Here is a 479,784-nt window from a genome sequence, read left to right as displayed (position 1 = left end):
AGATCGCAGCTACAGGGCTGCAGTTTTCCTTCCCCTGGGCTGCTGTGTCAGGGCCCAACAAGCCCCTGAACCAAGGCAGAACCCCAAGCGGGCATCTTCTGTTCTCACCGAGAATTCCATCATCAAATGGACACAGGTGGGGAGGGTTTCTCCCCACTTTCAGTCATTAGGAACAGTCTTTCAGCTTTACCAAACCAAGAAATGTTCCCCCAACACATTTATTTCTGAGCAGTTCGTTCAGCTGACAGATATATTTAGATGGGCACCGTGCCTATGAGATTCTCAGCTCAAGGACGGTGGAAAGACTTGTGTGACTTTCTCAAGGATAAACAACTGCTTGTAGACACATGCAATCCAAAATTATACGGGCATTAAGCAGTTTTTCACCTAGATGCTGAGAAATTAGTTTGGGCAGCTCAAAGCATAGCCTTTCTAGGAGGGTTTTCTCAGACCATGCCAAGGCCAGAGCAGCCTCTGGTGGCCTCTGGTTTTCTGAGCCCGCTGCAATTTGTTCTGCAGCTTGTCTTGGGCCCAGGGTGCTCCTGTCCTTTGGTTTTGGATTTTAGTGTTAGCAGGCAGTTTGGCTTCCAAGTGTCTACATGGCTTCGAAAGCTGAAACACTTCAAATTGGCTCAAGATAGATCAGCTGAAGCCACGTAAAGCTGAGGTGCAATACTTACAGCACTTTGTACTATACTCTGAGTCTTCCCAATAACTAAGCTAGGGAGGCACAGGGGGCCAGAGGCCCAGGAGGAAGGTGGGGGGCAGGAGTCAGGTCTCCAGCCTCCCAGGATATCCTCCCTGCCCTTTCTGGATTTGGCAGGGTTGAGAAAACCCCAACACCTTCCAACTATGGGAAGAGCTATTCATTACACCTTGAGAGAAGAGTCAGCAGTTCCCTACCCTCTTCATTGTTCCTTATTTGGGGATCTTCTAAAGGGAAAGGGCAGGGGGAGAGGAACTATTTCTGTACCCTTGGCTTCCAGAAACACCCATTTAAAGACTCAGTAGCTCTGATTATTTTCCCCTTCAAACTGAAGCAGAGTGTGTGTGTGTGTGTGTGTCTGTGAAAACAAAGTATTTCTATTATTGTAATTGAATCACATTATCTTGAGAAATGTTTTCTTCTATTTAGAAAGCTTTCTGGGCCGGGGATTTAGCTCAGTTGTTCTAGTGCCTGCCTTGCAAGTGCAAAATCCTGTGTTCGATCCCCGGTACCAAAAAGAAAAAAGAAAGAAAGCTTTCTACCAGGAGACCAGTGCCCAGGGTGTCATGTGCTGATCCGTACCCTCCAGCCATGGTTTCTGGCTTCTGGTACTGGAGTTAAGCTGCCTCCCAAGCTCACAATGAGTCTTCATCCACGAAACCAGTGCACAGTGCAGGAAAAGGGGTCTTTTATGTTCTGGTTCTGTGCCCACCTTTGCTAGCAGTCAGAACTGCACTGCAGTCTGTGGCAGGACTCTGGAAGATGCAGTGACTGTGGGCCGGAGAGGTCTGCTGCACACCTTCTACATACGGCCACTGCACACAGGGCTCTCCTATAAAAAGCACCTGAACCGTAGAAAAGCATGTTTTGAGCAGTGTATTTGGTAAACATTTGAGATACTCCTCTGTGTGGTTATTTTGAATCTCTATTTCTGTCATTTGAAACAGCAAAACATCACATGACTCATCAGCTGATCTAACCACACATCAAACAGGATATGGAAAAATTCTGAAAACTGTAAGAAAAGGCCCTTTTGCCTGCCCTTTCAAAGGTCTAAAAATACCACACAAATTTTCAACAGGCGAGAAACTATATTATGTAATCAAAATAACCCTCACTCCACTCAGAAGTCAGAAAAGGTAGCAAATTATGTAGTTTACTTTTTTATCTCAAAAGGGGAAAAAACAACAAGATGAAGTGACTTTGTTCTAAATTCTTTTTCTCCACAAGAGGGGAGGTCAGGGATAGATGGTACACCTCGGTGCTAGGAAGAACACCTAAAACAAAAGAAAAAAATTCAAGTGGTTCCAGGAGAATTATTACCAGTACCTTTGGAAATATTTCACCTTAGTGATAATTTTTTTCTGCTTCATTTGTAATCAATTAGGGTCTCTTAAAAGATTGCATAAGAGGATCAGGATGTAGCTCAGCGTCGCCATGCCTGCCTCAAAAGCACAAGGACCTGAGTTCAATCCCCAGTACCAAAAAAAAAAGGCTGCATAAGACAGATAAATGTTTATAAATGGCTGTTGGCTACACATAGATTCAGCAAATAGTATACATAATTTTAAGAGAACTTTAAAGACACTAGTTTCTATAATACATACATTTAAACAAAAGCACCCAGAATACAGATCCCTTTCCTTAGAGAAATGTAAGAGCTTTCCTTAGGTTAAAGAAAGGGACAGACTGACTCAAAAATGGTTGCATCATTCTCTATACAACTTTGTGGTAATTCAGTGACACGCAGATTGGTCATTACTGTAAGACGTAAAGGCAGATGTTTCCAACTATAAGCCAGGGACAAGATGCCTTTGGAGGTGGGAAACATTACGGCCGGTGGACTCCTCTGCAGGGTGGAGCTCCGAACTGCAGGGACTCACGGTTTGGAGTATACAGCTCTGGAAGGTGAATCTTCACCACCCTCTGTCACAAGGTACACATCATCACTAGTCATCGAGAGCCCCGCGGCTATGTCACCATGAGGCAGGCCCATTAGCCCAAGGCTGCCACATCCACAAGGCTTGTGGTGGCAAACCCCTCACTCCTTGGATTCAATGACATATTTTGGTTTGCTTAATGACAGCTAGATAGGGTAGCTATCTAAAACTGGCGTGACCAGTGGGCCACAAGGAGATTCTGTGCAGTGCCCGCAGGTCCCCACTTGTGCACTGCAGGAGCGCTTCCAAGCCCTCGAATGACCTTCCAGGCCAGCCATGGCTCTCCAGCCTCACCCTGCTCATCTGTCCAACAAGCCTGGGCCCCCACCGCTACAACGCCTTCCTGCTCTAACACTATTACAGTGCAGGGTACAACCCAGTACGGGATCCGACAATGGAAGAACAGAACTACCTCATTCTTCATCTCAGATCTGAACATAAGCAGCACTCCAGAACTGCCTCTCTTTTTTCTGTTAACCAAATGACGTCTCCTGGGAGTCATTCCTCTACATGTGCTGTGGCTGACGGCTTACGGGCTTTTCAGTTTCACATCAATACTGTGGGTTTAATTTAAACTGTTGAAACCAATCACATTAAATATTTTGTGTAGCCTTTAATTAGACTTGACTGCAGAGGTCTACAAGTATAAAACATACGTCGCATTTAATAGATGTAAGTGTCTACATTGTTAAGAGCATTTATATAATGTTTCGTTTGGGGTTTTTTTTCCTCTGGATTTGTACCCATACATTGTCAAATAGCTTTCATTTTCCAATTTCAGTTTAAGTAAAGCTTAAACAGTTGGCATATAATTAAGACTGCTTATAATTTCTTGATTTCTTATTCTAACAATGTCTGTTTACTCACCAGTCACTTGAGTTTCTAATCTTGACTATAATTTCCTTTTTTGTCAGATTTACATATTAAAATCTAGCCCTTTGCCTTGGTAGCTAAACCTCTAAGCACGGGGATATTTCTCCTAACTCCCTGTTTTATTTAAATACGTGTATCAAAATTATTTTTACTTCCCAAAATTTTAGTATTGCTGCACATACTTCTCCAAACTTTCTCCAACTTCTCTACACTCCTTCTAACATGGGAATCCCAGAACGAGACAAGCACTGTGCAAGCCTGAGAAGAGCAGAACCTGAAACTCCTCCTGCCACATCAAAGTCCTGTTCTTACTGGTCTTGGTGTAAAAACCATTATTCGTTTTTAAAATCTCATTTTAACCTCAAAGAGGGAACTCATATTTTTTTTTAGTACCGGGGATCAAACTCAGGACCTTGCACTTGTGAGGCATGCACAGTGCCACTTAGCTAAATCCCCGACCTGGCACTCATTTTTTTCAAACTCCTCATAAGATTCTGGATGAAGTGTTATTTCGTTCCTATACCCATAAATTATAAACATCCTACTAACTTGCTAAAGATACAAGTTTCCTTCTTTACTGCTGTTACGTCCTTGAATTAAACCCCGGCTCTGTCCCACCCGACCTGACTGACCGTGTTTCTAAGCCCTAAGAGGCCCTTCTGTCCCCACAGCCTTGGGCCAGGCATGTCTTCACACTGAGGGACAATGGCAGGGCCTGTCAGTTCCTGGCTGTGCTAAGTCAGCAGCATCTCGAGAGCAGTGCTACAGCAAGGTGTAAGCCTGCACCCCTCCCCTGTGCGCCCGACACTTGTCAGGATGAGTCACATTTCTTATTTATCACCTCCTCCAACGCTGACAGCAGCCTACCAACCGTGGCAACTGTCCCTTCCTATGTCCTCACTGGCGTGTCTTGGGAGGGGACTTAGGGAGCCTGAGATGGACACAACCACCCTCTCTGAGCTTTCCCTCCTGACTCTGGCAAAGGCACTGGTGCATGTGGGGAAGGGGGTGTGGTGTGTACTGCTCTATCCCCGCACAGCCCCCCAGCCTTACCTGGGCCGAGCAAGCCAGTGAATGCCATGCTGACTTCACAGTTCAGCACACCGGTCTTGGAGTGAAAGCAGAAAGCGAACCAAGAGCTGTGTGCCCTCCTGTGTCTCCTCTGCTTACCAACCGTGAGTCAGGAAGTGACAGTGCCCCTCGATCAGACTCCTGTGCTCTGGAACAAGAGCTGTTCTAGTTCCAGTCTACCGCAAATCCAAATCCTGATTTGCCGAGCACTGACTGCTGGGAGTGCAGGAGATGGAGGGCCCACATCTGCTAAGCTATGCTTCCGAGCCACAGGGAAGCGCCTCAGGCAGCAAATCTATGAAGTCTTCGGGTCTGCTTACAACAAAGGAAAAACACTAGAACTTTCATGAAACAAAACAAAGTCTAATTTCATTTCAGGTTCAGAAACCAATGACCCCAAAGACCTACACAGAATTAACGAGTGCAGTAATTCTTTTCAAACTTTATGACATCGGACCTTATATGGTGCACCTGCACGACAGCCTTGCCTCCTGTGCTCTCCAGAGGCAGCCAAGCCTTACATGAACTAAGATAACTTGAGTGAGCTCCTGTTACTGTACCCGCAAGCACAGGCCCAACAGGACTCTCAATCGCCCGTCTGCTTTGCCTTCTCAATGCTCCTGCCTACAAAACTGCTCTTCTGTGAAATGCGATACAAAAACCAAAGGTAGTGAGCAAATATGACTGATGGGTAAAGGACATGAACAGATGGCTTCTACACAATGACCTGCAAATGGCTCACAGAGATGAAAACGTGCTCAACTTCACTCCATAAAGAAATCCAAACTGGACTTCCAACTATCAGCTCAGCAAAAATCAGAAAGCTTGATAAAGCTCGGCGTTGGCAAGGGCCCAAGGAAACTGGCCCATCCTCTCCAGCGGGATTACAGATCACCGGGGCTGCTGGAGGGCAACTCAGCAAGATGTTTCAAGTACACACCCAAACTAGGGAGAGAGATTAGTGTGACAGACACAGGAATGCGATCTTAGTAAATCGCTAAGCTGCCCAGGCTGGCTCGAACTTGCAATGGCCCTGCCTCAGCCTCCCAGAGTGCTGGGATGACAGGCACACACTACAATGCCTTGCTGTTGTTCATATCACGAAGAGGTCTCTTCACTGCCCACACCAATCTAGCTCTGCTTTCTGACAGCTGCCCTGCCCTTGACCAGTGGGTGCTTTGGAAGCCTGGCGCCATTTTGCTACAGACTCCCAGACTCAGTAGTTCTCGGACTAAGCAGTCGGACCTCTGCGGTCTCCTTCATTCTCTATTTCCAAGGCACCTTTGAAAATCCTTCCCCATCTTTAGATTATCAACTTCTTTCAGCAAGACTCATACCCAATGTGAGTAACCTCTTCCTATCACATTCTCAGGTACGTTTCCAGCAGCTCCAATAGTTGAGGGGTTACAAACGCTCCACACACAGCAGGCCTCTGCTCAGCAGACACAGCCAGGCTGGTCCACACTGTGGCCGAAGCCTGCTCTGGCAGCCTTGGGAGTCTTCCTCTGAGCCCGTTACATGCTGGCTCCTCACTTCATCCACACCACCACCTGGCACAGAATGCACAGCAGGGATGAAGACACCCAATTCGCAGGGAGGTTCGGTAACTCGCTTACCCAGATCCAAGCCCCGACCTGGGCAGCCTTTTTGAAGCACTCATGCAGGTTAGGCACTGTACTAACCGCTTCACGGCGTTTAACTCGAGCACTGCCCAGCGAGGCCTCCCAGATCTCACTCCCTCCACCAAGGAGGATGGGAAGTTGGGAGGTGACCTTGGCCATCTCAGGCCTGCCTCCGGGTACCGGAAAGCTAACACGTCGAATCCCAACAAAGGCAGGCATTAAGCCACAGCCAGCTTCCTAAGTTTTATTTTCTGAGTATATTTTTGTTATCTGTTTTTATAATCTCTAGTAGCCAGGCCCACCCACCGAAGGGGATTCAAGAACAAAAACCGGCAGGTTCCACCTCTGCCAGTGAAGACGAGAAATTCAACATGATAGGAAACCTCACCCGAGTCAGGGGTCTGATGAGCTTGCGGGGGAAGGAGGCCACAAACCACCGAGAGCCTCAGGGGCCCATTGTTCAGAATGGGCACAGCTTGACAAATGCTGGCTTCTTCCAGTGAAAACAGAGAAGCTGCCGAGCAAGCAGGGAGGACCATGCCGCACACTCTCCCCTCACGGCGCATCGCCGAGGGAAAACACCACCGCTGGGCACTAGTTCTGAAATGAGCCTGTTATCCTCTTCGGATTCGCCGGGCAGAAAGTCCAAAGCCACCCAAACGCAGGCTGCAAATCAGTTTTGTAAACACAGTGAAAATGAAAAAGATGTTCATTCAATACATTTTGGCCTTGGTCCCATATTGAAATACTCAGAAGCCACACACGTAACTACATTGCTATGGTTCTTGTCAGGGCTCCCATATTTTAGCACCACTTGTGTGAATAAGGAGTAAGGCATTTGTTAACATATAAATGAAAGCTTCTAAAAGTAAGTACAAAAAATATTCTGAAGTTCACAATGAAGCTCAAACACTCCTTGTTACTGAAAAATGATTACCAAGACTAATTTGGGTTTTTTGGAGGTACTGGGACTTGAACTCAGGGCCTCTGCAGTGAACTAACATTCCCAACAACCTTTCCTAAATTTTGAGAGAGGGTCTCCCTTATGTTGCTAAGCTGCCTAGACTGGGCTCCAACTCATGGTCCTCCCGCCTCCTGCCTCAGGCTCCCAGAGTGCACCACCATTTCGAGGCCAGTGTCCTTTCCACATACTGACCCCTGTCTTGGTAATTTCATTCCTGATCCAAGCTTATCCCAAGAAGTCAATGAAACTGAGATAAAACTCCAACCAGAGTCTTGCAGGAATCCTACTGAGCATTCAAAATGCTTAAAATACAAGTTGCTATGCGGCCTGGGAATAGAGACATACATACATAATGGCTTATTGAGGATACTTCAACACAACTGTTTCCAGACTTAATAGCTTACCCTATTTTTTTCCCTTCAATTCTTCTATTGGTACATTTTAGGTATACATTTACATTTATCATTGGGTGCTTGTACCTGTACATGATGTATCTTGGTTATTTTTTCCCCATTCCCTGTCCTCCCTTCACCCCCTCCACACTTCCCTATTTACAAAGACTTTGTTTCCATTTTTTTCTTTTCTCATAATTTTTCCTTTCCCTTCTTTCCTTTCCCTTTCCCCTCCCACTTCCCCTACCCCTCTGGACCTTTTCCTATTTCAAATTATTAATTATTCATTTTAATCATTTTAATCCTTATTTACACTTTCAGTTTCTCACACCAGAGAAACTATTCGGTATTTACACGTGTGTCCTATTTATTTCACTTAAGAGTATGGCCTCTATACACACCCATTTAGCTATTAGTCTCCAGTTTGTCGTTCTTTATGGCTTAGTACTCCATTTTATATATATATATAAAAAAACCCACATCATCTTTATCCAGTTTCCAGTTAATGGGCACTTGGGGTGTTTCCAAGCTTTAGCTATTACAAACTGTCCCGCTATAAACATGGGTGCACATATATCACTGTGGTATGATTCTTTTAATTCTTTTGGGAAGATACCCAGCAGGGGAATAGCTGGGTCAAATGGGACTTCCAGTCCTAGTTCTTTGAGGTATCTCCATACTGATTTCCACAGTGGTTGCACCAGTCTGCACTCCCACCAGCAGTGCAGAAGGGTTCCTTTCTCCCCAGAACCCCACCAACATTTGTTATTGGTCGATTTCTTGATAGCAGCCATTCTTTCTGGGATGAGGTGGACTATCAGTGTTGTTTTCATGTGTATCTCTCGAATGACTAGTGATGTTATTTCTTCATATATTTATTTGCTGCTTTTACTTCTTTGTCTGAAAAATGTTCATTTCAGATGCCCATTTTTGAATTGGGTCTTTAAATCTGGGGGGTCTGATATTTTTCAGTTCTTTATATATTCTAGTCGTCTGAGTTGCAGCTACTAAAAATTTTTTCCCACATTGTAGGTTGTCTGTTAGCTCTGTTGGTGGTTTCTCTTGCAGTGCACAAGCTTTTTAGTAATGAGATCCCAGCTACTGATTGTTCGTGCTAGTTCCCATGCTACTGAGGCTTTCTTCCTAAGTCTTTTCCTATGCCAGTGTCTTCAAGAGTTCTACCTATCTTCCAGCAAGTTTAGTGTTTCTTAGTATTTAGATCTTTAATCCACTTTGATCTTAGTTTAGTGCATGGTGATAGATATGGGTCTAGTTTTAATCTTTGGCAGGCTGAAATCCAATTTTTCCAACATCATTTATTAAATAGGCTATCTTTCCTCCAGTGAGGGTGGTTGGCTCCCTTGTCAAAGACGAGGGAGCTCAGTATGTCTGGAGTTGTTTCTGCATCTTCTATTCCACTGATCCTCGGGTCTGTTTCTTTGCCAGTACCATGCTGTTTTTATCACAGTAACTTTGTAGTATAGCTTCAAGCTGGGGACTGTGATACCCTCAGCCATGTCTCTGTTGCCTAGAATTGCTTTTGCTATTATAGGTCTCTTCTGGTTCCAAATGAATTTCTGGATTGCTTTCTCTAGTTCTGTGAAATATAGTTGGAATTTCAATCAGCATTGCATTAAATCTATACAGCAGTTTTGGAAGTGTGGCCATTTTCACTATATTGGTTGAGTGTTGACCTTGTATCCACCTACTCTACTGAATCTGTCAATTAAGTCTAGAAGTCTTTCGGCAGTTCTTTGGGTGTTCTATATAAAGCATCACATCGTCAGCAAATAATGACAGTTTAACTTCTTCCTTTCCTATTTTTAGTCTTTTTATTTCTTTCTCTTTTCTAATTGCTGTGGCTAATGTTTCCAGAACTATAATGAACAAGAGCAGTGATAGTGGGCATCCTCGTCTTGTTCCTGATTGTAGTGTGAAAGTTTTCAGTTTTTGACCATCTAGTATGATGTTGGCTGTTGGTTTTTCATAGATAGCCTTAATCAGGTTAAAATAGAGACCTTCTATTCCAATTTTCTGTAGGGTTTTTATCATGAATGGGTGTTGGATTTTGTCCGTTGGTTTTTCTGCATCTACTGAGATGATCATATGGTTTTGGTCCTTGGCTCTGTTAATATAGTGTATTACATTGATTTATGAAATGTTGAACCATCCTTGAATCCCTGGGATAAATCCGACTTGGTCAGGGTGTATGATCTTCTTAATGACCTTCTGTATTCTGTTTGCCAGTATCTTGTTGAGGATTTTTGCATCTATGTTCATTAGGGAGATTGGCCTGTAGTTCTCTTTCGGCTGGGTCTTTCCCTGGTTTTGGCATCAAAGTAACACTTGCTTCCAGGAATGAATTTGGGAGTATTGTTTCCCTTTCAATTTCATTGATGAGTTTAAAGAGTAATGGTGATAGTTCTTCATGGCCACCCTATTTTAAATATATACTAATTCATTCCACCATACCCAGTAATAAGCTTTAATTTGCTGTGAAAAAAATACAATCACTTGGGACAGCTTGCCTCCATCCTCCCACCCCACTGCTGGGTCCCATGCTGCAGGGCTGCAGTGCACACACCTAGTTCCCACCACCAGAGACAGCCAGGAAAAGTGAGGGTGTGTGTGTGTTGTGGTCGAACAGGTTCAGGTTCAGTTTGGTGCTTGTACCTCTGAGTTATGAACCAAATTAGAAGAACATCAGTAATTGGTTATGTGTCTTCATTCACAGTCACTAAACCTTTGCAGAGCTCAATACTGGCTCCCGGGTTCTCTCCATTGGCTTAGAAGAGATCAGTTTCACAAGAGTTCCACTTTAGATATTATCCTTCCCTTAAATAGGAGATTTAAATCCTAGAAACAGAAATTTGTGGAATACATGCACATTAATGTTCCCATTCAGATTTTTCTTTGTAGCTTATACATAGGCCCATCAGAAGTTTATTGTTTTGTTTTTCATGACACAGTAAGAGTTATTCTAAAATCAGTTCCTCCTTCAGTTTACTGAAGTTCCTTAGGCTCCTTTTAAAGTACCTGTTACTATGCCCTGCCTTTACTAAACTATTTGGGGGTTTTATGCTTAGACACATGTCACACTGACCTTACACACTGATGGCTTTCTTTTCATTTTTAGCAGTCAACAGTTTTAAAGGCATTTATTTTTATGCATACCTACAATCAAGATTCCCCGATGATTTATGTTTCTAAAAATACTTTCTAGCCTTTTGAAGGGAGTACTTGCAAAGTATTGCTTAAGAAACAGAGACAGAAAAACGATCAAATCATAATTTAACTTCAAAAGATGACACAGCCAGAAAGTCTATGGAAGTCCTATGAGTAGATGGTTGGAGTCCTCTATCATTACAGGTGATACTGCATTTCCCAGTCTCTGGAAAATCTTCAAAAAGTAGAATACAAGCTGTTAGGTAAAGTAGGACCTTGGGATGAGAGGATGAGAAAAATAACACAGAGCCTCCTGCCAGTTAAAACAACAAAAAACAAAGCACATAAAAATCCATAAATGTGTCTTCCAATTCTACCTCAAAAGGTATAAAATTGCAGGGAGATACAAAGGTAATGTCCATTTTCCCTAATCAAAGAAAAATCAAACATTAACTGAATTAATCATAGTGTAGTTGAGACCTGGTCTCAAAATAAAAAATACAAAGGTCGGGGATGCAGCTCAGTGGTAGAGCTCTTGCCTACCATATGCAAGGCCCTGGCATGGATCCTAAGTACTGCAAAAATGAACAAAAAGAAAGCAGGTTTAGCTCTGTTCCGTGTACTTAGAATATTTTTATATGCCATATTCTAAGGGAAAGGAACAGCAACCCTTTCAGATCAAAGCCCACACATGCTAAAATCCTAAGTTAAAGACCAGGAGCCGCTTGTTCTTTAAGGTCTCAGCACTCATCCAAGTGCAGGAATGAAATCCGTAGGATTTGTACATTCAGAAGTAGCTCAGGTGAGGAGGAGAAGCTGAAAATGCTAGGAAAAAGCAATGTTAATTCTGTGCAACATATACAGGGAAACATTTTAGGTGTAAAAGTACCTTGAATGAGTTCAAAGTTGTAAGTCAGGCCTGCTTAACATGGAGATAATTTTTCTGCCAATAACACAGGGCCCAAAACTTCTGAACTCCCACAATAACTTTCTCTGGAAGAGCAAGTGAGCAGAGCGTAGTTCTTACTCCCCTCACGCTCTTTTGGAACATCTTACAATTTTGGAGATCACTCTAAAAGGATCATCCTTCTGCATCCATTTTTATTCCAGTTCAATTTCTATTCTGCTGATAGCACTTTACCAGCTCAGGACTTAAGTCTCTGGGCAACTGAAGATGCAGATTGCAATAAATAAATATTATCTTTTAGATGGTCTGATTTTTTCTATTTCCTTAAGTGCTGTTTCCTTTTTTTGGTACCAGGGATCTAACTTGGGTCCTTGCGCTTGTGAGCCAAGTGGCAGAACCACTGAGCTAAATCCCCAGCCCAAGTGCTGTTTCTCTGAAAGCTTAGCTTTTATGATGCGATGATCCCACTAAAGCTGGATGGCAGTCTGACAACAGTCTGGCGAGGCCTAGAGACGAACACAACATAAAATAAACACACCCTTCTGAATTATCGATGTGGTGGCTAAGACCCAATTCATACGCACACTCTAACAATAACATACATAGGAACAAGAAAAAAATATGACATATAAGTGACTAAGTTGCCCAAAGTCTAGTTCAAGTCCACTAGGCATATTTTCAAAACGCAGATAATGAGTATTACCGTATTATTCACATTCAATAGTGTACACGAAACAATGGCCACATTCAGTGTTCCTCAAGGGCACAGAGACCTACTGCCAGACACAATCTAAACTCCAAGCTGTGCTTCAAAAAACATTCAAAGTTTCAGGCAGGAGGCACATGCCGGTCATCTCAGTTACTCAAGACACTAAAGTGACAGCATCACAAGTTCAAGGCCAGCCTGGGCATAAGATCATCTCAAAACAAAAAGGGCTGGGACACAGCTCAGTGGTAAAACACCTGCCTCACTTGTGGGAGGCTCTGGGTCAATCCCCAGTTTTGAACTAAAACCAAGTTCAGAAATGGATAGACAGTAAGCATATCCAGTTGTATAGTGACAAATATGAAGGACGTGTCAAGGTCACCAAGTCATTAATTTGACTTCTGGGTGGCTCCTTATTCAAAGCACCACTGCGCTTCATAGTGAAAACATATGGCCTTATCAATAAACATCTAGCAAAACGTGAGGAATATTACTAATGCCGTACTGGGAAAAGACTAAAGTAACAGAACAGTGTGTGCATCTTGAGTTTTCCCAACAAAGACTGAATTCTTAATTAAAAGCAAAACCTTCATTTTGAAAGGTTTGTCCCTCCCCTCAGAAACAGGTTAGACAGCTTATAAACTGTACGAAATGGGATCAGAGAAAGATTTTATTATGAAATAAGTTTGGTACTTCGGGAAAGACCACCTCTGCAAGTGCTGAGCCAACCAAGGCGCTGCTGACTGAATCCCAGTGTGCAATGCCGGGCTCCCGAGGACCCTGCCCGGGTCTGTGTCCCTCAAGGACACTGCGGGCCGTGAGCAGATGGCACGGTAGGGCTGCCTTCTTCAGACCGAGGCTTCTGCAGGCCACACAGGCCTCACCTCACGCAGCGCGGCCACGCTCTGGCTGTGTTTCCTCACGCTTCTGCTGCAGCAACTCACGGACGACCTCAGATCTCTGCCGTTACTCGTCCTCTGCCACCACATGAGCTCTGTGGACCTGGCAACGGGCGCCACCTTCAGCACTGTATACAAAGGGCACAGGAAGACTGAGGCCAGCCTGGCCCCACCTCTGATGGAGGTCAGTAACTGAGCTCGCTGGGCCTTGGTCTCCTCTAAAAACAGGAGTGGACATCAACTCGGCTGTGACTATAAAACCATGACTCTTTGGAACTTTAGAATACTTCACGCCCCCAACACTGGAGTGCAACTGCAAGCAGCATTCCTCATGACTCTGGTCTAGCCTGTCATGGCCAACAGAGCAAGACAGCCTAGGTTCCCTCACCGACTCCCAGCAGCTCCTCTGGCCTTCAAAAAGTCCTTCAATGGCTGGGTACTGTGGCACACCTATGGTCCCAGCTGGCTGAAAGGCTGAGGCAGGAGGACTGCAGATTTCAGCCCAGCCTGGGCACTTATCAGGATCTTGTTTCAAATAACAATAATAATAATGGACTAGGGATGTAGCTCAGTATGAAGGTTCTAGGTTCAATGCCCAGTACCCCCCAAAAAAGAAATTCTTCAAATAATCCCACTGTTGGACCCAATTAATCTTCTATGAGGCAATCTGCTTAAAACAGAAGTTAATTATGTCAAATCCAAACTAGTGTTTGTCCCTTCAGCAGAAGACAAGACTATGGAAGGGTATTATGACCTCATTCCAGAATTACATCTCAGCAGATCACATAGAAGATCACTACAGAGAGCCATTACCACCACCAAAAAGAATCTTTTTAAACAGCCAGTTTATCATTTGAGAGAATTTCGATGTGAGGCATTAACATATATATTCCTCTCCAAAATGAGGATCCTCTGATACAAAACTAAGTGCTCTGGGGACGGGCCTGCACCTTGCGCCTTCCCCTGAGTTCTCCCGGAGCCCTCACTGGAGCCTACTTGGTCTCAGATGAGGCACAGACGTAGTTAGCACCTACTGTCAAGAACTCCTCGTCAGAACACCCCAGTCCAGTCCAGCCCGCTCCGGCCCAGCCCTGCCCGGCCCTGCGGTCCCCACAGGTGGTTCTCAGAGACTTTCGGCCTGAGGCTAGCCAGGAGCTGCGGCGCCCTCTGCCGCTCTGCCGCGTCACCAGCCTGCCCTGGCGGGTCACAGACTCGTCTCCTCGCACACCCGCACAGGGACGTTGTAGTGGCGGTCGTCCTCAGCGATGAGGGTCACCACCGGCCAGTCCTCGGGCGGGTCAGTGGGGTAGACCGTGATGAACTCCTCGGTGTTGTACTTGGACAACCGGTATACCCGGATGGTGTGGCGCACGGCATAGGCAAGGAGGAACATTTCCACCTGGGAGGAAAGAGCAAACGGGCACCTGAGGGGAAGCGTGCCGAAAGGCGGGCCTCACGCTGGGGTCACCCAGCATCCCAGGCTGCACAGCAGCGGGTGCACCGCAACCTTCCCTCCCCAGACTTCCCCACCAGTGCTCTCTACACTAAAAGGCAGAAAATCAGGAATGCAGCAGATATCTGAGAAGGGACCGGTAACCAGAATTATAAGGAATGTTTACAATTCAACAAGTCAAAACTAAACAGCTTAAAAATTGGGCAAAGGATTTGAAAGACATTTCTCCAAAAGAGATATGCAAATGGCCAATAAGTACTGGGGAACATGCTCGGCAACATACATCATTAGAGAAATGCAACTCAAAACCACAGTAAGATACCACTTCACATCCACTGGAATGGCTATAATCAAAAAGGACAGCGAAATGGGACACAGATACACTGCTGCAGGCAATGTAAAATGGTCCTGCGGTTTTATCTTTAATCTTTGAGACAGAGTCTCACTCTGTAGCCCAGACTGGCCTCAAACTTGTGATCCTCTCTCTCAGCCTCCCACGTAGCTGGAATACTGGCGTGGAGCACCACACCCTGCTCTAGCACAGCTGCTTTAAGCAGTTTGACAGGTACTCAAAAGGGAGACAAAGAATTGCCATGTGCTCAGAAACTGCACTCTTCGGCATACTCCCAAGAGAAACATGTCCACACAAAACTATCCCTGAGTCTTCATGGCAAGATTATTCATAGTAACCAAAAGGGAGAATACCCCACATATCCATCGGGCTGATAAATGAATAAAACATGATATATCCACACAATGAAGTATCATTTACTTGTCCATAAATAAAAAGGAATGAAGCACAGATACATGGTACAATACAGATAAGTCTTTAAAACATTACGCTCAATGAAACAAGCCAGGCACAAAATATCACACAGTATATAACTGCATTTATGTGAATGTCCAGAATAGGTAAATCTAGAGAGAAGACAGACTCGTGGCTGGCTAGGGCTGGGGGGAAGGAAGTGATTGCTGATGGTTTGGGGGTTTCTTTTGGAGGTGATGAAATGATCTAAAATGAGACTGCAGTGGTGATTGCAAAACTTTCAAACAGTGAATCTGACTGTATGTATGTAAATGATATTTTTTACATTTTTGCTTAAAAAAAGACTCACTATTATAGGGTCTCAAAAAGGTCCAACTTCAGCCTAACGTGCAAACCGTGCTCTTGCAGGTCTTTTAGCAGTAGGAGACATGAGTCACCCGCGCTGTAATACAGGTAACACCTTCACCTTTCCCATCCTGCCTAGCGCAGCCATGGCCCCAGTCTCTGCTCTTCCTGGTGCCCCGCGGATGGACGGTGCGGGTGGAATGGACTCTACCTGCCAGGACAGTCCACACAGGCCAGAGCTCGGCTCTCCATCCCTCACCGCCTCTGTCCAGGCACTTGGTCTTTAAGGGAGGGAGTCCATGATGTAAGCAGAGAGGCAGCACTTTGGATGAACAGCCCTAATGACGCCTCAGTAGCTAGCTAAGACCTTTTAGGGAAATGAACACACCAAAGTGGTGCAAGGTATGGTGACTCAACTGATGTCTATCTAAAACTCCAAATTCAGCATACGTGTAAAAGACCCAAGAGAGGCTACGTTCTACTAGCTGAGGTAAGTCCATCTCTATTTTTAATGCAGCTACAGTTGCCAAGATTAAACAAGACCCTTCAAATGGCTCTTCCAAAGGCTCCACTTACTTGCAGCCTCCCAGACCCAAGGGTACTCATCCCACCTACCATCGTTCAGAAGAAAGCCCTAGATGATAGAAAAATGGCAGTTGTAAAATATGGCCACAATTCTTTGACACTCCTCATGGGAGAAGACAGAGCTCAATTCCTTTCTCCTTGAGAGTGTGGCTACCAAAGACTAGACCACGGAAGCATCCTCCTTGCTCTCTGCTTGAATCACTCTGGGGTCCATCAGGAGGACACCCAGGTGGCCCTGTGGAGAGGCCCGTGTGGTAAGGAATTGAGGCTTCCTACCAGGACCCACGTGCTCATGGAAGTGGACCCTGCAGCCCCACTCAAGATTTCAGATGACTGTGGCCCTGAACAACACACACAGGCACCCTCCCGACACCCTAGGCCCGAACCCCCCAACTAAGCTGCTCCTGAATTCCTGACCTATAAGCACTGTGAGGTCATGCTTGATGATTAAGGCTGCTACATATTGAAATAATACACTCCCAAAAGCAAAGCTTACCTGTTCAAGGCCACCAGTGTGTCCCACCTGGTTTAGGTGGTTCCTCAGGAGCTGTCCAGGATCATTCGATGTGTCCCGAGCAAAGAGGAGCACAGAGAAAAACGGTACTTCCTTTCCCTTCTCTTTAGCATCATACAGTTCAATGGCTCTGTTCAGCATTAGAAATTTTACAGCTTCATAGAGGCTATACTCCTCCTCCTCATTTGTGAATAGCTCGTCACAAGCCATCTGCCGCTCCTCGGCAGTTCTCATCTCAGCCAGGCCTGCCCACTACAACAAGGAAGTTATGTGAGGGTTAGAATTTTTTGTTCTAAAAATCCCTGGTACACTTCTACACTATGAATGCAAAATAATTTTCAAAAGTGGAGATCATGAGTCATCCCAATGCTCACAACATTCAAGTTCCAGTTCCAACAACACACCCCTTAGACCACACAAACTCTATTCAGCTTTTCTTCCCATTAATTTCAAACAGACGCACAATGCAGTAAGGAAAGGGAGCAGGGCCCTGGGGCCCTGGGGCCCCGGGGCCCTGGGGCAGAAATTTCAAATGAACTGGCCAATCAGAGATACTTGTGGAAAAGCCAGCAGGCCTGTGTACGGAGCTGAGGAGACTACAACTACTCCACCCTCTGAGGTGCTTCCACGAAGTAACTGCCAAAACACAAAGCCACCCCTCCAAAATGGAAGGCAGGCAAGGAACATTAATGGGGTCTCCTGAGTATCAGTTTAAACTTACCTTCTAACCTCTTAAATACACATGAGCTTCAAATGCATAAATCCATTTAGAAAAATCTTACTGGCTACTGATTAAGAACGAAGCAGCCGTAGGGCCGGGGATTTAGCTCAGTGGTTCTGGCGCCTGCCTCACAAGCACAAGGTCCCAAGTTCGATCCCCAGTACCAAAAGGAAAAGCAAAAGAAGCAGCTGTCAAATATTCAACTAGCATACCTACCCCAATTCTTTCAGGGAAGAAGTAAATCCTACAGATAAATGTGCTTTTAAGTTACAGTGAATAAGAGATGTCAACAAATATCAGTTCTTGCAAGTAGTGATTGTTCCCCTTTCAAAAATCACTACAGATTTTTACATCCAAGAGTAAATTTTAATGGTGATGACTACAAAGAACTCTCAACAATATTTGGGCTGAAACCTGGAACATGCTGTCCACATCTTACAGTTTCCAGAGCAGACCAAGCTGGCACCAGGAGCATGCTCTACAGTCAGACAGGGCAGAATCAAAGCCTTGCCAGCAAGCAGCTAGTGGCTTCCACAGGATATGTAACCAACCTCTGGGTCTTAGTTTCCACATCCGTGAAACAGGGATGACCACAGCGACATCAGCTCTGTAGCTGTGAGAAGAAACTAATGTATGAAACTTCTAATGTAAAGCATGTGACAGTGTCAGCAGTGGTGGCTCAGATTACTAATGAGTAATATTAAACTCGTTATAAACTGGCAACACTTAAATATTCCCCAAAACGACAGTCTGATGACAACAGACATACCTAATAAAGTAAAAATACCAATTTCACAAGATCTTAAAGATGAAAAGGAAACTGCTATGTACCTCAGCTGAAGAACCCTCCTCGCTCACACACACAGGGCTAGGGCCTTGCCCATCAGCAACCCCAAATCCAGCGTTCCACTGTAGTAGCTAACAGGAAAAGAAATCCTGTTCCCTTCTGCCTCTTTTCTTCATAGTGAAAGATAAAAAACTACTGGGCTTCCTTTGACAGTATACTTTCTAGTGAACATTTATCTTCGTAAGTAAAAGTTAGATTCCAGGAATTCAGGGCCCTCCATTCAGTTGACAAAGCATTTACCAAATACCTATCGTGTGCCTCGCTCAGTGCTAGGCGCTAGGCCGGAAGGAAAAAACGGGAATCTCTCACGGAAAGGAGGTCTACGCTGGCAGACAGACTAAATGAGAGCAAACAGATCTCCTAGGGTGTGTGCTAGGAAGGACCCCAAAAGTCCAGGTGTGACCCACCCCACCTTAGTACCTAATCCCTTCCTCCACTGGCAAAGCCTACAGCCATCGACAACCCCTCACTTTGGGCTTCCTGAGGGGAGGGCTCCAAGCTGCTCAATGCAAGCAGCCCGAGCTCAGTGTAGGCCAATTACAAGCAGGACATCCAACCGAGAAGAGACCACAGAAAACCACAGAATTTTAAACACCAAATCAAGAGCAATCAGTACACTAAGTTCTCCCTAAATTCTATTTCACATGAACCCAGCCCAGGAACAGTTTTCAAAGGCCATGTCACAAAATCTATTCATTGGAAAACCATCAAGAAAGAAAGTCTTCAATAAATATGAACAGAATCTTAAAACACAGACATAACTGGGACGAATAAATGAATCAGTATCACTGATAATAAAAGAACTATTGACTAAATGATTATTTCTGAAACCTATAAATATGAGTTAGAATAAAGACTACATTTGTTAAGGTTTCCTTTTAAGAAAGTTATACATACACTAATACATGGCAACTCCTCCCAGAATATATAATGATGGTGTTTCTCCATTTCACCAAAGACCTCATGGGAAGTTCCTGTTTGTTTGCTTTACCTAAAACTCAGCCAATTTCAGTCTCCAGAACCAAGAACCAAAATAAACCTTTTCTTCATGAGTTTAAATAAATAAATAAAAATAAATAAATGAACCGAGAGTGTCTGCTAACGCAATGAGTGGAGACTAAGAAGTGGGCTGCTGGGCAATCAGCAGCAGGAGCATTGCACTCATCAGACAGGAAACTACACGTTCAAACCTTCTTCCTCAGCAGGGCAAGGGACTCCTTAATTTTCTCAACCAGGTCCTTGCTCTTCCCATCGAATTTCAGGCCCAGTTTCCACTGCCTGATCCAGTTGTATCTGCTTATCAGTTTTTCCGGTAACTAGAATACCAAAAATAGAGAGAGAAGCATTAACACTCCAAGAAATGCATCACAGGTGATCCAAACCAGAAGAAAACACCAAACCCACTTTATTGCCACACAATTCCTGCAAGTCTGTCCTGCAGGTCAAAGACGGAGGACCTACATCCCACCCGAAGTCAGGAGCCACATGGAGGGCTGGGCCGGGACACACAGGCACGGTCTAGCCTGCAGGATGGCAACCACGGCCAGGGACGCTCCTCGCAACTGCAGGACAACCGGGGCAGGACCTGCACTGCACCTTCCCAGTCTGGCCTCTCAGCTCACTGGCAGCCTCCCTCCACTCCCTAAGGCATGGCTCAGGGAGGCATTTTCCAAGCTCAGGATAAAGTCAAATCCTGCTCTTTTCTTGCTTAGGAAAATAAAACCTAATTCCCGATTTTTTTTAAAAGTCCACTAAAAGAAGGCAGAAAAAAGATCTTTTTGTTAATATTTTTATATACATATATGTACATATATATACACATATATGTACATATATATATGAGGTGGTCAAAATATATGGTGAATGTTTCCATTTTTTTAAATTTATTACAGTAAGACATTGCCATGAATTCCTCTCAAAGGACTCCCCCTTGCTTTGAACACACTTCACCCATCATTCTTGCCACTTCCTCAAGCAGTTCTGAGAAGTCCTCTGTTGTGAGTGTCTAAAGGTGTGATCCAAAATACTGAGAACACCACTGCCAGGTTCCTTCCAATGGAATGACGGGCTTGTAAAAACATTAAGGTGCCCTCACCCACCTGATCCACTAGATCTAGCACAGTGGGGCTTCCAGTTCTTCCCCAAAGTCAAAATGACCAGGAAAGGTAAACATTTTATATTGATTCAGGACACTGAGGTAGCCACAAGAGAAACACACACTCATGAAAGAGGACCCTGGAGACACTCACGAGAGAGGACTTCCAGAACTGCTTCAGAAAGTGGCAAGGATGACGGGATAGCTATGTTCAAAGTGAGGGGAGACCTCGGAGGGGGAATGATGGCAATGTGTCTTTTACTGTAATACATTGTAAAATTTAAACATTCACCATATTTTCGATCACACCCTGTACTGAAAATTTTAACTTTTACAGAAACTACTTTCTAGTTCAACTGCTTCATCAACACAGTGAGATAAAAAGACAACTGAGAATAGGTAGCAGGAGTTAAGGGAACTGTGACTGTCTCGCTCATGAAAACATGACCGCTGAACTGCTGCAGTGCTAATTTCCTTTCTTCTGCTGTTGCTCCTCAAGGATTCATTTTGTTTGCCCCTAATTATCAATAGAATCTGGGGCTTAAAAGGCAAGCTGAGACACAACCTGGCTGGCGATGGCATGGGAAATCAGGCTCTCCCAACAGTCTTGGGTGTGTCCGGAGAGATCTGAGAATTGGGCTGGGCACAGGCGTGTCACTCCACTGCTTTACATTGTAGAAGGGAAAAAAGTTCACCTCTGCATCAAAAGGCCATTGAACAATGACTGAACGCTACATATCCTATAAGGAACCTGGACTTGTTTTAAATGAGGCCCTGCGTTCAGTTTTACTGGAACCCAAGGGTCAAACTGCAATCCTGACTGGGCCTTCTCAGTCTCTGGCAATCCTGTGAAATTGAGGTGGTTTCATCGCTACAAAAAACAGAACCACAACAGGGCTACAATCACTCTTCACCATGACCACAGTGATGGCGATCTGTATCACCCCCTGAACGGGGTGTCCTAGTCATTTTATTATGACAAGTGACGGCCTGCCTAAGAGCCACAAAAGCCCCATTCAGTGTCACTGTCCTGTGCTTCAACAACATGTGGGCAGTTCCGCAGAGCCCTCAGTTTGGTCTCTCAGATGCATCACCAGAGCCTAACACGCCCTCAAGTGGTAACAAGCTGGAATGACAACTGGCACAAAGAACCAAGAGTAAGCAAAAAGTACTGGTTCCAAAGATGGGACTGGGACACAAGGTACAGGGCAGCCCAGAAAACCAGCGGGGCATCCGTGACATTGTGCAGTCACCTAAAAAGCAAGGGCAACAGCAACTGGGTTACCCTGGAGACCCCAAAGATCTGTCTACCCCAAAGACACAGTTTCATCATCAATTTCACTCACTGGTCAATCTGTTGCTAGTGATTATCCAATTCAGCATTGTTTGGTTCCAGGAGATGGAGAAATCCTGGAGAAAGTCCAAAACTCAGACATGAAAAAGAAACTATTAGTAAAGAATAATGGAACTAGGCCAGGGATCTAGCTAAGAGGTGCCACTGCCTGCCCCGAAAGCACAAGGTCCTGAGTTCAATCCCCGGTACCAAAAAAAAGGCAAATAAACCTTGCATCCTCTCGGGGTCATGACACACAGAACACACGCACTTTCTTTTCTACTAGGCAGAGGCAGAATAAGGAAGCTTTAAACCAAAACACAAGATTTACAGATGAATGCAATGACTGGAAGCGTGTAATAACCCGCTAAGTAGCTCGGTGCCGTCCGACGTGGGACTGAACTATAAAACAGCCTGCCTTCTCCAGCAAAGGCCTGTACTTCTTGCCATCACTACAGAGCAAACAGCAAAACTGGGCCAGCCCCGAAACAAACTCACAGCAGAGCTCTGACATCTTACTCTCACAAACACCATCACAGGTCCCATCTGCGTTTAGCGAACCGGAAAAGCCAAGGGCCCCTGCTAGAAAGCACACCCTTCTCAAGGACCATGGTGCGGCCTAAGGTTAAGGGCAGCCAAACCAACCATTTCCACGGCTGTGGTCAGGGTTACATGACTTAACTAGTCAAACTCAGAATGGGTTCTGGAGAGAGAAGGAATAAACAGGAAGCCCAGGCAAGGGCAGCCAAACTGCGAGGGGCAGCCGGGCCGAGCTCAACTCGCAAGCAGGTAACAGAGCAAGGCCGGAGAAGCTGACCACACAGGGAGCTCCAGGGTGTCCTCCAACAGAGTCCAGACTAAGGGGAAGGTTGTTCAGCATCGCTGTTTCTGTTTCCCTTTAATCTCCTGAAACCAAATGATGTTCAGAAGAGGGGCAGATGACAAAATACAGCACAGAACATCTGTAATACCCAAAGGCAGGTTTTAAAGACCAAATCGAGGTGTGGCCCTTGGGAAGCCCTTGTCAGGACAGAGTGTGCAGAGGAAGAGCCAGTGCAGGGCAGGAGAAAGAGCAGGCCTCAGAAGGCGTCCGTGGAGGGCATGGGGACACCGGGGAAGACAGCCCACTGCAGCACAAGCAGACCGTGTGTGTGCCCTTTCCTCCCACAGGCACCTCCGAGACGAAGCCGGCAGGGATTCTGTCACTGCTCAGCCTCAGGAATGCACAACAAAGCAGACTGTCCAGAGAGCGCTCAGCCTGCACGTGTCACGCTGCTGGAGGCTGGACCACCACAGACAAGTGCTCTAGGTGGACAAGAGCGCAGCAAAACAAGGTGCCTCCCGCAGACATGCACCACGACCGAAGTTCCGCAACCATAAATACTGAACTCACAGGCCGGTATGATGTGTTTTTTCTCTTTTACACTGGCCTTCTGGCATTCAATAAAGCTTAGATGAAAAAATAATACCACTGAGAGCAACTAAATACACTGTGCTCACAAGAGAAAAATACACCGGCTGAAACACATATAACAGAAGAAACTGGAAAGAGCACTTGAGAATTTCAGAACTATCTCACACTGTTCACAGTCAGTCAGGAAAACCACAACAGAGCCCCATGATTCACACACGCAACAGATTTCAGTATTAATCAGACTAAACACAATCTACCTCACCTGTTTTAAAGATGGCAGATGATGTTATCCAAACATATCCTGTTAGTAGACAAGGAGGGACACTGTGCCTTACTTTTCCAGGGTGTACTTTATACATTTAATTACTAGAGGCACTATTTGCAGCAGTTTCTTGAAAAATATAAAAATTTAAATTGAATGTCAATTAAATCCATCTAAATAGTCCCTTAAAGGTAAAGGTTTAAAAGGAAAACTGCCTTAAATTGAGGAGAATTTATGTCATGATGTATAAATTACGCTATGGTCACCCAGCACAAGAGTTGAAACAACACACAGCACAGTGAAATCACTGTTTGCTTCTCCAGAACGTCTTACACATCCACCCAGCGCATGCTTTCGCTGACCAACAACTCTGAAGGATCCTACTACCGCTAATAGATGCCATCATTTGCAAAGGAAAAATGTATCAATTTCCTTTGCCTCCATACTAAAGAAATAAGCTAAAGTCTGTTTAAGATGCTATATATATCTTTGCTTAGAAGGTGTCCTTCCCAGATGTAGTTCTGAGCCTTTATACAGGTGCTGATTTTATACTGGTTTGTAAAACAGATCCTAGTGAAAAGGTCAATACCCTCCTCCCACTAGTCCTAGTGTTGCCCTACGGACCGATATGATCCCTTGTCCGCCTAAAAGCTCAGCCAGGAATACATTTCCTCTAAAAGTTCCTTTTTATCCCTTCTCGGTCTTTTGGCTAAGATCAAGCATAGTATCTGTTCTTATCAGCTCACAGAAGTCCTCTTCACTCTACATAAACACTCCAGCTCCTTCAACTGCTCCCAGAATGAGATGAATCATCTTGCTCACATTCATGTGCTACTGAACACACACACACACACACACACACACACACACACGCATGGAGCACAACTCAGTCCTCTGACAGGCTCCAACAGCCAGGTTCACAGTGGGCCTGTCACCATGACCTTAGAAGTGTTCCTCTTAAAACACAGCCAGGGCTATCATCACTGCTGGTCATCCCATTGCACAAGGACACACACTGCGCTCGCTCTTAAAATCCTGATGCCATAGCCAGCACTTCGGGATTGAGGGTGTATTTTTCTTAGCATAGGACTTTCTGGATTGTCTTCCAATTAATGTCACATTGTCAGTCTGACCAATCATTCCTGCTCATCAAAATCTTTCAGGATATTCTACCATCCCACCTATCATGTGACCCTAACTGTGTCAGGGTAGATGGATCCCAGTGTATTTCTACTCCACGGCAGACTTAAAACACTAAACAGGGTCAGGCTTGGAGGCTTCTCTCTGCATGATGCTAATCATCTCACATGGAGAGAGTACTAATTTTTGAACTGCAGCTAGAACCAAAGAAATGCAGATTCTAGAATTGCTTAAATTAAGTCCTATCATTTCCCTCTTCAGGACACACCAGTTATTTCTGGTCACTTTACTATGTGAAGTTAGCCCCCACACAACCTGAATAACCCTCTATGCTGACATCATATTGCAGGCAACACTCTGTGAGCGCAAACCTGCCGCCGCAGCAGCAGCATACCAGTGTGAGGTCAGGGTCCTGCAGCCAACGGGGAAGCTCCGCCGGCTGGCTCATCGCCTGGAACAGGGTGGCCCGCAGCGCACAGTAATTATCACCGCGGACTCGCCGGATGGAGGTGAACTTCTGAGAGACCTCCTCATAGCCCTGGGAGAAAGTATCAAAGAATGCGAAATAGCGGTTACTTCAGAAACTCGTAGAGTCCCATTCCCGTGGAAAAAATTTGCCTAGACCACTGGAAAAATGGAAATAAGACTAGCAGAGTCCTTCATGTAAAACATTCAAATTCCTTTTCCTTATCCCATTTATTTTAAAAAGTTAACACTGCACAAAGTACCAGCAAATGTAAGAAATGCAACAGACCTGACATACAAAGTAGTAACAGTATTTGGGCACTAGCTACCCCCGAAGCTGGGAGTTCTACGGCCCTTTCTAGCAGCTACTGGAACACCTGCTCACTGGTAACACTGAAAGGTTTAACCCGTGTTTAAGTCAATTTCAAATTCTCTTTAATGAAGAGAACAGGAAAAAAGAGATCCACTAACTTAACGTCTCCATATTAAAAGATACAGGGAAAGGCCCAGTGTCGAAGGTGTATGTGTAGAGGTACAGACACAGCCTAGCTTAGCAGTGGGACAGCATCCCAAGAAGTGCAGTGTTAGCGACTTCATCCCTGTGTGCGCATCACAGGAAGCTCGCACACCCTCATAGGGCACAGCCGGCTATACACCTCAGCCACGCGGCCTCTTACTGGCAGCTGTAGCAGTGGATTGTGCACACCTAAGAGCCCCGACAAACAGAACGCCATGAGGTTAAATCAGGTACAAACAAGAATCAGGCAGTGAAGACACAGTGAACAGGAGCTACATGAGGCTGCTGCCAGTGTAGTGCAGCATGCTGTCTTACAGTATGCACTCTCAAATAGGACAATACTACAGTAAAAACAACAGCACAAGTCATTTGTTATCAAGTATTACACCCCATACATAATCTTAAGTGTTCTGTTCTTATATGACTGGCCGTGCAGGAGGTTTGTTTACATCAGCATCACCGCAAATATCTGAGTAATAGGCTGCATCTCAATATAACCATGGCTACCTCACTAGGCAAGGGGAATTTTTCCAGTAACAATTTTACGGGACCACCACTGTATCTGTGGTCTGCTGATCACAACATTATGTGGCACATTACTGTGTGTATGTAAAAGTCTACAAGCTGAAAAATGTCTAGATAATTCTGTTGTCACTCTTGCTCAGTCTGCAAGTAAAACAAGGAAACGAAAAGGCTCAGTGACAACCCCGGCCACTCAAAAACAGCCATCAGGGCCGGGGATTTAGCTCAGTGGTCCCACCACTTGCCTCTCAAGTGCAAGATCCCGAGTTCGATCCTCAGTACCAAAAAAAAAAAAAAAAGACCAGCCATCCAAGTGGCCCAGGCTGAGAAAGGACCCATGGACACCTAGTGACTCTGGTCCACAGGCAAGTGGGATGCTCTCATCACTCCAGGTGAATGCAGCTCCTGGCTGGGATTGACTGCTGCTCCCTGGCCCAGTCATCCTGCCCTTCCGCCTCACACAACCCTACTTCCTCCCTTGCACTTACATGACAGAAGGAGTGTCACGTGGAGTAAGCGCAGTGCACACGACCTCAGCCTCACTATTAGTCATTTTCAAAGTCTGTGTCACAGCACGATGTTCTAACGTGAATATGACAGTACTTCTTTCCAACAATAAAATTTTGAAGAGTTCTGTTTGTATTTTGTAGTCCAACTACTGCCACATACAAGGGACAAGCAGGGAGCTCCAGACCTACTATATGCACCCGTTCCCTCTGGTGGGCCGCTAATTATCCCAGAACACTTACCACAGCAAATTCAACGCAACTGTACCTTTCTAAATACATAATTAGGTACCTGCATAAAAAATACTACTTTGGAGATGAATCAAACTTTTAAAAATTAAATTAGGATTTATACGGACTTATGTACATCCAAAAGAATATTAAAACAACAACAATTAGGCAAATAAGAAGTAAAATAAAACAGATCAAAGCTGGCTTCAGGCACCAAGATGCAATATTATGCCACAGGTCCTGACAAGATGCTTTAGTTACCGGGTTACTGAAACAAGCCAACTACAGGGTTTGATCTTACTTTCCCTGGATCTAATTCCACAGGAAAAGGATTTTAGCAAGAGTTCCAAAATATGGAATATTGGGTAACTCAGTAATGAAATTTAAAATGCCAACTTTTTAAAACAGATCATTAAAGAGACTCAGGCCATAAAATAAAACTATAGGTTGGTGAAAGCATTTCTTGGGAAGATCTGAAAATATTGTTTTGATACCTGGCTTTCTGGTTATCTAGTTTGGAAGTCAGAAAAGCTATGAGAGACTATCACAGTGGGAAAAACTATCTCTGGGAGATAAGAAGTGCACTCAAATTCATTATGTAAACAACCAAAGAGAAAAACATGCAAAAGATACAATCCGGAGGTCACAAGAGGTAGTGAAAGTTTTAGGTTGACTCTGCTATCAAACAGTAGCAATCTCCCGTGGTCCGACCCACCAAGCAGTTGGACTGGGGCTGCCTCCTGAAGGTGGACCCCACAGCTCCGCTGCTCCATCTGCTGTGCAGTGTAGGTGGGCCGAGGCATCTGAGCCAGCAAGACCACATCATGGGGGCCTCTGGTATCGTCCCCCAGTCTTAGAATCTTGGAGATGACCTTGGAAGCCTCTGCGTTGCCAATCCGTGCAGTGGAACTGAGCGAGGCCAGTCCTGGGGCACCATCAGGCTGAGACAGGCACTCCCAAATGAGTCCCAAAGGACCACTGGCGAGCCCAACTGGACAGCACCATCATTTCAGTGTTTTTCAAAGAAATTAGGTTACTGAATAACTGACGCTGGTTCTATATTAATACTATGACTCCAAACAAGTCCCTTTTCTTTAGAGTCTGTTTCCTCATCTCTAAAGTTAGAACAAAGTCTAGAAGCAGGAGTCTGAACCAACACCTAAAAACATAAAATGACACGTAACTTATGATAGACTATTCCAAAGACTTGAAATGTGTGCCCCTGGGCTGTACCTTTTTCATACATGTTGCTTTCTGCGTATTACCCCTCCACTCCTTTTTGCAGTAGTCCATTATATCCATTTCGGGAGCCACACTCAGTCTGGGTTCTGTTAAAGAATCAAAAACAAAAATTTAAAAAACTAACAAAGCAAAGTGTGATCCAAATACTGGCACTGCTTTTCTCAGAGTTCGGCTTCACATCCCATGCTCTCTCACTCCATTTAAAACACCCGCCCGGCCAGTCTAGACCGCCGTCACTGCACCCAGGGGAAGGGGCTGGGTCTCAATGGGCCCTCTGTCCCCACACCCTCCGGGCCGTTCTCCCATGGCAGCCAGCCAGGGACGCCCAGCTGAAACCCGAGTCGGACGACAGAGGACAGACTACGGCACGGCGCATTCCCCCAGCGCATTCTCAGAGAGCTCCAGGGGCTGCGGGCCCACTCCTCCCGTGATAGAAAGCCACAACCCGACCCGCGCCCCACCGCAGCCTTCCCTGGTTCTCTCCCACACCCCGGGCCGGCTCAGCTCCGCCCCACAGGGCTGCCCCTCCTCCCTGCAGCCTCCCGTGTCCCCGGTGCTAACTATCACAGTTAGCACACGCGATCCTTTATTCCTCTCCTACTAGTTTTTCTGCTCAGTGTTTATCAACACCTGACATTTTTTTCGGTAACCTCCCCAAACACAGCCATACACAAACAGTGAAACGGGAGCTCCTTGAGGGCAGGGGCTTTGTTCTGTTTCTGAGTCCTCAGAACCTGAAGCTGTACTGACCCACAAGTCTCCGCAAATGCTTCCCTAACCAAAAGTACAACAGTCTCATCTGTGAGAAAATGCTCCTCCCAACTGGTAATTAGTCATTCATATCTACTATACAAAGAGATAACTCGTACTATAACAAGAACACTTATTTAATTGTCTCATTCCAGCCCTATATTTTGACAATTAATCAAAAATAACAAAGCTCTCACTATTTGTTGATCCACAGACCTCATTTGACTCTAACAACACATTACTCAAAATTATAAATACAACTCATGATCAGAAAAATATAGGTTTTAGAAGGAAAAAAGGCTTTTAGATTTTCCTTGTTTAACCTGTATGGGGGTTGATTTTTGTAGTGTATGTGTACACACACATGCAATGCCAGCATGTGTCTTTTAGAGAAAAAATGAAGAAAATGAAATAAATTCCTGGGTACATCCTGACTTCCTTTGTAAATACTGGAGATAAGGTGTTAGTGACGATTTGGGGACATAAACCTGGAAGTACTTCACAACCTATTTACTGAAGAAGTTGTACATAAAAGTGTTTTTTGAGCTCAACTCAAGAAATATTTATTGACTGTCTGGTATGTGACAAACCCTGAGCTAGGAACTGGAGCTATGCAGGCAATGAAGATGGAGATACAGCCCTGAAGGGTCTCACAGACTACTGACAAAGACCACAGGCACTTAAACCGGATGCTCACTGAATCCTTTCATAAGGAAAATGAACCTTTTACATAGAAGGGAAAGTTATACATACAGCAGGATTAGCTTAGAAGTCAAACAGACCCCTGAGGTATAATACAGACACCACCAATACCAATGCTGCACAACCAATCCCTAAAGGCTTTGCATCTTTTAAATTCAAGAAATATTTTGTGCCTGCTTAGTGCAGGGAAGAGTTCCCTGTATCCGCCTTCCCACTCCCACTCCCCCTCCCCTCAATCACGAACTATAAATCTACACAGTGAGGACACTCTTCCTGCTCCCCTCTCTGCCTGCTGTCCCCAAAACATGTGGGTCTCACACACACACACACACACACACACAGGCACACACACACACACACACACACACACACACACACACACACACACACACACACACACACACACACACACACACACAAAGACCTGGCCCCTGGGCAGCCCCATCACCTCAGGACTGAGGGGAGGAGGCACTGGGGCCTCACACAGGCAAAAGGTCAAGCCACCGGCCACTGACTCACAGGTGCTGGCATGGCTGGCAGCATCAAAATGCTGCCTGAATCCCCATCTGGCCACTGCTTTCTGGAAGGAGGACTCCAGCGGCTAAGACTCACCTGGCTGGGCTGGGAGCAGGAGAGGAGACCAGAAGCTCGCTGAGGCTAACAGGCCCTTTCTTTAACTATCAACTACAGTCTCTGATTTCTGTGTCTAAGACAGAATATATCTAACAGCAAAGCACAAAAATAAAATTGGGCTGGGGATTTAGCTCAGTGGTTCTGGCATCTGCCGCGCAAGCGAAAGGTCCCAAGTTCGATCCCCAGTACCAAAAAATAAATAAAGGAAGGAAGGAAGGAAGGAAGGAAGGTAGGTAGGTAGGTGAACACCAGACTGGCAAACAATGGAGATGAAATAACCAAGGAGTTTGGTGAACGATCAGATGAGTGACAAACACAAGGATCAGACCCCCAGAAGGTAGAAAATTAAAACTTCTCTGGGAGGCTGGAACTCTCAGAGGACAGACTAGAACAAGAATCTCAAAAACTGGGACAGACAGGAAATAACGTAAGCTTTAAGAGCCAGAAGGTTTCTGTCACTACTCAACTTCACCATGCACCAAAGCCACCAACTAAGAAGCTGGCAGCTCAGGTTCAGCCTCAAAACATGGTTTTCGGACCCCTGAATAGGTGAAAAAGTCTTTCTCCCCAAAGAAATATAGGATAAGAACCCTTTCTGCCTCAGGCTGGGCTCTGCTTTGGGGAGGGGGTGCAGTGCTGCCCAAGGAGGGTGTTTCAGGAAGGCCGATGAACTCGGGACTGAGACCCACAGACCGAAGGGACCCACTTTACTCTGGTACTAAAGCCGAAGTTACAAGACCACTGAAGAGCTAGAAGGCTTGCGTGGGGGACAGCACTGCACAGAAGAGAATCACAGCAGAGCCTGGAAAGAGAGAGAGAAACCTGGGGGTTCCCCAGCAGGAACGACGGCTCAATGCGCCGTTCTCCCGAGAGCAGCACTCTGCTGCGAGTGATCCAGGGCAACCACGGCAGTGGAGACCAAGCAGGACCGAGTGTTATGAGGCCCAGGAGCACACCAGGCTGATACAAAGAGTATCTCCTCTGGCCACCACAGGGCAGAGGTCAACAATTCCCTCTGGGGAAGACTGGAAAACACCATCAAAAGCCTTACTGATACTGTTGATTCCTAATTACAATAACGCTTTCGTTAACCCTAAGCTAATGGAAGCCAGTCCTCAAAACGAACCAGAGCAGCTGAACCACACGGCGCTGAGAGAAAAGGCCCTGTGAGCTATCTGCACAGTGCCCCTCGGCCTCTGGGGCCTGCGGAGGACACGCTTCACTCGCAGCCCTGCAGCACCACTGCTGCTCCACAGGCAGGAGAACACTGCCTCGGCCTCGCTGTGGGCCTGGCGGGGTGGGAGGGGCAGCCCCAGAGGAGGAGGAGAAGGATGGGAATCACAGGAGCGACAAACAGTAGTGCTCCAGAGCCTATGATCATTCTTTCTAGTCATCAGATTCACGTGGTCATCTGTGTCCAAAGATGCACATGGCCAGCTTCTCAGTAACTCCAACCGGAAATGAAAACTGCATTTCAAATTCGAACTCTGCATCTAAGAATATAAAGAAATCCAGAACCAAGAGACGGCAGTGCAAAGAAATTAAAACTATCTTCAAAGACACAAAACAACATGAGTGTAAAGAATACCGAGAATAATGGCATTAAAACTTTACAACCTCAGCAAAGTCGTCCTCTTAAGCCAAATCTGAAGAATCTTTCCTCAAAGTACATCCACATTTTATGAAAACAAATATACGGATTTAACTGCATTTTCTACTATAAACAGGAGGAACTCTATAAATAAAACAATTCCAAACATACCTGATGTCCCTCTTTCATGAATAAGCAATTCTTTCTCCTTTTCTATTTCATCTGCAGCTCGGTACATGTCCTCCTCGCTGAAATCACACCAAAGTAGACATTTTCAAACACTGTGGCACTGACATTTTCCATTGCATCACAATAAACAGCACTTACAAATGTGTAAGACACTAGCAGTCTAACTTTTCATGTTAGGTGGTGATAATCACAAAATAGGGGACCTATCCTAGATGCTCATGTTTCTACCTCACCACTTCCCCATTTCAGAAGTTACTTTAAATGATACAATTTATATCACTCTACTGTCTACATGGCTCTAAGGCCATTTAATTAACATCTGTTAATGCCCCAGCTGTATGTCTAGACATCTTAGCACGAATTTTATCAGTGAAACTCTCAAAACGATTCAGTCAAGTTCCAAGGATGGGAATCAGATAGGAACGTGGGACAACTGCCAACTTTCATTACATGTCACAGCAAATTTAACAATAGCTCTTCTGAAATCAAGAATAAGACAGCATCAATTATTACCAGTCTCCAAGGCTAAAGACCCCTTGAGGTTACCCGTTCCCTATCCTTCACATTCAACATGCCCCCGGGTGGTAGTTGCTAGCACCACTACTGACTCCTTAGACGGCTAACAGCTTTCCAAAGTGTCCGATGCTGCCTGAGAGCGACTGGGCGCCAGACAAAGATGAACAACAGGACCTCAAGTCTGAAGATGCTGCCCTTTCCCAAGATGCACCCCAAAATGACAATGAAGGAAAACAAACACCAACTCTACCTCTGCTGAAAGCAGAAGACGCATGAAGGCCCCAAAGGAAAGCAGAGTGGTAAACGACCCAGGCCAGGAAGCACAGGGCAGGCGAGCGAGCCTGGCGGAACCCCAGAAAGCCTCAGGAATTGGTGGCTGTAAGTCCTGCTGAGGCAACACTGAGCTAAAAACAAGGAGCTTGGCTGACATCCACACAAGGAGCACTCAGATCCCCAATTCCCTAAGCTCACACAAGACTGCAAGGGGGGCCTCCAGACACAATGGAACACGAGGAGGGGGGGACTTGTCAGGCTACAACACAAAGGAATACAATCATAATGACGGAGGCACCCCAGCTCCTATTCTATAGCCCATACAACTCGGGGAAAGAAGGTAACACAAAGGCATGCTGGGAGAGGTGAGAATTTAACAGCCTGCTGAAACCTTTCCCTGTGCCCAAACCCTGGGAGCCACTGTCAGACTCTACAGCAGCCACCACTCACCTGCAGCCTGAATTCGCTTATTCCCCAGTGCTTATTCCTAGCACCCTTCAGTCCCAACACCTGCCCGACACCACACTGCTCTGCACCTGTGAGCTGCTCCAGGCGTCTTCTCTCCCACACCTGCTCCCGGTCCTTACCTGCCTCTTGCCTAAGCCAGCCTGAGGCACGCTGTGTGGGGCGGCCTCTCCAGGGAGCAATGGCCTGAGTCGGGATGGGCTCAGACTCTCAGAGCTTCACCGCCCTCACCCAGTCCGTGAGCCATAATGACAGCAGTTACTAGAGTAATGACACTGCTCAGTGCCTAACCAACCACCTATAAAAAGGACAGTAAGTATTACTGTCACTCACACAGCTGCTGAGAGAAACAGGCACATGTAAAATAACTAGTATGCTAAAAAGTTAGCTGTTCATACTAATTCTCAAATACATTCACTGGAGTAGAACATTAATAAATAATCAGCCCACTGGGGGAGGCGGATTTGAATCCAGAGCTTCATGCATGCCAGGCAAGTACTCCACCGCTGAGGTACATCCCCAGCCTCCAGTGATTACTTTCCATTCTCTTTTTTCCTTTCTGAATAAATGGGGGGGGGGGGGTTCCTGGTATAATGACATGGGGTGAGGGAACAAATACAGCTGAGAAGGTACTTCTGACTACAGTGAGATTACGTGAAGTCACCCATGGAGCCTGTGCCAGAGTTAAAACCAAACAGAAATCTGATTCAGGAACTAACAATCAAAGACCTTAAATAAAAAGCAACCATATGTGTTCATTCTTCTCTTGAAAATGGCACCTTTCAGCCTCCTTCCTAGCTCCATCAATGAGAGAAGTTCTCATCCTCTGAAAGAGTCACCTAAGCAAATCACTTCCTTTACTTTAGCAAAAGCGTGTCTCTAGCCAAGCGCTTCCTCAATCTTGCCCTCAGTGCTCTCCTCTTCAGAATGAGAAGATGAGAAGAATGAGGTCTATGAGCTATGCTTCCTCTTCCAGTTCTTACAGTCTACACAGATGCTTGTCGTTAAAAACAGCACTGCAAGCGAAAGCTGTGGCTGCTCTGTATGCATGTTTGGCTCCGCTTTGGTCTCCTCCCTTTTTAATCTACAAAATAACCAAAAACATAATCACAACACAAGTGCCCAGAGGAGGGTCTCCAAACGAGCATCTCACCACAGCCACAGAAACAAATTCCCACAAAGGCCCTCAGGAAGAGAAGGAAAAGAAACTAGCAGAACTCAATGGAATAGGAAGACAGAACAGAAAGAGATTACTGGAAATAAAAAGCAGTGATTCAGAATACAGTACACAAAAGAAGCAAAGCAGAAACTGATGAATAAGAGGCCTAGAGTATATGCAAATTATGCAAATTACCTTCCCCACAACTGGATTTCACTCAGAGCCTGTGCAAGAATATTTGTTAACTTCCTTGGCCACCAAGGACATGTGGAAATTACAAATGACCCTTAAATACAACCCCAAAGGTGCATCTCCCTGAACAAAAGTATAAGGTTTAAACTTAAGTCATGAAATAAAGCTCAATCAACACAGAAAGGAAGGCACTGAACAGAATAAAAAATGTATCTAGGTACTGTCAGAATAATCAAAAAGAAAGAAAGGAGAATGACATATAAAAATAATTGTTTTAAAAATATTTCAAACTTCTGCCTTAAGTTTTAAGTGTCAAAGTATTCAAGCTGAAAATAATGACAAGATGAAGTTACATTTAAAGCTGAGAATGTGAAAGAGAGGTTTGGTTTGAGTTTTTGTTATGGGAAGAAAGACAGTGAAACAATGAAAGGAAAAGGGATATTACAAAATAAAGCAGACCCAAAGCCGAACAACTCCAGAGCAGGTAACTTTCTGTGTCGGGAGGGAGCGGGAAGGTGTCCACTCTGGGCAAAAAAGAAAGAAAGAAAAAGGCCCCTGAGGCCCACAGAGCCGGAGGATCACGACAGCTAGAAAACATAAACACAGCCAGAAAAGTGGAAAAGTAAGACACTGTTGTCAGTGACTCGATTTCCTGGCATGAGTCACAATTACACTGTTGAATTAAATTTTGAAGCCAAAATAATGATCCCTAGGTTAGAAAACTTTTAATTTATGCCATTATTAAAAGGCATAGTTTTATGAATGCTCTTTTCTCTATGCTATTACTTTAAAGTATATTTTCAAGTTCCTACTAAACCCATTTCTCAGAAGCTGGAGATGAAATATTTTAGTACTAGGATGATATACCACATTGAGTAAGCTACATGATACTGGACATTAAATTACAACTGGTCACTGGTGCTCTTCAAAGACCTCCACACCAACACATTCTTGAAGACTTTTTTTCTCACTAGTAAAGACAAAATCATACCATTTATAAGAGCAAAAGCTGAAAGTTAAAAGCAGAGCTCAGTGAAGCAGAAGATATTTCTGTGGAACTAATTTTTCAATTTGTGATGAAAAAAGGATTCTAATGTATATACAAAGCTAAGAGGATAGAATTTTCATCACCATTAAGAACCTCTGTACCAAGATCCCCTTAGTTGTCTCAAAGAACTGAGTGTGGCTTTGTTCAGCTCTCCGAACTTGAGCCCTGTCCTAGACTAACGGCCCAGGCAGTGTGGGTGAGACCATCAACCCACAGGACCCCAACACACCTCCACACACAGACACAGGAAAAGCCGAGACCACTCAAGCCAGCCCTTCTCCACCGCTGAGTGGTTGCAGAGAGGGGTGAACAGCACATTAAATGCAGGAAAGTACCGGCACCCAGGCCAAAATTCCACTGCCTCTTGCAAGTGGACTTTCCATGACTGCCTCGTGTGGCTCCCTGTGACTTCCAGGGGTATGTAGGTAGGGACAATGCAGCCATCCTCAACAAGGACGTTTGAGTCTCAAGACATCCTAGCTCTGATCCCCAAGGCAGGCTTTCCCCTCCATCAGATGGGAAAGGAGATGGAACTGCTGTTACCCCACTGTACAAAACTTATATCCCCACTCCATACCCTAGGAGCTTGGGGTGTGCTAGAAAACACATCGCACAATAGTGTGCTTAGCAACACCCAAGGACAATGCCTTAACACTTTTGGGAATTCACAACTTTCATCATCTTGACCCAGAAACAAACACAAATTTTTTTTGTTTTAAGTACTGGGGATCAAATTCGGGACCTTGAGCTTGAGAGGCAGGCAGCAGCACCACTCAGCTAAATCCCCAGCCCAACAAACACAAATTTTGCCTTCAGCCTTCAACTGCATAGGACTTCGGACAGTATATCCCCCCCCACACAGCTGTGAATCCCAGACTCAAGCCCTGTCTCACCCTCGAGCAGAATGAGAAGTGCCACTGAGCAGTCCCTTTCCTCCATTTCTTAAGCACTTCTATCCTGGCCAAGCATGTTCTCAAGAACCAAGCTAAGGACAAGCAGCAGACACAGAAGGAGTCAAATGCTGGTGGTAGGATGAGCAGGCGTTAAAGCACAGGAGACCTGCTGGCAGGAGTGGGGAGAGCGTCCAGAAAAATCAACTAATCTGGCCAAATATAAAATTATCTTCAAATAGGACCCTAAATTATCCTGTGAGCTCTCCTGGGGGCTTATCTGAGAGACACCAGCCAACCGCAGCTCTCAAAGGAGATAATGAAAAAGTAAAACTGCAATCAGATTTAGAAAATAGCTCGCCCGTGTGGCTCGAGTCCTACTTCTCTTCCTTGTGAAACACAGTAAGCTTGCTAGAAAGGAAGCAGAGGGAACTGTGCTGCTAGGAAACAAGCCACCCTCGTGGCTTTCAAAGAGTCACAGCCCAAACACACAATTCAGCTGCAGGAGATGGGCTATGTTTGTATTCATAACTACTTTCTTCTAAATGTATTAAAAATGACTCCATGGACTATCTTGAAACATCTACAGTCTTATTATGTTGCATATTTCCATTTGCAAACACTTGAATTGATTCTATCTGGGTGGAAAGAAAGGCCTTGGCTCCAGAGACTAAAGAACAGACTTTTAAAGGGTGTCACATTATTTAAATTTACACTCACACTACTGAGCTGCATGTTTTTATGACACACAGCACAGTTTCTCTAGCCCATGAGAAAACATTACAGAGCAAAAAGATATTACCTACCACACAACCCATCTGTACCGCTGATGCAGGAAAACGAACTGGGCTAGGAAGCTCAAAACTTTTAAGATCCTAAATTTAAAAAATGACATTTGAAAGCCAGGCTAACTCCCTTGATTTCTCCATCTGATGAGCGTTAAAGGGGAATGAAATAATTAAAGGCAACAAATCAGGCAGAGAAAAGCAATTAAGCTGCTAATAAAACCACAAACCAGAGTATCTATTCCAGGAAAAAGCAAAACAGAAGCCCTGATGCTTGCTGTCATCACAGGCCACGGCCCTCTGCTTGGCTCTGCTGGGAGTGGGGCAGTGGGAAGCACTCCCTCTCACCTGAGGCCATTTCCCCAGCAGCTCAGACTGAGAATCACATCCACCCGAAAACCTCGGTCAGCGACGGTACAAGCTCAAGTGCGGGCATCTAAGTGGAGACCCGGGGCAGCTGTAGCAGCAGGGAGGAGCCAGCATGGCGCAGTGGGCCAGAGGCAAGAAATCCCCTCCTTCACCCTCCGCAGGGTCTGAGGTAGGCCGGTCTCTGACCCAGAGAGCACACTGGCAGCCACAGACCACATTAATTCATTCCTGGACCTCTACAGTGTGTGAATTTAAAGAAGAAAAAGGAGAGGACGCTATTTAAAAATCAGGGTATGTCATGCAAAAGTTAGTGTACCCCAACTCTTTAAATACAGAAGACCCAAGGGGCCACTTGGCAACGTAAGTTCTCTGCGTCCCCAAAGTCAACCCAGGGCCAACTTCACTGACTTAAATTACCTGCCTAGCTCCGAGAGCAGGAGTTGGAGACCTCCTACTGTCAGTCTTTCCCAGCGACTGTTAGTTGACCCAACAGATGAATAATTACCATCGCACTTGAGTACTCAATAAACGAGAATATCAAAGCCCGTGTAAAGCACGTTCTAATGAGTTATTACAATACAGTATATACATAGCAGGTCCCCAGAGGACCCCCTTATAGGAGATTAAAAGGGGATCAAAAGTCTTAAAGGTCCATTTAAACACATTTGACAGTTTAACTTTCCAGAGAATTAAGGTATCTTAAGCTTTCGTCCATTTTAGAAGGCCAATGTCATTTATATGTACCTAGAACTCGAAAGTTTGTAAAAGCTTTACTCAAGTTGCTCTCTGGCTTCCACTCGCACCCCTAGACCCGTGAAGAACATAAACAATTCCGATCTACACCGCCCGCACTGACTTTTCCCGTTTAAGAAGCAAAGAGCGAAAAGTCAGGCCGGAGAGGGTAAAGCGGCACGCGTGGGTCGCACGGCGTCCGAAGTCTGCCAGGCAGGTAGGACCCCCGGGAGCTAACGCGTCGCGGCCTGCCTCCGTGCGGCTGTGACACGGGCGACTGCACTTCCTCCCCGGGCCAGGCGGGCGGAGAGCGCCACGGGGAGCTCGTGAGAAAACCACTCTTCCCGGGTCTGTTTCCCACGTTTCTGGAGCTTTCCCTAACTTCAGAGGCGAGCAGACGGAGAGCCCGGAGGGAGGCGTTGGGACCAGACCGTGACAGGGGCTCTCGGCAAACGCGTCCTCGAATTTCCCTCTTCGCAGACGATCTCCTTTGGAGCCGAGGCCGCCCAGGGACCCAGCCCGGCCCCGCGAGGGGACCCGCGCCCGCCGCCCAGCCCGCGCCCGCTCACTCACTGCTCGGCCGGGCCCCGCATCGAGGGCCGGGGCTGCCCGCCGGCCCCAGCCCTCCCGCCCTCGGCGCCCGCCTCCCGCGCCGGCGTCTGGGCGCAGCTCTCGCCCGGCCACGCTCCGGGCTGGGGCATAGTGCCCCGACTCATGCGGGCACTTGCCCGCAGCACAGGCTCCGCAGCCCGGCGCTTCCCGAAGTCCATAGGACGCTTCCGCGAGCGTCAGCACGGCCCATCCCGCGACCTTTGACCCGCGGCGCCTGAGCATGCGCCTGCGCAGGCTGAGCCACCGAAGCCAGCAGCAGTCTGGGCGCCCCCGCGGAAGCACTGCGCATGCTCTGTTCCCTCGCGCTGCCCCCGCACCTCCGGGTTCTTGGAGCAGAGTCGCTTGGGGATTGAGCGAGTTGGGTGGGATCGAGCGAGTTGGGTGGGATCGTCCGAGCTCTTGGACGGTCTGAGGGGGAGGAGCAGGACGCCTGGGCGTGCAGGTCGCCCACGCGCTCTGTCGTCTTGCAGTGTCGGTCTTGGCTCCCGAAGGACGCTGCGGGTCGCCGTGGCGCTCCCCGGGTGACCGTGCAGTCCCGGTCTCCCCGCCGCGGGCTGGTGTCACAGCTGTGAGGTCGGGCTGGGCCCTCCGGGGCGGGAAGGACGGACTGGTTCTGCTAGACACCGTTGAGCAAGCTCAGGCGTGTGTTCTTGGATCGCATTCTCTTATGTGGAAATTTTTGTTTAAGTGGGATAAGAGCAAAGGGAAGAAGATAGCAAGACCTCGAAGATCCGAGCGTGAAATGTTTGATCCCTCGGGTGGGGTAGGAGAGCACCCTCTACGGATGAGCACCAGGCACGAGCATTACTGTAGCAGAGACTGGACCGGCTCGAGGAGGAAGGGGCTGGCGCGGAACACGAGGTAGCAGGGTGCTTACTGGAAGAGGAAAGCTGTTGGAGATCAGATCATGCAAAGCCTTGTTAGGTTAAATCAGGAGCTTGAGCTTGATCTTCACGGAGTGATCGTGAAGAGTTTGTCCCCCCTACACACACACTGTACTGGGGATTGGGGATCAAACCCAGGGGCGATCTACCACTGCTATATCCTCAGGCTTTTCTTTTTCTGTTTTTAATTTTGAGACAGGTTTTGCTGAGTTGTCCAAGTGGGACTCGAACTTGGGGTCTTCGTACTTCACCCTCCCTTGGTGATTACAGGCGATCTTTCATCTAGAACTGAGAGATTAAATCTCTGTTGCAACCCCAGGAAACTAATACGAGGCTCAAGGTGAAAAGATAATAAAATTCTATCAGGCCAAGTTTGTTTAGGTAGGCCTACCAAGCAGAGTGGTTTTTTGGGGGTTTTTTGGTAGGGGGTTTCGAAGTCGGGTCCTTGCGCTTTCGCAGCAGGCGGCGAAACCACTGAGCTAAATCCCCACCCCTCAAGCAGAGTGTTTAGATTCAGCATTTTATGTCAAGGTTAGAAAAGGCTTTAACAGTATGTTTGAGTGTTTAATATGTCTTTTCCTATTATCCATGTCACACTGGGAAGATAACCACGGGATAAGTTTGGAGACCCACTGGGCCCACTTTAAGAAGGATATCTGAGTGAAAACTCCTTGCTCAGTTGACCATCTATCCGGAAGTACCCACACTAAATGAAAAAGTGCCAGAATACCATGGTAGGTATAATGTGGAGGAAAGTGTTCAAAGGTTTAGGAAAGTTAGACTTAGGTAGGGCCTACCTGCACACCACAGGACGGTTCAGAAGACATACTTTTCACCATGTCTATGAGAAATCTGCAAGGGAAGCCCCAGCATTTTTTTAAGAGATTCAAAGTTGCTTCAGAAGTGATATATATCTTACAGTGACCGTCAAACTGGGCTTCCTTAATGCAATGAGGGTAATAAGATTCCAGAGTGACAGAAACCAAAGGTACTTAATTGACAAAAAGTAGGTGGTCATGGTCACTACAATGGCCAGTAGAGCTAAAGCAGTATTGTCTTAGTGACAGACCTATGACATTATTCTTACTTGTCAGGTCACTTCTTGAAGGAATTGCAAAAGTTAGTGCCACTGTCAAAGATTTGAAAGTTGCACAGTTGACAATACTACAGGCCTTTTCAACTCACCTACTTGGCATATACGGAACACAGATGGCTCCAGGAGAATGACATTGGAGTCTCAAATTTAGTCATATTGTGATTTGTTTCACTGTTAGTTTTGAAAAGATGTTTCCTTGCTTGAGCAAATCAATACATCTGATAGGTGTGCAGCTGTCTCTATTGAGGGCATTTACTTTCAACTAACAAGACTTGCTACATACCTTCTTCCTGCCCTACCACAGATAAATCAGCTCAACCCTGTGTTATAATTTAGTCCATAGCTGCCTCATTTTCCTTCCTCTTCTAAAGAACCTCACATTGAAGATACGCTGATTAGTCCTGGTGGGCAGGAAGTAGCAAGCACTGTGGACTTACTGGTAATATAATTGCATGTCAGAGTGTAGGAAGTAAATCCCCCAAAACTTCAAAAGCTTTCTATCTCAGTGAAATTTCTAGGTCCCACGTGAGACTATCAACATCACTTCTAAGGTGAAGTATCTGTGCCCCCCTACAACAGTAACAGCTAAAAAATGACACTCAGTGCCTACCAGAGGTCTAGACTAGTATGCAAGTCGCTGGGCCATGTGATCACAGATTCAGTGGTGATGGAAGTGGCAGTGACATTCAGAAGCTGTGTTGTCTTTGGCAGGCATCAGTAGATGAATTACAACACAAACCCTTCAGCCTGGAGCAAAGCCCTGTCATCCTCTGGAAAACTGCTTTTAGTTTGCAACTGGATTTTAACCATGGGAACCAAGTAACCATGTGGCCTGATCATGTGATAATATGTATGAATGCTGTTTCATTAATTGAAATACATGCCATGCAATGTAAAATATTAGAAATAGAGAAGTTGTAATCCAAGACAGATGGGAACTACTATCTTCTCATATTTTTAAAATCTAAACTTCTTGAAAAAATAAAGTCATATTAAGAAAATTAAACTCAAATCACCATGTCATAGTTAAACCAATACTTTCCAAAATAGTGAACCATAGCCACTCATGTTATTTTGTACTTCAGTTAAACATTATTTCATCTTTGTCTCATCTTTTAAAATTTCCACTGTATGTTTTACAGTATACATAATACCTAAACATTTACTTTACCATGTGCACATTTTTAACATGCTAGGGATATGTTAATTTTTACTGAGATTATAGAACTAAATTATTAGCTATATGGGTGGGTTAGACTAAGTAAAAAACTAAATTATGACTCAGGAAGCTGAGGCAGGAGAATCACAAGTTCAAGGCCAGCCTAGACAACTTAGCAAGCCCTGACTCAACATTAAAAAAATTTTAAGGGGGGCTGGGGATTTAGCTCAGTGGTTTCACCACCTGCTGCACAAATGCAAGGACCCAAGTTCGATCCCCGGTACAAAAAAAAAAAAAATTTTAAGGGGGAACTAGAAATGTAGCTCAGGGGTGGAGTACTCCTGGGTTTGATCCCCAGTAATGCAAAACCAAAAACCCACTCACTAAATTATAATAACTAGCCTATTCTTACAGGAAGATGAGTAAATAATATTAAAAAGTTGTGAGCTTAAGTAGAAGTCTAGATGATAGTGCTGCTAGAGACAATTCTAGTTAGTTTCTAGCTTTTTCATATCAAACATTAGGCACCTAAACATAATATGATGGCATTGTGATTTGTAAATACTTATACTTGGATTCATGAATTAATACATACATCTACTTCAGGGATCTGCCTTGAATAGTTGAAATATGAAAGATTGCAATTCCTTTTCACTGAACATTCCACCCCTTAGTTGTACCAACTATTCATTGTTATTATTTTGTCCTCTTTAAGGAACTTAGTATAAGTTGGATACATAGCCTCTATTTCTAATGCAATAAACATTTTATCACAAGGTCAATATACCTTATATTTTTACTCTGGAATTTCCCAATGCTACAGAAATAAAAAATAGATTTCAAATGTATTATGTACATCAATTTCTAAAGTATTCACAGGAAAGGTACTTTTTAGTTGATTCTAGTTTCATAGGTTCATGTACTGTACCCAGCCTTGAAAGAAAATATTGTTAGTTTCGCTTAGAAATTAACCACTCTGAATACCCAAGCATTAATTTGAAAGACTCCTTTTCCTAGCTTGCCTCTTGATTATGGAATACTCATTTTTTTTTAATAGAGCAAAAACTTAGTATGCCTTTGCAGCTCTGAGGCTAAAAGTTATTAACACAAAAAAGAGGAGGAATGAGTCCAATTTTAAAAATACCTTGCAGTGGTAGAGTAGTTTACCTGGAAACCCCCAAAACTTTACCTAAAAGTTTATAATTGGAGAAGTTTATATATGGGTCATAATGAAATTTATTTTATCATGAAAATGAAACTATGTTATACTGAAGGAGATAAGAAAATGATGCAATCCTAATTCATAAACTTGGAGGTCTGGAAAATACTTGTCTCCAGCTAAACAGAATTTTATCCTAAAGAAGTAATCCAGGCAGATGACAAATTTGTGTGACCATCTTAAATGCAGTTTCGTAACTAATACCTTAGCATCGGCTGTGAATTGAACTATGTCCCCCTCACCCCCAATTTGCAGATTGAAGCTCTGAGCCCCAGTGTGATTCTATTGGAGTGAGGGTGTAGGACGTGATGAAGGTTGAGAAGGGTTATAAGGCTGAGGCCCTCATGTGGTGGGGCTGGCGCCCTCAGAGGAGAAGGACTCAGAGCTCTCATCCCTTCTGCATGTGAGGACACAGCAAGAAGGCAGGCATTTGAAAGCTAAGGAGAAATGTGGCTCTCACCAGAAACTTCATTGGCTGCCACTTTGACTTCACTCTCCAGCCCCCAGAACTGTAAGAAAAAGGGAATGAAGAGATCCTGTGCCACTTGGTGTCACTTACCATGCCTTCACCTCCACCAGTTGTCTGATGTTAGATCAGTGATTCTTATTTTGCAGCCAGAGAGAAAAATATCAACTCTACTACACCAGTCTACTTGTGTTAAAGTAGGTGTCAGTCTTACCCTGAAAAATCATATCAGGATATACTTTACAAGAAGGACCTGGATCTGCTAATTTGTCTTACAATATTTCACTCTTTCCTTGGTCCAGAATTTCAGGACAGTTGACTAGATCTCCTTCAGAAGATAAGGCCATATAATTTCATCAGCATTGCATCATTCTTGAAGGCTTGGGCAGGCCTTGGATTTAGCTCAGTGGTTCCGGCACCAGCCTGGCAAGTGCAAGTTTCCAAGTTCGATCCCCAGTACCAAAATAAATATATATATATATACATATACATACATACACCAAAGGCTTGGGCAGCTAGAATCTACATTAAATAGTGGTCTTCATCTGAGGGATCTCGTCTCCGGGATGGAGCCAGGCCTGGGGGAAAGTCCCTTTCCCAGGTGTGAGAGGCCATGAATGGACCTGTCTTTTCTCCAGCCACTTTCTTCATGTTCAACATACCCTTCCTTTCCTAAAGTAAAACTTACCTCTCAGCTGCCAGGTGGAATCTGATCATGGCGGGATCCAATCTCCAACTCAGTGCTACAGCACAAGGTGAGAAGAAAAACTCAAAGACAGAATTAAAGAGAGAAATGGGGAGCCAGGATGGCCAGTGCTGACCAAGCAGCAAAAGACTCTGGGCAGCCAAAGCTGCTAATATTTATTGGTGACATAGGTTAGGGTGAGAGTGTGGTTGCTAGAGATACGATGCTGATGCAAGGAAAGCTTGTAAGAGACAAAGCATTCTTAATTTTGGGAATGAAATTTGAATGTGAGTCAACCTGACCTCAGCCCTTCTCCTTTTGGAAACTGCAGCAGCTGTATCAGGGTGAACTGTGGTTGTCCTTGGGGCGTGTTTACTCCTGGGTCTCAGTGGCAGGTGGCACATCAAGTCTGCAGCTCCAAGGGCCATTGCAGGCTAGAAGGTATGCAGTCTCCACATGGCTCTCAGTAAGGGTGTGCATTGCACTGCTTTTGGTGAACTCCTGTCTCAGTCCATGGTTGTACATTCCAGGATGGGAGCCACAGTGTCTATTCTCTATTGGAACACAAGCATACTCTGCCCTCCATGTTATTAATGGTACTGAGTCATTTTACCTTTTAGTTAGGACATCCTTTGACAACCCTTGTATCTAAGACATGTTTGCAGATTTATCTTTATATCAATGGAGTTTTGATGGAGTATATTTTCTTTCCACAAGTGGATTTTAAAAATTTAAAATGAGAGTAACAAGAGAAAGTAACAAAACCTAACTGAGCTTGTGGAGGTAGCCATACTCCCCTATTTTTTATGTAACTGTGTTTTTAGGGAAAGATGAGCATGCCAAACAATGGCTTGTCCCTGTGGGTTATGAGGCCTATAATGTATCTAAATGACTTAGCTGTCCATAATATTTCTCCCTCTAAAGAGCTATCCCAACTGTGCTTAGGAGAGAAGGTGCACAGTTTCTATCTAACTGCTTTGAGCTGAGAAAGGTCGATGTAAGGAAGACCAGTTAGTGGTCCTCTCTAAGGAGCTAATTTAATAGGCCTCAAATAAAAATCATGTTGTAATTTAATAATTATAAACTCTTTATAAAGTCAGTTTGGTGGATCTTGATTTTTAAAAAGTCTAGCACATTTGTTATTGATTTTATCTATGTTATCACTTGGAATTTGGCAGCCTATAGGCAAGAATGAACAAATTTTTTAAGAAATTAGAACATGTATAATACAGTATAAGCACTAAAATGAAAAAGCAGGTTGGAGAAAGAGTCATGTTTAGAAACTGCTTAAGGGACTAAAACAGCAATTATAACCTGCTGGCTCTTAAACTCCTTCACTAATGGAGGTTATCTATAAGTCTGATATTTTGTCATACTTAATTTTAGCTGTAAAAAGATTAAAAATTTAATAATTTTAAAAAACAATTTTAGCTAAAAAGCTTTAAAACTCTTGTTGAGCTCTTATACATTTTACCATAATTTTTTCTAATGTCCCATAACAGTGGTCTGCTATCAATATCTGGAAACTGCCAGAAGGGGTCAGCAATTGGAGCCCCTTCTTATGTCTAGTTTTATTACTATGGTCTTGACTTTATATATCTATTACTCATCCTTTTCTCCTGGGCATTCAAGACCAAGTTAAAATGAGATATATATTAATTAGAATTAACATCTTATTTTCTGTCAAGGTCAGTTAAGTCTCCTCAGGCATTACTTTGGAATCATGTATAGAGCCTCTCAGCTCCTGTCAGTGTCAGCTGTCTGGATGGGTCACAGCTTTGCTAGACCATGTTGCTTTCTGTAAAACCATGGGAGATTTTTCCCTCTGGGTGACCCTCCTTTGGCACACATTATGTTTATTGATTCTTATATTTTGGGGTCCAACAATATCCTTGCTCAGGAGGTTAGGTGACTCACTAAAGTTTTAGGATCTTATAGAAAATGTTCTCTCATGTCCTGGGTCCTTGTTAACCTTGGAGGGCCAGGGCCAAAATACTGGCTATCTTCTTAGCACAATTATCTTTCTAGTTTTGGTCTCTAAACTTCAGTTGTTGAACACCCAGAAGATCAATAACATTAGCATGAGCTTAACTATTATAATTTTACCTGGATATCAAGCACTTTGAAACATAAAGTATAGTTAGAGGACTGTTATTTTTATTAACCATGGTTGTTCTAGTAGTTGAACCCCTATAAAATGTTAAGTGATAACAGTTACATAGTTTTATGGAAAAAACTTAAAATCAAGAACCACACATACTATTTTAGCATGACAAGTATGATGACATTATCTTTGTAACACACTTAAATATTCATTGTAGTATAAAATAGCCTAGTAAGTATCACAATTATATGAAACCCTTTGTCCTTTAGTTTTGTACCAAAAGCATTTTTTAATAAAATCTTATTGTTTGTCCCACAGAAAATTTAACCTTTTGAAGATGAGCAATGTAAACATATCACATTAGTGTTTACCAATATATATTGGGGTAAGTCTTTTATAAGGCTATGGCAACTATTGGAGTCCCCCTAGTGAATAAAGGCTGGAAAATATATCCAGGCAGCTGCTCCTTTATTCATCAAGGGAAGTCCTATTAGCAGTCCCTCCAAGCCTAAAGGTCTCCAATTAATTACTTTAGCAAATTTTTTAATAACCTATAAAAACCAGGTTGTAACAATTAACACATTATTTTTAACCAATGAAAAATTTTTGAGTTATTATATACAGACAACAATATGCATTGCATTTGTAAAATTAATCTTGACATCATTTTGATCATCTAGCAACCTGGTGGAAAAAAGCATGTCTTTAACTTTAATAGCATGTATCTATAAGCCAATTGAAATTATAGGCAAATATTTTTTTAAAATCTAAAATGGAAAAAACTGTTGATCTCAAACAAAACAGCTGTAAGATTGGACAGACAAACACACATAAAAGACAATTTATTTCTAAAACTAGAGTACCCTCAGATATATTTGGCCAAATTGAGTTATAATAACCCTTTTACAATTTTTATAACTATAAATAAGACTAGTCAAAACTTTTTATAGGTCAATTAACAGAGATCTCTTGTAATTAGAATCAGAAGGAATGAAAGCCTTTTATACCTGTAAATGCAAACACAATTTTCAAGGTGGGCCCTAGGCTAATGACCTTTTCTTTTGTCTCACTATAAGTCTTCTATAACAAACTTGAAACCAACAAGCAAACACACATATTTCCTTTGATAAATCAGTTCTACACACTTTCTCGACATACATAAACTTCTCAGTCTTGTCATTATCTTCTCTTTTTATCCTTCTAACAAGACAAAGCCTTTACCATACAAAATTCTTTTGTATCAAAAAAAAAATACATATATATACATATATCCTTGGGCCAGGTATTTAGCTGAGTGGTTCCGCCACCTGCCTCACAAGCACAAGAACCCAAGTTCGATCTCAGGTACCAAAAAACAAAAAAACAAAAAACAAAAATATATCTGCTTTACTTATAACCTTCTTAATATTTGTCCTCTGTCTCACTTACTATAAACCTTTGATAACAAACTTGGTTGTAGGTACTTTGGATTTTAAAGTGTCCCTTTTTCCCCTTTCTGTTCTCAGATCGTTACATTTTTAAATTTGACTGGTTGCCAATAGCACAATACTAACCTTGAATTCGTGTTCTTACCTTAAGTCAACAGAGAGAAGAGCAAGTTAACCCTATAATTACAATTTAAGAATTTGCAATGTATAAGAAATGCTTTAAGCACACCAGTTAAACCACATTGGAAACCAAAAGTACATTTATCAACTAGCTAAAATTTGTAGTTTGATTTTTCTTGTAAAACTTCTTTATGTCTGGCAGAGTGCGGTTGCAGTTTTTCAACTTTGCTTTGGCTTCTAGACATTTGCAGGCATCATCAGGCTGATGGCACAGCCCTGGCCTTGGGGCTCTTAAGGCCAGGAGTATTTTTCTCACTGTTTTGCTCCATACTCTCCAACTGTTTTCATTCCATTTATTTTCATGCATGGGTTTTGTTTGATTTTTCCGGACTCTGACCATGACACCATGCTTGCACATCCCAGTGTACTAAAGCCAAGCAGTTCCCCTCATGCCTCCACTCCCACTTCTTAGCAACTCAGGCAAAGGGGAAGGCAACTCAACCTCCTCTGAAGGAGCAGCACTGAGTTTTGCCTGTAATGATATAACATTTCCTGAGAGGGGCGAGCCCACTGTGTGACAGACAGCAGATTTGACAAACAATTGTTCTAAAACTGAAACCAAAAGGTCCTCACCATCAGTGGATTGCCATGGAGCAGAAGCTCAAGAAGCTCCTGGGCCTGGTTGTAAGGGCCCCATGGAGCACACAAGGCTCAAAGTTGTCAAGAACTCAGTTAAGGTCTCAGCAGAAACAACTTCTCCTCTTTGTTGAGCTGTCTGGAGGTTATTTCTGGTATGCTCTCAAAGTTCCATATCCAAGGTTTTTATTTGTGGGAACCAAGAATTATATTTAACTATCTCCTGCAGCATTTTTTTTTGTGCTGCTGGCCAGTACTGTGTAATTTTTTGTTGTTTATAAAAGTTGTGGAGTAACTGGACGTAATGTTGCTCTTGGGCTGAAAGTGATTACCCCCTGCTTGAATCCCAGCTGATTTCCTACTCCTGTCTGAAGCATTTATCTGCTTATCTACTTTCTCATCTGCTTATTTGCTTCCTCTTTGGATATACCCAGTTCATTCATCACACGAGGGCAGTGCATTGTTGATACACCTCATCCACTCTGAGTGGCCTTCACCAAGCAGGCAGTCCCTCATGGAATCAAGCCTCCACATTTGGCACTAGTTATTAGAGACCCTTGCAGTGGGTTCTGCTCCCGCTGTGGTCCAAGGCAAGAAGAAAAACTCAAAGACAGAATTAAAGAGAGAAATGGGGAGCCAAGTTGGCCAGTGCTGAGCAAGCAGCAAAAGACCCTGGGCAGCCAAAGATGCTGATATTTATTGGTGACATCATAGTTAGGTTAGGGTGAGAGGGCTATGAGTGGTTGTTAGGGATATGCTGCTGACACAGCCAAGACTTGTAAGAGAAGAAACACAGTATTCTTGGGGTAACCCATTTTCCAGGCCCCTTTATGTCTCTCTTAGACAGAAGCTATCTTTCTCTCAATAAATTTTTCCTATTCTTAAGAAAAAAAAAAGAAACACAGTATTCTTAATTTTGGGAATGAAATTTGGGTGTGAGTCACTGACCTTGGGTGCCATGTTATCTAATCACGTAGGCTTTGGTCAGACTCATTTCTCAAAACAAGCCATTTGTGGGGTTAACTCTTTATAGCCCACACTGCCCACAGCCTGCTTTGGGCATAACCAATGGGGCAGTCCCCACATTCAGCCATCCCCATACTACATACTACAGTGTATGCCTGGTGATCGGTCTACACTGTCAACACGGTAGCCAGCAATCCCATGTGCCCAGTGAGCACTTAAAATGCAGCTGGTCAGAATTACGATTCAGCATCTGTGTAAAACACACCCAACTTCAAGGACTCAATACATGCATCTGTTTCTATATAGTAATGGTTTTATCTATATATACATTTTGAAAATATTGCTTTATATAAATGTTAGTTACACACTTTTCTTTTTCCTTTTTTTTTTGTACCAGGGATCTAACTCAGCTCCTTGCTCTTGCACAGGGGGTGGCAAAACCACTGAGCTAAATCCCCGGCCCTTCTTCTTACTTTTTTAATGTGGCTACTAGAAAACTTTAAATTATGTTTTATGAGGTTACATGATATTGCTATCAGATGTTGCTGTTCTACGGCTTCAAAACAAAGGGACATAGGCCAGGGATTTAGCTCAGTAGCACCATGCCTGCCTTGCAAGTGCAAGGTCCTGAGTTTGATCCCCTGTTACAAAAAAAAAAAGGGGGGCGGGCAGCTAAAATAAAGCTTTCAGAGAAGCCTCCAGTATAAGGCACCAAACACTGGAATCCAAACTTGATGCTTTTCCTTTTCCTTTTCATAGGCATAGGTATTTTGGCTGATATTAACTCAGGCACGTCATAGGGTGGGGTGGTAAGGATGAAATGTGGTGGAGATAACTGTCTGAGCTTAGCTAAGCCATCTAACTTTTCTGAGGCTCAGGTTTTCAGCCTTTAATTTCACTCAAAGATGGCTTGCTCCTGACGGAGTCTATGTAGAACATAGCAGAGTGTAAGGTAAGAAATATTAGTGACACATTGTGTCATCCAGGTGACAGACTCGTGGCCAGGATCTCTTTTGCCTAGCACTCACCTCACAATGAGGAGTTAAAGTGAAATAATTTAGTCTTTATCACTTCCCCAAAATGGAGAAGCTGATTGACTAGTACCTGGATAATCAATCCTTTGCAAATAAGGTGGTTTTCTAATTCTTTATTTTCAACAAATTTGGAGAATATAAACTTGCTAAGATAATATTTAATGAGAGATTACCATGACATTTTTGACATGTAAGTCAGAAGTTCAAAGAATTGATTTTATTATAACAGCCCTTCATTTCAGTCTGTTTATATGCACAGTGTTTCTCAGTACTTACATCTGTCAAACGGCAAAATAGGAATAGAAACGAAATCTTCTAGCAGGACAATCCCAGAGCTCATACAAGAGAGGAAATTATAAAGATCAGAGGAGAAATCAATGCAATGGAGACTAAGAGAACTATGTAAAAAATCAGTGAAGCCAAGAGTTGGTTCTTTGAAAGAATCAACAAAATTGACAAACCCTTAGCCAACCTTATCATAAAAAGGAAAGAAAAGGCCCAAATCCATGCAATTAAGAATGAAAAGGGTGAAATGACAACAGACCCAGCAGAAATCCAGAGGATCATCAATACCTACTTCCAGAACCTATACGCCAATAAGATGGAAAACACAGAAGAAATGGACAAATTCCTAGATACATATGAATTACCAAAGTTGAACAAAGACCTAAAAATTCTAAATAACCCAATATCAACCAATGAAATTGAAAATGTAATTAAAAGCTTATCAACTAAGAAAAGCCTGGGCCCTGATGGCGTCACTGCTGAATTCTACAAGACGTTTAGAGAGGAACTGCTGCCACTACTGTTTAAACTCTTCAATGAAATTGAAAGGAAACCAATACTCCCAAATTCATTCCTGGAAGCAAACATCACCTTGATCCCCAAAGCAGAGAAAGACCCAACCGAAAAAGAGAACTACAGGCCAATCTCACTAATGAACATAGATGCAAAAATCCTTAATAAGATACTGGCAAACAGAATGCGGAAGATCATCAAGAAGATCATACACCCTGATCAAGTGGGATTCATCCCAGGGATGCAGGGATGGTTCAATATACGAAAATCAATCAATGTAATACACTATATCAATAGAGCCAAGGACAAAAATCATATGATTATCTCCATAGACACAGAAAAAGCATTTGACAAAATCCAACATGCATTTATGATAAAAACCCTACAAAAAATTGGAATAGATGGTCTCTGCCTCAAACTGATAAAAGCCATCTATGAAAAACCAACAGCCAATATCATACTAAATGGTCACAAACTGAAATCCTTCACACTCAAATCAGGAACAAGACAAGGATGTCCACTATCACCACTCTTGTTCAATATAGTTCTGGAAACATTAGCCATGGCAATTAGACAAGAGAAAGAAATAAAAGGAATAAAGATAGGTAATGAAGAAGTCAAATTGTCATTATTTGCAGATGACATGATACTCTCTATAGAAGACCCCTGGAACTCCACCAAAAGTCTTCTAGACTTAATAACCAAATTCAGTCAAGTAGCTGGTTACAAGGTTAACACACAAAAATCAATAGCTTTCCTCTACACGAATGACAGACTCACTGAGAGAGAAATGGGGCAAATAATTCCTTTCACAATAACATCCAAAAAACTGAAATACCTAGGAATCAACCTAACGAAAGAAATCAAAGACCTCTTCTCTGAAAACTATGGCACTCTGAAAAGAGAGATTGAAGATGATATCAGAAAATAGACAGACATCCCCTACTCCTGGGTAGGAAGGATTAATATAGTGAAAATGTCCATACTTCCAAAAGTGCTATATAGATTTAATGCAATTCCAATTGAGATCCCAGCAGCATACTTCATAGACCTTGAGAAAACAATCCAAAAATTCATTTGGAACAAGAAGAGACCCAGAATAGCAAAAGCAATTCTAGGTAACAGAGACATGGCAGGGGGTATCACAATCCCCAACCTGCAACTCTACTACAAAGCTACTGTGATAAAAACAGCATGGTACTAGGGCCGGGGATTTAGCTCAGTGGTTTCGCCGCCTGCTGCGCAAGCAAAAGGACCCGAGTTCAATCTCTGGTACCAAAAAAAAAAAAAACCCAGCATGACACTGGCAAAGAAACAGACCTGAGGACCAGTGGAACAGATTAGAAGATGCAGAAACAATGCCAGACACACTCAGCCATCTCATCTTCGATAAAGGAGCCAAACACCCTCACTGGAGGAAAGATAGCCTCTTTAATAAATGGTGCTGGAAAAACTGGTTTTCAACTTGCCAAAGATTAAAACCAGACCTATACCTCTCGCCATGCACTAAACTAAAATCAAAATGGATAAAAGATCTAAAAATTAAAATAGAAACTCTGAATCAGTTGGAACAGAGGTTAGGTAGAACTCTTGAAGACATTGGTGTAGGAAAAGATTTTATGAATAAAACCTCAGTTGCCCGTGAACTAGCACAAACAATCAACAAGTGGGATCTCTTCTTATTAAAAGGCTTCTGCACAGCAAGAGAAACCACCAGCAGTGTGAAGAGACAACCTACAATGTGGGAAAAAATCTTCACCTGCTCTTCCTCAGACAAAGGTCTACTATCTCGAATCTATAAAGAACTTAAAAAGATCAGACCTCCCAAATTTAAAGACCCAATCTGAAAATGGGCATCTGAAATGAACAGACATTTCTCACACAAAGAAGTAGAAATAGCAAATAAATATATGAAAAAATGTTCAACATCACTGGTCATTCGAGAGATGCAAATGAAAACAACACTGAGATTCCACTTCACTCCAGAAAGAATGGCTGCTATCATGAAATCAACCAATAACAAATGCTGGTGGGGCTGTGGGGAAAGAGGAACCCTGCTCCACTGCTGATGGGAATGTAGACTGATGCAACCACTGGGGAAATCAGTATGGAGATACCTCAAAGAACTAGGACTGGAAGTCCCATTTGACCCCGCTATTTCACTGCTGGAGATCTTCCCCAAAGAATTAAAAGGATCATAGCACAGTGATATATGTGCGCCCATGTTCATAGCAGCACAGTTTGTGATAGCTAAAACTTGGAAACAGCCCAAATGCCCATCAACTGGAGACTGGATAAAGAAAATGTGGTTTTTTTTATAAAATGGAGTACTACTCAGCCATAAAAAGTGAGAAATTAGAGACATTTATAGCTAAGTGGATGCACATTGAGGTGATACTCTTAAGTGAAATAAATAGGACACACATGAATAAATACCGAATAGTTTCTCTAGTGTGAGAAACTGAAAGTGTAAATAAGGACTAAAATGTATAATAGGTAATGTGAAATAGGAAGAAAAGGGGCAAAGGGGAAGGAAGTGGGAGGGCTAGGGGAAAGGATAGAAGGGAATGGGATGAATATGAGAAAATGGAAAAATAGGAACAAAATCTTTGTAAATAGGGAGGAATGGAGGGGTTGAAGGGAGGGCTGGGCAAGGGTGAAAAATAAGAACTAAGAGAGATTATGTAAAGGTGCAAATTTCCAATGATGAATGTCATTATATTGTATACCTAAAATGTACCAATGATTAGAATGAATAATCGATAATGTAAAATAGGAAGAAAAGGTCCAAAGGGATAGGGGTAGTGGGAGGGGTAGGGGAAAGGAAAGAAGGGAAAGGAAAAATGATGAGAAATGGAAAAAATGGAAATAAAGCCTTTGTAAATAGGGAAGGGTGGAGGGCGTGAAGGGAGGGCTAGGAATGGGGAAAAAATAAGAACCAAGATGCATCATGTAAAGGTACAGTTCCCAATGAGAAATGTAATTGTGTTGTATACCTACAATGCACCAATAAAGGAATTTAACAACAACAAAAAAGAAATGAAATCTTCTTTCCAACAATAAATAGCATTTATCAATATATTTGAAAATACTATGTATATGCAATAATTTTTTTAAATTAATTTTATTGGTAAATTTAAATATACATAACAATCACATTCATAAAAGGGAGCTTGTGTCTTACATGATGTATCTTGATTCCTCTTGTTCTCACAATCCCCCTCCTTCCCTTCAATCCCCCCTCCCCCATTTACAAAAGCTTTGCTTCCATTTTTTTCTTTTCCTCAATCTTCTCCCTTTTTCCCTTCCTTTCCCTTCTTCCTCCTTTCACAATTTCCCTTTCCTTCTGAACAGTTTCTTCCTAGTTCACATGACCTATTATACATTTTGATCCTTATTTACCCTTTCAGTTTCTCACACCAGAGAGACAATGCAGTGTTTGCACATGTGTGTCTGATTTATTTCACTTAGGAGTACAGTCTCAAGTTGCATCCATTTAGCTGTAAATGTCTGAAGTTTATCTTTCTTTATGGCTGAGTAGTACCCCATTGTATAAAAAAACCCACATCATTTTTATCCATTTATTGTTGTAATATATTGTTTTGGTTGGGGCTGGGGATTTAGCTCAGTGGTTTTGCTGCCTGCTGCACAAGTGCAAGGACCCAAGTTCGATCCCCGGTACCAAAAAACAAAAACAATGTATATTGTTTTTGTCAAATTTTTACTACCATGTAATGTCATAATAAAACTTTCAAGTAATTTAAAAAATACTTTCAAACAAAAACATTGCATTATATAAAATTCTTGAAATGAATAGAAAACAAATTAGAATTCAATGAGAAAAGGACTGGTGTAAAATTACTTTTTATGAATGACAGTGAATTGCTAATAAATGTTATTTATATTCTATTGGAAACTTAGGAATCACTTGATGATTTATTTAAAATATCAGTATTTATTCAAAATACAGTAAGAATTACATCTTTTAAAACTAAATTTCTAGGAGCTGGGTATGGTAGCAGATGCATATAATCCCAGCTATTCAGGCAGCTGAGGCATGAGAATTACAAGTTCAAATCCAACCTGGGAAACTTAGCTAGACACTGTCTCAAAAATTTAAAAACTGGTGGGGATGTAGGTAGTAGTAGAGCATTTGCCTAGCGTGTGGGAAGCCCTGGGTTCAATTCCTAGGATACATACACACACACACACACACACACACACACACACACACGAGCACACACACAGAGTTTTTAGGACTGTGGTCGAATTTTCAGTAGTCAGTGATGGAGTTGGTCCATACATTTATTCATTTATTCATAAAATGAGCACTGATTGACCATTTTCCATGTGCCAGTGTCTCTACTGCAGGCTTTTTTTGTGTACACTTGAAGGGAACATGAGGCTCTCTCCTAAGCTGTCTGATTGCTCATGGTTTAATTCCCCACTGAATCATATGATATGCTTCCTCCACCTGTCTGGTTTTCCTTCCCCTCCCTCTGCTATACTGACATCTAATGGACAAAATTTTGTATATTTTTTTAAAACTTAAGTCTCTAATAGAAGATTTGACATGTCAACTTTTAAATGCAGGAGGAGTTTCACACTTTTCAAAACGCATGGGGGAGAGAAATGAACCAAATATTCTGACAAGTACCTTAAATGGTAACTAGTCAGGAGCCCTTTGTTTTATAGATGTGACAGCTGAGGACCAGGGTTTCATTCTTGAACCAGAACCCAGGCCACATCCAGTCATTGGGTCTGCAACTTAACTGTCTCCCATGCCACAGAAGGCAGCACATAGTGCTGGGAGGAAGTTGTGTTAATAATCAGTGAGGAGGAGCCTGAGATCCCTTCTCTGAGCTGCTGTCTAGGATCTAAATCACAGTGCCAGATAGTCAGGCTCTGATGGGGCTTTTCCTGGCTTGCAGCTGTCCATCTTTTCACTGTGCACTCACAATGGCCTTTCCTCAGTGCGGGAGAGCAGAGGAAGAACTCCAGTCTTCCTTCCTCTTCTAATCAGGACAATAATCACATTGGATCAGAGCCTTACCCTTATGATTTCCCTTTACTTTAATCACTTTCCTTTGGAGACTTTGTCTCTAATACAGCCACACTGGGGGGCCAGGGTTTCAACATATGGCTTGGAGGCAAGGAACAAATACTCAGCCCATAGCATTCAGTAATCTTTGCATACCTTGCTCCTAACCTAAAAGATGGTGCACAGTGCTCTGTAATAAATTTTTACTGAATAACTTAATATTAATTCCTGACATCAGTATTATAACGGTCAAGTGGTGCAACAAAAAATTAGCTATGTGATCTCGGGCAAGTTATTTAACCTTTCTGAGCCTGAATCTTTCTATAGAAAATCTGGATAATTCATCGCCATGTTAAAAGAATTTGAAAGGTTTTGTGCCAAGGGTCTGCAGCAGTACTTGTGAAATTATAGCTTAAATCTAAGACTTGCTTGGTATTTTTAGTTATGAAGAATCTTTGACACACTATCCCCTTGAGGTCAGACTTGAACTTGGCAGATGCTTTTGGCAGTGGCCTAGTAATACAATAGGGAAAGTGACTGAGACCTTACAGAATGTCTTAATCCTAAGGCAACACTGGACTTCACAGGGTCATTGCAACTCCCTTTGATAAATTATCTTCCAGAATCTTTATAGCAAAGCTTGGTGGATAAATCCAACCATCAACACTAGGTGGCACCATTGACCCTCCCCTGGACCAGTTCCTGGTAACCCAGCTGCTTTTCCTCTGTGTGTGTGTGTCTACTGTGTAGAGGAACAAGACTCTCTTGGCAAACTGCAGCCAACACTGATCAGGGCAGGACACTGGGAATCCCAGAGCTGCCACTTATCAGCTGGTTTCTTGGAGAAGCTCTCTTTTCTGTCCTGTACGCATCTCGTCAGATTGCTGCAAGGATGAAATGAAGTCGTATCCAAGGACTGCCAAGTGTAAATTAAAAACTAGAATTCTTCCTGCCTTCTCCAGAGAATTCCACAGGAGGGAGAATTCACTTGCCTATCTCCTATTAAGCAAGGTTCATGCCACAGAAAGTGAACTCACCCACATTTCTGGATGGTGTCAGCATGGCCTTTGGTGAGTGCCAGTGGGTCAGACTCCATTCTGCTGGGACAGCATCTTATCCAAGCCCCAAGTGGCCAAGTATGATGATATGCAACCCATCAAGCCTGGACAGGGGCACTCAGACTTCAGCCAGCCTGTGAAGCTCGCAGGGGCACTGGAGGGGGACAGGTTGGGAGGAGGGTGCCCCTAGAATAAAGGTGGACATTGACGTCAAAGGGTGTGGCTGTAGTAACTGATGTCTTTAGAAGGCTCAAAACTACTTCTCCTCTAAACACAGAGGGGCTTGGGGCTGGGGATTTAGCTCAGTGGTTTTGCCACCTGCTGCCCAAGCTCAAGGACCCAAGTTCGATCTCTGGTACCAAAAAAAAAAAAAATGAACACAGAGGGGCTTGCCTAACAGGGCAACATTTCCTGGAAAGAGTACAATCTGTGAAGTTCACTAAATATGTCTTTCCTACCACTCCTAAACACAATAATAACATTTTGTTTTTTGGTACCAGGGATCGAACTCAGGACCTTGCGCTTGCGAGGCAGGTGTGGTGTCACTGAGCTGAATCCCTGGCCCTCACAAAAATAACATTTTAAATGAGATTTAGTGGACATGTTTAATAACCAAGTAACAATTTGAACCATGACAGATGAGTCTTAGCCTATAACAATTACCCTATATCAAATATTGTTTGATATTCACTGATGTTTATCTCCCGGTGCTATTTAATGCACTGTATCACTCATATTTGCTTTAAAACCAACATTGTGAATGATATACCATAATGAAACTATCAAAGTCACCAAAAAAAGTGAGGTCTCAAAATACATTCATAATGGCCGCCAAATTGAGAGAATTGTGTCTTTTAGGTAATTTTTCACTTAAAAGTACATTAGAGAATGCCCTGAAACGGGAGCCAACACGGGCCTTTGTTATTTTCATTTTGCCCATGTTATTTTGAAAAACAAAAATACATGAGCTGCATTAGTTGATACTTGATAGGAAGAAACATCATGGCTACTAGTAACAGTTTTAATAATAAACTGAGGTATTTTAAAAATGACTTATGAATTCAAGTTCCTTGTTCTTGCATTCATTGTCAGTTTCAAGGTTGATGTCATGATTTGTTGTGGGTGTGGATGTGTGAGTACATGAGTATGTGTGTGTGTGTTGTGTGTGTGTTGAGGAAATAGAGCAATTATTTCAACTGCCTTGTGGAAAAGCAGAAATGCCCAGCAGATAGTAGGAAAGCCTTCCAAGGGATTGAAAATGTACATGTAAGATGTCACCTCGGAGGTAAACTGAGCTCACTCGGCAGACAGGGAGGGGCAGGAAGTGAGTATTGGGCACAGCTGCAGAACAGCGTCCCTGTTTCCTTCACAGCATGACCGGCAAGTCCTGTGAGGAGAGACTGATGATGAGGAAGACAGTTCTGATGGCCAAGGTCGGCAGTGGTCTGTTATGCCACCCGCTAACACCCACATTAGAAATTCACTCTTTATTAGAAGTTATTAGAAATTCATTCTTTTACCAATACCTTGGCATCTGTGACTTCCAAATGTCAGTCTTCAGCCCCATCTTCTCTGCCAAGATCCAATATTCACAGTGACATCTCAAAACCATCATGCCTCTAACAGAATCCAGTACCTATTCCTGCACACCTGTCTGTTCTTCATTTTCTCTTTGCCTATGACACTGCAGTCCACTTCCTCTTTGCATTTAGCCATTTCATTCATTCTTTCCTATTGCTGTGTTGTGGTACTGGAGATTGAACCCAGGGAATGCTGAGCTACGTCCCTATGATTTCACTCTCACTTGTGCCCAATAAGCATTACAAAAATATTGATATCATTTACCTTTATGAACAAATTAAACTTTAAATGTTTAAATAATTCAATTGTATTAATATGAATTTTTAAACAAGAAAAGGAGCAGTTCTTTAATTTTAAGCATGTAGTGGAAAACTGCATATATAGAGGAAATTTATTTTCAGCTCAGGGCTATAAACATTGCAAGATTTTTTTCAACTTGATGTAATTCTAGATATATATTACATTTGGAAATTTTAAAGGAATAGCTGTGATCTTGGTTCACTCAGTTATTTTTCTTATTCTACTTGGAGAAGGTAATTATTCCTAATTGAAAGATAGTTTCTCTCAGCCTCTCTCTCCCTTTCCCCTCCTCCCTTCCCTGCTCTGGACGATTTCTCTTATTATGTAAAAGGAATACACTTTCTTGCCAAAGAACAAAATTTAAAAACAGGAACTTCATTGTTAGGATACAAAGCAGATCTAGGCTTCCATTTACTCCTTTTTTGTGCATGGGGGGCTATCATTTCCGTTCAGTTTGTTTTGTTGAGAGCATGTATGCCCAGTATAATGGAAAAGGCACAGATGCATCACCCAAATTTATATGCATGCATTTTACCAAGGACTCATTAAGAGTTTTTTTTCAATTGCTATTTTCCAACAATTACATTGTGAAATTAGTTCCCTGTTTCATAATGTCCTTCTCAGAGCATAGATATTGGATTTCTAATTATATTCTGTGAACAAACCCGTGGACAGTTGCTGAGAGAAGGACTGGGGGAAAAGAGAAGGATTATTATGCTGAAAAGAGCCTTGTACACCACAAAGAGAGTGAGATGACAAGCCACAGAATGAGAGAAAATATTTGCAAATTACATAATCTGATAAGAGACTCACAGCCAGCTATGTAAAGAACTTTTGCCTCACCAACAAAAACAATTCAACTTTTAAAAAACAGGCAAAGGATTTTGATAGATATTTCTCCAGAGATAATAACAAATGGCCAATAAATACATGTTTAAAAATCCCAGACATCATTAGTCATTAGAGAAATGCAAGTACAAATCAAAACCACAATGAGATACAATGTCACATCCACTATGATGGCTAAAATCAAAAGGAAAGACAACATTTGGTGAAGGTGTAGAGAAACTGCAGTACTCATCAATGATGGTGGAACATAAAATAGTGGAATTACCTTGGAAAGATACTTGGCAGTTCCTCGAGCTATTAAACAAAGATCTCATAAAACACAGTAACTCCACTCCTAAGTATGTACCCAGGAGAACTGAAAATGTATATGAAAAACTTGCACATGGATGTGATCATTAATCCAGGTATGCTGAGTGCATGGATTAAGAAGTGCATAGCAGCTTAGGAAAGCATGCTCCTGGGCGTGTATGGGTGGGCCAGGAAGACATCACCTGAGTGCTATGTATGATTTCTTGCCCTTCCTCTGTGGCACTGTCTCCCTGGCCTGCTCCCTGTGCTTCCATAAACTAAGCTTCCATGAACTTGCTTTGCCACATCCTTTCGCCATGATCTTTCTGTCTTGGACCACCTGACTATGGACTGAATTCCCCTAATCATAAGCAAAATTAAACTTTTCCTCTTTTAAGTTGTGAGTACAAGATATTGTGTCCAACAACAAGAAAGCCAACACAGTGAATCATTATTCAAAATACCCAAAAAGTGGCAACTTCAATGTCCATCAACTGATGAACAAATGAATAAAATTCGGCACACCCATGCAAGAGACTGTCAATTAAAATGGAATATTTATACATATTAATACACAGACAATCCTTGAAAACATGCTATGTGAAAGAAGAGAGTCACAAGAGCCACATATTGAATAATTCCAATTATATAAAATGTCCAGAATAGGCAAAGCTATAGAGACAGAAAGAGATTTCTATTTTCCAAAGGCTGGGGGTTTGAGGGATAGAGAATGACTGACAATAGGTATAGGAGTATTTTTTGTAACAAAAATGTTCTAATATTAAATGGTGGTGATGGTTCCAAAATACTGTAAACACGAAAAGCTACTGAATTGTTTAACAAGGTGAATTTAACGGTATGTAAAAAACCCTATAATACAGCAGTTAATATAAAAGTGCTTCAAGTTCTTAAATGAAAATATTTGATAAATAGTAACTTTTTATAAATAGTTTTGTCACTGGTAAGGGAAGCCCAGAAATTCGTACAAAATTGGGGAAGGTTATTCTCCAAACGATTTGCAGCCCGCCTGGTTCAGCACCATGGACAGGTCCGTGACAACTGCCAACTTTTTTTTTTATATATATTAAATTCTTTTATTGGTACATTGTAGGTATACAACACAATTACATTTCTCATTGGGAATTGTACCTTTACATGATGCATCTTGGTTCTTATTTTTTCCCCATTCCTAGCCCTCCCTTCACGCCCTCCACCCTTCCCTATTTACAAAGACTTTATTTCCATTTTTCCCATTTCTCAGCATTTTTCCTTTCCCTTCTTTCCTTTCCCCTGCCCCTCCCACTACCCCACCCCTTTGGATCTTTTCTTCTTATTTTACATTATCAATTATTCATTCTAATCATTGGTACATTTTAGGTATACAATATAATGACATTCATCATTGGAAATTTGCACCTTTACATAATCTCTCTTGGTTCTTATTTTTCACCCTTGCCCAGCCCTCCATTCAATCCCTCCATTCCTCCCTATTTACAAAGATTTTGTTCCTATTTTTCCATTTTCTCATATTCATCCCATTCCCTTCTATCCTTTCCCCTAGCCCTCCCACTTCCTTCCCCTTTGCCCCTTTTCTTCCTATTTCACATTACCTATTATACATTTTAGTCCTTATTTACACTTTCAGTTTCTCACACTAGAGAAACTATTCGGTATTTATTCATGTGTGTCCTATTTACTTCACTTAACAGTATCGCCTCAATGTGCATCCACTTAGGTATAAATGTCTCTAATTTCTCATTTTTTATGGCTGAGTAGTACTCCATTTTATTAAAAAAAAACACATTTTCTTTATCCAGTCTCCAGTTGATGGGCATTTGGGCTGTTTCCAAGTTTTAGCTATCACAAACTGTGCTGCTATGAACATGGGCGCACATATATCACTGTGGTATGATCCTTTTAATTCTTTGGGGAAGATCTCCAGCAGTGAAATAGTGGGGTCAAATGGGACTTCCAGTCCTAGTTCTTTGAGGTATCTCCATGCTGATTTCCACAGTGGTTGCACCAGTCTACACTCCCACCAGCAGTGGAGCAGGCTTCCTCTTTCCCCACAGCCCCACCAGCATTTGTTATTGGTTGATTTCATGATGGCAGCCATTCTTTCTGGAGTGAAGTGGAATTTCAGCGTTGTTTTCATTTGCATCTCTCGAATGACCAGTGATGTTGAACATTTTTTCATATATTTATTTGCTATTTCTACTTCTTTGTGTGAGAAATGTCTGTTCATTTCAGATGCCCATTTTTGGATTGGGTCTTTAAATTTGGGAGGTCTGATCTTTTTAAGTTCTTTATAGATTCGAGATAGTAGACCTTTGTCTGAGGAAGAGCAGGTGAAGATTTTTTCCCACATTGTGGGTTGTCTCTTCACACTGCTGGTGGTTTCTCTTGCTGTGCAGAAGCCTTTTTTTTTTTTTTTTTTTTTTTTTTTTGGTACTGGGGATCAAACTCGGGTCTTTACGCTTGCATAGCAGGCGGCGAAACCACTGAGCTAAATCCCCGGCCCCAGAAGCCTTTTAATAAGAAGAGATCCCACTTGTTGATTGTTTGTGCTAGTTCACGGGCAACTGAGGTTTTGTTCACAAAATCTTTTCCTACACCGATGTCTTCAAGGGTTCTACCTAACCTCTGTTCCAATTGGTTCAGAGTTTCTATTTTAATATTTAGATCTTTAATCCATTTTGATTTTAATTTAGTGCATGGTGAGAGATACAGGTCTAGTTTTAATCTTTGGCAAGTTGAAGCCCAATTTTTCCAGCACCATTTATTAAAGAGGCTATCTTTCCTCCAGTGAGGGTGTTTGGCTCCTTTATCGAAGATGAGATGGCTGAGTGCGTCTGGCATTGTTTCTGCATCTTCTAATCTGTTCCAGTGGTCCTCAAGTCTGTTTCTTTGCCAGTAGCATGCTGTTTTTATCACAGTAGCTTTGTAGTAGAGTTGCAGGTTGGGGATTGTGATACCCCCTGCCATGTCTCTGTTACCTAGAATTGCTTTTGCTATTCTGGGTCTCTTATTGTTCCAAATGAATTTTTGGATTGTTTTCTCAAGGTCTATGAAGTATGCTGCTGGGATCTCAATTGGAATTGCATTAAATCTATATAGCAGTTTTGGAAGTATGGACATTTTCACTATATTAATCCTTCCTACCCAGGAGCAGGGCATGTCTGTCCATTTTCTGATATCATCTTCAATCTCTCTTTTCAGAGTGCCATAGTTTTCAGAGAAGAGGTCTTTGATTTCTTTCGTTAGGTTGATTCCTAGGTATTTCAGTTTTTTGGATGTTATTGTGAAAGGAATTATTTGCCCCATTTCTCTCTCAGTGAGTCTGTCATTTGTGTAGAGGAAAGCTATTGATTTTTGTGTGTTAACCTTGTAACCAGCTACTTGACTGAATTTGGTTATTAAGTCTAGAAGACTTGGTGGAGTTCCAGGGGTCTTCTATAGAGAGTATCATGTCATCTGCAAATAATGACAATTTGACTTCTTCATTACCTATCTTTATTCCTTTTATTTCTTTCTCTTGTCTAATTGCCATGGCTAATGTTTCCAGAACTATATTGAACAAGAGTGGTGATAGTGGACATCCTTGTCTTGTTCCTGATTTGAGTGTGAAGGATTTCAGTTTGTGACCATTTAGTATGATATTGGCTGTTGGTTTTTCATAGATGGCTTCTATCAGTTTGAGGTAGAGACCATCTATTCCAATTTTTTGTAGGGTTTTTATCATAAATGCATGTTGGATTTTGTCAAATGCTTTTTCTGCATCTATGGAGATAATCATATGGTTTTTGTCCTTGGCTCTATTGATATAGTGTATTACATTGATTGATTTTTGTATATTGAACCATCCCTGCATCCCTGGGATGAATCCCACTTGATCATGGTGTATGATCTTCTTGATGATCTTCCGCATTCTGTTTGCCATTATCTTATTAAGGATTTTTGCATCTATGTTCATTAGTGAGATTGGCCTATAGTTCTCTTTTTCGGTTGGGTCTTTCTCTGCTTTGGGGATCAAGGTGATGCTTGCTTTCAGGAATGAATTTGGGAGTATTGGTTTCCTTTCAATTTCATTGAAGAGTTTAAACAGTAGTGGCAGCAGTTCCTCTCTAAATGTCTTGTAGAATTCAGCAGTGAAGCCATCAGGGCCCGGGCTTTTCTTAGTTGATAAGTTTTGAATTACATTTTCAATTTCATTGGTTGATATTGGGTTGTTCAGAATTTTTAGGTCTCCTTCATTCAACTTTGGTAATTCATATGTATCTAGGAATTTGTCCATTTCTTCTGTGTTGTCCATCTTATTGGTGTATAGGCTCTGGAAGTAGGTATTGATGATCCTCTGGATTTCTGCTGGATCTGTTGTCATTTTACCCTTTTCATTTCTAATTGCATGGATTTGGGCCTTTTCTTTCCTTTTTCTGACAAGGTTGGCTAAAGGTTTGTCAATTTTGTTAACTCTTTTGAAGAACCAACTCCTGGCTTCATTGATTTTTTGTATTGTTCTCTTAGTCTCCATTGCATTGATTTCTCCTCTGATCTTTATAATTCCCTCCCTTGTATGAGCTTTGGGGTTGTCCTGCTCTTTTTCTAGAAACTTGAGGTTCAGCATCAGGTTGTTTACTTGGACTCGTTCTGTTTTCCTAATATGCGTATTCACTGCTATGAATTTCCCTCATAAGACTGCTTTCATTGTGTCCCATATATTCCGGAATGTTGTATTGTCATTGCCATTTAATTGAAGGAATTGTCTGATTTCTTCTTTAATTTCCTGTGACCCATTGGTTATTCAGAAGTGTGTTGTTCAATTTCCACGTGTTTATGAAATTTTTTGAGTTTCTTTTGCTATGGATCTCCAATTTCATCGCACTATGGTCTGATAATATACAGGGGATAACTTCAATTCCTTTGCACTTACTTAAACATGTTCTATGTGTGAGTATGTGGTCTATTTTGGAGAATGACCCATGTGCAGCTGAGAAGAATGTGTATTCTGATTTGTGGGGTGGAAGACTCTGTAAACATCTGTTAAGTTCATTTGTTCAAGAGTTCGATTGAGTTCTAGTATTTCATTACTTATTTTTTGTCTAGTTGACCTATCTATTTGTGACAGTGGGGTGTTGACGTCCCCCACTACAATTGTATTAGTGCATATATGACTTTTCATGGCCGTTAGTATTTGTTTTATATAGTTGGGTGCACTAGTGTTTGGTGCATAGATATTTATGATTGTCATCTCTTTCTCTTGGATTGTTCCCTTTACAAGGATGTAGTGTCCTTCTTCATCTCTCTTAATCAGTGTTGGTTTGAAATCTACTTGATCTGCCAAGAGGATAGCTACTCCTGCTTTTTTTCAGATTCCTGTCACATACAGTATTGTTTTCCACCCTTTAACTTTCAGTCTATGAGTTTCCTTTTGAATTAAGTGTGTTTCTTGTATGCAGCATATTGTTGGATTTTGCTTCTTGACCCATTCTGCCAGTCTATTTCTTTTGATTGGTGAATTGAGACCATTAACATTGATGGTTATAACTGAAACGTATTGACTTGTCATTGCCATGACTTTTTCTTTTTGTTGGGTTCTCCCCCTTTACATTTAATTTCTTGTCATGCCAGATGGGTTCATTCTGCTTTGCTTCCTGGGGTTGTGATCCTCAATGTCTGTTCCTAGGCTATTGTTTAAAATTCTTTGGAGTGCTGGTTTGGTATTCACGAAGTTCTTAAGGTGCTCTTTGTCATGAAAGTATCTTATTTCTCCATCAATTTTGAAAGATAGTTTTGCAGGGTACATCAATCTGGGTTGGAGGCTGTTTTCTTTTAGGGCTTGGAATATGTCACTCCAAGCTCTTCTTGCCTTGATGGTTTGTGTTGAGAAGTCTGCTGTAATTCTGATGGGCTTTCCTTTGTACGTGATTTGTTTCTTTTCTCTGACTGCTTGGAGAACTTTGTTCTTCTGTTGTGTTTCTGGAATCTTAACAATTATATGCCTATGTGTAGATTTTTTTTTGATCAAGGCTATTTGGAGTCCTATATGCCTCACTTATCAGTATGTCAAGCTCTTTTCCCCTGCTTGGGAAGTTTTCTGCCATTATTTCTGTGAAGAGATTTTTTTATGTCATCTGCACTCTCTCCTGTTTCTTCATTGAGCCCAATCAGTCTTATGTTATTCTTTTTTGCATCAACTAGCAGCTGCTGGATTGATTTCTCATGTTCCTTATAATTTTGAAGCAATTTTTCTTTTCCTGGTCAGTAATTGCAATCTTATCTTCTATATCTGAAATTCTGTCCTCACACTGGCTCATTCTGCTGTGTAGACTTTCAATGGAGTTTTTCATGTCCTGGAAATCTATTTGCATCTGTTGTATGGATTCCATTTGTTTCCTATGTTGGGATTCCATCATATTCCTGAGCTCCTCTCTAGATTTTTTAATCATGTCTTGCATTAGGGGAACAATTTCTCCTGTTATCTGAGAAATTATTTCTGATTTCATTTTTTCCAGATCCCCTTTTGTTGCCAGTTGAGTGGGTCCAGGTGGTTGAGTATCAGAGTGTTCCATCTCATTTCCCTTTGGGGTTGCTGTAGGTGATCTAGAAGTCTGGTTTTGAGACTTATTTACATGTTTTCTCATTTTGACTGGCGCAGGGGGCTGTTAGCGCCTGCACAGATTACCTCCTCTGAGCGGGGAGAGGTGGGACAGGGGCCGGGAGCAGTGGTAGGGATGGTGACCCAAAAGCCCTTTCCTGTGGGCTGGGAGCAGCGGGAGGGATGGTGGCCGGGAAGCCCCTTCCTCTGGACCAGGAGCGGTGGGAGGGATGGTGGCCCGGAAGCCCCTTCTTCTGGGCCAGGAGCAGCGGGACAGAAGGTGGTCCAAAAGCCCTTTCCTCTGGGCTGGGAGCAGCAGGAGGGATGGTGACCGGAAAGCCCCTTCCTCTGGACCAAGAGCAGTGGGATGGCGGCTCAGAAGCCCCTGCCTTTGGGCTGGGAGCAGCGGGACTCAGTACCTTGGTCTGGTGGTCTGGTGTCCTCTGCGTCTTTGTGGTGTGGAATCAGGTGGCTGCCTGTCTGCAGTGGGGTGATTCGGCGTCTTCCACGCAACTCAGAACCTCGGTAGGGCGTGCACAGACCTGCCTGTCTGCAGCCCAGCCTTTCAAAGATAACTACTGAAAGGCTAACTAGAGCCCGAGAAAGTCTGCGAAAAGTAACATTTCTATTCTACTTGTGTTTAACACACTATACTTTATAGCAGCCACGCATGCCTTTATATGTATATTTTGTGAGCATATGACTAGGGAACAAAGATCTGTTAGATTATCTCATTGATTCGTTTATTTAACAAAATGCATTGGTCATCTGTCAGATCCGCACTTAGACAAAGTCACCTGTCTCTAGCGGTTTAATTTCCATGTCTAAAACCTGTGAATAATTACACATGCATGATAAACTAAGGCAATACTTGTGAAATAACTCATATCATCTATATTCATGAAAGATTTTTATTGCTGAAGTCTTGAACAGCTCATCCCATTGCATCAATTTATTTTATTTTTGAAGCACAGAATATTCCATGATAACAGAAGCCCAGACAAGTCCTGCATATAATAAGGGTTAAGATGAAGTCAATGAAAAGCCTTCACAGCAAGAGTGCTACTCCTTTATTCTGTTTATTTTTAACTTTATTTTTTATTAGTACATACGTTATACAATTGTAGGTATAGGCATGTAATATACTGTGATAATTTACACCTCTCCACTACCCTCCTTGATCTTCTTTCCCTCCTCTCCTATGACAGTTAAACTTGTCAACTTGATTACCTTGGGAGCTGCCAAGGGGATTGCCGAGAGCAATGCTACATAATTTTAGAGAAAAATCATTTGGTTAGCCTAGTTCTCCTGCCTACAGCCCAGCTATGGAATTCCGAGACATAATTGCATTTTGGCCTCCAGTCACAACTGAGACCTCAATGATCTGGTGATGATGTGATGCTCCAGCACAAGAAACATCCTGGGAGCAGAAAACATCCTGGGAGGAACAAACATCTACTCAGTTCCTCCTTGTTCTTGGATTGTTGTATCTTGTTTACGCAGATGTACTGAACTCTCTGCAAGTCATTTGTTACATTTGTTTCTCCCAATGTCCTGAATAAAAGGCAAGGTAAACTGGGAGCTTTCGTCTTTGCCGCCCAGAGCAGCACTGATCAGACAAAAAGCTCAGCTTCTTCTCAGTCTCATTTTTCTACCTTTCCTGTATTTCGCCAGGTACTGCCGTGGCTCGCAGGAGACTAGGACTTACTTGCAGAGGTTCCAGTAAGGTCCCCTTTCCCTGTTCCCTACAGGGGATTAGTAAAACACACTTCTAGGTGCATCAGGGTGGTCCCTGGCCCTTTCCTCTCCAGCACTGTTCCTTTGTTCTGTTTCCCATCTGCCATGAGCTGAGCAGCTTTGCTCCACCGTGATCTTCTGCCACGTTTCTGCCATGGAACCAGCTTACCATGGATGGACCCTTTGAGACTATATGCCAAAATAAACCTCTTCAAATTGTGGGTATCCAGTATTTTCCACTAGCAACACGAAAGGTGACTAGTGCATCCACCTTATTCCCTTCCTCTTTGCAAGAATGACATTCTTGAGTACAGTTCAGATGGTTCATATTCCCAGGACTTAACCCTGGATCTGATCTGGAATTGGGTCAATTTCTAAGAATGAGGACAGAATTGCAAGCTATGTATTTAGTCCTTTACATTCCTAAATTTATTTCCATGATGAACTTCAGCACAAAATTGTAAATACAGGTCCCACACACACATTTGTATGTAATTAGTTCTGTCATAACAAAATTTACCTGTAACGGGGAGGTTAATTCTAACCCCATATAACCCTCTTATAAAAATTCTGTAAGATTTACCACTTCAAAACAAGAAACTGTATAGAAAAGTCCCAGAAGTGTTTGAATAGCAAAGTTGTTTCAAATAGTGTAGGTTCTCTATCTTTACATTGTTATATATATGATAGGAGTAGGAAAGCAGACAAGACTATCTGCAATGATTAAATGTGCATGGTTCAGTTTCACTGGTTATTTCTTTTGCAGCACTGGGGATGAACCCAGGGCCTCATACATGCTAGAAAAGCACTCCACCACTGAGCTACACCCTGAGCCATTTTTATTTGTTATTTTGAGACAAAGCCTAAGTTTCCCAGGCTGGCCTCAAACTCGTGAGCCCCTGCCTCAGCCTTCCAAGTAGCTTCGGTTAGAGGTGCACCTCCATGTCCCCAGCTAGTTTCACTGACTTTTACTCATTCTCACTCAAATGATGGAACTTTTGCTGGTATTTATGAGTCTTGTTCATATTTAAATGTCAAAATAATGAGTACAAATGCTTATTTCTACCAGTTCTATAAGGCCAAATGCTACTTCCTCAAGGAAAGAAAAAGCAGCAGAAAAATAATTATGAGATATTAAAAGAACAGGGTGGAAGGCATATGTTGGACCTCCTAGTGACTACTGTTTACTTTGGCTTAGGTAAGAACCTAAGTGGTCAGAGTGCATTTCTATGAGAGTTTTGGTTCACTATTGCATAGGAGTAAACAATACTTTTCAGCCTGAGGAAAGAAACTGCATCACTCTGTATGGAACCAAAACAGGAGGCCCTGATATTTTAAGAAGTAGGGAGATGGATTCATTTTAATTCTACAGCAACTCTTTAATCCTTACCCTGTCCTTCAGTGATTATTACTTTCCTCAACTCTAAGCCTAACCAAAAGACAGCTTTTCTCCTTTTGCTGTGCTCAGAATCCCCAGAGTATGCCCAACTTGCCCTCCTGGCTATTTCCTTTCCTGAAGCTGGAACATGCCTTTCTATCTCACATCACTCAGCAGCATTTCCTACATTTAGCACATCTTTCCCAGAGTTATTAATGCATTTTCTTTCTGGCTAGTTTCAGGGCTCCATCAGAAAACAATATGTACAATGGGAACACTCAAATTGAAAAACTGAAAATAATATTTGTACTTATTGAAAAACAAATCATCTTGGGCTGGGGATTTAGCTCAGTGGTTCCAGTGCCTGCCTTGCAAGCGCAAGGTCCCAAGTTCGATCCCCCGCACCAAAAAAAAAAAAAGAAAACCAAATCATCTACTGCCAATTAGTATCTAAAATTAATCCATTAACCTAAACTACAAAATCAATTTCCCTAAGCTCAAGGCAAACCACATTATATTAGATTTGGTGTTATAAATTCAATTCCCACAGACTCATAAAAGCATTTGCAAGTCTTGGCTTCCTCAGTTTCTTCAAGACTACAGAGTGCTGTTGTGCCATGTGCTGTGGGTAGTCTCTGTATCCTGGATATGACACTGGGCCCTGCGCACACTGCTCTCTGGACCTCGTGTGTGTTTCAGTACCAAGAACATCATACCTGGGTGGCATCAATCCTGCCTAAGGTTGAACCCCCTGATTTCTTTTGGGAGATAGCCTCCCTTATGCAGTCTTGGGGAACTGTACTTACAGGTAGCAGCTCTCCTGCTACAAGAAGCCAAAGGATCCTGAAACCCATCTGTGGGTCCTATTATATCCAGCAAAAGGCACACAGTGGGTCCAGTGCAGTCTTCCAGAATGCTGCCATTAGGGCCAATGGTGTTTGTTTGGAAGTAGAAGTGGAATTCATTCATGCTGCTGGAAGCAATCTGACCAGACACTTTCTGTGATCGACATTCCTGGAGTTCCAGATGTAGCTTCATAGACTTCAGGACTTGTGTTCTGGTTTTCCCAATAATCTCCTTTCTTTTCAGTCAGTCAAAGTCCTGCTGCTGGCAATCAAAGAACTCTAACCAGTTCTAAATTTATGACCCTGACTCCACCTGACTTTGGGTGGAGTCTCTAGCCACATTTAATGACTACTCACAACAATAGCTGGTGTTGTGTGCCAATACCAGCTGAAACGCCCAAGCATTTTCAACAGGTCTGGAATACTGCCTTAGGAGAACTGCTGCACAGAGGTTTTTTTTCCCCTCCACAAAACTAAGAGATTTAAAGGGCACCATAAAACACTACATAAAAGAACTTGGGTCATAATTTTCTGTATTTTCAAACATCATATTTTTATTTTAGTATTTTATTATAGAAACTATATTGAAGTGTTGGAATTTAAGGATAAAGTTAGGCACAATTCCTTCCTAAGTCAATTCAAACGTTTCCATTTGTTCATACCAACATCTAATCCTTATCTATGGTCAGAACTTATTTTTTTTAATTTTTTTTTTTTTGGCTGAGTATGTCTGGAGTTGTTTCTGCATCTTCTAATCTATTCCACAGATCCTCAGGTCTGTTTCTTTGCCAGTACCATGCTGGTTTTATCACAGTAGCTTTGTAGTATAGTTTCAAGTTGGGGATTGTGATACCCCCTGCCATGTCTCTGTTGCCTAAAATTGCTTTTGCTATTATAGGTCTCTTCTGGTTCCAAATGAATTTTTGGATTGTTTTCTCTAGTTCTGTGAAGCATATTGTTGGAATTTCAACCAGCATTGCATTAAATCTATATAGTAGTTTTGGAAGTATGGCCATTTTCACTATATTGATTCTTCCTGCCCAGGAACAAGGGATGTCTTTCTATTTTCTTATATCCTCTTCGATCTCTCTCTCTTTTTCTTTTTGGTACCAGGGATTGAACTTGGGATTGATCTCTTATTTCAGAGTGCTGTAGTTTTCAGTATAGAGGTCTTCTGCTTCCTTTGTTAGATTGATTCCTAGATATTTCATTTTTTGGATGCTATTGTAAAAGGAATTGTTTCCCTAATTTCTCTCTTAGTGAGTCTGTTATTTGTGTATAAGAAGGCTATTGTTTTTTGAGTGTTGATCTTATATCCAGCTGCTCTACTGAATCTGTCATGTCTAGAAGTATTTTGGCAGAGTTTTTTGGGTCTTCTATGTAAAGAATCATATCATCAGCAAATAATGACAGTTTAACTTCTTCCTTTCCTATCTTTATTCCTTTTATTTTTTTCTCTTTTCTAATTGTTGTGGCTAATGTTTCCATAACTATACTGAACAGGAGTGGTGATAGTGGGCATCCTTGTCTCGTTCCTGATTTTAGCGTGAAAGTTTTCAGTTTTTGACCATTTAGTATGATGTTGGCTGTTGGTTTTTCATAGATAGCCTTAATCAGCTTGATATGAAGACCTTCTATTCTAATTTTTTTTTTTTTTTTGGTACTGGGGATCGAACTCAGCTCCTTGTGCTTGTGAAGCAGGCAGTGGAACCACTGAGCTAAATCCCCGGCCCTATTCCAATTTTCTATAGGGTTTTTATCATGAATGGGTGTTGGATTTTGTCCAATGCTTTTTCTGCATCTATTGAGATGATCATATCGTTTTTGTCCTTGGCTGTGTTAATATAGTGTATTACATTTATTGATTTATGTATGTTGAACCATCCTTGCTTCCCTGGGATAAATCTGACTTCGTCAGGGTGTATGATCTTCTTGATGACCCTCTGTATTCTGTTTGCCAGTACCTTGTTGAGGATTTTTGCATCTATGTTCATTAGAGAGATTGGCCTGTAGTTCTCTTTTTGGGTTGGGTCTTTCCCTGGTTTTGGAATCAAAGTAACACTTGCTTCCAGGCATGAATTTGGGAGTATTGCTTCCCTTTCAATTTCATTGATGAGTAATGGTGATAGTTCTTCTTTAAATGTCTTGCAGAATTCAACAGTGAAGCCATCAGGACCAGGGCTTTTCTTTGTTGGTAAATTTTGTATTACATTTTCAATTTCATTCATTGTAATTGGGGTGGTTAGAATTTCTATATCTTCTTCATTTAACTTTGGCAATTTGTATGTATCTAGGAATCTGCCCATTTCTTCCATGTTTTTCATTTTATTAGAGTACAGGTTCTAGAAGTGAGTATTGATGATCCTCTGGATTTCTGCTGGGTCTGTTGTGACTTCACCTTTTTTGTTCTTAATTGTATGGATTTGAGCCTTTTCTTTCTTTTGATAAGGTTGGCTAAAGGTTTATCAATTTTATTTATTCTTTCGAAAAACCAACTCTGATTCATTGATTTATTTTATTTTATTTTTTATTTTTTGGTACCGGAGATTGAACTCAGGTCCTTGTGCTTGCGCAGTAGGCAGCAAAACCACTGAGCTAAATCCCCGGGCCAATTCATTATTTTTTGTATCATTCTCTTAGTCTCCATTGCATTGATTTCTGCTCTGATCTTTATAATTTCCTCTCTTGTGCGAGCTTTGGGTTTGTTATGCTCTTCTTTTTCTAGGAGCTTGAGGTTCCGCGTTAGGTTATTTATTTTAGTTCTCTCTCTTTTCCTAATATGGGCATTCACTGCTATGAATTTCCCATGTAGAACTGCTTTCATTGTGCCCCATAGATTCCTGTATGTTGTACTGTCATTACCATTTACTTGTAGAAACTGTCTAATTTCTTCTTTAATTTCCTCTATGACCCATTGGTTGTTCAGGAGGGTGTTATTCAATTTCCATGTGTTTGTGGGGGTTTTGTGGTTTCTTATGTAGTTGATCTCCAATTTTATTGCACTATGATCTGATAATATACAGGGGGTAACTTCAATTCTTTTACATTGACTTAGACATGTCCTATGAGCTAGCAGGTGGTCTATTTTGGAGAATGACCCATGTGCAGCTGAAAAGAATGTGTATTCTGATTTTTGTGGGGTGGAACACTCTGTAAACATCTATTAAATCCGTTTGTTCAATAGATTGGTTGAGTTCCAGAATTTCATTGTTAATTTTTTGTTTACATGATCTATTTGTGACAGTGGGATATTGAGGTAACCCACTACAATTGTATTACTGGTTATTTGGTTTTTCATGTCCATTAATATTTGTTTTTAATTCTATTCCACCTGTGATCTTTTCTCCACATCTAGGATGCGATTATCTCTCCCCATATATTTTTCATTTCAGAAATTGTCTTTCAACTCTGGAAGTTCTATTTCAGTCATTTTTATATATTTAATATTTTGTCTGATTATTTTTAATACTATTTTAAAGGTCCTTAAACACATTGAGCATATTTGTAATAGCTATTTCAATGTCTTTGTATGCAAATTCCATCATCTGTCAGTGAATTTTTTTCTGTTTACTTTTTTTACTGCTAGTCATGAGTTGCATTTTCTTGCTTCTTGGCATCTCCAGTAATTTTTTACTGGGTACTGAGCATCAAGTGTTAGCTTTTTTTGAGTATCTGAAGTTTGCTACCTTCCCTTACCAATCTATTCTGGATGACAGTTGTTACTTGAAGATCAGATTGGTTTGATTTCTTTGTTGCTTCTTTAAAAACTTTTTAAAGGCAGGTCTAAAGTAGCCTCTACTCTGGGATAGTTTACCTACTACTAATATGTGACCTTTTTGGGTCTCTTGAAAAGTCATTTTACAAACTAGTTTTCTGGAAAGTATAATATGGATGTTCCTTGAAAAAAAGATTCATAAAATCCTCTATCAATGGTAAAACTGAAGACCATAGAGTTATTTCAAGAGATTGGACAGTGAACTGGTTGAAATCTCACAGAATAACTCAAAGTATGACTAAATGCTGAGAAATAGTTAGAATGTGCCTATAAAGAAAAGAAGCTAACAGGTAAACCCAATTGTATATCTCAAATTAGTAATTTTTCTTGCACAAAGATTTGACAGCCTTCTGGCCTACCTAACAAATGATGATCATCTGATCTTTGTTGGGATACAGTGGTACTAAAGACTACATTAATTTAGCTGTGCATCTCCTTAGGACCTCAGCCCATACACGGGAACTATGAGGCACTGTTACAATTTTTAAGAGGTTGTCTCCCATCATTAGGTGCTTTTGCTTACATTCCTGGACTTTTGGAACTCTTAAAGTGACATTATGCAGACGGGTTACTTCATTTTTGAGGAAGCTTATTTTGTTTTATCCATCTGAAAATGTCTTTCATTATAATTTTTCATCACCGCCCTTTGTTTAACACAAAGACTTTGAAAACCCTGTTATCTAAAGGCAGTTAAGGAGTAAAGCAAGGACATGGCTCTGGAACCATTTGAAACTATTTCGCCATACTTAACTTACTTCCTTTTTCTAAGTTTAAGTAACTGTGGGTAAAACACCAACAATTTATGTCCTATATCAGTGATGGTGAACCTTTTAGAGCTTGTAATGATACAAACAACCTGCTGCAGCACATGTGCCATAGGTTTCCCACCACTGTCCTATGAGATACTTGTTTATTCCCACACAGATGTTCAACTTGGTGACTGAGATTATTAGAATGAAGCTCAAGTCTGACTGCTTTGGGAATTGTCACTTCTGTAGCACTGTTCAACACTGGATGTTGCTGTTCTTTGGCTTCAGTTTAATGTCTCCACCATAAGTACTGGAGTATCAATTTACAATACTAAGTATTCTTTTTTGATATGCACTATCAAACATTCCAAAAATTGTTCACTATTTTTACTTAATTCAATGTCTAGAAAACTGCAAATTCAATTCTAGCCAACAAGGACAGCCACCAGGTTTACCTTTGTAAACAGAGCACCCTCCTGTTTCCTGGCCCCAGGATGCACCTTAACAAATATAATGTCCTCTAGATGTGTGTGACAGCCTGTGACAGAGCTGTTAGGAATTCTGTGAACGAAGCTTCAGAGCATCAGATCTGACCTTTGTGTTTATGCTTAAGAATGGAGAAATCAATTATTTCACTGCCAGTAAGAACTCACTATCCATGGCATAAAAAGAACAAATTAAGGAAGTCATCATGAAAGCTAGAGGAAACTAACAACGGCAGATCCAATGCTTGCAACATCAACTTTCAAGTCCTACAGCTGGAATGCTTTGCAAACAGAGCTAACCAACTGCAGCCTAAAGTGTGGCTGAAAACGTCCCTAGCTAAGGTTTAAAAGAGAACATTACCCTGCTTTCCATCGAAATGCTGTACTAGGGCCGGGGATGTAGCTCAGTGGTTCCGCCTCCTGCCTCACAAGTACAAGATCCCAAGTTTGATTCCTGGTACCAAAGAAAAAAAAACAACACACTGCACTAAACCTCACAGAGCTTTTGTCTACATTTAAAAACAGCCCATGAGTATGTTTCCAGCTATTCAGATGGATCAATAGCAACAAACCTGCTGCTATGATTTGACCTAATGACCAAAGGGCTCAAGTGTTCAGCGGTGGGGTTTGGGGAGGTAAGGGGATCATGGAGGCACTGTACTCATCACTCACCAGTGAATGAATCCAGTGACGAGTTCACAAGTGAATGTGCTGCTAGGGGGTGGGGCTTGGTTGGAGGAGGTGAGGTACTGGACACGTGACCCATTCTTGTCCCTGTCCCTTCCTCTTGTTCTGTGTCCTAGCTGTGATAGGTTGAACACCTTTCCTCCATCATGTCCCTCTGCCATGACGTCAGCCTGAGAGCTGGTGGACCGTGGATTTAAACATCTGAAACATTTCCTCCTTTAAGCTGTATACATGAGGCATTTTGCCCCAGAGGTGAGAAGCTGGCTAACACACATGCCTATCAAGAGAATCACCCTAGTTCATTGTAACTTTTTTCTTCCTACCTTCTACCCTGACCATTGAGAGTACTATTTCACAAAGGCAACTTCACATGACTGCTACCCTAAGGCTTTTGTGTCACCAGGCACTTCACTATTTTTCTAAAGAGAATTGATATACAGTCCTATTGACACAGAGACTATCCTAGGGAAAGAGGGCAGATAAACTCCTGGGCCTTTCATCTACATATGCCCAATGTGTAATTAAAACTATCAATGTTTGATCTTCATTTTGCATGTTCCCTTTATTACTCTAACACTTTGAGTCTGATCCCTGCTCAGCTCTGCATGTAGGCATGGTGATTTAGACAGTGTCTTAGAGCTAGCAATATGAGGTTGATTGGCCCCAAATGTACACAACATAGCTCGTCCCCTTCAAGACTGAGGGCACCAAGATAAGATTTACAGGGACATTCAACTACCAATGAGTTTCCAGAAGTCTCCAGTCACTCACTGCCCTAAACCTATGGTCACTTTGGATTCTAGCACAGCCTCCACAAAACTTGAGAGTGGCCCAAATGGAAACAATTATCTCAGGGAAGTCAGCCTAAGTAATAAGGACTTCTCCCAGAGCCATCTTGCAAAACTGGAACTGAGATAATGATCAACGAGACCCTAGTCCACCCCAGCAAATCCATTAAAAACTGGTCTCATTCTTTTGTTAACTGGCCAGTCTGATCCTCTTCATCAGAGCCCTGCCTCCTTCAGCTCCTCAAGCTGGCCTCTCTCACTAATGTGTCCCAAAATTCTTCTTTCTGCAAATAATTGAGCCTATCTGGGCAAGTTGAAGTCCTTATCTTCTCTTAGGGGGACCTCATCTAGTGGCACTATCAGTGGAGATGCTAATTGGATGCTTACCAACTTTATGTGCTGATCTGAACTAGATTCTTCTGCAATCAGGAATGGTTACTCATATATGTGCTTGAGTGGGAGAAGGCCTACTGTGTATTAGACATGGTTGGTGTATTAGATATGGTCTTGGTCATGCTCACTTCCCAGAAACTTTGAATCTGTACTGCAAGGCCCCTGTTCCCATGCCCTGGCCACAGAAGCCTAGGTGGCAACGTACACTTGGCTAAAGGACCACAGGCAGACCGAACCATTCTGATCTACTTCTCAGGAACTGGAGCTGTGAACTAAGATGCAGTTCCCCTCAGTGGTAGCAGGAGCCTTAGCTACGTGAGAGGAGTGGGTGATACAGGGAGAGGAGCAAAGAGCAAGAGACAGAGGAAGGGAGAGAGAGGATGTGTACAGATCAGGCAGATTAATCATGGGTACCCCCTGGACTTAGAGATGCAGCAGATAACCTAGTTCCTGACTTTTTCAGTCTCAATCAATGTGCAGAGAGGACTGGCCCTGGAGGCCTGAGTGACTCTCCCTGCCCAAGTCACTCATGTGGTTATCTACTCACACAATCCCAAGAGCTTGGGTGGAACCCAAAGTATGTGGGAAGCTCATTTTCCTTGTGTTTCTAGCAAGACTGACCTAGGCTCAGGTAATATTTCCATTGGTTGTGAAACAAAAAGAGGCTCATTTGTCGTTCACAATAAAAATATGGAATGAGTCCCTGGTACCAAAAAAAAAAAAAAAAAGAATTGAGGTTCATGAATTTGTTCAAAGCATTTAACCCAGGCCTCCTTCAGCCACACTATCTTTATTTAAGGCCTGTGAAGGCTATGCTAGCAGAGCTTATCTTTCATAGAGTGTGAAAACTGCTAGATCATCAAGGGATAATGGATATGTCCAGATTAATAGAATACGGAGAAGAGACCACTCAATGCTACCTATTATTCAACTTCCTGCCTATTATTCAAACTATCTCACTTGCCACCAAAAGGAATTTTCCTTTGGGTTGTTGATACGCTTCTAAGACCCTTGTTTTTCCTGATTTCTGATGTGCACCCTGGCCATATCCTTCTGGGCCTCTGATTTTGATCACTAGCTAGATGGGCTTGTGCTCTTGCCATGGCTCTGCAGATTCCAGCTTCCCACTGCTTGCCTTCGCCTGTCACACCCCCCTGACTGTACATATCTCCAACCTGGACCTGGCTGGTGGCTTTGCAGAGCCCAGGCAGTGGAACCCAGTTCGTGTGTGTTCTCAGGATATCTTAAGGTTCTGCCCATTCTTAGGATCTGTGACACACTAAATAACATTCCTTCCTGAGCCACACTTGTAGAAGAACCTGTTTGTGGGTGAACCCAATGGCCCTTGTCCGTTTTAACCTCACCAAGGATAGAACTTTTGCTTCTTACGGCCATACTGATTGGATGCGTATGTCAGAGTATCATTAACTTCAAATAACTTCTCTTGCCAGCACTACATCTAAAAACTTGCTCTCTTTAAGTCCTGGATCGATAACAATTTTTTTCAGCAGGGAAATAATCACATTGTTAAGTCTTTGCCTCTTTAAGGATTAAAACTGAGCTTGGCGCTTCTTTTCAACTTTCAATTCTAAGTTCTCCTTTGGCATTTATATGAGCACTGTCATAGCCACAATAATGTAAGACCCACCTGTTTTCCCACAAGGAACTGAAGTCCAGTAAAGAAATAAAATGTGATTTTTCTTAAGCACAAAGAATTGTAAAGCAAATTGACACTTTCTGATTTCTTCTGAGAGTCTAGAGAAACCTATGCATATCTTCTCAGAAAAGTACCATCTTATTGTGAATGAGCACCTTTGTAGTGGAACTATCCAAGCCTGGCCATAGAACTTCCTGTCACAGGGTTATATGGAAGTTAGGGAAGACGTCCAGACTGCCACAGAGCTTGGCCAGTAGACTGAGCCCCCACAGTAGAAAAAGACACCTTTTCTTCTGGGGTAGTTGACATCCCCTCTATCAATGACCATGGCTTGGACAGGAGATCCCAGCCCACAAACACTTCCTTACCTCTGAGCAATGCACACACTGAACAACCCCCACAATAGCCTTGGTTGGACCCAAAACAAAAACAAAAACACTGCCCTTCCATTCCAGACAAAATCTTAGTCACCCAGATACATCAGAATCTGTTGGTTCTTGCCTGAACTTCAGTAACTCATCCTTCACCACAGAGAGCTTAAGGAGTATACTGTGACACAATTTTCTGAAGGAAAAAGCTATTTCCTGCTTTAAAAAGAGAATCCTGGGGTGTTTCCTTTTCCTGTACTGTACAGTACAAGGTAGCTTTTCAATTTACTTGCACTTATAAAGACGTAAGCAGAGAAAGCCAAAGCCACAACTACCAATGTCGATGGCCCCACAAGTAGAGGGAAACATTCCATTACTACCTTGTGCAGTATAAACCAAATGAAGAAAAAAATTTTACACATTTACCATTGGCTGATTAGACATAGATCTGTTATACTCCAGTGCTGTTTTTCTTTTGACCAACCCAGCATGTTTAACTACAGCTAAAGGTAGCTTCTGATGAGAGATGTAAATATTTGTCTTTCCTATTTACAGACAATGGTAACAATACTTTTACAATAACCCATTTTCACCAGGCACCTTCTTGTTTCTCCCTTACTTAAGGGACATGTGTCTACTTGGAACCACACTAGAGCTTTTGAAACATACAAGCAGTTTTTCCAGCCTTCACCCTGTTGGGTGTCAGACTGTACCACCTGCTTCTCCTCATCTCCCAGGGTCCTTCCCCAGCAGCTCTAAGTGCCCAGGAAAGCCAACATCCAAAGGATCCCCGTACGTACCCAGGGGTGGATACAGCTGGACTGGACATGTTCTTCAGGTATTCCCAAGTTGCTTCCCAAAGGACAGGAGTGACGACAAAGTGGGAGCCACGGTGTTTCAGGCTTTCGTGTTTGTCCTAGTCAGTGCTGAGGGCCGGCAAGGCACTGTGCAGTAGTCATGCACTTCCATGAAGCATTCCGCAACTGGTTTCCATCTCGTAGTTGTGAGTGAGCAAACAAAATCCTACGACGCTATGGTGATTCTCAGTTGGAACTACCACCTATATTTAGATGTTCTCTTTGATGTTGTATATGTCAGGAACAAGAAAATATTCTGTGTTGAAATGAGCTACTTCAATAAGAAAAACATTTCTATATTTCAGCAAGACTTCTTGACATATTTTTTAAATAACTACTTGTGCAGAAATGGGCTCTACAACCCATTGAGACTAAAATGAAAATACTTAGAATTGAGGACTTTTTAATTTAAGGAAATTCTCTTGAATAAACTTCCCAAGAATTATTCTAAATAAGTGCATGACACTGGTGGCAGCAAAAGGACTTGAACATCTAAGACATGACACTATTGATTAGAAGGACTAATAGATTAATTACACAGAAATTTGATTTTTTAAAAACAGAGTGATATTTTCCAAGAGATAGGAGGTAGGGCCATGGCTTTACCATTCCACATGCAGACCATTCAGCTAGCGCTCACCCAGGCTGGCTCCTGAGCTACACCATCTCTATGCAGAGCCTAAGTCCCCCAGCATGCTTCAGCTTCATGAGCTCCAAGTGCAGAGACACAGTGTCTACTCCTGGCTGGTTTGGGCACTTTGGTTCAGGGTGGCTGAGCATGTGAGATGTGAGAAGTTTTTCCACTCACTGAGAAACTATGTTGATATTAAAACATAAACATAACCCAAATGAGCCTTCATTTTCTTGGCCTAGAAGAGTACGGCAGCGTTAAAGCAAAAGTAAATTAACCAAGTATTTTGAACAAATAACAGAGTGGGTGTGCAGTTTTATGTCTAGTTCTAAAACACACATTGTAATAGAAATAGGATTTAAAAGAAAGTGGACAGCTATACTGTCAATTAAAATACATTAAAATAAAATTAGAAATAGGGGCTAGGGTGGTGTGTTAGTTACTTTTCTCTTGTTGCTGAGACAAAATACTGGGTAACCCAAGTTAAAAGGGAAGGGGTTTATTTGCCTTATAGTTCATAGAGGTTTCAGTCCACAATTGGCTGACTCCAAGGCAGGGATGACAAATAGGCCTCATGGAGGAGAAACAATATGGTGTGCACAAGGTAGTGAAGGTAATAAGTGAGAGTTCAGCAGCATCTTTCTGCCCCATTTATCTTATTCAGACCACCAGGATTATGGCGGTGCCAAACTAATCACTCACATGTAGTGGTTTAATAATCACACACCCTTAACCCCAGCATCACGCATTCCAGATTCAACTACTTCTGGAAAACAAAGTCCCACCTCATTCTCATGAGGGTCTGGGGGGACCTCTGAACACAAACCATAACAAGTGGCTAGAGTGTAGCTCAGCAATAGAGCACTTGCTTGGCATGTGAGAGGCCCTGGGTTCAATCCCCAGCACCACCAGAAGGAAAACAAAATTTTAATTAAAGCGAATGGCTAAAAAGCATACCTAAATAAAATCAGCATTTATAAGGTAATTAACACTCAACTATGGACAGCTAGTTTTAGATCCATGAAAATATTTTTCTTAATTTTAAACAGTAACTAGTTGAGTTAAACAGTGTGAAATATATTCTAATAGAATCACACAGCTTTGGAAACTTGCTGTTTGAGGTAAAACTGCTAATTCTGGAATTAACCTTCTCTTTATTCAAATGGTATAATTTTCACATATTAGGTTAGTTATCATTTTAAAACCATTTACTTTCTTTGACGCAGAATTCCCAATATTTTCTGAGTATTCAGAAAAGTTAAAGAATTTTAATTCCCTATGATCAGTTTGGACAGAATTAAAGGGTTTTTTTCCTTTGCTCTAAAACAGGAGAAAATGATCTGATTGAGAACTAAGAAGTTTCCACCCAAAATCCAACTGCAAGGAAGTCCTGGGAAAATGACTGTGTACGCCTCTGATCTGGCTACTCTTGTCCCCTGGAGGCCGGGCCATCCTACACCAGCCCAGTCTGACATCTTCCACACCCCAAAGAAGGCCCATACCTGACTCTATGTAAGGTGGAGATGACTTTGGTTCAAGACCATGAAGACTTATGGTCACCAGAGTGGCCCTTATATTAAGATAGTTCCTTGGGAACCTTCCAAATGGTCATGTTCCTAGCTTGAACCCAGAAGCTACTTATTGTCAATAAAGTAAACATGATTTCCCTAACCCATCTGGTCATGTAAACCTTCTTTATGTCAGACTTCACTGAGGATCTTTACAGCCTGGAGGAAATACTCAGATTAGGAAGACGTGATTAAAAAAAACAAGAAAAGTAAAAGAACACTAGGTATCAATGGGGAATTAAATTTGCCTCCTATGGAAAAAAGTCATTTTGAAAATGAAAATAGTTCTGGATGGTGGTGACAGTTGCAACAATGTGAATATATTTAATGCCACAAACTGTACAATTAAAAATGGCTAAAGTGGTGAACTTTGTTGTATACAATTTCATCAGTCTTGTACTAATTAATACTCATACTACCCCCCAACCCAGTATGAACACATTTGGCCAAAATTTAAGAAACATTCTAAAATCAGAAAAGGACAAGGCATTATCTTTTCATTTTTGCTAAAGCTCTCATCATTTAAAAACATAAAGGTAGAAAGTCATTTAGCATCACACAATGGTTCTCCTCGAATTTATTATTGACTTTTAAAAGTGGTGCTAATTTATATGTAGCCCCTTCTGACTAGTTTATTACATTCCTTACACAACTAAATAAAAACAGAGAAATAACAAAGGAACCCAATATCTCTCCCTAAAAATGTTCTATATGAATACTGTCCCAAAACATAGCAACTATTGAAGTTTCTTCCTTTTTATTTTCACTAAATTGAAATGTGCTTTTTTCATAATTTGGACTAGTCTTGCCCCATGCTAATTTCTCCCCCAAACACACTTAGGATGCGCCTACTGGGGTAACTGCTGTCATGGTAACAGGTTACCAGTCCTAGTGGACACTGTTCTTTTTGGTGCTGAATTGATGTAGAAATCCTTACCTTGGGTGAAGAGATCCAAGGTGAGTGGTAACATATGAATGCGGAATTAAGGGTTCGGAACAGCAATTCTAAAAATACCAGTCCCAGCAGGCTGCAGCAAGCTGCCAGATGTCTACTTGTAAACACAAAAGGAAAGTTCATGTTTTCTTGGTCACAGGAATGTAGCAAGGGGACCATTTGTGACAGTGCCAGTTACCCCACAGGGTTATGCAAACCATGCGCCATCCATGCAAGGGGCTCAGCAAGTCGAGTCAGAATTCTTGTTTTGCATAGCTGTCAAGGTAACACAAAGCCCCTCCACCTGAGTTTACTGATTTTCCACCAGAAATTGAAATATAGTGGGCACCATTGGATATCTTGCCTGTGTAGTACATACAATTGATCATCTCCACTGCAAAAGGACATGAATGTTAATTTCATATGCCACAGCATTTAACATAAGCTTTTTAAAAATTTTATTGGAGAAATATGAACATGTGGGAGAATGTTAGCACCAAACACCTTGTTAGGTAAATCACTTGTTAGAGAGGGATTTGTGACTTTGAAGTGGTATGTCATTACCAAGATTTAAAAAATTGTTTTGTGTTTATTGAAACTCAAAACAGATGAGCAAAAGTACCTCCAAAATAAAGATTACCTAAATGAACTAGAAAAGTACTTCCAAAATAAAGATGACCAAAAATTAGCCTGAGAATATCTGCAACACATTACCTCAGACTCAGCGGCTCAAACTCGAATCTGTTACCCCACAGTCCTGTGGGGCGTAAGTCTGACCTAGGCCTCACTGGGCTGACAGCAAGGGGCTGCTGGGCAGGACTTCTTCTGGAGGCTCCAGGAGAGGTTCTGCCTCCAGGCCTTTTCTAGCTTCTAGGGCTTCCCAGCACTCAATCTCCAAAGCTAGCAAGGTGCCTCTCTCCTCCCTCTCTCTGACCCTGACACTCTTCCAAGTCCTCTTCCACTATTAAGGGCCCTTTGGATTCCAACAGGCCCCACTGCAGAATCCAGAATAATCTCTCTTTCAAAGTCAGCAGATTAGTACCTTAGTTTCCACTGCAACCTTTATTTTCCTTTACCATTTAACCCAGTGTATTCATAAATTCTGGGATTAGGGTGCAGCTATGTCTGTGTTTGGGGTCATAAAGACTATTCTCATTAAATACTCACGTAAATATACACTAAATACACCACAGTTTAATAGTTTTGTGACACTTCAATAATTGTCATTCAGTTGTCTTAATCCACACAATTTATCTTTTTAATCTAAATAAAACCCATTAAAATGGTCAATTACAACAGTGACAAAAAAAGAGAGATAACAAACTGTACAATATTACAAAGTAGTGGTTATTTGTGTTAATATGTATATATAAACATATACACATATATACACATACATGTAATTTTAATGTTAATCAAGTGGTTCTAGAAAATTAATACACAACAAAGATTCCCAGAAAGGTAATGCTTATAAAATATGACCATGCTTATGAGGATCCGAACTCAGCCCAAGATGAAATTCTTAATAAAGAAGGCAAAGGTCGGAGACAAAGAGATTCTTTCTTCCCAGGCTGGCCATCTGTCTCTTCTTGTTTCCTTCTCATTTTTGTCCTTTCATTGTCCATGTTAAACTTCTGTGTTCAAGGCCTGCCGCTGTGTCAAGTGACAGGATCCCTTCCGAGTGAAGTCAAACTACCAACCCTCGATGACACCAATGCAGCTGCTTCTGAGGAAATCATGGAATGATGAAGGAAAATCATCCATGTGTCAGTCCACACAGTGTACCTGCAATTACGGAGGAAAGGTCCTCACTCCCTCCAGGCCTGATAGGCTAGCTTTGGCTTTCGAAAAATACTGTGCTTGCAAGTGTGACCACTGTCACTGGCAAGTGCTGGTGCCCCGCCCGTGGCAGATTTAAAAGACAGGAATGTGGTAGTGGCGGTCGTTTTCTGTCAGCAGGGAGATCTCAGGCCACTCCGGGAGAGGCTCCTCTGGGTAGCACATTGCAAAGTCTCTGGAGTTGAACTTGAACAGACGGAACACTTTTATCTTCACTTCAAGGGAATATCCCAGTATAAACATATCAATCTGGTGATGAAAGGAAGGTCATACATTTTCAAATTCCTGCCTCCCACCTTGGCGGGGGTGTGTTCTTCTGCAGCTCATGAAATAATCTCGTTTACAGACCCACCCACAAGCCACCGAGCGGGCACAGACTTAGGAACAAATGCCCATTGTGTGGAAGGAAGGGGTAAGGTAGGAACAACTCTAGACGAGCTCAAAGAAATCAGTGGAAAAGCTGTTCAGAAAAAATTAATTAAAACAAAGAATGTTCACAATTAAAAGTTAACACCGTTTTCCAACCAATTTGATCCTATTTCAAATCAATTTGTGTAAGAGTGTCAGACAATTATGTTTATTCTCTAGGAAAGCAAAACGAAAGAAAAAAGAAACTCTTATCCAGGAGAAAAATATAAAAATTTTTCTGGACCTAAAATTTTTAAGAATTTATATTTATCTGTAATATATAACCAAAAACTTTCCTGAAGTTACCTCATTTTCCAATTGGCTTTTCTCCTGCTTACTCCTCTATGGGAGAACCCACTACACCAAAGCGAGAAGTTGGCGAGACACCCGATACACTCCAGTCTGCAGACACGCACGGCACCCAGCACACTACAGTGAGGCATATTACTCTTATTTTTCTCAGCTGGGGCCAATGTTATCAATCTATGCAATGTTTTTTGTTTTGTATTTTTTGGTACCAGGGATGGAACTTGGGACCTTGCGCTTGCAAGGTAGGTGGCAGCACCACTGAACTAAATCCCCATCCCCTTATGTTATAAAGCAACCACCTCTGGGCAGTGGTTTTATCACTGCTGAAAGCAAACCCCAAAGGCCTCTGTGCTCAAGTACTGTCTGTGTCATCTCTTAGTCAAACACATATTTTCCTCTTCCCCACTTACCTGCTCTAAGCCACACGTGTCGCCTACAGAATTCAGGTGATTCATCATGAAGCTCAAAGGATCTGATGATGTCTCTCTGGAAAACAGGAGCCTAAAAAGACTGGGAATGATCTTGTTAGTCTTCATTTGTTCATAAACTTCAGTGACTTGATAAAGCATGATGAACTTTAACGCTTCGTAAAGCTTATATTCCAGAATGGCGTCAGAAAAAAGGATGTTGCACATGCTGCCTCTCTTGTGATAATCCTTAATTCCACTAAATTCAGTCCACTAAACAATGTAGATGTAAAAGTGAAATTTAGAAGGGCAGAGGTGAATATACACATCGCTGCATAACTTTACAGTAGTGATAACATAAGGCAAACATTAATGGAGGCCAATACAAGGTGCGATCAAAAAATACAGTGTGCTTAAATAAAAAAATTATAGCAGTAAAAGACACACTGCCATTAATCCCCCTCAAGTACCCACCTCGCCCAATGAACACTTATCTCACTGCTCCTGCCATTTTCTGAAGCAGTTCTGGAAGTCCTTTTTCATATTTCTAGTTGCACTGTTGTGGGTGACCTGAAGTCTTGAATTAATTCAAAGTGTTTACCTTTCACAGTCACTTTGACTTTGGGGAAGAGCCAAAAGTCTCACAGTGCCAAATGCAGTGAATAAGGTGCACGAGGACACATGGGTACATTGTTAAGATTGCTCTCCCATTGGGCGCCGCTTGGCAGCAGCATTTACAGTACTTGTAATCACACTGTATAAAGACACTTATGAAAGAGGACTCCAGAACTACTTTAGAAAGTGCTAAGTGCAATGGAATGAGTGTTCAAAGGAGAATTAATGGCAACGTCTTTTAGTGTCATAAATTTTTTTAAAATTACTCACCACTTTTTTCTATCACCCCTTGTAAAACTTTTTAACTTTTCACTTTATATCTTTTGCACTGACTTAAAAAAAAATACTGTGACAGATTGAATGTTTGTTTCCCCCTAAAAGCCATATGGTGAATGTCTAATTCAGGGTGATGGCCCAGGGGTAAGGCCTTTGGTAGTGACTAGTTCCTGTGGGTGGAGCCCTCCAGATGGGACCAGCCTTCATGAGGAGGCCAGAGAGCTAACTAGTTTTCCTCCTGCCTGTGAGGACACAGCAAGAAGATAACCAAGAGGAACCCCTCACTAAACCCCACCCTACTGGCTCCTTCTTCAACTCCAGCTTCCACCTCCACTTTCCGGTATTTTATTACAGCAGTCTCCCCCACCCCTCCCTGTCTCTCTCCTTTACAATAACAAGCTAATTTAAATAAAATACTTTCGCAAAAAGGCATTACCTACTAGGTTAAGTAACCACCACATCGGTTCTCTAAAACTGTAATAGTTGGGTTTTCCGAAAGATATTCCAATAAAGAATGGTGCTAGGGTTCTTCAGCACTCACTGCACACCAGGCACAGTTCACAGTGGTCTACGTGTGTAATGTCAGGGTATGGGCTATTCATATTTCTCTTTTACAAGGGATTTCTCAAGTAACGAGGCTCATTCCAATTGTCCAAAATCCACGTCATTTGTTAACGGCAGGAAGAACTCTTAGTCCACTGATTACGTGTGAGCCCTCCTCGTGTTATGAACAGGGTGCACTGCAGAGGGCATTTCAGAGCTCCTCATCTGGAACCTGCACATTGTCCCCAGGAAACAAAGTTGCAGGACAAAGGTACATGACAGATCAGCCCAAGGAAGCGCCTTACCCTGTCACAGTCCTAGTTATAACTTAGAACAATGTTGCTCTTCATTACTCCAAGAAAAAGACATCAACTACTGGAAGAAGCATTTCTGCTTGCATTTCTTATTTTCCTTTCCTGACGGATATGCCTGATATCAGAGAAGGCTGGCTACATTGGGGCCACGCGTTCACATTCCCTCTTTTTGTTACTGTTCCCCCGCCCTGAATGCTCACCTGCGTTTTCAACAATTCTACACATTTACGTAATTTTCCAAACACGTTTGAACCTGTATACTTCTCAGGACCAAAACTGTACTGCTGGATCCAATTACAACCTTGTGAAAACAGCAGTTTTTCAGGAAGCTTAAAAAAGAAGTCGATACCAACAATGATTAGTGTCTCAAGATCTGTTACATACAATTTGAAATATGTTGCAGCACACAATCTTATGTCTTTTAGCAATCTTCAGTTGAAAGACAGTAGTAACAAGTTAGGTGAGGTAAAAAACATATATTCATCTTTTCCTTAGATTTGTGGATTATACCCTAAAGAGTATATTTTTATCTCACTTCATATGTGATAAGAATCTAAAGATAGGATTATGCCCACAGAAACAATCTTTCTGGATAAAACACCACACCTCCAATACAGCTCTTTAGACACTATTTTTAACCAAAGGATGGGAGAGAATAGTTCATGACGGAGCAGGATGAATAATAAAGCCCTCCCTGGCTCAAACCCAGCTGTTACTCATTAGCTGAGAGAGGATTTAGCCAGCGAGGATTATTTTCACCTCTTCGTTTCATCCTCCACTATAGTTAAGGATAATCCTGGCCATTTCGCAGGGCTCTTGTTGGGGCTGAATGGCATTATGTTGTGTGTGAGAATCTGATCCACTACAGTATCCAATACATTTTCCCATCCAACTTAGCTTCTTAAACCCAGGGCCTCTGTTGCAGTCTTCGCCCTCAGCAATGACCAACCGGGCTAGCACACTCCATGTCTGACAAGTATTTGCCAGATAAGACAATTAATAAAAACAACTTTACATAAAAGACATCAAAGAAATAGAATTTGTGGATCTATATATTTCTTTGGCCATCTACCCTAGATCAGGCATACTGCACTCAAAATTAAAATTCAAGTTGTTCAAGAATATATCCCCTTGGAGGGTATGAGGGGAGGACAGGGGGATGGGGAAAAAATAAGAACCAAGATACCTCATGTACAGGTACAAGTTCCCAATGATGAATGTAACTGTATTGTATACCTAAAATATACCAATAAACTTAGTGAAAAAAAAAAAGAATATATTGCTGTAAACCAGGTATGGTGTCGAACACCTGTAATCCCAGCACTAGGGAGGCTGAGGCAGGAGGATTGCTATGAGTTCGAGGTCAGCCTGGGCTTCATAGTGAGTTCAAGGCCAGCCTGAACTGTACAGTGAGACCTTATCTCAAAAAAAAAAAAAAAGAATATGTTGGTGTGAACTGTCAAGAAAATGATAAAACAAGCCACAGGTTGGGAGAAAATACCTGCAAATCACAAATCTGACAAAGAATTTGTACTTAGAATTCTCAATATTCAACAGCAAGAAAATTAACCCATTAAAAAGTGAGTCAAAGATTCAAATAGACACTTTTCCAAGAAGGTAATATGGACAGAGAATAAACACATGAAAAGATGTTCAATATCAGTACTCACTAGGCAATAAAAACTAAAAGCACAGTAATACCAGTACATACAGATCAGAATGGCTAAAAATAAGAAATTGAACAACACCAAGTGCTAATGAGAACGTGGAGCAACTGGAACTCTTACAGAGTGACTGAGCCACTTTGGAAAGAGTTCCACAGTTTCTTGTACAGTTAAGTACACACCTCCCATAACACCAAGCGATCCAACTCTTAGGTACTTACCTGAAAGAAATGTAAACTAATGTTCATACAAAATGCTGTATAAGAATATTTAAAACAGCTTTATTCAGAGTTGCTAAACACTGGAAACAACCTTGATATCCTTCAACTAGTGAGTGGATAAACAAACTGTTAGATTCCTACGAAAGAACATCACTCCGAAATGAAAAGGGATGATCTATGAATGCATGGTACGACATAGATGAACTGCACATACCTTTTGCTAAGGGAAAGAAGATAGATTCAAAAAGCATACTGGACTAGATGACAGCATTTATACGACATTCTGGAAAGAGTGAAATTATAGGGGCAGAAATAGATTTGGGGTTGCCAGGGTCAAGAGGCGGGAAAGCAACCGACTCTAAAGGATTACAAGAGAAGTTCTGGGGTGGTGGTCATATGCCATATGAATTCGCTAAAACTCTAACTGTACAGTAAAACAGTGAGTTTTACTTACAAAGAGCAGATGACACTCAAGAAATGATGGGGCAGAACCAGGGATCTAGCTCAGCGGTTCCACCGCCTGCCTCGCAAGCGCAAGGTCCCAAGTTCGATGCCAAAAAAAAAAAAAAAAAAATTTAGAAAAACAAATAAAACCGAGTATAATGGTCTTTCTGAGATGGTTGATTTTCAGGCTGGCCTAAGAGACACAGGACTGGGTTAAATGACCCATTTTGTGATCCAGAGAACAAAGCTCCCCGGAGAACCCCAGGAGCTTTTGAGTTTCAGTCACTGCGCACAAGACACGTCCTATGTGGCCAGGGTGAACACATACCTTAACAATGTCCTTTTCCTTCATCCAGGATGGAAAAGAGAGGCCCTGGCTGAATATCTGAAACAACACCGATCTTAGAGCATCATAATTATCTCTCTTTACTTGTCGAACACATTTAATATGGTGCCTCCAGAACAAATCCTCGTAAGCCTATTAGCACAAAAAGAGAAAGTTTTAATTCAATTCACTGGACAAGAGAATAAGAAAATGAATCCAGGGCCAGAGATTTAGCTCAGTGGTTCTGGCGCCTGCTTCACAAGCACAAGGACCAGAGTTTGATCCCCGGCACCAAAAAAAAAAAAAAAAAAGAAAGAAAGAAAAGAAAACAAATCCAGAGAACATACTGAAGAAGTGTTCTCAATGAGATACTCCTCCCATTAAAAATAATAATAAATGTAGTTTTAAAGTAACTCACATGTATGAGATTTGCATCATTCCATCTTAGATGACAAATCGTGGAAGGCCAGGGCAGGTCACTTTGGGTTGATAATGGATACGACACAATCACAATGAAAAGTCCCTTATATTTGTAAGGTTATGCAAAAGAGTCCTTTAAGTCCACCCTCTCTCCATTTTTGTTTTGCTTTTGCTAGTGACGAGACTGGGCAGCACTAGTCCAGTGGAAAATTCTAAACCTCCTTAAAATATTTATGTCAGGGTGCCTGATCCCTTCCAGGAAGAGGCTCCACTGCACACTAAACAGATGTTAACAGGCCTGGCGAGGAGAGCTGAAACACAATGCTCAATGCTCAGGCTTCCTGAAGTTACAGACCTAACAGAGGTCCTTAAGTCCTCAAAGGCACAAGCTCTAGATCAAAGGCCCAAGCCAACCTCAAGCAGCTGCGTGGCTTCTGAATTAGAGCTGCAGTATTCCTTGCACCCCTTGGGGACTGGCTGATCTCTAGACTCACTAAAGCAGAGCAGGAAGTTTCCTGATTTTGACAAAGTCTGCATCTTTCCATAACCTCTATAAACAGACACACCTTCCTCATCAGTTTGGCATGGGGCGTTTCTCCTTTCCATTCTCTTGCACAATAACTGAGCAGATCAACTTCTGCCTCCACACTGAGGTTCCCTAGACCAAATAAAAAATAAAAGGCAGTTAATTTTCCCTTTTCCTTCCCTCTTGGGCCTTCTCTGCACATTAAAAATAAGGAAACATACACATAAAATACTTACTTTTGAATTTTCTCTGCAGATAGCCAATCCACCTGGAAGGTAAAGAAAACAGTAATATCAAAAGTCTGCACTGAAGAGCAAGGGTATTTTTGAAATTTAAAAGTGATACAGTGACCTACCATTTCAGCCGGTGTCCTAAATACAACTGCAGTCTCCTGAAGTAGCAGAGGGTGGCCACCAGCAGGGACACGGCCATCATCACAGAGCCCTTGGCTATGCGCCAGGCAGTATCTAGGGCCTGGCTTGGAACTAGTGTCCAGGAGTGAACTTGGTCACTTCCTACAAAAACAAACAAACAAAAACCCCCAAACTCTATAGCAATTACATAAGTCTCCTTTAAGGAAAAAAATGCATATATTGAATCATTTTGCCTACCAAGTATCTACCACTGATTTAAATATTTTTAAAGTATTCACAGTTTCACTCCAATAATTATAGAAACAACTAGTTATCCCCATAACCAGTGTCACATAAGAACATCTTTGTAGCACAAAATTAAAGAGGGATAATGAACAGAGTAAGGACATCAGAATCCAGACTGGTCTTCTACGACTTTACTCCCTCTTTTCTAGCTGTATGACTGTGGCAGCCTGATTCCTCTTACCTTATATTCTCTGGACAGTAAAATGAGGGTGAAAATACCAACCCTGCTGGGGAAGGGCTGAGATACGGAGGCACCAGCACAGAGCCTGCACACATGTGGTCCTTGCTGAGTGCCTGCTGAATGCATGCACAACCACAGGGATTTGGCCAGGGTACACGACCAGCCATGAAGCCAGCGGCCCTCAGCCATCCACTCCTGCCCACTGTTGTACTTGTGGGTCAGGAATGGCCATAGTATATGGCTTCATTTTAGTTACACAGGAGGAGTGACTCAAAACAGCAGGAACACAGATGTCGTTTCCAGCAAGTGGGCCACGTAAAAGGAGAGTCATGAGGTGGATCCTGACATGCTGTTGCTGATACGCACCAATTCTTGATCTCATAAGGGATAAACTAATACATAGGCCTAGGAGTTCACATAGGGCACTTGCAAGGTTTTGCTGTGTTCAGTAGAGTCCTAACTGTATTCCATGTGAACATCCAAAATGCTGAAGTGCAAATGAGGAAGAGGACTTCTGAATAACAGCCAAACCTGCTGGGGTGTGTTGCAAAATAATTTCCTCCACAGCACACAATTTAGTAAAATTCCAGTGATCAAACACAGCAAAAGCCCTGTCGACGCGGACTCTGCAATTCTGGCATTTTTGATGATCAGGCTGGCTACCTGATGTGCACTGGCACTCTCGATGAAAAACTAATTTACCAACAAACACAGAAGACAATATTGCCAGCAAGAAAACATAGTCCCAGTTACTTAAAAGGACATTTTCAAACAAGTGCTTATCTATTTAGAATAGTTAATTAGCTACTCAAATCATATTTACCACCTAGAGATTTAATAAAATTTTTTATATTTAGAAATGTAAAACTGTCGTACTTTTACATCTACAATTTACATTTTTATTAATTCAGATGGCTTTCTCAACCTTGAAAATTCTGACACTGGTAAATATTTCTAGTAAATCTGCAATTCATGCAGGAATTAAAACTGTCTATATGATACATAATTTCTTTGACTGTAGCTGTAAGCATTTTCTAGAGAAATGGAACATTAGCCAGCCTGAGCAATTAGTGACTTAGCAGACCCTGCTACCCACACAAAGGGCTGCAGATGTAGCTCAGTACGAAGACCCTGGGTTCAATCCCCAGTAGTACACAAAAGCAAAAGCAAATGGAACATTATATATCATTTTATATTTTTTATCTGGCTCAGGGCAGGAAGGGCCAGGGAACATGACCATGCGTGCCGGGGCAGCACAGGGAGCCGACTGCAGGCGGCTGGGAGAGGACTCTTCAGGGTGCATGCAGGAAAAGCCTGGCTTCCCCAGTAACTAGAATAGCTACAGTCTGAGGTGCCGCGGCATGGCAGCCCCTGGGCTAGCGTTCTGGAGGGATCCTCCCACTTCCTCCCCTGAGCCGCACTGTGCAGCGACACTCTTCCACACAGCACCGACTGTGACTGGGGACAGGACAGACGATTTCACCTGGCTCAGCTTCAGTCTCCAGACCTTGGAATGAGGACAGCACACACGGAGCCTGGTACACAGTGAGCGCTCAACGCACACTTGCTCTTGTCAGCATCGCGTGTCACAACACAGGAGGCACAGCAGTACCAGCCTCTGTGAGCCACTGTGGGGCTTCATGAAAATCTTAGGAAAGTGCTTAGTGCAATGTTCATACCAAAGGTACCCAGTAAATGCTAATTATTCATGTATTGTTATCACTGTCTTCACCTTTATTTTGCAGATGAGAAAAAACGTTAGGGAGAAAAAGATTAAATAATTGCCTACTGACACTGAGCTAATAAGTGGCACAGCTAGAATTCAAAAAGATTGCTATAACACTAGAAGCAGCTTGTCTTACCCCTTGGCTGTGCTATTTCTGAATTATGGAGCCGAGTAAATTTTCAAACCAGTGTTGCTACCACAGGAGAATTAACACTTTTAAAACAGAAATTTGAATTCTCCTGCTAGGGCCAATAACTAAAAAAAGAGAAGAAAACACCATACTGAGACACCTCACAAAACAGTCTCATGACGAGAGTTTTGATGACCTCCTCAGTGGAATCTCTTTTCTACACACACAGCTGAAAGAGGGTAACGTTTCAGACATCAGAAGGTTCTGAGGGTCACCCCTTTCTGCCATGGAGAATTCTGCAGTAGCCAGCCGAACTTGTGATCCCTGTACCCAGGAGAAGTGGGAACCTGCCCAAGGGTGTCCTGGAGCTTGGTGACTGGGACTTGGTGAAGGAGGAAGAGTGGAGGGTTCACCCCCACAGGTTTGGTCATCCCTGGTAAGGAAAAACCAAAGGGAGTGTGGGAGGGCAAGTTTTGGCGATGAAGAATCTCTAGGAAGCACGACTTGCAAGAGGAAAGAGAGCTGCTGCCAAGCATTGTGGACTTGGTGCCTGTTAAGAGACACGCAAAAAATGAAGTTTCTTTTTTATTCTTTTGGGCTGAACCACTTGGGTGGAGGCTGACATGGGTCTGCATGTACAGGGCACTGCATTTCAGTGACACCAGAAACATATTAACCCAATCTCACACCTCCCCTTACCCTCTGGCATCAATGTGTCCCGAGACCCTGACCCAAACGTCAGAAGAAGTGGTACTTTGGCAGTTAAGACGAATGACACTGGGCCTCCTATAATCAACTTGTGAATATCTGACACTAAAATCTGATCAGTGACCACTCCAACTGTACAAGGCAGACACCTCTGACTACAACTACAAGAAGGCACTGTTTTCTGTGCTAAAATTCTACTTCATTTTTTTCCATTCTCTAGAACATATCAAAGCTGAAGTGATTCAAACACTAAAACAGGAAACCAAAAACCAAAGAAAAAAACCCCTGAAAACAAAACTAAAGACAGTGAAGTGCCGGAAACCAAGTGATTACGCAGACAGATCTACCCGGAGCCTGGGGCTCCCAGTGGCTGGAACATCACAGCTTCTCACAGAGAAACTCAGTAGCATCTGCTGTGCCTCCACAACTTCCAGTGCTGCTCTGGGTCCAGGACAGCTTCTCCTTATTCTCTAGTTCTTCATGGGCTGCCACACCGTCTTTAGCTCATCCACTTCCTCTCCAATCTTATTCATGGCACGCACCAGGACTAATGTGTCAGTCAGATTCCTACCCCGGTGACCAAACACCTGAGAAAGCAACTTGGAGGAGGACACACTGACTGGCCTCACAGTTTCAGAGGTTTCAGTCCATGGTTGGCCAGCTCCGCTACCTTTAGGCCTGTGATAAGCCAAGAACATCACGGAAGCCAGGAAGAAGAGAAAGAAGGAAAGACCTAGAAAGAGAGGCCCACCTCCAGTGACCCACTTCCTCCAAATGAGCACCACCTCCTATCAGCATATTCAGCTGTGAACTCACAACTGATTAATCTATTGATGAGGTCAGCACCATCATGATCCAATTAAATTTCCAGGCCCCACCTCTGAACATTACTGCATTGGGGATCAAGCCCTTAACACATGAGGGTTTGGGAATACTTCATATTTAAACCACAATACCATCGCACTTTCTCTCTACACACATCAACAAAATCAACTGCATTCAGCCCGATGACTATCTCCAACACAGGCAGAGGTGGCGTATTGAAGACTATTAAGTGGGCCAGAGAAAGCAATGTCAAATCTGAGTTAGGATGGGAAAGGTGATTTAATTTAGATGTTTGAGGTAGCAGAAGGAGTGAAGAAACATACAATAAAAATCCTTTTGTTTGTCAGGCACAGTGACACATATCTGTAATCCTGACCCAGAAGGTTGGGGCAGAAGAATTGCAAGTTTGAGGCCAGCCTGGGCAACTTAGTGAGACCTTGTTTCAAAATAAAAAATAAAATGGCTGCAGATGTAGCTTAGTGCCAAAGCACCCCTAGGCTCAACTCCAAGTACTTAAATAAAATCCCTTTATCTAAGAAATTTAAGGTAAAAAAACATGTTTCACTTAATAAAGAATAGATATTTCTACCTGCTACAATTCCATATTATGGCGAGAAAAAAATGCCCTCTTACTTTGTGAAATGCTGCAGTCTAAAGACTTCCCAAACTTCTGATATTTCCTACATTAATTCTGTTCAATTAAGAAAGAACAGTCCTACTTGGTAAAATATTAAAAGCAACACAAGATCAGTATCACTGGGGAAGAGAACCACAAAGTGGAAGGTTTTTATCTTGAAAGCCATGAGTAGTGTGGCATTCAACTGTCACTTGTCATGCACTGTCCCCACCGACTGGCCGCTCTCACGCAGGGCTCCTATTAAACTGAAAAGGCCCATAATACAACAGGAAAGTGCTCCCTGCCCACTGCAAAGGGGCTGTGCGTATGTGTGAGCTTTTCATAACATCACAGGTCACGTTTTCATTCTACCTAGTACTACACCTTGCTGGAATGTTAAAGGCGCCCATCACTCTGAGCTCAGTTTAGTCTTCTAATTGTGTGTGGGGTTTCTAAAACCTACTCAGTGGTTTAAAAAAAAAAAAAGCAAGGACAGAACAGGCTGCTATCAAAGAGCAAGTTGTCATTCCTTCCCTGGGAAAGGATAGAACTCCAGGACCACTTGATCCAGCCATGCAAACTTTCTGGCCTGGGAGAGAAAATGGATTTTTCAGAATGAGCAAAACCTCTTGTCTTCATTGTGCCATTTTCTACCTTTAGGATCTTGGACAAATGACTTAGCCTCAATGACCCCAAGAAGTCCCCAGATGGCCAACACAAAGTGATAAGCAGGGTTGGAGCAAAATTAAACCAAAGAACACCATCCAAAAGCAATCTCTTCAGCCAAGTCCCTGCCACAGTCTCTTCAACCATTTGGAAGAAATCAATTTCCTTTTCAGAATGTTTCTCTTTGTATCGCTCAAAATATGTCCTTATTCTATGAACATAGATTAAGCTCCTCTTGTAGACCAGGTGCTATGCCAAAAGCTGATCTCACAGCTACAAACAACAAACAGACCAGACTCTGCTCCATGCCACAGACCGACCCCACTGAGACCTCCAGGAGAAAGCAACCCAAGCTGACAAGCAGCCTAACACAGGAACTGACTTTGACCAGGCCACGGAAGGCTTCGCTAGAATATGAGGCCGAGCTAGGACCTGAGCTTGCCAGGGCTGCTGGGCTAGAGATCCTCGGCCAGATGCTGATGTGTAACTGAAGAGCAAGGAAAGGCCTCAAAGAGGTTTGAATAGGGCCTGCTGTGATCAGATCAGTGACCACAACTTGAATCGTTATTGCCTGGGGTCACGAAGTCTGATTCCTGGTTAGTAAGACAATCTCTTACATCTTTCCCAGAGGGCAGACTGCCTTGGGATGAAGGGACTTGGATCCCATCGCAGTCCGGGGCTGGATTCCAACCAGGCATGTGGGCAGAGCTGGTCCCTGGCCCGGCACAACCTCCACATGTCATCCACAATGCAGGCCTCTCCTGTGTGTGCTCGTGACTGTCTCCCCTGCAGGCCTGCAAATACCTCTGAGGTGAGGGCTGAGTCTTTCAAGTTTTTTAACTACCAAAAAAAGAGGCAAAGAGCCAGCACTGGCTCAGCTCTGGCAAGGGTCTCCTGGCAGAGCAAGGGACAGTATTCCAATCAGGAAGCCAGAGGGAATGCTGTCTTAATTTGGGTACCTGATGCGCTGTCACCCGAATGCTTCATTTTTGAGGTGAACGAACAGAAGCCTAAGGAAAATGAGAAGTCTGAATTTGAACCCTGTGTTCTGAAGGGTCAGTACCTTTTGAACTAATTCTATTCCCACCTCCCCGAGTAACTGTCCCCCCAGAATGGAAATAATCACGAACACCGACTTCCAAGTTCTCTCATCTCCATCATTTCACTCCACATCTTTCTCTCTTCTACGTTGGACATCCCGTTTTCCCAACCACATGATACTGTCTGGGAGGTCTCCTCATTGTCTGTCACTCTTCCCTGAACGCCTTCTACTCTTAAAGTGGGGCCCCAGACAGGAACACAACATGCTGGTGTGACCCCAACAGGACAGGATTCAACACGATGACCACCTTCTTTGCTCTAAATCAGCAGCCAGCAAGTTTTCTACAAAGGTCACAGAGTTAAGGGTTTTAGGTTCTATAAACCATATGGTCTCTGTCCCAACCACTTAACTCCGCCCCTACAGAAGGAAGGCAGCCAAGACAACACACTACAGAGCTGTGTTCCAATAAAACTTCATTTACGGACACTGAAATTTGAATTTCATTTATTTTCATGTCAAGATATGGAATTCCTTGGATTTTCTCCTCAACCATTTAAAACTGTAAAAACCATTCTTAGGACATAGGCCATAGGAAGACAAAGAGCAGGCCAGATTTGGCCCTCGGGCTGTGGTTTGCCAAACTCTTCTAGGTGGCACATTCAAATCACTCCAGCCTGGGATTGTATCAGTGTCACATTGCTGCAAACACACACCAACCAAGAGGCTACTGACTCATATTCTGCCTGCTGCCAACTTAAAGCCCTGTGGACCTCTGCTGGAGTCCCATTTCTGAAGGCAGAGAGGGGCAACCGTCCTGACATTTCCAGGCAGAGGGATGGATATCCTGGCAGTCAGGCGTGGCCTCCCAACCTCAACCCCTCTCCCTGCCCAGCCCGAGGATGAGAGACATGGGACTGCCAACCTGGTTCGGAGCACCCTTGCCTGCTCAGCTCATCCCTCCTGTCTTCTCCAGATCTGCCTGCAGAGAAGGAATCCGGGGCCTGCTCCTCCTGGGTAGGGAGGCCAAGCATTGTAGAGCTGAGTTCAGCTTAGGTACAATGTGCAAACCTAGCTGACCACACAACTAGGACATGTGGATTTTATCTGTCATTGCACTGCCTCATTAGTAATTTCTTTCATCTCTGAATCCTGCGTGTACCTTTTGGTTTGGCATGTGGGAAGGGCAGCCAGGGTTATCAGGTCACATGTGCAAGTTCTGTTCCTCAAGACACAGCCAGAGCCTGACATGTTCCCTGCTAGATTTCATGCAGGCCTTTAACATTATGGCTTCTCCTCTCTACTGCAAACAACTCCCGAACATGTTGACTTAAGGTACACCCGGAGGCAAGCCACTCTTCACTTCTGCTACAGTAGTATAACTTTGCCATTATTCAGAGTCATTTGGGCACGGTTGCTAATGGTTACTAATCCTTGTAATTGGCTTCCCTTCCCTAGCTCTATTTTCCACTCTGTAGCTAGCGTGAGTTGGGTTTTGCTTTTTTTTGTTTTTTTTGGCTTTTTTTTTTTTTGAGAGAGTGATGGATGTGTCATTACCTATTTAAAAAAACCTGGCCAGGGCTTTTCATATTTGCTGCAAAGACCCACATGTGGGCAGCCCGAGGTGAGCTAGAGAGGCCCTGACAAGTGTAAGAAAGGGGCAGAAGGTCTGTCATCTGTTGGACCAGCCTAGCCAGAAGCCTTGGGAGCTAGTTCTTCTGTAACCAAGAATACCGGCTCCAGTCAGGGCTGCGGCCCAGCCTCACCCTGAAACCCCAATCACCCCAGGACCAACTGAGGAGCCAAGGACTGCCCCACTGGGGCTCAGTATCTTCTCGCTGATGGGGCCACATGCAGACGCCTCCCAGCCTACTTCCCCATGCCTTTTACCTCTGTCCTCTTGTGCGCCCATCTGCTTTTAGCCTTGAAGACTTGCTCTCCTAAAAAGAAACCAGTGGCTGCAAACACAAACTCACCAACATGACAGAGCACTGCCACTCAAAGGCTATGGAGCGGTAACATCAACAGGACCTCAGGACTTCTTGGAAATCAGGTTCTCAGGCCCCACCGAAGGGAAGCCTTTGTGCTGCCGGATCCCTAAGCGATCCATATGCACACTGATGGCTGAGTGGTAGTTAGGGACAGAGAAGCACACTGGCTCCCTGTGGGTTTTCTGATTCACTTGGCTGGGCCCAGGGCCCTCTTTTTCATGGCCCCAGGAAAATTCAGCGTATTTCCACTGTTGAAACACTGTTAGAGCAAGAGCTTCCCCTGAAAACACCTCATCAGATGCCAATTAATTTTCAGAGTTACCTTCAGGAGAAATCAAGCCAAATAAAGAAAAATTCCACCAGTCAAGGACTGCAACTCCAAGAAGTGTTCCTTCTGTTCTGTGCCCCTGTGCCTTTGGCCATGCAAAGGGCTGCTTCTACTCATCAACTGTTGTTCCATGGTGGGAGCTATGCCTGCCTAAAAAGGAACTTTTCTGAAATGAGTACTGAAGACGGGAACCTGGCCGTTCACATGGCCTCCAAAGAGGATGGAAAACTGCTCCTGGATTGCCTGGGACTTCAGTTTTCACACGGTCTCATATCCCAGAACATCTCAGTCCCCAGCAAGCCGGAGAGCTGGCCACCCACCTCCAGGCCTCCCCGCTCTGCCTCTGCTTCCAGAGCCTCCTGCGTCCGCTCCATGTGTACGCTTCCCTCTGCAACATTCTTCCTCCCACCCACGGCCTCCTTTCCTCGCTCATCTCCAGCTCCCCGCTCAAAAGTCACTTCTCTGACCTTTTCCCAACCCCCACACCTGAGCACAACCCTTTTCCTCTTGTACGGCACACGCTGTCCTCTTCTCAACCCTTCTCACAGTTTATCCGGTGGTGTTTGTGTCTGATCGGTGCCTGTCTCCCTCCGCAGACAGTAAACACCCTACGGACTGGGCCTGTGTCTGTTTTCTCTCTGCTTTCCCTGGGCCTAGGCACAGCGAAGACAGCTCATAAACATTTGCTCAATGAACGGAATGCATCTGTGTGTTCAGGACACAGTTCCCGTGTCTCAGTGGCGGAGACTGCAGCCCCAGGGTCTCATTTCTTCCTCCACAGAGAACCCTGCTTTCAGCTGGGCACAGGGCTGCTCACATAAAGGCTCATTCCATCTGCCCTGGGCACTGATACAGCTGTCTGAGTGGATGCTGGCATGAAGAAGAGTTCACCAGGAGGAGCAGCTTCCTCCCTTTCCTCCTCCCTCACAGCTGGAGTAGGAGCATGGCAGGGAATCTGGGCCCCCGGCCCCACAGAACCCATTGCAGCCCGGGGGAGCCACTTCTGAGCCTGACTTTGGACTTGTTCATTACTCTTCCATTCTTACACCAAACAGTCACCTCTACCTTGGCGGTCCTGTCTGGCTTTTGATGTGCATGTCAGAAACAGTGAGCCATCTGCGGGTTTTCTGTTCCCTAATTACGTCAAGCAAGGACAAAGCAGGAAGTGAGACTGTGAAGTGGCCACCTAGTGGGTGGCTTCCAGGTAGTGGAAAGAGGAGTCAGCCAAGGGTCTGCTCTGGAGAGCTAGGCGACTCTGGACCTCAGCTTCCTCTCCTTTGAGCAACAGGAGGCAAGGCCGTTAACCACTACTTGCCTTTGTTCTCCAAAGTCCTCTTTATTTTACTGTGTTTCAGAGTTTTGTTGGAGGAGAGTCATGGTGGGGCACAAGGCACCACATCTGAGAGGGAAAATGGCTGTGAGATAACTTGACATTCAGCTAAACTCAAAGCATCACTCAAAGTCGGCACCAGACGAGATGCCTGCAGCATGGACAGAGGATACAGAAGCTCGTGACAACAGCCAGCAAGTGCCCTGACCCTGGCTCGAGCATGGTTTTGGCGGTGAACTAAACCAGGGGGCCTGAAGGCGATTCTGGGAAGTGTCTTTCCACAGGTGCTGTACGGGGGTGGCCACTTTCTAAACGAAAGCAGGAGGAAGAAGAGAAGAAGGCTGGAGATGAGGAGGAGAGGAGGACACATTTTACCAGCTCCCACATTTGAATGAAGGCATCAGGGGTGTGCGCGGGAAAGACGCTGGAATGGACAGGCACAGGCTACACAAGTCCTCTATTATGACAACCAGCCGGTAGCCAGAACTGGGTTGAACACAGGAAGATAGCAGGGATAAAATTAATCAAGTAAACTCTCTCTTAGGTAAAGCGATCTTCATCTTCAGATTTCAGAGGAATTCGTACGCCCAAGTCTTGCACTCTCTCAGGTACAAGACTAAGGGACCCAACATCCGTAGTAGTAGGTCCACTCGCTATGTTTGTTTCTAGCCCAGCAGCCACTTTTTTCCTTTGCTGCAAACGATACTCCAAGCTCACTGCGCAAATGCCAGGGAAAGTGACAAACAGCTGGTCTCATCACTCGTATCAGTGCCAACCGGCACTTCACGTCCAAATGGTGGCTGATGACTCAGCCTGTGCGGGTCCTGGCTTGTCTCCTCTTCCCCTTTCCTATCAGCCATTCTGCTCACACCTCAACCCACCCAAGTGGGCGAGCCAGCAGCACTCAGTTTTCCTCAGACAGCTGCCAGGCGAGTGGGCACCTTCTGTCACAGATCAAAAACACACGCCCGAAGGGCCAAGCCTTATTCTATGACCTAGGGATAGACTCTCTCGGTACTGGGCAGCATACAATTTTAGTTCCCTTCTTTCTAAATGTTATGGTTCCATTCCCACTGTCCCGAGCTAGAGGGCAGGAGCTCGTCCCCACCATGGTGGGACAGAAGGTAGTGTGCTTTTCTTTTAATAGTCAATGCTTAAGTTTTAATGACAGGCTGCTTCTCTCTGCATTGGGGGAGAGCTCTCTTGAGGAACCGTCTTCCAACTATGTGATTACTCGTTCTGCTAGAAGATGACTGTAATATCCATTAAAATCCAATCACAGAGCAAGCGGAGCAAAAGCTAATGTGGCGTTTTAAATTATGGTGTCAACTCATTCAACAGTTCCACACAGGCTCAGTGTTAGTCACGTGATAAGTCAACAATGAGATTTATATGAATTCTTAATTTAGATCTCTATCGGGCATGGCACTTTATGTGGTACAATTTGGGGGGTTTTATTTCCTGGGAGTCCCAGCAACAATACTAACAGACAACGGTCCTTCGTTTCCTAGAAATGGACATAAACGTTTTATCATTCTCTTAATTTAAACATGATATACCTGTTTATTCTGGCTCCAACTAAATGGGAAAGTAAAAATAAAATGAGGTATGTCTAGAACAGATGGTTAATGGGAAAATGTAAACATATAAAAACTTTTCTTTGTTGATTTATTGAAGAAACATTTAAATGTACTTCCATTAAATTAATCACAAATCAAATATGCATACAACCTCAATTTTGAAAACAGGTCTTCTTGCTAAGTAACCAAACCTTCATCAGTCCACTCACATAGGCGGGAGAAAGGAAGAGCTGCTGGTGGGATATACTAGTCCAAAATGCCTCTGAAAGTTAAGTACAGCTCTTAGGGCTACATATAGGGAAGCACACATGCATAGGTAGCTTTATCTCAGCGACAAAATCTTCTTTACAATCTCTCCTCTCCACTGCACATTCTGCAACGATTCTGCATCGCGGAGTGGTGCTGTCAGAAGACTATGCATGGCCAGCGTCCTGGGGTTCAGCATCCCAGTGCCCAGTTACTATGACAGGGAGCAGTGCCCTGTGCTAGCAGCACGTGAGAAGGCACTCACACCCCCACCCCCACCACAGGGCACCGGAAAAGGCCTTCCTGAGCCAGGTAAAAAGGTCATTTTTAACTTAGTAACTACCAGGAAAGAATGCCTACATAAATAAAATACATGGAACCAAAAAAGAGACTCTCACAAAAATATGAAAGTAAAAGAAGTAGGACAAATGCGTAGCAAAAAAGCATCAACTATGGACATTTTGGTTCTGAGCATTCTGCTGTGTATGCTTAATTGCGGTGACTTTTTCCTCTCAGCCCTAGGCCATGTTTTAAGGAGGAAAATATTTCCCTTTAGGTCACAGTGCCCACGAGCAGCACCTCGCTCACTCAAGCCAGCACCCCTACTCATTCCGCTGCTGGGGGCAAAGGCCAGCGGGCACCTGTTCTAGACTAAGCCCCAGCTCTCAGTACACCGGGGCCAGGCAGTGTTGAGGAGCACCCTCACGCCTACCACCCCTGTTCCATTTTGCCTACTTGCCATGAACACAGAACCTGCACCAGGAAAGCTCACCCACCTGCCTAGCCACTAGCCGTGGTTACCGTGGGGAGCAGGCCCAAGACTGCCTACGGGGGGCCAGAAACATCTGCTCCCTACATAAACTCAGACAAGCTTGAAGGGCGTGGCAATCGTGGAAACCATGATTTTGAGGACCACACCTTTTAACTGGCAGAAAGCCAAAGCAGGTGGATGACCTTGTCCAAACCTCATCACCTGATTTCTTAGAAGGGGGGTAAACGTAACAGCAACCTCCTAGTGTAAGGTAATGACAGTAACAAGAGCAACAGCTAATGAATATCCAAGTGCTTGCTAAGCCAAGAACAATCACAACAACTTTATGTGTAGTAAGTGAGCCAGGTAGGGAGCACAAAAAGCATGAAAAAAAATACTAGCCTTCATGTTACTTTGAAATTTTTGGCTCAGCAGAGGGTTGCCAGAGAGAACTCTGAACTTATTCTACAGGACAAGCCAGTCTCTTCTGCCTTCTAGAAGGGCAGTAGTCTTCTTTCCGCTCTGGGGCCGGGTGTTAAACGGCCCTTGATGCTCCTCCCTTGTGCAATATTCGATCCTGACACTGTTTCCCCAGCAATATTGTAAAACAGAAGTTCGGCCTATGATTCTCAACATCAAAACCCTTACAAAGACAAATAGCAAAAATGACTAGCAAGAAGAGCTTCTGTCCCCATCTGTCCTGTGGGTTTTCTTCTGTTGTTACTCCTTTGTTTTCTACGTCAAGTATTACTTGGTATCACTTGCTCTTATCTTAAAAGCTCATCTACGCCTCTCTCTTACCCAAATAGGAGCAGACTAAAAAAAAAAAAAAAAAAAAAAGCTGTCTCTATCTTAGCTTGAGCAACTGATTTTAAAACTGTTGGGCTTTTTGTGTGTGCGATTTTTCCCTCCCAAACATAACCAGCAACGAAGGGAAACTTTGTACCTAAATCCTCCGAGGATATGTTTTGGAGGAAGTTTTCCATAACGTGCCCCTGAATCACTCTCCCTCTGCTATACACCAAGAGCAGACCCCCAGGCTGGGCCAGAGGAAAGAAGCCTCTCCCTGGGCTTGGGGGCCGGCACACCTTGAACCTGGTGCAGACCGGAAAACGCCTCGGCAGTGACATTAGGCCCACAGTAGGCACTTTTCCACCTCCCAAACCAGCGTTTTCCAGCTGTGCTCCTACCTCCACTTCCAAAGTGCCTTTCTCTGCCAAATGAAGGCAGGGCAGGGAAGAAAATAACATCACAAAAAGCTCAAATGAATACACCCACAGGAAATATTTGGCTAACTCTATCATAACCCAAGGTGCAGAAAGGTTGAAAAATGACTCCTCCCCAAACTTCAGAGCGAGAGGTAAGACGTCCAGCGCTCCCGACTGGGTAGGGTTCGGGAGCCCGCGCCCTCCTCCTGCGGCCAAGGCCACTGCTGGGCAGGAGGGGCCTGGGCGTTGGGTGCCGCAGAGCCAGAGCAGAGCCGCGCCCGCCGGCCCGCTACCCCCGACAGCCTTCTGAGCGCACGGACAGCGACTCTGAAGCGGCCGGGCCCCTGCCAGCCTCACACACGCTGCCGGCCTCGAGTGGGCTCACAGCCTTGCGCGGCCGCCAGGGAACGACGGGCACGGGGACCGGGCCAACGGAGAAGCACCGATGCTCATCCTCCAGGCGGGAGGGGGGCCCAGCCTCCGCCGCAAGCTCCACAGACGCCACGCTGTGGGCCACATCCTCCGCCTACCGGCGCCCACGCCGGGGGCTCCCTCCGACGGCAGCCGCGCCCAGAGGGGCCCCGGACCCCGCGGGCGGCGCAGCCCCCACCCCGCGCCCCGGCTCGGCTCCTAGCCCCGAGCCCACCTGCGGCGGCGGCGCGAGGCCGCTCCCGCTGCCGCCCGGGGCTCCTCGGCGCCGCCATGCGCGCCACGCGCTGTGAAGAGCGCGCAGCCTCCGTCCGTGGGTCCGTCCGGCGCGGGGCCGCCGGCTGCGCTTCCCCGACGACGCCGCGCGGGAGGGGCGGGGCGGGGCGGCCTCCGCGTCCCGCCCCGGAGACTGACTGACACGCAGGAGCGTTAATCAGAGGGCGGGGCGGAGTCCGTGGGCGGGGCTTCCGCGCGCCTTGGGCTCTCTGGCGGGCTGCGTGAGCGTCCGAGGTTCTGCAGCAGGGTTGAAACCCGCTCTCAGCGTTCAGGCTCTGCTCCTGGGGGAACATCCTGGTGTTTCTCCTGGAAGAGTCCTGCAGCCTCCCTGACACTTTACATCCAAAGCCCTTCGAGTGGGAAGCAACTGCAGGTGGAGGGTGGGCTGAGGGGGAGCTGGGCCGGTGTCTCTTTCCTGCCCAAGGCCAGGTGGCGAAATGGGTCCCTTCCCTCCCTCGTGCCTTAAAGCTGGTCAGTCACGGCCAGGGAGGGCGAGACTGGAACCCAGACGCAGCTGCATGTCCCGAGCCTGTTCCATTAGCTTGGGTAAATGTCCTAATCTGTCTTTCCCCTTGGGTCAGCAGAACTGGCTCGCACTTCCTTAGAACTCACAGTTTACTTTAGGAGCCAAATAAGTACATTACTGACGAACTCGGTCCTCTCATGAAATGGTTTATAAAAACGGAAAAATATGGGATCTGCTAACAGTCAAAAATAAACAACCCAACAATAAAAGACCCAAGACTTTTTGGCTCCTGATTTCCTAATCTGAGCCCCCCCCCCCCCCCCGCTTTTTGTTTTAGAAGAAAAAGAAAGAAAATGAGAATCCTGGTGAGCACTTCCTCTTTCTCCAATACAAACAAAGCAATCCCAGAGACAAACAGCCTTGAATATGAAATGTTCTGGCCGCTTTTGAAAGAAAAGTTCCATAATTGAAGAAAGATGTGGAATGTTATGTGGCTTCAGCAGCCTTCGGGTAATGTCTACAAGTAATTGAATCATTTCCCTCCTTTCTTAGGTGTCAGGACCAAGGGTTAGAGGAGCAGGAGTCTTTGGTAACTCCAGCAAAATCCCGTAAAGGAGCAGCAGCAATTTAGGACAGCTGACTTCTGACCAGGTGCTTCGATATCCATCCTACCTGCGTCATTTCTTTTCATCCCCACCCTTGCCATGAGATAAGTACTGTTATTATTCCCAGTTTACGAATGAGGAAACTGAGGCCTATCAATCCTAGTTCGGGGTTTGAACTTGGGTCTGGCGTCTCAGCCAGCCGACCAGTCTGTAAACCGTGATTCACAGAAGATAATAAAAATGTTCTGAAACTGCTTCATGTTTATCTCATCTATCGATTCAGATAGTTAACATCGAGGGATAGTTTTCTGCAGCAATAGACTCTCACTTGCGTGTGTAGAGCTACATTACTCATACAAAATAAATGTCTTAAAATTGCTGAGCCTAATTAAACCTAAACAAGGTTCCAAGAGTGATGAGTACAAATTGTCTGTCCTAGAAACTGAAAATACCAAGAGTAATTTCTTGTAGTATAATAAAACAAAATTTACTTAAGTCTTTTAACCACAAAACAAATTAGCCAATTTCTCTTCCCACAAGATAGTACTTATGAACCCAGCTGTTTGGATTTAGCCTAAAATCCCTTCAGTTAATCTACATGTCGTGCTTGGCTCTAATGTTCATTGTTCCTCCAAAAGCTGAGAGGTCTGTGAGGGTGGCTATACCCAAGGCACATGGGCTGACATGAGTTATGTGATGTTTTTGTGTCTTAGCTTCCTCATCTGTAAAATGGAGCTCATGAGAGTATCTGTGGGTTTTTAAATGGAGACTAAGTGCCTGAATATTAGCAAAACCCTTAGAATAATGTTTAACACATAAACTTTGTACAAATATTAGCCAAAGATGTGACTATGCAGAGATTTGTGACTGGCTTTCTGGTCTACCCTTGTGTGATTTACCACATGTCTTAATGAGGATATTTATTAATTTATTTATTTGGTAGAGACAGTGAGCATGTTGGAAACAAGAACTTTGATCTAGAATCCTAGTACCTGCATAGCTCAGAGGTTGAATATAAATAGGTATGCTGAGACTATGGTGGGAGGCTAGCTAAAGACTGATCTCCACAAAGACCTTGGTAACAACTGCCAGGGCTGAAATGTTTACACAAATCACAGTTACAAAATACCTGCCTGACAACAATCAAAAACAAAGATAGTGCCTAGCACTGTGCCCAGAAGCCACCTGACTGTGACTCTGAAGAGTTCAGAATGAGGGGCCCCGTGCAGCAGCTACTCTAGTTAGTTATAGGGACACTTGTGTCCAAATGGAAGGAAGAAAGGAAAGGAAAGGCAGGCAAGCAAACTGGTCAGTAGTTTCTGGCAAGTATTTATTTAGAGGGTTTTTAAAATAATGTTTTCTTGGCCATTTGAACTCTGAAAATGGAATGTGAATATCCAGAACCATTGCAGATATTGCAAAATGTATTTTCCACTGTTATGTCAAACCCTTCCTTTTCTCAAGGGTCACTCACTCATATCCAGACCATCCTCAGGCTAGGACAAGTTGACTGTTGATTTAAGAACAGTGAAACCCATTGAACCTTGGTCTGGAAAATCATTATGATCTCATTCCTATTACAAGCTTCCTTGGTAGACTGACTAACATCCTCCTCTCACAGGAAGTGTGCAAAGGGAGACAGATAGGTCAGTTTCTGTAATTTGCTTACCAACAATGGTGCCCAGCACTTGGAGTGGATGTACTCAATATTCGTTGAATGAAAACATAAGTGAATGTGTGAGTCAAGGCAAGGATTTGACTTCCTATTGAGAATCAGTGAAAATTTTTAGATAGAATCATTTCCAGCTGTCCTTATCCAGATTCTTTGTGAGGCAAAATATGCACACATAAAACTTAACATCTTAACCACTCTTGAGGGTATAGTGGCATGAAGTGCCTTCAAAATGTTAGGCGCCCATCACCAACCACCCATTTCCAGAACATTTTTTATCTTTCCAAACAGAAAGTCTATACCCTGTGAACACTAACCCTTCGCTGCTTTCCTTCAAGCCCTGGGAAACCACCATTCTTTTTTCTATCTCTATGATTTTGACCATTCTAGATACCTCTCATGTCAGTGGAATCATACAGTATTTATTCTTTGTGGCTGGATTATTTTACTTAGATAATGTCTCCAAAGTTTATAAAGGTTATGGCATGTGTCAGAATTTCCTTCCTTTTAAAGGCTAAATAATATTCCATTGCATATACATACCACATCTTGTTCATTCACTTATCTGTCAATGGACACTTGGCTTGCTTCCACCCTGTGACTATTGTGAATCACGCCTCTATGAACCTGGGTGTACAAAAACATGTTTTCACTTCTATGGAGTTTATGCCCAGATCAGGATTATCAGATTATGTGGTCATTTTATATTTAACTTTTAAAGGAAATAGTATACTGCTCTCCTTACTGAAAAGCAATCCCTCCAGGAAAGTGTGAGGGCTCCAGTTTCTCCACATCTTCTCCTACACTTATTATTTGCATTGCTGGGGACTGAACCCAAGGCTTCACACATTTTTGGACAAGTTCTCTACCACTGAGAGCCTATACTTTGATTTTCTGTTTTTGTTTTATAATAGCCAACCTAATCAATGTGAAGTGAAATCTCACTATTCTTTGGACTTGCATTCCTCTAATTATTAGTACAATCAAGGACCTTCTTATGTGCTTGTTAATCATTTGTCTAATTTCTTTGGAGAAATATCTTTGCGGATCTTTTGACCACTCATTGTCTTTAAAACAGTGTGCTATCATTGTTGATGTCCCTAAAAATTAGAATTTGAGAAGCCTTTATTTTTCTACTTCTGTTCTGCTTTGAATCTGATCATATGTTATTTCTTATTTACAAAAAGCCTGTGAATAACTACAAAACTTCATGTCCACATTGGTCAGGGCCATGTCTGTATTAGAGAACAGTATCTGGAGGTCAGCAGGTGATCATGATGATGATAGCACAGCTTAATTGAGCATTCGAGAAGTACCAGCCTCTACCTGTGTTCACTCACATAATCCTATAGCCCTATTGAAGCTGGGCACTATTATCCTTCCCAATAATAGATAAAGAAACAGAAGAACAAAAGGCCTAAAGTATATTGCTCTGGGTTATCCAGCAGGTAAGTGGCATTGAAGGATTCGAGCCCGGCTTCTAGAGACATATGGGAAGCATTCCCCAAATAAGTCACCTTCCGGGAGCTCAGCAGTTTCCCAAAGGCCACATATTTTTCTTCCTGGAGGACCAGTGACTAGAAGAAGCCCAGCCCACTTGCAACCTGCTGGTTTAGGCGGGGTGAGATGCCCAGGGCACATCACAGCCGCCAGGGGAGCAATTGCTACAAGTGGCCTCAGGCCAAGATCCAAGCCAGCATTTCATAAGCAGAGGTGAGAAACCCAGCTGGACCGGCAGGGTGGGGAAGCCATGGGTGAAGCCCACATAGGCTGAAAAGCCAGGCGGGGACTCAGAGGGGCCAACGTGCAAGGCACGGAGGGAGAAGCCCTGCTTCTGCCCAATGGGTGAGGACCGGAGTTCCTCTGACAGGGGCCTCTAACCCGTCCCACAGTTGAAAATAACATTATTAATAATAAAACAGACCTTGCAAGCGCAAAGTCCCAAGTTCCATCCCCAGTACCAAAAAAATTGTAAAATATGTTTTGAATTTTAATAATAAAATAATTATAAGAGGTGTTTTGAGTGTGTAGAATCATTGTCGGCTGAATCACAACACTCTTCTATTGGTCATTTACATCTTAGGGTCCAACATCTGCCTCTTTCTGAGATGCTGAAACCACAAGAGCCGATTAGAGGGGGTCGGGGAATAGCCTAGAGCCCCGAAGGGAACTCAAAAGTGGGGTGGTTGCCGGGGATTTGGCTCAGTGGTAGTGCTGCCTGCCTTACCACTGCAAGGTCCTGAGTTCGATTCCCCGTACCAAAAAAAAAAAAAAAAGAATCAAAGGTGGGGTGGGGTGTGTGTGTGTGTGTGTGTGCGCGCACAGAACTTCATGATTGAGCGGTGGTCCATACAAGACATAGTATTCCTTTAATGTTTTCTTCATTTGTAGCAAATTAAATGGCTTTGCTCTTTCCTGAGCTTCTGATACCTCCTGTCCGCCTGCACGTTGGAGCTGTACCCTTGATATCCGCCTGCCTGGGCTCACTTTCCTCTCCCCTTACCTGGCTGATTCCCACGGGCCCCAAGCCTGCTCACCTGCCCTCTCTGGCAAGCAGTTCTGGATCCTTGAAGGTGAGCTCCCCCTGGCTCCTCCACATCCTAGTCATCCTGCCCTTCCAGCATCTGGAACCCGCCCAGGCACTCCTGCAAGTCCTGCACTCTCCTGCTCAGCAGCAAGTTCCCAGAGGCCCTGACGACAGAGATGTCTCCAGAGTCCTGCCCAGTGCGGCGCTCACCCCTGCGCACTTGGTAATGTGGGGATTTGCGTCTCCTGCAGGGCCCCCTGCCAGCGGCCTCCTCACGCAGCTCCTGAGTCCGCTGTCCATTCCTCCCTTTCTCCCCCAGCGGACTCAGTACCCCGCAGAATGGCCTCGGGTGGATGACACTTCCTCTCCCTGCCTGTGAGCTTACTAAGATGGGAAGGACAGCGAGCGCCTTGCCACACGAATGGTGCAAATGCAGACAGTGTTGCCAAATATCCTGACAATTAAGTAGAAATATTTGGAGTGCATCAGTGTCAAAAACCTTGTGGAAACTTTAATGGGCTTGAGCTCCAGTTGACCAAAAAGCCTATTTTTTTTTTGTAGGCAAAGAGGAACAAACAGCCACGGTGATGGCTTGTGTACCCAGCCCCACCCCACTTCTAAAAGTAAATCCAGAGTGAAAAGAAACCCAGATTGCTCTGCTCTGGCTGGCTTGTTTTGGAGGCTCCTGGCTGGCACTCCCCACTAGTTATCGGGCTGGTGTGCTGGCCTCAAGTTTTGCTGCAGGGCTGACGTCTAAGAGAGAGCAGATGGGTGTGTGGGATGCATCTTTCGGTCCTCTTGTTCTCCCCACCACCCCACATCAGCTACTTGAATGACAATGAGAAATAACTTATCCTTTATGGGTCTCAATTTCCTTACTTGTAAAATTTTAAAAAATAGAATGTACTGGGGGAGGAGTATTAGTATAGCTTAGTAGCAGAGCACCTGCCTAGCGTGTGTGATGTTCTGGGTTCAATCCCCAGGGCCCCAACCCCCCAAAAAGGTACTGGATGCTTTCTCAAATACCATCTAATCACACAAAATGCTGAGAGGAAAATTTCTTCAGACAGCTCGATTTAACCACTGTTGGTACATTGACATGAGCAAGTGCCGGCCAGCAATGAAAACTCAGCCTCCAAAATACTGAATGGTCTTCGGTCCGAATTCCTATGTTGAAACTTAACATCCAGTGTAATAGTATTAAGAAGTGGGGCATTTGAAAGGGGGTTAGGTCATGACGGGCTTCAACCTTAGAAAGGGAAGTCCTTCTGCCACACAAGGAGCAAGGATGCAGCACAGTGAGAATTTACCAGTCACTAAACTTGCTAATACCCTGACCTGGGACTTCCAAGCCTCCAGAACTGTGTACAGCAAATCCCTATTACTTACAAGTTATCCTGTCTGAATTATTGTGCCACAGCAGCCTGAACAGACTAGGACACACTGGGACGTCTTTTTACTAGCTTCCTTTGGGAAGAAATGTCCTCTCTTCCCTCCATTAGGCTTGCTCATGTGGGGGAGAGGGCAGACTGTGGGATGCGGACTTCTGCAGCCTTTGGTCACCTGCCTGATGGTGAAGTGTGCATGGAGCAGGTGGATCCAAGAGATAGAGAAATGGCCCTGGTACGCTGAGTTCCTTGATTCAGCCACACCCGAAGCACTGTACCCCATCTCTCATATAATTACCCAAATCCCTCCTCCTATGGTTTCTTTTACCATAAGCCTTGAGATAGGTGTCTTATCAGTTGCAACTGAGACAGTGGTAATATAGTACATCAGTTATTTCTCTATTATCATAACAAATACCTGAGGCTTAGTACTTAGAAGGAAAAGAGATTTATTTAGTTCCTGGTTGGAGGCTAGAAGTCCAAACAGCATAATGCTGATCTTAGGGCAGGTGAGGGCCTTAGGGCAGGTGGCATCATGGCAGGAACAAGTATGGGAGCCAGCGACCACACAGCAAGGCAGGAGCCAGGGAGCTGGAGAAGTCGGTGTTCAGAAAAGGGGATTTTGGAAGGTGACCGGACCATGGGGCGCTGTACCCAGCAGTAGACTGATCCAAATGAACCTCTTCTTTAAGTTGTGGTGTGTGGTATTTCTGTCTCAGGGATGGAAAAGTGACTAATGCAGTTTCCTGCACAGGAACCCTTAGGGGCTCACTCAAACCCTATCCAAACTGTAGCATACTGTATGTGCAGACAGAGCCCACAGAAAAAAAATTATGTACAGGAAAACACTGGACAAATAAACCCTAAGTATTAATGCCTACAATCTGTAGGTGATAGTGCTAAAAGGCTATTTTCTTTTCTTTTTTTTTCTTTTATTCTGGAGATACTGTTCATTATTCTTCCAATTTTCTAAGATTATTCATTACTGACCTAATTTTTAATGTTATTTTAACACACTGACTCCTAAGGAACTGTGGACCCTATGCTTTGCTCTAAGAATCCTGCCTCCTCCAGCTTGGCTATCTGATTCCCTGCTTGACATTTGATTCACTGTTAATGCACCTCGTGGAATGTGTTACTGCTCGGGCTGTAAATTTTATAGCAGGGCAACACATTTTTTGTGCAGAGTCGGACAGTCAATTTTTGAGATTTGCAGGCCATATGCCCTGGGTGGCAACCACTCGGCTCTACTGCTGCTATGGCAAAAAGTAGCTGTAAATAATTTGTAAGTGAGTGGGCAGAGCTGGTGCATTAATACAACAATAAGGATACTGAAATTCACATTTTCTCTATGTTCACAAGTCACCAAATAGTATCCTTCTTGTGATCACTTTTCAACCACTCATAAAAGTGAAAGCAATTCTTGCCCATTGGGAGCATTCACCCTGCGGGGAACACGTATCTCAGGCACGGTCCCCAGTACCCAGAACTCAATGGTGTGGCTCACTCAGCAGACACAGCACAGTGGGAGGGGATAGCGGAGGAAAAGGTGCTACCCAAGGCAGCCAGGAAGCAGAGCGAGAGCGGGGGACAACGTACCCTCCCAGGTCACACCCACGGTGACCACCTCTTCTGACCAGGCCCCTCCTCCCGGCCGCATAGGAGTCCCGCGCCCCCAAGATCCAATCACCTCGCAAAAGCTCCACCTTAGAACCCACGAGGCTTTGGGGGGACATTCTAGACACCAGACATGGCCTTTCGCCGAGCCTAAAGGACCTGAGAACTGATTATGCCCGAGTGTCTGCGAGGTTTGTGTCCTTTCATGAGATGCTTATAGGCATCTTCCCACTCTTCCAGCTCTTCTGTTAGGGTTCCATTCTTGCTCCTCTGCTCATGTTACAATTCTTGGAGTTGCCAAAGCCCTATTTTGCCAACTGAGCTTGAATAACCTTGTTTTGAAAAACTTTAAAGGATTTTTTGTTAATAGCTTCCAGATTGGGTCGCTAATCCACAACGATCCCTGAGTGAGAGAAGTTTATTGTTCTGCCAATAATATTAAGTAAATGAGCAGCCAACGGCCATTCAAGTTTTAGAAAAAATATTCCATTTGGTTACCCTTTTGAAACTTCATTTCAAGAAGGAGAAAAATATGAAAAGGGTTTACATTCAATGCTCTTATTTTTTTTAAGACAGGGTCACAATACATAGTCCAGGTTGTTCCCTTGGCTCAGCTTCCTGCACTCTGGGATCACAGGCGTGTGTCACCGTGCCCTGCTTCCTTGTGATTTTGATGCGTTCATTAACAACGTTCCCAGCTATGACTAAATAAGCCTAAATTACGGTGGATGAAACAAATACAGGCATGAGGCCACAGGAGGTCCAGAGGCAGGATGGGGTTCTGCTTCTCAGCTATTATTACTCTTCCAGCATGAGGGCCATTGTTTGTCCTGTTAAGTTCAGAGGAGAATGGAGAGGAAGGGGCAGCTCTGGCCATGTCATCCTTTCCATCCGAGAAAGCAAACTCCTTCTGGAAGCCCCCAGCAGACTCTGAATGGAGTCCTGTGACTATGCATGCCGGGGAAACTGACACGGAAAGACTTAGCTTTAGCAGTCTCCACTGTGGGGCTGGAAACAGCAATGGAGAAGGAAGTCAGGGACAGCTGTTGGGCTGGCTTAATACTCAATAGGACTCAGATGTTAGGCAAAGCTGTTTCCCCTACTGCAGTGGAAATGGGCACTCATGGAAGCAGAGACTTCATCTATCTTGCTCATGGAGGTATCCTAGCTCCTGGCACAGTGCAGTAATGTAATAAATATTTGCAAATAAATGAATGAATGACTGCATGGGGCCATGACAAGTGCAGGTCATGGTGTGAGCTAACCTTCCTGGACAACATGCCAGCAAAGAACCCTCACTCATGTCACTCACTCATGTCACTGCTACCTTCAACATGGTTTAATGCTGCTCCACAGGAACGCACTTATGTCTGCTCATGCTTTGTCCTCCTGGATTCTACCTGTTCCCCAATGTCTGTTGGTACACTCGAGGAGACCCACTGGGTCCACCGCCTTGCCCGCTTCAGAATGAAGCTAATTTAGTGTGGAAAACATGAGATGTAATAGGATAAAAGATAAGGATGGGCCCCCCGTAGTGAATATTCAGCCCTGCCTATGTTCCAGACACCATGCTGGAGACTTTACGTATCATTATTCATACTCTACTGATGAGGAAAAGAAAGCTCTCACAATTAAAGTATGTGAGCCTTTTAGAAATGACAGGAGTTAGATGCAACAATATAAAAAGGAAATGAAATTAATTACAAAAAGCAAAGAGCTGGTAGACAGTGGTTAACAGTGGCAGACTACGTAAGTACATTCATCACCTTTTCCTTGGGAAACTGATCAGAGAAACTAAGGAAGGACACAGAAAATCAAAGAGGCAATATTAGTAGACAAAAAATTACAATGCAATGTGGGAAGGAGGATGAAGAAGGGGTAACTGAGCAGAGAGAGCAGGGTTCTTTCTCTCCTCACGTGCCCACCATGGAGAAAACCAACAAGAATAGCTAATAATAATTTTGATGTATATTGGATGCTTATTATATTCACTTCTCAATACTTACAAGCATCCTGTCATCTAATCTTCATGAAGTAGGTTAGAGTGCGGTTTCCATTTTACAGACAAAACTAAAGCACAAAGATGAAACACAATACCTTGAAATGAATCCACCAGAGAACATCAAAGGATTTTTAGCAGTTAAAGAGCTGATATCCAAATAAAGCATTCCGCAGTGTCTGGCCCACCCATGGTCAGAGTTTAATCAATCTTAACTGTTGTTTTGGACCATTTACTTCCTGGTTCCACTTTCATTTTTTGTTACTGTTTTGTGATTGAACCTAGGTCCAAGTCAGGGCATCCTTTGTTTCATAAGCTCTTATTGGACAAAATGAAGATCTTAGAATCCTGGATTATACAAACACATCAACCTAGAGGCATGGACACTGAGGTGAACAGAGGCCAATCGATTTGGCCACGCAACTACTTAGTAGGTACAACCAAGAACAGAGCCTTGATCCTCCAGTTAATGCCCCTCCATCTGTCTTTTCTTGGTCCATCACTGTAATGTGGAGTGAGTCCATGGGCCCCCTTCGTTCTGAGAACACCCACTCTTCCCTGGTCCCGTCTTCCTAAAGGAGATGGTAGTCATGGAAACTATCAGAGGATTCATCGCTTCCAGCCAAGAAGGGACCAATGAGCCACACAGAGGCCTGCTTTAGAGTTGGAATATGGACATTAGAAGAGAGAAGTCACTTTTTGCTAGAGTTCCTAGTTAGGGAAGACCTTTCACCAAAATGGCCACAGCATCTTATTATATCAACTGTGACGCCAGCAGGCCCAGGCGACGGAAGGAGAGGCAGAAAACCCTCCTAACACCACAGCCCATGGTGAAGGAAAGTCTGTAGGTGATAGCTGTATAGCAGGCTGATGGAACAATCAGCCTAGATTGGGACAGGAAGCCTGAGGTTTCCGGAAGGGAGGGCTCCAGAGAGAAAAATGGAATTGACTATTCATTAATGCATTTGAACCACTGAAAAGTAATATCCTGAGAACCTGGTGGAGTTGATGGTGTACTTGGAAAAATATTTAATATGGGAACATAGAAAGCACAAGCAGGAAACAAAATGACACGGTGAGGTCCAGGAAGAACAAACAGTTGTTCAAGAAGGGAACCATATTATATTACCCTTCTCAGCTCGGTGGTGAGCAACACTGACATAGTCCTAGTAAGGTTAAAAGAGCTGTGGCATTTTGGTAGGATGGGCTGAGACAAAAATGCGGGGGCAGGGGGCTAACAGAATATTCTCATCTACTGCATCGGGAAGTCGAAAGATAATGTCTCAAATGATAAAGAGTAGAAAGGTCATATTATTTAGAAATATGAAGCATCATAACTCAGTTTAAGAAGTTGAAATTTTAGAGCAGCAAACTCAGGAGATTTGCTGTTATAAGCTTTTAAAAAATGATGTGGTTTAAAAATCTTGGTGCTATTATTTTATGCAAATGTTTATATACCACATATAAACATAGCACTGTATGTATGTATATATAAAATTTTAAAGTCTCTATTTTCAAAAAAGAAAACAAGTAATCGATAGTCCCAGAGAAGCCATAACTGTGAGTTGTGTCCATAACCTTAATATTAAATCAGTTCTCTGATACTATTGAGTCAGCAAATGCATACATGTACCAAAATTCAAATGCCTCCCTTAATACCAGTCTCTTCAAGTACAGTGAAACTTAATGACACAGAGGGGGAGAAAAGGCAAATAAGGGTTTTTATGAAAAGCAACCGTTTTAGAGCAAAGTGGCTCAGAATGGCGGAGGGGCCTCATCAGAGCAGTGGTGGCCCTGGAAGTCCCAGCTGATTGGAGCAGCCTTGGTGCTGGTGGGAGCCGGGTTTGGGCCTCAAGCCCCATGGTGCATCCTGTTTCAGGGCAGAGATGGACCCTCAGTACATAACATTGTACACATCTTCCAAATAACAGCTATGAACATGAAGGCATGAATCTGCACCACAAGAAAACAAAGAAAGTTTCCATTTTTGAGGAATTCGATATGCTTCAGTCTTCCTTGCCACCTGTAACCTTTTCTTTATGATCTCAGGCTAGCATGCGATTGGCAGAATCCACACTGTCAGGTGTTGCTTATATCTAGTAAGTTTGAGGACCTCATGATCACAAGCGACGGGATCTCGGTTAAAAGTATTATTTATTAGAAAGGGAATTCACTGATACAACTGCCTGCCTGTGACATAACTGTTTCCCAGTGCCACGCCGTTCTCTCCGTCTCTATCTCTTTGTCAGTATTTCTGTTGCTGATTTTGTCACAGCAGCACAAAGGACTAAGACACACTGTGAGATGATGTCAGCCCCAGCCTCACCTCTCAGCCTTTGAGTTTTTTCAGCTAAGGTTTCAGCATCAAGGAATGAAGAATGATCCCCACTGTGCCTTTTCCAAATACCTAGCTCCCAACGCCCAGAAGCATAATGCAGTGGTGGCCACTGGAATCACTGAGTTGGGCTGGTATCTTGAGCAGCAATAGCACAGGCGAGCACCGCCTGAACAAACCCTCTCAGAGGCAGGGGAAGAACCCGTAGCCCTGTGACATTGTCCCATGGTTCTCTTACGTCCAGGAGTTGGCTTTTTTTTTTTTCCAGATTCACCACACATACATGGTGAATTCACAGGACGCTGGACACAGGGGCCTAGAGTTAATCTTATTTTACAGAGACCACATCAACTGAAGGTAACTCTGATAAAAAGAGTCTTTTCCTTAAGGGAACAAGATTATGGCCTTGTGATGTAGACTGAGTCAGTCCAGGTTGGTTGGGACAGTGTAAAATAGAGGCAGAGGTGTTTCAGCTAATGCCTTAGCAAAGAAGGACAGCTAGGAAGTTCAGGAACAATCTATAGACTCATGACTCAACTCCATGCATTAAGACCCCCTTTAGGTAATGAGTTACGCAGGGAGCTACCTGGGACAAAGAAATGAGTTTGACCTTTACATCGGCCATTTGGATTCCTGGGGTCCAAGACAAGAAACTCAATGCCTACACTGCAAATTGACTGTCTCAGACATGAGACATGTTCGAACACAGGCTGAGAAGGAAGGCTGTGTTTAATCAGCATGAGATTAGCTTCCTCATTAGTTCTTGGGACTTAAGGCTCCAGGTGTGTGCCTGTTTTCAGCACTGACTTTCTCCATAGCCTCAGGCAAGTCACCCAGACTTGCTGAGCCCTGGATCTGCTCCAAAACACCAGGACCGCTGTAGCACACTGCTTGCTGGGTGCTAATAGGACTGAAAGAGGCAGTGCATGTACAGCATGGTGTGCCTCGCGGACACATAGCAAGCTGTCAGTTCTGTGGGCTATCATAACGTGCTACACGACGATGGATGATAATTACATTTTTTTTTTTGGTACCGGGGATCGAACTTGGGTCCCTGAGCTTGCACAGCAGGCAGCAAAACCACTGAGCTAAATCCCTGGCCCTGATAATTACATTTTGATATAATCACTTTCTCACATAAAGAGCAATGATGTCATGGTGATGACAGGCAGGCTTTAGATTCAGAGTGCTAGGTTCAAATACTGAGTCTCATTGGTAATTAGATGACCTTGGCCAAGTCACAAAGCATCTCTAAGGCCTCAGTTTCTAACTCTGCAAAATGGGGACAACTTCAACAGCTGCTGTGGCTGGAAGTAAATTTATGGAACAACTGCAGCTCAGGACTGACACATCATTTACTCGGCATTGCTTACTTTTGCTGTAAAAAGCCTCTGTGTTACATTTCAAAGTCATTCTCACTTCTCCTAGCCCAGACATTGAGGCTAGATCTGAAGGAACTGGCTTAAATTTAAGGTCAAAGTTAGGGTAGAAATCACGTGACACTGGTTTCTGACCTACAGGTTTGAGGTCCTGCGGCTTCAGGAGCACTTTATCCCCTCCCAGATTCAGTCCCTAGAGTTCCATGTCTATGTCTCCATGATTGACTCCTTTGTGGGCACCAGGATAGATAAACATCACGTACTTTTCCATTTGATGATCTCTAAAAAGTAAAATTAAAGACAGTTACACACAAACATTATCCAAAGCAAGGCTCAAAAAATGCAGACATTGGCTCTGGGGGACATGAGGTCCCTCAGCTCATGTCACTGACACCATTGCTCCATACTTTGCCATCTTCCTCCTTTTCTTCTTTATTCCTATGGGCAAAGCAAAGACGATGAAACAGGAGGTAGCATGGAGAAGACCCAAGTCCCAGTCAGGTCCGGGCACAGAGAGGAAGGCCAGAAGCCACCTCCAGTCAGGACACAGGCATTCCTCAATGAACCCGAATGAAGAGGCATCCCACCTGGGTCTTGTGTGGTTCCCCTCCCCGGGGGGCAGCATGCATGACCCTGTCCCGGCTCTGTCTGCTGCGGGACACTTGTTCTGGCCTGGCCATCTGCTGCTTGCAAGGATGACAGCTTGGGCACACAAAGAGATGGGCAGGGAAGGCAGGAAGGAGACCCAGTTACCCCGGACTAGAGACAGAGGCAGAGATGACTGTGGAGGCAGAGGGCGGAGGGCGGGAGCAGAGGTGACAGCAGTCTCACCCCGCAGGGCCAACAGGAAACCAGAGAGGAACTGCGCTCACCACACGAACACCCTTCGCTCCACCTGCTTGGTTCTGAAGTGAAGCCTCAGAGAACATTCAGCACTGACTGAAAGAGAAGACAGAAATGTGGACTATGGGGTCCATAATGCGTCTGGTTGCTACATATCCTTATCATTGAGTGTGGAGATTTTTTTCCTTTTCTTCTCTCTTTGCTTCCTTAAAAAACAAAAGCAAAGCAAATAAAACAGGCAGCTACTAGTGACCACAGAAATTCAGCTTTGGGGGTTGGGGCTGTTTTGTGGGTTTGCAGGACTCTGGCAGCCCCGCCCCACCCGCCTGCTCCCCAGGGGCGATGCTTCGTGGCACCAGCCCAAGCCTGCTGTGCACAGATAGCTCAGACACCCATGGGTGCAGGATGTGAGGGACACATCCCAAAGCTCACTTTCTGTGTTGAACATCTTTGCTCCAAATCTCCACAAGTCAGAGCGATTCCCATGGAGGGCTAATGTGACTTTTCTAAGCATGGAACCTATGATCTGAGGATTGCAGGGGATAAGGGTGGGGTAGAATCCACCTGGGCAGTTTAAAAGGAGAGGAAGGGGCAACTTCCGTCACTTACAGACAGCTTCCGTGTTAGGGACAGCTGGAGAATCAGTAGCGTCTCCTGCAGGGACAGTTTCCTGTAGGAGCCTGGGACCTGACCTTTCGCCTAGCCTAGCCAGAGCAGGCTTTGGTCTCTGGTGCAGAAAGAAAAGGGGAAGGAGCGGCTTCCTGGGGGGAGCGAGTGCCAGCATCTAGCTCCCTCTGCCCAGACAGCTTTGCAAAATGCTGGAGGTTGGTGGATGTGCTAACTGCTCAACTAGGACTGTTACACATTGTAAGAGGTGTGATCCAAGTATATGGCGACTGTTTACATTTTATGAAATCTATTACAGTAAAAGACACAGTGCCATAAATCGCCCTCAGAATCCTCCCCTTTGCTTCAGACACACTTATCCCATCATTCTTGACACTTTCTGGAGCAGTTCTGGAAGTCCTCTTTCGTGAATGTCTTCATAAACTGTGATCCAATATATGGTGAATGCAGCCCAGCACCATTCAACAGAAAGGCAGCTGATAAAAACATGATGCTGTGTCCTCACCCACAATGAACTTCCTGCTCTCCCCCAAAGTCAAAATGACCATGAAAGGAAAAGGTTTTGAATAATTTCAGGACGGTGAGGTAGTCATGCCAACACATCCCTGAGTCCAGCTGTGGCTGGGGGGTGGGGCAGGAAGGACAGGGCCAGCCCACTGTGCATGGACCCTGCTTCTATGGAAATCGCACTGTCTGCACCCCCGCTTCAGAACACCACACTTCAGCAACACAGTCCACTGCAGAGGGGTGCTTCCTGGTGGTCACAGGCCTGACCGGCAGCTGCCACTGGCTGCTGCTGTCCCACAGCACCAGAAAGGATTGAAAGGAACATCATTAGTGCAGGGAAAGCTCCAAATTCAAAATTTGAAGCACGGTTCCTACGGAATACTCATAGCTTTTGTGCCATCTAAAAGTTGAAAACTACAAGTCAAAACACCACAAATCAGAGGCCATCTGTAGTTGATATGAAGAAGAGCAACCAGATTTAAATGTTGTACACTGAAGTCAGACATGGTGGGGCACAGCTATAATCCCAGCATAAGTGAGGCTGAAGCAGGAGAATCACTGCAAGTTCAAGGCCAGTCTGGGCTACATAGTAAGTTCAAGGGCAGCCTGAACAACACAGTGAGATCCTGTCTCAAAAAATCAGAAATAACAAATGCTGGGGCCGGGGATTTAGCTCAGTGGTTTCACTGCCTGCTGCACAAGCGCAAGGACCTGAGTTTAATCCCTGGTACCAAAAAACCCCCAAAAAACAAATGCTATATACGTTCAAGTTACCTAAAAGAACTAGAGCTCTGTTCTATGAAGTCTTTCAGGCAAGGTGGTTCGCAAGTCAGAATCATGTTGGGACTGGGGGGCTTTGGAAAACCAAAACCAGACCCCAGGTCACTGGCCCTGAAGCAGCAGGAGTTGGAGTAGGACCAGGGTTTCTGTGGTTTAAATTTTCAGGTGATTCTGAAAGGCAGATTCTTCATTTAGAAGGTGTGCACTAAAGTTGGGTATAATTCATATGATTTAGGGTTATTTTTAAGACTTCAGATCGGCACCGGGGTGGGGGAGTAAATGTCAAGCAGGTGACCGGTCCTTGTGAGCTGCCTATGTTTCTGAGATGATCATATAAATATTAATAAAAATTGCACACAGGAAGGGGCTGGAGAAGGAGGAAGAGGAACACAGGCCACCCAGCGTGGGTCTTCCACCCCACCCCAGGATTATAATTTACTTTTCAGCAGAATGAATGCAATGAAGAACCTTCATGAACAACTTTTTCTCTTTTCTTGGTTGGCCAGTAGCTACAGAGACAACATGCCATAAGTAAGACTATCTTCAGAAAGATTTGATCAGTGTGGATATGGCACTTGGGTATAACTTTGCTCCCATAAATGAAAGTATTTATGTGCAAGAGATTGGAGATTAATTTTGCAGGGACTGATGTTCCTCCTAAACAGGCAAGAATGCTTAGACAGATGCCTGCTGGGTTTGTTACAGCAGCCAGGAAGACGAGAATGCCGTGGTTTTGAAAAAGCAGAACTCACAGTAGAGAGTGAAGATGAATTCCCAGCATTCTGTGAAATGTCACTTTTCAAGTCAGAATTCAAAACAGTGAATACACTTTTTGTTAGTCGTGTGTGTGGGGAGAGGGTTAATAAGTCTTCCCATGCAGACAGAACAGAGTGGCTAGTCCCATGCCGGCACAGTGGATTAGAACAGGGGATTTCTGCTTAACAGAAGCCAAGTGGCTGTTTGCTAGTTACTAGTATCCTGCTTAATTTCCACATTATCTAGATGAGTCTTCAATTACATGCATACATATGAATCTTCTGGGCTAGTGTGTTAAACTGAAAAGAAGCTGGGCATGGTGGTGCACACCTGTAACTGCAGGACTCTAGGAGGCTGAGACAGGAGGATTGCAAGTTTGAGGCCAGCCTGGTAATGACATGCAGTGGCAGAATGCAATGAGGGCAGATTTTAGGGCCAGGCTTGGGTAACTGGCCTTTCCTCCTTCAGTTTCTGTGGATTCAGCCACTATCTGCAGCCCAGTGAAGGACAAGTTCTCCATGAGGGTTTTGCTGGGAAACCCAGTGTCCTTGCCCCTTCTCACCCAGATGGCCACTTGCAGTCAGCGGCATGCTTGCAATCCGCTCTTCACCTTCTAGAGCACCGCGAGCTCTGCGCCTGCCGGCTGAGTTCAGTTGCACACTTCCCAGAGTCGGGCCGTTCGTCCTGGCCTAGTTACTGTAACTGTGGATTGGACGCCCCAGAACTCACCAAAAGATGGCTGCAGAGAGCAAGCTGCTTCCTTCCTAGGTTGAACACTATTGCTGCAAACAAACGAATCAATGAATGGGGCTGTTACTTAGGGCGGAGAAGCAATGACGAAGGACGGGAGGCGAGGGTGCAGCAAATCGGCAGTGATGCCCTACTCAGTCTCAGCACTCCAGACTCTATCAGGGGGGTCATTTTGGGTGTGGCTACTTGAGAACAGTGACTTGGAAGCCCACTCAGCAGACCTAGGTACAAAGAAAGCGTCTTGGTCTCACATCAAAAAATGGGAGATGAGGGGCCGCGGATTTAGCTCCGTGGTTTCGCCGCCTGCTGCGCGAGTGCAAGGACCCAAGTTCGATCCCCGGTATGGAAAAAAAAAAAAAAAAGGGAGATGGGAGAATGAATGGCCACTTACATGCCTTGGGTAAGGGAAGAGGTTGGGCTAGCCCAGAGGTGCTCTCCCCCAATTTTCTGCTTTAACTGGCTTTTCCTATAGTGGCTGCTTGTGTGACTCCATCTACATTCATTTGGGCTCTTATAACAAACGTGCACTTCGCACCGTACTGAGGCTGGAAAGTCCAAGATGAAGGGGCCAGCAGATTTTGGTGCCTGGTGAGGGCCACTTCCTGGTCCACAGATGCCTTCTCTGTGTCCCCACAGGATGGGAGGCGCGAGGGAACTCTTGGAGGCCCCTTTCTGCAGGGTACTCATCTCCTCAGAGCCTCCCCTCTCATGACCTAGTCACTCCCCAAACCCCACCTTCTAACTCTCACACTGGGGTCAGGTTCCAACATGCGGATGTGGAAGGCCTAAGCATTCAGGAAATAGCCAGTCCCAAGACTTCTCCAGCTCTGTTCCCTCCTGATCCCTGGTTGGTTTCTCAACAACCCCAAGATCTCCCCAGTGCTACCCACGGGGTGGAATGGAAGGTGAGTAGCCGCCTCTACCGCAGACAGAGGCGGGCTTTCTCCAGGCTCACCATGCCAGCCACATGGCTGTGGGCAGTTTCCTCTTTTCTAAACCTCAGCTTCTTCATCAGGAGAATGGAAGCAATGACAGCTCCTACTTTGTTCACTGTGTTCTTGTGAAATTAAATGAGATGAGGGCTGGGGATTTAGCCATGCCTGCCTCGAAAGCGCAAGGTCCTGGGTTCGATCCCCAGTACTGAAAACAAAACAAAACAAAAAGGAAATTAAATGAGATGGCATGCTTGAGGTATTTTGCAATGCCCAGCAAGTGGTAAGTGTCCAATAATGTGTCAGTTATTATAACAAACTGGTATTAATAACATTATTATTAATTATTAATGATCTCTCTACTAAGTATAATTATTAGTAATATTAACTATTCCTTATATATTTAAACATGTAACTGTACATGCATGTCAGGAACTAGGAAGGGTCTGAATTTGATGCTATTTGTAAGCTGATGAGTTAGCCTGCCATAGTCTCATGGATGCTGGATGAGCTCAGAGACAAAGGACTCTGTCACTCACAGCACTACAGGAACTATGAGCTGAATGTTCACACCGGTTCCCCTCACCCTCCAAATCAGGTGAATTTTGCACACATAGCCAAGAAACTTGAGCTTAGGGACTCCCATTTTCATGAGGGTTACTGGCAAATCTGCCCATCTTTTGCACCAGAGGGAGATAATTTTTTATATGCTTTTATAATCCTGGTCAGAAAACAATCTGCCCTCTGATGCAATAGAAACGGCCATCTCCGCCATCCTAGGCTGTTGACTGTGTAAACATAGTTGAAAAGATGACCTGAGATAAAAGTTGTCCTAATGCTACAGAGCACGACATCCACCATGTACAGAATGCACTCGTCACCTTGGACCCAAAGCCTTGTAGTTGTAATGAAGGTGGCCTCGGCAGCGATTTGGAACACAAGTCTAACTTTCTCATGCCGGAAGCAGAGCTGGGTCACCCTTCATAGTTTCCAGCTCTACCCCACACCTGCAGGGCTCAAGCCAGGACCAGAGATAAGAACTTGGAGGCTCCCTGCTTTCCTATTACTCTTTTTCTCTCCTTTCTCTTCTCTTCTGTCCTGGGATTGAACCTGGGGCTTTTACATTGAGCTACATCCATAGCCCTTCTTCATTTTTTGAGATATGGTCTTTATTCTGTGAGATATAAGTTAGCTAAATTGCTCAGGGTGGGCTCAAACTTACAGTCCGCCTGCCTCAGCCTCCTGGAGTAATAGGATTATATGTCAGGTATGTGTCACTATCCCTAGCTTCGCATCACTTTTGAAAACCCATTCAGGTATTTGCTCATGAACCGTTTTTGGGACAGGGTCTCACTATGTAGCCCAGGGTGTCCTCAGACTCGCAGCGATCCTCCTGCCTCAGCTTACTGAATGCTGAGATTACAGCCGTGCATGCCCACACCGGTTGGTGTTTGCTCATAAACTTAAAGTGACCCACACTCTGTTTTCTCGTCTGTCTCTCTGTCTGTCTCTCTCTCTCTCCCTCTCCCTGTTCTTATCTGTGTGACCCAGGGAAGGACTGTCTTCTGGATGCGTCATGCCCTGGTTGCCCAGGATCTGTAAGTAGAAGTCTCAGCTTTGAACCCGTTCCCTCCTGTGATGCATCAAATCTGCACTCTGTCTGAACAGCCAGGGGCTCCCCTGGGCTCCCGGCCCAGGTTTCCCAAGACATGAGAAGAACAGGAGACTGGGCCCCCAGGGCCACAGTGACAGCCACACAGGCAGGAACTGGACCCAGGTCAGACAAGAGCCACAGAGGGGTGTTCCCGGGTCAGCAAGAGACCGTGTGAGGGTCCAACAACCTGGTATCAGGCCATCCACCAGGCCACGGAAGTAGCCCACGAGAGGCTCCCTGACACCACCACACCCAGCCCCCTTCATTTTCCATTAAGGCGGTTGCTGGTGGCTGTGGTACTGCAACCCCAACTTAGCTTGGGATTCTGAATGCAGCGGCAATTGCAAGAAGCTGTGTCATGCAATTCGTGGGTCGGTGGTGGACACCCGAGCTCCGGTCTCGGCATGCAGTGCTCTCCACGGCGTCCTCCCTACTTTCCCTGCCCCATGCACAAGGGGGCGCTCTCCATGCCCCAGTCCCCGTCGCAGGGCCCCATTCCAGCCCCAGAAACCTCTGGCACACTCTGCACTCAGCTGCATGCCACCTCCTCCGTGAAGTCTCACTTTCCCCTAACCTAATGCCCCTTCCTTTCCCGGCACCTCCGGAACCCTTTGTTCCCCATTCTGATGCTTTTCCACACTGTATTATAGTTGATTGTCCCTGACTAACATCATCTTTCATCAGCATATGCATTGCCTCAAGGATATCGACAGATGCTCGTGGCCAAGTTTGTCCAGAGTCTCCGCAGATCGGGGTCTCTCTGGGTGGCTGTCTGCCATGCCTTTGACTTCTCCTTCTCAGACACAACACAGCTCCCAAAGCAGAAGGCACTGAGCTCTCTCACATGGGCACAGGCAGGTAGGAAGATGGAGAGTTGAGGACTGACCTTCTCATAACATTTACTATGGAGGTGACTCTCTCAGCTGGTGACAGGGAGCCTGGCTGTGGAGTTCTCTCCAGACACCCACTGTTTGTTTTGTTCAGAAACTATTTACTGGGGTGCCATGTTCATTTTCTTTGAACCCAGAAATATTTAGCAAAATATCTGGTGCTATTTGGTGGCCAATAGTAAAATCACTGCATTCAATTGACTAGTAAATAAAAATCATATATAAAGAATATTTTTTTAAAGTTATAGAAATGTCAAGGATGGTGAATTTAATCTTAAGTATAATAATCAGTCTGAAATGAAGTAAAGTAGCATTTGAGATACGGCTTGAAGGAGGAGTTAGAATTCAGTTGTTTGCTTGGAATGGAACAGTATCATGGTTTAGATCTAGAATGCCCCCCAGAGTCTCACTGGGGGGTGACTTGGAAAGGTGTATTCTCCTCCCCAGCCCCCCTTCTCTCTCTGCTTCCTGGCTTCCATAATGTGAACAGTCCTAGCCCCTAGCCCCTTTCATCATGCTGTTTTTGCTTTGGAGCCAGCTAGCTGACCATTGACTGAATCCACAGAAACTGTGAACCAAAATAAACCTCTCCTTCTTTAAATTGCAGGAATTGGGAATTTTGTCCCAATGATGGGAGCGTGACTAATACAGGGGAACAGGCACCCCCCAGGGGGGAGGGGCAGAATTAGCCCAAACCTAATGCTGTCACCAGAACGCCCTGCTCTGTACTCAGGTTGGACATTGTAAAATGCTCCAGACCAGAAGTAACTTCAGATATTTTTGGATTTTGGAATATTTGCATCTATATCATGAGATATTTTGGGATGAAACCCAAGAGGAAATTCATTTCTGATACCAATTGCCTGGAAGGTAATTTTGTGTGATATTTTTATTTCTAATAATATATACGAAACAGTGCCATTTAAGGCATCAAGTTGGTGCTCAGGAAGTTTCAGATTTTGGATTAGGGATGCTCAACCCGTCCGTGTGGTGCCAGGGATCCCTTCTGGTGGAGAACCCTTGCCCCTCCACTGTTTCCACAGCAGTGACCCTCACCACCCACTGCTCTTTCCTAGTCCCTTGCCCCACGGAGAACTACTCCGGGCCATCCTGAAACATGGATTTGCTCATATTCGCATCATAGGATGCTCTCCATGCCAGTTGCTAGGGTGGCCATAAGTACTGCAGACAGAGACAAACAGCAGACGCCTCTTTCCTCACAGTCTGCAGGTGAGAGCCCGAGACCAAGGTGGCTGCAGGGTTCCTGCCTTAGCCCCTCCTAGGCCAAGGAGACAGGGGTGGGGGGGTGTCCAGTAGCACCTCTCCTAGGCGGTGGAGCCGCGCATGCCCCTCAGCCCTGTCTGGCAGACTGTCTTTTCCTATTTAACACCCAGCTTGGATGTGGACGTCGGTCTTTTCCCTCAGCTGCAGGTTGTTAGCCCAAAACCATCTTCCTGCTCAAGGATGCCTGCCCCGCCCCACCTTGCCCTCTGATCTGCCTCGGCATTTCTACCCAGCCCGTCTCACTGGGATTTTGGCTCAAGAAGCAATGAAATCCCTGTCCTTCTTCTAGTCTGTTGGGATTTCTCTCCGCCAGATCTTTCTTCCCTTCTTCACCTCATGGCACACTCCCCAGGGAAAGGCTGCCAGAAGGGGAAGGGGAGGAGAAAGAGGAGGAAGAGGAGGACAGGAAGAGGAGCAAGTGGAGGAGAAAGAGGAGGAAGAGGAGGAGTAGGTAGAAGAGAAGGATAGGGAGGAAAAAGAGGGGAAGAGGGGGGGAAAGGATGAAGAAGAAAAGGAGAAAGAGGGACAGGAGAGTAGGGAGCTTTGCATGCATGCACGCACGCCCTCCACCAGGTGGCCGAGAGGAAAATCAGCCAGTACTTCAGAAAGAGCTTCCCCATTGGGCTAAAAGGATGGAAACTTCCCCAGCTGGGAGGGAAACGTCAGCAGACAAGGAGTGGCTGCAGCCCTCAACATCTCTGCATCTCCCTCCTGTGGCCCCAGGAAGCTTTGTGGGCAGCGCAGGGAAGGAGATCAGACACTAGTAGCCCCTGCATTACTGGGTAACCATGGAGCTCCCATCCTCTACCCCTGGAAGGATCTGCCACCCATGCCCTCTGTGCCGCAGTCACCTGAGTCCCAGTACAAGGAGCAGAACTCCAACAGGCACAGTGTGTGTGTGTGTGTGTGTGTGTGTGTGTGTGTGTGTGTGTGTGTGTGTGTGAATCCAGAACCTTCTCTCAGGCCGTGATCAATACTTGGTTTTGCATGAAGCTTCAGCAGTTGTGGAGGGAAAAGCGCCACTGTTCTGATCACAGAATGTTCGGGACTGCTCCTTCACTAGAGGGCTCTGGCTTTCTCCTGTGGTCAGAACAGATGACTCCAGATCTAGCACATTCTCCACTACAGCCTGTGGCAAGCATCACCCAAGGAAAACTGGGAAATAATCCCTGAATGAGGTCTGCGGGTTTCCTTTTTGGAGGGCTCCCTAGGGGTCAGCAACAGCTGCACGGAGCTCAGGGGCACTACCTGCACCTCCCCAGGCATCCCTGCCTGGAAAAGCCTTCGGGAATTGTGCTGGCTTGCATGGCTAGATCAACTGCAAAAGGGAAACACATAATTCCTAGCTCTGAAAATGCCTCCCTGGGACATTCATCCACAGCTCAATGACTTGCCTGTGGTGGGAAAAACCAATTTCCTGAAATACTGTAGGCCACAGAATACCGGGCATGAAGCAGCAGAAGTTGTGCTGGGCTGCCCCGTCAGCCTGCTGTTGAGAGGAGGCTTAGCAGTGTAGTCCAGGACTGACACCGAACAGTCCAAAGGGGGCGCAGTTTCTGTACAAACATGAGCAGGGGCAGTGGTCCTGCAAACCCACGCGTCCTGGGTTGTGCCCAAAGCGTGGAGAAATTACTGGAATACATCTCTCTTCTCTGGGCACACTAGTGACCCAGACCTCTAGTTTGACGTACAATGGGACCCACTGAAAAGCCAGGGCAAGTGATTGGTTGTGGGAGTCTGTCAACTCTTCTGGACTCTAGCAGCCCTGAGTGACAGAGACAAACAGAGGAAGACACAACTCAGACTGCTGTAAACAGCAAGGGAGCTCACTGGCTCATGTTACCAATCCCTCTGGGCTGCTGGGGCTGTGGACAAAGCTGGGTGTAGGCTCTAAACTGTTGTCATCAACGCCCCCCGCCTTTCCCCCACTCCTCTAATGAAAAGAATCCAGAGCAGGCTGGGATTGCAGCAAAGGTGCTTTCCTTCTTTCCATGCATATCCAGGGGTCAGCGGGAGAATCCTCTCTTTGGCTAGGACTGGATCACCCCCCGCCACCGCCCCCGTCCCTGACACCCTGTGGAGGACAGGGGAGAGCCAGACATATGGAACGGGCTTCCCACTGTTGCTGGAATAAGAAGAGATGGAGTGCTGGGTACATGAAGATAAGAGCTGTCTTTATTAAGATGTATCTATTTTGGCTGGGTCCAGTGATACACGCCTGTAACACAACTCCTCAGGAGACTGAGACAGGAGAATCACAAGTTCAAGGCCACCTGAGTAACTTAGTGAGACGGTCTCAAAATTTAAAAAAACCATGTATTTTCAGCCAATCCATTTTATATTTATTTATGCTCTTCATAAAGAACCCAGAGAGAAAGTGTTATTAAAAACTTCTGTGCTCTGTCAGACCAACAGAGTCAAGATCCTAGGTGAGGACAGAGCTGGATGTTAGAGGGCAGTAGTTTGGAGGTTTTGGGAGAGAAGCCCAGGTTGAGGGAGAGCAGATTCCAAACCGGCTGCAATGATACTGAGGGGCAGCTTTTCTAAGGAAATAGCTGAGCGCTGGCTCTGTGACTCTCAGAGCTTCACTCAGTGTGGACCTAAGGTGGGGGTGTTGGGGACTGAGGGACCAAGGTCACTGAGATTTCTTTGGAGCCTGCAATGCCATAGTCACTTTCTCGTCACTGGGACACAATGCTAACACCAACAGCTCAAAGGAGGAGGAGTTTATTTTGTCTCACATTTTCTGTCCATAATCCACTTGCTCAAGCAAGAGGGCAAGAGGGGATGGTGGAAGGACCCGAGCAGAGGAAAACCGCTCACATCGTGGCAGCCGGGAAGCAGTGTGAAGGGAAGGCCCGGAAGAGGACCTTCCTGGCACCCCAGTCTTGAGTCGCACAGTACTCAAACACAATCTTAGTGGGTACTGACGACTCTCCAAAACCATTGTACAGAATATAATGAAGAGAAAATGTCTATAAAATTAAGAATAGAAAACAATTATTAGAGAAAAATGGATGAAACTGGCATCTGGATCTTGGTTTCTAACACCATTCCCTAATAATAGGAAGCAGAGTTTCCTGGAGAATCGGCTGGCTCTGGGAAGCGAGAGGGAAAAATGTAAGAGGAGCACGGAGCACCTTGTAGTTCCAGAAAGTATGGGAGAGCTCAAAGAACAGAAGAATGAAGACATGTCCAGTGGACCCAGGGACCAACCAGAAAGAGCTCCATCTTAGATACTTTCTCCTCGCTGGGACAAAATACCTGACACCCATAACTTCACAGAGGCTCACATTTTAGAAGTCAGTCCTCCATGGTGGCTGACTCCCAGGCAGGAAGGCCTGGTGGAAGGGCCAGGCGGAGGAAAGCTGCTGACATCTTGGCAGCTATGAAGAGGAATAAAGAGAGAAAAGAGGAGCCCGGGAAGCAGAGAGACGCTCCTAGGCCACGCCCCCAGAGGCCCGCCTCTCCCAGCCAAACACTACCTCCTGACAGCAAGTCAGCGGTAAGCTCCCACCATCCAGTCACCTTCCAAAGCCCACCCGTGGGCCCATGACGTTCTTGGGGGATGCCTAAGCATAAACCAAAACAAGCTCCCAATGACCAAAGCTGGCACAGTTTAAATTAGGGCATGTACAATAAGTGGTCACTATAATTGTAACTATTAACATTTTAAAGTGCATGGAGTTTTGGTGAGTGAAAAAACAGGATCTCAACCTGTGAATCCATCTATAAAATATGCATATGATAAATAAGGAAAGGTCATAATATTCAAGATGGTCACTTCGGTGACATAATTCTTTTCTGGCTTCTGTAATTTTTATTGTAATGTATTTTGATACAGTTTTTATAAAGATAAAGCTTAAAATGCAAATACTCTCTTAAACTATAGATTATTTCTTTGAAATTTCTTTGATCTGTTAATCTGTGATCTCTCCACGTGGCAGACTTGAAAGTATGAATTTACATTGTTCTCTATGACACGCTGAAGGTCTTCGGTCACTTCTGGACACTGACTGCCACCCTTGAATTGTGCAGGGGCTGCTACTCTACTCTGAGGGCTTATTTTCTCATCAGAGAGGTCTCTGGCAGTGAAGACAAGCGTGTGATGGGAATGAGGTAAGTGGCTGCTGTGAACCAAGCTCCAGAAGCGCAAAAGGCACTGTGGGCTGTGACTGTCACCACACCCGCTGGGGATAGGTGTGGTCAGGTGGGTGGCAGGCAGTGTAAAATGTAGAGTGTTAGCTTTCCATCAGCTTGACAGAATACCTAAGGTAAACAAAGGAGGGAGAGTTTATTTTGTCTCGTGGGTTCAGAAGTTTTGGACCCTGGCCTTTGGTCACATTTCTTTTGGGCCTGTGACAAGGCAGTATATTGTGGTGGAAGCAGGTGGAGGAAACCTGTTCACCTGGTGGTGGCTGGGAAACAAAAGGCAGAGGAAGGGGCAGGAATCTCAATACACTTCTGGGACACACGCCCAGTGGCTTCATTTCCACCCACTAGGCCCCACCTCTCAATAGCTCCAACCCCTCCTAGTAGCATCACAGACTGGGCAACCACCATTTGCACAGAGGCCTACACATAGGAAAGAAAGGGTCTCTTCAACATTTCCCAGTGAAAATTCCTTCATGACCAATCCCAAGAAACAAGTGTCTGGTTGCTACATAAGGTACTTTTTTGGCCTGGTGTATGAGGAGAAATCAAATCCTGCATGGTTATATTAACAGGACTGCCTTCTACATAACACAGTCTGTGGGCTTTGGGGTTTGGCTGGCCTGCACTTCCCCTCTGCCATAATTGCTGGGTGAAGTCTGGCTTTGAAACCGTCACTGCAGCACAGGAAATGCAAGCGAACATTTAAAAAGTTCTAAAAACCCACTGGGATCAAAGCCAGTCCTAACTTATAAACTTGTAAGTTGAGTGTGGACGGATCCAGAAGTTTACTGAACCCCCCAGGAGCTGAACACAGGTGTGGGGTCTGGGCTGCCCAAGATACCAGAGCAACAAACCAGGATAATCAGCTCTGTTGGTCCCTCTAGAATTCATATTTGAGGAACAGCAGGTTAACTTAATGGAGGATGGGAAACGAACAGTGAAACTTTTTCTTTCTCTCTTCTCCTCTTCTGACTCTTGCAAGGACTTTAGCAACCAAAGGACCCATTCTCTGTGATGTCTGCTCTCACTCAAGGGCATATGTACTGGAGGGGGCTTGGTTGAGGCAGAAGTATGTGGATATATGAAATGTATGCTTGGCCCACCACACCTGGCTGCAGTAATAAAACCTTCTTCCTTTTCTAAAGCATGTGACTAATTTGTTCTGTTCGTTCCTGGAACAGAAATGACAGGAAAATCTATGTGGGGGAGGGGTGGTCCTCCTCCACCCCCAGGATGTTATGTAGAAATTCCTTCACCTGGAGCTAAGAACTGAGGGCAGAGCTTCTGAGCTTGCAGCGGATGCGAACTACAGTAGCAGCACTAGCACGGCACACCTGACACTAGACTTCATGTGTGGCCTCGGGCTTCGTTCTCACATAGGCACAGAGCTTCTGCTAGCACGCAGAGCTTGGTCTCCTGGCCATCCTTCCCAGCCACCTCCCGGTCTGTGGTCCCTGGTGCACTGGAAGCACCTGACCCGCCATGTCCTCTGGGCCACACATGGCCAGAGTAGGTGAGGCCAGCCCCTTGGCATGGCCCTAACACTAGTCCTCCTGAATCCGTCACCTGGGGTGTGTGGAGCTGTACATGGTGAGGAGTGGGGATGTGTGTCTCCAAAGACACATTTTGAGTGTTGGTCAGCTTTTTCATCACTGCGACAAAATATGTGGCACTCGAAACTTAAGGAGGAGAGGTTTATTTTGGCTTACGGCTTGAGAGTCTGTGGTTGGTTGGCTCCAAGGCAGAAATGACACGGTAGAGGGCCATGGAGGGAAACAGGGAGAGGGAAGGGAGGCCCTGGCTGCAAGAATACACTTTTCCAGTTTACGCCCCAGTAACCCAGCTCCTCCTGTCAGACCCCAGCTCCTAACAGCACATGCACCGTCCCGGGCCCCAGCCACCGGTCCAAAGCCCCATCTCGGGACACCTGAGACTTTGGGGGACATTTTATTCCGAGACCATAGCCCCGTGTCTGCACGATCCACCCCCCCATGCTGAGGGAGGAGGGAGACTGCCTGGGTGGCACGGTGCCAAACCTGGGCGCTGCTCTTACCCAGAGAGCTGAGGGACGGGGTCGGTGGGGATGGTGGGGGAGGACGGGGCATAGGGAGAACTGGCCACTGCAGGCACAAAGACAAAGCTCCTGGGCCTTCAGCCGTTGCTCAACAAAAGCGTAATTTGCATTTTCTCCTGAGGCCATCAGGATAAAGACTATGACTTCCCTTGGGCCTACAAATACCAAATAGGTAATTAAAAGTAGAACAAAGCTTGATCTTCATTTTCTGAAGCTCCGGGTCAAATCCCTCTCACCTCCGCATGCAGGCGTGCTAGTCATTCAGGGCGTGTCCTCTATGAGCCCGACTTCCCGCTTGTCTCCACTGCCCTGACCTATGGTCACTCTGGATTCCGGCAGAGCTTCACCTGGCTCACACTGCCTTTCAAGCCACAAGGTCCTCTGCCACAAGAACCGAATTTCCCCTCAAGTCACGATTCACCTGAGCTGCAATACCAGGACTGAGGTAATGATCGACCAGACCCTGTTCCACCTGGCTTACCCTTAAAAGCTGGCTCCTGCTTTTGTGGATGGGCCAGTCTGCACCCCTGGATTATCACATGCCCCTGCCAGCTACTCAAGCCGGAGTCTTGTTCCTGTCTTTCTCGTACTTTCCAGTTACAACATTTTTTCCTGTAAATTTGTGCTTTAGTTTTAATTTCTATTATCACCAGCTGGTGACACTTAGCTGGTGGCTTTGTGAAATGGGGCCTGAGCTCACTGTGCACTTTCTTAAAAGAGTCTTGAACTGAATTCCTGAATACCACCTGCAGGGCAGGGGGTGATGTTTTGTTTTGGTTTTGTTACGTGGTGAGAGAAAAAAAAAAAACAATAAAAACACAGCTAAAAGAGAACACTTTATGGAAATGCTCCAGGGATCTCCTTAATTAAAAACAGGAAGTACTTTCAAAGATTTTCAAGAAGGCTTCTTCCAAATAAAAGCAGAGATTCAAAAACACCACCCCTGCGGAAGAGTTTCCAGTCAGGCACTAGTGGCCTGTGTTTGGGAAATGGCTCCTCCTCTACCGCTGGCCCTGTCCCCGAGTATGTACCTCAGACAGCTGGGGACCAGGAACCCAGCCAGGCAGGGGCTGTCCTGCCCACCTGTAAGTTATTCCCAGTTCAGAGGTGAGAGGGTGATCGGGCTCTGTGCTCTGAACTGAAGAGTTTTCCCGCAGCTAAAACTGGGAAAGTCCCAGGCACATGAGGAGGAATTGGTCACCCAGACAGAAATGCTTTTCTCTCAGCTGCTTTTGTCCCTCCCCTCCCCCGGACCCACCTGATGTTCCTTTTGACACCCTGGTCCCTCAATTCCTCGGCTGTCTTAACTCCAGTGAAATTTCTCAGAATTTCCTCCACCAGATTACATCTTGCTGCTGGCAGGACTTCTGGCCAAATAAGAACATAAAGCTCAAATTCTAATTTTATCTTGTTTTAAAAATATTTTACAACAGAAGCTGATGGCTGGGATAGTCAAATGTTCAGTGTTTTGATTCGATTTGATTAGGCAGTGGGCTTTCATAATCAAACAGTTTTACAATGTCACCACCAGTTCAATGCAGAAGGGATACAGGGAGAGGGGGCTGAGTGCCCAGGCCCTGACTGGCAGTGCCTATGGTAACATATTTGACAGTCTCTGGCCAAAGGCCTCAATTTCCTTCCAAGTTGTTGCTGTAATCTAGATTACGGTTCCTCTCGAAGGACACTGTTTGATGTGCAGCGTACAAGCGTTCTGCTTTGTTGATGTTTTGAGGCTAATAAAGCCTGGCGTGTTTACCTTCCTGGGGGCAACATGGCTGTGCAGACAGAACAAAGGCAGGGAAGCTGCAGCAGTCCTGATTCATCTCTGCTCCCTCAGACTCTATGTTTGGTCCCTAACCCCTGCTTTCGCAAACCCCACTATCTGTCTCTGTTTCTTCCACAGATTCTTGCTCACGAATGGGCCTTCCGTAGGTTCCCCTCGGATGAGTGAAGAGGCTTAGCTATGCTGTCTAATGCAGGAGCCATTTCCATCTCAAACACTCCATATTGGGGGCTGGGGATTTAGCTCAGTGGTTTCGTCGCCTGCTGTGCAAGTGCAAGGACCCAAGTTCGATCCCCGGTACCCCCCCCCATACTCCATATTAAATAAAAATCACTTCCTTAGTCACATTTCAAGTGCTCAATAGCCACACATGGCTAGAGGCTGGTGTAGTCGACAGCACAAATAGCAAGGATTTCCATCATCACAGGAAGCTCTTTCGGACTGGATCAAGATGTAATTTGGTTAGCGACAGTCCACAGAACCTACCTGATTACTGGGAGGAAAAAGCTTGGGGAAATCTCTCCAGGCTTCCTGGGGTTATTCGCTGAGCAGCTCGGGGGATAGCACTGCCATCCACCAGACTGAACTACTGTGGTCTCACACCATACTATAGAGGCATGGAGCCCTCGGCTTCTGCTTTGCTGAAATGAATTAAGGGGGGAAAATCTTAAGAAAATTCCCCAAGCTCAAACACCCAGACTTAAGAGCAGTACCCTTAGTTTTTCATCTCTTTTCTGCCAGTATGTGCAATTGGCACCATGGGAAGCAGAAGAACCAGGGAGGGTTTGCCAATCTTGAAACGGTGAGGGAGTATTTACTGCACAGGAAGTTCTAGGTCAGCCTGACGAATGAGACAGTCAAGATCCTGCCCTCATAAAGCTTACGACCTAAGAGAGGAGCAGTCATGGAACCAATACATAACAAATGTATCGGTTAATGCACAGAACTGCAACCTGGATAAATATATAAGGCATGCGAGATTCAAGGAGGCTGCTCTAAGGACATGTGACTTGAGGCCATAGCGGGTCTGGAGTCTCGGGGGAAAGAGGGGTCTTGTGTGAATGCCCAGGAGAGAGGATGGCAGCCTGTTTGAGGCCAAGTTCAGCCCGAGTGCTTGGACTGGAAAGAGCCAGGAGAGAATGCTGGCCGTAGGGCAGAGATGCAGGCAGGCTACATCCTGCCAGGCCCGTTCAGTGGCTGGGTACCATCGGGACAGCCACGGAAGCCCCTACAGGGGTTTCCCCCGGGAAGGGCATGGTCTGCTTTCTATACTGAGCCTGCAGCCAAGTGGATAACGGAGGGTGAACACAAGAGGGAGTTGGGGGTCCAGTTCCCAGGATTCCAAGGGAAGCTGAGGGAGGTGGGAGTGGTGAGGGTATTATTTTGAATGTAGACCTGGAGTTGGATGAAGTGCAGAAGGTAGGGGAAGCAGCGACTCTGGAATTTCTGGCTGAGCAGCTAGGTGAATGGCTGACCTCGGGGTTAGAGGAGAGCTGCATTGTTGAAGTCCCCTTGGAATTAGGAAGTGACCTGAACACAGGTGCTGTGCTGGAGGCAAAGTTAGGAGTTGTTGGCAAGGATGTGATCAGCCAATATGGCCTCCAGGAAGACATCTGCATCTCAATCCCTGGAACCCATGAATGTTACCCTTTCGGGCAACAAAGAATCCTTGCAGATGTGATCCTGGGACAGATCATGCTGGATTATCCAGATGGGCCCATCACAAGATCTTACGTGAGAGAGGAAGATTTGGCACAGAAGCGTGCGCCATGTGAAGATGGAGCAGAGGAAGAGCTGAAGATGCTGTGTGGAAGATGGAACTGTTGTGGCCTCAAGCCACGCACTGCCAGAGCCCGCAGAAGCTGAGGGAAGAAAGGAATGATTCTCCTGCTGCGCCTCCAGAGGTGGGGTGGGGCGGGGCAGCGCAGTCCTGTAGACGCCTTCACTTCTGCCTGCTCAGACTGATTTTGCACGGCCTCCAGGACAGTGAGAGAATTTCTTTTAAGCCATACAATTTGTGGTAATTTGTAACAATGCCATACACAAAGGAACAGGAGCAGTAGAGTCACCTCATAGGTTACTATTGTCCTATTACACCACAGCCTGACCTACGTAGTCAGAGAAAGTAGAAGCCCACTTCTGGCCTCCCATAGAAGATATGGCCTCCAAGAAAAACAGGATGGTCCAGTACAAGAAAGTGAGTTTAACATCTGCATAGTTAATGCCTATTTTCAGTTATAGTTCCCATTTTGCCTTCTTGGTCATAAAATTGAAAACAAAGATCACAGTACACTGACTTCCCTCTCCATCTTTTATGAAACTACAGCGGTAACTCTTTGCTTGGGAGAGCTTAGTGCTGGGAGGTAATTTCCATGTTTGCAAAAAAAAAAAAAAAATGATGCTTTTCATCTCTACTCTCTTGGTGTAAGCATTTAAAAATAACTATGGAAGGGCCAGGGATTTAGCTCAGTGGTTCTGGCGCCTGCCTCGCAAGTGCAAGGTCCCGAGTTCTGTCCCCAGTACCAAAAATAAATAAATAAATAAATAAATAATTAAAAAAATAAAAATAACTATGGAAACCAGGTCATTACCTTATCTTTGCAATACAACAGTATGGGCAGTTCTCCAATTATCAATAGGGCATGTCACAAAAGCGCGCTTTTGTCACTTACTCTCTTTCTTTTTTGGTAAGGGGATCCGGACCTTGCGCCTGCGAGGCAGGCAGTGGAACCACTGAGCTAAATCCCGGCCCTTGTCACTTATTCTGATGTTGTCTTTCCTGTATTAGCACATTAACAGGAGAAAAATGTAGCTGTAAAGAAACTGATGGAGCAAGTAAAACTTAGTAACAGGATCCGAACCTTTAAGAAGGAGCAAAGATGTGCATGTTTTCTATAATCAACAATGATGAGTGAAGCAATTAGTGTTAAAGGCTCCACTTTTGTGGGCTTTCCCCATATCCTTTCCTGTCCTTACAGGCAGAGAAAGCAGGAGACTGTTCTAGTAAACACAGCAGTCCTGGAAATAGCCCTGAAGTGAGCCATCCACAGGCTCAGAGCTGTAGGACTGAAAGACAAACCTCTAGCATTTTTGAATTGTAAATAAGAAATGGCCAATGGAAGAGAGAGAGAGAGAGCTGAGGAAACAAATGTTCTGTCACCTCAAATTACCAAGAATCTGTTCTCTTCATCCAACCACTTGCAGGCGGTTGATACTTGGACTCAACCTGAAGTCACTGCCTAGAGACCCTGATCTCTCTCTCTCTTTTTTTTTTTTTTTGGTACCGGGGATCGAACTTGGGTCCTTGCACTTGCACAGCAGGCAGTGAAACCACTGAGCTAAATCCCCGGCCCCGACCCTGATCTCTCTTCACATTGTATTTTCTGTTGTCTCAGAAGTTCTGCAGGGAATTCACTGCATTCCCTCTTCTAGCAGTTACTCGAGTCAATTCATTTGCCCTCCTTCCCTCAAGAGCAGAACTGGGCTTTGCTGCCCTCCCTCAGTGCCCTGCGCACAGAAGAACCAGCCAGGCTCTGAGCTGGTTGTTGGCACTCACTAGCCCGGCCAGTCCCTCACTTCTGGTCTCTGCTCAGTTATCCTTTTCTGTATATTCAGCACTTTGGCAGGATGTGGTGGAACAGGGCAGTAGTAGCTTACTAGTGTTGATGGTTCAATGAGCCTTCCACAAGAAATGCATTGCAGATGTTGTGCCCAGATCGCGAAGTCCCCAAAGACCACCAATGAGCCGATTCCAATGCAAACACACAAGGGTCGTTTATTCAAGCTTGAGCAGGGACTCTCATCGGACACCGACGCAGCGGGTCAGGATTGAGAGCCCCGACTCTAAAACACCAGGGGTTTTTATAGAGGTTACAGCAGGGCGCAGGGTTTTCAAAGCACACGCAAATCACACAGTTGGCTAGCATTTAGCAAGTTTTGAAAGTTTAAACCTGATTGGCTGTGCCTTGCGCGCTGAACTGCAAATGGCTGCTCAAGTCACCGAAAAGAACATCTGGGATACTGGGGTATTGGGTTAACTACTGATTAGCTGTTGCAGGCCATCGAGAAGAGCATCTGGGACATTGAGGCAGCTACTGATTAGCTGTTGCTAGGCTAGTTGCTAGGGGACTGCTGAACATTATCACAGGCAGGTGGCCAAAGTACATCTTGTGGTTTTTCTTGGAACTAGAATTTATGTCCAGGCCACCTTACTCTAAGATGGGGCCAAATTTTAAAATGGAGTCACTCAAGCCTCACAGAAGAAAAGGTACATGGCAGTACAATGTGCAATAGCTTAAATTCTGAGTCACTGGTTGTGTAGTTTCTCCTTCAAACAATAAAACCAAGTGGTTTTTGTACCTATCACAGGAGACTAACATCACGTAATGCTAAAACTAGCAAGTACGAAGAGAACCAGTGATGCTGAACTCTGCTTCTGGAAAGATGGAGAAGGCTCTGTTGTGCTCTCTCTTTCTGACACACACACACACACACACACACACACACACGTGTGCGCATGGACATTCATACACAATGAAAGACCCTAGACATTATATATGAAAACAACATGAAAAGATACTACCAAGTGAAAAGAAGAAAACAGACCGGGGCCAGTGATTTAGCTCAGTGGTTTCACAGCCTGCTGTGCAAGTGCAAGGACCCGAGTTTGATCCCCGATATCAAAAAAAAAAAAAAAAGAAAAGAAAGAAAACAGATCAGCAAGGGTCTTCAGGGCTGGGGAACCACAGGGTGAGGGATTCCCTGGGACTTTTGCTTGCCCTATACATCCCAGACTTGGAGCTAAAGAAGCCAGCAACCTGGAAATATCAACAGATGCACACAACAAAGGTCCCCAGAAAACCTGCTTTGCCTGGACAAAGGATGAGCAAAGGGGCAGCTTTGTAAGATAGAAAACTTTCACATGGTAATCAAGTAACTTCTCTTCTCTAGCCAAACAGCACTGGGAAAACATGGCCCTCATCTTATTGGCAAAGACTAGTGCAGAGCCTAGACGTCTAGTCTTGCCTAGCTATAATGGAGGCCAAACAGGAAGCCAGAACTCTCCTCTACCCTTTGATACCAGTGGAGATTACGGGGGGGAGGGGAAGCTTGTGCTTTTATTCCAACCCATTAACAAGAGCCGGCTTTCCTCCCTCCTGGGGTGGTATCAAGGAGGACCAGTGCCGAGTCAGGACTGTGATCATCACCTAGGGGTAAAGAAGCCTTCAAGGAGCAATCATAAACATGCGTCACTAAAGTGATTGCGTAGGAAGTCTCAGTAAAGAAATAGAACATACAGGAGAAACCAAGTGAAATTTTAGAGCTTAGAAACACAATGACTGAAGAAAACTCAATTGATGGACAGAAGACTGGAATGGACAGAAGGAGGCAGGGCTGCAAAAGAAACTGAAGATGGGCTGTGGTTGTGGTCAGTGGTAGAGTGCATGCTTAGCAAGCATAAGGCCCCGGGTTCAGTCCTAGCACTCAAGAAAACAAACAAAAAACTTGCAGAAATAATGACTGAAAACTTCCCCAATTTGACAAAAGACGTAAGCCTACAGATCCAAATAAATGCACAAAGAGACACAAGAGAGTCAAAGACAAGGAAAAAATACTGAAAGCGAGAGAAAAAATATCTGCCTTATGAGGGAAAAGCAATTTGAATGGCGGCAGATTTCTCATCAGAAACCACGGAGGCTTAAAGAGACTGGCATGACATTTTTCAAGTGCTGAAAGAAAAGAGCTGCCAACCTAGAATTATATATCTGGAAAAACTGGCCTTCACTCATGAAGGGGAAGTCGAGATATTCTCAGAGGAAGAAAAACTGAGAATTTGTTGCCAGTAGAATTACTCTAAAAGAACGGCTAAAGTTAATTCTCTAAATAGAAAGGAAAGGAGAAATCTTGGAATATCAGAAGTAAGGCACAATGGAAAAAAATATGAGTAAATACATTTTCTCTTATTCTCTTAATTCTCTAAAGAGAAAAGCACTCAAAATTTTGTTTGATCCCTGAAGAGAAACAGTGAAAAAACACTGTGCGTATTATGGTTCTAAATCACTTAGAGGAAATATTTAAGACAATTACCATTATGGAGGGAAGGTTTCTACATTTCATTAAAAATGGATTATACCAGTGGACTGTGGTTTGTATGTATAATGTAATACAATGACCATTAAACATACACAAAGAAATACATTGAATGACAATGTAGGGAAATCAAAAAGAAATTTTAAAAATGTTCAAGCAATCCTTATGAACAGGTAAAACTCAAAAACCAAATAGAGAAATGGAGACAAGACAGAAGGGTAAGCCAAAAATTAAATAAGGGGAGGCTTATGCCCTTAACTTTTCAATACATTTGATTAAATGTAAATTATTTAAACATACTAATTAAAAAAGATGAGTGGAGTGGATTACAAAACATGATCCAATTATAGGTTGTCTATAGGAAACTAATATGTAATGATATAGGATGCTGACAGTAAAAGAGTGGAAAGAAAATAAAAGTCAAAATGGACTACACTGATGTAGTAATAGACATCAGAGCAGTTACTCCGAGACAAAATGGGATGTTGCAGTGATAAAAGCATCAATTCAAGAAGACATGGTAATCCTTAGTATGTGTGTATCAAACAACAGAGCTGTAAAATATGTGAAACAAAAAATTGAGATGTGAAGAAGAAACAGACAAATCCCTATAGTTGGAAGCTTCAACATTCCTTTTTCAATAACTGATTGAATAACCAGTCAGGACATGATCAATCTTTTTTTGAAAAACACAAATGATCACGATTCACTGAATATGAAACAGGTAATTTGAATAAGTATATAACAGTGAAGGACACTTGTAACATAATTCAAAAATCCACATAAAGAATTCTTCAGGCCAACATGGTTCCATTGGAGAAGTCTGCCAAATACTTAAAGAAGAATTAACACCAAGTCTACACAGTATCTTCCAGAAAGGTAAAAGTTAATACTTCCCAGTTCCTTTTAGGAAGCTAGTCATACCCTGAGACCAAAACCAGTGAAAGAACAAAACAGAAAATTACAAGACTAACATTCTGCATGAATATAGATATAAAAATCCTTAGCAAGATGTAAGTGTAGTTCAGAAAGAATTATACACCATGACCAAATAAGAGTTCATTCCAATGATGCAACATTGACTCAATATTTGAAAATTAACCATATTACTAGGTTAAAGAAGAAAAACAGTATCAACTGAAAAAACATTTAGTAATATCAACATTCATTCATGATAAAAACACTCAGGGAAACAGGAAAAGGAGAACATACTCATCTGGTTGAAGAGCATTTATACAAATCTTCAGCTAACACTGGACTTAATGGTAAAAGGCTGAATGTCTTCCCTCCAAAGACTAGAAGCCAGACATGGACATCTGCCTTCACCACTCATGTTTAACTTAATACTGGGAGCTATAGCCAATGAAATAAGCAAGTAAGAGAAAAGCCATTCTGATAGAAGAGGAAAGAATAAAATTGTTTCTATTTGCAGATTGTTTATATAGAAAATCCCAAGCCCCAGAATTAGTGATTTATGCAAACTAGCAGAACAAAACATTAAAAATTAGTGTTTTTGGCCTATATATCAGTAATAACAAATACATAGATACCAAAATTTAAAATATGTTTACAAATGTTTAAAAAACATACTTAAGTATAATTCTTTTTCTTTTTGGTACCAGGGATCGAACTTGGGTCCTTGCGCTTGTGGGGCAGGCGGCAGAACCATTAAGCTAATCTCTGGCCCACTTAAGTATAATTCTAACATAGAGAAGAATTTGTAGAACTATAAGATGTTGATGAGAAAAATAAAAAGATCTCAATAAATGGAGGCATACTATATTCAGGGATTGGAAGCCCCAGTGAGGTGAAGGCATCGATTTTCCTCAAATTGATATACAGAAAAAAATCCCAAGAGATATTTTACAGATGTAGATAAAACTATTCTGGATTTTATATGGAAAGGCAAAAGAACTACAGTAGCTAAAATAATTATAAAAAAGAAGAACAAAATGGAAGATAAGTCTATCTGCCTTACTGAATAGCTATAGTAATCAATGCTGGGTGGTTGGTAGAGAAATAAGTAGATCCGTGGAACAGAGAAGAAATGGCTCTACAAAAATAGGCTGAAATGCTTTTGACACCAAAAAGGGTGGGCTTCTTAAAAATGGTGCTAAAAATTCCTGGATACTCATATGCAATCAGTCAATCAATCAATCAATCAATCAGTGTAAACGAAACATAACAAAAGAAAACAAAACAAAGTGAAAGCAGTAACAAAACACCCTCAATCTAAACCTCACACCTTATTTGGAAATTAATTCAGGATGGACCACAGACTTGAATGTAAAATGTGAAACTTAAAAGTTTTAGAAAAAAAAAAAACCCCAATAGGAAAAACCTCTCAATTTAGGTCTAGGAAAAGAATTCTTAGACTTAACACCAAAAGCTTGATCCATGAGCTACTGATAAATTGGACTTCACCAAAATTAAAAATGCTTACTCTGTGAGAGATCCTGTTAAGAAACACTATGGAGAAAAAGCAAGTATTTGCAAACCACATCTCCAACAAAGGACCAGTATTTAAAATAAGGAACTTTCAAACTCAGCAACTAAAAACCAAGCAGTCTGGGGTGGAAGTGTAGCTCAGTGGTACAGGTCTTGGTTAGCACCCTGGAGGCCTGGATTTGATCCCCAGCAGTACAAAAAGAAACCAAAAGCCAAAACAAACCACAACAAATCAGTCCAACAAGAAAAAGGGCAAAGAACAAGAAGAGACATTTTCCTGAAGACGATGTTTAGATCTGTAAGTAAACACTCAAAAAGATGTTCTGTATCATTAAACATAGGGAAAAATGCAAAGTAAAACCACAGTAAGGCATTACACATTTGTTAGAATGGCCAAAGAAAAAAACAGCGCCACCACCAAACGCTGGTGAGGATGCAAAGGACAAGGAGGACTCACACATTGCTGGTGGAATGCAAAATGGTACAGTCATTCTGACAAAAGTCTGGCAATCCCTAAAACAATTTGATATGTAACCACAATAGAACCCGTCAATGGTCTCATCCCAAAATGAAAGCTTTTATGTTCACACAAAACACCACACAAATATTCATAGAAGCTTTACTTCTAACAGCCAAAAGCTAAAAAACCTCAGATATTTTTTCGGTGAGTAAATGGTTAAACTATGGTACCATGGAATACTGTGGGGTAATAAAAAGGAAAAACCACTGGTACATACAACCCCCCGGGTGAACCTTCACAGAGGCAAGCTCAGTGAAAAGCTTATATCTCAAAGGTACACACTGCACGATTCCATTTCTCTAACCCCTCAAAATGACAAGATTATAGAAATGGAAGACAGGTAAATGGCTGGTAAATGGGTGTAAAGGAGGGGATGGCGGCAGAGGGAGGTTGGGGCTGCTATCAAAAAGCAACACCGGGGGAACTTGTCGGGATGGAAATGCTCCACATCTTGACATACTGATGCTAATATTCCGGTTGTGACGCTGCTTTACCGTTTTAAGGTGTTATCACTAGGTGCACAGTGCATTTCATACAGTTGCACAAAAATTTGCAATGTACAATGATCTCAAAATAAAATGTTTAACCTAATTTAAAAAGTACGTTATTGTATAGTTTTATTTACATGAAGTTCAAAGGCAAACTCACCCATGGGTGACGAAATCAGAGCAGTGATTGCCTCTGGTTGGGCAGGATCTTCTGAGGGTGATGGACAGTAGACAATGAAAATGTTCTGGCAAGCCGAACAACTAGGTGCTACAGCCAAGTGTTACAGCTCAGTGTCACAGCCTCCTATGTCTGCGCTCATACAAGTCTCAGCGCTTGAGTAAAAACAGGAGCCTCCTTATATAGGGGGCTACAGGGTAGGCGAGCATGCTCACAGAAACAGGGGCGGAGCTAACAGAATATTCCTGAAAGGGCTGGGACTAACAGAACCTTCTTGAGAGGGGCGGAGCTAACAGAACATTCCTGAGAGGCCAGGAAGTTCAAACAATTACAAAACATTTGGATACATTGGGCAGGTGGCTGCCCAGTGGCACAAACTGTTACATTTCTGGAACAAAACATTCTATGGAAAAACACATAGAGGCACGGCCAGGGCCTGTCTTACTGTACAGTATTGCTCAATAAGAAATGCTCTGTATTTTGTCTTGAGTGATGATCACAGGTGTGTACAGTACACCTATAGAAATTTATTGAGCAACTGACTTAAGATTCATGTACTTTATTTCTGTAAGTTAGATCTCACATAATAAATCTGAGGATTATTTTACCAGTTGCACAAATTTTTTTTTTCCAGTACTAGGAATCGAACTCAGGACTTTGAGCTTTTGAGGCAGGCGTGGCACCACTGAGCTAAATCCCCGACCCTCCACAAATTATTTTTGTCTCCACTGTGAGGTCTCAAAAATGTACAGCAGTGTATGATCTTTCCTTGTAATGGCACTTGCCGTGATGATAGTTGTGCTTTTGCTAAATCTTGGAGATTCCCACTCTCCTGCCCTACCCTACCCTCAGGATAAGGAGCATCCATAGATTTCAAAGGTATATAAATAGTAACTTTCAGAATGTAAAACATCTTGATATCTGAGCAACACAAGTCTAGTGACCATGATAGACCACACATCTGAATGCCTTTCACTCACATGTGCTTTGATGATTTTACAAGCATAGCTGCTTCAGTGTGTGTGCAGATTAAAGGAGAACACCTCAACAGGCTTGATGCTCTGCCGCAGGGTGGACGAGAACTGACCTTCAGGGTGCCTTCGGGACTCAGGAGGGGGACACATCCAACTGGTCAGCTTCTGCGTCCCAACCACAGGCTCAGCAGAGATGTCGTCCTTTCACACTGGTCTTCTCTTCCGGTTTCCAGCACAGATGGACTTCTGTTCTTCACAGTGTGCTGATTAAGTCACCATTCCAGAAGGAAAGACCAAAAGGATCAAAACAAGAGATGATACTGTTCATCAGATAAAACAAGCTACCACCAGCAGCAGGGACCAGCAGGGCATCGAAGTCTCACTGGCCTCACAGCCCCGCAGCAGAACACCCAGGGGCAGTGGCTACAAATGCCTGGGGTCCAGGAGCCCTGAGGTCTTCTCCACAGGTGCAGTGTTTTCATCTGTAACACGGTGCTTGACCTAGGTACTTCATCCTCCTGACCCCGTGACAACGTTGACTACTTTTCTGAGGCCAGAATGAAGAGCTCTTCCCTTTGCTCCCATTCTACCTTCACCAGGAAACGGGATACCCTAACGTAGGAAGTGCTACAGCCCCACCAACAGTCCACTGCCACTCGGCACACACCAGCAGCCCTAGTGGTTTCTCTGCACCCATCTGCAGGAGCCTGATCAACCCAATTTCTGGCCAGGGACTGGGGATTCCCCAGCCCAGAATATTCCCTCCTCTCCCACTTGCCAGATGCCCACCTCAGCACCCCCTCAGCGATCTCTCATTCAACAGTGACCAATGCAAATAAAAGGCCTAACACAAAAATCGGGCAAATATGTTTAATTTTTTAAAATAACTGATGGCAAAATAAAATATTTACATCACATCATACTGTGTAAACATGTAAGGTCTCTGTACAAAGAAATGTACATGCAAAATAATGTAAAAATTTAACTGAAATAATAAAAGAAACAATACACAAATAAAAGTTATGAGGTTACGGATACACATCCAGTTCTGAATCCAATTTCTTTAAAAAAGTTTCTGTACAATTTTACACGAAGAAACAAACAAAAACCCAATAAAACAATAAATAAAGTACACTGGAAGCTGCAAAGCTTAACTATGCCAGTTTATGGCTCAAGACCCAGATGCTGGCTGGCTTGGGAAGCAGGCTGGTCTCTTTTAGTGTATTTCACACAATAAAGATAAAAAGACATCCAGAAAAATTCACGTGAGCCCAGAAACCCAGCCTCTTCTGATGAAAGGACTCCCCACACCAGCACTCATTCTGCCACAGTGACACGGGCATCGGGTACCAGCCTCAGGATGGCTAGTGCTTAATTGGCTTTAATTTCTTACCAAAAGCTCAAAATCCAGCCAATTTTTGTACAGAAAGTTGAATGTCAAAAAGTTTAAAAAGTAGTAAATTTTGTCCAGACTGATTTTGGGAAAAAAATAATACTTTGGCATTCTGAATAATAGCATAATAAATTTTAAAACATTACCCTATTATCCAGTTTTATATTCAGAGTATGAAATCACTTTTTACAGTCTTCAAAACTGCCAAGCTTCACGAAGAGTTAAGACTCCTTGCACTGACGGCAAAGGGCTACGACAACCTCCCCCAACACACACACAAACCCATAAAGCTCACTGTACGACGTGTGTGCTTTTTCTATGTGTTTATTACAGGAACAACAGAGGTCTTCATAAATAGCTGCATAAAATGTTAAAGCCACAACATTGCACATGATATGAAGTAAAACCAAAAAACCCCAGTGAGTGCATTTACAGTCTCTTCATCTGACTGTATACCGCTCAACAATCTGATTGACGGCTCGGGGCGGGGACGGGGCAGCGGGACTGGACCCGACCTGACGTCATCGATGGGCAGACCCTCGGACCCCAAGAGGAAGGCCCAGGCGGTGGGTGGCAGGAGGGAGGGGAGGGTGGGGGTGCCAGACCGAAGGCAGGAAGAGTCTTATATACAAGTAAGGCCTACATTTCATCAGAGCAGAACGATCCATTCTATTTTATCCAAAAGTTTGAGGTTGAATGCACATTTCAGAAGCAAAGTCTGGTGTCCCTGGGAGACGCACACAGATGAGGCAGCTGGAAAAGCTCAGGGCCAGGTGGACTTGGGGTGCTTGCCAAGGTTGTGGGAGTGGCTGTCATCTGGGTGGGTCTTCCCCAGAGATGCACAGTATCTTTGTTTTGTTCGTTAACACCAGTGGTTGAACATAGGCATTTTGTTTCCTTGAATAAGTCTTGAAAATGTTAAATTTGCAAAATTCTATCCATGTTCATTTAAAAAAGTACCTTTTTATTTTTTTGCAGAAACCTGAATAAAATATCGTGATACAGCAATGCGACCTCTGGCGTGGCAGAGTGTAACTGAAGGTCCTCCACCCCCGCGCAGCCCGCAGCTCTGAGTCCAGGTGCTGCGGGGCACAGCTCACTTGGAATGCAATTTCACACGATGAACGGATTGGCAGCTGGTCAGTTAGGGTTGTTTCTTTTCCTCTTCAAAATTCAAATTAACAGCTGATTGGCAGGTGAAAGAGAATGAGAGAGAACTTCAAGACAGGTCAAACTCTAGGCAGAAGCCTGCTCTGTAAGAAGCTTTTAATGCTACGAATAGGTCGAACATCATTCTGGTGTTTGCGCCGCTCAATGAAGGAGGTCAGTCTGGACGTGTCCAGGACATCCGTGCCCTTGCTGTGACTGCTGCCCGCCTGTAGCCACTGCTCCTGCAGGGCCAGCGCAGCCGAGGGACGCTTGGCAGGGTCCTCCTGCAGGAGGAAGCACACGAACTCCTTGGCCTTCTGGCTGACTCCTTTAAAGTAGTCATCTGGGAAGCTAAAGTCTAGTCGGCAAATGTTCAGGCAGGTCTCCTCCACGCTGTCATCCAGGAAGGGGGACACGCCGCTGAGAAGCACGTACGTGAGCACGCCAATGCTCCACGTGTCCGAGGTCAGGGAGACAGGGTTCCCCAGGATGATCTCAGGGGCTGCGAACTCGGGGTTCCCCAGCAACTGGTGGATGTAGTAGGTCGTGTTGAGTTGGACAGCATCTCCAAAGTCAGTCAGCTTGATTGTTGGCTTGGCTAAACTCTGATCCACCAGGATATTCTCAGGCTAGAATACAGGACAATACAGTCATTTTCACACGCCCCTGACCTGAAGCTAACCCTGATGACTGTCAGCTTGCAGAGGGAGAAGCCGTCTATGCAGCTCCGTCTGGAATGCTAAGGGTCATGCAGTGAACCAGGCTGGTTTAGGAAGCTGGGTGCTCAGTTTAACGCCCAGCACTGTGAGGAACTCTCTCTCCCTGTCCAGGTTACTGCTGCCCTCAGTCTCACACTAACTCAGCAAAACCCACAGAAACTTCCTAAAGCTCACGTGAAATGTTTACCTAGTACCTTACTGATTGGATTTATCACTGAACACAACTCTTAGAAACAGGTCAGGAGTTAGGTGCTCAATTCCCCTCTGCCCTCCTTCCTTTTCCTGTCCCCAGCGCCCCTGGAGAGCTTCAGAGGACAGAAGGGGAGAGCTGCTCCCAGGGCATGTGTGGCTGAGCCAGGCAGGGTCAGCCCTGCCTTTGTCCAGCCCAGGGTCTGCCAACCTTTAGGTCCAGGTGTGCTATCCTGCAGTTGTGCAGGTATCGGATGGCTTCCAGAACCTCCCCCAGGTGTGCTCTGATCTTCCCTTCCGTGAGGCTTCCCCATCGAACCACGCAGTCCAGGAGGCGGCCCTGGTCAGCCCTGCAAAGGCGGGAATGGGGGTGTCATTACGGTGAGCTTCCCTTTACTGCCTTCTTCAGGCTGCTAAGAAACAAACACACTGGACCACTGCGAATGTTTCACTGGTATTTCCGGACTGGGTCTCCACGGAATAGCATCACTGGATAATAAGGGCGATTCTTTTGACTTTCACTGTGAAGATGCAAGTGGGGAACAAGGCACCTGTTTCTGAGGGAACTGGGTGGTGGAGAGGAACGGTCAGGGAATCACCTGGCCCTGTGACGGGAGGAACAACCTGGCAACTACTGGGCAGCGCGGGGCACACGGCAGGGACTCCAGAGGTACCTGGTGCTGGGAGGAAGGAGACTGCCCCGCCTCACCCCCTGAGCTTGGTTTCCTCACCTGCAAAATGGTCACGTGAAGACTGGATGAGATCAGAGTAAAGAGCCAGACACTACAGCAACACAGTGTTTAGTGCTGGGCTCAAAATTTTCCTATTCAGAACTAACACCCCACCCCTTTTCCTTCACAGTGCCGGGGATTGAACCCGGGGCCTCAGGCACAGCGGCTAAGCTCTCTGTCACTGACCTAGAGTCCTAGCCCTTTTTATTCTGCCACAAAGTCTCACTACATCGCCCAGACTGGTCTCAAACTCTAATCCTCTTGCCTTAGTTTCCCAAGTAGCTAGGATTACAGCATGATCCACCAACCCTGGCTTGAACTCATTTTAATATTTAAAAACCACACAGTGCTACTATGTACGAGAACTGAAAGAGCAGTATTCCTTTAACCCTCAGTACTCTCTGAGAGCGTACCTCACCGTTCCCACCTTAGGGGAGAAAACCGAGGCAGAGGGTACGGAACTGTCCCAAGGCCCCACACCCTAAGCAGAGGGGCAGGCATTGGATGGGTCCACTCTGAACACTGGCCTATGCTGCCCTCTGTGTCTGTGAAACAAATTTATAGGAGGAGTGGCCGCCTGCCTGTCTAGTAAGTAGGAGTAATCAATGCAACAGCGATTAATTTGTTCCCAAACTGTAACTGTCTGTAAAAAGGTCTGCACCAAAGGCAGACACTTCAGGCTGGAAACTGAGGCCTTGGAGGAGATTTTGCCAAGAGTTCAAGGGACAGTGCCTGCTCACTGTCATCAAGCACCCTCCAGAGGGAGCCCCAGGTTTGGAGCCCAGAGGCCACGCCTGGGCTTGACATCAGCCCTTTCCCTTGTCCCTGTGCCCGAGCCCCTCGATCTGCCCCTGGAGGTCGGAATTTGAGAGTCCCAAGGGCGAGAAATGAGTCAGTGGGAGAGGGAACCAGGATGAAAGCCAGCTGGGGACCCTGGCTCATCCTCCACGGCGGTGCTCGGCGCCTGTGGGTGGTGCTCCCCTCTGTGATGTGCCTTCTATCTGGCAGAGGGGCTGGAAAGCGGACCCCCAGGTGCTAGGGAAGTTTCAGCCGCAGTGCCTGGGTGTGTGGGCTCTCCTGAGACCCCACTGTCACGCAGGGCACTGGGGCTACCAGCAGAGGGTGGGGAGTCTGGACCTGAGGCTGCTGGGCCCTGACAGCCTTGCCCTGTGAAGGGTGGTGGGGTACATTCACAATTTCACTGAGAAAAGCAATACAACAAACAACTGCAGGAGCAGGGCCTTGAGGGAGTCCCTGCTGGTGAGGGCTTGAGCCCTGCTGCCCTCGTGCATCTGCCCCTGCGTGACGCTGTGGTGGTTGTCCTACCCACACTGTTATTCCTACCCGAGATCAGATGGAGTTCTAAATAGTGGCAAAAGGCTTTGCCCTTGCTGACGCAGAAGAAGCTGTAAACCCAGGTAAATGTACGAGATGGTCTCCACTAAAAAGAGGGAATAAGAACTTTCAAAAAACCTCAAAGCTGTTTCACAGAGACTGGAAAGCTGTGGGGGACAGGGATTCTCAGGCCAGACCCCTGCCACCTGGGCAGGATACTGAATCCAGCCGGGGCGACTGTCTTGTGCCTTGTAGGCGCGAAGCAGCATCCCACCGGGCATCTGTCCACTAGAGGCCCCCAGCACCTCCCTGAGGTAACACCGGAAGTGTCCGGTGCGGCAGGTCTCACAAGCCCACTGCGAGTCCCTGAGCACATGCGGTCCTCAGCAGGCACCAGGTGCCAGGTCGGCCTCAGGTTGCCAGCTGGGCACTGGGTCCTCAGCCTGGCACAGGCCCGGCCTCCTGGGAGCTCTGGAAGCTGGGCTGCGCCCCAGTGGGCGGACCATGGGGGCCTGGGGCAGCACAGAGTGAAGACGGCCCTGCTTACCGCCATGACCAGAAGGCCCTACGCCCCGGTCCCTGAGGACGCTTAAGTTTTAGGCCTTTTGTGAATTCTAAATACCCAGTTTCTAGCCTTCTCAGAGAACAAACAGAACAGACAAGCTACGACATGGAGAAGAAAGCCCAGTGAGTACGCACATTTCCAAAATGAGGACGTAGCTGGTGGGGGTCTCGAAGGTGTCCAGGAGGCCAACCAGGAGGGGGTGCTGGAGGTTCTGCAGGATGCCGAGCTCGTGGGTGACCTGGTCACGCTTCATCAGCTTCTTGTTCACAAACTTCGTGGCCACTGCTCGCTTGGTTCCTTTCTGATCGCATTTCTTAACAACAGCAAATCTGCCCCTGGGACGATGTTGAGAAGACCGTGTTTAGAGGCCTCGGAGGTATGACATGGGGAAAGGCGCTGTTTCCCACCGACTGGACACAAGCCTTCCTCCATGGCGGCAAGCGGGCTCCTGTGCACAGGCCCTGCTGTCCTGGCCATGCTGGGGTGGGTCTGTGTGCCGAGAAGGCCCGGGTCCTGTCCATGTCCTCCAGGAGGCAGCCTCCCTGCCACAGGACTGGTGCGGAGGCCCAGGGGCTTCCTGAGCTCTCAGGGGGCAATAAGTGGAAGTGTGAGAGCCCCACCTCTCCAGGCAGCTTCCACCTCCATCCTCAGGCCCAACATCCGCTTGCTGCTCCCACAATGTGTGGTCAGGGACTCTGGAGCTGCACCAGGGACCCACACCCAGAGCCATGCTGCACCCCGACCATGTCTGGACAGGATGAGCTGGGACCTCAGGCTGGAGCCTGTAGTCACATGGGACAGCATAATCAGTGACCCTGTGGCAGGGGCGGGGTGGGCTGCAGGGGATTTATAGAAGCCACTACTTCTACTTCCTTTCTCCTCCTCTCCCAGTAACCAGGTGGCTGAGGAAGCGCAGCTGTGGTTTCTCAGGCTGGGACTTCACAGGCCTTGCAGCTTCTGCTTCTGCCCTTCTGAAATGGCCCCGCCATCACATGGAGAAGCCAGGCTGAGTGTCTCAGTGACGGGGCCCCAGGTGTGAGAGGGAGGCCTGGATGTGGCAGCCGGCCTAGCCAAGACAGACAAGTGTCTGCCCAGCCAACCCACAGCACCGTGAGGAGGGGCACATTGCTGCTGTGAGACTGGAAGTGGGCCTGCTTTGTTACATAGCAATACATAACGTGCAGACTCAATCGGAGCCGTGTGGCCCAGGCACGGCCACTGGAACATGGGAGAAGGTTAGTGTGGAGCTCCCTGGAAAGCTCCTCAAAAGGCCTGAGCCAGCAGGGTTTGGGCCTTCCTCTCCAGCCCATGATGCCCGCAGGTGTGAGTGCGTGTAGCACGGTGGCACAGCCAGACACAAGGAGCCTGGGTGTCCGGCACGAGTGAGCCGCCCGGGCCTGGACCACCCCTCCTGGGGAAGATCGGCTCCTCCATGCTGAAATCTCTCTCTTAGTTGGTCAAGAGAATCCCAACACTCTGTCTTAACGATGGTGCAATTCCTTTAAATCTGCGTGCACAACTGAAACCTGCAGGGCATATTCAGCCTTTCCCACGCGGGATTCCAAGAGAGAATGAAGTCCTACAAGAGGCAGTTTGCAACACTTCTGAAGCCTCCCAGGTGGCGCCCAGCTGGTACTGTCCAGACGCACAGGTAGGAAGGAAGCCCGTTAATTTCACCAATGGACGGCCTGCGGCTATGGCAGCAGGGACTCATTCTCTCTGGGAACCCAGCTGGAAACAGCTGCTTTACTGCCCAGCTTTCACTCTTTCCAGGTTACCCTTCCCGTCCGAGACGGGAGCCCCCATCACTGCAGCGCACCCCCTACTCCCAGTCTACGCATGCTGTTTGCATTGCAGCCTACGCTGCTCTCAGAAGGGGCTCTGGGCTTTGCTTCCTACCTGCCGAGTTCAGCCACTTCACTGTAGAAGGAGTCAAAGTTGTCCTTCCAGGTCACCATGATCCCGTCACTCCCTGGACCTGCGAGAAGAGCAGCATCTCCCTTGAGTGTGTCACCAACCTGCACCATCCACAGAGCAGCTGGAGAGGCCACTGAGCATCTGAGATGGGCCCATCGGAGTGGGGAAGTGTTTCAGTGTAACACACACAGGATGCTGGGACTCAGCATCAAGACAGAATATAAACAGTTCATAAATGATTTATAGAATTAGGCTGAATCATTACCCCATGCTCAAAAAAGTGCTTAAAAATGATACCTGCGCAGGGTTGCCTTTTTAAATTATTATCATTATATATTATATATTTTTTGTTTTCTTATACTTTAGAGGAAGTCAAATCTTGCTATTATTGAAATTGTTTTAAGAAGGAATAAACTGTCCAGTTGATAAATGAAAATCACTGGGACGTCTTGAAAATAATGAGCTTTCTTTAATGACTGCGCAACAGTGTGCCGGCTGTTGTCACAGTGATTTTGTACAGAGGCTGAGGCGGCAGCGGTGTGCTCAGTGGGAAGATGTGCACCATGAGCAAGGGGATGCTGTGTATTCACCTCCTTCGGCAACGGAACTGTGACTTGGGGCTTTTTTGAGTACAGCTTGGCTGCCCTGTGTAGTCCTTTAAAAGAGACGTATGTGGTCTGTGAGAGAATTATAATTTATTTTTCAAAAGAAAAATTTGCAAAAGATCTTTCCAACAATAATGTGCTATAGATCTTTTGTTCTCTGTAATAAGGATTAAATGCTGTTTTTTAAAAAAATGTAATTGATTTGTTCATCTACAAATTCTTTTCACAAGAGAATTGAGCTGTTACAATAAAATTAATAAAAATTTATAGAACCCCCCCCCACCCAAAGGTGAGGCTGATAACTCTGGCTGTGCCACTAACAGCACCCACAGGCTAACATTTTCCTACTCACAGCTTCTCTCACAAGGAAGAAGAATTACTGAGTCTCTCATTTAGGAAAATGAAGTTATTTATTGCACTAGGCAATTTTGAAACATTTACCAAATCCCATTCAGAAATACCGAATTTTTACCTACATGAAGATAATAGTTTTCCTCCTCTAGGGCTTGGTTATTTTTGTTTGTTAAATAAACATTTTAACTCAGACTTTCTACACAGAAAAGCACATCAAAATAGCCATCAACCCTCCTAGCAACTGATTCAAAGAGGGGCTTCCCGTGGCCCCTCCCTGCTGTCCTTCACGTGGGTTCTGCATGTGCAGCGGTACGGTGCACATCACTCTATGCCTGGCATTCCTGCCTGCAGCCGCAGCGAAGGGCTGGAGGCGCCCGAGCTACTCTGTCCCGGGCTGGCATCACCGCGCTCAGCCTTGGCTTCCCAAGCAGCAGAGAAAGCGGCTGGGCCTTGGACAGAGAAAGAACTCAGGCCCACAGTCCGGATACTCAAGGGGAGGAAACAACCTTTGCAGACAGGACAGAAGCCACTGTCTGTAACCAGCACCCTGAAGATACCACCAAATAAACTATCAATGCCTGCAATGACAAGGCTTCTCACAGAGGACAGTCAGTCTGGAAACTCCAGCACCTTGGCATGGCCTGCGTGACACTCTAAAGAGCTCAAGGGGCTACACATGGATTTTTGGGACCAAATGCCTGCACACTTGCTTTTCCATTGTTTTCCCGCTCGTATCTCTATGGTGTGAAGTCTTACAGCCAAGTTGCTAAGCTTTCAGTAGTGATTTATTAAAAAATAAACAAGTATATAACTTCTATGAGATCTTTTAAGGCTTAGAAAATTAGTGACTCTTTACTCTCAAATGCAAGACTTTGTTCTTTTCTGTGCCACGATCCAAAAATCAGAACTTGTCCTTTCTCTGATTTAATGAAGTTAGATATATGGCATTAAGATATGTTGGATGGAGTTCGAAACAAAATTTGCTTACTGACCACACACAGGGCACTCTAGAGCTCATTTCATCTTTGGTTTGCTTGAGACAGGGTCTCGCTTTGTCGTTCAAGCTGACTCTGAACTCACTTTGTAGACCAGGCTGGCCTTGAACTCACAGCGATCCTCCTGCCCCAGCCTCCCCAGTGCTGCAATTACAGGTGTGTGCCACCACACCTGGCTTCACTTCATCCTTGAGTTGGGCTTTTTATTTTCGTCTGTACAAACCTTCCTATACCTGGAGCAGCTAAAGGATGGCAGAGAACTCTCAGCTGCTCTGTGTGGTACAGCTCCCAGAGAGGGGCCGCAAGAAGCCAGGTGAAACCTGTTGCTTTCTGAAAATCTGCCCAGAAAAACTATAACAAGTTCAACAAGACCTAGGACAGCTTCTGCCCAAGTAGCTTACAGCCGAAGGGAGAGCAGCTGGGGCTGGCAGTGAGGGGCACCAGGCTGCAGCCCCGTGGGGCGTCCTCCTGGTGCTGCCTGGGCAGCCACTGCGCTGTGAGCTGGTCCCCATGGAAGGGACGAGAGGACACACTTGCCTAAAGGACCCTTCCTTTTGTACCCTCGTTCTTCTCGAAACCTACTCAGACCAGATTTATACTCGGCAGGAAGCCTGGTGAAGAAGGCACCCGGAGTAAGGAGAGCTACTGTCACCCACCTTCCTTCCAGGAACAGGAGTCCCCAGAGCCCTGTGCCCTTCGAGGGGCGAGAGGGACGCCCCCTGATGTCCCACACTGTGCGCTGCACCTCTCCTTTGGGAGGCCCCATGGCAACTTCTTGTTCCACATAGTTGAGGCCGTGCCAAGAGTGCAGGCTGCAGACTCTGTGGCTTACCTAGAACCCTCAGACTGGCCGAGGACGATGCTGAGCCCATGTCGTTCACAGCGATGCACGTGTAGATGCCGTCGTCCTCTGTGCTCACACCGACAATCTTCAGAGTGGCCTCCCCCAAGTCACTGTCACACACGGAACACACTGGGGTCACAAAGGCGTACCACACGGCACCAGCTCTAACTCCTCCCCGCAGGCCACAGGTCCAGGCGAGGAGGTTTAAGTGGCTCATATTCCACGCTGGGGTATGAAACGTGCACTCAGACAGTCTGGGTCCAAAGGGGACCAAGGAAATGGATCATATCAGCCACAGTGAAGGGGCCATTTCCACTTACGTTGCAAAAACATAGTGCTCCCAGCCGGGGAAGCCCCTCACCTGTAGGAGATGCTGTAGTGGCCATCGCTGTTCAAGGTGTTGTGCTCAGGGCCCTTCCAGGTGATCGAGGCCTTGGGCCGGCCACAGACGCGACATCTAAGAACAACGGTCTCCCCTGTCTCACATGTGACCTCACTCAACGGGATGACAAATTCCGGAGGAACTGGAAGGGGAAGGAGCCCATCAGCCTGGCCACCTCTCCCACAGCCCAGCGAGTCTCTAACTGACCAGCAGCTAAGCTGCTGCCCAAGCCCAGAGTGCCACAGGAAACCCTTTCACAGGGCTGCCCTGAGTGCTCTGAAACACCCCAGACCTGTGACCCTGAGACTGGAGGGAAAGTGGCAGAACTCACCATCATAAATGTAGTTGGGATTGAGAAGCTGAAACGGAAGGAGGAAACAGGTGTTAACCAAAACCATGAGTGATTTCCAAGTAGTCTGCTTGGATTCCAGGGCTAGTTATTGTTGCAAGATGGGAAGAAACAGGACTTGGCCTGATGGGGCCAATGCAAACACACCACCTTTTACTGCCGGGCCAGCTCCTGAGCAGGGTGCGAGGCTCCTTTTGAGGAGGTATTCCCTTTCCCTCTAGCAAAACTCCCACAGGTTTCAGGTTCTCTGATCACTGAGGATTAAAGCTGGCGAGGGCTCCCCAAGAGAATTAGTTAGACTCATTGAAGCTGCGTCCTGCACCCAGTCACCTCCCCTCCAGCCTAAGGCCCCAGCTTCTCTGCACCCCGTCTGTCCCTGCTAACCTGAACTACTGTGTGCTGTGGGAACCTAACAAAGTCTGCTGAGGCCACGCGTGCCCGTGTGCGTGTGTGTGTGTGTGTGTGTGTGTGTGTGTGTGTGTGTGTGTGTGTACAGGTGTACAGGTGTAGACCTGGTCCGGCCAGCACTCTCCAAGGTACCCGCGAAGGAGCCCCTCAGTCACTGCTCTGGGGGCGGGATGGAGTCGGGCAGGTGGGAGACTCTTCCCATGCCAGCCTGGCGCTGGCCTGCAGTGCACCGCGACCTCTGGGCCCCGGGTGCTGTGCTGCCCAGGCTGCTCATCCTCACCTTCACAGACACCTTGCTGCTGAGTCCTTCCCGTGACTTCCGATAGCCATTCTCTAACTTGCCTTCCCTTTTGCCGTCTTTATCTTTTTTCTCAGATTTTTTCCTTAAACGGAGTGCTGTGTGCCATGATGTTGACTTCCTGGGAGGGAAAGAACATGCTGCGAGTCTATGCCTGTCCAGCGTTCGGCAGGTGCTCAATGCACACTGCATGGAGTGACCAAGAGTCCTCTGACACCACACAGCGATGATCTGTCCACTTTCCCACAGTACCCAGAAGTGGGAGATGAAACCAACAACCTCTTAAATCACGTTTTAAGGATTAGAATAGAAACGCGTCTGTGACAATTAATTTTGTGTGTCCACTTGACTGGGCCACCTTGCATTCCGGTATCTGGTCAAGCATTTTGGCCGTTTCTGGCTGGGACGAACACTAATTGGCAGAGCCCACTGCCCTCCTTCATGTGCAAGCTGAAGGCAGGACCTCAACTCAGGCTGGCCTGCAACGCTTCAGACTCATCTCCCCGGGGAAGCCGCAATCGTGTCTCCACCGCTGCAGAAGCCCATTCCTGACAGAAACTCTATAAACACATGGGCTACTGGTTCTGCTTCTCTGAAGAACCCTGCTAAAGAGCTCAAGGACGTATTCTGGGGAAACCAAGTACAAGATGGGATTCTTATCTGAGACTTCTCTCTCATTAACTTATTATGGCTGATGTTAAAAAGCTATAAAGCAGGATTCTTTTCTTTTCCTTTTCTTTGGAACCAGGGATCGAACTTGGGACCTTGTGCTTTCGAGGCAGGTGGCGGCCCCACTGAACTACATCCCCAACAACTAAAACAGGGTTCCTGAGCAGAGCACTAAGATGCAAAAGAGGAAAGCGTGAAGGACTGCATGGGAAGGAGTGATGGCTCCGTGGAGCTGCACAGCATGCGCTGCACACCGGGCTGGGGGCACGGCCGGCCGTGTGTGAAGAGCAGCACGACCTTGTCGGGTTTCCTCTGTGTCTGGCCTTCTGGGGACAATGTTCAGTCACAAAGTCCTTTAATACTGCTAGTCTCAGAAACCGCCTGGCTGGCCTCCTGCACAGAAAGCATTTTGGCGAGACAGAGGGAGGGGAAATGTAAAAGCAGCCCGATTCAGTTTTCTTTAAGATACTGTTTAATGCGGCAAAGCTGCTCAGTCGAATGCAGCTTCCAGCAGGGAAGGCACTGCACAGCCTTTCCCTGCAGCCTGGAGAATGTGTCCTGACCCAAGGTTCCCAGCACAGCCCTGACCACGAGCTGGGACCCACAGGAGCCCCCCAGGCTCCCCAAGCCCACCTCGGGACCTGAGAAGGCCTGGTGTTCCTAAGTGCACGTTACTAGAAGAGCCCCTTACGTTGAGTCCAGGGATGGAAGGATGCCCTGCCTCCCCTCTGAGGCTCTGCAGCTTGCTCAGGGGGCCGATGTAGACAAGACACTGGCCCAGATTTCCCTGTGCCCCATGTACCAGCCCTGTCCCCCCTGGCACTCACTTGAGAGTCCCGTCAGGGTTCTCCATGATGACTGCACTGGTATGGCCCAGGACGAAGCCTGGAATCCAGCCCTCGGCTGCGGGGCACTGGTCAGTGGCGGCACGGAACACCAGAAACATGTTCTGCTGGTTGCTGGCCAGAATTTGAACGACCTCTCCTTGATAGACGTTTATCTCATCCTCCTTCACTGCCGTGTAATCGTGTGTCACCAACATGGTGGAGATGTTGCTACTGCTGCTACTTTCACTCTGCAGAGGGAGAGATGAAAAGAAAAGGCAGACAGGGCCTGAAACGAGATCTGACAACAGGAGCCGCTGCTCAGTGCGCACCACGAGCCAGGACGCAAGCCAGGCTCACCCGACCGGCAGGAAGACATTTGTAGCTTTTCTTCTATCAGGGATTGATCTCAGGGCCTTCACACAGAACTACATATCCCCAGTTCTTCTTAAATTTTTATTTTTAAAGTTTTGAGGCAGGGTCTCAAAGTAGCCAAGTTGCTCAGGATAGGCTCAAACTCTTGGTCCTCCTGGCTCAGCCTTCCAGGCGTGTGCCACCATGCCCGGCTAACTGTTCCTTCACTCTCTTCTTGCTAGCTTAGTGCAACTTTTTCAATACCTGAAAATCAGTATTTCTTTGCACAGCAATTTAAAGCCAATCTAAAAACAAATAGCAGTGATGACATCCTGGAAGCCTCGTACTATCAGTCTGGCTTTCCTTGTGCTCTCCAGGAGTGGCCAACTCCTTGCGCACAGGGCACGTGGGGTTAGTCCTAACCCACACAACCATGTCACCATTAAGATTCAGCTCACTGGCAGGTTAGATAATGGAGATGCTCCCAGATCTCCAGATAAAAGGTTCACCGAGAACATGGATTCCAGGATCACAAGTTGCTGGCCGGCCCCTTTCTACCTCTTTTTCACTTAAAAAAAGAATGTGGAATATCTGAAAAGTACATCAACTGCTCTTCTGCTCCTACAGGTCGTTGCTCTTGTCTCCTTCACACGTCCCTCAGAAGGTGAGTGCTTTTATTGAGTTGGCTTGGTCCAGTGTCCCCAGGGTGCTGTTCCCTTGGGAACACACGGCACAGCATCACAGTGCCTGTGCCACTGATCCTCTGGAAGGGACTGTCACGTGGGGCGTGGGAATGCTGCCCGTCCCTCATGCTGCAGCCCCAGTGGCACCATTCTCCATGGTCGCAGGGACTGACAGGTAGCAGGTGCTCAGAGCTGGTTAAGTGACTCTGTCACAGGCAAGATTGCTAAAGTAAAGCAAAGGTGACTTTTCAGAGCCATCTATCCAGGGCCACAAGCCAAGCGAGCTGCTGAGAACAATACATATGGCAGTTATCTGTCCCAGGCTCTTATTTAACAAGCGACCTACTGCTGTAGGAGAGGAGGACAGAGCCGAGACCGCTGCCAGGTCCTAAGCTACCTCTTGTCCACATGCCCTCTGCCCAGTTAGGGTGTGGGAAATGGCACCTAGGACCTCGTTCCTGTGAGCTTGTTCTCAAAGCTTCTGCGGTGCTGCGGGATGTTCGGATGCCTCTGCGGGCTCTGGGATGCTCAGCGGGAGAGCGCCCTGCACACCTGGCCGCTCAGCTGTGGTCTAGTGAGCTGGCCCAGGGCGTGAGTAGCCAGAGACGTCCTGCCAGCCTCTGGGAGGCCAGCCCGGGAACGCAGGGACCTAAGCATGGACTTAAGTCAGGACATGGCAGAGTGCCACGTGCCTGTCCCTGTCCCTTGTAGGTGCCCTGCTTTAGCTCAAGGGGTGCCATGCATGTCAGGCTCTGGCCTCTGCCCACTCATTTATACAACTTTATGCTTGTGTGTACTTCAGTAGTTTGATTTCTATGGCAACATCTAACGGTTTTGAGATTATAGAGCTAAATGTACTAGAAAATGTAAAACTTTTTTTGTGGCATAGCTGCTTTGGGTAATAGGCTACATCTCATAATGTGAATATTCTGCCACAATAATCACAGCGGTTGGTATTTTCTGAAAACCTTCCTAGGTGCCAGGCTGTGTATTAGGCATTTAAAATCCGCATTCCTTAATTCTCACACCCACCTTGCCAGTGGATGTGCCCCCTGCTACTTAACTGGGAAGTGAGTGGGTCTACACGGCCACCTAGCCAGAGAGGCGGGCAGGACGAGCAGCCAGGCCACATGCAGAGTCCCGGCAAGGGCCAGCACAGGCACGGCTGGGGCTGTTCTGTGCCCACTTCATTCCGCTTCCGACAGAACTGAGAAGGGAAGAAGGGCCTGAGCTGTGGGGGGAGGCACAGCTGCCTGCTGTGACCAGAGGCCGCTCCAGAGAAGTGGCCTAAGGAGAACGAGGCCTCTGCTGCCCTGCCAGGGGCTGAGCTTGAATGGGTGGAGGCCGAATGATGGCTGCTTCTCACCCAAATACTGGAATCTTGAGGACACATTCAAATCCGCGCTCTGGCCTCTGGCAGTCTTCCCAGGCCTCCAGGCCATTTCTGTAAGGCATTTTGTTTCTTTCCAGGTAACCCACCATGCAAGAAATCAAAGGCAACTCTCCCAGCCTCAAACTGGCTGAGCCATGCCAGCGGCCCTGGAGCCGGGCCACATCTCAGGTGGACACTAGGGAGCCAGCTGTGGATTCTGAGACACAGGAAGCTCCTGTGCTTCCTGGGTAAGTGTGCAGGTTATGACGGGCTTGAGAGGTGTCAACTGGCTGACCTCATGATGGTCACGGCTGGCTGTAAGGCCAGGCTCGTTTACTGAGCAGACAGTGAGGTGCTGTGGGCCAGCTGCCTTCTTGTAACTGGAATCGCCTTCGGATGCTCACTGCCTACCTAGCGCTTTCAGTCGAGCTGAGGCTCCCTTGCTCTGCATAGCACCCACAGTGAAGGTGACAGGGACGTCCACTCCAGAGGACACCTACCCCCACTTTGGAGAATAAAACTCGGTGTAAATAAACCCACCAAGACCCACTTAGCTTCTCTCTCAAATGTAATTTAACAAAATTATGCAGCAGAGGAGAAAAGGCTCAGATCAAGTTAACCCAAATAAGGGATTAATAGAAGTGCAGAAGAAAGAGACATGCAAAAGCTAGGTTTGTTTATATACACACACAAAGAGAGACACAGACCCTTTCAGGGAAATGTATTTAAAAATTTATAAAGTAATCAAACACTCATTAGAACAGTTCTATTCACTCACGCATGCCTTCAGGAAAGTGTTATGGGCCAGGCCATCTGCCATGGAGGACACAGTTGGAGGACAGAGAGGAAGCCACAGAATGAGGGGGAACCCAGCACAGCCACCCTTCTGCTTGAGAACAAAGCGAAGTGACAGCAAGTGAGCTGGACCGCCCCGCCACAGCGCCCCCCGCTGGACAGACGCGAGCACAGCCGCCTTCTGTGGCTGGAGGCCCTGCGCCGAGCGCTGCCCAGGAGCGAGGAGCGTCTCCTCCAGAGCGAAACGCGGGGCGGAGGGAGCCGTTCCCACCGGGCAGATTCCTTCCCCCATTTGGCCAGCTTAGTTTGTTTTGAGTTGCTGTTGGAAGTTTTCTTGAGGGAATTTTTTTTTCATCAGATGAGTCAAAAAATGCTGCAAAAATAAGGCATGAAGGAGCAAAACCAAGCAATGAGCAAAAAGCTTAAAGTGTATAGATTTCAATTCAAATAGGAGGTAGAGAGCAGGAAAATGACCACTCCAAACCAAAAGGAAAAAAAGAGCGAGGAGGGCAGGGGCTGAAAACAAAGTCCCAAGATGCTTTGCTCGTTGGAACATGGCAAAGACTCAGAGATGCTGCGCTGAGGAGGTTAATGATCTGCTTCTCTGGTTAAGGAGACAGGAACAAAGCCAGTAGCGAGTTAGTAGAGACGAGAGCAGGCGCGGCCGCAGTCCTCGGAGACCGGAGGCGCTGCGCTCCCTCGGGCTGCGCGCCTGTTCGCCAGCGCACGCGCACACCGCAGGCGGAGGCGGGACGTCAACTCGGCAGCGACCGCTCCGCACCGCACCGCGCCGCACCGGAGGCGAGGACTGGGGACGCCGCGGACCGGAGTCCGGAGTTAGTACGGAGGACAGCAGCGGCCAGAGGTTTAGAAGAGCTGGCGGGACAGAGGCGGTGGGGCGGACGGGCGCAGGCTCCCCGGCGCTCTTACCCCATTGCTCTGGGCGGACTGCACCGACTGCTCGCTGGCCGAGGAGCAGGTGCTCGTGCGGTCCGAGTCCTTGCCGGGGGCCGCGTGGCGGTGTATCTGCCGCTGGAGGGCGTCACTGTCCCCCGGGAAGGTGAAGGAGCCGGGCCGGCTGGCGGGGGAGGCAGGGGTGGAGCTCCAGAAGGAGCCCCCCTTTTGCAGGGGGCTGCTGGGGGGAAAGGGCTCCTTGCCGAAAGGAGAAGGGAACGCGGCAGAGGGAGGAGAGTTCAGAGGCGAGATGGCGCCGGGTCTGGGCTTGCCCAGGGGCAGCGGGCCCAGGTGGCCCCGTGCGTCCTTGGCACCTCCTTCCTGGCTCGCACCACAAGCATTCCCGGTGGCTTTCCTGGGGCTCTCCATCACCTTCATCTTGGGGACGGGCTCTGCTTCCCGCTCGGGGCCTTCGGAGTCTCCACTCGGGGGGAGCTTGCTGGGCCGGCCAGGGCCAGCCTCGGGGGCCAGGCCGCTGCTGCGGGGAGGCAGTGAGGGGCTGGGCGCGGACGTACCTGACATCCTGTCCGCCTCTGCCTGGCCGGAGGCTGCAGAGGAGACCAGCACGGGGGGGTGGTGTCTGACAGGCTGCGGGATCCGGGAGGGCCTGCTCCTGCTCGAGCTGGGGCCACTGCTACAGCTGCTGGGGCCACTTCCGTGGCTACCGCCACCGCCGCCACCGGAGGCCCCGCCGCCGCCCCCGCCCCCGCCGCCGCCGCCCCCCCGCTGTGGTTCCTCTGGTACTCGATGGGCGATGTCAAGGCTGTAACCAAGCAAGACACAGGGAGGCTCAGTCAGGGCTGGGGAGAAAGGGATACCGGGGATCAGAAGGAAGTGCCAGGCAATCACTGCGACCTCAAGCACGCACTCTACAGCCTGACCCCAGCAGCAGGAAGGGCAGCGCTTCTCGCCTGTTCCCCGGACTTCACAGAGCGAGGGAGTCGAGAATGGGAGATTCCCCACAACAGGCGAGCGGCCACGGGGGACGGGAGGCCCTGCACTGCGGGGAGAGGCTCGACCAGGACCTGGGTATTGCAAAGTGAGCAAGGCTTCCATGAGGTCTTCTTTAAGCTGAGTAGCTGGGCCCTGAAACGGGCTGAGGGTGGAGTAACCCTGCAGCTATCACACACAGAAGCAGCTGTACAGACTGCTCTTGCTTAGTAAGTTGGACAGAGCAGGCGAGGGAAGTTAAAGGGCTTTACTAGGCACCTTGCAGGTCAGGAAGCTGTCCTATCTCTTCATTACAGTGATTTTAAGACAGTCACTGGATGAAAACAGAGGACTCATACTAAGCCTGACCCCTGGAAACACGCACTTTCCAGGTGTTCAAACCTCTAGGAAAGACAACAGTCAGATGCAGCGCCTCCTCCTGGGAAGCCCTGCTGGCAAGGGCCTCTCACAGGAGCCTAGCAGAGGGAGGAGACGGCCAACTTACAGGTGTGGCCCAGAGCTGCCTCCCAGAGGATCAGAGGTGGGGCGCTTCCCTCAGGCGCTGGGAGGCGAGGCCTGGCTGGGGGATGTCGCTGCTGAGGGCGGCCTCGAGAGGGCGCTCTCTGGTGCCTGCCTGCTCGCTGCTTCCTGGCTGTCATTTCAGCATCTCCTCTACCATGTAATTTCTGCATTATTTCTGCCTTTGAGCTAACTGACCAGAGACTGAGATCTCTGAAACTGAACCAAAATAACCCTTTTCTTTAGGTTGTACCTGTCAGGTGTTTCGTCCCAGGAATGGGAAGGTGACTAATAAATACCAGAGTTCCTGCTCCACTCAAGTCTTGTTGCTCCTGTAGGATACTGTGCAGTGTCATTAAATTTTAACATCGCAGCCTAAGCATGCTTGTAATTTGGGGCAGTTTATTCTATTTTCCAAATCCCGTGCTCTGAATTCGTGCTGGTATTGCACATTTAAGAACAACACATTTAAAGAGCACTTGCCCTCGTGGCCACACAATCTGCTTCGAACTGCAGATGGAAATGACTGTCAGCCAGTAAGCTGGACAGCAGCCTGGAGTGAACACCTAGGCAGCTGACTGCCACGTGCCCAAAATGTCACATGACCTAAGGCTTTCACTGAATGCTTGTGAATCTCATGCAATGTATGGAGGTGGTTTTCACATGACAGACAACATCACAACAACCTCCTGTGCTGGGCTGCGGATACAAGATGGACATGCAGAAGAGAACTCAGAACAGATGGACTGAATGCGCACATCACTTCTAACAGTCCCCAGAGCTCTTCACTGGCCATCAAATGGAAACCAGAGTGGAAGCCACAGTCACAGGAGATTACCACCCAGACTAAGGGGCAACAGGAAGCCAGCTGGCCACTCTTGGTTCAGCAGCTCCTCTGTAATCACTTGAGTCAGAAGAACTGGGAAGAATAAACATGCCTTGTTTTTAGTGGAAAGGGAGGTGTGCTATGCAGTATATCTCCCTTGACATCTCCAACAACTCTGGCCAACTGTTTTGTCTGCCTTGTGTTCTTCTTACACATTCCTCTTCCTGGATGGACACTAATGTATATCCTGGGTGTGATGGAGAATACAGCTGTGAGCACAAGCTAAGAGTCTGATGGCCTTTCCAAATCCAGACTCTGCCACCAACTCTGTGCTCGGCTTCCTCATCTGTACAATGGACACACCAACACCAGCCATGGTCAGCATACTGGACAGGATGGTGCCTCGTGTAAGGTAAGGGCTAAGCTCCGCCGTGATCACTAATACACAACAGGAGACACACGAGAGACAAAGAATGCACACATCAGTGAGGAAGACACACATCAAGTAAGAGAACACACATTACCATTTAAAAAGTTGCGCTGGTTTTCTAAGATCTGGTTGATTTCATGGATCCATGTTTGCCGGACACTTGGACTGGATGAATGCAAAATGAAAGTCTCTACCACGTCACCTGTCCTTGATGTCAGAGCAAATTTACAGGGATCATTTTCCACATTTTCCTCCAGGCAGAGGCAACTCACCTTAAAAAAATTAAAGCATTATTCACAATAGCTAAGAGAAGCAACCCAAGTACCCAAACACCAACACATGGCTAAACTCAATGTGCTGTATGTACACAAGGCGCACGCTCGGCCTTAGTAAGGAGGGACGCCCCGACACACACTGCAGCCAGGCCGAGCTCTAGGAACCTGTGCTGAGTGCCATAAGCCAGGCACAGAGACACAGACACTGTGGACCCTGCTTAGAGGAGGTCCCTAGAGCAGTCAAATCTGTGAAGACAGAAAGTAGAATGGAGGCTGTCAGGGTCTGTGGGGAAAGCATGATGAGGATTTAGGCCACGGGTGGTGAACCTGTAGCACGAGTGCCACAGAGGGCTGTTTGTATCATCAAAAGCTCTAAAAGGCCCACCATATCTCATCTAGGGTTTGACAGGTACAGAGTACCAGTTTTGCAAGATAAAGAGTCCTAGACTGATAGCGGATATGGTTGCACAATGATGTGATTATTCTTAATGCTACTGATTTGTACACTTGAAAATGGTTAAGATGGCAAATTTTATGTTATGTGGACTTACCACAGTAAAAATTAAAGCACATTTATTCCTTCCTATCGGCCAAGTGCAAGCTAAACTTCATCATATGTCAAAATGAAAGCAACTCCTTTTTGGTTGAGCTGCCTGAGGAATCTGTCCATCCCAAGCCCCGTGCCTGGCACTGGGTGCTCAGTACCTCCTTGCTGAATGGGAGAAGAGAATCAAGACACTGAGCTGGCTACTTGCTCTGGTCCTACGGCAGTACTCCAGAGTTGTGCCTCTGCATTTAAATATAGGTTTTATATGGACCTAGAGAAAGATGTGTAAGCACTACCCACTGGATGGCTGTGGTCACACAGAGGTGTGTGTGAGACAGCAGCTCAGGAGTAGCCAACAGAAAGGGATGGGACAGATTCAAATGTTCTCACCTATCCAAGAAGGTTCTCTAAACACTGAATAAACCGAGCATCAGAATGTCATCACAAAAAGGCAACAGTTTATCAGAAATAATGGGTGCACTGGTACAAAAGAAAACTGCTGACACACATTACCTTGATACTGTTTTTAAACAGGAATCCTGGCATGGAAAAGCCCTTTTTTTTATCAAGTGGTTCACTGAATATGACGATCTGCTCAAAGAGGAAGACCCGCCTCTCTTTGCAGCGAGGCAGAAGTCCTGCATCTTGGTCTGTGACCAAGAATGTGTCCTGCAAGAGCAGTTTACCCTGGGCAACAATTTTACCCTAAAACAGGAAAAAGGGAGCAAAGGAGGGGAGAAGAAAACATTGCATTCTGAGTTATTCAAAGTTCTATTTTCTTTAGATTTCCTCCCACAGAATAATGCATTTTTCTCTTATTCATTTTAGAGCTTTTTTCTTTACCATGATAAGATGTTAGCCCCAGACAGAACAAATATCTACATAAAAGTCTTGCCGACCTCTGTATAACCCTGGCTGCAGTTACAATCGAGTGAGAGTGGGTTCTGAAAGGGTCTCCTTCACCCAGAAGAGTGGTTCTCCAGGAGGAGAAAGTGCCCAGTGAGCAGAGGCAAAGCACTGCCCGGCAGGGGCGAGCTGTGTGCGTGAACCCTCAGCTCAGCCCGGGAGCCGCGGTGCCAGGGTGACCCGGATGCTCTAGGGAACCAGCCGGCAGGAAAAGTGAACTTCTCCTATCTGCTGACTCCACAGTGAGGAAAAAAGGGTTGTGGTTCTGCCCTTGTCTCTCACATTGCTGATAGCACACACTTTGTTAGATTATGAGCAGCAGTGTCCTAACATCAAGCTTGCAGGGGACAGAGGTTGGGGCTCCGGGGTCCCACTTCATCCCTCGCTACTACGGCTTTTCATGCTGGGAAAGGAAACTGGCTCAGGACGGTGGAAGGCCCGAGAGACAAAGCAGTCCTGCTTGTTGCTGCCATAGCGCTGGGCTCTGAGCAGAGGAAGGTCCCAAACAAGCAAGTGAAATGCACCGAAAAGAGGATGAAAGAAGGTATCAGTCAGGTTAAAGTAAAGCGAGAAAAGACAGAGAAGTAAACAAGAAGGATCAGCTCTCTACACATGCAGAGAAATAGTCCAGGACAGAAGAATGGGTGGGGCAGGGCCTCCCAAAGAACAACAGCTGCATTACGTCGAATCCCTGCAGCCGCCCCACGTTCATCATGTCGTTGCAGCGCTTCGGGACTATGCACATGACCTCCACGGCTTTCTGCGGGAGGGGGGAGAAGCAGAGCGGACGTTCAACCTCCTCCCGGGAAGATCGAGCGCCGCCCTCCGCCGCCCCCCACCGCCCCCACTTTCAGTCCTCTTTGTGACCCCAGCATGGGGTCCCCCTCGGGGACCGGGGGCGAGGGTGTGGGGCACAGCCAGGACACAAGTACCTCTAACTCTGCCGTATCCAGGCTGGCTTTCCTGGAGTACTTGAGGAAGTCCTGCAGAGAGGAAATGGAGAGGAAATGGACAGGCGTGGGAGGTGGCGAGGACCGCGGCGGCCCGTGTGACTGGTCGGCTGCGGTTCCGGTTCTCATCTCGTTCTCTCAGCAACAGGGAGGCATTCTGATGGCCAAGGCAGACCTAAGGGCTCCTGCTGCCCTCCCAGACACACTCTCTTCCTCTTCACGCCCAGGTCCTATGTTTTATGTGCCTTTACTTGCGCTTACTAATGTAAATCGAGTCAGCACCACTGCTAAGCAAGCGGACCCCACAAAGGTCACAGGGCCAAGGAAAAACTCAGCATGTGGCAGGGAAACGTTACTGATATTCTGACTCAGACCTTGAGGTAAATGAAAATGTGAGAGCAGTATGCGGTGTCTTGTGTAACTGAGGCAGGTGGCTTTACATTTCTTCCAAAAATGATCCCCTCACCTGCTAAGCCTGTCCTCCCCGGAGTCCTGTCCTTTCACCAAACTAAGACTGACCCCCAAGCGCGTCCGCTGGCTCACCTTCAGCAGCAGCTGGTATTTCATGATTCTCTGCACAGGTTTGATCAACAGGTCTGTGAGCTGCAACCTGTGGCCAAGGCGCTGCTTTAAGTCCTGTAGTTGCAAAGAGAAAAAAATGATCTTAGGGCTTCTCATTACACGGAGCTTTTTTTAGTTCTTCTGATTATCAGAAAGGCTACCTATAGCACTGTTGATAGAAATATTAAGAGCCAGTAACTTTGCAATAAATCCAGCTAGTGCTTTACTGTGTCTTAGGATTTCCAAGTTTTGCACTTAAACCTTTCTGAGTTGTTTTCCAAATAAGCCTTTTATATTTGTTTAAAAGCCTACTTACAACTGCTTTTATTCACATGAACAGGTACGTCACATTTAAATTTTTAGGCGAAAAGCTTGGATCAGGAATTACTCTCAAATTATAATGAGCCTTAAGTTTATACTGGTAAAAATTCTTATTTTTAATGACTCCAGTCTTCTGGATGGCAAAGGTACAACCATAGAAGGAAATCATACTTGTTCTCAGATTTCTAAGAAAGAAATACACTGATAATTCTTATCACTCAGGCTGAGTTTCTGAGGGTTATTTGGTCACCTGGGATACCAACGACACTAATTTTTAGAAACTGGAATGTAACAAAGATTCACAAATACTTTATTTTTGGTATTGGGTCTTACCTCAAAGAAGGTATCAATGTATTCTGAGACAATGTGCTCCGACTTTGGTTTATTTTGACAGTAAACTATGTACATGTGCAACCTTCTCTCCTAGGAATGAAGAAGGCAAAGGGACGCTTTACACAGTAACAGTAGAGCTCACCAGAACCAAAGAGCTCGTGCACATTCCAGCAGACTCATAGGGAACCAACCCTCAGAGCCAGCTGCGCCACTGAGACACAAGAGCACCTCCCAGACCCACGACCAACCAAGGCGGGCGATCTGTTTTGTGGCTCCAAAAGCAGCAATTCACGATCGCTCCCTCACACAGACCAAACCCTTCAGTTTCCAGTGCCGGAAGATCCTACCGGCAGCAGAAGAACACATTCTTAATACTGAGCAAAGTCTCCCTCCCATCCCTCCATGGCCTGCCAGCATCCTGGTGGCCTGGCTGTTCCTAGAAGGTAAGAGAAAGCGCTTCGATCTCAAATCCAGAAGGAAGTGATCCTCAAGGCGTGGTGTACAGACTCCTGGGCTTCCCTGAAGCCTGTCAGTGGTTTCATTCAATCAAAGCTATTTTCAAAACAATGCTAACTTCATCTGCCTTCTTCATGGTGCTGCTGAGCAAAACTGACGGTGGATGAAACTGCGGGCACTGTGGCAAGCATTCCTCACTGCCACAAATTCGAAATTAAAAAACCCAGTTTCACTTCAGAATGTCCTTGATGAATGAATGTTTCTCATTTTATTAAAATGCCACCATGGAGTACACATCTTTTGAACCTTCTCGTGACAAGACCGAAGTCTGCACAACACCTCCGCTTGCACGATCATTGCCTTGAGGGAAAGCACTGTGATGGAGCTGCCAGCTGAGCCAGCTGCTTCTTACGGACCACCAGTTTTACTTGAAAGAATGACAGACACAGACTATAATCATTTACACTCAGGTATCTGCTAGACATTTTCTTGAACATGGATGAAATGAGCTTGTCATTTCAAGGCAAACAGCTAGCAGTGCATGTGAATAATGAAAATTCCAGCAGTCAAGCAAAACATTAGTGTTGGAGAATGTATCTGCCACTGTGAACTTGACAATACCGAGACTCTTCTGAAGAGCCGGGCAGTGATGTTAGAAACTGAAGGTTGCATACTGGGTTATAAGATGTATTGATAGCTGCAGGAGCTGCCTGTGTCAGTGAATGAACCTGCACCCAGGGGAAAGAGCCTGAGGCAACAGGACAGCCCCAGAGTTACTGTGGCAGTGAGGAGAAGCGCACAGCCAGGCCCCTTACTCTACGCTGCACCAACCTTGAGGCGATTACTGCTTACAGCAAGCGTCAGAGGCAGAGAAGCAAGAGGGATCTAAGTCCCAGCTCTCTGAAACGGTCTGGTTGGATTTTATTCTTAACATTTGTACTCTTGTGAACTAGAAGCCATCTCTCCTTTAACCTGCTGACTAAATAAGACACTGTCAGAATGGAACTTAAGAATACTTTTGTACTTACGTGTTTAACGAAAAGGGAGCCTAGTTTTTCCGGATCTTCAAGGCACTTCTCTAACTCTCCTAAAAAAAAGCTGAGAAGAGGGACAGATATCAGAATCACTTCTAATTTGGTGTTCTGATCTTAGGTTTAGGTTTACACTTTCTAAATAGTCTATTTTAGACACGAGCAACTGGGAAGAGTACAGTATATGCTACTAAGTATAAACCACACAGAAAACATTTTGTTAGGGCAGGACCTAAAGAAAACACAGACACAGTTGAAAAAAACAAGGCAGGAATGAGGACATCCAGAGACCAGTAGCCTGCCCTTCCACAGGACCATTAACATGCTTATCTCCATTTTCTCTAAGGTGTAAGCACTAGTATCTCTGGCTGATCTGAGTGAAAAATTAATGCTCCAAAGCAATGAGCCAGTTTTTATTTCCAAAAATTTGATTTTCATAGCTATGAATTTCAAGGTGTAAAATATTGAATATGTTATCTATGCCAGCTTTATGAAATTTTCTCAAGTATCAGAATCAACCTTCAGGTTGTAACTGTTAGCTCCCCTTAAGATTAAAATGAGATATAATTAGCCGGGTGTGGTGGTGCATGCCTGCAATCTCAGCACTCAGGAGGCTGAAGCAGGAGGATCACCATGAGTTCCAGGCCAGCTTGGGTTACACAGTGACTTCAAGGCCAGCCTGGACTACACAGCGAGATCCCATCTCAAAAAAAAAGAAAAAAAAAATTAAAATTAGATATAAACGTAATGACAAAATAGCCATAGGACAACTGCTTTTCACTTGTTATAGTATGTTCACCTTATCATTTACATGTTTAATTTATTTTTGGCATTTTATTAATCTCTAAACTAGCACGGTGATTAATGTGTGGAATTTTGTAGCACTTGTGGCTCCACTGCCTCCTTAACTCTGCAAATGTTGTCTGGTCATCCTGGAACATTATGTTGTTGACCCTTCCCTGTCACAGCCTGACAACCAGTCTTGGGAGTAGAAGACTACGTAACAGTACCAAATATCCTCCTTAAAACTGGTTTCACTGTGTTTCTGGGAGGCACATAATCTACACAGCTATGAAGTATAGTATGGTTTTCAAAGCTGACCAATCATTTATGATATCAAATGAATTAGACATTACTGGGGATATAAAAATAAAGACCTCCACCTGGGTACAAAGTTTTGCATTCCACTGGGAGAGAGAAGAACAGAAATAAAACACTACTTGATACACACTAAGCCAATGCCTCCGTATACCAGAAGGTAATTTGTAGTTACATTTGCTGTCTGCAGGAGAAGAGAACCCATCTACTGGCATGTCCAGGCTTAATGGAGAAGCATGTGGCCTCAGTGTTAAGGAGAGGGCAGGGCTCTGCAAGTGGTGACGGCAGGGGAACAAGCTTGTGCATAGACAGGACGGCAGGAGGCCATCCAGGTCACCAATGGCCTGGAACACCGAGACTACAGCGGGGACATCCCACTGTAACGTCCGTGGCCTGCACTGAGCAATCCCCAGATGATTAGGGATTTTAAAAATTGCAAGCAAAGATGACCCAAAGGGACAGGTGTGTGTGTGGTGGCTGGTGCCAAGGTAAGCTGCTGGGGTACCAGCTTTTCCTGGTTAGGACAGCTGTGGGTGATCAAATGTACTGGATCAACGCTGACTGCCCCATTAAAACTAAGCTGGACAAATGAATGTATTCAAAACCCTCTAATAGTAACTTGTGTCCACTCAAAAGGTGGATGTAATTCTAATTAGAAACACCTACCAAAGTTACATTATGCAGATGTTCTTCTGAGTGCTTTATAAATATTAACTCAGTCACCTTCATGAACCCTCCATGAGGTGGTGCAGATGAAGAACGGAGGCATCGAGGGAGGAAGCGGGTGACTCAAGGTCAGGACTAGGCCATGACCCCAGCCAGTCAGCCTCTAGCCAGCGCCTCTACCCACTCCTGGACCCAGTATCTTGGAGTACAAGCATGAAAAAGACGCCTCTTCCCTGTGCCATGAAATGCTACTACAACACTCCTCGGGACATCAGCATGTCTTCTGACCAGTTTCCTCCAGGTGATATAGGCAGGAAAACAGAACCAGTCCACATGCCCTCCTTTACCCGGCCCGGCCCTGCCCTGGCTTAGCAAGTGTGGACGGTGTGCCTGTCATCATGCGTGACGTGGATTCTACGTACTCTCTGTGCCAGTCATAAATCTGATGGATGTTGCCAAACACAATCTTGTCTTTTCCCTTCATGTCATCAGGAACGCCATCTTCTTTCATAAGCGCCATGTAGCCCTGAATGGGATGTTTAAAAATAAGTTTATTTATGGAGTATGTCTGAGTCAAGTATGAGTTATCAATTAATCGTCACAAAGGACAAAACTGTCTACATGTTGTTTTGTAACCAATATTTAAAAACAAAAACCCTATCAGAAAATGTGTCTTTGTTACATGAAATACATGGTTACATTCATTGCTGTAATTCTTTCTCCTCGAACTATTTACCATTCCTAGATCAAAAGTCTTCTAAGGAGTTAAAAATATAGTTTAAATAAATGTAATTTCTTTCTCAGAACAAATAATGTTATTGGCTAGTAAATATTAAAATTGGGCATAAATATTTGTTTTCAGCATTTATCTCATATAAACAAAGGTTTTTATTTCTTTTGAATTATCATATAACCTATTAAATAAGAATTTAATGATATTCTTTTTATAAACTGACTTTTTAACAACAGTTGATTGGATATATTGCTAAACTGCGCTTTGAAACTTCCACTTGACTCAAATGGGATTTAGCCTGTACAAGAATCTCTGGTGTTTAAGCTACTGCCCACACTGTTAAGCATGACTACAGACAAGTTAAGCATGTTAAAAATTTTATGTTACACAATCAACTGTAAGAGCTGTTATTTTTAATGGAATGTGCACCCAAAAAGTACTATCTTGCACATATTTGCAAAGATGGAAAAATAAAAGATAACACTTTATACTACAAAAATAGTATTTTGAAGAATTAAGATTATTAATATGCTTAACTCACTTGTAAAAAAGGAAGTGGTTTTGCTATGGCTAATCAGTGCTCAACAACTTCTGGTCAATAAAACAGCAACATGTTTATTCTGTGCCAAACTGTAAGTAAATGACGTGGTGGTGTCAGACCACGCAGAACACACACAGATTCAAGGTGGAACCCAAATGACAGGGAGCCAACTGACCCTCCCAACCAAAGATGTTACTACTGTTGTGGTGACAACCATTCTTGAAAAATGATAAAAGTCAAGGTTCCTGGTATGATAATTACAAAAGTGTTGGATATAGTCATTTGAAAACTCAATTATGAATCATACCCAGACATACTATGCAGAAAAGGAGTTTTTACAGGTGAATATAGATTGCTAAAGTAATTGGCTACATTCTATCTTTTAGAAATGCTTTGTTGGCTGTTTTGCTGTTGCTGGCGAAAGCAAGATGTTTATCACTGTAAAACTGTCCAATACCCTGCTTCTCTGAATAACTCTTGGGACTGACACAGCTATTACATTTCTGAAAATACACACCTCAACTACATAGCCAAGGTCCCGCACATAGTCACGCTCTGTCTCCACTAATTCTTGCAAAACATAGCTAGAAAAAAAGAAAAATAGTGTTTACAATCCAGACTTGTTGTTTTCTAAATGAATCCCTCTACTCTTTTTGCTTTTGTCAGAATAGATTCCGTTTTGTACTGGAGAGTAATATAACACATTTACACAACTGGGTCTTGCGTTCTAAGGGTCCCAACCACTGACAGGTTCAAGAGTGATCCCTGGGAGCTCTGGATGTCAAAAGACACTCACACGGACACAGGAGCCTCGGCATAATTGGGGTGATTCACTGTACTAGATTCTGATCGCACATAGAGACAACTAAAAGAAGCCTGGACCTAATTCTTTTATGAAAGCATGAACTAGGGGAAGGAGCTTTTTTTTTTTTTTTTTCAAATGATTAAGCTATTTCAAAGTTCAATGGAGATACAGGAAAAAATTTTAATTCACATGGCTAAAGCCTTCCTTGGGTCTATACCCATCACTCAGAAGTGTATGATGATTAACTTAATGAGGACTTAAGATAAATGAATCTGATGCTGGCAAAAAGGGGTTGTAGTGGAGGGGAAAAACTGACTTGAGGTGTGTTATGTGCATGTACCAATTCTCCACAATGAATGTAAGCCTTATGTACTGCAAACATGAACTTAAAAAAAAGTATGTGTCTGTGAGGTTCAGTAACTAAGATGACAGAGGACAATCATTTGATCAGGATAGTAAACAACTTCAATTGGCCTGAAAAAGTTCCTTCCTTCCTTCCTTCCTTCCTTCCTTCCTTCCTTAACTCTACCAACATCGGCATGGTACCTTTCTGTGCTGCACTGCCACTCAAGATGCTGGGATATATTTTTTGAGTAAAAACAAGTCTCTGTCCTCATGCAGTTTCTTCTTCAGAGGTGAGTTTAAATCTTTTGTAATTTACCGTAAACTGCTTTACTGGAGTTGAGAAACACTACCAATAAGTGATATTTGAAAACTATTCAAGTTTTTGAGACTGGTTCCAACTTTATGTTGCCTTTTCTCTTTCATGACTACATAGATAGAACAGAAACTACAGGAGTTTCTCACTTCAAGGGACAGAAGATATTCTTGTCTAGTATCATTCTTATTTATAAATTGTAACAGACAAATAAAACAACAGAAACTGCAACTCTGGCTCCCTGTATCCTCATGAGGTTCTGAGGGCTTTATTCCCACACATACAGTCACTCATCACGACACTCTGGACCAGCTTATTGCTAATTCAGAGATGAATCCCAGCCTCATTTTTTTTTTTTTTTTTTTTGGTACCAGGGATCAAACTTGGGACCTTGTGCTTGTGAGGCAGGCACCGGAACCACTGAGCTAAATCCCTGGCCCTCCCACCCTCATTTTTGAAGGTGACAAAGGAGGGAACCTGGAAAATAGTGAGCATGGAAACATTTCTGTCTTACTGCCGTCTCTTTAGGGAGCTGGATTTCCTTTCTTCCATCTCATCGATGGGTGAGGAGGAAGAGAGAAGGGAATTGTCTGAAGGGTTGAAGGATGGGCTGCTACTGTCCCCCTGGTCGACAAGGAGTGAACTAGGACGATCCTCCAGCGCCTGGAAGACAGATAATCAAGGATGGTGACTGGCTACTGTCCACAACAGGCTGAAATTAGGGCATCAAAATCTAGGACGGAAAATATAGATATGCGTGTGGTAACATTAGAACACATCACTGAGCACATGATTGGACATTAGCATAGGAGAACTGCTGATATGCATGCTATTCCCCCTTCATAGTGACAAACGGAATCTGACTTCATCCTAAGCAGAGCTCTGAGGACACAAAGTCTGTGCGTGCAATCTTGTTAGAACCCACAAGCCGTTAAAAAACACCAACTGCTGCTCTTTATGAAAAGCTGGCACTAAGGCAGTTCAGAAGCAGAGTCTGATCAAAAAGCTGCATCCTTGGAAATAAACAGCTTGCATAGGAGGAGGCGTTGGGCTGTGGGATCAGAGCTGTGCCGCGCTCTTGTGCTCAGGTGCATCTTGACGGAGGCCCAAGTCCGGGGAGGGAGGGAGGGGCCTCTGCCCCATGTCCACCCGGACGGCTGAAGTGCATTACAGTGCATTCTGCTCACTCAAATAGTGAGGAAAAAGAGAAGACAGACAGTGGCTCCACGTTTCCCTGTGCAGGTCAGAGGCAAGGAGGGAGTCACGGACTCCCAGACAGCTGCCAGGACCAGACACCTCGGGCTCCAGGCCCCTGCCAGCTGCCTGTCCTCGCTGTGCCCTGATGGAGCTGGGCAGCTGGAAGGGCGCAGGGACCCTGGTGGAGACACAGGCGTGGCCTCGCTTCTGGTCGGCTCACGAGGCACTGCCTCTATGCCAATGGTGGCGACCCCACGGCATGTGTGCCGCAGCGGGCTGTTTGTTATCACGGAAAGCTCCAAAAGGGTTGCCTGCCTTGCTCTACGCTGCCTGCTTGCCTCGAGTACAGATGTACATGAGGCCCAAAGTGGCCTCAGAGCTGCAGTGTGGGGTGAATTATCTGTGAAGCCCTTTGGGTTCAGTCATGCTGAGCACGTCGGTCCTGGTCATCATCTTTCTGTTTCTCATGTGAAGATGGATCTGCATAGATTTTCTAACAAGCTCTTCCGAGGTTAACTTTGATAAAAGGTTTTCTTAGGCCTACCTCCTTTCATCCAGGTTTTATTTCAGATTTACTTTCAAAGGGTTGAATAATGCCTTACAAATACTTGAATTTCCTCAGTTTATTGCTCCTTTACAACTCCATACTCTTTTGGGGGGCGGGTACCGGGGATCGAACTCGGGTCCTTGCGTTTGCGTAGCAGGCAGTGAAACCACTGAGCAACTCCATACTCTCATGAATATTTACTTATTTTCTCTTTTTTGAGGAGGTTAACAGACTTTGGTTTCATTAAGCTCTTGTTTTTCAGCTCATTAATTTCTGCATTCATCTCTACAAATTCATTCCATTTCCCTTTGTTTTGTTGTTGTTGTAACACTTTAAGCTTCAGATGTTATTTCATTTATTTTCATTCTTCTATTTTCCTTTATGTCTTGATCAGGGAAGAAAAGGCCAAAATTAAGTCCAAGTAACCACTGTGAGAATAGGCAGCCTTCACATCACCGTTACCAATGCTCAGCAAAGATGCAGAGCCTTTAAAATGACCGGTGCGGACTTCCTGGGAATGTCACACAGCAGCATTTGTCATTATTCTGTAAGTATTTATTTTTTGAGACAGGGTCTCACTATGGCCTTAAACTCACTGTGTAGCCCAGGCTGACCTCAAACTCATGGTGATCCTCCTGCCTCAGCCTCTTGAGTGCTGGGATTACAGGCGTGCACCACCATGCCCAGCTCTCTGCCAAGTATTTACGCTGCCTTCCATTTTAATTGTCCATAACTCAGGGAACAGTTTTCGGGGTAGCTTTTTTATTTTTCGTAATAAGCTTCAGGTTTTAGGTTTAGGGATGCTCAGTTCTGTGGACATCATACTATGTAAAGTCGAGTAGCTTCTTCCTTTTCCTCCCAACCCAATAAATTCATACAGAACTTTGAATGGATAATTTGGTGTTCAATCCAATCAGGAAAGTGCTCTAGCTCTGAGATCACCCACCATACAACAAGCAGGATGGCTGATGATCTAGAGCAGAGATAGGGAGCAGGACAGGTAGAAGGATTTTAAAATCGTTCATTAGAGTTATGAACATAGTAGTTCCTGTATAATATCAGAGGATTAGTGACAAGAAGTCCCTGCAGAGCTGTATCTCCCTTGAACCAGAAAAAGAGGAGACACCTAGATTTTTTGGGGGACTGGGGATCGAACTCAGGACATTGTGCTTACAAGGCAGGCAGTGGCACCACTGAGCTAAATCCCCGGCCCTGAGACACCCTAGATTACATTTTACTATATAATGCAGAAGGGGTGAACCTGCCCTCTACAATATAAAGCCCCAAGGGGAGGGAGCTTGTTAGGAGCTTCACAAACAGCACCCAGTTTAGGGTCCCCGTTCCCAGCCCAGTCTCAGAGAGGCTGAGGCACCTGCCTGATGAAACTCGACTCTAGGTAGGAGACCTTGGACCCGTCTATAAACTTCTAAAACAGCTTTATGTCTGGTGACTTAAAAAGAGATGTAAGTGAGGATAATTTTCTTTCAACTGAGTAAACAGATAATGTTTAACTCTTCAGGACTGAAAAAGGAGCGTAAACCAGTAAGAATGAAAGAGAGCACGCCTGAGACCCTGTTTCCACTCAGAAGTTGTGGAAAGTAACAACAAATGAAGACATGGATACTGGAAGTGGAATGATCCTTACAGAATAACGACTAGAAGGCAAACAAAATGCTGCCTCACAAGATGCCCTGGGGAAATCATTTCAATTACCACACAGGAGTAATTTAAATGATCATGTGACTGATGGGTATGAGTGGCTTTTTAAATGTTTATGCATGTTTAAAAATTGTGGATACAATTTATAACCCTTCATTTATAACATTAACTTGTCTCATTAAGTAGGCAGCAAGAATATGGCTGTAACTTAGTTCACATTTATATGATTTCAAATTCTTGACCAGTGGAGTCCAAGTTCTTGAGTTATCTTCCAAATCCTAGCAACCTTCCTGTTGAACTGGAATGTTCACAGTGTCTTGTCCACAATAGCGTGACTGCTCAGGAAGAAATTTCTAGCTACAGCAGGGCGACACATGTCAGCTTGAATTTTTCTTACACATAATTTCCATCTGACCAAGCCAGCCAGTTCATTTAAGGATGTGATGTGTATGTATGTGTGTGTGTATGTGGTAGGGGTGGGGAAATGACATATCTGATACCTAGTTAACACAAAAATATAGAAAGATAAACTCCTAACTTTATATTCTTTGATCTAACAATTCTAATGGTGGAAACTGATCCTACAGATCAATTTCTAATCACACTCATAATAATGTTTATTGTAGTGAAAAAGTGGAAACACACACATACTAGGCATTTGCTTAAATTATAATAATCACATCTCTGTTCCTTATTGGCTGGTCAAAGTTTCAAATGGCCTGTGTACCTCAGTTCCTTCATTTGTGAAATGGGGTAATAATGCATGCCTATTAAGTGGGCTGTCACGAGGACTGTACAAATTAATACAGTGGACCCTCAAGTTATGATTGGCCTGACATACAAACAATTAGGGTTAATCAGGTTAATGGAAGATTCATCTGCCTCTTGTTATCTACAGCATGTACCCAGGTAAGCATCCAGATCTCAGCTGTACTGACTTAGCCCTCAGGAACTAATGGAGTTCGTAAGTCAAGGGTCCACTGTATGTGCTTAGCACTTATGATGGTGCTGGCCTAGAGTACGGCTCTAATGGTGTTATCATCATATTACTCATGTAATGAAACATCACACTGTTACTAAAAGGAAAAGCTATTTGTTTATACTGATGTGCATACTAGGTCTCAGAATCTTAAAAATGGGATGACACCGTTTCTTTTTTTTTGGTACTGGGGGGTCAGACTCAGGACCTTGTGCTTGCTTTTGAGGCAGGTGGTGAAACCACTGAGCTAAATCCTCGGCCCCAGGGATGACTCCATTTCTAAAGGAAAGGCAAGGAAAATGCCTGGAGGAAACATGTCCAGCTTTTCACAGTGGTCATGCCTGGAGAATGGACTAGTGGTAGAAGCTGAGGACTGATTTTGGGAGGGTGGCTTTCAAAAGACAATAAACACATTTGCATAAGCAGTGGGACATACTTGTCTAGAAAGTTATCATTGGTTTTTCCATTTCATTTGTAAGAAAACTGAACAAACAGCTGTAACTGTAACTCCTGACAACCTGTAACTCTAGTACTCTGGGAGACAGAGGCAGGAGGATAGCAAGTTTGAATCCAGCCTGGGCACCTTTGTGAGACTTATCTGAAAACTAAAAACTAAAAAAGGGTGGGGGTGTAGCTCAGTGTGAAATCCTGGGTTCAAATCCCTAGTAATGAAACAACAACAACAAAACCGAACAAATTCATTGATTGGAATCAGTCAGAAGCAATGTGTGCTTGTTTAACTTCAAAGAACATTTAATTTGGGGCTTTTATCAAATGAATCCACACTGATCAACTGGTACCACAGGACTCACTAAGCAAAACCCCCTACGTAACAATGTAAACAAAGCAATGATCGGAGACAGTCAGAGACAGCTGTGAAGCCACATGCGGGTGTCACCGACCTGGCCGGCGGGATGCGGCTGCCCACTCTTGCTGCCTCGCCAGTGGTTGTGTGCAGTGAGAGGGCAGCCTTGCCCCAAGGGAGGCTGGCTCTGCTTGATAAAAATGTCTTTGTTGACCTTGGGTCTTGGGTCAACAGAGTCTACACCAGTAATGGCAAACCTTTCAGAGCTTCACGATACAGCCTGCTGTGGCTTGTGCGCAGTAGGTTTGCCACCACTGGCGAAGTGACTTACACTGGGGACTCAGAGGTCACATGCCATCCTGAACTGTAGAGCAGTAGGAAAGCCATGTCAGCCGCTGGAGCAGTGGACCACAGTCATGACAGGGTCCAAACGACAGGTCTGAACGCTGAGGCTCAGGTGGGCAGCAGTGCCAGCAACGTTACTCTGCACTGCGCACAGGGCTGCTAGAGATGCATGCTGTTGGGTGACCCCAAGGAGAGGACCCCGAGCCTGGACCCGGCATCTCCCACACCCACTCTGTGGACCTGTCCCCCAGGCTGATTTTAACCCGTGTCCTCTTACACAGTAAGCACTAACTGCGGGCATAATGGCTGTCCAGAGTTCTGTGCATCCTTCTGATACACCAGTGAACCTGAAGGTGATTGTGGGGACCCCCACACTCACTGCTGGTCAGTGAGGGTGGTCTGGTGGCCATAGGCACACTCTACAGACCACAGCGATCCCCAGGTGAAGGCCAACCCATCTGCATGTACGCACCACCAGAACGCGTCTCCCAGCCCTTGGACGGCCCCGGGAAGGCTTACCATCTTGCTTTTCACGAGTTCCTCGATGGCACTGACAAGCTCAGCAGCACTTGGTGTTTCAGAGCTGGTGGGGCGGACGAGTAACCGAGAGGAGGCCTATGGAAGAGGTTCAGAAAAAGATGGGTAGGGGGAGGCCTCACGTTAGAAACTGGACAGACTGAATTCCTCTGCAAGCTCCAGCTCTTTTTAAAAAGTAATTTCAGACAAAAAGACCACAAGTTTGTCTTTGTTTGCATTTATTTAGAGTTGTCCTTTTAAATTTACAATATTCTGACATGAAACATTAAAACCTGTCTGGGAGGCGTGTGGGAGGTGGACAGTGTCCATTTTTAATCCGCAGTCATGAAACATCATAATGTTTTCAGAGAGGGGACTGGGCACGGGAGACTCCTAACTGTAACCTTTGCAACTGCTGGCTAGGCACTAGGCTAAGGAGAGAGAAACAGAGTGGTCAGCAGAAGAGCGAGAGGCTTAAGGTCTAGTGGGTGAATCCTTAAAAAACCAGGAAACAAAAAAGGATACTAACAATGGCTTTGCTGTGTTTACGGGATTAAGAGAAGGAAGAAGGGGAAAGAAAAAGAAAGGAGCCAGGGTACGGTGACCAGACAGGGAAGAGGGGGACAAGCTCACCATTTTCTGTGCCATCCATTTCCCCAATGCTTAGTGCAGAGTACAGAAGAGCTGAGGCCTCACAAGCTATCAGATGCCACTTATGGCTAGAATCCAGGGTGTAATGGGGTTGACAGTAAGGAAATCTGAGGGAGGGGCTGCTAGGTTCATTTCAGTAATTAGCAAACACGGTATGTTTGCAGATTACTTGCACTGTTGGTTAACTGGGAACTAGAAGGTGGGCATAAATAATATGAGCCTTGCTTCATATTGAGGACAGCAGAGATGCATGCGACACATGGCTAGCTGTCCTAGCAATGCATTGCTCACAGAAGACAGGTACAGATCCATACGCTTACAACAAGGCTTTTACATATGTGGATTGGACTATGCATTTGACAAAACAAACACTGGTTTGGTCTAATGGAATTTGGAATATGGGCAAAAAAAGAAAAAAGAAAAGAAAAGATTCAAATGGAAAGGTAAGGAAATTGAGCCAAAACAGACACAGAACACAAATCAACATAATGCTGCAGTGAAAGTTTACAAAAAGAGAAAACAGAACAAAACAAAATATTAGTCACAATATAATATACTGTCTGGGAACAGCACTACAGATTTTTGAAAATGAAGAATTGCTATTGATAATACCCAATGAGGTAACACAGTAACCAATACATGATTCTAGCAAACATAAGAATATAATGCAACTAACTCTTTAAACAGAAGAAAAAACTCCCTTATTTGGTGAATAAATAAAGCCTTGTCCCTCCTTGTTTGGAGAAGCACAGAGATTTAAGAAATTTCAACTTTCTGCTTTTAAAAAAGGTATAGCTTAGGGTGTTACGAAACAGGAACCGTCAGATAACCCACATGTTCCCACTTCCCGGCTAGTCACTCCAATGCACGGGGGCCAAGGGCCTCTCTCGCCCTGGCACCCCTTTTCTCTCCCCACCACACAGCTCAGGGGCTGCACCTCAGCTGCATACAAAACTCTAAGGTCTCAAATCCAAGCACAGAGCCCTTGCGCCCAGACCCACAGCATGCTGGAGGGAGGAGGTGGACTTCTATGAAGAAGGGACTATGGCAACATCTGCTTTGGGTGAGGACTATATCGGGACTGGATGTGACCTCACAGCCATCAATCCCTGGCTGTGGCAGATCCTAGGTTGCTGTCAACTACAGGGTGGTCAATCCAGCAAGTGACTGTGCCAGTACAGACCAGCAAGGGAGTCAGGGAAGGAAGAAGGGGAAGAGTGGAGGAAAAATATGTTGCAAACACATGTTTTATTTAGAAAGCTTGGTTATTACCAAAATCAAAACTCAGCACTGACTTCAGAGCATGATTTTTGACACCTGACAAGTGTGAGGGGCACAATGGACGCAGAATGCTAGACAGGATGAGCAAGCTGCAGAAATCAGGTTTCCTTTTTGATATTTATCTTAAGGGTTTATAATCTGGATGGAAAAATAAGATTATGTAAGAATTTACAAAAAAAGAGTCGCATGGCTTGAAGCCTCTGTCTATACACAAAGAGGAGACATGTGGCTCTCAGCCGACCCTACACTTTAGTAACTATGGCTGTGCACCACATGCTGGCAGTGCTGCTACAAACACGCTCGGCATGTTGGAAAAGGTAACTGGACAGTGAGTGGCCCAATCTTATTTTAAAGTGGAGCCCATGGGCCAGATACCTCAGAGACGGAACAAGAGGGCCTTGTATTCATTTAGTGCTGCATTCGGGCAGACTGCGTGGGGTTTCTCTGTTCTCTCAGGGACTCTAATCAATATGTTAGGAAACTTAAAAATTACTTTAAAAGCAGCAATTACTGAAGCACCATTAAGGTGACTGAACATGTTCATACGCCCCCACGGGTGTGAGAAACTGCACCCGCTGGCCACGTGCTTATTCTAAACGAATCTGCTGTCCACGCTCCGGGGCAAAACACAGGCTGCTCTGCTTCAGAGAGCACCAGGCTGCCTCCCTGCCCTGCCACAGCCCTGGGGTCTCCCAGCTCTTGCAATGAGGCTGTTGAGCCGCGCCTGAGGGGCCCTGGCCCTGGCCCAGACAGCATGGGCCCCCATACCTTGTCGTCCTGCGAGTCCGGCTGAAGGAGGCTGTGCTGCTGGATGGCCATGGGTGGGGGCAGCGGCACGGCATCGGCGCCCTCCTCCCCTTCCTCCTCTCCACAGCTCTGCATCCCCGAGGAGGAGGATTTGGAGAGTGTGCCACTGCTGAGGCCCTCGTTCCGGCCTCTCTGAAATCAAATCGACATTCACTCATTACACTCCAGGCCACCACTGCCAGTGCTGGTCTAGACACGGGCCCAAGGGGTTAACTGGAAACGCATGGTGAGGGCAGAAACCAGGAGCAGGCTCTTTGGGGTTCTGATGGCAGCTTCATTCCTGTGCTGCAATCCAACCATTTGCTTGCCAATTTGGATAAGCAAAGGGCCATGAACCTGTCAAATGAAGGAACTGCTAACATCATCCCTCTCTAAGAAGCCAAAAAGAGCAAGGTTCAGAAATCTGAACTAAGCCCTCATGTTTATTGAGTTCCTTTGGTCTGGCTGATTTCATTAGATTACCTTGTTAGAGTAAAATTCACTGAAATAGTGAGGGCATCAAGACAAACATGATCCAAGATGTGAATGTGCATTAAGCATCATATTCATTTTCCTCTATTCTTGTTTATGTAAAAATTCAGTTTTGGCTCTACAGATCTGTAAAACAGATAGCTAAGTACACAATGACCTACCTATTCCAGTAAAAGCCCATAGCAAAAATATTCCCAGGAAAGAGCTAGCAGAAACTGCATGCCTGCCAAATCAACAAAATGAGATAAATCTGATCCTGTTTGTCTCTGCCCTGTCTTTTCTGAACCAGCATGGAATTCGGGGGAGTCTAGGTTTAACCCTATGGGTGCCTCACTGACTGAGGGCTGTTATCAGGGGTCATGAAGGAATTCTACTTCTCATGGTATAATTTAAAGCCCCCAGGATAAAAGGACATAGAAAACATTCCCGACTGACCTAACTTTTCTTTGGTGATATGGGAATAGCTCAGTGTTTACTTTTCAGGCAGCAAAGAAAATTAATTGAGTATTTTCAATTCAGGTCAAGATGTAAGTATAAATCTTGGGTAAAGTAAATGGGAGGCTCCAGACACTCTGCAAGTCCTTCCGAGTTGAAACCTGGAGGCTGCCCTGGTGTCAGTGCTGACCCCGGGAATCTGTGCTGATGCCTCCAGGAGGCTGAGGAGGGGCTGGCGGACTGGGGAGCTCGCAGGGGGCTGCTTTCCTTCTCACCCTGCTCCAGGGAGGAGCCGCCAATCATCTTTCAAGCTATCCCCCCCCCCCGCAGTCTGCGAAGCAGAGATGTTAATGGGAACGTGCGATGGGGTGATTTCTGGACAAACCCCCTTCGTTGATTTGTGAGACAAGCAACTACACCTACAGCTTGAGAGGCAAAAGCACTGGAGAGGTTCCAGCCTTCGGCCTCGCGAGATCGCGTTGGCTAAGGCCGACAGACCCACCTCCTCGACAGTCTCGTCCTGCGGGGTGGCGGCACTGTCATCAGAGTCTTTCTGTGCGCCCGCGTCGGCGCTCTTGCGCACCTCCCTGCTCTTCTTGTGCTTGTGGGCCAGCTTCTTCACGTGCCCGTCGGCCTTGCCGCTGCTGAGCCGTCGCACGGGGCTGGTGAGCCACTTGCGCAGGGTGTTGCCGGGCCGCTTAGGGCCCGGCGAGCTCTGGGCCCCGGTGGCGTGGGGCTGCAGGGAGGCGACGGAGGCGGGGGGGCTGGCATCGTTACTGGAGACGGACAGCGAGTCTGGCGGGCAGAGCGAGAGGGCGTGTTACCGAGCATGGCACGGGTCTGGGCTGAAGACGGCCGCCATGGTGAGGCCCCGGCTCCTCAGCTCGGGCCTCCGTGAGCTCCACCACTGGGAAAAGCTAAGCGGGAGAGGCCCTTCACGCACGCGCACACCACACACTCCCTGCAAAGACAGCCCACTTACGCTGATCTTTCTCAAGATGCGAAGCCCTCCAAAATCACTCAGCAATCCTGAAGACCAGCATCATTACAGCACAGAGTAAAAATGTCATTAAGTGCCTAGAATAGCATAAACTGTGAATATTTAAAATTATTTTTGCCCATTTTACTGATTTTAAAAAACACCAAGAAAGAAGAATCTGAAGAAAACGTAGTAGTTTTTTAGCTACAAAAATTGACGTACTTAGTGTAACCTGATCCTGACAAAAAAAGTATCCGTTTGACTATCAGTGAATTAAAGTACACCCCACACATACGTATGGGGCAGGGTTGCCCCCGTGACAGTGCCTGTGACAAAGCCCCCTCGGGAAAGGCCAGTGCCCAGGAGGAAGCCATTGACCTGACGAAGAGCCTGCCCACGGCCCCGCTCCCTCCAGGCCACGCAGGCATGAGGCGTCCTCGCTAGCAGCCTCCACACAGTTATCTTAAGTGTTTGGGTCAGTACTGTCAGGAATAACAGAAACAACACACATTCAAAATCAAATGGAAGACAGAAAAGTCTTCCCAATTAACCAAAACACTTTATAGAAAATACATCCAAGACGAGATTCTCATTGGACCTGAAAAAGTCAACCTTGCTTGGGCTGATGATTTTGCAAGCGGAAAAAACAAATTAGATTTAGGTAATGGTGGACACTCAACAAATCTGTAGCATTAGGTGTTACTTTGGAACTAAAAACCAGTGACCATGAACACTGTGGCCCCTTCCTGGATGTGTGACTGAGAATGTCACCACAGTGAAAGGTGTAAAATGCTTTACTTTAGGGAATGGAATGGTGAGGACACCTGTCATATGCCGTTTGTTTGCTTAAATCTTGTGAAGTCTTGAGACTGTAGGAAAATCATCTTTGAAAATATCCTTTTGCACACACCCCTGTATTAGCCATGTTTACCTCTCTGGCCCTTGGAGACCATTATGTGCAGAGTTAAGGAGTGAGCAGGCTAATCCCTGCCCAGCCTGTGATTACGCTTCCCACCGCAGGCTCCAGACGCTCGCCAAACAGCTGATGCACGTCTGGTTGCTGTCCTCCTCTTCTGTGACCTGAGACCCAGGCTGGTGAAGGGTGTCTTTTCCACCAAGTGCCACGTTTAAAGCAGAATCACTCATTCTTAAAAATCTGGATCTTTGGCAGAGGCAGACTTTGGTTCAAAACTGGTCAATATCTATTAAGGAGTAATAACCTTCTCCCCTGGGTATACAGGTATGCAATGTGTGTTTGTGTATACCGTGTATGTGTATTTTTCATATATGTTTTAAATCCTATTCATCCATAAGGACAGTTATTAAGACATTCCCACACCAGCCCACTCTCCTCAGGTATGGCTGGGAAGAGGCGGCAGACAGTGAGACTGAAGAGCCAAGCCCCTTCCACAGCACTTCCCCAGGACTTCATTTAGGAGGAAACAGGACTGTGTGTGTAGTGACAATAAGAAGGACAAAGGAATTGAGTAATCTACATGCCAGACGATGTCTCACACTTTTGGGGGGCATTGCTGGGGCCTTGCGCATGTCAGCCCAGTGCTCTTTCACTGAGCTGCAGCCTTGGCCCAACTCACATGGTAAAGCACCAACGCTGGATGTGACTCCGAGGCAAGCCCTGGTCTTGTACTGGAGATGAGTAACACCTGGTTTCTCCACACCAAGGGCCCACCACATAGTGTCTTCTGGATGCCTGTCACGTGTTCTAGGTGAGGTACAGATCCTACCGGAGGCTGGGAAGAGGAACCCAGAACAAGCATCATGAAAGGTCTCAAGGAGGAGCTGTGAAGATGGCCCTGGGGACAGCTGAGCCAGAGGCATCTGTGTGTGAGGTCAGGAGGGCCATGTTCCTTGAGGGCTGTTGCCTCACTGTCCTATTGCCTGACACACTCCCAGGGCTCACACAGTGCCTGGCACATGGCAGGCACACATTAAGCACTGAATGGAAACATCAGAAATCACAGTCTAAAGAAACACAGCCAGCTGATTCACAGCCTCTCTCTCTCTTTTTTTTTCTGGTACCAGGGATGGAACTCAGGACCTTGCGCTTGCGAGGCAGGCACATTGGCACTGAGCTAAAGGCCCAGCCCTTCACAGCCCCTCTTTTAAGGACAATCATTTCTTTGGTATGCGCTCCCTAAACTAAAACAACTATAAAGGTGGCATGGACTGGGGATTTAGCTCAGTGGTTCCACTGCCTGCCTCGCAAGTGCAAGATCCCGAGTTCGATCCCCGGTACCAAAAAAACCCCCCCAAAACAAAAACTCTAGGTACAAAGGTGGCACATAGTAGAGGTTGGAAGACAACCTGGACAGACTTCAGATGGTACCTTCTGTGCCTGAGACGAATGGGAGGAGAGAAGAAAAAAGACTGGGGTCCTCTTCTTCTTTTTTTTTTTTTTAAATAAAACTAAGTCAGATGCACGGCTTATCATCCATAAGTACTCTATGCACACATCAGAAATAACAGGGAACCCACCCAGAACAGTAAATGAACTTTATGAATTTTTCTGAGCCTAAAACCGAGAAGTGAGGGGCAGCTGGCCTAGGAGCCATGCAGCATGTAACACAAACCCTGAGTGCCACGAGGGTGCCTCCTGACCTGGGCTCTCTGCCCACACAGGGCTATGGAGAGCGGTGGGCTCTGGCAGGAAGGTGTGCAGTGTGGGCAGGGCATGGGGCACCCTCAGTGCACATACCTCTCTACTGTGCACAGTCCTGGGCACCTTTGCTGCAGGACAGAAGAGTCCCAAATCGCTAACAATGCTGTGTAGGTTCACAAGTGTCACGCTCAGGACATTTTAGCCTTGCCTAGGAAGAGTTGGCAGTTGTTGTAAAAGAGGTTCAAAACCAAAAAGAAATTAGATACTTCTTTTTCCCCAGTCTCTCTGGGATTTGGTTCTTTGGCCTTTGGGAAGCAGGTTCAAAAGTGCTTGGTCTCCTAGCAGGTCAAGCATTAGGAATGTGGCCGCCGAAGCAGGAAGGGTTAGAGCTGCCCATGGTGGGGACTCCCGGGGGCCACAGAGAACCGAGAGTGGAAGGGAATGAGCAGTCCTCGCCTTGCGCTCTGACTTACCAAGTCACTGTGGTGACATTATTTTACTTCCCTGTAATACTTGTAGCTCACAAAAATGTTAGTTACGCTAGTAACAATTAATTACACCCTAAGGAGGAAATTTTGTTGAATTTTAAATTTTGCTTTCAAAAACATTTTGGAAGTCTGAAAGATGTAAAGGGAAAATTTCCTCTCCTGTCTCTAAGAATAGCAGATAGTCTATCTAGTACCAACCTGATGCATTAGTCATAATTTCGATGATTAGTAATGAAAAAACAATAGTAAAACAGAAGAAAGACTCTTTTAATTTGTAACAATAATGTTCAATTCTTTATTCTTTTTGGTTCTGAAAAACAAAGTTATATTTTTTTCTTTTTATTAAAGAAATTTTTTTTGCCTAAATTTGTGGATTGTAATAGCCCAAGTATCTGCCTTTTGCTGTCCTGATATATAAATCAGAAGCTTAAAAAGGCTTAAAATGATTTAAACTTAATACAATCATTAATAGAATGAAACAATGTGTCTGCTACTATTTTTGGTTACTAAATTACAGACTTTGCCCACTGGACTAACTGCTGTGTTGCAAATTTTGAACTGCATCACGGGCTCTAATGGAGTCTCTGATAGACTCAAGGTCTCCAATGTTACTGGGCACAAGATATGCATAAATCCACAATAAACAGAGTTTCGGATTTTAGTCTCCTTGGGAAAGATCTTAAATTACTGGTCTGCACATGGCTGTCACAGGAAGTGGTGTCAGTTTGGGAGCCTGAGTGTCCATGGCCCAGCGTTGATGTGGTGCAGAGTGTACGTGCTTCCTTCTTCCCCTGTGTGCTCAGCATCCGACCGTGGATAGTTAGCTCAACCACAGGGGTGCTCCTCAGGAGGAGGTGCTGGGTCAGAGCTCTCTAAGGCCGGATGACTACAGCTTTCGCCAGCGGAATACCTGTCAAGACAGGAAGCCGACTACGACCACAGACTCCAGGGCTTGTGGGAGAGGGTGCCAAGGCTGGTTTGCTTACAACTACCTCTCAGCTGCCAGCCGTCTGCCTGGCATGGCCTTGGAGCTTAATAAGTCTATGTTGAGTAAATGACAAACAGGCGAACAATTAAATAGCTACAGGCTTATTTCTGTTTCTCTTTTCCCACACCAACACTGAATGGTGATGTCCTAAACAAACATCTGATTTTAATCAAGTTCCTGACTTTGTGAATTAGTTATTCCTCAGATGATAATCCAGAGGCCAGCAGGGCTCCCCTCTTGGGGCCTTTCATTGCCTCGTAACAGGGCAGTGCCCAGGTTAGGGCCATGGTGGGCAGAAAAATCGCTCAGGGCTGAGCTGGCCTGAGAAACACCCACCAGATCATTGCTTGTTCCCCCCCTCATTATTAGTTGCTGTCTTTGGCCTTCCCTTCAATGTTGACCTTTCTGAAAGAAAAAGAGTCAACAGTTCTGCTTTCTACCCCACCACTAACTTGTCATCTGCAAAGATGCCTTCAGCTCGTGGCATGCAGGGTGTGGCAGTATGTGTTTCTCGCTTCAGCCTGGGGGATGAGTGCTGGCTCCAGGTCCAGAAGGAGGGTGTCGGAGAGAAGTCACAAGGTGCCTTGGACTCCTGGGGGCTGTGTCCACGCCAGGCTCTCCCACTCGACAGCGGTGGCTCCGGGCAGACGCTGACACTACTGACGGGCTTTCGTGGCTCACAGACCTCTAATGGGCCTACCGGAAACAGGGAATACACCAGCTCTATAACGAACATGCTCTTCACAGGTAGGAGGCATCTAAGCTCCGTGGCAATAGAGAACTTAGTACAATGCATTTATGTAAACTGTGAGGACCCAGGCAGCATGAATTAGGTTTGGCGTGGGGTCCAGGAAATACTAAAAATGGATGAATGATACAACCTAAACAAATTACTTCATTCTATTTCTTTTTTTAAAACTGCCTCTTATTAAGAGGACCTAGTAAACTTTAGCAAAAAGAGATACTATCAGCCCACCAGTCACTGAAAAAAAATGCTCAAGTACACAGGAAGAAGACTGGTGTGAACTCCGGAAGCCCCAGGGGAGCCAAGCAATGAAAGTTTATTTCTTCTGATTTTGAGGGGAAAAAAAGTCCTCACACAAATGGCTTTTTGCTGAAGCAGGAGTTCATGCAAAGTCCCTGCTAGATTTCTTAAAGAAAAACCTAAAGAAACGTGGAAAGTGGGAGTCCTGACCTCCATCCCCCCACAGGAAGGACTTCCACCATGTGAACCCACTCAGCGCCAGAACCTTGGGGAAGAGAACTCTCTATTCCCAGTTTGTTAAGTCTGGACATCTGTGATTAATAGAAACACTTTTTCTTTAAGAAAAGAAGGAAAAGGGAGCAGATCCTGCTAGTCGTAGACAAAGGAGGATCGTGTTTCATTTTAACCCTCTCATCTTTACAAAGGTAGACAGTCCTAAAGATGCCTGTGAGCCTTCCAGAGGAACACTCGGATCCCGAGCACTGCAGTAAACTCGGTTAAGACTCCAGCCCCCGAATTTGAAGGCTGGCCCACTCATATCTGTGTTCCTTGGTTTCACAGCCTCGACAGCACACGCTCTAGAGGGCGGAGATGCATGTGCTTTGTTCATGCTGAGGTGTGAGTGGCAAGGCTGCTCGGCACTGGTGGGGTCCCACCAGCACCTGCTGAGCGGGCACTCTGCAGATGAGTGGCAGGAAGGATGAGTGCAGGGTTCGAATCCCAGCGCCACCTGCGGGCCAAGACCGTAAGTCAGTGCCTCTTGTGTTTGTTTCTTGATGTGTGAAATGATAGTGACTGCAGCCTTATGAGGGTGCTGGAAGAGGAGGACGACCAAGGGAGAGGAAGCTCTGGAAAAACACTTTGGTGAACTCATGGTATATGATGCACTATTCACACTGTTGCGCAGGAAAAAGAAACAACTGCCAACCCTAAAGAGTAACTTAAGGCAAAGTAGTGCTGAAGAGACGGTCCATCTGAAAGACGAGTCTCCCTGAGCGCCGAGCAGGAAGAAGAGCTGGGGCTGCGAAGGCCTGTGTCCCCGGACGGCGGTACTGCAAGCTTCTTCGTGTCGTGTGTCTGCTGTGACAACTCACACACACAGGACCAGCACTGACAGCTGAGTCATGTCTGACGAGGCTCGGCCACCACAGACACAAGCATTCGGGCCCGGCAGTCTTTCCAATAATTAGCATCTGGCTCACATTTTCAATTCTCCTCCACAGTCTCCCCAAAGAGTTGTGCTAGTTAGTTTTAATACAAGTAATCTTTGTGGCCACTGTGAGTACTCAACAATATGTCAGATGAACAATTCAGTGATGTCCTGATGAAAAATGAGGATAAGCATAACTCCAAGGTAACTCCCAAAGCAGAGAGATAATTTCTAATTCTAGTTGTAAGGACTTAAAGAAATGTTTATATAGCGGTTATTGCTACATGCTCAAGAAAGACTAATTCAAGGAAACACTGGGACAGCTACTTCTAAAGTCTGACAATAATTCCATTAGGTATTTGAGCACAGGATGAATGGGGTTTAATGAGGTATACCTGACCTGTGGCAATTTCTGTCTTACTGAGAAATCAATACACCAAGCCCAATTTTTATTTGGATGCCCTTGTACCATACCAGAGAGGTGGTAATGTACATGTGGAAATTAGGTCTGTAACTTACTTAGGCAGCAAAGAACAAATGTTAGCTTACGAATGCTCACTGAACTGACTCAAATATTCTAGAGAAACATTTCTGAGTAAAAGTCATCTCTATATTCTTCAACCTAGATTTTTATGCCCTGCATGGAATTAAGGTAACTTTTTTGAATTAAGAAATTCAAAATTATGAGAATTAGAAATTCCCTTGCAGATCACATAAAAAAGCAAGCAAATCTGTAAGTCATTTCTCCAGATGCATCTTCTAGCAGCCATGTCTTGTATTCATTTTAAACCATGGTTGCAACTGTCTCAAGGACCATGAACAGTAATTTAGGATGGTAAAAGGCAAGACAAAGCTGGGGTTATCACCTGAGGAATTTAGTAATGAAGAACCACCCGACCTGCCCAGTGATATGGTTGTATTTTTGGCGGTTCAGAATATAGAAACAAGTATTTTTATAATACTTCTCCAACTAAATCTATATTCTACCTGTGAATAAGTATCTGAAAACCTTTCTTTACTGTTTTCTCATCCAGTTCCCTAGCCCTTACCTATGTTTCACTTATACCCTGTTTACCAGAACCACTGAATCTTAGTTTGTTCCTCTGAAATGAGGATGCAGTGTGTGGACGCTGCATGTGAGTCCTCAGTCTCCGCTCACACCCACTTCCCGGCCTCATGCTGGCCTGCACTGTCACGCTGATGGTGTCAGCACAGGAAGCAATCTTTCAAAAAGCCAGAAGCTGTGGAGAGGTACTGAATATGAGCCTGGGGAATGGTAATGACTCAAAATGTGGCAAGAATATGAAAAGCAGATCTCATAATACTTCACAGTTTGGTGCAGAGCAGTCCTTAATGCAAACAATGTGAACTCTGTATCTGCTCGCAAATGAGAAAGAAACACAACACAAAGGAGAAAGATAAATTCCCTAGGTTTAAAAAAAAAATCCCTAGAGTCAACCAAAGACCTAGCTCACGCTGTAATGAAGAACACATGGTCTCCACTGCCTGAGAAAATGCACACAAATGACCCATATACCCACATTCCCTGTGCAGCCCCACCCCCACATTCGAGGGAGGGGTCACCCGCAGCCAGCCCCAGGTGACGCGAGTGTTGGAACGTGCAACGCAGTCACCAGCATCAATAAAAAGTACCCCAGTGAAAACAACTACCCTACCCTTTTCTTTGTGGAAGGCTCAAAGTGAGAACACAAGCACGCATGAGCGCACGTACGCACCCCACACCCTGCAAAGAGAATGAGGACTACTTAAGGCTTGTCATGTTGGAAGAACCAAACCGAAGTCATAGGGCAAATGTGCACCATGGACACTTAGCGAATCTTTACTTAAATGCTATTTGTTCTCAGTGTTCTTTCGGAAAACATAGCTCTGCCAGCAGATGCAACACCTCCCCCATCATTTTTCCTTTCAAATGCATGCTTACAAGGGGGCACCAACTAACAGATTTTCTAGTAGGAAGCCATTTCATTTTAAAGGTCTCTCTTTTTGTTTTCACCGCTAGTCTCCAATAAAGAGCTGTGAAGAATTAAATAATGAAGCAGATGGCATAATTCTTTGCTTGGCTAGTCAGATAAACATGATTTCACATATTGCTCATGTGGAAATTTAAAAACACCTCAGAGATGAAATCATGAACAAAGAGATAGTGAATTTTATCACTGATAATGGATAAAACAGAGGATGGACACACACGTAGGGGACAGTAGATGGAGCAGGAATCTCCTGGTCTGAGAACATCCGCAGCTGGAGGACCGATTACGGCTGCTGGCCACTGGTGTCCAAGGAAAGATGCACTTGCTAAGTAAGCGCTGTGCCTCCGGCCAGGCACCAGAAAGGGTGGCTGCAGTGACATGAGGCCAAGGGAGCATCAGCCACATGGGAAGCCGTTCACGCCTCCCCAGGGTTCCAGGCTCCCTGTGTCCACGACCCCCAGCAGAGACAGGGGCTGAGATGACATCGTCCTCGTACAGGCTGCTAGAGCATTTACCCGCCAGCCCTCCCCAATCACTCTTCAGGGGTGGGATCGGGAAGCTGGGTGCCCCTGGGCCAATGGCTCACTTGGCAGGCTTCAAGCACTATTCCAAACCACAGCGGTTAATATTTTTCTTTTCTGAGTCCTATTACAACTCTTTTTTCGTGGTACTGGGGATTGCTGAGCTACATACCCAGCACCCCCGCCCCCCTTTTTAGACAAGGTCTTGCAAAGTTGCTCAGGGTGGCCCTGAACTTGTGATTCTCCTGCCTTAGTCTCCCAAGCAGCAGCGATCACAGGCGCATGCTACCACACCAGTTACTGTTGCTTTTTAACTTTCCGTTTATGTTGGGCCATACATTTAAATGCAATCTTCTCTACTCTGGACAATACTGACTTTACTTGAGGAGAGTTTCTAGCCCATACTCCTGTCGTCTTAGAATGACAGGAGCCACTGACAGGCTAGAACGACAGGAGAATGATAGGACCATTGTGAGTGCTTTTTATGTGGTCAGCCTCTAAAATATGTATCTTTGGGGGTGATGAACAGCAGGCTTTTTCTGACACTAAAAGTCTGAGTTATCACTGAGGGAGAAGAATCACCGTTGCCAGCAATGGATGGGAGGGGATTTGGACTCAATCCTGACTTCTACTCAAGGACAAAAGCATATGTTTCAAGAAATCTTGCTGGATGCAAGAAAGATGCTTTTAAAAAAGTTATATAAAAATGAGACTGGAAAGACACACATACATAACCTGCCATCCTTCCTCCTGCCTCAGCCTCCATGTCTAAGACATTTCTAACAGCTTTTGCCGCCCGTCCAAACCTGGCTCCCCATTCTTCCTGCTAATTTACATGGTGGTCACGGTTAGGTGGGGAAACTAGAAGGATGGAAAGTGTTTCCTATCAGTGCTCACATGGGAGGTTCCCCGGCCAGCGAATGGCCCTGCTGCCCACATGGGGCCCACCAGGCACTGCTTCTGCACACGGATCTCAGCCTCCTATAGCAGAGGCTGGGGGTGGGGACGGGTGCTACCAGCCCCCATGATACAACAGGCAGCAGCCCAGAGGGAGGTGGGGTGTACAGTGAGACAGCCTGCACTCTGGGCCACCAGACGCTCAAAAACAGCAGTGCCTCTGGACGCTCCTCTATTCAGCTCACATCTTGAGATGCTCTGTTTCCGAAAAGTTGAATGGCTGTTTTTTTCCCACAAAATTACTTAACAGTAGTACATAATCAACTTGTTAAACAAAGAAAAACTCAGTGTGTTTACCAGATCACTAATTATTTAGTACACTGCTAACTTAGGAATAACAAGGTTCTCTCTGTTACAGAATAATGTGTTTTTGGTTCTTAAATTTCTCTGAGAAGTTATTCCCAAGGCGGTGTAGTATTTATGGTGGCCTTGAATATTCAATCGTCGTGTATGGGAACGGAAAGTCAATGTGGGGGACAGGCCATTGTGGTGCTCCCAGACCGACCCATCCGTCCGAGGCTGCCTTCAGAGGTGCGAACACTCCAAACCTGGAGGAACAGCGATGGCTGATACTCAGCACAAAGTGGTAGCACCGAAGGATCTAATCATCCTTAAAGAAGGCTTACATTTGGAACTGCATCCTTCTCAATGAATATTTATACTTTTGTTTACTGTAATCTTATTATTTTTTGAAAAAAATGAAAGAATTTAGGCTGCTTTGTTAAAGAGAAAACAAACAATGGTTTGGGGGTCTATTTGTACATTTTCAAAGGCAAACGAGTCGGTTGAAACATATAAGCAAAGCAGGGGACAGCCAAAGACCTCCTCACACAAAACGGTTTAGAAGAACATCTGCTGTCAGTGGTTTATACTATTAGACTGATATACTTCAGGTGGTGACAGAATTCTCTTTCGTCATACATAAATGTATGATTATTATATTAAAATGAAGACCAGATTCAGAACGTCAGCATGGAAAAGTCTTTTACATCCTTAACAATGTAAGAATTGTTTAAGGAGAAACATAGCCAAGACATGCTAAGAAGCATGCAAACTCACAAACGCTGCCACAGAGCCACCGAACAACACACTCAGTCTTGCACAGCATCACGGGGAAACGGCCCTGGAATGTCCTGTGAGGAGCCTGTCCAGCACTATCCCCTACATTCCCTGCAGGTTAGGTTAGCTCTGGGCCCAGTCTCAAGGGATGCAATATTAGCTCAGAAAGACTTACAGCTGTGTAGAATGAGGAAACAGACGATTTTCTCCCAAACCACAAAGCAAATGTCTAGAATCCCTGGTTGTTTATTTTGAAGACAAAGAAACAAACAAACAAAGTACCTAACCAACCAGGGATTCCTTTTGCAAATGGATTTTGGTAACACTCTAACAAAAGCAAAATGGCGTCCAACTAAGACTAATGAGCTATCAGATAAACAGGGTTGAAATATGAACCACAGAGTCTAAGGTAAGAAGCCCAGCATATGCGTGGGCATTTGGGCCATGATCCTGTCACTTTACCTGGTTTGATTTTATGACATCTTTCCCCCTTTCTCCTTTACTGAAAAGCACTGAATTTTATTTTTTAAATCTCCATTTTGTAAATTGTTGAGGACTGCCTCCACTTTTACAGGATAGCACATACTGAAAGTATAACAAAAGCCTAAGTACAAAAAGAAGAGCAGGTTGGAGCAGCTGCCTTTCGGGTTGGTTACTCACATATCTGACATGGAAGTTGAAAGCGCTACCTATAGTCCATAGTCCTGGTGCCTCAGCAGTAGGCAGCTTTCTAAGAATCTCCCACACCTCTGGTCAAAAAGTCATCCTGTTGGGAATTCTTGTGTTCCCCAAGCACTAGTAACAGAGAGAGGGAAGGAAGGGGAGGAGGCCTGGAGTTATTCCAGGAAGAAACAAAGCAGGCTTGGAAACAAAGAGAATGAAAAGCGTGCCTGTCCTAGGAACACCAGTTAATGTGCGATCTTGTCCTTGGCTTAATTAGTGTCCCATGTGATAAAATGGCTCTGCCAGCAAATGCAGAAAGTAACCACACAGCCTCTGCGTGGGGAATGACTGAGACAGGCACTGTGTGCTGTCTTTCTTTGTAACGAGGACCCGAGACAAAGGGGAGAACATTCAATTTTTAGTTCCTACGTCATCACAAAAAGCACAGCACATTCCCTTTTCGCTGCTGAAGAATTTCTTGTTCAATTTCACTTGCCTCTGGGCCCTGGGTCACTTCTTACAATAATCCACCAGTTTTAAGAAATAAAAGAGGAAGGTGAAGTTACCTTAGGGCTTTGACTCAGACTTCAATGGCTGTGTTCCTGGTCATAAGAATAACTAGGCTTTCACCCTGACCGGTACAGGTTCATTTTCAATACAGCATGAAGAGTTAATTTTAACAAGATGTAGTGACAGAAACTTTGTTCAACTGTGTATCTGAGAAAATGGACATGGAGATGACTGGGATGATCTCCATGGTGAAATATTAAAAGTATCAATAAAAGAGGGATCATCTTCTGTATAAAAGGACCAGAAAAAAAGCATCCAAGTATTATTAGTGGCTGCTTATGGGTGCTCTTCCCCCACCCCATTGCTCCCTATCCGGGGCAGTTTCAGTCGTGGTCCAGCTGGCCGTTCTTTCAGAGGGATCTTGTGTGTGATATACTTGGTTCACATTTGTGTGGTTTTATGTGAAAACTGCAAAAGATTAATGGCTGCCCGGTCCCCACTGCCACTCCTGGCAGACAGGAAGAGGAAGTGGAGGACGTCTCTCTGGACTCATTCCACGGCTCATTACCCTGCCCCGAAGACAAGCCTGTGTTTATGACTTGTTCCCTTGCCCCAGGGGCCAACCTGGAGCACCTGGAGGAAATTCCTCAGAATGAAAAGCCATAAATTTGTGTTTCCCCTAAACATGGCTGGCTGAGGAGCTTTACTTAGGAGCACACAGCAAAGAAGCCCCAGCTCCAGAGGATGTCTGTTCCTGTCCAGAGAGGGGCAGAATTCCAGACCTCGGAAAGGTCATTTTGCTCAACAGCTCCCAACCCAAGACCCTTGAGTCTCTAGGGCACTTTCAGGTGAGGTTTCAGTTAATTTTTAATATCAACTTTGAGAATTTTAGTATTTCAAAATTTTCTACTAACCTTAAAATAGACGATAACACTAAGTAAAGTTTCTTAGTTTTTTTTGGCTGGAAATAGTTATACGTTCAGTATGTAACTTTTTTCCCCATAAAAGTGTGGAGATAAGAGTATATAAAGTACAGTTTGCTTAAAAGGAAAATAAAACACCTAAGCTTTAATAAGGATTTTGAAGACTACAATAACCACAGCAGCAAGCATATTCTTTTTGGGGTGGGGTCCATGAAGAAACTGCTGTTTGGAGAAAATAACAAGGACTTCTCCAAGGCCATGGAGGCAGGCAGGCATGGGGACAGGGACACCGGGGTTCTGGCTTCTGCAGTAATACGATATTCCTACTGTACTGCACATCAGATCTTAAACTCAAACTCACTTAAAGATACTTAGAGGGCAAAAGGGAATGAGACTGAATTTAGGCTGCAAGGTAACTTCTGTGAAAATGTCTTCATAGGAATTCTTTCAATTTTGTTGCGCTCACAGGAAAGTGCTTGTGCACCGGTCTCTTCAATATGAACCATACACTGACGTCACTGGACAGGTTAAAGTACTCAGGCTTGGAGTACTTTAAGAACAGGTTGATATTATGTATTTTAGCAAAAATTTCATTATTCTATATTTAATCTTTGTGTTATTTTCTTTATATAAAAACAGAAACTGCATTGGTAAGAATCCATATTCCCAAGCAAAAAAGGGAAAAACAAAAGACTTTATTTTGCATATGGATCTGTTTAGTGTTATAAATAAAACTACAAACCTGAAACAGACATAAAAAAAACTTTACCTATAAAAGGACACAATTCTTTCAGAATAAGAATAAATTCAATAGTTCCACTGCCTTATCAATATAACTGGGCTTTCCCTTTGAACTCTTCCTAAAAGATAATTTATAGTTCTTGACCTTACCTTCTCCTGAGTTCTTTTTCTAACAATTTCGTAAACTCTCCTGCCTCATGGCTGTGTAAATTATTGGCAAAGGCAACATCAGCAACTAAAATAGGCTTCCATTCAGATTTCTCCAAGCAATACCAAGTCACTTTGGACAGGAGGATGTCCCACCACATGTGCCAGGAAACAGAAAAAGTACCTCAAAGTATAGCAGCAAATATAGCTCCAGACTGCTTGCAGGTCTAAGACAGGCTTTGCAATTACTCTGAATGATCTGATGGGATTGTAAAGTTACTTTGGGATTTATTCCTTGGATCCTATCCAGAATCATTTTTCCCTTTCAAGTCTGATACATATTTAACTTTCCAGTCAATAAATAGGTAGAATCAGGGTATACTGAAATATCACTCTGACATAATACACTATTCAGGAAGTTGCCTTGGAATTACTATGAGATTTGGAAAGGGATGGACAGTTACTTTTTCCTTGGTGGAATGGGGGGAACAGTTCTGCTTTCTTTCATCTATCCTTTACTGTAAAGTGATCATTTCCCCCAGAAATTTCATAGGTCACCCACTTATGCATCACCTCCTTTCATCCACCCATGGCAGGATCCCTATGCCCAGTGTCTTGATGGATCTACTCAGCTCATACACCTCCAGAGAATGAGGTCACCATCTCTCAAGACAGCCCATTCAGGAACAATGTAATTAACATCAATGTGATTAAAAACTATGATCAGTGCCTATAAAAATACTTTGACAGGTTTATGAACAAAAATATAGGAAATATTATTGAAGATTTTGTCACAGCAACAAAGTCAACATTCACAGTGCCAACACTTACCTCCTTAAGGCCCATGAATCAGGTAATTGTGTTGTTTCTCGGTCATTTCGTGAAACACAGAGGGGTAAGCAGCACCACTTCCCCTCCGATGCTGAATGTGTGTCCTCTGTGCTCCCCCCACCACCATGCACTCCTTCTCCGGTGGGGCCTTCATCTCAACTGATCCTTCTTCTCGGTCAACCTCACAATGAACTGCAAGAGCCCACAAAGTCTTACCAGCTTCCCTTGGCTCTCTCTACCTCGATGCCCACTCCTCAAGTGCATATATGGAGAGCAGCTGGTATCAAAGTAAACGCAAATATTGAAAGTGACCCAGGCCAGGACTGAAATTCTGGTAGAAACCATCCCCGCTGGTCTGCAGGTGAGGGCCTGTGAGAAAGTCATTTTGTTGGTTGTGTGGTCTGGAAAGATGTCAAAAGTCACTGAAGGAAATGTAGCTGCCTCTGGGCCATCAAAGGGCAGAGTCCTGTGGGGATCTGCAGACCTAATTCTTCCTGCACATTTGTCCTATTATGTCTTTCTGCCTTCTCCTCAAAGTCAAACTTATCTACAGCACTTCTCAAATGACCCTGAAAGGAATCATGTTTTCCTTTCTTTTCTCTAGTTGTATGTACGAAGCCAGAATCAAGACACACTCTCCCTTGAAATAAAATGGTGATGCTGGGAGAACCCTGCGCTTCCCCATCTAACTTTATATTATCACGTGGCTGCAGTTCTTACGGGAAAGAACCACAGAATCTAAACACCAATGCCAGGACACTGCCCTGTTTCTCAAGTAGTCTGAAAACCCCACAGAGAATTAAACCCGAAACAGACATAAAACCAACCAAAGACCTAAGAAGGCAATTTGTACCAGAGAGTACTTTAGACTGTTTACATGCAATTTATGAGGGGGAAAAAGAGATGATCAAAACATTACCCAGATATTTAAAAATGCCTTGCAACATCTCATGGCCGAGCAGAGCACCATGTCTGGGTTTCTCATCACATTCTAGGGGTCCCGCCCCCCCCCTCCCGCAAACCATCCCCACACAGCCCCTGCTCAAGGCAGCCAGTGTTAAAGCAGGAAACAGGTCAATTGTCCCAGCAACTCCCTGAAAGGAAACAGGCAGAGGAAGAGGTGCAGGCTGAGCATCTAGAAAGCTGCTGTACCTAGGTCGAGGATCCAGTACTTGCAGGTGCCCGGCTGCCCGCCGCTGCAGTAGGCTGAGCCGACAGAGGAAAGCGAGTCCAGCGTGTCCATTGGCTTAATTCCGTTTGGCATGGTGAGTGGGGAGCAGATCTGAGGCTCGCTGTCCTGAACCCTGGCCCTGCCTCTCTCTACCCAGCAGTCAGAGCAACCCACTCGGCAGCAAAACCAGAGAAGGCTTCAACATTCAGACAGAGACAGGGGACACATCAGGGACAGGCACACAGATGGTGACCATGCAGCTCTGACAGCGCCCACCCACTGCCCAGACAGGGCACAGCTCCTCTGCTTTCGCTCCACTGGCTCCAAGTGCTGCCTTGCTGCTGGATCTCACGTGTGGGAATATCTAGACGCAGCGGATTACTTTCTACCACACTGACTCTAATTGGAGCTCAAGGAAATTCTTAAGGCACCCTGGAAACCAGATGTCTCTGCTCGCCTATGCCTGCGCTAGCCAGAGCTGCAATTTCCTTCCTCAGTGAAATGTGAAGTGACGGATGCCCTCCCTGCGCCAGGCTCTCTGGACGCCCTCTCGGACTGGGGCTTTGTGCACATCTGGAGGGAGGTCCTCTCCGAGAGGTACAGCAAACAGTGCCTCCTGACATGACTCAATTAAGAAAAAACAGAAATGTAATGTGGCCTGAGAGCCAACTGGTTACATCACGGGGCAACAACGCCACTTTTTGCTCATTAAAAACATATCTGCATTCCTCCTTCCAGGAAGCAGCCACACAAGTGAAAATAAATATCCTTACATGTGATTTGTAAGGCATTTTTAAAGAAAGTGTATCTTAAAAAGCTCATTCTTGTCTTTTTCGGAAATTGGATATTTTTCTTAGCCTATATAAATTCTTGCTCCATTTGAAAGTTTCCAGATGTCCTCCCTCCCGCTGTCTCGCTTGAAGGAGAATGTCTGCCTGCCGTACAGTCATGGGGCTGGACTCTCCCGCTTCTGCGGCAAGAGTGCGTCGCTCTGCTCCTCACAAATGCACCCAGCACCAGACCCCGAGGGCCCATTGCTTGCTCTGGAGTCACCAGGAATATTCTCTACATTCATGTCCATTATTTCTAGCCTTTTATTTGTGTTGTTTATTGCTTTACTATTAAGAATTTTTTTTAGCTTTCTCAGTTCTCTCTACCTCCTTGTATTTGTTGTAAATATTTAACATTCAAAGGAAAAAAGAATGTGAAAATAGCATGACTTTCAGTTTCTTGTCAAGTCTAAGACAACTAACAACTGTGAAAAAAGGCATGATATATATATCCATGGCACACAAAGAAAATGATCCCAGAATACTGCAAGGCCTCTCCTGCATATACTATCACGGACTGAGAGCTGGCATTTATGGGCCCACAACAGGCCTCATATTCTTCTCAAAAGACCCAAAGCAAAGCACAAAGTGGTCTTTCCCTGTAAATGGGCCTGTGATAGACCAGATGGCACACTGAAGCCAGGATCAAGTGAGAGGCAGAATTCTGCACAAACCCCTTTTTATGTAAGAAAAGAAAACTTTATTGCCAAATAAATAACCTCTTTTATTGATAAAAATTTATGACCTATAGGAAGTCAAGTTAATTGACATTCTAAGGTTTCATTTACTAGAACCTTTATTAAATAGTTTATTTTGTTCCTTTCTAAAAATACAGAATGCCAAGCAAGGGCCATTAATTAAAAAATAGAAAAAAAGCTGTCAGAGAAATGAATTACCTTATGTGCAATATAAATTCGCTATGAAACAGGAAGGGACTGAAGCTTAAAAATGTGTGTAATAATGTTGGCTAAAGATGCATGGGAAACTTCCCGCGAGACTGCTATCTCCAAATTTCAAGTCCACATCTGTCAGAAAGATGTGGCACAGCAGGAGTGAGGGGTCCAGGAAGCAGGGAGCTTTTCTCACCCATCTTCCTTCACTTCGTGAAAGTGTGGGCTGCGCACTGGTTCGTGTATCACAGGCCCTGAACACAGTAAGTAAACACTCAATACATCCAGTGTGAAGGGTGAGCATCTGACCCACTGGAGGAACAAGGAACTCGTGGAAATGCAGAGCTTAGAGAATGAAAGGAATGGGAAAGGAGCTAAGGCTCCAACAACAGCAAAAGCCACGCGTGAACAAGGTGGGACTGCAAGGCTTCTTCCAGCTCATTCAGGCTCATAGGAGCAAGGAATCTGCTCTCAGTCTCGGCTCAGGATCCCGAGGTTAGCATTCTCAGCATATGGTGGGAAGAAAAGCTAGCTAGAAACCTGGGCTGTGGGAAGGGAAAGGGGATCAGAACAAGGTGGGGGACTTCAGCTGGTGGGGAGGAAGTTTCCGACGTGGAAGCTACTGAGAGGCCTGAGAACAGGTAGAAAGAGGCAGGGCTGAGTCCATGCTCATTCTGGGTATTCAATGAATCTCCCTGCAGCACAAAAACTAAAAAGTCAGGAATGGGGACAGGAAATGATGACAACTATTTGGATTTTAAATGACCAGGAAATAGAAAAGGGGTGGAATGGTGTGGAGTAGAGTGGGTTAGGATAGTTGGAGTTTAGTTTTGCAAAGAAAGAAGACAGATGTGAAAGCTGACTAAATGAGGTGGATTAAGGACAAACATTTGAGGTACTTGACAGTAAAGGAGATATACAATGTAGAAATTAAAAAGTGGAGGGGCCAGGGATTTAGCTCAGTGGTGCTGATGCCTGCCTCGCAAGTGCAAAGTCCTGAGTTTGGTCCCTGGTACCCCCCACCCCCAAAAACGTGGAGTGTGGGAAGGAAACAAGAAGGTCTGCCTTTTTTGTGTTTGTGTATTTTAGATACATTTTTGACATTATAATTTGATGGCTGGGCATATAATTTAAAATGTCACAAAGTAAAACGAAGATCCACTGTCTTAGTGTTGTGAGGACATAATGTTTGCTTATATCCCAAAGGCAAGGGATGTTGTTGGGAAGAAATAAATAACTGGTATAACCACAGATGGTCCCTGACTTAATGATGGTTCCACTTAGGATTTCTGTGACTTCTCAGGATGTTTTTTTGCTTTCAATACAATAAATTACATGAAATATTCAACATTTTATTGTGAAACAGCCATTGTGTTAGGTGATTTTGCCTAAACGTATGCCAATGGAGGTGTTCTGAGCATATCAAGGTAGGCTACACTAAGCTGTGATGTTCAAAAGGCTAGATGTATTGAATGAAGTTTCAACTTAGAACATTTTAAATTTACGACAAGCTTATTGGAACATAAAACCCATCATACATTAAGAAGCATATGTACTAAGAAAACTGAGTGCTCATTCTTAGAATCATGGTTCTATTTCACATACCCTCAAAACAAATAATTAAAATCAGTCAGGATGTGGGAGTTATGCCTTTCCAAATTCATATGCTGAAGTCTTAACCTCTACTAGTGTCTCACAACATGACTGTGTTTGTAGGCAGGGTCTTTAAAGTGTTAACTAAGTTGAAATAAAGTCATCAGGGTGAGCTCTAATCCAACATGACTGATGTCCTTACAAGAAGAGATCAGGGCACAGACATACACAGAGCTAAGGCCATGTGCAGACAGAAGACAGTCACATGCAAAAGCCAGTAAAGGCCTCAAAAGAACTCAGAAGACATCAACCCGGTCAATACTTTGATCTTAGCTTTTAGTCTGCAGAAAATAAATTTTCTGTGAAACAACAAGAAAATCACCCAGTCCATGGTGTCTGTTATGGCAGTCCTAGCCAGCTCCAGAAGGAGGCGAGGTGGGCGTGTAGGTTCGCTCCAAATGGAGTATAAACCCAGTGACAAGTGAACCTTGCCAAAGAACAATCTCACCGAAGCAGGTAGGAAGAAAAGAGCCAAGCAAACTAACACTGGGAAACAGTATTTTGCTTTTACACTGGAAACCAAACACAAAAAGAACTGTAAATAATTAGTAAAGAAATATACAAACAAGGGAAAAAAAAGAACTTTAGGATTGAACGAAAAAGTATATTTTGGATAATGAGAACCAGGTTATCTTACTGTTAAAGAAAAAAGTTAGAAACAAGGAAAGGAAGGTTAGAATTAACCTTTTGTTGGGAGATTAGGGTTGGAGGTTTGAGTATGGTGCGTGCGCGTGCATGCACGCGTGCGTACACACACACTACAGAGATAACAGAGGCAGGGATGAAGGGCTGAGAGAGGCAGGAGACCAAACATCTATCTAGACATTAATGTACACATGGGTCAGGGCACACGCATCTGTGGAGAGGGCCTAAGTCATGCCACTACACAGCCCTGAATACACCCAGCATTCAGATCTTCATTTCTAAAACCCATCTCTAGTAAAAATAACCAAGAGAACTTCTTGAACAAATGAATGATTCCCAGAAGTAAGGAAGTGTTTGCAAAATGACAGAGCATTTTGAAAGTACAGAAGGAGCTGCTATGGACCAAAGCTGGAACAACGGTGGGGGGTGGACTGGATTTTGACACAAAATAAAATAAATGAATGATTCTAACTGATATAAACAATAACTCAATGAATGAATATAAATGAGGTACAGGGGCAGCTCGTTCTTATAGAAGAATTTCAACTGATAGATTTAGTGGGGAAAAGTTTGATGAGAGAGTATTTGTAGTTTATAAAACTCCCAAAGATAAATATTATCATAAATATTACTATGCCTAAAATGTACCAATAAAATGAAGGAAAAAAAATATCTCTCTACAGGCATTTATAACTACAAAGAGAGAAACAGCCACTTCACAGTGGGGGAAATATTGTAGTCATTACTTTAACCAAAAGTCAACACCCCAGGACCCATCTGTGCCTTCTAATGTGACTGCACTAAGGGCACAACTGCTTCAGCGTTGTTCTTGCTAAAAATGGGTAAGATAAATTTAATTTTGAGAAGATATTAGTTAAATTCAAATTAGGGGGCATCTCACATCATAAAGGGCTAGTATGCCTTGAAAGTTTTGGGGTCAGGAAAGACAAACAAAGAATGAGGATGCACCCTAGATCGGAGGAAATGAAATCTGAGGTGGATCCTAGATTGGAAACAAGGCCAGAAAAATAACATGAAGTAAAACCCACAATAAGGATTAGGGATTAGTTAACAGCACAGTGTCAGCTGCACCATGGTCATATGAGATGCTACTACTGGGTGAGGAGGTACAAAGTGCAGCTAAAGAAATTGAGAGTATGACAAAATTATGGAAAGAAGTAGGCATCAACGCAGGTTTTGTGGAAAAGGAAACATGTAATGCAAATTAAGGATCCATAACTAAATAGATCTATAAGTCATTAAAAAAAACCAGACTCAAGGGACACAAAAGCAGTATTTTTCTACATATTTGTGGAGCAAAATTACAACCACAATCTTAGTCTCATGAAAATAAAGGTATTTTTATTTCAACTGGTCAAAAAGAAACCATTATTGTTATGGTCAAAGTTAATGGCCCTCATTCACTTTTTTTTTTAAAGACTTCCATTGTGATAGTTACTCCTTGAATACTCAAAATTAGGACTTCCATATCCAAGTGTCTGTTACTACAATACAGATCACTTTAGCCAAAGAGGTCTCAAAACTAAAAGAATATAATGGATCAATTTACAAATGGTGCTTTTAAAGTGAAGACTAGAAATATACTTAAAGAAAGCTAAAAGTAAAGTGAGCCGAAGGACCTGAAGTCTTCTGTTGCTACGATCATGCAGAAGAAATATATATTCTAATTAGGCAGGATTAGGCAGTTAGTGTAGGATCAAACAATTCCCTGAGACAAAAGCAGAAGATGAGATACATGAAATAGCATCCACTAACTTCTGAGAGAGCAGGAAAGACATATTAGAATTATAATTTATAATTTCCTCCAAAAAAAATTAGTAGCACTTTGAGGCTTGAAGACATTATCACTTCTTTTTTTGAGTCAGTCCTCAAACCCCTTCTGAAAACAAAAGGAGCATGCAGTCCTGAGTATGGGGCCTGGGCCCTTGAAACACCACTCCGAGGTGTGAAGGGGGCGATTCTGGGCTGCTCTCCAGCACCTCCGAGGCCCTGCCTTCTCCCTTGTGCGTTTCCGCTCTGCACAATCTGCCTACAGTGCTGGCCTCAAGCGCAGCTGGGGCCTGACATGGAGTCTCTCAGGTTCCATGAACAAAGATGCTCCTGTTCCCAGGAAGCGCTCTCCGGTTCCCCATCCCACAGATAATACCTCCTGCTCTGGGGGACGGGACAGGATGATGACACCGACACCGACACCGCTGCTGCTTCTTAGGGCTCCATTCAGCGCAAGAGTTCCTGCTGCTTTCATGCAGTTGTCAACCCACAAAAGCACCTTTATCAAGGCATTCAAACACTTCACTTGGGTGCCAAAAGCCAACAGGCTCTTTTTCATGGCTTTATTTACTATCTTTTCAAAAAACGATGTGAATTTTTCTTTCTTCAACAAAACAAACATTCAAATACTCCTTTTTCCATTTCACTTTAACCTACTTCATCATTCTCTTCATCAGCATTGTGCACAATTTTCAGAATTGCAATATGAGAGGGTAATCTCACAAATTGTGTTCTCTAAAACAAAACTGACAAAAACGGTAGTGTTTACAAATCAGAGCAGCAGCTAACCTTTGACAGTCAGTACGTGCTTCTGAAGTCCCAATTCTGCTAAACTTCAGAGAGAGAGATGTAGGTTGCACACCCGAGGGGGATAGGATGAGGACCTGAGGGAAGCTGAATTCTCCAGCTCTTTCGGGGAAGAGCGAGGAGACCAAGCACTTGATTTTCATTTTGGGAAGAAGGGCAGAGAAGGGCTGTGGAGGAAAACCTTTTACTCCTGCAAAAAGGTTGCAAACTAATAAAGAAAAAATTTGGTTGTTACTTGTGATGCGTTCTTCCATTCATGTATTCACCACCAATCCTCTGTGAGTAAAGTTTTGTGGAAGAGTACTTATTTGGAAGAGGAGAGAAGTGGACCAAAGAGAAGGAAAAGGGCAGATTTTCATGAAAAGGCCCTCTCCAGGCAGTGGAAGGCATTTAGCACTATCCTATCATAATTCGAATCAGAAGGCTGAAAACAGATTCTTTTTCTGATTCTTTTTGTGGAGAGGGCCTTAGGGGAGGAGCACCGCTTCTCAGGAATGTACTGAGATACAGACAGGGTCCTTTCGGGGCAGAGTTTGTCTCTAGAGGCTTCAGCTGCCTCCTGTAGCAAAGTTTCTTTCAACTGCTCCACAGAGCAATATGCAGTGGTGAGGACTTTAGCTATTTGTAAAATCTCATTTTATATCACTTTACTAAACTGGATTAAGCTACGTTTTCTATGTCTCCATTTTCTCATCATGAAATGGGGATGATTACAGCACCCCACGGGGGGTGACCTTGAGGTGAGGGGAAAAGCAGCGCAGGGCCTGGCTGGATGCCATCGCTGCCCACCCCCTCACTACTGCTGACTTTCTAAGGCTGCAACAGCTCCCTTCCAACGGCCTGAATGGTGTCTGCCCCAAATTCTTACGCTGAAACTGGAAACTCCGCACCTCAAAATGTAATGTGATGTCTGTCAAGAGGTGATTAGAACAAGGCTCTTGGAACGGGAACAATCTGACGTGTGTCCTCATCAGAAGACCTGGACACGAAGATGCCAGAGGGCAGTGGCCACGGACCCTGTCTTAGACCTCTGGCCTCCTGAACCGTGAGAGAGCACATCTGCAGACTCTGCCATGGCGGCTTCGGGAAACTGAGCTCCCAAAGTGCGCAGCCTACCTTTCCTGACCAATGGAAATACGAGTTCCAGATCGCCTTGCACTGCAGGCAGGGAGGTGAGCTGTTTCTTGGCCCCCTCAAACGTCTGACAGGCCTTCTGAGTAACAAACACCCTAGCCTTGGAAATGCTGACCGCCTACTAATCAGTGCTGTGCGACTCGCCAGGTGGTCACCGGAAGGGCCTGGGAGGACTCAGACAGTGCAGCCTGTGTGAGCACAGATCACCGGCAAGAGCACAAGAGCCAGCCCAGCCTCAGCCCGCACCAGCCCTTCCACACCCGACTCCTTCAACGGTGCTAGTACATTAGGCGTGGAGGGTTTAAACTGTACTTTTCAAAATTCACTGGGAAATGTTAGTGAGAAGAAGCGGAGTCCCTCAAAAAGCTCGGTGGTGCACTGCTTAGGAAACTGCTCCACGCGCACATGGAGGCGACATGGGGCCTGCAGAGCCACGGGCAGAGGGATGCACTCTCACGGGTGGCCATGAGGTTTGGACTCATGCGCAGCTCTGTGGACGAAGGCAAAACAGTGCAGCACAAAGGCTGTTTTTACACACTCACAGAGGGAAGGGACGGGACTTATTCTTTGGAAACCACTGCCACTTTCCTTTGGAGAACTAATCTGCCTATCTTTTACTAATCTATAATAAAAATGCAAAACACCTGGAGTGATATTAACACAAATTTCGCTGAATGCCCCTATTCTATGTGAAAATGTCCATCAAAGCTGCACCTCACAGATAAGCCACAGAGATTCACAATTTAATTCATGTAAATGATTTTAAAGGGTGACACATTAGAAAGGGACAATTTTTTTTTTCCTAAGTGGAAAGAGTTAGAGAGCTCAAGGGATTTAGTACTACTCAAATATCACGGCTCTTTTCAGAATAAGAAATATATATTAGAGCAAATAACAGCACACAGCATGATTTGTGACTTTTTAGTGGTTCTGTTAATTTATGACTCAGGTGATGTTTCTCCAAGTTCATTTTCTCTTTAACCTTTCGATTCTTCTCGAATTCCATCTGCTAGATATGCCTGCACATGAACCAAATGACACACGTGCAAAGGTACCCACAGCAGTACTCCTTAGAACAGTTAACCAGCTGGAAACAATCCAAGTGTCCCTATGTAGTGCACTACTTAAGAAACTAGGCTCCATGCAGACATGGAGTACTACACATACATAAAAAAGATGGAGACTGGTCTCTGTGTATCAATATGGAGTCAAATGATAAAAGCTGGGGCAAAAAAAAAAAGGTGGTGGGGTGGTGGGGAGAGAGAAATACATATTCATTTGTTTGCATTGGCTTAATGAAACACTGGGATACACTGGAAGTAGAAAAGTGGTTTATGTATACATGGTAAATGGGATTAGAAGAACAAGACTTCTAAGTTTAAAACTTTTCATGTTTTATTTTTGAGCCATGTGGGAAAAAAAGTTGCCTTAAAATTTAGTTTTTCTCTTCTGAATGCGGGTGAGATCTCTGAAATTTTGTGTCTATGAACTTTTTCTGGAACGAGGTCCCAGAACCTCCATCAGATTTGCTTAAGGCCACGGGACGTAAGACTTGCAAGACCTGCTGCTTCTTGCATTTTCAGCTCAGCTCTCTGGGTCGACAGCCAATTTATCAAAATAGTGTTCACAGGAAAGTGAGCTCTAGGAACATAACCCGAAAACTCATCTCACACTTCCCTGAACAGAGGGGACAGAGACAAGAGCCGCGCCGCGCTGCAGCTTGGTGGTGCCTGCTTCACCAGCACACAGCTGCTGCCTGATCTGCCGTCCCGGAACCCTGGTCGCTGAACTCCTCGGAAAGCAAGCACAAACTGACCCCAGCAGAGACACAATCGCTTCCCTACCCGGTAGCATTTATGCACTTCAAACCCCCAGGAAAAGTGGCACCCTGGACTTGGGAGCCACAACTCACCAGGCACACCATCTTTCCGTAACGCAGATACTAATCGGAGTGAATGAATTTAAGGAGGAATCCCTAGCTTGTCTGACACACAGCACAGGCTGATCTTTAAATGTGGAAGAGGCAGAGCGCACAGAGCAGGCGCGATTCCATATCATGTACTGAGCAGGGCCAGCCCCCCGGACCCACTGCTCCCCAAACTCTGCCAGGGCCACGAGAGCAAGGGTGCGAGGCAGGTTCTCTCTCACTGCTTATGGCTTGGCCATATATATAATTTGGTGATGATCTAATATGAACAGTGTCAATACCTGCTCATGTTTTTTTCCTGTTTTAATAAATACCTTAATGTAAAGTTGGAATGTGAAAATACCTCAAACATGAAGCATTCAACAGGATAATGGCCCACTGTGTAGCTCCATAATTATATCCTCCATAGAAAACGCTCCTTAATCACAGGTCTGGGATTGATCACTTAGTCTTGGAGACATAGGGCTCAGGAGAGGGACAATGCCTTTGTTTTTAATTCTTGGTGGAACTCCATGTTCCTCAGTTTTTCTTCCCACAGGGATTTACATTAGCAGCTGTTCAAACAGAATAAAACTGTTCTTTTCCAACCTAATTTAAAAACTGGAGATAGATCTTCTATTGTATGTATTTTTAAGAATATGTGGGCAGATATGGGTCTGAAATGTCTATGCATTAGTTGCCTGGGGTGTGTTTTCCATTAAAAGTGGCAATTTGACATGAAGCAAATGTCTAAATATACCAGAATCATAATATACTCAACTAAACTTTGTAATGTCACTAAAGCTTTTAAAACTACGCCTTACATTTTTGAAAAATTATTAAGTCGTTTAAAAGTCATAAGCAGTTTCACTCTTACCTGAAACAAGGGATTCAGATTCACCTTTGGGGCAGATCATTTCATGATCTGGGAAAGACAACATTTGAGGTGAACAAATATAAACCAAGTCATCTCAAATGGACTTGCAGAAAGGCTGGAGCCTCATTGGGAGCTCTGGGTTTGGACACCGAAACTTTCAGAGAGGTATGGAAGCACTTCCGTCTCCACCAAGCTGGGTAGGAGGATGGACACAGGCGAGATACATGGGCCACCCTTGTGTGAGAGGCTATTCCCAGGATACAGGAGCTTGAAAAGTTGGGTGTGTGGCACAAACCCAAAAAGGGACCCAGGCCTGGCATCCATGGCTCAGTGTGGACTAACCATGTGTCATTTCAGACTCAATAACCTTGACCTGTCAGCCCAGGGAAGGGCAGAGGACAGGCCACCGCCCTGCAAGCAGGAGTCACTGGACTCTTGTCAGCTCTCCTGTGCTGATGCAGGGCTGACGCTGTCCGAGAACCAAGAACAGGTGAGGCCCTCCGCTATCCTCCATGCTGGGGGCTGTTGGGGCTGCTGGAGGGGAGGCCTGGGAGTGGTTTCCTGACAGGGACACACCTGCGACTTCTAATCTTTCCCTTCCACAGTCTGCAAACCCCTGGGAAAGTCCTGACCAGCACAGGGATGAAGGGGACGTGAGCGTTGAGGGCTGACCTGACAGGGTCAGGGAGGGAGGAGGCGGGGGGGGGGGGGAATCAGCACCTAGGCAGAGCTATGACTTCATGGGGCCCAAACAGCAGACAGAGCATTGTGGAGAGGGGTGAGGTGAGAAAAACAGCCCTGAGGGAGGACAGCAGGGCCTTACATGCACTGTAATTTGGCCTTAATGGAAACACACCCTTATTTTATATCACATAGTGGTTACCCATTAGAATCAGATGTGGAGCTCCTAACCTCCAGGGACAGGGCCTGGGCTCATTCATTCATTTATTTTAAAAAATCACCAATGACTCTGAGTAGAACCTGGCAAAAACAGTGTCTATGTCTCTGGATTTTGAGTAATGGCCCCTGGAAATAAATCTACAGTGTATAAAGTTTAAAACAGTGCAGAACTGGACAAATAAAATTACAGATGAATTGCATCTGCCCCATTAACATACCTGCTGAGATGGTATTTCAGTAGAAAAAGTCCTCTCAAATCTGCAGGCCTCCATTTAAAGCTCCCCTCTGTGACCCACTGTGAAGGGTCCATTTCCCTACTTTACTGCTGTCTTTCAGAGCTAGTTTTATGAAGAGGTTCTCTGCTTCTTCATCAATCTTTGCATTTATTTGTAGTTCCTCTACCACACGCATAAAGTTAGCATTACATCGGCAGCCACCACTCGCCTTAAAAATCTGTGTAAAGTACTTGCAATGAGTCCCTGTAGAGTGCGCGTAGGTCTTTGGTGGTCCCTGGAGTTCATTACATTGAGACTTTTGCAGGTTACCCTGATGTTAGCCTTTGGGTTGCAACACTTGTTAACTAGACCAAGCTTTAGTCTGTTCTCTACTCACTACCACTGACTCACTGAATAAACCTATTTTCTTTCCTTCAGGGTGTCTCATTTTCTACGTATTTAGTGAGATGGTTCAGGGAGTATCAGGTAGGGGTGAGTGCGGAGGGAAAAAACCCTCTTCTGTTATGTGATGCATCATACCAAGGGAAGTGTGTGTGTGTGTGTGTGTGTGTGTACATGTGTGTATGTGCAGGCATGCATGCACTTGTGTATGTGTGAGATGTGAGGCCTTGTAGGATGTTAGGAAACTGGCTTTTATTCTGTGGCCACTGGAAAATGAAGAAATTTCAGCAAGAGGTGCATGATGGGATTTGTGCTCATGCAATGAGCATGAGCAAGTGAAGCTGGCACGATGGGATTTGTGCTCATGCAATGAGCATGAGCAAGTGAAGCTGGGAGACTGGGTGGCAAGAGGTAATGGTGGAGCTGGAGAAAAGAGAGTATGTTTAAAATATATTATTGAGGGCCAGGGATTTAGCTCAGTGGTTCTGCCTCCTGCCTCACAAGTGCAAGGTCCCAAGTTCGATCCCTGGAACAAAAAAAAAAAAAAAAAAAAAAAAAAAAAAAAATATATATATATATATATATATATATATATATACACACATATATATATAAAATTGAGATAAAGCTGAAGGTAGGATTGCTATGCCTCAGTCCATTCCTTTTGCTAGGTAAAATACTAGGTAATTTACAGACAAAAGGAGACCAAGATCAGTAGACTCAGTATCTAGGCAGGGCCTGTTCCACAATGATAACACCTCCCATGTCCTCATATAACAGAAACTCAAAGGGTTCCCTAGGCTCCTTTTATAAGAAAACTAATTCTGTTCACAAGGGCACTACACTCATGACCTAACCAGTTTCCAAATCCCCTGCCTCTTAATAAACACATTGGAGAGTGGATTACAATGCATGAATTTTGGAAGGACACAAACATTCGGACCATAGCACCACGTGATCAAATAATCATCCCACTTCTGGGTGTACACCCAGAAGAATTCAAAGCAGGGACTCAAGGAGACATTTGTACACCCATGTTCATAGCAATATATAACAACCAGAAGGTGGAAGCAACCCAAGTGTCTGTCAACTGAAGCATGGATAAACAAAATGTGGTACATACATACAAAGGAATATTATGCGGCCTCAGGGAAACTCTGACACATGCCAGAACAGGGATAGACACTGAGGACATTACAAAAAGTGAAATGAGCCAGTCACAAGAGGACAAGCACTGCTAATTCCACTGACCTGAAGAACTAGAGCAGACAAACTCACAAGAAGTGGAAGGGTGGCTGCCAGGGGCACGGAGAAGGGAGAATGGGGAGTTTTGTCTGACAGATACAGGGTTTCAGGTTTGTACGATAAAAAAGGGACCTGTGGGTGGGCGGCGGTGATGGTAGCACAAGACTGGGAAGATATTTAATGCCACTAAACTATGCACTCAAAGATGTTTACGATGGCAAACTTCATGTTAAATGTAGTTTACCAGTTTGAAAAATGTAGCAGTCAGTGAAGAGAGCCACAAGTGTATTATTGGGCATGATTCCGATGAACAAATGGGGAAGACCCTAGAAAGGAATCTGGATATTTCAGATTTGGAAAAGTTGGAAAGGCAGTTAGCAGAGAAACCAGCTATTCAGGTGAAGAGAGGTGAACAAGAGGACCTTGAGAGAAAGCCTGGGGCAGGCAGGAAGATGGCCCCCGACTGCTCAGGGAAAAGCCTACATTTCAGATGACTTCAAACGAAAATCTCTCTCCTTTTAACTTGAAGTAAAGAAAATGCACCAGGCTATTAGTAATGATCATATGCTGCTGCACCCATGAGTGGAAGGCCCTGTGTCATCTCCCCACTGACCACAGCCGCCTGTGCACGCGTGAGGGCAGATTTAGAACCGGCTGCTTTTCTGTGGAGGCCACGGTGAGGTGCAGGCCACGGAGGACCGCTTCTGTGCTCGCGTCACAGTATAATGCAGGGTGCTGAGGTGTGGCCCCTGGTCTCAAGGCTCAAGTGAGCAGCAAGCAAGAGGCTCTTTCTCATGTTTGTGTTACCTTGCTTTTCTCATTCACTACAAACAAGTGTTTTTTTACCTCCTTCAAAACCAAATGCAGGTTCTGACTTTGCGCTATCCAAAGAAAAAACTTTGTAAATACAAACATCACTTAGAGAGAGGAAGGCTGATTTTTCTATGTGGGTGTTTTCTTCTAAACATAAAAAGCAGTAGCAGAAAGAACTCTCTGGTACATCACTATGGGATGGCATAAGAAAAAGTGAAAGCTCTCAAGCAGCCTTTACCCAGAAAACCTTTCTAAGAAGTACAAACTCAGGACAGGAGAGCTGGCAAGGACCGTGGTGCCCATCCACTTGAGCCCAGCCTCTCAGGACAGGGGCGCGGTCCGGCCTCCACAAGCTCAGGGCATTCCTTCCCAAAGCTCCAGTCACAGCGCACCCTGACGGTCCCACCCGTCTGTCTCCGGGAGAGGAACCCAAGGGCCTGGTGCTGAGCCTCACTCTAGCCTGAGACAGGGTCTTGGGAAGGCACTGATTTGCCCAGGCGGGGCTGGAGTTGGTGACTCTCTTGCCTTAGCCTCTCAAAGCGTACACTGCCACGCCTGGCCCGAACCTCTTCTCTTAAAGCTGCATTTGGCAAGACAGTTGTGCGAGGGCAAGAGTGACCCTCCGGAATTCAACTTCTCCCCGAAGCCGCAGTCCAGTCTTGGGCCATGGCAGCAGGCAGGACACAATTGAGTGGTGTGGAGATACATGTGGTTTTCCAGACACAATGAGCCAGAAGGAAGAAAAGCTAAGACTCAGGAGACTGATGCTCTACCTTCCACAAACGTACCCTGTGGAACGTTGGCGACAGATGGTTCTGTGTTGCAAAGCTTATTTCCATTTCAGCCACCACCACCTGGGCACTGTTGCTCTCAAGGGCCTGGCGTGTGTGTGAAGCTGAACGCTCCGAGGCCATCCTGCAGGGCAGCTCTTGGTTATGAGGACAGAAAAGACCAACAACAGAGACAGGGGCAGCATAAAGCACAGGGGTGTTTAGAATTGGCCTCACTGGAAATATACACATTTCTGATATTCCTGCTTACTTTCTGTGACAAGAATAAGTAAAAAGAAAAAAAAGTTTGATGAGTTGAGACAGTGGGAGGGAGATTACAGGGGATTATCCACAAAGCAGAAGCTTCTTTCCAAGGGAGTATGAGGAGATGGATGGCTTGCAGTGTGAGCTGCACCTCAGGCACTTCTAGGGTTCTGACACAAACTCCAAGCCCAGGGCCAGCCCTGGATTCTGAGGTCATGGCAGACAGAAAAACCACAGGCACAAATTAGACTGGTCGAGCACAATGACTTGCTGAATTCTTATTCTATTTTAGTATGGCCAGTGTCTGCTGAACTTGTGACTGAGATGCTCTGAGATAAAAGAACGGCAGTCAGAGCAGGAGCAGAGCTGTCCAATCCCAAGGCTGGCTGTCTACAAAGGGCATCTGGAGAGGAACTTTCAGACTGACAGCTGTATTTAACAGGGCTTGCTCGCTGGAGAAATCCTTTCTTGGTATTGACAGGGTTTGTAAGGGACAGAGGGTGACTATGAAGGACAGAGAGTGATTTTTTAGGTGCTACAACATCACAGAATGTTAAGAGACAAAACCAAAATGGTACACACAAACCCAACCTCCATCAGAATTTTTCAGGACAAAGTCAAGTGTGGTAAATATATAGTTCCTTCATCTTAGCTGGCCTGTCATTGTGAACACCAGGAAGTAAGAACACACCACAGGAAGGCACATACAAAAGAAAGTCTTTCAGAACAAGGGTTATTTGTAGCAAGCTCAAGTTCATCAGGGCTCCTCTGGAGGCTAGACTGCCTGGAGGAAAAAGTTCTGCTTGATTTTCAACTCAAACTCAAGGATTTAAAATACATTACGCAGCATCAGGTGCTCTGGCAGTAGGCTAAAGAGAGCCCAGGACAGCACAGATCTCTATGTGAACTCAAGCCCACGTCATGGGAAGTCTGACGCTGCACTCGACACACAGACAACTCTGCTAGAAATGAAGTTGGACCCCTCAGCTCTTGGCCAAACCCTAAGAATTCTCTGCCTTTCTCTTCAGATCCCAGGAGAAGTAAGTCCCGCTCTTCCTGTTTCTCACCGAGGTGATGGTAAGCTCATGTGTAGGCTTCCAGGGGTCTGGAGCACGGCGGGACCTATAACTAACGAGCCGAGTTCATCAGTAGCTGCACCCTGTGTGGCTGCATTTAGCTCTGGGGGTGACTAAGCCCGCAACTGGAGGACAGCCCCAGATTGTGTCATGATGAACAAAAGGAAGGCATCAAGGGAAAGTGATGGAAGCCCCTGAAATGCTCTAAAATTATGAAACAGAAAAGCAACTGAATATGACAGAGTATAGAGATGTTCTCTCAGGAAGGGAAACGAAGGGCCTACTCCAAATCTGGAAGCACTGCAAGAAAAGATGACGACAGTGCGGCCGAGTATACAAGCACGACCCACCCCGCACTTGCGGAGATGTGCCAGATCAGTGCTTCTTCAAAGGGCTTCAGGTCTCCAGTGGCAGTGAAGTAAGATGGACGATTAAGCCACACTATGCAATAAACATCTAATACAAGCTATACATATACACTCAAATTTCCTAGCAGTCGTATTGAAAAGTAAAAATGAGTACGTATTACTTTTCCATGGTACCAGGGATAGAAGCCACGGGGTTCACACGCTAGGTCAGTGCTCTACCAACGAGCTACCCCTCAGTCCATGAAATAGGCAATTTAATGATACATGTAGGCCATGCTATAAAATAAATTCCTTTCAACATGTAATGACTGTGAAAAGAGGACACAACCGTTCTCACACGAAACTCCAACGTGCTTCACATCTGCAGCACACCTCAATCCAGGTGAAGCACCTTCAAGGGCTCGGCAGCCACATCCTTCTTACGGCTGTCATGATGAGGCATTTGGGACAAAGATTCACATGCACTGTAGGAACCTGTCATTGTCCTGCTCCAATTATCTTCATCCAAAGGAGTCAACTAAGAATGCCAAATGCTAGGTTTTCTTTCCCCAAGATGCTCTGTTACACCAGTTGAAAAGCAGTTCTTCTACAAGAGCCTTTCTTGCAGCTGCCTCGCCCCATACCAAGTGCTGTCTGTTGTGCCTCACCTCTCCCTGCTGCATACCCTTTCCACGTGGGCAGCTGTGGAGTCTGGGACATCCTGAGATCCTTCTCTCTTCCTTTCCTTCCTTTTCCTTTCCCTTTCCTTTCTTCCTTCCTTTTCTTTCCTTCCTCTCTCCTTCCTTCTTTCTTTTTCTTTTCTTTTTTTTTTTTTGCAGTACCAGGGATTGAACTCAGGACCTTGTGCTTGCGAGGCAGGCATGGTGCCACTGAGCTAAATCCCGGCCCCTCTAAGACCCTTTCCTTAAAAGCTATAAAAATGGAGTGGTTAAACTCTCAGGGCTGCATGTTTGATTTCCCAGAATTTAATGCTAGCAAAAGAAAGAACCTGCACGAGAGAACCTGATTCAGGAGCACGGAGCACGCGCCCATCTCCCCTGCCTAGAACTTCCCTGCCTATCTTCTGCACACCTGGAGGAGGGCGGTGCCTTCTCCTTCTTCTCCAGGTGTGCGTGACACTGGCCCCCAAAGCAGCCCCTTTTTCTCATCTAAGCCGACATCACGTCTTATATGATCGCCTCGGGGAAATGAGGAGGTCACTTATATTTGTGACTATCAGGTGAAATCCTCATTCCCACTCAGCTCCTGACGGATCAGAAATGCCCAGCAAGCCAGTGGAGATGCACTGACTGTGCAACTGGTTCAGAGAATAACAGACAGCAGGCTCCACTGTCCTCTCCCTGGCCGTACCTTTGTGGTTGAAGATGCCCTCCATCTCCATGCTGCTTCTGGAGTGGGCGATACACAGAGAGCCGCAGGGGACCAGGCCTTCTGCTGCCGGGGACCGGTCAGTGGTGCGCACCAGGCACCAGTCAGGCTTGTCGTGCGGCCGCTCCAAAACCTCCACTGTCTGGCCGCGGCGGATGGTCAGCTCGTTGCTGTTACAGGCTGTGAAGTCGTGGATCACCACAGTCAGCTCACAGCCACCAGAGAGCTGAGGGGAAACAGGAAGAGGGACAGGTCAGCAAGCATGAGCCGCAGGGCTCCCGTTGTAGCACAGCTATGACTCAGGTTGGAACTCCACCGAGCACCCAAGAGAGTGGAGGCGGCGCCGCCCCTTGGTGCCCTCAGGATCCTTGTCGATGGCTATGCACTTTTTTAGGCTCCAACCTCGGGTTGTAATTTCCTAAGGGTTCACTGCCAGAATGTGGTGTGCTTTATCAGGAGCTTTTGTATCTCTTTGTACCTGAGACACTGTATCTTCCGCCTCCAAAAGCTCTCACTTTTTACTGACAGCAAGCTAATAAAAGCTGTTCAAATTGGACTTCTTAGATTATCGTGAAACATGATGATAAAATGAGGCAACACTCTACTGAGCCTTCCCGACACTGGGGTGTACGACTCCTTGGGCACCGAGGGTCAGGAGGGGTCCAAGGGCCAGCCTCAGGAGCAGCAGACTGAAAAGATGGCAGGCTGGGGACCCTGGAACATCTCTCCTCAGGGTCCTTTGAGGGCTTCCCCTTTGTGCACTTCATCACTGTATGACACAGCGATCCCCTAAGTAGCCTTTAAGGAGGATTTGTCAGTTTGCTGTAAGCTAAAAAAATGAGCATACAGCACCTTTTCAGGGAGGAGACAGAATGTCTCAGGCACAGAGAGACTGGGAAGCTCCTGTGACAAACGGAATCCCGTTCTGACAGAGGCTGGCTGGGTGTGCTGCTCCTGCCCCTCAGGCTATAGACTCCAGGCCTATTTCCTGCTTTTCCTAAGTCAGGCCTTCAACCTCAAGCTCCTTTCCCTTTCCTCACTATGCCCTCTCCCCTTTCCTGCCAAGCGATCCTCTGCGAGGAGCTCCATGACCTCTGCTGTGGTCTAGGCATGGCCTCCTGTGGCCGCGCCCTGGTGTGTCTTCCCCGGAGCGTATGCACACAAACTCCACCACCATCTCTCCTACATAGGAATTCTGTGACTGGCCCTGAGCCCAGGTTCTGTCCGTTTCCCCGCTATTCCTGAGGATGCGATTCCTGCTGGGTAATCCGGCACTCTTCCCTCTTCCTCCCATGTGGTGAGACCAGGACAGGACTCCCTATGCCCCCACTCCCAGCTGCTTCTCCTCCAGTGGTGCCTTGGGTGACACAGTCACCAGCAAGTCACCCGACCAATCTCACTCTTTCCCTCTGCCTCCAAATGCTGTCAGCTGGGTGACCTGTTGATGACTTCCTTCCCCTGTACACAAACCAATCGCTTCACTCGGGGGTTCTCCAGTGACCTCTTAAGTGGCCTCCCCGATTGACTCCACGCTTCCTTTCTTAGTCATCTGAACACTGCTGTAGGAGTGACTTTTTAAACATAGACCCTCCTACTGAAAACCTCCGGCACAGATTCCTTGGCACACGGTTCAGGGCTCCATCCGCCTCAGCAGGCTCATGTGCTCACAGCCAGAAGTGCACTTCTGCCACTTCTGAGATGGGTCCTGCATGCCGTAGCCCAGGCCATCCCTGTGCTCGAGAGCTCCCACCTCCCCAGTTTGTCTCCACACGCCCTGCCCCGTCTGTGCACTCGGGAAGCCTCTCCCACATCTGCTATCCCCAGCACTTTGTTTGGCAGCAATGGATGCTGCAATTTTGAAATGAGCAGTGTCTGCTCTCATCATCAGAGAGCAGGTCTGTGCCACTTTCCTGTGAATCTTCAGTGCCCGGATGATGGCAGAGTCAGGGCTGGCTGTGGTCCCTACAGAGAGCCCAGTGCCAACAATGGCAGGCACACTACTTGCCGATGCAGTACTGAAGAGCAGAATTCCCCTTAAAGCCTGCCCTGCATTCGGTACTTGCTTTGTACTTCAAGTATTCAGATACTTGCTGAAAATCATAAAACACTTGCTCTAATGATGCCTTTGACAAACAGAAGTGGAACCCAGCTTTTCCTCTGTAACTTTGGGGGCTAACTGTGCCCGTGTCCATCCGTCTGCACAGAATCCTGTTGTCCCTGTTGTCCCTGCCATCTGAAGGCTGCAGCAGTTCTGGGAACACAGTCCCTCTGGAGAGGAGTGGGGGAAGAGCAGCCCAGCCTCCGTTCTGAGTCCCCCAGACACAGCCAACACCTAGGGACTGGGAGTCTCTCCAGCAGCTGCCTGCGTCCCGGGCCACCGCCCACGCTGAGGACCGCCCGCCGCCCTTTGTCATGCTCTGCAATGCCAACTGTCCTCTTACTCTAACAGCCTGCCTCTTAAGTGCAAGTTCAGAGATGTAGAATAAGAAACACATGTCTTCTAGACAACCACAAAGAGCAAAACAAAACTCTTCCACCATAAAGGAGTGATGTCTACAAAACGAATCATCTTTGCTAGGCCATAAAGAAAATGTTCACAGATTTTTAATTCCCTTCTAAATCTTGCACACTTCTCTGTGGGGAAACCACGCTCATTTTTATACATGTCTCTGCACAAAGATGCTAATGCGGAAAGGCTTACGGTAGAGGGCCAGCCTGGAAAAGAATTTTCCTCACAGAACCCCATGTTAAGGAGTAGTTAATCCCTGTAACAAAGAGGAGCAAAGCTCCCAGTTCCAGGGCAAACAGGACCAGTCAGTGAACCCCACAGAGTCCAGCTTGCTGCAGCCGGAGATCTGCCCTTCCCAGGCCTCGGGCGCTGCTGCAGCTCCCCACGGCCTCCAGGGAGCTGTGCCGGCTTCCCTGACCTTTCCCCACCAGCCCCCAGCTTGGCCACGGGGAAGGACAGCACTCGTCTGGGGCCTTTGCTGCCTTTGTTCTCTGGGGTCTTACTTTTCAGACTGCCAAAAGCCAAGCGAGAGTTCTGCGGGTGGGGGAAGTGTGGGAAAGGGAGAGAGGGCTGCCCGAGAAGGAGAATTAAGTTAGAATTTGTTTCTGGCACTGATTTTTGTTAGCCCCTCAGAGTAACCAAAAATGATTGGAAACATCTGTGTACTCGACAGAGGAAAAGAAATAAAAATCAAGCTTGTTTCTGAAAAAAAAAAATCATGTATCAAATAAAAAAATTTTAAAGGTTTTCCAGAATTAAAAAACAATCCAGTAATAGAATAATATTTCAAATGGTGCTAAAATCATCACTGTAGAAAAACCTTCATATCTCTCAGTCAACTGGCTAGACCAGTAAGAAGAGATATGAATCACATCCACATCACTCAGGAAGGGTTAAGTGCATGTTTTTCCCAGAGAAGAGCTGTCCTGTGGATTTCCTTCTCAAGCTTCTTGCTACAAAACATCTCTTTTGTATAAGAAAGCAATACTAATCATCTCTTTTTAAGAAGAATTAAATTCCTAACTAAAAGTTCAGATGACATTACTGTATATCATTAAATATGAGGAAGTCTTACTCCTAGTGACACTTCAACACAGTGACCCAATTTCATTTGACAGTTACTATTTCATTTCTCTGGTTTAAAAATTTACTTTTCTTTTACAGCCATAGTTTGTGAAAGTTTTCACAGTATAGTATCTTTTTCACTTTTATATATTTTATAGACTTCTATCATGGACCCCCTACCACACACATTTAGTTGAAGAACACGACTTATTCCATGACTCACATTAACACTGGTGAACTCACATCCAAAGATAGATTTTTAAAAACCTTTTGACTTTTCACCTTTAAAATATTCACTTGGTGACCAATAAGAATGGCCATAAGATGGTAATAAATGGACCATGGGCCACAGATACCACCAGGCATGTTGCGGTGGATTAACTAATGGTCAGCTTGGAATGCCCAGCTGAACCGAATCAGTGTGGTCTGGGCGTGGAAGGCCCGCCTGAGGATTGTTACCAGCAGCGTAAGAGAGACCTGGAGGGAGAGACTAGGGGCTGTTGATTTTCTAGGAGAAGCCTGCTGCGGCTGGTTTTCCTGATGAGAACTTGGCTGTTCTCACCAGAGGAGGAGCTTGAGTCCTCGCTGTCGCTGGGAGTGGCTGCTGTTCTCGTCAGGGGAGCTCTGATCTTCACCATGAGAGTCACTTCCTGGCTCCAATGTGGATCCCTCAGCTTGGTGGCACAAATCCTTCACCCCACTGTCGCAGGTTTTCTGGCTTCCACCACTGGCCTTTGGGCCTTCTGGGTGCAGATCCTCGATATGGACAAGCGTGAGACACTGCCGTGGGCTCCAGGCCACTGGTTGGACTCATGGAGGACACTGCCTTGGACTCTAGGCCTTCGGCTGGACTTGTGTGGGACATTGCTGTGGGATCCAGGGCCCTGGCTGGATTCTTTGGGCCTCTAGTGTAATCTCTTGTACTCTTCCGCATTTGACTTTCTGGGTGAATATTATAAAATAATCCTATAAATTATGTGTCCTATACTAAATCTATTTCCTTGCAAAACCCTGACTACAAAGATGTGTTTCCTAGAGAGACTATACCACTGCCCTAGATACATGGATAATTACCACAACCAAATCGGGGTTCCTCTGCCTGGATTCTCTTGGAGAATGACTAAAAAGGACAATGTGCTGCTTCACATAAAATGAAATACTTGAAATACTCTGGTCACGGGCTTGTGAATCTTTAATACACAATTTCACTTTTTACATTTCAAAACAAAAACAAAACAAACCATGTCCTATGGTTGCCTTGCCTCAACTTACTAGCAATGTTAACTGGAACAGACCCTTGGCTGGGGACACCACGGGGTGGGCGTGGTCACAGCCCTCTCTTGCTCTTCACAGCACGCCACCCTGGTAAGCTATAAGTTACAAGACAGCATATTTCTTGACAGACAACAGCAAGCACATGGTTTAAATGAGCAAACTGAGATGAGTTCCGGACAGGTCTAAGGAGGAGGCACTGGCTCCCCGAGAGTGGTGTGGTGGGCGATGCAGTCCTCCTGCAAATGATGCTATTTCAAGAACCCACAGCCTGTGTGTTGGAGATCAACTGCAGGTGGTATCTGGCCAATTTTCTGAAAGCAATTCAGAAAGAAAGGGGGAATGTGGTCTAATAAAAGCCGTTTTTTCCCCTAAAGAACAAAGTGTATAAACCCTTATGAACAGTCATACCCTACAGCCTGCTACATCCAGTCATTCGGAAACCTCACAAAAGAGTCTTGTGGTTTCGTGAAGGTTTCACACAGAGTAAGCAAAAAAGATTACTTGGTTAAAGGGGATTAGAGTGTACAGCTCCATTACTGGCAATGGGCACAAAAAAGCCGACCATAGGCAGCCGGAATAATGCCCGGAACAAATGCAGCTCTGCCCCAGGTTCTCGGCCACTGCTGGGCAACCTCTGGGAGGCTGGGCTCATTAGCAGCTGTCTTACAGCACTGGGAACAGGCCTCCCGTGACCACACCAATGCCAATGCCAACGCCATAAGGCCAAGTTCAGGGAGAAGCGTTTACTAAGTTCTGCTGCTTGGAGTTTAAAAGCCGACTACTGCAAGGGGACACAGAGAAATCTGTGAGAACTTTAAAATGGCTACGATGGTAAATTGTGTTACAGGCTTTTACCAGAATAAAAAAAGCCCCAAAAACCTATGAGAAAAAAACTCTTTCAAAACCAGCAGTTAACCATTCCCCACATTTTATCTCCAAAAGAATTAGCGAGTGCAGTAGTTGGAGATGTTACTTACTTTGCTTTTCACTAACATAATCATACATTGGTTTTGTGATGTAAAAAGAATCCAGGAACACTTCCTTGAATGGGTTGCACACCATGAACTGGAACAGAATATTAGATTCAGAAAAGGCAAAATTTAAAAGAGACAACTAGATGTGCAGACTTTAAACGTAAAAGGGAAAATCAGAGCAAAGATAGCTCATGAGTTTCAGGCATCAAGTGTTTGCAGAAGCAGGTCTGGCCCATGCTGCCTTACTCCTCCCTCGGATACACTAGAGTGAGAGGTGTGGGGATGTACGTACGGGACAGGTCCTGTGGGCCACAGGGCGGCGTAGGAATTCAAACTCTGACCCTGTGCGGTGGAAAAAGGTCCTGCCTTGCATTTGTAGGCTCTGGAAAATAGGAAGGTTCCTAGGACAGTTTTACCCTAAGAAGCCTATTCACTGTTTTTCTCTGTAGAACTGATAGTAGCCAGTCGGCCTGGGCATCTTACCAGGAAGGAAGAGCCTCATTCACTTTTTTTTTGGTACCAGGGATCGAACTCAGGACCTTGTGCTTGCTAGGGCTAGGCAGGCGCAGAGCCACTGAGCTACATCCCCGGCCCAGTTTGTTACATTTTTAACCGAACTTAATTTTTCAAAAATCCACTTTTGTTTAGAACTGAAGTTTCCTATTTTAGCCTGGGGGATTTTGTTTTCTGACTAGGTGAAGTTACCAAAGACTATGTTCATTTAGAGTTTTATGAGAGTATTTTTAAAAGTCATCTAAGAAAGTACTACAAAAAAAGCATAATCATTTAGAAAAACAGAAAACAAAGATTAGCAAAAGAAGGAAACTAACACCACATGTAATCTACCACTGCACCTATTGTGAGGAAGGCTCGTGAGTAGTCATCAATACCTGTGGATGAATGAACCCACAACATGAATATTCCGAGACTGTACCTGTGGTCACACTACTAGGACCACAGCCACGCTCTGTGTCCACTCAATACAGTCTCTATGCTGCTGGGAGTCACTCATGTATACAAGGCCAGGCACACTGTTAAGCAATTTGCTCTCATGACAGCTTCTAGCTCCTAATGAACACAATTGGCTTCTAAATCCACTATCACCAAAAAATTAAAAAAATCTTCTGTGACCACAAGTGTCAAGAGAGAGGAGAGTGAGGCCGATACACACAGTAATCAGCAACAGCGGCAAAGAGGCTAGCCTAACAGAGAGGGACCGAGCAGGAAACATCAGTATCAAGAAGAGACAGCTAATGTTCTTGTAGGGCTCCAAACATGCTAGGTGCTGTGCTAAATGGCGACTCCTGTTTTAGTGCTCACAGCTCTGTCAGGGGAGTAGTATCATTACCCTCATTTATAGATGGGGAAACTGAGGCACAGAGTTGTTAAGTTGTTGTGCCCAGATCGCGAGGACCCCGATGACCACCAAGGAGCCGATTCCGATGCAAACACACGAGGGTCGTTTATTCAAGCTCAAGTAGGGACTCTCATCTGACACCGAGGCAGTGGGTCAAGATCGAGAGACCCGACTCTAAAACACCAGGGGTTTTTATAGAGGTTACAGCAGGGTGCAGGGTTTTCAAAAAGGCGCGGGGTTTCAAATCACACGCAAATCACACAATTGGCTAGCATTTAGCAAGTTTTGAAAGTTTAAACCTGATTGGCTGTGCCTTGCACGCTGAACTGCAAACAGTTGCTCAAGTCATCGAAAAGAACATCTGGGATACTGGGGTATTGGGGTAACTACTGATTAGCTGTTGCAAGCCCTCGGGAAGAGCATCTGGGACATTGGGGTAACTACTGATTAGCCGTTGCTAGGGCTGTTGCTAGGGGACTGTTGAACATTATCACAAGCAGGTGGTCAAAGTACATCTTGTGGTTTTTCTTGGAACTGGAGTTTATGTCCAGGCCACCTTACTTTAAGATGGAGCCAAATTTTAAAATGGAGTCACTCAGGTCTTACAAAGTAATTCGCCCAAGACCAGCTGCGGAGGCTCAGCAGGTACACAGAGGCTAGAGGTCCGCTGGGGAGAGCACCCTTGTTTTTACCATCTGCTCTTCCGTGTGTGACCTACTCTCCACCACCTCTACATATACTCAGAGCACAGAAAGACCCACTGGGGTCTGGAGTACCGTCAGAGGGGATGAAAACCATGCCCCACCCGTGGGATGACCTAAGGGACTCAGTTTCGTGCTTCTGCGGGGGAAATCCACGGGAGATCCCGGAGACCAGGCACTCCGAGCGCACCACTGGGCCTAGCGCCTCTTTGTGCAGGGGAGGGACAGCTGAGTGCAGAACTGCGGTGTCCAGGCCCGGGCTCAGCCTGCACCCAGTAGAGGCCACTGTGTGCCTTTCTGTGCCTGGGAGGGGACTAAGGAGGGAGAATGCAGGGGTGTGGCACTTCCGCAGCAGGCGGGACCCAAGCCTTTTCACACATATATTTCCTTTCTTAAAACCATGAGTTGTGCTGTATTTTAAAGTGTACTGGAATTCACTACTTTACATACTACCTGGACTGCAGTTTACATATATCCAACCAAGTTCCGGCAGTGTAGAATGCCACATGACAAAAAAGGCTGACTTTTTAAATTACAGAGAGTCCATGTCCCCAACACAGTGCTGTAGCTTCATTAACGATCACCTATTTATTTAAAATCTGTGGATTCATGTTATGAGTGTAGGTGGAGTTCATGCACAGTATCGGTCTCTGCTGAATTTTTTTATTCACTAAAAATAAGACTTGCATTACTATGGGTCTTGCTCTGTCCATTTTGATTCCCATATTTTCTATTTTCCTTATAATATACATTTTAAATGATATAAATCAGACTAACAAGGTAAAGATTGGAAATTAAGTTTTTAAAACTGCTTCTTTAACATACTAAACATACTCAGGTACAGATTCAGTTATGGTATAAAATAACATGGCCTGGAAAGGACAGATGATTAAACCCACATTCTGGATCTGGCTCGTCCGGAGCCCCAGGGCTGGCTTAGCACTCCCCTCCCTGCCTCAGGGAGATGTGCTCAGCATGAGTGAGATAAGAATCTGGAAAGCTTTCCAATTCTTTGGAGCCTAAATTACATTTTCACAAGATCACTTTATCAGCTTAAATGCCATGCAAGAAACAGTGCCTAACACACTTTTGGAACAAAGGCCTGGCGTATTTTTAAACTGAGGTTCTCAAACAGGCCGTGTGCTCAGAGCACCCCGTGCAGCCTGCTGACACTGCTCCGGAAGGAGGTGTCTCCAGAGCCCCTCCTGAACACACTCATGTCCTAACCTTTTGTGTCTCTGAGAATCACTAACATCCCTGGCAGGTAACTCTTTCCCTCAGAATTCTCCAAGTGGCTGAGTCAAAACACCCCCACCCAGATTCTGAAATGGAACCAAATTCCACGATAACGACTAACTCAGAACAGACATCATACATTAAGTCGGCCAGGCTGAATGTTGTTAAGTAACTTCCCTCTCCAGACGCATCTGCCCAAATCATCAGGGGCTGCTTACGCTGAAATATGCAGGGTGGAGGGAACCCTGAGACACACGAAAATTTCCTGTCACTGGACATAAGGGACTTGCTGGTTAAGCCTAACTGGAATTAAGATGTGTTATGTGTAAGTACCAACTTCCCATAATGAATGTAATCATTAAGTACAGTGGACCCTGACTTAACGAACTCACTTGTTCTCGAGGGCTGGTTGTAACTCAGGTTGGTCAACTGAAGGCTCAGACTCCTCTACACAGCCTTCAAAGTCTCTCTCCTATACACAGGCTGATCTCAGTGTCCTTAGAGAGACACTGGCCCAGGATTTCTCAGTTAACCCCACATAGGAAAGGATGTTGCAATGTTCCTTCCAGAACTCTTTAAGGGTTAAATCTTTATCTGAGACCATCTGGAAGCACAAGCGGCTGGCATTTAGGTCATAATTCAAGACTCTGTTCATAAGTTAAAATTAAAATTCCAGTTGTAACCCAAGTTGCTCATATGTCTGGCCAGTCTTAACAAGGGTCCACTGCACTGCAAGTATGTACTGACAAAAAAAAAAGCCTAATTCAGAGAAACAGTACATTTTACAAACTAACTGAAGAAAAAATGTAATTCTTTAAGTTTTAAAACATATTCCCTTCAATCATCTACTGACCCTGAAATGTTCTACTAGAGAAGGACAAAAAGGACAACAACTAAGAGAAAACCTTTCAAAAATAAAGAATCCATAAATGCAGGCAGTGTGGGGAGCAAATGCTCTTTCATTTTCCGAAGGTGTAATGGGTTCCCCCTCTGAACTCCAGAGGTACACATGGCTGTTCTAATCCCAAACCCCTGAGGGCTGAGAATCAATGATACCCAGTCAGCTCTATTACTGGAGGAATAGGTATCATCAGTTCTTTTTTAGACTTTAGAACCTGTTAAGGTTCTCTGGTCTCAGTGAAGGATATGAAGGGAAATGTAGATCACATATATTAAAACAAACAACGCAGAACATCATGACTTTCTGGAGCAGGAATGTTTATCCTGTACCACTGTATGTTGGAACTTGTTTTTTACACACACGGTATGTCACTTGTTTTTTAAGTTTTTACAGGGGTTTACAGCTAAGCATTTGCCTTGAGTCTCAGGGGAGATTTTGGATTTGGATTTCTGAGCAAAGTTAAACTGTTAAGACACTAAGGGGCCGGGGATTTAGCTCAGTGGTTTCGCTGCCTGCTGTGCAAGCACAAGGACCAGAGTTCAATCCCTGGTACCAAAAAAAAAAAAGACACCAAGGAATTCTGCAGATAGACTGAGTGCATTTTACATTGAGAGGGACAGGAACCTTAGAAGGGCAAACAGAAAGAGTGGAGCGATTTCCCTGAATCCTTAGGACTACAGTCTTCTCACCCTGCCCGCCAAAGTCTGCCCCGCCATGGGGCCTGGCACCACTCTAGGCACAGAGCAACCGTTTGAAAGTGCTGATGACACACTTTTATGTAGGGTCAGAAAAGATCAGCTTCAGCCAGAGGCTAGCTATGGAGGCTTCCCCAGAGGAGGCGGTGACGGCTCACCTTGTCGCTGTCCAGTGTGTTCTGAGACGTCCGGGAGGCGATGGAAATGGTATCAGGCTGGCTGCTGCCATCCCCTTGGCTGTCCAGGTCCTCTCCATCCCTGATGGTACAAAGAAACTGTAAATTCCTGATGCTGTAGGACTGGTGAAGATCATCTCTCAGTCACTGGAGAAGTAACAGATTTGCTAAAAGAAGTATGTATCAGTTGGTGACATTTCCTATAGCCAATGCTATATTAATGGTAATAAATTACTGTACTGAGTACAGGATTTTTTGCCAGGTACTCTGTGAAGAGTCTGAGATATATCATCACATTGAAGTCTCATCATAATAAAATGATAGGCTAATACTTGATAGGATTATTTCTATTTTAGAAATGAGAAAATCAAAATGTATAGATGCTTCATATCTTGTCCAAGATCCCATGCATATGCATCAAATATGTGGGGTGAAAAAGGGAAAATGAAGAGGGATTTGCACATAGTCTTTCATTTTCTTTAAGCCAGTGGAGCTTCTTGCCTTGACAAAGCGTTTTCAGTTTCATCACCAATGATGACATTATATGCGAAATGTATTTTAAAACACATCCAGCACCTCAAAATGCTTAAGAATCTCTGAAAAATGGTGAGTTAACATTGCCCCGTTCCCTCCCTATCAAAGAGTGTACTTATGGCAGCCCACACACTCACCTCCTGCCCTTCTGCCTGGTTGCTGGTGCTGTTTTGGGGATGTGAATGGGCTCCTTCAGGGCTCCTTTCAAGTGGATCGTCCTTTCCTGGATCACCTCACGGATGTGCTTTATCCAGTCCTGCTTGTTCTCGATACTGGAAGCCTAAACAGGGTGTTAACGAGTCACTCAGGATACAGCAGGGCTCTTTCCATCCCATCACGAGCCATGTCAATTCTCTCACCTTCCTTGAGTTTCCCATTTTCAAGAGAAAGCAACCCATGTTTTGTTTCATTTGCCGATTTTATATGTAAGAGTTTTATTTTATAGCATATGTTATACCAGATCTGACTATTAGAATAATTTATCATTCTCCAGCTGTAAGGCCTTTTAAGCAACGCTGGAGAAAAATCCAAAGCACAGTCACTTCCAAACCAAAATGTCACCGAGGCTGCACAGGCAGAGACTCTGTGTCGGTCGGTCGGTCGGTCGGTCGGTGGGTTGTCAACAGGAAAGTGAACGAAGCCCACGGCCCTGCCGCCTCATCTGCTGGTCTCCAGGGACAGCAGCTGCTGACCTTGTGGCCAGGCCTGGGCCCCAAGGTACAGCCTTCCATCTTGTCCCACAGGGACTCCGGGGAGGAGACCCACTGCCCTCCTCCCGTGATCGAGGAACGCAGGTGTGGGTGCATTAAGAACCGCACCCAACTGCCAACCAGCTAGGGCGGCTTCACCTCACTCCCATTACGACTCGGGGGAAATGTTCTCTGGAAACAGCGCAGAGAGGCGCTTAACACGCTTCTGTTGAACAAACACACATGGCATCATTTTTTCCACTTTGTTTTTTTGTTCTGCCTCAAAGGAGGATTTCTTTTTCTTTTTTATATGTTCTGTGCCTTACTAACGGTTTTCTCATTTCCTTATGGGAAACATCCACCTCTTATGATATAAGCCTAATTCCCTATAAATGATTAAAGTAATTGTCAGTGGGATCATAGATGAGATCATGAAGGGAGGGAGCCCAATATTTCTCAATGAGAATCTTGTTTCTGAAAAGAGAAAACCAAAGCCCCGGTTGGGAAAGAAATTAGAATTGGTAACTCTCCTTCTATATAAAGTGTATTAGCTGGAGGATGTGTCTTTAAAGTTATTTAGCGTCGCAAAACTGGGAAATAAATGAAGGGCCAAATTTTGGAAATCACAGATCTACTGGAATTTAAATGTCTGCTACAAATATTTGGAGATTAAATAGAGGGATATGAGAAAGAACATTTGGTAGAGTTTGGAAACAATTAAGGAAAACTGTTAATAAGAAATAAAAATTCCCATGCGAATTGATCACTGCACTTCAAAAGCATAATCAGAAATTCTAAGAGAAAGGTAACTCAACTAAAGTATCAACAAAGGTACCACTTGAATAAGAGAAGGCAATAATTTATTTCACACTCAGGGCAGTATCAAGCTTTACATGGGGACCTGGAAGCAAAGGTCTCCTTTCTAGACTACCCGAGATACTCATTATCTTGTACCGTCCTTACCACCACTGCCCCCCCACCCCGCCCCATGTCACTCCGTCCACGCCACACTCACCCCCCCACCAGCAGCTACATTAGCACCTACCAGCATCTCAGCGTCTACACCAGCTCCAGAATCTTCACGAACACCATCAAACCTCCGTCTGCACCAGGGCCAGCACTCGGACCAGCATCGTGAGCGTCAGCACCACCAGCACCAGCACCCACACGCTCACCACTGTCCACATCATTACCAACTGCACTCTCACTGCCATCTGTACTAGTCTTTCTACCATCAACCCACCGCCACCAAAATCTGCAGCACCAACCCACATCGTCATCCCAGCACCGCCTCCGCCGATGCTGATGGTGAAGTGAATGCCACAATACACTTGCACTCTCTGAAACAAACACACACACCTTTCCCTTCGACTCCTTGAAAGTCAGAGAAGTTATCTAAACTTCCGGAGAAATTTTTCAAGCGAAGCCTGCAGTAAGTCTTATAATTTAACTGCATTAAGAGCATTTTAGTATGTCCTAAATGAAAACAGTGCATATCTGGCACTATTTCTTAGCAGCACTTTTTGGCATCTGCCACTATGGTTCATCTGGATATGTTATGTAAACTGGAGTTTTAAGGTCCTTAGTAGACTTTCACTTATCTAAAATTTAGCTAGCAGTGCAATTCATACTTTACAGGGCTAACAAAGAACTAATAAGAACACCTTGGGTTGGTAATCATACCTTCATTGCAAAACAACCCATCGTTAACATGTGAGTAAAGACCTAAAAACCATAATGGCTTCCACAGCCAGTACTCGCTAAGAAGCAGGCTCTGAAGGAGTAATGTACAGCTCAACAACTCGGAGTTGCTGGAAATACTGAAGAGAGATTAAAAGGTATGCAAAAGACACCATAGCTCACATGCAAGTTCACACGTGAGTCCCATTATATTTCTGGCTTATTTCCAATATCCTACAAATCTTCAGCTACACCTTCCCCAAAACATCCTGAAGCCATTTACGGTCTATCCAGACAGCTTAAAAAGACAGTTCCATCTGTATTTTCTCAAACGTATAAGGAGGGAAGTATACAAGACACCTTTAAAGGTCTTTGTCATGGCCAGGGAGAGGTCAATATAGTCAAAGTCAAGTTAAAATCAAATGTTCAAAGACATTTTCCTCCCCAAAACACTAGATACCCCAAAGCATCCTCTGTGCCTTTGAACTTCACACACTGTCACTGATAATCATCTCCCTTTTTCCTTTGTCCCCAAACCAGAAAGCAAAAGAGCCAAGAACCCTGTAATGACTCTTGGCACAGTTAGCCTCAACTTCCTGCCAAAGGCCCTCATGAATATATCAGGTCTTTTCTCCCTTTGGAAACTCAAAGTTAAGTGTGTAATGAGAGTTGCTGGTTTGTATCTTATTCCCTTCATTCTTCAACTTCCTGCACAGCTTACAGATCAACTAATTCTTTCTAAGATTAGAATAATAGGAGAGATTTAAAAATGTCTTCTGTCATTTGCTTTTGGGAGGCAAATGAAACTTTAGCTCAAGTTATTTCATTACCAGAACACCAAAGTGCATTTATTCCAGTATTCTTTTTGTGGTAGTTACTAATCCCAATAGAAAACACACACAAACAAATTATGGAAACCCTCATGTTTCAACAACAAGAAAAACAGCACACATGGTGGTAATAAACTTTTCACACAGCACATCCCCCAGCTTTAAATGAACATACCTTAAGGACAATTTTATTATCTGAAGTTGGCGTCCTCCCCACCCATAGTGCAAATTTGCAAGGATCTCCTTCAACATGCTCTGTGACACCCAACTCTGAGGTCTAGATAAAAGACAATTATCTAATTAGGTGACAGTAAAATTCTGACAGGATACAGAACAAAGAAAACAGATTTTGGTTACTCGTCATACCAGGTTATTAGAACTAATTCCTTTGCATTAATAGGCAAACTTAGACCTCCTTTTAGTGAAATGAGGAAATTCTGTCCTTGAACCACATGTGATTGTTTTCTTCTTTCACATTCTTTGACTTCTACTGGAAATCCCAATGTAAGTCAAGAAGCAGAACAGCAGAGGAAGGAAATAAAAGATCTGAAAGGCTTATTGTAGATACCCAGAAAGTCAAGGGGTAACTGTTTCCAATCTTACCACCACAAAATGAGTCTTTGCTAGCTCCAAGAGGGCTGCTACCATGGATTTTCAGCATTACTGACAGACACAGTTTCACAGAAGGCAACGTTTTAACTCTTCAGTTATTTTCTATTTTTTTAATCAACAGCATTAACTTCTTGTATTTCACCAATAATTTTATGGGGTAAGAGACAAAGTCCCTCTCTGGGATACGTTTACAACACAGATGAGTGCAGACAGGGTTGACATATGCAGCCCCTCCTCCACACCAGCTTTACCTCCAATGCAGCCTCCCTCCTGCAAAGGAAGTGATTCAGAATCGCAACCTCTGAAGGTAGCCTCTGTGGGAATCTTAGCTTTTAAAAGATAAAATAAGTGAAGATGGATCAGCTTTTAAAACAGACTAACTTAGTCTCTAAGGGCAGATGAAATCCAGCTAGTGAAATTACTGGCCAACAATGCTGCATTTTTGCTTTCCAGTCAGAATGTGACCTAAAATGATGTCAGGTAACCTGCAATCCAAAGATGACCTCAAGCAGGATGTCAGCCAAAGAAATTGGTATGACAACTATTAGTTCAAACTCACAAATCTTATGTTATTATTGAGATGATTTCTATACTTGAGGGCATTTATAATTTTAGGAGCTTGATTAATATACAGATGCCATACACATGTTTAATGTGTAAGCTGTCCAAATTCCAAATATCAACCAATGTTTAAAAGAAATCTGCCATTGAACAACCCAATTTGTTGGCAGTTTTTATTCTTTTGCAGATGGTGACTTCTCCTTGGTCTCATCTAAGCTTCTCTTCCTCTGACCCTAGGCCCAATTCTGTGTGGATGGCCCTCCGAGGTGGCCCTAAGGACGATGGACACGCAGGGGACCTGCAGGACTCCCCTGGTGTTGGGCTTCTCTGAGGGTAGACGTGAGATTTCACAGAGGCCAGATGGGCTGGTCAGTGGTACCAGGTACATTTCTCCCACCTGAAGGACAACGGCAGGTTGAATAAGAATTGAAATGCATTACTGGATCTGCCAAGCACTCAAGGGAGCTATCTTTACATAGAGGGGGCTACAGATCTTTCAGATTTTACTTCTGCTTATACAGTCTCTAATAATACTTTATTATAAAAAATCCATAAATGTGTACATTTACCTTTTGTAAATTTATTTTTAATGAAAAAATCAAATTTCATCATCAAGAATTTACAGTAAAGCCAGGTGTGGTGGTGTATGCCTGTAATCCCCAGCACGTAGGAAGGTTGATGCAGGAGGATCGCCAAGTTTGAGGTCTACCTGGGCAACTTAGTGAGATGCTGTCTCAAAATAAAATTTTTTAAAGGGGCTAGAGATGTAGCTCAGTAACAGAGCACTTCTGGGTTGGATCCTTGTACCAAACAAAAAACAACAACAAAAAAAGCCTCAACAGTGAGCCACCCAGTAAGGCTGCTTGACTATATCCCAATGTCTATGGATTAAAAATTAATTACAATGATATGAGAGCTAAGTTGATGCACGTAGGCGTGTACAATTTAAATCACTCACAAAGTGTTTTCTTGTTCTACAGTTAAGACACTAAGCTATTTATGAAGATCAAATTTCTGGCTATGAAACTCCACCCTGCCCCCTAGTGAATTCAGGGCTGGCAGAGAATTTCACTAAAGATGGAAGACAATTCAGACACATTTCAGAATAGTTTGAGAGGTTAAACTGAAGACAACAAATGACGGTTTTTTTCCACCTACAAAAAGGTTGCAATTGTGTTATTTGTGAACTTAAAATTCTGAATGTCTATACTTACAAACAATTTGCTTTTGTAAAGGTACTTGCTTCTTCCACTGGAATCTTTTACTTCTTTACTAAATACTAAGGACATTTCAAAAAGGAAGAGATGCCGTTCTCGACCCTTTCGAATTAAGGTTTTTGGGTCCCACACTTGGAAGGACTCCTGCAGGATGAGCTCCCCCTGAGATTCAATGTTTTCATCGAAGCCTGCAACATGACAAAAGCAGGCAAATCAATGTAAAAGAAAACTGAAATAAATCAATAAAATATGATGCACAGGAAATTATTTCAACATTGGTAAGATGCTCATCAATTACCTCAATCAATTTACCAGCTGATTCTTGGAATCTGGTCTCTGAACCTCTAACCAACTACAAAGGACACAGTACAGTAATTCTTCCTAAGCACCATTTTCTATGTATTTTCCCTTGTTCAAACAAACAAAACAAAGCAGTGCTTCCTTGTAGCCCCAGCCCAGCTCAGCTGGCACTCACACCACCCGAGAGCTGGTTTTGGCCCCCACTTCTCTCCACTCCACACTCACTCATTCCCCCTGTAAGCACCTCCCACACTGCCCAAAGAGTCTTGATCCTCTTTGCTTTCTCAGCCTGAACACCCTTCCCAGACACTTTGCTCAGGTCCAAGCCTTTCCTCAAGGCCCTGTCTGGCCTGGCCTCTTGGAGACACCCTGGGCCAGCCATCCTCTGTGAGTCTGGGGCACTCTGGCCACGCACTACCTTCGTAACTGCTCCTCTCAATGTGGAAGTGGCCACCAGGGCTTAGCAGTGGTATCTGGGGCAGAGGCTGCTCACTGCCTCCCATGTTCATTCTCCTTTTCCACAGCAGAAGCTGCCTCTAAGGCCACTGCAAATAGGCACTCTATTTCCCAGCCCTCCTTGCAGGTAGGAGCAGCTAGATGCCCTGCTCTGGGCAAGTGAGGCAGGCACTGGGTACAGTGGCAGCATCTGCTCATCTAGGGGTTCCCTACCCACCTTCCTTCCCCACTTCTTCCTAGATGGATGTGATCCTAGATGTGATCCTAAACATCCTGAACCCAGCCAAACAGAACAACATCAGGATGGAGAGAAATAAGCTGGAACACAGACTAAGCCCTTGATGACATCATGAAGAGCTGCTGAACCCTCATGGTTTACATCAGAGAAAGAGAAACTGTTCTACATAACAGTGGAAAGTGGAAGCCATACAGATGCAAGTTAGGGGAGTGGAGAGTCCTGTTACCTTCCAGCATGCTGAGGTGCATGGCATCGTTGGCTCGCTTTGGCACGCTGAGCATCACCTCCAGGCCATCTTTAATTTCCCCCTTCCCTTCCTCACAGCAGGTGAGCAGCTCCTATGGAAGACCAACACTGTGATCCGGGCAGGACTGCAAAATGCGCCATCAACAAGATCTTCACAGAAATGAAAGAAATCTATGGAAACTCTTGGTTCCAAAGGTAAGCAGACTGGTCAACTGGACATCTCACTGAAAGTGAATTATGGCCTATTCAATGGATGGCAGGGTTTGTCCTGCTCAAATCAGGATATCAAAGTAAGCCAGATGTGGTCATTATTCAAGATGGAAGTGGTAGACCTATTAACTACCAAGAGTCAAAAACATTAAGCGAAAAAGATTAATTGGTACACGAATGCATAATCAGCTAGTGGTCACAGCTGATGGCCATGCCAGATCCAACAGTCATGCTGACCGCATGATCCCAGCATGGTTCTGCACTCTGGCGTCATCAATTCATTGCCCACCCAGTCACCCAGAACCCTGCAGCAGCAAGGGTAACATACACGAGCACCTTCCATTGCACACCTCTCCTGTGTGTGTGCAGGTTTAGGAGCGCTCTGAAGAGGCAATCACATGGGCCCAGAGAGACATCAGTGTGTGCATGTACAGGTCAGGGCTACTTAGGAGGAACACTGAAAAGATGACAGCAGGAAGAATAAGTCTACATTGTCATGAGCTCTCAGGTATTTCTTTTTTTCTTTTTTTGTTTTGTGGTACCAGGGATCAAACGCAGGACCTTGTGCTTGCGAGGCAGGTGCAGCGCCACTGAGCTATATCCCCAGTCCCTCTGAGGTATTTCTTACTGGGGTGTTAATGACTATGATCATTTAGAAATAGTAACAACGGGTTTGCGACCTGGTAATCAACAGAAGAGGGACAGAGTGCCTGTGGTCAACTCTGGCCTCAGGGTGGACAGTTTAGAGTAACTTGGTTATCTGACACCTTCACTCGTGACCAGGTGATGTTTGTCTACCACTCTGAGCAGCTCAGCAAAAACTGCTTTAAAAATGCAGTGTGCCGAGACTACCTTTGCTGGCAGAAAACCTTCCTGTTGGGGAGCTCCATGCAGCTCATTCATGTTCCCCTGAAGGACCTCTGGGCAGAATGAGGTAAAGTTCATACACTGAAGCTCTAGCTTAGTACAGCCACAGGTTAAAGACAAAATCCTTCAATCCTGAGGACACCAAAGAATAAACTGCCTTTGCAGAACTAGAAAGCAAAGGAAAAATCAGAATATAAACAAATTAGTTCCTTGACTTTTTACTTCATGCTCATAGCAAGGACAAGTACTTCTGCAGTCATGATCATAAAATCCCTTAATGAGACCTGCACATAAACGCACAGGAGGGAGGCTCAGGAGTAGGCGCTTGCCTAGCACGCACAAGGCTTGGAAAAGTACAAGTTTTCCCAGTACAGAAGTCTTATGATGACAGTATCACTTACACAAAAGGATGCAGTTCAAACTGTTCCTAGTTTTGTTTTGTTTTTTCTTATTAAAAAGAGGGGGCTAAAGAGTTTCAGGCACTCAATTCCATCTTCTGGATTTCTTTTACATCTAGAAATATACTGTAACCTATTTTAGTGCTTAGGATAGCACTTGGGACACAGCAGGATCATAAAATATTGTTACTGGGGTTAATGGCTGGTTTCAACATTCTAATGATTAATAAAATTCACCAGCCAAGGAAATGGTACAGTAAACATCACCAGACATAAGCTGCAGATCATCTATATATAGTAAAGAAAATTTGTATTGATGACACACAACACATCTTGTGACAACTCATATCACAAATTCTAGGTTTTCTTTACCTTTGTATTGTCAAAAGCAATCACTATTAGATTTTTTTCAAGTGTGATTTTAGTTACAGTCGTGCATAACCAAGAAAAATCAGAGGTCAGTTTGGCTCAAACACCTGTGATTTGTATGAATCTGTTCCGTAAGTGCATGTGATAAATCACTAGCAGCAACAGAGGGAACGGTGTGAAGGAGGCTTTCTTACAGACTTAATGGAAAAACTAGGCACCGGCCAGAGCTGGGTTCAAAGCCAAGACCAGGTAGCAGGTACTGGTGGGGACTCTGAAAACCTTCCTGGCCCTCCCAGGGTCGACTCCACACCCGCAGACAAGCACTACTATAGGTAAACACGCAAGGGTACGCAGCACAGGGCCGGGCACAGACAGCATGCTGTAACGGGGAAGGAAGGCCACCCAGGATCATGAGCCGATGGCTCTCCTCTGGTATTGCACTCCATGTGACAGAGCAGAGCCAGTCGGTGTGGTACAGGTACAAAGTCAAGGAGTATGCTCTAATTTAAGTGCTGCAAAGAGAAATTAGGCCGGACAAGAGATGCCAAAGGACAGAACTAGTAAATTAACTTGCAAAGGATTATTTAAAAAAATTCAAGGCAATATAAATAGAGAAGAAAATGTCAAGATGGCAATGCATAATTCATGAAATTTTGCAGGCTAAAGATTCTGTATACATACTTTTAAAAGGAGCTGATATTTTGTTATTCGCTGAACTGGTTTAATAAGGTAGGAAGAGATGGAATTGGCTAAACCATGCCGCTGCTGTATCTCCTATATTTAAAGAAACAAAGCAAAATCTCATCACAGGCTTACACAATTAAAACACAGCTATAATACCATATTTATTTTCCAAATGCCCGACAAATGTTCAATCCTGCTGAAATAATAAAATTCCTAATTCTTTTTTTTTGGTACCGGGGATCAAACTTGGGTCCTTGCGCTTGCGCAGCAGGCGCCGGAACCACTGAGCTAAATCCCTGGCCCAAAAGTTCCTAATTCTTAAAAAGGCTATCAGAATATTTTAAAAACTTCTTGACATTTTACTTTGGACAGGACGAGGGCAGAGAGCTGGGGTGAAGGGGAGGATTTTTCACTTGGGATCTTATAATTATGTCACTCACATAGACAAAGCTGCTGGTTGTTCGGATTTCTCACTGCGGTGTTTAACACCAGCGACAGAGCTGAGAGCCAGAGGGGCACCTATGAATGTTCAGCAGTGCTTGTTGCTACAGAGAAGTTTAACTTAAGGCCAAGAGATAAATGCTGAAGGCATGTGAAATCTGTCAAACCAGAATGATTTCCTTCATTCTTAAAGACATATTTTTGGATGTAGGAGTTTTTAAATGGCTTTGATTCCAGACATTAAATGTGTCACACACTCTCACTGCCTAGGCTTTAACTAACACCAAGTCAGCATGTAGCCGCAGTGCTGGATCTCATCTAATGGCGAAGGGGAGGGCTCGTGTGACAGATTAAAAAACAAGGCAGCATTAGCATGGCAACAGGAATTGTGTATTCAAAGTCAGTGACACGTAATCACTGTTCCATAAGAATAACAACTAAAATAGGGTCACCTACAGCTGGATTTTATCTCAAAGATACAAACTAAGGTTTATTCTCATTTCCCAGACTTCACTTAAGAAGGCACGGTTACATTTTCTTCCCTAAGTACGACAGAAAAATAAGTCCAATGTCCTGACGGCCTCACGCCCCAGAATATATACCGCCCAAAAGTACTTTAGCATAAATCTAAATGTATTCGGCACACATCTGACTAAGTTGTAAAACCTAAAGGTATTCTGTATATTATGTCATAAGGCTCCATCTGCTTTTGTACAACTTTCCTGCAGTGTCTTTCAAGAAACAGAGAATGAATCTGTGCTCACTCAATGAGAATGTAAGTATGTAACCTTCTAACAGAACCTCATTCTTACTGTGCTAAAACTGTACAGGTGGCTCACTCTGGGAAATTTGTAACACGAAATTCAAATAGGAAAATAAATAATTAAAAACTGGCAGCTGTTTTTGTTTTATACAGGGAAGCTTATTTTAAGTATATATCTTCTATGCATAATATTTGTAAAAATTCATTGTTGCATCTAAAGGGTAAGTGATTACATGCATATACACACAAACATGTATGAAATCAATTTCTTACAGATATGGGGCTTCCAGCATTTATGTAGGATTATTAAAAACAGAAGAAACTAATCGCTTCTCAGCCTTTTGGCTAAGATCAAGTGTAAAAACAGAAGAAACTGTAAGAATATCCCAATATAATATGATAAAGAAAATAAAGTATTGTAAAGGCAGTTAGGTGCAATTATGAGCAGTGTTGCATTTTATGTATACTAAACGCAAACTGGAAAATTTCACAGCTTCTTTAGTAATCTATTACTTACATCAAAATAGGACCCTGCATGTTCCAGTATCAGCTGCGTAGAATCAGGCTTATTTTTACAGTATGTGACATACATCTGAAACTTGTCTGCCTATAGCAAAACAAAACAAAAACATATTAGAATATCTCATTCAAACCCCAATACATCCCAGTGTGATGATCTTTAACACAGGAAAGAGGCTGTGTGGATAAAAAATGTAAGCCTTAACTAAAAGAAATCTGCCAGGAATGGTGGTACACACCTGTAACCCCAGCACAGGAGGAGTTTAAGTTCGAGCCTTGTCTAGGCAACTTAATGAAATCCTGTCTTAAAAAACAAAAAAGGGGGCCGGGGATTTAGCTCAGTGGTTCCACCACCTGCCTCACAAGCGAAAAGTCCTGAGTTCGATCCCTGGTACCAAAAACAAACAAACAAACCAAAAAAAGGGCTGAGGATGTAGCTCAGAATGCCTCTGGCTTCAATCCCCAGTAGTAGTGAAAAAGGAAAAAGAAAAGCGGGAAAAAAAGCAAAGAACAGAAGAGCGGAAAAGCAAAGCAACCCTAAAAACCTGCCCTGTGGCGAGCCAGGCTGGCACCTCCCTCTCCGTCCTTTAGTGGTCTGGGGGGAGTCTATGGACCATGCTCCCCTCCAGGCCCTGGACAGGATGGGCTTTCATCAGGGCTAAGCAGAGCCCAGCACAATAACCCTCACTAGTCAATAAGCAAACTCCTCCACAGTAACAACTAACTGTAATGGTTTGAGGTAAGTTCGCTGCTCTGCATGCAGAGATAAAGCAGAAGATGGTGATGGAGAAATGAGCAGCATCCTTTCCAGCTGCCCTGAGTGGCACCCTTGGACTGTGAGGGAACAATCCGCTGAGTTTTTCTTACCCAGGTAACAAAGCAATGTCCAACATCCTCTGGCAGCTGCTCATATTTTTCCAGCTCCTTTAGGAAGATGCTGTAGAGAATAAAAACATTACCATATTATAAAGGGATTTTTAAAACATTTCACTAGCAAGATATGCCAGAAATGAAAAAAAATCTTTGACCTCGAGATTTTTTTTTTCTGTATATCCTTTTATTGGTACATTTTAGGTATGCGATATAATGACATTCATTATGACCTTTAGATTTGAAGAACAAATTTGTAGCACTTAACCAGAGTGATTTACTCTTTCAAAACAGTTAACCCATTTAGCCTTCTAACAGAACTCAACCCAGCAGCTTACTTCTGGGAAGATGCTAGTATTTGGATGTAGTATGAGATCTGGGGCTGTAAACACTCAATCAGGAGAGCTCATCTGGCATTTTCATGCCTCGGCTGGGGTGTGGGGAGGGCTGAGCAGACCCACTAGCATGGCCCAGTGCTGTCACACGACTGGCTCCTGGCCCTGCAGCTCTACTGAAAAAAGGAGTGTACATCCCTGCTGCTTTCTTTAAATCTTAAAAATAAAATCATACAAACTTTGAGATAAGTTTTTCTAATTCTGTACAGAATATCATGGATATTTTGATGGTGAGTGCAATGAATCTGTAGACCACTTTGGGCAGTACAGACACTTTAACAATATTAATTCTTCTGATCCATGAACATGAACTATCTTTCCATTTAACTCTATCCTGTTTGATTTTTTTCATCAGTGATTTATAGTTTTGTAGTAGAGATCTTTCATCTTTTTAGTTATACTTATTTCTAGGGGTTTTTTTTGTAGCTGTTGTAAATGAGAGCCATAAAAAGGCATAAAATCTTGTCATTTGTAGCACATGGATGGGCCTGGAGGAAATTATGCTAAGTAAGTCGGGCACAGAAAGACAAATACTGCACCATCTCATTCGTTAGTGGAATCTAACAAAGTTGATCTCACAAAGTTCAGAACAGAACAGTGGTTACTAGAGGCTGGGGACAGTAGGAGGGGGGAGGTGTAGGTCAATGAATACATGCTCTCGTTTGATGCAGTGCTGGTTCTATGGCATGACAAGGTGAATATAATTAACAATTATGCATTAAATATCTCAAAATAGAAGAGAGCAATTTGAATATATTCACCATAAAGATAAGTTTAAGGTGACAGATATGCAACATACTCTGATACTATACAATGTATCCATGAATGAAAGCTTCACACTCATAAATATGTACAAATGTTGTGCGTGAATAAAAAATTAAAATAACTTAGATAAATAAAAATCATGAGCCTCTGGTGGCTGATACAGAATATGTTTCATGTTGGTCAGACCACACTTGCTCCTTCCTCAGTTCCTTCTCCCTTCCTATTATAAAAGACCAAACAGCAGCCCACAGCAGCTCTTTTCTCCTCTACCCCTAAGAAGTAACCTGACAGAGGCTGGGATTCCTGCACAAACATTTTCACAGTTTTCCTAAATCATAATTCTGCAGAATGTAAGTGCAACCATAAAGTCGAGTCTGTATCAAGGAGTCACTAGAATGTTAGTCTTTCTGGAAAAAGACTGATAGGCTTCATTCAAATTTCAACAAAAATCACTGAAATCTGCATAGTTCAATTGTTTCTTATGATGAAACTTTAGCACAATACTCAATTTGCAAAAGTATCCACTTTCAAAAGACAAAGCCACTCACTTGTTATGAAACTCATAGATCTCCTGCATGTTTCCGAAGATAATGAGCTCTTTGTTTACGATGCCAGGCGGGATCTCCTCCACTCCACTGGTCATTTCCCATAAGTAGGTCTGCCCAGGAAGCAAACAAAAGTCAGTGCCAAAATTTCAAACCAGCTTTCCTGACACCTGTAAATACATACTCAGAGCTAATGCGTAAATGAATACATATCTGAGAATGGGACCTTTCATAAACCATGAGAAACTCTTCTTTTCAAAAAGGTCCTCAGTTGCTATTAACATTTGACAGGACTTCACATACTTTTCAGCCTAAACTTCTTCCCAGCTTCAAATTTTAAAATTAACCTATTCCACAAGGGCCAGCAAATACTAATCACAGCACTCCTGAGGATCAGCTGCCATCATAATTAGCAGGCACATTTGTCTGAAGCTGCTGTAAAATTCTGTACAAAGAGAGCATCAGCCAGGCCATCATGTGATAAGCAAAATGAGTGGATGAATGCTGCATCATCTCTGTACTGAGTGGAAAACTCGCCTAGAATTTCACAGAAGAGCAGGAACATGACTCAAAATCTGTGACTATTCTAAGAATGACCAGCAGGTTGGGAAAAAAGAGCAAGGTTAAACTCAATCCAAATGAACAAGTAAAAAAAAACTTACTTACATCCATACACTCCCGGAGGTCTCTCACATAAGCCTTTTCGGTCTGAATCAGCTCGGCCATTATGAACCTTAGACAGAGTACGACAGAGCAGCTTAGTTCAGAGTCAGGGCGCTCACTTACTTTATTATCCACTTTTATGGAGATTAGCAAATAAGGAGGCGCTAAAAGCATTAGGAATCAAGTAATAGCTTTGGAGATTAAATCAAGAATGGACAATCATTAGTGTGCAGCCACTAATTCAAAAGAGAAAAAAAAGATTTTTGAAATCATCTTCTTGAGGTTCCAACAGGTCAGGGTTTCTCACCTCAGTACTCAGGCATTTGGGCAGTAACTCTGTGTTGGGGAGATGTGGGGTGCTCACCACTTCCCTTGCCCTCCCTCGGTGCCAACTGCTACCCTGCCAAATGTGACAACCCCAATCTTTCCTCACTGTGTTGAACGGCCTTGGCGGACAAAGGTGTCTCTGGGTAGAGAATCCTTATTTATTTATAGTCTAATTTATGACTGGCATCTTCTAAACACACTATATTAGTTTCCCATAGAAGAGGGAGGCACAAGGACAAACATGAGACTGAGCAAGTGATTAGGGGACAGTCTGCATGGCAAAGTCTGTGCTGCAAAAACTAAACATAGTCAGAGCAGCTAAGAGCTGACTGCAAGGTACACTCAGAAGCCAGTGTATGCAAACCGTATCCTTCACTTTCTCAGTGAATCCTGGGAGGTTCTTAGACACTGGCTTACTCTTTCCTGCGGGCAGACTTCCGCTTCTCTTCGTTGAGTTCATGAGCAGCATCACGAAGCTTCACCTCTGACCCTGGGATACTGGCTGGGATGATATCAAGCTGAAGACTTTTACTCTGTGGAATGAATCAATGAAGCCAGTTAATTCCAAAAGCAAAGAGGACAATGAGATGATCATAACTTGTTCAGTCTGTACAAAACAATTCACCGATTTGTTGGAATCTGAAGAAATCCCCAGGGCTTTTTCCAAAGAGGTCCTGTACTTCTCCATCCGCAGAGAGAAATCTCTGTACCTCTTATCCACTGCAGTGACACATTTTTTTATCTCTGCTGCATGGGCATGCCCCTTTTCACAAAAGCCATCGGCCAGCTGTATCAATAGCTTCACTCTCTCTTTGGTTTGCTGCAAAAAAGCAACAGGAAAGTATTGTGAAGCAAATGAATCCAATTGCCAAAACCCCAAAACAGTGGCCACCTGTCTGACCTCTGGGGCTGATAGTGGAAATGGCTAGAGACAGAAGCTTAGAGCACAGCTCCAAGCCCAACCAACCCATCTCCCTGAGCTCAGGCTGGCTGGCTCTCTTCAGCTCTTCCATGAAGAGTGGCAGTTTTATGACCTCAAGAAAGAACCTAGACCATCTGTCAACAATGTCTTCATCTGGTAGCTGCTCAGTAAGAGCGTGCAGAATGAACGAATGAAACTCACTCGGGATGGTCTCTTTACAATTTGGTTACTCTCCCGCTTTGAAAACTGCATGTACTTGTTTCAAAGCAACCATGCAAAGACACCCCCTGCTTTCCACACATTCAATTCCAAGTGCCCACTTATACTAAGACTCTTGGAGGGCAGGGAGACCAATGACTTTTTGGATTTCCTAAAGCGTGTGGAGCAAAGGCTGCCTGTCCTAGTAGACACACAACCAAATCCCCAAGGAAGCTCCTCCACAGTGGGATGCACTTCTGTATTTAACTCTAGGAGATACAAAGAAAGATTCAGCACTCAGGAAATTATCTTCATAAAGGTAGTTTTAATTTTATTCCTGTTTGAGAAGCCTCTCTCTCACAAGGTTATTTCATTTTACATGTACACAGAAAGGATCTCTGACCAAGTCACATGCAACTTACTTTCCATGAAGTTAACAGTAACCATAAAACACTGGAGATTTTATATACCTGACTTCTCATCACAACTTTCTAGTCACCTCCATTTCACTGAACACCGTTACTAGGCTTCCTCTGAGATTCCCTGGCCTTTTCTTTCTTTCTTTCTTTTTTTTCTTTTTTCCGGTACAGGGAATCAAACTCAGGACCTTGTGCTTCCCTGGCATTTTCAAAGAAGTGAGATACTTTTCTGCTGTGGAACCTACTTTTCTCAGTCAAGCTTTAATTGGAGAATACTTATGATGAATATTCAGAAAACAGACTTTAAAAATACCCAAAAGTAAGAAGGTCAGAGTTCAAAAACCAAATGGACTATCCGAGTTTGTGAAAGTTTTGAACTAGAACCGCTGGGGATGCTGTCAAGTTGGCTGTAATGATACTTCAGACGCTAAAGCAACATGGAGCCGAGTGCCTGCTCCCATGTCACCTGCTCCAGGCTCACGCTCTGCTTGCATCCCGGGGGATGCTGTCTCCCTTGCTATCTTGAGGGCTCACTCACACCTCTGCTCAAATAAAGGCCACCTTCCACAGGTCCTCCCTGGACACCTTAAAACTGTACCTGGCCTTCCTGCCTGCACTGCCCTTCAGATGTCTGCATGTGGCCTTCTAACACAGGGTGTAATTTATTCATTTGTTAGGGTTATTGCTTCTGACACTTCATGAAAATGTCACCTCCAGAGGCCAAGGATACTTGCTTGTTTTGCTTACTGATACTGTTTCCACTGCCACACAGGGCACCTTACAATTCTGAAAGACGTTCTAAATTATATCAATGTATAAGGGGTTAAGAAAGCTATTTAGAGTTTTCAGTGATGAGGATTCAGAAGTGAAGATTTAAAAGAAAGCGATGTTGTTGGCCTGCATTAAAACAGAAAACAAAAACACCAAAAACCCAAAGGAAGATTTCTGAACACACATCATAAAAATATACCAGCTGCAAGCATGTCACACCACTAGGCTGATATTAATTACATTAAATCAGATCAAACATAAAAGATCTTCTGAAAGCACAACTGGTATACTCTTAAGTTTTCAATGCCTAAATTTCATTCAAACAACAAAAAACTGATGATCAGATAGAGGCTTCTCAGAGAGGACTTCTTTGGCCCCTCTATTAAAAGATTACTGCCCTTTCTTTTACAAAGGCTTTATTTTTCTGTCACTACTTTACATGCAGGTATATTTTATCCATTTAACTGTTATTGTCTGTTTATCTAAGGAGATCGTGCAATCCGTGAACCGAGCACTCACTAGTTCCCAGTACAGAGTAGGGACCCAATACAATATATGAGTGTGTGAATGGTGTGAAATACAACAAATCCACCAACCTTTTCTAACTCAGCTTATTTTAATTGGTATTTTAATACTACATTACAGAATTAAAATTTTCAAAGGTAAACAAAGATACAAAATAAAACTCTTCTTGCCCCACCTTGTACTGTCACTTGGCCTCAATGCTCAGGGACTCCAGAGATGCTTTGTATAAATGTACAGTGTATGTATGCATACATGTGCTTTTCTCCTTGACATTTTTTTATTTAAATGCTTGCACACAGTAAACACTGCTGTGTACCTAAGATTTATCACTTACCAAATCTTGGTTAGGTTTCCCTGTCATAACAAAAGCAGCACCCCAGTTTGGGCTTAGAGCTGCATCGTATTTCACTGTATGGATGTTTCCTAAGTTAACATCTCTCCATCGAGGGGCCTTCACATCATTTATAATCTCCGACCACAGCAACAATGTGAGAAAGAACCCTGCTCACATGGGTGACCTGTGTCTCAGCAAACAGCCTGGAACACACAATCCGGGTAGAATGCTGGGGTAGCCTCAAGAGTACGTGTGGTGCAGGGAGATGTTGCCAGAGGCCCCATGGAGCCACCCTGATTCTCACTGGGCCTTGCAACAGCGTCATCTAGTTTTTCATTTTGCAAATCTACTGGGTTAAAAATAGAACTCAGTGCAGCTTTTATTTACATTTTTCTTATTTTAAGTAAAGTTAACAATCTCATGTTTTTAACAGTCATTTGTGACGCTCTTTCTGTGACTATCTTTTAGTAACTTTTGCCTACTTTCTTGGTCATTTTTTCTTATTGATTCGTAAAAGCTCATTACTACTGGGAAATTGATTCTCTGTTATACGAGCTGCTCTGGATCTTCACTATCTACTTTCTCCCCTTGGCTTGGAATGTGGTGGAATCCTTTAGAAATTAAAAAAAGTTTTGTGTAGATGAGTTTATCAATCTTTTCTTAAATAAATTTGGTTTTGTTTCATTTAGACAAACTTTCCTATTCAAGGATACATATTTTTAAAAATCCTGTTATTTTGTATAGTACTTTTAGGTTTTCATTGCTGACATTAAAATCTTCTGGCATTTATCTTGGTATCAAGGTGAGATATGAATTCAACTTAAATTTCTTTTCAGGTTACCCAACACCACTAAATAAAATTTCTATGTTTTTTAAAGTGAAAAAGGGGTTTTCATTCCTTACTCTGTTGTTAACTCTAAAGACAGTTACCAAAGTAGATTATAATTTACAAAGTATATAAATTATACAATCAACTTCCTTGGCAGACACAATCAATGAATGGAGAAAAATGAAAGCAAACTGAATTCTTAAGTCTTCTTACTCCAGACAGTTTTGGCTACTCATTACGTTCCTGGGGATCAGAAACCTAGGAAGGATAGATAGTCGGTGGCTGTAGGCCATTTCGAATAAGGCAAAGTGTGTGGCACCGGGGACAGGTATTAATTAGGACCAGAGAGGCCATGTGCAAAGAAGACTGCAAAGCTCTAGATGATCTGGAAGACAGCAGGTTTCAAACTGCAGCACGCACGGAAACCATGTGGGGAGTTGTCCAATGCTCCTTCTTAGGCCTCACTCTTAGAGAGCCTACGTCACTGTCTTGGATGAAGACAAAAAAACATTTCTGAGTAAACATGCAGAAGCTGGATGCAGTGCTTGTGTGATACTTCAAGAAATTACTGCAGTAGGAGTCACACAGGAATAGCGTTAGGACTTACTTAACAAAGTAGTGAGAGAATTTTGTTTAGCCTTATAGCTTTATGTCCACTGACACTAAAAATGTTATAAAACTAATTTTAACAATTAGATTGGAAGGCTGTCCTGTCAGAGCAAAAGATTATGGGACAAAACAAACAGCAACAATGGCAACAACAAATGGTTTCTTAGAAGACACTAAGACAGGATGACAGAAGCAAGAGAAGCCTCATTTCATCATGGAAACCCAAAAGACATCTCCCAACACCAAAGCAGTAGCTCCCTGATTCAGAGAGAGGCAAGCAGAGACCACGAAAACGAATGCTAAGGCAGCCATGCTCTTTGCCAAATCTCCAAGTCCCTCTTGGTGTAATAAAATACACCTAGCAAAAGAAACAGTTTTATGTATTTGGTGTCAGCTACAATTTCACGTTTTGTTACCAAAATACAAGAATACAAATATGCCTACTCTTGTGTAAATTTCTAATAAGCACACGTCAGACTTGAGGAGGGGAACATTTAGGGATCATGGAGAAATTCCTTCCTATACACTCCACTGCCATCACGTTCTATGCGCCTGGCCCCAGCAGGCAATGGACAGACTTCCAAGCCATGCCTGCTGTGAGGAGCAGCACTGACAGCAGCAATCTCAGCTCTTTCTGGGTGCTCTGTTAAGATATGCTCGCAGTGCCTTTATAATCGAGGGTGTTCAAAGAAACAAACACAGATCTTACACCTACAGACTATGACTATATATCCAAATACTAACAAAAACAAAAAGTGCTCCAGACCCATGTGTGGCGTAGCTGGAGGAAGGAAATGTCTCAGTCCTCAGCTGCACACACAGGACAGGTAAGCTCTCCTGAGCGCTCTGGCGACCTGGGTAAGCCACGGCCCCCAGCTCCCCTGAGTCCCACCCTCCTTCCTCGAGGTCCGGGTCGAACCAGGGTCTGGACTTCTCCCCACCCAGGAAGAGTCTCGGTGCCCTAGTGGCCTGAGGTCCTCTGCACCAGCACCCTCAGGCTGACGGGAAAGGGACTTACAGCTTGGGGGGCCGGGGGCAGAGGGGAGTGACAACGGCAAGAGTAGGCAGAAATGGTTACAGAAAGCATAAAAATGCACAAATTAAGATAATACAAAGTAGCTATTGTCACTAAGAGATTTAAAAATTCCTCTTTGATAAGTTTTCAAAGCCAAGTTAAGGGCCACAGGAGATAGGCCTTCCTGTCATTGTATAGGAACACTGCTTTTTAACCAAAATATACTATTCACTTTGATAATTTATTTTCCACTCGTAAATCTGAATTCTCAGCTTCTTTTAAAAACTCAAGTCTATCATCAAAGCCAGAGGCACTTCTGAAAATATTTCAAATAATAAGTAATCACAAGTTTTTCTCTTTGAAAAACAACCAACCAACCAAAGGCTGGGAAGGGAATCCTAAAAGAATCTCAAGGAGGGAGGAGGGAGGGAATGGAGGGGAAGGGGAAGGCGAAAGGATCAAGACATTTTATACACATGCACCAACTGCCCATGAAGAACGTACTTACTATGTGCTGCAAACATAGCAACAAAAAAAAGGGAAGAAAAAACTAAAAGAACCTCAAAACTGTTTTGAGGTAAAAGAAACCTGCCCCTGCAGTTATATACTTGGGCAAACATTTGTGTCAATATGCATGCTTACATCATTTTTTTAAAAACTCCTATTTACTCACATATACTATATATGCCATAGAGATGGGATTCTATGTACTTAAATATTTAATTCTACCTTGACTTTTTAGAGACAAGTGAGAGTGAATACAGCCTTACAGACCTAGGATGGCTGCCAACAGAGACACTCACATAAACTGCCAAACATAAACACAGAGAATGCCTTGAGTGGGGGCAGACGGAGGGTAAGCGATGCTACTGTGACCTTTTTCATCAGAAAACACCCACGGAATACTTAAAAGTCAAGTCGGCAACACCAAAGAGTGTTTCATAAAAAAACAGCAAGCACTCACAAAAATAACCTGGAGAGAAAACAAGAGAGAAAAAGAGAAAGGAATAATGAAAGGGCAAAGATGAAAGAGGAAAGTGACGAAGTACTCCCAGAAATCAGAGTGTGAAAGGACAGATTCTGTAGGCAGAGGGGACCTGGAAGAAGGTGGCCAAAGGGACAGAAGGGGGAAGGGGAGATACATCCCTGAGTGAATGTGTGACAACGCCCGAGCACCCTGTTGCCCAGTTCTGAGGCGGGTTTGTTTTTGTTTTTTTGGTACTGGGGATCGAACTCGGGGCCTTGCGGATTCAAGGCAGGTGGCGGAACCACTGAGCTAAGTCCCCAGCCCTCCGCAGGGTGTTTCTAAATGGGTCCTCGAGACATAGCTCATGGTTCCCCCAGGGACAGCCCAGCAGACATGCAGGCCTCTCATAGAAGCCTGCTGCCCCGAGAGCTCACCTTCGCAGTGACCTGAAACTCCTCGTGTTCTTTCAGCAGCTCCTGGGTGTGCTGCATGCTGGACCCTGTGGAGGTGTGTGTGGACAGGTAGAACTCCCCGTTGTCGTGGATCCATTCCAAAGCCTAGGGTGAGAAGGAGTGCAAAATGTCTGTGAGAGAAGTACAAATTTCTGAGTATCTCTTGTACACAAGCCAAGGCTGGCATGCATCAAGAAATATTCCCTTGGAGAGAGACACATTTCTGAAATGAATTATTACAATTCCAAAGTTAAAAAGATAGGGCACTGGAGAAAGTATTGTTGCCACAAATAAAGTATTGTTGCAACAATAAAAAGTTCAAGAGTTTCTTATAACCATGGACCTAAGGCATAATAACAGTATAATAAAAGTAACCACCACCAAGACCCCTTTTTAAGAATATGGAGACGGTGTGGGTAAAGGGTGGTCTGAAAATCTTGTTAGATGAAACATGCAGACATTCATGTTGCTAGAACTTTAGAGTCCTACTGGGTGTTTTAGTTTAAAAAAGAGAGAGAGTATGCATGTCTTTCCAGCTTTCAAACGTATACCTCTGGCCTTTCTTCCCATGCCTGTGTCCACCTGGAGCACTCAGCCTTGCATTTCTTTTTGCTTTTTTCTTTTTTTTGGTAACAGGGATCGAACTCAAGACCTTGTGCTTTCAAGGCAGATGCAGTGACACTGAGCTAAATCCCCGGTCTCGCCTTCCATTTCTTACTTGCTTCTGGGGGTGTCCTGTACAGGACCCCTCCACACCCCGCATAAACACACCACTGGGAGGCGGGCACTGGCAGAAGGCATGACTTAACCATCCTTCCAAAGGATACACATGACAACACCCAGAGAGAAGTGGCCCTCAAGGTTCAGGCCGCAGTGAAATGGGAGTTCTGCTGTATGCTCTCTCGTCCTTGCAGAGGGAAGCTTCTACATACAATCCAAAGGAACATCACTTACATAAACATACACATATCTACAAAAGCCAAGCTAAGGAAAGAAGTGCACAGAATGTAGAGCGTTTCTGTCTCCTGCTGTAACCCGTAAAGTGTCCGTGGTAATTTGCTGGCTTGGTACAGACACTTTGCCATCCTTATCATTGCATCCATCACTGCAGTGGCAGCATTTTCATAGCACTAAATGCGAAGGAACCTGAGCCACAGGGATGTTCAGCTTCCGGGCTGGGCACTGATGTCTGCCATATGTGAGTATGACTACCCTGTCTTGGACATAATACCAATACTGGTATGAATGAGGCCACGTCCATCGGTTTCTTCAGAGTCCCTGATTTCTCCACTCATGCAGCAAACAGGCCCGAGTACATACTGCACAGCCAGATGCCTCAAGGCCCCACGGAGTAAGGGAGGCCCAGTCCCTAGCCCTGTGGATCAGACAGGAGGACACAGATGAAGAAGAGCAATTCACAGTGGTAGCAGCGGTGACAGTATGTAGGAGACCTTAGCAGGAGGAAGTCAGTGAGTGGAGTCTAAGCCGGGCCCTGGGGGCTGAGGAGCAGCTGAGGGTCCAGGGATTTCACAGCTGTGAGCAGGGCCAACTTAGCCTGCACTGCAGCAGGACAGGAAGGCAGGAGAGGCGGTGGGAGAGGGGTGTGGAGCGTGGGGGGCGGCGGGGAGCCTTGGAGGTCACAGGCTGAGCTCGTATTTCTTTCTGGAAGCAAATGTGGCTACTGTGGGGCAAGGAACTGTCATGGAAAGTGAGTGAAGCGCAGAGGCCAGGGTCCCACTGGGGTGAAGACGGAAGGCAGAGTTGCGGCACCCGGGAGGTTGGTGTCCCTGGTCCGAGATGTGAAGGTGGAAAGACGAGGCAAAGCCAGGAGTCCAGCACAGCATGCTGCCTCACGCTCAGTGAGTGCCATGAGCTGGGCCACAGGGACAGGGAACCATGGGCAGAGATGTGCAGATGAGGAACCTGGGACCCGCAAGTGCAGGCTGGACACGGAGGTTGGGGCCGAGAGGCACTGCAGACAGAAGGCAGAAGAGAGGAAAGAGAAACAGGGAGCGCAAGCCAGCCCTGAGAACGCCCGCATCCAGAGGTGGAGACAGACAGCAGGGCCTGGGAAGAGGGGCCGGAAGCCTGAGGGGAAGCACACAGCAGGAGGCAGAGGCGGGGAGGTGACCTGTCCCCCACCCCCATTCCCCTGGGACAGTGGCATCCACACAGTAACCGAGTGTGCCCCACTGAGAACTGCAAGATCCTCGAGGCCCTGTGTGTCCTAAGTGAGCAGTGCTTCCTGGAGCTCTGGTTACGCCTGGAGCAGAACTCCAGTGGCCCCGGCCTCGGGGTCATCTTCTGCAGCGCTACAGACATATCCTTCTCTGGTAGGATGGTTATTTATGATTTGGCTTCTCTGTGGCGGAGTCATAGCTTGTCTTTCAACAGAGAGGTAATAAGATATGTGAGAAAAGAATAAGAAATTATCTCTGGTTAGACACTGCAGCAGGCCTCCAATAATTCTGAAGTACGACTGAGTAATATTTCAACGAAGGGTTCAGAAAGTGTCATGAGGCTGCTTGCCACACGCCCTGCTGGGATGTGAGCGCTGCGTTGGTAAAGTCAGCACGTGAGGGAAGGGCCACCTGGCTCCAGGTCCACAGCCCAGGAGCCCCAGCTTACTGACCTCTGGAAACTAAGCAGTTTGGGCATGGCGCCCCCTGCGAGACCAACTACCAAATGGGAACAGAGTCTGCTTCCTTTCTATGTGGAAAACATATGCTGGAGAATTTTTCTTGGGCTGGGCTAGAAAGATCTGACTGAATGCCTACTCTGTGCCACGCACACACTGCTGCAAGTGGGTTCAGAAGACAGCTCGGGTCAGAGTCGTGGTCAGGATGTGGGTCACCACTGAGGGGCCTCGAGTGACTTGAAGCTCATTACACGGAGGATGAGAAATGACACACACAGGTGTCACAGGCGTTGAGGGGACAGACACGCTCTCTGTGCTGTGCTTCCTCCATCATCCAATTCTGGAGGAACAGGATGTAGGTTTCCTTGCTATCATGAAGCCCAAAGAGAAGTGACAGGAATCTCAATACGTAAGACAGGAGGAAGCAGGTTTTACCCTGACAAACGCTTCATCCCACAGGAACTCCAGGAAGGGACTCTCCAAATGTAGCCCTTGGTGCCCTTGTCTTGGCTAAAAGCTAAGAGTTTTTAATTGTTAGAAAGTCTGTCACATTTCTTAATTAATTTTAACTCCACTTGCCGAAAAAGTAAAACTTTTAGTGTTAAAAACATGAAAAACGGCAATATATATATATATAGAAAAATATAATTATGAGTTTTTGCACTTGGGCAGTAGAGTAGCAGTACTGTGCGGTAAAGACAGCTGAGGGAAGCTGAATGGCACACTTTTGGAGAGTCAACAATACTGACTGACACACTTCACCGAGTTCTGGAGTTTCATTTTCCTAACATGCTGTTGATTCAAAGGCGAGACTGCCTGGGCAGGAGCGAGTGGCTCTCAAGATGCCTGTCTGATGGCGGCGTGAACACGGGAAGGCGAGTGTGCGGGTGGGCACGCACTGACCTGCTTGGCGCTTCTCTCAAAGACCACATACTGCTGGCACTGGTCCAGCCGCCGCTTCCTCATGGTCCAGTAATGCAATACCCTGTTCTCCCGCTGGAAGAGTTCATTCAAGATATCTGAGAGAAGAAAGAACAAGGTGTATGTGGGTGCCTCAAACACTGGCGAAATCCCACAGAAAGACAGGCATTAGGCAAGGAACCACTTGAACCTTGGTTCCTTACCAACAAGTGTGTCAGCCGCTCTCCTCATTCTTTCATCACAATTTTTACTGTTGTACAAGAGCAGTGGAGACGCCGGGTCAGCCTATAGCACCTCAGGCTAGTTGGGTTAGTGCAGTACACAAAGGTAATCTATGCTGGGGCAATTCTACAATGGCTGGAAAATGTCACTTGGGTATTTTGATCTAAACCACTAAAGTCCTCTGAAGAAGAAATTTACCATATAATAAAGGTGGCATTTAAAAATAGAGCGCTAGAAGAAAACAAAAGTTTATTTTTTAAAACATAAACTTTTAGGAGAGGGAAAGACATGAAATAAGGAAGTATGGAAGCAGAGAAACATGAAGCTATAAAGGCAAAAAACTCTTATTACATAAAATAATGCTGCATTAAAAATGCAGCAATCAAACAATATTTACTACCAAAATACTATACAAATAAAAAGTCAAGAAAAACTATTGGGAACATATAAAACATACGAGATTAATTAAAAGTCAAATGAACAACGTATACAACCATGAGGTTCACAATGTTTTTCTTTTTGGGGGCAGTGTGAGACCGAGTCTTGCTATGCAGTGTTCAGGCTGGCCTTGAAAGCACTATGTAGCCTAGCCTGGCTTTGAACACGTGGCAATCGTCTGGGCTCAGCCTCCCAAGTGTTGGTATCACAAGTGTGTGCCACTACGCCTGTTTCTGTCTGTCTCTCCTCCAGGTGCTGGAGCCTGAACCCTGGGCTGTGCATGGATTAATTGCATCCTCTACCACAAAGGTACACTCGTACAACGTGGCTGCTAAAACCTCGTTCAAACGATAAAACTATCTTTCACTGTTTTCCTAGTAGTGTTTAGTCCCTAAGTCTATAAAATCGGTACCACTTTATAACTATTAGGGTACAATTTTCCTCTCTTTTCTTTGAGACAGGGACAGGACTATGTAGTCCTTGCTGGCCTCAAACTCAATCCACCTAACTCACTCTCCCATTGGTATTTAATTTCTTGATTCAATATCTAAAAATGTTCTGCCTGGAGGTAACTCTGGTGTTCATTTTTCTCCTTATCTATATGTTCATTTACCTTAACAAACAGGTAGCAGGAATACATATCCTCAGTGCTGCATTTGTTCACAGTCTTCCACTCAGTCAATAAACCACCAACTTGGCCGATGTATTACCAGACCATAAATTTCTTTCATATTGGATTATTAACCTGAGATCACTGATGAGGACTTCATGAGCATCGAGTGGACGTTTAAAGAGAAGACCTCGAGGAGGAGCCGGGAAGTCTTGGGTACTCACTTTTCACCTGCTGCTCCGGAGCTTTGATGTGCGTCACCATCCCGGGCATGTTCACACTGTTCCTGTGCAGGTACTTCAGGAAGACGTCTGCGTTCCTTCTAGCAAGCGTGCACGCCTAGGGAGGAATGGAGGGCAGCGCTGTCAACATGACTGACACCAGCACTGAGTAGACAGTACAGGGATGACAACATCACATGCGTCTAAGGTGATGCTGTTCACCCAGTCATCTGGCCAGCCGGCAGTTACATCTGGTAATTGTTTTCCTTTTGTAATTTTACCTAAATATGTTCATTAGTTATATTAATAAATAATATTCATTTTTCTACTCCAAATGGATTCTGGAGCAAAGCAGGTAAATTACGATTCTAACTCGAAACATCCTAACAATGGTTGGCATTTAGTAAACATAAACAGCAGTGATAACTTGGGGGTGGTGACTTTGAAGTCTTGTTTGACACAGTTACAATTAATAACTGGAAGCACAATGGTTTCTCCAACTTGCTCAAAATGAAAATCACTGGGGTGGAAGTCCCAAATTAGTTGCTAGATATAATTTTCAAAGGATCACAATTTATTTTCCGAGACTAAACAATTAGCCCTATTAGATCATCACCTTCAGAAAGGAAACAAATATTATTAAATGCAACAGGAAATATGTCAGAGGGTCAGAATGCTGAAGCAATGAGAAAAACCAAACTTCATCAGGCATTATGGAAAAGTAAACACCTTACCTATTTTTAACAGTTCCAACTGCTGGTGGGAAGTAGAATCTCAGAAATATGGATTTTTAAGATCCAAGAATGCAATGGAGACACTTTCATGACAAATATTTCTAAACATTTTGATCACTTTAAAAAATTTAACTGTTTAGCCGGATGTGGTGGCGTACGCCTGTAATCCCAGCACTTGGGAGGCTGAGGCAGGAGGATTGCCAGGAGTTTGAGGGCAGCCTGGAATACTTAGTGAGTTCAAGGGCAGCCTGAACCATATAACCAGACCCTGTCTCAAACAAACAAGCAAATAAACAAGTTAATTTAACTGTTTGAAAGCACGTCTTTGGCTTATGTATGACCAAATATGATGTGTAAAAAATGTGACAGAGCACTCTTGAGAAAGTTCAGCTATGCTTCTCAAAGAGAACACATCCAGCCTCTGAATGTGGTCGATGTGTCCCTCCAGGCGGGTCTCGTGAGAAGGTGCTGGTGGCTGGTCTGGAAGCCACATGTACCCAGGACTTGCTCTGACCCACCTTGTGCTTCTGCATCCACTGAGGTGCAACCTGTATTCCTAAAGAGGCTGTATTTCTACGGGAAGATTGTTTTAAGCTATGGGCATGGATTTTTCACCAAATCAACCAACCAAGCAACCACTCACCACCCCCTGCCTCCAGAATCGTTTAGGAAACGCTCTCAACCAGCAGTAACTTCACCTCCAGGAAACCTAACATGGCCCATAAGAGCTCCTGAATCATTTGCTCTTGTAAATCCCAATCAACCTTATTCACACAGATTTCTAGTTCTTTGTCCTTGAAAACTAGAAAGACAGTGTAAAGCACATATAGAAAGAGATGGAAGGTTGTCATTCACTAAACTTATTGCTGGTGCTGTACCTGACTCCCTTTCCATGAAATGAAGGAGTTGTGGAGCGTGGCCTCCCTGGGAAGCGCTGACTGCTCCTGCAGCTGCGGTGTTACCACACTGAAGGTCTGGACGCCTGTCCCACCCCCAGTGGGACACTGGATCTGCACCCACCACTCAGTGTGGCACAGGTATCCAACAGCACCAGCTACAAACCTTCAGGAACGCTTCCTTCTGCTCAAGGTGCTTGCTGATCATTGGGGTGACGTGGTCCGTCTCAGAGTTGGGGCCCAGCTTGTCGGCTCCACCACACCAGTCTTCTTCTCTCTTGTACTCCTGCTCCAGGCTCTCAAGGACACTACAGACCTGCGAGGGAAGAGAGTTCCAGTCTCAGAGACTCCTCAGCATCTAACGTCCCCCATTAGCATCGCTGAGAGCCCTTTCAAGCAGGCTCGGGGGAGAAGGCGGTGGTGGAAGGGCTGAGAAGACAGGCAGCACCCGTGGACTTCCCCTGGCATGAGGGTGCAATGCCACGGAGGCATTTCAAAGCGGTGACAAAATCAAAAGTAAAGTTCCTCTTTCTGACATATTTCAGGTCAGAGATTTAAAGAAGGGAAGAAGAGCTTATCAGCTTATCAGCTGCTTTTCAACCCAACTGTGGGCACCCAAGGCAGCAAGAGTTATTTTAATTGCAGACGGTGTCTTTCCCTGCTGGAGTGGCTCAATAGTGACGGACATGTGAATGATGACAGCGCCCTCCTGACCTGCTCTGAAGTCTTGTAGAAGGCAACAGAGGCATTGACGAGCTTGAGGCGGTCTTCCATCTTGAGCATGAGCTGCTGCCAGTGCGAGGCCACTTTCTCGGCACAGTCACGGATCATGTCCATGTCATAGTGGTTGGCCTGCAGCATGGCCTCGGCCTTCTGCTGCACCTGCAGTGCGCTCTGGTGTGTTTTCTAGGCAGAGAGAAAATGCGAGGCTTGTTTAGCAGGGCTGTCACACACTGACTGGAGGGAACTGGACTGTTCTTCTTGATGTACAGAACCAATTCAGTTACTGCTCACTAGGATGTCTCTCACAGCACTGCACAAGGTTCAGTAAAAGCAGCTAGGTACCTAGCAACCAAGTTTGTATTTAATTTATCTAATGAAGGATGAAGTGCAGTAAGACTTCTCAGGATAAGTCTTAGCTCTGGGGTTCTCAGTTTGAGAGATAGTATGAAAGACAACATTCTAAAAAAACTTGTTGAAATGTTCCAAGCTTATTATTCCTATTGATCTTCCTCATAATAGCTGTTGGAAGCAAATGAACAAGTGTAGAAAAGGTGGCTGGAGTGAATGCTTTTTATTTTCATTTTCAACTTAAGTGTTGGACTTCAGTGAAAAAGTTTTTAAAAACTTGTGACTTTAAAAAGCAAAGAAAAAAACTAAAGGAAAGCTAAGGATATGCCAACTGTGTTCTCTGCCAGTCTGTGCCATACTGTAATAAACTAAAGGAAGTTACTTGGTAAATCCATCGGAGTCTTGGTCATATGCTCACCAGGTCCATGAGGGGATGAGGTCAGGGACCCTCTAAGGAAGAATTAAAATGTTGAGTGGGGGAGCAGCCAGGGCAGCACATGGGTCTCTATGGATGGAGGTTTACAAAAAAGAAAAAAATCAAAATCTTGCATTTCACCTAAAAGAGTGGAAACAATCCTATCTAGTGCTGTCCACAATGCAGTCTCATCCATTACCTGTACACAGCGACTTGATACTTGCCATTTAATTACTAGAAATCACCTGGCAGAGTACAGTAACACAGTTTTCAAAAGCTGCCTGACTGGAGTCTCAGGAAGAAGTATGTCCACTGGCATTTTGTAGTTGAAAAGAAATTGAACTAGGTAAAAAAATGAGTGGTGACTTCTGTGACTTTGTTTCGTGGGTGAGAATAAATATGTCAGTAGAGCAGGAAATGAGTTTTCTGTTAGCAAATGCTCTTTTCCCTCTCTGCTTGGAGGCCACTGATTAGAATTAGGACTCTTCTCCATGCCCTCCCCCCCAGCCCCTAATCAGTGCTGCTGCTGAATGAGGGTGAGTGGATGTGAAGGGCCGAGGCTTCCTGCTCACCCTTGTCCAGGTGAATGCTGCTGCTTCAGGCAGAGGCTGGAGGGTCGGGTGTCAGCATGAGGCCCTGACACGTGAACTTAGTCTGCACATGGCCTTGCTGAGGCACCCAAGACCCGCTGCTTAGTTGAGGCTGAGTGGAAGGCATGAATGTGCCTATAAGACCAGTCACAAAATCCTCAGTTGCAATTCCAATTTGTCCTCCCTGGTTCCCACGGGTTCCTGACCAGAGGAAGCGCACCCTGCCAGGCTTACAGGACAAAAGGGCTCTGGCTGCTTGGACTTCTGCTACAAGGCTGCCTCACACCCTTTGGTTGCTGTTCCATAACCTTGTCCCATACCCATGGTAAACGTATAAGCACTGTCACCATTTACCAATCCAGGTGGCTCCCCCTAGGGCAGGCTTGGTAGGCTGGTCCTGGAGCTAGAAAGACGGTCTCCAGAGAAGGGCACCCCTTACCTCAATGGCATGCTGGAACTGCTCGTGCTCTCTCTGCAGCTGCTCTGCCTCCTGTAGTGAGCTGGCTGTGATGAGCCCAGCATTTAGCATGGACTCCCCATTTCGGATCCAACCCAGCACCTGAAATGCGACACAGGGCAATGCCAAGTGGTGGGCTTTCCAGTGCATCCTGCAGACCAGCAGGAAGGCGACACAGGTCTGCAAGGCAGTCTTAAGTGCTGATTTCCTTAACACCTACTAGTTCAGCTGAAGGCCTTCAAGGGCATCTGATCATGAGAAGATAGCGACAACTCCATTATGCTTAGTAGCAGATGGTGGAGTGGCAGCAAACACAGGTAAAAATGGTCTGAAGACCACATATTAGAAAACCACCGACATGCAGAATTTCCTGATAATCAGAAACAGTATTTTCATTCCCTTTCAGTCCTAATGAATACACAAAATCGGCAAAGGCTGCATATGGGGAACTGACTTATTTCGCTAAGCTATTTTCCAACTTACCATCAGCATTAAATGGCACAATAATCCAAATGTGAGGTAAGCTGTAACACAATGCTCAGCAGCAAACCAGGAGACTCTCAAGTTCACATACAAATAAAAAGGGAAGTTAATTCTCACAGTGGAAGCCACAGAAACTGAGGAAAGATTCTGGATAGTTATTTGTGGCAGACTTCTAGTTACCAACACAAATCCTATTCTCATTTAATCAACAAAAAATTTTTCAAAAAAAATTTAAAAAACAGCGTTTGGGAAGATCAAAACAAACAAAAAACCAAAGCAAAACAAACCAAATCAACAACCCCCCCCCCAAAAAAATCACACACACACACACACACACTTCTCGGATCCTGTCAATGGTCAGTTGCAGCTATGACACAAGTCTAGCTAATCAGACCAGGGCAGCAACCCACAGGGGAACTTGTAAAATGGCTTCTCGTCTCATACAGGTGCTGTTTCTTTCTTGTTAAATTTCTCTTTCCTAATGGCAGGGATGCTGAGGTGATAGTTGGAGCTACAATCGCTACTTGGCAACCATTAAGAAAAGGCCACCCGTCACATCAAGATCTCAGCCTAATAAACGCTGCAGCCACCGAATGGACATCAGCAATGTGGCCCCCTGCTGACTGGCTATGTGGGGGAAGTACCTTTCAAAGGCCACTGTTAGTCTCTGTTACAGGCAAAGGCAATTCCTAAGGGATACGCTAGTTTCTCCTTTAATTTTGGAACAGTTCTGACCAGGCAAAGCATGTGCCCCAATGTAGTGTCTCCTGTTTCTCTACTGAATCCTGCCTGTGGACAGAGGTGCCGGATGGACATTCCCCTTGAACCAAACAACATTTGCTTTTTGAGCATCTACAGAGCACCGCAGCTCACTTGCCCTGCTCACCCTGAGCCGTTTTATCAGCAGACTCCCATGGGATGAAATGCAATAGGCACCCACGGAATCCCACCGCCATTCACCCAAAGTGACCCCACTCACGCGTCCTCTATTTTGGCCACCCTCACACATGAGGAGTACCCTGAGACCCCAAGGAGAGCCCAGCCATACATGGCCTATGATCCCAACCAGACAGCTAGCATTATAACAATACTGCAAAAAAAATTCACACAGTGGTTAAACCTGGCAAACAAGGTTCAGGCAAGAGACTACCACAGCACTAACAAAACACCTTGTGGGAGTTCTCTCCTGTATGGCAGTCGTTGGGCAGGGAGGACTTTTCCCTGGCTCCCTCTATAGAGCAGACACTGTACTGGGGTGTGTGCTATCTTACTATGAGGACAGCTGCACAGCGCTCAGGGAAGATTTCCTGGAGACAGACTGGCCTCCCTGCTGCCTGCCTCAGGTCCTCAGCTCACCTGTTTCACTTCTGCCTGCAGGTGGCGCAGCTGCACGCACTGCTCCAGGTGCTTCCGATGCTGCTCTGCTGCTAAATCCAGCTCCTGCTGCTTCTCGTGAAGGAACTCCAGCAGATCCTGGACCCGAGTGGCCATATCCACATCCCTATCACAAAGCAGCTCCACGCCTGGGGACATGGAAGGGAAACCCCAGGACTAGACCAGCACTTTGACTGTCTGTTCTCAGCTGGTGCATGACACACAGCCTGCCTTGTAAAAGAACCTATTGGGGACCACACCAGGGCCCCAGGCAGGACTGAGGAGGGCTGGCCTACCAGAGACATGTTTACCATGTCGGCCAGCATGGTGTAAAGGTGATCAAACCATCTGTTCCCTAAATCCATAACTCAGTGGACAACTTAGTAACAACAGAGCAGCCTTTACAAAGGAGTGAATTCTTGTTTATCTTTGTTTTTCTTCTCAATATCCAGTTTACTCTTTGGAAGCATTTCACTTATTTTATGTAAAATAAGTAAAGTATGCCAGTTGTTGCGAAGTAAGTTCCTAATCCTGCAGCTATGGTATACAGCAGTTATATCTCTGAGTCTATAGTGACATCTGCTGGCGAAATATAAACAGAAAAACGACAGAAAGTTTTATATTTCATTCAGAGATAAACATGTCATTCTGAAAAATTAAAATTCATAGCACTTGAAATAATACATGAGATTAGTAAGGGTAAGTTTTGTAACCATAACGTTAAACGTAATTATGTAAAATCAAATACAAAATGTTTCCTTTTAAAGAATACATATCATTAACAGCCATATCTTTAAGGGGCTATAAAATCTGCAGCCGTCACTCTGAAATACATGGTGACATGGATGGGATGACTTTGGACGAGAGGAAACCACAGGACGGGGTGAGCTTTCTTACCGGAGGCCTGGACTTCATTGACATACTGCAAGAGGTCCTGCCCTTGGTGAATGACGTCAAAGGTCAAGTTGTTCATGGTCAAGGCTTTGTCTGCATGGTGCTGGAGACGCTGCTCTGCGACTGTGAGGTCTTCCGTGTCAAAGTCGTTCATCTGCTGGGAAAGCTCATCGTTCCAAGACTCAAGGTCTGAGATGATCTGACAGAGGAGAACGTTCATTTAAAATCAAGATGTAAGAACATAATCTCATGCAGCCACATCTTACTGTGTCTAGTAAGGAAGAGATTGTGTCAAAAGACTGAAAGGGCTGGGCACGTAGCACAGTGGCAGAGTGCGTCCTCAGCAGGCATAAAGCCCTGGATTCAACCCCTCAAAGACCAAAATGGTACCTTTTTAAAATGGATAAGCTTTGTGAGATACAGGTTATGCCCTGATGTTGTCTTAAAAAAAGATTAATAACAAATAAATAAATGGATATAAAGACAGTTGAAGGGGCTCCCTGCATGGAAAAGATGGAACAATTAGACACTCAAAAATAAGTATTACAATTGAATAATATATATTAAATACATAAAAATCCATTCATCCTCAATGGTATTTAAAGAAGAGTTAAAAAGTCAAAAAGTAAATGAAAACCTTTTTGTGTCTGACTATAAGCAGATGGGAAACCAACTTTTGTACTGAAAGTAATTAAGAGAGAAGAGCAATTACATAAGCATTTCATGATGAAACATTTCTTAAACGATGAATCTGGCTATTATGTAGAAAGAATAAAATTAGAAAACTATCCATTTTCAAATTCTAGCAAAATAGCTGTTTCAGACAACCATGAATGTATAGTAGACCAAGAGAAAGGCTGAGGGGAGACCAACCAGCCTAAGGGTCAGGTTGCCCCACCCTGGCACACAGACTGGGCTTGGCATCCCTAGAGAAGTGGGCCCAGCTGGCTGGGCCTCCTCACGGAGTAGCTGTGGTGCCCCACCTCTGACCCATTCCTGCGCAAAACTGGAACCTGAGTCTAATCAGATCTTTGCATCTACCGTCTGAACTTGGAGGAAATACCAGGGAAAGAAAAGCAGCCGAAAAGAAGTCAAGTGAGAAAGTGCAGAGCGCAGGACCTGGTTTCTTTGCCAAGAGACTCATGGCATTCAAAAAGTCATGCGATGGGGGGAAAGAGGAGGAGGGTGGCAGAAGATTCTAGGTTAAGCACTAGCCATCAAAGGCAGGAACCAACCCGAGTGCCTCCCAACTGGGGCAGGCACCGTGCTGGGTAGTGGAAGACAATGGAGAATGACTGCTACATGGATGAGTTGTTTAGTGCACTGTGTGTGTGTAATGAAAGGGTATGTTTTAAAGAGACCCTTAGGAAAGTCTTTCGGAGTGAAATATAAGTCAGCAGATTTTTTCTAAAACACCTTAACACAATGACAACAAAAGAAGGGATATTTGAAGAAGTAAGGGTGGTAGCTCCTCCTGAATTTGGGGGACAGGCACATTCTTTTATTACTAGCATTTGTATGCAAAATGTCTATATTATTAAGTTGTACTACTTTATTAAGTTAATATATTTAAATAATGCCAAATTAAACATAAACCATGAAGTAACTGAGGAAGAAAGATTTTTAAAAAGAAAAGCACGTCATTATAACTTTAATCTTTATGTTTACTGTAAAGGGAGGTTTCTTTCTTGTTTGTTTTCTGACCCTAGGGGAGAGGAGATTTAGGTGTGACAATGAGACAACATCATATCCAGACGACACTCAACCAATGGATAATAAACAAAGACCACTGTGCTGAACCAGCAGGATCCAAAAATCCTCACCAAGCATGGAGAGATCCCAAGGATGGCTTGAATCAATGGCCATCAGGAAAAGATCCTGCCTCAAAGGTTAGAATTACAGCTTATTAACAACACAGTAAGATAAGACAAGAAAACTATGGCAATAATGAAACTCAAGAAAGTGGAATTTGGGGTTTTCTTGGGGGAGGGAGTGTTATTTCTGAGACAGAGTCTCCCTAAGTTGCCCAGGCTGAGCTCGAACTTGAGACCCTTTCTCAGTCTCCCAGACTGCTAAAATTACAGACCACCATACCCAGCTTGAATGGTATCTCAGAATTTGTAGACATGCTAACATTCCCAAAATCTAAACGTAATTATGATTACTTTTGTAACTAAGCTGTCACAGGATGCTACATTAATGATTTTGTTTGCTTTTCTTAAGATCAGTAGAACAGATCTTATTTGGAATATCTGCGGGCTGAAATATCAGTATTCTAAAAAGAGGACCCCACAAAGCCATAGAAATCCTGGGTCCACTGTGTGATGAGAATGCTATTTTTTTTTTTTTTGTACCAGGGATTGAACTTGGGACCTTGTGCTTGCAAGCCAGGTGGCGGAATCACTGAGCTAAATCCCCGGCTTGAGAATGCTATTTAAAAAAAAAATTAACCAAGTAATAGAAGAATTTCTACCATAAACATAAATCTCCACTGCACACTTCCAATGGCAGTTAGATGAGGCAACTTCCCTGATAAATCAGAAGATGCCAGCCAGGCCCAGACTGCTCTGATTCTCACGTGTCAGGATCGTGTTCTCAGGCCACGACCTGGGAAGTTTTTAACTGTATCTCAGCTGGCCTGAGACTGGACTGTAGGTTAATCCCCTCAGCTCAGGACACTCACCTGGGGTCCGGCACTCTGGCCCTAAGTAGGTCACTTGTCATTTTGTGGCTTTTGTGGGGGAAATGTTTGTGTTCCCCAATCTCATTCAATGCAAGTGGAAACACAATGAAAAACAATTTCCCCATTCAAGAAACATTAATACATGTGAATTAAAACTCTTTTCTCAAATATCAAAATATTGTGGAAGAAAAACTTCAAAAAAAATGCTTCTGATTGCTTTGTGTTTCTTCACTGAAAACATTCAGTAAGTGGGTAGGTTTCAAAAAAGCAAGTCCTTTGAAGTCAGGGAAGACAACAGGCCCGCTCTGTCTATTTACGCAGTGCTACCTTGAGCTGCAGGGGTCCCCCAGGGGAGACCCCGGCGGGCCTTTCCCCTGCGTGGCTCCCCGCTGACCTGGGGGTTCAGACTCCGAGGAGAACACCTGGGCAGGTGGCCGGCACCATGGCAGGGCCGGTTCAACACCTTTCTCACTCACTGGTGATGCAGTGGGGAGAGCCAAGAAGGTCCTCAGTGAGAGCACTGCTGGCGGTGCAGATGGGTGGCAATGCAGGCAGAGGCCCTGCCCCGAGCCCAGGCAGCCTCCACCCGCCTCCTAACTGCCCTCTAAGCACCACTGAGAGCTGAACCCCAGACGAGGAAGGCACCGTGCTCAGCGTGGTCTCCGGAGCCCTCAGTGGCACACCAAGCAGCACGCTACGTCACCACCTGTACGAAGCTGCCCAGCACCGGGGGACTGGTCGGGGCAGGCTCAAGGGGCTGTGGCTCCTCTTGTCGAGTTTCTCACACAGTTCAGTCTCCACCACCCTCACTAACTTCTGGCTGCACTACATCAAGCTCAGGAGCAAAGCTCTTCTTGCTAGCACAGAACTCAGAGCCGCCCCTCCTTTTGTGGAAGGAAGATAAAGAGAGCTTCTTTCTGCTATTCACAATAAGGTACAAAGGTCCATTTTTAGGTGCGAATTATAGAGAATCTGAGGACACTTCTGTGTGGAAAAAGTTGGATTTCCTATTACTGAAAATATACAGACTAAGGTTACTCCCACTCCTACAGAGAAGGATGGAAAGAAAAAGGAGGGAGTGGGAAGGGAGGGAAAAAGGAGAAAAGAAAAGAGGGGAAAGAGGGAGGAAGGAGAAGGTGACTGCCTCAAACTGCTGTCTCCACTTCCCAGCAAGGGAGTGCCGACTGACTGACATGCACTGGACAGACAGCAGTGTCCGTGCATCTGAACGCGCCTCTCCCCACTCCCAGGGTCCCTTGCTCTGTCCTGCCATTGGGCTGGCCCCCGCTCAGCTGTCTGCCCCCACCGCAGCCTCCAGCTCCAGAACCCAGAGCAACCCCCAGCCCCCAGTCCAACCTAGGAGGCCTCGGATGACTGGGGACCTTCCGCCCACCTCCATCTCCACCAGGGCAGGGACAAGGACAGGGACAAGGAGGGAAGGAGGCCCGGCTCCCGCCCGCCTGCCGACGGGAAGGCCGGGTGGACACTCACATCAATGGCGTCCCTCTCAAATATGCGCAGCTGCAGGAAGAGCTCCAGCTTGATCTTTCGCTCCTGGAAGAGCTCCTCCATCTGCGACTGTGCCTCGTCCAGCTGCTGCAGCACTGTCTCGATGTGGTTAATGGAGCTGTTGTGAGGGGTCTTGTTACTGGAGATGGCAGAGTCCCTGTTTGGACACAGGAGCGAATGGGAGTTTAAGGAGACAAACAGGAATTGAATGAGAAGTTGCACATTGCTAGACACCAGATCCAGCACAGCAAATCTTCAGCAGGAAGCTGGACACAGTCACAGAAAATAAAAGATGCTGTTGCCCCCCTGCAAAACAACATCGGGCTCCTTCCCCTGAGCAGCCCCACAGATCTGAGGATGTGCTGAGGAGTTTCTTTGTCATGTTCTCGAATCACTTGCAAAAGAAATGCAATAATTATATAAAATTACTTTGGCAGAGTTTTATTTTTAGCCACTTTTCTCCTTAAGTAGAGAGAACAGCTGCTACCTGTTTAGTAGAATGACAGTCGCACTGCTTAGGAGAGGTTAACCTTTACTGCAAGCAATTCAACTTTTAGTAAGTATCTTTTGCCTGACTCCCCAAAGTAAGCATATGCAAAGATGCGAGATGACAATTCCACCAGCTGTGCTGAGGGACACAGGGGATTAACCTTATGGATATCTCCAGGGCCAAACAAAAGGAATCTGAATTTGCTTTCCCAAGGAAACGAAGCCCACCCAGCACTGCTCTGGAGGGCGAGGAGCCCTTCGTGGCTCCTATTCGTCCTGCGCTCAGAGACTGATATGCACCAGGCTCGCCTGAGACAGATGAGCCCTGAGGGCTGGAGGATGCACACCTCCTAGGTTCAGATTACTACTTATAAAGAAGTTTCAGTAATCATGAGGTGGGTGTTAACAGGAAATATTAATAAAAGTTGAATTCTGAGGGTTATGAATCCATGTTGTAACAAGAACAATTATGGAGCTAAAACTGAAGGAGCAGGAGGCAGAGAAAGAGAAGAGAGAGCTGTGCTCTACTCTGAACGCAGAGGCAGGCTGTTCTCTACCTAGCTGGACCCAGAACGGAAGCTATGCACTTGTTCAAAAGGTAAGAGTGAGGGAGCCCCCAGCAGGAGCTCAGGATTGGTGTCTGGACCAGGAATGAGACCCACCTCAGCTGCTGGATAAGGTCCTCCCCTTCCTTGATCACATTGACGGTCACCTGCAGCGTGGTCTGCTGCTGCTGGCCGAAGCGCTTGATGAGATCCTGCACAGCCTCCACCGACTCGGCGTACACGTCGTCCAGCAGCTCCTTCTGCAGCTCCTCCAGCCATGTCCACAGCTGCAGACAGGAGCACAGTGAGTGGTGGTGCAGGGACTGGGTGATTCGCAAGGGGAGGGGGTGGTGGCAGGCTGCTTCCAGAGAAAGGGAGGGAAGGAAGGGAGGGAGGAAGAGAGGGAGGGAGAAGCATCCCAAACAGTCCCATGCTAGCAAAACACATGCCACTGCTGCATGGAGAAAAAATAAACAGGCGGTGAGGCGGAAGGGGCTGTCACAAAAGAGAAAAAGGAAAGGGAAGGGGAGTCGCTCTTTCCCGTGCTTCCCAGGTTCAGTTTGGAGTGCAGAGGAAATTGGAAAAGACTCCTGAAGACAACAGAAGCATCTGCCGGGCACAAGAGGCAGTCTTTCACGTGTCTTCTGCACTAGCTTTATTTTTAGCAAAGCATTACAGCCCATTATTAATTATTAAGCCACCGCTCAGAGGTAAATGCAGAAGGAAGCGTGCGCAGTGGTAACATGAGTTCACCACCATGCCTGCTGGGACTGGGATATGAGGCCTAGGTGACCATAGCCCCAGCCCAGACCATCACAGGAAGTACACCTTCACTGCCACTACTGCCAGGTGTGTCCCTGGGGACCTGGATGAGGAAAGACAACCTGGAAGGAGAGTGGCAAGAACTCCTTCAGGCCTGGAGGGAGGTGGGGATCAGGGCACTGCCCACTTCCTGGAAGCCCTGAGGGTAGCATTCCAGGAATGGAAAGGGGCAATAGATGAAGCTGAGCGGGCCCTGGTGGCTGGGTATCAAGGTCTGCCTGTGGAGAAAATGCCTCCAGTTCCCCCTGGGACCCGAGGCACCCTGCATATCTTAGTCATGGCTGTTCTAGCAGGTGCCTCAGCAGTGACAAGGACATGGTCAAGGAACCCCTCTGGCCCATGGCTGCTACCTTTGGGGCCCACAAGTCTAAACTGTACCTATAAATCACACTTGCAAAAAGAAAGGGCTTCCACTTGCTTGGTCTTTTGTCTCATAGCTAATCCTTTCATAAAGCAGCTAAGGTACAACTGACATGCACTGAACCACACAAAATTAAAGAGTCGCATGTGTTGAGTTCTGATGCAGGCCTCCACCCACAGCAAGCTCCTACTGTGGCAACAGCAACCATCTCCTTTGCACAAGAGCTTTCTGGTGCCCTCTGCCATCCTCCCTCCTGACAATCACTGAGATGTGGTTTGTTGGAACAGGGATCCCAAGAACCCCAAAACCATGTGAAGAAGTTACTAAGAGGACTAGGTGACAGCAATGCTGCAGACATACGTTAATTACCCTAATTATAGGGATGAACTCAAATTAACTGAATAGATAAGATCTGCCAATTCAGCTGTTCTGCAGACTAACAAATAATCTACCCAAACAAGCAGGCAATATTTAATTGAAAGAGTCAAAATATTATCTAATCAGTGGACTTTTCTATTTACGAGGCTGACCTGCCTTCCATACACCAGGTGGCATGGTGGGAGCAGGAGACTGGCCACACAGAGAAGTCACCCATTTGCTCCCAGAGGAGAAAACCCTGAGCACGTGGCCACTGTGGCTCTTCTGTCCCCCTACCCTTCCAAGGTGAACACTTTGAAAAATGGCCCTTTGCAATGTATTCATTCCACTGAAAAAGAAAATAAACCATTTACATAAATCCCCTTGTTCACTCAATTGTACACATTTACTCCCCTGAAGCTGCCCCAGCTGTGTCACTACATGAGTGAAGCTAGGAAAGGAACTGGCCTCGGTGTGTGCAGCCTGGGAATCCAGCCCTCTCCTGACACTGGCTGGTGTTGTACCTGCTCTCGTGGCCCAGATGCTGTGTGAACTGGGGCCTCTGGCTATGCCTGGGAGCTCGGCAGCTTCTGCGGTGATTCACTGTGAGCTCAGCTCTAGATCTCAACTTGGGGGACAAAAAGGGAAGCAAGGTGCTGGACATTTTAACACTGAAAATAAAAGATCAAAGAATAACTTTTAGAGCTAGCAACATGGAGGCTTGTTTCAAGATAACTATGGCAATAATATGAGTTCCTGCTTCTTCCACAAAGAAAAGTAAAACACTGCTTATAAGGAGAGTAGAGGTTCTAGAGTCATACTGCTTGAGATCAAATCGCCACTTAATATTTCCTAGAGTGTTACCTTTGATGTCTTAGTTTTAAGAATCTGTCTTAGTTTTATCTGTCTTACCTGAATCTGTCTTAGTTTTCTATCTATAATATGGGCACGATAATAGTGCCTACTTCATAGACGTGCTGGGCAGATTAAATGAGATGATATAGAATGAAGAAATAAGCAAATGTCAACGGTTATTCTGTTTTTGTTCTAAAAAGTTCATAATAAGCAAATCTACAAAGTTTTAATCTTCTTTCTCTAGGTATTTTTCAAAATACACCCAAGTTCAAAATATGTGTCTAGTAAATGTAACATCATCCTGCGTTCAAATCTTTTTACTCCTAACAATACCAGAGTATGAAAAAAAGGCACAGTCTGTTAGATTCTATAGAAATCACTTCCTTTCAGCTCTAGGGGAAATGCCAGTAGTATTTGGAGGTCAAACCTTTGCCCTTACACCTGGTAGTTTAAAAAAAACAAACAAACCACTAGCGCATTCCCTACAATATCCTGGACATTTTAACACGCATCCTGGTGCATTGTGCTCACACAGGCTGCCCCATGGAGGAGACTGCTAGGCCTGAGCCTCAGGTCATACCACTGAAAAGGTAAAAAATTAATGCGGTAGCAGGAGCAAAGCTACATTTAAAACCACAATGTAAAATGCCTGAAAGTCCTGTGCCCCTCTAGACTTTTTTCTGTCTGGTCCCACAAGAAATACAATCTTTCAATTTGGAGGAAAATATCGAGACCTTTCTAATGTCAACTGAGGATGTACTGACCCATATCATAATGTAACATGATTCAAGCAAAGCCTATTTTTAAGCTTTTAAAATGGTACATGTGATGTCTAAAATATCCCTGAATAAAGAAATGAGAAAAGGCCTCTAGGATGTCTATGAAGTTCTTACCACAGACTTCCTAAGGGTCCATAAACCAAACTTCTGTGTTAGCTGCTAACTTACAAGAAGATACATCTTTTGCAACAGCAAGAGAAACTGCATCCATACAATTAGGTTCTACAGCAACCTAAGCAACTTTTAAGAACCACAAACTGGTCAGAAAAACCACGGGCTTAGGAAATGCTGCCCCCTAGAGTCCATCAAAGAAGTGGCTGACAGTCTGTAGTGCTAACAGAGAGGGAGAGGTCCAGGGCACTGCAGACCAGTGCAGTTCTGTGTGAGAGAACTTGAACTCAGCCGTCTCTGGGCTGTACATACTGTATATACAGAACCGGCCCACAGACCGGGCTATGAAGACAAGGACAGGATAGGGAGAGACATGAGGTTTTACTGAGAAAACCTCTGTGATGAAGTGTGGGTGGACTCCACATCAGACTGAGTCTGAGCTAGGTACCCAGCCCCCCAAACCTCAGTCCTTTCCCCACAGCCCTCAGTGGGCTGTGCAACTTCGGGGAGAAGGACCCTGAAAACACACTGCTATATTGAAACCCTGAAAGAAATCCTGTGATAAATTCTGACTTATTCCTGCTGAGGCCCGTTGGAATCCTAATTCTATCATCCAACATATTTGGCAGATCCTCATCCAAAGCTGGGTACGCAGGTGTTCCATGCCAACCCAAGCATGCACAGGCTGTGCATGTGCAGACAGGGTGAGAGTTCTGCGATCTGACAGAGGTGCCTCCTCCAGCCCTGCCGACGTCATCTGCTAACCAACCCCCACACCGAATACTGTCACTTGCAAGGGTTTTAATGTGGCCACAGTGATTTCAGCTACGGCACTAACTTTGTCCTCAAAGCAATATAAACAGCTCTCAACATGACACAAGACAACATGGTGGGATGCCTGAATTCAGGTGTGCAGTCTCATCAGATGGCACATATAGACAGACATGCTGAGGGATTACGCCGGTGTCCTGCAGGGCCTCAGGTCCACCTGTGCTGAGCAGTCTAACATATTCCATTACCTCCTCGTGGGCAAGTCTGGTCCACTTGTGGCTTTGAACTGGAAATTACTTCCGTTTTCATATACTGGGAATGAGTCATGTCTTATTACTGGGACTGCTTTTATCCTAGCATCTTCCACTTAAGAGATCAGTATGGTGGATAAGCAGAGTCTTGGCCTTGTGCCGATGCCAACAACTGATTTTTACAGCTGCTCAACAGTCTCTTTCTAGCCACTGTCCTCTGGGCCCTTAGTTACTTGTCTTGGCTACAAATTAAATGTTTAAAGACCTGGTCAGATGCCTACCACTAACTCCACTGCATGCCCCACACCCAATCAGAAGCCTAGTAAACAGTGGAACAAAGTTAATGTGCTGCATTCATTCACTCCTTCCTATACCCTCTAGAACTGTGCCTAGCACTAATTTCAACCTAAGAAAATGCATGTAATCTACTTTAAAAATTACAAGTGTGTTTGGAGTCTTTAAAGCAGTGGTGGCAAACCTAGGGCACATGTGTTATTTGTTTTAAGACAAAAGATAATGTATGAGTTGTTTTTCCTAAACTAAGACCTCAGTATTCAGGTTGAATTGCAGCGTGGGCACTTTGGGATACATAAGTGGGTTTGGGGTTGCAGTTTGGGCCCCTGTCTCCAAAAGGTTTGCTATCACTGCTTTACAGTCTCTGCCCACAGAGCCTTAAAGGTTGTTAGGACTGGGTTCCAAAATGTCCCCAAATGCCTCACCGCGCTGAAGGTTTGGCTGTTGGCAGGTGGACTTTGGGGAACAGTCCGGATTGCGAGGCTCCAACTTCATCAAGTGGATTTCTGAGTGGTCAGAAGGTGGGGCTCCCGTGGAGGAGGCAGCGATTGGTTTTGAGGGGTGTGTCTTGCCATAGGTCCTTTCCTCTGGCTCTCTCTCTGCTTCCTGGACGCCACAAGGTGAGAAGCTTCCCTCCACCCTACCCTTTCACCAAGATGAAAGCCCAACCCTCCCCCAATCTGCCCCGAGCTTTGTGCTTTACAAAAAGGAAGGGAAAACAAACACATGGCAGCAAAACCAAAAATGCCCTCTCAGTCTCTGCAGGGCTAGCTGGTGTGGAGCCCTGAAGCTTCCTGAGGAAGCCCAGCTAATACACTGCTGCTGATCAAGCTCCCCGCCTCCTGTCTCTGTGAACAGCAGCAGCAGTGCTAACAGTGTGTCAGAGACACACCCACAGAGTTGCCTTCCTCTCTCCACCAGTCCAAGACCTGTCATGACTGATAATAAAACATTGAGTTCATGAAGCTGAGTATCAAAGGAAGAAGTCTAGAATACTAAAACACTCTTTTCTTTTGTTTTGATTTTTCGAGACAGGGTTTCACTATGTAGAGGAGGCTGACCTTGAACTTACTAAGCAGTCCAGGCCGGCCTCAAACTCATGACTACAGAGATTACATGCATTTTCAGTGGTACATTTGAAGACCTGCAACATCCCATTTCCTGACCTTGTGCTGAAGTGCCTCATACCACACTGAGTTTTAACTACAAACAGCTAATTAAAGAGATGTCTGTATTGAGGTGTCCCTGTAAAATTCTGAGTGAGGATCTAGACACAAACTTTCAATCTCTATGGCAACACAAGTTACAAATGAAGATAATGCAGTTAATAACTTATTCAATAATCTCTTAGTGATTATTGTGAGCCACGTATAATAGCGTTCTCTATGATTTTCTATAATAACTTCTAATCTCTGTGTTGGCATAAAATTTTTCTATTTAAAAATATTGGCCCAATAGTAACAAATAGAAATTTCATGAATTTAAATCAGTTTAAAATCATTTTATTAGGACAGTTTCACATAAATTTTTCTGACAGAAGGACTTTGCTCCTTATTTAGCTAGTGGCACGGGGATTGAGCATGTGAAGCAAGTGCTCTATCATGAGCTATATTGCTATATCCCCAGCCCTGGTCTTTGCTTTTTTTTTTTTGGTTCCGGGGATCAAACTCGGGTCTTTGTGTTTGCGAGGCAGACGGCGTAACCACTGAGCTAAATTTCCGGCCTGGTCTTTGCTTTTAAATAATATCTTCATGTCGCTCTCTTCTCATTGGCCAACACAATAATCACTCATTTTGCTGGGGTCAGAATTAGTGATGTGTGCAGAATGATTTACAGCAATGGGAATGGACCCACTAGTAAGTACTGCCAAGGCCCGACTGGACTTCAAGGGGCTGAAGGTGGAGATCGCCTGTAGGGCATCCCAACTGAAGACTCAGCTGCAATCTTCTGAACAGGTTCTGAACACGTCAGAGCGCAGCAATCATAGAGGAAGGGCAAAAGGTACCGCATGGAGGGGAGAGATCAGTGAGGCCAACACAACCAGGTAGGTACAGCTGGGGTACGTACACCTTTGTATCTTACTTTCAAATCTATGTTATTCTGTCTATACTGAGTGAGTTACAATGAGGGCTGGGAGGGGCAAAGAAAGAGCATTCATTGGCCACTATGTTAAGAGCATTGCATATATAATTTCAGTTAATTGTCTCATACTTAGAAACTTCATGACTCCACTTTGTAGCTGAGAAAGCTGAGATACCTCAGAGAGAAACATGTCCCAGTATCCCAGGCCCCTCAGCCTGTTAAGGGGGTGGGTTACACTATAACATACTTTCTAATTAGTTTAATGAAGATTATATTTTTACAGAAAGAAAGCACAGACAAACAGATTGGAATTTTTTAGATATTCTCACCTAGGAGAAGATCCCTTTCTTCCATGAGTATTCCAAACCAGATACCACAGTCTAGGTAAAGACACAGGGCTATACCAAGAGGTGGCAGCTGATCTCCAAAGTCGAATGTGATGGTCAATCACTCAAGGTTCTTACTTTCCTGGTGATTTCACTGGCATGTGGCCATTTAATAGCTCATCTGTACTTAGATATGTGAACAAATGTGTAAGAGTACATGTATATAATTTAACACACTAAGAAATGCACCTAAGAAATTTAATGTTAGACATAAGTATCTGAGACTCGTCAGAGAGTAAATTTTCTGCTTGAAAATATCATGTGTCAGATCTTACCCTTTCCCCACACTTCTGAGATGTTAAAATGCTGGTGGTCATGCACTTCTTGTGGCAGGATAATATGATGCACCCATTCTGGAAAACTGTGGCAGCTTCTTTTAACTTGAGCTGCACTCAACCAAAGGACCTAGCAATTGCACTCCTGGAAGTTTATCCCAAAGAAACAAAACCTTACACTAACACAAAAACATGTACGTAATGATTCATTTCTAAACTCTGAAAGCAACTCAACATCCTGCAATGGATAAATAGTCAAACAAATTGTGATGTATCCATACCATGAAGTACTGCCTAGCAATAGAGGAAAGAAGTACTGATACATGCATAAAAGTGAATGGATCTCAATGGAAATAAGCTGAAGAAAAAAAGCCAACCTCAAAAAGATAAACTCACTGTGTAGTCCAGGCTGGCCTTGAACTTGTAGCAATCCTCATGTCTCAGCCTCCCAAGTGCTTGGACTATAGGTGTGCCCCACCACACCTGGCTTATGCAATTTTTTAAAAGCCAACAGTTATTTTTACTTATTTTTTTTGTTGAAACAAGTCAAGTTTTGTTTCTGGAGTCATGTGGGGATGTAGCCCTCCAAGCAGTGTATCTTGCTGCTCTTTCCTTTCCCATCTTCTTCTTTTTTTGGTTGAATAGAATATGTGTGCAGTACATAAGGTTTGCATTCCTTGTGTGGAGCTGGTACATGTACAGAACATACCCCAACTCCTTAACTCCATCTCTTCTGCTTCCCCCCACCTCTATCTCTTGATCACCTTCCCCAGAGAATGATCTGTAGCGTTTTTAAATAACAAGATAACAGCAACAGAGGACAGTCGGGTTTCCAGGGGTTGGAGCTAGGGTAGGAGTTGGATCTAGCTATAAGGGGGGCACAAGGAGGCTTTCTGGCGACAGGACAGTTCTGTATGATTCTGTATGATGAAAAGTGGTGGTGTTTACACGAATGACACTTGATAAAACTGTATCACACACACGCGCAAACTACCACAACCACCTATCACCAAGAGAATCCACTGAAGGCAGCTGATCCACAGAATGAGTGTTGTGTACCTTCAGGCAGGTTTTTCTGTTTTAGTTTAACCAGCAGATGCCCAGTGGGTTCTCCAGTTCCCCAAGCAGAACTCTGGGCCCTTTTGCGGTGGCTGCTGGAGGGAGCACTGGGCACACGGTCAGCACACTCTTGGAGCAAACTCAGCATGGCCCAGAGAAGAGAGAAGCAGCTGAGTGAGCTCTGCCTGCCCGGAAGCCCCAACTGCTGAGCAACCTTCCTGGCCCTGAGCAAAGGCACCTGCCCTCTGCCCTGGGGAAATGGAGCAAGCATAAAGAAGAAAGGCTGCGAGCCTAACTGCTAGGCATGAAAATGAAACCAGGTTGGTAAGCTGTGACAAAAAAAAAAAAGATGTCCAGGTGGTTGGGAGGCCTTTCTCTTTGACTTCTGAATAAAAGGAAAGGTTCTCTTAACCTAGGCATTGTTCAAAACAAAAACTTGTTCCAGTTCAGTGTTCAGAAGCAGAACTAAGAGGTTTCTTTACTTCACCTAGCAAGAGCTGCAGCCTGATTCAAATGGGAATGATCTCTTCTGGGAAACATGGCTTCTGAGCATGAAACTCAATGCAAGGCCACTGAATGAATTCCAGAAACAATCCCACTGAATTCAAGCTCTGGCAGAGAGCTAGATGTCACCACCTGGTTGCTTCAAGTGACCCACAAACTTCAATGTATTTATCAGTTAAATCAGGAACTAATTTCAGGATGAAGTTGAATCAGTATGAATAGATGAAAATAGCTACACTTTTACTATATTTGAAAATAAAAATACTCAGTAAGTCTACCATTAAGAAGCATGAGACAGGGCCGGGGATTTAGCGCAGTGGTTTCGTTGCCTGCTTTGCAAGCACAAGGACCCGAGTTCGATCCCCAGTACCAAAAAAAAAAAAAAGAAGCATGAGATAGAAAGGAAAAAGACACAACTTAGTTTTACTGAGCATCCACATCTGGGAGGTGGGCTAAGTAGCAGGAATGCAAGGGTGAGACACAGTCCAGGACTTCAAAGAACTCAAAGTCAATTGAGAGAAACAAACTGATGTCTGAAATGCGGGTACACAGGAGAACAGAAGTGCATGTGCCTCTGGTCATTCATTTTGGTGTCATCTCTTCGGACATCACTGTTAGCTTGGGAGGCATTTTGGAATGAATGAGTAAAAAAGAGTGAGTGACTGAATAAACAATGAAAAATGCATTCAAAAGGAAAGGAGGTCAGTTAACAAAGGACAAACAAGGAAGAATTATAATCAGAATTGATGTGAATAAATACTAAAAAGTAACACTGAAAAGAATGGTAACACTGAGAGGTGAGAACAAAATGTGGAGGGCTAAAAATCTCCCCAAATAAAACCTAAACTTATAACTAGGCCAATAAGCAAGAAACTCTTAAAAACATTAAGGCAAAGAAAAAAGGGGAGGGGGAGAGGGTCCGAGTTTTGAAGCCTTCTGAAAGGAGGTGAAACATTTCATGAGTCTTTCCAGAGGAAGAAGGTCCTGGAATGCTTTCGAATCTAGGTTTGAGGGGGAAACAGGCTGAAATCTACCAAATACCTGCTGCACCTAACACCAAGTTTCAAAATATCTTCCCTCTGTGTGAAAACATACCCTTTTCTGGCTTCCTCGGAACAGGTGTCCTCTCTTCTGTTTGCAAGGCAGGTCAGTCAGAGCCAGAGGTCTCAGTCTGCTACCAGATTGCCACCATCCCCCTTCTTTCAGTGGGCTGGCCCCGAGCGGACAAGGCCTGTGTCTGGCTCCTTCTGAATTAAGTTGCTCTAAGGTTGCCACGTTAAGAGGGCCAGAACCGCCTGCATCCAAGAGGACACCTCGCTCCAAGTGAGCAAGAAACACCATCACTATACGACGTCTGCAGCGAAGGAGAACTTCCACATCACGAGAGCTTTTCACAGGAAGCAGCTAAAAAGCTTCAAGAGCTTGCCTAAACAAAAGCTGCTGTTTCTACTTTTCTCTGTGTAATATTGCTTTATTGGTACATGCCTGCGGTAGATAGACTAATTCCTCAGAACATGTCATTTTAAATTGTATGACCTGCTTGAAGAGAACAGATTCAGATAACATACCTTTTAGCACTTGTGTGGTAATCTGATATGTTAATAAAGTTAGTAACTTCAGGCAAACATCTATCAGTGTAGCATGATTTCCTCTTCTTGGCTCTTTGCTCAATTTTAATTTCATTTTAAACTAATTAAACTTGTTGTAAACTGCTGAGTTTTCAGCCAATAACCTATTTCAATACACAACTAAAGAAACCATTCTTGCCTAAAAATCTACCAGGTAGTCCTGGGAGATTTAGGGCTTCTGTGCAGCAGAGAGGAAAGATACTGAGGAAATTCTGGTTAGGAAAAGATAAATCTCCTGAGGAAATGGCTGGGATTGAAATGAAGGGGGAAGGACCTGGCACAGGCTAAGCCCATGGGACAGCAGCCCTGCAGCTGTCCTCCACTTGTGTGGGCACGTGTATGTCCTGCTACGCCTTGCTGGCTGGCCACCAGCTCCTCCTCTGGCTCTGCGTCCCTTCAGGTGCATGAATGTGGGAGGGAGCAGACAGGAAACATGGCAGTTTCTCTGCTACAGGGATGATTCCCTCTCCTATGAAAAGGCGAGAACAGATGCACTACCAATCCTCTAATTGTAAACATGGACCGCTAACCTTCAAGACAGATTTAAGGTCTCCGTGGTCTGCAGATTCACACACACAAGAAGTTTCTAGAGTGTAACTCGATGAAAAAAGAGGTCTTTTCCCTTTTAATATTCTCAAGCATAGTGACAATAGAGACTATCTGTGGTCTGCTACATGGAATGTTTTTATTTTAGGGTTTTTCCTTCAAAATGTTGCTGCTGCTGTTACAAATAACAAGGAACTCAAACTGTGCCTCTGGAGAACAACTTCCACAAAATGATCTTCTCCCAGCTGTCTTTCAGTGCCAGCTTTGTGAAAACCGTGACATGACAGACAAAGTGACCCAAATCAGACACCACCTTACAGAAAGACTTTCTGCCCAGCCATACCTTGGACTGCTAAGCTCCTGAAGAATACTGCCAGGCACATGGCACAGACAAGTAGCTTGTGCTACAGGCAGGAGGCTTCCTGTCATCGTGTCTTTCTGCCAAGTCCTTCTGGGAGCAGCTGTCAGGCTGCCTGCTGTCCATCCTGCCTCTCCACAGCATCTGAGCTTCCAGGGCAACAGTGCCTCCTGTGGCCCAAAGGAGGGACTGGAGGACTGAAACTGGGCCTGGAAGTCTTGCCTCAGGTGGTCCAGGCTGCTGAGTGCTCCTGTCCTGCTTTCTTTGTGTTAGTGGGTTAATGTATGAAGGCACAACCTCCTTTCATAGGCAAACCACCTTGAACCCTCTTCCTCCCTCTCAGCAGAGGTGTGAAAATGCATATAACAAAGAGCAGTGGACATACTGCCCTACCAGGAAAGAGCAAAAGGACACAAACCTAAGGCAACACAATGAGTGCTGTGACAGGCGTGTGTGGAGAGCTCCAGGTCTAGGAGGCGCTACTAACTGTCTGGGGCAGAGAAGGCAGAACGTCCCGGCCTCAAAGGTGCCTGAGTGTCACAGATCTAGGGGGCCTAGAAGAGGAGAGACAGCACAGGAGCAGCCAGGAGAAGAGGTGTGGAAGCACTGGAGGTTGTTTCCCTGATGGCTCAAGAGCAGGGGCCACCGCCTCATCAGATTTGTGCTTCAGAAAACAACTCCGAAGCGCAGTGCCACAGGGAGGCAGGGGGAGTGGAGGTGACAAGGTGACCGAAACTGAGTGACGGACTCACTGCCCAGCGATCCGTGTGTCCCAACTAGAAACTGCCCAGGAGGAACCCCCACCTAGTATGTCTCACTGGGGAAGAGCAGCCTCTGTAAATGTCTGGAGTCTCTCTTCGTCATGGCACTAGCAGGAGCAGAGAGAGTGAGCCGCGTTGCCTTTCTATTCTGGTGACTACCTTGGGCCCACGCAGTCCCTGGGCCTCTGCAGAGGGCACTGCATGTTGGCTCCCAGCCCACAGCAGGCAGAAGCACCAACTCCTGGACTCCCAGCGGTCTGCCCAACACTCCTTCCCCCGTCTTGGACTCACAGAGTTTCAGAGCGAAGGGACCATGTATTTCTGGAGCCCAACATCCAAGTTACAAATGACCTCACTGTGGACACACTGCTCAAGGCCTCGGCCCTGAGAGTGAAGTTTCTATCCTTTAGACGAGGGCCTTGTTACCAAGGTGAGCCAGGCCCTGCCCTCTCCCAGATTTTTTACTTGGTCCTATCTTCCCCAACTCTTCTTTTTCTCCTATGACCATAAGCTTCTGTGAGTTTAATCCCAAATTACCCTGAAGTGCCCCTTCATAAATTTTCAATTTATAAAGAGCTGCATCCTGATCTATTATCATGCTTTGTAAAGGTCCTTCTGTGAAGTAGAGAATGTTTTCCTAGAGAGAAAAGATAAGTAAACTGACATCCTGAATTTGTAAACCACCCTGAAAAAGCTAAGCTTTATTATAAAACCTTTTTTGTCAAAAGCTAAGTTCCTTTTACGTAACTTTACAATTCTATCAAGAATAATATATGTATATACATATATATGTAGGTATGATTATTATTTACTTATTTTTCACACTCCAAACAACGAATTATCTCATCTTACCATGAGGTAAGTTTACTAATGAGTATGCTAATGAGATTAGTATTACTGTGCTGGCTATGGTACATTTAGGTTCAATTTGATGCTATATTTGTTTTTCTTAGCATCTGAGAGTGGCCAGATAAAACCAGAAGGCAATCATGACTTCCGCCACTTGGCAGGCCACACACAGAAAGGACACCTGAGCTGTGCCCACAACGTGCAGGGCTTGTTTCTGCAACACGGACGCACGCTGGCTCTGAAGTTGAAGGGCCCTCCTTCGGTTTCTTGCTCTGCTTTCTCCACACTACTCTCCCCTTCCACTCCCACCTCACAGACACCCTCAGCAAAGGCAAGCGTGCACTCGTGTGACAAGGAAGCCCAGCACAAGTGCAGCTCTTTCTCTCTCTGTGCAGATGGACTTGGCAAGATAGGTCTCACAACTGACCACCTTTTGTCTGCTGTCTCACATTGTGGCCAAATTCAAATTCCAACAAGTTCAGAGACATGGATTATATTTTTTCCCCTGATGGCTTACCTCTTTCACATGAGTGTGAAAGGACACTGACATGTCCAGTAGGATCTTTCGTTGCTCGACACGCCGAACAAAATCTTGTATCCTGTCTTCGAGCTGATGGGCAGCCTGATAAATCTCTTCCGGGTCACATTCCCCAGTCTGAGCCAGCTGTTCTGCTGCTTCTAGCAACTTATCTGCATTGGTGTATGTGTTCTGCACAAAAGAATGCCCAGAGGAACAGAATGAATACAAAGCAAACTAGACAGTCTGGGCGTCATAACAGCAACTCAGTCAATTAATGATACTTCTGGTCATTTACCTATATCAAACAGAAGAAATATAATCCAAAGCAATGACTCTAGGAGTTCTATACATTTCTATCAGTAACCTTGTCCGATATTGTCGTGATCCTCGTGGCAAAGCCCTGCTCCTAAAGCAGTCAGGGTATCTGTGGGCAACTGCTGGCTATCTCATGACTCAGAAAGTGCCTTCAGATTTTTGCTAAGGTGGAGCCAGGAAATAGCCCATAGCCACAAATGCTTGCTTCACTTTTCTCCAAACTGTATGGCAGAGTGGTGAATTCCAGTTCAGTGTCTTTCAGTGTGGTATACCGGTTTATGACAATTTCCAAGTCCAAGTTTAAGGTTAAGTTCCAAAGAAGCATACAATGATGTCTCTTCCACATTTTTCTACGTATTTGGTAACTCTGTGCTTATCTTTTTTCTGCTTTTTTACGCATTTTTGAGAAAAAGGAAATAATGGCTATACAGTACCCAAAGTTTGAAAGAGCTGAAAGTAGAGTGTAAATACACATGTGAAATAGTCTGGAGATTATTCTGATTCTTCGTAAGTCCAAGGCTGCTCAGACATTCCTCACAGAGCCTGAGACTGTCTCTGAAAACTGTCCAGAAGGAGGTCGCTGCCCAAGAGACCAGCTGGCAGGCTTCTTGGCAGTAACAGGGCAAAATTACGGCTCCATGAAGGCCCAGAAAATCAGCCTGTGGTTCTCTGTGAGAAACAGCAGAGTCCTTCATCCTTCTCCAAACAATTAGGTTTGAAACTGAGTGGGGCAAGTGACGCATCAGAGAGGGTGGGAGGTGGCCAGAGGTGAGGATGGAGCCCCTGTAAGGAGGCAGAGCCTGAGGAAGGTGATGAGGTGTCCCTGCAGAGGGATGGGGACACAGGAGGGGCTCTGTGCAGGGTGAGGCTGGTGACTGTATCAGTCTGTTTTCTGTTGCCAGTAACACAACACCACTTCAGCTCGTAGCTCTGGTGGCCCAAGTCTGGCTGCCACAACTAGAGATGGCCTTCCTCCTGCCAGAGAGGCCCAAGGCATCACATGGCAGGAGACAGGGAGTGTGCAGGTGTCTCTCCCTCTCCTTCTAAAGCTACCAGTCAATCACAAGGGCTCCACACTAACAACCTTGTCTAATCCTAACCGCTCCCAAATGCCCGGCTCTAAACACCAGTCACATGAAGATTCCACTCTTTTAATGCCTCACGTTGGGAATTAAATCCAATACGTGTACTTCGGAGAGGACGCACTAAAGCCACATCCAGACCACAGCATTCTGCCTCTGGTCCCTACGGTTGACATCCTTCTCAAAAAGCAAAACAGAATCATTCAATGCCCAATGGTTCCAATGTCTCAACTCATTTTCAACATTAATTCAAATCTTTGGATTAATTCATTAATCCAAAGCCTCATTTTAGACTCAAGGCAAACTCCTGGTTGTAAGCCTATAAAGTATAAAAAATTAAAAAATAAAAATAAAAAAGTGGTTGTCTACTTCTAAGATGTAATGGTAGACAGGCACAGGATAAACACTTCCATTCCAAGAGAGAAACAGAAAAGGAGAAAGGAGTAAACAGCCCAAAGTACGCAACCTGGGAACCCCGCAGGGCAGACATCAGTCTCAAAGCTGCGGGCAGCATCCATGCATGCTGCAGTGACAGCGACAGTGAGCACCCAGGCCTTGCGCAGCGGCCCCTACTGCTCTGTAGTCCTTGGCCACAGTCCCTCATGGGTGCGCGCTGGCCCCGGCAGCTCTCCTGGGCAGGCATGGCGCTGCTCGGTGTCCTACCTCTCTGGGGCCCCTGGTGCAGCTCCATTTGCACAGCCCTCAAGGTGTCACCTCAGGGGCCACTCTGCAGGGCTCTAAATGTGACACACTGGTGGGCAGAGGGGACTTCAGGAGTTGTATGCACTTCTATCAGCAACCTTTTCCAATATTGTTTTAGACTTTGACCCTCGTGGCAAAGCCCTTGCATCTGAAGCAGCTGTGGGCTGTCTCACAACTCAGAAAGTGAGGCCTTTCTTTGAAATCTCTGGAAGTCACCTTGACCCCATAACTCTTGCATTGTGTTCCTGCAAAATCATCTCCTGAGGATGCCAAGGCCTGCCACGGGCAGGAACTATACGTGGGCCTGTTTGAGTCATGGCTCAGTGGCTGCAGAGCACTTCTTGAGAAAGCCAGAATCCAAGGCAGCCGTGGACTCAGGCAGTGAACCCATTCATCAGAGCTCGGCCAGGCTGCATAAGACAACGGTGCCCTGGAGAATCTGGGCCTGTGACAGGAGGCGTGGGCATTTCGGAGAGGCCCTTAAGGTCTTTTGCTCGCTGTCCTAAGGATTAGATTTCTGCTCATTTCTTTAGGAAGGGGTTGCACAGCCTCACTGGTCCATCATCCTTAATTTTCAGTCTTCCGTAGCATCTTAGATCCTGGACACCATGTAGCCAGGTGGTTTACTCAGTGTAACAAAGTTGGTATTTTGTCCAATTTCCAATAGAATCCTCATCTTCATCTGGGACTGGTTCACAAATCTACTTGTCTACTGAGTCCTCAGCAGTTTCCTGTGCGGCCATCTGTACAGCATTCTAGGCTTTTTCTAACCTGTCCCTCCAAAATCTTTCAGCCTCTGCCTATAACCCAATTCCAAAGATGCTTTCACATTTTCAAGTATTTGTTGTTGCTGGGAACAGGGCCACTTCAGGATCAATTTTCTATCTCAGTCTGGTTTTCATCACTAAAACAAAAATACCCCAAAGCAGGCTAACTCTGTAAGGAGGTTTATTTAGTTCGGTTTTGGAGACTGCAAGTCTAACTCAGGTGGCATCACGATGGCGGGACCACACGTGGAAGGAAATGACATTTTAAACCAGGAGGCCAGCCAAAGACTGGGTCCCTACAATCCCTCCCAAGAAAGTGCCACCCACCAGGCTGTACTTGTTGAAGGTCCCACCTTCCAATGGCACCCACTAAAGACCAAATACCAGCTTTTCACAGACAAAACATCCAAAACAGGGCAGCACCCTCTTGGGGAAGGGGTGGCTTCCAAGTTGAGAGACTGGGTACATCCAGGGGGATTAATGAACTATGTCAATATGTTAGGGGTAATCAGAGCCCCACTTCTAATTTAGAGACAGGGCCAAAACATAAAGAAAGAAGAGCTGAGTTAACCCTTCACCTGGCAAGTGGGTTACAACCAGAAGTATCAGTGAGAATACACGATTTTCCAACACAGACATGCACGTGCACGCGTGCGCCACACATGCACACTTTCTCTGTCCCTTCCAGAAATAACCCAATAGCAGCAAACATGCTTAGCATCAGATCTGTGCTTATAACCACTGTTCTCTGTAGGGAACCAGGGCTCCTTGGAGAAGCAACTGACTGCAGGGCTGCACTAAATAAAGGAAACATGAGTCTGAGTCACGACTGAGCCCAAAATAAGGAAGTGTTCAAAACCAAGGGTGGTCAAGTCAGGATACGGAAGCCAGCCTAAGGAGGTTCCTGCTGGCCTAATCAGCGAGTACGCGACCATCAAGATAAACAATGACAGTCATAAACATGTACTAATAAATACAAATTTAAAAAATAAATTCTACCTACACTTCTACAAAAAACACAACACATAAAAACATTTCCTAATTCTGGCCAGACTTGGAAATGGATATGTGCATATTTACATATCGTCTAGGTTCAAACTATTTGAAATGAGAAAATCATTTCCCAATCCAAGTACAGAACCTGAAAGCAAAAAAGGGTTTATAGACACTTAATAGAACATATCGGATGCTAAGCTGTAGTAATTTCTGTGTGGAGCAGAAGAACTGCCCACATCGAGCTTTGTGACAGGAACCACGCTCTGTACATGTCCACCACACAGGCGCGAGGTGCAGCCGGATCCGGGCCTGTGTGTCCCCGAGGGGAAGCTGTGCAGCGAGTGTGGTATGGGAAGCCCTCCAGCACGACGGCCAACAGCATCCGCAAAACCCCAGTCGGAGCAACGGTGGGAGAGGGCGAGGGCCGGTCACTGCAGAGGCACACGGGGCTCATCACTGACACCTGGGCTCACACCTCACCCGGAGCCCATCGGCCCTGCTCAGGAACAAAGTGGGGAGGAAGGAGTTAAATCAGCCAGCAGAGAGCAGGCTTGCAGAGAACTGGCAAGGTCTGCACAATGTGGACTAGAACAGTGGCGGTAATGATGAGGAAGCTATTGATAACAATCAAAAACAGTTAAAGAAAGTGCTGGAAGCAAGAGGAGCCAAAGAGAGCCAACACTAAGGTAGTCTGCATAAAATCCTGGACTAGAAAAGGGCTACTAGGGGGAAATTAAGGAAACAAGAATACAATGTGGGCAGTCACAGTAATATACTGGTACCGGCTCATTAATTCTAACAAATGTACCACACTATAGATATTAATAGGGGAAAGTGGGTTCTGGATATGGGAACTCTCTGTACTATCCTCCACATCTTAAAACTGTTCTGAAAAATAAAGTTTATTTTTAAAAAAATAGGTGTGTATGTATACGAGAGAGAGAGAGAGACAGACAGACAGACAAGAGAGGTTTAAAAAGCAGCTTTCACCTATGGAAACTGTGTCTGTTTTTGGGAGAAACTGCTGGACTCCCAGCAGTTCCTGGAGGTGATCTTACCCAGGCCTTCCTCTTCCAGGCTGGCACTGTGGCCACATAGCCCCAGTTCTGACCTGAATAGCAGGTTCTGTTTAGGACACAGCTGTGCCAGTCAGCTACAGCAGTCTGCTTGCGTCCTGCCTACCAAGCTCTCCAATCACCAGAGGTTGCATCGGAGGCAACTCCTCCAGGAATGAAGGGTAACGGACCCCGGCTGCTGCACCAAGTGGGACCCTCTCTGACACAGGCACAGTGGGGGCGGGGGCTGGTGGAGCTAACGGTGCAGCCTGATACATGCAAAATACCCCGCACTGCAGGCACATGTTTCTGAATCCTGTCTTCTCACTCACTGTCACTAGAGCTCTTGTGTTTGACAAGTGGACCTTCAGATGACAGTGGCTTTCAAAGGTAAAGCATCATTGAATTTCTGAGCGCTTTGCCACCTCTTTGTCAGCAGGTAAACACCTTGAAAACTAAACATGCTGAAGGAACAAGTGGATTTTTTAATGATGTGGGACACTACATGACAATCACTCATCCCAGGTCTCTTGTACTTGAAGAAAATGAGGCTGCGCAAGAGGGTGAAGGCTCCCCTCAACACAGCAGCAGGTCCTGGTGGGGCCGTGTCAGTGCTGGCGTCTCTGAAACCAGTCTGGGCCTTCCCAGAAGCAAGGAGCTCTCTGCATCCTTCGAGGTGGAGGAGCAGTGACTTCTACTGTCCTGCTCACAAGTGTTGACTTTAAGCACCTCCTAGGGGCCTCACAACAAACCTGCGCCTCTGACACCATTCCACTCCCTCTTCCCACGGGAGGGCAGAGAGGCAGAGAGGCCAGTCAATTGGCAGAGCTGGGACTGCTCAAACAGTGGAAGCCTGGCCAGGGTTCATCCCACCAGGGAAACTCAGGCCCATGACTAACAAAGCAGGTGCCCGAGCCGTGGTCACGTCAGGCGGGACTTGAGCTCCTCTCTTCGGCCTACTCTCTCGTCCCCAGGTGGCCTTTTCTGACCCATTTCCCTTACTCCAGCTGTGAGGATTAAAGGGGATATAAAGGCCACGATGGGGCCCCCACTTTTTCTCCTTTTCTTGAGAAGCAGATTAAAACTGGATAACTGGGGGCACTCAGGGAAACAAGAGCTAAGTCAGTGGGCGATCAGACCTGCCTCTTCCTACAGCATTTAGCAGCCACCCTGTTACTGAAGAGGGCCAGAGGCTATGCTGAGAATCAGTGGAAAATGCACGTTTTCTCCATCTCAGAATGGATAGGAGAGGTGGAAAACAAGCATTGCAAGGGTCGAATACTTGCCTGTTTAAGGATAACAAGAAAAGAAAGTCTGCATATACAAAACTTCCAAGGTGTTACTACAAAAATATAGCATGAAAGAAGGGTCAGTATACCTACAAACTTCAAATAACTCAAATATCCTTTAAAAGACACCTAAATCCCCAAGGATCATCTTCTCATCCAGGAAGGGGAAAGGCAGTGTATTGGGAGGCACCTGCCACCACCATGGCTCTAACTACAACACGATAAAACGGAAGTGACTAACAGCTACCCTGGAAAATTCTGGACAGCCTATGTAGGTAGGTACAGCAAACACTGCCTACTGTCTCCCTCTGCTGTCATTTATCAGAGATATCATTTATTTCTGCAGGGTTTCAAGAAGGGCTTCAACAAGGTAAGGTGGTCAGAGGGTAAACATACCTACAGTACCAGCTGGATCTAGGTCTTAATGTGGCAGGGTAGTCTTAAAATAGAGTGCTAGTATTCACCCACATATCTGAACTATCTAAATGTTCTAGGTCAGGGTCTTGGCACCAGGAGCACCTGCTGAGTGCCAGGCACTCTTTAAAATGTTCCCTCATCACAGCACCCAGTGAAGAGAGGTGTGTGGATATCATCTCCCAGCTAGGGAAACAAACTCAGAGAGAATGAGTAAACTGCAGAGGATCACATAATCGGAAAGCAGTAGAGGAATTAAGTTTTAGAAAATTTATTAAGGAGAAAAAAGCAGCTGAGATTTGATACTTTGTAGACACATGCCAACCTAAAGGAAGTTCTTGAAAGCAAATAATTCACTCCGAATCTTCCACTATTACTTTAAAAGACTGAAAAAACAACACATTTTATATTAAGAACTGAACTTACTGCAAAATGGCAGCCTATTGTATGAAAGTAGAAACTCAGGGCATGCTGAAAATGTGGAAGCATTCTGTATGTCCACATGCTGTGGGTACTGGATTCTGCTCATAAGATGAGTGAGCTCCAGAACACGACTGCCTATCTTCTGAAAACACAAAAGGAACCTAAGGCCCCCTGATCTGCTAAATGACACTCTCATCCCGAAGACAAGATAATCACATGACATATACAAAGTTGTTAGTGTAAACAGCTTCATGGAGAACAAGCTTGCGACAGGCTACATCTTTGGAGGGTAATTTGAATCTTGTGCGGTAAGTAGTAAGAAGCCACATAGCTTAGTCACTCGCAGAATGGCACCTACAGAAAGAGTCACTGGTGACATCTGAGACACCTGGGTTCTCAAAACCAGCTCTGTCCCTGAGGTAGCATTCTCTGGGCTTTACTGGCTGTTGTTGTAATCACAGCTTTTAAATGTAGAAAGGCACACCAACTTGGACAACTATAAAAGATTACTGCAAAAAGTTTCAAGTGGAAAGTATTTTTAATTTCTTTTTTTACACAAGTACATGAAAATGCTCTGAGGCTGTGCATACCACGCACTACAAAGCAATCAGCATGAATTCAATCAACAGGTTACATCTACTAACGATCACTGCACAAAATAAATGGGTCCTCTGATTAGTCATGAAGGGGTTTCTGGCTCTGCAAAATTGCATGTGAAGGTGACCCAAGTGCTTGCTGAGGAGGCCACAGCAGCAGGCGTGTGAGATGGGGCCCTGCTCCGGGCTGGTGCTGCAGTTAGAGTGGCCTGTGCCACTCACTTCCACCGGGCAGTTGGGGAGCTATGTCAGGTCCTTCCCAGAACCCCAGAACTGTTCTATATAATAAATCTATATTTAGTACATTTCCAATGAATTCAACCATAGACTTTCACCCACTTCCTTTTTAACTGGTTCTGTTACTTCATCATGTCACAACTCACTAATTTAAAGAAGTTTGCTGTAAGAAAAATTTTATTAAATTGCTAAGATCTCTAAAACCAATTTAGAGTTTCAACAGGAACTTTCAAAACAAGATTCTAAGAAACAAAACTAATCTTAACCTTAACCGTGAAAAGGGAATTTCTTCTGACTTTGCTTTACTTTTAAGGAAATGAAATAAGGCTCTTAATTAAGCACCAAAGATCCCTCTGTTCTTATTTTTAAGATTTTTTTCCACAGTTCATTTTGTCCAAATCGAAAATACAAACTTAAATTATAATCTGCCTTAAGAGAAAGCAGACAAAAATGGGAGGGCAGAGCCGTGCAGCTGGTGAAGGTCCCGCACTTCATCCTATGTTGGAACGAGAGACTACAGCCGCTCTGTCCTCAGGGAGGAGCGAGAATTCCCAGCGAGGGAAGCAGTACATGCAAAGTACAGTTCGCCTTGATACTGAGGCCCAGTCTGTCTAGACCACGTTCACCGTACACAGCCACAATAAAGCCAGCCTCCTGTGGGGCCACCTAACAGTCACAACCTCTTCTGCTGAAAATGCTGTCACAAGTTCTTTGACCAACGGGGGGCAGGGGCACTGCTTCAGGTCTCGAGGCCTCTGGCCATGGTATGCCTCAGCGTTCTCTCTCCAGCACCTCAGGTCAGGGGTGCTTCTGAGCGGAGCAGCCTCCCATCACAGTGGGCCTGAGATGGGTCCGAAGCCTTCTGAGCTCCGTCCCATCTACGTGCACAGGAGCTGGCATGACCCAGATCTGAGGGCTGCTCTGCTCCCTACTGATGACTCATGCCTGTCACATAAGGTCAGTGCACATCTGTGGGCTGAGTGGGTGGGACAGTGACACTGAAAAGCAGAAGGGAATTCTGTGAACAGTTAGGATGCAGTTGTCGGTTACTGAATGCATACTCTAAGCAAATCCCTGAGTGCCTGCTTGTTTGCAGCTCTACCCACAGGCCTAAAGCTGGCCAGAGGGGGACCAGGAAGTAGAGTACAAGTGGCAGAGCATTCTTCTGAAACCAACAGGTATCTAAAGTACATAGCAGAAGCATGTACAGAGGAAGAAAACAACAGAGAAGGAGACACCGAAAATGCTGGGGACAGGGGCCACACTTGAGGACCAGCACTGACAGCAAAGCTAGGCCATGAGAGCAATGGAGCACAGGTGCACCCATGAGCCGATGGAAGGCTTGAGAAGGACAGGGCCCGAGGAGGAGAGCCTGGTTGCAGGCAAGTGGCCCCCAGCCCGGAAATGCCAGGTGCACGCACAGCAGGCCCTGTGGCCCTGCTGCCCCAAAGATCCTCCTGTTGGCCCCACACCTGCCTCTAACCTCTTCTTCTTCTTTTTTTTTTTTTTTTTTTGCCACCAAACTGAATTCTGTAAATTTTCACATCAAGAGCTAACACTGAGAGCCACCTAACAATAACCAGGCCTGTTCAAGAGAACTGGGTCTGCAGCCACCTGCTGCCTCCTTGCCCCTTCTCTGTGGTCGGGTGGAACAGCTGGCATGGTGATGATTTAAACGCTAGAGGGTGGGAACGTGAGTGGAGCTCTCTGCAATGTGAGCAAACTTCATACACAGTTCAGATTTGGGCTGAAGCACTTTCTCAATTTGGGGAAGAGAGTCAAGCACCCTTGGATTCCCGGGGACCAGGAGCAACACATGACGAGCAAGACTGAAGCTCAGCGGGGTGACAGAAGGAGCAGCCAAGCACTGCTCTTTCTCCTCTTCAGGGGTGGGAAGCACAGCACAGCACAAGTGCTACTTTGAGCCTGTGCCTGCCCTGGAAATGTTACAGGGAAAATGTTCACTTCCTAAAAGAAAAGTTCTCCTACTCTTCTTGTGCCCTGAGAACTTGTGTGGACAGCTCTGATGACTGTTTTAGAATTGAGCAAGGAAGTTCACCCTGCTAATTAGCCACAGATAACATTTTCATGTGGAATGGGCAGAACCAAGGACTGGAGGGAGAAAGGCCAACTGGGGTGACAGACTCACATGAGAATACTCAATAAGCTCTGGTCTTCCCTACTAGAAAATGCTCAGGGAGTGGGAGGAAGAGGTGAGGCCATCTCAGTGGACAGGCCTGTGCAAATACACTACTCCTCCAAGAGCCTCAACTTGTAGAACTTGCTTGTTTACAGTTCCGCCTCTTAACTGCTTTGGTGCCCGGGGTCTTTGTTCATATGACCAATTTTTACATTTCTCCTCAAACCACAGTTAATTGCAGCAGTAGTTACCTGATTAAAAAAAAAGTGGGAGATAAAGAGTGTATTTTCCACATTTGTTCTGCTACAAGAAGACAGCAAAATATTTCCCAAGAAAGGAGTAGAGAGACTGTAGGGAACAGGGAAAGGGGACGTTACTAGAACTCCTGCCATGAATCCTGTGAGCCACAACAGCACAAGGCAAATTAATTAATAAAGACAGAAATGAGACTCAGAGAAGAAGCTGAGCTTTGGGCCTGTTCAGTGATACTCTGGGCAGCAAAGACAAAAGACCCCAAGCTTGAGCTTGCCACACCTTTATTCGGTAGGTACATCTGGAGTAACAGAGGACTCAAAGGGCTGCAGTGATAATCCTAGAAGAATGAGGAACTTACGCAGATGATGATCCTAGTTTCATGAGGCACGTATGTTGATTAGGAATTTGTTCCACCCCAAGATGTCTTCAGCTGATGTAATCCTGCCCTGGAGCATCACAGCATCATGGGACCATTGAGGTTTTAGCTATGACCAGAGGCAAAAATGGGGACAAAAATGCCATACCCTGGCTGTAGGCAGGAAAACTAGGCCTAAACATAATTTAATTGTGAAATGGTTTTCCCCCCAAATTATGTAGAATCGTTCCCGACATGAGACCACATGAAAAACAAACAAGAGAAATGTTGTCAAAAAGCCAAAGAAAGTGTGTGGCAAGGCTGCGGGACGCGTAGTCTTTCTTACTCACTTCTTGAGATCAATAAAATAGAAAGGAATGACTGTCAATTTCATTTTATATATTAAGATATGTAAAGAAGGTAACTGTTTTCTTGAGACAGGTCTGCCTCTTGCTCGGGTTGGCCTTGAACTCATGACCCTCCCAGCCTAGCCTCCCAAGTAATGAGGATTACAGGCTTGTACCACAGTGCCAGGTTTAAGAAGGGAACTTTTCAAAGGCATCGTCACAGAATAGGACTTAGATGCAGTTTGTGTATTATCATACAATTCCACCCCATATTTCAGTTCTCAGACTAGAAGGTAAATGATCTCTTCATCTTATAAATCATACCGATGCACACGGCCCTGGTTTATAGTCTTCTGTGAATTTGAGACTTCACTGTTAGATGTATATTGATGCTCTTCCTTTAATAAGAGAAGGGTTTTTCATTTTTAATAACATTTTCATACTTTTAGGTCTATTTTGTCTTATAATAATATCCCTACAACAATTTTTTTATGATTAATATTTTCTTGGTAGATCTTTTCCTAATACTGTTTATATTTTCAAACTCCCTGGGATATTTATGTTTCAGGTGAACCCACTGAAAACAGCATATATAATTTTAAAAAGATGTCCAGTCTGAGAATGTCTGAGTTTTTTTTTTTTGGTACTGGGGATTGAACTCGGGACCTTGCACTTTCAAAGCAGGCAGTGGCACCACTGAGCTAAATCCCCGGCTCAAATGTTTGTCTTTTAACAGGTAGACTCCATTTTTCATTTAGTGTCATTACTGATGCTTTGGACAAATCACTACATCTTATTTTGTGATTTATATCATGACTTTTGCTGTGCTTTTTTTATTGCTTCCTTCAGCCCCTGGTTTTCAGCGTTTCTTTTCCCTTAAAACTTATCCAATATCTCTGTACTTTGAGTGGTTGTTCAAAAATACTCCGAGTCAGGCCTGAACTAACAAACTGAAGACAAGCACGATGCTTCCAACTGCTCTCTTGTGAGCACCCCTCTACCTTTCAGATGAGGGTGAGCTGGTGCTTCAGTTCCATCCTGCTTTAACACGGTTCCAGATTCACCTTCTGCTTCAAAGATCAAACTTTAAATCCACAAACATATTTATCAGTTTCTTTGCTTACTATTGATACCAGCCCTTTTCCACACACTTCCTTTTGTTCACTTAAATTTTATTCAAAAAATTTTGTGTTACTGAACACTTGAAATATGCTAGGTGTTGTTCTAGGTGCCAGTGATAGAAGTGTTCCTCTTGTGGAGTTTAAATTTTACTGGGTACTTTACATTATTCCCTTCCTAAAGTAAATGCTTTTGTTTTTTGATAGTGTTGAGTGGTAACCTCTTGGTTTTGGTATGTAATTATCCTCACTATTGAGTGACAGTTCAGCTAGTGCAGAATCCAAGGTTCAGAGTTACTTTCCCTCAGGATTCCATCCACTGCTGTCCAGAATCTATGGCTACTGACAAGAAGCCATTGTCTAACTTTCATTCCCACAGGTGCTATCTTGTCACTTTCTCATTTTTAAGACTTTGTAACCTCCTTCCGTTTTTGTTTTTTTGTTTTTTTGTTTTGGATATTGGGGATCGAACTCAGGATCTTGCACTTTTGAGGCAGGCATGGTGCCACTGAGCTGAAGCCCCGGCCCTCTCCTTCAGTTTTATTGTAATTTGTCTGAGTTTGGATTTGTCCCACTTAGACAACTTTTTAAAACAACTTTTCTCTACTTCCTTTTAATTTGTGTGTGTGTGCACATGTGTGATGTTTCAGACCAGAAAGCTAACTATGGAGAGAGTAGGAGATTTGTCACGTGGCCTATGGGCATTACAGCCACATTCAAACCCCACACGGCCTGTTCTCTAAACATGCTGCATTCCTGGCTCCAAGTTCCTAAGTGCACGCAGACAGACTTAACAAGATTGATGCTGGGCTCATAATTACGGAAATGTAGGAACTATTATTCTCTGACTAGGAACTGAAATGTCAGAAACTACGAAAACACTGGCACAACAAATATGACAAAAACATCCTGTGTATTTGTTTCAAGAATATCACAAGTTACGAAGAGTCAACTGACTAAATCAGGTTTCTGCTGAGGCAATGACAACTTCACTCTGAAACCTGAGAGTTCAATTTCATTGCATCACCGCAAACATATCTAACAAAGGGTAAGTCATATCAGATGTGGTTAAACCTGTAATTCTAAATCAACCACACAGGTATTTGAGAGAGAAAATGGTGAAAGCTATTGTTTTACCTGCGCCACTTCTTCAAAATCTTCATGACGTTTCTGCAAAGCTCTGGCCCGATGAAGAGACTTCCCCACACCTGTGTGTTTGCTTAGAAATGCTTCTCCATGGTTCTCAATCCAATCCAGGACCTACAGTGAAAAACAGCCACATGAGGATAAAAACAACATCCTGCTCATTCAGTGTAATGAAGACACATTCTGTTGTCAATATTCTGTAAGAAATAAGAAGCAAACTAGGAAAAAAATTGGAAGTACTTGAGTACTAATTTAACACACTTGATAATTATACCTTACATCAGCTTTCCCACCATGGCTTTAATCAGCTCTTACATTGAAAGTATGAATCTATGTATAAACATTACATGCAACAATGATTAAATTAAATCTCACCTCATTTTATGCACTACCGAGCCACCAAACTGACAGGTTTTGTCCTAGAGGGGTCATCAGGCCACAGAGGGCTAGTTTAACTTCACATTTTTTTTAAAGACTCAAAGCTTCCCAACGCAAGCAATTCAAGATTAACTGTATGGTTCATTTTTTTCTTTCTCTTCTTTAGAAGAGTCCAAGCACATAAGTAAAACCTAAAAAAACACTTACATGCCTCGCTCCCGGTATTGGAGGATAATTTAGTCTACAAACTAAGATGGGGAGAAAGGTAAGCATTCCATGAATTTAATTACTTAATTGTTCTTACCAGCTATAATCTACTGCACTCAAGAAAAAGAGTGAAGCAAAGCAGGAGAAGACAATGTTCTGAAGTCCCTATCCGGGACTGAACAGTTTGCTGGCTCTCGCACTTGAGAAATCACAGACAATGACCATATCTAACAAAATATTTACACTATATCAAATGCATATTTTGTCTCTTTCATGGAGTGAGCAAAAAACCCCCAAGTTAGTGATATTTTTAACTAAAAATAGTTACCCGAAAGATTTTTTTTTCCCCCCTGGTAACACGGATCAAACTCAGGACTTTGTGCTTGCCAGGCAGGCGCGGTGCCACTGAGCTACATCCTCGGCCCTCAGAAGGCTTTTCAATGTTTAAAACATATTTGTTAATGTGCTGTTAAAGTACTGAAGGCTCACCTATACTTTCCATGTTTGTAACTACGGTACTGTCTCTAGTGTGTTCAGGCTGCTGTAACAAAATACCTTAGAATGGATAATTTATAAGCAACAGAAACTTCCTGCTCTTAACTCTGGAGGCCAAGTGCAGATCAAGGCGCCAGCAGACTCGATCTCATTCCTCACAGATGGAACCGTCTATGTCCTCACATGGCAAAGGCTCCCTCGGCCTCTTTCACAGAAGCGCTGATCCCATTCGTGTGGAGGAGTCTTCACCACCTAATCACCTCCCCAAGGCCCCGCCTAGTACTACACCACACTGCAGATGAGTTTCCACCAGCGATGTCAGAGGACACAGATAGACCACAGCAGGTACCTAAGGACACAGATCAAAATGATCCTGGACAGAAGAACAGGGTACACCCAGCTAAGGCAGCGGTCTGGAGGGCAACCCAGAAGCACAACAGTCTCAGCTTCGGCCAATGGCTAAATGAAACAGGCTTAGCTTGCAGTGCACTGCTTCTAAAGAGTACCCCTTCCCCTTTATTAACTGAACTATGGAGAGACCAGCTGTGCTGACAGAATCTGGAAAAGAGGCCACTGGCAGAGCCCACCTTGTTCTCCACTGCTCCAACGGTGTCTTTAAACTCAAGGGCCTGACGGAGCGCCCTTTCTGTGTAGGGTTTGGGAACGTTAGTGTTACACATAAATACAATGCCTCTGAACCTTAACAAACCTCTGGTCCTCTGCAATGACCCCTGCAGAACTGGCAGCAGCTGAAATCAGAAATAGAGGCTGGGACAGAGGCGGAGGTCAGCCAGCAGGGGATGCTCAGGACCAAATTACACACCTACCTTTTCTGACTATATCAGCCTTCAGCCCATGGCCTGGTGTCATATTAGCAGAGTAATTCTTACTGGCTCCATCTGTATTCTCATCCACCCCTAGTTCTCCTGATTCTTGCTTGAAAAGCTCTCACTTCACCCCTTCACTGAGGCCCCTGTACACAGAGGACCTGACTGTGTGCTTTCAGGTGAGCTCCTTATCCCTCATGCATGTCAGTTCCCTGCTCAATGGTGATAACTGCAGGGGGCTGTGAGTATTCAATGATACCTTTTGAAGCAGCTTAACTTTCAGCAAATGGATAGCGCATGTGCCATCGCCTCCCATAAACCAGAACCTCTGGCTGTGTTCTCTCTAATTTTAGGCTCCTTGATGACACGGGCTATAAATATTCCATTGCTTATTAATCAGTGCACTTGGCACAATTGGTTTTCTTTCTTGAGATTTCCAAAGACAGCAAGGGAGTCCTTGGGTGGTACTGTCTTTATCACCTGACTTCAAGGCAGGTGTGAGCAGATGAGTTGTTTATACGACAGTCTCTTAGTACATATTATGACACAGGTTCTAGTACTTCCTAGAGAAATGTCTCAGTAACCTCAAGAACTCTGCATCTTGACAAGCAGATGCATTTAATGGAATGTGTCTCTGGGCATGAGGCCAATACCATGCAGAAGACAAGTATGAAGTATTTTAAACTTGAAAGGGATCTAGAGACATGGCAATAATACAGGCAATAATACCTATGCTACACTTCATCACTTGTAAGATCTTCATGAAGGGCTAGGGAAACTTTAAAAAATTATATAGCATATTCTGTATATACCTTAACTTAAAAAACTGATCCATCAGTAAGTAGCAAGTTTTATGATTACAACTAACTCTACAGGGACTTAAAACTGTGTAAGAGCACAATTTCAAAGAGTAAAAAAATAAACTACTTGGTAGAGAGGAAGCAAAATACAGTATTTTAAATATAATAAAAACTTGGTTTTCAAACGTAAAGGAAGTATCCAATGTGTAATTTAGAAACAAAAGCTATTATGAACCAACTACTCAGGTTATAATGGGCATCTTTATTTTATCAATGGTTCTCTCAGATAAAACTGTAAATCCAGATGAAATTATGTTTCTAACAAATATGAAAATAATCCGAATAATAATGTATAAATTCTGAGCACTTAAAAGGGAAGACAGTTATGAATATTCCCAAACTCTCCTACAAGGTGGTTGCTTTTTTATAAGTACACACAAATTTCCCAGACTGACAAAGGATCCAAAGTCCATACATGTTTTTGTCCAGTAACATCTGAAAGATATGCGTGTGAACCCCTTCACCCTAAAACCTGAAAAGATAGGCCAGTCAGGGAGCTTTATCACCCTAGGCCAGCTAGCCGCCTCCCAACCTCAGACCTGGCCAGTGCTGCCAGCTATGTGCTGTGACCTCAGCTCCAGGAGTAAGTGGGTGTGGGTTTGGGGCTCTCCTCCCAGAGCTGAGCAAAAGGGCAAACAGATCCCTCCAGGGCCATGTGGCTCCTAGCAGAGAAGGAAAGCAGGGAGGCCAGCACTGTCCTCCTTACTCAGGGCTCATTCTTCTGCAATCAGTGCCCTCTAATGGACACAACCCTAAGGCCAAGGCCATTCCAAATGCAAGGCCAGCAATTAAGATACAGATTCTTCAGTCAGATATCAAGTGCACAGGAAATCATGCAGATTAAGCTTAGCTCCCCCTGACTGTTACCCTTCCTTAGCTAACCCTTACCTTGCCATCTGAGCACTTGCTGCTGAAGCGGGCAGGAGCCACGGGTAGGCACAACTGCCACTGACCACATGTACATGCTCTTAAGCTCTGCTGAGGCTTGGCACGACTGACACACATGTAGTGTAACAAGGCAGGAAAGAAAGGAGCCCTGACTGCTTCTGAGCAGTTCAGTCTGTTGTGGAAAACCTCTGAGGAAATGGCTGTCGTGATGTAGGCACACCTGGGCCAGGGCAAAACACTCACCCACGCTACTGCGTGTCCAGGCCGGCCATCCCATATGCTCCGTCTGTAAGAAGTTTTCTGCACTGAAGCCCCACCCCGATAGTCACCACACCGTGTGGATTCCTATTTCTAAGTAATTATTATTTTACAAATGTGTGAACAGATAACTCAGTCTTTATCAAAGAGGAGGACTATTCTAACAAAGCCCACCTCACAACAACATGCCCTAGGACGACCAACACGGTACCTTTCCTTTCAAATGCAGACGTACTTTCTTCAAATACCTCAGTTTTATATCATCACCAAGCAACATACCACCACAACGGCATCATACCAGCAGTATTTGCTGAGACATTATTTGGCTCTGTACTTGCAAGAGCGATACAGATTCACAATTCCTTATCCACAAAAAACTCTTGAAACTTCAAATACTTTTTCAAAACGTACTTCCAAAATTCTTGTCAATATAACTTGACCCAAAGCAAAGCTATTTATAGTCTCTATTGATCCCTTTAGTGTGAGTCTTTGTACATTTGGCTTTGGAAATGGTCATGCATTTGATGGGGGCAGGGGGTGCCCAGATTCCACTAGGCAAGTTATGCGGCATACACTGTCACCTTTCTAAACTTCAAAAAACTCTTATTTCCAAATCACATCTATTCCCAGCGGCTATAAATGTAAGAAAATATACTTTCATTACTGTCCCTTTTAAGCCAGAAAATGAGGCACAGAGAAGTTAATGCCCAAGAAAAGATTAGAACACAGGGCTTCTCAATATCAACTGTAGCTCTTAATCCCTACTTCTTGACACAGTAGCCAATGAATTCCACCTGAATGCCTTTAGAGACCTTCCAAGACCACAGTCCTAAACTCTAGGAGAGAAATCTTACATAAAACAACTAGAACACACCAAGTGAATAGCCAGAGAAAATATACAAACATTTGTCAACTTCAGCATCCATTTTAAAGAGATGTATAGTGAATAAATAAGTCTACTCTGTCATATAATACGTCTCTTAAAAATCACATTTAATGCACATAAAAATGAAAACAAGCTCATTCTATATTGATTCACAAGTACATGAAGCAAATGAAAAACAAAGATAATTCTAAAATAGTCTCAATTTGTTCTTTTTCATACAAAGTCAGTTTTCCAGTTATACAATATTAACGTCATATTACCCACCCTACATTCCATATATAACCAAAATATTAATTAAACCTGGTTTCATTTTAGTTATATCCTTGTTCAACCACTGTTGTGCTGAAACCACCTAGAAATGGAAATAAGTGTCCTGACCTTTCTGAACTATGGAATTAATGGTATTTAAGTGATATAATAAAGGATAACTGACCGACTAAGTGACATCGCTTCAAACTGTTAAACATAAGCAGGTGACCAAGGAGGGCTTTCACTTAGATAATGTTCGCTTTGGCTGGTGGTGTAGCATTAGTGCGAGGGTTCAATATTATTGTATTAATGAAACTGACACACAAAGAAAAAAGTCACAAATGAAATCTGAAGAGTAAAAACACTCAAGTCTAAGTTGCTGAAATCCACATAGGCATCCCGGGTTAAGCCGGCTTCCTCTTCTTAACGTGTGGAGCACGCTTTAGTCCTGAGGGCAGCGTCTTGGTCACGGTCTTCCCCTTCCAGGGAGACCAGCAACCCCATCCACTTCAAGACATGGGTCCCTGCACACAGAGACGCAAGCGAGGTGTGGGCAGCGGGGTGCAGCAGGCAGGGCTGAGGCTCAGGACGGTGCAGCAGAGCCCTTCTCCCTTGTCTCGCAACTTTAAAATCAGTCAGCCATGCTGCTGCTCTTGATTCTCAATGTAAAGCTGGCTGAATGGCCCCAGCAGTACCCACGCCACAGCCTGAATGTTTGGCTGCCTTGGAATCTCCTCTGCCAGATTAATTAGTCCACTGCCCTTAATCTCAGTCTCCCACAAAGTCTCAGGATGTGCACAAAATGTAGACAAATTTTCTGCCACAGCACAACACACAAGGCCTGGAGTCCAACTGCCAATGGAGTCTTGGATCCTGACTAAAACACCTGAAACCTCCCAAGCCTGTCTTTACTGTCTGCATTTCTATCCACATTCTGATCTGACCTCAGAACACAGTCTCCCATCCAGCTCAACTGACAGCATTCTACGGCCGCCTCTCCAGCCGGCAACCCCAAACCTTTCCCGACTCTTCCCATGAAACGCTTCGGATGGCTTCTGAGCCACGTGGTCAGGTAGCATCACAGCAACAGCCCCACTCCCAATACCAAAATCTATCATAATCACTTTCCATGTGGGTGAGACACAATACCCAGCATCCACAATTTAAGGGAGGACAGGTTTCTTTCGGCTCACGTTTCAGTCCATAGCTGGCTGGCTCCCAGGCGGGACGGCATGACACAAGGGCCTGGCGGAGGAACAGCTGATCACAGCACGTCAGGCAGAAAGCAGAGCACAAAGGGAGGAGGCAGGGAGGGAGATAAACCCTTCCCAGACACTCTTCAGTGCCCCGCCTCTTCCAACCAGACTCCTCCTAACAGCAAGACAGCTGTAAGACCCCACCATCCAAACACCTCCCTAAAATCACACATGAGGTTTGTGGGGACATCAAGATATAAACCATAACGTGCCACTAACCTAGAAACAAGCTGAGCAGTGTGGAGAGACAGCTTTTACTGGCTAAAGGTCAGCAGGCCCGACCCACAGGAAAACCGCGGGGTCACTTCCTTATAGACCTGATAGCTGGTTCACTGCCTCTTGGGAGCGTATTGTGACTTTCTTCTGCTACTGGAATTTAGCATGAAAGAATTGTTTTTTCATTCAAATAACTAATGTTCTTATTAGAGATCCCCTATACTTGCAAAATTGCTCTGCTCGGAAATTATCCCTTCCTTGTCCAGACAGACACTAGCTTAGTGGTGGCGAACCCATGGCACATGTGCCACAGTGTGCAGCCTGTTATCACTGTGAGCTCTGAAGGTTCACTGTCACTGCCCTAGTTCCCCAACATCAGGCAAAGCTTCCATTCCTACATGCAGATCTCCCAGGTCACCTGATTCCAGTGTAAGGTGAACCTTCTCCCACCACTCCAGACCTAACAAAACTTTGAACCCAAAAGGGTCTTTAGTTAGTAAAAGTGGGGAATTTCTTAGTTTTCCTTATTTACTCATTCAACAAATACTGACCATCGACTATTCCAGACACTTGGGAAGCCCCAGTGAACAAAATGCCAATGGCTGGCCCTGAGGACTTTAATTCCTGCTCTACAGGACATCTCCACAACCTGCATGGACATGTGCATGGAAAGCTCACCAGGCTACTGGGCTCTGCTCACTCGCTCCCTCCACTTCACTGCTCACACAGGACTGGAGCAATCTTTCTGAGGCACGGAGAACAGTGCTATCCAACTGCAACATCCACAGCATGAGTCAGAATGCACAGTACCAAGGCCCGTCAGGGTTTGAAGCTGACACAGTGAGGCAGGGAAAGGACTCCCCAGCAGCCTGGCTATGAGCAGCAAGAGAAAAGAAGGACCTAGGAGCCACAGGATGAGCCTGACACTAGGCTGATGGGGCCCTCGGCCCCCACCCCTGTCACATTTGGCTCTGGTACCAGTGGTCTAGCGTCCAGTGTGAGTTAGTCCATGTCTCTTCAACACTGTCCCAAAGCTTACAGAATCAAGTTCCAGTCCTTCATCATGGAGGCCACACGTTTCTAACTGGCTCCTTGACACTTTTTCCTCCACCCCTCCTTCCAACCGCACTGGACACCTAAAGCTTTGGGGACAAGCCCCACCCTTTCCTGTCCCTGCTCTCACTACAGTTTCTACTGCCCATTCCTCAACCTCCTAACTTTCCATGCAGCCTTCCAAGAGCGCCTCAGATTCATGTGAAAACTTCCCAAGTGCCTCCTACACCATGACTGTTGCTCGCACCACTCTTGCTTTGCATTCTTCCTTTCCAACAGATTCCTGTGCTTGAAAAGAATGTAGGCAAAGCTTTCAGGAATGCCCAGACTTGCACATGGCAAGCGGTCTTCAAGTAGGTAAGACAGCACGGCTGAAGGAGCGGTTTCCGGCACCCCTCACTGCCAAGCACCTGATAGACATCAGCCAAATGTATCCTTATCAAGATTATGTCTGTCAGTGACCAAAGACAGCAATGTTACATCTGAGCAGGCCGTGTTCTGATTAGACTACTAAGCCATCTGCTAAAAACAAACAAACAAACCCCAAAAAACATTCTGACTGCTCTCCAAGAAAAGGAACTTGGAACTCTTCACCACACTTAACTCTGTACCTTTTAAAGCACCACATATTCAATGATTTTGAAATGAAAAATGAGTATACATGAGAAAAATCTAGAGTGGACTACATTTTCTTGATCTTTGCAAAACAAATTTTGTGGGCTTTTTGTTTGTTTTGAGACATGTTCTCCCTCTTTGGCCTGGGCCCAAGAAATCTATTTTAGCTTCCTAAGTAGGCATGTACCTGGCTTGTTGGATCATTTTTTAGAGAATATCAGTTAATGGTCCAACCAACACCAGAGTGGAGGGAGTTCTTCCAGATGTGATTCCAAGAGGTTCATGTGTTTCTAGGAGAGGTCGCCCTGCCTGACGGGCTTCTTTTAGGGTAGTCAGCCGGCTTCAGGAAAAAGAGCTAAAGGGGCTATCTACCTCCTTGTTGTGTTACGGTAATTAAATCCCAACAGTCCGGGGAAAGCCAGGTGAATGGGACCGGTGAGGTAGAAAAAGAGTCAGATAGCATTTGCCTTGGACCACTTCCACGACTATTACCCCACCTGAACAAGTACAGTACTGTTCAACAAAAACAAATTACTTTTGAATAGAACAAAAGATGAGGCTGTGAAGTGACACAACTATTTACTCATTAATTCAACCACTCACTCACTGGCGGCTACTCTAACAGTAAACATACAACAGAGGAAATGTATGTATAATTTGATCATCAGGAAACATGGCAAAGGGGCTCTCATTTAAGTTAATGACAAAGGCTGCAAGCTGCTGCAGCCAGCAAGGCTTCCCACCCACTCACTCACCTGTGTTCTGATTTGGACATGTGGTAAGTGTGATCAGCTGCTTCAACTAGCTCCCCTATACCCCCTCCCTGACTTCCATCCCAAACTCCTATACAGAAGTTGTGGAAAATTAACTGCAAAATCAAAACTAAACATGTTTTAAAAACCAAACTCCCTACGCCATTCTCTTACACCCAGTTCTTCAGGGGCATGCTATTCATAGTTTGGCAGATGTCTTTCCAGTGCTTCTCCACAGAGAAACATTTACTCTTAGGCCTACTATTCACTAAGCTGCTCCTCTGTTCTCTCAGCAATGTTTACAGATGCTTTTTCATTACCCAAAAGCACCAAACAAAAGTTACTTAGGTATTTCTAATTGGCTTATTTATTGTTTTTGCCTGTACAAATCTGCCTTCTGCTGATAACATCTTTCTAAAAGTACTACTACTCTTTCCCTCATCTACCCTCAGCTTATTTCTCCTATGCTATGCTTAATATGGCAAAAACTTCCCTACCTGTTAGCAATTCCCTGAGTCTCAGAAACACATTTTGGGTTTGGATATCCTATTATCAAAGTGTTTACTTTGATTAACCTTCTCAGTTTTGCTCTCTGCTTCACAAGTAAACCCTACGTAGAAATTTCCTGTTTGCATAACAAGTCCAAACCAGTCTAGATTTTCAATCCAGAAAAAAATGTTCCTTTAATGAGCAATATCTATCTTCTACAGGATACTAATAGGACCATGTATACATGACGTGTACTGCAAAACCCTTTCTACCGCTGACATCTGACATAACCTACTGAGGGCAAAAAGCTGCCTTACAAGAACTTCCTTATAACAAGCACAATTACCTTTCCACCCAATGCTGTTTGCAAATTCAAGGGAGCTAAGTACTCAGTGACAAATTAGATGGCTAGACTCCTCAGGCTCTTCTGAAAGGCTTCCTTTGCTGTGCCTTCCCCTAACTTCACAGTCTAGCAGCTTACTCTTGGCCCACTGGAAATGAGTCCCCTTCAGAAAGTGCACTGGTCTAGGGCTGTGTTGTGATACTTGATCTGAGGGATATGAGGTAGGTGAGAAAATTCTTTAATAATTATAACTATTAACATTTCCTGGCCTATGAGAGTTTTTGAACAATTTAGAAAAACTAAAATTTGTGCTTTCAACCTGACAATTTCCATTCTCTCAAAAACCTCTCTTAGAAGCCCCTCTCTAATATTCTTTCCCTGGCTATTAGTTTCTTGAGCGAGGTCATCACCGTTAAGCAATATGAATAACATCAAAATGATCGTTCCTGAGGCACTTTGTAATCCCCAGAAAACTCAAAAAATAAAACAGAGCATAGAATGTAAAGATTACAAACTATAGCACGATTAAAAATATTTTGAATTTACCATGTTTACCTGATGGTTAGTGACGGGGAGAATCTTGTGTTCATGAGAATCCAGTACAATTCTCTAATATCCCATCCATTCCAGAGAAACTCCACTCACCGTAGACAACTCCTGTGAAGATGGTAGCTGAGAGCCTCGTGGGCCTCGACAACTCACATGGGCTCACTAGTGCTCCGGAAGAAAAGTGGTCTGACCCCAGACATTCCAGCAGGGCTGCAGGCCCACTTTCCGGGTGCCATGGGCATCCTCGTATATCCCAGAATTCCTTATCCCCAGAACTGGCATCTTGTTCACTTCCTGCTTTCCCCTCTATTTTAGGGCACGGACCTGAACAGTATCTTTATTTACCACCAAAGCTGTATCACATTTCACGTGCTGCTACAGCTTTAGCCCCCAACAAACCTCTATTTTGCAGAGAAGGCATAAGTAGGATGGGGACATGACTTACTCTTATTTTTGTAACAACAACAAAAAAGATGTTGACTGCTTAGAAATGAAATCATAAAATCATTTCACTAGTGAGACAACTATTAAGCACCTTCTGAGGACCACGACTGCATTAGCTAACAAACAGGAACAAAAGCATTACTAGCTTACTGCTTAAGGAATCAAAGAGCAGGCCAATCTGGGTTGTAAGAATACTCCAGTCCAGCACGACGAGATTACCCTCACAAGTAAACAGAGCTGGGATGGTGTGCTGAGACAGCAGAGCTCACAGGTTCTCCCTGCATCACCTCATGTGTTCGGTCACAGGAGCGGCGGCTGACAGCAGCCCATGCGTGCATTCACTCCTGGCCAGCGAAGAAGCTCCTGTTCTCGTAGTCCACTCCTCCACAGCACAGATAACCCCCAAACTCAACTCTGGAAGAGCCACTCTCCGTGAAGAGCACAGTGTGAAACCCACCTGCTGAACGTCCTGCTGGAAGACACACAGCTGTAGCCTCTGATGGAGCCGGACCTTGCGGTGCTGCCAGATGTTCTCAAGCTGTCGCTGGTGGTGCAGCACCTCGTGGATGACATCCAGGACGTGGTGCACGGCCTTCGAGTAGTTGGCAGAGGCCGTAAGGGAATCGGAGCTGCCAGGAGTCAAGGGTCGCTGGAGCTTGTCAAGGAGCGACTTCCCATCTTGGCTCACCTGCCCGCAAAGTAAGTGAGCAGTTATGCTGGGTGCGTGGCTTTGCCCAGGCTGGACTTCAGGTGCTGTTCTCAGTGCATGTGCACACTTGTACATCTCACACACTTACACACCACCAACCACAGTCTTACTCAAAGACTTATGTTTTATAGAATCCATCAATTATCCAGTAACATCACAAAACCAGATGCTGTAGAGCAAGCACCAAGTTAAAGGAACTTTCATTATCATACAATGCTGTAACATACTATTCTCAGTGAATATACATTCTATTTTGACTTTAATAACATGAATCAGCAAACATAAATTGCACTCCTAACATGTCTATGGGTTAGAATTGAAAAGTGAGAATGATCTCTTGGGACTGTATGATGAGAATACAACAGATTATCACAATGGAGCAAAATTTTAATGCTGACTGAAAATCTCAGGTAAAAAAATCTACAACCTAGCATTAGACAAAGAACATGTACTTAGACATTCTGACAAACTCAAAAGCAGTTTTACCACACGCGCACACACGCGCACACACGTGCACACGGGCTTGGTGGCACATGCCTATAATCCCAGTGCTCTGGGAGGCTGAGGATCGCCAAGTTCAAGTCCAGCCTGGGCAACTCAGTGACATCCCTTCTTACAAAATTAAAAAGGGCTGGGAGTGTAGTTGTAGAATTCTGGAAAGGCCCTGGGTTCAAACCCCGGTACCACAAAAACAAACAGTGCCGTTTCATTTGGTACATTCACTTTACAAAATCATTTTGATTAGAACGCCATGCTTTTTAAAAAGAGAGTTTGGTGTGATGGCTGTTAATTATCCAGGCCCAGGTAAACTGAAGACTAAGCAGAGAAGCAAGGAAGGGGTAGGACATGGGAGCAGCCGTCACGTGGTCTACACACAATGTGAGACTCCCAAGATGCTGCTGAAGGAACGACATGACCTGACCTGGCCACAGGGGGGCGCCTGGCGCATGTGAGGCCTTGTGGGGCCCTCTGCACCACCGTGAGACCCTTCCCAATCCAAAGCCCACCTGGGTGTTTAGCTAAAAGGGGAACAAACGGGGGCCCAAGTTACAGTGAGGGGAACACGAGGGACGGAGGCATGCCCCAGCTGACCGAGAGCTGCTACAGACCTAAAGCCAGCGGCGGAGGTGGCCTCCGAAACTTCCTAACCTCTCACTTCACCAATCTTCCCAGAAGCGTGGCTACGCAGGAAAGTAACACTTAGTTTTCAACATCTGCTCCTGGCAACAGTGCTGGTGTACCTTACAAAGACTTGGGGTTAAAATTCATCTAGCACACCCTGTAGCAAAACTTAAAGGGAAAATAAGCCCAGCCACAGGTAACAAGGTGAAAAGAACCACATTAGCCAGCGGGTTCGAGTCAGCTGAAACAAAACTTGTTAACAACATTAGGAAATGGAAGTCTCCTGGCTCGGGAGATGCAGGCTAATGACTGACAATAGAGGCACAGTGGCTGGCTGGGAAGGGCGAGGAGCAGCAGGTCCAGAGACGCAGGGCGCACTGAAATGAGCAGGACCAGCCAGAGGTGAAGGACTGTCTCGCTTTCTGCCATCACCTGACCTCGGCTCACTGACTTTTTTCTTTTTTTCCTTTTTTGCTTAGTTTTAACATCACTAATTTTGCCAGAAATGTACTAAAATATTAACAGAGGGAAGGCAGTGCTTGGGTTTTCTTTGGGACTTTACAGGTGCTGCTGACGATCCCCAAATACATCACCACAATAACACCACCTTGGTATTTGTGCCACCAGTTTAACATGTGCCTGCTCTGCATTTTCAGTTCCCACCATGTTCAATGGTTTTACCCGACCACTATCTAAATATCTATTTTTTCCTTTCCTCCTCTAGTGACAATGTACTTACACATTGTATCATCAATCACCTTTGTCTCTAACTTACCTTGTAGCACATACATAATTTATTTTTGTACACATATAAATGATACACAAAAGTAAAGTCCACATTCTACTTCACATTTTATTTCAGGATGGAAGAGCAGGCATCCTAATATCTGTTATACAATGGGGTTACCACACCTCTTGGAAATGGGAACTGTTCCTAGTTACCCACTTCACATGGTGCAGGCCCTGGAAAGAATTCCTTATAGTTGCCTCTTCTAAGTTCTACTCCTTATAATACACTGGGTCACACACAGAGAAGGATAGGATCTAGTGAGTGAGCAAGTGTCAGAATACACAGGTCAGAGGGGGAGGCACAAACCCACTCCAAAGTCCACTTGCCCCTCAACAGCCAAAACTCTACACTCAAGAATCACCAATACTCCAGCTCCATTTCCTAGCCTTACTGACTTACATAAATGGTCAATATACAGAAGTAAATAATGTTGAATGAGAATTCCAGGAAAGATATTTAGAGGGCTGAGTTGGCTGGTAGGTATGCTCATTCCCCCCTTGTCCCTTTCTCCTCGCTGCTTCCAAGAACTTGGATGAGACATCTGGAGCTTCAGCAGCTATCTATGACCCTGAGACAAATACAAGGACAGCAGCCCACCCGCTAAAAAAGGCAACATAGGAAGACAGAAGGACCCAGAGATCTTCTTACTAACAGAGCCACCACACTAGCCCTGGAATGCCATCCTTGGGCTTCTCCTACGGAAGCAGAAAGCCAATCTCTTAAGTGAATCCATTGTTCTGGATCTTAAACCATCAATGCACAAATGACAAATGTTCCTGCCCTCACAAAGTTTCCAAATAGGTATCCATGTGATCCCATTAATCTTCTGACAAAGGAGGAACAAGAGCAACAGTATTACAATAAATTCTTCTCCCTTAAGAGTCTCTGCAGCTGGCAGATCTCACGGACAGCAGGCTCCACAAGGTGCTTGCAGGAGTGGGGGTGGGGTGTCCGCCCAGAGGGTCAGGGGACAGGGACCTCACTCACTCAGGGCAGCTCAGCCCCACTCCACTCCACAAGGGATTCAAGGGTCCACATTGGTGCCGCTGTTGCCAGTGTTACGACACAGTGGTCCATTTTATTTCACCATAGCTTTTGCAGAACTGGGAATTTTAAAAGTATTATTTAAGCAATAACATGTTTCAGTAACTTTTAGCAACTTTCAGTCTTTATCTTTGTAAGTATGTGAAAAAATATGCAGATTAGTTGTTCTATTGCAAAAAAATGAAGATTTTAAATAGTACAGAATAAGCAGAAGAAAATTAATGAAAGACATTATTAAGTACAGAGCAGCCAAATTAAATCATATATGGTATATTTTAAGTAGTAAAACAATTAATAAAAGTTTATGGTATGTAACAGTTCTGAATTTCTTTATTGAACTATGTAAATAAGCTTACTTTAATTATGCCTTCTGCTTTTTGGTTTGTTTGTTGTGTTTGTTTGTTTGCTGAGATAGATCTGGTCTCGTTGTGTAGCCCAGGCTGGTCTCAAGCTCCCAGTGATCCTCCTGCCCCCGCCTCCCAAGTGGCAGGAGTACAGGCCTGCGCCAGCATGCCCAGCTTTGATTATCCATTCTGCTTAACACTGTTTCTGCTAGCACTCTCAGAGGCTGAGGCAGGAGGATCACAGGTTTGAACCCAATGTGGGCAACTTAGGAACTCTGTGAGACCCTGTCTCAAAATAAACTAGGGCTGTAGCTCAATGCAAGGCTCTGGGCTCAATCCCTAGAACCACCAAAAAAGTTAAAAAAAAAAAACAGAAAAAGCACAAAAACACTCTGTCTAGTTTCCTGGCACTCCAATGCTGCCCTGCCAGGGAAAACAGCTGCAAAAAGAAAACCAGCCTTCATTTTTAAATAGAAGGATTTTTTCCCATAATTTTAATGGATCAAATCAGCTCATTTTTCAATCTGTTCCTTGCTTTTCTTGGAATATACGACTTGTGGACTTGAATGGCCATCAAAATTAATTTTATAAAGATTAACATTTTATAAATATGTGAACTAATATGGTATAGTACCTAAATGAGTTAAGAAAAATGTAAGTACTAAAGCAAAACAAAGTAACTTGAGAAAATTTAAACTTTTTATCCTATCAAGGTATATTTCTTCTTAATATTTAATGTTTGCTCAAAATTTAGAATAATGGTCTGATTCTTGACTATTTACTTTTAATCAAAACTGCACATACAATTTGTAACTTGGGTCTCTTTCTGCATGCTGACCTAAAGAGAAGTTCCACAAAACTTCACAGAGGCTTGACTATTCTTACTTCCGTTTTTTTTGGTACCGGGGATTGAACTCGGGTCCTCGTGCTTGCTCAGCAGGCGGTGAAACCACTGAGCTAAATCCCCGGCCCTTACTTCTGCTTCTTGGATCTTTACATTGCCCATTAAATCAGATTCTGAGCTAAGAGTCCCTGGTAGAAGAGTCTTCCCTTGTCCAAAGGAGAATGCTGCTCTGATCTAATAGAACAGAATCTAGATGTCATTGCTCAAGACTGGAAAAGCAATAACCATCCAAAGACCAAATAAACATCGCAGAGATGGGTCGATTAGGTCCAAATGTAATGTTTTAGATCTAAGCGCTAGGACAGTCTGAAGACATAACAACAACAGGCAAAATATACAAAAAACTAAACTTAGTGTGTCATGAAAAAAGGAGGTTCTCCACAGCTTTTGCGAAATGAATGCACTCTTGGCCTGCTTTGATTCTCATGCAGGCTTGGTGCACCCATAGCCAGCCCAGCCCAGACCCTGAGGAAAGCCTGGGTGTGACTTCACTCTCCTCTCAACTCAGCAGGACCATTCTCATAGCAAGGTTCTGATAAAGGAGAAAAGAGAGAAACAAGCCAGCAGGTGAGCACTCAGCTTACTGCAGTGACAGGGGACACTTCTCAGCCAACACAAGGATGTTCATCACTAAGGAAGGAATTCAAGCCTGTCTCAGGATGCTACAGCAAGCAGCTCCTACCAACAAAACAGCCCAGGCCATGCCCCTCCTGAAAGGTCCTGCGCTGACAAGGATATTTTCCCGTGCCTCAAGGGGTCGTCCAGAAGAGGGGGGATGGCTTTTTCTGGGCAAACTTCTTACACGATGGACCTCCAGAGCGGATTTCTTTCAGCTATTCATTTTCTCACTCAAAACCAGATCAGTGTAACTTGGACCTTCTCTGACACTTCTCCTGGGATTATCAGAAAAGAAAAACCAAAACAGGAAACTGCTGCAGCAACCCAGCGATGTGCACCTGGCACATGTGTTCTGTGGACTGCACATGGGCTTGGCTTTTGTTGCTCCTACATTTCATGCCCTTGCAAGGCCTCCAGCTGGCTTTGGGGCAGGGAGAATTACCACCATCATGTGGACTGTTGGCTCTGACGCTGTGGCATAAGTGGACAGCAGTGCTCGGCATGTCATCAGCAACTGCACTCTTTACTGAGGCTTTGAAAGGACTGCTTTATAAGCGGTGCTACAGAAGAGACCCAGCTTCCATGTACATCGCAGGTGATTTAAATAAGGTTATTACTGAGGTGATTCATTTTGCTGGTTTCTGTCAGGTAGTAACACTAACCACACCCACACCCATTTATACAGTGCCTTAAAAGAGAAGACTGGCCAGCTTCACAGGCAGCGAATCAGGAGGCCCTGCTGACGTGCACACTAAGTCAGTGTACTCATAAACAGAGAAATCAAAGCACAAACTAAAGCCTGAAGTCACACAGAATCAGGACAGGCCGCACCATGTGGCACGTCTTCCTTCTCCTGCTCCAGGCCTGCAGCAGCCACAGCCATTTGGTGGACACTCACTAAGTGGGCTCATTTGAAATTCACACAGTATTTAGGTGATGGGGACATACTGACGGGAAATCAGTCATGAATTTAGTATGCTAAAAAACTAGTAAATGAGTGGTTTAGTTAAAATCAAGTACTGAAAATGACTGCGCTACATGCTATTTCTAAACCACTGGTCACCTCAGTCAGCTGAAGTCACTGCTTCCCTTCTCCTATGACCAACTACAGCAAACAATATGGACCCAAACCTGGCAAGCTGGAGCAAGAAAGTGCTCAGGAGGCAGGCATACTCCTGTCGCTCGAAAACAAACACAAGCAACAAGGGACAGGCCTAATTAAACAGCAAAGCAGGTGTTTGTGTTCTGAAAAAATGTTGGAAAGGTTTCCCACAGCAAACTTACATCAAAGACAAGAAACTATGGTCAGTGTTTAAACAAAAAATAGCGTGAAAGGGGAGAGAAGAAGGAAGAGGGATGAAGGGAGGAAGGAGGAAGGAGGCAAGGAACCAGTCCCATTTGGAAACACAGCTACCTCTAAAGGGCCCTGCATCTGGCTGAATGCACAGCACACACACAGCAAGGGCTCCCTATCAGTGAGACCCACAGCTTCTCCGAACAAGGGAAGGAAATACTTCTCAGCATGTGGTCTGTAGATCATCTGTATTACAGTCACTAGATCCCTCGGGAAAGCCACTGAGAGCAGAGTTACTGTCTCAGAGGAAAGATTAGGAGAAACTGGATTTTTAAACAAAATCTGAAAACAATGATTTAGGAAACAAACAAACATCACTTAACTAAAGCAGTTCTGCTGGAGAAGATGAGGAAGTGAGACACTGAGGGACATCAGTGCCAGGCTGTCTAAGGAAGTGGGGTAGGGGTGGGAGGGATGGGAGGTAAAGAAGCCAGACAGAATAGTTGGAAGACTAATTGAACAAATAAGTTAACATACTGAGGACAACAGAAATCAGGCTTCTCGCTGTCTGAAAAAGGGAAAAGCTAGAAAGAAACCTTGTGGCACTGAATTCGAAATGGAAGAACCAGTACCAGTATGTTTTAAAAATACAGACAGATATAGATATTGCAATAATTTTAGATGTGTAAGTGTGCATGTAAATGGAGAGATGGATGAGTGAGGAGACGAATGAATGGTGGTTGGACAGATGGATGGTTGAGTGGGTGGGTGGAGGGATAGACAGATGGATAGGTGGGGGGGGTGGACAGATGAGTGTGTGGGTGGGTGAATGGGTAAATAAATAGGTGAATGGGTGCAGTGTGTGGCCAGATTGATAGGTGGAGGGCTGGGGATTCAGCTCAGTGGCTCCACCACCTGCCTTGTAAGCTCAGGGTCCCGAGTTCGAGTTCGATCCCTGGTACCAAAAACAAAAACAAAAAAAGAAAGAAAACAGACTGATAGGCGGATGATGAGTGGGTACATTTCCACGTACAAGTTTCCTGACTCTCTGGCTTCAAGGGCCTAGAGGTATCGAATGGTTGTTTGCTCCTCTTAAGCAAACAAGCATTCTAGTCTTACTTCCTACATACCATACAACAATGCAAGGAATGATTCCATTCCACAATATGCCTAATCCTGGGGATGGGTAGGGAGAGTACAAAATAAGCCTGGAGCATCTTAGTATAGCAGGAAGTAAAGGAGTGCTCAAAGGACACAGAAAGGGGCTCCAACTAACCATATCCAGACAATTAGGCATCAAAATGGAATACCAGACCATAATCTATAGACAATTAGGCATTGAAATGGAATACCAGACCATAATCTATTGAAGATAGTATGATTTCATAAGGAGGGGAGAAAGCAAAGAAGGAAGGGGGTAGAGGAGAGGAGGAGGAGAGGAGAGAGAGGAAGAAATGCTTCTACCTTAAGGCAGAAAGCTGGCTATAAATATACAAGAAATAAAGGACATAAGTGACTGTCATCAGAATTATGGAGGATATGAGCAGAATAGTCAGTGAAAGCTATGGCAGTGAGGAACAGAGATCAGTGTTACATCACTCTACCTCTCCACAAAATGCTCAGAACAAAGTTTTAAAATGGTAACTGTACATTGGAGAAACTTCGCAGACATCAAGCCGATGAGTGCCAAGGGTGAGGGGCCTGCTTTTATGACAGCAGAACACAAACCCACCAAGACAGGGTGGTCTGCATGGCCCACAGGAGGACTGAATGCACTTGGGAGGTAGAGAATCAGGCTAAGAATGGAAGGTCTGTACATAAGACTATCAAAGACATAAAGGCAAGAAAAGACTAAAGAATGCCCCATTTGGAAGAGGACTGAAGAGACATGTCAACCAAACGTAGTGCATGCTGCTGGACAGCATCCTGGACCAGGAAATAGAGAGAGACATTTCTGCCAGAGCTGGAGAAATATGAATAGGGTCTGTGGATAAGAGAGTCATCAGTCATGTTGAGAGAAAGGTGAGGAGGAAGAGAGGGCAGAGCAATTAAACATTATGTACTGCAAATAAATAATAAACTAATAAAAAGAGAAGCATGCTCTATTAAATACTATCATAAAACAATTAGGAAATAAGGGTCTAGGGAATGTGAGAGTTCTTTGTACCATTCAATCATTTTTCTGTAGGCTTGACATTATTCTAAAATTTAAATAATTGAAAAGACAAAAATGTGTTATGTTCTACTGAAAGTTTTCTCAGTCTATCCAGTTTAAATTAATGTCTCATCTTTACAGTTCTATTGTAAACATGTACACAGGCTAAATTTCTCAACTTAAGACTGCAGCCTAGGAGGCTCTTTACTTTCCCTCTGATCATTTGTATTAACAGTAGAAATTTAAACTGAATAAAACTGCACCACATTAAATATAAGTTTCCATTTCAGGATGCCTTGTTTTTACATAATGGAGTGGTAACAATTAGACATTCTGTACTTGGCTTTAAGTGCCAAGGGCAACAGGCAGACTGAACTGAACAGCTTAGTGCAAGGTGACAAGGGCAAGCTCAAGGTGGTTCTGATGCGCACCATGTAGTCTCTTGCTTGGTTCCATAAGCGAAGATTAGAACTGGGTCTAAAGAAAGAGACTGGCAGAATGGGTCAGGAAGCAAGATCCAACAATATGCTACATACAAGAAACACACTTAATTCAAAAAGAAACTCACAGACTGAAAGTTAAAGGGTGGAAAACAATATTCCACGTGACAGGAACCTGAAAAAAAGCAGGACCAGCTATCCTCTTTGCAGATCAAGTGGATTTCAAACCAACACTGATTAAGAAGGACACTACATTCTTGTAAACAGAACAATCCAAGAGGAAAAGATGACAATCATAAACATATATGCACCAAACACTAGTGCACCCAACTATATAAAACAAATACTAACAGACATAAAAAATCAAATAAGCACTAACAGTAGTGGGGGACCTCAATACTCCACTGTCAAAAATACATAGATCAACTAGACAAAAAAGTAAGCAACAAAATACTAGAACTCAATCAAACTCCTGAACAAATGAACTTAACAGATGTTTACTGAGTGTTCCACACCACAAAATCAGAATACACATTCTTTTCAGCTGCACATGGGTCGTTCTCCAAAATAGGCCACATACTCGCTCATAGAACATGTTTCAGTAAGTGCAAAGGTAATGAAGTTATCCCCTGTATATTATCAGACCATACTGCAATGAAATTGGAGATCAATAGCAAAAGAAACCCCAAGAATTTCATAAACACATGGAAGTTGAACAACACACTTCTGAACAACCAATGGTTTACAGAGAAAATTAAAGAAGAAATCAGTTCCTACAATTAAATGACAATGCCAACAAATCAAATGACAACATATTGGAATCTATGGGACACAATGAAAGCAGTCTTAAGAGGGAAAGTGAATACTCACATGAGGAAAACAGAGCGAGGTCAATTACACAACCTGATGCTGAACCTCAAGCTTCTAGAAAAAGAAGCGCAGGACAAACCCAAAGCTCATACAAGGGAGGAAACTATAAAGATCAGGGCAGAAATCAATGCAATGGAGACTAAGAGAACGATACAAAAAATCAATGAAGCCAAGAGTTGGATCTTCGAAAGAATAAACAAAATTGACAAACCCTTAGCCAACCGTGTCAGAAAAAGGAAAGAAAAGGTCCAAATCCATGCATTCAGGAATGAAAAGGGTGAAATTACAACAGAGCCAGTAGAAATCCAGAGGATCATCAATACCTACTTTGAGAACCTATACGCCAATAAGATGGAAAACACAGAAGAAATGGATAGATTCCTAGATACATATGAATTACCAAAGTTGAACAAAGAAGACCTAAAAATTCTGAACAACCCAATATCAACCAATGAAATTGAAAATGTAATTAAAAACTTATCAACTAAGAAAAGCCCGGGCCCTGATGGCTTCACTGCTGAATTCTACAAGACATTTAGAGAGGAACTGCTGCCACTACTGTTTAAACTCTTCAATGAAATTGAAAGGGAAGCAATACTCCTGAATTCATTCCTGGAAGGAAACATCACCTTGATCTCGAAAGCAGAGAAAGACCCAACTGAAAAAGAGAACTACAGGCCATAAAATGGAGTACTACACAGCCATAAAAAATGAGAAATTAAGAGACATTTATAGCTAAATGGATGCACATTGAGGCAATACTCTTAAATGAAAATAAATAGGACACACATGTGTAAATACCAAATAGTTTCTCTACTGTGAGAAAGTGAAAGTGTAAATAAGGACTAAAAGGTATAATAGATCATGTGAAATAGGAAGAAAAGGGGCAAAGGGGAAGGGGAACTGGGAGGGGTAGGGGAAAGGAAAGAAGGGAATGGAATTAATATGAGAAAATTAAAAAATGGAAACAAAGTGTTTGTAAATAGGGAAGGATGGAGGGGTTGAAGGGAGGGCAGGGAATGGGGAAAAAAATAAGAACCAAGACAGATTATGTAAAGGTACAAATTTCCAATGATGAATATAACTATATTATATACCTAAAATGTACCAATAAAATTCATTAAAAAAATTCCCATCTTACAAATGGAAAAACTAAAGCACCATAAGGTTTCATAATGTGTCAGATGTGGTCTAGCTATTAAATGGTGAAGCAGCATTAGTCCCCAAAAGGAAAGGGTTCAGGTTAAGCAAAAAGTAGCAGGTATGAACTACATATTCAACAGGACACACTGTGGGTTATCCATATACTGTAATCTAATAATGAACATTTGAAAGTCTTGAAAGAGATGTTTGTATCAAATACTCATTAATATATTTCACTTCATAAACTGGAGGCTTGTACTAATATTTAGAATTTCATTCATTAGCATATATATATTTTTTAAATTTGCTTTTTTTCATGAAAGAAAAAAAAAAAGCAAATACTCAAACCATTTCCTTCCCAGTTCAGGCTTAAATCAGCAGTCATAAATCCTTAAGTGTTAAGTTATGTCATTTTTGACAACTGATGTGACATGTCCTAGATTTTAAATGTAGATACCACAGACAACCAAATGAATTTTTGACTAAAAATTTCTAATAGGACATAAACATTAAGGAAGAAGGGGGAAGGGTGATTAGAATCGGATCTGGAAAAAAAAAAAAGATTAGAACTGGCTCTTGCCAATCATCTCGTGGATGAAAGCTATTCAAGTCCATAGTGGAAGGCAAGGCATGCAAATAGCTTGCTACACTCCTACAATCGAAGAGCAGCTCCAGAGCAAAGGATTATGTAAGTAGATGAAGGAAGGCTTCATTACATGAGCAAGTAACAGGGTCATTCACTTTTTATACTATAGGACAAAATTAGATGATGCATAGAGATGGTACACCAGGGGAAAGAATTGGATGATTTTCAGAATTCATACAATCCTTATAAGTCAATGTGATAAAAAATTAGCAATCTGTTCAATTTTTAGTTTCACCATAGAAAAAACCATTCTTATGTAAACAGTTTCTAATAAATTAGGTGACCAAATTAGCTAAGAGACACTGCATGTAAAATTTAAGAAACATAATAGATTTGACATTTAAAAAATTCTGCTAAAAACATAAAACAGTGCTGGGGTTAGGGATCTTGTTAGGCAAAAGCTTAATTAGAAAAGCAAACAACAAGGCATCTACTTTCATGGGAAGAAGCAGCTGACTGTTCTAAGCAAACAGAGCGGCACTTTATGCATCCTCTTAATTCACCCACAGAATGGAGGGTCAGGGGCTGGGCCCAAGGTCGTGGAGAGGGACGGCTGGGCAGAGAAGAACAAGCTGGGCCAGGCTAAAATGCACATGGCCAGTCCTTCCCTGAAACTCTGGCACACGTGGATGTGGTGCAGGTCAAGGAAAGCTTTGATTCCAATCTAGTAAGTATTTATTGCCGTCTGCTAGGTGCCATCAAACAGTTTCTTACTAAAGCCTCACAATACTCACTAATATTTACATGGAATATTACAGATGCCTCCTACTAAAGAAGGATGGGAGAAAGAAACTGTACAGGACAGAAAGCACACAGCATTCCTACCTTTACCCCATCCCTAGGACTATAACTGTGATCCAGAGCAAACCGGTCTGCGGGGCCAGGTTTACAAGACACAAGCACGATGTGCCTCTCATCATGTGGCACGGAGGTGTCAAGAGCAGTGACTGGGAACGTGTAGCCAGCCTGCCTTGACTCATGCAACTGGCTGGCTCGACCAGCTGCTGACCTGCCGAAGACATATCATTTCAGGGCCTCAGTTTCCTCATTACAACAGAGGGCAATAAGAGTACATGCCTCAGAGTTGAGAGCATTAGGTAAGATAGTTTTTACAACAGAGCCTGGCAGAGAAGGGGACAGTAGAAAACAAAATAGGGGCACGTTAAATAATGTAATGTACCCTAAAATTACAAAATGCTACACTCAGATTTCTCAGATAGCAAGTTTGCACACTTTAAAAAAAGTGTGAGCTTTGCAATCCAGACCACAGACTAAAGTTTTCCCTTCCTTTATAAAAGTTTCATTCAGGGCCGGGGATTTAGCTCAGGGGTTCCGGCGCCTACCTCACAAGGTCCCGAGTTTGATCCCCAGTACCAAAAAAAAAAAAAGTTTCATTCAGAAAGATCAACCTGAGTCTGACTAAACTGAATACCACACAAATACACACAGTACTTCTTAAATACAAGGAGACAAGATGATTTTGTCTCTTTAGCAGGTAAAAATATGAACAAACACTCAAATCTGCAAAGGTCATGGAGCCATGAAAACTGTGCTCATGAAAAGTGTCTGGCTCCGTTCCTGACCCCCACACACAGGTTCAAATGCTGAATGAGACAAACTGCAGATTAACTCAACATCTGTAAGCTTTTTCTGGGCTTGTCAAAACTTCCATTTTCCCAGCTTCTACTGCGATGATGCAAAAACACTGTTGACTTGCAACCTAAGTACAGTGAGCCCTTACCTCAGAGTAAGCAAGAGTGATGTGCTCGTAGATCCCCTGGTGGTGATGAATGGCATCTTCCAGATCCTGCAGCTCAGAGGGAAGGTCCACCTCACCGCAGGCTTTACACCAGGAGTCCACGTTGCTCATGTACTTAGAGGTTAAAAAAGAAGAAAGGTTATTTCTATCATTGTATCACTGACACTTTATGTTAAGAAAGAAATATTTTTACACAGTTTTGAACATTAGGACACTTGAGGGAGATTATAAAAACACAACATAGCTACCTCTGCATCTCAAATGGCATTGACGTGAGCTCTCAAGTGTGATGTGAGTCTTGGACTCCATCCCCAGAGGTTCAGCTCTGGCAAGACTGGGCCCAGGCCCAGGAAGCTACCTTTTAACAAAAATCTCAGATTTCAGCAGTCCAGAGGTTGGGGCATGGCTCTGGAGCAACATTGCCCTGCTGTCTGTCTGGGGTGTCCTGGCCAGCCTTCCAACCCACATCTGAATTCACATCTCTCCCTGCCTTCTAATCCCTTCTTTGTGCCCCGTCTCAGGTAGACTACGGCTCTGTGGTAGGATGCAGCCTTATTTTTCGTCTCACATTAAAACACCAATGGAAAAGGCCAAGGTATCTGAAATCATTTACCTAACATTATGGAAAGCAGCCAGACCACTTTTCTACCCTTTTCAGAGGAAATTAACACAGGAATTAAGGGGAGATCACGTAAAGGCAACTAAACTGCTCAGCTGTGACCCTCAAGACAGGCTTCAGAAGGCAGAGGAGACATTTGGATCTCTCCAATTTGCATATAAACTAAAGAAGTCCAAGCTGCACAGCTGTCCAGGCTTGTTGACTGCAGTCCCAATTCTGCTTCAATTTTCCCCACTGCCACCCACATCTTCAGGACTCATCAATAGTGGATAAATCACTGCCAAATTTCCTAGGGAGATGTTATCAGAATCTATCACAGTTAAGAGTCAAAGGCAAGCACAGAAAGCCTAATTAAAGAAGCTAATTCAATTAAGCCAAATAGCTGTCAACACATTTCCCTGGGTTTTAACCTCTTTCACTCCAGTTCCTCAAGGGTCCTTACATTTAGCAGGGAATGCAGACGATGGCTATTTTAAAACGTGATACCTGAAAAGCAGACAGGAAAGGTGCTGTAATTCTCTTGAAATATAATGAGAGTATCTCTTAGTTAGTTATGGTATTTGCATGGCCTTAAAGTAGACAAGTCAACTAAGTAACAATTGTTTATGAAAATTCCTTTATTATTAACGCTGACTCAGAAAAATATCTGTATACAAGTGTCAGTGCTTAAAATCAATTCGTAAACCATTGAGTGCAACCAGATAGAAGGTGGCTTCTGCTGATGGCTTCAAAGACCACTAAATCACTGCAAGCAGTGGGGAATACTTCCATTGCTTTCTTTTCTGGTGTCTTACCAGTATCTTCAGGGCAATGGAAACAGTAATAAAGTTACAGCTCTCCTCCTCCCACACACTACATACGTGACTATTTAAGCACATTTCTAAGTATTTCTCAGGTAGTGTTCTATGAATGTCAGTTAGGTCAGGTTAGACGACTAATTAATTATTCTTGAGTTCTATGTCACTCTTCTTCCATTATTGAATTTAATACTAATTATTAAATTATTATAAACTTTTTTCAAATACAATTGACTGAGGTTAACCATCATCATTAATAAATCATCAGCCTCAAGTCAGAAATTAATTTGCTCCTGGACAATGGCCACTGCCAAACACCCAACCCAAGGAGTTACAACATATTCCTAAAAAGAAATAAAAATGCTCCTGGTTGAACACAGTGCACAGACGTATTAATTATACGGTACAGTATTTCGTAATTTAATGAGAAGTGTCAGACTGATAAATCACTCTATCAAAATCATATTCAACTCCAATTTTTAAAGCAACCAAAATTAGTTAAGGTCTGGACACAGTGAGACACAAAGTGTTTAAATTGTTTTTTCAAGAAAAACCTTCAGAATCCACTTGAGGAACGTTTAAAACCAGCTTTTCAAGAATGGACACACAGAGAAGCTGGCTTGTCTGGGTAATGATCTTTCAGCGCCACGAACTCAAAATCCCCCATGCCCAACTTTATGAAGAAGTATGGTAACTGCCTATGCCTGAGCAAAAGAACCATAAAACTTCCCCTTCTCATTGTCCAATCAACAAGCCGCTCCCTACACTCCTATAAATTCCCCCAATACCAACTGATCAGAGAGGCAGATTTCCACATACAGCTTCTGGCCTCTCTGCCAGTTGACCACACAATAAAGCTTTTTGAAAAACTAGTGCCACGGTGTTAGCGTCCATGTGTCAGTTAGCAGACGTAGCTCAGTGATAAGAGTGCTGTAGGTTTGATCCCTGCACAGAATTAAGAGAGAAGGGAGAGGTGAGGAGAGAGATTCCGAGGCTGAGCAGAAAGGTGACTTTAAGTGGTGCTGAACAGAAAGCAAAAGAAATTTGGGTCAGCCAATGTACAAAAATGAAGCATATGAGAAGGGACACGATTTATATACACTTATATACATGGCCGTTAGAAGAAATGCTGAATAATTAACAGACTGATTTCCCTAAACATTCCCCCACTCTTTCCCATGGGCTGAGGAAGTGATCTCCAGCCTGGAAGCCCATAGCTCTCCTGCCTGGTCTGCCCACAGCCAGGGCCCCAGAACAGCAAACTTCACCCGACAGGGTTCTCACTCCACCCCGCTCCCCATCTCCAGGGTGGAGCCTCAGCTGGGCATGGATGGCTAAGGACATGAAGGGGTGGCCATTTCCAGAAATGTGAACATTTAAAATATTTACTCAGAATGATTTTCTCCTCTTTGGCAAAATGGGAACTGGCTTAAAAGTACACACGCACAATTTCAACTTCAGAGGTCTTTTCTTTCTTTTCCTCTCACTTTGCTTTCATTTCCAGAAGGCAGTACCCCACTTTTCTTTTTGGTACCATCATCTCCACTGCCTCCCAGTGTTGCCCACCTCATCTGCCCAGGAAAATCACAGGGTGGACAACACATTTTCACTTTTGAACTGTGAATCTGCCTGAGAACTCCAATACAGAAACACACACAGGACAAGTTCAGTTTCAACTAAAATATTACTCTAAATTCTTAAACTTGCTTCTATTAATACATTATTCTTTTTCATACATTTTTGTCCCAATTCCTTTCTATTCAATGAGAATCTTGTTTTTAATACAAACTAACAATGGGACCTGTGCTTTAAATAAAAGCTTTCATGAAAGCAATATATACCTATACACAAAGTAAAATAAGGCTAAAATGGGAACAATTACATGTGTATTATTTGCTTTAGAAAGTCAAAAAGCAAATATTAAAGCAGCATTATTTTCCTCTGAATTTTAACCCAAACTTAAATAAAAACCATACAAATGATAATGACCATGTATGTCATGTTTATAGTGAATGTTATCTTTAAATTTTTATGGAAAGTGAACTTTAATAAGAATATTAATGTAAGTATAAAATTGTCTGTTACTATGTTAGGAAAGACCTAACCATAGATCTCAAAGAAAATTCCAGCTTTGGCAACAAAGGCAAATCCCTCCCCATATATAGATGAATGGGACAATTAGACTACCAGCTCATTTCTACTTGAAGATGATTTAAGGATGAAATAAGATTTTACGTTAAAGAGCTTTCTAAATGTTAAAGAACTATACAAATACTATTTGTTACTTCATTTTGGGCTATTATCAAAGTATAGAAAGCCTTTAAATAAAGTCATGGCCAAAAAAGGTAATCAGATTTGTGTCTCACTAGAAGGTGAGCAGAATGTCAGAAGTGTCCTGTGGTGGGAATGTGTACCTGCACTATTACAGCCCCACTAGCAACCTGTTGCTGCTGAGCATGGGAAATGTGGATACTGTAAGTGAGGAACTTAACTTTCATTGAATTCTATTTTTTAAAATTATTTTATACTTAATTTTATTCAACTTTAAGCAGATTCAAAGGACATCTGTGGCAGTGGGCTATCAAACAAGACTATGCAGTTCTGAATTATGTTATAGCAGTAAAATCTGGGAATATTAATTAAGGTATAGTAAAATCAAGTCACTTTAATTCTTTAACTCTTTATACTTCATAAAAATGTAATGTGGCCAGGCATGGTGAGGCAGCCCTGTAATTCCAGCACTTGGGAGACTGAGGCAGAAGACTGACAAGGCCAGCCTCAGTATGGGGAGTGTGCTATCACAAAAGGTCTATCAAGTGGCTACCCATACCACATGACCAAGGCAAGTGAAGGCTGAGGCCCTGGACGACATCTATGGGTAAGATCACATTTCCATGTCTGCAAACTAATATCCTAACCAGGAGAGAGAGAACTGTGGAGACCTCTTTGGAAGGCATTACTCTATGAGACATCACTCTTGTTTAGTGGTAACCTCGAGGTGTAAATGTATGAGGGCATAAGCAACGCTAACATAAGAACACCCACAGAGGCGGAGGTGCAGTGCTGCGAAGCTCAACCATGAGCTTAACCCTTACAGAGAAGGCTGCCTCCCTCAGCAAGACCACCAATAACACATGTTTCAGCACTGTGTCCGCACACTCAGATTTAAATTCCTTGTGAAAATTCTGGATGGGATTCAAGGACAGCCAAGCTTCTTGTCCTTTCTAGGTGGAGCTATGAAAACAGAATGAGCATGCAGAGAAGCCAAGCACCTCAAAACAAGGAATGAAGGAGACCTGTTCCTGTGCTCTCTTGTGAATAGGAAACTACGCTGGTGGACGTGATTCTTCCTGGCAGCACAACCGAAAAACTCTTTGTTTTCTGTTCAGTGATGGAGAAGACACTCAACACATTTGCATTTAAGCTAAGGAAGCACCTGGCAGAGGCATGCTAATGGCCCAGCTACATGCGTGGGGTGTCCAGATGCAGCTCCTAGCTTCAGCTGAACAAAGTCCAGAGTACATGCTATGTCCCTTCCTCAGCAGGATGCTTTGTCCCTAAACTCGTACTTGGTTTCTCTGGCCATTTTCCATGCACAGAGATGCCTGGGGACTGTTATAGTTTACGTAGGAACTCATGAAGTTCTCTTCAATTATGCATTCTTCTAGTTTAGCTCCCTTCAAACTATAAATTGCAGTCATTCATCTTTATCCAAATAAAAACAGCCAGCTTTTTCAACTTTGCAGCATGTTTGAAATTTTTAATAATAAAACATTCAGGGGAAATGCCTTATGGCACCCACATTTCTAGACTATTTTTAAGGCCAGTCAGATTGGCAATTATCTCCCAGGTTTATTCACCATACTAAATCCCATGTTCAGGAAAGAGTTCACTTTGTGTTGTGCTTCAGACTACCTGCCATTCATCTGAGCAGCCTGTCCTGCTTCAAATACATTCCTACTATCTTAGCATACCTTTCCAGGGGTCCACTGCCCGACCACACACCTTCCAGATCTACACTGTGTGGTTATTAAAGATAACACTCACACAGACCACACAGCTTAATTTTCCAATCACAATCACATCAGATGATCAAATGTATCAGTATCCAATACAGTAGGGATCAGAGGTGGCCAGGGAGTCAAGAACAGGGTGCTTTTTTATGCTAAAGGAAGTTCTTATTTTTTTAAAGAAAAATTTCATGTGTGGACTTCTGGTTATCTTGTATCACATAATCAGTTAAATTTATAAGATTAATGAGCAGAAAAATCCTTACCAGTGAAACCTGAAAGTCCTCACTCACAACTTTTATATGACACTATTAAGACTTTTTTCTCTTTACTAGTTTCCTCCCCTGCTTCGCACTATAAAGGTCTCTCGAGTTGAGATCATTGCTAATTAGTGCCTTGTGCAACATTCTGACTGCCTTGCCAAAGTCCCAGGCAAGCTGGGGCCTCTATCTTACCTTTATTGATGACTTCACTCTTCAACAGAGACTGGATAAACTATTTCCTTCTTAGAAGCATCAGTGCAAGTCCCCAGGAATGAAGTGCCCTCCCTCAAAATTATCACAGGGAAAGCTATACCAGTATTTTTCCTTCTACAACAAGTAGCTGTTCTTCCCCAGATCAGTCTTCCTGGGGCCTCAAGCTCCTCGGCCCTTTCCTCACATCTTGAGAAGCTGTTTCCTGTGCAGTACACTCCCTCCAAAGAAGTGTGAGTTGTGAGCAGCCCCACTCCTGTGGCTGCCCTCACAACATGTCTGCTTAGGCAGGTTTGCTTGAGCAGAGGTATGAGGTGAGTGTTACAGAGTGCATTATGTGTCACCTCTCACACAAGGTACTCTGAAATAACAGCAAACGAAGCCAATGTGAAGTCAGACTCCAATCTGTATAATTTAACTGTTGTGCAAGGCACTGTAAACTGCCTAACCTAAAGCCATGTTCAACCTTAGCCTTGCTGGGGGAGCCTCCCAGGACAAAGAGGCCAAAAACTGGATGTGCTGCTTCCCTGGCTCTGCAGCACAGCATGGACATGTACCCCAAACCCGGGGGGAAATGTGCTGGGGCAGAAGAGCCTTCTGGAAAGAATGTTCTCCTGGTGCTGTGAAAAACAAACATCGCTGCCATCCCTGCTTCCAATGGACAGTACCACAGAGGAGCTGGCACTCGGAGCTGGGGCGCACCTCTCGAGAGCACAGAAGAGCACGGCCCACCCAGGCAGCAAGTGCCTGCACCTGGGCACGTGCCTGGGGTATGAGCGAAGGACAGGCACTGATGAGGCAGAAGAAGAGAGGACGAGTAGGAGAGGGAGAGGAGTGAAAATGAGCAGAATTACCGCTTAGTACACAGGATGAGCATTTCTAATTGAAAAACTACAAATCTAACTTTTTACTGGGGAAAGAACTATTCTGACTACCACTTGGTGGCCTGGGAGTCCAGGCACTGACCTTTTCGGCTTTCTGGTGGAAAATGGAGGACATGTCCAGCAAGGTGCTGCGCTCATCCAGGGCTGCTGCGAATGCCTTCCATTCTTGCTCCAGCTGATTTGCAATCTGTTTAATCTGCTGAGAGGCATAGTGGCCAGATTCAACCAAGCGATTGGCCACTGACATGATGCGGTTTATATTTACATACACGTTCTGCAAAAGACAGAAGCAGCAGGCTCGTTAGCAGAAGGCAAATGGGAGGCTCCTTTCGAAGAAACCCAGGTAGCACTTTCTAAAGCAACCTGCTGACAGTTTCCCTATTTTTAAAAGAAGAATCACCTGGTATACAACAGATATAGCTGCTCTCTGGATTTCCATAAACCCTAAGTTTTGTTTCCAGTTTATATTTTTAAAACTGTAAAATTATAAATCAACTAGCTGTAAGCACACAGCCATTGAATATACAAATGGGTGCACACAAATACACTATTACTCACTTCTTGGCTTCAAAGACTGACAAGGAGCCAGATGGCAAGCCTACTGACAAGCAGTCACGCAGAAATGAAGGAACCCGAGGTTTCAGTTTTTAAACTAGAACCCAGAAACTAAAACAGTATGTACTTAGCAACCAAAGGCTAACAAACTCTCCTTTCTACATAAGCCCCAGTCATTTTTTTGATGCCAACAGAAAATCTATGACTTCTCAAAGGAATATGAATTGAGGTGAAATCATAACAATGCTGTGTTCAAATTTTAAATAAAGCTTTTCTATTCCGATGAAATTTGTATCTTGAAGCTTACCAGATTAGTGAAAAAATAAGAATAGAGGGCTTAAAGAACAAGCAAACAAAAAACCCCACTCTTTTGCAAAACATGTTCTCGCCATGACAGTTCTCTTTCAACACTCTAGACTCAGGACCCAAGGTTGGGGAGTTGGGGTAAGAACACAGCTTGAACAAGTCCCACGCTGCTCTTTGTCACATATTTACTGGTTTTGTAACACTCACCACACTGTTCCTCTCTGTGGATCCCCAAAAGGCGGCTGCCTTGTTGGCACCTCCTCCTCTTGGCCCTATCTGACCGCCCAGGCTGCCCTAGCGCCCCGTCCCCCTCCCTCCCTCCCTTCTCCCCCAGCCTCAGAGCTGGGCCCCAGCTACCTCCCTTGTCCCACAAGTGTCTGCAGCCCACCCACGTGGGGCCTGAGGAGTCACAAGTCCATCCTTTCTTGGATCTTTTCTGTTCATCCTTCTTATATCTGACCCAAACCAGAACTTAGTCGCCCCATCCTGGAGAAAGCACAGGTCTCTGGCTGAGCTCTTTTCTCGGGGCTACAATCATCAACCGAGCACACGTCCTGAGAAGCAGGGAGAGGGAATACTCTGTGGGGCCGTGACAGTCAAAGCCAAGGTCAGCAGGGCCGAACCTCACTGGTCACAGTGTGACAGTGTTAACGTTCTAATGAGCATCCTTTAAGTTCATAACAATGTGTCCACTTTTCCTGTGCATTCTTTCCCTCTCCCTCCCTCTTCTTAAAGTGACTAGTGATTCCCTCTACTAGTCTTGCTTCTCTGAATCCTTAAAGAATAAAAGGCCACCTACATAGACTATTAGAGGAGCATGAGGCACCCTCAGTGAGGATCTGGAGGAGAGCTGTCTGCTTAGGTGGCTCTACGGAGGGAAGCACTGATGAAACCCATTCATCTTTAGATTCTCTTATATTTTCCTGCATTACGTTTACATCCCAAGTACACTGTACCATTTGGTGTATTATACTTCTTCCTTTTCCTCATCACACAGAAAGAGGTACTAAACAGCCTATATAGATATGGAAATGTGTAGTTCCCTACATTAGAAGCACCTATACCTAGATTCTTACTATCAAAGCTTTGTAAATATGTTATAACAAAATGAGCATAATTGTTGGTATCCCTTATAAAATGATTTCTTTAAACTTTCCATACTGGTACTTAATAGCTTTATTTTGTCAAAAATTATTCAAAATGCTATAGATAGCAGCAGATAGGGTTAAAGATTAATACGTCTTATTCTGCATGAATAAATGTCATGGAGGTGTTTAGAACCAGGAGAGAACAAGTCCGAAAAGCTAGCCCAAGCAGTTGTCACCATATATAGTTCAGAGCTACCACAGTCTAATTAAAATTTTATAATTAGGAAAGTAATAAAGGAATGTTACAGAAAATAATTAAAAGAAAACATACTTAAATCTTGGGGAACAAAAACAATAGATACCATCCACACTTGGTGTTCCTTACTTGCTTTAATTGTGCTTTTAATTATCTTGATAACATCACAGGTAATGATCATCATTTGTCAATTGCTTACTACATGTCATACACTACACTTAAGAGTTTTACATGTACAGAGTAAATGATGCAACACCATGTCGAGTAGGTAGTGCCACCACTTTACAGATTAGTATATGTGCTGCCAAAGCAAGCACATCACTTTCCAGATTAGGCACCCGAGGCTCAAAGAGGTCAAACAGTCTGCCCAAGGCCACAGGGTACAAAGAAGAGTGAGAACTTAATACATGTTCTGCCGAAGCGAGTACTAAGAGTCAGAATTTAAAATGTTCACATCCACAACTTCTTGCCTGTCTTCCACGTTAAGCTTCTTATTCTTGTGATTCCTAAATGTGTCACTAATGATGCTAGGTGGGGGTATTTTCTGATCATTTCTAGAATATATTTTAATATTTCTAGTTTTTAAAGTATATGATATAGGAGTTAAATATGCCTTTCGATATTACTTGAAGTTTCATAAGATTCTGAAAAGTAGGTAATAATTTTGGGGGAAAGAAATTCTTTTAAGAAGCTACCCCTCAAAGGGTAACATTTCAGCTGTCTTTTATCTGTATCTATGCTCAGGTTTGGTCATTTAAATAGAAATTTCTCAGCTGAGGATTTAGCTCAGTGGTGCCATGCCTGCCTCACAAGTGCAAGATCCTAAGTTCATTCCCCAGTACCAAGACAAAAGAAAAAAAAAAGAGAGAGAAAAAAAGAAATTTCTCTTTCCCAAAACTCTAGAAGTCTAAAACTTCTGTATGATATTTTATTACAAAAATTAATATTGCTAAGTCTTATCTTTGAAACTACCTAAACTGCACGGTTGAACAAACTTTAATTGAATGGCATATTACTGATTTAATTTAAACCAAGACCCTATCTTCATATTGCTTTAATATTCTGCAACAAATGTTGCCAGATTTAATAGTGGTTAATTCTCACAGGGCTGGCTTCAAGTTCAAATCCAAACTCCCTGTCCCTGAAGAGGAAATTTCTAAAGAACTTCCTGCAGAAGAGAGTACATATCCTATAGACATAGAACAACACTGAGTTTGAGTTTATGTGAGTTACAGTAACCATAACAATGGAAATCAAGTGCTATTAAGAATTCACTGCCTGTTGTGTGGGACATGGCCCTGCAGCAGCCCCTCTATACCTGCTCTGTGGGACTCGGGCAATCAGGACAGCAGCACTGAGCCCCAAATGCATCAACCTCAGAGAAAGCCAGGGTGCAGACTCAGTGAAGGCAGCCAGGGTCAGGAGAACTGAAGTGCACCTTGAGGGAAGCCACAGGCTGGCCCATGCTCCATTCTGCTGCAGTTTTCCTGCCTCTGTGCTCTACGAGCCAAGTAACTCGTTCAAATCTCACTGGTTTTTTGTTTGTCTAAACTTCAAAGGAGACACTCAGACTCTAACCCTGGAGAATCCTATTTGAAGGTTGCCTGCTACAATCAGAATGGTCTCTTCGAAGGCTGGAGTTGCCTGTGGCAGGTGCTGGGACAGGAGCTGCTGAATACCTCCTGTTTGGTAAAATGCTTTTGCATGCCAGGACTGGCCTGCTCTGCCGATAGCTTACCATACAGTTCATAGCAAAGTGATTGTGCTGTGTCTGAAGCTCCATGGCATGGGGGTGGCTGGTCCCAATCTCCGTGTAGCTATTTAGAAACAGGCCTTTGTTGTGTGTGATCCAGTCAAACATCTACAGGAAGGAAAAAGACAACCTGGAATCAATGCAAAAAGAGGCCTGATGGGCCATACCAAGAAGGGCAACTGCCCTCCTCTGACTCCTCCCGTCAGGCGTCTAGACACACGAGTCAGCAAATGAACTTCCAGGGTCTGTAAGAAAGCTTACCTCATGACGAGGCGTTAAAAAACAGGTAAGAGGTATTCAGACATCCCCCAGGCTAACTAAAACTCTTGTCTTCTGACTCTGCCACCCAAACTGCTCCATTTGCCACACTGCTCTTCAACTGAAGACTTGGAAGTGGAACCAGGGACTTACAGATCTCTGGATGGGCTTGGCTCTGCCACAGACCACTGACAGCAACACCAGGACCAAAAGATTACGGTCTCTAGTGCAAGAGGCGTACGGAAACCTGAGCACTTGCAAACAACCAAATTAACACGGGGACATTTTCATGATGGCCTTCCTCATGGTTTAAACCAGCTACTCGGACAAGGCTATCAATTATGGTTTTTACAGAGGGCTGGGGCTGCAGCTCAGTGCTGACTATCAGCCTAACATGCACAGGGCCCTGAGTTTGATCCCCAGCATCACCAAAAAAAATAAAGTGTAAAAAAGGTTCCCAGGGAAAAATTCTAGAAACAAAAATATAGAAATAACTGTCAACTGGTTTTGCTGCAGTGTCTTCAACCTCGCATACCAGAAGTATTAATTGGTTTTTCTAGTAATTAGAGGAAGAGTTTCTAGTGGTTGTTTTTGGTATTGGGGATCGAACTCGGGTCCTTGCGCTTGTGGGGCAGGTGGTGGCACCACTGAGCTAAGTCCCCAGGCCAAGTTTCTAGTCTTTGACAAGGTACTGGTTAAAACCAAAGTACAGTGACACATATGTTAAAAACCTAACAGAAAACACTGGATTTTTACCTCTCAAAACCTCCTTCAAGGGGCTGGGAATTTAGCTCAGTGGTTTCACCGCCTGCTGCGCAAGCACAAGGACCCGAGTTCGATCCCGGGTACAAAAAAAAAAAAAAAAAAACCACAGAAACCTCCTTCATATCAATGATTTCTCCAAGTTTTTACATTAAAAAAATGTGTTCATGTTTTAAAAAATGTCCTGAACTCAAGAATCATTAATTCACCCATATTCATGGCTTACAGTACACACTGGTAGGAATGCATTAGCCAGTAATTGATAAGAATTCATTTTTTTATGTAGTGCAAAAGAATAAAACATAAGACCACAAATAATTAGTGCCTGTATTACCCAGAAACTTTTTTTTTTTTTTTTGGTACCAGGGATTGAACTCTGGTCCTTGCGCTTGTGAAGCAGGCGGTGGCACCACTGAGCTAAATCCCCAGCCCTAGAAACTTATTTTTAATGTATCACTCACCTTTTATTTCATTTTATTTTATTTTTTGGTACTGGGGATCGAACTCAGGACCTTGTACTTTCGAGGCAGGCAGTGGAACCACTGAGCTAAATCCCCTGCCCTCACCTTTTATTTTAAAAACACACTCAAATATAGCTCTGAATTGTCACTGGTTTTGTGTGACAGGAAGAGTAGCTATTACCAAAATGCATATATGGTTACTGCTTTCAATAGCACAATCCTATGAAATTATTACTTTTTTAACTGAAAATACTCGTGTCTGTCTTACAGGCACTCTACATCAAAGCATCAATCATTCTAACTCAAAATTTGTAAAACATCACTATACTGTACAGCGAGTAAAATGAGAAATTCAGTCTGTGTGGATTCTGAATGACCCCTGGTCTACACTGCATGCAGTGAGCACAGCCTACCACTCTCCCCCTCGCTTCCTCTTCCCCTTCCCCTGACCACAGCAGCCCTGGCTGCCCAGACCCACTGGCCTGCAGCTGCCCTCTGCATCCTGCTTGGCATGCCTGCCCGTTACCTTCTCAGCATCCTGCTCAAACAGCCGCAGCTGGAAGCACTGATCCAGCTTCAGTTTCCTCACGTGCCACATCTGGTGCAGGTGCTGCCGGGTCGAGTGCAACCTGTCCAGCATGGTGGATACCTTGGGCAAGAGGTTCTGAAGATCTGCATTGCCTGATCCCGAATTCTTTTTGGGAAAGCTATCGCTGCTCTGAATCCTCTGAAGCAGCTTCTGTCCCTCCAAATCCAAGTCCTCTATGGGGGCCTTGATCACCTTCTTCTTGAGCTGGGAGTGCTCCTCAATCATGTTCCGAGCCCCCTCTAGGTCCTGAGGCAACTCCTTCTTAGCCAGGATGTCTTGAAGTTCCTCTAGCCGGGACAACATGTGAGTCGCATTGCTAATGTAGTCTTCAAAAGCAACTCTGATTTCAATCCATTCTTCATGGTTGTATTCCAGGCAGCCATCGAACTCGGGAGTTAGCTGAGAAGCATCAACTACTTTGGTAAGGCCTTCTAAAGAGACCATATTTGTCTTAAGGGAAAAAAAATCATGTATGAGAAGATGAACCAATTTTATATGGTCTCAACATAATGCAATTTGCAGTCACAGATTTTCAAAGTTAAAGTGATCTACTTACAGAAAATACAACATACTTTGTTCTGGCCCCATAAAAACAAATATGGATGAAAGAAACATTATTGGTACAATGAAAGATTATTCCACTAGAGTAAAACATGTATGTTATCTGGAATACCCAGAATTACAGACTTGTGTATTTCACAAGACCAAAGGCAGTTAGATTACTTTCTAAGATATGTAAAGATTAATCCGCTATCTGGGCACATTAAACCAGGAAACATGTGAAACTGTAAGGACCAAGCAAACAGTTCAGATATTTCCCTTTCACCGATGCATTCTTCTACCCATTCTTTCTCTTGCACTCCACCTGTCACCTCATTACCAGTAGGAAAGTACAAATATGATACCATACTGTTGTCTTAATCATGGGCTTCAAAAACTTTCATGATTACTCCTTTGTGGGCCCTTGTGGGCTGCTTACTAAATGATAAATGCTACTTCAACTAGATCACCTTTATCATTCATCTTGTCCCTCTTCATAACAAGTAATAGATAATAGGATACAAATGACATTTTCAAAATTTAGAAAATATCTCAGGGTTAACAAGAAAGTTCATGGAGGCTCTTTCCACAGAGCTGCAGACAAACAGAAAGTCTCATACTTTGTAGGAATCTGCTGTGAGCCTGAGCAATTGTGTACTGTATATAATCTGTCCTAACTTCTTCCAATTTAACAGCAAAACTTCAGTCAATTACAGTCTAAACTACAAAGGTTAGCTAACTCACTCCGTCAGAATGAGAGGCAGATTAGTACTAGTATTATGCCTGGAGGAAAACATTGGGTAAGGGTAATTAAAGGAAAAGGGGTGTGGCCTAGAACCAAAAGATAAACAGAGGACTGGTTTAACCCCATCTCTGTGAATTCCAGCTCTAGGCAGGAGAGGCACATCCATGCTGGCTGCCACAAAAAACAACAAGAAATGAAGAAGAAGGGGAAGAAGAGGAAGAGGAATGGGAAGAAGAGGGAGAAGAGGAGGAGGAAGAGGAAGAGGAAGAAGAGGGGGAGGAGGGGGAGGGGAGGAAGAGGAAGCAGCAGCAGCAAGAAAGCCTCATTCCTGGACCTCCAGTGACCTCCACGGAGGCAGCCACTCACAGAGTGAGGCTGGTGCCCATGTGGAGACAGCCAGGTCCACAGGAAAACTAGGACAGGTGCCTTTAAGAGCCCCAAGGGAGAAGCTAGCAAATATTTGCGTGCATATTATTGTCAAACTATTTTTTTACTTTCTTTTTTTCCTTTTATTGGTACATTTTAGGTGTACAATATACTGATATTCATCATTAGAGATTTCCACCTTTACATAATCTCTCTTGGTTCTTATTTTTCCCCCTTCCCCTGCCCTCCCTTCAACCCCTCCACCTCTCTCTATTTACAAAGACTTTGCTTTCAACATGTATAATTAAATACGATACACTTTAAATTCTGCATTGAGAAAATAATGCCCAATGAAATATCTTCCAAAATCACTATTTATTTTGTGTGAAGATAAAGGCTTACTTTATCTTTCACCTAAACCTTTTTAGTATGGTTTCAAATTTAAATTAAAACCAAATTCAGATCCTAGATAGGAAAATCAGTATGATGGAAAGATAGTTCAAAATTCAGATACACATGATAAAACACTTAGCATATGGCCTAAAGAATGAATACTTTTTGGTGTGTTTAATATTATTTTCCTTAATTTAATGAATATATACATTGAAATAATGTCTGGGCAGAGTTCCTGGAAGGAGAAAGCTAGTCAAATAAAAATAATTACAATTTATTATTAGAAGACATTCCATTTTTATTACAGAATTCAAGCTGTCAGGAACAATTATCTCTTTAAACTGACCGCATCAAAAGCCTTGTCAAAACCATGGTAGCTTAAGGAGAGGTGGTTCATAATGAAACAGAAAATAGTTAGCAAACTGAGGTTCACGTTTTATAAATATCTGAAAGACTGCAGTCTACTGTGCTACATGAGTCCAAGACTGCACACTCTTCCCTAAAGGACAGACTAACACGCAAACTAAGTGACAGGCCATTCTCTGCCATGTCGATGACAGGTGAACTCAGGCCCCATGGTTCCCCTCAGGAAATGTGGGCCTGGGGACTGCTCCCTGTCCCTGATCTCTCAGCCTGAGACAATGACGACGATCTGCAGCCGGGCAAAGCCCCTGTGGCCAGTGGCAGAGCTGCTCAGGGACGTGCCAGGAGCAGGCTCCTCCTCCCCAGAGAAATGCAGGCCCTTCAGCAGTCCGATTCCCAAGCCCAAGAACAGTGAACCTGGGCCACCTGGGTCAAGGGTCCACTGGGATAATGAACTCAACTTTGCTGTTTTTCCCAGTAACTAATTCTACACATGGTATGTGTGTCACGCAGTTCCTATTCAATACATGGTCTTAAAAACTCTGTTATCAGACTAAAATGATGAGCAAAAGTCTTTTTGGGTGCATGTGTGTTCGCTGGCACTGGTACTGGACTCAGGGCCTCTGCACTGAGCTCCATTCGCAGCAATTTTAATTGTGAGACAGGGTCTTGCTAAATTGCCCAAGCTGGGCTCGAATCTGCAATCTTCTGGCCTCAGCCTCCCAGAGCACTGGGATCACAGGTGTGCGCTGCCACGCCCAGCTGTAAATTAGCTTTTAATAAACCACACCTGTAGGCATTGCAGGTCTGGCTAACCATGGAAAGTTACCTCAAATTCAAACTTCGAGCTGCCAAAATTCGTCCTCTGTTTCTGCCAGAAGTTGTCTGGCTTGATGATTAGGGCGATGTGGATGCAGCAGGGGAAAGACTCCTGCAGAATCTTCAGGAGAGGCTTGATAGAGTCCCACTTGGACCCGCGCATGTCCACAATCACCGTGAAGCCTCGCTTGCACACCTCCTCACTGCGGAGAAGAACACAGGCTGAAGATTTGGCTCAGCTCTCGCTAGAGGGGCTGCTCAGCACCCTTGGGGTGTCAGGCGCTGCTCCCTCCGTCCTGCCTGATTCTCATTCAGGAAGAAGCTGAGCCAGCCCTGACCTCAGGAACAGAGAGAACCACCACCTCCGTGGGCAGCTCAGCTCGGCCTCACCCCTCCCCGGCACCATGAGAGAACAGAGCCAGGCCACATGTGCATCAGTGACAGAGTCGCACGGTTCAATTTTAAAAACCTTTAGCTTTTAATTCTATTATTTATGGTTCTGCATCCTGTCTTTTCTTCAGGAGGAAAACAGCCATCATGTCCATCTCTCTGGCCTTCAGCGATTGCATATACTCATCCAGTAAGTAACTACCGCCAAGTCTGAGAAGGCCCACAGACACAAACTCATGATGGCCTACGGAGCTCAGGCAGGGCTGGCAGTTACCCAGGGCTCCAAGAACCAGAAGCTCTCAGGGACCCCACCCAGCGTGGCTGGCAATGGTGAGAGCTTTCCAATGTCCCATTCTGTTCCCTTTACCCTATACGCCATCCTTAAACTAGCCTGAAAGTTCTCCAAGTATCAACCACCCATCCCTAGGATTACCAGCACCCTTTGCCAGGCTCTGAGGGATCAACCTCATTTCACAGTAGTCTGGCTTCAGTGAGAGTATAAAAGCAGTGGCAGGTAAAAATGCTGGCCCCTGGTACAAATCAGTGTCATGGCACATATCACTATTCTTCTCCTCCAGTTTCTTGGAAGTTAAACAAAAAACCAACTTCAGCTGGGTGCAATGACATGTGCTTCTGGTCTTAGCACTCAGGGGACTGAACACTTGAGCCCAGGAGTTCAAGATCAGCCTGGGCAATACAGTGAGACCCCATCTCAAGAAAGAAAGAGAGAGGGCCGGGAATTTAGCTCAGTGGTTTCGCTGCCTGCTGCACAAGTGCAAGGACCCAAGTTCGATCCCTGGTACCAAGAAAAAAGAAAGAGCGAAAGGAAGGGAGAAAAGGTGAGAGAGAGAAAGGGAGAGAGAAGAAAGCAAGCTAGTTAGTTTTTAGTTTTATTACATTTCAATCCAAATACATGGGAAATGCATTTAAATACAATAAAGAACAAACAAGAGTCAAGGTGTCCTTTAACATGGGCCCACTACATCGTAACTTCCAGGGTACACATAGAAGCTTTGGAGCTGGCTTCCCAACGGTCCCCAGCTAAGGAACCACTGTAACCCTCCTCTTACAAGGTGGTCCCTAGCACCTGTGATGACTCACTCCTGATGCCAGTATAGACATTACCAGGCAATGACCACCGGCAAGGGCTTGGAAATACACCCAGGACCTGATAAGCACTCAATGGACTGTGAAGTTCTCACCTAATGTAAACGCGCTGCAATGATGGAAAGACATCTGACATTCTTCTGCCTCATGTAATTCCCCTTTTAAAAAAACCAGTCTCTTCTGAAAACTCAGCAAACAAATTACTATCACTAATGTTAAAAAGCTTAAAAACAGTCAAAGTCAAATTTAAAACCAATTTCATGGTCTCATACAGCTTTATCCCCTACCGTTTCCCCTTCCTACCCCGCCTTCCGCCCTGTTTTCTTTCTTATCTTGATTCCTATCACTGGAGTAACTAGGAACCACATATGACAATCACAGCAGTAAGAGGGCATGTCACATAAATATTCCAAAAGTACCTGTGATGCAGAGCCCGGCAGCAGAACCTGGCTGACAACCAAGGGAACATAGTGTTGAAGGCCAAGAAGAGAACACAGGTGATCCTGAAGCTGAACTTAAAGCCCAAATGCTGAAGACGCTAAGGCAGTGCTGGTGAACCTATGGCACACGTCTCTTCCTTTAAAACCAAAGATGTTAATATAGAGTTGTTTTTTCTAAACTAAAACCTCTGTATTCAGGTTTAATTGCAGTGTTGGCACTTTGCAATAAGTAAGTGGGTTTTGGGTTGCAGTCTGGCACTCAGTCTCTAAAAGGTTCGTCATTACTGTGCTTAAGAATGATGTGGTATCCTGCTAACCCACACGTGTCCTTTAACATGAACTGCAGCTGAGCTAACCCCAGCTCTAGCACACCTCACACTCTCGATATCACCTGGCATTCTGATCGATCGGGACCCAGGAGTAATCCTGGTAACTTCATAAGCAAAAACATCTTTGTTCTCTGGCCTCCTTCATAAAACCTAGAGGCAAAGGAAGACTCCTAAAGTCCTCCAAGTCACAGAAATTAAGCATCCAGCATCTCTGTGAGTTCTTATAGTTGGCAATTCTACAAGATTTCATTTGTAGAAACTCCGGGTTCCCAGCGGTGCTGAGGTGAGCACAGCCAGAGCACAAGAGGGGGCTTTCAGAGGAAGCCCGCAGCCCTGCTGTGGCAGATCCAGGTTCTACTGCCATGGACTAATGACTGGCAAACCAGAGCACTATGTGTTATTTGTTTTATTAGATGCTGCCTGCAGACTGCATCTTAAGTGTCAGTCTTCACCACACACCAAGATAAATTCCCTTGCAGACAGTCTTTCTCCTAACATAGTCTTATGCAGGGTGCACCTAAACTACAAAGCCCCTCCACTTCAAAGGGGCTTAAAAGGAATCCTGAATAGCTCCAGTTTCAACTGCAACAGGCCAGAGTACAACAAAGCTAAAAGGTACGCTGAGCTTGCACAGTTTACAGGAAGATTAACTATTCTCCTTCCTCCACTACCAAACTTTTATCACCCAGTAGCATCCCAAGCAGTGCAGATGGCACATGACTGGGCTGGGAGTGCACAGCCTTTCAATGACTCTGTTTCTGTCACCTTATAAGTGGTCATCGTTGGAACAGTGACTTACAAACATCCTCAAATCCAGCTGCAACAGATGAGCAGTGAATGAACATAAATAGCAGCCAACAGGAGCAGGTCCCCAAGCCCTGGTGCTACCTTGAAGACAGACCCTGCTTTTGGGAAAATGTGACTTATTAATCAATTGTTTTAGCAGTTTTACCTAGGAGCCATATATTACATGTAAAATAAAGAAAATTTAGATAAAACTAAGAGCCTTTCATAACACAGATCTCTAAAAAAGAGAAACTTGGTCATTAGTTCCTAGAAGAAGAATGCATCTCTAGATAGGAATGTTTGCAAGTGAATCAAGTAATGATCATCAAATTATTTAATTAGCAACAACTGACTCAAGAGTGGTTTATCAACTTATTTACTATAAAACACTCTAAAGAAGGCAAAATGTTCTAGAAAATAAATAGTATAAATACAATGCAAACAGCAAGAGCAATAACCACCTAGAAGTCTTACTTTCATCACTGTGCAGGACTCTTGACGACACCAGCAAGGACTGCAGCTGCACACACTCCTCCTATGACTGATGGGAAGTTCCACTGCAGACCGACACCCTGGGTCCAGCCTGTTAGCCAGCCTAGTACCAGCACTCAAACCATTCCTAGCTGCTTATGTCAAATTTATGTTCAACTGTGGGACACAGTCAAGGAGGCATGCAGAATAAAGCAATGTGATTTGCTTCTAGAAAGCACGGCAAAAGAGAAATGACTGAAGGAAAATAAAAAAGCAAATACGAAAGCAGAAAATTATTACACTATTTCTGATGCACTGTGCTGGATGCATAAAAATAATTTTACTCAAGCCCCGATAATTATACATTTGATAGATCCAGTAACTTTCCTGGGCCAGTCTAGTTCTGAGGCTTGTGCTCTCCCTGCCAGGAGACTTCTTTATGATGGAGGCTGTCCGCCTTTGACTCTGAAGAATGTCAGAGTACTGGGCAGCGGTGGCAGTCTCACAGAGCCTCGGATACACAAAGGCAAAGCTGGGTACATGCCACTATGAAACTCCAACAGAAAAAGGATCAGCCTTACAGACTGTACACATTAATTTGGTGACATGTTTTCTTAGCCCTACTGTCTAGCTGAAGGCAAATGAGCTCCCGCTGCTGAGCTTCTACAGGGGCATGGACACTGCAGGATGCCGACTCTCTTGCCGCTTCTCTGTATCTGGGCCACTATGAATCTCTTCCCACTTTACTTCACAAATACATCATTTATAAATTCATGTAACTTCTCTCATTTACTTTTTAATGCCCAAAAAAGGCATTTCTTGCCACTTGGGATGGTAAAGGCAAAAGCAAATCAAGCCAATGAAGTGAATGTTCAGGAGGTGGAGGGTTACCATAAGTATCTAAGTATTTATGAATGAAATCATATGATGCTTGGGGTTTGTTATAAAATAACCCAAGGGGAAAATTAAGAGAAAACCAAGATTGGCAAAATCTAACAAATGTTGAAAGTTACGGGTGAAAATTATATACATGAGTGTTCATTGCACTATTCTCTCTACTTCTATGGATGCTCACAATGTTCCATAAAGTTTTGGGTTTTTTTAAAGTAGGTCATTCAGACGATCCAAACTGCACTAGAACTGGTCATTTGGTATCAATGAAAGGAAAATTAATTTTTATATTTACTTCCAACATAAAGTTCAAAACCAGCTATCAGGTAGTTAAATTTAATATTTCAATTATGTGAATATTTTAAAATCCCTAGATGAATACCAACTGCAACTTCAATCATTCATTCACTCCACTTTGGAGCTGGGGTGGAACCCAAGACCTAGCATAAGCTAAGTATGTGTTGTACCACTTAGCTATTACCACCAGGCACAACTTTAATTTTTAATTAAACTACGAGACAAGTGCAGTACGAGTTTGGTTGGCAAGAGAAAGTTTTTGTATGTTGGGTTTTTTTATGTTGTTGTTGTATTTTGCTATTTCTTTTTCCATCATCAGTACAGAACCTAGCACATAAGAAAAACTCAGTAAGTTATATCTATAAAGCATTTTGTTATTTATAAATGGTAGCAAATAATAAACTTCTAAACCCTTTTCTAAACCTATGATTTCAACAGCTAAGCAGCCCAAAGAGGTACCAGAATAAGAGAAAAGGAGAAATATTTTCCAAATATATAAGGAAGGCTAGTTTCAGAGAGTGACAGTTTTCCCATGAAGGATATCTTCATGGGAAAACCTAGGAACATCCTCAGGAGGGCAAATCCTTCATCAGCCACTGCAAGGATCTGATACGAAAGTGCACAGCCGTTGTCCCTGTTAGGCCTCAATTTAAACAGGGTGTTCCAAACCACGCACTGCGGTGGATCTACAACATTTATTTCAACTTTTAAAAACCCATTTTATTGTTATTGACCATCTTATATCCTTCTCAGAATAACAAGTTGCTTAAAGTTACAAGTCCACTATCCCCTACTATGATTGAGTTTTCTTTTACATATCCTAAATTATAGACTCAGGAAATACCTCCTCACTTTACCAAAGAGGTATGGAACAAAGGCTCATCATGAGGCAGAAACACATAGTCAAAAACAAGGCTCACTTTCAGGCCACTGAGCCTACTGTGCCTTGCCATTAGACTTATCAATGGTGACTGTCTCATTTCTCACTCAGGCGCCTGGGATCCTAAAAATCCCCGCTGGGTATCCCAAATTCACAGTCAACACACATAGCTCTTCAAAACAAAATGCTTGCTTCATGTCCCTGCATCTAGAATGCTTTACACAAGACAACCATAGTCCTATTTTAGAAATAAGGAGAAAGGTCATGGTCTTGATTTTATACTTCTTTGACTCCTGGGTATTTGGGCTACCATTCAGCTGTTTTCTAAAGAGTACACAGAGTGCCACATCTCCCAGGTTTGAGAAAAAAGTAATAGGTCACAAACCACCAGAACTTACCTAGGAATGCAGGCTAGATATGAAATGAGTCTCCTGAGATCCTCTTGTCGTATTCTGTCATGATTGCTGCGGGCTGGAAATGTTAAAATGGGACCCCCACGCTTATCTCTACCACCTAAAAAGCAAACATTGGAAACACACTTAGACAAAAACCAAGATCAGAAAGGACTCTCTACATGCCATCCCAAGTCCAACATCACCACCCATGCACTTATCACAATAATACCTAAATCCACCACACAATCAGAAAGGATCCTGCAAAACCCAGGTCTTTGTGTCATCTGAGACACAGAGCGGCTACTTCATCCCCTCACAGGAATCAGAAGAAATGGCCTGAGTTCTGAAGGGCAAATGGAAGTTACTACAGATGGCCTTGTCTTCTTCCAATGTGTTGGAAGAAATTCCTTCTTTAATGTATGGAGAGAGAAATGTTCTCATGCACACGTGATTCATTCAACTTGACAACAAGCTCTCTCTTGCCCCCCAACCTCCTTTTCTTTCCCTTCTCTGCATTCTAAACTGTCTCTTTTCTACCAACCAGAACACATTCTGGTTGAATGAAAAAAGGAGGTTCTTCAAACTTTATGCCGATGACTACTCTACATAATCTGGGATTGGTGGCATCTAACCACCAATGGCCCAAGTTTTACCAATCTTTTACATAAAGCAACTCATACAAAAAGAGAGATGGGCATACAAGACTTTTAAGGCAGAAGTGGATTAAGAAAAAATACCTCACATCCTAGTACAAATCTGACTTGACAGACAGGCAAGGAAGGTCTCTTATTAACATGTACACAATCTTAATGAAGTCAGTTTGGTATCATAGACACTTTTGGCGAAACTATCACATTTACTTTATTACTTCTGTCAAGATTATCAGGAAACTACAGAGAGAAAATTCAGCCTTCTCAAGCAGATGCCTCATTTAGTTTTAAAACTCTGATAATCTCTCTTCAGAGGATCTCAAACTTCAAGTCACAATATGGAAATCTTTAATTATTTTCTATGCACCAAAAATCATCAGCAAGGTAAAATTAAAAAGTGAGCCAGAAAACAACAACAAAAGATTATTTCATTTTAGTAAGAAAGATCAAAACAATATATAGCAGATGATGCTGGTATTTTTACAACATATTTTAGCAATATTTTACAATTTCCTAGATAGTCACACATACATTCTAAACAGTAGTAAAACTTAATTCTGATTGTGAATTGAATACTTAAAATGATCCATGTGCACTGTTCGGTCATGCAATCTTTAAAAGCCTTAAATTATTTGTAACCCAATAGTTCAGGTATTCAGTGGGAATAATACTGTATCACAGGTACCAGGAGATCTGAGTCATCAATGAATGGTTAACGTAATAAAAACAGGACCACCATACTCTCCCAGTAAAATCGCTCATAGAACCAACAACACTACCTACCAATTATTTCTGTCTTTTTCCCTACAAAAATCTAAGCTAAATCTAATCAGGTCTCAAGACTTAACTCCTAGTCTTCAGGAAGCATGAAAAGAGAGAATAAATGAGCACTAAACAAAATCTAGAATGTAGGAAAATCTACAGGAAAACACTCAAACTTCCTCACCTAATAAATGTAAGGGGATAAGCCAAAATCAGCAAGAAAGAAGAACTTAGAGGTTAAATGTGTCAGATATCTCAATTAACTGCAATGTATATCTTATGGACATTGAGCAATAAGCAGGGAAACTTGAACACTGATTGGTCCTTTACTTTAAACAGTGATAGTTCCATTTTTAGATCTGTTTATGGTACTGTGGGTTTTTAAAAACTGAACTTTTAGAGACATATATTAAATGTTTATAAATAAAATGACAGGACATCTGGCATTTACTTCAAAATTATCCACAGCAAGGGGAGGGGAGGAATAAGACATAGGTAAAACATGACTTTTGAACCATGGGAAATTTATTATACTATTTGCTTTGCTTTTGGATATTAAAATCTTTCATGATAAAAAGCTTATTTAAAAAAACAAGTATTCTCAATTCTGGTGTTTGCAAGTTCTTTTAAGGGCCAAACCTACCATAGGAACCATAATAGTAGTAACATTATATGTTAAGATGCTATTACGGCAGCTCCCTTATCCAAAAGGGATACATTCCAAGACCTCCACTGGATACCTGAAACTATGGGCAGTATCAAAACACACACACACACACACACACACACACACACACACACACACAGAGTTTCTTCCTATACATAAATACTTATAATAAGGTTTAATTTGCAAATTAGGCCTGAGAAAATGAAGAATTAATAATAATTTAATAATAAAACAGAAATTATAACAATATACTGTAATGAATATTTTGTGAAGGTGATCTGTCTCGAAAGAATCAAGACCATACTAGTAATTCCAATCACTGTTGACCACAGGTAACTGAAACCACAGATAAGGGGGGACTACGTGGACATAAATGACATTCAAGATAAACTGCAGAGCACTTCTTTTACCAATTCTCTTACTCCACTTCTGCTGTCTATTACAGAACTCCACAGACCGAGTAATTTACACAGAACAGAAATTTATTTTCTCATTCTTCTGGAAGCTAGGAAGCCCAAGAACAAAGTGCTGGCAGGTTACGCTGCCTCTTTTGCAGGGAAGAGAGGAATGTTGTGCCTTCACATGGTGGAAGGGCAAGCTCCAAGCCTCTATAAACAGGGCCTTCGTCCCATTCACTTCCTGAGGCCTCAGCTCTTAATAACATCACATGGCTAACTCCTGAACTTGGGAGGGCTATTCTGACCCCAGTTATGAAGCTAGACATGCCATTTAACTTAGTTTCATCCATGCTCAATGGTGGAAGCAGGATGCTATCTTACTTCAGGGCAGGATTTTTGGAATACCTGGAGATAAGACAAACGATTAAAATATTTAAGTCCAAGGAATCTTAACTAGATTTTTTAGAGATTTTGACCTAATAAGTATGTCTTAAAATCACTTATCTTTTGGCCTGCTTTTACAAAAGCCCTTGCTAGTCTATGTTTTGATCATAAAAGTCATTTACATGGAGAGCTTTTATAAATATTCCTTAATATGTTAAAAAGTGAGGTCAAAGTTGAAAGTAGATTAGTGCTTCCCTGGGCTGAAGGCAGAGGGAATGAGTGTGGGGTTCTTTAGGAGGTGATGAAAATATTCTGGAATTAGACAAGTCTGGGGCTGTGACTTACCAATAGGGCCCTTGCCTAGCAAGTATGAGGCCTTGGGTTTGATCCCCAGCACCAGAAAAAAAAATCTGGAATTTGTGGTGATGATTGCAAAGACTTGTGAATCTAAAAAGTACTTTAAAATCATAAATTTAAAAGGGTAGATTTAATGATACGCAAATTATATCAGTAAAAAATCAGGTCGGAGGTAAAATTATTTTTGAGAATTCTTTTGTTCTTTGGAACTTTAAAAAACTCACAACACAAGCAATCAGTTTGTTTTTCATTTACACCTTTTTCCCTCTTCCTTTTCTAAATGAGATAACAATGAGCCTGAGACAATGAGCAATGAGCTCCTGTGCTACCGCTGGCACCCCCGGTCCTAAGTTGGGAGACAGTGCGACTGTGTGGGGTGCTACTAACTTCACTCTGCTCACACAGCTGGTGCAAGTTCCGCTGTAACCAACATTTAAACCTTTCTATACTAAATCTGTGCTATCTGCAAAATGTTCCTCTCCACCAGAGATATCCAACTTGCAGAGAGTTTAAGATTAAAGATAGATGGCTAAGTTAGGAAAACTGCTGGTTTTATTTTTTTGATTCGTTAAAAGGTAGTTTTTTATCATAATTGGATAAAAATGCCATAATAATAAATGCTGTAATAACTTCCTAATAAAAGAATAAAAACAAATAAAACCTGCCTATCTAAACCATCCACCTGTCTTTGTGTGTCTATCTCTGTGAACTAAGTAAAAGGAAAGTGAGCAGAGGTCTCTAAACAGAGGAGCGGACAGAGCAGCAGGGGCTCTAGTCCCTGACCCCGACTCCTTTCAGTCTATGAGACAGATAAACGCGCGTCATGGCTGCACCCTAACATTATGGGGGGCTGAGGCATGAGCACTGTAAGTTCAACCCCAGTGTATGGTTTAGATCTAAAATGTCCCCCAAAGCCTCATGTATGGGGAAGAGGACTGGATCGTGGCGGCACTGTATTCATTCATGGATTCATCCATTCATGAGTTCAGCCCCTGAATCTGCTGTTAGGAGGCGGGGTCTGGCTGGAGCTGGGTCCCTGGGGTTGTGTTCTAGAAGGTTGTATTCTTGTACCTGGCTCCTCCTCTCTCTCTCTACCTCCTGACTGCCATGGGGTGAGCAGCTCTGCCTTCTAACATGCCCTTTTGCCTTGGAGCCAGTCGACTATGGACTGAATCCTCTACAAACCATGAGCCAAAATGGAACTCTCCTTCTTTAAGGTATGGATGCCAGGTATTTTGTTCTTCTGACAAGAAAGTGCCTAAGACTCCCAGCCTAGGATCCTGTATTCAAATAAAAAATGAAAAAGAGCTAGGGATATAGCTCAGAGTATATGTAGGTCCCTGGTTCGATCTCCAGTCCTGGGTTGGGGGGACAGGGATGCGGGCCAGGACCCTGTGGAACTGGCTTTCTGGAAGCCTTCCTCATTGATGCCTCTACGATGTATGTCTTCTAGTTATGCTAACTTTAAAGTCTATCTGTAAACTACAAAACCAGGATTTCACGAAGCAAGTATGAGTCCTTACAGTATTATGCAGTGAGTCAATAAATGATTAGAAAAGAATAAATGAATGATACTTTTAACACTGTATTTCAAGCCTGGAGTTTGTCTGTTTATATCCCCAACAACTTAAAGCACCTCATTCTGTTATAAACTTCTTACAGTCTTTTTTCAACCTCCCAAAGTGCATTATGAATTAGATCTGCTTCTGCAAAACCATCAGTCTTTACTGGGGACCAAGAAATACTGCCAAACATGAAGTAAACCAAGATTGTCAAAAGCACCCTAGGAAACTTCATCCTAAGTATGGAGCAAAAACACATATTCAAAGAGCACCGAGAGCCCCCAAAGGCAGCTTATAACAGCAGTGCCATACGTTAAGAATGACATGTATCCAAGAGGGTACTCAGATCAGCACAGTATGAGAAAGGCATCCAGGACTGTGTGACTATCTATAGATTAACTGCCTGCTGAAGCAGAGCAGAAAAATCTTGCAAATCTTTTCTTCATAGCAAGTGAACTGGTGCCAAAAACGTGCAATACTCAATGGCTTCTCTGTCCATGTTGGAGGGAGACACCAAGGGGAAAGTCAAAAGCGGCTGAAACCTGACCTCTGTGCAGAAGAGAGGGTGGTTAGGTTCCATGCTGCCTGGGAATGCCCAGCCCGTCTCAAGCAACGGAAGGCAGGACCTCAAAGACAGAGTCCCGTGGGGAAGCTGAGACTCCACTGCTAGTGATCACCGAGACCTCATGCCCCATGACAGGGGTTCTGGTTACTCCAGAGCCAGATTCCAGAGAAGGACAGCTCAAGGGCAATGCTTTCCTTACCTCCCAGAAGAGGCGGTAACAAAGGGCTGCAGAGGACAACACAGAGAGGGCCATAAAACTCTGGGTCAAATCTGCATACACGCTCCCTCTACTTTTGCTGAGGTAACTGACTTAAAAATCAGTTTATTTTACTTACTTGCTTAAGACAAACTAGTCAAATGTTTGCTAACTGAAAGACATTTTGATCACTAATGCTACCTGGCTTATGATTTGCTTGCTGGATGGAAGAAATGTCATGGGCAGTAATTTCTCAGGAAAAATGTTAAAGAATAAAGCAGTTAAAAATCCACTGAAATGCCAACGTTTTTATGTGCTGTGGCAGGTCAGCTAGTTTAGAATGTCAAATTCTGGTATTGTGTCAAAGTAGTCAAAGAAAACAGCTTGAAAAGTTAGACCTTACCTGAAAGATATGCTACTTTTTCCTTCAGAATTGGCAAAACATCCATAGCTTTCATTTCATCGTTTTTTCGAAACCCTGAAATACACAAGGAGAAAATAAAATTACTAGGTTGGTTGAGTGACATTTAAAACCCATTCTATCCAATATCAACACTGCAGCTTTCTCACATCAGTAAATCAACTTAAGAAACATCTTCCCATGAGAACATTTACATTCTATGAAAAGCAGGCTATAATCACAACATTTTCTTCTATATTAAGGTTGAGTGATGATCTGCACACACATCCATAGGCTGGGGTCCCAAAAGAGACAGCCATTTTCAGAAATAAAAAATGTGGTCCCCAAAAGCTAGGACATGACTCGGTCCCATTTACCAAATCTTCATTTTAATCTTGTAGATTAATTTAAATTCTAGCAAAGAAAAGGGTGACACTGCCTTGAGAAAACTATTTGTGGCACACTAATCCCACTAGGGGACGCTCCATGCCGCCGCCGCCGCCGCCGCCTCCCCCCCCCCCCCCCCCGAGACTTCAGTGACTGCTTAAAAATAAGCCCTGGACAGAGGAGAGAGGGGGTTATAAATAGCAGAGGACTGGCCACCACACCCTCTCCGCATGCTTCTTCCAGGCTTTCTGGGTCATGCCCCCCCCAACCCCCAGGAACGTCAAGGGCTGATGTGGTCAGGTGGCCCAGTGCTGCTCCAGCTTCCAAAGTGGCCAAGATCGTACTTCTCACTTAAAGCCAACTCTCTCCTGTCCCCCAGTACCTCCGATGGCCATGTGAGAATTGTGTACAAAGGAAGCATGCAGCAGGCAATTTAGGACAGGATGACATCCATCTCAGCAAAAGGAATTTTTACAGCCCAAACATGTCCAGCCAGCCCAGCTCACCAGAACAAGAGCCTACCTGGGAATGTGGGGTCAAAAATGTTTATACTCATAATCCTGCCTAAGGTATTCTGTTGGAGATCTCTAACAAAGGTAATCTAGATTGAGGGATACTCATTAAAACTAGTAACTATCATTGTTCCTAGCAGAATTATCTCTACAAAAAAATTTAAAGCCATTTCCTCATCCCTATTTTTCTGTTTGTTTTTGCCAAACAGGGTAGGAAAAGCATCGGAAGTATTAGGTTGGTAACACAGCCACTGCAAGATGCATACTTGGAACAGAAAGCAAGAAAAGCATTAGAAGTAAATGGTGTTGCACTTTGAATGTGCCTATCAGACCAGCCCTGCCACTGGAGATCTATAAATACTGTCTCAAGGCATTGGAGAGTGACCAAAAGCAGAGAGATGCCCTTGGAGAAAAAGTGAATTGCACCAAGTCCACTTCTCTTTATCAGGGCTGTCAGCACAAACAGGCCCAGGTGAAGCCTTGTGGGGCTATTAAACAAGAACCAAGACACACGCACACACACTCAAGGCTACCTCAGCAGCTGAAACAGAAAAGAGAAAGCTTAGAAAGGAGATGAGGTGCCCCAAATTCTATTGATATTCTATATCAATGAGGCCCAAATCCCCGGCTTTCCACTGGGCCTCACACACGCAGAGCAAGCTCCCACTGGTCCTGCTCAGGATTAAAGATCTGAGTTGCTATCTACTGCAAAGGAGCCAGAGTTTGCAGTTTGGGTCCAACTAAATTACCTGCCTGGTAAACAAGCAAATAAACAGAAAAATAAACATATTTGGGAGCAATAACAGAATTCAATCTCCGTAACACATCATTCATAGATACAATGAGTAAATTAAATATTTTCTGATTTTTTAAAGTAAACCCGCCTGTCCCATAGAATACTTAACACAGGTATACAGAACCAGCTTAATGGGATTTAGCTATGACACTGACTGTCATCACAGGCTTTACAGCAAACATATCCTGTTGAGGATCCGAGAGAGCTGAGTAACACTACCCAGCCAGCTGCAGATGGCTTGACACAGAGGCCAGGCCTCGAAATCACCAGGCCATTTTCCTTTCCAATGTACCACGCTTTGTGCTGGCAACCCACCAAATTTTTAAAACAGTGGCTATTTATAGAAGGAAAAACATCTAAGCCAAGAGTTCTGCAATTTCATCCTCAGGTTCCCTAGAAACTCTTGAATGGATGCAATCTAATCTCAACAATTCACTGTCAATCATGGTAATTCATTGAACTATCTACAAAGACCATTCCATCTTGATTCTATTGGTGGACATAGATGGCACGGAGCAAATACAAAAAGAAATAGGTCCAACAGCAGCCCTAAAAGAGAAAGTTTCTAAATAACTTTAAAACAAGGCAGATTATGAATTTCAGAAGTAGCACAAGGGGCCAGGGGAACCTATGCCAGTGATGGCAAACCTTTCGAGCTTTCAATGACACAAACAGCCTGCTGCGGCTCATGCACCACCACTGATCTATGCAGTGTGAAGGCGGATCATGCAACAGATAATGTGGGAAGGACTAAGCTATGGCCATAGATCCCAAGCTACAGTCCTTGACGAGAGGGCTCCCCTCCATCCTCCGGATAAGACAGCAAGCTCCCTACCATTCCCATGAGCCAAGGTCCCCATGAGTCCTGGTCAGGTCACAGCAAACTCCGAGAGAAAGCCACAACTGTAGTTCCAGGCTCTACACCACCCTCACCAAAAAATGTCCTCAATCCTCTCCCCAGAGCTGACACCTCAAAAAAGGACGATGCAACTTGTCATTCCCAAGAATTCTTGACAACTACTACCGACTTGCTGAACCACATTGATTTATTTATTTATCCCATAATGGAGTAGTGACAGCAGTTAGAGCTGTTATATTCCAGGCCACCCACAGAAAGAATATCATACTAATTTGAAAATGGTGCATAAAACAAAACAAAAATCTCAACTTTCCATTCCCCATTATGAGCCACAGATTCACTCTCATTTGACCTCATCTTTGTGTACTCTCTTAGAGCTGTGGTTACTTCAGCCTATTAGTTCTTCAGTTTCTCCTTCACATAAGACTCACAGAAGAAAGGCACATGGATCAGTGATCAATGGGCATGGAAAGGTGTGCACTTTTATAGTGATACGTTCACATGCCCAAACATAGGCCAGAATATAAATTCTAACCAGTTTTGCTTCAATATGTTTGTTGAATATATCACAGAAAAGAGATGTTATTTTTATTAACACTTTCAAGTAAAGCTTCTAGAAAAGAGAAGAAAACAAAGAGGACAGAAATATAAAACTAACCACACAAATAGAGTTCATAGTTACTATGGTGTTCGCCTAAATATTATCTTAAATCTCACTTTCATTTTTTAAAAAACACATGAAATAAATGACTCAGGAAGCATATACAAATACTAAAACTGCCTTAAATATATCATGCAACTGTCAATAAAAAGCAGGAAGAATTCGACCATGAAATTTCTTCAGACCAAAAAGGCATGTCTAGTCCATGCCCTGGGGAGCTATTTATGAAAACAAAGTATGCAGCTATAAAAAATATTTTAAAAATTAAAAATAAGGGCTTCTGTGATATTCCAGTCTAGATTACACAGGAGATAAGACTCAACGCCCAATGTTTTCTTTATTCCTGCATTAAAGGATTTAGACGTGGTTCCTAAACTTACTGCAATAGCAACAATCATTTGCTGCACTTAATGACTGTCACCTGGAAGCACACCCACTGCCCATGATCTCTGAGAGGATAAAGAACAGCAAATGCCATTTTGCAAAGATGTTTCAGAGGTCCCAGATCTCATCTGTGTGCCACAGACCAGGAGTCAGGAACATTTTTACTTTTTTGTACCATCAAGGGGGTCTCCTAATGCCACAAATAGGTAATCAGGGAGGGACACACACACACACACACACGCACGCACGCACGCACGCACACACCCAACCTAGTAAAATTAGAAGAGGGTAAACAGAAAGGGCTAGAAGAAAAGTAACAGCTTGAATGTATATAACACAGAGGAAAATGGTCCATATTAGGGAGCATTTAGTTGCACCCATCTTTTATATAATTTTAAAATTACACAGAGTCCGTAATAAAGTATGCAAAAAGACAGGCTGAAAGCTTATAACAATTCTTGTTACAATTTAAACTACATTTCATCATCTGAGATAAGGAAGTCGATGTGGATTTCAGTGACGTGCCAGCTCCAGGGGACCATGCACCACACTGGATGGGTTCCATGCAGGCTTCTCCAGAGACAATTCAGAGCTGTCCCAGGGGAGTCCTAAAAGGCATGCAGCAACTCTCTTTCCAAGCCAGTCTGTCTACAGGTGTGTTCAGAATGTTCATGTGATAACAGCTGCATTACTCCAAACTTGCACACCAGGATTTGTTGAAAGGGGAAACCAGCTTGGGATAAAAATTGGATTTTATAGACATTAACTAAAAATAGATTTTGTAAAAAGTGCTCAATGACTTAAAGTTTCAAGTCAAGTTTCTGGTCTCAAATAAAACACACACACACACACACACACACACACACACACACACACATAATTTTTTCCAAAACATTTAAGTTTGGGCCAGGGATTTAGCTCAGTGGTTCTGACGCCTGCTTCGCAAGCGCAAGGTCCCAAGTTCCATCCCTGGTATCCCCCCCAAAAAAGTCGCCAAAACATTTAAGTTTAAATACTTAAAAATTTTAATATATTCATTTTAAAACCTCTCAACACCAAGGTTCAGCATGCTTTTGTCAAAACTGATGCTGTTATACTTTTAAATTGCTATTTGGGCCAGAAAAATCAATCTGAGAGTAAATACTAAACACTCAGGCTCTGAAATCTTTCCTATTTCTTAAAATGATAAATATCACATTACCCATTAGGCACACAGTGGTTCTCTGCAAATCTCCACCCCCACCACCCAGTATGCTAGAAGATGGGTCTGTTTTGTTCCCAGAGGTCTAGGACAGGGGCAACCATAGGGTGCTCTAAAATATGAAAAGGCTGCACAGAGAAATGAATAAATGAGCCAACTTATCCAGCTGAACTCCTATTATGCACCCCAACATTTCTTAGAACTTTCTATTTTCCATTTGTAAAATATAAGCTCTGAGTAGTTTAGTTCCAATCATAGTAGATTTCTACCTGTAAAATGGAAAATGAATTGCCCTGTCCTCAGAGGAAATATTCCACAAATTATCATCTGACAATGGAAAATCTTTCCATTCAATTAACGATCTTGAATGTCAACTATCTCATACCCCACTGGTAAAATCAATTATTCATCTTACATCCTGAGACGCTGCAAGGGAGTTCTGTTGTTACTGCTGACAAATGCCTTTTTAAGCTAGTCACTCAGGACCAAAATCCTCACACATTCACTTCTGTGGTAACAGATTTTATATACCAAACAAACAGAAAAGGAACAATCCAACTTCCTTTTGTTTTAAGAAGGAAAAAAAAAGTGCCATGGAAATATTTTCACAATTAGCAAAAGCATTCATGCAACACATTATTCCTATAGTATTTTTTCATAAGTGAAAAGAAAAAAATTGAGGTGAAATTAATCAGTTGAGTTCAAAAACAAGTTTTAAAAGTTTAAAACTAAAACAGGTTAGTAAACTTAACTTCTTAAAATCTCATGTTTCTCAAGACCACTGGCAAATTCCAGTAATTTGAAATTTTGCATAATCCTCATATTAGTCAAATGGGTTTCTTTTTAAAAGTCAAAATAGTGTTAGAAAAAAGTGTTATTTCTTGACCATTTGAGCTGCTGAAGAAACTGAAGTGCTGCCTTGATTTGAATTACCTGCCTCATCTCTTAAAAAGGCAGCCAGCCCACAAGACAAACTGCTCCTCACGCATTTTCTGGTCTCGATCGCCTACCAGCTATTCCGCTTTGGTATTTACCAAATGGGAAAATCGTCTGTGGGCAAGACGGAAGAAAAAAACCCTATGCTTACAAAAACAGATTACAGCAGTAATACAATGTATTAATAAGGCAGCATTTTAAAACAACAAAAAACTACACAGTAAGATTCCCATCAGTATGGACTCTTGTGGTGGTTACCAAATTTCATCATTGGTTAATTCACAGGAAACTTGGAGAGCGCACGCACTCCTGAACACAAAGAGCAGAAAGATAAATCTCTGCATCAGCATGACTGGCCGACCCCGCTCGGCATGCGCAGGCGCAGAGGGCGGTGACGTCACCCTCTCCGGGTAGGCCACTTCACTGCGGAGCCTGCAGGATTACGCTCAGAGTGCAGGGAGGCACAATGTTTGCGCTATCAAGGGTTTTAGTTGTGCAAGCATCTACACTAGTGAGGCATAGGGAAGCAGCATTTTAACTAGCCTGTGATGTTCTATGAACATGTTTAAGCGAAGAGAAAACTAAATCAGAGAGTATAACTCATTTTTACTTATACATAAAAACCCGTATCAATTCAATATTCATATTTTTATATAAATATATAATCAAGGTATAAATCTCAAAAATCAAGAAGGAACCATGTGCCTGGATGTGTCCTTCCTCCCTGCATCCCCAGGGAATAACACAGAGCTATGCACCGAGAAAATTTATTCCCATTGTTGCCTAATGCCAGAAAAAGAAAGAATGGACGGGTGTCTGTGTGTACACACCTACAAAGCCTCACGGGTGATACCTCTGGGGTAAGACTGGGGTAAGTTCCTCAAGGCTGTATTCTGGAATTCCACTCTAATTTACAAATATCTTCCCACACAAATAAACATGAATTGTGTACACGTGGTTCTGAGAAGCCGACCTACGTCAGAGCTTTGCTTTACACCCGAAGTCTCTCGGGAAAGCTATGTAGATACTTAGTTGGTGTCAAATGAACCAGAGGGACACAACTGATACACCCTGATTACTGCGCTATATGACCTGCATCAAATCAACCGAATCTTAGGGCCAAAAGAAGCCCTGTTTAATCACTGCATCAACTATTTCACACATCTTAGTATCCTTGCCCTCTACCAAATAAAAAAATGAAATGTCCACATACATTTTTAATGCAGATCACATTAAATGGTTCTAGAAAATAAAGTTATGATTCTACCCCTTTTCCTTGCTTGATACAAGTATCTTTTTGATTACTATATAAGGAATGGAGGAGCAGAGGGAATTTCAACTACAGAGAAGTGGTACAAACCAGTGATATGAAAACTTCTCCCACCGTACACAGATTAAACTCTCATGGGGTAAAGAGGTAGTTTGTGGATAGAAATTCAGAGCCCTTGCTGAACTCGGTTTGGAAAAGCAACACACATGGGTGGTCAGTTCTCTGATACAGACACTTGATATGGAAACACCAGGGCCAGAGAGCTGAGAGTAAGTGACAGCCCAACAGATGAAGATCTGTACCAGTGTGGAAGGACACACATTCCACGTGAGGGCAAACTAGAGAAGAGCAAGCAAGCACTCCAGACAGAGCAGCCAGCACGGGAGACAAAAACATAAAACGAAAACGTTCTTGGTAGAGAACAAAGAGGTGCTAGGGTGGGAGGGCTACGGGTGAATCTTGACTGACAGGCAGGAAACTGTCCATCACTGGAACAAAGAGGCTCCATAAAGAAGGCAGCACTTGCATGCTCCTCCTGAATGTCTAACCCTGGGCTCACCCTCACCAGGAAATCTGCTCCCCACCATGTAGGTCCCAGCCCCACAAACATCCACCCCAGGGCCAAACCAGAAACCTGGGCTTCCTCTTGGCCTCCACCCTGTCTTGCACTTCCCTCTTCTGTGAGACAAGGTGTCTTGCAGGCTCCACGCCTCCCTACCCTTCTGGTCAATATCTCCCTAATGTGGGCTATTCCAGTAAGCTAATCAATATGCAGGATTCCCTCTAATCCTGCCACTCTCCCCAGAATCATGCTAAAGCAAATGTGTAATCCTTCTTACCCACCCCCAAATCCTTCAATGGCTCCTTATTGCCCTCAAAGTCCAAATTCCTTGACATGGCACAAAGTCTCTTCTGCAGCCTCATTAGCTTCACGGTGAATTACCCTTTCCCCAGGAATACGCACACCAAGACTCCTAATTAATTATATGCAGGGAACACATGCCTGCCGCTTCACCAATGAGCTTCCACATACACTGCTCCTCCACCGCCCTGAAACACCCCTTTTCACCTTCCCCAAGTCCCCACTGCTGGGTCCAATACCTCCATTCTGCATTCCCACAGCACCTGAGCCCTGACCACACTGCAGGATGACTGCCTGACTACTGATCACCATCCAAATGAGCTGGGGAGTGCCCTGCTGGGTACCAAGCAGAGTGCAGGGCTGAGAGAGAACCTCATACCCAGCATACAATGCTTGCAGCAGTTGGCAATTTCACACAATACTCTATGATGCAGAATGCTGGGCAGAGTGTCCACCTAGTCCCAGAGAGCTGGCCGCAGTTCTGAAGCTGCCATCAAGCTCACAAACTGTCAAGCAGCTAAAGTGACTGCACTCTTTCTTTGGTGAATCTACAGATGAACTAGTACACACAATTATGTTTATGGTGTCTCACTCTATACTTTAAAGTAAAATAAAAGTTTTACTCAGAAATTTTTACCATGTAAGTAAAAGTTATTTTCTGTTTCAACTCTCGTTAACTTCTCTGATGGCAAGAGCAGGCTGGTTCAGAAGACTGGGCACGTGTGCAGGAGGGATGGGGTAGGTGGGAGGGGGTTGGTCTCCCTCCAGCACCTCGGAAACCAAAGGGAGCCAGGGCTCAGAGAGGCAGGAAGCACGTAGGCCTCAGAGCTCTGCTTCTCTGCAATCAGCAGTCTTTTCACCCAAGAACTGATGGCGGCATGTGCCTTTATCACGGGGTCTTGTAGGTAGCCCGGGCACAAGGGAATCAGCAAGCCAAGCCAACTCCACACAACTCAAATCCAAACTTCTTTCTTTTGTGTATCGGTACAAACAGTATCTCAAGTCCTTCACTGTCAGATGGCCAGGTATAGCTTGAGGCAGCCTACTGAACACTCATGGAACTGTTTTGTATCACATGAACTGAACACATTAGTCTCCTTGAGTGCCACATGCCACAAATAATGACATCCCAAAACATCTGCATGGTTCACCCACACATCTTGCCTTGGTATTGACAGTGAGTATGAAGGAGACTCAATAAACCCAGAGCCCATAGGCTGTGCCAAAGTTTTCAGTCAATCTATAAATTTCTGTAAGATGAAAGGACTCAATCCCCATCATTAAACTCAGATTTGGGTTTTAAATTTGGACTATTCCAGTTTATGTCCATATCAATATCCCCTACGCCAGTGTTACCTCCTGCCCATTCTGAAATGCTAAGGCTTGGTTTCTAAATATTTCTTTAGACCTAGATAGGTAAGAAGAGGTGTCAGTGGGGCAGAGGCAAGTTCTAGTTCCTGAAGCCACAAGCCTGCCCGGGGGATTTTCTCCCAGGCTTCACAAGGCTCATCACTGATGCCTGTCAAACCCTTCTACCTTCAAGACACCCTGCCATTAATTTTTTATCCTCGGGAAAATGTAAATCAAGGCTGAAAGTCTTACAAAGCTAATAATTAACTCGAGTGATCAGTTATTACATCTAAATTAAAATAGATTAGAATCATTAAATCTGCACATATGGGTCAAATATCAAATACATTTTCCTAATGTTTTCAACAAAAATAACACACTATACTATAGGTCCAGTTCCACTTCAAGAAACTTCAGTTAACTCATTTACTCTTATTAATAAATCACATAAGGTAAATGCCATAAACATTAGACTTTTCAATTGAAGGAAAAGTAAAAAGTTATTTCCACTTCAATAATCATGAGTTTAATTCCAACATGAAGTTCACTAGAAAGATATTTTTAATAACATCCAAGAATCTGACAGAACATTTTACCAGCCAGTCCCTTGATAAAGCTTCAAACTGTGTTTTTAAGCCAGGTATGGTGGCACACACCTGTAATTCCAGTACTCTGAAAAGCTGAGGTAGGAGAATCACAAATTCTAGCCCAGCCTGGGAAACTCAGTAACTTAGTGTGACCTTGTCAATAAATTCATGCATAGATATGGTTATGGTTTATAACTAGATGTCTCCCCCAGAGCTGCTTGAGCTCACGGATGGGGCTTTTGGGAGGTGACTGGATCATGGAGGTGTGATTCTCATCACTAGATTAGTCCACTGGTAGGTTTACAGCTGGATGTGATGTTAGGAGGTGAATCCTGGTGGGAAGAGGTGGGTCACTAGGGCCATGGCCTGGAAGGGCATTTATCCCTCCTCCTTCCTTGATCCCTTACTCTGCTTCCTGTCATAAACTGTTCCTCCTCTGCCATGCTGCCCTGCCTTAGAGTCAGCCAAGTAAGGACTAAAACCTCTACAAACTGGAAGCCAAAATAAACCTCTCCTTTAAGTTGTGGGTATCAGGTATTGCATGTGCCCCAGCAACAAGAAGGCAGCTACCACACATAGACACATACATACGTACATATATACATACATTCATACACACACACACACACACATACACACACACACACACACACACACACAGGGATAGGGATGTGGCTCATTGTGAAGGCCCTGGGTTCAATTCCCAATACTATTCCCCCAAAAGAGGTTTTTAAAAAAATCATTTGGTATTCATAAATGACATATTTACACACAGTGCTCTCCTAAACTCTAGGGATTTCCCGCACAAATTTGGCACGTTCTTGATTTTTAAGAAACTTATACTCTGAAACAAAAACATGTACTAGACCAAACAATGGCCTTAACAGTGTGTACAAGCCAAAGTCTGATGGAAAAATAAATGTCTTGCAAATAAAAGTTACTGTTATTTATACAAGATGTAGATATTATTGCAATTAACTAGACAAGTTTACTCAAAAGCATTATTTCTGTCACTAAGACACTGTATCAATGTAAGTCCTTGACAGAACAAAGGGTAGTCATGACCACTTTGGAAAGAGAATTGGAAACTCTTCCTGTAAAGACTGAAAGCAAGAATGCATAATATAGATATAATGTAATAATGGCACTAGCCAGTGGTTTAGGTCCTCCTTATTAGTTTGGGAGCTGATACTCTGTCTCAACAACTTCACAGATATAAGGTTCCAGGAAAGACTGAGTCTTTCCTCATGGTCACTGACGTGGGAAGCCCAGTTCCAGAGCCTGAGCTCCTAACTAGACACCTGAGGAACTCTACACACAATCTCTTTTGAATTGTGGCAATGTTGCTTTAAAATGATGTACTTAAGACTTATAATGGCTGTTTAAGGAACTATAAGGCAATTCAACAGTTAGACCAACCTCCTAAGAATGTTCAAAGGTTCATCTGATCCCTGTGCTACACTCCCCACCCCATTTGCTGTGCACAGAATTACACATGAAAACAGGTGAGCCCAAAATCACTCCAGGGAACAACATTCACAGGGAGGGCACTACCCCTTACTAAAATTGTGGCAACAAAAACTTAACCCATAAGAGTCGTCCTCTTTCTGACATCTTTCTCTTTAGACCCTTCTCTAAGGAGCCTGTGTCCTGGTATTTGGAAGTGAAGGATGGAGGTGGGAAGAATGAGAGCCAGTGCTATGACAGCTGCTTTAAGGGCTGGGCCTTGATCTTGTTAGTGACCACTGGACCTGGTACCAGAGTGAGCTTGTGTGGTGCCTGAAGGGCAGGGGCACCTGGCTCCCAAGCACCCCCTCCAGCATGCACTCAGCCTCCAGGAAGTCCATACCCAGGTAGCAGGAGGAGCCTTTTGCTGGCAAGGCTCTCTGTCTCAGGCCTCTGGCCAGAATGCACAAGGGCCCCCTCTCCTTCCACCCTGAACTTCGACCTGAAGGCTCCATTTTCAATACAGGACCAAAAACAAACAGGATCTCTCCAGCAGGGCAAACAGTGCAGCACACAGCTGTCTGAACACCGACAGACGCTGCCTCGGTACCCAGGGCCTCAACACCACAGCCTTGGCCCATTCTGCTGAAGGCAGGACTCATTTGACCACAGTTTTTTAAAGTAATGAAAGCTACACTAAGTTTTCCTTCTTTATTCCTTGCAAAACTCAGACCAGATGGTTTTGTGACATCAGTCACTTCTGCAACTGAAACACTGTGCCACCTTCAAAACCTCAACATGGGAAGAACCAGCAGTTGCTATCACACTAAACAACTTCTAAGAGCTCCGATGCTTTAAATACTCAATCATTCACTTATGGTGAAACAAAATGGCTTTTAAATCAATTCTAATTCTTCGGATTACTAAAATGAAAGGCCCCAGACTTGAAAGAAACTCCCAGGAAGATATGTGTGCTACATGTACACACTTGAAGCCATCACACTCCAGGAAGAACCAGAACACTGTCACCCCCCAGAAGCCTTCCACAAGCCCCTCTACCTGTATTCCCTCTGGCTCTAAACATAATCACCATACTGAGTTTTAGGATAACCATTTTTTCCCTTGCTTTGCTTTACAGTTTTGCCATTTATCAATCTATTATTACATGAGATAATACTTTCTTTGCCTGTTTCAGAGCTATATATAAATGCAATCATCCTACTTGCATTCACTTGTGACTTGCCTCTGGTTTGGACAATTCGTCTAACTTTAGTGCAGTTTCACTACTGCACAGTGTTCTATTCTACGACTGTACCACAAGCTTAGTTATGTGATCTTGTTATTTTGCTATTATACATATATTATATATACCCAGGGTAACGGCAAGGTGACATATGTAATACACAGAACCTGCTTGGGCTGGGGATTTAGCTCAGTGGTGCCGCCACCTGCCTCGGAAACACAAGGTCCCGAGTTCGATCCCGGTACAAAAAAAAAAAAAAAAAAAAATAGATGTTAGAACCTGCTTGGCAGTGACAAGGACTCAGCAAATTAAGACACCTCACCTCTTCTCCAGCTACATCCAGTCCTAACCTTGTGCTGTCTGGAAGAAATGGCCCTTTTCAGGGAGGTCATCTAGCCTCTGACACCCCAAGGTGTGGAGATGGAGATGCTATGCAATGATCATCATGAAGGCTGAAGGAGTGTAAGTTCTTTTCTCCATCTCCATTCACTCTATCTTCAAATCCCCCCTCCCCAAATAGGTAGGGACTTTAGAAATCTGCAACTCAGGTGCTATGGATTTTAAATACATAGGAGTTATACTCTATCACCTGGTACTGTATATAGCCCATAAAAGCACTAGTCAGTCCTAACCCAACTTAACAAAAAAGTCCCTAGAGAAAGGTCAAAAAAAGAAGCCGAAATGCTGGGCTGTTTCATTGTCTTTCTAAGAGGTTGTTTTGTTAATGCAATTAAGACATTTTCACTTTGAACGTCATCAAACACAAAGTTAAGGGAATCTTGTAATTTCTTAACTCATACAGATAGCAGCTCTTACTCAGTTTACTGACCCCCTGAGAAAGCCAGGTGCAGGAGTACAAAGCTGTCTTGGTGTCACTAAGCCTCAGTGGCTGGGACTCACACCCCCACAGACTCAACAGCTGACTAGAAAATCACCCAGATCTCTTGAGGAGAAAGATCCCAGACCTAACGTTTCCTTAAAGAAGAAATAATGGGATGAAATTCAAAGTGTTTCCCTAACCCCTTCTGTCTTTCGTGCAGGCCCTTTTCTTAAGTGGAAAGGCTGAGCAAATCATTCCATCTTTCCTGGCTGCAGTCACCTCCTTAGTGAATCATGTGTCTCAGAAGGTGGTTGGAGAATTCTATGCGAAAGTGCAAGCAAATGTTTACCCCAGAGCCGAGCAACTCCTGCACAACTCAACTCGGGTCATGTAGCTGTAACTGCCCTAAATCAAGAGGATGGAATCACCACCACAGAAGCAGAAAAACCAAAAGGCAGCACACATGGCCGGATCTGGCTGTTGCTGGGAACACGGTGCTTGTATGTACACCTACAGAACAGCCAGGCATACAGCTTAGGGGAGCTACTCTTAAGACCCAAAGAAAGCAGGGAAAGGAAAGCAAAGCAAAGCGTGAGCTCCTGGTATTCAACTCTGCTAAGAAAACGGCAAGTGGTTGTTAATGGCAACAGCATCCTGCCCCAGTGTTAATTTTGAGCCACGCACAGAGGCTCCATTGCTTTGTACAATAGGCGACTCTAGTCATAAAAGTCACCAACACAATTCTTCCACGAAGTCAAGGTGTGCCCACATTAATATGCATGTGCACCCAGGTGAGAGACAGCCCTGGCAAGGGGAATGCAATTTAATTACAAATGCGTGGTTGCACGGAGCCAACACAGCTCTGGCAGCAGAGGTGTCCGCGTGGAGCAGTGACAGTGACGGCATGCTGGCCACGTGGCTGGCAGCTAACAGGATTACATCACCTCCTTTGTGCAACGATGAACTGCGGGAGAAGTAACTGCTCGCTAGTTTAAGCACAGAATAGGGCTGCGCTGCGGAGGGCTGTGGCTCTTCTGCTGGTGTAAGTCCCCCTTATTTCTCCTTTGTGTCAAAAATAAAAACATGTCCTCAAAGACGATACAATGAAGCAGCTTGGATTTCTCTAACAAATTCATATTCACCATTTCCCTATGCCTTCTCAAGCACACTGTTTCTTAACAGGATAATGGCTGAAACTGGAAGCGGGGGGGACTCTTTTTAGGAACAAGGTAAGGAAACCAGAACATTTATTCTTTTATTCTCATTCCAGATCGACTCAGTTCTCCATTCTGGGCGAGATGATTTCTACCCCACCTCCATGCTTTCTTCCACCATAAAATGAAGTGCTGGGGTCAGGGAGCCCAGTGCAAGCTCACAGGGTTTTAAATAAGTCCTCATGGTGGGAGTGTTGCTGGCTTCAGGACACGGCTCTGCTCATTTAAAATGTCTCTATTAAACAGGCAAGGCAAGACTCAGCTCACAGAATGTGTCCTACAAGCAAACAAGCCTGCCCTTCACAGCTGTAGTCTAAACCTTCCCACCCAGCCTCGGCACTGCAGTGTTTGTGCCGAAGGGTCTATCCAGCTGCTTGACCTCAACAAATGCAAATTAGACTTACATAAAGGAGTAAATGAAGCCTGAACCACAGGAACACATTCTCCACTGGTGATTCCCTCCTTCAGAGTCCACAAGGTTCAGCGGGTCTTTCAGCTAAAGTAATGATGAGGGTGTCTGCCTTGCCTCCTCCCCACTCTACTCCCCTCAGTAAGCTGGAATTTGGCCAGAGTTGAGAGTAGTCAGCAAATAAAGGGGTATGCCTAACACAGCAGCTGACTGTCATCAACTTCATAAGGACAACCCTCTCACCCCAGGGTCTCACGATGACTCTAGGACCCAGAAATCAACTAAATCACAAAGAATTTTCAACCTTTCCATTTCTGAGACTGCTTTTCCAACCTCTCTAGACTATTGCTTTTTGGAGTCTACCTCTGACGAAGAACACAACAGCCAAACTGCAGGCAGCCGAAGGCAGCCTTCCCAAGACTGACTAGCCTGGTCTGGGAGGACCTAGGGGCAGGAACTGTACGCCCCTAACCAGGGCCCCCAGGCTGAACACAGGGCCTTGTCTTTGCCACAGCTTGCCAAATCTTTCTTGAGGGGGCTCAGTAGAATGAGGAAAAAACATCGCCTTTAGGAAGTCAACCAGGCTTGGAATCAAACCCCAGAAGTACCCCTTGCAATAAACTCCAGAGAGCTTCGGAAAAGTCTGCAAGGCACTGAGCACAGTGCCTGGGATACCAATAATGTCCCAACAAATGTCCGCCCTGCTGACGACCATGTGTTCCACAGTACAGCCAATACAGTAACTGAGCAGGAGGTGCGCAGCAGCCAGGCCAACCCCGCACAGTGTTAGTAACAGGGGCTCACCCTAGGAGGACTCTAGCACCTGCTGCAGAACTTGAGCTCCTCTGGCCTCCTCACCTAACACCCTGGGGCAAGAACACGGCCCAGCCCTATATGTGTTTAATCTACACAGTCAACACAGGATTAACCATTCAAGCAAAGAATGGTTCAATTCCTTTTACTTTCCTAATCTATTCACTTTGAATTGGCGGATGTTACTAAAATACATTCAACACACTCCTCAACAGCAACTGCCTTAACAAAAGGGTTCAAGTCAAGATTTTACTTACCTAATCCCTAAAGTTTGACATTCATATCTAATTAAAAATACAAATACGAAAATGTGGGACAGCTGATTATAACCATAAATATAATTATTTCAAAGCTTACTCCATGAAGTACAAAGTCCATTAAAATTCCCAAACTCATAAGCTATAAACAAAGCAAGACAAAAAGGTAGCAACTAGCCCATCTTGTAGCTAATATATCTAAGCCCACAGTGTCTAACTGGTACGCTTTGGTGTCAAAATAGTGCGCCCTCTCGGAATGGACTTTAAAATCCTTAAACAAAACTAACATAGATTTTAATTTATATAATGAAAAATTTTATGTATTTATATATAAAATATGCATGTGCCCTGTAAAAAATTAGCTCAAAATTCAGTGTTTTCCGAAACAGAATTCAAATGATCATAAATTTCTTCAAGATAATGTCAATCTCTAAGTTAACCTATACGAATAAATTCCTAAAAAAAATTATGGGACACAAGAACTAATAAATTTTTATTTAAAGTTCTATATTGCTACATTTAAAACACCTGAATTCCATGTCATTAAATTGATCTTAATACAGATTAATGTGTCTTAGATTAGAGCAGCAACATCCAAACCCCCAATTGTGACACTAACAAGGGGACATTTCCACGTCCTGAACTTGGTGCAGGTCCAAAAGCCAAGAGCAGCATGGGAAGACCGCACATGCTACGCTCAGACCCCAGGCGCAGGGCACAGGGCTCCCTGAGAGGCAACCCAACCAGGTGAGGTCCTGGCGCCAGCCTCACTCAGTGGGCTGAAGGTGGGAGGAGAGAAAGCAGCCTGGGCAGCAGCAGTGGCCGCTCCCAGCTTGGGAGGGCACACACGGCAGGTACAGGCAGTGGACACAGCAGAGAGGCCAGGAGAACTGCCTGGTACGGCCAGGGGCCTCGGGATGGAGTGGGGGCGCCTCCAGGGGAAACTCTGCAGGGAAGAAATCAGTTTATGAAGTGTACCCACCACCACGCTTAGGGGCATTCCAGAAGGTGGAAGGAGATCTCTGAAGAACCAAGAGACAGATGCAAAGACGGCAACAGAGAGGTGAACTTCAAGAGCACAGCAGGTAACAACAGCCTAGTCAAAAGGGAGATACCACCCTCTTCCTTTTCTCCTGTCTGCAGGACCCCAGCCAGAGGAACAGAAAGGAGTAGGAGGTGATGGGCTGAGTGGAGGTGAACACAGAGCAAGCAGAGCTGAAAAATAAATACACCTTGGCCATCATCTCTTCGCTTAGGCTGGTCCCCAGAAATGCAGGTGGGGCAGCAAGCCTCTCTGAGGACCAACAGGGCTCTGACGGGATGAAAGGGGGCCATTTGGTTTAGATTGGTTTGGGCTCGATACCTAAGAGCACAGCTGTTGCAATGCCCATTTGAGAGTGGATAGCAACAGGGCGTGCCTGGGAAGTCACCAAGAGTAGAGACATCTTGAGGGACCACATTCAATAGTTCACCCCTGAAAGCTTCTTAAGAGGTACTTAACAGAGTCAGATCTAGGAGCACAGACACCTGACAGCCCGCAAGGATATTAAGTCCCTCCTAATTTAACACCCAGTAAATCAAGTTTTAAAGTTAAGAGAAATGAAGTATCAGAACACTAACACTGTTGGGTCTTATAATTAGGCGAAGTTTTTTTTTCTATTTTAAAAGACATCTTATTTATTCTGAACTTTCACCTCCTCAAATAGTGTAACTGCTTATCAGAAACAAATGATTTAAGTTGAGAGGGGAAATAAAATTTACAGGGGAGTTAAGTAAATCGAGGGGCTAGATAATGATTGTTTTTCTCCTTATATCATTAACTTGGAATCAAGCTATGCATTTTGTACAACAATCAGACAGTATCAATATGCCTTCTAGCCCTAAGTAGCTTCAATCTTGTCCTACTTGGAATGGATACCAAAAATATTCAATTAGGCATCTAATTCCATTTGGGATAGGAATCACTGGCAAATTGGGCTTAGTAAGTGAAATCCCTAGGCAGCGGTGGTGACAATAAAGCCAGCACCTGGTTACCCTGGACCTGCAGCACCAGGCTGAGGTGTATCAGTTCCCGTCCTTCGGCCCTTGCTCCTCCCTCAGTGGCCTCTGTGAGCACAGGTGGAGATGGCCTCACAATCAGTCCACTCAGCCCGTGCCCACTGCAAAGGCCACTGACCCACACAGAGAGGACTCTCATGTGGAGGCATCTCCAATTCATGACAGAATCCGTCACCAGTTGGTCTGACGTCTTCTACCATTAAGCAAAGACAAGCACAGCTCTTAAGAAAACAAGAGTTTTGTTAGCAGCTGCCTCAAAACTAATACAAGCCTGTCTTTTCTTAATTCAAACATGGGGGAGGAGGCAAAGGGAACTGCAAGTATGTCTCTGAATAAGAAACTTTGTGGTTGCAGAAAAGACTGAACCATTTGAAAATGGTACACTGATCCTATCACACACATACAAAAGGAATGTTCTAGTTGAAGTAAGAAACTCCAGCGAAAGAAGAGCTCAGATTTCTGGGGCTTACTCATGAAGAAATTGTGCCAGCATTTTCAACAGGTGAAACAAGCTTTCACAATTAACTTGATTTAAATACTAGGAACAAATGGGTAAACCACAGAATGGGAGTGGACATTCACAGTTGTGAATAGTGAACAGGGACAATGTTAAGAAGCTTATCACAGCAAATGCTATCTTTTCACTGACTCCAAAGACTCACTGGCTCTCCAGCTACACATCAATAACATTGCAGTGTTTGTTGCAGAGAGTTTTGGTGCACAGTTCCCAATGGTAAAGTCTTCAACTGGAGCTGCCTCCCCCTTGGCCCGTCTTAGACCCTCTGTTCCTGTGGTTACACCTCCCTGGCTGCTCCCCACATCTACGCTTGACTGGGCATCCACAGGCTGCAATCCTCATTCTCCCTGCACTCCCAGGTTGGGTTCCATGCCTTACTACCCCAACCCAACCCACCAGGGTACAGCTGCTACCCAAGCAGATACAAAAGATCAGAGCCTAGAATTCCCCAAACAGTAAAAAGGGTGATGGGTGCTCATTGCTATATGGGCTGCAACTGGGACAAATATGGTCCTATAAACCCATCAGAATTGTAAATCTTTTTGACTGATTAATGCTTATTTTCTTTAGTATTTTTAGTGCTACAGTTCAACTCATTACAAGTCAGGACAATTCTAGGGCTAGCCTGAGAACTCATCACTACTGATTAACAATCATATACATTCGAGAATGAAAATAACCAAGTCAGAAAAAATGGCCATAAAGTACTTATTTTCATGTTGCACTGGTGAGCTTTGCATCACTGAAACCAAATACCCAATATATACAACCTAAAGGAAGGGTTTATTTTTTGCTCATGGTTTCACGGGACTCAGTCCATGGCTGGTTGGTTCCAAGGCAGAAACCTCGCAGCAGAAGGGCACTGGCAGAGCAAAGCTACTTTTTTCATGGTGAGGAGAAAGTAAAGCAAGGGAAAGCACCAGAGAGGAAATGACCAGGGTCCAGTTATAGTCCCCGAGATCATACATCCACAAGTCAACCAGACAGACTCAGAAGTGTGCTTTACTAATCCCTAGGTGGCTCTCAAACCAATCAAGCTGACAATTAAGGTTAAAATTCACATAAGTATTCTATATACTGTGAAACCCCAATATCTATGAAAGCCTTAAAAAAAAGCATCTGACATCTACATTCTCTGCAACTTCAGAGGTGTAGGTCAGTGTTTTCTATTTTGTTTGTCCTACCTGTAGTGGGTAACTCCAAACCATAAATCAGAAATCCTACACATCTTATATTTAATACTATAAATTTAAAAGCAAATCACAACTTTAAAGTACATCCCCAACTCTGGCCAATTCAAATGCAAGATATCATACAATACCATAAACTTTAAAAAATAAAAAACAGGTTAGCTTTTTAAGGTATTAGGGTCTACTTAAACGGACGGAAACATCTGTCCCTATGTTAAATATTCTACCCAAAGTCTTCAAAATGCTTCCACGACATTTCACTTTCCTTATTTTAAATAACAGACCCAACATATGACATGGTAGGCACCTCTCAGTCAGGCAGCAGCTGAGCAGCTACGCCATACCAGCCCTGGCTGTGGGCTGAGTCATTCCTCCCTCAGAGGAGCCTTCTGCCGGGCAGAGCCCTGCATATGGCATTGTTATTGCACTAGCTAGTTTGTGGAACATCAAGTAGAAAGCTCATATGAGGTCTGTGCTATTTTTCTAGAAATATCATCTATTTGGTCAATTAGGAAGCTCTAGGCTACTGGCATGCTCAGATCAAAAACCAATCGTATAGAAAAAATGAAAAATTTATACAATTAAGGGGAAATTCAGTATGATCTTTTAATACACCTAAGTTGTATGCATAGCATGTTTGCCTTACAAATGTATGAGAAAGGTAAATGCTGGGAATGAACTCATTTAACTTACATTCTTCTGCTGTATAATTTTTTTCAAAAATCCAGAACACTACACTCCCTTTAAATTCCATTTTGTTTTAAGACAGGGTCTCAGTGTGTAGACTAGGCTGGCATGAACTCATGATCCTCCTGCCTCAGTGTCCTGGGCTCTAGGATAACAGTCATGTGCCACCAATATGGCTAAGACACCATGCTTTGTCGTTATATCCCTACCTAAAATATATCTTTCCAAAAATTATTTTCTAATTAATTCCAAAGATTGTCATAATAAAAGTGACCAGTATAGCAGACATATGGAAACACTTTTTAATCAAGTTCTACAAACATAAAGATCAACCAAGGATTCTGTAAGCCAAAAACAACAGGGTAGGGAGGCTATTAGCGTTAAGGAACATAATCAACTTTAATCAAAAGTGTTTTTAATTCTTTAAAAAACACTTCATGGGTGGACACTGAAAAAAACAAGAGTACTCATGAATTTAGAGGAAAGAGGCAATGCCAGCAGAGTGGGGATGGATCCTCAGACATACCCAAAACAATGAAGGAGACAGAAGAGAGAAGCACCCAGAAGAAAAAGCAGAGGCAGGGAGGAGCACCGGCCCCTGGCTCAGCTGGTCCACACATCATGGGCTCCTCTGGAGCTCGAGCTTGTCACACCCAGCAGGGAAGGTAGCAAACCAGTCCTGGTGACCTGGGGAAGGGGGGGGGTGGGGGGATGGGGGGGGTTCGCTGGGAAGAGCGAGTTTCCCAGCACTGCTGCTGGTTGGTCCTGAAAGTTCCTGGCTAGAAGGCAGAGCGAGGTCATGTGAGCCTCACCTGTCATTCGCCTTCCTGCAGACAGAAGACAACTGAAGAGGTAGGGACCATGTTTCCCATTTCTGGTTCATCTTCCAGCAATGCACAAAGTATGGCAGGAATTTAAGAACTGGCTGACATGGAGTAATCAAAAAATAGAGTAAAAGGCCTTATGTTACTATTTCTTCCTCAAAATACCAACAATGTGGATGTAAAACTTCTCTATGCCTGGCAGGCAACACCCTTCCTTCTTGTGACGATTCCAAAAGGAAAAACTGCATCAACTTAATATTTTTTTAACATAACTGACAAGACTTCAGATTTGCATAAACTGGAGTTCTTTATGTTCTATGTTAATGACTTCCACTCTAAACTTGGTATAAACTTAGAAAGAATAACAGTGTAGCACATCATCACTGCATTCACAAGTACGTTCATATCTGAGGCCATGTTAAAGTGATAGAGAAAAGACCTATTGTTACTCAACTGAAAACATGGAACAGGGCGACAGTGTGCCCAGAGGTTAAGAACACAGGAATCAGTACACAGAATAGGCCAACATGTAGACTCCACTGGCTCATTCCATATATGAGTAACTTCTTCCCAAGCCTTTCCAACCGGGGCCTGTGATGAGGAGAAGGTCTCCAATCAATCCATTCCAGTGGTCTTTCCAAGGACTCCAAGCCTAGGTTGCCACTTAGGAGCTAGGAAGCCTGGCCTGTTATCAGTTCTTCTGTATCTCAGTTTCCACATCTGTAAAACAGTACCTCCACCTAGTAGTGTGCTGTAGTAAGGACTACAATTAATACACGCTAGTATTTAGACCAGTGGCTACCTAGGACATGATAAACATTCTACATAGCTTTTATGCAGTTTTACCACTTTACAGTATCACTGAAATAATATACTTTAAATTTTACTAAAAAATTATAGTACCCAAATGTAATGAACTTACACAAAAAAATGTTCCAAACTTCCAATGCAATATAATTTGTCTCATATCTGTGACATCAACAAGCTGCACTGTTAACACAACTGGCAAATCCTAACCTGTAACCCAGAAGCAAACCCAATAGTGAGTGTCTGGGGAAGAGACAGGAAACCAGAGCCAAATGTGAACAAATCTGTGTGTGAGCTGCTACTGTTCTGCCTCCTTCAAAATTGTGACATGCAAAACAATCATATAAAATACAAAAAGCATCCTAAAATCAGAGCTCTAAAGCTGAAAATTGTCTCTCTTTCCACAGCAGTGTAAGATTTGATTTATCATAGGAAGGAAATTCCAATAGAGTACATGGTTCTCAAAACTTCCCAAAGCCCATGGCCTAAGCAGGGGCAGCAGCAGTCCCCCCTGCCCTACTCATCCTGCTCCTACAGCACGGGACCCCCAAGGAGGCTCACTCCACCCGGAGCTTGTCTTACTGTGCACACAGGCTGACTGTGCCAAAAGATTACTGCATTACAGAAGCTCTGCCTACTCTGCTTTCCACCTCATTTCTTTAAATCAGTATCATTATACTATAAAGCAAGTATTTTCTAGTTTTCAAAGGATACACTATGGATACATGAAGCAGGCTATATTTTAAAAGGCCTACATTTGTAGTTAATATGAAAGAAAAATATTTAGGGGAAAAGTATTCTTTGAACAAACTCAAATTGTTTTCAGCAATCTACACAAAAATAGTCAGTAGGAACTTTAAAAAGCCTTAATTCTAATGCTGACAAAAAAAAGAATCAAAGTGGCACCTTTGTTTCTCAGTGTACTGAAATGCTATTTCCTTAAAAACTTGTGACCCAAGAACTGCTCTTAAAAACTTGTTTCACAATTCCCAGTAACGTAATCTTCAAATTTCTATCCGTTCATGTTCCAAGATGGGGTCTGACAATAGCTATAATGAAGCAATTCCATCTCAACTGTAAAAATAAATTTAACATCCTTCCAAACAGAAACTAATTAGTAGATTTGCAGAATTCTATCAGATGCTGATAAATGAGGTCTTATTTTTTGTGACCTAGGACTTCTCACCTTCAGTGAAATGCAAATAGTTTCTCCTCTTTCCAAAAATCCACAAGGAAGGGACCCTCCCGAGAATGCACACTGGCTGCAGGCCTGCGTGTCAGACTCCCACCACATGGAATGATAGCCACTCTCTGCCACTGAAAGGGGTTTAGAAACTGGCTGGCTGGCTAACAGATGCTTGGCTTGGATTTCCTCCCAAATATGTTTTTAATGCTGATAACGCTTAAATGCAACTGTTCATGGCAAGACAAAGAAGAGTGAGGAGAATGAAGATCTGCTGTTAGGTAAAAGAGGGGTAAAGAGCCTCAGGATAACAGCTTAGCTCCGATTTTACAGTGATTTCCACAGACACAGAAGTCCCAATCTTTTCACCACCAAGAATTCCCTTTCTCTTCACTTATCCCCACTCTGAAGCTCACAATTTAAAAGAATCACCCCACTGAAGTGCATTTAGTAGATAACTGACCCATTTTTAGAAATCATTTATCTGTTAAAATAGACCAATAAAAAGTCTTCATAAAATGACATACACTTCATGCTTCAGTTAGTTTCTAAAGCCTTATTTCAGCAATCCGTACTCCCATTAGCTCTTACTATTACTTGAAAACTTACTAGTCACAGACTAAAGACAACAAAACTTGGGTGAAAGGTAAGGAAGGCCAGGGAAAGTTTATGAAGAACAGTTAAAGTGAAAGAAAAACCTAGACAAGAAAAGTGGAACTCCCTCAAACAGTTTCTATATTAGGTGTGAATACCTCAAAGTCAAGGGAATATTCCTCTTACTTCCACCACTGTCTCCTCTCCTGAAAAGCATCCTTCTTTCAGGGCTAGTCTCAGACTTCATGAGGCCTTTCCTTTCCGAGTGATCAAAAGTAAATGTTCCACAACCCTGTTCATGTCATGGCAAGCACAGAAAACAGTATTATTCCAAGGCATGGTGACACACAGCTGTAGCCCCACCACTCTGAGAGGCTATGGCAGGAGGATCCCAAATGACTTCACAAGACTCAGTTTCGGTTTAAAAAGGGATGGGGATAGCACACACCAAAGACTTTGGGCTCAATCCCCAGTACTTCAAAAATAGATAAATAAATGCTCATCTCATCCTTGTGTGTTGAAGTGAATTTTGCACTTCAATTTGTGTTCTTCACGATGGCAGAAAGAAGGTGGGCCTGAGGTGGGTCAAGCTGGTCAGCGTTGAGTTCTGCAACCAGGTGGCCTCGGGCAGGCTGCTGGCATTCCAAGCTTCAGACTCTCCGCCTACAGACTTTAGTGGCAGCACCTAACAGGATGAAGGGATCACACAGGTGCTCATTCTCCAGTCAGGGGCCAGTAAATACAAGTCACACACGTAGGGGGAGGGGGCCTATTCCTCCCATGCTGCTGCACTTGCACACATTCTTCTGTAAGAGACCAAGGACTCAAACTTTGACACAGAAAGCTGCTACTGCAAACTGATCCACTGCATTTAATTCTTATTCTACACACTTCAACTAAGCATAGAAGAAAGGATAACTAACATAGTTGTATTTTGAAGAACACTGACATAAGTATAGGGGAATAGACTAGACTAGACTAGAATAGAATAGAATAGAACAAAATAATTGTTAGACCTTCTATTAAAAACAACTTTTTAAGAATAATATGTCAGAATTTTATTTATATATCCTGAAATTATCCCTAGGACTTTAATATTTGAATTTTTAAGTATATTAGACTTTAATAACTATACAAAACAACTGCAGGGATGATGAACCTTTTGGAGCTTTCTATGATACAAACAGCCCGCAGCAGTACATGTGCCACAGGTTTACCACTATTGCCTTGGGCAGTCTGCTCTATATTTAAGTCTATAGACAACAGTTTGACATTTTACATTTATATCGTATCATACCACCCTATATGAAAAATAAGTCCAACAACAAAAGCACTGCTAGCGGTATCATCAGCATCGCCATTAACTGCGATGATATTGTGATCCAACTCCCCTAATCCTGCAAAAAACAGAGATCTACAGGCATTACTTAACTTGCACAAGTGAAAGGACAGTTAGCTATCACAGACCTGTGAAACCTAGAACTTCTGAACTCTGCGTAACACTGTTCAAGGCCAAGGAGAAAACACTTCGGTTGCCCTCCCAAGTTCTTCACAAAACTATTTTCCATTTATATAAAGATGACCTATTAGAATTCTACCTTGCAAGATTTTAACTTAAAGGACTATCTTAAGAAATTTTTTTAATGGGATATGAAAAGCTACATTAAATTAAAATGGTAAACGTGGAATCCTCTCTTTAATACAGCCCATAATGAAACGCACAGGGGTGTGCAGCTGATCCACAGCCCTCCTCTCCTCAGCTTTCCAAGCCCAGGCTGCAGGAACCATGGCCAGCAGAGCGTGTGAGCCCTCATGGGCTGCAGAGTGTGACGGCTGGGACTGGTCACAAGGACTGCAGATACATGGCTGCAAGTTCGCTTACCACACCACACAGTACGGAAGAGGCTATCATTGATGTTATAAACGAAGCAATGAGCAAATAAATGACCAAGTTCAAATCTGCATCAAAGAAAACCCCTGAGCTGCTCATCTTCACCATCAAATTACCTTCTTAGTTGCAGAAAGTCCTTCCCAGCTCCGGGCAGTCAGTTCACCACCAGAACCCACACCTCTGAAATCAAAATCACTGAACAATGTTTTATTCCCACTAAAACCTACTACATGTCCACCATCTCAAGAGACCGGATACGAACTATACTTTTCACAGGTAAATTTCACTTCCTCCGAACATTTATAATCACCTAAAATTCACAAATATAGAAAAGAATATGTATCTTAGCACTTCCCACACATTCAGAAGGATGACAGGGAAGACAAAGGCAGCTATGTAACTCACCAGAGGTAACTTTGTTCAACACAATGGTAATGTTAGAGGAAAAAAGGAAATTGGTTGGGCCATGAATTCTACTTCAAAATAAAGATAAGCAAACAGGTTTTGACTCAACTTGTAACCTATTTCTCTTTTCAACAACCTAGCAATCAAACTGTGATCGATGTTATTGAACAACTAATTGCCTACTAGTCACAGGATCTACTCAGAGGTAGATGAAGTACCTAAGACTGTTATCAGTCAAGGCATTTGAAACACCATGAACTCAGTGACTGTGCAGAAGGATTTTTATGTTTCTTATTTGAATGTGTCCATGTTCCCTTCCATCTGTGTCAAGGCCACAACTGTAGATTTCCATTCAACAACTGCTGGTAGCAGCAGGTGTGTGTGTGTGCCCAAGAGCAAGCACGCAGGCTCACATGCTAGGTCAGCCTGCCTTCCCTAATCCTGATTCTCCGATGTTTGAGGCAACATGCAAGCCATTTCCTACAAACCCATCATACCACACCTACCTGCAAGAGCCCCCATGACCTCACTGTCCCCAAGACTTCTTAATCACTGTACTGACAACCACATTACTACCAAATTAGGGCCAATGGAAAATACCTCTTGGTCACTCTCAAGATGAAAAATAACTCTAGAGCTGACAAGCAGGCCAGTTTCTCTCAGGGGCTTATAAAGTTATACCAAATGATCGTGCAGTGCAAGAAACTTCCCTGTGGATACCATTCTCAGGTTATGAAAACAGCTTATTTCACAGGAAAATCCAGGGGAGCAGAAAGCTGTCTGGTAGTCGCCCAGGAGCAGACGTGATATGGAGCTTGCAGGGATGAAGGCAAAGGGCTATGAGGGTTACATTTTCACACTGGAAATGTTCTAACATAGACTATGATAATGGCTGTACAACTCTGTGGGTGAATTGTACACTACTACTGAATTGTACACTTTATATGGTGTACTATATATGCTATGTGAGTTACATCTCAAAGATACCAGACAGAACCAGGTTGCTTGGAAATGTTACTATGACATTTCACAATAAAACTGTATCCTGTAATTGATTATTAAAAATATAAAGTTACAAGGCAGAAGCAGACACGGTATGGTTATTTTTTTCTTTCCCAAGAATACCCAGTTTTGATGTATATAATAATTACTAAGATAGTAATAATGTTTAATGCCTTGGTCAAATACTCCTGTGGAGAAATAAGTGCATATATTCTAAATTAACTATTTCTGAACCCAAGAGTTACATTTGGCATAGTAAATAGAAAGATTACTAGTTATTATCTAACTTCACTTCAGCAAGTAATTTATGATAAGATTAAGCCCTGAGGATAAACATGTAAGATTTTTATAAGGACTATTTTTAATAAAATGTTTTTGTCATTGTATAAACATAAGAAAATTTTAAGATTTTTTTAAACACATTTAAAGAAATTTTTTTTCAGTGCTAGGACATCAAACCCAGGGCCTCATTCATTTGAGGAAACTGCTCTACCACTGAGCTATACCTCCAGCCCCAGAAATATTACTGACCACTGTTTTTTTCCTTTCTGGGGCCCTCTGACACTTGAAGAGATTAAACTGCTCCTTAGGGGCAAACCACCACAATTCATTATCATTTCAACGTTCACCATGAGAAATGAACAGATTGATAAAATTACCTTGGCTCCTACCATAAATAAATTATTTATTAAACAAGTGATCCACCTAGTCAACAACATAAATTAGTTGACTCTAAGTTTTAAGTTTCATCAAAAATGTAGTTTTATCAATGAAAGCACAAAAACCTTGAATCTCCTACTATGAAGTTCTAGACAACATTCCTGTGAAATCATTCTGCAAATACTTGTATATTTGAATGAAAATAAGTGCTAAATTTCACTTTTTTCTAGAGTATTTCCATTTTATGTACAATTTAAATAACCTTTGGACAGAGCAGAACACCTATTGGCCAACATCTCACCATCAAAAACTTGAAGCAGTAACTATAACATCTTATATAATCCATTATAGTCTTTAAAGCATTTTTCAAACCAATTCAAAGCCTAAGCCCACCCTCTAAGATAAACACATTTATTGTCTGCACTTTAGAAATGAGACGCTGGAGAGTCCAAGATGGTCCAGGGTGATCTATTAGCAATGACAGAGCCAGGAAACCATGATCAGACCCAGGTCTTCTACTGCCCTTGCCCTAGAGCCTGAATGTTAGGCCCAATCGACTGAACTTCTGGAATTTGTCAGTGTGAATGAATAAGAATTATCCATATTATCTGATGCTCAAAATACACTTTTAGAGTATCAAAAATTATCTAAGAAGAAATGTTTTACAAACAGCAAAATATAGTTTCTAGTGATACCTGAGAATAGACAACGCTGCATCTGATTTGATTTGTTTTTTATAGATGTCATTTTTTTCTCCTAATTTCTTAGTATGTCAGGATTTCCTCAAAAAGAACAAATGTTCTTAAAGTCTTAATTGATACTCAGAACAGAATTTCCAAATCACTAGAACATTCATTTAGGACAAAACAGGATGCTCTTCTATATATACTTTAAAAAAATATTACATTTTAACCTAAAACAATGTTTTCTTCAACATTTTTATTATGAACATTCCCTGAAATTAATCTAGCTCTAGAGGTGCGATCAGAAATTTTTAAACAGGCATTTTAGATCTTTTTACAAACAAAGCACTTTTTAAATGCCTTTCACTTCTATGAAATGATCTGACATGACCGTTCATACATTCCTCTGATAGACGTACATTGTACACTTCTATGAAAATAGGCTCAATCATTCCACATCACAATTTGCAACCTTTAACGCATTACAATACTTCCCTTGACTTACAAATACATGTTATACTCAATTTTTACTATTGTTTTACTTGCTTTACTGTACCAAATATTACTTTTTAACATTTATTCTTTAAATAGATATCACAGGACACTTCTCACAATTAAACTATGGTGCGTACTTCCCCCAAACAGGTAGATATTAAGATTCCAAAACAGGTGGTGGTAGTGAGTGGGCGGGGTTTCTCCCATCTCTGTCAGGGATCAGACTCCTGAGCAAACAATGCCAAGCCAACTACTGTCCTACCCAGGAACTAGCAAAAGAGTATTTCCCTGGTCACAGCTTTGCCCTTGAGCTCCTTTGTTCTCCACTGCCTGGCACCCCCAATCATTCCCAGGCTCTCTCCAGTGAACTGTCTTTTTCTACCCTCTCCCTTTCATTCTACCTCTGAAATTACCAATGCTTCCCGGTTACATGTTCTCTGTACAGGAACCTCACTGACATTTTCAACCTTAATGACAAAGAGTAAATATCGTAGGTGACTCTGGCACAGCACGAAAAAGAAAAATTTAACCAAGATCTTAAGAAGAAAGAGATGGAATAAATTGTGCTTTATTTCTGCTTGTACTCAGTACACCATGACATATTAGGAAATATCTAGTTTGGGATATATTAAGGAGACAGAGAAGAGGAGGAGGAGAAGGAGGAGGAGGAGGAGGAGGAAAAGGGGTAGGAGAAAGAGAAGGGAAGAAAAAAATTATATATACCAAAGGAGAAAAGAGGAGTAACGACATGATTTTCAAGAACCTTCAAGAGGGCTGGGGATTTAGCTCAGTGGTTCCGCCACCTGTCTCGCAAACGCAAGGTCCTGAGTTTGATCCCCAGTACAAAAAAAAAAAAAAAAAGAACCTTCAAGAAAGGTCTTACTCCTTGGGCCACTTATCAGACTTCAGCCAAAGCCAGGTTGCAGCCTTTCTGATGATCCTACTCGCCTCAGATGATCCTGATGCTTTCCCTTCATGCTCACGCACCTGCCTTCCCAGCAGAACCCCAGCACATCCAGTCCACCAGAGGCATGTGCTGGCCAGCTGCGTAATGGGAGGCCCCTTGGCCATGACTCCTGTTTAGAGACTATCTATTTCTACAATCCTCCTCTGCAAGGGGGGTAGATTCTCTACACCAGTACAGAAAAGCAGAAATGTCACATTTAAGTTTTTCATCTTTTTAAAATTCCAGTATTATAAATTTTTTGCAATACATACCACTCATTAGATACTTATATTAAGTTAACAAACACATATGTTAAAATATATACACTCAAACCTTTCTGGATTTATGGTGCAAGTTTTCACATGTTTATTGACCATGGCTGGAAAAATGCACCCTCTTCAGTGCATCTTTCAATTGTCTTTGTACACATGTAAGCGCAGAACCTGGGAAACACAAGTTTGACCATCCATTCATTTAGCAGACATTTATTCCACATCTCCATGTGCCACTTGCTATGCTAGCCAATGAAGACAGACAGTCGTGCTTTTCCTGGAGTTTAAATTCCAGGAAAGCAAACACACATAAAATGACAAACACCACTAATGCAACTGAGTGTAACGCTGGGGTTACAAAGGAGCTACGATGCAGGGAACCTGAAGTTGGCACAGGGGCCAGGACATGCCTGTCGGCAACAAGAATGAATGGCTAAGATGACAGGTAAATGAAGCTTAGAATTTGACCAAGGTGCAGCAGGGAGGGTGTGTTCACTGAAGGTGAAGGAATGGAGACAGAGACAGGTGGGTGTGCCTCTCAAGAAACCAGAGCAGCCCAGAATGGCAGAGCTATGCATTCAAGAAGAGAGTGACAAAAACAGCTATACTGCCCGCCCTACCTTGACCTTCAGCAATCACCTGTCTTATCCTATAGTCACTAAAAATGAAGAAAACAAGCCTGAACCTCAAAGGAGTGTCATAAAGACCGAGGCAGCACATGTCTGCATTTATCATTGAGCTAGAGGAGGTTCCTACTGTTATAATTAAGTCCTTTAACACCTGTAAGGTCAGAATCTTTACCTGAACGATCTTGTATGTATAGATTCTAAACAAGTATCTGGTTTTCCTTCCTCAAATGACCTTTCAAAGGATGAGAAAAGAGGAAAACAATTCAGTCACTGGCTTGTGCCTATATAAGACTCTCCAAAGAAATATAAGACCTTTTTAATAAGTGTTAACTATAGTTCAGAATAGTATGCTTATATTTTATAAGCAGGGGAGCTGGGTCAGACAGTAATTAACTGGATCCAGCCTTCGGCGCACACTGTCTTCCAAAAGGTTTGTACAGGGAAACCTATCAAAAGGGTGGCAGCGTCACTGCCTGCACTGTTCCAAGGTAGTCAAATTAAACTCCTGGGAAAGAGACTGCTGACATTTCACACTGTTGCTATATTAAAAACAGCATGGGAAGTCAGGCACAGTAGCACACTGCTGTAATCTCAGAGTCAGGCCCGTTTGGATGACCCAGAGAGGCACTGTCTCAAGCAAACAATAACAATAAAAAGGAAGGGGGGCCCACACCACTCCCAGGCCTTCCAATACCACAGGAGGGGAAACTAGGCCCTGCAGGTCACATCCACGCTGGTGGAGTTTGTAAATGAAGTCTTCTGGACTTTAGCATTCAAAGGCCAAAAGCCTTTAACTTCTACATATGATAAGAAAAATACATCGTAGGTATTTAACATAATATCACATATCTTTACCTATGTACATGTTTAACATTCTGGGGTCCTACTTGTTTCTCTTTTTCACTTAAAAATCTGTAGTACATTCTATATCTCAATTCTTTATTATTCTTCCATGTTTATGCATAGATCTGTAGGAGTCGGGTTCCCCCAAAACAACCAAAAGACAATCACTTTTTAAGTGAGTAAAACATTTTAGCTACTGCATCCTTCCCACTACACTTTTTCTACAGTGTTCTACTTATTAATGTTTGCTTTATACTGCCTGCTAGCAATTTAGGATTATCCCTTTTAGCCATCCATGAAAGCAAACAACCAAGCACCCTTCCAAATTTACCCTCCATTCCATAAAACCTATATAAGACTGTCACAGACAGCGTAACTTTTAGAATGCTTTCTTCACTCCGTCTTCACTGAAAGACCACAGGCTAACTCAGGTAACTTAGCTTAATCACCCAACCAAGAGCTCTTCCTTATAACTCTAAAAGTAACCTAAAACTCCCAAAATAGCTTACCATTTTCTAAAATAACCTACAGCTCTGAACCTGCAGCTTTACTCCATCCTAAAAATTGTAAAAGGACAAATAATGGATTTCTGCTTAAAATGCACAACATCGGTAAGGTTAACCTGAAGAGGATGCAGGACTTTGGCCTCACAGACTGTCTGAAAAAATAAATCAAAATAAGTGTTTGTTCTTCCATTATAAAAAAAAAAAATCAAGAAATGGAAAATGGGCAAATACATTAAAATTAATGAAAATTAAACATGTAAATTCTCATAGTAAAGATATGATTTAGTGGCATATCAGAAATATAGCTGCAACCTATGCTTGAAAAACATTTACCTCTATTAATATCTTTAGGCCAATGCAGCTTGAGTTAATCACTTGTGGGCCCAAGTCAAGGGTTTGGAAACTCTAAGCACTGAATAGTTCTAAAATATAGTAAAAGGATATATACTTCTATAATCCAACTTAGATTAAAATTAGAAGGGAATTTAAGCATAAAATGCTACATATTTTTAAAGAGAAGGAAGCACATGTGCCAGTGAGAGGATAACCTTCAAAGTAAAAGTAAAGTGTCTCCTAAAGACTACAGAACACAGAGCTGTACAACACTAGTCCTGCTAACAGGAAACCGTGCCATCTCATCTGCTCTTACAAACCCCATTGATCATGACTTCCCACCTATATACTATCAGAAGGTGTTGCTGAGTTTTGAAAAGAAAATCATTCTCCCTTTCTTTACATAATAAAGTTAACTTGAGGCCATCTATGGTCGCCGAGGCCAGCTGCTCTACTTGGCTGTTCCAAGCTGTCTCCTGATGAATAGGTGACCTAGGAAGCGGCTGTAATACAATTTATACTACCCTCCCAACCTACAGCAGGGGTTGCTTCAGGGAGGAACACTCAAAGGTATGCTGAGACTTGGTTCATCCTACTCAAAATCTAACTGAACTCTTTTATTTAAAGGGTGAAACTTACACTTAACCATTCAGAGTCTCTGTCCAAGTAGCCAAGAGATAAGAAATTTACTTTTCCAAAAGATAAAACCACTGTGATAAAAACAGCATGGTACTGGCAAAGAAACAGACTCAAGGGAGGATCAGTGGAACAGATTAGAAGATGCAGAACAACTCCAGACATACTCAGCTACCTCATAATTGACAAAGGAGCCAACCATCCTCACTGGAGGAAAGATTTCCTCTTTAATAAATGGTGTTGGAAAAACTGGATTTCAACTTGCCAAAGATTAAAACTAGACCCTTATCTTTCACCATGCACTAAAGTAAAATCAAAGTGGATTAAAGATCTAAATTTTAAAACAGAAACACTAAACTTGCTGGAAGATAAGTTAGGGAGAACTCTCAAAGACACTGGCATAGTAAAAGACTTTATGAACAAAACCTCAGTAGCATGGGAACTAGCACAAAGAATCAACAACGGGGATCTCATCTTATTAAAAAGCTTCTGCACTGCAAGAGAAACCACCAACACAGCTAAGAGACAACCTACAATGTGGGAAAAAAATTTTGCCAGCTGTTCCTCAGACAAAGGTCCACTATCTAGAATATATAAAGAACTCAAAAAAATCAGACACCCCCAAATATAAAGACCCAATTCAAAAATGGGCATCTGAAATGAACAGACATTTCTCAGACAAAGAAGTAGAAACAGCAAATAAACATATGAAAAAATGCTGGTCATTCGAGAGATGCAGATGAAAACAACACTGAGATTCTACCTCACCCCAGAAAGAATGGCTGCTATCAAGAAATCAACCAATAACAAATGCTGGCGGGGGTGTGGGGAGAAAGGAACCCTTCTCCATTGTTGGTGGGAGTGCAGACTGGTGCAACCACTATGGAAATCAGTACGGAGATACCTCAAAGAACTAGGACTAGAAGTCCCATTTGACCCAGCTATTCCCCTGCTGGGTATCTTCCCAAAAGAATTAAAAGAATCATACCACAGTGATACACGCTCACCCATGTTTATAGCGGTACAGTCTGTAATAGCTAAAACTTGGAAACAGCCCAAATGCCCATTAGCTGGACACTGGATAAAGAAGATGTCATTTTTTTAAATAAAATGGAGTACTACTCAGCCATAAAGAATGAGAAATTAGAGACATTTATAGCTAAGTGGATGCACATTGAGGCCATACTCTTAAGTGAAATAAATAGGACACACATGTGTAAATATCGAATAGTTTCTCTGGTGTGAAAAACTAAAAGCGTAAATAAGGATCAAAATGTATAACTGATATTGTGTAATAGGAAGAAAAGGTCTAAAGGAGTAAGGGGAAGCAGAAGGGGTAAGGAAAAGGAAAGAAGGGAAAAGGAAAAAAATGGAAACAAAGTCTTTGTAAATAGGGAAGGGTAGAGGGGGTGAAGGGAGGGCAGGGGAATGGGGAAAAAATAAGAAACAAGATACATCATGTAAAGGTACAAGATCCCAATGATGAATGTAACTATACTGCATACCTAAAATGTACCAAAAAAACTTAATGGGAAAAAAAAATCACAGAATTTGAGATAGAGAAGAACTCTTAGGGATGGATGCTGTAATATAACTTTCTCATGTTATAAAAGAAGCTGCTGGGACCCAACAACCAAAGCCACTGTCTAAGATCCCAAAGCGGTGACAGAGCTAGGATTAAAAGTCACATGCAGTGAGGACACAGGCCACCTGTCTCCCTATGTCCCTTCCCCAGGTGCACTCACGGAGCACGGGTCTTAAGAGGCAGTTCCAGGAGCATCACCAGTAATACTCCTTCCCAGGACAAGGGATTTCGTGCCTGGGATGCTCTCTAAAACTGTCACTTTTTGGGTTTGTTTTTTCCAATTACGGAGATTCTCTAAGGACTTGTATCTTTCACATCCCTTGCTCTATGAGTCCCCCTTCAAGCTGAAAGGGCTAGAGGGCCAGTCCCTCATCCTGACCTGGTTGAGTCCAGGTCCTCCCCTTAACATCTCTGATCTCATGGAAGTCAACAAATCTAATCAACTAAGGCTTCAGTGTACTTATTTGTAAAACTGGGGGTTGTGGGCTAACCTTACAGAGAAAAGTGTTACAAGGTTTAAAATTTAACATATAAAGAGCTTGCATGAGCCAGGTCAGTATTTCTTAAAAGCGGCTCCACAAATGCCTGCATCAGAACTCAAGAGGACACTTCATTAAAACACAAACGCCAAGGGCCAGGACTTAGCTCAGTGGTTCTGCCACCTGCCTCACAAGCTCAAGGTCCCAAGTTTGATCCCCGGTACCATAAATACCCCCACAAGTTCCAAGCTGGGTATAGTGGTCTGCACCTATAGTCCTAGCTTCTCAGGAGGCTGAAGCAGCAGAATTACTTCATCACAGGTGTCACAAACCATCCTGGGCAACAGAGTGAGACCCCACCTCAAAAGTCAAATCAAATCAAATCCAGGATCACAAGCCTTGCCCCAAAGACACTGAGAAAGAAGGTCCAGAGTGGAACACCACATTTCCAACACACAACCAACACCACCCAAAGCTAATAGTTTCCCTGTCTCTCTTTTTATTCTTGCTGTTTGGTTCGTAGTGTATGATGTACTGTGTGGGATTAGCTGAGGGAAGAGATTCAGAGACAGCATCTATCCTACTGGATTTCAAATTTTCTTGATCTTGACTCAAACGTTTTAGCTGTTTTTTTAATATGTTTCACAATGGAACTCAATACATGAATACATGCACACTGGACACGCTCCTTTCAGGGTCTCACAAAATAAGCCCTGGAATGTGTAATGAGCTCTGCCAATTTCTGTTCTCTTCTAGTCCATCCTTCCAGCCCAGGAGACTGCTTCACTGCTGCACCTACAGGATCCCACAGGGATCCCAGCCTGCTTTACGGGATGTGTGTTACCGTCGTGGAAAGTTCACTGGCATTTAGAAATTAAAACCTGCTGTGTTTCAAGTGACAGGTGTTCTGTCTAATGCAGGATGGAGAATTGGACAGTAGCCACATTGTGCAGCCCATGCACCACTGCTGGACCCTGGCTATTGCAGCAGAGTGGCCTTGGTGACCCCAGCCTTGGTGTGGGGAGGCAACCAACACTGCTGCCCTGGCTGTCAGCACCCAAGCAGAACTATGCCCAGAGCACCTGCGGGCCACTCCCTCCCTGCCCTTCAGACTTGATCAAGATTTTTTTTCCTTATATCCACTCTTATTTATTACTTCAATACCAACTTTGTGGTCCAGCTGACTCAGGTCCCTGAATGCTAATTACAGGAAAAGAGATTTTCAAATTAAATGACACCAGATCACTGGAACAGTATTTGTTCTATGGAATTAATATCAGCCTTCTATGTGGGCCATTATGGTTTCATAATAAAATGAAGAAAATCACTTTAACAGTCATTACACACTTACTCAGGCCAGGCACCATCATATGCACTTCACACAGACAACTCACTCACTTGACAGTTGCCACCTGTGGCACAGGGAGGTTGACAAGTTGCCCAGGTTCACACAGCAGGAACCTGGGGGCTGCGTCTCCACTTGAGGCAGACTGAATCCATGTTACTTGCCCTCTGCATGCTAAGCACACTGAGTGAGGGCCTTTTCCTTCTTTGTTGACTCTTCTGCTTATTAAAATAACATATTCACCTTTACTTATATAACCTACTAAAAAGAAAAATGCCAAATACCCTTTATGAAAATATGTCCTGTACCCTTTACTGGCTTACTGAAGCTGACAACTGTGTGAGCTGACGTGACAACAGGTCTCCTTGGTCTTATTAGCTTCCAAAGTTACACCTTAAAATCCAATCTACTTTAAGAATGTAAATGAGGCTCTCTCCTCCTCACACACACACAAACTGTAATTATATTGAAAGCCAGCTCATTAAATAAACCTTGATTTCTTTTAATAAGAAAACTAGAGTCTTCGTTCCAGAAATTATTATTTTAAATGCTTGATTTCAAATACACGTTGTCCTTTAAATATTTCCTCAAACTTTAGACCTCCATAGTATTATATAGTATTAGTAATGAAAAAGACAGAGGTATTTTCCCACTGCCTTCTACAACCTGCTACTGTGACTGTGTCACGCTGGGAATGCCTGCCCCCACAGCCCTACCGGCGCCATGACAACGCACTCTGGGGATCCTGAGCTCAGTGACAGTCCCCACGGGGTGCCCACTAGCAGTGCCCACACTTCTGGAATGATACTCACATTTAAATAGCTGCTCATGACTTACCACTGCCATTTTTTCATTAATTTAGTCAAGCGTGCCCTTGTCATCTTTGCAAAAGACAATTTTCTTATTCTAACAACTGCATTTGTCTCCAACTAAGCAAATACAGTGCATTTGAAACTGGCTGACTGGAGAAAGCCAGGAATCCTGACCCAGCGTGGCTTCTGCACACTTTACACCTGAGCTGTTGGGGAAGAGAGAGGCAGGAAAGAACAAGAAAAGTGGTGTGGACATTTAAATGGAACAACACTCATCCCCCTGCCCCCAGGACTAGAAGTTCCATGACTGAGGGGAAGAATGATATCCAGAAAGGGGGTTGGAGATGCAGAGATGGGAATTCCTTTCTGTGACCTCTCCAGGCAGTCAAGTGACGGACCACAGTTAGGACACCATGCAGATGTGACCCTGAGTGGCCCACAGAACGCTCACACACTATGCAGTGGCTCTCAGGATACTCTGGGCGCTGGGTTTGTGGTTTGTTTTAATTTAATTTGTGTCTCTGGGTATCCTTGCATCACCAGAGAACTCTGACACCCTCGCACAATGGAGAAGCAATTCACAACCAGGTCCTCTGTCCACACAATTAGACCACTTGGCCCGCGGATCTCCTGTCCCACAGGAGACTTCTGCTTGCTGCCACAGTTTTCAGGAGAGGTGGCAGAGCAGGTAAGAAGCACCTGGGCCAGGCCCAATTTGGATGCCAGTGCCCGTCTCTAGCCATGGGCCACTTACTAGCTCCCATCCTACAAAGTTATTATAAAGATTCAACAAAGCGGGAAGAACAGGCCAGTGATAGAAGAGAAAAAAACAAATACACTGACCAAGTTTAGGACTCTGTGGTTTCTTTCAAATCACTGAATCATGCTAAAAACAAACATGCCTTTATTAGGCTGCTCCCATGCCAAGTGGAATTATACAAGCAATGATAATATGATACCCAGGGTCTTTAACAACTAAGAGGTATGACTCAAATCCATTACGCAGATGTTTAAACTATGCACCAGAATAAGACACCTTGGTGTCAGTAATATGAGAATACTCAACCAAAGCTATTTCTAGGAAACAAATTATGCTCCAAGGACCATTCCACTCTGAGTGGCTGGGTTCCCAACGGTTCAAAAAAGGTGAAGCAAAAAAAAACACCCAAAAACCAAACCAAACCAAAAAACCATCTTGTTATTTGATACACCACTTCTTTTTTCAAATAAGCATTAAGTAAAAGCACAGGGAAAAGGAATAGCACCTAGTAAACGTGAACTCTGACTGGCTCTGGACAAATGCAACTTTAGTGACACACATTTGTAAACTTCATACAAGAAAACAAAGTCTGAATTAATTCCAGAGTCAAACCAGATTGCAGGGCTAGGTGTTGTGGCAACCTGTGGAAGGAGGGATGTTTGTACAAGTTTGCTACAATCATGAGAAGAAAGCTCTATTACAACCCCAAGAGCATCCTTCGTTAAAAGTTTTCTGGGAGCCAAACTTACACAGAGTATCTCGGGAGCCCTCAAGATAACTAACACTAAGCACCAAATACCATGATCCCTACTGGTTCCCAGATGATGAAGGTGAAGCACAGAGGAGGTAAATAGCATGCCCAAGATCAAAAGGCCATCACGTAGAAGGGATGGGATTCAAACCTGACTCAAGAAATAGGCTCTTATTCAATGATATGTAAATAAAAAATAATTAAGTCATCTCTATTCTCATAACTCAACTGTTTAGAAAGAACAAAGACTAGTCATTTGGTTTCTTGATTTCTACACACACTTTGGAGTAAAACCTAATCCATGCCATCGGTGAACCTGCAAATAAAGATTTATACACAAAAAACTACACACTTCATGGTACCATCAGATCCTGGAGCTAAGGACATCTTAGTAATGATTTGGTATAAAGTCATTTTATGGATAGAAAACCAAAGTTCAGAGAAGCTGAACAATGTTCTCAAGGTCACACACAAAAAAACCCAGGTCCAAATACAACCTTAGTAGGTGGGAGGGTCCATTTTTTATCACTAGCATATTCACTAGTAAAATCATACTCCAGTACAACCTGCTTCCAGATCACAATCAAGATTTCTTAAAAAAAAAAAAGATTTGTTACTGCACACCAAGAAGCAGTAACAATGTGTAGGTGTAAACACAAATAGCAAACTCACTACAGAAACATGTTAACAAATGAAACACCATAGAAATAACTGCCACAATTCAGCAGTCTCTTCATTAGCAGTATAAACAAGATTCACACTTTCCACTTAAATTTGGTACAGTATTTTTTTTAACTAAAAGTATTTATGAAGTAGAATTGGAATTCCAAAATTAAAAGCCAAACTCCAAACTTCCTTTAAGGTAAAAGTGAACAAAACCTAAGCTAATTATCTCAACTCATTTCTTAATTTCTATTACTGAACTGGGCTTTCTAGCTTCTTTTTAAATTACATATGGTAAAAACCAAATATATAAAAGGTGAATTTTCATCCAAAATAAATTTTGTTTCATTTTACTTTCGACCTCCAAATCAGATTTTTAAAATTATATCTCATTTAAAGCCAATGAGCAGAAACCAAATGATTTAAGACAGGATGTATTTCATTACCTAAGTTGTTTCCCACACCTTGGTCAGAAAAAAATAGAACATATCCTTGTCTATACACATACACTTGTCTGATGTCACACACAAATCAATGATGTCCTACGTAACAACATCCAGTTTAAAGATGGAATGAAGTCACAATGGAATCAATTTCTATTTTGTATTGTAAAAGGGCTTCTTCCCTTTAGCTCTCTCTCTCTCTAACTTCTGGTGAACTATGGTAGAGTGGATTTTCAGTAATAAAGGTTTTTATTTCTGTCTTTTTTTTTTTTGGGGGGGGTACCGGAGATCGAACTCGGGTCCTTGCGCTTGCACAGCAGGTGGCGAAACCTCTGAGCTAAATCCCCAGCCCTTCTCTGTCTTTTGTAAAACATGGTGTTGGTCAGGTTAAACCTTATTTCCAAACTGAGATTTCCCTGTGACCTTTCACAAAACAAGAGGTAAGGACTCAGGCAGCGAGCAGGCACCAGCAGAGCTTGTACCGTGGAGCCATGGAGCCACAAGTCCAGGACCACACATTCTGCAGAGGCCATTCCTGAGCCACAGATGGAACCCCTCCCTTTCCTTTGAGGGCTGAGGGACACAACTAATCTCCAGTCATGGACACCACAGTTTACTGGTCAGTCAAATTAGCAGAGGACAACTAACATGAAGACATTTCCAGCCTCCAGGATGGCCAATCTACTTGGCCTCAGTAGCTTTCTAACCATGGGCAATTTAAAGCGCAAGGAACTCGGCAGTCTATAGTAGGAGCACAATCATGGTTACAGCCCACTTCCTCCAAGTAATCACTACTAGCTTAGTTAGGTAATTTTAACTAAGTCAGTTAAAACAATCGGCAGAAAGACACACATGGGGGGTTAGAAAAAAGAATCACGATGTGCTATGTACATGTACCAACTCCAATGATTATATATGAATAAAATCATTACATATTACAGATATGTACTAATAAAAAAATGAAAAAGAAAAAAAAAGATACATTAAATATTACTCTTCCCTGCTAGACACAGGCTTGTGGCTTAATTGTACTTTAACCAACTGTCCCTTGCTGTCAGTCTCAACTGGGGCAGTACCTGGGTCTTTTTGTGGAGTATGAATTCTTGGACCGGAGTTTCTCACTGTCTTACTTGTGTAAACCCTAATATGCCACTTCCGGTATTCATCTTAAAGTGGAGCTAGAAACAGACATACTCTGCAAAAAACAAAATCATGTTTACAAAATCTTTCCTGCCTCTTTACAACTGTCTCCCCCGAACTTATTTTGGTAGCTTGTTTTAAGTTTACTGCCTTTGTCAAGTCTCCCCAAATCATTCAAATTTAGCTTTTACAGAAATACGTTTCTCCCTACTCATATATTAAAACACTCAGACAATATTTACTGAAATTATACACTGATGGTAAAAGTACAGTTGGCATCAATGAGTTTGAAAACAAACAGCTAACATGTGCCTAGGCTTGGTGTTCAGCTCGTAAGAACAAAGTGTCCAGACATGTAGGGCAGTTGCTCGCCCTGCACCAGCCAGAGTTAATTACTGAGTTAATAACTTTTTAAAGGAAAGAAGAGATGCAAAGGAGTAGGGGAAGAGAAAAAGGAGAAAGATGAGAGAAAAAACCTTATCTTCTTCCCCTTTCATTTCATCCAGAATCCATCTGACCTGTAAATACAAAACAGACTTATTTCACTAGCATCCTTATCAGTGTTTGTAAGGTCATCTGCCCAAAACACACAAACTTCTAGGAGGAAGAAAAACACTGTGCCTGCTCTGAATTCTTCTAATACATCTCATCTGGTTAAACAATAGCAATCAAATGTTTCTCAGGCCACAAGCAAGAACTCCTAATCAGCACCTGAGGCCATAAGTCTGAACTCTGTCATACACTAACTGTACACTAGTTTCTTGATTCAAACATGGAGAACACAGCTTTGTCCTAATTGGTCTGACTGCTAGAAAACAGATGAACTAGTTTGAATACTGTACAAATATATCATGAGAAAGAAACACTTTCTCAAAAGTTACCCGAAATAAAATTCAAGCACAATAAGGTCAACTTTAAAATAAAGCAATTAGGTCCAAATCCCACCTACTTTCCCAGCTACAATCAGGAGATGTGATCATTTGCTTTGCTCTCACCATGTCAAGGAAGGAAAATTAGCTCCTTTTTCATCATGGCCAGTGATATTTACCTTCTACCTATCCCAGCTCTTCTTCAGGCCCTCCTGGTATTTTTATTGGCCCACACTATCATTTAAACTTTGGGCAGGTTCTGTGAAACACCCAAGGTTGAATGGAAGCAGCCATGCACATGTCTGAGCACGTGTGTGGATCTGGAGGGGAAAGTAAAACACTCATCTTCAGGCTCCCAAACTGTACCCCAACACTGGAAAATAGCCGGTTTCCCTTCAATGTGAATAGAGGAGGAGGCCAAACCAAGGGGCAGATCCAACATTTTAAAAAAATAGTTTTAAAACAGCATGTCATCTTTATATTTACAAGTGATATTTAAGGGCCGGAGATGTAGCTCAGTGGTGCCACGCCTGCCTCGAAAGCGCAAGGTCCTGAGTTCAATCCCCGGTACCAAAAAAAAAAAAAAAAAAATCTTACAAAATAAAAGTGGTATTACAGCCACATTAAAATAAGACTATTTTAGCAAACAAAACATTTGAAACAAACGCTTCAAAACTGCTGTTTTCAAATACTTAAAATTTTAACATTCTATTTTAGTATCATTCTTTTATCCAGAAAATCACCTTGTTCCTCCTATAAGTAATTGATTTCCATACATTCCATTTTAAATACTGAATTATGTTAGAAAGAATACATCTGAAGGAATAAAGGTTGTATCCAACTTGATGGAAAAGGGTTTTTTTTTCCCCTACTCAAGAATTAAGGACTTACATTGCTAAAATGAGGCTGTTTCTTACAGAAATAAGACTTCATTATTAATAATCTCTGACAGAAAGATACCAAAAGCACCTTTGTGTTTTGTGATAATTCCATTTTTATTTGCAAGAATCATGTACTAATCTCTTGTACCATCTGCCCCTAAACATACTCTACCTATCATTCAACAAATAATTTACTGACAGCCTTTTAATTCAAAAAGGCTTCTCAGGATAAAGCAGGTAGTACTACAAACCTCTTAGGATGTAGTCAAGTGAGGCAGCAGGAGATTCACCAGAGTTTTGAGGGAAAACAGGGTGCAGAGGTGCTGCCTGGAGTGCTAGAGTCCAGGGAAGTCCTGGGGGACTGAGGTGGGGGGGCACCAGCCCAAGCGCCAATCAACACCCTTGAGTGAACAGGAATCCACCTGGTAAATGCCAGCATAAGTAAAAGGACACCTAGCCATCGAGGGCAGAAGCCTAACATGAGCCCCCAGGGAGCTGGCTGCAAATGGAGAGGGAGCCCCTCCAGGGTAAAGCAGGCCAGCCCAGGTTGGCTAGGTTCACTCAACAATTACCTCAGTGGCCTCAGGTAACCTACAGCACCCTAGGGTCAGTTTCGAAGTATGCCTGCCAATAAGGAAGTTAAACTAAAATCTATTCTCAGAAGTGATGTAAGGTTTAAGTCTTGCTATTTCATACTTTCAACCTTCTACACAGAGCCTCCCCCTTCATCTAACTTCTAATTTTTCCTCAAAACTCCATCATAGACTCCTCCTGCTCCTCCAATCTGACTCACTATCTGACTCCACCCCAGCCTGTCTTGCTTCCCCATACTCTGTGCATGCAAAACCCGCTGTAACCCTTGGCCCCTGGCTGGGTTCTTCCCCTTACCTGGGGCTCCCACAGCACCACAGTCTACCCGGTCCATCCTGTGTGCTGGCTGCTGGGCCTGCATACAAGATGCTCTGTTAGAGAGAAGCCAGAACTCTGGGGACCCCTCCCTAGGGATATGGCAACACCCTCGCCCTCATTGTCATTCCCAGTGTAGAAGCAGTCCCCGGCTTTTCTCACCCTAAGATCTGAGAGTATGTATTATGTTAAACTTTTTTAGAATATGTTTTAAAGTATTTAAAAAATAATAATAAAAATCTGCTACACAATTTTTCAGACAACATATTGCTCTGGGTCATGGAATTCAATTGAAACATGGTTGCTCAGGAGGATACACACACACAGGCTTCCCTGCTGCGGGATGGTTCACCAAAGCAGTACAGAAGAACAAACCTCCCTGACCAACAATGAACTATTAATGACCCATTATGGTACACACAACGGAATGTAAGCAATCCTCAGAAAATAACCCAGCACTCTAAAGTATTTACAGAAGAAAACATAGAACGAGTAGGACTTGGCTAAGTCATTCAGGGAATGGGGAACACACATGAAACCTGACAGGTCCAGAGATGTCAACTCCTGAAGTTCTATGAAGAGACCGTGGAGGATAGTATGGCTCCTTACTGCTGAACAATAATTACCTGTATGGACAGAATACACCACATTTCACTTATCCATTTCAGTTGGACATTTAGAGTTTCATTTTTAGGTGTGAGGAGCAATGCTGCTGACCAGTTGTATGAAAGCCCTTGTATCGACCTACATTTTCATTTCTCTTAAAGCACATATCTAGGAGTAGAAGTGCTGGTTCATCTTCAGTGTTTTCCAAAGTGACTGTGCAATTATGTTCTCACCAGCAATTTACAGGTTTCCAGTTGTCCACACTCTCATCAACACTTGTCACTGAGAATCTTTTTTACCATATCCATTCTGAGAAGTTGGCAATGGTATTTCACCCTGGCTTAAATTTGTACTTTCTAATAATTAATGAACTGAATATCTTCTGATGTGTTTATCTGCCCTGAGCATCTCCTCCATTGTATGTCTACTCAAATCTTGTGCTCTCTTAATTTAGCTATTTGTTTTCTTATTATTGTTGAGTTGCAGAAGTTTTTCATACAATCTTCATGTAAATTCTTATTGAATATGATTTACAAGTATTTTCTCCTAGTCTATGACTTGTATTTTCATTTTCTTAATGGTATGTTTTGAAAACTAAACTTTAGAAATTTTGATATGCAGTTCATTAACTTTTTAATTTGGTACTCATACTTTTTGAAACTTTTTGTTTATTCATTCGTTTTTCTGAAACAAGGTCGTACTATGTAATCCAGTCCATCAAATTCCCTAGACAGCCCAGGCTGGCTTCGAACTAGTGATCATCCTGCCTCAGCCTCTCAAATGCTAGGTTTACAGGCTTGTGCCACCACGCCTAGTTTGCTTTTTATCTAACAAATCTTTGCTGAACCTGACAGGATTTGAAATAAGGTCACAAAGATATTCTTCTTTCTCCCATAAGTTCTATACTTTATCGTTTAGGTTTACATCCCATTTCTACAATATGTTCTTTTTTTTTTTTGAACCGGGGATCAAACTCAGGACCTTAAGCTTTCGAGGCAGGCGGCGGATACAATATTTCTTTGATGGGGTTGAAAACTAGTTGATAAAACTGTACTGAAAATGATATTTTGAAAAATATGCAAAAGCCTATAAATGCTTAGAGTAGTTATATGTATACAAACATTAAAAGAAAAGAAAAACCTAATGGATATACACAAAACAGCACATAGGTACTGTATTCTAAAAAGTTTTACCTTTTTCTTTTTTGGAGGACACCAGAATAAAGTAGCTTTAAGATGCTTCATAGGAACTGCAGTTCCCATCTTATCCATACGAATATGTACTTGGTCATGAACAAGCTAAAAAGACACCATTAAAAAGGAATGACAAATTTCAGGAGTATGCCAAACAGCTGTCAGGCTCTGTGAAAGCCAGAAGAGAGGGGACGGCAGGATATCAGAGAAAGAGGCTACTATGGCCTACAAGAGTGTCATGGAAGAAAGAGCTGAGTAAACCGCTGAGGATAAGAAACATCTGGGCAACCTGCCTACAGACTGAGTTCACAAGATACAAAATTCTCAAGACTGCCGCAAGAATTTAGTTGAATTTATAAACAACGTTTAGTTTTTTAAAAAGATGTTTCTTTTTCTAAAGAAAACACTTTAAGAGGAAAAACTGGAATGTTCTAGGATACTAACAAGTCTCATATGTTGTGTTTTTAACACAGCGGCCAGATAATAAAAATTAATAAATTACAATGGAGTAACTTAATTGTAACTATGGCTGGAGTATTCCTGTTTTTACCAGGGGCATTTTATCCCTGTTTTTGGCCAATGAACTTCCAATACAAGCTAGATTTTCATTCTGAATCAAATGTAGTGAACACCAAATTTACTTGTAAGGCTGTTTCAAACTCTGAGGAAGGAGCTAACATTTACATGGTGAGTACCTCTGAAGAAAACTGTGAGCTGCCTCATTATGTTGATGAATTTTTAATTCCTGTTTCTCTGGATCACATGCTCTATTTTCCAAAGAAATAACCAATCCACAAAAGAAACAGCAGAGGGGCCTGCAAGGGGAGGGTGCTCAGTGGCCTCCCTCGGGATCAAGCCAAGCATACTTCCTGCAGCTGCAGCTGACACAAAGACGTTCTCTGGATTTTTCCAGCAAAAGTCAGATGACTGAGGACCACAAAATCCTGCAGTCTCCTTAATCACTGGGCACTTCCTTTTGCACCAAAAATATTGGCATCTGTCTCTACCGTAGCCACAATCAAATACAGAGAGCAGGAAAAAGAATTTAAAAGTGAAAAACTGAACAAGGGGTGACGCTCGCCCCTTAGATTTCTCCAAGTCTGATAAATATACACATGATAAATATCATTAATAAAACATATACAACGCTTATGTGGTAGCAGATCATGGGATCAGCAGAATAAAACTATGAGTGAATGTTGTCATCTCCATTTCACAGGAGAAAACTGAGACAGAGAAAGGGGAAGACCTTGCCCAAGTCAAAAATCATTACTCTAAACCAGAATACTCTTAGGTCAACTCTTTAAGTGATAACACTGTACCCACTATCCTGCCTTTGTGGCTGAAAATGTGAATGGCTGGGAGGGGGGTCTGGAGATTGAGCTCAGGGTCTTTGCGCTGAGCTACATCCACAGTTCTTTAATTTTTTAGTGTAAAACAGGGTCTCCCTAAGTCCCTAGGATGCCCAGGCTCGGCTGGAACTTGGTATCCTCCTGCTTTGGCCTCTCATGGAGCTAGGATTGCAGGTGCGCACCACCAGGCCCAATTTAAATGGCATTTTATGGGAGACACCCATTCAGGATTTCAGAGAATTAAACACCAGTCTTGTCTCAACCTCTTACCCAAATCCTGTATTTGATACATCCACTCTAGCATTCCTTGTCTAAATCTCTCTTTAATTATTTTCTCACTGTACTCAAGCACCTATTTCCATAACATGTGTAGCCCTACGCTGATCATTAAAGCCCATCCACGACAGTAACTGGGTGTGGCAGGCCTATTTATCACTAAGCTGCCAGTGATCATAAAGAGCTAGACAACAGGAATAAGAGGAGCCAGGTCATACCCCTGTGCCTGTGGACCAAGGAGAAAGTGGCCCCTTTCCTCTCCTGCGCCCAATGAAGCTGGCAGCACAAAAGGTGGCTCCCCTTGCACCCTCCATTCTTCTCCAAAATTACCTCCGTGGTGAAAGGACAGGCAAGTGCCTTCAAAATCAACATTTTTCAAGGAGAAATGCCCATAGCCGCACAGCCACACATGACGCTTGGCTTTAAACAAGACACACACTTCCAAACAAGCATCTCCCAAGAAATAAAATGCCTGAGCAGCTTTAAAAAAACTAAGGCTACTGATAGATGCAAAAATCCTTCTCAAGATCTGCAAACATCCAGGACATCGGTCAAGGTCCTGAGACTGTAATTCTCCCTATACAGGTTGTTTGTATTTAAAAGTACCAGACATTTACTGGGGCATAATATAGTAAGAGCAAACCAATAAATACGAAAGAAAAACCTACCAGTTTAGTGTGGGGTCAGCAAGAGCTCACACTATTGCTGCTGTGCTCCCCTAAGGCCACAGCTGATGCCCCCTGCTTCCCAGCTACAAGGAGAAGGACCAGGCTTGGGACAGTGGCAGAGGCCCCTCCCCGCTCCCAGGGAGAAGTTATGAAACCCACAAGGGCTTTGCGTGCTGAGAAGGCTAAGGCCACCCTGGACAGTGTATAAACAAAAATGCCTGAAGACTGCTTCTTAGAAGTCATTACTTTTTAGTCTAAGAATATACAAAGGTAGTTTAATAAAGCTTGCAGAAAAACATAAGATATTTGTCTTAATCATTTACTCTATTATTCAGTATAAAACCAGAAATATCTGACCAGAAACCATGTTCAGTAGAAGATCACCTATCTGATTTATGAAGAATACTGTGCTTGCAAGGCTTTTGTAGTGTTTGGAGGGAAAGTGTTTCTGGAGACAAGGAACAAAGTTTGTTTGTTTCCTATTTATTTTTACAAAGATACCACTATAAATACTGGGGCTTCACAGCAATCACCTTAGGGTGCTGCAGTCTTATTTGAACACCACCACAGGACTGCTGCCAGGACAGAGCCATCTGGAATCTCTTCAAATTGTCTACACTGGCCTGCAGGGCATTCTCTGGAAGATCCTTCACTCAGTAAACTGCTATTCTTTTGAGAACAGATTAGAACTTGGGAAACAAGCAAATTATTCAGTGCCAAGTACAGAACAGAATAATGCAACTGGAATCTCTTGTTTTTTTTTTTTTTTAAAGTTAGGAATATGCCTGGTGTATCAGATATCTAATTACGGCATAATAACTACTCCAAACAGTGGCTCAAAAGCAACGACAACTTATAATTTCTCAGAGCACTATGGTATGACTGAGTGGCTCCTAGAAATTATAAATAAAATCATAAATAAAGATTATAAATGACTTACAATGAAGATACAGGTAATCACAACAGGAGCCGTTGTACTGAAAATTGTTTCAACTTATGGATAATACAGGTCCTTAGAATTGCCTGGGAATGTTGGGCTGTGTGTATGCTACTTTCACCTTTTCCCCTAAAACTGCCAAAGCAAAGTAAATGTAAATGCCATTTAGGTCTGACTGTATTGCTGGACCCAGATGTTCAATCACTCCTGTGCTTTTGTTTTTATCTAAATGTAGGCCTGTGATCTGTGCACAACTTACATTTAAGAGGAACAAGCAATTTATTCAACAGTTAATAAATAAGCACAATTTAATTCAAAATAAGTCTGACTAAATGAGGTCACTTTTAAAAACTCCCTCTTTTACCTGGGTAAGGGAGCATCTCAGGCTATGGCTCTTCTGACCCACCAGGGAAAGTTCTGTTATCAGAGGAGCTGTACCTACTCTACAAAATGTTCTTTAAAACTAGAATATAACCCACCAAAGTATTATACTTAAATTGTAATGCATGTATCTGTGATCAACTGACTGTCAGAAGTCCTATGTGGGAATGTTTTAGTTTAAAAAATAAATGGTATGGCTTATGTATAATTTTAACTATTACTATACTTCTGTTACACGGTAAATAAAACAAGAAGCAGAATCTTCTTACTCTAAAAAATAAGAAGAATGTCGCTCTGTGCATTTCCTAGAATGTGCAAGGCCCAAGGGTTACTCCCCAGTGCTGCAAAAACCACCACCACCACCAAAACGAAAATTACAACAGTAGAATAAGCTCTCCTCTTAGATACAAGTACTTCTGAATACTCATTTGCTAAAACAGCATTTAAACATGGGAATGGAATTTTTAGGCTTTTTGTTTGTGTTTTTTTGTTTTGCTGGCTTTTGGAGACAGGGTCTCACTATGTACTTCAGGCTGGCCTTGAACTCACTATTCAGTTCAGGCTGATCTTGAACTTGTGGCAATCCTTCTGCCTCAGCCTCCCTAGTACTGGGATTAAAGGTATGCTCACCGCACCCAGCTAGTTAATTTTTAAATCAGTAAAATCTCAGCCACTTAACAAAAGAGAAGAAAAATTAATCCACTAGGGACTGGGGATTTAGCTCAGTGGTTCCGCTGCCTGCCTCGAAAGCACAACATCCTGAGTTCAATCCCCAGTATCAAAAAAAAAAAAAAAAATCAATCCACTAAATGAATGAATGATCATTCATCGGAACAGAAAATATCTCCCAGGAGTGACAATGCCAAAGCAGAAACCAAAAGGAGTAGTACTCTTACTGGATGAGTAGCTCTACTCTGTACTATGAGTCCCAAACACCAGTATTTCTTGGTTCAGACACTCCGTGTGGCCCTTATGCGTGCCATCCTCAGCAACTCAACAAATGCTGAGTCCTTTACTTTCTACTTCCAGGTCTAGTCCAGAAACTTCCAGGTCAATCCAGGCCCAGAAGGGAAAGGCCTGAAACCAAACCAAATCCGCTATTTCCTAAGTATTTTACTCAATATAGCGTACACGAGATACATATGTGAATAAGATGCAATGAGCCCGTCACAAGAGCTTATCTTACAGAGAACACAAATTGAACATAATCAGCACAGTGAGTCCTAAATTCAAGTAACAAATGCAGTTAAAGACTAGGCTCGAAGGTGGGCATGAGTGGTGGCGCACACCTGTGATCCCAACGTTTGGAGGCCAGCCAGGGGAGGAGGATTGCAGGAAGTTCGAGGCCGGCCTGGGCTACACAGTGAGCTCAAGGCCAGCCTGAGCTACATAGTGAGACCCTGTCTCAAAAAAAAAACAAGATCAGGCACAGAATCCTGTGAAGCATCTAACAGGGAGTTACCTAGTCAGAGAGGTCAGAGAAGCGTGTTACGGCAGACTGAGACCTAAAAAGTAGGTGGAGGGCCCTGTTGATGATGTCTCAGCAGACTGAAAGCACGATTACATTACGGCAGTGAGTGCAGAGTAAGCCAGGTGGCCTTACTGAATGGCACAATATGCCATGTCCCTAGCACAGTGTCTGGCACCCAGAGGCACTGTTATCATGCCCAGTTCTCTCACCCTCTTGTGGGGCTGAAGCACTGCGATCCCAACCCTGTTCTCATCAGCAGACAACTGCACCCAGAACCCTGGCCACTAGGACTCCAAATCCCACTAGTTCACCCTGGACACTGCACAGGCTCCTCGACCACTGCTTCCTTCTTCCTTCCAGTCTGTTTAAACTTATTCTAAGAGACCTGGCCCCAGCCCCTCCCTCGCTCTATCTCTGTCCCATTTAAGATATCAAGGTCCAGCACAGGGATGGGCAGACCAATGACAAGATTCATCTCGAGATGCCAATTGGAAATCAGGCTCAGGTCAAACACAATAAAGCTTTGGTTGCAAACATGCTGAATCTCCAACCATGTCCTGCTTTGGGAATAAAGGGAAAGGGAGCAGAATGGAAACAGAAATGGTCACCAACATACAAAATGCACAGGCCCCACATAAATCCCAGTCAACAGGATGATATTGGGAGTGGAAATGATCTTTAATAACAACAGAAGCTGGAACGTTTTTATTGTTCAAAGGCAGCACATCCTTGTAATTTATCAAGAAATAATAAGCTTAAATATTTAAAACAAAGAACAGGGCTGGGGATGTAGCTCAGTGGTACCGCGCCTGCCTCATAAGCGCAAGGTCCTGAGGTCAATCCCCGGTACAAAAAAAGAGAAAAGAAAATCACTAAAACAAAGAACAATATTTTCTTGAAAGATAGCCTTGTGTCTTTCAAAAGAGACTATTCAAAAGAATATTTAGTAATTCTCTCTTAATAATCCAAAATCTAATGGTACTGAGTTTTTTTTCAAAGCAAAGATAGTTTTATCAATATATATACCTCAACTGCTTTCAGCACCTGTAAGGAGATGATTTTCAAGGTAGGACTTTTCAATTCTCTTTAGTATATTAAAGGAAAGCACATTTTTGGAAATGAACCATCATGCTACTATTCACACAAAGTCTGATTAGAAAAATCATTTTTTAAAAGCAACTTCTATTTGGACAAATACTTTCCAAGGCTCTATGCCACGATGCCCCGTAATCAGCAGAAGGCTGCCAGTGGGGCTAACAGGCTACAGAGGTAAGTGGGCTGCTCCAGCCCACTGCAGTTGACATCAGGCTTGACAGCTCTCATCAAGGAGCTCTTGCTTTAAGCAACCAGTCTAAACACACTTATGATACAGTGTGAGGACTGTAAATACCCAAGCAATCTAGCTAACACATCAACTTCGAGTAGCCCCGCAAAATGTCACCATTACAGTTCCAAACTAAGTTTTTGTAACTGCTTCCAGGTATCACTGAAATACAATTATGTTAAGTAAGAGAATTAACAAATTAAATGCAAAGGTTGGACCAGAAAGTCTGAATAGTCTGTTCATCAAATCTCTAAAACTCCAACTCTATGATCAGCACAACTAAGTGCTAGGCAGAGAAGGGCCCAAAGAACAGACAGAAGCCTGGGCAGAAATATACACAGAAGGAAATGCACATGACACAATGCTAAGTGAAAAAAAAATCACATTACAAGGCAGAATGTACAGTATTACCCAATTTTTGGGAAATACATGCCACATATAAACACCTGTATTTGTGGATATAAAAACTCTAAAGGTACGTACTTCAAAACTTTAACAGGGTTGTAGGACTGCAGTGACTTATTTTCTTTTGTTTTCTAAATTTCTACAATGCCTAATGTTGGAAGACAATTCTCCAACAGTCTCTTGAGATTCTCACATAACTCAAGCAAAAGCACTACCTTTGTTCCAGACTATCACTACAAGGATATTTTTACAGTGAACAAATTAGAAGACAAAGATGGTATATTCTTCCAGGGCAAAGGGCAGCTTTGCTTATGGCCTTGGAAGACATATAACGTCTCTCCTCAGAGCAAAAGTAAGGGTTACAGTCCAGGAAAAATGAGAGCAATTCTCTAAGTTCAGGTTTCCTTTTCTGTAACACAACCCACTGAGTGTACAAGTGTCAACTGGCCTTCTGCATGCTCCCCTGCTGGAATCAGAGCTTGGAGAACTAGTAAAAAAATGCTGGCATCATGACTACTGTTGCTGCTGTGATAATAAAGTCTTCTGTCTCAGAGCCAGGAGGAGGGGCGCTGTCTTTTGCCAGCAAGCTAAAGCAGACAACATTCTAGCGTTCAAGTAGGATAAATAATAGTATCTTAGAGACTCCATAGTTCTAGACAAGTATATACTACTGTTGCTGTCTGAAATGCTTGTAATTGGCTGGTCACAGGTACTACTACATGTACCTGAAAGCCTTGATTAATGACATAACTGCTTTAGGAATCAGATCTTTAAATATTCTTTTAAAACAAGGAAAAGGGATGAAGGGGTAGTGGGGGAGATGACGAGGATGATGATGATGACAACAACGATGACAATGATCAAGAAGAGCCCCATCTCTACAAAACATCCTGGACCTGGCACATGGCATTCTGTTTTTTCCTGTGCTTCAGAGCACTGTACAGAGCTGGAGACAAGACAGAAAAACAGCAGCTGGATATACCCAGCAGACACAGCACACCAGCACCAGGTGCTCCAAGGGGCAGGAAAGGGGGTGCAAAAAGCAAGTCCAAGGGTCATGGGAAGGGAAGGGTTCCTCAGCACTCACTGATGTCATGCAGCCATCTACAAACACGCTCTTCCTCCGGACAGGTACATCTTAATTCCAGAGAAAGTTTACAAGTTTAAATAATCAACACAAATTTACCAAATCTCTATTCCGTCCATTCAACTTTTTCACAATTATAGACTAGTGCAATTACACAATGAACACTAGGCAGTAGACTGCTCATAGCGTTTTATAACTACAGCATACTGAGTAATCAATTTGGAGCCACTTGAAGTTGTTAATCATCAACCATGGCCAAATGGACTTTGATAGTTTTAGGATGCAAAGTTCTAAAATGTTATTCAATAAATGGCACATGCAATTAAGTTTCACAGGAAGAACATGTTCAAATGGGAAGGGGAACAAGGGAGCAGGGAGGGAGAAGGGAAGGAAGGGAAAAGGACAAAAAGAATGGAAGGAAAAGTTTTTGTAAATAAGAGGTAAGAAGGGTTGAGGGGAGGGGAATGGGGAAAAAAGAATTAAAATATACTACGCATAGGTACAAATTCCCTATGATGAATGTGACCAATATATATGACAAATATATAATAATACAAAATAAAGTTTAAAAAGTATTTTTTAAAAATAGAAAAAAAACAAATTTAAGCTTCAGGCTCTTTAACATTTCATATAGAACTTTAAGTCAGAAGGCAGTTAAGAAGCAAACAGAGGTCAGGGATTTAGCTCAGTGGTTCTGGCGCCTACCTTGAAAGCGCAAGGTCCCAAGTTCAATCCCCAGTACCCAAAAAAAAGAAGAAGCAAACAGAATTGTAGCAGAGGTTTTCTAATTAACTCAAAACTCAGAGCCAGAACATCAATCAATTCACTCTCTCTGACCTTGGAAAAGTTACCTAAATTCACAGGTACCAAGTGCCTAACCTACCATCAGAATAGGTTAGAATACAGGTTATTATGACTTCCTAACTTTTTGTTTCTGAGACAGAGTCTTATTATGTAGAGTTCAGGCTGGTCTTGAACTCAACTTTTCTTTCACCTTAGCCTCCCAAATACTGAGTATACAGATGCGTGCCACCATGCCTAGGTGATCTCCTAACTTCTAAAGGCAGAATAATTCCATCAAGTCATTAGATTCACAGTGACAGTCCTCCCCTTCACACATAAGGTATCCTAAAAACATGAATGCTCTCAACAGACAGGCACGAAAAGGTAAAATAATTTCAATTAGATTTGGAAGCTCATGATTTCCAATCACAACAAATCTTTGCTAAGTTGTTAGAAAGCTCCTTTTCCTTGATATAAGTAATACAAATGCTAGATGGCCCAGTTTTCCCCAGGGGAAAAAGTAAGCATAGCCAGTAGTTCCCCCAAGCCAACGTCCACCATCTTAATCATTTAAACAATGCTGTTCATTTAGTTTGAGTTTTGAAATATTTTGTAGATGCAAACATGTAGATAAGTTTGGATAAAATCTAGTGATATAATCTCCAACTAAAATAGACAAAAAAGGGACTGCTTAGGAAAAAGGGAGTACTCAGGACAAATTAAAATTTGGTCTATTAGAACAACTTGAGCAATATAGTAAATAATGATAATAATGGATTGTCATCGTGGTGGATTATCTAATAGTCAGCTTGGAATGCCCAGCTGAGCTGAATCAGCGTGCTTGGGTGTGGAAGACCCACCTGAGGATTGCTGTCAATGGCATAAAAAGAGACCTGGAGGGGAAGCTCATCATGGGCTGTTGATTTTCTAGGAGAAGCCTGCTGTGGCTGGTTTTCCTGATGAGAACTTGGCTGTTCTCACCAGAGGAGGAGCTCCAGTCTTGCTGTCACTGGGAGTGGCTGCTGTTCTCGTCAGAGGAGCTCTGATCTTCACCATGAGAGTCACTTCCTGGCTCCAATGTGGATCCCTCAGCTTGGTGGCACAAATCCTTCACCCCACTGGCACAGGTTTTCTGGCTTCCACCATTGGCCTTTGGGCCTTCTGGGTGCAGATCCTTGATATGGACAAGCATGAGACACTGCCGTGGGCTCCAGGCCACTGGCTGGACTCATGGAGGATGCTGCCTTGTGCTCTAGATCTTCAGCTGGACTTGTGCTGGATACTTCTGTGGGATCCAGGGCCTCAGCTGGATTCTTTGGGTCTCTAGTATGCAGCTAGATCTCCTCTGCATTTGACTTTCTGGGTGAATATTACAAAATAATAGTATAAATTATGTGACCTTATTAAATCTATTTCCCTTGCAAACCCTGACTAAAACAGTCATCAAAAGAATAAAGAATCTATGATCCTATTCAACAATTAAGTTAATCAGAAAAGAAAGTTGTTTTTTACAATAGGATTCAAAATGAATAAAAGTAAAATAAGTAAAAGACTTAAAAACTGCCATTTTATAGACAGGAATATTGTTACAAGCAAGAATCATCAATGAGTAAAAAACTAGTGAGTGAAAGTTTGAAAATTAAGACATTTATGCAGTTTCAAAGAAAAGCCCCACAAGGTACTTATTAATTTCAAAAAGGAAAGTTAACAATTTTTCAGTGGAGCTGGCAGCCACTACCTTAACCAGTTAATGTTACCAGTCATGGTATAGACATCTCAAGAATGTGTCTCCTGATAAATGAGTGGAGAACACAACACTTCTAATCATCCCTACCTAAAATGTATGATCTGAACCTAATCATAAGGAAACATCACACTAATCCCAATTAAGGGTCACTCAAAAACTTACCTACAATTAACCAGCTTGTTTTCAAAACTGTTAAATTCCTGGCAGATTAAAAAAAACAAAACTAACTTCCAGATTAAAGGTGAGTATAAGGAATACATAAACAAACAGTAACTTCCAGATTAAAGGTGACTATAAGGAATACACATTAAATACAACAATGTGACCCTGGAATGGATTCTCCACCAAGTAAAGGACCTAACTGAGACAGAGTAAGGCCTGTAAATTAAAATACAGTATTGAGTCTATGTGATTTTCCTTCTTTCGATCATTTTTTTCTGTGGTATGTAAGAGAATGTCTTTGGTTTTTAAGAAATAAACATAGTGAGAGCCGGGCTCAAAAAAACAAAAACAAAAGACTGGCTATTCAGTCTAGCAAAGGAGCAGACAAGAATGTGGGGTTAGAATCTGCACCTGGCACTTCGTAATAAGAACTCAGGTTTTTTTTTTTGTTTTTTTTTTTTGGTACCAGGGGTCGAACTCCGGTCCTTGCACTTGCGCAGCAGGCAGCGAAACCACAGCCCTCAGTTATTTTTTAAAAGATCAGCATCCTCAGCAGATCCTCACCTGATCACCTTTAAGTGTTGAATGTGGAAATAATCAAAAGATAACCTTACCCAATGAGATACACTTTGACAGCTGAAGACGGAAGGACCAAAGGATCCAATATCACACAGCTGCCTGATCAGTTAAAAGCATTTTCTAGACCACTTGTGATTTGGCTGTTTTTGACCGTAAGGACAACAGTAAATCATTCCATTATTTGAAAATACTATCTGGAACATAAAGAACTAACCAGATTCAGAACTACCTCTTTTGTAAAATGATACAGGTCAGTTTCTGATTTAACATCTTAAACAGAGAATCTAATTAATTTATGATCAGTTAGAAAAAAAATTTAAATTTCACTAGTCCTCACATAAACACTTAAATGTATTAATGCTGTATTATATCTTTGCAGTATTTTATCTCTGTATATCTTTCCTTAAACAGAAAATGGAAGCAAATGATACTGTTTTATGAAATGCTGTTCACTCCTTTACAACGAACATCCCTCTGTGCCCTCACGAATCACCTGACCGGATGTCACCTTTAGATACAGAATGTCCCCCAAAAGCCCCCTGTGCTCAGAGCCAGGGGTTGCAGGGGTGCTATCCTCATCAGAGGGTTCACCCACGGGACGGGACAGGACAGCATTGGAGAGTGCTGTTAGAGGTGGAGTCCCGAAGGTGCACCCTCTCTGCTTCCTGGCCGCCCTGCCCCCAGGGAGCAGCTCCCCCCCACTGTGCCCTTCCACCCTGCTGTTTCTGGCTTGCAGGCAGCCTACCAGGGACTGTAACCACAGGTCAAAATAAACCTCTCCTCCTTTCAGTTGTGTCAGGTATTTTGTCTCAGCTATGAGCAAAGTGACTAAGACACAGCATTTCTCTGCTATATACATCATTTTAAAAGTTCCATAAAAATATTTCAATTGAGCTGGGGATTTAGCTCAGTGGTTCTGCTGCCTGGCTTACAAGCACAAGGTCCCAAGTTTGATCCCCAGTACCAATATATATATATATTTATTTTAACTGAAATTAATGTATCACTCAATACATACTAATTCAAAATTTTATTAATAAAAGCTGCATGGAAAAAAATGGAACAATTATTGACAGATTTTCAAATTAACTCCCAGCAGGGTCTCTACAGTATTTCATCCCAGTTGCCAGCAAAACACTTTCTATAGTACCCAGAGTTCTTCAAATCTCAGAAGTTACTGAGAAAAGAACAATGCCACATATGGCATTTTTTCCTTAATGATAATCAAACCTTTATACTCAGAGTAAACTATCCCTTGAAAAGTAGTCATTCCTAACTTGTAAATCACCATAAAAATAAACTGATACCACACTAAGTTCTTTGATTTTAAGGACAATCCACATTCAGCTCTGACAATGGACAATGCATCCACAGAACTGTAGTTCAATGAAGTTAACAGCAACTCAAGATAAAGCCAATGCACTGATGTGCTCCTTTTATTAAGCAGATCCCCTCTTCTGTTTTTGACCTATGAGCTCAAAGACTTCTGGGTAGTGAATAATAGGGTCCTGTAATACTGTTTTTATCAACTACCCTACAGGCAGTTCCAATCTACACCTCTTTTCTCCGCCTAGTGATTAACTGTACTTCCTTTCATTCTTCATAATACTCTGATTTGTACAACAAATTATTGGTAACCTACTTAGACTTTCAAGAAGTTGCTGTGGAGACCTCTTTTATATTCAAATGAGATAATACATACAGTAGCTCACCCTTTTCCATGGGTGAATATGTCCAACACCCCCAGCAGATCCCTGAACCTCAAACAGTATCAAAATCTATATTCAAACACCATGATACCCTGACAGTCAATCTGATAATCAAGTCAGATACCAAGTGGTGAACAGCCAGGAAGCACATGCAGCTTGGATACGATGATGCATAGCCCAGGGAGAACAGAGTGAAGCAGCACGAGATTTCATCATGCTATCAAAACAGGACGTAATTTAAAACTTCCAAGCTGTTTCTGGAATTTTCCGTTCAATATTTTCAGATCATAATTGACCTCAGATATCTAAAACCACAGAAAGCAAAATTAGATAATCCCTGATAAGGACTAACCATATATCACTCGATATGAAAGTATTTTTATTGCTGTTATCATTATTGACATTAAAGTTATCAATGGTATATATGTTCCTCTTTTTATAGTATAACTAGTACAACCATATTGTCTCCCGAAGATCACATTTATCACCCTTTCTGAATTCCTTTTACTTTCTTCACATCTCTGACATGCTAACATCCTCTAATAAGTTTGAGGGATCTCTGAAATAAACAATAAATGAGCTATGTAGGGTTTCTGTTGAATACAAAAGGGCTAATCAACAAATATGATTTCAGAATGAACAAGCAGAACCAACAGGTCCAAGAAGACGTAGAAAGAACCATGAGGATTCGTAAAGTAACTCCTGCAGTGTGCAACTCTTCCTGACCGTGATTTACCTTCCTAAGCCCTGCTTACCAGGGCTACTTCATCATCAGAATAAACTTCCTTATTCATTTCACCTATGATTTTAATCATTTCTCTAGGAAAATATAAATTACATTTGGTTTGTTAGTGATGAAAATAAACGGACAGTTTGCTGTACGCATTCTAAAAGCACTGGTCAAAGAATACTAAATGTACACTACACTGCAGAGCCAGCAAATTATTTGTGGGTGCAAACTTAATCATTATTAATTCCCAGAAAAATCATTTAAATGTTTCTGAACGTAAAGTGACACACCACACACTCCAATTAGGTAAAACTGGCCTTTCTGATAAATAACAGAACTTTAATATACCACCCTTGGCGTATGGAGTGGGACCCAGACCCTGCCATGCAGTGGATGGGGCTTCTGGATTCTGCACTGAGAATAACACATCCAGGCCCGTACTACAAAAGACTGCAAGAACAAAGAGGCTCTGATCAGGTCACTGCAGTGGCCGTGGCATTCTTCCAGCCACTGTCCTCTTCAGATATCAGGCAGAGCTAGTTAATTAGTTATATATGTATCAATCTCAGGGGAAGGGTACTGTTACCAAATGCATGAGGGAAATCCTAGAAGCACTTATGTGGATACAAACTGATTAAATGACTATGCAACAGTGTTATCAGGCTTTCTTTTTAAAAGCCACAGGTGTCAAATGAGTGGATGTGGATGTAAATCTGTCCTGAGCTACTTCTGAATATAGCAGACCAGCCGCTCACTTCTTTTTGACAAAATTTTGAAATTTTATCTTCTTCTAAGATAGGAGAACCAGGTATTTGCAAAGAATTAATAACTCTACAAGTCACTGCCCTAGGCACTGGAGTGAATCTTCAAATGAATAACAAGAAGTAGACAGAGAAGGCGATTTAAAACAATATTTATACTTAAATTTCATGTACCACAATTATTTAAACAGGTAGGAATTGGGCCCAGGATTTAGCTCAGTGGTGCCGCCGCCTACCTTGCAAGTACCAGGTCCTTGAGTTCAATCCCCGGTACAAAGATAGAAAGATAGAAAGATGAGAGAAGGGAGAAGAGAGAAGGGAGAAGAGAGAGAGAGAATAAACAAACAGGTAGGAACTGAGTGACCTGGCATCCCAGCCAATAAAAGCGACAGTCCTCGCTCTTGCCCAGTACCCTAGGAAGGCCACACCTCAGCAATGAGCAGCAGGGATTAAAGAAGCAATCCCTCTAGAGATGTTTTTTCTGCTTCTATTCAAAATTAGTAGCCTATGGTAGATGAAATCTGTAACTTTCCCATCGATTAATTCACTATCTGCTGCATAATCTAGCTATTGAATAAAATGGGCCAATTATCTGTGCCAGATGGGAACGAGTGTCTAAAGATCATGGGAAGAGCAGCTCCTGGCTCTCTAATCCCAAATGAGATACAGACCTTTCTAACTTAAACTGGCAGAAACAGCACAGAATACATTCCTAAGAACATGAAAATGAACTATAATCATAGATGATTTTCATTGATCAGAACCTTGGTTATGTGTTCAACCTAAGACAAGAATTACCCAGCACGCGCCCACCACACTTCCCGACAAAGGGGCTGCACATGCATTCAAAAGTAGACAAGTGCCATCAGTAAATGGCAGTGATGCACCAGTATCTTCATTAAAGCTCAGCCTTCCTGTAGACTGTTTACATGCAGGCATATTTTTACAATACTACAGTACCCAAAAGTAACTTAAATACTAAAAATAGAATTAAACATAATTAAAGAGTAATATGAGTCTGTAACTCCTATATCACACTGGCAACTTGCAATGTTTGTTTGTTTTTTTAAGTAAAAAACTATAGCCAAACTTCTAACTTTTCCATAGGGGGAAAAAAAAAGCCCAAACCAACATTAAGAATTACTCATGGAAAAATATTTTCATTACAATGAGCCAAAGCTCAACTGCTAAAAACATATTGACTCTGCACACAAGTGTATGGGGTTATGAAAGTATTCATTTCACAGCTCTGGCCTGAGTTATAAGTCACCAGACACTCCCCACCCCACCCCAAGTTCCCGACTAACAGCATGAACTGCACTGTAACGCAGGATTTCACAGGAAAACCTGGAAATTGGGGAGGAGTCAACAGGAGAGCTAAAACCATTACGTTGGTAAATGGAAAACTGCAAAGTTAGGATTGTGGGCTTGTCTCTTTCTTTCCTTTACAATCTTTATTAGCAACAGGTGAAGGGGGAATGATGAAAATAAAAGGAAAAATAATTCAAAAATAGAAATTTTTCATAAGAATCTATATGAGGCATGAAAAATAAGCAAACAACTCTGATTTTATAAGGTATCTAAAAATAAATTATTAATATATACTCATATCCTTAACTTGTTAATCAAACAGTATATATACAAACAAATTAAAGCTGAGTGCTTCACAACATGAACTAGGAACTAGACCCAAGCCATGCCACCCCTTAACTAACTCTGCCTTAGGCTACTTAACCAACTTCTCTGTACCTCAGTTTCCTCGTCTGTAAAATGAGAATAATACACTTATTAGGTAAGTAATATAAATAATGAAAACAGTACAACTGGCTCTCAAACTAACATCCTGATTACTCTAAAATAGGAATAAGGACTAAAAAGCTAAGATAGATCCAAGCTTTCTATCAGTGGATCTAACAGCAGTGTCTGCTCCCAACTCAACAGGGACCTACTCCACAGCAGAACAAATAAAAACATCAATAACAAAATACATCTAACCTTTCCTTTATTTCGGTATTTTAATAATTTATCCTCCTGGGCCGGGGATTTAGCTCGGTGGTTCCGGTGCCTGCCTCACAAGCACAAGGTCCTGAGTTCGATCCCCGGTACCAAAAAATAATAATAATAATAATTTATCCTCCTGTAAGCCTATTTTGTTATTATTTTATAAGGAAACATATCACTTGGACAATCAAGGAAACTCTACACAATTTAACATCTAAATAGCAATAGTCTCATAAGCACGCCACATAATGCAAACATTCATATCACCTTTTACTGCATTGAAATTCTATGTAGAATCCACTTAAAATAAAAATTTAGATGTCAAATCCCATTACAAATATTCTTTTTTGTCACAAATTCAAAAAGCTCCCAAAACTATACAACTTATTTAGATTGAGCTGGATTGACTGTGACTGCTATGCATGCCCCTTGGTACAACAATATTAAAAACAGATTCACAGGTACATCTTGAGAGCCCGTTAAAAGCCAAATACCATGCTAAGGACTGTAGGGAATAAAAATAAATCAGACAAAGCCCAGAACACAAATGCTTACAATTTCATGGTAATACTGAGGGAATGGCAATCCTCTTTGTACCTCAAAGCTCCAACCACCAACAAAACCAAACAACAACCAAAACACCTGGTAACTTTTGCTTTTGAAAAATCCTTACTGCTCCTATTAACTGCTGGCTAGGAATTACATTTGCAGTCCTTGTGGACTACATATTATACTGTGAAATGAGCGGGTAGAGGCTTACAAGAAGCATACAGTACCTTCTAGTAACTCACAACTTAACTGTGTCTGACGCTATAATTATACACATACGAAACACAGACCAAAACTGTCATTCCATAAAATACTATCATCAAGTTCCCATTTGTCACTTTGGGCTGCTCTGGCCAAGTAACTTCATCTCACAACTTCCCCCCATTTACACATCTTGGTGTTACTAAGCACTCAGGGTTGGTTTCATTTGCTCAAGTATTACTAAACATCAATATAAAACTTCAGATACACACGGGTTTTCCCAGTATGAAAACAGGGATGACAAAGCAATGAGGCGCCCTGTCCAAGCATCTCAGCGACTCAGTCATAGAAACTGGCTACTGATGCTTGGATGAGAGGCTGTCTTACTGAGAAGTGAATCCCCGGGGCTGAAGACGTAGCTCAGCGACACAGCTTTTCCCTAGCAGGTGCAAGGCTCTGGGTTCAATCCCCAGTACAGTACTGGCTTTAAAAAAAGAAAAAAAGTATCCAAAGTGAATGCAAGCAAACCCAAGTGGCTCTGTCCAGATGGAGTTGAGGCCTGCTCTTCAACCAGGGCCACTCAAAGAAGGCATCAACCAGAACGTCCCCATGGGGCACCAAGGATACAGCCTTCCACTTCAATTTCAAATGAGTCCAAATTTAGGCTGCACTCTGGAACAAAGTGAAAAACTACCCTGAAGCATGTTTTTATAGTTCTTTAATATCCACTGGATGACTCATAGTTATGTATCACAGAGGCCAGGTACTTTTATTTCTAAAAAAGGAATACATTTGAGGGCTAGGGAGGCCAGCCTGGAGCTCAAAGCCTGGTGACTAGGCAAGAAAAACAAGGGAGGGAGAAGCTGGTTGTCTCCAGCTCAGGCCAAGTGGTTTTAAGGACCAAGGGCTAGTTTAAAATGCCACACGACTCAAGGTTGCAATTTATTTTCCAGCAGAGTCTCATGAACCTAGCCAACATTTAAAAGCAACTCAGTGGTGCTAATTGGGTCTACCTCTTAAAAGTCCAATTTATAAGTTATTCCAAACACCCTGGCATCAAGCCGCCTAGAAAAATATTTTGAAACTGTTTATTAGGGCACAACTAGAAATCAGTCTTTGCAGCAGCTTTCACAAGCAGAGGTATTTAACACGTTTTCCCCTGGCTTGAACCACCAGTGGTACATGCATGGCTGTTCCCCCAGAGGGCCTGTGCCACCTTAGGGGACTGTCCATGCCACCTGATGGGACAGTCGTGCAGGTACCACCAGTGGTTCACACATACGAATTAGGGCCCAATCGTGAACATATTAAAACAGAAAACCACTCTGATTGTAAGATGAAAAAACACACATTCTCCACCCCATATCCATACCACACAGCCCTATATTACACCGCCCATGTCCATGCCTCTTGATCACCCAGGAAGCTCTGAGAAGCTTCAGTCACCCAGCAAGCAATGATCATCTATTTCATTTGACAAAGTAAGAAACCAACCCATTTGTAAGAGGCAAGACAGATCTAAGGGTTGCGATGAGATTTCTATAGTTGTATGCTACAGACTACAGAATTATTCTCACTGTCCAGTCTGGCTTTTTCCGTCCAGTATATGATGTGGTTACAGGGGAAATCAATTTGACTGGCTTTGGGACCTTCACAGCTTTGCTCCTCCACACCCTTCTGCCATGATGTTCTTGCCTTGGAGCCAGCTGATCATGGACTGAATCTCCCAAACCATACGCCAAATTAAACCTGTCCTGGCCCAGGAATTTAGCTCAGTGGTGCCGCCACCTTCCTCGAAAGTGCTAGGTCCTGAGTTCAATCTCTGGTACCAAAAAAAAAAAACAAAACTGAACCTCTCCTTTAAACCTCGGATGTCACGTATTGTGTCTCAGTAACAAGAAAGTTGACTACTGTAATATATATGATATCCACAACACTAACTCTACCTCTACTAACTCAAGGCAAATCATCTGCAGAAAAAAGGAACAATAGACAGGCCCTTAGTAATAAAATAAACACTGGAGATAATTCTATTCCCATTAAAAGTTCTATCACTAGCCACAAGTGTTTAACATACACTCACAATTTTCAGCAAAACAACATTAAATGTCAGTGTTATTAACTGCAAAATTTAAAAACTTCCAGGACAACTGTGAAGACGACACAGACACTTCTTTCAATTGCAGTAAGAAAATACTTCATTTGAATTTTTCTGTTATACAAATTTGTATTATACATTAACCATATTCAAGTAGAATTGCTTCTTATCACTTAAATGAGTTTCACAATATTTTTAGGGCTGGAGATGTAGCTCACTAGCAGAGAGTGCTTGTGGCCCTGGGTTCAATCACTGGCATGGCAAAAAAAAGGGGAGCAGGAGGGAGAGGGCAAGGAAAGGGTAGGAAAACGGGAGGGGAAGGGGGAGAAAAAGGGGGAGCGCAAACAGTTAACTGGTTGCTGGTTGGTTTTGTTTCTAAACTTTCTGCAGAGTCCAGAAGTCATTCACCCATCACTTTCCCACCAGTCTGACTTTAAAAAGGCCCCTGTCTTCTCTCAGTCATTATTTCCACTTAGCTGGTGGCTTTCCTCAGCCTTTCCTAGGTGTTCAGTACAGGAACAGCGATGTCCCAATCTCTCCCTGCTCCTCGGCCAGAAAGCCATCTCTGCAGGAGTCCAGGCAGGGGTCGGGTGCACAAGAGAAACTGTGTGCGGGGACAGATGCATACATGGGCATCTGTGCCTGGGACTCCGCCAGGCCATGATGGCTAACTGGGGTTGGCAGCTCACTTAGACTACATGCCACCTAGGACAAAAAAGGGCAGGTACCGTCAATGTCACTGTGTATCTACTTTTCACTCTAAGCCACTAGTCTTCAGGATTCAATCTGAGTCAATAAAACAGGACCAAGGTCTACCGTAATCCAGAACTTCAGGTGTTTAGGGTTCACATGTGGTGAGAACATTCACTATTAGCCTTTTTAAAAGACAGGAAAGGAAGGAGAGACAGAAACAGAATAGAGGGAGAGAGGGATACTCATTTTAAGGGGAAAAGGAGAAAAGGCTAAGATGCTCGAATTCAGAGTCACTGAAAATGACTAAAATGGCTTTGAGAAATGGCCGTCCACTTAAGATTTTAGGGAAATCCAGCCCCCACTTTCCCCAACTACCCTCTTGCTCCTATAATTTTACTCAATTCTACTTTAGCACCCTAGGAGATCTACTGATCATCTACTTGAGAATGATTTCCAAAGCTGAGTTTTTTAAAAACTTGTTCAGTTTTTCTTTCAACCACCTGAGAAAACCTTTCTCCTTATTTCCTTGGTTCAGGATGCTAAAAATTGTAAGACACATCAAAGATTTAATAACAGCTTTTCACTGGAGGGAGAGAAGACAGTAACACACCAAAACATCTCCACTGAAAGAGACACAAAGATTTCAGAAGCTTACACTATCTAGTGTTTCTAGGTACTTCAGACATCAATACAGACAGATACTGGATTCATTAAATCACTGATACATTTTCAGAATAAGTTTAATAATGACTGGAACTCACAGAAATGATCTACTAATTACAGCACAAAACCTCAACTACAAGAATCCAGGGAATAAAAATTCTATACAGTGGAGTGCCAAGGAGGAGGTGAGCCTTCCGGGCCGTGGAACCACTGCATCCAGCACTGAGAAGGAGTCTTCCAGGCCACCATACCAAGCACCCCCAGCACAAAGGTAGTGAGCCACTTGGGCTGAAGCAGCACCCCTCCTTGAAATGAGAAGACACATAAACAAATTTCAAAACCAGAATTCCAGATCACCTAAAGCATCCCCACAGGGAAACCACATGGAACAATCTGATACTCAACCACTTAGGCTCCCTGAACTGGCAACAAAAGAGGATCTGGGAAAAATGAAATTAGAAATAAATTACTCAGATAACAGCAGAGATTGTGCCCATAGTGTAAGACATGATTAATAAATCTAGAGAGAAAACAGATAAAAAAAATAGAGGAGCTGAGGAACATGATGGAATCCCAACATAGGAAACACATGGAATCCATGAAACAGATGTAAACAGATTTTCGGGAGATTAAAAACTCCACTGGGGCTGGGGATTTAGCTCAGTGGTTCCACTGCATGCCTCGCAAGTGCAAGTTCCCAAGTTCGATCCCCAGTACCAAAAAATAAAAAGAAAAAACTTCACTGAAAGTTTACGAAGCAGAATGAACCAATGTGAGGACAGAATTTCACATATAGAAGATAAGACTGCAATTAGTGAGCAGGAAAAAAAAATTTTCTTTAAAATAGTGAGGGACCACGAGAAGTCAATCCAGCAGCTGCTAGACGATGCAAAGAAGAAAAACATAAGACTGATTGGAGTCAATGAAGAAAGAGGAGAGAGTGCAGATGACATAAAAAATCTTTTCACAGGAGTGATGGCAGAAAACTTCCCAAGCAGGGGAAAAGAACTTGACATACAGATAAGTGAGGCATACAGGACTCCAACTAGCCTTGATCAAACAAATCTACACTTAGGCATATAATCGTTTATTATTCCACAAACCCAAGAAGAACAAAATTCTACAAGCAGTTAGAAAAAAGAAACAAATCATATACAAAGAAAAACCCATCTGAAACACAGCAGACTTCTCAACACAAACCCTCAGGGCAAGAAGAGCTTGGGAGTGATGTATTTCAAGCCCTGAAGGAAGACAGCCTCCAACCCAGATTGATGTACCCTATCTTTCAAAATTGATGGAGAAATAAGATACTTTCATGACAAAGTGCACACTAGGAACTTCATGAATAAAAAACCAGCATTCCAAAAAATTTTAGACAATATCCTAGGAAAAGACAACAGGATCACAACCCCAGGAAGCCCAGCAGAATGAAACCATCCAGCACGACAAGAAATTAAATGCAAAGGGGTAGAATCCAAAAAATAGTCATGACAAGGTTAAGTCATTAAGTATCAGTTATAAACATCAATGCTGATGGTCTCAATTCACCAATCAAAAGAAATAGATTGACAGAATGGGTCAAAAAGCAAGATCCAACAACATGCTGCATTCAAGAAACATACTTAATTCAAAAAGAAACTCACACACTGAAAGTTAAAGGGTGGAAAACAATACTCCATGCAACAGGAACCCGAAAAAAAGCAGGAGTAGCTATCCTCTTTGCAGATCAAGTGCATTTCAAACCAACACTGATTAAGAGAGACAAAGAAGGACACTACATTCTTGTAAATGGAACAATCCAAGAGGAAGAGATGACCATCATTAATATATATGCACCAAACACTAGTGCGCCCAACTATATAAAACAAATGCTAAAGGACATGAAAAATCAAATAAGCACTAATACAATAGTAGTAGGGGACCTCAATACCACACTGTCACAGATAGATCAACTAGACAAAAAATAACGAAATACTAGAACTCAAACTCTTGAACAAATGAACATACAGATGTTTACAGTGTCCCACCCCACAAAATGTGAATACACATTCTTTTCAGCTGCATATGGGTCGTTCTCTAAAACAGACCGCATGTTCACTCATAGACCATGTTTAAGTGCAAAGGAACTGAAGTTATCCCCTGTATATTATCAGAGCATAGAGCTCTGATAAAATTGGAGATCAATAGCAAAAGAAACACCAAGAATTTCATAAACACATGAAAACTGAACAACACACTTCTGAATAACCAATGGGTTACAGAGGAAATTAAAGAAAGAATCAGGCCATTCCTACAATTAAATGACAATGCAAATACAACATATCAGAATCTATGGGACGCAATGAAAGCAGTCTTAAGAGGGAAATTCATAGCAGTGAATGCTCATATTAGGAAACAGAGCGAGCCCAATTAAACAACCTGATGCTGAAACTCAAGCTTCTAGAAAAAGAAGAGCAGGACAACCCCAAAGCTCATACAAGAGAGGAAATTATAAAGATCAGAGCAGAAAGCAATGCAATGAAGACTAAGGGAATGATCCAAAAAAATCAATGAAGCCAAGGGTTGGCTCTTCAAAAGAATAAACAAAATTGACAAACCCTTAGCCAACCTTATCAGAAAAAGGAAAGAAAAGGCCCAAATCCATGCAATTAGGAATGAAAAGGATGAAATTACAACGGATCCAGCAGAAATCCAGAGGATCATCAATACCTACTTCAAGAACCTATAAGCCAATAAGATGGAAAACACAGAAGAAATCGACAGATTCCTAAATACGTACGAATTACCAAAGTGGAACAAAGAAGACCTAAACATTCTAAACAACCCAGTATCAATCAATGAAATTGAAAATGTAATTAAAAACTTGACAACTAAGAAAAGCCCAGGTCCTGATGGCTTCACTGCGGAATTCTACAAGGTATTTAGAGAGGAACTACTGCCACTATTGTTTAAATTCTTCAACAAAATGGAAAGGGAAGCAATACTCCTGAATTCATTCCTGGAAGCAAGCATCACCTTGATCTCCAAAGCAGAGAAAGAGCCAACTGAAAAAGAGAACTATAGGCCAATCTCACTAATGAATATAGATGCAAAAATCCTTAATAAGATACTGGCAAATAGAATGCAGAAGATCATTAAAAGATCATATACCCTTGGGCCAGGGATTTAGCTCAGTGGTTTCGAAACCTGCTGCACAAGCACAAGGACCTGAGTTCAATCAGTACCAAAAAAAAAAAAAGATAATACACCCTAACCAAGTGGGATTCATCCCAGGGATGCAGGGATGGTTCAAGATATGCAAATCAATAAATGTAATACACTATACACTATATCCATAGAGCCAAGGACAAAAACCATATGATCATCTCAATAGATGCAGAAAAAGCATTCAACAAAATCCAACACACATAAAGAACTTAAAAAGATCAGACCTCCCAAATTTAAAGACCCAATCCAAAAATGGGCATCTGAAATGAACAGACACTTCTCAGACAAAGAAATAGAAATAGCAAATAAATACATGAAAAAATGTTCAACATCACTGGTCATTCAAGAGATGCAAATGAAAACAATGCTGAGATTCCACTTCACTCCAGAAACAATGGCTGCTATTATGAAATCAACCAATAACAAATGCTGGCGGGGCTGTGGGGAAAGAGGAACCCTGCTCCACTGCTGGTGGGAGTGTATACTGGTGCAAGCACTGTGGAAATCAGTATGGAGATACCTCAAAGAACTAGGACTGGAAGTCCCATTTGACCCTGCTATTCCACTGCTGGGGATTTTCCCCAAAGAATTAAAAGAATCATACCATAGTGATATATGTACACCCATGTTTATAGCAGCACAGTTTGTAATAGCTAAAACTTGGAAACAGCCCAAATGCCCATCAACTGGAGACTGGATAAAGAAAATGTGGTTTTTTTATAAAATGGAGTACTACTCAGCCATAAAAAATGAGAAATTAGAGACATTTATAGCTGAGTGGATGCACATTGAGGCAATACTCTTAAGTGAAATAAATAGGACACACATGTATAAATAACGAATAGTTTCTCTGGTGTGAGAAACGGAAAGTGTAAATAAGGACGAAATGTATAACAGGTGATGTGAAATAGGAAGAAAAGGGGCAAAGGGGAAGGAAGTGGGAGGGCTAGGGGAAAGGATAGAAGGGAATGGGATGAATATGAGAAAATGGAAAACTAGGAACAAAATCTTTGTAAATAGGGAGGAATGGAGGGGTTGAAGGGAGGGCTGGGCAAGGGTGAAAAATAAGAACCAAGAGAGATTATTTAAAGGTGCAAATTTCCAATGGTGAATGTCATTATATTGTATACCTAAAATGCACCAATGATTAGAATGAATAATCGATAATGTAAAATAGGAAGAAAAGGTCCAAAGGGGTAGGGGTAGTGAGAGGAGCAGGAGAAAGGAAAGAAGGGAAAGGAAAAATGATGAGAAATAGAAAAAATGAAAATAAAGTCTTTGTAAATAGGGAAGGGTGGAGGGCATGAAGGGAGGGGTAGGAATGGGGAAAAAATAAGAACCAAGATGCATTATGTAAAGGTACAATTCCCAATGAGAAATGTAATTGTGTTGTATACCTACAATGTACCAATAAAAGAATTTAATTAAAAAAAAATCCAACACACATTTATGATAAAAACCCTACAAAAAATCGGAATAGACGGTCTCTACCTCAATCTGACAAAAGGCATCTATGAAAAAACAAACAGCCAGCATCATACTGAACAGTCAAAAACTGAAATCCTTCACACTAAAATCAGGAACAAGACAAGGAAGTCCATTATCACCACTCCTGTTCAATATAGTCTTGAAAACATTAGCCACAGCAATTAGATGAGAGAAAGAAATAAATAAAAGAAATATAGATAGGAAATGAAGAAATCAAATTGTCGTTATTTGCAGATGACATGATACTCTATATAGAAGACCCCAAGAACATCATCAAAAGTCTTCTAGACTCAATAACCAAATTCAGTAAAGTAGCTGGATACAAGGTTAACACACAAAAATCAATAGCTTTCCTCTACATGAACAACAGACTCATTGAGAAAGAAATAGGGCAAACAATTCCTTTCACAATAGCATCCAAAAAACTGAAATACCTAGGAATCAACCTAACAAAAGAAAACAAAGACCTCTTCTCTGAAAACTATACCACTCTGAAAAGAGAGATTAAAGATGATATCACAAAATGGAAAGACATCCCTTGTTCCTGGGTTGGAAGAATCAACATAGTGAAAATGGCCATACTTCCAAAACTGCTATATAGATTTGGTGCAATCCCAATTGACATTCTACCAGCATACTTCACAGACCTTGAGAAAAAAATTGAAAAATTCATTTGGAACAAGACAAGACCTAGAATAGCAAAAGCAATTCTAGGCAACAGAGACATGGCAGGGGGTATCACAACCCCCAATGTGAAACTATACTACAAAGCTACTGTGATAAAAACAACATGGTACTGGCAAAGAAACAGACCTGAGGATCAGTGGAACAGATTAGAAGACGCAGAAACAACTCCAGACACACTCAGCCCCCTCATCTTTGACAAAGAAGCCAAACACCCTCATTGGAGGAAAGATAGCCTCTTTAATAAATGGTGCTGGAAAAATGGGGCTTCAACTTGCCAAAGATTAAAACTAGACCTGTATCTCTCACCATGCACTAAACTAAAATCAAAATGGATTAAAGATCTAAATATTAAAACAGAAATGCTGAACTGACTGGAACAGAGGTTAGGTAGAACTCTCAAAGACATTGGTGTAGGGAAAGATTTTATGAACAAAACCTCAGTTGCCCGTGAACTAGCACAAACAATCAACAACTGGGATCTCTTCTTACTAAAAAGCTTCTGCACAGCAAGAGAAACCACCAACAGTGTGAAGAGACAATCCACAATGTGGGAAAATTTTTTTACTTGCTGTTCCTCAGACAAAGGTCTACTATCTCGAATCTATAAAGAACTTAAAAAAATCAGACCTCCCAAATTTAAAGACCCAATCTGAAAATGGGCATCTGAAATGAACAGACATTTCTCACGCAAAGAAGTAGAAATAGAAAATAAACATATGAAAAAATGTTCAACATCACTGGTCATTTGAGAGATGCAAATGAAAACAATGCTGAGATTCTACCTCACCCCAGAAAGAATGGCTGCCATCATGAAATCAACCAATAACAAATGCTAGCGGGGTTGTGGGGAAAGAGGAATCCTGCTCCACTGCTGGTGGGAGTGTAGACTGGAGCAAGCACTGTGGAAATCAGTATGGAGATACCTCAAAGAACTAGGACTGGAAGTCCCATTTGACCCAGCTATTCCCCTGCCAGGTATCTTCCCCACAGAATTAAAAGAATCATATCACAGTAATATATGTGCACCCATGTTCACAGCTGCACAGTTTGTAATAGCTAACACTTGGAAGCAGCCCAAATGCCCATCAACTGGAGACTGGATCAAGAAAATGTGGGGTTTTTTAATAAAATGGAGTACTATTCAGCCATAAAAAATGAGAAATTGAAGACATTTATAGCTAAATGGATGCATACTGAGGCGATACTCTTAAATGAAATAAATAGGACACACATGTGTAAATACCAAATCGTTTCTCTGGTGTGAGAAACTGAAACTGTAAATAAGGACTAAAAGGTATAACAGATAATGTGAAATAGGAAGAAAAGGAGCAAAGGGGAAGGGGAAGTGGGAGGGGTAGGGGAAAGGAAAGAAGGGAATGGAATTAATATGAGAAAATGAAAAAATGGAAACAAAGTCTTTGTAAATAGGGAGGGATGGAGGGGTTGACGGGAGGGCAGGGGAAGGGGGAAAAAATAAGAACAAGAGAGATTATGTAAAGGTGCAAATTCCCCATGATGAATGTCATTATATTGTATACCTAAAACGTACCAATAAAATTCATTTTTAAAAAAATCCTACATAGTGAATGTTGGGCAGAAGGTCTTAAGTATATGCAGCAGAGCAAGCTCATAATTTTTAAATTATGACTAAATTCATGGCAAATTTACTATTAATAATTCCAGGTAATATCGGACCACAAATTGTTTTAAATAAATGACCTTTCCCCATTCCAGGTATCTGTTTCCATTTGTCACTGAACTGTACTCATGGATGAAACAAAATGTAATATATTCAAGACTTCTGTGGTGCTTTGTGCAATCACATGCACACACAGAAAAACCAAGAGCCAGCAACCAACACAAGCTGCGGCCCATTTTTCAATGACAAACAAGCTCCATTTAATAAAATGCTGATCAACCAAAGGCTCCAGGGCAGACCTGCACAGATTATAAGGTGCACTGGTTGGAAGCAGTCATCCCCATTCACAACCAACAATGTCCCGGCACTGAGGCCTGCGAGTTGGGATGGAGCCCCACAGGAAGCCCTGGCACAGGTACTGCACTGCGTGTGCTGTGCACCAGGAGAAGGCTGCTCCAGAGGGTGAATCTGATTTGGGGTTAGGGTCCAAAGCAGCAAAGGCTCCTGAAGAACCACAGGACTGCAATGACGCAGATGAACTCGGAAACCACCAGGAATGCACAGCACTGCCCGCAAGGTGGCCCGGAGTGTGTCTGCCCTCATTCACTCTGACCCAAGGCAAACACCAAGAACTTTCCACATGTGGAATGTACTGAGATGCAGCATGAAAGAACAGTTTTACAATGAAACTTTAACTTGGCAACATTTAAAAAGAGTAAGATGCATGTTTTCCTCTAAAAATACACGTTTATTGTATTAGGACGTAAACAGTAAAGGAAATGAGAGTATTCCACACCAACTGAGCCGGAATTATAGGACAGCAAATAGAAAGCAAATGCAACATGTGCCAACACACTGAAGCCTTTTAATTTTCTCAACTAAAAAGAAAAAGAAAAATCACCGCTCAAAGCCTCAACGACACTGTCAAGCGCCTTCTGCAGATTACAGCACGGTGAAAGGCTCCTTGCAGAATCACAGCTTTGTGATCTGGAGACTGGAAGGTGGCCACAGAACGGGGTGGCCTCGCAGCGCTAGGACTCCCCATTTCAAGCAGCAGTCGGTTATCTTTTTGCTGAGAGGCCACAACAGTTCACCATATTCCCTTCAACTCTCCAAACGTAGCTGCTGTTGCTAAGTTGAACTCCTTTAACAAAAACATTTCAAAATCCCCACAGGACAAATTCTGCAAGGCATCCAGTTACTATGAGGATGGATCCTCAGCAGACAGGGAACGAGCAGCATTTTCTGGAACAGCTGCTCTCCTGGCATGGGAGCCTGAAGCCGAGGTCCATAGGCAGCCCTCCTTGGTAGACAGACCCCGGGGTCACCATCAGAAAGCGGCAATCAGAACTGTGTATGTCTGAAGTCCAGAGTCCATCCTTCCCTTACAAGCTGTGTCCTCTTGGAAAGTTTTTTTAAAAACAAATTCTTACCATGACAATAAACTCAAAGTAAAGCAGTCACCATTTCTCAATGACTGCCAGTTGGCTGGGTCCCTAAGGATCACAGCACACTGACAAGCAACCCGTAGGGATCCTGAAAGGTGCAGGCAATTAGAGCCTGTGTCCCCATGCCTTGCTCAACAAGTGAAGAAAGGAAGTCACAGCAGAGGTGGCTTCAGCCCGAGTTTGAAGCCCATTATGAAACAGGAAAAAGTGAGACTGATGATTAAATAGCAGTGCTGAATTGTGTATCTTTCTCCCTCTCCGTTTAGAGTTGCAGAAGGCTGGGTATGTAACTCGGTAGTAGAATGCTTGCCAAGCAGGCACCAGGCCCTGGGTTCAATCCCTAGTACAGGGCATTCATATTCATATATATATATAAATATATATATGTATGTATTTATATCCCACACATACGTATCATTTAGAGTTTCTGTAGAGTTTTTAGGGATAGAGTTTTGTTTTGCTGTCAATGATAAATATTTAACAAGCAGTAATTGTTTTTAAATGTTCATGGGATACATTAATTACTCTGAAGATTTATTTTATAAACTTTTTCTGAACACCATTTTAAAAAAAATACACAAGGGGCTAGGGATATCGCTCAGTGGCACACACCTGCTTGGCAAGCGCAAGGTCTTGAGTTTGATCCCCAGCAGGGACAAAAACAATAAACCCCACAAGTCTTGCCATGTGTGGTGGTGCACACCTATAATCCCAGCACTCAGGAGGCAGAGACCTGAGGATCAAAGCAAAGTCAAGGCCAGCCTGGGCTACACAGGGAGTTCAAGGCCAGCCTGAATTACAGAATGAGACCCTGTCTCAAAGAAACAAAGCAACCCCACAATTATTCAAGGACGAATATTCAGTATTTATAGTTACCAGACACCTACTATTAAAGAAAGGGGAGAGAAAACAATCCTGATTCAGTTCCGATCTGATTGATGAAGAGATAAGACAAGTCACAAAAAGTGACTATGTGTGGTACAATGCAGGAATGCAGACTTTCACCTGGCAGAATGTAAACAAGGCTTCACTAAGCCTGTAGTTCCTGTAAAAGGCCAGGCAAGAACAAAGGGAGGCATAGGCATCCTTCTGGCCCTTCAAGAGACTTTCTCACATCCCACTTCACTTCACGGGGCACCTGTTCCCCACCCTGAAAGCCCCCTCTCAAGCCTGTGCTGCCTTGAGGCTGCTGAGAGGGACAAGCAGACTGTTCTAACTCTGAGGAGAAGTACCACAAAGGACAAAACTGTTTTGTGCCCAGGGGCTGGCAGGAGGGGCACAGATGTCAACTGTGTGCCACTCCTGTTCCAGACCTAGGGGTGTGGTAGAGGTTCTCAGCTGTATTTGGACCCACTTTCCTAGTACTGTAATTCTATAGAAAATCAGGGAAGCATTTTTAAAAGCCACCAGAGAGCAAAATTCATACCTAAGGAGTACTTCACCTGTAAGGAGAAATTACGTGAAGTCTTAAATGACAGTGAACATTACAATAGGTAACATCCCAGAAAGGAAAACAAAATGTAGAAAATTCGTAAGATTTAATCAGAATAAAAGTACATAAAGTATATACTGTTCTTTTCAGTGACATCTTCTCATAGAACAATCTACACATAAATTTCTAATTTTTATATTTCAATCCCCAACAAAATTGAGGCAAAGTGCATATAATCATTTAATTGTGTTTCTATTGTTATGGGGGGGATTTTTACCATATCTGTGGGCAAGCAAGAAGCAACTGCACTGTATGTGATAAGCCAATCATTTCTAAAACTTTGCCATCCTACCCATACTTCAATAGGACTTTCTATTAAACGTCTGTCCTACTGTTAGGACTCAAGTGGCTTTATGGAGCAATCCAATGCCTTATATTAACAAGATCCAAGGTGCTATCTCAGTGAAGGTCCATGCCAACAGATGTCAAAGGAGGTCATTGGGTAGAATGTGTATTCTTCTCACTGAACCTGGCAGATAGCAAACCACAGGGGCTCCACACATTTCATGGAGGAGCCTCTTCTGAGATAATATGATAGAGAAATACAGTTTACCAATTCTCACAGCTCAGAAAAATTACTACTGCATGGTGTGGGGTGAAAAACACAATACAAAGATTTAAACAGGAAGAACTAAAAGTAATAACACAAAATTCAATGATATATGGAAAGTCTTGTTTATGTTCAAAATACTAGTTTTAATTATGTCAGGAGGGACCTAGGCTAAAAGGAGGCGATAATGAAGAAAATGAGAATTAAACATTCTGGAGAGTTCTCTGAGAGGATCAGACCCAGAAGTCTGGATCTGCATCAGTGAGAAGTGTGGAAGCTATCCAAGATGCTAAGTGAGGGAAAGTGTGGACATTAGCAACTTAAAACAACAGAGATGTGTGATCACTACTTTCAACCATTTGAAAAGCTCAACAGAAACAGTATTTGCAATTCTGGACACTTGGAACCAGTACCCTGAACAATCTGAAGAAGTTTTAGAGAAATACTTCAACCTCTAAAGAACGTTAAGGTGGAGGAGTAAGAACAGAAGAGATTAAAAATAAGGAACAAAGGGGCCGAGGATTTAGCTTAGTGGTTCCCCCACCTGCCTCGCAAGAGCAAGGTCCCAAGTTCGATCCCCAGTACCAAAAAAAACCCCCTAAAAATAAGGAACAAGGTGATTAAAAAGTTATGCTTATATTGAGGAATTTCTTCCTTTTCAAGTTTGAAATGTGTCTTTAGCTTGTGGCACTGATTCTTAGCGTTGAAGCCTAATTAACATGATTGCTGCTCCAGAAAATATCACATACATATGCATCTCCATGTAACTTCGGGGTGACGAAGACTATACAGCCCATCTTTAGTTTCAAGTTATAAACCTCAGGTCTACAGAAAGACAGACAAGGTTGCCCCAACTCAGTAATATTCTCTCCATCTGGGACTGAAGAGACTTCGAACTACTACAATTTGCAAAACTTCCTAACTACCTCTCCTGTTGCCTCATGCATAAAAGAAATTTCCCAAGACCACTTTTCATGAAAAGTAAGTTCATGTGATCCTGCTGGCAAGTCTTTAACTAATTGCCATGAGCCCAAGAAATTGTTAAGGACATGGCTGGAAGAGGAAACCACATTTCTTGAAAACAAAGCCAGAACTAGGTAACTTACTAAAAGGCTACAATCACAAAAATTTATGCATACTCCAAAGTTTGTGGACCAAAATAATATAGTTTAGGCAAAATGAGATACCACTAAATCTACATTACAGATGATACGGTAAATCCCAAAAGGGCTTCAGCCTCAGTGATCTTCATCGATGCCACAGGTCAGTCTCTGTCTGTGCTGAGTGAGCTGGCCCTAATCACATGCTCACTTGGAGGCTCTTGTGATAAGCACAGGCTAAGATGGGGGGTCACACACAGCAGTGAGCTAGGGATAACACTGGCTCTGAGGATTCTCCCAGGACCCCTCCCAGTGCCCACCCTCCTCCAGCAATTCCACATATCAGCCAGCTCCTGCCAGACAGATGCTCAGCCATAAGACCAGACACATTTTAGTTAGTCGGGTTCCCATACTAGGTCTTTGGCACTGTTTGCATCATCAGCATCAGCCCTGAACCAGCACTCTCCTCTCACCCAACATGCCTGACCCTCAGAATCTCCTAGCCACTTAGCCAGACTGAAACCTGCAGGTGTATCCACTGTTCCTTCTGCTTTGACCATACTTCTCTATACACAACCCATGGGCAAGCACAGTCAGAAAAAAACAGTAAAACTTAAAGGTGGCAATGGAATTTAAAAAAAGAAAAGGAGCAGGAAAATGGATCCACCTTGAGACCATAATGTTAAGTGAAATAAATCAGGCACACAAGCTTAAATATCACATGATTTCTCTTATATGAGACACCCAAATTATATAGAGAGTAAAATAAAAAATAACAGGAAACAGAGATGGATCTTTCTCAAATGGGAAGGGGATGAAGACGTGGAAGGAAGGGGAGGGAGAGGAGGGAAAGGCGATGAAACAAAGAATTAAGAGGGTTCTGTACATGCACCAACTCCACACAAGGAGTGGAAACATTATGTACTGCAAACGTGTACTAGTAAAATCAATCAATCAATCCATCAATTATAATAAAATGAATCAGCAAGCAAGCACATAAGCTTCAGAGTCAGAGTGAAGCCTAGAGCCCAATGGGTCGACACTTCCCAGCCCTGTGATCCTTAGCAAAGGAAGTGGGTCAATGTCTCTCAGCACTTCTGTCCCTGTTTATGCAATGGAGACAACAACAGTGCCCACACATCAGAGGGATGGTGCAGGGCCAAATGCAATCATCCACAGGAAAGGTACAGTGAAAGGCTCCAGGTGGCTGGATACAGGGTTGATGGACTCCTTTCCTATCCAACACAGTGTGGCCATCTGGAAACAGCAGTCATAGTGCTAAGGGGCTCACAGGATGCCAATGTGACAGAGGCAGAAGAGGAAACTCTCTCCTCTGATTTTCTCTTTCACTGTACCCAGTTACCTTCCCTGCCATCCACTCAGATGCTGAGCTTGGCCACAACCCTCCAATCTGTTTTCACACACTCCTGACACTGGTCTGTAAGGAACGGGGAAAGCCAGGGCATTCAGTATTTAGAGGGCACTTCTGTCATGCAGGTCCCCTGAGCCAAGTGTAGACACCTGTCCTAGGTGAGCGGTCCCCTGGGATCCATGTCCCCAGAAGCATGCCGTTCTCTGGCTTGCCTGTGGCTAGCCACAACCTGGCATGAGGGCCACCAGAGTTCTGCGATTCAAGTTCCCAGAATGACTGCAGGGCCTCAGCTGGTGACAGGATGAGGCAGCCGGTGAGCTCCAGAGTGGCCTGTGCTCAGGCAAGGCAGCCCAGCCATCTTCAGTCCCAACACATGTCCAACTTCAGAAGGGTCAGACACAATTTCACCTGGACAGAGTTTATCTTTTCAGTATTCTCTAACACATCCTAAGGCCTCTAAGAATATCATCGTATCTGTACAAAGTGTTGACACTCAGCCTAGTATTTGAGGTCAAAGAGTATAGTATTTATTCCTTTTTCTTAACAGGCTGGGGTTGAGGGTATAGTCCATGGCAGAACACACGCGTGGTATGTCTGAGGATCTGGGTTCAGTCCCCAGGGTGCATGCACACACGCACAGTTCATTAATACTAGCTACGTATCCTACAAAAGAACAAGAGGCTGAGAAATAGAGCTAACAGAAGAATTAAACAAGAATGTATTACAATATTCCACTGTTATTTTTTATAATCAACATTAAAATATCAAGGAAAATGAACATGAATGTGTATAGACATCATCTTTTTCTTAAATATTCTTTGTATTTTAACTTTTCTGAAGGCCTCACTATTAAAAATTAAATATTTAAGACAAACAGAAAAAGAAGTCAACTAAAATCATAAATTTCATGATAAAATTACCTGTATCCTCATACCTAAAGATCATACTGATCTAACATGGCTTACTTTTGCAATTTTTTTTAAAGCTAAAACTGAGATTCTTACAAAAGTGCAATTTAGTTTATATTTTTTAGAAAGCAAACAAACCCTATTTATTCAGTTAAAAATACTGACAGTTTTCATTTTATACAATACTCTTAGCAGGTTTTAAAAAATGATAGTCAGTTATGATCTTTTGCTTCATTCCTTTCAAAATAATATTTTTTTAATCCATTGAGAATAGGAAGCTCCAGGCAGCATGTAATGATCAGTTTGGAAATTCAGGCCACAGAGACTGAAAATACCAGCATGGAACCAGTTTTTTATTTAGGTTATTTCAAGAAGTTGAGCCAGAAAACTAGGTAATATAATGCATGGGCTTTGCCGTGTCTATATTACATCTAATATTTAATGATCTAGCACATTTTTGAAAATCAAGTAAATTTAAATAGGTATAAAATGTGTATGAAATTCCAGATTGAGAGCAAAAGATATGTTTTAGTACACACTGTTACTGGTTTCCTTCTCTGACTACTTAAACTATGAAGAATTCTGAGGGCAAAAAAAGAAACATTTTATTTTCAGACAGTTTTAAATTTACAATCTAGCATTATGTAACAATTAAAACAAATTTCAGAATAGCTCCTATAACACAGTGAAGAAGTGGCCTGGGTTTTATTCAGGGTATCCAACTGCCGAACAGGAACACCAGGCCCACTTGGGGCCCAGGGAAGGAATGATGACAGGCATCCAGAAAGACTCTTCACTCACTCCAAGCTGGAAGGCACTGAAAAAGCCTTTTTCACCACTTTGCTTCTGCTTCTGTGGGCTTGGGGGTAGTACAAAGACCCCCTTCTGAGCTCTTGTGAAGGCCAGGATACAAGCCAGGTCCTGAGTGCTGACAAATCCTGATTCACAGCTCAAGTCACACTTAGCTCATACACAGAATGAACCATTCAACTGCCCCAGGGGCTGAGGGAAGGGGGCTGCTTTGAATGTACTGGAGGTCTGTTTTCAAACAGAACACTACTGACAAGAGCTTCTGACTCAACATTCTCTCTGACCACTCTTGGCTGACTGTCCACGCCTTTATGTGTCCAGGACTGAATCAACATCATTTTAGCCGAGTGAGGGATGAGCCACAAAAATTATCACTGGGCGTCATCAATACCTTAACATGACTCTCCTCTTCTGCATAGTGGGATTACTAAACTCAGGTCAGTAAGTCCAGCCACTATCCATCCTGGCTTGACAGGACAGTCCCAGCTCCAGGTATCTTTGACAGGATAGCTCATTGTTCCAGGATGGGTTATTAGCAATACCCCATTTCACCCTTAAAAGCATCTATTTTAATAATAAATCAGATGATCAGCCTATCAATAAGGAATGTCAAGCTTCAGAAGCATCAATATTTAACAGCAACACCTGTCACTTTTGATCACCAAGAGAGATGGGGCTTTGAACCCCATCACATGAGGGGTTTTAATAGATGGCCAGTGCACAAGATTAACAACCCTGCCCTCAAAAGCTGAATCTCAGCAAACATCTATCAGTAAACTTGAACATCATTCATTTTCTCTTCCACGTACAGCACCGGCATTCCTGTACTGACAACCATCAACTACAAATGACCTCCCTTTCAATTTTAGCCCTGCTGTGTGGTCTCAGCACCACACATAAAACCTGCTTGCTTCTGTTTGACAAATCTAAAGCAGTAAAGACCAAACGAACTCTTGGCCTTTTCAAAGAAGCGTTTTTAGGGAAGAATGGTTAAATGAAGCAGGAAATTCAAGAATTATTCCATAAAAGAGCAGAATCATCAGAAGAGTACCTGTTAGGGAAAAAAAAAGCCACAAACAAAATGTAATCTATAATATCAAATAATAAATATCAAATAAAATTGGAAAAGAAAACAATCTTGATAAAATGTCTGCAGCAATTCCAGAAGCAGGTCAGGCCACATTATAGCCAGGGGTGATTCACAGGCTGTAGAAGTTCCAGAGATCTTAGTCTGCACGGCCACAGCAGCCCTCTCTCGTGCAGCCGATGCACTCAGCAGTCAAAAGGAGGAAGGAAAACTCCTAAGCACCTGGCCCAGTGACAGGCATGGAAGAGCCCTCAGCAGGAAACAGGAGTGACTTCCTCTCCAGGCAGCCTGGGTGCTGGGGCCCAGCCCAAAGCCAGTTACTCCAGCAGTCTGCCCTCCCTTCCTTTCTGTCAGCTCTTTTTATTTTTCCATTTTTATCTTTCAACTTTTTATCTGGTGGTCTCCCACATCCCAGGCCAGAAGCTCCAGCAAAGACGGTACAACCCGAATATGGTGTGTTTCAGGGCAGGAGGACACCAAGAATTACCAAGAAATGGACACAAATGTCACAACTGCATGGCTGTAAAAAGACCCCTTTGAACATTTCCATAATATTAAGAATTATGTTTCCATAATATCAGCCCACATCTCAGATATCACCAAAAACACAAACTATGCTCTTTCTACTTTGAAACTTCTAAACCTGTGAAATACAAGCTATTAGAAACAACTTAAGTGAAGTATAATGTTTATGAAAGTAGTTTTCAAGTTTTTATCATGAATATTAACTTTTTGGTACTGAAGTGAATTGCAGAACAGACCATCTGCACTGTAGAGTTCCTTGTGCGCTCACTACTGTCGACAGTGATTCTCACACCTGAGCGCAGAGCCCAGGGAACAAACTGTGGTGTGTAATGTGGCACACAAGAGCATCTGTGAACGTGTTGGTTGTGCTTATCTAAATATACTTGTACAGACTACATTTAATGGCCAGGTGTTTCGTTTCTAAAATGAACATATCTAGTAACCCTGTAAATGTGGGCATAAAAAATTCAACGAACAAAACACAGACGTGAAAACCACATTTCCAAGTAACTCTGCTTTCAAGAATTAAATGTTTTTGTCTCTCTCCATTTACTTGGCAGTAAGCAAAAAGAAAATTAACTTTTTAAAAGTTCAATGTTTCTACATTTTCAAATCATCTTTACAGGCATAAAGCAGAATTCTGAACACTGTTTTATAAGCAAGCGGCACAGACTGGTGACGGTGGTGTTCTCAGTGCTGGGGGCTGAAACCTGAGCCTCCCGCTTGCTGAGCACTTGCTCTCCCACTGAACTATGTCCACAGCCTAGAGTGAATTTTTAAGGGAGAGCTATGCTTGATGCTTGCTATCCCCGAATGGATTAACCTCCACTCTTCACAAACCAGTATGTCTCATTCAGTGGGCATGCCTTTATTGTACTGTGACCCTTTGCGAACGTTTTTAAGGCATGTCTCCTCAACCCAACACACAGTCGTCTAGGTATCCTGTATATTTTGATGACTCCAGCATTTTGCTGAGATCATAATACTGATTTACAATATACAACACTAGAAACAGGCTATGTTATTATATGGAGGAAATTCTAAAACATTCGTGTATTTATTTTACAATGCCCAAGTAGATTTAAGCAAACTTTTATCTGAGTCTCATCACTTCCAAGCTTCAGAACCAGGTTTTCAGAACATATTGTGCTTCTATATACTGAAATTATACTCCAAGATCTAGTTCTATCCTGGTGTGTCTCTAAATTTTAATACTACAGTAATCTAGACTCTTCAGTTCCAAAGAATATACAATTTATGCAAAGGCCAAACAAAAATGGAATACATTACTAGTTATTAAAAGATAAAAGAAATTAGGGACCATTAAAAGGGACAAAGGAGTTCTAAGAAAAGAGTGGAGGAAATGAGAAGGAAATTGGGAAATGCCTTCTACAAAGTATTTGAATCCTGACAGCCATAAAAGAAAATGTGAGCTCAGTCCCAACTAGCAAATGTTGGGGAGTTATATATGTGTAACTAGAGGCAGGCTGGTGAAACTTACGGGTCTTGTCTCAAAATACTAGGTTTTAAAGTGCATAATAATATAGAAACTTAAACAGAGTATCAATTATATCTTTCCAAAAAAGTAGTCAAAACATTTTAAAGGAATATCTGATTCTTTGCTACACATTAAATAAAATGATCTAGCAGTCGGTCTAGTAACTACTGTAACTTTTAAGGAACAATGAACTGATATGATATTGGAGACATCTGCAATAACTAATGTCATTTGGAAGTATCCGCTATCCATGCATGACAAGTCACGGACATTACTGGAACTACCACATTACATTCATAACTGAAACAAACACTGAACTCTAATGTTAGAGATCCATAAAAACAATTTCTTTCCCATCCAAATTCATGGGTCTTGACTCTTACAGAGTCACACACGCAACAACAACAACACTACTCTAGCCACTTTGTTACTCATTTGGCTTTTTGATCTCTACCTTCGGAGGGACTGTGTTAGGAAGAAAGTCACTGAAGAACAAGTGCTTAACCAGGAGACCATAAACTCCACTGCACAACCTTCTTGCAGACCATATTCAGGCCAGCACCCCAGCGTGTGGCCAGTGGATACCTGACCAAAACTGGACCATCAGAAAGCCGAGTTTCCAGAGCTGCTAGTCCACCCTTCTTCAACAATGAAAGTGAGCTGAAGTTGACTGGGTAGATAGACACAAAGTAGATTCCTCAGAGAAACAAGAAACAGAAACTCAGGGCTATGTGGGGGCTTGCCAGCCAGCTGCTCCCCCCCCCCAGCAGTTCCTCTTGGTACAAGGAAGGTTGCACATTACCACCTCCCTCCTGGAGCTGAGCTGAGAGCTCCTACATAATTGTAATAAATCCCACCCTTGGTTTTACTCCAGCACCAAAAGAGCTTTAACTATGACACCAAAGTGTCAGTACAAACTGCAACTATAACCACAGCCGCAGAGGGTTACATCAACACGGACTGATGGCAACCAGAGCTAATTGTTCCATAAATCAGGAGCACTAAGAAGTGGATCTTTCTAGAAAGTAGCTGAAGAACCCATACCCTGGTAATGCTGAAATGCCAGAAGACATCCTCCTTTGTCTGTCTTTCTACACAGGCTTTCATGAACTGACATGCCCTTGGTGATTGCTGCTGGTTGCTTTGGCAGCATTAAACCCTATTTTAAAAATATAACACCAAGATGTAGAGAGAACATGGAGCTCTATATTTAAACTGACCACCACTGGAGGACAAGAGTCATAGAGACAAAATGCTGCCAACTTACATGTGGAAAACAAAACAACTGTGCTTTTATGTCAGTGTTGCTGCTTTTAATTAACAAGCAAACACAGAAAATCAAAATGATAATACAAGCGAGTGAAGTTAGTCTCCGAATCTGTCATAGGTGTGCACCTCAATGGCACAGTGATATACACCTGTAATCCAGCTACTTGGGAAGCTGCCTTAGGAGGATGGCAAGTTTGAGCCAAGCCTTGACAAGATCCTGTCTCAAAATAAAATGAAGACTTAGGTAGAATGCTTGCCTAACATATGTGAGGCTTTGGATTTATTCCATCCTCAGCACCACCAATAAATGAATGAATGAATGAGGACTGCTCTTAACAGAAGCAAGGGATACCCAAATACTTACCTAATTATTCCTGACTCTCCTAACGTCTTCAAAACTTCTTCTTTAAATGAACAAAGTGATTTTTGCTGCTGGTTTATAGAATTACTAGTCCACAGCCACGTGTGGGTTCAAGCCCAGTCTGGGAAACTTAAGTGAGATCTTACCTCAAAATTTAAAAGGAGGGGCTGGAGTATCTGGGGATACAGCTGGGAAGGCCCTGGGATCAATCCTCGGTACCACAAAAAAAAAAAAAGAAAAGAAAAGAAAAAGAAGGAGAGGGAGAGGGGGAGATCGTGTAGCCCATGTAGGCATCTGAAATAACTGTTCAATGATTTAAAGAGTGCCCCTAAGGGCTGCAGGAAACTGGAGGAGGTCTCACGGCCCCTACTCAAATCATCCCTGTTCTCATCATTATCCACCCATAAAGACAGGTTTCTCCAAAACATGTATTTTTAAAAGGGTTTTGCTGCTTGCAAAGGTTTGGAGGGCGTCAGAGGGCCATCCCTTGACCCTACAAGGCAAGCTGTAGTGACCCTCCATTCCATCATCGATCTTTCCAGACCCAACATAAAGCCATCTCTTCCACGGGGTCCACTCTGATCCAACGGCTTTTAAGCACCTTTCTGCCTCGGTGACACTACTCCACACTTCACTGTACAGTCACAGCACTCTGTCACTGCCACTCCTTCTACTGCAACCTCTCAGTCCTTTCTGCCGGGTTAGAGCTGTGTGCGGCTTCATCAAGCACTGCTGGGTGCGTCCTGCTCCATTAACCCGGTTCTGTGACAGAAAGGGCTTCATTCTGCTGGCCGGGCCCACACTGACGGTGACTGTCAGCTGGGAGGCAAGAGCCACTGTCTCCCAAACAACAGGGTCCCTGCCACTCACTACGACAGTTTAGTGACTTTAGAACTTCAAACATCACACCAGATACGTCTATGCATTTCTACTTCTGATTCTGTTTCATTTTCTACTCTGCAGGTGAATGTTGCTTGGTCATCTGTTTACGGGGTTATTATTAAAGCATTAAGACAACCCTCAAGACAAACAAAAACAAAAATAGACAATATTCTAGAAACATGACCAATATTTACTTTAACCAAAGGTAATGTAGAGTTCGCAATGGTGCTGTGGTTATCAGTGTCCTAACGAAAATGAAGGAGAGACAGAACAGATTGGCACAAAATAAACAGCTCACGAACCTAAATAAAGGGCATGCTGTGCTCACTACACTATTCTTTCAACTCTTTTTGTAGGTGTGAATTTTTTCTTTTCAAAATATATGTAAGAGGAACAGGATTGTTACACCTTGTTGGCAAGAAAATCTTTTCACTTTTGCAAAATGAAAGTGGAGTGTACATAAATATGTTCGTATAACTGGGGTGTAGCTGTCTAAGTGCTCAGCAAAGGGTACGCTCAGCACACACACCTAATTATGACCAACCATTGCGTTTTCCTTCCCCTTCCCTTCTCTGTCTCGCCTTCTGTTTCTCTCTAATCTTATAAGGAGAGAAGTTTAGGATTGAAACTGAGATTCCAATCTTACCCCAGAAAGAATGGTTATCATCAGAAAATGAAATAGTAACAAACGTTGGGGAGACTGCGGGAAAAGAAACCCTTCTACTCCGTTGGTGGGAAAGTAAACTAGTGCAGCCACTATGGAAATCAGTATGAAGAGTCCATCAAAACCAGAAACTAGAAATTCCATTCAGCCCAGCTGTTCTCCTTCCAGGTATCTTCCTGAAAGAGCTGAAACACATCACATTCACCTTACGATCATAACGTTAAGTGAAATAAATCAAATACACAAGCTAAAATATCACATGATTCTCTTATATGAGAAACAAAAAATATAAATAAAGAGCAAAATAAAAGATAATAGGAAACAGGAAGACAGCTCTTTTTCAAAAGGGAAAGGGTCCAAGGGGGAGGGAAGAGAGAGGGACAAGGGAAGAGGATGAAAAAAGAAAGTAAGAATTAATATGAAAAAAAGAATTACAGGTCCAGGGATTTAGCTCAGTGGTTTCGCTGCCTGCTGCACAAGCGCAAGGACCCCAGTTTGATCCCTGTTACCAAAAAAAAAAAGAATTACGACAATGTAATCATGTACTGCAAACACATTAATAATAAAAATTTAAATTTAAAAAGTTCAGTTTCAGATACACATTGTTACCTAATAGTCTAAAATTATTTTGGCACAAATGTTCTGGTGATTATCTATACCAAGTGACAAAACAGATCTAAAAACTGCCAGCTAAACTCTGCCTTTATCCTTCATCATCCCAAATAAATTAGGGCTGGCTAATTTTGACTTCATGCTCTTCAGCTTACATCTATATTCAAATGTTACAAAATTTAGCTAGCCAGCATTATTTAAAATGCTATAATTTTAGAGACATTTAAATACTGAAAGATTTAGATTTGCATTTCTGTAGTTTTGGTCAAAAGTAGAGATTACTTACAGTTACCAATGAGAGACAAAGCCAATGAACTTTTCTTATAACGGTACTGTTTTGGACTATTATAAACTCTTTTGTTTCTTTTACAACAGTATAATTCATTGTGGGTACAATTTTTGCTGAATATAAATGAGTTTTTTGTGGTCATCCACACTGAAATAGTAACAAACCAGATGTTGGATTTAGTTATTTTCTTGGGCCACTCAGGCTTGGTTAGGCCTTCTGAGCAATCTAAGTATCTTTAACACCCTAAGATTCTAAGAATTTCTAATCCTCTCTTCCAAAATAACTTCATGATATTTGATTTATGGCCAAGGCTAAATACAAACTAGATAAGAACTAGAAGACACAAGTTCAAGCCTAGGGAAGACCCTGTCTCAAAAACCAAAAGGGCTAGAGATATAGCTCAGTGCAAAGGTCCTGGGTTCATTCCTAGCACTGCCAAAAGACAAAAAGGAACTGGAATGCCTAAATAGAGTCAAATTTCAACAATTTTTCACTCTAAGTGCTAATGTTCTATCTTCACCAATTTCCTAATATTGAAATTGTGTATTAAGTTATAAAAACTTATTTTAATGTCTTTTAATGAAAACAGTTGAATAAAGTGATAAAATATTTCTATATATATAATACCCTTTCAATAACCACAAATCAACTTTAAGAGAAGTTTTACTTCTAGTGACTGCTTACTACAAAAGTGTTCAACAGATGCTTTAATACCTCCCTGAGCATCAAAGATCGTTCGTTTCAAAGAGTGGCTGAACTGATGGGTGAAGGGCTTAGTGACTGGCTGAAAATTACCAAAAGCAAAGCATAGACAACCAAAACTTTCTAACTACAGTGTTCAGAAACTACCATATTTTCTCCTCCAAATATTCTTTGTCTTTTTTATAAAACTCATTCTTTTTATTTTTTCCCTATTTTTGCTTTTTCCCCTCTGTTATGAGTATATGTTTGTGATATATACTCAATATTTATCATAGGGAATTGGTATATATACACATCACATCTTAAAGGACTAAATTTCTTTAGCTAGAGAAGAAAAAACTTAAATATTATCTATATAATAAAGCAATCATAAAGAACTTCTCTATTATTCTGTTATATGTCTAATACGAAACTTAAAAACAAATAAACAGCATTCTAAAACATGTCACAACAAAGATGGCTGGTTTGAATAAAATACATAAAACTCATCCCAGAAATACAAATGAGTTCCAGAAGACCCTAAGAACTGACCTGACTTCCAATCCCCTACTTCCTTCCATTAAGCCAACTGGAGCCATGCCATTTTAAACAACTTTCTCCTTTGCCTATGAAAACTGGCCATCATTTTCTCTGAATAATAAACGCTTTCTAAAAATGTTTTCTCTACCAAATCACTCTATAGTTGACAACAAAAGATTTATATAACCCCAAATCTATCAATTTACATATATTCTCAAGCTAATCTTAAAATGCCATTAAAGCACTCATCATTTGTAATTTTCCAAAGGCAGATTTGAAATCTACTAGTGGGTGATCCCTTTTTAAGAACTCAAGATAAACCCAATATAAGAAGTTAAAATTAGGAGACTGAGAAAACAACTTTATTATCATTGTAACACAGAAGGACAAATTACACAGAATTTCACTGTTTTATGAGAATAACTTAAGCACCCCAGCTGAATAAAACAAAAACTACCAAAAATTTGTTAATTACCCACAAAAGAAACCAATATATAAGAATTTATGAAATAAGGCAGTTAGAGCAGTTGTTTGGGGACTCAGTGGCAAAGTGAGAATAGTAACTCAAAATTTCTAACTCTGAAGTAAGATCCTTAATTTCAGTCATTATTAATAAAATCTGGACTCAATGGAGAGATACTCAGACATACCTATGGTCATGAGAAATGAGACCACCCTACAAAATCTAGAAAATGGAAATGGTCAAATTAAAAATACTTCATTAAAAATACAACTCTTGTACTGTCCACAACTATGTGTAAAAATAAAAACGAGGGAGCCTTCCATCTAAAAATGAGGAAAGAAAGAACAGAGGCTGTTTTATTGTGCATTGCAAGTACAACAGAGGTGATGAACACAAGCAGATCAGGACATCTTAAATTTCCCTTTAATTCTGCCCAAAACAAAGAACAAGAAACTTAAACTACGCGTTCACCTCAAACAACCCAATTAAAAAGCAAAACTCCAAGAGGAGCAGTCAAAAGACTAACTTTGAAGTAGTGGATGTGAGGACACCTGCTGCGAAGGACACCCGGTGCTGGAGGACTGGCCGTGAAGCAGGTGGGAAGCTGGCGCGGCCGCCTTGCTCCGCACCCTCCCACCCTCAGGACAAGGACTGTGTGTGCTGCGGACTGGCTTAGGTTTCCAAGAATACATCTGCATTTCAACGCAGGTTATTCCAAAACACAGGCTGAAACAAAGATCAACAATTAAGATGAATAATATGAACATAGAGTAACATGAATTTAAATATTTAAACTGCAAATAACAGCAAAACCATGGCACCCACTATCAAGTCAATGCAATGAAATAAAGCCAGACCAACTGAACACTAGCTAAAAGGGCAGAATTCTAGGTAAGAAAAAACAGGAAGGAGATGGGCAAACAAGACCATCTCCAGCACTAGAAATCAGCACCCAAAGCAATATAAACTCAAGTTATTCTACTACAGAAAAACAAATTTATTGTTAAAGTTGTTGAACAAATTTCAATCCTCTTGAAAGGCAACTACAAGAAAAACTGAACAGTTTTATACCAGGCTACATAAGTCACATTCTGTTGCCAAATATTCAGATTCATAATTGCCAGGTATGGTGGTGTACATCTGTAATAAATAACATCTACTCGGGAGACTGAGCCAAGAGGCTCCAGAGTTCAAACCCAGCCTGAGCAACTTAGCAAAACCCTGTCCCAAAATACAGGGGGTGGGGTGTGGCTCAGCAGTAGAGGCCCTGTAGGTTCAATCCCCAGTACTACCAAAAAGGGCGGGCATGTAATGTATGTAGAAACTCTGTTTAGCACACCTGGACAGGACCTCCTTCCTCCCTAACTAGGGGACTTTACAGAGAACTATGTTTCTTGCATTAGGGTATGTGAACAGTGCATGAAACTCAGTCAGGAACTAAGTCCACGACACATGCACTTCACATGCAGCAGACCCATATAGCCTATGACAAAGCATTTCACTGATTCTGGGAGGATGTGCTTGATTGTGAGGCTGTGAATGTTTACACCTGTGAGAGCAGCCAGTTTTCACAGCTCCTCGGGCTTCTTTCCAATATTACAAATATAAGACAGTGGTCTAGAAACTTTTCAAGTATCTTGCCAAAAATTATTCCCATCCTTTAAAGAAGTACTTTGCAAATCCCACCTTGGTTTCTTCTCCTCTTGATTCTCTATGGTTTGAGCATCTTCCTAGTATCACACTCTTTATTATTAGCTGATTTTGAATAGATAAAAACATTAAAAAAGAACTTATGACACAGATTTAAAAGGTTCTTTATTAAGAAATAAATATTTGACAGGTAAACCAAGAGTACTTGGTTCGGGGAGGGAGGTAACACTCTTAGAGCAAATACTGCTGGAAATGGCTTCTCATGCCTGGCTCGCTCATTCCACCCACCCCCAGGCCTTTCATATCTGACCCACTGCAGCCTCTCCCTCCGTAATGTCTGTGAAGTTCCAGTGCATCCAAGACAGGACCCAGAAACCAGCATTTTCTAGTGCTCATATTCTGGCAAGCCCTATTAACAGAGTAAAGAATGGGACATTGGTCATCTTTCCTTAAAATAGTTTCTCTTTGGAGACAGTGCTTTTAAAACCCTATTTAGTAGAAACAACATGACCTATTTAAAAATTAGGTTGGCCTCATATTGATGCATATCATTTAACAAGGCCCTGTGGCCTGCTCTCAGACTGACATAAATAAAGCCCCAAGAGGGTGGGGGAGTGGGGGAGGCCTAGAATCAGAAGCAAAGTACAGAAAAGGGGATACAGAGCAGGACTTGGAACATTCTAAACTGGCCTGTGGAAAAATATTCCCAAGGAGCTTAGAAAATCTTTCCAATGCTGTCTTTCCTCTAAAGTTACCTTTCCACAATCTGCTCATTAGGAAAGTGACTCTAAAATAAAAACATTCAGATGCAACTGAATCTTACATCTTAAAGAAAGTCTGATAGTAGATGTTCCTTCACCCTCCACTGCAACTAACCAAACCCAGTAATCAATCAGCAAATATCAACCATGGTCCACAGTACCCTTGTCTACTGTAGAGATGGAGGGATTACCTAGAAGACACTAGGCAAAGAAGGAAGCATGGAGCTGTAGGACTCAACTACTAGTCAAAAGAAAGAACACTAAGTAGGTCAACAGTAGCAAAATGAACACAGCCCAACAAGAAAAAGGTACAGTTTCTTGTAATCAACTGTCCTCCTCCATTGCTGCTTCTACCTGTATTCCGAACAGATACCTCATCTGCAAGAACACACTGTCTCTCCAGATTCCCCCTGACAAACTTCTACTGGAGAGGGCACAATACCATAAATGCCCAGGCCTCCAGCCCAAGTCTGCTGGCTCAACAGTTCCACTGAACATCAGCCTCCTGAGACAGAAAGGGGGACTGGTCCCTAGAACTGGGGATGGATAAAGCATGTGCTCTTCAACCAGCAGAGGTTTACTAAGTGATGACTATGTGCCCAGCACTAGAGGCACAAACATGAGTAAGACTTGCTCCCAATATAAATCACAGCTTGGAAAATAAAATACCAAGAACAAATTACATGTGCTGGAGTGAATGTGAACCAAATTGATTTTTGAGAACAATATATCATAGTTTAGGGAAAGCAGTTAAATGACCTCCCCCCAAAATTAGATCCATCAAGCTTATTTGCTAAGCCAAGTTTACTAAGATTATCACAAGTGCACATTTTAAATTAGATAAAACTGTGATTAAAGAGTGTGGGAGTCAAGCAGAGACAGAATCAGTCAAGAGACCCTGCCGGTTAAAGAGGTACAGGAATAGAGACAAAAGGAGCAGGCTCAGACCCAAGGCCTTGGGGCAGAGTGTGAAGAGGGCAAGGCTGTGTCTCACAGAGGACAGTGCGGAGTCCAGGAGACTCCACAGGGAGCATCCCTAACTCCTAAATCTGCCTCTAGCAAAATCTGGCACTGACCACAAGTGGAACTGTCCCTCTCAAGTTATCTAAGAAGAAAGACAAGAGAAATGCAGTAAAAAGGAAGAAATGAGTTTAAAGGAGTTAAGGAAGATACAATCCACTTAGGGAACAAAGACATTCGTTAACTGAGCAAGGCTGGATACAGTGGATGCGGCTCCAGCAGCTATCCCATCCTGGTTGCCTTTCTGGCCTCTGGACGGGGAAAACCCAGATACACAGGGCCAAGAACACCACCAAAGTAAGAGTTACTGCCTCCTTAGGGAAGCATTAGTGACAGTTACCTATAGGGTTTGGAAAAGCTTACTTCTGGGCTGAGCAGGCTGTTGGGGAAGGCTGGGGCAGTGACGCAGACCACTGGTGAGTCACTCTCCTGAACAAAGGAAAGTCCCTTTGAAAAGTACATGAAACAGGGCTGGGGATTTAGCTCAGTGGTTTAGCCGCCTGCTGTGCAAGCGCAAAGACCCAAGTTCGATCCCCGGTACCAAAAAAGAAAAAGAAAAGTACATGAAACAGAGAAACAGAGAGCCTTGGAAAGAAAAGTGGATGCTTAACAAGAAGGATGAAATAAAAACACAGCTACTGAGAAACTTAAAAGGGCAGTCTGGGGCAGGAAGAGACCGCTTTGACTCAGCTGTTTGCCTTGAGTGTGCCCTTCCTTTACTGGGGGAGAGACTGATGGCTCCCCGGCCACTGAGTACCCTTGCACAAACTGGAAGGGGCCGTCCACTCTGCTGCACAGTGCAGTCAGGACCCAGGGTTCTCAAGGGCCGGATCTGCACTTGGTATTTTTAAAGGAACTCAACAGGCAAAATGACACCAACACTTCAGGGCACAGGGCCTGTATGTGAAAAGCTGACTTAAACATACAGACGCTCCAATGAGGAAATTTCTCCTACAGAGGTGAATGATAACAAGGGAATAACGGAAAAGACAATCACATCAATACCTGTAGGGCAAACCTCTGACCAAAGATAGCCAGCTGGCTGACGGGTCACAGTTTAAATCTACCTGAAGCAATCTTAAAATCTCAAACTTGGGCCCAACAGAGCCTCCAGGCCCAACCCACACCAGAGTCTCCACAAATACAGTACTGTCATCTCACCTCACTACCATGTGGCATCAGAGCCAAGCAGGCTCTCCTTGAGCCACGCATCTGAACAATCAGGCAATTTCATCTAATTTATCCGAGCTAGTGCTCGTCCTGCGTGTGGCAGGAGGTTGAGCCAACCTTGCTGTGTGGCACAACATGCTCAAAGAAACTGCGGCTTATTCCCACATTTCCCTATTCCTGTAATGGCCAAGCCCTTTTGTTCAGACTGTTTTTGGATTTTGATATAATTACCAGGTACTTTTAAAATACCTTTCTAGCCTTGGTATAACTGTCATCTGAATGAGTCATCCTGGAGGAGGAATTACTATTTCCAACAGCATCAGGCTCACAACTGGCCTCGGCATCCCACTGCAGAGGGGCATCAGAAACTGCCATCAGAGCAACAGCCAAGGGTCACCAACAGTACTTGCATGGGCAGAGAAGTACCCACCACTGTTAATGTCTGCCCTCAATTTAAAACACATTCATGCATGAGGAACTCAGGACCTGCCTGCAAACTAGAAAGCTTATTTTGTAAATAACTATTAATGTATGACACATGAGAAATAAAGCTCATGAAAATGTAATGAGAGCCTGTTAGGATTCCTGAATAAAATTTCTTTCAGAGTGTAAGAATGAAACAATCTGAAACAATTATGCTAATGTATACATAACTACAAATACCTCAAAAACAAGGTAAGTTTTACTGAATTTTAAATTATGCTAAAAGAATCATCACTTCCTTAGTCTGAAGTGTATTATCCATTCTGATCGTCCTCACAAGAAGATGACAACCGACAAGAGGACATATGACTGTTATCTGCCAGAGATCCAGGCAAGCTGCAGCTCCCTGCAAGGGACAATAAGTGTCCACAGAAGGCAGACAGTCTTTAAGAGTCGCACATCAGTCCCAAGCTACAAGAGCAAAAGAAGTAATCGCAAAGGGGTCTCCTTATGCCAAACATGCTTTATTTAGCTGGTCATATACCCTTTATTTTGCCTGAATCTATAACAATCTTTTAGTAGCTCTAACATCACATCTCAATTTTTACCAAACCAGGAGGTAAAAATTATTCCTGACTGGTGCTATCAAAATAATAATAATAATAAAGACAGAAGGTGTCGCTTGGTAGCAGTGCTTATCTAGCATGTACAAGACCTGAGGTTCAATCCCTAGCACCACAAAATAAAAAATGGAAAAAAATGCAATGTATGAAACCTATAAGTGAGAACAGAAAAAAAGTAACAAACTAGCTATGGGTTTCTAAGAACAAAGTTAAAAATGCCTTAAATAATTTACCATCTTATATCACCACCATCTGGTACTGTGTCCATGGAATAAACAATACCTGTTTTACACCTCATTCAATACAAACTGTCATTTTTACAGGTAAAAGAACAAGTAAGAACTGATATTTTCAGTGTTCTCAAGTATCAGTACAAAGAATATGGGCTAGGAGAGTGTTAAATTGCAAGCCATCTGTTCTGATAATTTACGATGTGATTTCTCTAATCTCCTTCAACACTACGTAACATCTCTATGGCAACACGGTGACTTCAAATTAGTTTGGAAGGTCAACTGTGCCTCCAGTGTGCTCACAGCAGAAAGCCCCAAGAGCCAGGACTGTCTCCTCCACAAAGCATGTCCCCATTGTACATGGACTGCATTCACTTCTGCTTGCTCCAGATATGTAACCAGACAGATTCTGCAACTGTACTTATGCTTCACTCAGAACTGGTCCAGGTCCCTGCTATGGTTCGGATGTGTTTTGTCTTTGAAAGGTTCGTGTGCTGGATGTTTGGTCCTCAATGTGGTGGCAATGGTAGGCGCTGGACCTTTAAGAGCTAGGGGCTAGTGTGAGGTCCTCAGCTCACCGTGTCACTACCTCAGAAAGGATTAGGGGAATTCTCACGGAACCCTTAACTCTCGTGAAGCAAGTTGTAAGAACAAGCTTGACCCTGAAGACACTCCGTCTTCCTGTCTGGCAATGTGATTTCTCCCTTTCACATATTCTCTCATCATAATATGATGCCATTCCCCATGATGTGATATAATCAGGGATGCCCTCGCCATACCTGGCACCAGGAAGTTTGGACTTTTAGACTCTAAAACTAAGCTAAATAAACTTCTATTCCTTATAAGAACCCAGCCTCAGACATTTCATTATAGCAACAGAAAACAAACTGATACAGTCCCATAACCCACAACTAACACATATGCTGTAGCATTACCTTAGTGCTTCCTAAACCTAGCTATGCATCTAAATTACCAGTAGAACTTTTTCAATATACAGATTCCAAACCAGAAGCAGTAGTCCATGCCCAGAGTCCCAAAACTCTGGAGGCTGAAGCAGGAAGACTGCAAGTTCCTGGGCAACTCAAAGAGACCTTGTCTCAAAACAAAAAATTTTAAAAGGGCTGGACATTAGCTCAATGGAGAAGCTCTTGGTTCATTCCTTAGTATCTGGGGAAAAATCCAGGAGACCCTAACAGTTAAGGAACCACACGCGTAAGTCAGCGATTTCTTACTGCGCTTCAGTTTGAGGCCCTCACTGGGCTCAGACATTCTGGAGGCCCACACTCGCCAGTGAAGGCACAATTCCAACCCAGAAGATGAGCACCAGAACCCAGCTCTATATACGGTGTCACGCCAATGCCAACGATCCCAGGAGGCAGGGGCCAGATGGGCAAGTGCAGCTTCCCAACTTCAGGGATGCTCGAGCTGAATCCAGAAGAAACATGGAGAGGCGGGGTCAGTAACCACAAAGATACGGAAGTCCAAGAGCCTGGGACACAGACCGGAGTGTGACGGGGCTGCAGAGGCTGATGGGGCAAAAGCCCAGTGTCACTTGGGCCTATCCCTGCAGGGGTGAGGCGGCCTGGTCTGAAACTCAGAAGCGTATGTTTGAGACTCAGATGTGACCCTGGTTCCAAACCAACATTCTAGACCATGCAAATAAAACAAGGGCTTTGGATGAACAGGGAAAGAGAACAGAATTAGGCGGGGACTTAGCTCAGCAGCACCACACCTGCCTTGCAAACACAAGGTCCTGAGTTCGATCCCCAGTACCGCAAAAAAAAAAAAGAGAGAAAAAACAATTGATTCTACCCAGTCTTCACAAGTAACACACCTCATCTATAATGCGGGAAAATACTACCTGTATCAATCAATCTGTGATAAGTGGGAGTTAATATACTACGTCTTTTTAAGAGCATCTCGAATTTCATTTTCACCTTGAGGGCAATTGCAATTAGGCAGACCTGAGCTAGCTGATCATTTCTTCTAATTTTAATTTCTACACTGCTCCCCTGTACATTTTAAAAGAGGCCAAATGAATGAATCTGCCTAATCATCCTGGCTCTTCAGACTATGAACTCCCCCTGGGCAGGACATCATTTCTGTCTTCTCCAGCTCCATGGCACCTGGGATACTGATGCCACTCAGGGGATAAACAGCTCAACCATTACAGTGCCATGTATGTTAAATAATGCCATAAAGTCCTGTGAAGATGAACCGCTGCAAGCACTAATTCTAAGCTAGGCATTTGGAACTGAGACAAGGATGACAGACCAAAAACCCTAAGAAGGTCACCACCGGGCAGGAGACACTGCACCAAGAGGCTCTGGTCTTGCCAAATCTCTGTCCCTCCACAGGCACTCTACACAGAAGACAAACTCCAACCTGCTTGTGCATTTCTAAGGTAATCAGGGGAGAAAGTGTCCGTGTTATAAAGAACAAAAGTTTTCAACGGTTCACTTCTTTTAGGAACTGTGCCCAAAATGCAAAACCACACAAATTTGTCTTCCTTGTGAGATGTCTTTGTGAAGCTTCAATACACTGTGTGAAATACCAGCTCAATTTTAAAACAAGCACAATGAAAATTCTTGCAACGGGGTATAAGTGGTCCTATGCAAATGAATAGTTTCCATTTTGGAGGGTACTCCATGTCTTGGTGGTCATGCTAGTGAGCATAATGACTCCAATATCCAACAGTACAAAACCACACTAGCAAGAAAGCGCTTGTTGGGAAGTTTCATGTTAAGATCATTTTCAGATAGAGCCCAGCAAAAAAGCTACTTCTCCCTTCAACTTCCCCAGAATAGCTGAAGATCAATTTCAAGTCTCTCAGCCATGCCCTTGACTACCCCCTAAACACACCACTAGGTCCAAGACAATCGGTACAAAGCAGTCTATGCTTTCTGACTGAGACTTCCTAAAACGCTAATCTAAGTTGTCTATAAAATTCCAAATATGCCACCACAGAACTGAAGATCAGATCTTCTTCACAATACCTTCCTTCAACAGGAGTTGATTTTTTTCCCCAACAAAATATTTTTTAAAAAGAAGGAAGTAGAAAACTCCCTTTTAAAATGGAGTCAAGGGCCAGGGATTTAGCTCAGTGGTTTTGCCGCCTGCTGCGCAAGCACAAGTACTTGAGTTCGATCCCCGGTACCAAAAATAAAATAAAATAAAATGGAGTCAAACACTTCTACAGAAGACACGCTAGAGCAAAAGAAACCATCACCCACCAAGTAAGCTCCTGCTGGCACTCAGGGCTCTGGGCCACCTTCTGAAGAATAGTAACCTCAAGACTTCCCTAAATAGCTCTTATCTGAACAAATGAGCTCTGAGCTCAATTTCCTCCAGTTTAAAACTAGGTATCATTGCTATCTTGCAAGAGGCTATGAAAATTAAGTAGCTGATACACAGGAAGCACTCAAAAACTCAAGAATCTGAAACGTGGGGGCCAGGGATTTAGCTCAGTGGTTTCGCTGCCTGCTGTGCAAGCACAAGGACCAGGACTGGAGTTCGATCACAGGTACCAAAAAACTAAGAATCTGAAATGTGGGGTGGGGATTATAGTATGTAATCTACATGCTATAAAATTCACTCCATTTAAAGAGTGCAAATCAGTGGCTTAGTATATTCTCACTGCTGTGAAAGCACCACCACAGCAACTGACTCCAGAACCTCTCCACAACCTGCCAAAACATCGCCAAGTTTCTGACCCATCAGCAGACCCCACTGTCATGACCTTTCACTCTCCAAATTTTCTCAGTATCAAAAGCTTTGTCCCCAAAAATGTTAATAAGCAAGTTATGATTCTTTCCTGATAAAATGTCTAGTCATAGGAAGGGCTTCTGGAAGTACAGAGGTCAAATTTTCCAGAACACAATCTTTCCAGCATGAGGACGTTTATGGAAAGTACAGAACACAACATATGAAAATGAGTCTCTCTCCCAAAATCAGGAACACATCATCATTTAATGTAGAAAAACACAGAATGGCAAATACTTTGCCTATAAGACCTTGCTCATGGTTAAAAGATTTCTGGGCCTGGAGTGTTTGTGAGAGAGAGAGAGAGAGAGAGAGAGAGAGAGAGAGAGAGAGAGTGAGTGTGTGCACCCACATGTACAGACTTCTCAGAAACCTGACCCAGAAGCAGAAATATCACTACATTAAATTTACTGCAGTTGGTTTCTGGGAAGAAATATTTAGTCAACGGAGGGCACCAAGCAATGCTCTTTCAAGTCCTGACTCATGACCAACATACGAAGTCAGCCTCTTCCTCTACTTGGAGAATGTGCTGGACGCCTGACAGAAATGAGCCTGAGCCACCCTCATCTATCATACACTCATTCTCACTCCACCTCCTACATACAGACACCTCATTACCCATACTTATTAGCTCAGCACTTTCCTTTTTATTTCTTCTCTCTGGCAATTACTAGATTGAGATGAAGATAATAACTTTTTCCCACAATAGGTATCACTTTTATAAACTGTACCTATTAGAAATTAATCTCCCTTTCTTTTCTGGCAACTCCTTATTTTTCAATTTTGTACTTCAACATAACCCGAAAGTAAGCTATTGATGGAGTCTGGCAGCTCTTTCCTTAACATACCTCCAGGGAGCTGCGGAGCATTACTTCATCTGTTTTGTTTGGATGACTAACTGACAAGGCCCTGAGCTGAACAGAAGCTGACCGCTAACTGCTGATTTAAATAGTTCAAACCTGAAGATGGAGGCTCATGTATTGCCTGGGTATGGACTAGCATCCTGAAATTACTTTTTGCATGTTCTAGGATTGAGAAAAGAAGTAAATACATGGAGTATAACAGGGGGAGGTTCTTCAGAAAGGGAAAGACTTAAAATGTACTGTGTGGAGTTGGACTGCATGAGGAAACATGGGTTTTCTTTGAAAACAGGTGCAGTCTGTGTGCATATGCTAATTCTGTATAACATGTCCACGTAAAAGTGTGTGCACATGTATACTTACATCCCTGCTCACTCACTGAGAGGCTCTACAAGCACTGACATGCCTGTAACAGTAAGCACACCTACTGACCAGATGGTTTCTCTAAATACCACTCTGTGCTAAAAGGAATCAGGGCTCCTTAGAGAAATGGCTGATCCCAGGGCTGGGGCAAGGGACTACAAGATGTCCTTGAACTTACTGTGCAAGAGAGTGCTAATCAATCAATCAGATGGAAACAAGTCATAAACATAAAGGAGGCAGCCTGAAGGGACTCACATTGGTCAAATTTCAGTCAATTTGAGCATCAAACTAAACAATGATACCAAAGAATTATAACTCATTGCATAAAGTGATACTCAGATACATAAATAAGTTGAGCAGAAAGAAAAGTTCTTACTTATAGTAGAAAGTCAACTAAATACAGAAAGAACAATGAAGTCAGAACCATTTGGCCACAATCAGTAGTAAGTGATTTGGCCAAAGATCAACAATAGATGCTAAAAACTAGCTAATGAAAGGAGGGAGATAAGGAGGATTTTATATCACCTCAAATTATCTCCCCACAAAAAGCCAACTAATTACAAAGGTATCAAAGCAGCAAGAGATCCGGTGGTCACACCTAAAGGAGTGATGAACGTGAGACAACTGGCATCTTGCACTCCTGATAGGGTGCTCTGGGAAGAGCACAGTCCTCCTGCCAAACGCATGGCCTGAATCTAATCATGAGGAATCATGCAGCCCAAACCAAGGGATGGCATTCAAAATAACTCGCCTGTCATCTTCAAAAGTACCAAGGTAACAGGAAGTCCAGCTGAGGGCATGTTTGAAATCAAAGGAAAACCAAGAGACATGACAACCAAATGCTGTACGTGGCCCTGCATGGGACCCTGGACTACCTTTGTAATTGCTAAAAAGGACATTTCTGAGACAATTGCTGAACTTTTATTAAAACTGGTAGATTCAATGGCGATATTATATCAAAATGAGTTTCCTGATCTTGATCATTATGTAAGAGCATGTCCTTGCACAGAAATAAATACCAGACCATTTGCAGGTCAGGGTAACAACTTACTTTCAAATGATTCAGAAGCAAAATATGCAAATTATGTATCCCTGCCTCAGAAAGAGACACACACTCACAGAGATAAACCAAACATGGTGACACCGTGACAACTTAGAAATCAGCACTCTTGCTTCTTTGAATACATGTTCTGGCTTCTCAAAATAAAGTTCCTCTCCTCTTTTAAATAAAATAAAAACTTCAAATGTAAGCACAGTGAAGACATGCACCAACTATAAACATTCAAAACGCAGCTGATCCAGATCTGAGCTTTATATCACCTTTGTTACCGTAAATGTACACATCACCTCATAGCCGGGCATGGTGGTGCACACGTGTTAATTTCAGCACTCTTAGAGGCTGTAGCAGAAGAATCACAAATTTGAGCCCAGCCTGGGTAACTTACTGACACTCTGTCTCAAAATTAAAAATGTAAAAGGTCGGAGACTTAGCTCAGTGGTTCCGGCACCTGCCTCGCAAGCACAAGGTCCCGAGTTTGACCCCTGTACCAAAATAAAAAAATTTTTTTAAATTTAAAAGGATTGGTGACGTAGATCAACGCAAAAGCCCTGGGTTCAATCCCCAGTCCAAAGATATACTACAATACTAGGTCAAAAGCAACTCATAATTTCACATTAAACAGCAGTCCAATCCTGTTCTTTTCACTTTAAATATTTTCAAAAACTAAGGATGGAGGGCTGGGAATTTAGCTCAGTGGTACCACGCCTGTCTCACAAGCGCAAGGTCCTGAGTTTCATCTCCGGTACCAAGAAAAAAGAAGACTAAGGATTAAACCAAAATGAAAAAAACTTTAAGCTTTTAGACTCTCATAAGGCAAAAAGGAGGAAAGGTGTACAATTTTAGAGTGCAATATACCTTCTGATTGTATAATGTCTACTTTCTATTAAAATTCCAAGGTAAATGTGGTGTTACACAGAGAATTATGGAAAAATAGAACATATTTCCAGAGTGACAATGATGCTGAGAAACAAAGGCTCAGAAATCTTATGTGTGTGTAACCCTAACCAGAATCTTATAAAAATCATGTTATCTGTCTACTATGAGGGATACCAAATGAAGTGTGTTGAAAACGTATTCCCTAAAAAAAAAAAAAAACCTAGAGCACTTGGCCTGACTTGTCTCAATAAAGAGGACAGTGGGAAATAACCCTGCTCCCTACCGCTACAAGGTAACATCATCTACTTGATGAATAACAGCAAAGAAATGAGTGGCTGCAACAAAATAGCTATATATAAACCAGAAATGACCACACCCACTTTACAAAACTGTCCCCAAAAAAGCAGCTTGTAGCACCCAGCTGGGCCTCCCTCTGCTCTCCCCTAGTCCTTTCCTAAATTGGAAAGGAAGCCCTGGTAATCGTTATAATCTGTCACAAAGTAATGGCCCAAGAAACTTCCCTTCCTGGCTAGCTCTCCCAGACCTTCCCTACTCTGGCCCTCAGCGATACAGTCACAGAAGATCCCTCTGCTGCACTTAGATAGTCCAGGCAGCCAGGGAAACACAGAAGCATCTCTTTCTCCCCAGGCTGAAACAGATTTGAGTCAGTAAAGCTCAACATGCCCAACACTCCTCACTTGGAAAACTGGAGCTACTAGGATTGTCTATGTAAAAGTGGCATCACTGTTCGTCAGGTGAAAAGAGGAAAGACAGAGAAATTACATTACAAGGCCCAAACCAATATGAGAAAAGTACTCGCATACTGGAATCTTTCACTGAACTTTTAATTGGTATGAGACTAGTACCTTATAGCTTTGATTCTCAATACACAATGATATACACATGTGCTCTTTAGATTCAGAATGGCAACACAGGTCTTTGCGGATGGGTGTCAGGGAAGGAAAGGGCATGAGGGACCCTGGGTTTGCATTGTAGCTGGGGCCTCACAAGCAGAACCAGCTGGAGCAGGCCATAACCCTCAGGAGAACCTGACAGACTTGTGCACAACACAGAAACAGCACCCACCATCTCTAAGAGAAATAAACATATAAAACACTGCACAGTACCTGGCAAACCCCACTTAAATGGTCACAGAAGTGGCAGTGGAGAAGATAAGAGAGAAAGATTTTGCTGGATTTTCTAGAGGACAGAATTGGCATTAATGGGTTTCAGAGAAAGGGAAATAAGCGCAGCATTCTAAATATCACCCTATGGCACTGCAAGCAGCTACTGCTTTCCAAGTGCCCTTGTTTTAGTCACGGATGGACCCTAACTCCAAAGCTGTCACTTCACTCCTGGTGGTTGGCCCTGGCCTCTCACTCTGCTCCCTGTAGTTCACTGCTAAGGACAGAGGGCACTACAGTTTATCTGCTCAGGCCCACTCTGCAGTGTCTGACTGCTAACTACAGACAGACAGACAGACAGCCCGAGCCCTAGCTCTTCCAAGCAGCAGAGCAGAATGAACAGCACCCTCTGCACCTCTTGCCTGGAGCTGACAGGAAGTGAGGGTCACACAGCTAGCAAGCCAAACCTGCCACAGCTTGGAGAAACTCCCTTGAACATAAACCACATACAATCATGCCTGTCCATTCCAGGGCCACAGTAGGAAGAAAAATAAGCCTGAATGAACTGTCATGGACACTGCTAACAAAAAGTACCCCAAGACCTAGAATTTAGTATGTGTTGACTAAGTTTTCAGGAGAGCTGTCAACATCGGTGTAACTGCTAAAATGTACTCATTTGTGATAAAACCAAACCAGAGTGCTGCTGCCAAAACATCAGACTTGCTTTGTAGATGACTCTGCAGTCTTCCCCATTAGACAAGAACAGACAATGGCTAATTAAAATAGTAACCCAAAACTTACATACAGTTAACACCCAAAGAGGTCTTACCTCTCCACAGTACATCTACCTGCCGTCAGAGTAAAGCTGCACTCACTGCCGAGTCTCAAGAGGGAGGAACCTCGAAACTGTCCCCTCTCCGCACGTCAGCTCCCTCTGCCTCACAGACGAAGTCTGCTCAGGCTCTCTCGCCTGTGACACAGAACATTTCCCAAAGGGCAAGCGATTCATCTTGTGGGTGTCACGGGGCTTCTTTATGTGGACAGGGAACCAAAGAGAGGGAAGTAAGGTAAAGAGACTCCTACAGAGTAAGCAAATTAACTGTTTCCATTAGTGACTGAGAAGTGAAACGTGTACTTATGCACTTGCTAACCATTAAATGTGAGAGCGGGATTTCCCATAAACAAGAATGACTTCATATAAGGCTTAATAACAAAAAGCTGGGCGACCACACTGGTAATTCCAGTCAGGATCTCCGTTTCATCTTTATAACCTGGCAGGGAGCTGGAGTGAAGTCCGGGTTTGGCAGGGACTGGGCACTGGGGAGAGTGAGGAGCCAAGCAAGACCTGTTCTGGGGGCACAGGAGCCTGAGACCAGGGGCCCAGGACAGACCTGGACCAGGAGCAGGGCTGGTGGTAGCACAGGGAGGCCTCACAGCACCTTTTCTCACTCCCTTGTGCTGCTTTCCCCTCACTTAGAGGTGCACGAATAGAATTCCCAGAATGGCTCCGGCTAAATCATAAAGCAGCCAAAATTCTTAAGTGGAGAATCACTGAGAAGTTGCCCCAGTCACGCTCCCTCCTCTCCTACTGCTCAAGCAATCACTAGCTCCTCGGCACAATCTGGAAAGCAAGCCAGAATCCTGGCTGCACCACGTAGCCCACTTGGCCTTATTCCCACTGTGGGACCCTCCTGGCTGCTGTGCCCACCCCATCAGCTGAAAAAGGAGTGAGATGGATACCCGACAGCATCCTGTCCACCAGGAAAATCACGCCATCGCCCCATCAGGTCCCCCAAGGCTACTGGGCTGAGCACTCCGGAGAGGCAGGAGTGAGAAGAGCATCAGAGCAGACCACGCCCTGCACCAGAATCCAGAAGGGTTCTCACTCCACCTGTCTCCTCACTGTCTGCCTGCTCGCTACTGTTCCCGCCAGTGGTGCTACTAAAAATCTGTCAAGACAATGCATTTAAGGAAATAAAATCCAATTCATTACAGAACGGAGGAGCAATGAAGGAGCTTGTTGTGAGCACACCTCATCCCTAGCAACATAAGTGACTTTACTGTGAGGTAAGAGGTGGCTAGCCATTAAAAATCTGACTTTCCTCTGGAATTCTGCCAAAGGTATGAGAAGAATTTTATTTTCTAAGTAGAGGAGTCAATAAATAAACAAAAATAAACATCAGATCCAGCTGATTTAAATTATGACAACTTCAAACATATCTTTCACTTTCAGTTAGGACAAATCCCAAATTTATCATAACATTTAAAAAAGGTCTAAAAAAACATTCTAAATTATGCATTTCTAACATATATTTAAAGAACATATTTAAACCATAAGCTTCACTTTGAATATCACCAATGGCTTCATTTAAATCTGACTTAATCATTTAAATGGTTAAAATGGCTTCATTTAAATCTTCATTTGAAACTTTGGATAGTTAAACTGCAAAGGGGAAAAAATACAATATCCCATATCAATAAGCCAGTTTTCACGGTCTCAATGAAAAGCTGCTTTTAATGATCATTTTACTGCTCTTTTTGCTTTCTAGAAAGTCTCTTACAGGAATATTTTTAGAAATTATCTCCTTGCTGTCTTCTAAAACTGAGTCTGACCGTGCCACCTAAAAAGGAGAAACCAACATTCACTATCAAATAACATTTTTCAGTTTTCCCTTTGAAACTATTGAGGGAACCAATGGCCTACAATAATTACTTTGACGTTTACAAGGACCAAGCTGCCAGGTTTCTGAATATCAACAGAAGTCACATAGCAAGCCTGGAGGCCGGCCATTTGGGTGGTGTTAGGAGCATAAATGTGAAGTTTTCCTCAAAATTCCATAAGAAAATCATATCATACAATCATCATATCATACAAAGGTATGCATGCTGTTCCCTCACAGAGTGACAGCCTGATTCTCACCATGCACTCTGTAGAAAGAGGGGCTACAGCAAGGAGCCCAGTGTGAGATTTAATAAGAAAGAATTCCCAAGCACAATAGCTGTGGAATAACCACAAACCTTTATTCTCCATGCATTCATTTAAAGCTGACCTAAAGCATGCCTGGCAGGTTAAAAATAATACATTTATATAAGCTCAGGCTCACACATGCACGGGTGCGCACACACTCACTCTTGCAAGGTTAAATAGGGAGCTCTGAAAGAATGATTTATTGCCACAAGAACAGGGCCCCAAAATAGATTGGCAATAAAACTGATTGGTCCCACTGGGGTTGAAAACTAATGTAAGCAACGTCCTGGCCATGAGAGGCATCCAGGAAAGAGCAGTGGAGTGCAGCACAGGCTTCCGGCCCTTGACCCCACGTCTGCCGGGTTCCACTCACACAAACTAACAATCTTATTTCTCATCTGTAAAATACAAAAAACTTCACTAGCTCATTTCTGTGATGCCTTTTTCTCTGAAATCTGCTTTATCTTTTTCAGTGCTGAGCTGGGCAAAGAAGAGTGAAGTTCGAAATTCACTAACACTTGCAGAAAATCTCTCAGCTGGCCTTTAAGAAACCACTGTATCCTTCAACTCAATCCATTTCCATGCTATTGACCTGACCGCTGTGTGCGAGGTCATAAATGGGTGGCCAAGCATGTCAAAGTGAGCTGGGAACAGCAGTGCACTCCTGTAATCCCACCACTCTGGAAGCCTGAGGCATAAGGGTAGCAAGGAGGACCCCAGCCACAGCAATTTAGCAACTCAGGGAGACCCTATCCCATAATTAAAAAAATAAAAGGGGCTGGAGTGTGAAGTTCTAGCTTCAATCCCCCCTACTGTTAAAAAAAAAAAAAAAAGACTGCCAAAGTGAACAGTGTTTCTGTACCAAGATCTTGCTGGAGAATGAAAACAGCGTAAGAGGACAGACCATAAGCAAGGTATATGCTAACTAACCTAAAGCAGAGGGGAAGGGCAACCACTGCTCTGAAACCCAAAGGAAAAAGGAAAATAAGCTAGCATGGTGGTACAAGCCTGTATTCCCAGCACCATGAGGACTGTGAGTTTGAGGGCAGCCTGGGCTTCACAATAAGACCCTGTCTCAAAAAAAGAAAAAAAAAAAAGAGAAAGAAATAAAAATGGAAAATAATATATAAGCACTAGAGGCTCAGAGAGAACCACAAGCTTCACAGAAAAAGGGAAGAAGTCCCCAACACCACCTCCCTGGACCCCTCTCTGAGGCAGGCACCCTTCCTGAGTGCCCAACTGCGTATCTCAGTAGAGGATCTCTGCTTAAACATTTCCACTGATGGAGAAAGCACACAGAAGCGCATTCTATTTCCGAATGGCTGTAATTGTTTATAAGTCCTGTTAAGCTTAAATTCTTTCTCCTCCTTTCATTCAGTCATTGGTGCCAGTTTCCAATCTGTGACTACAAAGATAAAGCTTAATGTAAGAGCAAGGAGAAGGAATAAAAATAAGAAAAGAAAATAAGACAGCCAAGCAAACAGTTTCAAGGCTGAGGAAGGAGAAGCAATCAATAGAAAGTCTTTACCTAGGTCATGGTGGCAATTTAAAGGACCAAGCTCAAAAATACCCTGAAAAAAATGTTCACACCCTCCTCTGTCCTTCTCAGTGAGAACCTATTTTCCTGTTACTGAATCTCAGTTAAGAAAGTAAAATGGTACCCAACATATCTGGCAGCCATATTCAATCAGAACTACCCAAGGGGCCCCTGCCTGAGCTGCTCTCCCAGGGAGGTCCCCATGTGGGGCCTCCTGCTCGGTCTCTCCTGGCTGTTCAAACCTCAAGGCCACCCACCCAACCTTCCAGCCCATCCCCATGCTCTGCCAGACTTCACTAACCTAGACGTTACAGCCAAGCTCTAGAGCAGGGATTCAGAGCTGCCAAAAGCAAGGAAAAGCACTTTAAGATGTTCTAGGCTACTCCTGGGATGGACAGTGAAAAGCAAGTTGTCAAGCCATTTTGGAAGGTGAAAGACAGGAGCACGCCAATGTGCAACATTACCTGGTTCTTGCCCAAAATTACCACGAACAGGAGCCCAGGGAGCTGGGGGTTGACAGACAGGCCTAGGCAAAGCCAGGAGCAAGAATAGTGTGCGGCCAGCTCTCTGTGGGTGTCCAGTCCAACCTGAAGTCTTTGGGGATTCTTAGGAGCAAAAGCAGTGATTCTCCAACTCCGCATAATAACGATGTAAGAAAGTCTGGTCTAGCACCAAAAATTCCATCTCCAGGGTACAAACGCCTTTCTAATGGAAAGGTGAATTCTGCACAGAATCTATTATTCCCTGACAGGTGGTAGAGAGAAAAAGAAGACAAGCTAGACTTTAGCTTCGGGGCATGAAGGGAACAAGTCTCAGCTCTGCTATTAAGAGGTAAGACTGGGCTGCTCTACTAAGCCAGTTGTGCCAGCACCTACCCCTCCCAAGGGCTGATGTTTTCCTAAACCTTTGCTTTCTTCAGGGACCCTATGGGTGAGGGAGCACTTGGGGACAAATTAACCCGAAGCTAACACTGTAGAGTCGCCGGCTGTCACTGCCAGCCACATTTAATTCATTCAAATGAATCAAAAATAACCTCGCCTGGCAAAGATCAAGAAAACAGAGATCACCCTAAACCAGGTATCTACCCGTGCTGCTAACTTGTGCTTCTGACCAAGGCCTCCGATGCAACTGCTCCCAGCGATCTCGACGGTCCAAGCTATCTCGCCAAATCCTGGCAGCTGATTTTGAAAGCGGCAACCGACAAACGCGAGCCGTCAGCCTCCCGCGCGCATCCCGGCACCCCCAGCCGCTCCCCCGGGGCCGCCCCCGGGACCACGCACAAGCTCGACCCTACCGCGCGGAATCTGCATCCTCTATGGCCCGCGCCCCGCCGGCTGAGGACTCCGCTCCGGGCTGTGGCCCCGAGGCCGCCTCCGCCACCTCCTCCTGCTGCTGTGCCGACTCCAGGACCCGCGAGCAGACGGGATTGGGCGCAGGGACGCGGGGACGCTCGCGCGGGATCTGGGCCGGGCGGGAGGAGGCGCCGCCGCCGGGGTCCCGGGGACGCCCCGTCACGCCCCCTGCGCCCGCACGCGCCCCCCGCCGGCCACTCTTGCTCGCCGGGGCGGACAACGGGCCACTGGCACTGCCTCCACGCCACACCACCCACCGTACCCCGGCCTCCGCGCTCCCAGAGTCCCTCCCGGCCGCCCCCAGAGACAATGGCTCACCCCGCGTCCCCTCGGCCACCGTCCCACCCTTCCCGGGTAGGTGGCTGTCACGGCCGCCCGGTTTCCCAGAAGTGTAGATAACCGAGGCCGGGGAGATGACAGGCGAGGCGACCGGGCGAGGAGACCCGGCTGCCGCTGGAATCGAGGGGTCCCGGTTCAAACGGCCGGAGACCGGCACCGAGAGCAGCCCGCTTTCCCGGCCCGTCCGCCCGGCCTCGGGACCGGGACCTCCGCCGCCGCCTCCCCGGCCCTCGGGCGAAAGAGACAAAGAGCCGGCGCCAGGGCCCGCAGGGCCGAGGTCGCCAGGAGGGAGGCCGGGGGTGCTGGCCGGGTCCGGGTGCGGGGCCCGGCGGCGGCGCGGGAGCGGACGCGCGGGGCACTCACCGGATCGGAAGAAGGCCGCGATGTCGGCCAGGTCCTTGGCCGCCTCCTCGGCCCCCTCGCCGGCGCCGCCCGCGCAGCCCGAGCCCGCCGCGCTGGCCAAGGCGGCGGGACCGGAGGACGCGGCAGGGGCGGCGGCGCCGCTGCCGCTGCTCCCGCTCATGGCTGAGGCGGCGCCCGCAGCCGCGCCCGCCTCGGCCCCGCGCCCCTAGCGCCGCGCGCCGCCCGCTCAGCACCGGGCCTGGCGACGCCGAGCGCCCAGCTGCCCTCGCCCGGCGCGGGGACGCGGAGCCCCGGGGCGGCGGCGGCTCGGCCGGAGGAGCGCGCCCACATAGACCAGGACGCCGCCCGGAGCGCGAGCCGACCCGGGGCGGGGGCGCGGGGCCACGGCCTCGGAGCGCGGGCAGCGGCGCGCCGGATGCGCGGCGGCGGCGAGGGCGGGGGCGAGGGCGGCGGAGCTCCGGGATCACAGGCGCCGGCAACAGCCGCGAGCCTCCATCTTGATTTCAGATGGGAAGGAAGGAGGGGGAGGGGGGGAAATCACGGCCGAGGGAACCCGGGTGAAAGGAAAAGGGAGAGCAGGGAAAGGAGAGGAAGGAAAAAGAGGGGCTTCGGGAATTTCCGGCGAGCTTCGTCAGGGCCCCGAGCGTGGGCTCGGTGGGTGGGCGGAGCCTGGCGGGAGGGGCGGGGCCGAGCGCCTCCGAGGGCGGGCGAGGTGGCCCCGGGAGCGTTCGGCCTGCGGGGCTCCCGGAGCGCAGCAGCCGCGAGCCTGGGAGGGGCGGGGAAGCTCCAACCAACCGAGGCCGACGCTCCCCGGCCCGGCGTGACGCCCCCTGCCGGGGCTCTCGCGCCTGCACGGTGATCGCAGACCGAGCAGTGTGGGGCCGTTTCTTTCCTGTCTCTGTCGCCCGCGAGGCCCGGTGACTCGGGCGTGGGGCTGGCGTGTCCCTCGGCGACGCGGCGCGGCGCTGGCACCTAGGTGGGGCTGCGTGACAGCTGTTGAATGTGCAGAGAGGGCCCTCGAGACGCAGGGAATCCCCATCTGGCCAGCCTCCTCCCCCAGCCTGACCTCGGACTCATGGCTCCTCGCTCCGCCAAAGGGCTGGGGAATCCTGAGCAAGTGGACTTTACGGGAGATCCCGGCGGAGCCAGCATGTGCGATACCAAACCTAGGTCGTGGCTACAAGCGAAGCGAAGGGATGAGTGTCAGAGGTGAGAAGATCAAACGCTGGGGAAAACAGCCAGAAACACCAGCTGGATGATGAAACCTGTGTATATCACACTTGTTCTGGAAATGAACAATTGCATAGCGGATGGTAGCCACCAGGTCTTTCTGTGTTGGAGTAGGTCACAGACAAACAGGGAGGAGGCTGGCGTGAACAGGTAGTACTGAAATAGAGCTGAAAACATCATAGGAACTCGTGTTTGGCTCACCATCTGTGCAGAGATGGATGTCTTTTTAAAACCTATAGATGAGTGAATATGCACCAGGTAGTACACAAGCGTCCTTCCTCTGTCCCTTGAATGGCCCTGGATGCAACATTTTCGGAGCAACCAATACACCTATCACCCAGATCTTGTTTTTAATACCATCCTCCAAAAAAAGGAACCAAAATTCCTTAGGGAAATGGCTAATTCTGGAACAGGAAATGTTTAACATGAGCCTGAAGCATCCTGTTGTGGCTAAAGGTAAGGAAGAGCTTCCCCAAAAAACAAAAACAAAAAATTATTTAACAACTACACAAAGATGGGGAATACCAAAGGAACACAAGAACCAATTGAAAGAGCTTTCAGTGGCCAAAGCTAAAAAAAAAAAAAATCAAGAAAATAAATAAAGCACTATTTGATTATAATCAAAAGTATGAAATAAATATCCACGAGTCCATATTGATATTAGTAAATCATTAGGTAAATAAATCGAGGAAAGGAGACAAATCACCTATGCAGAAGTCTGTGCCCTGTATGAGCTGGAATAGCATTCCCTTCTCCTTAAGCGTGGGCCACACACAGTAACTCTGTCAGAGTACAAAATGGAAAGGAGGGAAAAAAGTAACTTAGCCAGGTAGTCAAAGTGAATATCGAGAGCAACAAGTTCTGTTGGATGAGAATTGCACCCATAACTCTAGTCTAATCATGAGAAAAGCATCAGATGAGTTCCAGTTGAGAGGTACCCTACAAACTGCCACCTGGCCAGTACTCCTCTAAACAGGGTCATCAAAAATAAGGAAAGTCGGGACACTATTCCAGCCACAAGGACCCCCAGGAAATAAGAGGACTAAATACAAAATAGTATCTTCATAGGGTTCTGGAACCAGAAAGATATATTAGGTAAAAACTCAAGAAAATCTGAGTAATAAATGTACTTTATTTAATAATAATAAACCATTATTATTTCCTTGATTATGAGAAATGTACCCTCCTAATAAAAGATGTAGTGATAGGGAAACTGGGTATGGAGTATATGGAATTCTCTTCACAACTTTGCAGTAAATGTCAATCTATTTTAAGATAAAATTGTATTCTAAATTTTTTAGTTAGGGCCTGGGATTTAGCTCAGTGGTTCCAGCACCTGCCTCGCAAGCACAAGGACCTGAGTTCAATCCCCGGTACCAAAAAAAAAAAAAATGTAAATTTTTTAGTTAGATGAGCAGTATCTTCAAAAAATCCAGTAGATCCAAATTTCATTGGCTCATACATGCTGATGATGTTTCTTTTTCTTACTTTTTTCCCAGTTAATTTCTGTCTCCAGCTCTCATTCCCTGCTCAAGGTAGAAAGCTTAGCCTTAGTTCAGGGGAAACTTGGTCTCTAGAGGTTATCTTTGTCAGTTGAGTGTTGTCCCCTGCTTCATTTTCCCCAGGGTGGAGCCAGGTTCCCAGAGGTTTTCAGGGTGCGGTGGGGAGGTTGTCCTGCATCCTTGGCCATCATGAATTTGGTGGCATGTCTGACGTTCCAGCCAGTATCCTGCCTGAATGGCAGGCATTGCCAAGGCCATGCCGTCGCTGTTGCCCCTTGCCCAACTGCAAGAACAATGCGGGCCGCCATAGGTCTGTGCCCCTCCCAAGCTACTCCCAACCATCCAGGAAAATACTCAGACCTTTGACTCCACCCAAACCCCGAAAATCAGGCCAAGATTTCTGCTCTAGACCTCTCAAGCACAACTGGCTGTAGGCTTTCTCAGAGACTCACACAGGGATTGAATGCTACCCATCTCCACCACCCCAAATGAAATACTTTTTCTGCAGGAGGAAAACCTCAGTCCAGTTCCCTCTTGATTTCTTCCATATCTGCTGTTTTCGGCATGATCTTTGTGTTCTGGAAGAGTGTCAGCTTTTAATATTCAACAATTTCTCCCCTCTGATTACTTTCTCTCTCATGGGTTCCAAAAGTATTTCTTAAAATTCAGAAGCCAAGGCTGGGGATTTAGCTCAGTGGTGCCGCTTCCTGCCTCGAAAGCACAAGGTCTTGAGTTTGATCCCCAGTACCAAAAAAAAAAAAAAAATCAGAAGCCAAGTGGTGTCCTTTCTCGCTGCACCACTACCATAACAACCTCATTGCCTTATTCACTTTTCTCATTGCTAAGACAAAATACCAGACACCCAAAGTTAAAAGAGGAAAGGTTTATTTGGCTCACAGTTTGTAGCGGTTTCGGTCCATAGTCGGCTGGATCCAAGGCAGAGTGGCCTGGGCTAGGAGAAATAGTTTATGGCAGGCAGAAGGCAGCAAGGCAACAGTGGATGACCACAGCTCTTTCTGTCCCTTAGATCTTATCCAGGCTACTTAGGGCGGGCAGCACTCACACCCTTAATCCTAGCGCCCTTGAGCCTAGCATTGCACAGTGAATCAGCTCCAGCATCACACACTCTAGATCCAGCCACCTCTGAAAAAGCCCCCCGCATGACCGTATGAGGCTTTGGGGGGACATCTAGACACAAGCCATAACACCCATCTTCTGGATAGTGAATACAGAGTCCCTCTCTGCTGCTAAAATAAAACGGTGGAAAAAGGTCAAGAATTAGAAAAAATCAAAATTGCCTGGAGAAAAGGAATAGATCAGATGATAAACGGCAGCCACAAAAAGATTGGCAATACTTGCTGGAAGTAACAAGTGGACGAGGTGAGCTCACGTGGGAGGGATCCTGGGTGGGGAAAGTTCAGGGTGCTGGGAGTTGGCCTGGAGGGGAAGGTGACTGAGGATGTCGGGGATTGGGCTAGGCAGGGAATGGTTGGTGTGTATTTGGGCAACAGAGGCACTAGAGTTTTGGGATCCTGATTCTGGCCAGTTCTGCCATCTAAAGTAGTCAAGTCCAAGAAAGAGATATAAAAGACTTGTGTCTGAGTGTGGGACACACATGCAGACTCACCCAGATTGCAATAAGGAGAGGAGGCTGCACACAGGTTTTTTTCCCCTCTTCTGCCATCCGAGCATGTGCAGGGGATATAAACAGGGCTTCATGACAGCTGCTGCTGATCCTACCCAACCTTTAAAATTTAGCTCAAATTTCAACCCCTTTCTTGAAGCTCCTACATAACTCAAATTGATCTCTCTCTGAATGTTGTGGCACCATTTTGGCATTTAATCCTGTACTGCATGACATTATTCACATCTTTTTCATGTTTAATGTCTTGCCTACAAGAAAAAGAGATCCTTTGTAATCAAAATACAGGTACCCACTTGCCTCCTATATGCGCAGAACCTCTGTAGCCCAACAGAATGAAGCAAACTGTGCACACCATCTGGAAAAGATACTGTAGGTTGTCTACTCAACATCCCTTCTCTTCTCCTATCAGGATCTATGCCTGCTTTTTTTTTTTTTTTTTTTTTTGTTACCGGGGATATGCCTGCTTTTAGAAAACTATTTCCCAGCTTGTGTGGCCATGTGACAGGGTGTTGGCCAATGAGACATAAGTGGAAAGAACTGGGCAGGGCTCCTAGGAAAGGGGCAGGCTCCGTGTACACCTGCATTTTGTCCTTTGTCCTCTGTCCTGAGGAACAGATACAGTATGCTGGAGGTAAAGAGGCCACTGAGTGACTGTGAGAAAGAGCACAAGGTACAGACTTCTGAGTAAGCAGACCTCCTCACAATTTTTTGTTGCAAAGAAGACCTTGACTTAGTTAACTGGCCACACGTTAAGTGTTCAGTTATATGCAGCCAAACCTGCTCCTACCTGATATTCCAGCTTGTCAAAATTTTCCACCAAAGAAACACTGAAAATGGAGGAGAGTGAAAAATCAAGGGAAAGTTATGCCCTTGGAGGCCTGAGAGGGTACCCTCAGGAGCCACCAAATGAGGAACATATCTTTGAAGTTGCTGGCTTTTTCTCAGAAATGAATGTGAATTTTTTTTGTTCTCATATGTCTTTGTTTTAATGTAAAAATGTCTTAGGCTGTGAGTGTAGCTCAATGATCAGAGTATGTACTTGCCTAGCAAGTGCAAAACCCTGGGTTCAACATCCAGTAGCACAAAAAAAGGTCTTAACTTTTTTTTAACCAATGCTGTAGGTAGAAGGGCGTTCCTCATGCCCCCACATACACAAAAGCTATGTTGAAGTTCTAACCTCCAGTACCTTAAAATGTAATTCAATTTGGAAACAGGGTCCTTGCAGATGTAATTAGTTAAGACTGGGTTCATACTGGATTTGACTGGGGTCCTTCTAAGAAGGCAGCCATGTAAGGACAGAGCTACACCAAGAGAATGGTATGTGGAGGTGAAAGATTGGAACAATGCGTCTACAAGCCAAGGCTCACCAAAGATTGCTGCCAAACCACCTAAAGCAAGGAAGGGGGAAAAAATTCCCTTCAGATTTCAGAGGAGCATGACCCCAACTGATGTCTTGACTTTAGACTTCTAGCTTCTACAGCGCTGAAGCAATAAATGTCTATTGTTTTAAGCTACCCAGTTTATATACTTATAATTATGCCAACTGTAGGAAATAGACACACAAGCTAATCCATCTAGTTCTCCAGATTTTTGAGTCAAATTGTCATCCTAGGAAGAGATTACATATTGATCTTGTAGATAATATTTGTTGGGTGCTTATGGTAAAGAAAAGGAATCCAGAGAATAAGGAGAATTGCGGCTTGAATGGCTGTAAGAATAAATAGATATGAATAAGAACATGTTGTGAAATGTCTAGATGATAACTTGTCCTCTTGCCAGAATTTGGAACCTTTATTAGTCTCTTATTTTCTGTTATAACAAAATACTCCTTTGTAAAGAAAAGACATTTATTTAGCTCACAGTTTTGGAGGTTGAGAAGCCAAGATGGGTCCTCCCATCCGTTCAGCCTCTGGCAAGAGCCCCCTTGACTGTCATTCTGTGGTAGATGGCAGGAGGATGTGTGAGAGGGAAAGATCACACAGGAAGGTAGGGAGTTAGGGAGACCGGGAATGGAAGAGTCTTGGGCTTTATGACAGCCCTCTCGGGAGAACTACCCAGGGCCCTGTGAGAAGCACATTAGTGTCTTCCAAGGACAGTGCCCTAGTGACCTAGTCACCTTGCACCAGCCCCCACCCCTTAAAGGTTCCACACTACCCTTCAGCATGCCCGTGCTGGGGGCCAAGCTTCCAGCATATGTGCCTTCGAAGCTCACACTTAAACCATATCCACACCATCACAGAACGCTGCTGCTCAATTTGAGCTCAAGCCCACAAAGGCTCCTGGAGTTTCCAGCCTGGCCTATTTTACCAAGGAGATGAGAGTAAAAAGTGAGTAGGACATGGGGCTGGGGGGAGAGTTTGGGCTAGACCTTGTGTAGCCCTGGGGAGGGTGACTTGAAGCGCCATTGAGACTCCCATTTGGTTCTGGGCCAGATGAAGGAGTGGGTGGAGGAAGAGGAGCCCCCTCCAGGGGTCCAGGACATCTTGTTCCACCAGGGCCATGCCAAGTCTGCTGAAAAATGAACCTAGGTTTCCTTGAATTGGGGTGATCACTAAGCCAAAAGAGTCCAAGCCAGAGCTGACTTGCCCTGCTCTCAACACTAGGCACAGGAATTCCAAGAATTTCCCACTGGCCTTCAGAGTTTCTTGGTAAAGAGTCTTCTGAGCCCTTTCCTAATCATTGAAATAGCTCTGAACATACAAATCAAGCAGAGAAACAGGTGGGAGATGAAAGAGTGAATTAGGTTGGATAAGCCTGGAAAGGAACAAGGATGGTATCTGGGAGCATTTGAGGTGAATGGGGGTGTGCGTGTGTGCGTGTGTGTGTGTGTGTGTGTGTGTGCGCGCGCGCGTGCCTGTGTGTGTGTACACCTATGCTTTCACCTGCTTGGATTTGGGGTTGGAACTAATACAGATCTTGGTCTGGAAGCAGAGGAACCTAGCAATACAAAGGGAAAAAGAAGAAAGGTAGATTTGGCTCTGAAATGAGCTCAAACCTGGAAGTTGCAAAGTTGTATTATTACTAGTATATAAATGAGAGAGATGTGTGGGAAAAGTGGCAGTATTGGTATTTACCACCTTGGCTTCAAATTGACCAATGTTCATTGCTTAAAAACTGCTGACTTTCTGTTCTCTTCCAATATCTTTAAAAATTCCAAATTGACCCCAGGCCCCAGATTTGCAGGATCTGAAATTTTACCTGGTAAGATTCATCCATTCTGATTCTGCCTAACTGTTGGTCTTCAAGATTTCTCTCCAAAGGATAAATACCCCCTGGGAATGCTAACACCTTAAACCTTCATCACTTAATACCTTACAGAGAAGATTAGTGGATTAGCTGAGCACTGGCTCACAGTAATGCAGGATAAAAAAGGGGAAGGAGCAATGGAAAACACCCAGTTAAAAAGCGCCTACTTTGCCTTTGTGTAGAGCAGTGCGTACTCCTTCTGTCCAGAGCAGAATCGGAGGAAGGTCCACCCTTTTTCATTTTAAGGAATGGTGAGGATTTTTATATTTAAGGTTACTGATTACTCACTGAAACTTCAGGCCTCCTGTTGTACATAGGAAGCCACATAAAGAGTTTGTGTCCAGGTTGGGGCTGTTAGAGGAGTCCTGATTTATTTTTGCAGTACACATTTATTGAGCTCCTACTATGTGTCAGGAACTCTTTTAGCACTAGGGTCACAAAAGTAAACAAAACAAGCCCAGATTCTTTCCTCGTGGCTTACTTTCTAGTGGGGATGGGATTATGTGATGGACAATGTACAAGTAAAATGCATCTTGGCCAAATGATGAGTGCAACAGAGAAGAATGAGAAAGAACTCTAGGGGATGGGGCAATAAGCAACTTTAGATGTGACATCGCTTCTCAGCCTTTTGGCTAAGATCAAATGTAGATGTGACATTTGAGCAAAGATCAGAAGGAAGTAAGAGAATGAAATGAGTATATCTGAGGAAAGGAGACTTGAGAGAATAGAAATAGCAAGTGCAAATGTCCTGAGGCAGAACTGAGCTGAGCTATTTGGAGAACACAGAGACATTCACTGCAGTTGGGTGTTGGGGAGAAATAGAAGTGATCAGTGAGATACAGGAACTTCATAACTTAAAACTTTCTATGTGCTTTCTAAGGACTCTGCCTTTTATTCAGAATGAGGTGGTGGATGTGGATATTTATTTGGCACAAGCTCATAGTAGGTACTTCAGGGTGGCCTTGAACTCAGTATGTAGTACAGGCCAGTTTGGCCTTGAACTTGTGGCAATCCTCCTACCTTAGCCTCCCCAGTACTAGGATGTGGATGTGCCACCACATCCAGTAGATGTGGATTATTGTATGGGAAGATTCTAAGGGATTTCAGGTTAAATATAGGAGATTATGTGGGCTCATTAGGAATGTTAGGAAATAAAGCAGAAGTGTGTAAAAGCTTCTTTATAAAAGATGGCAGTGGGGGTTAGTCTTAGATACTTTCTTGTCACTGAGACAAAATACCCAATACCCAGAACACTAGGGAGGAAAGGTTCACAGTATTTTGGCTCACATTTTTTAAAAGCTTCAGTCCATAGTCTGCTGAGTCTAAGCCAGGCAGCATGGCAGAGGAGAAACAGCTCCTGGCATGGCAGGAGCCAGAGAGAGATCAAGGAAGGAGGAGGGAGATAGACGTTTCCAGGCCACACCCCCAGTAACCACCTCCTCCAATCAGGCTTCACCTTCCCACATCACATTTAGCTGTGAACTCATCAGTGGACTAATCCATTACTGAGCACCACACCCACATGATCCAGTCACCTCTGCTACCTATGAGAGCATGAGGCTTCAGGGGGACATCTAGATATAAACCATACCAGGCTTTAACTAGAAACTGGCTGCTCACATCTCCTGTGGTGAAGGCTCCTTAAAATGCTTAAGGATTGAAGACCACTGCAGCAACTTGTGGGACCCCACCCAGGCAGAGAGGCTGAGCTGCAAAAGCAGAGATACCAGACATACCCAGCTGCAAAAGCAGTGCTGAGGGAGCCCCATGAGAACCGCCTTCCCCATTGCCAGTGGCGCCCAGAGTTAGCCCACGTGTTCTGATCCATAGTTCCGAGTACACCTTCCCTCACAAATCAAGGGGACTGCATGTTCCTCCTTCCTCCTCCTCACCTGCCAAGTCTTGGGCACCTGAGAATACAGGCACAGTTGACGAAAATCACTTCTTAGAAAGCCCCTCTGACCTCTTTTTATTTTTTGTTTGTCTTCTGGTTTCAGGGAAGAATCATGGACTACACAAAGCAACAAGAGAACCTAACTAGTGAACTGTGTTTCTCTTTCAAACCAGTATAGTTGACACTCTTCTTCCAGAGATATCAGGCCACATATCCTCCTGGAGGGAAAAAGAAGCCCTGGGAGGAGCTAGTTTTCTGCCCCAGCCCTGATGCAGATGCTGGGCAGGTGACAGTGAGACATGGATCTTGCCTGCCTGAGTTCTGGCTTCAGGAGGATACTATCCTGGTAGCCATTGATTAGACCCCCTAACCCCCAGCTACCCTTCCTCCATCCCTATCCTCATCAGGAGGTAAGGAGGCACCTCAAGCTGGACTGAACTCCTTCCTACTTGAATTAGAAGATTGGATAAAGGAGGAAGGGGTGTGGCACCCGGGTGGCAGGAAGAGAAGGGAGCCTGCCGGGGGTGGGCACTGCCAGGGAACAGGCAATCCAAAACTGATCTTCCTGCCTTTGCCTGGCCTGCACACCAGTTCCCTGCACTGGACCCCTTCCACTCAGCTGCTTTTCCTGAGATCACCTGGGTGGTCTTCAGGTAGAAGCACCTCAAGAGAAAAGAAGCAGTTCCACTTTAGGGTCCCAGGCAACAGACTCTCACCAAGTTGAGGGGAAGATGGACAGAATATCTGTAGCTCATAGTCAAATCAATAATGAGGGATCACCTGGGCTTTCTCAAGAACTGTCCCTGTGGACCCACTGAGGGCAGGAGGACCCAAGGCCAACAGCATCCGACAGGACATAGTGAACATGGGGATACCACGTGTTTGAAGATCCGTCCTCAGCCCTGATGGCATTGATGACTGTTGATTTGCCAAATTTCTACATCAACTGTATTCTCTCTGCTGTACAGCTAAAGGTTCTGGAAAATGCAGTGGAGGTGTCTGGGAGTGATGGCAGGGATGAACATCGACCCCTATACTGTGCTGCACAACCCTCCCTGCACAACCTCCTCCCCCTCCCCTCCTCCTCTCCTTCCTCCTCCTCCTCCACCTCCCTTCCCTCTCCTCCTCCTCCTCCTTCTTCTTCTCCAACCTCCCCTCTCTGGACAAGTGAGATGACCCTGAAGATTTCAAGGCAGCCATGACACTAGACTGAGCACCCTATAAAGATCTGGGGTAGGACAGCATGAAAACAAGAGCAGGGAAGAGGGTGACTGGGGCTCCGTCCTTGCACTCTGGGGTCCCCATTGGACCCTGAGGAGAGAGTGCTCAACAGGAGTCATTCTAAAGAGGACAGCAGAGATGCCACACCTAGGTGGCTACCTACAATGGTCTTGTCTGGAATGCAAAGCATGTACAGAGTTTTAATCCTTTCCTTATAATTCCAAAACCCAGAAGTTCTGAAAAACTTGTGTTTTTTATGATAAATTAGGAACAAAAACTGACTTAACCCATGAAGCTGTGTATACTGTATCCCATTTAGGTTAAATCATAGTATTTTTTGCAGCAAGATTGAAGAGTGCAGTTGTGCGATGCTGTGGGGAAAATTAAACACCTTGGTAAACAGTGTTACCAATATGGTGTATGTCTCAATGTCCCCCCAAAGCCTCAAGTGCTCATAGTCAGGTTTTGGGAATGTGCTTGGATTATAGTGACATTATACCTGGCTTGCTGTTAGGAAGTGGGGTCTGGTTGGGAGAGGTGGATCTCTGTCGTGACTTAGAAGAATATGCAGTAAGTCCCAGGTTACAAATGAGTTCTATCCCAGAAGATTCCTAATTCAGATTCATTCATAAGCCCTACAAAGAGAGTCCTGGACACCTTTGACATAAATAAACAATGTGAAGCATAAAAAATCCAAACACACACAAACATTGTAAATAAATTATTTTTACTTTTACAGCTACCTTAAAATTGTAGTACAGTACAGTGCAGTACAGTATTTTCACTTTTTTTTCTGTAGTTACTGCTTTGGGCTTCCTAGCAGTCCTCTTCACGTCACCACTGCTTTTCCTCTTGCTTCCGGACATCCTGGCTCTGATTGAGCACTGCACTGGGGTACACTCCCATGCTGCACAGGGAGCACACAGGAGCACAACTGTGACAATGTCCAGCGGACACATAAGCCACTTGTATGATTTGTTCACATCTACGATGTTCATAATGCAAGCTCCATTCATACCTGTGAAAGTCCGTGGCTCGAATGTTCATAAGTCAGGGACTCACTGTGTTTCCCTTCCCAGCTCCTGCCTTGACCCCTCCTTCCTGACTGCCATGCTGTGAACATCTCTCCTCTACGATGACCCTCTGCCAAGCTGCCCTGCCTTGCAGCCAGCTGACTGTGGACTGAAACCTCTACAAACTGTGAGCGAAAATAAAGCTTTTCTCCTTCAAGTGCTGGATGTCAAGTATTTTGTCCCAGTAACAAGGAAAGTGACTAAAATAGTGACCTTTCCATATCCAAAAAAGTGTATATTTTTATGAAATTCAGAAAGTGTCAGAATCATGAAGTCCATCCAGCTCCTAAGGTTTTAGGGAATGAAAGAGCTGTTATGGATTGTGTCCAGATGTCCTCTAAAGCCTCATGTGGTCATAGGTGGAGCTTTTCAGAGGTGGCTAGATCTAGAGCATGTGATGCTGGGATGGATTAAGGGTGTCCCACACTGGGTATAAGTGCTACCCGTCCTAAGGGCCGATAGCCTGGACAGAATATAAGGGACAGAAAGAGGGCTGCTCTTGCTGCTTGCTTCTTCACTACTTCACGTTTGCTGCCTTCTGCCTACCCTGCTTTGGCATGAACTGTTTCTCCTCAGCGTGCCACCCTTCCTCAGAACCAGCCAACTATGGACTGAAACCTCCACAACTGTGAGCCAAAATAAACCTTTCCTCTCTTTACTTTGGGTGTTGGGTATTTTGTCTCAGCAGTGAGAAAAGATAGGAAAACAAGTTGTATACAAATGACAAATCAGTGTAAGAAAAGACGCTCAATGACATTTACCACAGAGAAATGCAAACCAAACCACAATGAGATGGCACTTCATGCACACTAGAAGGGCAAAAATAAGAAGACAAGCACTACCAAGTGACAGGATGTAGGGCAAGTGGAAACCCCATTCATCAGCAGAGGGAATGTAAAATAGTGAAGCCACTTTAGAAAACAGTTTGGAAGTTCTTACAAAAAGTTAACCATAGAGTGATTGTGTGATCCAGCTATCCTATTCCTAGGACATATCCAAGCGAAATGGAAACACATTTCTTCCCCAAAACCTCTATGCAAATGTCCATACCAGCACTACCCAAAATAACTAAACAAATGGTGTCTTAGTTAATTTTCTTGTTGCTGAGACAAAATACCTGACACCCAAAGTTAAAAGAGGAAAGGTTTATTTAGCTCACAGTTTGTAGAGGTTTCAGTCCATAGTTGGCTGGCTCTGAGGCACAGTGGCATGGCAGAGGGCTGTCACAGAGGAGAAACAGTTCATGGCAGGAAAAAGACAGCAAAAGCAAGCAACAAACAAGCCTTTTTCTGTCCCTTAATTATATCCAGGCTACCAGGATTAGGGTGGTTCCAAACCAATCAGTAAAGTGATTTAGTAATCCTGCATCCTTAATCCTAGCATTGCACCATGAATCAATCACACACTAGATTTAGCCACCTCTGAAAAAGGCCCACCGATGACTGCATAAGGCTTTGGGGGGACAGCTAGACACGAGCCATAACAAATGGAAATAACCCACATGTCCATCAACTAAGGAGTGTATAATGAAAATGGTCTCTGTCCATACAATGGAATATTACCCAATCATAAAAAGGAATGAAGTACTGATACATTCTACATCATGGATAAGACATGAAAACCTTTGCTAAATGAAAGAAGCCAGACACAAAAGAACAAATACAGAATGATTGATTGGATTATATGAAATATTCAGAATAGGAAGATCCTTAGACATAAAAAAAGTAGATTAATGTTTGCCAAGGGCTGGAAAGGGAGGGAAGAGGGCTAACTCTTAATGCACAGGGCTTCTCTGAAAGGGGACAAAACTGTTCTAAAATTAGTTTGTGGTTAGGGTTGTACAATTCTGTGACTATCCTAAAGAACATTTAATTGTCCAGTTTCAATGAATGAATTTTGTGGTATGTAAATCTTATCTTAATAAAGCCATTTCGACATAAATAAAAATACAAGCCATAGATTAATTCAAAGCAAGGTACTAGAATGTTAAAGTATCTTAGGAAATTCTCAGGCCCTACTACAATTGATAAAAAGGTCAAACTGGCCAGGAGCAGAATGCTGAAGTAGTACAGGCTCTCATTCAAGATTCCTCCCCGTGGGGGAAGTACACCAACACCCATGAGATTCAGGAGTCTGACCGTGAACCTCACCATACTCAGTTGCAGGCCTCCTAGGGCCAGCTGGGAATCTCCCACAGCAAGTGCTGTTCCAACCCAGCTGTCCAGCTGTAATGCATGTCCCACAGCCAGCAAAGGTACAGTACAGGGATTTATCACCACTTTCCTAAGGGAGAAGTATATGGCAGTTTTTTCCATCGAGCTCTGCAGTTTTACATAGGGTGTGTGGCTGGTGGTGACTTTCACTGTTCAGTTCAGTGCCAAAGAGGTTGCAAAATGTCAGAGGATCGTAACAAAACTGGAAGAGTGGAAATTCTGAGAGAGACATTGTGGAGTGTGAGGCCCGTGAATGGCGATGGCCCATAGCTCCTGAGGGAGGAAGCCAAGAGAATGAAGACCCTGATCTCTCTCCCTTTGCACCCTGCACCCAACTAGGAGCCAGAGAACAATGAAGTAGCCCAGAGTCAGCCTCTGGAGGACAGAGCAGAGAAGAGGAAGGTAGAGTGGATCTGCAGGGCCAAAGGAGGACATCCAGAGCAATCACACCCTGCTCCAGCATTTGGAAGTCATAAATCAGTCAGCAGACACTCAGCACCTTTCGAGTGTGACACGGTGCATGGAGCTCAAAGTGAGCAGACCCAGTTGGAAAGATAAGACCCAGTCACCGGACAAGACAGTTATGATTACAGAACAGAATATGTGTTCAAATAAGTAGACGAACAGTAAGGGCCAAAGGAATTCAGGGAATGGAGAAATTCCTTTTCCAGTGGAGGTAACCAGGGAAGAATTCCTGGGTCAGAATTTTATTTACTTTTAGTCAAAGGCCAAGATTCACAATGCAAGGTTAAGGACACTGTGATCTTCTAAATAAACTATGGAGATAAAACTATCCACATCGAATAAAAGGAAACGGGACTTCTGATCATAAATACTAGGAAACAAGGAGAGTTTCATTAAAAAGGCATCAGATCCACCTGACACTGTGTCATTTTAACCAATTCACCCCTAAAACACAGGCAGGGAAGGACCGACTGTCATGAGGAAGTAGCACAGCAAAAGCCTTAAGAACATGACTCTGGCAAACAAGTGCCTGACTTCCATGCGGGCTCTGCTCCTTCCCTACATGGGTGACCTTGGGAATGCTACCAGTGCTTCATCTGTTTGTGCCTTGGTTTCCTCATCTGAAAAATGAAGGTAAAATAGGTTTACCTGATGGTGCTATTGTGAGGATTTAAAAAAGCGCTCGCCTGGGCCGGGGATTTAGCTCAGTGGTTCCGGCACCTGCTTCACAAGCACAGGTTCCTGATTTTGATCCCTGGAACCCGCCCCGCCCCCCCCCCCCCCCCGCAAAAAAAAAAAACAAAAACGCTCACACATAAGGATTTACAATGTGTTAACACTTTCCAGATGGGCATTATTGACTGTTATTACTTTTTAAATTTTGAATTAACTGCTCAGATGCATTTTAGCAAAATTCTGCCATGGATCCTGTTGTGGTTTATATCTAAATGACCCCTTACAGCCCTATGTGCTCATTGGCAGGGTTTTGTTTTTTGCTTTTTGTTTTTCAGACAAGGTCTCTCTGTGTAGTTCGGGTTGGCCTTGAACTCACTATATAATCCACGGTGGCCTTGAACTCACAGCAATCCTCCTGCCTCAGCCTCCCAAGTGCTGGGATTACTGGTGTGCATCACCACACCTAACTGGCAAGGCTTTTGGAGGGAGACTGGGATATGAGGTCTCATAGCTGGCTTGGTGTTAGGAGGCAGGGGCTTATCCGGAAGAGGCGGGGTCTGGTCTGGAACAGACTAGCTACTGGGGGCCGTGGCCTGAAAGAGTTTATTTCCCTCCTGAGCTCCTCAGTTCTGTCCTGCTTCCTGTCCCCCATGCTGTGAGCAGCTTCCCCCTTGCCAGGCCCCTGTTCCATGCCACCCTACCTTGGAGCCACCCGAGTATGGACTGAAAACTTTAGAGACTGTGGGCCAAAATCAACCTTTCTTCCTTTAAGTTGCGAGTGTCAGGTATTGTGTCTTAGTGATGAGAAAGTGACTAAGTTTTGAACAGAGAGCTGAATGTACAGTGAGGACTACCACTATTATCCCTTTACTTGTTCAGTTATAGGGA

At 43.9% G+C, this 479,784-nt stretch overlaps 3 protein-coding genes, 1 long non-coding RNA gene and 1 pseudogene across 6 annotated transcripts; 2 read left to right on the top strand and 3 right to left on the bottom strand.

Moving 5' to 3' along the window:
- Positions 1 to 12,998: 12,998 nt before the first annotated feature.
- Positions 12,999 to 39,299, bottom strand: Otulin (OTU deubiquitinase with linear linkage specificity). Of its 2 annotated transcripts, XM_004845195.3 has the most exons (7): positions 39,071 to 39,299; positions 32,051 to 32,127; positions 28,195 to 28,289; positions 25,115 to 25,258; positions 19,667 to 19,792; positions 16,891 to 17,160; positions 12,999 to 14,644 (listed from the first exon to the last, which is right to left on the bottom strand). In XM_004845195.3, the coding sequence occupies exons 1-7, from the start codon at positions 39,265 to 39,267 to the stop codon at positions 14,450 to 14,452; spliced, it is 1,104 nt and encodes a 367-aa protein (XP_004845252.2). In that variant the 5' UTR covers positions 39,268 to 39,299; the 3' UTR covers positions 12,999 to 14,449. The 2 variants fall into 2 exon arrangements, with proteins under 2 accessions (XP_004845252.2, XP_087045368.1); XM_087189242.1 differs by lacking the exon at positions 32,051 to 32,127 and having other exon boundaries at positions 39,071 to 39,275.
- On the top strand, positions 24,270 to 24,424 carry LOC147824467 (U2 spliceosomal RNA; annotated as a pseudogene).
- Positions 39,300 to 39,329: 30 nt separating the features above from the next.
- LOC101699314 (uncharacterized) lies at positions 39,330 to 83,436 on the top strand. 2 transcript variants are annotated; one of them, XR_002395141.2, is made up of 3 exons: positions 39,363 to 40,333; positions 40,598 to 40,727; positions 41,801 to 54,220. It is a non-coding gene; the product is annotated as an uncharacterized LOC101699314 (long non-coding RNA). The 2 variants fall into 2 exon arrangements; XR_015442191.1 differs by lacking the exon at positions 41,801 to 54,220 and adding an exon at positions 83,095 to 83,436 and having other exon boundaries at positions 39,330 to 40,727.
- Positions 83,437 to 84,708: 1,272 nt separating this feature from the next.
- Otulinl (OTU deubiquitinase with linear linkage specificity like) lies at positions 84,709 to 107,349 on the bottom strand. The gene is made up of 8 exons (XM_004845194.3): positions 107,209 to 107,349; positions 92,934 to 93,093; positions 92,815 to 92,846; positions 92,619 to 92,710; positions 91,636 to 91,785; positions 89,179 to 89,307; positions 87,234 to 87,503; positions 84,709 to 86,355 (listed from the first exon to the last, which is right to left on the bottom strand). Exons 1-8 carry the CDS (start codon positions 107,264 to 107,266, stop codon positions 86,182 to 86,184), a joined length of 1,065 nt encoding a protein of 354 aa, XP_004845251.1. The 5' UTR covers positions 107,267 to 107,349; the 3' UTR covers positions 84,709 to 86,181.
- Positions 107,350 to 149,844: 42,495 nt separating this feature from the next.
- Trio (trio Rho guanine nucleotide exchange factor) lies at positions 149,845 to 464,404 on the bottom strand. Its single transcript, XM_004845192.4, is given in 58 exon segments — positions 149,845 to 152,159; positions 152,650 to 152,788; positions 155,204 to 155,404; positions 156,969 to 157,047; positions 159,773 to 159,894; positions 160,146 to 160,308; positions 160,498 to 160,525; positions 161,204 to 161,342; positions 162,718 to 162,965; positions 166,849 to 167,591; positions 167,594 to 167,635; positions 169,672 to 169,849; positions 170,913 to 171,104; positions 171,988 to 172,065; positions 172,238 to 172,288; positions 172,799 to 172,891; positions 173,471 to 173,560; positions 174,955 to 175,024; positions 177,144 to 177,247; positions 178,513 to 178,579; positions 179,973 to 180,121; positions 185,510 to 185,605; positions 188,207 to 188,377; positions 189,654 to 189,946; positions 223,812 to 224,055; positions 234,701 to 234,800; positions 235,390 to 235,532; positions 238,627 to 238,728; positions 240,839 to 241,029; positions 242,062 to 242,173; positions 244,607 to 244,699; positions 246,331 to 246,420; positions 247,200 to 247,269; positions 248,911 to 249,020; positions 249,574 to 249,640; positions 250,315 to 250,430; positions 250,523 to 250,717; positions 256,921 to 257,043; positions 260,480 to 260,595; positions 261,992 to 262,106; positions 263,785 to 263,934; positions 264,333 to 264,524; positions 266,134 to 266,253; positions 267,991 to 268,157; positions 268,906 to 269,101; positions 273,077 to 273,251; positions 274,246 to 274,415; positions 287,695 to 287,886; positions 300,926 to 301,048; positions 312,157 to 312,387; positions 325,520 to 325,651; positions 332,403 to 332,594; positions 336,264 to 336,386; positions 338,286 to 338,798; positions 341,585 to 341,777; positions 347,564 to 347,678; positions 353,505 to 353,579; positions 463,733 to 464,404. Coding segments are annotated over 58 exon segments (9,291 nt in total). The 5' UTR covers positions 463,893 to 464,404; the 3' UTR covers positions 149,845 to 151,610.
- Between the last annotated feature and the right edge of the window lie 15,380 nt (positions 464,405 to 479,784).

The sequence above is a fragment of the Heterocephalus glaber genome, unplaced genomic scaffold (assembly GCF_053883595.1).
Source record: "Heterocephalus glaber isolate CG9 unplaced genomic scaffold, H.glaber_assembly_v1.0 deba00001538, whole genome shotgun sequence".
NCBI classification, from domain to species: Eukaryota; Metazoa; Chordata; class Mammalia; order Rodentia; family Bathyergidae; genus Heterocephalus; species Heterocephalus glaber.
This window is presented reverse-complemented; position numbering and strand designations above follow the sequence as displayed.

What these genes read in the sequence shown, in the direction of transcription:
- Otulin (XM_004845195.3), bottom strand. Translation starts at nt 39,267, where the DNA reads ATGGACTTCGGGAAGCGCCGGGCTGCGGAGCCTGTGCTGCGGGCAAGT. An exon ending in TCATGAAAGAGGGACATCAG is followed by an intron (nt 28,290 to 32,050) that starts GTATGTTTGGAA and finishes ATTCTTTAACAG; the next exon opens with AACCCAGACTGAGTGTGGCT. An exon ending in TTGCCCTGCTGAGGAAGAAG is followed by an intron (nt 17,161 to 19,666) that starts GTTTGAACGTGT and finishes TCCTTGTTGTAG; the next exon opens with TGGGCAGGCCTGGCTGAGAT.
- Otulinl (XM_004845194.3), bottom strand. Translation starts at nt 107,266, where the DNA reads ATGGCGGCGCCGAGGAGCCCCGGGCGGCAGCGGGAGCGGCCTCGCGCC. An exon ending in TTAGGACACCGGCTGAAATG is followed by an intron (nt 92,847 to 92,933) that starts GTAGGTCACTGT and finishes TTTACCTTCCAG; the next exon opens with GTGGATTGGCTATCTGCAGA. An exon ending in ACACGTGTGGCTTAGAGCAG is followed by an intron (nt 86,356 to 87,233) that starts GTAAGTGGGGAA and finishes TTTCATCACCAG; the next exon opens with ATTGATATGTTTATACTGGG.